This window comes from Euprymna scolopes, chromosome 25, assembly GCF_053919585.1.
Source record: "Euprymna scolopes isolate OS-2025 chromosome 25, ASM5391958v1, whole genome shotgun sequence".
NCBI classification, from domain to species: Eukaryota; Metazoa; Mollusca; class Cephalopoda; order Sepiida; family Sepiolidae; genus Euprymna; species Euprymna scolopes.
In genome coordinates, this window is record NC_136506.1 from 52,970,595 (window position 1) to 53,458,181 (window position 487,587).

The following is a 487,587-nucleotide window of genomic DNA, read 5'->3' on the forward strand; positions in this document are numbered from 1 at the left end:
ATAAAAATAAATATAAAATAAAATTAAGAATAAAAATAAAATGAAAAATGAAAAGGATATATATATTAATAAAATTTTTTACCCGACCCATTATATAAGCAAAGAACACTGCTCCAGGGAAATGCCTACTTTGGACCATTACCTTGTGATGTGGATTACTCAAAATACAGTTTGGATCATTTTACCACACTGCTATCAAAGACATTCACTTCGGATTTTACCATGCAATTTGGATGTGAAATTTTATATCCTTTTCATTAACTTCCCTCACTCTATGACATTTAAATACTTAAACAACTTTTGATTGTGATTTTCCATGTCTCACTGACTTTAGCAAATAAGGTGTAAACCATTATAACTATTTGCTAATATTTTCTCCTCTGAAGAGATGGTAGATATCATAATCCTATAGGATAAGGAGTTATATTACAAATATATTCTTGTCTTACATAGAATAATAAGAATCTTTTGATTTGAAATTAAAACATTTCACGTAATAAATTTTTAAATTCATTGAATGACTAAAATTTGATTTATTTGCTCTATCTTGTATATCGAGCAATTCTTAGGAGAGTACTTATAGAATGAGAGTTCATATAGAAACGTTGTTTTAATTTGAATATAATAAAATGCATCAAGTCCGCTTGAAAGCCAAATCACAACGTAATATTAGGAAAATAAACAAATAGTTTACTTGTTTTAAATTTATCACAAATATATTTCAGAGTTATCCTCCATCTTCAGTGTGTTGTTTCTTTTGAACTCTTATTCTTTGACGTTATTCTCACGTTGGCTACGCACAGTTCAAACATTTCAAAATACAACCACTAGAAACAACGCGCGGCTCTTGACAAACAGACTTCTTTCTCGAAATTTGCAACATGGCAAAGAAGAAGAAAATAAAAAAAACAACACGCTGAAGATGGAGGATACCTTTAAAATATATTTGTGATAAATTTCAAACAAGTAAAATATTTGTTTATTTTCTTATTATTACGTTGTATTTGGCTTTCAAGCGCACTTGATGCGTATTTCAATTTATCTATCTATCTATCTAACTATATATATATATATATATATATATATATATATATATATATATATATATATATATATACTCGCTGTACCCTGCCACGCGTTGCTGTGGCTTAATTTGATGTAATGGAAAATTCTAATAAAAAGAGAAAATGCATGTTTCTTATATTCTTAGTACAGCAATCCACTCCAAAAAGTAAAAAAAAAGGCGAAAATGAAAAAAAATAAAAATGGTACTATTGTCGAGTTACCGTCAATCATGGCTTGGGCTCGACCATCATTTAGTGGATTAAGCCGAAAGTTGCTAAAACGTTGAAACGCTAAACAGTTTTCTTTTTTATTGTATTAAAAAATGTGAGTTTTTAATTAATATTTGAGTAAGGGGGGTGTTGCTATACACAGATTCGAAAAAGTTGTCCAAAAACGAATAAATGAAAGCAAAGGTAGGTAAATTACGTTTCCATCTAACTGGATAATTTTTTAGTGTTTTTATTTAATGTAAAATGTTTAATCGGCTCAAAAAACTCAGTGTTTATCTATGTATTTGAAAAAGACGAATATTCGCGGACTCTGTTGAATACGTTAAGTTTGGGAAAATCAGTTAAAAACTATACAAAACAGTGTCAGACACCTACTGATTATATGTTATTGTGGCATAGGCTGACATATTCGGTGGGTTTCTGATAGTATTTTGTATAGTTTTTTAGTTTTAAATAATTTTCTCAAACTTAACATCATCAACAGTATCCGTCACCGTTTGTATTTTTCAAATACACTGATAAACACTGTTTTTCGAGCCGACTAAATGTTATAGTAAATAAAACGGATCTGTATTACTAAACACAGAAATGAAAAAGTTGTTGAAAAATAAATATAACAAATAAATGTTATCAACGGCAAGATAAGTTACTTTTCTACCTAACTGGACACGATGTTAGTGTTTTTATTTAGTGTAAAATGTTTAATCGGTTCGAAAACATGTAGTGTTTATCTGTATATTTGAAAAATACAAATGGCGGCAGACTGTGTTGAACACGTTAAGTTTGGGAAAATGAATTAAAACTAAAATTCTATACAAAATACTGTCAAGAACTCACTCAATATATGTTACCGTTACATAGACAGACATGTATTCGATGGTTTTTAGCATTATTTTGTATAGTTTTTTAGTTTTAACTCATTTTCCCAAACCTAATGTGTTTAATACAGTCTGCCGCCATTTGTAATTTTCAAATATAGCAGTAAACGCTGTGTTTTTCGAGACGGATAAACATTTTACATTAAAAAAACAAAAAAATTATGCATTTTGGTAATAAAGTAACATGTCTTGCCTTTGATAATATTTGTTATACATTTATTTTTTGACAACTTTTTCGAATCTATATGTACAGTAGTACAAACCCAATAAAAACACTAAAAATTATCCAATTAGGTAGAAAAGTAACTTATCTTGCCTTTGAAAATATCTACTTGTTATATATTTGTTTTTGTTGACAACTTTTTCAAGTCTTTGTGCAAGTACAAACCCAAAGGTGTATTTTTCTGTCTAATTTTATTTTTAGTACCGCGCTTAAATTTAAATTTCACGATATCTTTTTTGGGGGAGGGAATTTTTTTTACATTAGGTCCACCTCCACAATTTTCGACTACGCTGAATAAGAAAATCTCATTTAAAATTTGCAGAGGCAATTAGTTTTCGAGATATAAAGTCCTATACTATGCACTATAATTCACTGACGGCCATGAATAAACACTCCCAACCTCCCCATATTAAGAACGGCTTTCGAAATAAACAATACCCATGTTAAGAATGGCTTTCTAAATAATAACGTCATTATTTCAGCAGGGTAGCTTCTCTGCATAAGTACCATGTGTTGTTTTTAAATTGTTAGGTGAAAGGACAGAATAGTTACAAAATACCGTCCCCATGTTAAGAATGTCTTTCTAAATAACATTATTTCAGCACGGTATTTTCTACCCATACGTAATATCTATTTTTGTTTATTAAATTGTTAGGTAAAAGTATAGCAAAACTCCCTCCCCATATGCAAAACTCCCTCCCCATGTTAAGAATAGCTTTCTAAATGACGGTATTATTTCAGTACGGTACCTTCTCTGCATAAGTACTATCTTTTGTTTATTAAATTGTTAGGTGAAAGTATAAAATAGTTACAGAACACCCTCCCTTTCCCATGATAAGAATGGCTTTCTTAATAGCGTTATTTCAGCACGGTACATTCTCTGCTTATTGTTTATTAAATTGTTAGGTGAAAATATAGAATAGTTACAAAACGCCCTCCCCATGTTAAGAATGGCTTTCTAAATAACGTTATTATTTTAGCACGGTACTTTCTCTGAATAAGTACCATGTTTTGTTTATTAAATTGTTAGGTGAAAGTACGGTACTCATGCAGAGAGTGATCCGTGCTGAAATAATAACGTTATTATTTAAAAAGCCATTCTTAACACGGGGAGGGTGCTTTGTACCTAATCTGTATTTTAACCTTACAATTGAATAAAAAAAGACATATAATAAAACTTTAATTAAACGTGGAAATACGATTTAAAAAATAGCGCGGACCACTCTCTGCATTAGCACCAAATATTATTTAAGCACGTTACCAATCCGTAAAATTTCTTCGACAAAAACCTGTACTTTTACCAAACAATTTATAGTACTAATGATAAAAAAGTTCATATTTTCTTATATCGAAAAAAAAAAGAAAAAAACGACTTCCACTCAAAAAGCAAGCGACAAACTTTTTTTTTGCCTGATATAATAAAGAAAAAATGTTTAAATTAAAAAATTTGGAAGATAAACAAATGAATTATGTTTTTCTTTTTTTACTTATCGAGTAAACAGAAAATGAAATCTTCTAATTCGTTTCGTCAAATCGTGGTGTGTGAAATGAATCGAACCGGAAGTTCAGTTCTATCAACAAAACAGGTTCGCACTAACGGCTTACGAAAAATATATTTATTTTATTTAATATTTTAATAATTGGCGATGTCAATTTATTTTGATAACATAGAAACATCCCTCGACTCTAAAGATGGGTTGTCTGAAAATTTCAAATAAATTGGTAATGTTGTATCAACTTTGTATGGTTGTATCAACTTTGAACGAACCAAGAATTACATTTATATATATATATATATGTATATATATATATATATATACATATATATACGTAATCAATGTATAAATAATGTATTTCTTTAATGTATGCGTATATATATATATATGTCTATGTTGCCATGTGCATATGTTTTATAGATAGATAGATAGATAGATAGATAGATAGATAGATAGATAGATAGATAGATAGATATTGTTGTGCAGAATCCTAGAGGATGAACCGATCATTATGAATTTTGGAATACGTGTGCTAGATATTATGGTAGTATATATATTTAGTTTAATTCATTTATACAAAGCAGACCAAAGGAGGTGGAAGCTGTTCAGATAACTCTATCAATTATTAAATACTCGTCAAATTTAATTTCTTTGGAATATTTTATTGGGTATATAATCAATTTTTGTTCATGCTTTTATTAAATCTGCTCCATATTTATTAGAAACGAACCATGATTTCAGTTTCTTATTAAGACCCCTTAAGCTTAAGCCTTAAATGTTAGACATTTTCAAGAATCAAAATCGTAATGGATTTAGATCAAAGTTAAAATAAATCTTTATTTAATGCGACTATTTCGATAAACTTTAAAAAAAACATTAAAGTTCGTTACAAACATTGGCAAATCGAATGAATGAGAAGTAATACAGAGAAGGGGGGGATAGAGTGAAGAAATGGAGAGATATATCATTTCGAGCAGCTTTAAAAGATAAAACTTTGTCTCGCAAGCTATTGTTTATGAGTTTCTCTTTCACTTGGTATTTTATAAAACTGTTTTAATTTCTCGCCCAATAAACTGCTTTCTTATTGAAACTGATCTCATGTGATTTACAATAGAAATCATTGTGTGAGATCTGTGCGTGAAATGACTTGATGCAATAATCTTTCAAGTAGAGAATGAAATCTGACCTCTTTGGCCGATGAAGAATGTGTCAGGTTATACTTAGCTTAATTCGTCATTCGACATTTAACAATAGAAGAAAAAAGTTGACCATAGACGTCCCTAAAGCTAATATATACAGATTATTTAGGTCTTCATACCACGTGGTTATTTTTAGATGTTTAATACTTTGCCTTATATCGAGAGAAAAACATATCTTACAAATTAATATTTTACATTTTACTTGAGCTCGAATTCTGAATTCTGATTCCGAAATAAATTTTTACAAACTCTTTAAATGATCGTGTGAAAAAAAGGAGGTGGGCAACGACATAATAGATGTTTTATTGTAGAGTATTTTATCTTATACAGTTTCAGTTAACAGAATTGATCAGATTTGAAATAAATTTGTTTTATTTAGAGTTTTCGGACTACTGTTCTCATCTTGAGTGCCAATTTCAGAACGTTTCGCTCACTGTAACCGCCGACTTTTTTCAGGTGCATATTGTCGAACTCTGGAATCTGCACAGATACGCTCTTGTTCCATCAACCATACCTGAAAGGAGGTCCTAAGTAATTCGTAATTTTGGTCGCCTACACTGAGGATTGAACCTTCAACCTTCAGAAGAAGGTCACTTTAAGAACAAAATGTTTCTAAGTACTCTTAACAAGCCACAGGGCCTTGCAGACAATTATAGAATTTTAAACCTGTTTTATTTTTTAATATAAATATCACTATTTATTGCTACATGTTTTAAAGCTGAGTTTTTATCGGTCTGATGTTTATATAAATAAGTCTACTAAAAAGTAGACTTATTTATATAATTGAAAATAATTAAAACGAACTTTTTAATACTCAGTCATGGATATGCGAGCGAATTCATGAAGGTTAGCTGTTTTGCATATTACTTTGAAAAACAAGCGTTTATTAATTAATTATTTATTTTATGGTTGCTTATTAGATGATTGGTTTCATTGAACTATTACGCTTAATTCTTTTTATGCATAGTTTCTACATTGTGTATAATTGCATACAATGTGGGATTAAAAAAAAGCCCTAACACACGGATATATATATATACATATATATATATATACATATATATATATATATATATATATATATATAGAGAGAGAGAGAGAGAGAGAGAGAGAGAGAGAGAGAGAGATGCGTACCGCAGATTTAACCGACATAAGTCCAGTTCAAACAGACAGAAGTATATAGAAGCCAGAAATTACTGTAAGAAAAAAATAGCGACAGCTAATAAAAAATTTACTGAAACCAAAAAACGCATCGGAGCACAGAACTTAAAAACCCGTGACTTCTGGAAAATCTACAACAGTGTAGTAAATAATGGGCAATCAACAATCCTCCCACTATCCAACAATCATGAGGTTGTTTGCTCAGCAACCTAGAAGGCTAACATGCTTGCCAGTCAGTTTGCCTCCAACTCCAAACTGGACACTGCTAATCACCCCCTCCCTGACTTTCCTTTGCGGACAGACGCCACACTAGACGATCTGAAAATCGCCCCTTCTCAGGTGCATGCTATCATAAAACATCTTGACACGTCAAAAGCATGTAGACCTGATCTCATCTTGGTTGTGCTATTAATAAAAGTGCTCCGCCGAAGTAGCTCCGGTTCTCTCCAAACTTTATAACAAAAGCCTTAATGAATCTTGCTTTCCTGCCTGCTGAAAAACTGCTTCTGTGGTACCAGTTTTCAAGAATTCTGTCGAAAGGACTGACCAAGTAAATTACCGCCGCATTAGCTTCCTCCCGCTTTTCGCCAAAATATTTGAGTTCATAATTAACCAAGCTCTAGTCCATCACCTTACAGATGCTAAATTTCTGACAGACCACCAATATGGATTTAGGCAAGCCAGTTCCACGGCAGACATCCTAACTGTAACCTCTGAGCGTATATACCATTCACTTGACAAAGCAGGGGAGGGTAGAGCGGCAGTTCTACATATAGCTAAGGCTTTTGACAGGGTATGGCATGAAGGGCTTCTCAGTAAAATCAGACCATACGGTATCACGGGAAGAATACTTAACATAATTAAATCCTTCTTAGTTAAGAGAAAAATCCAGGTTGTTCTCGATGGTCGCACATCTAAACAATATGATATAAATGCGGGAGTGCCTCAGGGGTCTATCCTTGGACCTCTATTATTCCTAATATTCATAAATGACCTTCCCTGATAGGGTTGTCTTTGAGATGGGTATATATGCTGATAATACCACGCTCTATAACAGACACGACAGGAAAATAAATGAACACATATCTAAAGAAATTGCAGAAACACTAGAGGACGTGTGGTGGAATGGGGACAAAAATAGATGGTCACATTCAATGCTGCCAAGACTAAAGTTGTTTTCTTCGATAACTACAAGAAACCTTCTCTACCACCAATAGCAATGGCTAAAGACTCTTTATTTGAAAGTACATCTTTTAAACTCCTCGGCCTAACATTCACATGAAACATGAGTTGAAAAAATTACATTGAGGGTATTGCCAGGACCACTGCGGAAAATGTAGATTTTCTCTATCATGCTAGAAAGCTACTAATGCCCGAAAGTATCCTGTACCTCTTTAAGGCCACCATTCGCCCATATATGGAGTATTGTTGTCATGTTTGGGCTGGTGCATCTGCTACTGGTCTCTCACTCCTGGTCAAGGTTCAATAGAGAGTCGCCAACCTGATAGGTCCTGAACTGTCATCTAAGCTTCTGCCTCTGTCCCACCGACGAAATGTAGCATCCCTCTGTCTGTTCTACAAGTACTTTAACGGTGAATGCTCCGACGAACTGCAAGCACTTGTACCCTCTCGATGTAAATACCCCGACAAACTCGACAAGCAGCAAAATCCCACCCTTTCACAGTAGAGATCCCTAGATGTAAGAGAACCTTCTACTCCAGTATTTTCTTCCCTAGAACCGCTAGACTTTGGCATTTCCTTCCGGGTTCCTGTTTCCCCAAGTGTACTGACATGCAGAAGTTCAAGTGTAACGTGAACCGACATCTTGCTGCCCAACTCCCCACATAGTACCTCTGTAGATTATGTCCCCTACATCAAAATGGCAATGTGCCTTGTTTGGGGTGAAAATGTAATAATAATAATAATAATAATAATAATAATATATATATATATATACCTTGTTTCTCTCTATGTGTGTGAAACGTCTCTATCAAACTCATCGTTGAATATTTGGTCTACAGACTTGAAACTTGATATATAGTGTATTTGAACCTCGGGAACATTAAAAAGAGAAGGAATAGCAGACTTGCCACTATTAACCACACTATTATATAATCTTCAAATATTAGGACGCCAGTCATTCGAAATTAGATAGAGTCACGAATCCTTTAAGAGTAACTAGACAACCTCAGAAATTGGTCTCTTACATACATTGCTAGCTCTTCTATATGGTTGTCTAGAAGCCTAAGAACCGTGTCATTATATATACTCATTGGAATTCCTTATGCTGCAAATGACGATATTGTTGGCACAGTATATTAGATACTTGACTGATTTGAACGTGACTAGCCGTAAGTGTTTCAATTTCGATGTTAATATACTTGCTACGTCTAGACTGATGACAAAATAAATCTCGGTTAAGACATCTTGAATCAGCGCTCATTACAGACTCAAACACAATGAAACACCATGGTGGCTTCTATAATTTATCTCATTCAATCAATAAAATAGGTTAAAAGAACTTAGATACATTTTAATTTACACCACAGAAAATTATACTGATAATAAAAAAAGGGAAACATTCATTTCATTTCATAAACAAATCCAAGATTTTGAATTTTCATCCACCCAAAAAATAACTGAAATTGCATATCTTTTTGAATTTCTAACGGCTATGTTGTTTAAAAAAAACTCACTCCATGCTATAAACGCTATACACACTTTGAATACTAACAGCTTTTTTCGTTCAGAAATAGAACAAAGACATCCATTTCACATTACAGACACAAGTATATTTTCAAATATTGTAGTGGTATTTTCTTTTGATTCGAAAGCAATCATCCCAAGAAAATTCTGAAATAAAGACGAAACGTTGATGGGCATATAACTTTGGTTTATTCCTTTTTCAACTCTCCACACACACACACACACACACACACACACACACACACACACACACATATATATATATATATATATATATATATATATATATATATATATATATATATATATATATATATATATATATATGGTTTGCATAAACCAGACATTTATTTTCGTTAAGTTGACGACACTTTCTGCTTATTTGACAACGAGACGAATGCATATGCTTTTTTTGTGTGTCCCTTAATAACGTTCATCCAGCCCTTAAGTTTACGGTAGACAAGAAAACGAATTCTACTCTTCCGGTTTGGGATGTTTTGTGTCTAAGACATCCTCGTGTTTTCTTACTTTTGTTTATCGTAAACCAACTTTTACGGGTCTCTATACGCGTTGGGACTCTTTTTGCCCTATAAACCAAAAATATAATTTCATCAAAACTTTAGCACATAGGGCCTTGATGATTTGTTCTGAAGTTAATTTGGATGAACTCAAATTTATCACAAAGACCCTTTGTAATAATGGTTACCCCTTGGATATTGTTGAAACTACTATCAATAAGAGAGTTTCTAATTTTCATAAACCCAAAGAAATTATAGCTAATAGATGTCCTGTGTACCTACGTCTACCTTGGCTAGGTAACACCAGTGACCGATTTGCTAAGCAAATTTCTTTGTCTGTGCAACGGTGTTATTTTGCAGAGAACCCGCGTGTTGTTTTTTCAACTAGGCCTATGTTGCCGTCTATTCACAAAGATGTTCTTCCCCCACCACCACCATAATTATTCTATTATTTATTTATTTAAATGTAGTTGCAGTGCGCACTATGTTGGGCGAACATCGCAAAGATTAGATTTTCGTTTGAAACATCATGTGCCTTCAAAGATTCGTTATGCAAAATTTTCACCCTCGGATATTCTGAGTAATACGTATGGTTTTGCGATTTGCGACCATCATATAAATAACCATGCGTGTGCATTGAATTTCAGTGCTGACATGTTTACGATCCTTAGTAAGTCGCACTCTCCCTATCAGTTGAAAATTTTAGAGACTCTTTTTATTAAGTCATTGAGACCTTCTCTTTGCAAGAAAAAAGAAAATCTAGGACTTAATTTAGTCTCTATGTAATTTTTTCCCCGTTTATTTCTGTTTTTTTTTTGTTTGTTTTAAATCGTATTTTCCTCGATTTAGCTTTGATAAGTGAGGAACGAAACCTGGCTAACTAACCTTTATTTTCATTTTTATTTTTTAAAATTCATTATGCTTTTTAGTCTGTATTTAGCCGTTATAAAATTCCGTACCCCCCGGATATTTTTCATATATATATATATATATATATATATATATATATATATATATATATATGTGTGTGTGTGTGTGTGTGTGTGTGTGTGTGTGTGTGTGTAATCAGATATGTATAGTACGTGTGTGTAAATATGTATGATATATTATATATAGAGAGAGAGACAGACAAACAAGCAGATAGACATACTGCACACCACACACATTGTGTATAGTTCATATGTTATCTGAAACAGTCAACATAATGAAATATTAGAAGAAAATTGCGAGCACATCTCATTTCGAAGTAACGATTTAAACGTCATCTACTTCAATAAATAACGGTATTCTAACGATCCAGTCAGTATTAATGTAACGAATAATTTAACAGACAATTATCTTTTGCATTTGTTTACCATTAAAATATTATTTCGCATAATTGAAATGTTTAAACAATTTTTTCAGTTATTTTGCAAACAATTGCTGATGAAAAATTAAACTTGTATTTTGAATTGTTCGAGAATTTGGAAGTACGACGTCATTGTTGACGACATCGACATACTATTATATATACATACAGAGACAGAGAGATAGAGAGACGGAGAGAGAGGGGATGAAAGGGGATGAGAGAAAGGAGAAAGATGCGCAGAGGATGGGAGAGAGAGAGAGGGGAATAAGAGATTTCGCTTGAGCACTAATATCGTTAAAAGATAGGAATCTTTAACCTCGTTCAACTCAACCATATAGCATGCAGCTTTTTCATTAAAAATAGTCTTTCGACATTGGATGAATGAACTGGTTTATATGCCGCACTGTCAACACACCATAGACATAGCGAAGGATAGGATAATGGAAATAGAGGACCAGAAAACAGGACGATAGAAATAATACACTACAGAACGTCTGATGCAAAACTGTGCCCACATTCTGTTAAAGCCATTTTTTATTATTTAGTTGCTATGTATCTAAAATACATTTAGATACAAAATGTGTGTTTTAATGTATATCTCTTATGCAGTAATGTAGCGGTTTTGCTCATAAAATAGCCAAATATAATACTCACCTATTAAACGTATCGTATTCCTAAAAAATATTACAGACATGTAAAGCACCACTATTTAAATGGTGTTTTTTCGTTTTTCCTTTGACGAATTCTAATCATTTGAAAGTAATTATAACTTAGCATGTCTCTTATAAAGCAACATTTGAAAAATAAATATGACTAACAAGATTTTCTAACAAAACCTGATTAGTGTATTCGGGTGTGGGAACGAGTATTTCGACATAAGAGTAAGAATATTATAATATACAGAAAAATGACTAAAAACTAGGAATAAACAATCTCAATTATAGAACAGGTTAGAAACTAGAAGCTTAACTAATATGTTAACGATAGAAATAATGAGGATTTAATAAAGTTAAAATAAAGTGATTTTCCAATGTGCAACACAGTTTTCCAAAATCTTGCAATTGTTTTTTCTTACAGATTATATAACTGATTCGGTTTTGATAAAAGCGTTTAATCTTCTGTCGACTATGTTCTTTGGAAAAGCAAAATTCTGATTAATTATTTGATTTTTGGAAAGAAAGGCTGAGTATGTGCCATCGTTCAGTCGTATCAACTTCACAAAGGTTAAGACAAAACTCATACAATTTTAATATTCTCTATTTTGACTTAACATCATATATATATATATATATATATATATATATATATATATATTGAATATTTATTTACAAAAACATTATTTACTACATATGTGTATGCAAGCTTCTACTGCAACTCCTTTTGAGAAGCAGCTAATATTTTTCCTATTTTCCCTATGTTGATAAAAATGTGAAAAAGTTAAAACCTAATTAAATTGTATTTTCATGAAATTGTATTTTCATTATATTGTATTCTTCTATTAAAGTGTATTCTCATTAAATTGCGTAAGGGGATACAATTTAATATAATTTTATTAAATTGTATTCCCTTGGGTTTTGATTTTAATAAGTATTCCATAATTAATAACTGAAAATATAATGATTCTTTTTGTAATATTCCAAGTTCTGTCGATATGGTAGACACACTAGAAATAGTCATACGATATAATTATTATATAAATTTGTTAGTAGAACATAAAGAAATAAAATGCAGCTTACTTGATATGGAATTAATTGTGCGTCGGTGAATGTCTCAAGGTGCTCATCCATTACAGACTTTTGTAGCTTGACTGCCTGTCACACCTGTGTGTGTGTGTGTGTGTGTGTGTGTGTGTGTGTGTGTGTGTGTGTGTGTGTGTGTGTGTGTGTGTGTGTGTGTGTGTGTGTGTGTGTGTGTGCGCGCGCGTGTGTGTGTGTGTGCGTGTGTGTGTGTGTGTGTGTGTGTGTGTGTGTGTGTGTGTGTGTGCGCGTGTGTGTGTGTGTGTGTGCGCGTGTGTGTGTGTGTGTGTGTGTGTGTGTGTGTGTGTGTGTGTGTGCGTGTGTGTGTGTGTGTGTGTGCGTGTGTGTTCGGTGTGAACTGACAATCCACCCAGTTTCAAACAACAAGTCAAATCTTCCGTTGCCGATCAGCCTTTTTCTTATTTGTTAAAAAAATCAAGGGATCAAAGTTATACACTGTGCAATATAAACAACTGTTTTGTTTTGTTTTTAATTATATATTTACTACACATGCCCTCGAACATAAGCAAAAACAGCACAGTAGTATTTAAATGATGTTAGTATTTCAATGTCATTGTCCATATAAAGTGAACTGTGTCTCTATAGTTTGAAACGGTAATTTGAAAATATACAATTACTTTCTTGACCGAAAATGCAAGCCTATAAACATTTTAGTACGTATTATGTATATGTGTGTGTTCGCGCACTTGATTCTGTCTTGAGGGAGAAATTATAATATTTACACTTATTTTAGAAAAAAAATTAACACGCACCTGTCGTTATCTCTCACCTCGAAGTCACTCGAATAAATCCGACTGATCAGTAAATATGCTTGACAAAGTTTTACTAACAGAAAGTGACAATTCTTTGCTGAAGTAAATGTATATTTTCATCTGTACTTGTAATGAACAAAGAATACACTGAACCGGGGGGGGTAAGAGGAGATATCGGCTGAAAAATAAATTGTGAAAGAGAGAAACGAAGGGAAATAGGGGGAGTAGGAGTAACAAAAAAAAACTGTTGATAAACAAAACCCGATTAACTTTTTATCTAAAAGAACAAAAAATTGCCTGTGTGAGAGTCAATGAAGCGTAAAACGCTCTCGCATTCGATATCACTACAAGTGATTCACGTGTCTCGCACAATTCTCACTATCTGTTCAATTTACCGATAATAACCTTGTCACCTTACGCGCACTACCGTACATGCCATACAAGCGAACGTAAAAAGTTAATAGCTTTCTTCGTTTGTTTAGCTTACACTGACCTTTTCAATTCCGCTGTCCCCAAAATATCAAGAAATTGATTATTTCACATAAATATATGAACTGCACAGTTTTAAACTAATGAAAATAATTCACGTTTGTTCAAAACAATTCTCCTAACGAACCTCAATTTCTTATATTAGGTTGAGGAGAAAGTTATTGCGGAATTTTTAATTTTGATTTCAATGATGTATTTTCAAATAGGTTTTCATTATAATACCTTTACTTAATATAGCATTTTAAAAAGCATTTTTCGCGCTATCTGATCATTTAAACTACAATGGTTTTAAAACAATTATGCCTTCTTTTCAGAACGTTTAAAACAAGATGGAATATAGAAAATTTGCACAATTTTCTGATTTCAGTTCAAGCTAGGTCGAAAAGCTGCTGAAATGCGATATCAACGAAGCGTTTGGCCCAGAAACCACTACTGAACGCACAACACAGTGGTGGTTTAAGAAATTTTGTGGCGGCGACGAGAGTCTTGAAGATAAGCGTAGTGGTCGGCCATCGGATGTTGATCAATTAAGAGCCTTAGTCCAAATCAATCCACGCACAACTGTTCGAAAGTTCTCTTTTTTTTTACAAGGTAGTCACCACTTATCAAAGTCCGGAAGCCACTCGGGGATAAGGGTTATTGCGTGTGCAGTAATCAATGGAATAGTATCGTAGTAATCATTATTATTGGAGATTTGATAAAGTGTCTTACTTAAGGGGGCGGTTCATCAGGAATTTGTTTATGTTGGACTTGAAGACATCCAGGTTGTAGTTAGGTGGGAAACAGGCAAACGGAAGAGAGTTCCACAGGCGTACAGTTCTAAGAAAGAAGCTCCGTTTTAGTTTTGGCACAGATAAAGAGTGGGGGAAATTTTTGACCCTGGTTTCAGCTAGATGAGTGTTTATCGAGAAAGATTGGCGAGGGGGGCAGAGATTGGAGCTCAGGCGAGCACTTGCCATGGAAGTAACGATAAAACAAAGACTGGCTCGCAACGTCTCTCCTATGGGAGAGAAGTTGCAGGGAAGAGAAAAGGGCATCCCCCACTATGCCACGAAGCCTATTTTGTACTCTGTCAAGGCAGGATAGCCTACTTTTAGTAGCTCCTGTCCGGATGTGGCAGCAGTACTCCATCCTTGGACGTACTTGGCTTTTATATAGATAGAGAATTGCATGAGTAGTGAGATATCTTCTGGAGCGGTAGAAGGATCCAACCATTTTTCCAGCGACCTTGGCAACTGACTTGATGTACGTGTTCTATTTCAGATCAGGAGTAAAGGTCAATCCCAGAAGCTTGTCAAAACATGTAGCCTCCCCAAGACGAGAGCTATCCATTTCAATTGATGTAAGATGGGGATCAGAGCGTTGATGATGTAAAAATAGGAGCTTGGTTTTGGATGCATTAAAAGTGACCAGCCTCCTCTTCTCCCACTGTACCACACGCTCTAGATCAGTAGAGAGAATCAGAAAGAACTTTGTCATTTACAGCATTAGATGTGTTGCCATAGATGGCCGTGTCATTAGCATAGATGTCAACGAATGATTTAAGTATGTGTTTTAGGAGATCATTGATGTAGATTAGGAAAAGAGTTGGGCCCAGGATGGACCCCTGAGGAACTCCAGCATTAATACTGTGGGCCTCTGATTTCTGCCTATCAACCACTCTTATGAGTTTATCAGAGAGAAACGATTGAGAAAACATTTCTAGTCATACCGTAGCTGGAAATCTTGTGAAGTAGGCTCTTATGCCATACCTTATCGAGGGATTTGATATGTCAAGAGCAATTGCCCTAAAAAGGAAGCCTTTGTCAAGAGATTCACGAATCCTATGAGATATAACAGTTAGCACATCTGCTGTAGATCTAGCAGAACGGAAACCATATGACATGTCACTAAGAAGGTTATTTCTGCTGAGGTGGTTGACAACTTAATATGGATTCCAGCAACTTACTCATGACACACATGAGACTTATTGGTCTATACTGAGAGGGAGAGGACTTGTCACCTGAATTCTTAAATACATGGCATACTGATAAGGTTTTCCAGGGTGTTGGAAAGCACTTCTCCTTAATGCAACGCTTAATCAGTTTTGTAAGTATGAGGGCAAGTTCTGGTTGAAGCTTTTTCAGCACTATAACTGGAATGCCGTCAGAGCCAGTTGTTTTACTGGAATCAAGGTTCTTGATTAGCTTGGCGACCTCATGCACAGATATTTTCATAGTGTGTTTATTATAGGAGGAAATACGGGGAGTTGATGGCCTTCATCGTATTAGCTCCGAAGTTCTTGGCAAATAGTTTGGCCTTGTCTGATGCTGACGAGATGACCTCAGGTCCGTTAATGATGGTTAGAATAGAATGCACGCTTCTGTTCAGGATCCTGTTTGCTATTTGCCAAAACTGGTAGGAACCAAGCCGCTGCTCAGCTACTTTGGATTTAACGGGCTGAACATACAGCTCACTTGCATTTTTATTAACTTTTACAGTGGTTGCTGGCAGTACTGAAAGCAGCTTTAGTCTCAGTGCATCTATTACGTTGGTAGCTATGGAAACAGTGATTTCTGTGCGCGATGGCAGCAGCACATTCTGGGGAGAACCATGGCTGGCTGTTAGGTTTTTGTTGGAATGTTTTCGATGGTATGAATCTGTCCATGCCTACAATTAACCATTCGGTCAGATCTGATACTATGGAGAACACATCCTTTTTAAACATGGAATGCAGAGGTAGATCAGATATAAATGTACGGAAGCTATCCCAGTCAGCCATAGAGTATAGATAATACAGTACGGTGGGGAGGTACGTCTGAGGATTATTGCATTTCGTTTTTATCTTAACTGATACAACCGAATGGTCGGAAGATCCCAGAGGATACAGAACGGAACATGAACATGCCTCAGGGGAAGTTGTGAGAAAAAGGTCTAAAAGTTTAGCGTACTGACTGGAAGTATCAGTGGGTTCATGAACAATCTGGGTGAGGTCATAGGCAATGGTGAAATCATGACAGAACCTCCCTTCATCATCTGTCTTGTTCGAGTGAGTCAGCCATTCCACATTGTGGACATTGAAGTCACCACAAACGTGGATGTTAGTCAAAGGATGAGCAGACTGGATGTGGTCAATTTTCTCAGATATACTCTTAAAGATAGTAATCCCACTGTTGTGAGGGCGATAGAGGGCAAATATAAATGCAGTGGTGTAAGCTAGTGCAAACCGGAAGCACATATAAAGTAAATTAGGGTCTTCTCTGGAGATATCCCTACCACACGGAAAGCCATCTTTAATGTAGGCACATATACCATGCCGATGGCGATCGTGGGGGTCAGATTTAGATGTTGTTAGAGTATCCTTTAATTATGAACTCATCTAGGGAAGTGGTTGGCTCTATGCCAGTTTCGCTTAGGAGGAATACGTTCGGTTTCGTCTCCTGCAATTGGTTTCACTCTCTTGCTTTTTAATTAGATGTACGTATATGACGATTTCCAACGACTTGTAAGAAGTTGGAGAGGCAAAACCTTCATAAATGGGTGCTTCACGAATTGAACGACGATCAAAAGAAACGCTGTTATAAAGTGTCATTTTCCCCTTCTTTTACGCAACAAGAACGACCCGTTTCTCAACCGAGCTTTGACTTGCGATGAAAAGTGGATTCTTTATGACAACCGGTGAAGCTCATCTCACTGGTAAGATGCCGACAAAGCTCCACGACATTTCCCGAAGCCAGAGTTGCAATAAAAGACGGCCATGCTGACTATTTGATGGTCTGCGACCGGTCTCATTCATAACTGTTTTCTGAATGCAGGTGAAACCATTACGGCAGAGAAGTACTGTCAACAAATGGATGAAATGCATCAGAAACTTCGACAACAACACCCAGCATTAATCAACAGAAAAGGTCCAATTCTCCTCCATGACCATGCTTGACCGCATGTTGCTAAACCGACCCTGCAGAAATTAATCGAATTAGGCTACGAAACTCTGCCTCATCCGCCATACTCTCCAGACTTCTCCCATATCAGCTACAACTTTTTCAAGCATCTCGACAACTTTTTACGTGAAAAATGCTTCAAAAACCTAAGCGTTATCAAAAACGCCTTCGGCGACTTCATCGCCACCAGAACGCAAGATTTTTACGTCGCTGGCATAAATACATTTGTTTTGCGTTGGCTAAAGTGTGTTCATTCTGATGGTGTTGATTTCGAATAATAAAGTTTTGTTTGTGCTGAGATATGTTCATCTGAATTTAAAAGTTAAAATCTGCAAGAACTTTCTTGTCCACCAGATATAAACCATAATTTGACAACCAAAATAGGGAGAAAATCAAAGCAAAACACGTGACGGCATTATACCGCCACTGCCTTTCGAGATCAGAAGAGGCAAAATAATACTTAACTCATGCAACACGCGAAAGTTGACATATGTTTATACACTCTGAATATTTTGCCTGGTGACTTTTCATCTAACTTTCTTTACCAAACACGTGTTTTTACTATAAACAATTACTAACATGAAATAATTTGTATGAGAATTTCATCTTGTATGCGAATGCTTTATTATAACATTTCGTTTTTCTCAAAATATTTATCTATTAAACACTGTTAATGTTTTAGCTAGCACTTTCTATTATGTTTTATTTTTTCGATTTTTATAATATGCTACATATTCATCCTCCATTTTAATCGCTGAATAACTTTTATGTCCAGTTCATATTAAATGTCGGTGTGGCCACACTCAAAATCGTTATCATTATCCAAGATGGCTTCTACCAAGGTAGTCACGTGACAATTTCAGGTTAAACTATATTTTATATTTGATTGCAAAAATGGATCTCTATTTCCTTACTTAAGAGTTGTTTCTCTCTTATGAGCAAATTTCCCCCACTCTATATCTGTGCCTAAATCAAAACGCGGATTCCATGAACAAAGCTTCTTTCTTAGAACTGCACGCCTGTGGAACTCTGTTCCGTCTGCCTGCTTCCCTCCGGACTACAACTTGGATGTCTTCAAGTCCAATGTTAACAAATTCCTAATGAACCGCCCCCTTAATTAAACACTTCATCAAATCTCCACACTAACGTAATGTACTTGCAATAACCCTTATCCCTGAGTGGCTTCCGGGCCTTGATAAGTGGTGATCACTGTGTAACAAAATAAATCAGCTAATCAGTAAAGAAGATCAATTGCTAAAATCTTGTTGCACTGATTTTAATAAATAAAATTCACAATCTAAAAATTGTCTTCAACTTTCATATCTATTAATAATGGAGGTTTAGTATCTGAAGCCGAAAATATACAAACCTTATTTTAATGCTCAATTTAGATTACTGTACTATTTTTAATCTCAATTTAGGACGAGTGTAGTGAAGTATTTGTTCTGTTGTCTTGATACCATACTCTTGAGCATTAGTTCTTCTTTTGGCTGGATGATGTATGCTGACAACAATATGAATACAGCGAAGAACTAAAAGTTTCTAAATAAAATATTTGTTTTGTTATTTGATAAGACGAAAAGTGTTTTCTTCCTTTTTTTTCGTAATATCACAAGAAATGTTAAAAACTAATGTAATTTCTTTTAATAAATATATGGTTTCGTTTTTCGTGTCTTCCCTTCGGTTTTGTTACATAATCAACCGTATCCACTTCCGGTAGCTTGATTTTTTTCCGATCAGTGATCTTGGACATTACCTAAAAGTATACAAATTTATTTTCTTTTGGAGGGGGGAGGATCGTTTTAAAACTATATCTACCTCAGAATTTTCCTTAATGTTCTTTGAGCGTTTATCGCGACTCCTAAGATGTGATCCTCTCATGTCGAACGTTTTTTTGTTCAAAAGTAACATTCGACATTGCTTGTTTTTTTGTAACTAAACAAACTCTTTAAAATAAGTTAACCTACTAAAAACTTACAAAGCTATGTAGAAAACGAAGACTTAGAAAAATCAATTAAATTTTTTTTAACAACAGTAAACAAGAAAAAGTATGTTTTTTTTTAAATATTATGGGATGTGTATTCTCTTTTAAAAACAATATCTCCTTCAATAATGGCCCTTAAATGTGTTTTCCATCGATATTTATTCAATAATGGACCAGTTTTCCAACCTAGCAAAAATAGATGGGTTTTCCAAGTATAAGTTTTCTGAGTACGACTTTTCCGAGTACGAGTTTTCCTGAATTCCTTTGCTCATTAGTATGAGATTTATTTGATTTGAATAAGGAACAATTATCCAAATGTGTTTTCTTATGAGCCAAGGTTGAAAAGTTCAACGATTTAAAATCCAACGTTTTTTTTTTTATTACAAAAAAAGTGGGCCTGTATTTGCTCCTTGAATATTTTTATATTTGAAACGAGATTTCGCAGGAATTTACACGATGTGGACTTAAGCTAAAATTCTGAGAGCAGTTCGATTTAGCTTTTACTATCTACTTTTCATGTGAGGTTCTAGCAGACCCTATGTCCATCTCCCTTCAATTATTCCGAATAAACACTTGGATCTGTGACGTCCTTCTATATTTTACATCAACAGTATTAATATACCCTTAATGTGAATTACAAGAGATTGTTTTGATTATTAATCAAACGTTCAATGCTTAATGTGGCTTAAAAGGAAAGAACACAAAAACAAATTAAATGTTTCCATTTTCACATAATTTGAAATCTGTTTTAAATATGACGAATTGAATACAAAAGTAAGTGAATGGCCAAGAAATAGTTTTAATGGATTTCAGATAAGCAATCAGTTGTAAATACGTGTTTCTACAAAAGATAAAAATTGAAAAAGGGATAAACTCTTAGATAAGAAACAGGAAATATCAATTAATTGTAGGCATCACACCTCCTTAGTCACTTACCTACTCCTCCCTTTAAAGATCTTATCAAACACACTTCTAAGACTATCTATACAAACATCCTATAGTAATGCACCTTTTCACGAAAATATCCACAAAATGTAATATTTGATACATCTATAACTGCACCATCTTTATCAGTGTTGCTCCTGAACATCATGCCATATAACTATTATCCGATTACTACCAAATAATTTCTTTACATACTCCAAATATTTATCTGTTTCCCTCATTTGATCCACTTTAAATATTTATTTTTGCATATGTATATAATATCTCCTTTTGATTTTGCTTCAATTTTTTATTGATAATTATCCACTAATAAAGGCTATGTGTATGTGTGTTGTTGTTCATGCCTTTAACTCTTATACGATAGAAATTTTATCACATTAAGTGCCACACATAAACAAAAAAGGAACATAATTAAAAATTATTCTAAACTTTAACTTAAATTTTAAACTTTTGTTTTAATTGAAATCAATAGATTTTTCTGCTTATTGACTTCTACTTATTGAATCTACTCTAAGTAACTTAAGATTTAATAATAAAAACATATATGTATATAAATATGTACAGTGGCCTCTCTACATACGAGCTACTCTAGTTACGAGGAATTCAAGACACGAGATGTCTTCAGATAAAATTTCTTGCCCTACATACGACCGAAAATCCAAATTACGAGTTTCCGGATGCTACCGCTAGGCGGTCGAGTGTGTCGTGTTTCACTACGTCTCCTTAACAGTGCCATTTTTATTAGGAACATGTCTGCTCTTACCCCGTTTTCTTTTAACATCTCATCTTACTGTGACGCCTTTTAACTGTTATCTTTATTATCGTTCAATCTTTTTATTCTTCACGTCCGATTAGTTAACAAATCCCTTCTAACTTAATATAAGCTGTTTTTTGTGAGTTTTTAGTCCTAATTTCTTTCCATTTCTTGCTAACTTGATCTCGTGAACAACACGTGTTTTTTTTTAGCGTGAGATACCATCACGGATACTATCATCTCCGAGAAGGCGCTCTCCATCAACAAGAACCTACAACTTGAGGCAGCATCAACAGAGGGAGAGACATCGTCGGGTACACATGGAGTGGATTTCAAGGCCAGCCATGGCTGGTTTGATAAATTCAAGAAGAGGACTGGCATCCATGCTGTGATAAGGCATGGCGACGCAGCGAGTGCAGATACCAAAGCTGCGGACGAGTTTGTACAGTGCCTACTGCCTCGCTTCACTAATTTCGAAAGACGTTTATGTCTCGCAGCCAGTTTTTAACTGCAACAAGAGTGGCCTTTTTTCTTTTTCTTTTTTTTTGTTAATAATGCAACGCAAGACATTTATTACTGCTGAGGAGAAAAAGATGCCGGGCCGCAAGCCCATGAAAGATCGTCTAACCTTAGCACTGTGTGCTAATGCTAGCGGTGACGGCAAAGTAAAGCCACTGCTAATGTATCTTGCAGAGAACTCACGTGCATTTAAGAGTTATACAGTCTTAAAAGAGAGACTAGAGATGATGTGGAGGGCCAATGCAAAAGCGTGTGTGATCCGACAGTTCTTCACTGAATGAGTGAATTTAGTGTTTGACCCTTCAGTGACACATTATCTATAGGAGAATTACCTTCCTTTGAAATGTTTGCTCGTTGTGCACCCTCACGGCCTTGAAGGCGACATAATGGAAGATTTCAAGTTTATCCAGGTGTTCTTCCTTTTCCACAATACCACCCCAATCTTCGAGTCTATTGATCAGCAGGTGATCTCAAAATTTAAGAAAAACTTTACACTAAGCATTTGTTCCGGTGCTGCTTTGAAATCACGGACAACACTCAAATAACCATTCGTGAGTTTTGGAAGGAACATTTCAACATTGCCATAACTCTGAAAATCATTGATGCTGCATGGTAGTACGTTACGAAACGCACATTGAATTCTGTCTGGAAGAAATGGTGGCCTGATTGCAGCGCTGAAAGAAACTTTGAAGGGTTCTGTTGCTGTTTTTTATATCTAGGGGGTGGGTATGCTATCTCAAAGTTTGAAGATTCTCTTTATAAACGCGGTTGCTAGGAATTAACGAATCAAATTAATTCAACCAATCAGAAACCAGAATTGCTCCATAAAAATTATAACTTTTAGCATCCTAGCACATAATTTTTTCGTGTCAACACGAGAAGGATCTTTTGCTGTTTTGTTTTTGTGTCGAATATCCATTCTGAAATTAAACATGCCTTGTAATTCAAGAGGTTCGATTTCCAACCCGAGTCTGATGTAGTGTTGAACGAGATCGTTTTTCTCGTAAAATCCATGGGGCTGGAAGTAGATGAGGAGAATTTTAACGCGCGTGTGCAGAAGCACGAGGAGGAATTGACAACAGAGGAGTTGAAGGAATTACAGGCGATGCAATAGGTGTTGCAATAGATCAGTACCAAGGAGGAGGGTGGGTTGGAGAAGGTTTAATCTACAAAGGAGATTAGAGCAGTGTTCGCTAAGTGGAAGAAAATAGTCGCTTTATTATTTTATTATTATTATTGTTATTATTATTGTTATTATTATTGTTATTATTGTTATTATTGTTGTTGTTGTGGTTGTTATTATTTATATTGTTATTATTATTATTATTATTATTATTATGATTGTTATTGTTATTATTATTATTATTATTATTATTATTTATATTATTATTATTATTATTATTATTGTTTTTGTTGTTGTTGCTGCTGTTGTTATTATTATTATTGTAATTACTATTGTTATTCTGGTTATTGTTATTATTATTATTATTATTATTATTATTGCTATTACTATTACTATTATTATTATTATTGTTATTATTATTATTGCTATTGTTATTATTATTATTGTTATTATTATTATCATTGTTACTATTATTATTGTTAATATTATTATCGCTATTATTATGATTGTTATTATTATTATTATTATTATTATTATTATTATTATTAATATTGTTGTTGTTGTTGTTGTTTTTGCTGTTATTATGGGAATTATTATTGTTATTCTGGTTATTGTTATTCTTATTGCTATTATTATTATTATTATTATTATTATTATTATTGTTGATGTTGCTGTTGTTATTGTTATTATTATTATTGTTATTGTTATTATTATTATTGTTATTATTATTGTTGTCATTGTTACTATTATTATTGTTTATACAATTATTGCTATTATTATGATTGTTATTGTTATTTTTACTATTATTATTATTATTATTATTATTATTATTATTATTATTATTATTATTGCTATTGTTATTATTATTATTATTACTATTATTATTTTTGCTATTGTTATTATTATTATTGTTATTATTATTATTGTTATTATTATGATTGTTATTGTTATTGTTATTATTATTATTGCTATTATTATTTTTTATTGCTATTGTTATTGTTATTATTATTATTGTTGTTGTTATTGTTATTATCATTGTTATAGTTATTTTTATTAATATTATGATTGTTATTATTATTATTATTATTATTATTATTATTATTAATCTCAGCTGTATAAAGAATTAAATGGTAGTAAACAGGCGGGAAATAACAACACTCCAAATGCAAAAGATGCAAGGAAGTTCTGGAGTGGGATTTGGTTCATCGAAGCGCGATATAATGAGAAAGCTAGCTGGTTGAGAGAGGTCAGAGAAAGGCTATCATAAATGCAGCAGATGAAGAACGTTCAGATAACCATCGATGACGTTAAAGCTGGCATACGAAGGATGACAAACTGGAAGGCACCTGGTCCAGATGGAGTGATGGGCTTCTGGTTTAAACAGTTCCCATGCCTTTATCCACCTATAGCTGCTGCTCTGCAAAGGGTTGTAGAGTCAGGAGATGTCTCTGATTGGCTTGCGAAAGGAAAACACAACACTGATTAGGAAAGATCTTGCAAGAGGAACAGATGCCAATAATTATAGACCAATTACACGTCTGCCATTGATGTGGAAACTGTTGACTGGAATATTTGTGGAGAAAATTTACGAACATCTAGAGAGTAATGGTGCTTTTCCTGACGAAAAAAAGGGATGCCCGAAAGGCTCGAGAGGTACTAAAGAGCAACTACTAATTGATAAAGCAATAATGCAGGATGCGAAGAAGAAGAAGAAGAAGAAGAAGAAGAAGAAGAAGAAGAAGAAGAAGAAGAAGAAGAAGAGAAATCTGAGCGTAGCATGGATCGATTACAGAAAGACTTATGACATGGTTCCTCATTCATGGATGCGTAAAATACTATTGATGATGAAGGTTGCTGAGAATATGGTAGGGCTTTTGGAGACAAGTATGGCTCAATGGAAAACGGTGCTGACAGCAAACAGAGAGGAGATGGGGCAGGTTGACATTAAACGTGGGATATTTCAAGGAGATTCGTTATCGCCACTTCTTTTTGTAATGATAATGATGCCACTGAGCATCCTCTTGAAGAGAGAAAAACTGGGGTATAAATTTGGATCTGGTGACAGACGCCTCAATCATCTACTGTTTATGGATGATTTGAAAATATTCGGTAGAAATGAAAAGGAAATGGAGAGACTGGTAGAACTTGTGGGGACATACTCAGAAGACATTGGGATGGAGTTTGGGATTAGTAAATGTGCGGTGCTGGTGATGAAAAGAGGAGTAAAGGTTCATTCGAATGGAATAGTGTTGCCAAATGGAGAAATCATGAAAGAAATAGAAGATACAGGATATAAGTATCTAGGAGTGCTAGAGGGTGTAGGCATCATGAACAGAGAAATGAAAGAAAAGGTCAGGAAGGAGTATCTTAGAAGAGTGAAACTAATTGCAAAGTCGAAACTATATGGAGGAAATCTAATGAAAGCAGTAAATGCATGGGCAATCAGTGTTTTGAGATACAGTGCAGGAATTTTAGAATGGTCTGACAAGGATTTGCATGTCATGGATATCAAAACAAGAAAAGTTTTAGCAATGTTTGGTATATTTTACATTCGAAGTAGCGTAGCAAGGCTGTATCAAAAGAGGAAAGATGGTGGGAGAGGATTGAAAAGTGTAAAAGATTGTGTTAGAACCGAGATGTCATTGAAGGAGCATGTGGTTAGAAGTGGGGAGTGAATGCTTAAGGTTGTAGCCAATGAAGTGGAGGTATGTGAGATCAAGGCTGATTATGTGAAACGTATGGATAGAGAAAGGGCAGAGGAACTGGCTAGGAAGAAAATGCATGGAAGGTTCTTCCAGGATATAGCAGAAGTGGCTGATGAAAGATCATGGCAATGGTTTAGAGCTGGGTATCTGGCTAAGAGTACAGAAGCTTTTGTTTGTGCAGCACAAGAGCAGGCATTAGGAACACGATTGTTCAAAAAAGTGGTTCTAGGAGAGGAAATTGCTGCAGAATGCCGGATTTGTGGTAAGACCTCAGAGTCAATTGCACACTTTGCAGCAGGGTGTAGTGGACTGGCCCAGAGAGAGTACCGCAAAAGATACGATCGCATGGGACTTCGGATATATTGGGAGGTGTGTAAGAGGGTTGGGGTGAAGTGTGCTGGAAAATGGTTTGTGAAGTGAGAACAAGTGGGGATGGCAAGATAGAGGTGTTAGGGACAAAAGTGTCATAACGACCAAGCAATTGGAACATAATCGTCCGGATTTGGTCGTCATTGACAAGGTTTCAAAGAACTGGCAGATTGTAGACTTCTCAGTACCCTGGGATAGGAATGTGAGAGAGAAGGAGAATGAGAAGTGGAGCAATTATGCTCCATTGGCCTTGGAGATAAGGCGTATACACGGGGTTAAAACACAAATAATCCCGGTCGTAGTTGGTACATTAGGAGTAGTATCAAGTCGTCTGGAAGGACAATTGAAAAAACTACAAATCCCTGATGTTTTAGGTGGCCTTCAAACCTCTGCAATTGTAGGTACCACCAACATTCTTAGGAAAACCCTTGATCTTTGAAGCTTCTGGTTTGAAGCCGGGCTTAAAGGAAATCCTCTGGAAATGAATTCCATCCCTTTCCAGAGGGACGTTCATAAACGAAATCAGAATTATTATTATTATTATTATTATTATTATTATTAGACAACTGTTAAGGTTTAGTATAAGAATAATTAAAGAAAGATGTGGAGTAGAAGCGTGGTGGAGGCAGTGGGACAAGAAAAGGGTAGAGGACAAGAGAACTTTTTTAAATAACCACCAATATAATTATAGATGGGCTCCTTCCTACTTCCTAACCACCCCTGTTTTACTTCCTTTTTTCCTTTTTCTTTTTTTCCTTTCTTCTTTCCCTTTTCTTTCCTATCTTTTAATCTCTCTATAAATGTAAGTAGGGATGGTATTAGGGTAGCGAGGATGTGTTAGAAAGCAATGTAAGCTGTACGTTTTATGATTACCACAAATTAGAATTAATTCAAAAGTATTTTTATAACGAAATAATTTTAGATTTACTTTATACCCTTTTTACATAAATATTCCAAAAATTTGTCAACTTGACATACATCTGCTAATGAAAAGTATAAAGTTTAATGTTTGAAAGTGTTTGCAATATTGGCAGCTATCATACACGCATACATATATCTTTTTTTACTAGTTTTTCATTTTATTTAATTGAAATTGGAATTATTGAGATGAGTATTATTCATTTATTTATTTTCGAATTGTTATCCTCATCTTTTTTAGTTGTTGTTTCACAACGTTTCGGCCAACTTTTCCTCTGGCCTTCGTCAGGTCGTAACCTTTTATTATTTTATCTCTATCATTGGTTTCTTAACCACCCCCCATATTTTCCTCTTGATTCCTATATTTCAACACAGACTATAATCCCACTCCTATTTTGTCTTCTTTACATACAACTAAATTGTATTCCTTATTTCAATAACATTTCATTGAACCTCCTGATATTAATTCTTTATGACACTGAAGACGTGATATTTTCATTGCAAACTTTGCTATATCGCCTAAAGAGGTCTCTAGTTGCTAGTAATAAGCTAACCGAAACATGCCCATGAATGTGTGGCTTATATAAAACAAATAGAAAGTATTATATATATATATATATATATATATATATATATATATATATATATATATATATATATATATATATAAATTTAGGAAAACTCGTCTCCGGAAAACTTGTACCCAGAAAACTCGTACCCGGAAAACACATCTCCTTTTGCTAGGTAGGAAAACTGGTCCCTTATTGAATAAATATCGATCGGAAACACATTTTATGACCGTTATTGAAGAAGATATTGTCTTTAAAAGAGAATGCACATCCCATATTTTTTTTTAATATCTTTACTTGTTTACTGTTGTTTAAAAAAAAATAAATTGATTTTTCTAAGTTTTCGTTTTCTACCTAGCTTTGTAAGTTTTTGGTGTTTCAACTTATTTTAAAGAGTTTGTTTAGTTAAAAAAAGAAAAAAGTAATATCGCGTGTTACTTTTAAACAAAAAATGTCCGCCATAAGAGGATCACATCTTAGGAGTCTCGAGAATAGCTCAAAAATAGAAAATTAAAGAAAATACTGAGGTAGATATAGTTTTAAAACGATCCTCCCCCCTCCAAAAGAAAATAAATTTGTATACTTTTAGGTAATGTCCAAGATCACTGATCGGAAAAAAATCAAGCTACTGGAAGTGGATACGGTTGATTATGTAACGAAACCGAAGGGAAGACACGAAAAACGAAACCATATATTTATAAAAAAATAGTTTAGTTTTTAACATTTCTTGTGTTATTACGAAACAAACAAACAAAAAAGAAAACATTTTTTTTCTTATCAAATAATAAAACAAATATTTTATTAAGAAAAATTGGTACTTCACGGGGAACGTAGACCCTGCATAAACGGGGTTTTTATTTGATGATTGCTCCCTCAAGGCGCATGCGCAAAAGGTTTTCTTTGCTTTATTGAAGGTACTATTTGGGGTCAAAGGGGGGGGACAAAAGGATTATTTGAATATGCATGAAAAAATAATTTAACAAAATAATAATATTTAGTGGAGAAAATAATAAAAAATTCAAATTAAATTAAATTAAAATAAAATAAAAGCAAGCACGAAATAAACTCAATAAATCAAATTCACCCAAAGAAAAAAAAATTCAAAACAATTAAAAATAAAATCTATGAGATACATACGAAAATTCAAAACAATTAAAAATAGAATCTATGATATACATACGAAAAATTCAAAACGATTAAAAATAAAATCTATGAGATACATACGAAGATTCAAAACAATTAAAAATAAAATCTATGATATACATACGAAAAATTCAAAACGATTAAAAATAAAATCGATGAGATACATACGAAAATTCAAAACAATTAAAAATAGAATCTATGAGATATATACGAAAAATTCAAAACGATTAAAAATAAAATCGATGAGATACATACGAAAATTCAAAACAATTAAAAATAAAATCTATGATATACATACGAAAAATTCAAAACGATTAAAAATAAAATCGATGAGATACATACGAAAATTCAAAACGATTAAAAATAAAATCGATGATATACATACGAAAAATTCAAAACAATTAAAAATAAAATCGATGAGATACATACGAAAATTCAAAACAATTAAAAATAGAATCTATGAGATATATACGAAAAATTCAAAACGATTAAAAATAAAATCGATGAGATACATACGAAAATTCAAAACAATTAAAAATAAAATCGATGAGATACATACGAAAAATTCAAAACGATTAAAAATAAAATCGATGAGATACATACGAAGAATTCAAAACGATTAAAAATAAAATCGATGAGATACATACGAAGAATTCAAAACGATTAAAAATAAAATCTATGAGATACATACGAAGAAAGTGAAAGAAAATGCTTTGAGGGAGCAATCATTAAATAAAAACACCATTTATGCAGGGTCCACGTCCCCATGATATACCGAAAAATTAATTTAGTTTTAACACTTTTTTTGTTCACGAAACAACAAAAGGCACTTCTGCAGTATGCGCACGGCGGCCATCTTTTCTATGTACGTTTCACCATGTGGTGCGTCTCTGTCAAAAAACATTTAAATTATTAATTATTTGTTGACCCTTCAAAGTTGCTTTAACTCAAAAAGATGTTTCATTTAAATTTTTTATTTGTTCGAAAAAAAAGAAGCTATTTTACTTTATAAAAATCTAATGTTGTTTTTATTACAAAATTGTTTTATTAAAAGTATATTTTCTTACGCAGACTTTTAAATAAATAGTTTTACAATTATATATTGATACATTTTTATACAATAAATGTTTTGGTTTTCAAATAAATCGGCCATTACCTTGGATATATGTTTGATCCATTTGCATGCCAAGAATATAGTATTGTGCCATCAGAAAATATATTCATCTTCGAGGCAATCGCATCAGGGAGATAATTTATGGAAATTGGGAATAATATAGGTTAAAGTATTTACTGCTGAGTCATATTCATATTAATGTGGCATTGTTCTGCTATATAGCCATCGTGGACGACCTGGATTTTTCTTTTCAGCTAAGAAAGATCTGATTATAAAATGTACGGGTTAATTTCCTAAGAAAACTTTCACGCAAAACCATATCAAGCATTACTGCACTAGCTTCACGCATGTCATCAGTTGCATATGCATTTAGAGATGACCATTAGAGTATCCTAAGTCTATGTTACTGATTTTTTTAAGCAATTAATATTATTTGGATTATTTTCACCTTTATTTTTGTTCGGCTGAAAGGGTGACATCACGATGAACCAACTAGACCTACGTACACCAAAGGAGAAGGTAATGACTGAGACGATGACGAACAAACACACATCCCCTCCCCCTAGTTAAGTAGGAGCCTGAGAGCGTGATATGACAAAAGAACAGCTAGAACACTACCCTACTCCATGCACATAAAAGAAGATAATCCTGGAAGGATGGCACCATGGGAAACAGGCGTCACCACTCGAAAAGGGAACCTTCTGGCTGGGAGGACTTATCATGACGAATGAAAAAATAATACACAATTAAATAAGCATAAGCCGTTGATAAAGTTAGTATAAACGAAAAAAAATCGCATTTATTCATCTAGATAACATTAAAACAATATCACATTTCATTATCAACGTTAAACGTTCACATGATAATACTCGCCATCTTTATAAATAAAGAGAAATACACTAGCTAGAACTAGGAAGAACGACAAATTATTTTATAGTTTAAAAAAACACATTTATAAACATGAGTTATCGTTCTTCCTTTACTAATATTAAGATGAACAAACATACTCTGGTAGATAAGAAATTGATGTGCGAGACGAACGAGCATAGTAAACAAAAGCTGATTTAAACTACTACTTATATTTGTTCGTTTACACTTTTCTGTGCGTTCCTTTTCACTCCTTTCATCCTAGTTTGGCGTCGTATTTTTTACATGGAGATTCGGACGAATGTTAAAAATAACACTCTTTTTTCTCTGATTTTTTGTTATTCGCTCTCTTCAAAAGCAAGTTAGTTTTCACAGGAATGTGTTAACTCAAAATGTTTTCTAACCAATAAAAATCGTTTCAAACTCTAAAAGTAACAATCCTGTGTTATATTAACAAGCTATATAAAAAAAATGACGGTGAACTGAAATCAGAGGTTTTCCGGGCAATACTTGCAACGCGCCTCGACTCTACGCATCAAAGACATCCATCCTAGAAGACTGGAATGACCCATACTGAAATTCTGTTGATGTGTTTCCTGTGTATTAAACCACTCAGAAGGCAAGTGCACTAATATACATAGATACACACAATGGTTCTTTGAAACGAAGTCTCTGGCGCTCTTGTCTTAATTCAAAGACTTTAAAATTTCTCAATAAACTTTGGTTTTACATTTTTGTAAACTTGTTGATATAAATATACTTTGTTCGTTAATTCATGTTTTCTCGTTTTTTATTTTAAGATCCTATTCGTTGAGCACATTCATAACATTCATGTTTGTATTCATATATGATTTTAAAAGCGACTTTCATCAAATGAATCTCAGTTTTTGGAATGTTTTTAAAGCCCACTTTTAAAAGATAAATTTGAAAATCACAATTAAATATCTAGATGCATAACGCCACAGACTAGGGAATCGAAATGACATGATGAGTTCAAATCTTCCCGGTTCTGTCGGAGACATTTTAACTCTAAAACTGTTAAGAAAATTATGCAGCCGAAATCTCCTCACAGCTTTGCATATAATATCAACTTGTATTCAATTAATCGTACACAACGAAATATTTACAACTGATATTTCCAAAATTGCTCATCTGCCGTAAACAAAAATATCAAATATATATATCAAATATTAACTAAACCTGGGATGTATATTGCGAGGGGGGGGGGGGGCTTGGAGAAAAATAATTTCAAATACATTGATGCCGCATCCTATTTCAGGATACACATGATTTCCACTTTTTAGCCGTCTGATAAGATTTAATTTCGCAATTATTTCTTAAAATGGGATTTTTTAATTAATTTTATTTCATTTCACTTTACATTTCAGTAAATAAATAATCGTAAACAAATTAATAAATAAAATTAAATAAATTAATCGTAAACAAATTAATAAAATAATACTTTAGTGTGTAAGTCGCACAATTGCTAGAAACACGTGCGAAACTGCCTTCCTAAACATAAAGATTTATGAGTGACGTTCAAAGATATTCTTTTTCAGTGCGCGAGTTATTAGTGTGATGTATACTGTCATGGACTGCGAAACAGAACATGTCGAAATCAAATCCTATTGATTCTGTTATGGTCATTTACACATCAATAGCATTGGCAGAGGTGTGAACGCACAATTTCCCGGGTTATAGGAAAAAGAGCAACTCTTATTCAATAAATCGTATACAATAAATATTGGTTTCGGTAAACATAAACTAAAGAGTATTAATATGTCGTAAACCAGAAAAACGAAAACAATTTAAAATAGAAAAGAAATATCTCTTCCTTACCTTGCTATCTAGTTCTTCAAGTTGTTATTTCCGGAATTATAACTTGAAACGCAGTTCAGGGCTAAATTATTCCGTTTAGTTCACTTTGAACTTTGATCTGCAAGAATCAACAATTGGTCATCATCATTTGATCTGCAAGGATCAACAATTGGTCATCATCATTTGATCTGCAACGATCAACAATTGGTCATCATCATTTGATTTGCAACGATCAACAATTGGTCATCATCAGAATGCTGCATCAATCATTTTTGTTTTTATTGTTTTATATTTGTTTCTGATGAGTTGAATGGTTCATAGATAAGCCAAATGCAAGAATGAAGTTATTGTTTTATAGTTTGTTAAATATATTTGGAGAAAATGTTTATGATTCAGTTGCGAATTTTTATGAGAATAATCAAAAATGAAATAATGTTTTCATTGTTTTTAAAGACTGTTTTGTTTTTATTGATTTTTGTATTTTTGTGTTTTTACGTTTTTCATTTTGCAGTTTTTCTTCTTTTATAAACAATGTTTGTCATGTACTTTTCATCGTCACTAACTTTATTTTATTTTTTAATTATATTTTTTCTTTTTACCATCAACAGAAACATATCGATTTGCTACAGTTGTCAAAATAGTTTCTTTTTAAATATATTTACGGGGAAAACTATTTAAGCATCATGTGCAGGAGATTGAAAATATAATTAGATAGACTGAAATATTAATAAATGAAAGAAAGAGCGAGAAAGAGATAGAGAGATTTTAATAGTTTGAGATAGCTAGGTTTTTAAGAAGAGTCTAATATAGTCATGTGTGTAAAGAAATAATAATTCTAGTAGATAAATGATATATGAATGGGTAGATTGATAAAGATAGATAGATAGATAGATAGATAGATAGATAGATAGATAGATAGATAGATAGATAGATAGACTGACAGTGTATGAGTTAATGTTATGTGAAAATACTTTCAAACGAAGTTAACAAGGATTTTGAAATTGAAACTTGTGAATGAATCACTTGTAGAGTTTTCAATAGCTGAACTGACCAAAACGTAAACGAGGCAAGTATTCACTGTGCATATTGCAACTATCATTACTCTGAGGAAAACGGTTGTTGCTGCTGCTGCTGCTGCTGCTGCTGCTGCAATTGCTGCTGATAACGCCGCTGTAATATTTCCTGTGAACGCGCGGGAGGGGCCTGTATAAAAATGCAATGGGCGGTCCAACTTTAATCAGCTGAGTGGAGGCGGCCGTAGAAAAGTTATCAACTCAAGTTCAAATCCTCGCCATATCGTGTCCGACTGAATTTGGTTTTAATATTAGCGTAAATTTTCAGTTCATTTATTTCTCAGTTTTTCGTTTTTATTTCTATCTCACGCCTTAAAATGAAAAGATACGTGGCCTACATGCATAGATATGTACGGTCATGCCGCGTTTAAAGAGGGGAAAGAATGCAGAATTTTAGCTGATCCTTTCGTTGCCCCACCCTCCACATATATGTTAATATTCTTTATTGAAGGTGTCTACTAATCCCCTCAAAAGAATCAAGTTGTTTTTTTTATTTGTAGATATCTTTTGTGTGTTTTCTATTAAAGCTTGATTTGATGATAGTTTAAAATCGAATAACGTAAAAATTATATTCCTCTATTCTTGTTTATGCATTTTTTTTTATTGTCATTTCATTGTGGTGATTGAATTGCCAAGTGATTCTTAAAACAACGCAAATGGATTTAATTACTACACCCCCCTCTCTCTCTCCAAAGCAACACATCTACGTGAAAGTAATAAGCTAGTGTGGACTTAAAACTCCTTTAAAACTTGATCAACAAAAACAATTTTTTCAATTCGGTCGACGTACTGAAGGACCTCCATTATGTATGATCAACAATCTCCTTGTGTCTTTAGGCAAGTTAAAAAAATTTTCAATAGCGCACGTACAAGCTTTATCTGGCGCGTCCATTTTTATACACTAGCGATAGTCAGGCGATCAGAAACGTATTGTTACGCATAGTCATACACGCACTAACAAGAACAAGGTAAACTAACGCACATACACAATACCACGCTGCCAAATACTCACATACATGTATTACTTGCATATGCATATTATTCATACCATGAACATTTTTACTTGTGACTACTCACTCAATTTTCTTTACTGAAGCATGTTTGCATAAATGAACATTTTCATGATTGAAAGCAGCTTTTATATGCATATCTCTTGTGTGTGTGCGCTCGCGCGTGTGCGCACGCGCGCGTGTGTGTGTGTGTGTGTGTGCGTGTGTGTGTGTGTGTGTGTGTGTGTGTGTGTGTGTGTGTGTGTGTGTGTGTGTGTGTGTAATTTATAAGAATGTATTGTTCGAAAAAAAGAAACACGAATTTCTTAATCTGTGGAGTTTCAAAGAATGCGCTTTTTTGTTTGTTTTTAATTTTTTTTTTTTGGTTGTGATGACTATATAAATATTAATATTTATATTCTCTTTAAGTTTACATGAGCTTTTGATTTGTAAACTTAATTTTTACTTCATATCTCAGCTCAAACAAAAATTTATTAGTCGAAATAAGCACTACCAGCGTCAACACACTTTTACCAACGCAAAACAAGTGTATTTGTGCCAGTACTTAAAAAAATTTTCATTCTGGTGACGATGAAGTCGCTGAAGGTGTTTTTGATATCGCTTAGGTCTTTGAAGCATTTTTCACGTAAAAAGTTGTCGAGATGCTTGAAAAAGTGGTAGTTGATAGGTGAGAGGTCTGGAGAGTATGGCGGATGAGGTTGGGTTTCGAAGCCCAATTTGTTTAACTTCTGCAAGGTCGGTTTAGCAACATGCGGTTAGGCATTGTCGTGGAGGAGAATTGGGCCGTTTCTGTTGACTAATGTTGGGTGTTGTTGTCGAAGTTTCTGATGCATTTCATCCATTTGTTGACAGTACTTCTCTGCCGTAATGGTTTCACCTGCATTCACAAAAACACTTTAATGAATGATACCGGTCGCAGACCACCAAATAGTCAGCATGGCCTTCTTTTACTGCAACTCTGGCTTCGGGAAATGTCGTGCAGCTTCGTCGACGTCTAACTACCGAGCTAAGCGTCACCGGTTGTTGTAAAGAACTCACTTTTCATCGGAAGTCACAACCCGATCAAGAAACGGTCGTTCTTGTTGCGTAAAAGAAGGGAAAGTGACACCGCGTTTCTTTTGATCCTCGTTCAATTCGTGAGGCACCCATTTATGTTTGGGGTTTGTTTTTTGGGGTTTTTTTTTTTTGCTTTTTTTTTATTTTGTCTTTCGAGTATTCTCACGTGGTTGGAAATCGTTGTATGCGTTACGTCTAATTAAGAAGCAAGTTCTCGAACAGTTGTGCATAGATTGGCTTCGACTAAGGTTCTTATATGATCGTTGTAAACATCCGATAGCTACGTTCATCATCTTCAAGACTTTCGTCGCCACCGCAAAATTTCTTAAACTACCATTGTGCTATGCGTTCAGTCCTATGCCAAACGCTTCGTTGATATCACGGGCTGTTTCAGCAGCTTTTTAGCCTAGTTTAAATTGAAAATAAAAAAATTGTGCGAATTTGCTTTTTTCCATCTTGTATTCAATGTTCTTAAAAGAAGAAATAATTGTTTAAAAACGATTGTAATTAGATAGAGCGAAAAACGCTCTTTAAAATGATATATAGATGATATATATTATGATGAAAACTTATTTGAAAATAGATGATTTTAAATCAAAATTTAAAAATCCACAAGAACTTTTTTGTACGGCACAATCACGTGGACACGCCGATTCTCGCCAGATCACCGAAGTTAAGTAACGTTGAGTCTGGCCAGTACCAGATAGGTGACCATTTGAGAAGGCTAGGCGCTGTATGTACTTTCTGGGAAGTTTGGACGTGGGGCAGCATCTCACCCTGAACAAACAACTCTTCGCTACAAAAGCATCTACAAAGTTGTGAATGGCTTATACCCCTCCAGGGTATGGATGGAAAACTTTATTTTCTCTCTCTCTCTCTCTCTCTCTCTCTCTCTCTCTCTCTCTCTCTCTCTCATATATATATATATATATATATATATATATATATATATATATATATATATATATATATATATATATATATATAATGTAATTCTTGGTGCGTTCAAAGTTGATACAACCATATTTCTACATTACCAATTTATTTGAAATTTTCAGACAACCCATCTTTAGAGTCGAGGGATGTTTCTATGTTATCAAAATAAATTGACATCGCCAATTATTAAAATATTAAATAAAATAAATATATTTTTCGTAAGCCGTTAGTGCGAACCTGTTTTGTTGATAGAACTGAACTTCCGGTTCGATTCATTTCACACACCACGATTTGACGAAACGAATTAGAAAATTTCATTTTCTGTTTACTCGATAAGTAAAAAAAGAAAAACATAATTCATTTGTTTATCTTTTTATCTTTTTTGTCTATCTTTTATAGAATTTTTTAATTTAAGCATTTTTCTTTATTATATCAGGAAAAAAAAGTTTGTCGCTTGCTTTTTGAATCGAAGTCGTATTTTTTTGTCTTTTGTTTTTGTTTTTTTTTATTTTTCGATATAAGAAAATATGAACTTTTTTATTATTAACACTATAAATTGTTAGGTGAAAGTACAGGTTTTTTTCGAAGAAATTTTACGGATTGATGACATGCTTAAATAATATTTGGTGCTAATGCAGAGAGTGGTCCGCACTATTTTTTAAATCGTATTTCCACGTTTAATTAAAGTTTTATTATATGTTTTTTTTATTTAATCGTATTTTAACTAAATTAAATTACAAAATAAGGTACAAAACACCCTCCCCTCCCCATGTTAAGAATGGCTTTTTAACGTTATTATTTCAGCACGGATCACTCTCTGCTTGAGTACCGTACTTTCACCTAACAATTTAATAAAAAAAAACATGGTACTTATGCAGAGAAAGTACCGTGCTAAAATAATAACATTATTTAGAAAGCAATTCTTAACATAGGGGAGGGTGTTTTGTAACAATTCTATACTTTCACCTAACAATTTAATAAACAAAAGATAGTACTTATGCAAAGAAGGTACTGTACTGAAATAATACCGTCATTTAGAAAGCTATTCTTAACATAGGGAGGGAGTTTTGCATCTATTCTATACTCTCACCTAACAATTTAATAAACAAAAATAGATATTACGTATGCATAGAAAATACCGTGCTGAAATAATGTTATTTAGAAAGACATTCTTAACATGGGTATGGTATTTTGTAACTATTCTGTCCTTTCACCTAACAATTTAAAAACAACACATGGTACTTATGCAGAGAAGCTACCCTGCTGAAATAATGACGTTATTATTTAGAAAGCCATTCTTAACATGGGAATATGGGTATTTTGTAACTATTCTGGACTTTCATCTAACAATTTAATAAGCAAAAGTTAAACTTTAGCAGACAAGGAACAGTACTGAAGCATTAACATTATTTAGAAAGCCATTCTTAACATGGGGAGGGAGGATGTTTTCTAACTATTCTGTACTTTCGGTGCTAATGCAGAGAGTGATCCGCACTATTTTTTAAATCGTATTTCCACGTTTAATTAAAGTTTTATGATATGTATTTATTCAATTTAAAGGTTAAAGTACAGAATAGGTAAAAAACCCTCCCCTCCCCATGTTAAGAATGGCTTTTTAATAATAACGTTATTATTTCAGCACGGATCACTCTCTGCATGAGTACCGTACTTTCACCTAACAATTTAATAAACAAAACATGGTACTTATTCAGAGAAAGTACCGTGCTAAAATAATAACGTTATTTAGAAAGCCATTCTTAACATGGGGAGGGCGTTTTGTAACTATTCTATATTTTCACCTAACAATTTAATAAACAATAAGCAGAGAATGTACCGTGCTGAAATAACGCTATTAAGAAAGCCATTCTTATCATGGGAAAGGGAGGGTGTTCTGTAACTATTTTATACTTTCACCTAACAATTTAATAAACAAAAGATAGTACTTATGCAGAGAAGGTACTGTACTGAAATAATACCGTCATTTAGAAAGCTATTCTTAACATGGGGAGGGAGTTTTGCATCTATTCTATACTTTTACCTAACAATTTAATAAACAAAAATAGATATTACGTATGGGTAGAAAATACCGTGCTGAAATAATGTTATTTAGAAAGACATTCTTAACATGGGGACGGTATTTTGTAACTATTCTGTCCTTTCACCTAACAATTTAAAAACAACACATGGTACTTATGCAGAGAAGCTACCCTGCTGAAATAATGACGTTATTATTTAGAAAGCCATTCTTAACATGGGTATTGTTTATTCCGAAAGCCGTTCTTAATATGGGGAGGTTGGGAGTGTTTATTCATGGCCGTCAGTGAATTATAGTGCATAGTATAGGTCTTTATATCTCGAAAACTAATTGCCTCTGCAAATTTTAAATGAGATTTTCTTATTCAGCATAGTCGAAAATTGTGGAGGTGGACCTAATGTAAAAAAAATACCCTCCCCCAAAAAAGATATCGTGAAATTTAAATTTAAGCGCGGTACTAAAAATAAAATTAGACAGAAAAATACACCTTTGGGTTTGTACTTGCACAAAGACTTGAAAAAGTTGTCAACAAAAACAAATATATAACAAGTAAATATTTTCAAAGGCAAGATAAGTTACTTTTCTACCTAATTGGATAATTTTTAGTGTTTTTATTGGGTTTGTACTACTGTACATATAGATTCGAAAAAGTTGTCAAAAAATAAACGTATAACAAATATTATCAGAGGCAAGATATGTTACTTTATTACCAAAATGGATAATTTTTTTGTTTTTTTAATGTAAAATATTTATTCGTCTCGAAAAACACAGCGTTTACTGCTATATTTGAAAATTACAAATGGCGGCAGACTGTATTAAACACATTAGGTTTGGGAAAATGAGTTAAAACTAAAAAACTATACAAAATACTGTTAAAAATCACCGAATACGTGTCTGCTTATGTCACGGTAATATATATTGAGTTAGTTCCTGACAGTATTTTGTATAGTTTTTTAGTTTTAATTCATTTTCCCAAACTTAACGTGTTCAACACAGTCTGCCGCCATTTGTATTTTTCAAATATACAGATAAACACTATATGCTTTCGAACCGATTAAACATTTTACACTAAATAAAAACACTAAAATCTTATCCAGTTAGGTAGAAAAGTAACTTATCTTGCCTTTGATAACATTTATTTGTTATATTTATTTTTCAACAACTTTTTCGTTTCTGTGTTTAGTAATACAGATCCGTTTTATTTACTATAACATTTAGTCGGCTCGAAAAACAGTGTTTATCAGTGTATTTGAAAAATACAAACGGTGACGGATACTGTTGATGATGTTAAGTTTGAGAAAATTATTTAAAACTAAAAAACTATACAAAATACTATCAGAAACCCACCGAATATGTCAGCCTATGTCACAATAACATATAATCAGTAGGTGTCTGACACTGTTTTGTATAGTTTTTAACTGATTTTCCCAAACTTAATGTATTCAACAGAGTCCGCGACCATTCGTCTTTTTCAAATACATAGATAAACACTGAGTTTTTTGAGCCGATTAAACATTTTACATTAAATAAAAACACTAAAAAATTATCCAGTTAGATAGAAACGTAATTTACCTTAACTTTGCTTTCATTTATTCGTTTTTGGACAACTTTTTCGAATCTGTGTATAGTAACCCCCCCTTACCCAAATATTAATTAAAAACTCACATTTTTAATACAATAAAAAAGAAAACTATTTAGCGTTTTAACGTTTTAGCAACTTTCAGCTTAATCCACTGAATGTTGGTCGAGCCCAAGCCATGATTGACGGTAACTCCCGAGGATCCGGATCCAATTCTGCAACAGTACCATTTTTTTTTCATTTTCGCCTTTTTTTTTTACTTTTTGGAGTGGATTGCTGTACTAAGAATATAAGAAACATGCATTTTCTCTTTTTATTAGAATTTTCCATTACACCAAATTAAGCCACAGCAACGCGTGGCAGGGTACAGCTAATATATATATATATATATATATATATATATATATATATATATATATATATATATATATATATATATATTAGGGTTGGAACGATTAATCGGGAATCGGCGGAAAAATCGGAACTTTTTGGAGTATCGGAATCGGTATCGCAATCGCAAAAATTATAGTCTAATTTTCGATTCCAAACCGATTCTTTAAATGTTTTTAAATAAAAAAATAAAACAAGCACAAATTGTTTGTTTTTTAGAAGTTGTTCCTTTACAACATAAGACTGAGAAGGGCCAGAGAATGTGTTCTAAATCTCATTTACAGATTTAACATCGATTAGCAGAGTTTAATTTATTTTATTTATTGGCTATTTATAACTTGCCTATTGCCTTTGTAATCGTTTTGCATCTATTCGCTAAAATGTCTGTGTGCCCTCGTCCGAGAGAGTTCACAAGTTTTAAATCCTCTGACGGGGGGGGGGTGAATTTCGTTCGCGCCAGCTGTACATTGAAGTGTTTGTCATCGGCTTCTTCTGAAATAATTAAAGTTTTATAGCACCTTTTTGGACACAAGGAAATCCTCAGACTCTCCAAACCTAATTTAATTTGTTCTTATTAGTTTTAATTGTAAGCAAAGTAAATATTCTAGAGTTCACTTGCCTATTCAATATCACTATTTTAAAAAGCCTTTTGCACCTATTTGATAAATGGCCATATGGTGTCTATTAGAGAATTCGGACTTTAATATCAAAGATTTAATATGCTTGGAAATTTTTTTCTGGCGCTGGTTTTATCAGTCACCTCATCCTTTGAAATATTTCATGTTTCCTTATATTTATTTTTTTGAGGGTTCAGTTGTGCATATAAATATAATGTAAAGTGATCCCATCTCGGTACATCATAACTTTTTAAGCAATTAAGTAATTTTTTACCATTAATTCTAAGGCCGATCAGCAAAATCATAAAATCACATGAAATTGCTATATTTTTCGTATTGCCACTCGTACTTAGGGTTAGTAGTAAGAAAGGAGCGTGGTTTTTATGACTTTTAACAATACTATATATTAATGTAATAGCGTGTGTGTTATTTATTTTGTGTGTCACAATTACATCCAAGTGATTGTTGTTTAATTATGGATTCTCATTTTTTATAATAAATAATTTTACCAAGAATTCTTCATAAGTTTCGGTTTCGGTTTCGATTATAGCTGAAGGAACTTAAGCTGATGTACCAAACTCATCTGGATATATTTTTTTATTGTTGAAATCGCAACTTTATAATATATAAAATCGATAGAACATTAACTCTATAATAATATCTACGAAATCTGCAAGAATTAAAATATCATATTTAAACGTACTTAATGACTACGCCGGGTGTCCTTGCTAGCTTAGATAAATACTTTTGCAGTTTTAACAAGAGTTACAATAATATCACAGCATCTCTATTTACACCATGAATACCAACATCAATATATTACATATGAATGAGTCTCCTGTGGAATTTCCACAGGTTCCGCTAGTTGTTATTATTTGCATCATTTTTTGTTGTTGTTTTGTTTTTTTCAAAGCAGATCAATTTAATAACCCACCGTATTATAATTAAAATAAAATTTGAACATTCATACAAGGAAGGTACATAATGGTTAACAAAGCCCAACGCCTTCTCCATGTTAAAAATGGTTTTCTAAATAGTAACATTATTATTTAAAATTTCGTTAGTAACAATATGGGCGTTGTTAATAGTTTGTTCTTATATCGTTTTCTCATTTTTACCTACGAATCGTCGACTATTTTCAACTGTTTATGAAAACTTTCAAGTAGCATGTTGTATACTAACGACGAACTGATACAATTTGGCTTTGTTTAAAATCAAAGTAAACCTTTTGTTGTCTTTCAATTTGTAATATCTTACAAGGAAAACATTTGCGGAAAAAACATACGCGGAATTTACCCGGGGATTTTGATGTAATAATTTGAAAATTTACGAAAAAAAAAAAAAAAATTTCACCAAGGGTTGGAAGGCTGCGAGAATGAGCAGGAAGCCGCTGGAGTGAGCTGGAGGCGCTGGAGACTGGGAGTGAAGTTTGCTGCTGGTGGGTCTCAGGAGGCAAGCAGTAGTGAATCGCATTAGTGAAAAAACTTATTAGCCCTGATTGGAAATCTTCGGCGCTGGTGGATTCGGTCGACGTCAGCCGTCGCTTCGGGAGCTTCCTCCTACTCCCCGGGCCAAGGCCAGGGCTAGCGCCCGGACGAAACTCGCCCTAGTTGAGCCCGAGTCTGGCTGTATTCATTTGGCCAGCGTGATGTTAGTGATGTCGCTCCCAATAAGACAAACAAACGACTCTAATTAATTATAGAACGAAATTTATGCAATCAAAAGTAGATTGTTAGTTTGTTAATTCCATTTAAATTAATTTCGTCTAAAAGCAAAAATTTCAATTGCCTGTTTTATTGGCGTTTTGTTGATATATTTGAATCCCGACGTGCGTAGCGAAATTGATAATGAAAAGAGAAAGGGGAGGTGAATGTATTCACTGAACCCGGATATTGTTCATTCGTTTAGCCAATTGCATCCTTTGTTTAAGTGAAAAAAAAACAGCGGGTGCGAAGAGAGAAAGAAAAAAATGGAGGCGGTGATTTGAAACTGCGACATATCTGTGAAATGAGATATTGCGATTTTGAAAACCTCGGAGCAGAAAAACAAACAACTGAAGAAGATTAATCAATTTAACTTAAGATTTAATTTAAGATTAATACGTATTCTTTAAAACGATGGTTTCAGAAAACATGCTATTTTTTACAGAGGTTTGGAAAATTAACAAAAATTATTTCATGTCATGTCATGCAATTAAATTTCAAGTCGTAAAAATGATTTGTTACAAACATTTCTCGTTTTCATTAAAATAATTGAAATAGTGATTATCAATAATAATTATCTTCCTCTGTCGTTAAGTTAATAACTGATATAATAATTGAAATATTTTAACGCTATTGGATCGATCCATTATTATATTATAAAATTGACTTTACCTGAATGAATTTTTATTTCTTTGTAAACAAACCAGCTTTTGATTGAAGTAAAGAATAAATTACTTTGTGGCCTTCGAAATTGGAAACGTATAGAAGTTATATTTGGCTTTAAAATTATTTGTAAATAAGTATTTGTTGCAGGAGCCAATTATCTGAGGGGTTAATTATCTGACTGTTAAGCTTGGGAAGCGTCGGTGCAATGCCGGGTCTTACAACTAAGAATAAATAATGTAAAATAAACGTTTTCGTTACAAGAAAAGAAATCAGTTTTTAGTGTGCGCCAATAATGTAAAATAATGTAAAATAAACGTTTTCGTTACAAGAAAAGAAATCAGTTTTTAGTGTGCGCCAAGGTGGCAGTCGGTATGAAACAAGGAATGAAGGAAGACGGTGAAGACGTGAGAGAAAAAAGTCTGACTATGTGCTGTGGCGAAGTGAGAGAAAGAGATTGTCAAGCAATGTTCTTTGACGTGCGAGAAAAGCTTTCATTTCAGCTACTGAATTGCATTCGGCGAACGTTGCTGTTGGTGTCGGTTATCCCTCTCTCAAGAAAGATAAGTTCTCTTTATATTTCTTTAGCGGCTTCTACAGGCTTGCAAAAATAAGTTTTTTTAAGTCGAGCCGTGATTAGTCAAAAATTCGTATTTTTGACCAAAATAAGTGCTTTCAGCTACGTCAGCCATTTCTCAAGCGTCCTGCTTTTTGACCGAAGAGGTTTGGTGTGGATTAATGCTGTAATTCCTGCGCAAATGAATTTATAAATTTTCATGTGTGTGAGCCTTAGAAAAATAAAATAAGAAACAGCACAATATATACAAGCAAAAATACGACAATTGCAAAGAAGATTAGATAGATGTATTTAGTTGCACTATAAATACACGGATAAATGACGAACAAAACTGGAGGAAGAAATTGAGCAGTGGCGGCTCGTGCCTAAGATTTGTGGGGTGCTGTTTAAAAAAAAATGCGTATTGTTTTAATATTGTGTAAAAATAAAACAAACATAAAAAATATACATAATTTATACGTATGCACACGTATAAAAATACAATAACTTAAAGGAATTCTAAATAGATGTAAATATTTGGAATATCTTACTTATTATATTTATTTGTAAGTAAATTCCATTCTCCTTGTTTTAATTTGTGAGAAAAGATTGATAATTTTCTCCTTAACTTCTGAATGACTGCTGAAGAACTTTTTTTCAATTGAAAGCACTGCAAGTGCATTTATTCTTTCGCAACCCATGGTGCTCCTTAGAAAAGTTTTTATTCTTTTCAGAGTTGAAAAACAACGTTCTGCCTCTGATGTAGTCATGGGAATTGTCAAGATAAATTTTATGAGTTTTGTGATTTCACTAAGAACATCGTTTAAATTGTTTTCCAAAATAAATTTCAGGAGATCAATTACTTTGCAATACTCATGGATATCTGACCTACTATAAAATATTTCTAACTCAGTTTCAAGTTTTTGTTTGTCAATCATGGGATATGCATCAGTTGTCAAGGATATCTCTTCTGTAGGTATTTCTTTCTTAAAACTCGTAAAGCTTTTCTTGTTAAACAATTGAGCAAGTATTAAATGTTTAGTTGAAGAATATCTGTCCGTTATATCAACAGATATATAGTCACACAGTTCTTTAGCTTCGGCCTTGAGTGTTTGTGAAGGATTTTCACAGTATTTGGGGTTTCTTATCTCTAAAATAGCAGTTTTGAAATTTGCTATGTATTCATTGCCTTTATATATGCTAATTTCCCGAGATTGCATTTGATTATAAATAATTTCAACATGAGACATAATTTGATGAAATAGCTCTAACCAAAATATGAAATTTTCATCGTTCAAATATTTCAGAATTCCTGTCGCTTCTGCAACGTTCTCATCTACATATGATGTTGACTGAATTTCAGTGACAGTTTTTTAATGCTTGAACATTTTCATGAACTCTATTTATGGTCCGTATATTAAAGTTCCACCTTGTGGCGGATGGACGTGGAATGCTTACATCCAGATGCTTCTTAAGAATGGACAGACGCTGTGGTGATCTAGAAAAGAAAGTCGGAATAGCCAAAATGTTAGAGATAAATATTCTAGCATTTCGTGTAATGCTTGCTGCATTCCTCATTATCAAATTAAGTTGATGCGCATAACAGTGAGTGAAATGTGCATTACTATAAACTTCTTTTATTTTCGCCTGAACACCAGCTTTTTTGCCTTTCATGACATTTGCATCATCAAATGTCTGAGCTATCAGTTTTTGGCGATTCCCTTGAAGGATTATATCCAATTGTTGTAGAATACATTTTGATATTCCATCAGCGGTTTGGTTTTCTGGAATAAAGAATCCCCAAAAGCGTTCAAATATTTGTTCATCCAAGACGTACCGTAAAACAATGATCATGTGTGTATGTTCAGACACATCTGTTGTATCGTCAGCCATGACAGCTACAAAGGAAGCTTTGCTAATTTCTGCCCTTATTTCATCACGTGTGCGTCATGAGTAAGTTGCTAGAATCTGTATTAAATACAGAAGTAATCAAACATCTCAACAAAAATAACCTTCTTAGTGACACTCAATATGGTTTCCGTTCTGCTAGATCTACAGCAGATGTCCTTACAGTTATATCGCATAGGATTAGCAAATCTCTCGACGGTGGCAATCTTTCTAGGGCAATTGCTCTTGACATATCTAAAGCCTTTGATAGGGTATGGCATAAAGGTTTACTTCATAAGATCGCTAGCTATGGTATAGCTGGAAAAGTCTTCTCAATTATTAAATCATTTCTTTCTGATAGATTCATAAGAGTAGTAGTTGAGGGGCAAAAATCAGAAGCTCACAATATTAATGCCGGTGTCCCTCAGGGATCCATCCTGGGCCCAACTCTTTTCCTGATCTACATTAATGATCTTCCAAATCATATCCTTACATCATTTGTAGACATTTATGCTGACGACACTACCATTTATGGTACCACATCTAAGACAGTAAACGAGCAAGTTCTCTCCAATTCTCTCTCCTCTGATCTTGAGCACGTAGTACAATGGGGAAAGGAGTGGCTGGTTACTTTTAATGCATCTAAAACCAAGCTTCTCTCTTTACATCATCAACATTCTAATCCACATTTGTCATCAATTGAAATGAATGGCTCTCGTCTTCAGGAGGCCTCAAGTTTTGACAAGCTTCTGGGCTTGACCATTACTCCTGATCTTAAATGGAACACGTACATCAAATCTGTTGCCAAGGCCGCTGGAAAAATGGTGGGATCTTTCTATCGATCCAGTAGATATCTCACTGCTGATGCTATTCTCTATCTATATAAGAGCCAGGTACGTCCAAGGATGGAATACTGTTGCCACATCTGGGCAGGAGCTGCTAGAAAGAACTTGTCCTGCCTTGATAGAGTTCAAAATAGACTTCGTAGCCTCGTAGGAGATGTCCTTTTCTCCTCCTTGCAACCTCTATCTCACAGAAGAGATGTTGCGAGTTTGTCTCTGATGTATCGTTATTTTCATGGAAGGTGTTCAACTGAGCTTCAATCTATGGTCCCCCCTCGCCAAACTTTCACAAGAAACACTCGTCTAGCTGTAAACACTATCAATAATTTCCCCCACTCTTTATCTGTGCCTAAACCTAAACGTAGATTCCATGAACAAAGCTTCTTTCTTAGAACTGCACGCCTGTGGAATTGTCTTCCGTTTTCCTGCTTTCCGGCTGACTACAATATGGTTTTGTTCAAGTCTAAAGTAAATAAGTTCTTGATGAGCCGTTCCATATAAGTTATTAAATTTACCAAATTTTCATTACTAATGATTACTATATTGACCAACTTCTACTGTACACTCTTTAACCCTTATCCTTGAGTGGCCTCTGGGCCTTGATAATGTGGTGATGCCTTTGTAAAAAAAAAAAAAAAAAAAATGTCATTCTGAATGGTCTTGGAAACACCTTTGAAGACACTACTGGTTTCTAAGTGATTCTTTAAATCTGGATCTAATTTAGATGCAAAATTTACTAATCCTCTAAATACACCTGGATTTACTGAATCATCTTTTTCATCATGTCCTCGTAAGGGAGTTTCAAAGTTCCCACAAAAGAAAATACAATCTATTATTTTAGATAAAATTTCACGGTTCTTCTTAACATTCATGTTATGATGATTGATTGAAAGTTTGTAGGCCTCACTAAGTTTTTCTTTAATATTTACGGTCCCCAAAATTGATAGGGAAACTACATTGTCAACGTGCTTCTTTGACTTCTCATGCTTTTCAGTTCTATCTTTCATTTTGCTAATAGTTCTGAAACTATCTTTTGTCCATGTTACATCACCCACTAACAACAGACAAGGAAAGCAGAACAATGCCTTTTTTAGTTCACAGCCGCAAAGCTAACTTTTCCGTTGGTACCATTAAAGCTACGAATATACACTTTGTTGTTGCTAATGCCTGGCTGAGATATTTGAATATCAGGCGTTGAACGGCCTCTTTTCTTAATTTCAACTTTATCATGGAGAGGCAGCTGTAAAAACTCAATCTGTTGAAGTTCACTTACCGTCACAGAAGTTATTTCTTGGGGATGCAAGGAGGCCATGGTTAAATTCTTTTTATATCAATTGTGTTGGGAAAGGTAAGTACTATGTAGTCTATTAGTAGAATATTAATTAGGGTAGAAGGAATACAATGTTTACGTGATCCTCTTTTTGCGATTCAACTGAACCTGAAGTTCTAACTGAGTTGAATCGTACTTTTATAACGTTTAGATAACAGATTTTTATTAACGAAAAAAGTTTTACACTTTAAAAACGTTTTTATTTATAAAAAGCTTGTTGTTAATTAAAAATATGCGTATAACAAAATAACCTTGCCATTAAAATTGTCTTTTTTTAATACAAATATTTTTTTAACTTTGCCATTATAAGTCGTCGAAAAAGGGATAATAAGCAAAAACATTTTAATAAAAAAAATACTATTTTAAATTGTGTACACTTTACAGAGTAATAAAAAAATATACAAATATATTTCTTTTAAACTTTACAGATTAAATAAATTTTATGGGCTTTTTCCGCAGGCAAACAAACGAAAAACATTTTTTTAAATACATTTTATTTCCAATTTTTTAATAATTTATTTTTTCATAAAAACAAAAACTTTGAAATTTACTTGCTTGCAAACGATGGTAAAGTTAGGAGTTTACCATTTAAAAATGGTTTTATTGGATAACAGTTTTATTTAAAATTTAAAAATGTGTTTATAACTAAACTTACTTTGTAAATAAAATATAGAATAAAAAAGTTTACATGTTTGTACTATGAGCAACATTTAAAAACATTTTTAACTAAAATGTATTTAAAAAATAAAATTTTCTTCGCTTTTCTATAGAAAAAAATGTAAATATTTTTTATTCTGTAAAGTTTAACTACCACAAAATAAATAGATTTCAAACTACATAAAAACACAAACAAAATAAGCTGTACGTGAAAAAATAACATTAGTCACGTTGGTAGCTTTACGGGTAAAAAGCCCGAACACTTTTAATTAAAAAAAAAAAAAACTTTCGCATATTGTATATTTTTGTCTGCTTAAATCGCATTTAAAAGTGTGAATTTTTTTTAAGGTGGAGATTTATTTACAAGAACACGTTACACTTTTAAATAATAATAAAAACAAAACATTTGTAAACAAGCCTTTTAAAAAGATAATAATATAAGCGAAAACACGCAAACACCGGATTTCACGAGCGTTTGGAACTGCGAAAACGACAGTTCCAAATTAGCTTTCATCCGCCGTCTGAAGCGGGCATGCGTATAAGCGAACTTCACTAAGAATGTGTAACTGTGAATTTCGCAGCTCCAAGCAAAGTTTTACTTTTATACTTATATGAATATGGGGACAGTTATCGACATTAAGCTTCAGGATTATATATATATATATATATATATATATATATATATATATATATATGTGTGTGTGTGTGTGTGTGTGTGTGTGTGTGTGTGTGTGTGTGTGTGTGTGTGTGTGTAATTATTAATATGATATATTATGACATAGAAAGGAAAAAATAAACGTATTATTTTTACCGTGTATCGATAATATTGAGTAGAAATGATTGGGGGGTGCTGCAGTTCCACAGCTCCAGGCACGAGCCGCCACTGAGATTGAGTGACGTCATTGGAATCACGAAGGCTGGAAGAACAGGAATAATGTCTCTGGAATCTGATTTGACACGGAGGAAGATTCTGGAATATGGACAACAGAATGGGCTGATCAATCAATTTATTTACTGCATATGTATGTGTGTATCTGCATGTATATATGTGTGTATACATAATTATATCGTGAGATATATGTGTATGTGCGTGTACTTGTGCTTTTTTATTCGTGTATAATTACATGTGTCTGTTGTTTATTTTTATTTCTGTATGAATATATTTGTATGTGTGTGCGTGCGTGCATGCCTTTGTTATGCGTACAAATATATATGTGTATATATATATATATATATATATATATATATATATATAAGTGAACGTGTCTGTGTGTGTGTGTGTGTGTGTGTGTGTGTGTGTGTGTGTGTGTGTGTGTGTACGTTTTCCTACGCAATAACTCTGCCAATTTTCAGTCTACAGACTTGAAATTTGATATACAGGGTACTGAGATTTTGGAAAATCTTTGTAATCCATTTTCGGCCAGAAATTTGGCTGTTTAGCGGTCAAAGTTCAACGATTTGCCCTTTGAGAACTCTACCAAACTCCTCCGCCAATTTTGGCAATAAACACTTGAAATTTTAGATATAGGTTCCTTTAGCGTAGATTTAACTTAATAACTTGATTTGAGCCCAAAAAATAAATTTTAAGGGGTCATAATAGGGGTCAAAGTTTTAAAAAAATTGACCTCTGCGGTCTACCAAATTACTCAGACAATTTCTGGTCTAAACATTTGAAATTTTACATAAAGGATATTCAGACATAGAGCAAGCTTTTTAATCGGTTTGTGTCGAAAATTTTTAGTTACCAATATATAAATGTATGTATGTATGTATGTATGTTTGCATGTCTGCCTAAAACTTTCGACAGAGGCGACGGATTTTACCAGGATCAGTATCGTTTTGAAGTTCGACCTTTCAGACGACAAATATCGAAAAATTGGCTAAAACCATTAATATCTTCACCTTCAACTGGGCATTTTTCTACAGAAGGAGTCGCTTTTTTCGCCGATATTTTTGAAAGTCATCCTCTCCTTTCGATTGTCTAGCCTCAATTAAAACATGAGTCACTTCCTGTTTGGCGGTGGTCGTAACAGCAAAAACATCGGGGTTTTCCCAGTTCTTTTCCTCCTTTACGGTGCAGTTCGAGCCTGCCTTCCTACTACCACTTTTCTTTTTTTTTTTTTTTTTTGCACAACATACACCTTCAAAAACCTGGGCAACGCCGGCCTGAAATGCTAGTATATATATAAAAGTGAAAGTGTATGTGTGTCTGTCTGTTTATCTGTCTGTCTGTCTGTCTGTCTGTGTACATTTCTCTATGAAATAACTATGTCAATTTTCAGTCTACAAATTCGAAATTTGATATACAGTGTACTGAGATTTGGGATAATCTTTGTAATCCGTTTTCGGCCAGAAATTTGGCTGTTAAGGGGTCAAAATTCAACGATTTGACCTTTGAGAACTCTACCAAACTCCTCCGCTAATTTTGGGCCTAAACACGTCAAATTTTAAATATAAGTTCATTGGACATGGATCTAACTTAATAACTTGATTTGAGTCCAAAACAATAAATTTTAGGGGTCCTAATAGGGTCAAAGTTAAAAGAAAAAATGACCTCTGCAGTCTCTACCAAATTACTCAGACAATTTCTGGTTTAAACATTTGAAATTTTACATAAAGGGTATTCAGAGATAGGGCAAACTTTTTAATCGGTTTAGGTCGAAATTTTGAGTTACCAATATATAAATGTATGTATGTTTGCATGTCTGCCTCAAACTTTCGACAGAGGCGACGGATTTTCACAAGATCAGTATCGTTTTAAGACGACAAATATCGGAAAATTTGCTAAAAACATTAATTTCTTTACCCTCAACTGGGCACTTTCTACAGGGGGGGTTGCTTTTTTCGCCGATATTTTCGAAAGTCATCCTCTTCTTTCGATTGTCTAGCCTTAATTTAAATCTACGTAACCTCCGGTTTGACTGTGGTCGTAACAGCAAAGACGTCACGTTTTTTTTCACATTCTTTTCCTCCTTCGCAGTACGGGTTCGATCCTGCCTTCCTACTTACACTTTTTTTTTTTTGCTCAACACACACTTCCAAACACCCGGACAACGCTTAGCTGAAATGCTAGTATATCTATCTATATATCTATAAAAGTGAACGTGTCTGTGTGTCTGTGTACATTTCCCTACGAAATATCTCTGTCAATTTTCAGTCTACAGACTCGAAATTTGATATATAGGGTACTGAGATTTGGGAAAATCTTTGTGATCCATATTCGGCCAGAAATTTGGCTGTTAAAGGGTCAAAGTTCAACGATTTGACCTTTGAGAACTCTACCAAACTCCTCCGCCAATTTTGGCTATAAACACTTGAAATTTTAGATATAGGTTCCTTGAACATGGATCTAACTTAATAACTTGATTTGAGCCCAAAACAATAAATGTTAAGGGGTCATAATAGGGGTCAAAGTTTAAAAAATTGACCTCTGCGGTCTCTACCAAATTACTCAGACAATTTCTGATCTAAACATTTGAAATGTTACATAAAGCGTATTCAGAAATAGGGCAAGCTTTTTAATCGGTTTGGGTCGAAAATTTTCAGTTACCAATGTATGTATGTATGTATGTATGTATGTATGTCCAAAGGGCGAATGAACTCTTTTTCTGGGTCAACGGCCAACTAGCACCGTGTATATTTGTGTGTGTGTATATGTGTATTGGGGTGGAGAGGGCTCCCGTAAGCTGTGGTGAAGGCAACCTTTCTAGGAGAAGCAAATCTCTGATTTAAAAAACCATAAAGTGGGAGACCAGTACCCGCATTAAGCTGGTCTGTAGTTTAATTTGTTGCTGGCTATCTTGCTCTTGCTTGTTGCTGGATCTCAACATTTTGAACCGAGAGAGAGACTTAGCTGTCGTACAAAGCTAAGACTCTGTAACATCATCTTTGTATGGATACTCCCTCAGGCATTTGGGCTCTCGGGTGGGACAATTTTATTGCTTGTCACCTGAGGCACCCCGAACAGGAAAAGCCGACAAAGATGTTCAGGCAATTTTTGTCGAGGCAAAAGTACCCCTCACTTTAGGGGGGCTTGCCTGTATCCTACTTTCTGACCTTGTGTCACATATTACTGTGGTGGGCAGCAATTAAATATCTTCCCAGTCACCGTGTGTACCAGCAGTACCCAAACAGTTCATTCTAAAGCTACTCAACAAACTAATTGTGCAGCTCACAAACTATCTGTATGCGATACACATTCTACTCTCTACTGCTACTTGCCTCCTGGAACTCTGCCTACAGCCTGCCACATCAGTTTCTGCAACTTTCGGCGTACTCCTTCAGTGACTCCAGCGGCATCCAGCGATCCCAGCTTATTTATGCACCTTCTAGCATCTCCAGCTTACTCTGGCAGCAGCTCCCGCAGCTCCAGCGCCTTCAGCCACTGGCTACCTGCTTCAATGCCCACCGACGTCCAGCTATCCATCTCAGTGCCTACTGACATCTAGCCACACGTGACTACTTGCTACCAGTTCCAGTGCCCACTATCTATCTAGTACAGTGCCCACTGGCGTCCAGTTACCATACCAGTGCCCAATGACTTCCAGCTACCTGTACTAGTGCCCACTAATGTTCAACTACCTGTTGCAGTGTCCAGCTACCTATTCCAGTGCTCACCAACGTCCAACTACCCGTACCAATACCCACAGATGTCCATCTTTCCATACTAATTTCCACTGACGTCCAGCTACTTGTTCACTTACGTCTACCTATTCGTGCCAGTTTCCACTGACGTTCAGCTATTCGTACCAACGCATACCAATGTCCAGCTACTTGTACTAGCGTCTACCGACGTCCAGCTACCTATAGCAGTGCCAACTGACGTCCAGCTAGTTGTTCCAGAGCCGATTGATATCCAGCTACCTGTTTCAGTGCCCACTGAGGTCTAGCTATCCATACCAATGCCCACTAACGTCCAGGTGACCGTACCAGTGCCCACTAACGTCCAGGTGTCCGTAACAGTGCCCACTAATGTCTAGCTAACCGTACCAGTGCCCACTAATGAGAGAAAAATGCACAACATGACGAGGAGCAGAAAAAAGTGCGCACCGAATAAGATAGACGTTTAGCGAGAGACTTTTAAAGCTGGTGTCGAGTGGGATTTGTTAATCTCATGGAAGACGAAATTTTTAAAGCTGGTGTCGAGTGGGATTTGTTAATCTCATGGCAGACGAAATGAACAGGAAAAAAAGGCAAGAAGAAAGGTCTCAATAACAAATCAGGCCAAGAGTGGAGATATAGAGGGAAAAAGTGGGATATTCCACAAATCAGTCAATTGTTCACTCTTTTTTCTTGTTTTCTTTTTAATTTTTCTCCAGTTGTGTCAGTTATAATCTTGTTCTAAGCTTTTTGGACATTTATAGTTAATTATTTATTCCAGCATTGCGAAAAAAGATTATTAAATATACTAAATACAAATAAGACATGTTTTTAAATGTTATCCTTTTTTTATATAAAACTAGCAGTACCCGCTAACCAGCGTTGCCCGGTGGAAGCGTGCCCCCCTCGAAAAAAATTAAAGTATGGTTTTTGTTTTTGCTGTCCAACCCCCAACCTCCTCATATTATGAATGGCTTTCAGAATAGACACCCTCAACTCCTCATGGTAAAAACAGCTATCAGAATGGATATCCCTTTGTCAAGAATGGGTGGAGAGAGGTGGTGTAGGAAAAAACATTGGACGCAGTAGGCAGCCTGGGTGGAGAGAGGTGGGAAAAAGTAAGCAGGCAGGCTCGAACATGTAAAGTGAAGGAAAAGAAGGTGAAAATAAAGCCATCCATTTAGCCGTCGCGGCCACTGCAACTTTCAACATTGCAGGCGGTTGAAATAAGGATATTAATTGCAAGGCATATAAGGATTTTGGAGAGGGATCAAGCAAATGAGCGACAGAGAGAGAGAGAGAGAGAGAGAGAGAGAGTCTGTAAGTTTTGACGGACTAAATTCGTTTTGTTTTCATTAAAGGAAAACAGGAAATACTTTATCGGACAGATTTAAATATGGAAATATCCGTTCTCCCCCCCCCAAAAAAAAGAAAATGTGGCTCATTATTTTTGTGTTGTTATGTAGTTTTTAATGTTTTTTAGTTAAAAAAAATCATCACAAGTGATTCACCTAAACATTTGTTTGGTTGTTGGAGATGGGTGGTAGGGGTTAATCACCTATAGAACGTGTATAGTTTAATAGGTGTTTCTGCAGTTTAAGTAACCATTGTTCCGTAAGTAACACACTGACATTTACCATTTAACATTTTTTTAAAATTCTGTGTTTACATTGGGGGGGGGGGCAGCGAGCATAAAAAAGAAAAACAATTGGAGCTTTGGTAATATGGACTGGTTACTTACTTGCCTCCACAACTAAAAAGTGTTTGTCTCAAACTTGTATTAAGAAGCAAAAATTTATTTAAGAACGAAAACATGGAATCCTATCCTAAGCAAATGAAACGAAACTTCTTCCTTTTTTTAATAACTGCAATACTTGGTTTCAATTATTTCACTTTTCACCGCAACAAAAAATAAAGTAGGAAAATAAGAAATTAGGTGCATTCAAAATAATGAAAAATAATTCACCGTTTTGGTAAGTTCTGTTAAGAGAAGCCAACAAACAAAAAATAACAACGTCAATATAAGTTACTCTTCTACCTACCCGGATAAGTTTTGTGTTTTGATGTATTTTAATGGTTTTATTCAGTACATCAATGTCAACCACTTATAACATTCATAACCTTATAACATGTAACAGTTACATTACTTAATATCCGGAAAATTACTTATTTGTGGAAACTTGAAATGCGATATTCGTTTTCAGCATAGCTTAAAACCTTTAAAAGTCATTAAGTTGAAGACCAAGTAAGGTTTTATAAATATCAACAACTATTTTTGCCTGTTGGTTGGTTTTGTATTGGTCTACTACAATGACTAAATAACCCCCCCCCTAAAAATTACCGGTCCACGCAAGATGGCCATAAATTGGAAGTTCATTTCTCATTAAATTAATACAGAAAAGTGATCCCCACTTTTTATAACTATAACTTCTTCATATCTTAGAAACTAGTTGTATCCTTTAATTTTAATGTCGTTTTCAGGGCTTCTAAATAGTAATAATTTTAAAGACTGTGCCTAAAAAAAAATAAAATAAAAATAAACAAATAAAATAAACCCAAAAAACAAACAAAACGAAAACACTCAAAAAAACAAATGAAGCTTTTTCGTTTTATTTTGATAAAAAAAACAACAAATAAAACGGGGAAAAACTGTTTGAATTCGATAATAAAAAAATGAGAAAAATGAAAAAAAAAATGAAATGTTATCCGTATGATGACTTTGGACAGGAGGGGAGGAAGAATATGGAGTATGCAAGTTGTGATGTGCTAAATTCGTTGTGTTTTCAATAACGAAAATAAGGAAACACATGATTGAATATTTATAAATATGGAATCCCCCCCCAAAAAAAAACGAAAAATACAAGAAATGTGGATTATATTTTTGTGTTGTTACGTAGTTTTGAATGCTTTTTAGTTGATTAAAAAAGAATAAAGTTATCAAATTATTATGTTTTCCTTCTCTTTTTTTTGGGGGGGGGGATTATTCCATTATAGAACTTGTACATTTTAATAATTTCTAATAATTAATAAATTTAATAGGTGTTTCTTTAGTTCTGTAGGTAACGCGCTGACATTTACTGTTTAACATTTCACATAAATTGTGTGTTTGCATTTAGTTTGCCAGGAGGCAGGTACGGCAGGGAGACAAAAAGAAAAAAAAAACAATACAAGGTGGTGCGAATCATAACGATAGTATACCTGTGCAGATTTATAGACGCTGTTGTAGTGACATGCAAATTAAGTATAATTTACATATGAGCAGATAGCTCATATTTATAAACCGACACCAACTAGAACAGGTGGTTGTTGAACGCTTGCTAGCGTTATACACGACATATCAAGAACTAGAATTAATGACTTTCAAAGAAATAAGTCAGGTTATCAAGGAAAACATGAGGCCAAAGAAAAGACTGGTGATTGCAGAAAAGACCAAGTTTATGGCAATGAAGCAGAAGCAGGAGGTGGATGAACCGATAGTAAAATATTTACACTGGTTAAGAAGTGCGAGTAAATACTGTGACTTTGAAAAATTAGGAACAGAAGAACAGACAACAGAAGACTTAATTCAACTAAGATTAATTGAAGGTATGCATAATTCGGCACATATATATAAGCTAATGGAACAGTTACAACTTACAAACATGCCCTTGAATATGTGTCTAGAATTTATACAACAACAGGAATTAATACATACCTACAACCAAAATAAAAAAAACCTATGAAGAAATAATGGCTGACACATATACGGTAGAAATGAAAAGAAAAAAATGTACTTACTGTGGAAAAATTCATGAAAGAAAAAAAGAAAAATGTCCAGCGTTTGGAAAAACATGTTCAAAGTGTTTAAAAAATAATCATTTCAAAGAAGTATGTAAAACAGATAGATGTGGAAAGAATAGCGGAGGAAAATAGACAATTTTTTAATGTAAAGATGGATAATATACAAAATACTGGATCAAGGAATGGAGATACAAAAATAAAAATGAAAATCAACAATTGTGTTGTTAAGAGGCAGTGAAGTAACCATAATTCCCAGAAATTTGTGGAAAAAATGGGAAAACCGCATTTAAAAAAAAGCAACGTACAATTACGTCAGTTTGATGGCTCGGTTATAGCAATTATGGGTTACTTTGAAGGTTCAATAGAACTAAAAGAAAAATATGAAGTAGTACCCATTATAGTTATAAAAAACGATGGACTATTGAGGAATGATGTATTAAAAATAAATTCAACGAAGTTGATTAATGAGATAGAAATGAAAAAACAGGAAAATTACGAAATTATGAAGCCAGCCTGAAATTAAAAGAAAATGTTCCCCCCCCCTCCTACCACGAAGCAAGAAAAGTACCAGTGCATTTATTGCTGTTAGTAATAGCTAAATTGCGAAAGTTAATAAAGGAAGATTTATTAGAACCTGCCCCTTCAGGAGGAAGTAAATGGGCATCACCTACTGTGGTAATAAAAAAAAGATGGTGACTTGAGAATTTGTGGAGATTATAAAATAGGGGTGAACCATAAAGTTTGCGCCGATTCGTACCCTATTTCGGATGTGAAAGTAGCTTTACATAAATGAAAGTATTTTCGAAGATGAACATAAAATCAGGTTACCACCAAATTCCCATAGATGAAAATTTTAAAGAAGTGACGACGATAAACACACCTATAGACCTGTTAAGGTGGAAAAGGATGCCGTATGGCATAAAAATGGCAAGTGCAATTTTTCAAACAGTTATTGAAAAAGTAATAGGAAATGTTGAAAATACCATCTGTTATCAAGACGATATATGTGTTGGAGATTTAAATGAAGATGATTTAAAGAAAAAACTCAAAATATATTGAACCGGCTAAGAGACGCTGGCATGACAGTAAATACAAAAAAGTGTGTAACCAACAGTAATGAAATATCATTTTTGGGTTACTCAATATCAAAGGAAGGGATCTCTCCAGATAAAGCACTAATAGAGAAAAAAGCCAATGGAACAAATTTTTGACCCTAAGAAGAACATAACTCTAACTACTGACGCTAGTGAGCATTCCGTATCTGGTATTTTGTCACAAGATGGTCATTCCGTACTTATCGAGGAGATTAACAACGACTGAACACAATTATTCTAACATAAAACGGGAGGCACTAGCCATAGTGTGGACAACGGACAGAGCAAGACAGTTCTTGATGGGAAAAGAATTCTTGTTGAAAAGTGATCACAGACCACTGGAATTTATTTTCAACGCAAGAAAAGAACTACCGAAAGTTACATTGGACGATCAGACCGATCGTATTCGCCTTTGTCATTGAGTATGTTAAAGGGAATACGATACTGCACGTTGATGCCTTATCTATATTGGGGTTTTATAGAGAGGATAAGGACAAAAACGATGAGGAATTTGAAGACACATTCCTGCACCTTGTAGAAACCGATGTAATATCTGTAGATAAAATGGCTACTGAAACTACAAAAAACCCAGTGTTAAACAGAATAGTGTTGATTATAAAAGAGAATCGCTGGGGAAATTGTTCAATGGCTGAAAGACCATTCAAAGAAATAAGACATAAACTGACTATAGAAAACGGGGTAATATGTAATGGAGAATTGGTAGTTCCCCCAGAAACACAGAGGATACAGGTTATAAAAAGTGTACATGATGACGTACATTGTGGAGTAGCAGCTACGCAAAGAAGATTAAAATTGGAAGCATGGTGGCCGGGGTACTCAAGAGATGTAGAGGATTATGTAAAAAGATCCACAAAATGCACAGAACTCAGGAATTTCAAGCAAAAGAAAATACATGTGTGGCCCCAAGAAGCAGAGTACACATGGATCATGCCTATGTCAATGAGATAGAACTATTAATAATATTAGTATATGCATATTCAGGTTGGTCTGAAATGGTGAGAGTACCTGATAAAAAAAGTACGACCATAAAACAAATATTAAGAGTAATATTTTCCAGAAATGGGATACCGAGAACATTGGTGACAGATAACGCGTCAGAATTTGCGGATGCTGATTTGCATGAATGGTTAAGAAAAATAGGATGCAGACCTTACAAGACCCTTCCCTACCACCCTCAAAGTAACGAGATAGCGGAAAGGATGGTCCAGACGGTATCGAAGGGCATAAAACATGTGTGCAACAGAAGGAGAAACTCGATGCTTTCCTACCAAGATTATTACTAAGTTATAGAACAATTCCGCATGCAGGCAGGCCAGAAAGTCCATATGCCTTAATGGGCAGACAATTAAGGCCTCCTTTAACTATGTCATATACCACAAATCAAAAGATGTGGTACAAAAGAAATAGGAATACAGAATTTATTATGCAGAAAAGACATAATACTACAATATTAAATAAAGAAAATGGGAACAGTGTTCTAACTTATACTGACCAAATAAGATCCCAAGGAGAATAATCGGATGAGGAAATGCCTTCAGAGCTGCCCATTATTGACGTAATAGAAGAGTTACTGCAGAATGAGATTGCGGAGGAAAGAAGTAGAATGGGACAAGGCAGAAGAGGAAGAAGTAGAATGGGACAAGGCGGAAGAAGTAGAATGGGACAAGGTGGAAGAAGTAGAATGGGACAAGGCGGAAGAAGTAGAATGGGACAAGGTGGAAGAGGAAGATCAGAATATGCAGGAGGAACCCTGCGATTATAGGGAAAGACGTGATAAATCCAGATCCACATCAAGGAGAGAGATAAAGGAAGATGTTCAGGAGGGCACGAGAAGAAGTACAAGAAGTACTCGCAGCATAAAACCCCTCCATTATAGGGAGATGTAGTGATATGCAAATTAAGTGTAATTTGCATATGAGCAGATAGCTCATATTTATAAACAGACACCAACTAGAACAGATGGCTGTTGAACGCTTGCTTAGCGTTATACACGACATATCAGTAATATTTAATTTAAATGTAGATTTATAGACACTGAATATTTAATAGTATTTAATAGTATTTCTCAAGTGGTAAGTGAGGACAATAATTTTAAGTTTTCAAAGTGTTCATTAAATACTGGGATTAGTTTCATTCTGGAATAGGAGAATGTCACATATCATCCAATCAGAAAGGCGGAACATGTCTGGGAAGACCCCATTATTTTTTGTTTTGAGGAATGGAGTTGATGTAAGAGAAAAAAACTCACAAAAAATACATATGTATAAATATTTCTTGGGACATAACAGTATAACATGCGTTAGGCAGATTGTCAATAAGCAACAAACTGACTTTATAACAAAAATAAAAAATATCCCGTTTCAGTTTGGTGAATTTACAGACTCAAGACCAACAAATATCAAAGGCGATTCAAACTCTGATGTGGTTTTGCAATGATTTGAATGGCTTTGTAAAATATTTTTAACATTAGTGTTATGCAGAGATAGGTAACCAACCCGGAACATTCTACATAAGGAACCGAGTCACCGGATTCACCGGACCTTTTTTGAACAGAGACTTCCTCCCTGAATGTTAACACACTTTATTTGTCTCTATGTAAATATGTAAATAAACTTCTCTTTCAGTATTCAAACCACAGTGTATATTTATTTATTCCTTTTCACGGAATACTTTATCTTTGATTGTCCTCATAATCGCCCACCTTAGGACATATCAAATTGGCGACAGAGATGAGATACGAACTCAGTAAAATAAAATAAAAAAAATGAGCACGTGGTGAGCGCAAAAAAAAAAAAAAATTCTCAAAGAGTTTATAGTTGATTAAGGAAATACTTCTTAGAAAGCGAAAGACGAGAATTCACGTAAATACAAAGAATTTTTATACTCTTATTGCCGTTTTTCTTTGAATTTCTGAAAAGTTGACGGCATATTGTCTCATTTTGAAAAGTGATTTGAAGGTGTTTTGTTTTTGGTTAATACGATAAAATGAATTATACTGTGGAAATTGTTTTTCTGTCATAAAGAAATTCTTAAGAGAAGTTTATGTGTATTTGAATGACAAAAAGTATCTCTGAAAATTTGTAAATTGATATTTTGTATGGTGAATTTTTTTTCTCTTCGAACATTTCTCAAGTGTTTTTTTTTTTTTGTGACGAGATCTGAAGGGGAACATCTTATTTTCTAGAACCAAATTGTGTATACATTGACTTTGTATTTGTGCATTTAAAAAAAAATGTCTCATAAACAAATAACAGAGTTGACGAAAACGTTAACTGAAAGCTTGATCGCTCAGCAAAAAGCTCAAATTGAATTTCAAAAACGGATGTTGATTCAGCAAGAACGTTTTGAATCACTCGTCATTCAACAAACTACCGAGAAACGTCAGAAATTGATAAATATGAAAAGAGATACCACTAAGATAGAGGGAAAAACTACATCCCACGTCCTAATGGTAAAACAAAAAACATTTTCCAAGAACAAAGGAAAATATTTGAATGTTGGAGCTGTGCAGGTTCACCCTTAATAAAAAATAGCTGAAAAGAAAAATTCCAAACAAAATGAGGATTTTCTTATGGTCTTAAAAAGTGAATTCCCCAGGGGTTTTTTTCTGAGGGGTTAGGTATATGTACTAAGACTGAAGTGAATTTGAACTAGAGCAAAATGTGAAACCTGTTTTTAAGCCAAAAAGAAATATGCCTTTTTCTTCAAAAGAAGATATTGAAATTGCACTGCAGAGACAGCAGGAAATAGTGTAGCCAAAAAAGTTTACTATTCTTAGTGGGCAAGTCCCACTGTATATGTTAAAAAGAAAAATAAGAGGATTCGGGTATGTGCCGATTTTTCTACAGGCCTCAATGACTGTCTTATGGATCATAATTATCCACTCCCATCCCCTGAAGACATTTTTACAAAGCTGAACGGAGGGAAAATTTTCTCCAAAATTGATTTATCTGAGGCTTACCTTCAGGTAAAAGTCAGTGAAGAATGTTCAAAGTATTTGTGTATCAATACCCATTTAGGACTCTTCAGACTCAAAAGGCTCCCTTTTGGTTTGAAAGTAGCTCCAGCGTTATTTCAGCAAATAATGGACACAATGTTTGCCGATTTAGATTTTGCAATCGCATATTTGGATGGCATTCTTGTAAAGAGTAGAAATGTGCAGGAACATAAGGAGCATATCAGAACAGTTTTCCAAAAAACTGAGGAATTTGGTTTCAAATTGAGTGCGGAAAAATGTGAATTTTTTTTAAACAGATAAAATATCTGGGTCAAATCATTGACAGCCAAGGCAGAAGACCGAATCCCCAGAAAACAGAAGCCATTGAGAGGATGCCAGCACCTAGCAATGTTGCCCAGTTACAATCTTTTTTCAGTTTAGCACAATATTATGCTATCTATATCTCAAAAATGCAAAAGTTGAGAGCACCATTGAACGAATTATTAAAAAAAGGATTTGTTTAAAAAAGTGGATTTGGTTAAAGGAGTGCCAAAGTGCATTTGAAGAGATTAAGAAATGCTTGCTATATGATTTAGCACTGGCACACTTCGATCCACAGAAGGAATTGATTGTGACATCAGATGTAAGTGATTATAGGAGCAGTACTCCATAGACTGAAAGACGGATCAACAAAGCCAATAGTTCATGCTTCCAGATCACTTTTGCCTGCAGAGAGAAACTATTCTCAAATTGAAAAGAAGTTTAGCAATAATTTATGCAATTAAAACATTTCATAGATTTATTCATGGCAGGATTTTTACATTGCAGACTGACCACAAGCCCTTGTTGACTATTTTTGGATCTAAAAAAGGCATACCCACTCACACTGCAAACACTTCAACAAGGGAGCATAATTCTGTTGAATTATAATTTTAAAATGGAGTACATTTCATCCAAAAATATCGGACATGGACCGGGACATCAAAAAAATGACCGACGACGGATGCACCATGGATGTGGTTACACGTTGACTATGCAGGTCCATTGAATGGACATTACTTCTTAGTGGTTGTCGACAGCTTTACAAAATGGCTGGATGTGCTTAAGTGTAAACATCTGACATCGACTAGTACTATAGATGCATTAAGACATCTTTTCAGTCGTTTTGGAGTACCTAAAACTATTGTCAGTGACAACGGCACTCAATTTACCAGCAAAGAGTTGGAAGAATTCTGCAAGGCCCTATCCATTGAACATTTAACAACTGCAATATACCATCCAAGGTCAAACGGCCTCGCAGAGATATTTGTTGACACGTTCAAAAGAGCTTTAAGGAAACACCAAGGCATGGACACTGTTGAATGCCTACTAGACACTGTCCTCGAGTGTCTAAGGTCTCTCTGTACCTTGTTTGTCAGAACAATCTGGCATGAGGATACTTTTTACATAGAAGTAAACCCTGACCAAATATTCAAAATCACATAGTATTCACAGCCCAAATAAGATCTCCTCACTATGGCTAACCCATATTAGCTTTTACGAGGAATGGTGCACCTTCTCCAAGTGATGTTACCTCAAGTAACAGCACGAAACTGGATACTCCACCAGACTAGATAAATTCTTGTCCTGGAATTCAGTAAGACCAAGAGACCAAAATAAAAGATATAATACAATATATGAAAATGGTTAATTGGGGAGAGGAAAATTATGTTCTCAACTTCTTTATTAACTCAGTATTTGAGAAATAAAGAACTTAAATGGAACATTCGAATATCTATGTATCTCATATAGAGTTCAAGTGTTAGCCCCAGGATGTTGGTCCCTTGATTTCTGAGAACTTCGACTGAAGTAAAATAAAACAAAAAAAAAATTAAAAGAGTCTTGAAAACTTTTTGTCTGTATACCAAATCACTCCTAACCCAAAAACGAATGCCGGTTTGTCACCAGCTGAACTAATGCTCACACAGAAAATCAGATCCATATTTGACAGGATTTTACCAAATGCAACGAACAGCAATGAGAGAAAACAAGGTTCTACAAACCTGGTGACAAAATATCCTTCTTAATTTTTGCAAGCGAAATTTCTGATGAAAAAAGTATAAAAAAATTGTCAGAATATACACTAAGAAATTTTTTTTTTATTTAATTATTCACGTTTTTCTGTTTGAACGTTTTTGAGTTTTCTTGTTTTCTTTTATTACCTCAGCAGGTTCCAAAAAAATTCTTTACAAGAATTTTTTTGGAGGTAAGGTATGTAACAGATAGCATATGAGCATGTGTGAAGATATCAGCAGCTGAAGGATGGATGGCTAGCAAATGGATTAGCAGCAGCAGCAGCAACAGCCGTTTGAGCATGTATGCAAATTGGCAAGTGTGCACGAGCTTGCATCAGAAAAAAAAGAAAAAAGGAGAGAAAAATGCACCACGTGACAAGGAGTAGAAATAAAACGCACTGGGTGAGATGAACGTGTGGCCCTGTGATAATGGCAAGAGATTTTTAAGCTGGTGTTGAGACGATAGGGTTTTGTTAATCTTATGGAAGAAAAAATGAACAGTTACAAAACAGTTACAAAAATCAAAAGGCAGGCATTGTTTGAAAAATAATGGTAATAAATGCCTTTTGCTAAAACAGAAAACAAAAGCCGAATTGGATTTATTTATTTTGGATTATTTGTTCCTTTATGATGGTTTATACTGTAATGAACATGGTTCAAATGCAACGGCCATGTTACACTTATTCTAGTGCCCACTGATGTCGAGCTACCTTTTTCAGTGGCCTACTGACACCTGGCTACCAGTTCCTACCTAAAGTACCCAAGAATCTCAAGCTCTCAAAATTCCTGTACTTGCTCCAGCTTATCCTGAATCCATTGCCTTACATTTTACCATTTATTTCTCGGTAAAAATAAAATATGATACTATTGCAGTTGTCTTGTGCCTGCTTTATTAGTCTTTGTATATTTGATTTAACGTCTGCAGGAAATATTATTTCTTTAGGAGAAATTATTTTTAATATATATATATATATATATATATATATATATATATATATATAGGTAATTGTGCATAAAAGGAGACACTAACTTTTAAACACACTGGAAGTTTGCACACGCGTCTCTCGATTTAGGTATGGAAGCACAGAATCGATACAATTTTCAATTATATTTTATGTTTATTTTTTTTTATAAAAATATATAAAAATACGTAAACTGTTTTATCAATTATTTTTTATTCTTTAATCGCATATATATATATATATATATATATATATATATATATATATATATATATATATATATATATAAAATATACATGGTGATTAAGCTACACTGAATATTCGGCGTTTCATCCACTCTAGGATTCATCAGGCTTATGCGCGAATTCTGTGGTTGTTTATCGTTTTTATATGGTCCTCTTAAATTACTTATATAAATTCCTTATGGTCCTTATAAATTACTAACTAGCTCTACCTACGTATTGAGCACTTTTGAAGTAAATACTTTAAGTTTACGCATAAATCTATACTTTCATATATTAATTTTATGTGAGTAAATGAAGTAGTTATATATATATATATATATATATATATATATCATATATATCTATGTATATATATATATGTATATATATATATATATATATATATATATATATATATATATATATATATAAACATATTAACTTAATTAAAGATAGTTATTTAAAAAGATATGCGATTAAAAAAACAATTGATAAAAAAAGTTTATGTATTTTATAAATTTTTTGTTAATATATTTTTTCAAACATATTTAGGTTTTGTTTTTTGGGTTTTTGGGGGTGGGTTTTTTTTTTCAAATAAAGTTAGGTTTTTTTATTTAAACCTGCGTAATCTATTACGGTCTTTGTTATCAATTATTTTTTTATATTTTTTCTAATAACTATATTTAAGTTAATATGTTATATATTTTGTCAAACTATTTAAATATTTTAATATGTATATATATGCGATTAAAGAATAAAAAATATAATTGATAAAAAAAGTTTATGTATTTTTATATATTTTTAGTCAAAAAAAAAATAAACATAAAATATAATTGAAAATTGTATCTATTCTGTGCTTCCATACCATAATTGAGAGACGCGGGTGCCAACTTCCGGTGTGTTTAGAAGTTATTGTCTCCTTTTATGCACCATTATCATATAGGTATATATACATGTAATATTATTAGCTCAGAATAATATATTTTCTCCATTTTTTCTGACGACCAAGGTTTTTCTGATAGAGTGGCAATGGACAGGATAATAAGATTGTTTTCACCCAAGCTTCTTTTCCTAGTTATCCTGAACAGCTATACGACCAAATTCAGAAATTAATAGACAGCGTTCCACAACATGACTTTCTTTTTTTATGGATGATTTCAATGCCTGTGTCGGTGGCTTACATTTCAGTTATCAGAATTGTGTTGGTAAACACTCCATTTACTCCAGTAATATTAGGGGTGAAAGGCTGGCTAGTTTCTGTTCTGCTAATAACTTTTATCTAATTAATACCTTCTTTCGGAACCCTAAGTTTCATATTTGGAATCATCCACAGGGTAAGAGTAAAGGCAAAAGCGATTTCATTCTTTCTCATAACAAGTTTCATCAAAACATCACTAATGTGTCGGTCATAAATACTCCAAGCATATTAGACCACCTATTCCTTCGTGTTGACATTAGTGTAAAGTGAATTTGGAAAAAAAAAAAAAACTTTAAACTCAAGTGAAGAAATATAATTTCAAAGCTTTGAAAAACAATGAAACTAGAGATTGAAAAACATTGAAACTAGAGATTTTTTCCAACTAGTTTACTAATCGATTTGAACCTTTAATAGATGTTCCTCCAATTGACGTTGAAGAATTTTCAGATGTAGTGAACATTAAAAATCATTGAAATTGCTGAAAAAGGTTAAGCAACCAGTTTCACGGTGGTTCAACCTGATACCAAGAGAGCAATCGATAACAAAAAAGCGTTCATATAAATTATGGAGACAATTCAACTCAATACAAAGTAGCAAAAGCAGAAAGGAAAAACTCAAAAGGATAAAATAAATCAATAAATGATGACCTTCATGAAATTTCAAATTTACCCCTGGATAAACAATTTTTCTTCGCTATGAAAAAACTAAAACTCACAAACGTAATATTAGTTAGAGTATCAAAGATAAAAACAGAAAAATCTTAACTTCCAGTGAAGAAATTCTGGAGAGATGGGTTTCATTTTATGAAGATTTATATGAAAGTAATTCATTCTTATTAATTAGAAAATATGCAGAACGTGTGCATGTGTGCATAGGTGTGATTTTTGAGTGCTTGTGTGACATGTGTAACTATGGTTTTGACAGCTTTGACAGTGAGAGGCATGTTCTCGTGTGATATCGAAGTGAGAAGGGAAAAAGAAGGGAAGAAAGAATGTTTGATGCGTTTTTATACATTTTGAACCGGCTCCAAAACAGGATTGCTATTGCCGATATTTTGGTTTTTGGAAAAGCGTTAAAAAGACAATCTTCTAAATTTTCTCATTGGTCGCTTGTGTCACGTGATACTGTCGTCAACTACGTCCGCCAGAAATATGTTCATTTTACTTTTGTTGTTGTGAGCAAAAGTGTGTGGCCGTATTTGAAATTATGCCGTTGCTGGAAGAACTTATTTTTGTTCAAAATGCGGGGGGAAATTGAAACGAATAAAGGTTCGTTTATTTGCGCGCAAGCGCGTGTGTGTGACTACACACCCTTTCGCAAGACACTCATTTAGCTAAGCCTGTTTAATGAACAGTCGTTGCAAAAAACCTTAACGTTGGAATGATTTGAATTTCTTAAACACATAAATAAATGTTATTTCGGGTTTGGATTACTGTACACATAGATTCGAAAAAGTTGTCAAAAAACAAATATATAACAAATAAATGTTATTAAAGGCAAGATAAGTTACTTTTCTGCCAAACTGGATATATTTTTTGTGTTTTTATTCAATGTAACATATTTATTAAGCTCGAAAAACGTACAGTGTTTACCGATGTATTCGAAAATTCAAGATGGCGTCTCACACCCTCTTTAACACGGTAAGTTTGGGAAAAGGTGTTACAATTAAAAAACTATACAAAATACTATTAAAAACCCGCCGAATATATGTCAACCTATGTCACGGTAACATATATTAAGCGAGTTTTTAACAGTATTTTATCCGGTTTTTTATTTATAACACCTTTTCCCAAACTTACCGTGTTAAAGAGAGAATCAGACACCATCTTGAATGTTCCAATACATCGGTAAACACTGTATGGTTTTCGAGCTGAATAAACATGTTACATTGAATAAAAACACGAAAAATATATCCAGTTTGGTAGAAAAGTAACTTATCTTGCCTTTAATAACATTTATTTGTTATATATTTGTTTTTTGACATCTTTTTCGAATCTATGTGTACAGTAATACAAACCCGTTGTTTCATTTTAATACAGCAATCTCGAGTTCAGGTGTCTTTATTTTCCGGAGTTATTCACATTTTTTTTAAATTTTTATGTGGGTGAGGAGGAGGATGTGGTATGTGGTTTGATGGAAAAGCCTTCTGTAAATCAGAGATCTCGTTAGATTTATCTTTACCGGTCCCATGGATACTTTCGACTTGTAGAGATTCCTGCACCTGCAAACTCGGTCCCAGAAATTGATAGATTCTGATTATGAATTAGTGAATACCAACTCACACCCTTACAAGTTAGTGAATGAATACCCGTAACTACACTAGTAAACATTCAAAAGGCATTTACCAGAAGACTCAGCAGAAACCGGAAGTAAAAACACACACGAAACTTAGGGATAACCAAATTAATTATATTTTCCTTAAAAATTTAGTCATATCTTAATTTAATTTTTTTATTTATGATATAAAGTTTATGCATTGCTAAAATGTCCGCAGGACAAAAGGTCCCTATATTGAGCTTGAGTTATTAACTGCGTTATCTCCCCTTGTTAACCTATGTCTCGCCCCTCAAAATGTCCACGCTTATTTCTATCCGTAATATTGGAAGATTACAAAATGTTTGGAAACTTTCTTGTAGAAGTAAGTTAATATATTTCTCCATATGTTCCTAATTGAAAACTATTTCATAATCATAAAATTATGATTACTTTAAATGATCTTTTTTTAGAGTAAAACCATCGAAGACCTTGACAACATACCTAACTAGCGAGGTTACCAAGGTCTTTTTTAACGCAACGATGAAACTAACGAATTGGATACTTCAGGTCTAAATATTTATCGAAACCAAAAGAGTACTCGGTACAAAATCAGGAGCTATCTGTGTTCGGTTGGATTTAGTCGTCATCATCGAGACAAAGACTTCCTGTTTGAAGTCGTTTGGGTTTGCCAAGTTTTGTACTCATTTTTATTTATTAATTTGTTCGGTTAGAACGAAAAAAATAGCTACCATAAGCATTGCACAAAGAAAACTCTTGATAAGTGCTAAAAGAAAAAAAAAATGAAAATTAAACAAAATACTGGTAGAAAAAATAAATGTCACTGATGTAAAATGTAATTTTTTTTTTTTTTTTAAATTTTGTTCCAACTGAAGAATGGACGTTCGGTTTGTTTTGAACGGTTCAAATTGAACCAAAATAACGTTATAAAATATATTAAATCAGGTGCTGGTTTCATGTGCGGTGCTCAGATTTTTGCCGCATTTTCGCATCGCGAAATACTAGCTCTGCTAGAAACCTGCGACCGGTGTCACACAATAATATTCCCTTTTGCAAAAATATTCCTCTTTCTTTCTTCTTTCTGACGAAAACTAATTAATGTTTACTTTTTACAATTTCTTTTTACAATTTATACATCTGTTTTATTCATATTTTGTGAAAACTTGAAAATCACTTCGTTTTTTTTTGGGGGGGGGGGGCTGAAAAAGAAAAAATTAAAAAGACTAAAACTTCCTACAGAAAGGAGCACTCGCACTCGCACTGGCCACTGTTTACTTGTTAAATTAAAAACGTGCGTCTTTTTGGAGAAGTTTTTTTTTTTTTTTTAAATCACAACTTTTTTTAAAAATTAAATTATTTTTTCACCTCAAACAAGGCACATCGCAACTTTGATGTAGGGGCTACTATCAGGGACATAAGCTACAGGGGTACTATGTAGGAAGTTGGGCAGCAAGATGTCGGTTCATGTTACACTTGAACTTCTGCATGTCAGTACAGTTGGGGAAGCAGGAACCCTGAAGGGAATTCCAAAGTCTAGCAGTTCTGAGGAAGAAACTACTGGAGTAGAAGGCTCTCTTACATCTAGGGATCTCTACTGTGAAGGAGTGGGATTTAGCTGCTTGTCGGGTTTGTCGGGGTATTTACGTCGATGGGGTACAAGTGCTTCCAGTTCGTTGGAGCATTCTCTGTTAAAGTGCTTGTAGAACAGGCAGAGGGATGCTACATTTCGTCGATGGGACAGAGGCTGAAGCTTAGATGACAATTCAGGACCTATCAGGTTGGTGACTCTCTTTTTAACCTTGTCTAGGAGCAAGAGACTAGTGGTAGATGCACCAAATATGGCAACAATACTCCATACATGGGTGAATGATGGCCTTATAGAGGTACAGAATACTTTCGAGCGTTAGTAGCTTTCTAGCACGGCAGAGAGAACCTACCTTTGAAGCGGTCCTGGCAATGCTCTCAATGTAATTGTTCCAACTCATATGTACGTTAGGCCGAGGAGTTTAAAAGATGTAATTTCAGATAAAGAGTCTTTGGCCATAGCTATTCGTGGTAGAGAAGGTTTCTTGTAATTATTGAAGGAATCAAGTTTAGTCTTGGCAGCATTGAATATAACCATCCATTTTTGTCCCCATTTCACTACAGATTGGAGATCATCCTCTAGTGTTTCTGCCATTTCTTTAGATATGTGTTCATTTGTTTTCCTGTTGTGGTGTCATCAGCATATATACCCATCTCACAGACAATTTTGTCAGGGAGGTAATTTATGAATATTAGGAATAATAGAGGTCCAAGGATAGACCCTTGAGGCACTCCCGCATTTATATCATATTGTTTAGATGTATAACCATTGGGGACAATTTGGATTTTTCTCTTATCTCAGAAGGATTTAATTATGTGAAGTATTCGTCCAGTAATAACATATGAACTAATTTTTCTGAGAAGACCTTCATGCCATACTCTGTCAAAAGCCTTAGATATATCTAGAGCTATCGCTCTACCCTCCCCTGCTTTGTCCAGTGAATGATATATATGTTCAGAGATTACAGTTAGGATGTCTGCTGTGGAACAGGCTTGCCTACTACCATATTGTTGGTCAGTCAGAAGTTTAGCATCTAGAGTTTGGTTAATTAGAAGGGGTGATTTTTAGATTGTCTAATGTGGCGTCTATCCGCAAAGGAAAGTCAGGCAGGGGGTGGTTAGCAGGGCCCAGTGTGGAGTTGGAGGCAAACCGATTGGCAAGCATGTTTGTTAGCCTTCTCGGTTGCTGAGCAAACAACCTCATGATTGTTGGATAGTGGGGGAATTGTTGATTGCCCATTATTTACTACACTGCTGTAGATTTTCCAGAAATTACGGGTTCCTAAATTCCGTGCTCCGATGCGTTTTTTTGGTGGATTCAGTAAATTGTTTCTTAGCTGTCGCTATTTCTTTCTTACTTCTGGCTTCTATATACTTCTGTCTGTTTGAACTGGACTTATGTCGGTTAAATCTGTGGTACGCATGCTGCCTTTGCGCAATGGCAGCTGCACAAGTAGAAGTCAACCATTGGGGAGAGTGGGGCTTATCAAGGATAAAACACACTCGAGGATAAGTTTGTGTTTTTTTCCCTAAAACAAAATAAAAACAATTAAACTTTATCCAGAAAAGGCTCACGTTGTTTACTCATAAAAATAAAATGTGAGACTTTTCTCTATAAGTTTTTTTTTTTTACATAGGCATCACCACTTATCAAGGCCCAAGGGCCACTCGAGGATAAGGGTTAAAGAGTGTACAGTAGTCAATTGGACAATATAGTAATTGTCAGTAATGGAAATTCAGTAAATTTGTTAACTTAAGAGGAACAGCTTATCAAGAACTTGTTTGCATTGGACTTGAATACAACCATATTGTAGTCAGCTGGAAAGCAGGAAAACGGAAGACAATTCCACAGGCGTGTAGTTCTAAGAAAGAAGCTTTTTTTATGGAATCTATGTTTAGGTTTAGGCACAGATAAAGGGTGGGGGAAATTATTGATAGTGTTTTCAGCTAGACGAGTGTTTCTTGTGAAAGTTTGGAGAGGGGGGACTGGTGAGGGATTGAGGCTCAGTCTAGCACTTGCCATGAAAATAACAATAACGTAAAGACAAACTCACTACATCTCTTCTGTGAGATAGAAGTTGCAGGGAAGAAAAAAGAACATCTCCTATGAGGCTATGAAGTCTATTTTGAACTCTATCAAGGCAGCAAGTCCTTTTTAGCAGCTCCTGCCCAGATGTGGCAACAGTATTCCATCCTTGGACGTACTTGGCTCTTATATAGATAGAAAATTGCATCAGCAGTGAGATATCTACTGGATCGATAGAAGGATCCCACCATTTTTCCAACGGCTTTGGCAACAGATTTGATGTACTTGTTCCATTTCAGATCAGGAGTAAAGGTCAAGCCCAGAAGCTTGTCAAAACATGAGGCCTCCTACAGACGAGATCCATTCATTTCAATTGATACCAGATGGTGATCAGAGCGTTGATGATGTAATGATAGAAGCTTGGTTTTAGATACATTAAAAGTAACCAGCAACTCCTTTCCCCATTGTACCACCTGCTCAATATCATAGGAGAGAGTCTGAGAGAACTTGGTCATTTATGGTCTTAGATGTGCTACCATGCATGGAAGTGTCATCAGCATAAATGTCTACGAATGATGTAAGGATGTGATTTGGAAGATAATTAATGTAGATCAGGAAGAGAGTTGGGCCCAGGATTGACCCCTGAGGGACTCCAGCATTAATACCGAGAGCTTCTGATTTCTGCTCGTCAACAATTACTGTTATGAACCTATCAGAGAGAAATGATTTAATAACTGAGAAGACATTTCTAGCTATACTGTAGCTGGAGATCTTGTGAAGTAAACTTTTATGCCATACCCTATCAAAGACTTTTGATATCTCAAGAACAATTGCCCTAGAAAGGTTTCCTCCATTGAGAGATTCACTAATCCTATGAGATATAACTGTAAGCACATCTGCTGTAGATCTAGCAGAACGGAAACCATATTGAGTGTCACTAAGAAGGTTATTTTTGTTGAGATGGTTGATTACTTCTGTATTTAACACAGATTCCAGCAACTTACTCATGACGCACAGGTGACTTATTGGCCTGTACTGAGAGGGAGATGGCCAATCACCTGAATTCTTAAATACAGGGCAAACTGGTGAGATTTTCCAGAGTGATGGGAAGCAATTCTCCTTAAGACAACGTTTAAACAGTTTTGTAAGTATGGGTGCTAGTTCTGGTTGAAGTTTTTGGAATACTATAATTGGAATACTGTCAGGGCCGGTTGCTTTACTGGAATCAAGGTTTTTTGATTAGCTTAGCAACATCACATACAGATATGCGTGTTTTCTGATAAGGAAGGAAATATTGCAGGTTGATGGTTGCAAAGGGTAGAATTGGCTGCAAAGTTTTTGGTTGCAAAGGGTAGAATTAGCTGCAAAGTTTTTGGCAAAGAGTTTGGCTTTGTCTGATGCTGAGTTGTTTTTACTTTTTGTTTTAGGGAAAAAAACTTATCCTCGAGTGTGTTTTATCCTTGTATTTATCATCTTTGTAATTTTACGAGTGAACAAAGATAAGTTTAATTTTTTTACCTTTTTCTTTTTTTGAAAAAACCCCAGTGATTTTCAAGTTTTATGTGAATAAAAACTTGTATAAATTGCAAAAAGTAATTTAGTTTTTAATTATAATTCAACATGAACATAAATTTGTCAGCCTGTAAAAGGGGATTATTTTTGTACGACACCGACCGTAGGTTTCTACCAGAGCTAGTCTTTCGTGATGCGAAAATGCAGCTAAAATCTGAACACCCTACATGAAACCAGCACCAAAAAGTCACTATTTATAAGTAGGTATGATATTAATTTTCAACACTCATAACAAAAAATGGTTAAATAACTATGAATATGGAAATTAAAAAAAAAGTTTAAAATGGAACGAAATTTAAAGTTCCGTTCCATTTTTAAAACAACCGTAAAGCAGAGCGTTCTCTGCAAGTTTTACCAAAATTTTGTCCATCTTATCAGTATAAAGTAAATAATGCTTGTATGCGATTTAACCCTGATCCTTCCTCTTCAATGTAGAGTAAAAATTACGACAAATTCATTTCATTTTTACAGTGACATAACATATCACCAAATTTTATGACTTTCTTCAGGACATTAAAGCCTTGGAAAGGGTAGAAAATCTTGCTATATTTAAAGGAAAGGAGTTCTCTTCTAAATTAACTTTGTTAGAGAACATACAGGGTGCAGTTTTCCTGTTAGTATTATTGAGACAAGGTAACGGTGATACTGGCCATATTATTTCTTCATTGTATAACCAATCAGGTCCATGTATCCAGAATTGAAATAATTGATGAAACTTGGAGGCAGGAATCCTTCTAGTCAACAAGTCCGCCGGATTCTCCGAAGAAGACGCATACTTGAACTTTGGAGATGTACCATATTTAAGGTTTATCTCCCTTGAAAATATCAGATATTCTGTTTTCTGCAAAAATGTTTTTCTTTGATCCTTTGCTATCAAGACCCATGAAAGTACCACTTGCGAATCCGACACAAGATAGAAAGCAAGGACATTAATGAGAGCCAAGGCTTCCAAAATTTGAGGAACAACCTTGATGTGGCCATAAGTTTCAGAGTGGGGAGTGATTTCCCCTTGGAGCCACTTTGGCCGTAGCAAATAATAAGGAACATAGGATTGCCTGCTTCGCATACAAAGTAAATCCATATGCCTGTTTTGACGTGTCACAGAAACAGATATACTCTATAGGCGAGTTCTCTGATAATACACATCTAGGGAACTCAAAATCATGTAAACTGTTCAACTCCTTGGCATGTACTTGCCATAAGGTGAGGAAATTATCGGGAATTTGTTGATCCCACGACAACATGTTCTTCCACAGTTGACTGATAATAATTCTTCTCTGCATTATTACAGGGAGCAATAGCGATAAAGGATCTTGAAACTGGTGAAAGAATCCCACGCTTGGTGTTGGACCGATGATCCACTGCAACAGGATTAAGTTTGAAGGAATCATTAAGTGGAGAATATAAGTAACCCAGTACCTTTTCCAGGGTTGGAAAGGGAATAGAGATTGAGTTGTCTTTCACCATTTTGCTTGGCAACTGTGAACTGTTAGAATTGCAGGTCTGAAATTTGAAACCTGCTCCCTCCAGTCTAGATCGCACAGTGCTACAAACTTTAAGAAGTGCATTTTAATTGGAATTGGTATAGACCAGATTATCTATGTAAAAGTGATTATAATGTGAGAAGCCAAATCACCTACATAATGGTCAGCATGGAAATTAAGAATGAAGCTTAATATGACAAGGCATTAAACCCGAATATTATTGTGTTATATTTGAAGGCATGCAACTCACCATTTATTTTCAGAAAAAACAAAACCTATTCTTCAAGAAGATCTGCAAAAAGGCCTTGCGAATATCACCCAGTAGAACATGATCATTTTTTTCGGTAACCCAACAGCAAATCCAAGACCTGGGCCATCAAATTGGTCCCTGAATAAGCAGCATTTTTGATAGAGGTGCCTCCTCATTTTTTCAACAAGCAATTGAAGACTGGACAGATTTTAGTGGTTACCCCTAACCCTTCCTTAATTATCGGACGGTGGGATATCCAAATATAATTATAATAATCTTTCAGAGGGACCGAAAATGATTGAATAATTCTCCCGTCTCCATATTCCCTGAAGGTAATCATCATATAATCCTTTTTTTTTTTTTCAAAGGAATTGGCTACTCTCTCCATAACCTTTAGAGAGATAACAAAATTCGAATCGAGATAGTTTATCATAATCACAAGGCAGATCTATATAATACTTTTTGTCTTTCAGTACGAAAGACTTCTCAAAGTTTCTTATCATTTCTTCATCGTGAGAAGATAACTTAGTATTGTCATTGATCCCTATAGAATCAAGAGAGAAAAATTTCTCTATTCCTTGTTCAACCGAAGAAACATTATTGAAGCGCGTCCTCGTACATCACAACAAGATTCAAAATACTGTCAATTAAATAAGATTGATAAGAAGGTAGAGAATTCACAATCTTATCGAAGGGAGATAACTCCTCCTTCACAGAATTATTGGACAAAAATCTATGTCCTTCCCCAATATATTTAGAAATTTTCCAAGCACTACCACCAAAGCATTCAACCACACGAAAATTCTTAATCCGCTGGATCAGGTCTAACCTAATGATGCCATTAATATCATAGTGGTTTAATTGTTTATAAGCAGGAAAAAGATGGAAACCTTTACTGGTTAGATTAGTAGTAATCTCATCAAAATTATCTACCTTGAATTTCAACTTTAAAACTATTTTTATATAAAACACATAGGCTGAAATAAAACCTGAAAAAATTTCATTTTTGAATATTTTTTTCAACATTTTTTTTATTAGACTAAATGTACGATAATCAAGGCTGCCATATTGTTTTTAAAATTTGGCCTTTCTAAGGTTTGACTGATTGGCCTTTTTAAGGCCAAATTTGGCTTTTTTACGCTCTTTCATTACAAAAATGGAGGCCAAAACAGTTCCAAGAGCGTAAAAAAGGCCAATTTGTCAACTTTAGACTAAATTTTAAAAGCAATATGGCGGCCTCGATTGTTGTACATTTAAGTCTAATAAAAATTATGAAAAAAAATAATGAATTTTTTTTCTGTTTTTTTTTTTCAGCCTTTTGATCTAACAATGTATTATATGTAAAAATAAATAATTTTTTAAAACTTTTTGTCTGTCAAATAATTTACGCCGCTAAACTACACATTTGCCTAAATATGTATATAAAATAATCAGAAAAAGACATACTTCAATTAAAATTTAAAAAACGACCAAACTGCTTAAAAAAAGATAAATTCACGAAATTTGGCTTAAAAACGTCAAGTGGTTTTCTAATGATCAACTTACTAGAACGTTGCATTAGAAAATGAGCACACCTACAAAAAATTGAATATTAGTTTTTTTTAATTTTTTTTTTATAATCTGGTAGATTCCTGGTCCATTCAATAATAATCTGCTGAAAAAAGTTTAAAAAGATGAAACTAAAAAATATAGAGAGGAGTACCGCTCGTACATGTGAACCAATCTCTGTCTCCTCTCGACTATTAGCACCTATTTTTTAACTAGGAATTTTCAAGTTCAGTACCATTTTTATGGTACCTTTTGTTTACTAAATTGTTACAGAATAATTAACGATTATGGTATGTTTACCTGAACTAGCTGAACCTTTAACAGCCCTGACAATTTGGAAGCTTAACTCATTGTTCTAAGGGAGGTAACTCTATTTTACTAACGAATGTAAGAAAAAAATGATTTTTTTTCAACAACTTCATTTGATTATTAACAAAACAAAGTGTAAAATGCGATAATATTGTAATGTTTCTTAAACCATCTGAGAAATTGTAAGAAAAACTTTTCCAACTGCTTTCGTAAAATTCTATGTTACATCCTTTAGAACAATAAGTTAAGCTTCCAAATTTCCTGGGCTAAAAATATTTTTAATAAAAAATATGCTGATTCTTCTATCTGATAAATTTTTGAAGAATAACATAAGAAACTGCCCCTGATAATAGTAATAGGATAGGTATCCCAAACCAAAATTTTATTTTCATTATATCTAAATAAAATTAATGTGGTCATATAAATTTTTGAAGAATAACATAAGAAACTGCCCCTGATAATAGTAATAGGATAGGTATCCCAAACCAAAATTTTATTTTCATTATATCTAAATAAAATTAATGTGGTCATATAAATTTTTGAAGAATAACATAAGAAACTGCCCCTGATAATAGTAATAGGATAGGTATCCCAAACCAAAATTTTATTTTCATTATATCTAAATAAAATTAATATGGTCATATAGATTTTTGTAAACCATAAACAAAAATACCAAATTTATTTTCGCAGCTTAATTAGCCATCAAGTTATGATCGTTCAAATTTTGTTGGAAAGTTGAAAATTTGCTATCATGGTCCAGAAGCCAAATTTCACAGTATATAACTAAAAATGTAAGCTACTGACAAGTGAAAAATCCTTGTAAATGTAATGTCATCTTGTGATAAATGAAAATTAATACTAATGAAAGCAATAATTATTAGATGAAACCAACCTAAACACTAGGCAAAATCCCACCACCAATGGAAAAAAAGTGCAAATATGACACAGAAATGCAACTTTGTTCATATCAATTTCATTTCAATAGCAAATGTATTGATTCTTCTTAGTATGATTCATAACACATTAGAGATCAAGATAATTTTTTCTTTTAATTATAAATTGATAAAACCACTCAATTGTGGACATGTAAAAGCAATTGAACAGACAATTTGGTAAAAATGGCAAAAAAGGGTTTTAAAAAATGAGTCAAAAGTATGCGTTACTGAAATTGCTGTAAAAATGTAACCATTGGAGGTAGAAGCTTAAAACTTTGCAACTTTACTAATTTTGGGGTGAGGAATTCAAAAAATGTTTGCCTTGTTTCTAATAACAAAACTTTTTGCCACAGAAATATTTTTACTTTGGGGAATTTAAACTCAGCAAAAAAGGACCAACAACAATAAGATTTAGAAATTTATTATATAAAAAGTCACAAGTCATTTTTTTCAAGCATCGAAAAACTTTCAATTTAAAAGACAAGTAAAAAAGTAAGATATTTTATAGGCAGAGGTCTTACTACAATTCCTTTCCTTATTGATTTTCTCTCAGAATTCTTCTATTGTAAATATATCAGGAACACTCTAAATCCTACCATCACTTGAAACTGGCATTACCTCAAAACTCCATCTGTAAACAAATGCTGACTCTACCTGTGCAATGTCATCTGACAAAGGCCATCAAAAAAAGTCTTTTCTACCTTTGGTTTGCGATAAAAATTTTATTACAGCGCTGGATGCAAATATAACCTCAATGACTTGGCCAATCGTAAAAGTTGGTGTCATAGTAGACAGCAACCCATTGTCCTTGATGCTCATAACTGAAGATATCCTGAGATGGTTCTTCATCACAACTGCAGGAGTTATCTGAATGTTCAGCAGATTCACTAAGGGACTTTTTTTGTTGCTTTGGAGGTGGAAATGAATCAACTGGATTTCTTCTCGAGTAGTCAGAGCAATTTCCAGTTGAACTTTATTTCCACTGGTGTTGATTTTGACACTTAACAAAACCTTGAGAATATCTCTGTTCAAGTTTATCAAAACCACCTGATAGAACATATAGATCTGGGGGGGGGGGGTACTTCTACAGTTTATCGCCGAAAATGGACACGCCATTTTTTTTCGTGCACCTTTCGTTAAAATTTGAAGGAGAAATCAGTATTTTAAACTATGACCGAAGCATGAAATAAATAACAAAAAAGTTAAACTAATAATTTTTCAGTTTCATTTGAATTAATTTTTTGTTGACCCTTTAAAGTTGCTTTAATTAAAAAAAAATGTTTCATTAAAATTATTTATTTGTTCGGAAAGAAAAAAAACAAACTATTTTATAAAAATCCAATGTTGCTTTCATTACAAATTGTTTTATTAAAATTATATTTTCTTATGCAAACTTTTCAATAAATGTTTTTACAATTATATTTTGATAAATTTTTATACAGTAAATGTTTTGGTTTTTAAATGGCGTTCGCCCAGTTTAGACAATTATGAATATGTCATTTTCATTTTCTGTTTTTAATAATAAAAATATATATACGTTTCATGAAAAACATTCCCGTCTTCATTAATTAAAAATCGAAACGTTTTCAAGTAAATAATTATGGATATATGGTCTCTTTTACTTTATTTATTTACTTTTTTTCATAGTTCTTTCCGGAAGTAAGTAATATCTAGTTTAATTTTTTTGTTATTTATTTCTAACTTCGGTCATAGTTTAAAATACTGATTTCTCCCTCAGATTGTAATGACAGGTGCGCGAAAAAAAAAGGGCGTCTCCATTTTCGTGATAAACTGTAGAAGTACCATCTCGGGAATTATTAAATAAAAAAAAAAATGATTTTTACGGTGAAATTAATTTTTTCATGCACATAACTTAACTATATTTTCAGTTCTTATTTTTCAAGTAATGTACAGTGTAATTAAAAAATAATTTAACAAAATCTTCAAATTTATCAAAAACACTTGATAGAAGATAAACAAAAAAAAATGCACATTTTTACGTGAAATTAATTTTTTTTATTTACACATGACTTGTTGCACATAAGTTAAAACTTAGCTATATTTTGTTAATTTTTTCATTTACGTGCCCCGTAATTATATTTTCAGTTCTTATTTTTCAAGTAATGTACAGTGTAATTAAAAAATAATTTAACAAAATCTTCAAATTTATCAAAAACACTTGATAGAACATAAACAAAAAAAAATGCACATTTTTATGTGAAATTATTTTTTTTATTTACACATGACTTAAAACGTAGCTATATTTTGTTAATTTTTTTTTAAAAGTAATGTAACTGCACAGTCTAATAAAAAAAAAAAATAATTAAATGTTAGATATATCAAAAACGCCCGGCAGAACATAAGAGAAATAAGTAAACAAAAAAAAAATGAGGCACATTTTTTTTAATGAAAAAAAATTTTCCGTCAGTCACACGTAACTAAAAATGTTTGTTTGGTTTAAAATGTACCCAGTTTAATTTTTTAAAAGATAATTTATCAATGCGGAAGTTTATCCAACCGAAAGAAGATAAAGCAAAGAACATATGAAAGTTTGAAAGAAGATATAGAAAATAAACAACTGATATTATTTTTTAAATTGTAAATTTTCATTTCTTTTATTGACGTGCTTGTCACACTAAAAATATTATTTTAAACAATAACTTTCTATAACTTTTAAATAAACAAAAACAAATCTGTAGTGAAACAAGTTGTTTATTTACGTTTTCATTGGGTAGTGAGGCTCATTGTGCTGACAGGTCACTTGGCATTAAGTTGTAAATCTCGATGTGTAGGTACAGTCACCTTTATTAGTGGCACTCCTTGATTTATGAGCCTAGTAATATGACACCAACAGATTATTAAAGAGGAGATATTTCTCTACAAATCTGTGAGATTTTCGGAATTTTTTCAATTGAATTTCTTTCATATTTCTTTCACTGAAGTTTTCAAGTTGGATTTTTTTTTGTGAAAAACGACTTAAAACCCTTTTTTAAGCTCACCATATTGATAAGTGACCTTTTTTCTTTAAAATGGTACTATTTTTTTTATACCTAGAGACTCACAATATTGTGCGTACCAAATTTAAAAAACACCAACATTTTTTTTGTGTAAAAAATAAAGCCGCATTCACCAAAATTAGTGACATAACTTGAAGTAACCTGGAAAAAAAACTATAAAGACACAAGAAAAAAAATTATCTATATATATAAAAGCGAAAATGTACGTGTGTATGTATGAACGCTTTTCCTCGATGTCCACAAAAGGCTTCTTTCAGAGAAGAAGCGCTTGCTCGCTTCACAACTTCTTAAAACTTTTTATATCATCTATAAATTGTAATATCTCAGAGTTATCCACGGAGCTCGCCTGTCTATTTAATTTTATTGATTTTCAAACGTTAATTATTCCACATTTCCCCGCATCGGCACGCGTTACATTGGGTTTTCGGTATAAAAAAAAGCGAAACTCGACTCTAATCACAGGCCGCAAGCCAGTTGCCTCAAGAGAGCTAAGTAATGTTTGTTGACTTCGTCATATCAGACCTAATAAACTGGGAGCGGGTTTTTAAAAACAAACAAGCCGATTTATTCACCTCATTCAAAACTGTCCCGTAAAAAATAACTGCTGAATACCTATTGCCGTCACGTCAATCAAAAACACGCACCTGTTTGTATTTTTACCACTTTACTATTTTCCAACTGCACGTCGTGAAGGCTTCGTTTTTTTTTCACATTTTCGGGGTTTTTTCACATACCCCGAAAAACACCTGGGCAACGCCGGGTACCCCTCGCTAGTATATCTATAAATCAAAAAGATTAAATTTTATTTAAATCAAAACTTTATCAAAATAACCCAAAAATAAACGAGATATCGCAAGTTAAAGTTAAGGAAAATTTAACTTTATTTACCAGTTTTCACATCCTAAACTAGTTTGGGATACCTAGTAATAATTACATTTTGGGATCTGATTTACAAGCATTTTTTTTTTTTTTCAAAAAGGAAGTCAGTTTGTTACTAGAATATGTACTTCTATCAATAGTATGATAACTTAAATATGTACTTCTATCAATAGTATGATAACTTAAATATGTACTTCTATCAATAGTATGATAACTTAAATATGTACTTCTATCAATAGTATGATAACTTAAATATGTACTTCTATCAATAGTATGATAACTTAAATATGTACTTCTATCAATAGTATGATAACTTAAATATGTACTTCTATCAATAGTATGATAACTTAAATATGTACTTCTATCAATAGTATGATAACTTAAATATGTACTTCTATCAATAGTATGATAACTTAAATATGTACTTCTATCAATAGTATGATAACTTAAATATGTACTTCTATCAATAGTATGATAACTTAAACATGTACTTCTATCAATAGTATGATAACTTAAATATGTACTTCTATCAATAGTATGATAACTTAAACATGTACTTCTATCAATAGTATGATAACTTAAACATGTACTTCTATCAATAGTATGATAACTTAAACATGTACTTCTATCAATAGTATGATAACTTAAACATGTACTTCTATCAATAGTATGATAACTTAAACATGTACTTCTATCAATAGTATGATAACTTAAACATGTACTTCTGTCAATAGTATGATAACTTAAATATGTACTTCTGTCAATAGTATGATAACTTAAACATGTACTTCTATCAATAGTATGATAACTTAAACATGTACTTCTATCAATAGTATGATAACTTAAACATGTACTTCTATCAATAGTATGATAACTTAAACATGTACTTCTATCAATAGTATGATAACTTAAACATGTACTTCTATCAATAGTATGATAACTTAAACATGTACTTCTATCAATAGTATGATAACTTAAATATGTACTTCTATCAATAGTATGATAACTTAAATATGTACTTCTATCAATAGTATGATAACTTAAATATGTACTTCTATCAATAGTATGATAACTTAAATATGTACTTCTATCAATAGTATGATAACTTAAATATGTACTTCTATCAATAGTATGATAACTTAAATATGTACTTCTATCAATAGTATGATAACTTAAATATGTACTTCTATCAATAGTATGATAACTTAAACATGTACTTCTATCAATAGTATGATAACTTAAATACAATTCCAAAGAATGATTTTGATTAGTTTAAAATATAAATTTTTTTTTAATCTTGTTTCAAAATTTTTCAGGTTCACATTTGCACCCTAATCCTGAAAGAAATACAATCCCAAATGCTGACTTGGAGAAATATCGTAAATCCAAATTAACACAAAATGTGGCAGCCATAATCAATCCATTATCAGAAGAGGAAAGGAAACCGGTTGACATTCAGAAATACGGGTCAGAATGATATTTTCTTAATTGTTTAATTATCCATGGAAAACATTTTCTGTGTTCAACATTTCATGATAAAGCACAATGCCAGTAGACACACACCCCTTTTTCCAGTGGTTTCTCTTGATCGTCCCATTAATAACAGGCATCATGCTTTAATGAAATATTGGAAACATAAAATAAAATGAATGTTTTGTATTTTAAGTATAAATTGTTTCTTTAATGATATTTCAATACATTTGATTGTTATGTAATTTTTTTAGTTATAAATATTCTTAATCTATGTAAATAAAACAGTAGATTTTTGTCTGTGTGTAAATATTTAACTGACAAACTCTGGTCACATAACACTGAAATCATACACCAATGATGGTTTTTATAACAAATTGAACTGCAAAATATTCATTTCAACTTGCTGACATATTTCTATTACTTTTGTGCATGTTATAATATTAATAGCTTGAAATGGTTTAATTTTAAATCTTTCTTATCTGTCAATAGCTCAAACAGTAAGGAATGCGGCTGGTTTTGATTCTACCTGATGGTACCCAGGTCATTTAACTTTTGAAACCAGTACTATATATATGTATATATAAAATATATTTAAGCATATTTTATGACTGAGCAAGGCTAGGCGCCCCCTCTCTCCCAGTCAATAATAAATTTTCTTTCTAAAAAGATGTGTTTTGCTGTCATGAATACTGTTTCCACATTGGTTGTAATTGGACTTGAATTGTAATTCTTACTTAAATAGTAAGAGTGGCTGAATCATATGCAAGACTAAAAATGTGCTTGATGCCCACTTGCTAAACACTTAGGATTGTGAAGGATCAAGGGTAAGTGGAGCAATCATGCAAAAAATGATGATGCCCCTCCTACTCTACTTTGGTGTAGTAGCTAATGAAAAGTGAGCCTTAAAGTTGCCCTCTACTATCATCATGATCTTTTTATGATCCACCATACAAAAGAATGTTTAGTCTCATTTAGATGACAAAATACAGATATTCTAAATAAATAACATCTGTTTTATAAAGGAAAGTCTTCTCTCTCTCTCTCTATGTTTTTGTTTTTTTTGTTGTTTTTTTTTTACGTCTCTGATCCGGTTCTGAGCATTTAACTTTAGTTCTAGCACTCGGATTTGTAGTTAGTTTGTTCTGCTCTGACTTGTTCAAAGGGCGGGGAAGTCCACCATTAAAATAGTGCCATTTAAGTATCTCCTGCCAAATGTCAGACCCCTGGGGGCTTTCATATGATGTTGAGTTGGGTATATGCAAAAGAAAGAAAACACTTGTATCCTCATTGAGCTTTCATGTATACAGTTATCGATTGGTGCGAGAATGGTAAAGGTGGACGTCATGGGAAGAAGGAAAAAAGAAAGGCAGATAAAAGGACAGTGCATGGTTGTGCAGGGGAGAAGCAAAGTGAGTGCAGAGAAGATGAATGTATAAACACAAAAGCGAGAAAGTGCTGGCTAAGGCCAGCATAAGGTAGCAAGGAGAGAGACTTTTAAAAAGCACAAGTTGGTAGAGCGTTGTAAAACCCGTGTGAAAAAGTTGAAAGATAATGAAAGACGTCATTTTGGTAGAGCGTTGTAAAACCCGTGTGAAAAGGTTGAAAGATAATGAAAGACGTCATTTTGGTAGAGCGTTGTAAAACCCGTGTGAAAAGGTTGAAAGATAATGAAAGACGTCATTTTGGTAGAGCGTTGTAAAACCCGTGTGAAAAGGTTGAAAGATAATGAAAGACGTCATTTTGGAAAAACCACAAATAAATGCATTTCATTTGCACTTGAAAAATTAATCGGATTTTTATTTCTTTTTGGTTTGTTCCTTTCTGACCAAATGTGCAAGTTGGAGTAGTTGAAATGTAATGACATGGTTTGAATGTAATACTAACGTTATTATTTATTAACCCAGTCCTAACATGGGAGTTACCAAACAATTAACTAAACAATACCTACCATATACAATGTAAGTACAGTATGTAAAATATGGTATAGTTCGTATTCTGCAGACTTACAAAACACGTGATATAACATCTATGCCAACACAGAGAACTCTATATCTGTCATGGCAGCTATTCACCAACACTTGACAAATGTGATAAAGAATTAAGGTAGCTGATGCCCACAAGTAACCGCCTCAATATATGATAACTGGCAGTGCCCACCAGGGCAATCAACTATCAGTAACCAACTAAAAAGATCACTATTCCACAGTTAATACCACTAGATGACAGTGCACGATACTGACCGCCATGCACCGACAGTGACAGTTGGAAAGGCAAGTAACCAATCTAAAATAACAATACTCACCAACAATGACAATAATGGATTCCGCTAGCTACCACTGTCAGCTGTTATCCATAGTTTTTTATTTACGTCTCATACAATAATTCACAAGATAATCACGTTTTCGGAGAGAGGGGTGTTGCTGTTTTGTCATATTTTCACCAAGCAACACCGGTACACAAGTCCTGCTAGTTATAAATATTATAAATAACATATATATGCTAAATATTATAAATCTATATATATAAAAATCAAATGTCTGGTTTGTTCAAAGTCGATAAACTAGAAATTTACACACCCGTTTTCCGTGAAATTTTATAAGAGTGACTGTTTATCATCTAACTGTGTTTTTAAATATTAAAAAGTAAAAAATATTAACATATTAAAAATAAACTTTTATTCGTCAAGAATACTTTCCGATTTTAGCTGATTATATCGCTTATTCTTTACTTTACCCCTCCTTACACACACACCTTTTTTAAAGCAGTTTTACGTTTGTTCGCTGTTTTTCTTTTTTTTGGTTTTGCTGAATTCTTGAAGTTTAACATCGTTTTTTTTTATATTTACACATTTCGCTTATTCTTTACTTAACCCCCCCCCTTTATACACACACTTCAAAACAACCAGGCAACATTTTGCGTGACTATTCGGTTTTTATTTCCGGTAGCTTTGTCAGTCCATACACCACGATTTGACAACTCTAATCGATAAGTGAAAAAAATCCTCTATTTTGTAAAATTTAAATTCATTTCCCACTTTTTTTAATTTAAAACAAATTGCTCGCCAGAAAGTGTGTTCTGAGTTGAAACATAATAGTCAACGAACATTAACAAAACCATCTTCGCCATCAAAACATGGCAGCACACTGTTTTTTTTGTTTTTTTTATAGTTGTTTCTATATAAGAAAGTATGAACTTTTTTATTATTAAAACTATAAATTGTTAGGTGAAAGTACAGTTTGTTTTTTTTCGAAGAAAATTCACGGTACATATGTATTTTGTTAACATGCTGAAAAAATATCTTTACTTTTTATTTGCTTTTGCAGCTATTCTTACCATGCAGAGAGGAGGGTGTTTTGTAACTATTCTTTGTTAACAACTAATAATTTATTATTAAAAATAATCAATTTATTATTACAAAAAAAAACATGAAATTATAAGAAAAAAAAGATAGTGTGACAGTTGAATTTAACTTGAAAAAAAACAAAACAACAACGTGATTACGGTCCGATTACGATTACATTCGATTGTTTTGTGTCTGCTTCTTTTTTACCGTAAATTTTTAGGTTCAAGTTTTACTTTTTTAACAAAATTAAACGTAATAAAATTAAATATATGAACTTTTTTTATTATTGAAACTATACATTGTTAGGTGAAAGTACAGTTGTTGTTTTTTTTTGCAAAGAAACAAAATTGAAAGTACACTTTTTTTCCGGAAATTTTTATATGTGGTTATTTTAAAAGCCATTCTTAACATGGGGAAGATGTTTTGTAACTATTCTGTGATTACACCTTACAGTTTAAAAAAACAAAAATATCTTGAAACTTTAATTACACCTGAAAAAACTATTTAAAAATAGCATTGTCTCAAATTTTGCACCAACCTGGTTTACTTTTACAGTAGATATTTATTGGATTGTGTAGTGGACTTTCGGTCAGCGTTCAAGTTGTGGATAACTTGACAAAGACTAAAGTTACCTCTCATGAAAGAGGAGAACTATTTATGGCACAATGGGAGATTCCATTGTGCACACATGGGCCAGTCTATTCTTTGGATTGTGATTGGCTGAATCACCTGATTGGATATGCTTGTACATAAATACAAGCCCTCAGTCCAGCTCAATCTGGTGTCAGTCTTGTGCATAAGCTGGACCCTTGGTAAGTGTTGCTGCTATTATTATTATTATTATTATTGTTGTGTGTTATTGACTACTACAGTTCTTTTGATTATTCTACATCTCCCCTCTCCCCCCCCACGAGTAGGCCAGGTCGTATGAGAGGTGTATCTCTCTTTTAGGCCTAGTTTGTTGTGTGGTAGTAACCTAGAAAGAGCTCGGGGAATCCTTGATCGAAAGCGTGGGGATATATGTGTGTTTTGTTGTTGGGGTTTGGTTGCTGTGTATGTGCTATTACAGGGAGACAGTGGGAGATGCAAGAATGTAGTATCGCTTGAGGGAATTGTTGGTCCTAGTGCTGCACTTGGTATTGGGGTTGGTGCAGGCTTGACTTCGCATTTTCTGAGGAAACGGCGATTCCTAAGTGTGATCCTTCTGGATCCGTTAACCCTGATTCGGTATTGTCGATCTGGTAGGGAACTGATGATTTTGCCCGTTGTGTTCCATCTGCGATTGATTGGATTTTGGATGGCTACGGTGTCGCCAGCTTGTAACGGTGGAAGGTTGTGGGTATATTTATTGTATCTTTCTACTATTTTTGCATTGCGGTGGTGGAGCATTTCCTCGCGGTGTTGTGCCGCTGACACTGTAGTACTTACCAACACAACAAACGCCCTCGTGTTTGTGCCTTGTATAGGCATGCACGACAACAAAACTTGGGTTTTTATAAGCGGAAGTCTCGAAGTTGTCAGGAATCTACAGGCGCATGCGCAAGAGAAGGGATTGAGATAGTGGTATAAAGGCAGGTCGAGTGAGAAGGTTGTTGTTGTTGTTGTCATTGGACGTTACAGTGACGCGTGCGTTAGCAGGTGATTAAGAGGCGGTTTATTTTTGTGTATTAAGTCGCGCACCTTGGTGAAGGTCATATAAATCGTTCACCTCGGTGAAGGTAAAGGTCATAGACACCCATTCAGGATGAGGCTTGTAGAGGATTGGCTGTGAAGGGATGGAGTCACGTAGTCGACGGTGAAGTAATTGAGCCGGTGATAGGCCAATGCTTTGGATTGGGGTATTCCAATACTGCAAGATGGCCCGGGCAACACTTTCATTGTCCAAGGAACACTGGAGGGCCTGTGTTTCCTTTCACAATCCTCTTTGCAGTTTTTACTGCGAGCTCTGCCCTGCCATTGGATTGGGGATATGCAACAGAAGATAATCTGTGCCTAACACACCATGTTTTCAGAAATTCTTGGAACGTGCTGGAAGTGAAAGGTGGGCCGCCATCGGTGCTGAGTTCTTCTGGGGCACCATATGTTTGGAACAGTTGTCGGCATATGGACATCAATTTGGTTGTAGTAGTGTGACCTGATTCTAGGCGGTATAAAATTAGTCAACCAGTTAGCCTATCTGCGCAGACAAGGTATGTGTGATCTCCAATATAAAAAATATCCATGACGATTTGCTGGAATGGCCACTCTGGGGATCGTGTTAGAATGATAGGCTCCCTTGGTTGACTAGGTGCGATGGTTGAGCATACCATGCAATTCGCCCTAATACTGCGGATTGATGCATCCATCCCTGGCCAGTACACCGATTCGTTGGCACGTGCTTTCATGCCGACTACTCCTTGGTGTGCAGAATGCAGGCAGTGTAGGACCTTTTTTCGTTGTGTTTTGGGGATGACGATCCTTCGATCCAACAATACTAGACCATTGTCAGTGCTAAGGCGGTGCCTCACCTCCCAATACTCACGGACTTCGGGCGCAGTGAGATTACGTGTTTTTGGGAAGCCTTGCTGTATTGTGTCTATTAATTTGTTATATTGTTGATTGCCACGACCTGCTGAACGAATTAGGTCTGGTGATATCATGGCTATATTACTGCTGTCTGCAAATGTTGCTATTAAGGCTGTTGACTCTGTTATGTTGCTTATGTTGTTCGACTCCAGTATATCCATTTGAGAGGGTTTTGTTGGAAATACATTGAGGAGGGCTTGCACCATTGCCACTGGGTGGCGGGAGACTGCATCAGGGCCTCTGTGCCACTTCCCGGGGCAATGCTGTATGGTAAATCTATATCTCAGGGTCTTTTCCTTTAGTCTAAAGAGCCGGGGGTTTTGGATCTTGCTCAGATCACGATCGCCAAATATCCCCTTCAGAGGTTCATGGTCTGTGACCACTATGATGTTTGGAGATCCCATGACGAACATACGGCATTTCTCCAATGTCCATGCTATTGCTCCTGCCTCACCCTCTATTGGTGCATATCTGCGTTCAGCATCCGTGCAAAATCTCTTGCTGGCATATATCAGATGCCAACCTTCGGAACAGCAGATTGGGGCTTTTTCCATGGTACATTGACAATGTTTTTGTAGGAGTAGGAAGCCCATTCCTTCTTTGCTCCAATCTGGAGCAAGGCAAGTTGCTCTGTCTTTGTCAAATGTTGCTACCCACTTCTGGACTAGGTGAATTATAACTCGCTTGGAATTTTTGAATGCGTCTTCAAGGTTTTGATTCCAAGCAAATTTGGAGTTTTGTTTGACGAGGTCCCAAAAAGGCACTATAACTGGACCCAGTGAATATGCCCAGGCTACTTGGTTGACAAGCCCAAACCATGATCTGGTGTCAGTAATTGTCCTTGGGACTGGAAAATCCTGTATCGCTTGTATCGTGGACGCAGAAGGGGTCACTCCTGAAGAAGTTATCTGGAGGCCTCCAAATTGTACGACATCCTGACAGAATTGGAATTTGTCGGTGTTGAGCACAATTCCATTCTTAGCACATTGGAGCAGGAAATCGAAGGTATGATAAAAGGCTCCCTCAATGCTAGAGTCATATAGCAGGGTATCGTCTACTATCTTCACCTTGCGTGGGATATCTTTTATTATCTCATCGTATATGCGAGTGTAAGCATCCCCAGATGCGACATATCCTTGAGGCATCCTAAGATACATGTATCTTCCCCACTCAGTTATGAAGGTGGTTAATGGTTGAGATTCTTTGTCTAAGAGAATCGAGTGGTATCCATCAACAGCGTCTAGGACTGTTTTCTTTGTTCTAGGTGGCACTTGCAGTGCCAACTGGAATGGCGACCCAGTATGGTGGGTTTCTCGCTTGCATTGAGAGTTAAGGTGTTGGTAATCTATTGTTCTCCGTGGATTACCATTCTTTTTGGCAGTTATTACCATAGTACTGCACCAATCAGTAGGCATACCCACGGGTACTGGAGCTATGATACCTTTTTCTACATCCTTCCAAAGGGCTTGTCTTACTGGTTCCTTGAAGTGGAAGGGTACAGGAATTGGGTTATGCCTGGCTTTAGGGATTGCTCCCTCTTTGAGGTGAATGTGGGCAGCTGGGCCGGACATGGCTGGAAATATCCCATCTTTGTTGAATGTCGTTTTGGCAAACTTTTCTAGGAGCCAGCTCTTTGCCTATGTTATCTTCTGTTGTGGGAAAAGGGAGGTTTTTGGGGCGATTTGGCAATTGATCTACACACTTTTTAGACTCGGTGTCTACCTCTTCATGTTCGTCTGCTAAAGGGTTTGGAAAATTTTTGTGCAATATTCCCACATCGATGCAGGCTGCTCTGCTGAGATAAAGCCATTGTATGCCCTTGCATATGTAGAGGGCTTGTTTAGTTGTTTTCCCTCTGACCACAAACTCAACTGGTAGCCAACCCTGACACATGAGTGTGAAACCTCCAACTGTTCGTATGATCTTTCTTGATTGGACAAGACTAATCTCTGTGAGGCCCATTTTGATTAAATGCTTTGGTCCCCCAAGACAAATGGCGGCACCACTGTCGGGAAAAACCTTTAGCATTGTACTAAGACTCCTAGGGATATTGACAGCTTGTCTGGGATCTGGTTTTGGTGAGAATGGAATTACTGATGCATTTATTTCAGTTAACAGATCACCTTCTGTAGTCATAATGGTGCCCCTCATTTGATCGAATGTGATATGGGCCATGAGTGTATTCATGGGAGCTTCTTGGTCTTCAAAACTTTTCATCACTGCCGGGTGATATTTCTTTGTCCAGCACACTCCTGAGAAATGGTTAAGTTTCCCACAAGTGTTGCACATTTGATTCCATGCCGGACATGTTAAATGGCGGGCACTTGTCCTTGGAGTACCGTGTTGGTGACTACCGCAACCTATGCAGGTTTGACGGGGTTCTTTATCAGCAATGTTATCGTTGTGAGTAGCAGTAGAGCTAGTGCGAATATTGCCTCTGCTAGTCCGTACAGCACTGTTTTTTTTTCCTGCGATATATTGACATCCGGACTGTAGCTATGTCTGAGGTATCAGTCATTGCGGTTTGGTCCCGTAGTGCAGACTCAAATGCCTCAGCATGACAAATATTTTGGTTGAGAGTTCTTAGCAACCCGGCTTTTGCCAGTAGATCGGTCTGAAGCGTATCATTCGATATCCCTTTGATAAATTGGTCCTTGATGTAAATGTCGGACAGGTCATGATCGCAGTTGGGGCATCTCTGATAAGACTTTTTATAATATCTCATTTGAGTACTGGCTCTTCAGTTTTGGGTCTAGAATTTAGGGGGATTTCTACCCTTATCACTGCATGGTCAGCATTCCCGAGTGGGCTGTCAGCATAACACTAAAAAATTATCGAGTTTGGTAGGAAAGAAACTTATCCTGCCTTTGATTCTATGGCCGTGGACCTAAGACGAACAAGGTATTGTTGGATGGGTTCATCTTCATGCTGTGATATAGATGCAAATGTCATCCGATGGACCATTGGATTTGATTTTTGAGTTACCAATGCTTCTGTCATCTCTAGCAGCTTGTCTGGGTTGGTGGGGAAGAACTTAGGGTACGTATTTATGATTGCGTTTTGGACGGATTCATCAGCGCAACTGTATAACTGGGTATTGGCCTGAGAAGTTGGCATGTCCGTTATTCTGGTGAATACTTCCAGTCAATCCGAAATTTTCTAAATTGTTGAGGGGTCATTTCGAGATGAAGTTGGGGAGGCCTGGCAGCTGGTGCCTTAGCATAGGTGGTCTGGGTAGCGGGCTCCTTGGCTTGTCGAAGGATAGACAGAGCTTCTTCCATTGTTGTGATTCCCAATTCTCTTAGCATGGCTCGATCCATTACTTGAAGGTTTTCTTTCCTCAGTTTTTCCTTCACAAAAGTTGCAGCGTAGCTCTTGGCGGAATCGGCAGCAATGCCTGCTTTGAGGAAATAGTCTTCCCAATCTTCTGTCTCGAATCCTGTTCGTAGCGCCATATTGGATTGTGTAGTGGACTTTCGGTCAGCGTTCAAGTTGTGGATAACTTGACAAAGACTAAAGTTACCTCTCATGAAAGAGGAGAACTATTTATGGCACAATGGGAGATTCCATTGTGCACACATGGGCCAGTCTATTCCTTGGATTGTGATTGGCTGAATTACCTGATTGGATATGCTTGTACATAAATACAAACCCTCAGTCCAGCTCAATCTGATGTCTGTCTTGTGCATGAGCTGAACCCTTGGTAAGTGTTGCTGCTATTATTATTATTATTATTATTATTGTTGTTATTGCTATTGTTGTTGTTGTTGTTGTTGTTGTGTGTTATTGACTACTACAGTTCTTTTGATTATTCTACAATATTGTTGTCGGATGTATACGATGGCAGATACTACCGTGCTATTTTTATATTCCCCCCCCCCAGTGTAAATTCAAGTTTCATGATTTTTTTTATTTTAATTGTACAGTGGAAGCACAGAATCCTTGTAAAAACACCCTCTCTCATTAAGAATAGTTTTCAAAATAATAACGTTATTATTTCAGCACTGCAACATACATAAGTACACAAAATTTCAATTATTGAGGGAAATGTTTTTAATTTATAAGAAAATAAAACATTTAATCCTTTTAAAACTTCATCTTACGTTATATTTATTAAATATTTTAAACAACATGGTTAATTTAACTTAAATTTTAATCACATGATCACATTTTCAATAATTATGTGCTTATATTTTAGCCATTTAAACTTTGTAAAACATGTAACCAAACTTTTACTGATACCGGTGTCGACCTTTACGAGTCCCTTTTAGTGAGTACCTGGTTTGAGGATATTTGTGCAACTAAATTGCAAATCTGCCTTCTGTGCTTCCAACTAACAATTTATTACAAAAACAAAACGTAAATTTTCACATTAGGTCCACCTCCAACATTTTTAACATGGGTGGGTTGGGGGTGTTTATTTCAAAAGCCGTTCTTAACATGGGGATAATGGTGGTATTTATTCCAAAAGCCATTTTTAACATGGGGAGGCTAGGGGTGTTTATTCATGGCCGCCAGTGAATTATAGTGCATAGTACAGGTCTTTATATCTCAAAAACTACTTGCCTCTGCAAATTTTAAATGAGATTTTCTTATTCAGCATAGTCGAAAACCTTTAAAAGTAGTCATTTTTTAGAAAATTGTGGAGGTGGACCTAATGTAAAAAAAAATACCAAAAAAGAAAAAGATATTGTGAAATTTACATTTAACTTTAAAAAACTATTTTAAAATAGCACGATACCAAAAATAAAAATAGACAGAAAAATACTCCCTTCGGATTTGTACTTGGACAAAGATTTAAAAAAAAAAAAAATGTCAACAAAAACAAATATATAACAAGTAAATATTTTTAAAGGCAAGATAAGTTACTTTTCTACCTAACCAGATCATTTTTAGTGTTTTCATTGGGTTTGTATTATTGTACACATAGATTCCAAAAAGTTGTCAAAAAACAAATGTATAACAAATATTATCAAAGGCAGGATAAGTTTCTTTCCTACCAAACTCGATAATTTTTTAGTGTTTTTATTTAATGTAAAATGTTTATTCGGCTCGAAAAACAAAGCATTTACCGTTATATTTGAAAATTACAAATGGCGTCAGACGCTGTGTTAAACACGTTAAGTCTAGGAAAAAAACTGGCTTGGATTCTCTACTCACACAGATGCAGCGGGCAGCTCAACACATAGTTTCGCTATATCTCACTCCCTATCACAAATGTTTACGTTTCCAATCCGTTTCTCTGACCAGCAAGAACAACACGCATCACTTCTAGATCTGTTTCTGACTACAGTTCCCGAGGATTGTATAACAAATGCTGACAGCCCACTCGGGAACGCTGACCATGCAGTGATAAGGGTAGAAATCCCCCTAAATTCTAGACCTAAAACTGAAGAGCCAGTACTCAAATGAGATATTATAAAAAGTCTTATCAGAGATGCCCCATGGGGAAATATTTTTTCTCTTCCTGCTGAACAGTGCGCAAATGAGACCACTGAATGGTTCAAAACAGCAATTGAAGTACATGTTCCCATGCGGAAATTTTATAGCAAGCCCCACTCTCCCCAATGGTTTACTTCGACTTGCGCAACTGCCATTGCTCAAAGGCAGCATGCATACCGCAGATTTAACCAACATAAGTCCAGTTCAAACAAACAAAAGTATATAGAAGCTAGAAATAACATTAAGAAAGAAATAGTGACAGCTAAGAGAGAATTTAAATCTGCGGTATGCATGCTGCCTTTGAGCAATGGCAGTTGCGCAAGTCGAAGTAAACCACTAAAAAACGCATCGAAGCACAAAAATTAGGAAATCGTGACTTCCGGAAAATCTACAAAAGTGTAAATAATGGGCAATCAACAATTCCCCCACTAACCAACAATCACGAGGTTGTTTGCTCAGCAACCGACAAGGCTAATATGCTTGCCAGCCGGTTTGCCTCAAACTCCACACTGGACCCTTCCAACCACCCCCTGCCTGACTTTCCTTTGCAGACAGACACCACGCTAGACGATTTAAAAATCACCCCTGCTCAGGTACACGCTATCATAAAAAACCTTGATACTTCAAAGGCATGTGGACCTGATCTCATCCCAGCTGTGCTATTAAAAAAGTGCTCAGCCGAAGTAGCTCCAGTTCTCTCTAAACTCTACAACAAATGTCTTAATGAATCATGCTTTCTGGGCTGTTGGAAAACTGCTTCTGTGGTACCAGTATTCAAGAATTCTGGCGAAAGAACTGACCCATCAAATTATCACCCCATTAGTCTCCTCCCACTTTTCGCCAAAATATTTGAGTCCATAATTAACCATGCTCTAGTCTGGCACCTTACAGATGCTAAACTTCTGACTGATAAACAATATGGATTTAGACAAGCCCATTCCACAGCTGACATCTTCACAGAAATCTCTGAACGTATATACCATTCACTGGACAAAGCAGGGGAGGGCAGAGCGGTAGCTCTAGATATATTTAAGGCTTTTGACAGGGTATGGCATGAGGGTCTCCTCAGGAAAATTAAATCATATGGTATCACTGGTAGAATACTTAACATAATTAAATCCTTCTTAGATAAGAGAAAAATCCAGGTTGTCCTCGACAGTCGTACATCTAAACAGTGTGATATAAATGCGTGAGTGCCTCAGGGGTCTATCCTTGGACCTCTATTGTTCCTAATATTTATTAATGACCTCCCCGACAAAACTGCCTCTGAGATGGGTATATATGCTGATGACACCACGCTCTATAACAGGCATGACAGGAAAACAAATTAACACATAACTAAAGAAATGACAAAAACACTAGAGGATGACCCCCAATCTGTAGTGGAATGGGGACAGAAATGGATGGTTACATTCAATGCTGCCAAGTCTAAACTAGTTTCCTTCAATAATTACAACAAACCTTCTCTGCCACCAATAGCAATGGCCAGTGACTCCCTGTCTGAGAGTACATCTTTCAAACTGCTTGGCCTAACGTCCACAGGAAACATGAGTTGGAACAATTATATTGAAAACATTGTCAGGGCCGCTGCGAAAAAGGTAGGCTCTCTCTACCGTACTAGAAAACTACTGACACCTAAAAGTATCCTGTACCTCTATAAGGCCACCATTCGCCCATGTATGGAGTATTGTTGTCACATTTGGGCTGGTGCATCTGCTGCTAGTCTCTCGCTCCTAGACAAGGTTCAAAAGAGAGTCGCCAATCTGATAGGCCCTGAACTGGCTTCTAAGCTTCAGCCTCTGTCCCATCGACGAAACGTTGCATCCCTCTGCCTTTTCTACAAGTATTTTAATGGTGAATGCTCTGATGAACTGCAGACACTTGTGCCTCCACGACGTAGACATCCTTGACAAACCCGACAGGCAGCTAAATCCCACCCCCACACAGTAGAGATCCCTATGTAAAAGATCTTTCTACTCCAGTAGTTTCTTCCCCAGAACCGCTAGACTCTGGAATTCTATTCCAGGTCTCTGCTTCCCTAATTGTACTGACATGCAGAAGTTCAAGTGTAACGTGAACCGACATCTTGCTACCCAAATCCCAACATAGTGCCCCAGTAGTTGCTGCCCCTGATAGAGCCCCCTACACCAAAGTGGCAATGTGCCTTGTTTGGGGTGAAAATGTAATAAAAAACAAATTTTTTTAAATTAAAAAAACTGTACAAATTACTGTTAAATAACAACCGATTATATGTCAGCCTATGTCACGCTAACATGTATTGAGTGAGTTCCAAACAGTATTTTGTATAGTTTTTAAGTTTTATCTCATTTTCCCAAAGTCTGCCGCCATTTGTTTTTTTCAAATATACTGATAAACACTGCATGTTTTAGAACCGATTACACATTTTACATTACATAAAAACACTCAAATCTTATCCAGTTAGATAGAAAAGTAACTTATCTTGCCTTTGATAACATTTATTTGTTATATATTTATTTTCTGGCAACTTTTTCGTATCTGTGTTTAGTAATACAAACCTTTTTTATTTAATGTAATGTTTAGTCGGTTCGAAAAACAGTGTTTATCGGTATATTTGAAAAATACAATTGGTGGCGGACACTGTTGATTACGTTAAGTTTGGGAAAATGAGTTAAAACTAAAACACTATACAAAATACTGTCAGAAACCCACCGAATATGTCAGCCTATGTCATGGTAAGATATTCGGTAGGTTTCTGACACTTTATAGTATTTAACTAATTTTCCCAATCTTAACATATTCAACAGAGACTGCAACCATTTGTCTTTTTCAAATACATCGATAAACACTGTGTTTTTCGAGCTGATTAAAATTTTACATTAAATAAAGACACTACAAAATCATCCAATTAGGTAGAAACGTAACTTACCTTTGCTTTCATTTATTTATTTTTGAACAACTTTTTCGAATCTGTGTATTGTAACGCCCCCCCCCCAAATACTAATTAAAACCTCACATTTTTCGATACAAAAAACAAAACAAAAACAAATTCGATTTAGCGTTTCAACATTTTAGCAATGTTCGGCTTAATCCACTGATTGTTGGTCGCGTCCAAGCCATGATTGACAGAAACTCCCGAGGATCTGGATCCAATTCTGCAACAGTACCATTTTTTTTACATTTTCGCCTTTTTTTTTCACTTTTTGGAGTGGATTGCTGTACTAAGAATATAAGAAACATGCATTTTCTCTTTTTATTAGATTTTTTCATTACACCACATTGAGCTGCAGCAACGCGTGGCAGGGTACAGCTAGTACATATATATATTTTTAGGACAAGAACATGGTCAAAGGGAAATAACTCTTTTCTGTAAAAGCAAAGTTGCCGCCCTTGCTTTAACAAAGTTGACGTCCTTATGATAACAGTTATCATATTTTCACGTGAGAATAACACAAGACCACATACCACCAGCCATCTTGGGACACCGCATGCCACATGTAGACAATTGGACGGAAACTTAAATTATACGAATCGGCTTAAGAACCTTTTCCGACTTACAAATAAAAGACTTAATTCATACAGTGAATCATAATAACTGGTGGACTTTTTAACATGAAATTCTCAACAAAGATAATAATTCGAGAAAACGTTTACTCATCCGTAAACTAGGTACAAAAGAAAATGAATGGTTTGTAAATTTTATTTTGCCTAAATGACCTTCTGATTTGACCCTAACCAAGACTATTACGATTTTAATGGATATTTTTGGTGCACCATAATCTCTGTTCAATATACGTTACAAAGTCATTGACACCAGCAGAAAGGAACTATAGTCAAATCTAGAAAGAAGCTTTGGCAATAATATTAGCAATACTAGACACCATAACATTCAGCGCTGGACAAAGCGCACACTGCTACTTAATTTGACACTCATAGTCTTTAAGTCAGTAATAAGTACATTTCTCCTACATCCATCAAAATAAAGGTTATATAATTGGATTCACAATAAAATTTACTTTAAAATGGTATTTTAATATTTTTGTTGTATATTTGAAGAAATCGCTATTTAAATCCGGCTATTAACGACAAAACCTGTCAGTTTCGCATACTCGCTGACGATAGATCACTTTTGCAATTTCGGAATGTGTTCACATAAACACTTGAAGCGGAAGTTGTACCCGTCAACAACGTTTCTAGTTGTTTTAGCTAATAAGGGAAAAGAATTGTCTTTGTTACGTAATTTGAACACATCTTTCCAGTCAAAAGTTAGACTATCTCAAAGTTAACGCTTTGTAATAAAAAGATAAGTAAAGATAGAAACTGTGTTTAAACGCTATTTAATAGCGAATATATTAATTTCTTTTGTCCTAAAATTTGAAAAGAATTGGATAAAAACCTTTTATGCTAGAGTTATTAGAAATAGTGACAACCGTATATAAACATGAGATTTTTGTGCGTTGTGACGCACACAAAATGTCCGTAAACACGTTGGTTAACTAACTCATTAACATAAAGTATTCATTTTATTTTTGTTATTAAGAAAACAAGTTTTTAATTATGGACAGGAAAAGAATATTTTTTAAAGAAATAAATTATTTGAAAAAAAATAACCAACCATGAACATTGTTGATTTTGTTGTTGTTAGTTTTCGAGTCGCAAACAAAGTTAGTACTTACATACAAAGATAAGTAAAGATAGAAACTGTGTTCAAACGCTATTTAATAGTGAATAAATTAATATCGTTTGTCCTAAAATTTGAAAAGAATTGGATAAAAACTTTCTATGCACAAATCGATAGAAGTAGTGACAACCGCATGTGCTGAGCCGCACACAAAAAAAATCTGTAAATAAAACGTTCGTCAACTAACTTATGAACATAAAGTATTCATTTTATTTTTGTTCTGTATAAAACATAAGTAATTAATTATGGAAAGAAAACAAAATTAAAAAAAAAAATTCTTTGAAAAAGAATGTCTGACAATGACCACACTTTTAAATGAGTTAAAACACACAAACTACTTATCCAGTTAAGTAAAGAAATAACTTTTATTGGGTTTGTTTTACAATCCACAGGGGTATGAAAAAGTGCAAAATCAAAATAAATGTTATCAAAGGCAAGTTACTCTGATACAAAATAGTATAAACTCACCCGATAATTGTTATGGTAACTTAAAAATGAAATTTAATTATCCTAATTAGTTTAATGAACTTGAAAATATTATCATTGTAATCTGTACAAAATTTCCTTTCGTTTGATATGCTACAAGTCATATTTTGTTAATAATTTCTTCGAATTGTGTCGTGGTTACCATCTTGGATTTCCTGGTTGCCATCTTGAATTTTTCACAGTGTAATGATGACAAATGATAATGTCCGTCAGAATAACATTTTGCATGATGATAAAGTCTTACCTCCCATTTTTTTAAACTGTTTTTTGTGACTTGAAGCAATTAAAATGAAACTTAATTATGCTAATTAGTTAATGTACTTGAAAACATAATTCTAATCCGTACAAAATTTTCTTTAATTTGATTTGCTACAAACCATATTTTATTAATATTTTCTTTGAATTGTGTCATGGTGGCTATCTTGGATTTCCCAGTCGCCATGTTCAATTTTTCATGATGATATAATGGCAAATGATAATGTCCATCAGAATAATACTCCCTATGATGATAAAGCCTTACTTACCATTTTTCTTAGCTGCTTTTATGATGTTTCTACTTAAAGCCGTTAAAATGAAACTGAAATGTGCTAATCGTAAGTTACCAAGTGAGATGGTCGTCAATAATGCCAACTGAACCTTCGTGGTATTATGATAATATGTTCAAAATTTCATCATAATGTCTAAAAAAAAGATCTGAAGATACAACTTTTTAAAGATGAGTTAGTCTGTAAATTGTGTAAATTTCCTACCATTTTCAGTCGCAAGTTTTTATGCATTTGAATCGGACTTAAGGCAAAATATGCATTTGAATCACACATTTTTTGATACTTTGAATAGTCATAACTCCAGTTCTAATCGGCCGATTTTAAAAATCTAAAGATATTATTTCTTTGTTTTTTATACTCTTTTCAATAATGGTTGATTTGAGTTTATTCGATCTAAAGAAAAAAATGGTGTGGTATTGCTAATAAATATGCTATTAAAAAAATTCTATAAAATGATGTCATTTCACAAACATTAAGCATTTTTGGATTCAAGGCATTCCTGTGTATACCACCAATCGATTACAACAATAATGGATTCTGATTTTTTGATAAACTACCTTTCAACCAATTCGGTTAGACATGCAAATGCTTTGTCAAAACTCATTAACACATACATACATACATACATACATACATACATACATACATACATACCAAAAGTTACTTGAAGATTTGGTTGTTGCAGCAATATCTTTGGAGCCAGAAATCTCTTCAACACTTACAGCAACTGTAAAGGAGGTGCCAGTTACTTCCTACATAATTAAAAAGGCCACAGCTTCCGACTCTCTATTGCAGAAAGTCATCACCTACCACTGTACCAAGTGACCCTGAATAAACAGTTACTATCATTCTTCCAACAACACCACATTTAGTTCAGCTAAATTTTCCACTTTCTGTCAAAAATGGCATAAACGATATTCATACACCACCCACACCCACAATCAAATAGGCAGGTCAAACCTCTTGTGGATACTTTTAAAAGAGCCCTTTTAAAACTCAGAGGAGAGTAGATAATGTTAGAAATATCGGAAACCCTTTTGACAAGCTATAGTGCAACACCAAACCCTTACACACCAAACAGTGGCTCACCTGTCGAATCCTTGAAGAATCAGAAAATCCAATTACACATTGATCCAAAACAACATCACTCCATCAGTCCAATGAGGGATAAGCAAGCTTGCCTGCAACAGCTGCAGGTTAGGGTCTGGTCTGGGTTTGGGGCCGGGGCTAGTTGGCGCTCCTTTCTATTGTGTCTTCTGTTCTCCAGACAAGTCCACAAAGTGTTCTCGAAGGAAAAGACTCCTTGATGGACAGTTCGCTGCAAAGGTTGACCACTAGCGACAGGCACCAAGAGATTTCTTCAGTCTTTGTACCATTTTTTAGTGGAAAGTTTGTCATACAAGTTTGGGAAGGTGGTGATTTTCCATCCTGAAGACATGGCTAAACCAGTATAGTTGTGATTTTCAGCAAATTTTGTCCTGTTTGAGCACGTCAAGGTCGGTGATGAAGTCACTTCCATGAATGTTGGAGATGGTACAAACACAGCACTGGTGGAAACGCTCAAGGAGGCACAGGTGACAATGATAAGTGACCTACGACTCTGAGCCATACAAAAAAGTAGTACGATGGCTCTGTACACACTGACCGTGGTAGACTTCTTCAGGTCATCGTTGCTCCACACTCGTTGATACAGTTTACCAAAAGCACCATTGGCTTTGGCCAACCTGTTGTCCATCTCCTTGTCTATCCTGGCATCTGATGCTATAGTGCACCCAAGGTAGGTTCCTTCAACTTGGTTTCACCAATGTTGATGTGAGGTGGGATGTACTCTTCTCTTGGTGCAGGCTGGTGGAGAACCTCTGTTTTCCTCAGACTGATTTCCAGCCCAAAGAGCTGAACGGCTTCCATGAAGTAGGACATTAGATGCTGCAAGGCTTTTTCTGTATGGGCAACAAGTGCAGCAGTATCGGCAAAGAAGAGATTGCAGATTAGTTGCTCTAGGGTCATTGAGTGGACCTGTAGCTGCGTGAACAGGTCGAAAAGGTAACGAATGTAGACGCACCTCAGCGTCAAGATCCTTTGTAGTGTTAGCCTTATACTGAAGAAGTGAGTGACAAGAGAGCAAGGAAGCAACTCTGTTTTACATCGTTGACGATGAAGAAGGGTTCTGATAGCTGTTTAGTGTGACTTGGCCATGCTGGTCTTACAACCATGTTTAGTGTGACTTGGCCATGCTGGTCTTACAACCATGTTTAGTGTGACTTGGCCATGCTGGTCTTACAACCATGTTGAGGAACTTTGGAGGTCAGCTGATGTCACATTTTTTTCTCGCAGTCAAAAACTTTTGTGAAGTCCACAAAAGTTACATACAGTCCTTTGTTCTGCTCCCGACATTTTTCTTGGAGCTGTCTAAGAACAAACACCATGTCTATGGTGCTCCTGTTGGCCCTCTTGATGGTCTTCAGCAATGGAGGGCACCAGTCTGTTAATCAGAATCCTTGCAAGGATTTTTCCTGCAGCAAAAAGCAGGGCTATTCCCTTGTAGCTGGAACAGTCTGACTTTTCCTCTTTGTTCTTGTACAAGGTGATGATGACTGCATCGCAGAGGTCTTGAGACAATTTGCCCTGCTCCCAACAACAGACGAAAAGCTAATATATTTGGAGTGCAATACAGGGCCACTACGTTTCTCACTTCAGCTGACGTTGATTCTATTCTTTGAGACTCTTTCTTTCATTTTGGTTTGAAGTGGAGTCTTAGTTTGCAGCGAACTAGGTGATGATCAGTGTCACATTCGGCACTGGGCATCATTCTGGTGTGTAGAATGTCGGTGCACTATGATGAAATCAATAAAGTGCCAATCTTTTGACCCAGGATGAATCCGGGTTGTTTTCAGACTGTCCTTTTGTTGGAATATGCTGTTGGTAATTGTAAATTGCTGCTTTGTGCAGAACTCGAGTAGCAAATGCCCATTGTCAGTTTCCAGTGCCGTATTTCCCAAGTGGTTCCATTGTGGTTGTTATATTTTGTAAATAGTTTGTAAATGATAGATTCCAAATAGCAAATTGTGATCTCACTGAATACACTTTAAGGATCGAGGGTAGATTTTACAAGCACCATGATTTTATGTAGATGACAAAATTTGCTGCTTAACAAAGGTCAAAGGTCAAATGAACATTTTTTCGTACAAAATAATCAATAATATTAAGAATTAAAAGGATGTTGTGCGCATTTCTAAATCCTAACATTTTTTCACATATCATACACATCTCACAATACTTGTAATAACGGTCACAATTGTACATATTGTTTCTATTATTTCAGGCATTTATATTCTGAATTTCTTCCTCATCCCAATTGGCTAAAGAGAGATTTTTTGAAAGAAATGTTAGAACGAAAAGACATGTACCTACGTAGATCAAATCTCTCAATACCAGAATTTTATGTCGGTAAGTCTCTTTCAATCCTTTAATTTTTTCAATGTTTTCATCTATTATTATAATGTTATTTAATATATAAAAGAAAACAAGAATGTGAATTGTCTGCTTTTTAGCAGAATTTCACCTTTTTTTTATAATTCCATAAAAAGCAGATTTCCACTAAAATCGCTGAGGTCTTCCATGGATGAGAGTTCTCTTCCTTGCTGCCAAAATCTGCTTTTTTATATAAAAATCTAATTTCTATGAAATTGTTAGAGCCTTATTTCTGTATATTTGTCACTGTTGAGCTGAATTTTAGATTGAAGCTCAGTTGAGCACCTACCATGAAAATAACAAATAAATATATATAAAAAAATATAAATAAATATATATAAAAAAATATAAATATATATAAAATAAGCAAATATATATAAAAAATATACTAGCAATGTTTTTATTTAACGTGATAGAAAAGGCATATTGTTTTGCTAATGATGCAACCAGAACTAAAAGTTTAAAAATCCCGTGTTACTGCAAAATATGGCCTTTAACAACACTGCTAATGTTGGGCGCTTGAAATCTATATGGTCCTATTATTGTTATTGGTTTTATGTTCCAACATATGTATATGTAGGCAGAAGTATATAGAAGCCAGAAGTAACTGTAAGAAAGAAATAGCGACAGCTAAGAGAGAATTTACTGAAACCACCAAAAAACGCATTGAAGCACAGAAATTAGGAACCCACGACTTCTGGAAAATCTACAACAGTGTAGTAAATAATGGGCAATCAACAATCCCCCCCACTATCCAACAATCATGAGGTTGTTTGCTCTGCAACTGAGAAGGCTAACATGCTTGCCAGTCGGTTTGCCTCCAACTCCACACTGGACCCTGCCAACCACCCCCTCCCTGACTTTCCTTTGCGGACAGACACCACACTAGATGATCTGAAAATCACCCCTTCTCAGGTGCATGCTATCATAAGAAATCTTGACACTGCAAAAGCATGTGGACCTGATCTCATCCTGGCTGTGCTATTAAAAAAGTGCTCTGGCGAAGTAGCTCCAGTTCTCTCCAAACTTTACAACAAATGCCTTAATGTAGCAATACACATGAAAAAATTGAAATAGCTTAAAATATTTCAATATTGGTATACATAGACAGAGCTTGATGAGCTAAGAAAGAATCTTTTTAAATTTTTTAAATCTGATTAAAATTAAGGAAGTTATGACTATTTTTGTGCCTCACACGTTTGGATATTTTCCCCTCTTTAAGACCATATGCGTTTCGTCATATTTTTTACACTACTTTTTCAGTAAAAATGTCATATCTTTGTTAAAACACAAGATTAAAAAAATGAAATTTACCATATGAGTGTATTTTTGTACAAGGAATCAGAATCTGCAACTAAAAATCTTCAAAAGTTCATGGTTTCCAAATAATCTGCAGTAAATGTGCATAAATATGCTGCAATTCCTTAAAAATGCCATGTATCCATAAACCGAAAAGAAGTTGGAGAACTCAAAGTTGAATTGTAATGTGCTTTATGTACAAAAAACTTAAATCTAAACATAGGACCATTTAAAAATGAATACATTGCAATATTTCTTTGGTATTATTGTAGATTAACACCTTCTGTTTAACCCCACCCAACCCCTTGTGACAATCTCCCTCCAAAATGTGATTCTACCTTTTTAGGCAATTATGTATGAAATGCCATGAAAAACTTTAATGAAAGATAAACAAATTATTTTAGAATTTAATGTAAAATAATTCCCCATTACAAGTCATTCTAGCGTTTTAGGGCAGTTTACTGTTTTTTTTTTCTATGGGAGATAAGTCCTGTAAGCTTTTTTGTTTTGTTAAGACAATTATGTGTGGTTTTAAGAGGATTTCTATGCAATGAGAATATGGGGAGGGTTGCCATTTGGACTTAGAATTAATTGTAGGGCTAAGGAAAATTATGTGCGAACATGCTGAAGACTTGACAGAAAGAAAACCAACAAAAACAATATTAGGTGGGGGGGGGGCGGTTGGTTTCACAAAAATTTAATGTAAAATAATTCATCATTTCCAGGCCATTTTAGCATTTTAGGACAGTTAATTTTTATGGGAGATAAATCATGTGCATTTTTCTTTAAGGAAGGATCTATTTATTGTTTGTTTGTTTTAGACCCTTGTATGTGGCTTACAGAGGTATTTTTTTTTTGGGGGGGGGGCTTACCACTCGAACTTAGTGTTATTGTTAGGGTTAAAGAGTGTTTTAGGAGGAGACTTGCCACTCATAACTGGGGTTAGAGGTGAGGTTAAGAGAGCTTTTTTTTTAAAGAAAGCATTCATCACTCATATTTACTGTTAGTGGTTCATAATTATTGGCTTTTGAAAATGTTATGGATTAAATTTGGAATATCACATGACTATTAAATATGTAAACTTATGTCAAAAAAAAAAAAAAAAAGTGTGTATATATATATATATATATATATATATATATATATATATATATATTATATAGATATTTATAGATTATTCATTGAACTTTTGAATAGTCAAGTCGCTGCCTGATGATATCTGTTGTTTGATTGAAACAAGTGGCTATTTGTAGCAGCGGGATGTGAGCATGTTTATATAACAATAAACAAATATATATATATATATATATATATATATAACAAATAAATGTTATGCAAAGCAATAAGCATTAAGCAAGCTAAGTTACTTTTCTGAATAAGTTTTTACTGTTTTTATTTAATGTAAAATATTTATTCGACTCGAAAAGTAGGTAATATTCAGCGCTACCCAAAAAGAAAATATGGTCGCAATTTCTACTTACATTTTTCAAGTCTTGATAATCACTTCAAGATAAAGCAAAATGGTGAATGAAATCCACCCAATAAATGTCACGGTAACATTTATTGGGTGGGTTTCATTCACCATTCTGTTTCATTTCTTATTTTGAAATCTTTGAGACTTCAAAAATGTAAAGAGACATTGCGGTCACTTTTCTTGTTCTTCGGTAACGCTCGCTCAACACTACTTGTTTTTTTTTTTTTTTAATTACATTTTCACCCCAAACAAGACACATTGCCACTTTGTTGTAGGAGGCTACTATCAGGGACATAGGCATGAGGGGTACTGTGTAGGGAGTTGGCCAGCAAGATGTCGGTTCACGTTGCATTTGAACTTCCGCATGACAGTACAGTTGGGGAAGCAGGGACCTGGAAGGGAATTCCAAAGTCTAGCTATCCTGGGGAAAAAACTACTGGAGTAGAAGGCTTTCTTACATCTAGGGATCTCTGTGAAGGGGTGGGATTTAGCTGCTTGTTGGGTGTGTCGGGGGTATTTATGTCGAGGCGGCACAAGTGCTTGCAGTTTGTCAGAGCATTCACCGTTAAAGTACTTGTAGAACCGAATAAACATTTTACATTAAAAAAAAAATAAATAAAAAATAAAAAGTATCCGGTTAGGTAGAAAAGTAACTTGCGTTTGTTAAATTTGTTTTTGACAACTTTTTCGTACCTCTGTGGATTGGAATACGAACCGTTACTTCATTTTTGTTTTGTTGTCTTAACTGCAAAATGCCGGTTCAATTTTAAATAAATATCTTACAGAAAGTGTGTGTATGTATGTATATATATATATATATATATATATATATATATATATATATATAGTGTGTGTGTGTATTCAACAGGTAAATAAGTCAGCAAAGGTTATATTTAGTTTTAATTTAATTATGAAATTTCAAATAAAATTTCATAAATTTGTTGATTTCTATTTTCGAGGTTGAAGGTGTTTATTCCATAGGCCGCCGTTTATGCTACGCTGGAGCAGGTTGTAAAAATACCTTTCGCTTAATAAGTAGAAAAAAACAAAAACAAAAAAAAAGCTTCTTAATTGTAGTTTGATGTGTTTTCTAACTGCTTTTCAAGAATATTGATTTGAGGGTTTGTATTACTATACACATAGATTCGAAAAAATTGTCAAAAAAACAAATGTTATCAAAAGCAAGTTACTACATTTATATTCATATTTTCATGTTTTTCTTAATTCGTTCTTGAATAAAAATTAAAGAACACATGTTGTTTACACTGTGCTAATGCTGCTGCTGCTACTAATATTAACTTCATTTGTTCAAATTCGAGAATTAGAAACGTTTTTTGGGGGGGTAGGTCCTTTTAAATTATTATCAATTACCGCGGTCCTGCTCAACATACAATATAATAATTTTAATTGATAAAGATAGTAAAAAGATTGATTTACTCACTAGTGGGTGTCCGATGAAATTTCTTTTCAAAATGTTCAATACTCGTTATATTAAAGTCTTATTTTTAACAGAAAGAAATGGTCAAAAATATTTCGGACACTTGACAGTTTTAAGATTAACACCTCTTCTGATTGTTTCCCAAATTTCATGACGAAATTCTTCATACAATCATCGTACGGGCCTTTAGAAATCACAGGGGGTCATTACAAAACCTTACCGAAAATGCCATTTTATGACGTTCACATTTTTATCACTTTATTTGCTTAAAACTCTTAAAATATATAATGTACATTCATAGTTATTAATTCATTTGAAAGTATATTCATTTCCGAACAAAACAGCAGTAATTTGAAGACTTGAAGTGCTTTGGTTTAAAAAATATGGCTATTTTAGTAGAACTACCTTGAAATCTGTGATTATCCAAAGCGTTTGTTCTGTCCGTGTGTATTACTACTTAATGAATCTTGCTTTCCTGCCTGCTGGAAAACTGCTTCTGTAGTACCAGTTTTCAAGAATTCTGGCGAGAGAACTGACCCATCAAATTATTAGCCTCCTCCCACTTTTTGCCAAAATATTTGAGACAATAATTAACCAAGCTCTAGTCCATCACCTTACAGATGCTAAACTTCTGACTGACCAACAATATGGATTTAGACAAGCCCATTCAACAGCAGACATCCTAACTGTAATCTCAGAACGTATATACCAGTCACTGGACAAAGCGGGGGAGGGTAGAGTGGTAGCTCTAGATATATATAAGGCTTTTGACAGAGTATGGCATGAAGGTCTTCTCAAGAAAATCAGATCATATGGTATCACTGGAAGAATACATGACATAATTAAATTCTTTTTAGATAAGAGAAAAATCCAGGTTGTCCTCGACAGTCGTACATCTAAACAATACGATATAAATGCGGGAGTGCCTCAGGGGCCTATCCTTGGACCTCTGTTATTCCTAATATTCATAAATGACCTCCCTGACAAAATTGCCTGTGAGATGGGTATATATGCTGATGACACCACACTCTATAACAGACACGACAGGAAAACAAATTAACACATATCTAAAGAAATGGCAGAAGCACTAGAGGATGACCTCCGATCTATAGTGGAATGAGGACATAAAGGGATGGTCACATTCAATGCTGCCAAGACTAAACTCGTTTCCTTCAATAATTACAAGAAACCTTCTCTACCACCAATAACAATGGCCAATGACTCTTTATCTGAAAGTACATCCTTTAAACTCCTCGCCCTAATGCTCTAAGGAAACATGAGTTGGAACAATTACATCGAGAGTATCGCCAGAACCACTGCAAAGAAGGTAGGCTCTCTCTACCGTGCTAGAAAGATACTAACGCCTGAACGTATCCTATACCTCTATAAGGCCACCATTCGCCCATGTATGGAGTATTGTTGTCATATTTGGGCTGGTGCATCTACCCCTAGTCTCTTGCTCCTAGACAAGGTTCAAAAGAGAGTCGCCAATCTTATAGGTCCTGAACTGTCATCTAAACTTCAGCCCCTGTCCCATCAAAGAAATGTTGCATCCCTCTGCCTTTTCTACAAGTATTTTAATGGTGAATGCTCTGACAAACTGCAAGCACTTGTGCCCCCTCGATGTAAATACCCCCGACAAACCCAACAAGCAGCTAAATCCAACCCCTTCACAGTAGAGATCCCTAGATGTAAGAGAGCCTTCTACTCCAGTAGTTTCTTCCCTGGACAGCGAGACTTTGGAATTCCCTGCCGGGTGCCTGCTTCCCCAACTGTACAATGAAATTTTGTCTTTGCTGTTTATTTTAACACACAATATCATGTTGTATTACGTTCTTATGTGAAACTAATGTCAACATTGGCTTGCTCGCTCAGACAATTGTTTTGTCAGATTTTGTTTTCAATTGCATTACACATTTATGATTTAATATTTTCAACCTTTTTAATCATTTTTTTTTTTATAAAATCAATCTGGAAGAGGAAGATTTTTTTTATACAAGTTTGACCTTTTTATTTTATAAATCATTGATGTTAGTGTATTGCAATGTATCAGTTTTTTCTTCTTGCCATAGCTTTCATACCTCTCCCTTTTTGTCTTTAATTTTTCCACGCATATGTAACAACATTTAATTTTTCCACGCATATGTAACATTTAATTTTTCCACGCATATGTAACTTCTGGAACAACATTTTATACGAGAATCTTTACTTGTAGTTATTGCAGCATGTTTTCCATTCGATGGCAGTGTGATCCGATGAACTGCTCCAACTCCCGCAACCTGAAAATGATAGAAAATAGATTACAAAATGATGAGCAAGTATCTACTTCTTCATCATTTTGTAATCTATTTGGAAGGGACAAATCTGTTGTACAGACTATTTCATCCTCAATCCCATTTCCTAGCACTCAGACTTGGGGTTAGTGTATGCACCGGCTTTCGTTGAAGGGTAAGGAACTTTACCACTGAAGATGTGCCACCCAACTGATAACCTTTAGATATTCGACCCTCAGGTATTCAGGCTCTTAGCTGACTTCAGTCGGGTCTAGGCAACTAGGGTGCTAGGGTTGTATTCTTTGTAATCCTCCATACAAATGGTCACAAGAACATAGCAAAAATAAAAGAGCATAGAGTCAGCAGTCCAAGAGGAAAGCAGATCAACACAAGGAGAAAAACGAACAGAATGATAATAACTCAGAATCAAAATAATTAGATTTTCATATTTTTTTCCTTTTCTTTTTTGGTTCGGCTTTTATCATTTTTTTATAAAAACAATCGATACTTGAACGGCGTTGAATTAAAAGCATACAATAAACAGACAGAATAAGGATCAAATAAAATGCCACAGATATCAAACATAAGGAGTTTTTCAGTTTTCCCAGATAATTAGAAAGTCTGACGAGGTTTAAGCGGGCCTTGGCTGTATCCATGATTCTGTAAAGAATATATGAAAGTATAGGGGGGGGGGAGAACTTGCTATGAATCTGTAAACCAATGCTAGTAAGAGAAAATATTACTGATCTGTTTCCTTTTGGCATAATCCATAATCATTTTGGGAGAATGTATCTGGTTCATTGCATAAAAGTTTCAATTTACCGAGATGGTCACGCATTTCTGATTCCATTCTCGCCTTAATGTTCAATGAGAAATCTTGTAACCCTCAGTATCGAAATTGCCCTCTATCATTGCTCCATGTGCAATCCTTTTTTTTTGTTTAATCTTCAATCCATTTTTTTTCCAAGCACAAAGAAAACACGTCCTTTCATGCCGATGTCAACTGAGCGAGAAAGAAAAACTTTCATTTTTTCCCTTTTTTGTTTTTCCTGCCACAGATCATCATTCACCCCTTGGCTTCAATCATGCATCATATCTAAAAATAGAATGTGCTGCCATCTGAGATTTCCTGTCATCTACGTGATCCCTCAGTCTGCTTTAATGGTGACACTTACGGCTGCCCCATTGAGTCAGGGCACCGCTTTATCGTTCTTCTTTCTTTCTATGGTGTTGCTCAGGCTCCGTTCATGGAACCCTTCCCCTTCAAGGAAAGAGAACGACAGCAATTCCTACCTGTTTTCTTCACCAATTTCACATCTTGTTTCTCTGCCAAGCTTGGTTTCCGGGGTACATCAAAAAGTGATCCAGGGTATTATTTGATAAGGTCACTCAGCTCCTTGTGGCTCTCTTTCAACAAATCATCCAACTTTTCCTCTAAGTTATTAAAGATCAGGGAGTTCTTCAGCTCGGCAGGGACATCTTCCTCTGCCGCTGTCATTTTCATTTCAGCATGCTCCTTATTTCTCTTCGTGTAGTACTTGAACTTGTTTATGTGGCATAGTTGAGTTTGGCGGCTTATTTTACAGTTTATATTGTCACCTCTCTCAACTACTGTGTAGGGTTCATGGAACCTCAGGCTAAGGAGTGCTCAGTCCTGGTGCACACATCATAACTTTCTCACCTAATCAAGTTCTCGAGTCCACACCTGCTTGTCATATCGTCGCACTTGGCTCATGTGTTGGTGGGCTAATTCCCTCGCGGTCTGCAATTTCTGTCTCCTCCTCTCAACATATTTCGATACTTCCTCGGTTGCTGGTTGGGTTGTACCCACTGCTCCTTTGTCACCTGCAGCAGTCTCCGCACTCGGTGCTCAGAAATCAGCTCAGAAGAGCTGTATTCCAGTGGCTCCTGTGTCGCGTTTCTGACTGAAAATAGCACAAATGGTAACCCTTGATCCCAATCAGTTTGTTGTTGACCACAATGCACTATCAACATACTCTTCAGCGTTGCATAAAATCATTCTAAGGCGTCCTGTGATTGAGGGTGACGGGCACTTTATGTGACATGTCGGATTCTCAACTGAAGAGTAAAAGAGACATAAAATCTGACCCTTGATCTGTTTGGATTGTTTTGGGTATTCCTACTCTCAAGAAGTTGATCATGGAGTCAGCTATTTTCTCGATATAGTCTTTAGTGGGATGGCCTCCGGGAACCTGGTACTCATGCACATCATCACTATAGATATTGGTTTGAGGAATGCTGATGGTATACTCAAGTTGGGTTTCCCAGCTTCTTGGCAGACTTTGCATGACTGACAGAACTTTTTGACACTGGTTTTTATCCCCGGCCAATAAAAATGCTGGATCAATCTCTGATATGTCTTGGTAAACCCCCAAATGACTGGCCATTGGCACTTCATGCACTAAGCTCAATAACTCCTCTCTGTACATGCTGGGCATCACTATTTGGTTGAATTCCCTCCGACTGACACTTATTTATCAGCAACCACATAGAACTGGTGCACAGTGTTCTTACTCCTCGGTTCCTCCGCCCTGCTGTACAGCTCCTTCAGGCTACTATCGTCTCTCTCTGGGCTTGTGCCAACTCCCTCCTCGTCTTTCTCAGGATCTTCTCTCTCTTTTGCTCCTTAGCTTGACTTTGCAATTTGTACCATTGCTCCATGGCTAGGTTGGCTTTTGGTTTAGTCCCTTTTTCAACCCCTTCTGCACATTCTCTCAGAGGTATCGTGTCCCAGCAGTAAGAATAATCCTTTAATTGGCAGCTGTTTCACAACCCCATCTTGGATCTCCTTGATCGTGCCATTCGATATCAGCATAATCCATCATAGTGGTACTTTCATCATCTTCCCACAGACTCCTTTTAATGTCACATATTCGTGTGACCTTCTCACTCCACTCTGTGGCAATTTTTTCTTTAACAATAGGGACTGCAGTAATCCTGTATCCCTCAACACTGTCAAATTTTGGTACCAGTCTGACCTGCTTTGTTAAGCCAAATTCCTTGTGGTTCACTTCTTGTTCCATGCTAATTAGCCTCAAATCTTGCAGCATTCTTTCATGGCGACATCAACTGAGCAAGAGAAAATCTTTCTTTTTTCTCCCTTTTTTGTTTTTCCCACTACAATACATACAAGAACAGATCTAAATATTTTTCTTGTAATTGATTGATACGTGTGAGACAAAATTTGATTTTTCTTTTAAAACGAATCTCAGTTGCATTTGGTCGTCGTTAATGCTATTTGAAATTTTCATAGACAATTTAAAAAATCGACAGTTGGTATGCTAAATAAGAAAACAGTTTAGGAACAGAATAGTTAACAAAGTTTGTCCCATATCGAGAATGAGTTTCTACATAATAATGTTACTATTTAATAAATCATTCTTAACATTGTATTCTATGCCTTCCTTCTATGAAGAAATGTTTATTTTTTTTTGCAATTATAAAGATTTGGTCGCTTATTAGATTCATTTGTGTTACTGTAAAAAGAAAAACGAGATACAAATAATAATCTGGTGCTACCTGATTAGGCTGTCTGAAGATACTGACTTCCTGACTTAAATGCACCGTACATTGAAGTTTTTGTTTTTTTATATATATATATATAAAACCTGATCGTATCCTGCAAAGCCAAAGAACAAAAACAGTAGTTCTCTTTCTCTCCCTCAACCCCTTTTTTCTCCTTCCTCCACTCCCCTTGCAAAACTCAATCATGGGTTGGAAGCGAAAATGATGGAATAAACCAATTAATACGAATTAATAGAAAAAAGTAAAGAGTTTGAGGCATAAAAAAATTTATCATGGTAAGGCATCAGAATAAGTCGACTGCCCCACCCCCGTAAAAGTCTCTCAATGGGGCTACTTGTTGGCTGTAGGTAGCGACCCATAATGTCTTGGGACGGGATCCTAGTGGTTGAGCACCCAGGTGCAAAAAAGTTGTGACCTTGCAACACACCACTTTGGCCCTTACCTCGACTAGACGGGAGGTTGGAGAGACCTGATCCGATCAATCAAACAACTCTTCAGAATACATAGAAAGGAAAAATTCTCTAAGATTCTTAGTCGTAGAAACCTTAGAAGGAAAAAGATCAATGAACTATCATCATTCCTAATCAAAAAAGTTCTTACAACAGAAATGGCACCTTTTGGTAAGTTCCATCTCAATACTACCTTTGTTAAGAAAAACAGTTAACCTTATTTCTTTGGTGGTCAAGTTATTTGTGGGTCACTCAAAATATAGGCCAGATATTATGAGTTTCTTTGAATAAGAAAAATAAGATGGTGAATACGAATTTGTCCATTAATTGTTGTTCTGAAATTCGATTATCTGTAGGGGTATTGCAACATGATCGACTTGAGGGAGTGATTTGCTCCCCATTGGGGAGGTTGAGAACCCCACTGGGACCTAAGGAAGACCAGGTAAATATGCTAAGATTGTCTAATTAAGTCCCGGACAATGGTGGGTATCCAAAAGTGATATGCTTGCACTTGAAAAAACAGATATATATTTTATTGTCAAACGAGAATTGTCCTGGCTAACCTGGAAAAACACTCATTCAGATTGGCTTTCTGAATGATAGGTTTTGACCTCCCAGGTCGTGAGAGGATGATTTCGTTTTTGGTCTCAGATTTACAAAACTCTAGACTATTGCTGAAGTGCACACACTTAATGTATCTGGGGACTCCCCAGGAAACATATAGCTGATTGGTTGGGTTTGGGTGGATCGTCCGACCCACCTTGTCCCTGAATATAAAAACAAGCGCCCAGTTTTTTTTTTTTTTGAGCAGATTGGAGATTTTGTACCGAAATCTCAGAAGAAACAGCCTCTGACGCCTGACCCCCCCCCTCCGCCATCCTGACTAGTAATCCAGTGACGAAAGAAAGAGTTTTGTGAACTTAAAATATGTTAGTAACTGAACATTGTATATATGTAAAAAGATCTGTCATTCTGGGAAATTAATTTTAGTAGATAGTCTGTCTTTCTTCCGATGCATGCTTGGCTTTTTGCTTTCAGCAGAATTCTACACAGAGGCATTGAGAATTAATGTGGAAGTCTCCCAGATGACTAGACATCACGAGCCACAGTTTCCGAAGGAGGTCAGAGGTCTATTACTTGACCTGAGCACGGAAGTCCGGCCACAGTATAAAATGTGTGTTCACAACTCCGACCTCAAAATGAGACAACAAATACAGAGTTACAATATATACAAAGAATATGCATCATATACAAAGAATATGCATCATATACAAAGAATATGCATCATATACAAAGAATATGAATCATATACAAAGAATATGCATCATATACAAAGAATATGCATATCTAAACCAAAATGATAATTCCAATCACCAAGCATAACACTGTAAACCAAAATGATAATTCCAATCACCAAACATAACACTCTAAACCAAAATGATAATTCCAATCACCAAACATAACACTCTAAACCAAAATGATAATTCCAATCACCAAACATAACACTCTAAACCAAAATGATAATTCCAATCACCAAACATAACACTCTAAACCAAAATGATAATTCCAATCACCAAACATAACACTGTAAACCAAAATGATAATTCCAATCACCAAGCATAACACTCTAAACCAAAATGATAATTCCAATCACCAAACATAACACTCTAAACCAAAATGATAATTCCAATCACCAAACATAACACTGTAAACCAAAATGATAATTTCAATCACCAAGCATAACACTCTAAACCAAAATGATAATTCCAATCACCAAGCATAACACTGTAAACTTAAATGATAATTCCAATCACCAAGCATAACACTCTAAACTAAAATGATAATTCCAATCACCAAGCATACCACTCTAAACTAAAATGATAATTCCAATCACCAAACATAACACTGTAAACCAAAATGATAATTCCAATCACCAAACATAACACTGTAAACCAAAATGATAATTCCAATCACCAAACATAACACTGTAAACTAAAATGATAATTCCAATTACCAAATATAACATTGTAAACCAAAATGATAATTCCAATCACCAAGCATAACACTGTAAACCAAAATGATAATTCCAATCACCAAGCATAACACTCTAAACTAAAATGATAATTCCAATCACCAAGCATAACACTGTAAACCAAAATGATAATTCCAATCACCAAACATAACACTGTAAACAAAAATGATAATTCCAATCACCAAACAACACTGTAAACCAAAATGATAATTCCAATCACCAAACATAACAGTGTAAACCAAAATGATAATTCCAATCACCAAACATAACACTGTAAACCAAAATGATAATTCCAATTACCAAACATAACACTGTAAACCAAAATGATAATTCCAATCACCAAACATAACACTGTAAACCAAAATGATAATTCCAATCACCAAGCATAACACTCTAAACTAAAATGATAATTCCAATCACCAAGCATAACACTCTAAGCTAAAATGATAATTCCAATCACCAAGCATAACACTCCAAACTAAAATGATAATTCCAATCACCAAGCATAACACTCTAAACTAAAATGATAATTCCAATCACCAAGCATAACACTCTAAACTAAAATGATAATTCCAATCACCAAACATAACACTCTAAACTAAAATGATAATTCCAATCACCAAACATAACACTCTAAACTAAAATGATAATTCCAATCACCAAGCATAACACTCTAAACTAAAATGATAATTCCAATCACCAAACATAACACTCTAAACCAAAATGATAATTCCAATCACCAAACATAACGCTGTAAACCAAAATGATAATTCCAATCACCAAGCATAACACTCTAAACTAAAATGATAATTCCAATCACCAAGCATAACACTGTAAACCAAAATGATAATTCCAATCACCAAACATAACACTGTAAACCAAAATGATAATTCCAATCACCAAACATAACACTGTAAACCAAAATGATAATTCCAATCACCAAACATAACACTGTAAACCAAAATGATAATTCCAATCACCAAACATAACACTGTAAACCAAAATGATAATTCCAATCACCAAACATAACACTGTAAACCAAAATGATAATTCCAATCACCAAACATAACACTCTAAACCAAAATGATAATTCCAATCACCAAACATAACACTGTAAACCAAAATGATAATTCCAATCACCAAGCATAACACTCTAAACTAAAATGATAATTCCAATCACCAAGCATAACACTCTAAACTAAAATGATAATTCCAATCACCAAGCATAACACTCTAAACTAAAATGATAATTCCAATCACCAAACATAACACTGTAAACCAAAATGATAATTCCAATCACCAAACATAACACTCTAAACTAAAATGATAATTCCAATCACCAAACATAACACTGTAAACCAAAATGATAATTCCAATCACCAAGCATAACACTCTAAACTAAAATAATAATTCCAATCACCAAGCATAACACTGTAAACCAAAATGATAATTCCAATCACCAAGCATAACACTCAAAACTAAAATGATAATTCCAATCACCAAGCATAACACTCTAAACTAAAATGATAATTCCAATCACCAAACATAACACTGTAAACCAAAATGATAATTCCAATCACCAAAAATAACACTGTAAACAAAAATGATAATTCCAATCACCAAACATAACACTGTAAACCAAAATGATAATTCCAATCACCAAACAACACTGTAAACCAAAATGATAATTCCAATCACCAAACATAACAGTGTAAACCAAAATGATAATTCCAATCACCAAACATAACACTGTAAACCAAAATGATAATTCCAATTACCAAACATAACACTGTAAACCAAAATGATAATTCCAATCACCAAACATAACACTGTAAACCAAAATGATAATTCCAATCACCAAGCATAACACTCTAAACTAAAATGATAATTCCAATCACCAAGCATAACACTCTAAGCTAAAATGATAATTCCAATCACCAAGCATAACACTCCAAACTAAAATGATAATTCCAATCACCAAGCATAACACTCTAAACTAAAATGATAATTCCAATCACCAAGCATAACACTCTAAACTAAAATGATAATTCCAATCACCAAACATAACACTCTAAACTAAAATGATAATTCCAATCACCAAACATAACACTCTAAACTAAAATGATAATTCCAATCACCAAGCATAACACTCTAAACTAAAATGATAATTCCAATCACCAAACATAACACTGTAAACCAAAATGATAATTCCAATCAACAAACATAACACTCTAAACCAAAATGATAATTCCAATCACCAAGCATAACACTCTAAACTAAAATGATAATTCCAATCACCAAGCATAGCACTGTAAACCAAAATGATAATTCCAATCACCAAACATAACACTGTAAACCAAAATGATAATTCCAATCACCAAAAATAACACTGTAAACCAAAATGATAATTCCAATCACCAAACATAACACTGTAAACCAAAATGATAATTCCAATCACCAAACATAACACTGTAAACCAAAATGATAATTCCAATCACCAAACATAACACTGTAAACCAAAATGATAATTCCAATCAACAAACATAACACTCTAAACCAAAATGATAATTCCAATCACCAAACATAACACTGTAAACCAAAATGATAATTCCAATCACCAAGCATAACACTCTAAACTAAAATGATAATTCCAATCACCAAGCATAACACTCTAAACTAAAATGATAATTCCAATCACCAAGCATAACACTCTAAACTAAAATGATAATTCCAATCACCAAACATAACACTCTAAACTAAAATGATAATTCCAATCACCAAACATAACACTCTAAACTAAAATGATAATTCCAATCACCAAGCATAACACTCTAAACTAAAATGATAATTCCAATCACCAAACATAACACTGTAAACCAAAATGATAATTCCAATCACCAAACATAACACTGTAAACCAAAATGATAATTCCAATCACCAAGCATAACACTCTAAACTAAAATGATAATTCCAATCACCAAGCATAACACTGTAAACCAAAATGATAATTCCAATCACCAAACATAACACTGTAAACCAAAATGATAATTCCAATCACCAAACATAACACTGTAAACCAAAATGATAATTCCAATCACCAAACATAACACTGTAAACCAAAATGATAATTCCAATCACCAAACATAACACTGTAAACCAAAATGATAATTCCAATCACCAAACATAACACTGTAAACCAAAATGATAATTCCAATCACCAAACATAACACTCTAAACCAAAATGATAATTCCAATCACCAAACATAACACTGTAAACCAAAATGATAATTCCAATCACCAAGCATAACACTCTAAACTAAAATGATAATTCCAATCACCAAGCATAACACTCTAAACTAAAATGATAATTCCAATCACCAAGCATAACACTCTAAACTAAAATGATAATTCCAATCACCAAACATAACACTGTAAACCAAAATGATAATTCCAATCACCAAACATAACACTCTAAACTAAAATGATAATTCCAATCACCAAACATAACACTGTAAACCAAAATGATAATTCCAATCACCAAGCATAACACTCTAAACTAAAATGATAATTCCAATCACCAAGCATAACACTGTAAACCAAAATGATAATTCCAATCACCAAGCATAACACTCAAAACTAAAATGATAATTCCAATCACCAAGCATAACACTCTAAACTAAAATGATAATTCCAATCACCAAACATAACACTGTAAACCAAAATGATAATTCCAATCACCAAAAATAACACTGTTAACCAAAATGATAATTCCAATCACCAAACATAACACTGTAAACCAAAATGATAATTCCAATCACCAAGCGTAACACTCTAAACTAAAATGATAATTCCAATCACCAAACATAACACTCTAAACTAAAATGATAATTCCAATCACCAAGCATAACACTCTAAACTAAAATGATAATTCCAATCACCAAGCATAACACTGTAAACCAAAATGATAATTCCAATCACCAAGCATAACACTCTAAACTAAAATGATAATTCCAATCACCAAGCATAACACTCTAAACTAAAATGATAATTCCAATCACCAAACATAACACTGTAAACCAAAATGATAATTCCAATCACCAAACATAACACTGTAAACCAAAATGATAATTCCAATCACCAAGCATAGCACTGTAAACCAAAATGATAATTCCAATCACCAAACATAACACTCTAAACCAAAATGATAATTCCAATCACCAAACATAACACTCTAAACTAAAATGATAATTCCAATCACCAAGCATAACACTCTAAACTAAAATGATAATTCCAATCACCAAACATAACACTCTAAACTAAAATGATAATTCCAATCACCAAGCATAACACTCTAAACTAAAATGATAATTCCAATCACCAAACATAACACTCTAAACCAAAATGATAATTCCAATCACCAAACATAACACTCTAAACTAAAATGATAATTCCAATCACCAAGCATAACACTCTAAACTAAAATGATAATTCCAATCACCAAACATTACACTCTAAACTAAAATGATAATTCCAATCACCAAGCATAACACTCTAAACTAAAATGATAATTCCAATCACCAAACATAACACTCTAAACCAAAATGATAATTCCAATCACCAAGCATAACACTCTAAACTAAAATGATAATTCCAATCACCAAGCATAACACTCTAAACTAAAATGATAATTCCAATCACCAAGCATAACACACTAAACTAAAATGATAATTCCAATCACCAAGCATAACACTCTAAACTAAAATGATAATTCCAATCACCAAGCATAACACTCTAAACTAAAATGATAATTCCAATCACCAAACATAACACTCTAAACTAAAATGATAATTCCAATCACCAAACATAACACTGTAAACCAAAATGATAATTCCAATCACCAAACATAACACTGTAAACCAAAATGATAATTCCAATCACCAAGCATAACACTCTAAACTAAAATGATAATTCCAATCACCAAACATAAAACTCTAAACTAAAATGATAATTCCAATCACCAAACATAACACTGTAAACCAAAATGATAATTCCAATCACCAAACATAACACTGTAAACCAAAATGATAATTCCAATCACCAAGCATAACACTGTAAACCAAAATGATAATTCCAATCACCAAACATAACACTGTAAACCAAAATGATAATTCCAATCACCAAGCATAACACTCTAAACTAAAATGATAATTCCAATCACCAAACATAACACTGTAAACCAAAATGATAATTCCAATCACCAAGCATAACACTCTAAACTAAAATGATAATTCCAATCACCAAACATAACACTGTAAACCAAAATGATAATTCCAATCACCAAGCATAACACTCTAAACTAAAATGATAATTCCAATCACCAAACATAACACTGTAAACCAAAATGATAATTCCAATCACCAAGCATAACACTCTAAACTAAAATATTAATTCCAATCACCAAACATAACACTGTAAACCAAAATGATAATTCCAATCACCAAGCATAACACTGTAAACCAAAATGATAATTGCAATCACCAGACATAACACTCTAAACTAAAATGATAATTCCAATCACCAAGCATAACACTCTAAACTAAAATGATAATTCCAATCACCAAACATAACACTGTAAACCAAAATGATAATTCCAATCACCAAACATAACACTGTAAACCAAAATGATAATTCCAATCACCAAGCATAACACTCTAAACTAAAATGATAATTCCAATCACCAAGCATAACACTGTAAACCAAAATGATAATTCCAATCACCAAGCATAACACTGTAAACCAAAATGATAATTCCAATCACCAAAAATAACACTCTAAACTAAAATGATAATTCCAATCACCAAGCATAACACTCTAAACTAAAATGATAATTCCAATCACCAAACATAACACTGTAAACCAAAATGATAATTCCAATCACCAAAAATAACACTGTAAACAAAAATGATAATTCCAATCACCAAACATAACACTGTAAACCAAAATGATAATTCCAATCACCAAACAACACTGTAAACCAAAATGATAATTCCAATCACCAAACATAACAGTGTAAACCAAAATGATAATTCCAATCACCAAACATAACACTGTAAACCAAAATGATAATTCCAATTACCAAACATAACACTGTAAACCAAAATGATAATTCCAATCACCAAACATAACACTGTAAACCAAAATGATAATTCCAATCACCAAGCATAACACTCTAAACTAAAATGATAATTCCAATCACCAAGCATAACACTCTAAGCTAAAATGATAATTCCAATCACCAAGCATAACACTCCAAACTAAAATGATAATTCCAATCACCAAGCATAACACTCTAAACTAAAATGATAATTCCAATCACCAAGCATAACACTCTAAACTAAAATGATAATTCCAATCACCAAACATAACACTCTAAACTAAAATGATAATTCCAATCACCAAACATAACACTCTAAACTAAAATGATAATTCCAATCACCAAGCATAACACTCTAAACTAAAATGATAATTCCAATCACCAAACATAACACTGTAAACCAAAATGATAATTCCAATCACCAAACATAACACTGTAAACCAAAATGATAATTCCAATCACCAAGCATAACACTCTAAACTAAAATGATAATTCCAATCACCAAGCATAACACTGTAAACCAAAATGATAATTCCAATCACCAAACATAACACTGTAAACCAAAATGATAATTCCAATCACCAAACATAACACTGTAAACCAAAATGATAATTCCAATCACCAAACATAACACTGTAAACCAAAATGATAATTCCAATCACCAAACATAACACTGTAAACCAAAATGATAATTCCAATCACCAAACATAACACTGTAAACCAAAATGATAATTCCAATCACCAAACATAACACTCTAAACCAAAATGATAATTCCAATCACCAAACATAACACTGTAAACCAAAATGATAATTCCAATCACCAAGCATAACACTCTAAACTAAAATGATAATTCCAATCACCAAGCATAACACTCTAAACTAAAATGATAATTCCAATCACCAAGCATAACACTCTAAACAAAAATGATAATTCCAATCACCAAACATAACACTGTAAACCAAAATGATAATTCCAATCACCAAACATAACACTCTAAACTAAAATGATAATTCCAATCACCAAACATAACACTGTAAACCAAAATGATAATTCCAATCACCAAGCATAACACTCTAAACTAAAATGATAATTCCAATCACCAAGCATAACACTGTAAACCAAAATGATAATTCCAATCACCAAGCATAACACTCAAAACTAAAATGATAATTCCAATCACCAAGCATAACACTCTAAACTAAAATGATAATTCCAATCACCAAACATAACACTGTAAACCAAAATGATAATTCCAATCACCAAAAATAACACTGTAAACCAAAATGATAATTCCAATCACCAAACATAACACTGTAAACCAAAATGATAATTCCAATCACCAAGCATAACACTCTAAACTAAAATGATAATTCCAATCACCAAACATAACACTCTAAACTAAAATGATAATTCCAATCACCAAGCATAACACTCTAAACTAAAATGATAATTCCAATCACCAAACATAACACTCTAAACTAAAATGATAATTCCAATCACCAAACATAACACTGTAAACCAAAATGATAATTCCAATCACCAAGCATAACACTCTAAACTAAAATGATAATTCCAATCACCAAGCATAACACTGTAAACCAAAATGATAATTCCAATCACCAAACATTACACTGTAAACCAAAATGATAATTCCAATCACCAAACATAACACTGTAAACCAAAATGATAATTCCAATCACCAAACATAACACTGTAAACCAAAATGATAATTCCAATCACCAAACATAACACTGTAAACCAAAATGATAATTCCAATCACCAAACATAACACTCTAAACCAAAATGATAATTCCAATCACCAAACATAACACTGTAAACCAAAATGATAATTCCAATCACCAAGCATAACACTCTAAACTAAAATGATAATTCCAATCACCAAGCATAACACTCTAAACTAAAATGATAATTCCAATCACCAAGCATAACACTCTAAACTAAAATGATAATTCCAATCACCAAACATAACACTGTAAACCAAAATGATAATTCCAATCACCAAACATAACACTCTAAACTAAAATGATAATTCCAATTACCAAACATAACACTGTAAACCAAAATGATAATTCCAATCACCAAGCATAACACTCTAAACTAAAATGATAATTCCAATCACCAAGCATAACACTCTAAACCAAAATGATAATTCCAATCACCAAGCATAACACTCAAAACTAAAATGATAATTCCAATCACCAAGCATAACACTCTAAACTAAAATGATAATTCCAATCACCAAACATAACACTGTAAACCAAAATGATAATTCCAATCACCAAAAATAACACTGTAAACCAAAATGATAATTCCAATCACCAAACATAACACTGTAAACCAAAATGATAATTCCAATCACCAAGCATAACACTCTAAACTAAAATGATAATTCCAATCACCAAACATAACACTCTAAACTAAAATGATAATTCCAATCCCCAAGCATAACACTCTAAACTAAAATGATAATTCCAATCACCAAACATAACACTCTAAACCAAAATGATAATTCCAATCACCAAACATAACACTCTAAACTAAAATGATAATTCCAATCACCAAACATAACACTGTAAACCAAAATGATAATTCCAATCACCAAGCATAACACTCTAAACTAAAATGATAATTCCAATCACCAAGCATAACACTCTAAACTAAAATGATAATTCCAATCACCAAGCATAACACTCTAAACTAAAATGATAATTCCAATCACCAAACATAACACTGTAAACCAAAATGATAATTCCAATCACCAAACATAACACTCTAAACTAAAATGATAATTCCAATCACCAAACATAACACTGTAAACCAAAATGATAATTCCAATCACCAAGCATAACACTCTAAACTAAAATGATAATTCCAATCACCAAGCATAACACTGTAAACCAAAATGATAATTCCAATCACCAAGCATAACACTCAAAACTAAAATGATAATTCCAATCACCAAGCATAACACTCTAAACTAAAATGATAATTCCAATCACCAAACATAACACTGTAAACCAAAATGATAATTCCAATCACCAAAAATAACACTGTAAACCAAAATGATAATTCCAATCACCAAACATAACACTGTAAACCAAAATGATAATTCCAATCACCAAGCATAACACTCTAAACTAAAATGATAATTCCAATCACCAAACATAACACTCTAAACTAAAATGATAATTCCAATCACCAAGCATAACACTCTAAACTAAAATGATAATTCCAATCACCAAACATAACACTCTAAACCAAAATGATAATTCCAATCACCAAGCATAACACTCTAAACTAAAATGATAATTCCAATCACCAAGCATAACACTCTAAACTAAAATGATAATTCCAATCACCAAGCATAACACACTAAACTAAAATGATAATTCCAATCACCAAGCATAACACTCTAAACTAAAATGATAATTCCAATCACCAAGCATAACACTCTAAACTAAAATTATAATTCCAATCACCAAACATAACACTCTAAACTAAAATGATAATTCCAATCACCAAACATAACACTGTAAACCAAAATGATAATTCCAATCACCAAACATAACACTGTAAACCAAAATGATAATTCCAATCACCAAGCATAACACTCTAAACTAAAATGATAATTCCAATCACCAAACATAAAACTCTAAACTAAAATGATAATTCCAATCACCAAACATAACACTGTAAACCAAAATGATAATTCCAATCACCAAACATAACACTGTAAACCAAAATGATAATTCCAATCACCAAGCATAACACTGTAAACCAAAATGATAATTCCAATCACCAAGCATAACACTCAAAACTAAAATGATAATTCCAATCACCAAGCATAACACTCTAAACTAAAATGATAATTCCAATCACCAAACATAACACTGTAAACCAAAATGATAATTCCAATCACCAAAAATAACACTGTAAACCAAAATGATAATTCCAATCACCAAACATAACACTGTAAACCAAAATGATAATTCCAATCACCAAGCATAACACTTTAAACTAAAATGATAATTCCAATCACCAAACATAACACTCTAAACTAAAATGATAATTCCAATCCCCAAGCATAACACTCTAAACTAAAATGATAATTCCAATCACCAAACATAACACTCTAAACCAAAATGATAATTCCAATCACCAAACATAACACTCTAAACTAAAATGATAATTCCAATCACCAAACATAACACTGTAAACCAAAATGATAATTCCAATCACCAAGCATAACACTCTAAACTAAAATGATAATTCCAATCACCAAGCATAACACTCTAAACTAAAATGATAATTCCAATCACCAAGCATAACACTCTAAACTAAAATGATAATTCCAATCACCAAACATAACACTGTAAACCAAAATGATAATTCCAATCACCAAACATAACACTCTAAACTAAAATGATAATTCCAATCACCAAACATAACACTGTAAACCAAAATGATAATTCCAATCACCAAGCATAACACTCTAAACTAAAATGATAATTCCAATCACCAAGCATAACACTGTAAACCAAAATGATAATTCCAATCACCAAGCATAACACTCAAAACTAAAATGATAATTCCAATCACCAAGCATAACACTCTAAACTAAAATGATAATTCCAATCACCAAACATAACACTGTAAACCAAAATGATAATTCCAATCACCAAAAATAACACTGTAAACCAAAATGATAATTCCAATCACCAAACATAACACTGTAAACCAAAATGATAATTCCAATCACCAAGCATAACACTCTAAACTAAAATGATAATTCCAATCACCAAACATAACACTCTAAACTAAAATGATAATTCCAATCACCAAGCATAACACTCTAAACTAAAATGATAATTCCAATCACCAAACATAACACTCTAAACCAAAATGATAATTCCAATCACCAAACATAACACTCTAAACTAAAATGATAATTCCAATCACCAAGCATAACACTCTAAACTAAAATGATAATTCCAATCACCAAGCATAACACTCTAAACTAAAATGATAATTCCAATCACCAAGCATAACACTCTAAACTAAAATGATAATTCCAATCACCAAACATAACACTCTAAACCAAAATGATAATTCCAATCACCAAGCATAACACTCTAAACTAAAATGATAATTCCAATCACCAAGCATAACACTCTAAACTAAAATGATAATTCCAATCACCAAGCATAACACTCTAAACTAAAATTATAATTCCAATCACCAAACATAACACTCTAAACTAAAATGATAATTCCAATCACCAAACATAACACTGTAAACCAAAATGATAATTCCAATCACCAAACATAACACTGTAAACCAAAATGATAATTCCAATCACCAAGCATAACACTCTAAACTAAAATGATAATTCCAATCACCAAACATAAAACTCTAAACTAAAATGATAATTCCAATCACCAAACATAACACTGTAAACCAAAATGATAATTCCAATCACCAAACATAACACTGTAAACCAAAATGATAATTCCAATCACCAAGCATAACACTGTAAACCAAAATGATAATTCCAATCACCAAACATAACACTGTAAACCAAAATGATAATTCCAATCACCAAACATAACACTGTAAACCAAAATGATAATTCCAATCACCAAACATAACACTGTAAACCAAAATGACAATTCCAATCACCAAGCATAACACTCTAAACCAAAATGATAATTCCAATCACCAAGCATAACACTCTAAACTAAAATGATAATTCCAATCACCAAGCATAACACTCTAAACTAAAATGATAATTCCAATCACCAAACATAACACTGTAAACCAAAATGATAATTCCAATCACCAAACATAACACTCTAAACTAAAATGATAATTCCAATCACCAAACATAACACTCTAAACTAAAATGATAATTCCAATCACCAAGCATAACACTCTAAACTAAAATGATAATTCCAATAACCAAACATAACACTCTAAACTAAAATGATAATTCCAATCACCAAGAATAACACTCTAAACTAAAATGATAATTCCAATCACCAAACATAACACTGTAAACCAAAATGATAATTCCAATCACCAAACATAACACTCTAAACTAAAATGATAATTCCAATCACCAAACATAACACTGTAAACCAAAATGATAATTCCAATCACCAAGCATAACACTCTAAACTAAAATGATAATTCCAATCACCAAGCATAACACTGTAAACCAAAATGATAATTCCAATCACCAAACATAACACTGTAAACCAAAATGATAATTCCAATCACCAAACATAACACTGTAAACCAAAATGATAATTCCAATCACCAAACATAACACTGTAAACCAAAATGATAATTCCAATCACCAAACATAACACTGTAAACCAAAATGATAATTCCAATCACCAAGCATAACACTGTAAACCAAAATGATAATTCCAATCACCAAACATAACACTGTAAACCAAAATGATAATTCCAATCACCAAACATAACACTGTAAACCAAAATGATAATTCCAATCACCAAACATAACACTCTAAACTAAAATGATAATTCCAATCACCAAACATAACACTGTAAACCAAAATGATAATTCCAATCACCAAGCATAACACTCTAAACTAAAATGATAATTCCAATCACCAAGCATAACACTGTAAACCAAAATGATAATTCCAATCACCAAGCATAACACTCTAAACTAAAATGATAATTCCAATCACCAAGCATAACACTCTAAACTAAAATGATAATTCCAATCACCAAACATAACACTGTAAACCAAAATGATAATTCCAATCACCAAACATAACACTGTAAACCAAAATGATAATTCCAATCACCAAGCATAACACTCTAAACTAAAATGATAATTCCAATCACCAAACATAACACTCTAAACTAAAATGATAATTCAAATCACCTAGCATAACAATCTAAACTAAAATGATAATTCTAATCACCAAGCATAACACTGTAAAACAAAATGATAATTCCAATCACCAAGCATAACACTCTAAACTAAAATGATAATTCCAATCACCAAGCATAACACTCTAAACTAAAATGATAATTCCAATCACCAAACATAACACTGTAAACCAAAATGATAATTCCAATCACCAAACATAACACTGTAAACCAAAATGATAATTCCAATCACCAAGCATAGCACTGTAAACCAAAATGATAATTCCAATCACCAAACATAACACTCTAAACCAAAATGATAATTCCAATCACCAAACATAACACTCTAAACTAAAATGATAATTCCAATCACCAAGCATAACACTCTAAACTAAAATGATAATTCCAATCACCAAACATAACACTCTAAACTAAAATGATAATTCCAATCACCAAGCATAACACTCTAAACTAAAATGATAATTCCAATCACCAAACATAACACTCTAAACTAAAATGATAATTCCAATCACCAAGCATAACACTCTAAACTAAAATGATAATTCCAATCACCAAGCATAACACACTAAACTAAAATGATAATTCCAATCACTAAGCATAACACTCTAAACTAAAATGATAATTCCAATCACCAAACATAACACTGTAAACCAAAATGATAATTCCAATCACCAAACATAACACTCTAAACTAAAATGATAATTCCAATCACCAAACATAACACTCTAAACTAAAATGATAATTCCAATCACCAAGCATAACACTCTAAACTAAAATGATAATTCCAATAACCAAACATAACACTCTAAACTAAAATGATAATTCCAATCACCAAGAATAACACTCTAAACTAAAATGATAATTCCAATCACCAAACATAACACTGTAAACCAAAATGATAATTCCAATCACCAAACATAACACTCTAAACTAAAATGATAATTCCAATCACCAAACATAACACTGTAAACCAAAATGATAATTCCAATCACCAAGCATAACACTCTAAACTAAAATGATAATTCCAATCACCAAGCATAACACTGTAAACCAAAATGATAATTCCAATCACCAAACATAACACTGTAAACCAAAATGATAATTCCAATCACCAAACATAACACTGTAAACCAAAATGATAATTCCAATCACCAAACATAACACTGTAAACCAAAATGATAATTCCAATCACCAAACATAACACTGTAAACCAAAATGATAATTCCAATCACCAAACATAACACTGTAAACCAAAATGATAATTCCAATCACCAAACATAACACTGTAAACCAAAATGATAATTCCAATCACCAAACATAACACTGTAAACCAAAATGATAATTCCAATCACCAAGCATAACACTCTAAACTAAAATGATAATTCCAATCACCAAGCATAACACTCTAAACTAAAATGATAATTCCAATCACCAAGCATAACACTGTAAACTAAAATGATAATTCCAATCACCAAACATAACACTGTAAACCAAAATGATAATTCCAATCACCAAACATAACACTCTAAACTAAAATGATAATTCCAATCACCAAACATAACACTGTAAACCAAAATGATAATTCCAATCACCAAGCATAACACTCTAAACTAAAATGATAATTCCAATCACCAAGCATAACACTGTAAACCAAAATGATAATTCCAATCACCAAGCATAACACTCTAAACTAAAATGATAATTCCAATCACCAAGCATAACACTCTAAACTAAAATGATAATTCCAATCACCAAACATAACACTGTAAACCAAAATGATAATTCCAATCACCAAAAATAACACTGTAAACCAAAATGATAATTCCAATCACCAAACATAACACTGTAAACCAAAATGATAATTCCAATCACCAAGCATAACACTCTAAACTAAAATGATAATTCCAATCACCAAACATAACACTCTAAACTAAAATGATAATTCAAATCACCAAGCATAACACTCTAAACTAAAATGATAATTCTAATCACCAAGCATAACACTGTAAAACAAAATGATAATTCCAATCACCAAGCATAACACTCTAAACTAAAATGATAATTCCAATCACCAAGCATAACACTCTAAACTAAAATGATAATTTCAATCACCAAACATAACACTGTAAACCAAAATGATAATTCCAATCACCAAACATAACACTGTAAACCAAAATGATAATTCCAATCACCAAGCATAGCACTGTAAACCAAAATGATAATTCCAATCACCAAACATAACACTCTAAACCAAAATGATAATTCCAATCACCAAACATAACACTCTAAACTAAAATGATAATTCCAATCACCAAGCATAACACTCTAAACTAAAATGATAATTCCAATCACCAAACATAACACTCTAAACTAAAATGATAATTCCAATCACCAAGCATAACACTCTAAACTAAAATGATAATTCCAATCACCAAACATAACACTCTAAACTAAAATGATAATTCCAATCACCAAGCATAACACTCTAAACTAAAATGATAATTCCAATCACCAAGCATAACACACTAAACTAAAATGATAATTCCAATCACTAAGCATAACACTCTAAACTAAAATGATAATTCCAATCACCAAGCATAACACTCTAAACTAAAATGATAATTCCAATCACCAAACATAACACTGTAAACCAAAATGATAATTCCAATCACCAAACATAACACTGTAAACCAAAATGATAATTCCAATCACCAAGCATAACACTCTAAACTAAAATGATAATTCCAATCACCAAGCATAACACTCTAAACTAAAATGATAATTCCAATCACCAAGCATAACACTGTAAACTAAAATGATAATTCCAATCACCAAACATAACACTGTAAACCAAAATGATAATTCCAATCACCAAACATAACACTCTAAACTAAAATGATAATTCCAATCACCAAACATAACACTGTAAACCAAAATGATAATTCCAATCACCAAGCATAACACTCTAAACTAAAATGATAATTCCAATCACCAAGCATAACACTGTAAACCAAAATGATAATTCCAATCACCAAGCATAACACTCTAAACTAAAATGATAATTCCAATCACCAAGCATAACACTCTAAACTAAAATGATAATTCCAATCACCAAACATAACACTGTAAACCAAAATGATAATTCCAATCACCAAAAATAACACTGTAAACCAAAATGATAATTCCAATCACCAAACATAACACTGTAAACCAAAATGATAATTCCAATCACCAAGCATAACACTCTAAACTAAAATGATAATTCCAATCACCAAACATAACACTCTAAACTAAAATGATAATTCAAATCACCAAGCATAACACTCTAAACTAAAATGATAATTCTAATCACCAAGCATAACACTGTAAAACAAAATGATAATTCCAATCACCAAGCATAACACTCTAAACTAAAATGATAATTCCAATCACCAAGCATAACACTCTAAACTAAAATGATAATTTCAATCACCAAACATAACACTGTAAACCAAAATGATAATTCCAATCACCAAACATAACACTGTAAACCAAAATGATAATTCCAATCACCAAGCATAGCACTGTAAACCAAAATGATAATTCCAATCACCAAACATAACACTCTAAACCAAAATGATAATTCCAATCACCAAACATAACACTCTAAACTAAAATGATAATTCCAATCACCAAGCATAACACTCTAAACTAAAATGATAATTCCAATCACCAAACATAACACTCTAAACTAAAATGATAATTCCAATCACCAAGCATAACACTCTAAACTAAAATGATAATTCCAATCACCAAACATAACACTCTAAACTAAAATGATAATTCCAATCACCAAGCATAACACTCTAAACTAAAATGATAATTCCAATCACCAAGCATAACACACTAAACTAAAATGATAATTCCAATCACTAAGCATAACACTCTAAACTAAAATGATAATTCCAATCACCAAGCATAACACTCTAAACTAAAATGATAATTCCAATCACCAAACATAACACTGTAAACCAAAATGATAATTCCAATCACCAAACATAACACTGTAAACCAAAATGATAATTCCAATCACCAAGCATAACACTCTAAACTAAAATGATAATTCCAATCACCAAACATAACACTGTAAACCAAAATGATAATTCCAATCACCAAGCATAACACTCTAAACTAAAATGATAATTCCAATCACCAAACATAACACTGTAAACCAAAATGATAATTCCAATCACCAAGCATAACACTGTAAACTAAAATGATAATTCCAATCACCAAACATAACACTGTAAACCAAAATGATAATTCCAATCACCAAGCATAACACTCTAAACTAAAATGATAATTCCAATCACCAAACATAACACTGTAAACCAAAATGATAATTCCAATCACCAAGCATAACACTCTAAACTAAAATGATAATTCCAATCACCAAACATAACACTCTAAACCAAAATGATAATTCCAATCACCAAGCATAACACTCTAAACTAAAATGATAATTCCAATCACCAAACATAACACTGTAAACCAAAATGATAATTCCAATCACCAAGCATAACACTCTAAACTAAAATATTAATTCCAATCACCAAACATAACACTGTAAACCAAAATGATAATTCCAATCACCAAGCATAACACTCTAAACTAAAATGATAATTCCAATCACCAAACATAACACTGTAAACCAAAATGATAATTCCAATCACCAAGCATAACACTCTAAACCAAAATGATAATTCCAATCACCAAACATAACACTGTAAACCAAAATGATAATTCCAATCACCAAACATAACACTGTAAACCAAAATGATAATTCCAATCACCAAGCATAACACTCTAAACTAAAATGATAATTCCAATCACCAAACATAACACTCTAAACCAAAATGATAATTCCAATCACCAAGCATAACACTCTAAACTAAAATGATAATTCCAATCACCAAACATAACACTGTAAACCAAAATGATAATTCCAATCACCAAGCATAACACTCTAAACTAAAATATTAATTCCAATCACCAAACATAACACTGTAAACCAAAATGATAATTCCAATCACCAAGCATAACACTCTAAACTAAAATGATAATTCCAATCACCAAACATAACACTGTAAACCAAAATGATAATTCCAATCACCAAACATAACACTGTAAACCAAAATGATAATTCCAATCACCAAACATAACACTGTAAACCAAAATGATAATTCCAATCACCAAGCATAACACTGTAAACCAAAATGATAATTCCAATCACCAAACATAACACTGTAAACCAAAATGATAATTCCAATCACCAAACATAACACTGTAAACCAAAATGATAATTCCAATCACCAAACATAACACTGTAAACCAAAATGATAATTCCAATCACCAAACATAACACTGTAAACCAAAATGATAATTCCAATCACCAAGCATAACACTGTAAACCAAAATGATAATTCCAATCACCAAACATAACACTCTAAACCAAAATGATAATTCCAATCACCAAACATAACACTGTAAACCAAAATGATAATTCCAATCACCAAGCATAACACTGTAAACCAAAATGATAATTCCAATCACCAAACATAACACTGTAAACCAAAATGATACCAGATCATCAATCTTTAGATCAATAGCATTAACAAGCTTCATTAGGAAAACATTGGAAAGAATGATAAACACCAGATTAATTTGATTTCTAAAATTCAAGAACCTAATAACGAATACCAATCTGGGTTTTGCAAACAGAAAAACACAACTGACCACTTGATTCGACTTGAGACACCTATAAGAGAGGTTTTCATAAAAAAGAACATCTAGTATCCATATTTTTCACCATTGAAAAGGCATACGACACCTTGTAGAATCACAGAGTTATGAAAAGCCTAAAAGAATGTGCACTGAAAGGACGAATGCCAATATTCATCCAACACTTCCTACAAAACATAATTTTAATATAAGAACTGGAACAACATTTTCTGACATTCAAGAACAAGAAACTATCAATTTCAAACTCTGTTTAACATAAAAATAAATAATACTGTAAAAAATCTAACTACAGCAATACATGTCACATGCAGACGATTTTCTAATATATTGTATATCCAAATACATTCATCTAATAGTGTAAATTCCAATTTTGTAACTTACGAAAAATACACAGTGACTTAATCCTAACATTGAATCGAAATTAAATACAAGCAGTTGACGAATATAAATTTCAAGGGATTATATTTGACTGAAAACTTTAATTTCCTTTCATACTTAAAGGAAAAATGTGACAAAGCCATGAACATATTAAAAGTAGTAAGTCATACTGATTGAGGAACAAATAAGCAAACGCTATTAAAACTGTACCAATCCATAGTGCGATCCGAACTGGACTATGGATCCTTTATATATGGAGCAGCAAAATCTTCATACTTGAAAAAGCTTGAAACAGTCCACCACCAAGGATTGAGAATAATACTTGGTGCTTTTAGCACATCTCAGCAAAAGGCCTCTACTTAGAGGCTAATGAAGCCCCACTAGCAAGAAGAAAGGAAAAACTAGCTCTCCAATATCTTACCAAAATATCTTCAAATCCATTAAGCCCAGCCTATGACTGCATCTTCAGTTCAGAATGGGAACCTCACTTGAAAGAAAAAAAACAAAGCAATGAAACATTCAATCTACGAAATAAAGAACTGACCTAAAAACTAAGCACAAATACTATTCACAAATCAATCATCTCTAAAATCCTGCCGCGGACACAAAACTCTACTTAGCATGACTAAATATGCAAACCCAACAAAACAAACGCAATTAAATTCCATGAAGAATTCCAAAGCATAAAAATGAATTACCCTAATCATTTACACTGATGGTTCCAAGATTGAAAAAAAAGGTAGGGAGGGCTGCTATATCCTGTGAAGGAAACTAAGCAAAAGACTAATAAACTCAACATCAATATATGTGCCCAAATTACTGCTATTGATTTGTCTCTCAACCTAATCACTAAAAGTAAACAAAAAAAAAATGATAGAACCCTTTAACCATCCAAGTACTGAACAAATACATCAATTCACAAATAATAAAGAAATAATCTTATGTTGAATATGGAGTCATGTTGGGCTTAATAGAAATGACAGAGCTGACAAAGAAGCAAAAAGGGAAAGGGAAAAATCTCTATGAACAAAATATTATACACAGACTACAAAATCCAAATAAAAAAAATAATCACCAACAAATGGTAAGACGAATCAAAAAACTAAAAAAAATTAAACCAATCATTGGAGAATGGCAGACAAAAAACAACTCTAACAGAAAAAAGAAGTTGTGTTAAACCAATAGGCCACACTCGTTTAACACGCGTGTACCTACTGAAAGGTACGGAACCCCCATTAGGTATAGCATGCCAGGAAAAATTCATTGTCAAACATATATTATTGGAGTGTGTTGACTTTATTCCATACCGAAATATGTTTGTGAGACCAACCTTAAAGATCTCTTCAATAAAATAAAACCAGGATAACAGACTTTCTGAAAGAAAGTCACTAAAATTCACTAAAATATAAACACAGCAAAATTTCTAAAAAAATCTGTATACCAGTCAAGATTATGAATTTCATTGAACTGCTATGAGAACATGTAGACTTGAACTGAGAGCTGGTGAACATAACAGAGATTAAAATACAAAGAAGTATCTTTCAAAGTTACTCCCTATCACGATCACCTGTTCATCATAGACATGATGCCTTTTAGCAATATACTGAGAAAGTGCCAAGCAGGATACAAGTTCACTAATACAGATGAAAGAATGAACCAATGACGATCTGAAACATTTGCAAAAAGCAAAAGGGAACTAGATGCTAATGAATCAGAATCTTCAGCCAGGATATCCGAATGGAATTTGGTATGGAAAAGTGCACAATGCTAGTTATAAGAAAGGAGAAAACTGGAAACAATAAAAGGCATGAAACTACCCAATCAAACGGAGATGAGGGTACCAGGTGAACATAACAGCTACAAATATTTGGGTGTTCTGGAAGAAGACACCATCAAAGTAATAAATGAACAAGGAAATTGAAAAGGCGTAGAAGAAGAAAAAACTCCCCAAAACTTAACTATATGGTTGAAACCTAACAAAAAGTATAAACACATGGCAGTATCACTAGTAAGATATTTCGGACCATTTATAGGTTGGACCAAAGAAGAACTAAAGCATCTAGACCAGAAGACCTAGAAAATTATGACCAAGCACTACGCCCAAAGGATGATGCTGACCAACTCTACGTGAAAAAGAAAGATGGAGGAAGAAAGCTGGTTTATATGGAGGACTGTATGAATGAAAGAAAAAAGAATTAGAAAAATATGTAATGCAGAACACCAAAAGGATAATTACTGCAGCAAGAGACACTGAAAAAATGAGCAAAACAGAAAATAGACAAGGAATAGGATGAGAAAAGAAAAATGGGAAGAGAAACAGCTACATAGGTGATTTCTAACAATGACAAAACGTGGAACTAATGAAAACATTTGGACATGACTACAAAAAGGAAATCTAAACAAAGAAAATGAATCAATAATAATAGCTGCACAAGATGACATAAGAACCAACCACATCAAAGCAAAGGTTGACAAAACACAAGGAAACAGCAAATACAGACTGTGTGGACAAAAAGACGAAACAATAAATGACTTTGTAGTGTTATCATAGAACTACTTTCATACGCGTAACAAGGAAATCATGGCATATGAATATTGATGTAAACCGCCTAATACATATCGTATTCGACAACATGGCGTAGACCTATACACACGTACCTTCAATCTCTCTTCCTATGTAAATATGTAATAAAGTTCTATATCAAATAAAACCACAACTTGGTTATCAATTACTTATAATAACAAACATAAATAAACGACATGGTGGCAGTGAAATGGATACCGAACATTTATAACAGTTAAAAAAAAAAACAAAACAAAAAAACTTCGGCAACAGATACGAGAGGAAAAATACGTTTACAGAAGACAAAACAAGGCATGTAAACCAATTTTCATTAATTTACCATTAATGTGCATTTTATAAAACTTTGCTGTCATTCTCGTATATGCTATAAACACGTGTGAATTTTTGCACAATAGCAGACATTTTGAATTTTTGCCAACTGTTGTTGTCGTATGTGTTCCCGTAAGCACGTGTGGATTTTCGCACAATAGCAGACATTTTGAATTTTTGTCAACTGCTGTTATCGTATGTGTTCCCGTAAACACGTGTGGATTTTTGCACATTGGCAGACATATTGAATTTTCTGTTTATTGAAAAAATACATAGCCGTTAATAATAATGTCTACCAATAATGACATTATTCTGTTTATGGACTGGGAAATGCCAAATCCAGCGGAAACATTTAAACTTTTTAAACAGAGGTTAGAACTATATTTTGCTATAAACAAAATAAAAACCGACCAACAAGTGAATTACATACTGCTAAAGACCGGCAACGAAGGTCTCAAAAAATTTAACACTTGGAAATTAACAGATGAGGAAAAACGTTCTCCCGACACAATTTTTAATAAATTCTTGGAGCATTTAGAACCTAAAAAAAACTTTAGGATTAATAGACTAAAACTAATGTCTTATAAACAAAAACAAAATGAGACAATAGACGACTTCGTCAATAGATGTCGTCAACTTACGTTAAAATGCTCACTAACCGACACTGAACAAGAACAGCGAATTATAGAACTAATTATTGCGAGTACCCCAATTGTCGAATTCCAGAAAGAACTATTACAAAAAGATAATACGCTAACACTGGATGAAACCATCCGAATTGGTAAAACATATGAGGCAACAAACGCACATATTAAACAGCTTAGAGAGATGTTAAACACCAATAATGGGGTGGACAATAGCGCCAATACTGACATACAAGCAATTAAAAAATATAAACAAAATAGAAAGACAAACAACTGCCTTAATTGCGGAAAAAGTCACGAACGTCGACGTGAAGCATGCCCAGCATTTGGTTCCAAATGCAAAACGTGTGGAAAATATAACCACTGGGCAACAGTATGTTTATATAACAGAAGATCAAGGTCAAGATCGCAAAACAGAGACCGTGGAAAACAAAAACCATTAAACATGAACCAGACCAAGAAAAAACACTTCATCCAAACTGATATATTATCCAGGAACAACAGCCAGGAACTAAATGAACAATTCGAGAATTTAACTTTTTCCACCATTAACACACCCTCTCAAACACAGAGAGATGAAGCCTTCGCTTATATAAATATAAAATTACCTAATCGAAACGGGACTCAGACTACGAATTAAAGTCGATACTGGAGCCCAAGGTAGTACATTACCAATTTCTACATTCCGTAGAATGTTTCCTGAGAAATTAACTACTGATGGCTGCCCAAAACTAAAAAAACAAAGTAAGGACAAAAAAATTAATAGCCTACAATGGAACACCGATAAAGTGCTATGGCAATATCAGTATACCATGCAACTACCAAACCCCTGATTGGCACGAAAGCACCTTCTATATAGTAGATGTAAATGGACCAGCAATTCTAGGATTACCATCACTGGAAATACTGAAAATGGTCACTCTTCACTGCACGGTGAAAGAACAAAATATAGTCAAACCAATCAACAAAATCGAAGACTTGGTACAGATCTATCCAGATCAATTCGACAAAATAGGCTCTATGCCTGGACATGTCAGGTTAACAACGAGCAAAAACGTACAACCTCACATTGACCCACCAAGAAAAACCCCAATTGCCCTAAAGGACAACATAAAACAGGAACTAGACAAAATGGTCAGCAACAAGATCATTAGAAAAGTCACAGAGCCAACAGACTGGGTTTCCAGCCTAGCTTATTCACACAAGAAAGATGGAAGCCTTAGAATCTGTCTAGACCCAAGACGCCTTAACATTGCGCTAAAGAGACCACACCATGCAACCCCTACAGTGGAGGAGCTAACACACCACTTTGCAGGTGCCAAGCTGTTCTCTAAACTTGATGCCAAAGCTGGTTATTGGTCCATACATTTGGATCAGGAATCTCAGCTGCTAACGACATTCCAATCCCCTTTTGGCAGATACTGTTTCCAGAGATTACCATTTGGGTTAAGTGTATCCCAGGACATTTTCCAAATGAAAATGGACCAGATACTCGAACAAGTTGACGGAGCAATTGGAATTACAGACGACATTGTTGTCTATAGTAAAACAGACAAAGAGCATGATAAGATCTTATACAAGCTCATGCAAGTAGCTGCAAAAAATGGTCTTGTGTTTAATTCAGCAAAATGCAAAATAAAATCAAAAAATATATCTTTCTTTGGAATGATATATAGTGAAAATGGTGTTAGCCCAGACCCAGAAAAACTTAAAGACTTACAAGACATGCCATATCCAACATGCAAAAAAGAACTACAAGAATTCTTAGGCCTTGTCACATATTTATCACCATTCATACCAAATTTAGCTGACAAGACACATACATTAAGAGGCTTGTTGAAAAAAGACGTACCTTTTCTCTGGGAAGAACATCACAAGGTATGCTTTGAGATGCTTAAAACAATAATCACCAAAGACTCCACACTAACATACTTCGACACGAATGAAGTACCAATACTGCAAACTGATGCGAGTTTAAAAGGACTTGGAGCAGCATTAATGCAAAACAAAAAACCTATTGCATACGCGTCAAAATCTTTAACAGACGCCGAGCAACAGTATTCGTGCATAGAAAGGGAACTTCTAGCAATTGTATTTGGTGTGCACAGGTATCATGTCTACCTATATGGACGGAAGTTCAAGGTACACACCGACCATAAACCCTTGGTCATGATACTACAGAAACCACTGACCAGTGCACCTCCTAGGCTACAACGAATGATGACCAAATTACAGGGATACCAGATACAAATAGAATACATACCAGGCAAAGAAATGACTATAGCTGATACACTAAGTCGTCTCCCCAGTACTCAAAACACTGACATGATCGACTTAGATATTCGAGTTGACTTGGTGAGATTCAGGAGCGAACTCCTGAATGAAATAAAAAAGGAAACAAAGTCTGATCCAATACTCAACCAATTACATGAAACCATAACAACAGGATGGCCAGACTCAATTAAGGAAGTACCACCGACAATTCGGTCATACTGGTCATACAGAGATGAGTTATCTGTCAGTGATGGCATAATCATGAAAGGCTCAAGGATTATTATCCCTGAAAATCAGCAGAAAACTATCCTGGACCAACTACATTACAGCCATCAAGGTATCGAAAAGACACGTCTGCAAGCTAGAGATACTGTCTACTGGGAGCGAATTAACACTGATATTGAGAACATGATCAAAAAGTGTTCAATATGCCAGGAAAACCTCCCAGCACAATCAAAAGAAACGTTACAACCACACGACATCCCTAGCAGAGCATGGGAAGTTGTTGGCACTGACTTGTTCCACTGTAACGACCAGGAATACCTCATAATTGCTGATTATTACAGTAAATTCCCAATCATACGGAAAATGAATGGCATGGCCACAAGCAACATGGTCATATCAACAATGAAGCAGATATTTTCAGAACATGATATTCCCACCAGAGTTATTAGTGACAACGGACCACAGTACTCCAGTGAAGCATTTAAAGAATTTGCTCAACAATGGCAATTCGATCATATCACATCATCTCCAAGGTTTCCTAAATCAAATGGTTTCATTGAACGACAGATTCAAACCATTAAAAGAACAATAGTCAAAGCAAAGCAAGCAGGAAGAGATATTAACCTTGCAATGCTGTGTTTAAGAACAACGCCTATCAGCCACAAACTTCCAAGCCCAGCTGAACTTCTAAACAGTCGCATCATGAAATTGAACCTGATTGCAAAAATCACGAATCACAGATTTCCCAACCGTGACCATATCCACGAAGAACTAAAGCACAGACAGGATATACAAAAAACCTATCACGATAAAACAGCCCATGACTTACCAGCACTTGTCCCTGGACAACACGTACGTATGTGGGATAACCAAACTGGAAAATGGAAACCAGCAACAATTCTCAGCAAATGTACAGAACCTAGATCGTACATCCTCAAATTGCCAGATGGATCGTCAAAAAGACGTAACAGAGTCCATATCAGAGCAGATGGAAAAGCAACCCATAAACATGTTCACTTCAGTGACCAAACCCAATCTCAATCTGGACTCCCTAACACAAGCATCTCAAACCGAATAAACACTAAGAAACACGCACCAAATATAACAAGACATGGTCGTGAAATCCATAGGTCAAACAGATTCAAACAATAAACATCTGAACAATGTGTACTACTTTTCTTCCTTCTGGTAAGGGGGATGTAGTGTTATCATAGAACTACTTTCATACGCGTAACAAGGAAATCATGGATATTGATGTAAACTGCCTAATACATATCGTATTCGACAACATGGCGTAGACCTATACACACGTACCTTCAATCTCTTCCTATGTAAATATGTAATAAAGTTCTATATCAAATAAAACCACAACTTGGTTATCAATTACTTATAATAACAAACATAAATAAACAACAGACTTAACATAAGCGAATGCAGCAAATTAGCCCCAAAAGAATATAAGGATAGACACAGTAGGGAAGAAAGTGCAGTGGGAATTATGCAAACAACTGTCTTCTTGAACACCCAGAAAAATGGTACAAGCATAAACCGGCAGCAGTAATGAAAGCAAAAATCATAAAATCCCATAGTGCATGGACATACAAACAGAAAAACCCATTCAAACAAGAAGACCAGATGTCGTAATAATAAACAAGAAGGAAAAGTCCTGCCAAATCATAGATTTCACCATTACAGCAGACCACAGGGTGAATATTTAGGAAACTGAGAAGCAGGACAAGTACACAGAGCTAGATATAGATATAGATACAGATATAGATATAGATATAGAGCTGAGAGCGACATGGAAGATGAAGGTCAAATAACATCAATAATAGTAGAAACATTGGGACAAATTCCGAAAAAAATCTTTGAAAAAGGAATGGGGGAAATTGGAATCGGAAGAATGGCTGAGAAGATACAACGGATAACAATAATGAAAACAATTGAAATGCAAGACTAACTGGACATATAGAAACTGCTATAGAAGTAAAACACAATGAAATGCTACATGGAATCAAGAAAATTGAAATTGTTTAATTGTGAGTTAAACTGTCTTTCATAAAGTAATGGCATCAACTGATACCACACCAAATACACCAAAGGAAGGTTAAGGAGGATGGAAAGATTGGGGCGAGAAAGCACTAACCAGACCACTACTGAACTAGGACCTTAAAGAGGCTTATTGCCACCCAAATTTCAGTAAAGAACAATGGTTTCTACCAACAAGAAATCTATGGTAAACTGCTGTTATGATAACACAAATTAATTTGAAGATATTATCAAAAAAGTACTGGAAATCTGAGGAGACTTGTCATGCAGACTCCAGGGGAGAAGTCTTTGATGATGGCCTATGTGAAAACTCCTTGTGAGTGGTGGTGGAGGAGGAGGATGATAATGATGTCAAATACATTAACACTTTTGGATAAATCACTCCCTCAAACTGAGATTCTACTTAACTGAGATTACGAGGCAAAAAAAAAATCCAATTATTTTAAAAATTCAAGTAATTCGATAATGATTTCTAGCCCATTCTAACTTTTTAACCTTGTCTAAACGCTCAAAAATCAAAACAAAATATTCGTAGAGCATAACATTTTTGTTTGATTGTTAATATTTATTTGATGTGTTTCTACCAGCATTTGTTTAATTTTTAATTTTGAACACTTATCAAGCGTCGATGTGAAAGGCTTATGAACAGCCACTTTTTTATTTTAACTCAACACAAAGTTTGTTTTGAACTAAAAATATGCTTTAAAATAAGTTTAAACCCGAACTTATTCAGGTAGAAGAATGTTGCTTTTGCTAACATTTATTTGTTGCCTATTCGTTTTTCATTTCTTTTTTGTTAGTTACAAATGCCTGAATCTCATTCTTCTCTGGGGGAAATGTTTTAAGTTTAAATGTAAATATAATTTCCTTTTTAATTCAGAAAACTTCTAAAGGTTTTGTCTTTATGTATTTTATCCAAGATTTTGATTAATTCATCATGAGATTTTTATTTATATTTTTCACTTGTGTCTAAAGCAAAGAAGTGCCATAAACATTAATTATTTCAAAAGAAGCCGATGACAGACAATGATAATGTTCAGATGGCACTAAAAAAATGGGAAAAATCTTTCCAGAGCAGTTTAAATGTTTTAATAATATAGTGTGAACTCCCTGTTTAGTGAAATAATGTATTATGAATAAAAAAAAATTGACTCTGAGAATCTGTTAATGCAATTTATAATCCATTGCTTGGCTTTTCATTGTAAATGCACAACTTGTAATAAATAAAACTATTTCATTTTTTTTTTTTTTTTTTTTTGTCAACAGTAAAAAGTATTGTTTTGGAATCAGAAATTAGGCTTAAATTTTTCAGATTCCAATACCTCAAAAGTTCTGCTTTTTCCTATTCCTGATTCCAATTAACATCCCAACACACACACATATCTATATATATATATAAAAATGTAAATTTGGTTCGTTAAAAGTGAATAAAACCATATTTCTACGTTACCAATTTATTTGAAATTTTCAGACAACCCATCTTTAGAGTCGAGGGATGTTTTTATGTTATTAAAATAAATTTACCTCGCGAATTATAAAAATATATTAAATAAAATAAAAATATTTTTCGTAAATGCAGAACTATGTTCCATTTTATTTCCGGTTTGCAAGCAATTCACGACGATTTGACAATTTCGAATTTCGAATTAGAAATGTAATTCTGGGTTCGTTCGTTATCAATAAAACCATATTTGTACATTACCAATTTATTTGAAAGCTTCAGACAGTCTATAAATTAACATCCCAAATTATAAAAATATATAAAATAAAATAAAAATATTTTTCTTAAATGCGAACCTGTGGTCAAATTTTATTTCCGATAGAATGCACGTGGGAATGATTTCACTACGATTTGACAATTTGGCATGACAACATTTTCAGTGTTACATCGCTAAGTATAATAAGCATCTCTTATTTTTACATTTTTTATTTCATTTGTTTATCCAAAATCTATATATATAAAAATGTAATGTTTGGTTCGTTAAAAGCGAATGAAACCATATTTCTACATTACCAATTTAGTCAAGGAATGTTTGCATGTTATTAAAATAATTTAACATTGCGAATTATAAAAATATTAAATTAAATAAAAAATATTTTTCATAACTGCGAGATTATCGCCATTTTATTTCCGGTAGAAATTAGCCTTTCACTTATTGAGATAAGTATTATTTGTATTAATTTTTATGATACTCATGCAGAGAGTGATCCGTGCTGAAATAACATTATTATTTAAAAAGTCATTCTTAACATGGGGAGGGGAGGATGTTTTGTACCTATTCTGTCAATTACAATTGAATAAAAAAAAAAAAAACATATTGTAAAACTTTAATTAAACGTGGAAATATGATTTAAAAAATAGTGCTGATCGCTCTCTGCATTAGCACCATTTTTATTTATTGCGGACTATTATTCTCATCTTTATTAGTTGTTGTTTCACGACTTTTCGGCCAACTATTCCTCTGGCCTTCATGAAAAGAAGTCCTTTTATAAATGTTCAGTAACTTTTTCCTTTTATTATTCTTAAAGAGTAAAACTTTTCTTATTCATGAAAAGAGTTAAGCCTACGTAAATAAATAAATGTTTGTACACGTGACAAATTATCAATAAATGGTTTAGTTACTTTTTTTTTTAAAATTATTTATGAAAAGAGTTAACGTAAATAATGTTTGTAAAAGTGCGAAAGGCGACGTTGTACAACCACCAATCCCATGCTTAATTTCTATACTTATAGGTTTTTGGAATTTTTTTTCACTGGATTATTATTGATTGGACACTAATTAAACAGATTATTAAAAAAAAAAATTAAAACGAAATCATTATTTCGACATTTGAAAGTGGTGCTCACTTTTTAGTGACAACGTTCTGATAAATCAGTCACCCATTTTGGAACCAATAAAAACGCGGTATATCAAAACCATATAAAGTAAAAATAATATGAGCCTCTACCGCATTTGTAAGTCAGAAATATATTTGTTTCTCAAAGAAAAAAAAATAGATTGAACATGACTTTTTTTATTGTTTTTATGAAAATAAAGTTACGAGTTTAAAAAAATTTTTTTTTTTTACTTATTCAGTTAAAAGTCAGTTTGTGGGTGTTTTTTTTTTTTTTTAAATTGTTTTTATGAAAGGTGAGTTTTTTTTTGTTTTTTTTTAGTTTTTTTTTAAAGTATTATAAATTTCACTAACATGCTGGAGAAATGTTTAATAATTTGGTATTTTTTTAGATTAGGTCCACCTCCACAATTTTCCTTTCAATGACAACATTTATAGGTTTCCGAGTATGCTGAACACACAAATCGCATTAAAATTTTGCGGAAATAAATAGTTGTATTATGCATTGTATTCTTCGGCGGCCATCTTTTTACATGCACACGCGCCATAAACAAATACACGCACGTAAAAAAGATGGCCGCCAAAGATTACAATGCATAATACAACTTTTTATATCTTGATAACTACTTATTTCTGCAAAATTTCAATGCGATTTTCGTATTCAGCATAGTCGAAAACCATTTCAAGTTGTCATTTAAAAGAAATTGAGGAGGTGGACCTAATCTAAAAATTTACCAATAATTTTTCATCCTTCGTCAACATGCGACCATTTTATATCTCCCGAAGACACTTCCGTATTTAAAAAAAAAAAAAAAAAAATGAGTGACCGATTTACCAGAACGTGGTAACTAAAAAGTGAGTACCCCTTTCAAATGTTGAAATGATTTTTTTTTTTTTTTTCAATTTTTTTTCATAATCTGGTTAGTGTTCAATCAATAATAATCCAGTGAAAAAATTTCAAAAAACCTATCAGTATAGAAACTCCACCACGTAAGTAAATAGATAAAAAATGTTACGTGCGCATGCGTTAGCCTTGACTAGGGGGGTACTAAGGGAACGACCATTAAATAATTCTGCAGGTCGCCATGGAACTCAACGCCCAAGGAGTACCAAAATAGTTTTCATGATCTGAAGAAATTTTTTTTTCGAAAAGTGGGTGATCACTTTTCCATGTAAATTTAAGTTAAAATGAGCACCCACTTTCTGGCCACCTTTTCGTGTTTATTGGCTTAAAGGTTTTTTGACAAGGCAGTTTGGTACGCGAATGCATATTTAACAGTTTTCGTTTATGCTCACGCATAGCATAAACAAAGGCTACGTCTGTGAAATGGAAAATAGTCCCAGAGTTCAGGGGTTAATACCATGCAAAAGAAATCAAACAAAAAAACTTTTTAGCCAAGAAACACACAGAAAAAAAGAAAAAAAAATAGCATCCATTTTTTTTCTATCGAATTCATTTGCTGTTTTTATTGAAAACTATTTTCCCCAGGATTTTTGATATAATTTTCCATTAAAGGCCGTGCGTCTCACGTTCGTAAATAACAAAAATTTTTTTGTAGATTTTGGTGTGCTAAAAACGAATCTGCAAACCGTTTCCGTCGCAAAAAAATAGTTTTTATGATATGAAGAAATTACTTTTTCGAAAAAGTGGCGATCACTTTTCCATGTAAATTTAACTTAAAATGAGCACCCACTTTCTAGCCACCTGAGAGAGGGGGGATTTTTTCCCATGTTTATTGGCTAAACAGCTTTCGTTTATGCTCACGCATAGCGTAAACGAAGGCTACAGCTGTGAAATGGAAAATAGACCCAGAGTTCAGGGGTTATTACCATGCAAAAGAAATCAAACAAAAAACTTTTTAGCCAAGAAACACAGAAAAATGCCCCTCTCTCAGGTGGCCAGAAAGTGGGTGCTCATTCTAAGTTAAATTTAGATTGAAAAGTGATCACCTACTTTTTGAAAAAGTAATTCGTTTTTAGTATACTGAAATCTACAATAAAATATTTCGTTATATACGAACATGAGACGGGCTTTAAAGTAAAATAATACCGGATTTTTTGGAGCAGATTTGCCGTTTAGTTGTACAAATATCCTCAAACCAGGTAATCACTAAAAGGAACTTTTAAAAGTCGTCACCTGTATCGTGCAAAAGTTTAAAACCACCGATTATATGCCAGCCTACGTCATGGTAACATATATTGAGTGAGTTCCTAACAGTATTTTGTATAGTTTTTTAGTTTAAACTCATTTTCCCAAAATTTCCCCAAACTTAACGTGTTCGATACAGTTTGCCGCCATTTGTATTTTTCAGATATACCGATAAACATTGAATTACATAAAAACACTAAAATCTTATCCAGTGAGGGAGAACACTTACTTTTCTTGCCTTTGATAACATTTATTTGTTATATATTTATTTTTTGACAACTTCTTTGTATCTGTGTTTAGTAATACGAACCCTTTTCATTTAATGTAACGTTTAGTCGGCTCGAAAAACAGTGTTTATTGGGGTATTTGAAAGCCACAAATGGTGGTGGACACTGTTGATTACTTTAAGTTAGAGAAAGTGAGTTAAAACTAAAAAAACTATACTACCGTCAGAAACCCACCGATTATGCCAGCCTATGTCATGGTAACATATAGTCGGTGAGTTTCAGACACTGTTTTGTATAGTTTTTAGTTTTCAACTTACTTTCCCAAACTTAACGTATTCAACAGAGTCCACGACCATTTCTGTTTTTTGAGCCGATTAAACATTTTACATTACATAAAAACACTGAACAATTATCCAATAGAAACGTAACTTACCTTACCTTTGCTTTCATTTATTTGTTTTTGGACAACTTTTTCGAATAGTAACCCCCCTCCTCCCACCATCAACCAAATATTAATTACTAACTCACATTTTTGTAAAACAACAACAAAAAATAAACATTTAGCGTTTCAACATTTTTGCTATGTTCGGCTTCATCCACTGATTGTTGGTCAAGTCCAAACCATGAATGATTGACAGAAACTCCCGAGGATCCAGATCAAATTCTGCAAGAGTACCATTTTTTTTCATTTTCGCCTTCTTTTTCACTTTTTGCAGTGGATTGCTGTACTAATATAAGAAACATGCATTTTCTCTTTTTATTAAATTTTTCCATTACACCAAATTGAGCCACTGCAACGCATGGCAGGGTACAGCTAGTATATATGTGTGTGTGTGTGTGTGTGTGTACTGTTACTTGCTTTGAATACAAATGTTGAATAGAAAGAGTACATATTGGGGACACATTAACGGGGACTCAGAAGAGATGACGATGATAATGAGGGATACATTTATATCAAACTGGGATGCTTCTTGGGGACTTCATATTATTAATACAGACTGCATGATATGATACAACAGTTCTTATTAAACATGTTGAGGGGAGGAGGAGGAGATACTTCACTTATGATGATGATGGAGAGACATATAATTCTGGGAAGAGTTTACACAAAGTTCGTTACAAGATGATAAAACACATTTACCTTTTCTGGTTGTGTTGAATGACGACACGAGACAAACAGTTACAAATTATTAATGGTGATTGCTTTATTCATTTGATCAGCCGGTCGATGTGGTCAGGAATTCAGCTTGTATCTACATGGTCTAATTTTCTACCCTTCGCTTCTAACGGGCTCTCCTCTCCAACTGCTCTATCACCGTATGGCAAAGAAGCCTCACTTCTACTTCTAACCTATTTTTAAACAATATATTTTAACTTGCATTGTGCATTCATTTAACTGACATATTTAATATCCAGATTTCTAAAAGAATGGACAATTGACTCTTTTTTCCAACATAATATTTAACTATTTCTAATAGAATTTACAATATTTAACTATTTCTAATAGAATTTACAATATTTAACTATTTCTAATAGAATTTACAATATTTAACTATTTCTAATAGAATTTACAATATTTAACTATTTCTAATAGAATTTACAATATTTAACTATCTCTAATAGAATTTACAATATTTAACTATCTCTAATAGAATTTACAATATTTAACTATCTCTAATAGAATTTACAATATTTAACTATTTCTAATAGAATTAACAATATTTAACTATTTCTAATAGAATTTACAATATTTAACTATTTCTAATAGAATTTACAATATTTAACTATTTCTAATAGAATTTACAATATTTAACTATTTCTAATAGAATTTACAATATTTAACTATTTCTAATAGAATTTACAATATTTAACTATTTCTAATAGAATTTACAATATTTAACTATTTCTAATAGAATTTACAATATTTAACTATTTCTAATAGAATTTACAATATTTAACTATTTCTAATAGAATTTACAATATTTAACTATTTCTAATAGAATTTACAATATTTAACTATTTCTAATAGAATTAACAATGGACTTAATTTTTAACATTCCATTCTCTATTATCTTTAAAACTTGCCTACAGGGTTCGATTCTAACCATATCCTAATATCATTTTCACTTATCTAGTATGTCTTCTTACTGACATGATAAGGGGGGGAGCCCTTTTCATGTAACACAAATTGTAAACGAGTGCTTACACCGTTTGCTGTCGTCAAGAATATAATCAACATTGCCAGAAAACTAAGATGAAGAAAAAGAGAAAACCACAGCATACATGAGATGTGAGGGGGGGGGATGTCATTGATTGCTGAGGGTCCATCATTCTACTGAAATAAACTTCTTTTTGTATGATGTTGTAACAAACTAAAAACAATTGTCTTTTTAAGTCATGTTATTGTTTATTTATTCATTGAACAATCAGTAAAATTTTTTTGTAAATTTTACCTTTTTTCCCAAAGTTTTTCTATTTTCATTGGAAATATTAAAACAACGACAAGTTTTATATCATTCATTCAAAAATCTTTTCAATTTTTCTAGGGAGCATCATGGCAGTGACAGTTGCGGATGAATTTTCTCCAAGCAAAGAAAACCGATTTCTCGGAATTTGTATTGCACGAGAAGGAGTTGGACTGAATGCAAGTTTTACACTGAGAAATGTTATCGATAATCAAGGTGAGAGGGAAAATCTAAATTTTTTGTTAAATTTTAGAATTTTCACTTATACATTAATTTATTCTATTTTCATAAATTTGTGTAATAATATTCCAATATAATTTTATTATTACTTTTATAATAGTATTCCAATTTTATTATTATTATATTATAATATTCCAATAAATTTTATTATTATTATATTATTATTATTATTATTATATTATAATAATTTTGTCCTAAACCTTACCGTTAGGATTTTAGAGGGGTGTAAAATTTACATATTTTGCTTCCAAATTTATGCCGTGAAACCGTACGGAATTTCAGTGTTTTATAAAATGAGAAAAAAATTACTTCCTCTTATTCAATATTTCTGAAATTTGGTAGGAAGGGTATTTAGGGAATGTAGAATCCGAATATCATATTATTTTAACCCCCATATCTTCCAAAAGCATGTCCCCCAAATCATCAATTTTTTACCTATGTAGCTTATGGTCAGTCTAGAGAAAATATGTCCTCTTCAAATTTCATAATATTTTGTTTATAGCATCTATTATGACTGCTTAAGTTCTCAAAATAATTTTGTGAGGGTTTCTAGTCTACTTTAGGAGATATGGCCGTGCCAATTTTATAGTTTTTTTTCCTATGTACGTTCAGTAATTCAGTGAAAGATTGATAAAGACAATCATCCTAATGCTCCCAAACTCCTCAAATGTTCATATTGTGTTAAGTAATTTCTTAAACTATTCAATAAGATAATCTTTGTTAATTTAAAAAGAAAATAATTTAAATATAACTACCAGGTATGAGGTTAAAATAATTAAATATTCGGATTCTACAGTCCCTAAATGCCCTTCCAACCAAATTTCAGAAATATTGAATAAATGGAAGTATTTTGTTTCTTATTTTATAAAAAACTGAAATTCCGTACGGTTTCACAGCATAAATTTGGAAGCAAAATATTAAAATTTTACACCCCCACCCCCACCCCCAAAAAAAATCCTAATGGTAAGGTTTAGGACCAAATAATTTGGCAAATTTTCCTAACTCATGGAGGGGGATATTTGTGCAAAATTTCAATTAATTCTGAGTCGGTGGGTGTAATGGCCTGGTGAATTGACATGGAATGACCCTAATGTCAAAGTATTATAATATATTGTTATGTCAAAGTATTATAATACTTTGACATCACAATATATTATGATACTTTTACATAACATTATATTATAGTATTTTGACATAAGTAACAATATATAATACTTTGACATAAGTAACAATACATAATACTTTGACATAAGTAACAATATATTATAACACTATGACAGAAGGAACAATATATTATAATACATTGACATAATTAACAATATCTTACAATACTTTAACATAAGTACCAATATACTTGTACATAAGTAACAATATATTATAATACTTTGACATATGTAAAAGTATTATAATATATTGTTATGTCAAACTATTATAATATATTGTTATGTAAAAGTATTATAATATATTGTTACTATGTCAAAGTATTATAATATATTGTTACTTAACAATATATTATAAGTTTGACATAAGTAACAAGATATAATACTTCGACATAACAATATATTGTAATAGTTTTACATAAGTAAGAATATATAATACATTGACAAGTAAATAGTAAAGTAAGTAACAATATCTTACAATACTTTACCATAAGTACCAATATATTATAATACAAATATATTATAGTACTTTGACATAATATATATGATATATTATAGTTACTTGTCAAAATATCATAATATATTATGTCAAAGTATTATAATATATTGTTATGTAAAAGTATTATAATATATTGTTATGTCAAGCATTATAATATATTGTTACTTATGTAAAAGTATTATAATATACTGTTACTTATGTCACAGTATTATAATATATTGTTATGTGAAAGTATTATAATATATTGTTACATATGTCAAAATATTATAATATATTGTTACGTATGTCAAAGTATTATAATATATTGTTACTTATGTCAAAGTATTATAATATATTGTTACTTATGTCAAACTATTATAATATATTGTTACTTATGTCAAACTATTATAATATATTATGTCAAAGTATTATAATATATTGTTATGCCAAAGCATTATAATATATTGTTACTTATGTATAAGTATTATGAAATATTGTTACTTATGCCAAAGTAACTATAATATATTGTTATGTCAAATTATATTATAATATATTGTTACTTATGTCAAAGTATTATAATATATTTTTATGTCAAAGTATTATAATATTACTTATGGCATAACAATATATTATATAATATATTGTTACTTATGTAACAATATATTATATAATATATTGTTATCTCAACTTATTATAATATATTGTTACTTATGTCAAAGTGTTATGATATATTGTTACTTATGTTAAAGTATTATAGTATATTGTTACTTATGTCAAGGTATTTAATATATTGTGTCAAAGTATTATAATATATTGTTATGTCAAAGCATTAAAATATATTGTTACCTGTGTTAACATATTATAATATATTGTTACTTATGTCAAAGTATTATAATATATGTCAAAGTATTATAATATATTGTTACTTATGTCAATGTATTATAATATATGTCAAAGTATTGTAATATATTGTTACTTATGTCAAAGTATTATAATATATTGTTATGTCAAAGACACTTGTAACAATATATTATAATATTTGACATAAGTAATAATACCTCATAATACTTTGAAATAAGTAAGATATAATCAAAGTATTATAATATAATGTTATATAAAAGCATTATAATATATTCTTACTTATGTAAATGTATTATAAGGTATTGTTACTTATGTCAAAGTATTATAATACATGACTATGTCAAAGTATAATAATTTATTGGTACTTATGTCAAAGTATTATAATTTATTGGTACTTATGTCAAAGTATTATAATTTATTTATACTTATGTCAAAATAATCTAATATATTGTTATATCAAACTATTATAATATATTTCTACTTATGTCAAGGTATTATTTCTTCGTACTTAGGTCAAACTATTGTAACTTATTGTTATGTCAAAGTATTATAATATATTGTTACTTATGTCAAAGTATTATGATATATTGTAATTTTTGTCAAAGTAAAATAATATATTGTTACTTTTGTAAAAGTATTCTAATATATTGTGTCAAAGTATTATAATGTATTGTTATGTCAAAACCTTAAAATATATTGTTACCTGTGTCAAGGTATTATCATATATTGTTACTTATGTCAAATTATTATTATATATTGTGAGGTAAAAGTATTATAAAACATTGTTACTTATGTCAAAGTATTATAATATATTTTATATCAAAGTATATATTGTTACTCATGTCAAAGTATTATATTTTTACTTATGTCAAAGTATTATAATATATTATGTCAAAGTATAATAATACTTTGACATCACAATATATTATAGTACTTTGACATCAGTACTAATATCTTACAATACTTTCACATAAGTAACAATATATTGTAATACTTTTACATAATATATTATAATAGTCTGACATAAGTAATAGTATATTATAATACTTTGACATAACAATATATTATAATAGTTTTACATAAGTAAGAATATATAATACATTGACATAAGTAAAAATATATGAGAATACTTTGCCATGAGTAACAATATAATACAATATTTTTACATATGTAACAATATATTATAATACTTTGATATAACAGTATATTATAGTACTTTGACGTAAGTAACAATATATAATACTGTGACATAAGTACCAATATGTCAAAGTATTATAACATATTGTTACTTATATCAAAGTATCATAAGATATTGTTACTTATGGCAAAGTATTATAATATATTGTTACTTATATTAAAGTATTATAATATATTTTTACTTATGTCAAAGTATTATAATATAGCTTTATGTTGTGAGTTAAACGGTTGCATTTTCGAGTGATTTTTCCAAATAGTGACTAAAAATAGCGCTTAATTTTTTTGGCGAATGCGTTTCTTTCACCACAATTTTCTGAAGCTCATTACTTAGTTCAATCTTTTTGTGTAACAAGCAAAGTGAAATTATTTAAACAATAATAGAATCTTTTTTATGAAGACCATTTAAAAAACATTTGAAAAAATTCAAATTTTTATACCTCAGTGTAAAATTTAGTGCATATTTAAAATGAAAATAAAGAAGTTTTTTATGTACGTACTCGTCACAGAACGAAGATGTCATATTCTGAAAATCACATGTCCTGCTCTTTCATTCTGTTGCTACAGTAGCTACTGTGGCAACAGATTGAAATAGCTGGACTGGCTCTTTCAATGATAAAAGAAGCGATGAAAGCGATTGATAGAAGGGTCACAAAATCTAAGGAGCCCCGCAAGTGGAGATAAAAGTATGTGGAGTACGAATAAAAGTGGAGGCGATTATAATGGATCACATCATTAACAGGATTGACGGCACAATTGGAATGTATACGATCGACGAGATGTGAAGTTTGGAAATGTGCTGTTGCTGCCCATCAGTTTCTAAATGTTTATGAAATGGATGAGCAAACACTTTGAAGCAAATTTTGATGGACATGGAAGGGGGGGGGTTCCAATATTAAGAATAAAATAAAGTATTGCAAGAATTCCCTGGAAAGTGAGAAAACTTAGGAGGTGGAAAGATGGATAGCAAAATATATTTTCTTACCATAGAAGGATTAAGGGAAAATTGTTACCATTGATGACAGTGTTCCAAACCACAAAAGCTAAAAATCAGATCAGAGTTAAACTTTACGGAATTGAACCATTTTGTGGCATAAAAGGAAGTGACATAAAAGATGTGTGTGGTGAAAAGATGAGAAAGTGGCAACTACAATTGTGGACCTCGTTTGCCTACTTGCAGCTGCATGTAGTAAAGAACTATGATAGTACAAGCTGATCTGCTATAAAGGAAGAACTTACTGCCTGACACAGGATTTAATGTTGCATTATGGAAGTCATGCTAAAACTATGTTAATATAGGGAAATAAGACAAAAAATCACTGATTCGTACATTGACAGCAAAATGGCAGATGTGACGAAAATATCAGCAGAATCACTTGATAGAACAGAACTGGGTTTTAAGCTGATCAAAAAAAATGCGTGTTCAGAAGGGGGTGACAAGATTCCAAAGATAATGCGATTATTCTCTATCTGCAGCAAATTGTTAGCGCATGATGCAGTTGCTGCCTAGATGTGACAGGTATGTGAAGAGCAGATGCAGTAGAGTAAGAAGACAGAGTTGATTGTAAAACTGTTAATGGAACTTGGCATAATCCTGAAACGAAAATAAGAGTGATGTGATGCAAGCATGTTTGTGGAGATTGGCTGTTAGTGAGGTTAATGCTAACGAACAATCATAAGACTATAATCATATTAACATGACTGAATTAGATGCTGTTTTGAAAGGCCTTAATTTAGCTATAAAATGGAAATTGATAGAGATTAAAATAAGGACTGATTCAGCTATGATATCAAGTTGGGTAAACTCTTCAGTGGAGGAGAGTTGAAGAATCTGATCAAAAAATGTTGGAAAAATAATTGTGAAGCGGAAGATTAAGAATACTTGGAGAATTTAGACTGAATAAAGATAGTGTTTGTGCAAATCTGATGCAAATAACATAGATAAACAAACGATTGGTCGTTAAGAACGAGACAGCCATCGGGTATGTTGTCTAGGAACCAGTGAACTAGAAAGAGTTTCATGGGATGCACAGGATTGGCTAGTATTAAGCTGAAATTATTGAGTTGTCTCCTCTTGAGTATAGAGTGATCCCCTTTTTTGCTTGTTGTAGTTACCTTTGACAAGATGTCAGTTTAGTTCAGACTGGATGTCTGTGAAATGAATAAATTAATATTGGTAGCAGAAGTTGTCTGTAATATAAGAAAAACTGCTTTGTTCAGCAAACACTGAAATACATTTAAAAAAGAAACACTTGCTTTGCTAAACAAAGAGGCATATGCTGAATGGAAGCAATATATAGAAATATGGTCTATATTCACAGATTTATTTAAATAGAAACCAGATCCTGCTCTTATATTTCATTACCATGAAATATAAGAGAATGCGTTCAACACTTGACAATAATGGATATCAGTGGACTAATTGGACAAAATTCACTTACTGGATATGATGGCATACATGTTTTATTGCTACAAAATGGTGGCTGGAGTTAATATAAATGAATGTTTGATGTGATATGAATTTTTGTATCATAAATTACAGAAATTTAGAATTAATTTACCAGGAGTTGAGCCCTTTTTTGTTCTGAATGCAGCAAATGTATCAGAGGAAAATGAAAAAGTAACCCTAACCCAACATGTTCAAACTTGGGATATGCAAAAATGAAAGATACACCAAAGAAAGTATTTTCTCTGCCTATCAAAGAAGTTGAAACCGTAAATTTCAATCTATACAGAAGTATTAAGGAACAAAGACATGACTGGATATATAAAGTAAATCCTAACAACAGACAAGGTAAAATAATGTCTTGCTTTAAATGTAATTCGACTAAGTAGCAATACACATGAAAAAATTGAAATAGCTTAAAATATTTCAATATTGGTATCTATAGAAAGAGCTTGATGAGCTAAGAATCTTTTTAAATTTTTTAAATCCAATTAAAATTAAGGAAGTTATGACTTTTTGTACCTCACTTTAAGACCATATGCGTTTTGTCACATTTTTTGGATCAAGTAAAGAATAGATACCCTGTAGCAGACGCCGCCACCTGGCAGCGACTGGCACACATTTCAACTAATACCGGTGATTCGACCTTGACATTGGCACAAACACATGGCGTCGGTTGTTTGTAAACATGTCAAATAGCAAACATGCTCGAATATTCGTCAGCAATTTTTTTTTTTTTAACTACAAAGTATTCTTTACTTCATTACTTTTTCAGTAAAAATGTTATATCTTTGTTAAAACAGAAGATCAAGCAATGAAATTTATCATAGAAGTGTATTTTTGTGCTAGGAATTAAAATATGCTACTGAAAATCTCCAGAAATTAATGGTTTTCAAATAATCTGCAGTAAATGCACATAAATATGCAATTCTTTAAAAATACCATGTATCCATTAAAAGAAAAGAAGTTAAAGAACTCAAAGTTGAATTGTAATGCATTTTATGTGCCAAAAACTGAAATCGAAATCCAGGACTGTTTAAAAATGAATATATTGCAATATTTCGTTGGTATTATTGTAGATTAATACCTTCTGTTGCCCCCCTCCCCATCTGACCACCTCTCCAAAATATGTGATTCTACCTTTATAGATATATGAACAACTTGAAAAACTTTAATAAAAAATAAACAAAAATTAATTTTAGAATGTAAAATGATTTCCCATTTTGAATCATTTGAGCGTTTTAGGCAGTTACCCCCCCCCCCTTTTTCCTATGATAGATAAATCTTGGGTGTTTTTTTGTTTGTTTGTTTTCTAAAAGGTGATTATGTGTGGTTTATGAGAAGGTGGCGAGGTTGCCACTCTGACTTTGGGTTAATGAAAATTATGTGTGAACATCCTGAAGACTTGATAGAAACAAAACAAAAACAATTTAAGAATTTAGAGTGGGGGTTGGTTTCACATAAATATAAAATAATTCACCATTTCAAGACCATCCTAGCATTACAGGACATTTTTGTGCCTTATACGTTTGTATTTATTTTTTTTTTATGGGTGATTAATCATGTGCACTTTTCTTTAAATGTTTTTTATGCTTTTTTTTTTTTTTACGCTTATATGAGCTTGCAGAGGAAGTTTGTTTAGTGGGGAGCTCTGCCACTTGTACTTAGTGTTATTGTTAAGGCTAAAGGTTTTGGGAGGAGGCTTGCCACTCATACCTAGGATTAGACATATGATTAAGCAAGTTTTTTTGTTTTTTTAAGAGGGTGTTTGATACCCATTGTGAAACTTTACAAGAATTACGACAAACAGACAAAAATAAATGTTATTTGAAAAAGTAACATCACTCTAACGGAAAACATGACGCTTGGAAAAATATCAAGTATTTTTTGTCCCGCCTATTTAAATATAAAAAAAGAAACAAGTTTTTGCTAAAGCTGAAAAATTGTTAAAAAAATTTTAATGTTATTTTGATTTTTAATTACATTTCATGTCTTTTTCTACAGTTTTTATTTTTTAACTGAGCACCTCCTACAAATATTCAAATATTAATTTTTTTTAATCATCAGGTAGTATAATTCACTGAAAACATTTTTTAAAAGACAAAAATTAGAAGTGTGTACCGCTCATACACGTGAGCCAAAACAATCGTATTTCACATCTTCGGTTGTTAAAATATTTTAATTTGACTACTACCCAATTTTTTTAAATATTTATATGGTTGATAAAATAGCTCTAACTAAACATGTAAGAATTTTTTTATAACCAGATTTTCGATTAAAAAAAAAATCGATCTGGAATAAAAATGAACAAAAAAAACAAAACGTTTGTTTACGCCATGCTATCGCTGCTGTAGGTGTATCAGAATTTTTGTAGGAATTTTTGACACCCCTACACGAAACTACGAATAAAATATAAAAATCTCATAATTTTTCTGTTAAAAGTGGGTTGTTTATTTTCTTTATGGGTTATACTTCCAAAATAAACTATTAAAGTTGTTTTAAAAGTAATAGAAATATTTTTTTTTATTTTTTAAACAGTAATGAATTTTCCGAACTCAATATTTTTCAATTTTTAAACTTTAAAAATCTATCAAAATTTTTCTATTGATTCTATTTTTACGATATTTTCAGGGTCAATGTGAAATTTTATGTTCTTTCCAATAAACCGAATATAATATTTTAGACAAACGTTTTTTTTTTAATTCACGCCTCCCCCATTTTTAAGTGTCTATTAAAAAGTAAATAATTAATTTACTCACCGAAAAGTAAATAATTAATTTACTCACAAATTGAAGAGAAAAGGTCAATAAATAATATATTCAAATTTTAAACAAAAAAAAAACGTAGTGTTTTTTAGAATTTTACCTGTAAAGTTTGAAGTTTAAAACCCTTTTTTTTTTTAAACCACGTCATTTGTTTTTTCTTTATTTTTTTAATGGAACCTTGGTCCTTGCTCCTTTAATTGAAAAAAAAATGGGGCTTGAATTACATTTTTCGAGGAGTTATAAGCTTGGAAAGACAGGGAGTTAAATAATTCACGCCTCCCATTTTGAAATGTCTATTAAAAAGTAACTAATTAATTTATGTACCAAAGTCTTATATATCACAAATTGAAGAGAAAAGGTCAATAAATAATATATTCAAATTTAAAACAAAAAAAAGTACTGTTTTTTAGAAATTTACCTGTAAAGTCCGAAGTTTAAAACCTTTTTAAAAAAAAAAACACGTTTTTTTTTGTTGTTTTTTTTTAAATGAAACCTTGGTCCTTGCTCCTTTAATTGAAAAAAAAAATTAGGGCTTGAATTACATTTTTCGAGGAGTTATAAGCTTGGGAAGATGGGGTGGAATTATTCACTATTTTCACGAAATTTCTGACACACCTATCGCTGCTGCTGCTATTACTAATACTACATCAGTCTAGATTCAAATTCATAACGATTTTTTGTCTGCATTCAATTCTATAAATATTATCAACACTGTTGTGGATTCAGACCAGGTGAATTTTACTTTGTTTAATGTTGATTCATGTTATTAAATATTGATAAATAATTCTTATTTTAATGTAAAAATGTCCAATCTTGTGAAAGAGACAGCATTGAACTCTGCTTGCTCTCAAACTGCTGGAGAAATTTGGTTTAATGTATTAAATGGTTTGATAAATTAAATGACCGAGATAAGTGGTGGTTGAAACTTGAGTCTAAGAGAATATTTTGTTTTGGAGATGGACTGAAGTTAAAAGCTAATAAAGCAGTAAATTTCTTGTATAGGGAGTATAAGAGGTATCAGATGTTGAGGCTGACATTGTTAAAAATGATATAGCCTTGTTATTAAGTCATAAATCAATGAAAACTGCAGGAATTGATCCATCTACTAGATGCTTTGCTGCGAGATCAAGTAAGACCAAGAAAGATGAAGAAATTATTTGCAACATATTTTTAATGTGGATATCTTATTTTCAAGCTCTGAAACGGCTTTCAAATGATAATGGATGAGAGTTTAATAATGAGGGCTACCAACTGATGAATGAAAAATTGAATATTGAAATATGCACAACTACTGCAGAAAGTTCATTTAGTACTGGGCAACATCACAATAATTGCCGAAGCAACAGAAATAATATGATAAAAAATGTGAGCCAGAAATAGATTTTACTTGGACTGCTAGTGCTAAAAATGCACTTGAAATTCATCGTCCAAATGAGCTTGTATTTGGGTCAAATATTAACATTCCATCAGTTTTGAATGATTGGTTCCCTGCATTGGAAACTGCAACAACCAGTGATATGGTTAAAATAAATTTGAATACCCTGCAAGAAAAAGCTTCATAGAAACTGAATCCAGTGAAAGAATTCAAAGAGTCTTGAGATGTAACGTAAGGACTGATACGGAGGATTTGTTACGGGTGACATGTGTTACAGGTGACGTGTGTTACAGGTGACGTGTCTACTAAAGATGACAAAACTGGAATGAATGGTTCTGCTAAAGTTTTGGGGAGAAAAAATCAATGTGTGCTGCATCCATGAAATCTTGATGAAGGCAAGGAATTGCAAATTTCAATAAATGAAAAAAATACAAATTCTTCAAATGAGAAGAATGAAATGTTGGAGGAGGAAGATGAAGAACAATATTATAATTCTAATAGCAATAGAAGTGAAAGATAATATAAAACCAAGTTGAAACAAAGTTGTAGAATATAAATTGAGAAAGATTGATGAATAGAAGAAAGGAATGGTTATGAGCACACAACCAAAGTGAAGAGGAAAATAAAACCTTTGAATAAATATAAAACCAGAAACAGAATTAAGATTCTCTTTGTGTTAATTAGGACCATGTTGATCAATGGAGAAAACTTTCTCAAGTAACAGTAGAGGGAGTAAGTAGTCAGAAACATGCAGTTTTGTTTACTTTTGAACAAAAACAAGGATGTGTTTGATGCAAATAAAAAAAGGAATTGGAAAATATGAATGTTCATGAAATGAGGCAAAAATGTATACGAACAAGACAAGTGATACCAGAAGGCTCATCATCATCACATGGTTAGGATAAAGATTCTCATAACTTAAAAACAGATTCTCCAACGTGCAGCCATGGGGCCATGCATCTCATATCGTTAATGACCTTGTTTATTATGTGACAGATGGAGACTTGATTTTACCTCAGCATTTCTGCAAGGTAATAAGTTGAAGAGAGAAGTATTCCTTAGACCAGCATCTGATGTGTGTCTAGAATCACAGGTGTGGAAGTTGAAAAGATGTATTTATGGTTTGAATGATGCACCTTGTCGATGGTTAAAATTATGAGTTAACTCGTTTGAAAGAAATGGTGAGTGCATAGGACAATCCCACTGGTGACTTGATAGGGATTCTCGTAATACATATGGATGATTTCAGATTCTATGGAAATGATCTGTTTCAGAAAAATGTGATTTTAGAATTGAAAAATATTTAAAATTGAAAAGCATGAAAGTGGAACATTTAAATTTTGGAGATTGTAAAGATAACAAAAAATAGGATTATGAAAATCTATATGCATCAGCTATATTCTCAATCGACATAAACAGAGTTAAGACTGTTCAGTTGTCTATGGATAAAAAGAAATTCTGTTTAACGTGATCTCCCCTTTTTGCTTGGCGTTGTAATTGTTTCCTTTGATAAGATGGTGGTTTAGTTCAAACCAGATGTCTGTGCTAGGAGTAAATAAAACATCATATTTGGTACAGAAAACTAATCATCTTATAAAGTGGAAGTCAAGAATTGTGTTTAATGTGAATCAATCCTATCACACATAATTCTGATGAAATATAAAACTAACGGAGCAGCACATCATCATCAGGACAGGCTCCTTGCCTGCACCAATGCAACTCTTCTTCTCCAGAGTTTCCTATCTTCCATCAACTGCCTCAGATCTTCAGTTTCACAGTTGGCATCGTGTACGTGGATCTAGGTCGTCCTTTGCTTGTGCATCCGTGTCGTGGAGTCCAAAGCAACACATCACTCACCAATTCATGCTTGCTCTTCAAACAGTGACTGACAAATTGTAGGCGTCTTTCCCTGATGGTATTAGATATGGCAGGTAGGTTGCCATAAAGTTGCTGCTTCATGGGATCATTTTGCCAAGATATATTTAAATCTGTTTGTAGCATATGGGTGTATGTGCCATCTAGTTTTCTTCTCAATCTTTTGGTGAGTGTTCAACCTGTAGCACCGTAAACAAGGACAGACTCTACCACTGCCCTGAAGAACTGCCTTTTCAGTTTGTCAGCCAGTTTTGAAGTTCATACTGAATGCAGCCCATCCAATGCGGCCCATGCTTTTGAGATGCAAATTTCAATCTCTCTCTCTGTGGAAACTATGCTGCTGCCCAGATACGTAAACTCAGCTACTTCTTTCAGTGTTGATCCAACCAGAGCCCTGATCTCTCCCTCCACATCGAAAGTCATAAACTTTGTCTTATCCGCATAAATGTGGAGACCAATGTCATTTGCGGACTTTTCTTGTATTCGAACAGTGTTTGCGCATCAGCAGTGTTGTTCGCAAACAAAACAATATCATCTGCGTAATCTGCATCAGTTATGTGTGCTGATTGATGACGTCTGTTTCTGGATTCATTTAGGGTGCAGCCTAGCATGTTATGTATATCAACAGAGGTGCAAAGTACAAAGTCAAGACAAACAATGAAAAGAAAAGGGGCAAGAGTATCTCCTTGTAGAACCCCGGTGCGAATTTCGAAAAATTCAGTGTCCCCATCTGGGAACCTGACCATTGCTCCAGTGTGCTCATATAGCATCATGATAGCATTAATGACTTCATTTGGAAAGCCATATGCTTTTAATATGCTGGCCATTTTTTCTCTATGTACAGAGTCAAATGCTTTGGAGAAATCTACAAAGATCATGACTGCCTCAATGTTTTTGGCTTTGACTCCTTCAATTAGTCTCCTGACAGTAAATATTTGACTAGTTGCTACTGTTCGAGCGATTCTTTCTAAATCCATTCTGTTTTTTCCTGAGTACTTCTTTGCTCTTTGGTTAGATACGTTTGAGAAGCATGACATTGTAGATTTTTGCTGCAATTGGAGTGTTATTCCTCTGTAGTTTGGTCCTGGATATGACCTTAAACTATATCCAGTGGTGAAGCCCCAACTTGCGGGTTTTGGGGAGTGTGGAGCCACCCTTTAATTGCCATTGCTCCTAGGTCCACTCAGACCCGGAGTGGTAGTACCTATTAGGGTTCCAACTATGGATTAAATAGAAACCGATTTGAAAACAACAAATATATTCTATTAAAAAATTTTTTCTTAAATCTTTGGATTCAGCATTAAATAACCTGAAAAGGGTTGATATGCCGTTAAACAAAAACAACCAAACCATCCTCTGTAGTTGCTTGGTATGCTTAGGTCACCCTTCTTGGGGAAGGGAAGTATGCATCCTTCCCTCCATATATGAATAACTTTTTGATTATGTACAGCATTGTATGAATCAAGAAATATGTCATTGAAACCACCTGTCTTCCACACTTTAGGAGGTATGTTATCTAAGCCTGCAGCTTTACGATTCTTGGTCTTCTTTAGTACATTTAGAAGTTCCTCCGTTGTAAAATCACCCTTCTCAATATCGAGTTCCTGTACAACAATCAGCTGAATTGGTTGGTCTGTCACTTCTGGTTTGTTTCCAAGTAGCTTTTTCAAAATGTGCTTTCCATTTCAAACATTCATTTTCCGGGGTGTTTGCCTTTAACTTAGCTTTGGCAGGTCGTTTGCACCCAGATATCTCATTTATTACTTGCCAAGCCAGCATTCTGGATTTGATCTTTTTGTTCTTGAACATACTTCTGTTGTTCTGATAAGTACATCATACTAAGTTCTTGAAGGTCCTGCTTCCTTAGTTTTGTATTCTGTCGAGTTTATGTCTATGTTGCTTTTTGTTTGTTTTTTCTAACTCTTCTTGTTTTGATATCATGTTGTCATTTCCCCAGGGTACTTTTCGCTTTACCTTGGCCTTCACAGGTGTACACTTCTTTGCTGTTTGTGATCAGACAAAGTTTTCATAGGTGGTATTTGCAGTTCATTCCTGCTCTTGTGCTTGTAAAGCATCAAATCTGTTTCGCAGCAGATGATAATGGACAATGGCATCATTTTTTTCTTAGAATCTCTTCAAGCGATGAAAAATAAAAACTATTACAGGGCAGCATGTAATAGTTTGCCTGGAGGAAATGGAGTAGTAGGGGTGACGTCATCAGTGGAAGTAATAGCTAAGAGCGAAGGGATATATTCCGGTACGACGATATGGCATCCAAGATCAAACAGAGAAGACACAGCACCACATAGATCAATTTTTATTTATGAATCAGGGCATCCAGGTGGTACTTCCCCATAAATCGATGAGCAAGTGCCAGCCAATTGTGAAAGAATAAAGATAATTGAATTTTTTTTTTTTTTTCAGGAATTGAAATTCGCTATGAAATGTATCATCCACACATTCAACTGATTGAAGTGTTAAAATTAGAAAAACGGTTGGATGAGGAGTTGTACTATTTAAGAGATGCCAGTCCTGAATATAGTACAATTCCTTTTGATTTTGAATCGGTTCCATTTCCTAAAGGAAGTAAAGTGCCTGTCAACCCAATAAAAGTAAGTTCTTTGATTTATTTTGTCAAATTATTCAAATGGAAATATTGAGACGAGAAAGTTTGTTTTACTTTTAAAAATGAAACTTTTTTGTAGCATTTGCCTAAAAAAAGTATTTCAAATCTCTTGATTTAGTTGTTTCGAAAATCAAATCTCATTTGTTATTAGATGCAGCATTTGAAATTAGTTTCAACAAAATTCTTTCATGATTGCAACATTTGAGGTTTCATTTGGGAATATTTTCATAGATTTTCTTTTAAAAAAATTGAAGATTAACCACTCATTTTTCGATGCGCTTTTCGTTTCCTTGAAGAAACGTTAAAAATTGCAGCTCTAATAATAAAGCTAAAAAAAACTTTCATATTGTGGAAATTTTCTTGTTTGAAAACTACTTTAACATAATCATTATAGGAGTTTTTCAAAGAAAAAATTTCTCTGCGTGTACAGAAATGTCTAAACATTCTCTCCATAGCCGTCCGTATTACGATAACAGCAAATGAGGGTTCTCCTCCACTAATAATCTTTTTCTCAAATAAAATGATTAATTAAATGTTCCAAGAAAACAAGGAATTCATGCAAAAGTGAATTTTCGTCATTTTGCACAAAAATAACAAAATTCTGTCTTTTAAGCGAAATGTTCCGAGTTCAATCCTTGAAAACAATACATGGTGCAATCCTCACATGAGATGCTCCTCTCTTTCCTTATCGTTTGATCATGCAGAGTGGTGGTGGTGGTGACCGTGATTCATGCATTTCTTCAACCAAAAACATGCATTCCACTCACGTCTGATAAAGCTTTTCTTCTTCCATATCATCTGACGTTTTTTTGCAGCATTTTTCTTGGTGGCTGAATGATCTGCCTCCAAAACAGGATAGAGGTCATCTATGTGACCCGGGATTCTATCAACTAGGACAGATTCTATCAACGAGGACAGATTCTATCAACTAGGACAGATTGCTGATTCACCACACGAGTCACTCGCCTCTCGTGATACATTCACAGCTTGCCAGTTTAACATAGATTTGATCTCTTACATGATCTTGTCATTAAGTGAGACCGATTCCTTTTACTTGAGCCTAATACATGTAGATGGCATTCACAGGTGCGATCGCTCATAACATTGTACCAATATGTTGCTTCCCCAATGGAACACTTCTTCCTGGCAGCAATCCTTTTTATGCTATGATGGCTTCTTTCCATGATGCCGTTGCCTGATGTATGCACATCATAGCCGCAGTTAAACTCCCACAGAATAACTGGTTGATGGTGTCCCCCTTTCATAAAAGATGGACAATAGTTGCAGAATTTTATCATATAATTGCTCATCAAACAACAAAATGGGTTGAGTCCACAGTCAATAAGAATTATGGATGATTAACATTCAGTAGAAAATCACCTCCAGACTAATGGCGCCGTAAATGGATGGTAACATTTAATGCTAGTAAAACTAAGCTGCTCTCCTTTAACAATTACAAGACGTCTCTCCAACCCCCTATATCCATGACAAATAGCACTCTACGTGAGAATTCTACCTTCAAACTTCTCGGCCTAACATTTGCGAGCAATATGAACTGGAACAAATACATAGAGGACATTGCAAAGACTACTGCAAAGAAAGTGGGTTCCCTCTATCACACTAGAAGACTACTCACGCCTGAGAGCATCCTGTATCTTTACAAGGCCACCATATGCCCATGCATGGAGTATTGTTGCCACATCTGGGCTGGTGCATCTACCACTAGACTCTCCCTCTTAGATAAAGTAAAAAAAAAAAGAGTTGTCAATCTAATTGATCCCACTTTAGCAACTAAGCTCCAGCCCCTGTCCCATCACCCAATATTGCATCACTGTGCCTGTTTTACAAATATTTTAATGGAATGTGTTTTGATGAACTCGTTTCACTTGTACTCGCTTGACGTACATATCCCCGACAAACCTGTTTAGCAATAAGATCTCACCCATTCACTGTTGTTGTCCCTAAATGCCAGAAAGCTTTCTATTCTAATAGTTTTTCCCCTCGAAAAGCTAGACTTTGGAATTCCCTTCCTGCTGCCTGCTTCCGTGGCTGTACTGATATGCAGAAGTTTAAATATAACATAAACAAATATCTTGTTAATCTTTCTTAGATATGGCTCCAAATAGTAGCCATTTATGTTCAAGTGGCGATAAGCTTCGTAAGGGGTGAACGTGAGTAAAAAAACAAAAGCAGCACTACCCAGAATGGATAAGGAAACAGAAAAGGGTTTTAAAAAGTGTCTTTGTTTTTCCCCCTTTCTTTATATATCTTAATGGGTTCCATATATATTAGAAAGCACAAAACAAAACTGTTTAACTTCGTTTCAGTGTTGGTTTTTTTTTTTGATTTTTTTTTTTTGCTGGCAGTAAGAATGAAAAAAAAAAAAAGTTATTCCTTCCATGCATTAATTTAGCTCTTAAAAATATTACGGTATTTCTTTTTACCCTAACACGGGCAGAGTTCACAATGAATCCGATGTTGTAAGTTTTCTAAGTGTATCTTGTGTAGTTTTTAATTTTTTCACAACTAACTTTTAATCGGACACACATGCAATACAAAATTGTGATTTTTCTTTATATATTAGATAAGTATTGTATATAACTCTTAACATTATTATAAAAAAACAGATCAACTTAAGTTCAATTAAGATGCATTTCATCTTTGGTCATCAGATTACTTCTGTCAATTGGAGTTTTTGAACTCTTTTAAAAAAACAAATTACATTTAAATGGTAATTGTGCTTTCTTTTTTCTTTTTTTTTTTTTTGAATATTTCATTTTGTCATTCCTTTTATAAAAAAATTACATCTAAAATCGAACAGAGAAACCGATTCATTTTGCTTGAGAAACATTATGTATTGTGAATTTGTATTTTTAAGTAAGAACTCATAAACTATAATTAGGTTACATTTAGGCCAGGAATATTATGACTTTTTTCTGTAGTTATTTTCTTGACTTGTTTTAGCAATGGATACAAAAAATGGAGTAAATAAGCACTGACTCAAAGCAAGTTAATAACATATTTTTTTTTATTTCTATTAAATATTTTTTTTAATTTAATCTCTTTTTATATAATAAAAAAAAAGTATATTTTTATCATGAGAAAATGTAAAAAGTTTCTTATGGAGTGGTAGTAGATCCAATGCTGAAACTATCGAGAGCTGAAGGCTATGATGGAGATAACAAAAACAAACACGGTTCCAATTTGTTGAAATGTGAATGAAAAATCTTTCTCAACCTCAGTATGAAATCTTCATAGGACGCATGCATAGAAACAACAAAATCTTCATAGGACGCGTGACCTTCACCTTCACCGAGGTGCACGACTTATATGACCTTCACCTTCACCGAGGTGCACGACTTGACACAAAAAAAAAAAACAACTTCTTAATCAACTGCTAACGCACGCGTCACTGTAACGTATAATGACAACAACAACCTTCTCACTCGACCTGCCTTTTATACCACTCTCTCAATCCCTCCTCTTGCGCATGCGTCCGGAGGTTCCTAACAACCGCGAGACTTCCGCTTATAAAAACCCAAGTTCTGTTGTCGCGCATGCCTACACAAGGCACAAATACGTGGGCGTTTGTTTTGTTGGTAAGTATTACACTCCCCCCTGATCTGATGATCACATAGAGTGCACTCCGGGGGTGGCCTCTTATTTCGCTGGCTTCTGCGAAGGGTGGTATTTACAATCTCGGATTCAGGTTCTGGTTCTGGGTGTGGTTCTGGTTCTGATCCTGCCTGATCAGACGAACTACAACTACCACTCTCTTGCTCGGTGACCTCACTCATCAGCAGCTCATCATCTGATGATTCATCACTCTCTGTAGTTGTGGGATGTACTTCACTAGCTGGGCGAAGATCGCGCACATGGCGTGGGGTTCCATCAACAAGGACCGACTGCTGGCTGACCACTCCAGATATTTGTCCTCGCTTGAACTTGGTGGTGCACCGGTTTCCAGGGGGTCTTACCCAAACTGGATCCCCTACCTTGTATTTGTCATGACTCTCCTCGTCGATTGGCTGGACAGTGTCAATGCCCTTTATCTTAACACGGTATGTGTGTATGGCATTGGCTGGTGCTGTTGTTAGTGTCTTCCCATCCTTTGGTGTGATGTTATACCAATACGTGGCCTCCATAATGGTGCATTGCTTTCTAGCAGCAATTCTCTTGATGCTGCGATGGCTCCTCTCAGCAATGCCATTCCCTGATGGCACATGAGTTGTAGTCGGACACCCTACTCATTCAACAACTGTCGAACTTGGTGGTTACAAAAAGCAGCATCGTTGTCCGTCAATATCTCTTCCGGCGCACCTCGCTCAGAAAAGATAGATGACAGTTGGCGGACAACATTCGCTGAGTCCTGCCTGGTCATTTGCCGCCACACCGCAAAACGAGTGGGTCCACAGTCGATAAGGGTTAGAAAGGGCTTACCACTGTAATGGGTAACATCCATCGCTACTCGTTGCCACACATGCTCAACCTCCAATCGCTCCTTCTGCCATTGCTCAGGTGCAGGATCGATAGACTGGCATGCCTCACAGTGCTTGATGATCTGCCTGACATCTGCCCTTGTCACTGCCAGGTCCACACGCCTCGCAAAATACAGAGTTCTTTTGATACCTGGATGTCCACTCTGCACATAAATTCTTTGTATTTGGCATGAGCTAATCGCGCCAACTGCGCAAGATCGAGCAGCGAACTCCACGCCTGTCTTCACAGCTTCATACCATTTGTGAGGCACATGGGTTAGTTGGTCTGCATGATTACAGTGTGATGCCACGAGCGTTACACTCACCGACAGGTCATACTCCGATACCAGACTCTTCAGGGTGTTTAGCCTCCGCCGGATTAACATCTCACTGGCTACCTTAGGGCGGACTCTCGTTCGTCCCGAAAGAGTGTCGGACACCTAGTGGTAGATGCAGAGAGAATCCGTGTACAAGTGCAACTTCTTTGACTGCCATTGCAGTGCCAGATTTAAACCCTTCATAACAGCATCCAGTTCCGCCAGGTTGATATGTTGAGTATCGTACATGAGTTGCAGCCAGCACGCGTCTTCAATTACGTTTCCACGTTGCTCCAATAACACTCCCAATGCCAAAGAACTAGCATCAGCCCACACATTTACAGTGTCCCCATCGACACACCATTCTCCACGGGCAGGATCCTCCTTGTCAACTCTCTCTAGAGTTTCTGTCGTCATCAGAGTTAGAAGAGCATCATCAGATACATCATCCCAACCTGTAGTTACTGAACTTGCCCTGCGTTTGATGACGCCCACAGCTGCTCGGAGCCAGCTACATGCTGGTAAGTGACCAATAAGTTTCCCACACAAGGAAAAAATAGTCCGCCGTGTAATAACATCAGGGATGTTAGGAATCTCACTGCCACGCCTCCATCGTAAGGTACCGTCTACTATAGACACATTGGAGCCCTTCTGGCGCCATTCTCTCAGCTTGCTGGTGCACACGTCAGCATCGGCAGTGTACGTCTCAATGTATCTATTGAGTTCACGATAGTCCAGCACCGGACGAACTTTTGATTTGTTATGCTGGACTACCACCATTAAGGGAATCAGACCCTTGGGTGGTCCCAGCTTGTTGGGGTAGGGGATCAGCCATCCATCCTGGATCCATGCCTCAAGCTCCTTCTCGTATTCATTACGGGCCTTGTCGGGTATCGAGTACTCTGCAATGCTATTCTTGAGTTCGGTTGGCGCCCTTCCTTCTGTCCACTTCCACGATGCAGTCCATGCTTTTTGGTGATGATCGTAGTCCACCTTAAAACCAGGCCGATCAATGTGAACTGCAGCACACACTGGGGTTTCCAAAAACCGCACAGTCCCATCTCTTCCGATAACAACTCCCCCCAGTGCCTTAATAGCATCATATCCCAACAGTACATCGAATCCCAGCAAATCCCCTCGCATCACCAGCACATTAATGTCTGCGGCCACACCAGAGTCTGTGTGGACTTTGACAGTTCCGGCTCCACAGCAAGCTTGCGTATTGCCACCTATTGTGGTTACTTTGATGTTCTGTTTTGTCCAGTTTCGACACTTGGCACTCATGATGGTGTGTGAGCACCCGGAGTCAAGAAGAGCTGAACAAGGCACTTGGTCCACGTACACATTTATTGTCGGTTGCGCCTCAATTAAATCTTGTCCGGGGAACAGGGTGGCGCTGACGTCCTGCCCCCTGATGCATTTCCCGCACAATTTTGGGATAAATGTCCATAACTACCACATTGGAAACAGCTCGGGCACCCCCGCCCTTTGTTAGTACAACTTCTTGCGAAATGGTCTCACTGGCCGCAGCAGAAACATTTCCCATTGGTCGTGGGTCTCAAACTGGGACTCTTTTCAGCATTAGTCTTGGCTGCCTGTGCCATCATTACAACCGGTTCCCTCAGGTCCTCCTCATCTCTGATAATGGCTCGAGCGCGTTCTAACAAATGTTCCATGGGCGTTACAGATACGCTGGTGGAAGATCTCAACAGTTGCTTAACATGGGTGGGAAGGCCAGCCAAAAACGCATACGCCAGTGTCTGCTCTGACACTCCATTGCCAAATAGATCTGCAAGTTTCTTCAGCTCCGCGAAGAAGACGTTCACGGTTTCTCCTGGCATGAGCTTCCTAGAGGCAAATGTTTCGTAGGCCGTGCAGGGATCCATGGCAAATGCCTTGTATAAAGCATTTTTTATAGAGGTAACATCAGCCTTCTCCACGGCACTAAGTTGCTGATACACACTCAGGGCGCCTCCAGCCAATCTCAGGGGAATCACGGTATGCACCCCCTTTACTTTACAGAGGTTGCAGGTCAGCTCAACCCTTTCGACCCAGTCGACAACAGAAGTGGATCCGTCGAATTCGGGTATCAGTTTTTCCCCCAGCCATAGTTGTCCAGGAAAAGAGACAAAACGAAATCGCCAAAATAGCTTATGACCTTCACCTTTACCGAGGTGCACAACTTGACACAAAAACAACAACTTCTTAATCAACTGCTAACACACGCGTCACTGTAACGTCCAATGACAACAACAACCTTCTCACTCGACCTGCCTTTTATACCACTCTCTCAATCCCTCCTCTTGTGCATGCGCCCGGAGGTTCCTAACAACTTCGAGACTTCCGCTTATAAAAACCCAAATTCTGTTGTTGCGCATGCCTACACAAGGCACAAACACGTGGGCGTTTGTTTTGTTGGTAAGTACTACATGCATAGAAACAACGATTGCAATAAGTGCATTTTGCTCTTCTAATTTTTTCAAAAATTCTTTCAAATTTAGTAAATTCTCTTAATGTATTATTTTTTTACAATTTATCACAATTACTTCCAAGATTTATGCAATTTATTTTCAATTGGAGTTTTTTTGAACTTTTATTTTCTTTGGGCTTTGAAATATTTTAATTGGTGATTATCATATAACTGAATCACACATAAAGACTTGCATGTTGGAGTGATTTTCTCATATGAATAATTTCACTTGGAAGTTATCTAAAATGCATCATTGTTGAAATATCAATTCTGTAAGTTGCATGATCAATTGCAAAACGCATAGTTACCAAGTAGGAAAAATATGTTTGGGGTGAACATCTTTTTAGGTATTCTGTTAGTGTAAAAAGTCTGTAGCAAATGTAGTGGGTAGCCATGAAGAATGGGTGCTTTGCAGTTGGAAACGTGGTTTCTAGAGTTCTGCTTCCATCTTGTCAAATTGAAGACAGTGACTGAGAAATGAAAAGTGTCTAAATTTCATATATGCTGATTGTCTGGACAGTTTTCAAGAGCAATTCTTGATGAGAAACTTAATAAAACACTCTAAAATATCTTCTAAATAAAACACCATTCTGATCACTATAGTTTTCAAATTCTATAACTTAAAAACTATAGTTTTCAGATCAGTTGGTTTTCTTCAGCTTTATAACTTTGACCTTAAAAAAAAGAAAAATTGAAATAAAAAGATTTTTATAGTAAAAATGATTTTAATTTCACTTTATTATTGAAGATATTTTTTTACTTATTTTTTATTAAATATGTTGAGTCATTCTATAATAATTTTTTTTTTAAACAAGGTGAAGTTGAATCCTCGACCATGGCTTCAACGTTATGAACGTATGAACTTAAAAGGTGTGGAAGACCTTCAACTGCCTCAAAAGTTTTATGACAGAGCAACTGAAGTTGCCCGGCCATGGGAGGAAAAAGATCTTATGAAGATGTACAGAGAAACAATTCCCGAAGATGAAGCAGCAAATATTTTCCAAGAAATTTCATCTCACACATCAAAATTTAAAGAAAATAAAAGAAAGAAATTTTAATGAAAAAATGTTATTCTCTTTCAAATGAAACTGAAAGTTTCGATTTTAGATTTTTTTTTTTTGCAATAAATATTAAACAATATTATGCAATATTTTTTTTGCAATAAATATTAAACAATATTATGCAATATTTTTTTTTGCAATAAATATTAAACAATATTATGCAATATTTTTTTTTGCAATAAATATTAAACAATATTATGCAATATTTTTTTTTGCAATAAATATTAAACAATATTATGCAATATTTTTTTTTTTTGATTGCATTCAATATTTGTACTAATTCTCCTTCTGCTAGTTGCATAAACCACCATCTTTCAAGTTGCCATTAAGTTTTTTATCATTTATTTTCTGTAAAAATAAACAATTAGACACAAGGCCAACTCAAAAAATAGGGGGGGGGGGTAGTCATCCTTGTCACTGTACCTTTTTACTTGTCTGGGGAGTATCCCTTGCTAAAGTTCTCACTCGCAACAATCACTCCAGTGGGGGTGTCCTACTTTCTTTCTTTTTTTTAAATTATAAAACAAAAAAGTTTGATGGTTTTTTTATTTACAAGTAAACAAATTCCACAAGAGTAGAAAAAGATTTCATTTGAGTCAAAAAAGAAAGAAGTTATTAGTAGGGTCCTCCCAACCCTCACTAGATGGCAGACTGCCCACTGTTTTCCGGCTTGATGAAGGCTGAAAACAAGTAGGTTGATTGGTAAGGGGCTTGCAGAACTAAATTTAGGACAAAATAAAAAATGGGGGATGGCCAGTTTAGTGAAACAGCCGGGGATGAAAAAGAAGTAATTGGAGTTCTCTATCAATAGAGGAGAGGGGACCATTAATCAAGAAAGGAAAACTATGAATGCTTGGAAGAAATCTTAACTTTTTGTTTAAAAACAAAACTCTTAACCCTACCACTAACCCTAAGTCCGGTTGGCAACAAAACAGAATCCTCATGCAAAAAAGAATGAAAACATGAGTAAATCTAAAAAGTTTTTAAAATTAATATTTTTAATTTAATACTGGGTTGGGGTGGAGGGGAGCTTATCTCTAATTTAATACTGGGTTGGGGTGGAGGGGAGCTTATCTCTAATTTAATACTGGGTTGGGGTGGAGGGGAGCTTATCTCTAATTTAAAACTGGGTTGGGGTGGAGGGGAGCTTATCTCTAATTTAATACTGGGTTGGGGTGGAGGGGAGCTTATCTCTAATTTAAAACTGGGTTGGGGTGGAGGGGAGCTTATCTCTAATTTAAAACTGGGTTGGGGTGGAGGGGAGCTTATCTCTAATTTAATACTGGGTTGGGGTGGAGGGGAGCTTATCTCTAATTTAAAACTGGGTTGGGGTGGAGGGGAGCTTATCTCTAATTTAAAACTGGGTTGGGGTGGAGGGGAGCTTATCTCTAATTTAAAACTGTAGAGGAGTGAACATGTGATAAAATTTCCAGCATCTTTTTTTAAATTTATTGAAAAAATGCTATGGAAATTTACACCCTAATTATTAATAAATGCGGAAGTGTAAATGGTTTTCAATTATGAACGTTATATTTATCATTAATTCAGTAAATGTAATGTTAGGGTCATCTTCACACATCAAAGCAATAAACATTATAATCTTTGAAAAGAAAAGAAAAAAATGGGACAGTTGTGTGTCCTTTTTTTGTTTGCAGTATTTTCATGGCTTTTCATAAGTCACTTAACAATCGCTTTAAAAAGTACTCAAAACTGGTCCTAATTGACTGTCAAATTGTGAAGAAAATTCAAATAACATTTTGTCAACTGCTGCAAGTCGGCTTTGTTTAAAAAAAATAAATGATTAATTGCTTCATTATTCTGAATAAATTACAGGGAAAAATATTTGAGAAAAAATAAAAGATCTACTTGTGTAATATAATGCACCCTCAACAATTATATTTTTACTTTTGCAAAAATATGCATACATTACAAGAAAGAAATCTGAAAATAAACACAAGTATTTAGAAATTTTACACGAATCAGAATCTAGAATTTAAAGCAGAATCTAGAATTTAAAGCAGAATCGATTATTGTTCCGGAATCTGAAAAATATTGGAATCATTCCATCTCTAGTAATTTGTGAACTAATCCTTCATACTTGGTGACCACCTGTACTAAAATCTCGATACAGTCAGTAAAAGAATGGAGAAAAGGAAAAAAAACTGGCAACCATGTTTTGAGGTATGTCAGTCAGTGCAGAGATGTAAACATAATCATAAAAATATTTGCAGTATAAAAAAATTAAAAAAAAAAAAAAAAAAAAAAGGTATTATAGATTAACATTCAATGCTAAATCCAATGCCTTTTCTGAAAAAAAAAAAAAAAAAGAAATTAGATTCTACTGTTTTGTAGGAATACTCTGAAAAACTTGGTCAAAAGAAGAAAAGAAAAATATTTTAAAATTTAGAATGGGGGGGATCAGTTTCACAAATTTAACATTAAATGATTCCCCTATTTCCCGGCCATTATAGCATTTTAGAGCAGTTATCCTTTATTTTTTTTCTACAAAAGATAAATTTGATGCATGTTTTTTTGGAGGGGAGAGGGAGGTGCTTTTTAGGTTATTACTTGTGACCATTCATTTTTTTTTTTTCATTTACTGATTTATTTCTTGAATTCTGTAAAATAAAATATTTTTTAAATTCTATCATGAGAAAATGATTACTTATGAAATAATCTATCATAAACCACTCAACCGTTTTAATCTCTATAAATTGAAAAAAAGTTAAACCCTTCAAAATTTCAAAGAAATTCGGAAATATTTAAAACTGCTGCAGAGACAATTAAACAAATGCTCAAGACTTTAAAGATTAAAACGCTATTGTTGTAATAGAATGAGTTAAAAATAAAAATAATTTTTAAATGGCATAAAATGACAGATTTTTAATTTCCAAAAAACTATGAATCAAATTGTAAAACTAATATCTTTAATTTTTCAAGTTAAGAATTTATGTTAATTTCTGATGTTTGAATATCATAAGATTTATTTCATGTAAATTTTCTCATTAGATACAAAAGTTGTTGAAAAAAAGGCATAATCAAGAAAAATAAATTTATTTTGTTTTGTAAAATAAGGTGCCATATTATATATGTAAGCAAGTTTTCATCATTCATTGTAATAATGATGAATAAAAAACGAAAAAAAAAAAAAAAAAGGAAAAAGTGACAAAAAAATGAAAATTTAAGTGAAAATCAACAAAACTGAAAGTGGAAGAGTTTTAAAAAATTTAGAGAAAATTGTCCAAAAATTTTAAATGTAATATTTTTTTATGATCTTTTGGTTTGACAACATTTCAAATCAGTATAAACAAAAGCAGGAAAAAAATAAATTTAAAAGTTGAAATGAAAAAATCTTAATCTGTTTAGGTTTTTTTTTTTTTTTTTATTGAAGTAGAAAAACAAACTTTGAAATTCAGGCAGCTTAATTGAAAAGCAACTTTTGCACTCAATATTGAAATAGAGATTTTATGAAACGCCTTGCACTACAAAAATTAACAAATGTTCAAATTAGTCCAAATTTTGAGCAGCTTTGCATTTCTGCTATTGATTTACAAGATTATTTATTGTCAATAAACTTATTGGCCGTCGTGTAGCAAAATCTTTGAAAGTTGATTTCACTTTTTTTAGACCAGAAAGTTTTAGCATTTAAAAACTGTTTTATCATTTAAAAAAAATGTGCTAAAAGAACTGATAATCAGTAGACGAAAGATCTGAAGAATATGGAGGATGTAATAATATCTAAAATCTGCAACATGTAGCCACATTATAATCATTTCTTTCCGGCAAGCGATTTATGTAAATCAATCAGTTGATAGCAATAAATCTCAGCAAAAAAAAAGGGGGGGGGTGATGAAAGGTCTCATCACTATTAAGCCATTGACCTTTACACATAAAGGAGCCACTTTTAATCACAAGTGACTATTCGATCATTAGTGTTATGCTGACAAAGCATCAAGCACACAAACTTTTTATGCTTATTGATCTCATGAGGAAACCATTTATCAAGATATAAGATGATGTGCTGACAAAAAGTGTCTTAAGAAATTTCTGACACAGATTTTGATCAACAAGTGTTTGCAATTATTCATTCTCAAGATTACACAACCATCCTCTACCTTTTTTCATTTTCAAGTCTCATCTCCACCATGGAATTTCTGGAATCACCTTTGTACTGTCAAATCGCTTGTGAATCAATCTCTCCCAAGCTCTGTTTATATTGACAGAAGTTTCACATTGTGTCCAATTTTTTTTTTTATAAAGGAGTCGTCACAACTTATCAAGGCATGTAGGCCACTCAAGGATAAGGGTTAATCAATGGGGCAATATCGTAATTGTTAGTAGTGGAAATTTGGTAAATTGAATTACTTAAGGGGACGGCTCATCAAGAACTTGTTTACATTGTATATGAAGACAAACATATTGTAGTCAGCTGGAAAGCAGGCAAACGGAAGAGAGTTCCACAGGCGTGCAGTTCTAAGAAAGAAGCTTTGTTCATGAAATCTACGTTTAGATTTAGGCACAGATAAAGAGTGGGGGAAATTATTGATATTAGTTTCAGATAGACGAGTGTTTTCATGAAAGGCAAGGGGGGGGGCATAGATTGGAGTTCAGACGAGCACTTACCATGAAAATAACAATAAAGCAGAGACAGGCTTGTAACGTTTCTTCTGTGGGAAAGCGGTTGCAGGGGAGAGAAAAGCGCATCTCCTAAGCTATGAAGTCTATTTTGAACTCGGTCATGGTAGGATAAGATGCTTCTAGCAGCTCCTGCCCAGCTGTTTGAACTCGTGCAACATAGCAAAATGTTTTCATGTTCATCATTACTTCAAAAATTCTGTGTGAAAATAAGTTACAAGATATAGAGAACATAATTATGTTCAAATTTATCAGAAATAAACTATAAATTTATCAGAAATAAACTATAAATTCTGTGTTTTTTTTTTTTTTTTTTTTTTTTTTTTTTTTTTACAAAGGCATCACCACATTATCAAGGCCCAGAGGCCACTCAAGGATAAGGGTTAAAGAGTGTACAGTAGAAGTTGGTCAATATAGTAATCATTAGTAATGAAAATTTTTTAAATTTAATAACTTATATGGAACGGCTCATCAAGAACTTATTTACTTTAGACTTGAACAAAACCATATTGTAGTCAGCCGGAAAGCAGGAAAACGGAAGACAATTCCACAGGCGTGCAGTTCTAAAAAAGAAGCTTTGTTCATGGAATCTACGTTTAGGTTTAGGCACAGATAAAGAGTAGGGGAAATTATTGATAGTGTTTACAGCTAGACGAGTGTTTCTTGTGAAAGTTTGGCGAGGGGGGACCATAGATTGAAGCTCAGTTGAACACTTTCCATGAAAATAACGATACATCAGAGACAAACTCGCAACATCTCTTCTGTGAGATAGAGGTTGCAAGGAGGAGAAAAGGACATCTCCTACGAGGCTACGAAGTCTATTTTGAACTCTATCAAGGCAGGACAAGTTCTTTCTAGCAGCTCCTGCCCAGATGTGGCAACAGTATTCCATCCTTGGACGTACCTGGCTCTTATATAGATAGAGAATAGCATCAGCAGTGAGATATCTACTGGATCGATAGAAAGATCCCACTATTTTTCCAGCGGCCTTGGCAACAGATTTGATATACGTGTTCCATTTAAGATCAGGAGTAATGGTCAAGCCCAGAAGCTTGTCAAAACTTGAGGCCTCCTGAAGACGAGAGCCATTCATTTCAATTGATGACAAATGTGGATTAGAATGTTGATGATGTAAAGAGAGAAGCTTGGTTTTAGATGCATTAAAAGTAACCAGCCACTCCTTTCCCCATTGTACTACGTGTTCAAGATCAGAGGAGAGAGAATTGGAGAGAACTTGCTCGTTTACTGTCTTAAATGTGGTACCATAAATGGTAGTGTCGTCAGCATAAATGTCTACAAATGATGTAAGGATATGATTTGGAAGATCATTAATGTAGATCAGGAAAAGAGTTGGGCCCAGGATGGATCCCTGAGGGACACCGGCATTAATATTGTGAGCTTCTGATTTTTGCCCCTCAACTACTACTCTTATGAATCTATCAGAAAGAAATGATTTAATAATTGAGAAGACTTTTCCAGCTATACCATAGCTGTTAAAATGACTTTTCAAAATCCAGCAACCATTATTTTTGTAACAACCTAATCTTATTAAATTTTTGTTTATGATAAAGTTAGTATGAAAATCAAAAGGGAAAAAATTGTTACAAGCAAAAGCTGACAGTTATTAGCAAATAAGTTACAGGAATTCTAATTTTTACTCTCGTGCGCAAATGAAAAGGAGTTGGATTATTTTGACATTTGCAAATGCAATCATTTTTACAGTGAGCAATCCTTCAAAGTTTGTAAGAAACAAAAAGTCATCTTAGAAGAATCAAACAACTGGGTGACATCAAAAGGAGTTTCCAATGATCTGGAACAGCAACACCATTTTTGGAGAAGTTTGGAGAGAGAATGCAAATAGACGTTTACTAGCTTTTTATATACTCGTGTGCGTTGAAGACTGTTGAGTAAATGCACAGTTACAATGTTCAAAATAACTCAAAGAACCAACAATCATAGACTTAAAATCAGAAAACACTTCTTTTGCAACATCAGTTTAAGTCGCATTCTGAAGAGACTATTCCGCTTTGGCCAAATAAAGTTAGAGACTTTTTATAGTCAATCAAAAAATAATTTTATCAAAAAATGAAAAGAAAAACACTTGAGTAAATTTGCTTTCTGTACAAAAATTCTATTCACAAATTTCTCCCAAAATATTTCATCAATTTCAGAAACTTTAAGCCAATTTGTATAAAATCACATTTCAAGATTGATCTTTTGCGTTGAATCGTGATTGCAATGAGATATGAAGTTCATTTCTTTAGTCAATGAAAATGGATTCTTTTACCAGATATGAAGCAAAATATGAACTTGAAAGTTAAATTGAAAAGATTTTATTAATTTCATAGAAAATCTGCAGCATGTTTTCGACATCGCAAATTTTATTAATATGATGTCAAGGAAAAAAATATGGAAAATCTTGTCTTTTTCAGAAATCGAAAACTGAATGTAGCCGTCAATAATGTGTAAATATTCGTCACAAAAGATTTCAGCATTTCAATTTGTATAACTTTTGTTTTTAGAAATTTTGTTTAACTTTGAAAATTCTTAACTGTAAATATATGCAAGCTATGTTCAGCAATATTACAAATAAAACCTGTGATGAAAAAATATCTGGCTTGACCACCCAGAATTTGGTGTATACATTTAGAAAAAAATAATTGCTTATTAAAAGTAAAACTTATGAGCCACTCGAAATTCTGTAGAAGTTATGAATATTTCAACTGATAGACTCTCTGGCCAGACAGTTTTTATGTCCAATAATTAAACAGACAAAAGTTTGAGTGGTTCAAAACTGCCATTTGATGTGTCTCATTATATATATATATATATATATATATATATGTAACCTTATCTGTCTGTGTGAAGAATGGTCTATCAAGCTATACTGTCAATTTTACAGACGTGAAACTTAATATGTGGAACAAATTCGATTTGTTTTTTAGCTGGTAAAAATAGCTGCTAAATGAATCAAAATTGATAAAATTGAAACTTGACAGAAATAAGTCGATTTAAAGAGCTTCTCTACATGTGCACAAATATGCATTAATGTCAGTTACTTTTTAAGAGTTTTGAGATCCATCTGTCTGTGGTAACAAATAACGCTGGTGCACTCGATGTTTCAATTTCAATTCTAACTGATGGCACCAAAGCCATTTTTTTTTTAACTTGAAATCACTAATATATATTGGGTAAAATATAATAACAGAGTATTGGTTCTATAATAATAAATTAAAATATCATATTTAAGTGTATTTTACAACTGAGTCACACTGGGTGTCCTGCTAGTATATGAATATTTCTGAACAAAACAAAAACGGGGAGGGGGGGGGCATTGCATGTTTCACTAAATATACGTCACAACAAAATGAAAATTATATCATCAAACAACTGCTTTAAGGTTAGTTATTTTCAAAAATTTTATTCAAATTCATGCGATATTCACGAAGTTATGAAATTTTATTCTTTATCACGGAATTTCCACTGTCCATCGCTTTATTGTTAAAATTCTTTAAATGTTGTTTTAGGGCAAAAGTAAAATGTCTTGCTTTTTATATTTTTCTGTCAAAGAATAATGAGAAAAAGTACATCCTAGGTGCTGAGCCTCAAATAAATTAATTATTGACATATCCACCATTTTTTAAATAACTTAAAAACAACCTTTTGTCCCCCGAGGAAGTCTTTTGTTTGATCTCAGAAAGGAGTTATGGCTCTAGCAATTTAAACTATGTTCTCCACAAGGCATCCTTTGAAGTAAATTGCTCTCCTCCCTCATAAATTCCTCTTTTTAATATTGACCAGAGATATTCAATGGGGTGAAGGTCTGGAGAAGACGGTGGTCAGATCATGAGAGTTTCTCCAAAGAAGCCCATAGATTCAAGGAAGGCTGCAGTCGCCCTAGCAGAATGGGATGGTGCATTGTCATGCATAAAAATCATCTGAAAGCGACATAACAATAGTAGGTCATCTAGCCATGGTGACAAATGCTTATCCAAAAAGGTTGTACATGCATTGCGGTAAGTTTTAAACACTCTGGAACTCGAAATGGTCCAACCAACTTATCCCTAATGATTCCCGCCTAAAACATGATGACTCCACCTCGTCGTTGGCGATGAACTCTGTAAGAGGCTGGAGTTCCGTTCGACTTCCAAACTTTGGTCCGTCAAGAGTAGCACAGGTCTCATTTGTAAATATGACACGGAAATCCATTTTCATGTAATTCTGTGCCCAAGCCTTTTGTTTTTTGCTCAATGAAGGCCTTGGAATAGTTTTGATGTTCCTTGCCATCTCATTCAACACATTATATCGGGCCTGTCTGGATCTTGGAGCAATTCCAGCTCTTGCAAAAATGGAAGCACTGGTGCTGTTTGGGGTTCGGCTGACTTCCCTATGAACATTCCGAATATCAAAGTTCTTGGATCCCTTTTCCAGCTCCATAGCTAAATCGTTGATGAACAATCCTTCTGCGAGTCCAGCAACAATCCTTTCCTGTTCGATAACCCTTAATCAACCCTTTTCTGACATTTTAAAAAGACTTGCAATAAAGCGATGGCCAGCATAAATTACTTGATAATGAATAAAATGTTATAACTTCATGAATATCGCATAGATTTGAATAAAATTTTGGGAAATAACCTTGAAACAGTAATTTGATGATACAACTTTCATTTTTGTGCACCATATATTCAGTGAAATATTGATATTTTACTGATCTGCAATAAAGCGATGGACACACTTTATATTTGGAACACCTTTTAATTCCATTGAAATTTTATTAATCCTTTCTCCAAATTTACAAAACGCATAGTTTTGTTCACAATTTAACAGATAGTAAAATTTATTTCTTAGGAAAATAAGTGAAAAACTGATGTTGCAATGTTTCTTATTCTCGAAGTACAAGCTGGAGAGCTCATAGTCTGGAAATTGGAAAGCTCCAAAATATTAAAAGAGAGCAACTTCTATCAGGATTCGAAAATTTAAAAAATCTGGAAATTTTATCTCCAGTTCAGTGTTTTTTGAATACTTTTACTATTGTGAGAGAAATAGAGATGTAAAAGTGGAAGGATTATAAGGATTTACTAAAAATTAAAAATAAAAATTAAAAATAAAAATGCATAAAGTGAAAAATTTGAAAAAAAAATAAATGAAAAATAAAAATGCATAAAATGAAAATAAAAAATAAAATGCATAAAGTGAAAAATTTAAAAAAAAATGTATCAATTTATACTCATCTGTTCTGACATATTGTATTTTTGTTGCAACCATTTGCTAGCTTAATAAAATAAAATGGTCATTCATTAAATTTTCAATTGTAATTGCATTGTTTTCTTTAAAATTGGACCCAACAACTACAAAAATCCAAAGCAATTAAAATCATACAGAAGGAAATTAACTAATAGAAACTTGAGCAGTGGACAGAAAAATGTTGCTCGTGTCATTATTTCCACTGAGCAATTCCTCTACATTAATTCATTGGAAATTGGTTTTTACTAGTCATCAAAATGTGTACTAAAAATATATGTGAAAAAAGAAATGGTGAAATGCGATTGCTTTTATTGTGTGAATCTCATCACATTTTGCAGCTGATGATATATCATTCCAATGTTCTTCGAATTGTTCCTCAGATTTTTTTTTAATACTTGAATGCTAACAAATTCTCTAGATATTAATTTTGCGTTCAAAACAAAAAAAAAATCTAATCAACCATAAAACAGATAATTAAAGAAAACTTAAAAACTATTTCATTCAATTACAGCAGTTGGCACGATTTTTTTCTTTGCCATAAACAAATATTTAGAAAAATTGAATTAAAGTTAAAAATTCATGCAAATAAAAGATTTAGCAATTGATTAAACAGAGAAAACAAAAAAAGAAAAACAAAACAAAATAAAACGGTATTTTATCTTAAAATACTTTTTGAATAAATTTTTTATTTGATTTTTTATTGTAAATATAAACAAATATTTACATAATTGAATTTAAAAGTTTACAGAATTTTTCAAAAAATCAATTCATATACAAAAGTTAGCTTTCTTTGAATTTGGCTTGCTATTTTTTTGGGGGAGGCGGGGGACAACTTTTTCAGCATAATTATATTCGGTTAAGTCAGTTTTCAATATTATGATTGCCTTCCATAAATTTATATATATATATATATATATATATATATATATATATATATATATATATATATATATGCATTATAAAAATAAAGTTTCTTTCTTGGAGTAGCAAGCTAATCTCACAACCCCACAAAACACGCATATAACATTACACAAGCTAAAGATATACAAATATAGCAGATTGTAGAAAATAATTTATTTTCATGCAATATTTTTAGGGAGGCTGATGCCATTGATAAGAAAATTGGTTTGGATATTAGTTTTTAAGGATCATTAGGAGAGAATGTATATCATTTTACAGTGAAGAAGACATCTTTAATGCTTTATAGATTTCCATTTATATTTATAGTTTATTATAAAAAAAATTTAAAAAATTATATTTATAGTCCATTACAAAAACAAGTAAAATATCACTGTACATGATAATACTATTTAACCTATAATTGGATAGCAGGTATAAAAGAAACATTTTCAAGTTTGTCTTTAATTTAACTTTGTAAACTCACTTTTACTGATTTAACCAATCAATGGCTGATCCAAACAGATCACTTTTTTCCAGTGTAAGTATAAATCTATCAAAAGAGAAAGAGAACCATGTTATTCCATGCTGTTTATGAAAATAAAATGTTGATATTAAGGCATCCAAATTGCAGGATTATTTTTAAAATGAATCATTTTTGCACTCACTTAAGTGGGAAATGTATTTTTTTTTTAATAATTATAAAATTGTGTGCATTTCTGGTGTTATCCAAAGACATTAAATTTATTTGACTCGTCATAAAAAACAAATTGTTAGCCAAGAAGGAGAGCATCTTCAGTGCCTATCAAATGCAAATAAGATATTATTTTCACAATTTTAACTTATTCTAACAAACTACAAATATTTTGCAATTAAACTTATTAAAAACAAACATCTTAGTTTGATTATAAAGGAGAAAGTTAAAAAAAAATGTTTTAATAGTGAACCTGTTGTTTATTAGTTGACTAATGTTGGAGATTTAGCTTCCATTTGAAAGTCTTTAGAAGTATTCAAGGATAGCTGGAGTAGAGGATTGTCTGGCGAGGTCAGTTGTGATAAAATATGAGAATAGAAAAACAGGAAGTTAGAAAAGTCTGAATGTTAGGTGTAGGGTCATCAAAATGTTAGAAAAGGTTTTCTAAATAAAAAAAAAAATAATACAGAAGTCAAAGTAGTTAACTGAGCCTCTCTTCTTCAGACATGAAAACTCAAAGAAGCAAAGTTCTGCTTATCTGAATTCACAACAGTTGGAATTGTCCAATTCAGTAAACAGTTTTCATTTTGAGTATTTCAGTGCTAACAAATTCTGTGTGAGGAAATCATCCTTAGCTTCATGAGCTTTCAACCTTGCACCTGCTACATAATCAAGCAATGAGAATATGCAACATGAGAACAAAGTGACAACCTTTTGATCAGTAATTTTGATTAGTCTATTAACAGTAGAGTTAATTTAAATGGCAGATATAAAGCACCCCTATCCCCCCAGGACGGATTTTAGTTATCCATAGAATTGTTAATATTTGAAGGTTTTATTTATAAAATTGGCAGATAAAAAAAAGAAAACTTGAAATATACATTTGTGACATTTTTTCTCCAAAATGTTTATAATAAAAAAAAAACAATGTTTAAACTATAGCTGTTGCTAAGACACAAACTGATATAAAAAAAAAAAAAATTTTAAGTTGATTTGCATAAGTTCAGTTGGCAGAGCTTTTGGTTTCCTCACAAAGTTTTAAAAAGCACAAACATAAAATTTATGAGTGACTCAATTTTAGGTTTCATGTTTGTTTCTGTTAAATTGTAAGGGAGAAACGACCGTGTTTGAGGCAAATTTCTAAGTTCTGTATCATTTAAGCAACACTTTATATTAAAAAAATATTTTATATAGACAAACATTACAAAAGAATTTTATCTTTTTATTTTTGCATAACATTCTACAGAAGACAAAATAATTACAAACGAGCAACAATTTTTTTTATTAAGCCTTTTCTTATGAAAGATACAGGCTGATCGAAACACAATACCTTAATTAAGTGATCATAATTATTACTGAAATAAAATTCTTATAGCAAATTAGTATAAGAAAGTCTGTGGGTAAATTTTATTATAGCTAATCATTTGCCATCAGTTTATTAAGTTGCCCCAAAACCTCAAATGATTTCATAATTTCTCTTTTAAATCATCATATTCCTTGCTTTTAAATTGTATTTTAATAATAAATTATGCAAATAGAAGTTATTTTCATATCAACCTGTATATTTGAACTTTATATTTTTTCTGAGTTATAGCATTTAGTAGAATATTATAAAACGAAATTTGATTCTGATGTTTGTATAGAATTACATTTTTTTTAGAGGAAAATTTGTTTATTTTTTTTACCTTTAATGATCTTCATGGTTGACAATCTGAAAGCAAGCTATAGTTGACTTTGATTCTTAGGATTAGGAGATTTTCTTTCATATATTTTATGATCATAACTTAAAAATGTCCATTGGCAACAAATTTTATGAGATCAAACAGGTAGGAAAAGAAAAATAGAACTAAAAATACACTTTGCAAAAGTATTGCTATCATTTTATTTAGTCCTTATTTTTTTTTTTATTTAATATACAATCATATATGAAAACAAAACCAAAAAAACATTCATTTTCATAAATGATCTTTTAATTTATTTTATTAATTGAATATTTTTCCTCAAAACTTTTGTATAAAGACATTTTTTTTTGCCAATTATTTTTCCTAATTACCTTTAAACTATTATTTTAAAATAACATCAATCATTTTGTAATAGATAAGATATTCAAATTTTAAAGGTTTTCCTGCTAAATTTTCATGGGGAGGATAGATTTTGTTGATAACATTTGTTTGGTGACAAACTATATCAAACGTAATGCTACATTTGAAAATCGAATGGCTTCAAAGAAAAGGCAGTGCAACATCTTCAAAGGAAACTAAAAGCTTTTAAGAAAGATTTACAAATTAACAATCCAAATTCTATTTTTAAAATCTAAAATAGCTCTCATTATATATATATATATATATATATATATATATATAAAGTACACATGTTTATAGATGTGTAGGACATGAACAATAATTTAGTTTTCTATAGAAGAGCAAAAAAAATGTATATATCTCTGAATCTAATGAAATTATAAGAACAGACATTAATAATTTCAAAATGTCAATTTCTTTACAATATTTTGAAGGATCATTAATGGGAATCTGTAAGAAAAGATTTCCATTTCATGCTTACTAAACACCAAGAAAGCAAGATTCTCTTAATTTCAAGTTCTTAATTCTCCTTAAATAAACCCCAAATTTTATACATTTTTATAGAATCAAAATCATTTAATGGATTTGGATTAAAATTGGGATAAGGATTCTAAAACTAAAATTTTATAGCACATATAATTTACTCTTCCTAAGGGGACGTAAAAGTAGTGTAAAACTTAAGCAAATGTTATTTCCTGGCTATTCTGATGATTTCAAAATAGTTTTAGAGTAGAATAGTTTTAAATAAGGTTGAAAAGAAAACTGGTAAAATTATATTTCACATACTAAAATAAACAAATCTGGTTAACTAAAATGATTAAATCATGTTTGAATAAAGATTGATATTTACACAAAAACAATATTTGAATTTACGAAACTAAACTTAATAGAGAAAAGTAAATAGAAATTTTATATCATTATTATACTCATCACAGTGAACATTTACAAATTGATTTTCTTTTACAAGTTTAGGAAGACAAAAAGGGATTATTATTTGAATGACAAACTTTTAAAGTAGAAATACTATTTAATCACATTTTTTTTTAATGCATTCCAAGAGTAACTTTTAAACTTTTAAAGAAAAATGGCAACATCCATAAATGAACCATAGCAGACAATGATAAAAAAGAAAAAAAAAATTAAGGCAAATATTAAAAATAAGACAAATTTCAAATATAATCATTTAAGACATTTATATAAATAGTATTTGAATTTTTTTAAATGTGTATGATAAAGAATTTTATCGCAATGTATTTTACAAGAAAACTTATCTCAAAAGTTTTTAAATAGATAACTGGTTGATAGTTATTTAAAGGTAGAAAGTAGAAAAATTACAAATAAATGTTATGCTCAACGAAATTGTGAAAAAAGAATTCAAATAAAACTATGCAGAAGTCGATGCAATATATGCAGTAGCAAAACACTTTAAATAGAAAACATAGAAAATAATATACAGCATTTAAAACATTTACTTTCAGATTGAAATTTTTTTTTGTTTTTAAGAAAAAAAGGTAAGCCAAGGCTACATAAAAATTGTTTTATTTTAATTCTTAAAAAAGAAATTTATAAAATTTAAGATATAGAAGAGCATGTGTATAATACAGTATTTTTAAAGGCTGGGCCATTCAGTTTGAGGGCTGGAATTAGAAAAATTCATCTTAATTTATAAGAAAAAAAATGTAGGCATCTTGTGAAATAAAATGTGCCACAATGTGTTTTCAGTGGCAAAAGAGTGACAATAAAAATATAGTTTGTTTTGTTTAATAAAAGAGCAAAATAGATTTTCACAAATGAAAGAAAAGTATTGGTTTACTATTTCTGTTAACTAAGAAAAATATGAGGGAAAGATGATAAAAACAAAGACATACTGATTGGGTATTGTGGACAATTATGAATCACATGACTAACCGTGTGTGTGTGTGTGTGTGTGTGTGTGTGTGTGTGATAGTAAAGTGAATAACCAGGCGATACTTATAGTTTAAAACACAAGATGCAATTCTGCCAGAATTTGGATATTGTGATCCCTCCACTCAACATGTTAATGACTGCTATAATGGACACTGCACATAAGAAAATGATACAAAATGGATAGAGTTGGTGTTTGCCTCATCAGCAATACATGATCATGAATTCCTGCGTGCATGCCAATTCCTCACCTGAAATACGCATTTTTTTCCGTCATTACTCCACGCAACTTGCATGCTCTTTTACCAATATTTTTTTTGTTTTTAATTTTATATTTTGCTTTCATCTATGCTCCGTCAGTTAACTGTGAAGAGCACAACAAATTTTTACTCCCATGTAAAACTGTACATCATCAATCATGCCTCACACATAGATATTCACTTTAATATTTTTTTAGAGTGTCAGCTCAAAAATAAGTGCTCTTAATTGCATGATTGAGCTCTCTGTGTTTACTTCTCCTAAACTATGAAATTATATATAAACTTGCCCAAGATTTAAATAACCAGATGACAGCAGTTTGAGCCAAATTACAAATTTAAATGAAAATATCTGATTAGTAAAGTGAAGATCTCATAAATGATGTGGATTATGTGATAATATATGTGAATTACATGAAAGGTGATAAGCAAAGAAAATCATTTTGTCAAAAAAGAACAAAAATTATTTAAAACAAAATGTTATGAGATTTACGTTTTTTTAGTTTCTACATTAACAAATTTAATAAATTATTTTTTTGGATTTTAATTTTGATAGCAATTAATCTAATAAATCATTATTTGATTCTCACTAACTAATATTTTTTCCCCTGAACCATGTTTTTCTTTATATATAAAAATGTATTTTAGTTCAGTTTCTTTCAAAAAAACACATTTTTAACATGCAACCATTTTGCAATAAATGCTTTCACATATTCTGCAGATTATATTCTAAATAAAATGTGGATTTCTTCAAGACAAATTGGCCATAAACATATTGGTACTTATACAATTTAATCAAGACACTAAAAAAATGAAAATATCGAGAAAAAAAAAAAAAAAAAAAAAAAAAAAGTTTAAATTGTACGTATCCGTTATGGAATGAAGTTCTCCGAAAAAAAATTTCACTTAATTTCATCAAATAGTTTTTTTTTTTTTTTTTTGTTTTTTTTTTTTACAGTGGAAAAACAATTTGTTATTATACCGAGCAAAAGGTTCGATTTTTAGGAAGAAAAGCTAGAATTAAAGATGGGGAGGGAACTACTCGATCAAAGTAAATGAAATTTTTTCGGAGATCTTCAGTCCAAAACGGATACGTACGATATAACCTTTTTTCGATATTTTCATTTTTGAATGTCTTGATTAAACTGTACAAGTACCAGCATATTAAATATATATTCATGTGTTTACCGTCATTGAATAGCAACATATTAGACAAAATAAATTATATTTATTGTATTATTTTATACAATAGTCTACTTACAATTGCATAAGCAACTTTTGGATTTCTTGTGGCCTTATTCCTGATCATATGTCTATTGCTTTCTCCATAATTAACAATTTCTATAAATAAAGGTCTTTAAATTCTTAAACGTATTAGTACTGCATGTACAGTATTAATAATTTAAAACTAAGTTCACCTTCTCTTAAAAAATAAATAAAAATTTACTGAGAGATATCTACAATCTTGTTCTTCTTTGGAAATGGTTGCTGTGCACGTCTGCTATCTTGCTTTACAATATAGTAACATTTTTAACAATCTTATTATCATGGCAACAGCATAGATTTTGCATAGGCAATATTTTACATAGAACAATTTCAACACAATGCTGCATTTTCTTACATATGTGAAGCAGAAACTGAAACATTTCTTACACATTTGTTGCATTGACTTATACAAACATTTTTTTTACACGTGATTGCTTATGTTTTTATAAAGAGTTTTATCACAAAGAAGCTACCAATATGTCTTCTTTTAAAATAATCATTCCATCTTAAAAAAAATCTTTCTATCCGACATTTTCAATGCTTCCAAATTCTTTTAAAATGACAAGGACTACAAACTACTCTTATTCGTTTGAAGACTTTTTCAAAACAACAAACTAAGCATTTGTTATTGTTCCTGCTTATGAACAAATTCATGATTCAAATAAATAAAAAATATAAGTACTTTGAAGTCAACTTTTTCTTAACTTATGCCAATTCTAAATATCTCTATAATAATTTAAATAAACATTTCATTTTTTATGCTGACAACAAATGTTAGAAAAGTAAAATATGAGAAGAGATTGAAGGAAGAATGAAAAATAAAATTATTCAAGTTTTATTTTTTGTTTACGGATGGGAATGAATTTAATAAATCTATTTCCTTTCTCAAATTAAGCAGGAATTAGACTGTATGAATGTTGCTTTCCTTTAAACAATAAAAACTACAAAGAAAAGAAAACACTTGGGAGTGGGTATGCATTAAGGGAAACTAAATTAAATGAAAAAAAGACTCCTCGGCAATGTCGGATACTAACTAGTTTTCAATAAATTAAGGTGAAAAGTTTCAAATGCTTCAAACAGTTTTCTTTCTGAAAACTAGTATAGATTAGAAAAAATTTGATAGACTTGATTAGTATTCTGTAGCCATTTTTTATAACACAAACATAGAAATGCAGAGAAATTTCAAGTGAAAGGCATCTTCACTGCCAAACATTGCTTTGAGAATTAGCAATTTTATGTCTAAGCACATTCTACAAAAAAATTTTTTAAAAAAATCTTAAAAACGCCGTTTTCAACAAAAGGGAAACACAATGGAAAAGAGGCTTTCTTGTAATCCTATGGTAGAAATAAGCTGTCCAGACTTTTTTTTTTTTTTTTTTTAATTTTGTTGACCTTAAGCAAAAGAAAAAAAACTTGTTAAATTTCTCCAATTTCTACCCTTAAATTACATGAATTAATTCATACTAACAGTTACAATTATTAAGAGAAATTCATTATTACAAAATAAGTCAGTCATAATATTTTGAGATTTCTGATATTTAATGGAATATGCAAAATCAATTTTTCTGAAAATATGAGCATGTTTTCAGAAAATTCCTAATACATGTCATCTGCTACCTTTTGATTTTGAAGAAAATACATGCGTTGTCTGCTTTGTTTTGTTTGGTCAAAAGTAGTTAGGAAACTTATTGACTTGTTTTCTCTTAAATAATAAGTTACAAACTTCATGTTTTGCTAAATTGACATCTTTATGAAATTGAATATGTGAGAGAAAAGAAAGAAAATGTTGGCAGGGATCTAAACTGATGAATGTTAAAAATGAGAGATTTAAAAAATTATTTAAAATTTAACAGTCCATTTTTTTTTAGTTGTTTCAATTTATTATTCGAATTATGATTTAAGGTGAAGGAATTATGCATCTTGCTTCCTTTTACAAAAAAGTTTAAGCAACAAAACAGCATGAAGAGAAAAAGCAAATGGTTAACTGGATTGAGAAAAGAGATGAAAGGATTCTTTTTTTGGGGGGGTGGGGGGGGGCTTAGTTGTTTGCAATATCTAAAACTTGAAACTCCTAAGCAGGGTCTTTATTGAGAAAAAATAGTCTGGGTTTTTAAAGATTAATTCCACTCTCATTTTTGATTAAATTTCTTTTTAACTTTTTACTGTAATTTCTTTCTCTCTTTAAAATAGTCAAGAATCTACATTGCAGATCTTTTTTTTTATCCCCCAAATTACAAGTGACTTTCTCATAATCATTGTAACTGGTTAAGTATGGACAGCAAGAACAAATCAAATGATTTGGATATTACAGTTTTTCATTTTTATATTTTCAAATCTCCATTCCATGATCAGATTTTGTTGGTTAATTGCATCCAAACTGATATCGAAGAAGAATCTTTGTTTTCAAACCATTAGATTGCATTTTCCTGAGCATTTTGTTTCTCTGAATGACTTGGAGGGTCCTTTTGATTTTTATTTCTTTTAAAATCAGTAACTTTGTTATTTTAATTGGAGAACTGAATGTTGTTATTTTAATTGAAGAACTGAATGTTGGTCGATTGATTAACTGCAAGCCGTTCTATCCACATCTTTATCTTGAAAGTTGGGTCTTATGAGACGCAGAATGAGGAGATGGCATTGCATAGAGTTATCTGCTGCTGTTGTTGTTGTGTAGTCATGAGAGAAGATCAGTTATACAAAACTGTGTCAAAAGGAAAGATTCCTCTTCGGTTTTTGATGAAGATTGAAAATGTGATGGTGTGACCTTTGAAAAGAGAAAGTACTCCAAGGTTTTATACAGCTGTTGAAGTCTTCGGTCGATTCTTCCCTCTCCTCTGTGCTAAAGAAGATGCTCCAACAGGTTCAAGGGTTGTCTTGGGCTGTGTATTTAGAGCTTTGTATGTAGCTACCATAGCTCCCTGAAAATAAATGCAATAAAGAAAATCAATAAAAATGAATTTAAAAAAATTAGTGCCTGTTGTTTTTTTTTTTAAAGATCATTAAATTCTTAAATGCTACTAAACAATCATTATAAGAATTAGAAAATTGCATTTTTATTGAGACATTTTGTCATTTACCAAACATATGAATAACAAATGCTAAAGTTTTAATATCTACATAAAAAATCAAAACAATATAGAAACCTACCAACAAGAAGTTATTAGTAGTTAATATGCATTTTCAGAAAACCATGGAGAAGAATTTATTTTAAGCAAAAAAAGTGAATAAACTGAAGTTATTCATTTTATATTCAAGGATTGAAGCAAATAACAGATTCTGAAAAGTAGATGCATGTGTGCGTTCACGTAAAAGTAGATATGAATTGTCAATCGCTTAAAAAAATATAAACAGACTGTAAATAAAAGTTTCTGTTTACAAAGTTACATCTTTAAGCTGTCATAACTTTAAATAAACATGTATTTAGATACAAAATGACTGTGCTTCATTAAAATGAATAAGTAAAAATGGTACGCATTTAAGTTTGCACTTTAAAATATTAATTTAAGAATTTTAATTATACACAAAATTTTTATGAATAAAAATTAAACCGATAAAACTTTTAGAATAAAAACATTAAAATAGAATTTTTAAAAATTTACAACTATTCTCTTTAAAAAATAGTAAAAACAACATCTCAAAACAAGCTTATATGCTGAAATAAAACTGAAAGAATCAGAAAACCTTCACTAAAGTCAAACACTGTGGAACACACTTCTATTGGCTTTTTAATTATATTTAAAACAAAAAAGTCTTACTGATCTTTGCATTGTTAATAAAATATTTTCAGTTTTTGTTTCAATTTTCAAGACAAAATGATAATCTCAAAAATATTACACAATTTCAAAATCATAAAACAATGATGCAAATAAACCGCAGGATGCAAACAGTTCACGTTTTAATGTTTTTTCTTACAAAAGCACACGATTGCTGATTTAAAACACAAAAATAGAATTACAAATCAAAAACGCAAAGCAGTTCTTTGTGAAAACTTGTTTTTAAATAAGTCTGCAAATGAATTTGCTGTGTAATTACAAGTTAAAATGTATACGCCACTCAAAATATAGAAAAGGATAACAAGAATCTTCAACCTTTAAAAGAGGGAAATATGCTTCAATATCCTTCAGAATCGTTCAGTTACATATATCAAATCTTCATTATAAAAAAATCTTTGATTATTTCAAACATTATTTTTCCTATAATTCATGTACGAACGAAATAGAGTGAAAGTAAAGGTTTACAATTTCCATAAGATGAGTATTTGAAATAGAAATTAACTTAATTAATGTTAAAGAGAGGGTGCTAACAATAACATTTACATTCATATATTTTGCAAGATTCAATTTCAGTGTTGGAAATTGGAGAAATAGAATCTAATGAATTGATAAAAGATGGCTATCAATTTTAACTAAAAAGCATCAGGATTAAAAAAAACAAAACAAAAAAATCAATTCTACTAAAAGCTTAATTGTTCAGTTTTAATAAAACTTTTGACAAAAGATAAATCATTTTATAAGCATTTCCATTTTAAAATTTTGTATTTTAATTTGGATCTTTTTATTTTCAGAGATGTGATTTACACACAAAAAAAAGAAAGATGTAATACCATGCAAAAAAAGAAAAAAAAACAACAAACTGGTAGTTGGGAACGCTGATGCTAATTTTCCTTCAACAGTTTGCATTTTAGAGACGGCGCTCTTTTCGAGATAAGTCACTGCTATATTAATTTTAATTTTTATCTTTTTAGATTCAAATGTTAATAACTACATTTTATTTCAGTATTTAATTTATATTTTTATTTTCTGATTGTTTTATTTAATACTAGCTTTCCTCGTCTAAAAATGTTGTTTATTATATCTACCAAGTTGTTCTTAAAGGTAGCATAGACTCAACCATTATATTCTCTTTACAGACCCTCGACCACTTTCCTTTTATCCCGCAATTCCTTAAAACGTCACTAGCTGAAGTTCAGAATATGATCACGCTTTTTTTTAATGGTTAAAAAAAAAAAAAAAAAAAAAAAAAAAAGTCTTTGGAACGCTGATGTTTTTAAAGCTAATTTTCCTTCAACAGTTTGCAGACAGAACTCTTTTCGAGATAAGTCACTGCTATATTAATTTTAATTTTTATCTTTTTAGATGCAAATGTTAAGAACTACATTTTATTTCAGTATTTAATTTATTTTTTTATTTTCTGATTGTTTTATTTAATAATAGCTTTTCTCGTTCATAAATGTTTATTATAACTATCTAGTTGATTGCATAAATAAATTAGGCAATTGCATTCATTTTCAGTTCGTGAGAGGGGAATCTATCACCATACTTTCCTTTAAACACGCCAATTGGACTTTTAAGTATAATACTTAATATTTTTTTTTTTTAATGGAGAGTAGAGAATGCATTGTGGATGCATTATCAGCAGTTCCTGTTACTCTCTCTTCTCTTTATTTGTTCCTCAGTCCTCATCTTTTAATAAGTGATTTTTCTGACAAAAGGAGAAGAAAAAGCTGTATTCTAGGTTGGCAGTATTTTGCACGAACAGTCACCAGAGATATCGGAAATTTCCTGTTTCTATGTCTATCCTTGTAGCTATGTCACTAGTAAGGGTGCTGGAGGTAAACGTTTTATCTGGGCTGATGTTATCCGCCTGATAGTCAGGGACCTGAACCTCGGATAAACCACTAAAGAGTCTGTCCTATAAGCAAGTGCAAAGTACTGGGGCTGGTGTATTGCCATTTGGTGAATGGATTCTGGATCATGCAGTAGCTTCTGGTGCGGCCTCTCGATACCATATTAGTGGGTAATTATTACGGCTTTACCTTATGTGCTACAAAAAAAAAAAAAAAAAATTTCTTTGTTTCTTTTTCTCTTAGTTTCCCTCTCTGTCCTGCTCTAAGCAAGTCTGTCGACCTAGTCCACAAATCCCAAAACTCCATGACAAGTTTCAAGAAATAATACACGATTAAACCCGGATCTCCAACTTCCAATGTAGACCCCCACTACCAGGTCTCCTCCTCCAACATAAGGGGGTCTATGTTCTAACCTTCCAGAGGTTGAAACCCAATTACAGGAGACTAAACCAGACCTATTATTTATAAGTGGAACTGGCACTGGACAGACTATTTCCCTAACTGAGTTTGTAATTAAAAGATACTCTAATTAAACTTCCAAATCTGACCGCCAAGATCGCCATGGGCATGGAATATCTGCCTATATTAAAGATGGCTTTCCATGTGGTAGGGACATCTCCAGAGAAGATCCTAACTTACCCTATATCAGCTTCCGGGTTGCTTTAGCTCACACTACTGCATTTATATTTGCTCTCTATCGCCCCCACAACAGCGGAGTTACTATCTTTAAAAGCACATCTGATAAAATTGATCACGCCCTATCTGCTTATCCTTCAGCTAACATTCACGTATGTGGAAACTTTAATGTTCACAATGTGGAATGGTTAACCCGCTCACACAAGACCGATGACACAAGACGAAAGGGGAGGTTCTGTCATGATTTCTCCATTGTTTATGACCTCACTCAGATTGTTCACGAACCCACCCATGTGCCCAATACTGACGGCAAGAATGCAAGTCTCCTAGACCTTTTCCTCACAACTTGCCCTGAACTACGTTCAGTTTCCGTTCTGTCTCCTCTTGGATCTTCCAACCACTCTGTTGTATCAATTAAGATAAAAATGAAATGTATTAAGTCCTCAGATGTAACTCTGCATCATACAGTATATTGATACACTATGGCTGACTGGATAGCTTCCGTACATTTATATCGGATCTACCTCTGCGTTCCATGTTTAAAAAGGATGTGTCCTCTATAGTATCAGACCTGACGGAATGGTTAATTGTAGGTACAGACCGTTTCATACCCTCGAAATAGTTCCAGCAAAAACCTAACAGCCAGCCGTGGTTCTCTCCAGAATGTGCTGCTGCCATTGCGCATAGAAATCACTTTTTCCACTGCTTCCAACGTAATAGATGTATGGAAACTAAAGCCGCTTTCAGGACTGCCAGCAACCATTGTAAGAAAGACCGCGAGAGAGTTGTATGCTCAGTCTGTCAAGTCCAAAGTAGCTGAGCAGCGGCTTGGATTCCTACCAGTTTTGGCAAATAGCAAACAGAATCCTGAACAGAAGCATGTGATCTCTCCCAACTCTCATAAATGGACCTGAGGTAATCTCGTCAGCATCAGACAAAGCCAAACTCTTTGCGAAGAACTTTGCAGCTAATTCTACCCTTTGCGACCAAGGCCGCCAACCTCCAATATTTCCTCCTGTATCAGAAAACACGCTATGTGATATACAAATATCTGTACGTGATGTTGCCAAGCTAATCAAAAACCTTGATTCCAGTAAAGCAATCGGCCCTGACGATATTCCAATTATAGTACTCAAAAAACTTACACCAGAACTAGCTCCCATACTTACAAAACTGTTTAAATGTTGTCTTAAGGAGAACTGCTTCCCATCACCCTGGAAAATTTCATTTCTTTGATAGGGTATGGCATAAAGGTTTACTTCACAAGATCTCCAGCTACAGTATAGTTGGAAATGTCTTCTCAATTATTAAATCATTTCTCTTTCATAGGTTCATAAGAGTAGTTGATGGGCAGAAATCAGAAGCTCACAGTATTAATGCTGGAGTCCCTTAGGGGTCCATCCTGGGCCCAACTCTTTTCCTGATCTATATTAATGATCTTCCAAATCACATCCTTACATCATTCGTAGACATTCATGCTGATGACACTACTATTTATGGTAGCACATCTAAAACTGTAAACGACCAAGTTCTCTCTGATTCTTTCTCCTCTGATCTTGAGCAAGTGGTTCAATTAAGATAAAAATGAAATGTATTAAGTCCTCAGATGTAACTCTGCATCATACAGTATATTGATACACTATGGCTGACTGGATAGCTTCCGTACATTTATATCGGATCTACCTCTGCGTTCCATGTTTAAAAAGGATGTGTCCTCTATAGTATCAGACCTGACGGAATGTTACTTTTAATGCATCTAAAACCAAGCTTTTATCTTTACATCATCAACGCTCTGATCCCCATCTGGCATCAATTGAAATGAATGGCTCTCGTCTTGAGGAGAGCCTCATGTTTTGGCAAGCTTCTGGGCTTGACCTTTACTCCTGATCTTAAAGGGAACATACATAAAATCCGTTGCCAAGGCCGCTGGAAAAATGGTGGGATCCTTCTATTGATCCAGTAGATATCTCACTGCTGATGCAATTCTCTATCTATATAAGAGCCAGGTACGTCCAAGGATGGAGTACTGTTGCCACATCTGGGCAGGAGCTGCTAGAAAGGACTTATCCTGCCTTGATAGAGTTCAAAATAGACTTTGTAGCCTCGTAGAAGATGTCCTTTTCTCTTCCCTGCAACCTTTATCTCACAGAAGAGATGTTGCGAGCCTGTCTCTGCTTTATCCTTATTTTCATGGCAAGTGTTATACCTATGTAAAAAAAAAAAAAAAAAAACCCGTCGAATTTTTCCATCTTACATTGAACCATAAAAATTTAAATTATATTATTTATATCAAAAATATTGTATGTTTTAAATAAATAATCCATATTGAATTTTGAAAGATTTTTTTAAAATTAGATTTATTTAATCATTACAATTCTAATTTTATTGATAATAGGTCGCTTTGATTTATTTTAAAACTAAACTAGCATGTTCAGTTTTACAGGAGCGATAAGGCTCCTTTATTCAACAAATGCTTCCTTTAACAGAGCAAATTAAAATGTAGACCAAAAAGACATTTTCCAGTAATGCATACACATGCATTTCTGGAAAATGTCTTTTTGGTCACTTGCACTCAAATCTTAATTGAAAATTTAAGAGAAATCTCATGTTATGCTGGAGCAACATCGAGTGGCCTTGCTTATAGTTAATTTAGAACATCGACTATTATTATTAAAAAAGTCAAATGTTATGAAATGAACATTATTCTTGTTTTGTAACTGTTATGTAGAAAAATGTATAGAGAGAATATTTGAAATACAGGAATGTTTAGGAAAATATTTTGATTAACTTAGAACAATCAAGGAAAGAATGCGATGATAAAGAAAATGTTTTCTAACAAATAGTAAAACGTGATTCAAAAAGTTACATCTTAAAAGATGTGAATTGAATTACGGCATAGCAAGGAATAGTTACATACATACAAGATAGTTAGGAGTTAAGAGACAGAGATAGAGAGAGGTCTAGACAGATGAAGACAGTGTTAGAGACAAGGCTGTAATGACCCTGTACGGGGTGAAGCAAAGTCTAAGACAAGCATGCAATCTTCTAACAAGGAAACATAGTGAAATAAAAGCTGTCTAAAATATAATTGAAGACTCCTGGTCGTTTCTTTGGAAGAAATGCTCATTTCAGCTTTTAGCAGATTCATCAACCAAGATCCAGATGAACAACGATATTTGTTTATTGGTAAAATTCATAACCACCCAGAACTGTGTTCTGTGCCCTTTGTGTTATCTGTATTAGAAATGTCCTATAAACAATGCCACACACATTCACAAAGGTTTATGAACACTAGTTGACACAAAGAAACTTCACTCATCATATACCCAACGCACTTTATATACAGCACCTTACATATATATAGACCTTATACCTCCCCACACACACAATGTAACACTAAGATGCATGTATTTATTTTAATGCCCACCACAGAAATCAATCAAGTTAGTAACAACATTCATATTGCACATTTCTTTTGTAAACAGTTTTCCTCAACCTGCCTTCCAGATTGTGAGGATAAAGCAAGCCTTACTTTTTGACCTATTCTTAAAAACATTGCCCAATGTTTGTGTGACACAAATGCCATAGCAATTCAAAGACAACGATCATTTTGTGATGACAATTGATATCTTTTTTCTGGTTTTTCTTTGATCTCTGCTAACATGGAATTTTTTGTTTTCACGATCTCCAAATTCCTTTATCCAACAATTAGAATCTAATTAAAATATATGTGATTGAGAGTAACAGTTCCATATTGCAAAGGAACAGAAAGTGTTCAGTTAAGGAATGCATGAATTACTTTGCTCCAGGTGTTGCTAACACATTGTTTAGCCATCCATTGGACAATTGAAATTTTTTGTATATTAAATTTCAGTTTGTTGTAGAAATCAAAAAAAATTAATAGCCACAACCTTCAATACATACAAACAAGGACATCAATTGATAAATTTACATTTCAAACTACTAAATGTTAACAGGAAAAAAAGTGATTTATGTTTCAAGAATAAAGCTTCCAGGTTTTAAAATTAATGTGCATAAGAGAATCTCTTTATAGAGGAGAGAGAGGATGAGATGATAAGTACATGTAGCCTATATTACCTCCTTATAGGCATAGTTTCAAAGTATTATGAGCACTTGAGAAAATGATATTGAAAACCAATTTTTATTTGTTTGAAAACATTGGTAATTTATTTCAATAGAATTGTAAAAAACTTTAACAGTAGAAATTGGAGTAGCTCATGTAAAAGAAATGTATTTAAAAGCATATTAAAATTGTTCTATATTCAAGAGAATAGTTTCATTTTGTAATAATTCTGATATTATGCTTTGCAGACTTAAAAAAAATAGTTATTGACTATGTACTTATAAAATAACAATTTTTTCCCCTCTACAAAATAGATTTTGCTTTGCAAATGCAGACGGCACATAAAAATTCACTATGGTCCCATTACTATTCATTATCTGATGTAAGTTTTGTGATTATTACCAGTCGCTTTCAGTTGTGATCACAAATTATTATATTAATTCCTAGGAGAGTCACTTTCATCTGCACTTTATCTTCACACGATAATTACTCCCTCATTATTTACTCCTCTTCAACGTAATCATGAACATCATACATTTGCCACATCTTTTTCTAACAGCACTGTCCATATTTGCTTCTGTAAATATATCAATTTGATAAGTGGTGATTCCTTTGTAAAAAAAATAAAAAATGAAAAAATAGTTTATTAGGATTTCTCCTCCATTGCATAAAACACCAGAACCAATGGTTACAGGTTTGATTGAAATATGTCTTCATAAACATTCCTTATTCATTAATCTCCTTTACTAGGGAAATGACAGTCATGTACATGTTACCTTTTTTAAAAAGTTAATGTGCATTTTTACATTTGTTTTATGATTGTTTAAAATATTTCTTCATAAACATTTTTTTTTCCATTATAGAGGTGGAAGCACATTCTATTATACATTAATTAGCATGCTTTTTAACATTGCTTTCAATTGCCACTTCAGAAAACAAAACAATATTAGCTCAGTTTACAATAACATGCTACATAATAATTATAGTTGCATTTGTTTATTTGGGGGTGAGGGGGGGTCTTTCAACAAATATTTTTTGGCTTTGTCCCATCTTTGCACCTAGTAACCCAATGGTACATAGGTCCTGCTAGTTTATAATAAATTTTTAAACATGAAGCTAAAACTATTTTTTATTTTCAGACATTCTTAGAGTAAAAAGTTTAAATTGAGGCAAAGATAAGTCCTAATAAAAAATATAAATGGATTCATAATTTTTATTTTGGAAATGATTTGAAATCTTTATTTTGGTGCACCTCCAAAGACATTGCCACTAAAAAGCAAGGGGTTAATGTGAATTAGGGACCAGATTTCGGGAGAGGCTGTTCATCCATAGTGGAGCAATATATTTGTTCACATTACATCTACATTTTTGCATGTCAGTACAGTTGGGGAAACAGAAAGCAGGGAGGAAATTCCAAAGGCAAGTGATTCAAGGAAAAATGTTATTAGAGTAGAAAGTTTTTTAGCATCTGCACATCTCTATAGTGTCAAGGAATTGGATTTGCCAGGGGTATTTTTGCTGAGGCTGTGCAAATGCAGTAAGTTTGTTGGAGCATATTTTGTTGAAGTAGTTGTACAATAAACACAGGGATGCAACATTGCAACAATGGAACAGCTTGGTAGACAGTCAGATTAGAGATTTGTTTTTAGAACCAAGAAAAGATTAGTGGATGGTGCATCAGATTAGATGTAGCAACAATACTCTGTGCAGGGGTGAATTTAGATTAGAAGTTTTCTAGCTTGGTAGAGCAAACCCACCACCTTTACAGCAGATTTGATAATATCTTCTATGCACTAATTCCAATTCAAGTTACTTATAAATGTTAAGTTGAAAAGTTTGAACCTTGAACTTGCTAGAAAGGTGCTATCATCCATAGCAATTGGTGATTGCAAACATTTCTTATTGTCTTAGTAGCATTAAATGTAAGTATCCATTTTTGGTCTAATTTCACTACAGACTAGAGGTCATTTTCTAAGGATCCGATAACTGCTTTAGCTATATGTGTGCTCAATTTGTTTACATGTTGAGAATAGAGTGTGGTGTCATCAGCAAATATACTCATCTTGGACTTTTCTTTTGGCTAAAAAGGATGTGATTACATTGAATATTTGTCCAGTAATAAAGTATAAATTAATTTTCCTGAAAAGAGCTTCATGCCAAATCCTGCAAAAATCTTTGGACATATCAAGCACTACTGCATTAACTTAAGATGCCTTATTTATTGTAGGGTGTATATATGTTTAGAGATGATCATTGGAATATTCACAGAAAAATAGGATTTTCTAAATCCATACTGTTGGTAGAAATTTCAGCATATTTAATGATTCAAAAATTTTAGTCAAAAGCAAGAGGAGACTTATGGGGTGATAATTTTACGAGTAATGCTTTGGAGTTATTATGGGTTTTATCATATGCAACATATGGTACAGGATGATGGTTTGTCTGTTGGGGAAATTGGAGAAATTTGAAAGAGTGGATTGTAGAGTCCAAAGTGGAATTTCAGGCAAACTGCTGAGCAATCCAGCCATAAGCATTGCTGTACAAACATCATTGCTGAGTGCCTATTGTTAGCCACACTTCAGGGTTTGTACAGATTTTCAATCTGTTTTCAAGGCTTTCAAAGCCCAAAGCTCCAGACAAAAATCAAGTTTTCAAAAACAAAATTTTAGGCTTATTTTAGAATCTACAGCAATTTGAAAAAGTGATAAAAAATCAAATATGTTTTTTTTTTTTGGGGGGGGGGGTCCCTACCTACTAGGAGGAAGGAGGGGGTATATTTATTTATGGCAGCCGTCACTACTCCTCCCTCCCTTGTATTCCTCCCCCCAAAAAAATTATAAATGAAAGCAAAAATAAATGGAGATTTGAATCCCCCCCACTCACCATCACCACCAAAAAAAAGTGAGAAAAAAATTTGTGATAATTGAAAACTCTGAAGTCTAGGCCGAAAAAAATAGAGTTACGTCCACAAAACTTCGTCTGGTAGTTTTGTGATTTGTAGCAGTTGAAATGGTAGAATGCTTCCTGCTTATGTGCAATAGCAGCAGGTCAAAGTGAATAACTGAGAAGAGTGGAGTTTAGTAATTTTGTGTCAGAACAAATGCTTCTATTCCTTTGACCCACTGTTACCTTATCAGTTCACCCTGTTCAGCAGGGAGAGAAGTTTTATTCTAAAGGGGTGTCTCTGATGAGATCTGCGAAAGGATTCCTAATCAGTCAGTTGGTAGGATCTCATTTTGAATAATGGTGCTTGTATAGTGAAATCGATAATTATAACAAGGTAATCACAATTCCCGAGTGTAATATGGGCATTAATTACACAAGTGCTACATAAGGGCTCTTGTACTACCAGTTAGAAACAACAGCTAGACATGTCACACTGATACCCTCAACCACTCTGCACAAGAGCACTTTAAGATCAATTATGTGAAACTAAGTGACAAGCAATTGTGCTCAACTTGCCAAGATAGAAAGACTAAATAGGACGATGTTCATTGACCTCGTCAAAAACAATGCCAAACACTTCGATTTATGCAAAAGATACATCAAGTGTCTTTGTAATGGTACTTTTGCACCTAACTAATAGACAAAGAAGAACTACAAAGCTGAGCGATAGGATAAATCTATCTACTCAAACAATTCTAGGTTTGCAAACTAGATATTTTGAGTCTAGAGCTCTAACCCTCCCACACTGGTTTGGTGCCAAGATGCCTGTGCAGAGATTTCCCTTCTAGATGGATGATGTGATTAGATCTACAGGTTCATCTCATCAAGAGTAATCCTGTACTTGTGTACTATGCCAGATATTTCTATACCCACTTGATAGAAAAAAACAAAAAACATATCTACTTAGTCTTAATGTATATTCTGGATAAATTTAAGATTAGTTTCTCTGAATAATAAAATTCAATGGAAAGTGGAAGGCAGAAACATTTTAAAATGTTAATTACAAGATTTGGACACAAAAAACGATTTTACTTGATAGAGCAGGTCAATTGAGAGCAAAGGAGAGGAAACAAGGTTACAATTCAATTTTTGTAAATTTTGTTTGCATTTTTTCTTAGAAACAATTAGCACTGAGCTGACTGTTTTTTGTTAAAAAAGTTCAAGCTAAGTAGAAGAAAAATGAAGAAAAAATGCACAAATAACATTTTAATATGAAACAATAAAGACAGAGGGAAATTGTGAATCACCAAAATAAAATATTTAGTACATAAAATGACTATCAAATTGGAAGAAATAGCATATCAAAAATGCAATATATCTAATCTCTGATAATTATTACTATATTAATTAAAAATCTGAAGTAAATTAACAAAAAGAGATGAGAAAGGAAAAGGAGGAGCATCAGCAGAAGAAATTCTTTAAATGTTAAAATAAAAATGGTTGGATGAAACTGTAGATATAAATTTGTAGAGTTTAAAAGAGAAAAGGCAATTGATGACCGATATTTTATGGCAGCAAATTCCAGGTTTTTATTTTAGTTAAATCATAACCATTGCAGATTTGTATATAAATTAAAGAAAAACATGAAAGAGATAATCTCCTAATCCAGAATTTATTATTTTAAAGAGCGACATCAAGAAATGCTGACGTTACTTATTCCTAGCTAAAAAAAAAAAAAGACTAATCTTAGTAATCAAATTTATTATGAGTATAAATACAAAAAAAAAAAAAAAAAAAAAAAAGAACATGGACCCAATTAAGTTAATAGGAAGCTTCCCTCACCTCATTTGATAGTCTCACATTTCCATTGTATAATTATAATTGCATAATTGTATAATTATAATTGCATAAGCAAATATGTAGAGCAAAGGCAATCATAGTGTAAATTACTACACTGGCATCAATTTTTGGTTTTTACTTTTATTCATGAAAAGAATTAACATGTCTTATGGTCTTAGCAATACAAATAAAAATTATTGATCAACACTGAGGAATATCTTATAAAGTAGTTAACCATTAGATGCAGAGGGAGTTGTTCATCCTTTGGGATTTAGTGCAGTTGAAAACAGATCAATTCTTAATACTAAAATACAATATCCATTGAGCATCACTTAAAATAAACTGCTATTATAAAGTATATACTGGATGGAATTAAGAGATTTATAGCTTTCAAAAAAGTAATGCATAAGTGTGCATTATCTATCCCTGGCTCATCTCTCAAATTAATTCAACAATACACCATTTAACTCTGTCCACTTTAGGTCGAAATTCAAATAAAGGTCGCAGTATTAAACAGGAAATGTTCTCTACTTTAAAATTATAGCACAAAATAGTTACTGAACTAGTGTCCTGTTAAACGTAACTTTTTTGCGGACGAAACAAACATCTGTTTTGGAGATATATATATATCTATATATATAGTATGCAAATCCGTAATGAATTTAGATCTCCACAATTCATAGCGTAATGTTTTGAATTTTGTCTCTAGACTTTTGAGAACAATCATAAAATGCTTATTGTTTATTCTTTTATTTTTATAATTATAATGATATCATTATAATTATCATCATAATTATAATTATCATTATATCATGATAATTATAATTATATTTATAATTATCATATCATTATCACTATCACTATATCATTATATTTTTATAATTATTTATAATTATAATTACCATTATAACTATAATATCATAATTATAATTATTATATCATTCAAATTATAATTATCATTATAATAATTATCGTTATATAATTATAATAACCATTATGTCATTATATTTTTATAATTATCATAACAATAATGATCGTTATAATTATAATTATCATTATATCATAATTATATTTTTATAATTATTATAACATCACAATAATGATCGCTATAATTATCATTATATCATATCTATAATTATCATTAAAACATTATATTTATATTTATAATCATATCATATTTATAATTATACTAGCGAGGGGTACCCGGCGTTGCCCGGGTGTTTGGAGGTGTGTGTGGTTTTGGGTAAATCCAAACTCGATGGGGGGGGGGATTTGGTAGGTAAGTATGAGGATCGAACCCGAACCTTTGAGACAAAGTTGGAAATTAAAGTGTGAAAAACAAAAACGTGCGACGTTAACCATTGCGCCACCGCGAGATGCTGACAGAAACATGTTTGAATTTATTGACTGCGGGGTAGCATTTCATTTAGTGCGGGAATGCTTTTTTTTTTCTTTTTTTTCCCCCCCCAAGACATTGGGGGTAGGGGGAAACATTATAGGAAAAGGCCTAACCTACATGCGGCGAGCGAAAACTGTTGAATATTTATGTTCCTGAAGTCGAGCAAATTAAATAGACAGGCGAGCTCCATTGTTATATATTACGATTTACATGTGATATAAAAAGTTTTAAAAAGTTGTTAGGCAACCGACCGCTTCTCTGAAAAAAGCCTTTTGTAGACATACAGAAAAGGCGAACACACATACATTTTCGCTTTTATATATATATAGATTATAATTATCATTATAATTATCATTATATCATAATAACATTATCATTATAATTATCATTATATCATCATTATAATTATCACAACTTTTATCTGTTTACAGTTTACTCAAACAATGTTTTTGTGCTTCTAGAAACTGAATAATTACATTTATGGAACAAGAAAAATACGTACTCAACAAAAATCTAATAAACAAAAACGTTTTGGGTTGATTATTAACAATGTAAAAGTCGCGAGATATTAGGAGACAATATCGATTTTATTTTAGGTTAAAAGAAAAAAATAACGGAATTGAATTTACATCGTTTCCCAAGTTATGAATTAGTTAAACTGTTCTGGCTTTAATTTTAACAGCACAGCAACTCCAAAGCCTAAAACATTTTTTGTAAAAGATTGAAAATTTGATTTTTTTTTTTTTTTAATATTGTAGATAAATAAATTTTGATTAATCCTGTCCGGCATGTTCTACATGAAGGAAGATTTATCTGTTATTGAAGTTTAAATTTTCCATCCATTATCAGTGTCATTTGTAGTCGCAATAAAATAAAAATGGAAAATTAGTCGAATTAAAACAACTTCAAGTTATTTTAAAATTATCTGATTTTCATGTAATTCTCAACACTTATTCTTTAATGAATGTAGATTTTATTAGTTTTATCGAAATATTTATCGAAGACAGTCATGACAAACAACTAACATCATAAGTTTTACAGAAGTGTTATAAGGAAAAATATTGAGTGATATAATTTTCTCAATAACATTGAAAAATGGCAAAATTACAAAAAAAAATTTAATAAAACTAAAAAAATCATTTTTTGGTTGAAAATGTTTGCTACTTGCATTGACTTGAACAGAAAATTATCTGATGGAAAATGTGATGAAACAATTTTTTAACTGAAAATTTAAATATTAGATGTCTTCTTTTTTTTTTTACATAGTCATCACCACTTATCAAGGCGACAAGGCCATTCGAGGATAAGGGTTAAAGAGTGTACAGTAGAAATTGGACAATATAGTAACTGTCAGTAATGGAGATTCGGTAAATTTGTAAACTTATACGGCACGGCTCATCAAAAACTTGTTTACATTAGACTTGAAGACAATCATATTGTAGTCAGCTGGAAAGCAGAAAAACGGAAGACAATTCCATAGTTGTGCAGTTCTAAGAAAGAAGCTTTGCTCATGGAATCTACGTTTAGGTTTAGGCACAGATAAAGAGTGGGAGAAACTAGTGATAGTGTTTTCTGCTAGACAGGTGTTTCTTGTGAAAGTTTGGCATGGGGGGACCATAGAATGGAGCTCAGTCGAGCACTTTCCATGAAAATAAGGATAAAGCAGAGACAAACTCGCAACATCTCTTCTGTGAGAAAGAGGTTGCAGGGAAGAGAAAAGGACATCCCCCACAATGTTACGAAGTCTATTTTGAACTCTATCAAGGCAGGATAAGTCCTTTCTAGCAGCTCCTGCCCAGATGTGGCAACAGTACTCCATCCTTGGACGTACCTGGCTCTTATATAGATAGAGAATTGCATCAGCAGTGAGATATCTACTGGATCGATAGAAGGATCCCACCATTTTTCCAGCGGCCTTGGCAACAGATTTTATGTATATGTTCCCTTTAAGATCAGGAGTAAAGGTCAAGCCCAGAAGCTTGCCAAAACATGAGGCTCTCCTCAAGACGAGAGCCATTCATTTCAATTGATGCCAGATGGGGATAAGAGCGTTGATGATGTAAAGATAAAAGCATGGTTTTAGATGCATTAAAAGTAACAAGCCACCTCTTTCCCCATTGTACCACTTGCTCAAGATCAGAGGAGAAAGAATCAGAGAGAACTTGGTCGTTTACGGTCTTAGATGTGCTACCATAGATAGTAGTGTCATTAGCATAGATGTCTACGAATGATGTAAGGATGTGATTTGGAAGATCATTAATATAGATCAGGAAGAGTGTAGAGCCCAGGATAGACCCCTGAGAGATGCCAGCATTAATACTAAGAGCTTCTGATTTCTGCCCATCAACTACTACTCTTATGAACCTATCAGAGAGAAATGATTTAATAATTGAGAAGACATTTCCAGCTATACCATAGCTGGAGATCTTGTGAAGTAAACCTTTATGCCATACCCTATCAAAGGCCTTTGATATGTCAAGAGCAATTGCCCTAGAAAGGTAGCCTCCGTCGAGAGATTTGCTAATCCTATGAGATATAACTGTAAGCACATCTGCTGTAGATCTAGCAGAACGGAAACCATATTGTGTGTCACTAAGGTTATTTTTGCTAAGATGGTTGATTACTTCTGTATTTAACACAGATTCCAGCAACTTATTCATGACGCACAAGAGACTTATTGGCCTGTACTGTGATGACAGATCATCTGAATTCTTAAATACAGGGCATACTGATGAGATTTTCCAGGGTGATGGGAAGCAATTCTCCTTAAGACAACGTTTAAACAGTTTTGTAAGGATGGACGCAAGTTCTGGTTGAAGTCTTTTGAGTACTATAATTGGATTACCGTCAGGGCTGGTTGCTTTACTGGTATCAAAGTTTTTGATTAGCTTGGCAACATCACATACAGATATTTGTATATCACATAGCATGTTTTCTGATACAGGAGGAAATATTGGAGGTTGGCAGCCCTGATCGCAGTGGTTAGAATTAGCTGCAAAGTTCTTGGCAAAGAGTATGGCTTTGTCTGATGCTGACGAGATTACCTCAGGCCCATTTATAAGAGTTGGGAGAGATCACATGCTTCTGTTCAGGATTCTGTTCGCTATTTGCCAAAACGTGTTTTTGTTGAGATAAGTGATTTCAATTTTAATCATACTTTTTATTTTTAGATTCAAATATTAATAACTCCATTTTATTTCAGTATTTATGTATTTCTGTTTTATTAAATGCTAGCTTTTTTTCTCGTCCATAAATGTTTATCTACCAAGTTGATCTTAAATATTGTATACTCAATCCATTATATTATCCTTTTCAGTCTACACCCCCTTAATTACGCTGGCTTCCATCTTATCTCGCAATTACTTATAACGTCACCAACTAACTTTCGGAAGAACCCCCACCCCATCCGCTTTTCTTTTATATCGTAAGTTTCTTAAAACGTGACTAGCTAAAGTTCAGAATAAAATCACGCTTTTCTTTTAACGGTTAATTTTTTTAAAAAAATCCGAACGCTGTTAACTTAAATTCCTCATTTCAGTTTACATTTTGGAGACGGACATGTTTTTGTTGAGATAAGTGATTTCAATTTTAATCATACTTTTTATTTTTAGATTCAAATATTAATAACTCCATTTTATTTCAGTATTTAATTTATGTATTTCTGTTTTATTAAATGCTAGCTTTTTTTTCTCGTCCATAAATGTTTATTTATCTACCAAGTTGATTGCAAAAATAGATTACGAATTTGTACTCATTCTTAGTTTGTGAGAGGGGAATCTATCACCATACTTTCCCTTAAACACGTCTGTTGGACTTTTGTTAAGTACAATACTTAATAATTTTTTTTTTTTTTTTTTTAATGGAGAGTAGAAAACGTATTGTGAATGCGTTATCGGCAGCTCCTGTTACTCTCGCTTCTTATTTGTCCCTCAGTCCTCATTTTTAAATGAGTAATTTTTCTGACAAAGGGAGAAGAAAAAGCTGTTTTCTAGGTTGGCAGTATTTTGCGTGAACAGTTGGCAGAGATGGCGGAAATTTTCTGTTTCCATGTCTATCCTTGTAGCCATGTCACTAGTAAGGGTGCTGGAGGTAAACGTTTTGTCTGGGCTGACGTTATCCGCCTGATAGTCAGGGACCTGAACCTTGGATTAACCACTAAGGAGGCTGTCCTATCAGCAGGTGCAAAGTACTGGGGCTGCTGTATTGCCATTTGGTGAATGGATTCTGGACCATGCAGTAGCTTCTGGTGGGGCCTCTCGATGCCATACTAGTGGGTAATTGTTACGGCTTTACCTTATCATTAGCTACAAATAAAAAAAAAAAAAAAATTCTTCATTTCTTTTTCTCTCTTAGTTTCCCCTCTCTGTCCTGCTCTAAGTAAATCTGACGACCTAGTCCACAAATTCCAAAATTTCATCATGACAAGTTTCAAGAAAAAATACACGATTAAACCCGGTTCTCCAACTTACAATGTAGACCCCTACTACCATGTCTCCTTCTCCAACATCAGGGGTCTACGTTCTAACCTTCCAGAGGTTGAAACCCAATTACAGGAGACTAAACCAGACCTTTTATTTTTAAGTGAAACTGGCATTGGACAGGCTATTTCCCTAGAAGAGTTCGCAATTAAAGGATACTCTAACTTAACTTCTAAATCTGACCCCCAAGATCGCCATGGGCATGGAATATGTGCCTATATTAGGGATAACTTTCCATGTGGTAGGGACATCTCTAGAAAGAGACCTGGCCTGCCTTGATAGAGTTCAAAATAGACTTCGTAGCCTCGTAGGAGATGTCCTTTTCTCTTCCTTGCAACCTCTATCTCACAGAAGAAATGTTGCGAGTTTGTCTCTGATGTATCGTTATTTTCATGGAAAGTGTTCGACTGAGCTTCAATCTATGGTCCCCCCTCGCCAAACTTTCACAAGAAACACCTGTCTAGCAGAAAACACTATCACTAGTTTCTCCCACTCTTTACCTGTGCCTAAACCTAAACGTAGATTCCATGAGAAAAGCTTCTTTTTTAGAACTGCACGCCTGTGGAATTGTCTTCCGTTTTCCTGCTTTCCGGCTGACTACAATATGGTTGTCTTTAAGTCTAACGTAAATAAGTTCTTGATGAGCTGTTCCATATAAGTTATCAAATTTACCAAATTTTCATTACTAATGATTACTATATTGTCCAATTTCTACTGTACACTCTTTAACCCTTATCCTTGAGTGGCCTCTTGGCCTTGATAATGTGGTGATGCCTATGTAAAAAAAAAAAAAAAAAAAAAAACAAGCCGCTGCTCAGCTACTTTGGACTTGACAGACTGAGCATACAACTCTCTTGCGTTCTTTATTACTTTTTTACAGTGGTTGCTGGCAGTTCTGAAAGCGGCTTTAGTCTCAGTACATCTATTACGTTGGAAGCAATGGAAAAAGTGATTTCTATGCGCAATGGCAGCAGATTCCGGAGAGAACCACAGCTGGCTGTTAGGTTTTTGCTGGAATTTTTTCAAGGGTATGAAACGGTCTATACCTACAATTAACCATTCCGTCAGGTCTGACACATCCTTTTTAAACATGGAACGCAGAGATAGATCTGATAGAAATGTGCAGAAGCTATCTCAGTCAGCCATAGAGTATCGATATACTGTACGATGGATAGGTACATCTGGGAACTTATTACATTTCATTTTTATCTTAACTGATACAACTGAGTTGTCGGAAGATCCAAGTGGAGACAGAACAGAAGCTGAACACAGTTCAGCGCAAGTTGTGAGAAAAAGGTCTAGGAGACTTGCATACTGGCCGTCAGAATCGGGAACATGGGTGGGTTCGTGAACAATCTGAGTGAGGTCATAAGCAATGGAGAAATGTCTAAGATTAGTTTTGATTGCGTAATAGTAATAAATTTTATTAGATTGTACATTTATAAATTTTATTAGATTGTACATTTATAAATTTATCTTCTTTTAATTTTTTTTACTCATTGTAGCTGGGGTTTTTTTTCAGTTTCTTTTAATATAAAATATTATCAACTTAATTCTAATTTTCTGAAAACCTATTGTAAAAAAAAAATGATAAAACTAATTTAGTTATGTTTATTTATTTTTTATAATTGAAAGAAAAACGTCATAGTTATGGTCTTCGATACTTGATTTCAAGTGTATTTTTCATTATATTCCTAAGTAACAGTTTCAAGAATCCATTTTATTAAAACATTTCGTTTTTATGTTGATTTGAGAGATTTTTAATAAGATGTTTTAGAAAATCAATTTAAAAGAATTAAGTTTGAAATTTTAAGAATTATTTTCTGTTTAGATTTCATAATTTTTAAAAGCTAATTTGTATTATTTGGATTACTATTCTCAGCTTTGTAATATTCCCAACACTTCAGTGAATGTAACCTCTGACTTTCAAATGAATCTTTTTCAAACTGCATTTCTGAACCAAACACATTGTTTTCATTCTGCCAGCCATGACTGGGTAGAAATATTAATCTATATTACTTTTACTTATCACCTGCAACTTCCAAAATACTCCTTTAAAACTGTTACACGATCAGTTCATGTGGACAATTCTAATATGAATTTTGGGAGTCTTGAACTGAATGCCGCCATGCATACTACTTTAGACTTTAGACATACTTTAGACTTAAAAAAAAAAAAAAAAAAAAAAAAAGAGTTTGTAATTACTATGCACAGATTCAAAAAAAGTTATCAAAAAACAAATATATAACAAATAAATGTTATCAAAAGCAAGATAAGTTACTTTTCTACCTAACTGGATAATTTTTTGGTGTTTTTATTTAATGTAACGTGTTTATTCAGATCAAAAAACATACAGTGATTATCAATGTATTTGAAAAATGCAAATGGTGCTGGACTAAGTTTAGGAAAATGAGTTAAAACTAGAAAACTATACAAAATACTGTTAGAAACCAACTCAATATATGTTACTGTAACACGGGCTAATAGACATTCAGTGGGTTTCTAACAGTATTTTGCACAGTTTTTTTAGTTTTAACTCATTTTCCTAAACTTACATATTCAACATAGTCCGCCGCCATTTGCATTTTCAAATACATTGGTAAACACTATGTTTTTCGAGCTGAATAAACACATTACATTAAATAAAAACACTAAAAAAATTATTCAGTTACGTTTAAAAATAACTTATCTTGCCTTTGATAACATCTGTTATATTTGTTTTTTGACAACTTTTTCAAATCTATGTTTACAGTAAAACAACCCCCAAAAAACATTACTCATATTTGCAATTTCCTTAGTGGTGTTTATAAGGCTGAACGTTACATCAGCCAAAGCATGAACATTTTAATCCTTATTCTCAAGTGGCCTTCACGCCTTGATAAGTGGTGACTCCCTTATAAAAAGAAATAATTAACAGTTTGAAAAATAGAAATTTTTCTTTTTCAGATTGATTTAAAATATTTGCAGATTAATTTCAAATAAAACAAATATAAAAAAAAGTTCTGTAAATTGTACTTTAAATGTCACTCTACTCATTTGGGAAGATCAAATAGATTATCCCTTAGATAATTAAATTCAGTAACATAGATTTTTGTTTATTACGTTTATTGGAATCTTTTATTGTGAATTGGATAAAAAATTGCTCTGAAGTCAAAAAGTGAATCCAAATAAGAGTTCAAATCTACAAATGGTTGTGACTTGGATAAAAACACACACGCAGATATATGAACGTCACTTGGAATATGGCAACCACAATAAATACCATACATCATCTGCCTGTCGATTTTTGGCTTGTTGGATAAAGAATTGTGGGTATCAGATTTATGGTAATAAATTTACCTTCATGATGCAATCCAGGTGATATCTCACGGAATTCTCTTTGTTTGTACTATCTGTATTCTGAAAGTTTAAAGAGCTTAGCTATTAACAAAAATAAATCTGTGCAAGAGGAAAAATAAATTAACCTTTTCTTGCACATTGTCAATCAGCCAGGTTAGCTGAGAAGGAGACATGCTGCGGGAGGATAAAATTAGACTATTTAGAAGAAAAAGTAGATGAGAACGTAAGAAATTGTTTTATACATAGTTACTTCTAAAATTATGAAGAAATCATTTAATAGTTTAGAAATTTATTATAAAGTAGTCTTTCCTTTCAATAAATCACTCCATTTTATTGTTCTTGTAAAAGAGTTGTTTTCATTAATTTTTTTTCAAAGTTTTCATTAATTTTTTTTCAAAGTGCCAAGAAAATGATTTTAGATTTCCTGTTCATTTCAAGCAATATTCACTGAACGAGGCAGTCTTTCAAAGGTGATCATCTCATAGATTTAATGCTTTCTCTTTATTTGCAACAAAAAGTAAAATAAAAATAGCATAACCACTCCATCCAAAAAGAATGTAAGTATACAACATATACAAGTTTGAAGAACGTAGACATTAAATCAATAGCACAAGTGCTGTTGATTTAATGTCTACGTTCTACATGACTGACAATTTCTGCTTCATGTTCAAAGAATAAAATGCACACAATGCTTAAAATTAATTCTTTTCTTATAATCTGTGGAGTGAGATATGATTTTCTTATAATCTGTGGAGTGAGATATGATTAAACGAAATTTGAGAGTATTTCTATTAATTGTAGAAATGTGCAATATATGGTAAAAGACTGCTTCAAATCTGTTACAAATTTGTAGGATTTCTAATTATAGTTGGGCAATGTCTACATTCCATTATAACCATAGAACTTCATTCACCAAATGTACAAGATTTCATAAAGTGATTTTGTTAAGTCGACATGTATTTTAGTTATATGATTTAGTAAGCATTTTTTTTCATGCCAACAAATCGATTTATCTGCAACAACATTTCTATAAGTTGATAATAGAAATAAGCATCATATTCGGTTCCTAAAATTCGTACTATAATTGTCCACAAGGACCAGTAGTGCCGTGGTTAGAGTACTTGGAAAAATTCATTTTACATGCCAACATACATTTGATGACTTTTATAAATTTTCTTATTAACATGTCTTTGGCCAGATATTCAAAAGTGTGAAAGGGGAAATGAAAAAGAGCTACAAAAGTTAAATGCTAAAGTTATAACACAACAAATGTAATTTTACTGAAAACTTCATGCTGTTATTTGCAATACAAGGAAATGTAGCATTCAGCACTCAACATGGTGCACACTGCTACTTAATCTAAGTCATAATCAGTAATTAATAGATTTCTTCTACATCCATCAAAATAAAACCTATATGACTGGATTTACAAATTTTTCATTAAAATTGTATTGATTTGTATATTCCAAGAAATCACTAATTAAATTTGACTATTAATAAAACATGCCAATATTGCATGCCAGCTAGTAGTATGACTTTTTACAACTATGCAGTCAGGGTCTGTTCACACAAACACTCAATACAGAAATTCTATCCATTGATGTTTCATTTTTTTTAGTCAAAAGTTAGAATATCTTAAAGTTAAGGTTTTGCAGTACAAAGTATATAGAAAATATTTTCAAATGGTATTTATAGTATGAAAGTATAATTTCTCCTGTCCTAAAATTTGAAAAGAATTGGTTGAATACTTCTAATGCATCAATAAAAATGGTGAGTGCCGATAACATGAGATTTTTTTTGTGTGCTATGACACACTTAAAAAATTCATAACAAAACGTCCATATATGTTTAAACTGACTTACAATGAAGTATTCATTCTTTTATTAATTTTTTTATTATCTACTGGCATGCTCTAGAAATATTAAAACAATATTTACCTGTTCTTAACATGGGGAGAGGAGTGTGTTTTGTAACTATTCTGTACTTTCATCTAACAATTTGATAAACAAACTTTCTGTACTTTCATCTATACTTTCTGTAATTCCATCTAACAATTTAACTGTAAAACTTGAATTTAACTTGCAAATACTATGTAAAAAATTGCATAGTATCTTCCTTACATAAGGACCTTTTTCTTTTTATACCATTTATTTTTATATATAATATTGTGTAGTTTTATGTAGTAATAAATAGTGATATTTACACTAAGAAATAAAAGTGAGATTAAGGATTGTAAAATTCATACTATAATTGTCCGCAAAGATCAGTGGTGCAGTGGTCAGAATACTTAGAAATATTCAATTGTGAATTGATATTCTTCTGAAGGTTCAATCCTCAATAAGGGCAACATTAAAAATACAACTGCAATTTTAGGAATCTGAAAATCTATCCATCTCTCATGGCTGACGGAATGAGAGTATGTTACACCTGTGAAGTAAATAAATGGTTTGTTTGAAATTCTATGCAGATTCTTCGAGTTTGATAGAAACATTCCCGATTTTTAACACGATAGACCTGAAGGTCAGAAGTTACATCAACAAAAATGGTTGTGAAAAAACCACTCAAAATGAGGACAGTAGTCAATGGCTTTTTTTGCGGGGGCGCTCAGGGGTGGGAGTGAATTTGGGGTCACTGTTTCTTAAAACTTTTTATATGCTACCTAGATTATAATATCTACGATTCATGAAACGAGTTTGGGCAACTTTTACACGCTATTTTCGCGATATTTCTTGGTCTATGCGTGTTTGTTTAGCTTTTCCGTATATAAAAGAAAAACTGAATATGTAGCAAAGCAGCTCCCTGGGAGGGACATCCAGAAAAGTAATCAGCTTGGATCAATGCGGGAGAAACCCCTATCAGACAAGTGCTATTCATTTGGACACTCCCCTTTTTATGGGGAGCTGTTTTTCCCCAACATCTTGGCAAAGTTAAGTGCAAGATTTCATTCCCCTATGGCGTGATTTTTTACATCATTGAATTCACGCACCTGTCACTTAACTTTTTAATCGTTAAATTAAAACGCTTTTCAGTTCCTGTCCCATCGTGGCTGAGCAGTAAGATGTTAGGTTATTTTCCCTTCTTTTCCACCTTTACATCAAGGCTTTGGGTTCGAGCCTAACTCCATACCAAAACTTTTTTTTTCTTTTACACCCGGGCAACGCCAGGCACCCTGCTAGTCTATAATATAAAGGGCAAAATTTGTATATGTATGTTTGTATGTCCACCAAAAACTTCCGACAGACGCATCAGACTGTGACAAAATTGGTATCATTTTGAAGCTCGCTCTCTCAGATGACAAATATCGAAAACTTGGCCAAAAACAATCCTTTCACCTCAACTGTAGATTTGTCATTTCTCTGTTGTATATGCGTTGATACGTCTTTAGATCTATGTATGGAATTTTAAAATTTGCATAGATTGGGAGACTTACGGCGTTTTTTGCTGCAGAATCTGCTAATTCATTACCTTTAATACCGGAATGGCTCGGTATCCAGCAGAAAATGATTTCTTTTTTTACTGTTTAGTTCAGTTAATTTTTGGAGTAGTTTTGCGATTAGGGGGTTGTCCATCTTTTATTTTTAATAGTTTTTAGAATAGATTGGGAGTCTGAAAGGATTATAAACTTGTTTTTTCTGTTATTGGGTGCCTCCATTAGCACAAAGGCCTGTGTTATGGAAATAGTTGTATTGTTCATAGTTTGGTGTTTTGAAATGGTTATTGTTTTGTAGGAAGGTTTCTTGTAAGCAAACAATGGCTGGGTTGAAGAGTGAGATAAGTATAAGAAGGTCATTATAGTTAGATCTTATTCCACAACAATTCCATTGGATAATTTGTTGTGTTTTATTTCTATCCATGAGGCTGTTTATTTTTCATTGATTTCCATCTCTTTAGAAGTAGAGGGTTTATCTTTTGTTGGAGTTTGTGTCTTTGGTGAAGTGTTTTTCTGGGTTTTTTCTTTTTTTTGTTTGGATCTGGACGTTGATCTGGATCTTGCTTGAGATATTGCTGTTTTGGCTTCTTGTTCATTTTTTCCCTCTTGATTACTTGTGTTTGGTTTCTTTTTTTATCTAGGGTGTTTTCGGTTTCCATTTTTACTAGAATTTGGAATCTATTTTGAGTGTCTATTGTTTGGTTTTCTTCTTTTCTGGAATGTTCTTTATTTGCTGTTTTATCATTGCTTATGTTTTTATTAATTTCTGGTGGTTGTTTTGTTGGATTTCTGTGATAATTTTTTTAATGGTTCTGTTGTGGATGGAATATTATTTTCTTTGTTTGGATTTGTTATTTCTATTTTGTTTCCCCAGATTTGAGTATTTTTCTTTTAGGCTATTTTGAAATTCTGGCCATTCTTTAATATTTAATGTAATCAGTTTGTTTATCAGTTCCCCATATTGATCATGTATTTCATTATGTTGGTATGGTTTAGTTGTCTTTTTTGTTGTCTCAGCATATGTGTTGTCTTTCATGTACGTCTCAACTATTTTTCTGGCTTCTGGAAAGGTTGTGATTTTCTTGTACTTTACTTCTATAATTTCTCTTTCTTTTTTATATGTTTTGCATATTTTAGAGAAGACCGGGTGATCTTCTTTGCAGTTTGCGCATTTCACCTCATTTATACATTCTTCTTCGGTGTGGTCAGGCCCTTTGTTGCCGCATTTTCCACATTTTTATTCCTTTACAGGCTTCTCTATGATGTCCATATTTTTGGCAATGGTTTCTTTTAAGGGTTTTGAGGGAGATGCATTTGTTTTTATCAGCCATGGATTTTGGGATTTATTTTTCATCAACCACACTCCTTACCCACCTCAGAGTCCAAAATTGGGGCATAGTAAGGGGGAAACCCATTCATCTTGACCATGTCGGGGCTACGTGGAGGATATATTCTTTTGGTAAGGAGTTCTTAAGCACTATATTTTCTGTTCAATATGTCCTCAAAAATACATTTGCTCAGATGGAGTGTTGAGTTCTGGTCTTTCCAATTGATTGACCCTTGCCACGGCCTTCTAGCACTTACTTGGTTTGCCTATTTTTTGTAGTGGGGGAAAAAATAAAAAAATTTTAAAAAAAGATGGGAGTACCTTTAAGTTTCGTTCTTTGTTGTGGTAGTTGGTACTTTAGGTGTAAGTGCTAGGGCTTGCCGTGACTGGTCGATTGGTCGGATCGGGCCTCTCCGACCGCCCGTCTAGCCGAAGTAATGTGTTGCAGTGCCTAGACTTTTATGCACCCAGGTCAAGGTTAGCTCAATCACCAGGATCACGTCCTAAGGCATTACAGGTAACAACCTACGGCTAACTGGTTGCCCCATTGAGGGATTTTTACCCTCTGCAGGGGGGCAGTCGGCTTATTCTAGTGCTCTACCAACAGGGCAAAAAAGGGGAGGGGCGACGGGGTTGGTAAGTAGAGAAGGAAAAGGAAAGGAGAGGGGAAGGGGGTTGTTGTTTTCGTTAATTAAGTTTTACAAAAGAGAATAGAAAACAAAAACAGAAAATCGATGTAGGTGCATTTCGTCTCAGGAAGGCAATAGACAGCCTGATCTGGTAGCACCAGATGTCAGTTGGAGTTCAAGGTAAATTGTCCATATATGATGACTTCTTTCTTAGAACAACACCCATTGACACCTCTCATTACTTTCTGCCTACTGCTGCATATGTGCGTGCAGACTGGACCAATTTCTGTCCAGCTTTATTAGAAACTGTTCACATCTTCATTTTATCTTTCCAGTTTCAAGAACAATTTTTACTATGAAAAAAGATTTAACGTATCTAACAAATATTTACAAGACTCAGACAAGATGTTTTGTAACAAAAATCTTTTAAAGAAACTAAACGACAAACAATTTCAAAACTTACATATTTTCTGACAATTTTAGATTATAACAAAAAGACATAATTTTTATAGTCATCATTTTTCACCATGTGTGTACCATTAAAAGTCCATTGGATAGCAGACATTTTGACTTTCACAGATATATATTTCATGGATAAATTCAGTAATCATGGGAAAGGAGTAGCCGGCCATCTGTATACTTCACTAATGAAAAGGGAGCCTTCAAATTGCCCTCAACTATTTTACTATTTATTAATCTACGAAGGCTGTCGCTCATAAAGTTTACAGATATAATGATTTAGACAAAACCTAATGACAAAGATTACAAAACCTAATGACAAAGATTACAAAACCTAATGACAAAGATTACAAAACCTAATGACAAAGATTACAAAACCTAATGGCAAAGATTACAAAACCTAATGACAAAGATTACAAAACCTAATGACAAAGATTACAAAACGTTTTCTTGGTCAAAATAATCTAGTTTTGGAGATTCACTCAAATACAGACAGAAATACGTCAGAAATGGCATTACTAATTTTTTATGAAAAGAATGAACTTATTACAAATGACCTTGTTGCATTCTTTCATTTTTTTTTACTTCCTGCAATTTAAAATTTGAATGAAGATATTTTTAAGGAATTTTTGGAAGGGATTGGCAAAATTAAATCCTTTCAAACAGGATTCGCATTCATACTTTCTCCATTTGACAAGTGAATTTCTTTAGCCAAACATATTTATTTAAGCATGTCATTATACAAATGATAATATTTTGAATGTCAATAGGTTGCTGTGAATAATAACTAGCAGATAGACTAAAATGAAAGTTGAACAGATTTAGCAGGCCAACTAGCATTGCCTAGTCATAAAATATACTTAAATATAATATTTTAATTTATGCAGATTTCATATTTATTATTATAGAGCAAATTCTCTATTAACTATTATATTGTACCCAATAGTAAGGATTTCAAAAGTTAAAAAAAAAAAATAGAAAAGACTTTGGTGCCATCAGCTGGAATCAAAATCAAAAGATTCAGCACTTCAGTCTTAGCACTTTAGCCTTTGTTGTTACTGCTTGAGCTATTGCCAAATGAATATAAAAAAGCTAAAAACTATGCTAAAAATGTATATGTACACTTGTGAGTAAAAAAAAAAAAATAGGCCAAACAAATTTTATACATTTTATTGCACTAAAAGCTATATTGAACAAGGAAACTTAAACGAGACTAATAACACAGAACAAGACATTTACTTTAATAAATGCTTAGTATGGAATCACATTCCCTTTTGATTTCTTTAAAAGATCAATCCTTTTAGACATGCTCTCAACCAAAGTGGAACACTGCGAAGAGAAGATGCTATTCCATTCACTTTGCACAGCTTCCTACAGTTTGTTATTGTTTAAAAAAGTTCTTCCAGCTAATGCACAAGATATTATGGACCAAATATTATCAGTTGGGTTTAAATCGGGGCTTTGATCAGGCCAAAATATCACATCAATTGAATTATCAGGAAACCTTCTTTTTGTGACTTTAGCAGTGTGTCCTGGGGCATTATCATGTTGAAAAATAATGTTCTTTGCATTGATTGACGTCTCACATCTAATAAGTTCCCCAACTCCTACTGCAGTAAAAGTTCCCCATACCATTATCCCTTCATTCCTGTGTTTAACTGTCGTTTTTATGCAACTTGGCGAAAATCTTTCTCGAGTTCTTCGAATGCACCGTCCGAGAGCATCACTAATAAGACAAAATCTTGATTCATCTGACTAGAAAACATTCCTGAACCAGTCTGTATTTTCCTTGCTATAACATGGAAAAATCTGTTTCTATCATTGATGTTCTTCTTAGATAAAAATGGCTCCTTTGCACACCTTTTAGAAGAAAATCTCATTTCTTTCATTCGTCTAGATATTGTATATCTAGAAAGAGAATTTCCAGTCCGTTTTGAATTTTTTGCTTTGGTCAACATCAGTTTTCTTTTGATCCTTCAAAACAGTTAATTTAAGTTGTCCTTCAAAGTGGATGTTTTACGACGACTAGATTCAAATTTCCTTTTTACTGAGCGTTTGATTTCGAACTTTTGACCAATTTGCTGCACTTCAGAAAGAGATGTTTTCATATTTTCTTTTCTTAAAATATCAAAAATCTGCTTGTAAGTCATTTTGGAATGCCTTAATCTTACAATTCGGTTTTTATATCCTCGCTAAGATACGGTCCATGAACTTTTATATCCTCGCCAAGATACGGTCCATGAACTTTTATATCCTCGCCAAGATGTGGTTCATCATATTTTATATCCTCGCCAAGATGTGGTTCATCACATTTTATATCCTTGCCAAGATGTGGTTCATCACATTTTATATCCTCACCAAGATGTGGTTCATCACATTTTATATCCTTGACAAGATGTGGTTCATCACATTTTATATCCTTGCCAAGATGTGGTTCATCACATTTTATTTCCTTGACAAGATGTGGTTCATCACATTTTATATCCTTGCCAAGATGTGGTTCATCACATTTTATTTCCTTGCCAAGATGTGGTTCATCACATTTTATTTCCTTGCCAAGATGTGGTTCATCACATTTTATTTCCTTGCCAAGATGTGGTTCATCACATTTTATATCCTTGCCAAGATGTGGTTCATCACATTTTATATCCTCGCCAAGATGTGGTTCATCACATTTTATATCCTTGCCAAGATGTGGTTCATCACATTTTATATCCTTGCCAAGATGTGGTTCATCACATTTTATATCCTCGCCAAGATGTGGTTCATCACATTTTATATCCTTGCCAAGATGTGGTTCATCACATTTTATATCCTTGCCAAGATGTGGTTCATCACATTTTATATCCTTGCCAAGATGTGGTTCATCACATTTTATTTCCTTGCCAAGATGTGGTTCATCACATTTTATATCCTTGCCAAGATGTGGTTCATCACATTTTATTTCCTTGCCAAGATGTGGTTCATCACATTTTATTTCCTTGCCAAGATGTGGTTCATCACATTTTATTTCCTTGCCAAGATGTGGTTCATCACATTTTATATCCTTGCCAAGATGTGGTTCATCACATTTTATATCCTTGCCAAGATGTGGTTCATCACATTTTATATCCTTGCCAAGATGTGGTTCATCACATTTTATATCCTTGCCAAGATGTGGTTCATCACATTTTATTTCCTTGCCAAGATGTGGTTCATCACATTTTATTTCCTTGCCAAGATGTGGTTCATCACATTTTATATCCTTGCCAAGATGTGGTTCATCACATTTTATTTCCTTGCCAAGATGTGGTTCATCACATTTTATATCCTTGCCAAGATGTGGTTCATCACATTTTATTTCCTTGCCAAGATGCGGTTCATCACATTTTATTTCCTTGCAAAGATGTGGTTCATCACATTTTATTTCCTTGCCAAAATGTGGTTCATCACATTTTATTTCCTTGCCAAGATGTGGTTCATCACATTTTATATCATCGCCAAGATGTGGTTCATCACATTTTATATCCTCGCCAAGATGTGGTTCATCACATTTTATATCCTTGCCAAGATGTGGTTCATCACATTTTATATCCTCGCCAAGATGTGGTTCATCACATTTTATATCCTCGCCAAGATGTGGTTCATCACATTTTATATCCTTGCCAAGATGTGGTTCATCACATTTTATATCCTTGCCAAGATGTGGTCTTAACATTTTATATCCTCGCCAAGATGTGGTCCATGACATTTTATATCCTCGCCAAGATGTGGTTCATCACATTTTATATCCTCGCCAAGATGTGGTTCATCACATTTTATATCCTTGCCAAGAAGTGGTTCATCACATTTTATATCCTTGCCAAGATGTGGTTCATCACATTTTATATCCTTGCCAAGATGTGGTTCATCACATTTTATATCCTTGCGAAGATGTGGTTCATCACATTTTATATCCTTGCCAAGATGTGGTTCATCACATTTTATTTCCTTGCCAAGGTGTGGTTCATCACATTTTATTTCCTTGCCAAGATGTGGTTCATCACATTTTATTTCCTTGCCAAGATGTGGTTCATCACATTTTATATCATCGCCAAGATGTGGTTCATCACATTTTATATCCTCGCCAAGATGTGGTTCATCACATTTTATATCCTTGCCAAGATGTGGTTCATCACATTTTATATCCTCGCCAAGATGTGGTTCATCACATTTTATATCCTCGCCAAGATGTGGTTCATCACATTTTATATCCTCGCCAAGATGTGGTTCATCACATTTTATATCCATGCCAAGATGTGGTTCATCACATTTTATATCCTTGCCAAGATGTGGTCTTAACATTTTATATCCTCGCCAAGATGTGGTCCATGACATTTTATATCCTCGCCAAGATGTGGTTCATCACATTTTATATCCTCGCCAAGATGTGGTTCATCACATTTTATATCCTTGCCAAGATGTGGTTCATCACATTTTATATCCTTGCCAAGATGTGGTTCATCACATTTTATATCCTTGCCAAGATGTGGTTCATCACATTTTATATCCTTGCCAAGATGTGGTTCATCACATTTTATATCCTTGCCAAGATTTGGTTCATGACATTTTATATCCTCGCCAAGATGTGGTTCATCACATTTTATATCCTTGCCAAGATGTGGTTCATCACATTTTATATCCTTGCCAAGATGTGGTCTTAACATTTTATATCCTCGCCAAGATGTGGTCCATGACATTTTATATCCTCGCCAAGATGTGGTCCATGACATTTTATATCCTCGCCTAGATGTGGTCTTAACATTTTATATCCTCGCCAAGATGTGGTCCACGACATTTTTAAGATTAATTTTTCCACTTATATGCTATATTAATGATCTGCAAAATAGAAATTTTCAGTTAAAATTAACAAAAATTAATGGAAAAAGATTGAAAAATAGATATCTTCCTTCTTTCACTCTTGGCCCATTTTTTTTTTTTTTTGCTCATGAATGTACGTATGCTTAGAAGTTAGTTGATTTAAAACTGTTTTTTGGGGTTTTTTTCTTCAATTTTCACTCCTTAGAAGCTATTTTTACAGGCTAAAAGGCAAATCAATAGTGTTCCCGAGGTGCAAATACCTTATATATCAAGTTTCAAGTCTATAGACCAAATATTCAGAGTGGAGTTTGGTAGAAATGTTCCACACACAAAATCATATGTATGAAACATGTTCATGTGCTAGAACATTTTCATCCTAAATTCTACGCAATTCCACACAATGTAAAAACTATGTATAAAAAAATTAAGCGTGATATTAGATGATGGAGTTCATTTAAGAAAAAAAAAATTAAAATTAATGAACATAAATTTTTCAAAGGAACATGCAAATAAGTTAACCTTCATGTAGTCACTCGCATATCCATGACTGAGTATATTAAAAAGTTCATTTTAATAATTTTTAAATAGATAAGTATGCTTTTAATATCAATTTTAGAAAGAGAAAAAAAAGCTCAACTTTATAGATATATATATAATAAATCAAACGACGTTTTCTTACTGTCAATTCTAATACAAGAAGAAGGATAAATACCTTAACAAGATTTGCATCTTGAAGTGTGAGTTTCACATTTAGAGGCAATAATCCCCTCTCTCGAATCCATTTACTGTTTAGAACTTCAACTGCAGTAAGTCGCCTGTGTGGATCTACATGCAACATTTTCTGGACTAAATCCTAGGAAAAATAAAAACAAGTGAACAGATTAAAACATCAATGCAAAATTAATATTGACACATAGATTTGTTAAGTTTGCTCACTCATCAATCAGATTTCACATGATACCAGTTTTCACCAGCCAATAGTTGGGCATTTATCAAAGATTAGCTGATTTCTATTTCACGTTTGTTAATTTTTAAAGAAAGCGCGTCATCCTTCTTTGTGAATTAAAAAGTGACCGGAGTGTGCTTAGCAGAGTTTTATTTGTTCTGTTTAGAAATATTAAAGTTGATTTAATTTATTTTTAATCATTATTAGCCAATATTAAAGTTGATTTAATTTATTTTTAATCATTATTAGCCAATATTAAAGTTGATTTAATTTATTTTTAATCATTATTAGCCAATATCAGTTACATGTAAAGATGGACATAACTTTATTCATTTAAACTATGGGAGTTATTTCCCTTTTAAGCTTTGAACGTAATTTCCCCCCCCCCCCCCTCCCCGTTTGACTTTTATAGATAAAGATGGGTTTCATCTATATATATAAAAGCGAAAATGTATGTATGTATGTTTGTGTGTCTGCTAAAAACTTTTGGTTGGTTGGTTGTTTTGTTTTACGGCATATCAACCCTTTTCAGGTTATTTAATGCCGAATCTAGTGATTTTGAAGAACGATTTTTTAATATAGTATATTTGTTTTTTAAGTCGTATTCTATTTAACTCATAGTTGGGACCCTAACAGGTGCTACCACTCCGGGTCAGAGTGGACCTGTGAGCAATGGCAATTAAAGGGTGGCTCCACACTCCCTAAGGCCTGCAAGCTGGGGCCCTCACCATCGGATATAGTTTTAGGTCATATCCAGGACCGTTGTGTAAGAGGGTTCTTTTTAAATCTTTTTATATAGGCCAATTTTTTTAAGATATAAGAGTATGGTGTGGGGATTGTTTTTTTTTCAAATAACTCTTTAATATTGTTTTCTTTGTAGAATCGCTGTCTTACTGTTACAAAATCAGTACATTCAATTAATATGTGGTTGATTGTGAGTGGCGTTTGACAAGGTATACAGATTGGTTGTTTTTCTTTTTTTAGGAGATATGAGTGGGTTAAGTGGGTGTGGCCTATTTTTATTCTTGTTAGTTTAACTTCTTTTCTGTTTAATTTCGTGTTTTGTTCTTGTTTTTTTTATTTTTGGCACGATTTCGTGCAGTTTATTGTTAGGGTATTTGTTCCAGTAGGTTTGCCATTTCTCTGTTGCATATGCGTTGATACGTCTTTTTAGATCTATGTATGGAATTTTGAAATTTGTATCGATTTGGGAGATTTAAGGCATTTTTTGCTGCTGAGTCTGCTAATTCATTACCTTTAATACCAGAATGGCTCGGTATCCAGCAGAAAATGATTTCTTTTTTACTGTTTAATTCCGTTAATTTTTGGAGTAGTTTTGCGATTAGGGGGTTGTCCATCTTTTTATTTTTAATAGTTTTTAGAATAGATTGGGAGTCTGAAAGGATTATAAACTTGTTTTTTTTGTTATTGGAGACTAGATTGAGAGCTAGGATTAGAGCATGTATTTCAGCACTGAAGATTGAGGTTTCTTTTGGGAGGTTTGATTGTTTTTTGATTGATTTATTGAGTATTGCTGCACTGGCTGTTGCGTTGTTTTGTTTAGATCCATCTGTATAGATGTGTGTGTGGTCTGGATACTTTTCTTTGATTTTATCGAGATCATCATAAGTTATTGGATGAGTATGTTTCTTTTCATATTTACTTAAACTTAGGTCGATGTTAGGGGATATGATTTTCCAGGGAGGTGTTTTTGGTAAGACAGTTTCGTGAATTTTGGTTATGGGGAGATTTACTTCTTGGGAGATCGATTTTATCCTAAGTCCAAAGGTTTTGATTGCGTTTTTTTTTTGGTCGAAGAGGTGTTTACAGTTTGGGTTTAAGGTGCTATTGTGTGCTGGGTTAGTGGGATTGGCTGTCAGTTTTGTGTAGTATTTTAGACCGAGGTTTTGGTTTCTGAGCATTGGAGGAGTTTCATGTGCTTCTGCATACAGGCTTTCTACAGAGGAGGTTGGAAATGCTCCTAGTGCTAATCTTAGTCCTGAATGGCATATTGTATTGAGGGTTTTTAGGTATGACTTTCTGGTGGATTGATATATGAAGCTACCATAGTCTATTTTTGATCTGATTAATGCTTTATATAGTTTCAGTAGTGTGTTCTTGTCAGCTCCCCAATCTGTATGGGCAATGACTCGTAGGAGTTGTAATGCTTTATTACATTTGGTTTTGATATGATTGATGTGTGGAATGAAATTAAGTTTTTTGTCAAAAATGATTCCTAGTTTCTTGTGTTCGTTTACAAATGGAATTTTTTCACCTTCAATCTGTAAGGTTGGGTCAGGGTGGAGTTTGCGATGGTTACAGAAATGGATGCATTTTGTTTTAGTTTTGGAGAATTTGAAACCATTTTTAGTTGCCCATTTATTAATTTTATTTATGTTGTGTTGTAATTTCCTTTCAATAGTATGAATGTATTTAGATCTGTAGCTGATTGAGCAATCATCTACATATAAAGAGCTATGTGTATCAGGAGAGAGCTCTTTTATAATGTCATTGATTTTAATGTTGAAGAGAGTTGTTGACAATATGCTGCCTTGGGGCACTCCTTGTTTTTGTGGGTCTGATAAAGTCGAGTTTATGCGAACTTGGAAAGATCTGTCTGTTAGGAAGTTTTTTATAAATTCAGGTAGTCATTCAGGTAGTCATAAAAGATCTCCACAACAACATTGGACTAAGAGTAGTCCAATGTTGTGGAGATCTTTTATGATACCGTATTTCCAAGTAGTATCATACACCTTCTCTAAGTCAAAAAATATGGTGGTTTCATGTTGTTTCTTAATGAAAGCTTCCCTGATATATGTTTCTAGATTGATGATATGATCAATGCATCCACGATTTTTTTGGTAGCCACATTGATTTTTTGAAATGATATTGTTTGTTTCTAGGTACCACATTAAACGGAAGTTGATCAATCTTTCCATGGTTTTGCATAAGCAACTTGTTAAAGCAATAGGTCGGTAATTTTCTGGATTTGATGAATCTTTTCCCAGTTTTGCTATGGGAATTATTGTGGCTTGTTTCCATATTTTGGGGAATTCTTTCTTTATCCATATTTTGTTGAACATTTGCAGGAGAGTTTTAAGTGATTCGGGAGGCATATTTTTTAGGAAACTGTAGTGGATCTCATCCGGTCCCACGGCGGAGTTGTGGGATTTTTCTATGGCATCTTTAAGTTCGTCTAGTGAGAAGGTCTCGTAGGGTTCTTGGTTATTGGAATCGAAGTTTATTTTATATTTTTCCTGATTTTCCTTTAGTGTTTGAAATTGTTTTTTGCATTGTTTCGATGATGAATTGTTAGTGAAAGTTTTGGCCAGTGTATCAGCTATATTGTTGTTTTTAGTGAGGAGGTGATTGTTTAGGTTGGGGTTATCTTTCCCGGAGATTTTTCTAATCATTTTCTAGATAGTTTTAGGTTTGGTAGAAGTGTTGATTCGATTGACGAATTGTTGCCAACAATTTTGTTTTGATTCCTTTATTGTTTTATGTGCTTTTGTTCTGAGTCGTTTATATTCTATGAGGTTACTGGTTATGGGTTGCTTTTTGAATTTCCTTAAGGCTGCCTTTCGTTTTCTTATGGCTTTTTTGCATTCTTGGTTGAACCATGGTTTGTTCTTTTTATTTGGAGGGCAATTTTTGGGGATGCATTCTTTAGCTATTAGAATTAGAGTTCGGGAGAAGTCTTCCATTGATTGAACGTTTTGTTCTATTAATTGTTGCGAGCATAATTGTTTGAATTTTATCCAGTTTGCTTTGTTCCTATTCCATCTTGGTATGTTGTTTTGGATAGTACTATTGTAGTCTATTATGATGGGAAAATGATCGCTTCCACAGGGATCATCATAAGTTTTCCATGTATAATCCAGAAAGCTTGATGGGTTACACATGGTTAGATCAATGGCACTGGTTGAACCATTTGTTGGATTTAAGTAGGTGGGTTCTTTTTTGTTGAGAAGGCATATGTTGTTATTGTTTATAAATTGTTCGATTTTGTTTCCTTTGGAGTTGGTTGTTTTGCATTCCATTGAATAATAGTTTGAGTTTTTTTATTGTGTTCTGCCATTTTATTTGTCTGGGAGTGTTTTGTCTTCTACCTCCATCTCCTCCAGCTGTTTAGTTTTTGTCGGAGTTTGTATCTTTGGTGGAGTGTTTGGTTGGGTTTTTTCTTTTTTTTGTTTGGATCTGGACGTTGATCTGGATCTTGCTTGGGATGTTGCTGTTTTGGGTTCTTGCTAATTTTTTCCCTCTTGATTACTTGTGTTTGGTTTCTTTTTTTTTTCCAGGGTGTTTTCGGTTTCCATTTTTCCAAGAATTTGGAATCTATTTTGAATGTCTACTGTTTGGTTTTGTTCTTTTCTGGTTCCTTTGCGGAGGGTACTAGGCGAATGTTCTTTTGATTTTGGGATGTTTTCAGTTGTGTGGGTTTTTTGTTAGAGGATTGTGTTTGATTTTTGAGATCTGGTGGGATTTTACTCTCAACTGTTTGGTAGTTATTTCCAAGTACAGCTGGAGTTGACGGCAGTTGCCGTAAGGTGGCCCTCAATGTCTCAACTAGTTCACGAAGTGATTTTATGAGGGTAGAGATTTCCTTTAGTTCAGTGTTTTCTATTGTTTTTAATTGATTTTTGGTTGCATCTGCGTATGATCTAGTTGGTTCTGTTGTGGTGGCTGTTTCAATAATTTTCCTGGCTTCAGTAAAACTTATGTTTTTGGTATATTTGAGTTCATTTTTTTTTTTTCTTTGATCCAGTTTTGGCAGAGCGATGAGCATGCTGGATGGTTCTCTCCACAGTTTGGGCATTTTATATTTCCTTGGCATTCTGTTTCCTGGTGTTCGTTACTGCTACACTTTGGGCATACTGTTTTCCTGGTGCAGTATTCTTTGAAGTGGCCAAATTTTTGGCAGTTTAGGCAGCGAAGTGGTCTGGGAATATATGTTTCTACTTTAATGTTAATATATCCAATCTTGAGTTCAGTTGGTGGAGTGGGAGTATTGAAAGTTAATATGTATGTGTTGGTGTTAAATATTTGTTCGTTTCTTTTTATTGTAATTCTTTTAGTATCTATAACTTTTTGATTTTTTAGGTTTGTTTTTATTTCATCTAGAGAGCAGGTGTTTAGTTCTGGACATCTGATGACTCCCTTTGAGGTGTTGAGGGTTTTGTGAGGGTAGGCATTGATGTTTATATCATGGAACTCTGTCCATGTTAAAATTTCTTCAGCACTATTTTTAGTAGATACTTGTATAAGTAAGGTTCCATTTTTTAATTTTTTAATTTGTTTTGTATTCAGATTTTTGTTGATAATTCTTTCGATTTTGAATGGGGACATTTTTGTTATTTGTGTGTTATCTTGCGATTCCAAGATTATATACTCCGGAAAGTTTGTGTCTTCATCTTCATCGCTTTCTGGATGGGGCCTTTTAATTTTTTTGGAAGCCATAGAATATTTTTTGTTTTTTTTCATCATCCTTGCTCCCCACCCTCCTCGGAGCCCTAAATTGGGAGATGGTTGGGGGGAAACCCATTCGCCCAAGCATCTCAGGGATACAATGATGATATACTCAAACAGTGAGTATAGCTGCTTATGACGATTTTTTTCATTTCCTTGGACCCAGCAAGGTGTAGAAAGGGTTAGTTGTCAATAGCATCAGTTTTCACCATCTGATTGGCCCTTGCCATCGCCTTCTAATGATAGGTGTGTGTGTTTTTTTATAATTTTTTTTATGAGTATAATGTGTTTGTGTTTCTCTTTATGGGGGTTACTATTATTAGGGACTGTCATGACTAGCCGGTTGGTCGGGTCGAGCCTGCCTGACCGCCCGTCTAGCCGAAGTAAGGGCCAAAGATGAGTGTTGCTAACTCACGGCCATTTGGTTCCAAGGTCATGAGTTGCTCAGCCACCAGGATCCCGTTCTAAGGCATTATGGGTCGCCACCTACGGCCAACAGGTGGCTCCATTGAGGGACTTTTATTCTCTGCAGGGGGGCAGTCAGTGTATTCTGATACTCCACCGACAGGGTCTGGGAGTGGGGTGGGGAGATAAAAAAGGGGAGGGAGAGGGGCTGTTGTTTTTGTTTTTGGTTTTGCAGAACAAAAATAAGTTTTACAAAAAAGATCAGAAAACAAAAAACATCAATGTAGGTGCATTTCGTCTCAGGAAGCCAAAAGACAGCCTGGTAGCACCAGTAAAAACTTTTGACCGACAGAACAAAAATTCACAAACTTGGTATCATATTAAAGCCCCACCCTCCGGACGAAAAATATAAAAAATTAGTCTGAAAGGACCATCAGAAGTGCGTCAACTGATCGATTTTCTGCAAGGGGGGAGGTCCCAAAAAAAGTGACATTTTAATGTTAAACATTACATATCTTTAAATCGATTTATAACTGCCCGAAAAAATATGGCCACCAACTCTTCTACATAAAGTATACACGGGGCCATTTATTTTGGGTCAACTTGTATTTAAAACCCACTGAGTCATGTCACGTGATCTTGACGTCAGCCAGCTCTAATGGCAGCCTGAATTTAAAAAAACATGTTATCGGTAAAAAAAAAATTAACCCTTACACAAGCTAAACTATGAACTTCTACGCTATGGCAACGTTACCAAAGTTATTAGCACATTCAAAATAGTTAGATACGATAGTTAAACGAAAAATAACAAGCCAAAAACGTGAAGTAAAAAAAAAAATACGGTTACAAAAAATATTAACGATCGAAGTTTTTACAAAAGTCAGACGCCATTTTCCAGTCTAGAGTAAGGAAGACGAAGTGAGAGAGAGAGAGAGACATACACAAACGCAAACAGAGAGAGAGAGAGACAGATAGAGAGAGATGTCTAAACAGAAAACGAAATACTGCTACATCATCTCGTAATGCTCCCGCAATGACCTCATTTAGTGGCTATCTGTCAAACCTCTTTCACTCGCTTTATAAGCCTTATTTTAACACTAAAATCAATTCCTCTGACTCTTGGCCTACACAGTTGAGTTAGTTTCACCTCCGCGTTCCGGGTTTAATCCAGCCTCACGACCAAAACTATTTTTTTTCTTTTACATCTTTAGACACGCGGGCAACGTTTTTTTTTTATTTTTCTTTAGTTTACCCCCCCCCCCTGGCATCGCTCTACTATGCCGTTCCCGGCCAGGGCATATGCACAGTGAAATTTCAAGTTCACGCCTTATTCATCTGTGAACGTCTTGAATTCTTTGCTGTGGAAAGCTGTGTCATCTGTCAGTTCGCAAGGTGGGCCACATTCAAAAAAGACCACTTCCAGTTAGTAAATTAGAGTTGCCAAGTACTACCATGCTAATTGCATGGTAAACTCTCTGGGCAAAATAAGCGGTGCGTCACACTCTTTTTTTCCCTTTTTGGCATCACTCACAAATCTTAGCAGCACAAACATCTGCATGAATGCATCTGCATGTGATTGTTGAGTTCAAGGTAGTCCATCAATGGTTGCACCATTGCTCTATTCCACTTCATCACGGCTATCAATGGAATTAATCCCTTCGGAGGTCTGAGTCTTTCTTCCAGGTAGGGCACAAGCCAACCGTTGTCCATACATGCCTGGGATTCTTGATCATATTCTGGTCAAAGCTCCGCAGCCACTCAATATTCTGGCACTCCATTACACAGTCCTTCAGGTGGCCAGTTATCTGCCCATTTCTATGCCGCTATCCATGCTCGCTTGATGTTGAGATGGTTTTAAGCACTGTTTCTAAGTTATCCTTTTCTATATTTATTTTATCATGTGTTGAAAAAAATTCTATTGAGAGTGCTGAACTATTATTATTTCATGTTTCCATATAAAATTTTATGAGGAGATATATTTTATGTATCAACTTTTAGTATGTACTTCAGTGCTATATAAAAGTGCATACAAAAGAGAATAATCTAGAATAGGGTCACAAATTATTATTAGGTAGATAACTGTAAACTTGTAAATTCTTAGCATGTAGCAAAATGCATATTATTAACCACAGTTTAACACCTGAATCACTAGTTAATATGCATTTTAGTCATAATAATGCTTCTTTCAGACTGTATAACTCATAGAAAGAAATGTAAATCCAATCAATGTTTGCTAGATGCGTACATCCCTCCACTTCAAAATAAAATCAAAAGTAATGACAATACAAAGAGGTGTACACATAAACTTTGATGCAAATTCATCTTGTATTTTCATTATTTAGCTTTAAGATTACATGAATAGATTTAAATACATTCTGGTTTGCAAAATATGAAAATTTGGATAAACAATTGCAATTTTCTCAATTACAATTCTGAAATTTTTGTTATTAATGGAATATGCAAATTGTATGGTTTACACTTAATGCATGCCTTATTTTAAAACACTGTTGCATGATTCTCTCATTTTAAGATTTTAAGGAACTTTTTTCAAAATGTTCCTTATCTCATGGGAAATCTGAATATTAATGATGAATCATCAGCATTTTCAGATAATTATATTTGAAGAATTCAAAATGATCTAACATTTTGGAATTTTTAAATTATGATCAGACAGAATAAAACCTTTCAAAACTCAGTTACATCTTGATACTAAAAACTAATTACATAATTGTCTGACAAAAACAAAACTTACTGAAGTCTTTGTATTAGAAAAACACAAAAAATCTTGAAGCTACACCACTTTACTGACAGCTGATTGCCTAATTGCATCAGCATCTTCCAGCTACTTACTGTAACCTATTACAAGATGCTAATGCAAAATTGCTGAAAACTGGGTTGCATTCTGAATAAGTATCCAAATTATTGCATAAGCCGTCATTAAGAGAAAATAGAGGCTAACTACAATTATTAAAATACTAAAAGTATCTTTGATTTACTTTATTTACAGCATAATCTATATATATAAAAGCGAAAATGTATGTATGTATGTATGTATTTTTGTGTGTCTGCTAAAAACTTTCGACAGACAACAAAAATTCACAAACTCTGTATCATATTGAAGCTCCATCCTTCGCACAAATATCTATCGAAAAATTGGCCAAAAATGTTCATTTTTTCACCCTGAAATCGACAAATTTTCGACGGTTGGGTCAACAAAAACGGCTCTCTCGACCGATTCTACGCATGTGCCAGACGACGTCATGACCTGATTTACTTTAAAACTGAACAAATTTCGTGTACGTCGTGTTAGGTCAGTTGATTAGCGCATTGGTTCATTATCTAAACGTTTTGGGTTCGAATCGTAGTGTGAGATGTCTTTTATTTTTTCTTCGATTTTTTTAAATTTAAATACTGAACCAGTGTTATTTAAGCCATTTTTCACGTAACGTTCGTTTTTCTGGGGTTTTTTTTTTTTTTTTACTTCGCTTATCCACCCCCGACCACACACCCAAAAACAACCAGGTACCCACCGATTTTTTAAATTTTAATATCAAAACAGGCTTATTTAAGCCATTTTTCACGTGTTCGTTTTTTCTGTTTTCATCGTTCGTTTGCCTTACGTTAGTTTTTTTTTCCCCCCGCTTAAGTGTTAACGTTTTCTTTTTTACTTCGCTTATAACAAACAAACCTGGTCATTGACCTCGTTGTCGTAACGCTCGACGACTTCCGGGCGCGCACCTGTCAATTTGGTTCTTAAATAAATTCAAACATCTTTCACTAACTCATTCTGGCTGGCCAATTTTATTTTCAAACTTCGCCTCAGGGCTTCCGGTTCAATCCCCCCCCCCCTCCGGGGTTCTTGTTTATTTAACACCACACACACCTACAAACACCCGGTACCTCTGCTAGTATATAAGAAAAACAAAAATTTGAGCATTAAAAAAATTTAATTAAAAAAAGGTGGCAGATTTATTTTTTCAAAAGTTTGTTAAACAATAGAAATCTTAAAACAGAACTTACTTTTGCTGCATCTGATACGCAGTCCCAATTGCCCTCTGTAAGTTTGATTTTTCCTTCTCCAATCCTGGCTAAAATATCACTGGGAGTATCATTTGGTCCATTGGCATAAGGAGTTTGACTGAAAGAATGAAAAGATAGAAGACTTAATTTCATATTTTTCATGTACATTGTTCATGTTATTTACTTGCCTCCCCACGATAACAGTGAGACACAAGGTAGGTTTTTTTTATTTGGGGAACAAAAACACATTGCATTTACATTTGTGATTTTCTGGTAATGTTGCCATTTTCTATCCTCATAAAATCCTTAAAAACATTACAAATGTAGGTTTTCAGGGGCACTGAAAATCGAAAATAACGTTTGATATTCGATGTAAAAAATACTTTCTATGATATGAAGAAATTACAGTTTCATAAAGTGAGGGATTACTTTTCTAAATTAATTTCAAGTTCAATGAGCACCCACTTTATGACCACCTTTTTGGATGTTGGGGGGGGGGCTCTTTTTTTTTTTTACGGGGTGGTAAAAATTACAATCATTAGCTCCCAATTATTTGCATTTTCTTATAATTATTATGCTGAAAATAAAAAATACTTAAAACATTTCCACAACATATTTCTTTTCTTAAAATTCTGTTTGTTTTTTTTTTGTTGTTTTTTTCAGAACAAATTATATTAAAAAAGATGCTATTATTTGGAAGATGTACACTTCAATATATAAATATAGGTAAATGTCACTACTGGAATAACCTGGGCAAATCACCGCTACAAAAAATCATCCGCATCCGTCAAACTTAAGTACCAGAAACTTGAAAATGAAATGATACAAAAATTTATTTTGGTATTAATACTAATTTTTTGCTGCACTTATTTTTTGTATTTATTTCAGTTCAGGTACGCATTTACCAGAAAAAAACGAATTCGTATTTTGTTGTTTCTTATTAAAATAAAATAGTTAATTCCTTTATTTTTTTCCATGCATAAATGCTAATTATGTTATTTTTCCATGCGATCCTATTTTACCCTGTTATTTTAATAAGAAAGATTTACTAGTCGTCTTACTAAAATGAAATAAAATTGTTAATTGCTTTATTTCTGCCATGCGTACTTGAATAAAATTCACTGAAAATAAAACAAAAAAATTTACGCAACACTAAAACAGTAAATAAATCAACATTAGACATTAATTTACATGTGAAATATTTGTATGTAGGAGAGACCATGCTGTACTTAGTTTTATTTTAGTTCAGGTACGCATTTACCAGAAAATGAATGTTTATCTAAAAAGATAAAAATACTGCACATGTCTGATCTGCTGTTATGTTTTTGAATATATATATTACACACACAATTTCTCTTTCAGCAAAACACCAGAAAAGATAGTTTCACAAAAGTGAATAAAATATTTATTCTGTTAAAATTATTATTATGGGCAAAGAAAGATATTAGATTGATAATAGAGTTAATAATGAAGAGAATTGTCAAATAGTCAAAAGCATAGGAAAAAAAATTGCAAAGTTACAAAAACTTACCCAGCTAACATAGTATATAATAATACTCCCATACTCCAAATATCACAGGCAGCATCATATCCTTGACGTTTTAAAACCTGCAAAGATAGGTATGTGAAAAATATTTCTTTTTCTAAGTATTGTTCAAAATATAATCATACATAATTTTGTATTGCAAAACAGAGTGAGGGATATGGTGAATTTAAAACTTGAGAAATATGATTGCTACCACTATGTCATATGCAACAGAATAATAGCATTAGCTATACATCTAGACATAGACAAAAGGAAATTGTTAATGTAAAGCTACATTTATTGGCCAGAGATGAATTGAGAGTGTTGCCAAGACTAAACTATCTGCAGATTTGCTAGTAATAGGTTAGAGTCAGCTAACATACTTCCGCCATGGCTGCTACCGGAGGAAGTAACAAAGCAAATCAGTTTCTTTGCTTTTTTTCTCACGTCTATATCTCGCGCATGCATGTACTCGTTTTATTATATTGTTCAGATTGAAAAGTTTTTTTCAGTCTTATTTTAATTAAGAATTATTGGAATTACTTTTTTAATTATTATTATTGAAAACATTTTTTGCACTTGTTTTTTTAGAAAAAAAAATTGAAAGCAATTTTTTAAACATTTTTAAACAATTTGAGAATATTATGTATTAGATATGTTTTTTATGATGTTTACAATTTTGTTTTTTGGATTTGAATAATTTTATTTTTATACTTTTATAAACAAATTCAAATAAAGAAAAAACTTACTTTTAAAATTATACAAAAAAAAAGAAGCATTTTTATAATTTCAAATATATTTTTTATAAAATTTCAAACAAAATAAAAACATTTTATTTTGTTATTAAAAGCGCAAATAAAAATTGTTATTTTTATCAATATAATTTTGTTAATTTTATTGTATATTTTTCAGTATTGCTCTTTTCTTATGTTATTTCAACACAATAGAAATACCGAAGAACAATAAAAGTGAAGGAATTGATTTGCCTTGTCATCACTTCCGGTAGCAGCCACGCTGAAAGTTAGGAAGTATGTTAGCTGACTATAACTTGGTAGTAACAATACAAATATGGATAAAGGTTATTAGGCCATCCTCTTAATTACATATTAAGCTATGCAGTTCCAGAAAAGAGGTGATACTATCTAATAGTAGTAGATGGATTTTCTAAGTAACCAAAGGTTGAGGGTAAAGTGTATAGTTGAGCTATAGCAAGTGATAGCATTAGAACACCGGAGGACCATTTTCTAGGTTCAGAATCCTGAAACAATTATATCAAATGCAAGTCGGCAGAATTTTGTCTGGAACAAAGAGCAGATTATGTAGCACCCCCCCCCCAATACACACACAAATCAAATGAGCATTTGCAAAAGCATTTGAAAAAGTTTTGAAAAATTGGGAGAAGTGATAGAAGCAACATTCCAAATGCTTCTATCACTTCTCCCAATTTTTTCATATCACAGATATCTGAAGTGATCGCAGGCACAATGTTCAATTACAAAATATTTTTATAGCTTGTTGCCAATGGAACACGAAATAAATGAAATAACTACATGTGTATTTTGAAAGGATGAAGCAATATTATTTACAATTTCTTAAGCATGTAAACAAAAATTGAAATCTGAAAATCTTATCAAACATTTCGACAAGAATGTTTGATTTGTGCAAGTATATAAGAGGCATAGAAATCAAATAGAAAAAGGGGAATCAATCACCAGTTTATTTGAGAGATCATCTTACAGATGTTACAGTGAACAAGTCCACTTTCAATAAAAAGTGAAAATACGACAAATAGGTTGAAAGATGATTTAACTCAACAGATTAGGTTTAATATGTCAATTACTCAACTAGTGTTATTTCTCCAATACACAAAGTAGATGTAACAATAAATGAAAGATTTGAATGTAAAAACGGTTTTACATTTTATACATTCTTAAATAATAAATATAAGTTGTATTTGTCTATAAGACTTTACAAGTAGAAAAGGATAAACCACCATTTTGTATAAAGTTGATTTTTTAAATAACCAGTTTATACTGATTACAAATAAAAAATACAACAAGATGGTTGATGTAATCAGTATAAACTGGTTACCACATCATGAATGTCATAAATATACATAAACGTTGCACTAAAGTAATATAACCTGCTGACGTCACAGAATAAAGTTTCAAGTATCATTGTATTGAATTGCAGAAGGAAATTATGGAAATTGTTCAATCTGAACATATACAATTAAAAGGGAAAGTTTATTTCCAGGGAAATACAGTAAAGTAAGGTAAGGTATTTTTTAGCAGTTTATTTATTACTAGCGAGGGGGGGGTAAAATATTCGTAAATATATTTTAATTCATGCAGATTTTGCATTATTACAGAGCCAATTCTCTATTGAATATTATATTGTACCTAATATATAGTATTGATTTCAAAAATTAAAAGAAAAACAAAAATGACTTGGGTGCCATCAGCTAGAACCAAAACTAAAACATTTAGCGCTCCAGCTACATTCCTACTGATGTAACAATTAAAAGATTTAATATTAATAACTGGAGAAAAAATAAATTGAATTTGGACATGCACAGAAAGTAAAATATCAGCAAATTGAAATGAACAGTTTGTATTTCAACTTGCCGATATGTCTGTATTAAGTATCCATCAAAACAGATTTTATTCCTTATAAACCGTTCTTGATGTAGGATTACTATTTTCTGTTAATTTCAGTGTCATGTGACCAGTAGTTTAAGAATTTAACAGTTAAATATTTACACACAGACACACTTGCACATTTGTTTTATTTATATATATTAAAATTTGAAATTTAACAAAGCTTAAATGATTTTTTTTTTTTCTTTAAAAGATAAATATTTATTTTTCAAATAAATATTTAAATGAGATGTTTTAATATTATAGAGAATTATTTTTTCTTTTAACTATATTAATTTTTTACGCTTCAGGGCAATATGCCGTTTGATGTGAACAAATATAAAAAATGTTTTAGTTTTCTCTCGTGTCCCTCATGTGTCATTTTGATCTGTTTATAATGTATTAACAACTGATCTTCTACACAAACTATATCAGTTTATTCATTATCATGCAATTATATTCAAACCATGTTTCATTCATTAACATGAAAGCTATGCCAGATAAATAAAGTCACCATCTTTATAAACAAATGGCTTATAAAGATGACTTTTCAACAGTTTTCATTTAGTCATTTCACATATACAATAACTTGCTACGACTTTTTTTTATTATTTCAGTACTTATACAGAGAAAATACAACACTGAAACAAGCCGCGCATGCATGGTCCCCCTCTTATGCTGCATGTGAGATGATGCCACAAAAAATAGTGAAGAAATGATGAATGTGAGAAGTGTGAAGGTCCAACGTTGCCTTCACATTTTCGCCAAGTTTCACAAAAATCTAATGGATGGAACAAAAGTTATGTGGTAAAAAGTGTCAATTTTGCAATTTTGGGGCATTTGTGACCCCTTTTGAGCTCTTGGGAATGCCGAATCTCAGTAAAAATGGACAAATGATGCAGTTTCACGCCTTAACACATGTATATTTGAACTCAGCACCATGGAAAACTACTATATAGATATACATATCAAGTTCTGGAGTAATATGAAAAAAGAGCTCCAAAAAGGCATGTTTTTTAGCCCTAAAAGTCTCAGAGGGATGTGAACCAGAATTTTGTCAGGGTCATCCATACGGAATTTATATTAAGAACAATGGGCTCCACATTTTGGCCAAGTTTCAGGAAAATCTAATGGATGGATCAAACGCTATGGGGCAAAAAGTGTCATTTTTTACCTCTTTTGGGCCACTGGAGGCGCAACGGGAATTTTTGTAAAAAGAATTTTTTTACTGTGCACATCTATTTAATGAAATACAATTTGTGGCAAAATTTCAGGAAAAAATAATGGACGGCAATAGTCTAATGGACACACGGATGCCACCGAAAACATAGGTCCCTCTTCGATAAATCGGGGGACCAATAACATTATTTAGAAACCTATTCTTAATATGGGGAGAGGAGAGTGTATTGTGACTGTTCTGTACTTTCACCTAACAATTTAATAAATAAAATATATTGTAAAACTTGAATTTAACTTAAAAATACTATTAAAAAATAGCATGGTATTTTCTCTGCATCTTTAAAAAACATGATTTTAGTCAAAATGTTTAGAAGCAATGTAAAAATTCATTTCACAAAATTGTGTTATAACTGCTCTTTGCTCTAGAGCTATGCAATAGTACAAAGTATACACTCATCAAAAGAATTCAGACTAACACCTAGCCTGGCAAATTTATGTTAAAAACAAACGTTTGTGTAGCTCACTTGCTATAAGTATGTATTTTTACACTATTACATATATACACACATAAATGCTTATATATTTGCAGAATGTTATGGTTTGTTCTTAAAATGAAAGCCATATTTTTATGTGACAAAACAAAATTTCATATCTATTTTATTAGTAAAATGGATAAACATGCTTTATTAGATTGAGCACAAAAGCCACGGTTTTAAGATTGAGGGAAATCAAACAAAAATGAAATGTATTTTATATTAGTAAAAATAATTTATAAAATTCGAGGAAAGACTTATATTTAAAAAAAAAACAAAACAAATGTAATCATGTAACTAAAAATCTTATCGAGAGTGACTCTTTGACAGATGTTGCTTGCTAGTACTTCAGACTATTAACGACGGCCATGACCATATTCACTATTAAGAAAATATCAACTAAAGAACCTTTTTTTTTTATCTCGTACTAATTTTATATATTGTGCTTGAATAATCATTATCAACTAATTAACTAACAAGTTACAATAATGAAATTAATAAAATAATTAGAAATAACAAAACCAAACCTCAGGTGCAACAAAATTAGCAGTGTAGCATGGAGTCATCAACAGACCATTATTTGCACGTAACTGCTTTGCAAAACCAAAATCACAAATACGTAAGGCCTGTGGAGAACCAGAATCATCTGCATATAATATATTAGAAGGTTTCAAATCACGATGAACAACCTGGAAAAGAAAAGTTATCAAGATTAACCATATATAAATGATGCAATTTCTTTTCATGAACTATGACAGTTAAGAGATAGCTGTCATTCAAATGTATTTGCTCTAAAAAGATTAATAAAAATAGTTATACATAAAACTTACCCCATTTGAATGTAGATATTGCACAGTCTCTGAAATAATCTGTAATACAGCACTAGCTTCCCGTTCAGAAAAAAATCTCTGTCTAAGGATTTTATCCAGCAGTTCTCCACCTTGCATCAATTCAGTTACCATATACACTTTATTGCCATTTACAAACACCTTTTCAAAAATAAAAAAAATCCAAAGTAATGTCTCACAAATAGTATATTATGTGTTATAAATGCCCATTTTCCTAATCTCAATATCAAAGTAAAAACAAATTTCTTGATTAAAAGTTTTTCTGCTTAGCATCAGCAGATTGTTTCTACTTTCTATTTTAGATAGAAAGTAGAAAAAAATAACTGAAGACATTAAATACTCTTGATTTCTGTATATGATAGTATCTAAAAAAAAAAAAAAAAAGTCTTCTCTCGCTACATTTTCTTTTTAAAGTTTCAAAGCCAAAATACTTGGGATATCAAATATAACTTTTTAAACATTTCTAAAATGAAGTTACTTTACATGAGATTTTGTATTGAAACACATGCTAATATAACTCTTAATTAAAAAATTGGTATTAAATTAGACATAAATTTAAAAATTGGTATTAAATTATACTAGCAATACCAGACACCATAATGTTCAGCGCTGGACATGGCGCACATTGCTACTTAATTTGACAGTCAGAGTTTTTAAATCAGTAATTAGTAAATTTTGCCTACGTTCATCAAAATAAAACTTATGGCTGTATTCACAATAAATTTTTCTTTAAAATGGTATTTTAATACTATATATCTAGAAAAGTGAACGTGTCTGGCTGTGTGTGTCAGTCTGTGTACATTTCCCTACGCAATAACTGTCAATTTTTAGTCTACAGACTCGAAATTTGATATACAGGGTATGGAGATTTGGGAAAATCGATGTGATCGGTTTTTGGCCAGAAATTTGGCTGTTAAGGGGTCAAAGTTCAATGATTTGATCTTTGAGAATTCTATCAAACTCCTCCAACAATTTTGGGTCTAAACACTTGAAATTTTAGATATAGGTTCCTTGGATATGAATCTAACTTAATAACTTGATTTGAGCCCAAAACAATAAATTTTAAGAGGTCATAATAGGAGTCAAAGTTAAAAAAAATTGACCTTTTTTTTTTTTTTTTTTTGCTCAACATACACCTCCAAACACCTGGGCAGCACCCATGCTAGTATATCTATAAAAGTGAAAATGTCCGTGTGTGTACATTTCCCTACCAAATAACTGTCAATTTTTGGTCCAGAGACTCGAGATTTGACATAAGAATTATAGAGAGTTGGGAAAATCTTTTTAATTGGTTTTCGGACGATTTGACCTTTGAAAACTCTACTAAACTCCTCCACCAATTTTGAGTCTAAACACCTGAAATTTTAAATGTAGGTTACTTAGACATGGATCAAACTTTTTAATTTGATTTGAGCCCCAAAAAATAAATGTTATGGGGTCAAAATTGGGGTCAAAGTTAAAAAAAAACAAATTTGACCTCTGCATTCTCTACCAAATTACTAGTCTAAACATTTGAAATTTTACCTAAAGGATATTCAGAGATAGGGCAAGCTTTTTAGTCGGTTTTTGGTTGAAAATTTGAGCTGCCAAGGGGTCAAAGATCAAAAGATTTGACCTTTGCGGTGCTTAGCAAACTACTCATCCAATTTTGGGTCTAAACATTTGAAGTTTATACATAATGGGTATTCAGACATGCGGCAAGCACTTTAATCAGTTTTGGGGCAAAAATTTGGCTTCCGAAAGGTCAGTTAAAAGAGTTGACCTTTGCAGACTCTACCAAATTCCTCCGCCAATTTTGGGTCTAAAGACTTTAAATTTTAGATGTAGGTAACTTGGACATGGGTAAAACTTTGTATTCTGATTTGAGACCAAAATAATAAATGTTAAAGGGTTAAAATTTGAGTTAAAGTTTAAAAAAATTGACCTTTTTAAATTTGAGTTAAAGTTAAAAAAATTGACCTTTTGGTCAATCACGGAAAAAAAAAATGGTCTATCCCTCAAAGTTGAGGCTTTGTAGTACAAAGCTAAGTCAAGATAGAAATTTCGTTCAAATGGTATTTAATGGCCACTATATTAATTTCTTAGTCCTAAAATCTGAAGAGAATTGATCAAATACTTTTTACGTATTGACAAAAATGGTGAGAAGCGCTGATAACGAGATTTTTTATGTGCCGTGACGCACAGAACAAATTCATAACAAAACATTTGTATATGTTCAAACTGACTTATAAGAATGAAGTATTCATTTCTTTTATTTACTGGCAAAAGAAATATTAAAACAATATTTTCAAATAGTTTTTTTTTTTTCAATAATTATACAGAGAAGGTACAGTGTTGAAATAACATCATCTAGTAAACCATTCTTAACATGGAACTATTCTGTACTTTCACCTAAAAATTTAACAAACAAAAGATATTGTAAAATTTGAAGTTAACTTGCAAATAATACGAAAAAATTGCATGGTATCTTCTTTGCATGAGAACCTTTTTCTTTCTTTTATATCAGCATTCGGATTTTGAATATAATTTTGTGTATTTTTATTATATCAGCATTCGGATTTTGAATATAATTTTGTGTATTTTTATTATATCAGCATTCGGATTTTGAATATAATTTTGTGTATTTTTATTATATCAGCATTCGGATTTTGAATATAATTTTGTGTATTTTTATTATATCAGCATTCGGATTTTGAATATAATTTTGTGTATTTTTATTATATCAGCATTCGGATTTTGAATATAATTTTGTGTATTTTTATTATATCAGCATTCGGATTTTGAATATAATTTTGTGTATTTTTATTATATCAGCATTCGGATTTTGAATATAATTTTGTGTATTTTTATTATATCAGCATTCGGATTTTGAATATAATTTTGTGTATTTTTATTATATCAGCATTCGGATTTTGAATATAATTGTGTATATTTTTATTATATCAGCATTCGGATTTTGAATATAATTGTGTATTTTTATTATATCAGCATTCGGATTTTGAATATAATTTTGTGTATTTTTATTATATCAGCATTCAGATTTTGAATATAATTGTGTATTTTTATTATATCAGCATTCGGATTTTCAATATAATTTTGTGTATTTTTATTATATCAGCATTCGGATTTTTAATATAATTTTGTGTATTTTTATTATATCAGCATTCGGATTTTGAATATAATTTTGTGTATTTTTATTATATCAGCATTCGGATTTTGAATATAATTTTGTGTATTTTTATTATATCAGCATTCGGATTTTGAATATAATTTTGTGTATTTTTATTATATCAGCATTCGGATTTTGAATATAATTTTGTGTATTTTTATTATATCAGCATTCGGATTTTGAATATAATTTTGTGTATTTTTATTATATCAGCATTCGGATTTTGAATATAATTTTGTGTATTTTTATTATATCAGCATTCGGATTTTGAATATAATTTTGTGTATTTTTATTATATCAGCATTCGGATTTTGAATATAATTTTGTGTATTTTTATTATATCAGCATTCGGATTTTGAATATAATTTTGTGTATTTTTATTATATCAGCATTCGGATTTTGAATATAATTTTGTGTATTTTTATTATATCAGCATTCGAATTTTGAATATAATTTTGTGTATTTTTATTATATCAGCATTCGGATTTTGAATATAATTGTGTATATTTTTATTATATCAGCATTCGGATTTTGAATATAATTGTGTATTTTTATTATATCAGCATTCGTATTTTGAATATAATTTTGTGTATTTTTATTATATCAGCATTCAGATTTTGAATATAATTGTGTATTTTTATTATATCAGCATTCAGATTTTGAATATAATTGTGTATTTTTATTATATCAGCATTCGGATTTTGAATATAATTTTGTGTATTTTTATATGAAACCTTTAGATGTTTTATGACATGAAAACATACTTTCCAGTACATTTTTTTCAGATAAAATCTTTGTTGTTTTTTTTTTTTTTTTTAAATTTTTAATCATCATTCTTTTTTCACTAGGTATTAAAATGTACCAAACTTTTTTTTTTGTATTTATATTATTAGACTGCTGGAGGGATCAACCCACCCACTTTAAGATAAATGATAGTATTAAGAATAAAAATTAAATGTTATTTTGTTGCAGGTGAAATCTTGCACTGCTAATTCTCAAATATTAAATATTAGCATTAGCTGGTGAAACTTTTGCACAGTGAACTGATTTAAACATGGATCTGCAAACCAAAAAGTTGTCAAATGGATACATTCTTCAATTAATGGAAAAATTTGCCAGAAATCATTCAGTTTCAAAAATTTTCAATGTGTTAGAAATTTCACAATATTCTGCTCAACAACTGGATACATTGGGAGTCAAAGTTCAATGACTGATTAAAAAAAAAGAACAAAACTAAGAAATGTTGCTACAATTGAGGAACTAGAAAAGCAGCAATTCATTGTACAATGAACTGCAAAACCTGATTCCTACAAATCCCTGTATTTTTAGATTATTCTTGCTGCTACAAACCCCCAAGGTAGTTGATAATAGGTCACAACTTATATTCTTTCATCATATATAAAAGTGAAAATGCTTACAATACTGCAATATTTAATGATGGGACATAGTTCTTTGTGCTTGAAAACATAATTGCAATATGTACAAAATTTCTTTTAATTTGATATTTTCTATACTTATACTTTCTATGAATCGTCTTATAGTGGCCATATTGAATTTTCCGCTTCCATCTTGGATTTTTCAGTATGATAATAAATGGTAATGTCCATCAGAATAATACTTCACTCATCTACCATTTTTTTTTAGCTGCTTTTATGATGTTTCAACTTAGTCGTTACAATGAGACGAATATGCTAATTAGTATGCAAGTTACCAAGTGAGATGTTGTAAATACAGTTATCTGAACTTTGTGAAGGTGTTGTAATAATATGTTCAAAATTTCATATCTTAAAAAAAATCTTAACATACAATTTTTTAAAGATGAGTAGTTTTGTAAATTGTGTAAATTTCCTAACATTTTTTATCACAAGCTTATATGCATTTGAATAGGACTAATCTAAGCAAAATGCCAAGTGAACCATGCTTCTAACACTTTGAAGGGTCATAACTCCTGTTCTAACAGACCTATTTTAAAATACTAAAAGACTATATTTCTTTAGTTTTTATGCTCTTTTTAATAATGCTTAATTTGAGTTTCTTGGATGTAAAGAAAAAAAATAGTCTGATATTGCTAATTATACAAAACACCAATTCTGATCGAAATAAGTGAGTTTAGTAGAAAAACAATGGAGAAGTTGTTCACCAAGAAACACAAAAGCAGCTGAAATAGGATTATTAGTCAAGGTGTGGTATACAGATTGGACACACAGCTCATATATTTAGAGTTAGTTTACTGTCAATTTTAGGAGCGGCAGTAAACTTTGCAACAATGTCCAGCAGTTAGCCACAGTTTACAGGCGTTTTTGTGGTTGTGACAGTTGAGCAGTTTCCAGTTATAGACTATCGAAGGCAGGTTACAGCTTGAACAAAATTGGAAAAGCTCTAGGAAGTCGAGATGAAGAGATGAATGGATCAACCAACTGATGAACATGGCTTAGACAGAAGACATGTGGACATTAGCGTTTAAAGGGCTGTTTCCTGTGATAGTTTCACACATGCACTCAGAGCTCAACCAATGTATACAAAATGTGTTGGAGTTTTTTGACTGTGTTTGGAGTCGTTTTATATTTTTATACTTATGAACTAGTGTGCCTATTCGGCAGTCACCAATGTGAAAGATGATGGAACAGTCAGAAGAGAAGATGAAAGAAGAAATCCACAGTTGAGGTTGACAATTGTTGTCGAGCAGGGGAGCAGATGTGGTCCACATAATTTCTTTCATCATTACAGAATGAAAACATTAATAATGAGAGATTATGTCAAGAATTTTTGGATGCCGGAAGCTCAATACGTCTTGCGCTAAACTTTTTTTTTAGTTCAATTCACCTGAAACAAGACACACTACGATGTAATGTACTATGAATTAAAATGCTCCCTATTAATCCGGCCCCTAAGTGTGGAGTTGTGCAGCAAGATGCTTGTTTACATTGCATTTAAATTTCTGCATGTTAGTGGAAACAGGGAAAAAATTCCAACGGCTAGCAGTTCAAGGAAAGAAACTACTGAAGTAGCAAACCTTCCAATATCTGGGGATCTTCACAGCGAAAGTTTTGCTGTTTGTCAGTATTTACATTGCATCGATTGTATCAGTACATTCTGTTGAAGTAATTGTAGAACAAGTACACAGATACAACAGCGCAGAAATAGAGCTGGATCTTAGCAGATAGTGTTGGCCTATTTAGGTTAGATACTTTTATTGGAAACAAATAAAAAAAGGAACATTTGGTTTGGTGAAAATAGAAAAAGATATCAGCCACAACTACTGCTATTTCAATGAAAATTAAAACAATTTATAAGTTTTAAAAATTTTCTCAATATTAAATTCTAATGTTTTTCAAATTTATATTCTCCCAGAAACATGTAGAAATTTTCTAAGTTGTATTTCATCTAAAATCTAGGGGTAACCCTAGATTTTAGATGAAATTTGATAGCAAAGATTATATGGTAACAGCCCATATATTTTTTTATTTACAAAAAATAATGTATAAAATGCTTCCAATTTTGTTAGCAAAGAGAAAAGGGCTGAAGGATCATAAATTTAATGTGACATTATCTTTGAAACTAATAAATATATTATGCAGAAAAGAGATCTATGGTAGCAGAGAAAAATAATTCTTACATCTCTGAGAGTAATTATATTTGAGTGATGACCAAACCGAAGGAGAATTTCAATTTCCTCTTGAGGATCTCGTTGCTCCCGATCCATAATCTGAAAATTAAATATGAAATTAAAATTTTAAAAATAAATTTACAAAACATTTTGTTTTAATAAAGTTCATATTTTACAGTCAATAGATTTGACTGTAAAATATGAACTATTTAACACTTAAACATTTTCTGCAAAAACTTGTTTGGGAGATAAGACTAACAAAGTTCAAAATTCAGAAAAGGTAAAAATCTGTGTAACTATAAAATACAAATAATTTGTATAACTACACAAGATATTTGGGATAGATTGACACTTTTTGGAAAACAAAGAAAAAACATCTTGAACAATAATTCTTGGATTTAAAATTAAGATCTGCATTTCTTGAATCTTTTGTTAAATACAACTTACTTGTAGAAGCCATCTGAAGCCTCCAGCATGGACTTCACCATGTTCTTTGAGAGATGTCTGAACATCAGTTTGATCCTGACAACTCATCCTTGATGCTGCATGCAGTATGGTTTCTCAATTGCATCGCACACAAAATAGTTCATGTGTTACGACAAGACAAATATTGGAATTGCTGAAGTCATGAGAGAGTCACTTCTGGATTTTCCTGGAGGTGTGACATGGAACAGAGTTGTAACCCCCACCCTTCATCAAGCACAATACACAGCAACTCAACATAGCCATTTGAACTGAATCTAAATCCCTTTCTGAAGATTTAGACCAGCATAACATGGCCTTTGCTGGAAACATATCTAAAGTATGAGAAAACTTGATCTTCATAATGTGCAGGACTTGCAGTGAACTGATCCGGACAGAAGTTTTTCTTGACAGAAGAACAACAGCATCTCCAGCTCTACTGGATGTTGAATCTTGTTGAGTAGTTGCTTGGTTTTCCTAACGCAGTTCTCTTGGTGAGGAGTAGTTGATCCTTGCAATTTTTACATCAATATCTCTCACAGATAGCTGCATTATTGTTGCCGCACGTTTTGTGTGGCTTTGAAGAATTTTGCTGTGCAGCCAGTCAGACTGATCATTTTTGCTACTGTTACCTCATTCCCATCACAAATCTTATGCCATCTTATGCTTTTTAAGGTATTCAAGAAATCTTATGCCATCTTATGCTTTTTAAGGTATTCAAGAGATCTTATGATATCTTATGCTTTTTAAGGTATTCAAGAAATCTTATGCCATCTTATGCTTTTTAAGGTATTCAAGAAATCTTATGCCATCTTATGCTTTTTAAAGTATTCAAGAAATCTTATGCCATCTTATGCTTTTTAAGGTATTCAAGAAATCTTATGCCATCTTATGCTTTTTAAGGTATTCAAGAAATCTTATGCCATCTTATGTTTTTTAAGGTATTCAAGAAATCTTATGCCATCTTAATTCAAGAAACACAGATTTCCAAACTTAATCTATACTCCTTTAATTTTTTTTTTTTGTGTGTGTTGATATTCATATTAAAATATTGATATTCATATTAAAATATTGATATTCATATTAAAAAACCCTTTTTTCTATTTATCTAAAAAGAAAATACAACTTTGTTATATATGGGTTGTGGAATTGCATTCATCTGCTAAATATCTACGTAATTGGCATATTCTTTTAAACATTCATCTTAATTGATTCCCTATTAGTTTTTTTTTTCAGTTTTCGTATAGGATGATCATCTTTAGTTAACTATTACGTGGAATTATATTCATGCAGATATTCTACATGGTTCATACTTGCATAAACACAAACCTCTTTATATACGTACATACTTCTTTTAAAAATTTTACCTACCAAACTCCTGTCAGTTTTTAGTCTACAGACATGAAACTTAATATATAGGGTATTCAAACCCATGCAAAACTTTATATTTGGGTTTTAACTGGGGAAAATCAGTGCAAAAGTGTGGATATTACAAAAATGGAATTTGTCAAGTTATGGTCGAATGATGTCATTAGGAATATGCATGCATAACGTAATAGCTATCTGTTCATGTTTTAATTTTTAGCCTTGCAACAAACATATCTTCATAGCTCAGGCATCCAAAAGAAAAAGTAAATCATAAGCTAAACGTTTTGTTTTCAATTCTTTGTGGTGGCACATGAGTTATTTTTTTTAAATCACAACTATATGATTGAGATAGAGATAAACAACATCTGCAAAAGCATCCGGAGCATGTTCAGGATAAATTCTATTCAATCTAGAGATAAGACCTTGATACTACCACTGCAGGTAAGAGTGGCCATGGGGTAATTCTGCAGTCGCCAAAGATACAAAATTAGATCTACATCACTGGATGTGACGCAGAATCTTGAAATATTTTTGCATTATCAAACATACTTAGTTGTCTTGTAAAATGTAATATTAGCCAGGCTAAAGTGAACGAGTTTCACAAGTAATGTGAAAGCAGTCATAAAAAAGGAATGTTTCAAAGTAACCAACCTTCACAGCATAATCTTGACCAGTTGTTTTGTGAACACACCATTTGCACACTGAATAGGATCCTATTCCTATATCCTAGGAGGGAAAAATATTAAATATTAGTTGTTTTATCCCTGTCAAAATCATTTCAATCTTTTCTAACAAATCTTTTTAAAAATATGTATTATATATATATATATATATTATATATATATATATATATATATATATGCATGCAATTTATGTATGTTATTTAGATTATAATATTTCATATAAATAATTACAAATTTAAATATTTAGCCTTGCTGTAAAATTTCTGTAAAAAGAAAATTTTAAAGTGATCACCTGATGATTAAAGTAAAAAGAAAACGTTCTAAAATCAGTATTTACATAGGCATCACCACTTTATAAGAGAGACCACTTAGGGATGAGGGGTAAAAAGTTTACAGTACTCAATTGGACAATATAGTAATCATTAGTAATGGAAATTTGGCAAATTTGTTAAGTGGAACAGCTCATCAAGAACTTGTTTACATTGAACTTGAAGACAACCATATTGTCGTGCAGTTCTAAGAAAGAAACATTGTTCATGGAATTTGCATTTAGGTTTAGGCATAGATAAAGAGGGAGGGAAATAATTGATAGTGTTTTAAGCTAGACGAGTGTTTCTTGTGGAAGTTTGGTGAGGGGAGGATCATAGATTGGAGCTCAGGCGACCACTTGACATGAAAATAATGATAAAGCAGAGAGACTCGCAACAAGAGGTTGCAGGGAAGAGCTACTAGGCTACAAAGTCTATTTTGAACTCTATCAAGGCAGGATAAGTCCTTTCTAACAACTCCTACCCAGATGTGGCAACAGAACTCCATCCTTGGACGCACCCAGCTCTTATATAGGTAGAGAATTGCATCAGCAGTGAGATATCTACTGGATCGATAGGATCCCACAATTTCTCGAGTGACCCTGGCAACGGATTTGGTACGTGTTAGATTTCAGATCAGGAGTAAAGGTCAAGACCAGAAGCCTGCCAAAACATGAAGCCTCCTCAAGACGAGCCATTCATTTCAATTGATGCCAGATGGAGATCAGAGCATTGATGATGTAAGGATAGAAGCTTGGTTTTAGATGCATTAAAAGTAACCAGCCACCTCTTTCCCCATTGTACCACGAGCTCAAGATCAGAGAAGAGAGAATCAGAGAGAACTTGGTCATTTACAGTCCCTGATGTGCTACCATAGATGGTAGGGTCATCAGCATAAATGTCTATGAATGATGTAAGGATGTGATTTGGAAGATCATTAATGTAGATCAGGAAGAGAGTTGAGCCCAGGATGGACTCCAGCATTAATATTGTGAGCTTCTGATTTCTGCCCATCAACCACTACTCTTATGAACCTATCAAAGAGAAATGATTTAATGCTTAATAAGACATTTCCAGCTATACCATAGCCGGAGATCTTGTGAAGTAAATCTTTATGCCACATTCTATCAAAGGCCTTTGATACGTCAAGAGCAATTGCCCTAGAAAGGAAGCCGACATTGAGAGATTAGCTAATCCTATGAGATATCATAACTGTAAGCATATCTGCTGTAGATCTAGCAGAATCAAAACCATATTGCATGTCACTAAGAGGGTTATTTTTGCTGAAATGGTTGACTACTTCTCTACATAACAGATTCCAGCAACTTACTCATGACACACAGGAGACATTGGCCTGTACTGAGAGGGAAACGACCTATCACCAGATTAAAAAAGGTTGTATTCTATATTGATAGTATATGATTAATCAAGTTTCTGTATAGAAAATGTATGTAACTAGCTTTACCTATGTTTGGAGATTTTTGTGATGAGGGTTAATTTTATTCCAATTGCTGTTCTCATCTTGAATGTTATCACAGCTCTCAAATTCTGCGTACAGTGTGGAATGATATAATTGCCGATCTAGAAAAGACGACATGATTCCATTTCCTTCTAATGAAAACCAGTTTTCTTTATTTGTTACAGACCATCTACTAGTTGGCCAGTTGTGTACAAATCCCAAGAGCGATAGGAGCCTTCTATTATGTCAAAGCGACACAATGTCCAACGAGCGAGAGCAGAGGTGCGCCGCTGTACAACTCATGCTCTCTACCAATCTAACCAACAACAGGACCATTGCTAGCAACCTCAAAATGCAAATCCAGATGATTCAATAGCTCAACTAAGTTTCCAGTCACGATTATGGTTTTTGGTGTGGTTTTCAGTGAGGACCACATCATGCCACTTCACATCTTCAAAGTCAACTTGAAAGTCAACACCAATGTGCTGAAGAGTGTGGTGATCCCCTGGTGCAATCAGGTGAACGCCGACAGATCCTGAATGTGGTAGCAGGACTATGCCGGCCCATAAGTTTAAAGAGATCCAGGCTTGGCTTCAGAAGGAGAGCTACGACTTTGTGCACTTCTGTCACTGCCCCCTCTCCTTCCCTGACTTGAACCCACTCGACTTTGTTGTGAACATCAACACCAGCCAGATCACTGCCATTCACCAAATTCCCACTGGACCTTGTGAAAAAGGCATGCTCCAAGTTCTGGACCCGTATCGAGGCGGTATTTAAGCTGAAGGCAGCTACATTGAATAGATGCCAGCTCTACTACATAATCAAGTTACCTGAATTGATTTTTTCAATAAAAGTTTAAAAATAAAGTTGTAATGTTGTTTTCTTTAGGTCAAAAAATTTATCGTTCCACCCTGTAGATTTCCAAGTTCAACAAAACTCATCTGAAAAAGGTCAAAGGTTAGAAACCATTGTGAGAAGAACATGCAAAATGAGAATAGTAGTTCAAATAAACTATACTTACTTGACATTGCACAGGAGTCTTTACTTTCAATTTTGTTTCACTTTTCACTCATGCTATTTTATAAGCCAAATTATTTTTTTTCTAAATACAATTTTACACATTAAATTATAGTATCATTTTGTCATTAAATTATTAATTGAATAAAATTGTTATAAAACTACGAGTGATGTTTTTAAGAAATATTGTTTTTAATCTCTTATAAAATTTGTGTGAACAAAAAAGTGACTCCATAATTTGATTAATATAAAGATTAATGAATTGACAAACTCAGCACTTACTTGTTTCAGTTCATATTCGTCTGTGAAAGGTATATGCTTTACACCTGGCAACTGAAAAAGATGGCAAGAAAAATGAGAAAATGCAACAAAGATGTTACAAATATTTAAAAGACAATGTAGCAATAAAAATAAATTTAAAACTTTAATAAAGTTGATTAAATATCGAACAATGAACCTCTACAAATCATTTTCACATGAACCAAAATGTCAAAAGAAACAAATCTTCTTTGAGGTAAAAATAAAGTTCATGATATTTAAATTACCGTTGAATCTCATCCAATTTAGCTAAATAGAAAACATACCTTTAGTAAACTATCATTTGTCTCCATATGTGTTGGAAGGCTGCCCCCATCAGCGTCTAACAATCCAGGTGCAACAAAACTAAATCCTCGGAACAACTGATGATCTTGTGCACTAACTGGAATGCCTGGTGAATCTAGACAGTTTAAAAATAAAATGACCAAAGTTAGAAACAAAAATTAAGAGAAAAACAAATCGAATAAAATATTAAAGAATTTAAAGGACAAATTCTATTTTCGGTTAATAATAAATCTAATAAAAGAAAGTATTACACAGTGAATTAAAGATTAAAAGAAACCAGAGGAGTTAACCCTAAAAATAATGGAAGACTTAAATATGGAACATACTTATTTTTTTTTCTTGTATATGTAAATTATTTGCAAGATTGCAAAACTCAATTTACAGATTTTTTTTTAAATTAAATTTTACAATAAATTACTTAACTTGCATAAAAAATAGTTCTCATGTAAATCAATAAACTGAATGAATAATTAAAACTACAAAAACATCTTGGGGTAGTATTGACGAGATATTTAGAATTCAATATGTATATTGATATTATATATTTTGAAAGTTTTTTTTATTTATTATCTTTTTTAAGTTAACATTATAGATAAAAACAAGAGATGCAAAAAGCAAGTATGATAAATGAAATTCAAACAAAACTTATAAAAATTGACTTATAAAATATATTCAACAAATTTCATCATTTAATTCAATGTCCATTTTACATGACATGTGTTGTACGTCTTTTAAAAATCATATTCTAAACCTATCACTGGCCAGGTTTTTATCTTTCATGTTCATCCTTCTCACTTTCTCTCATACTTTCCTTGATCTTCTCCTATCACCTCAACTGTTCCGTATCAAACCTTTATCCATTCTTTCAAATATGACCAAACCAATAAAGTCTCCTATACTGTCCAGATTTAAACTTCCCGAGTCATCAGAGATTAAATACGGACAGGATAGGGAGGTATATCTAAAACAGATTTTGATGGTATGGTTATGTTAAAAGAATGGATAAGAGTTCTTGGATTAATAGATGGAGAACAACTGATGTAGCAGAGTCAGTTAGCATGGATCGGTAAAAGAAAAGGGAGGGTGTGATAAAGGAAAGAGAGATAACTAAAAACTGTCAGGTTGGTTGTTAATTTTTAAAAGTTGTCCAACACATGTTATCACGTAAAAACAGACATTAAACCTAATCTGATGAGGTCATCAGATCTAAGTGTGTATTCACAACTTGCATTACACCATTCTATCATTTCTATCCATGCAATGTCACATTTCATACATGATCATGTTTTGTACGCCTTGATAGGCATTCATAATGTTTGCCTAATAAGTAATGCACACTCCATCCACTTAACTTTTGCAATTACACTAGCACCTGCTTCACCCTCCGCTCCAATGGTATCACCAAGGTAACAAAACTTCTGGACAACTTCAATAAACTCACCATCAAAATATATTTTCTCCACATCAATCTCATCTTCATCGCTGTTGGTTGGTGCAACAAAAATGTCATTTTTTTTATGTTAAAAAACAACATTTTTGCACCAACCTAATATTTCTTGTATACCAACCTACCTGTAATTCCACTGTACTTTTTCTGAAGCCAATACTTAGAAAATTAATAAAAGATAACTAGTTTGATAGTTTCCAGTTCAAAATATTATGTAACACAGAAAATTTTGTCAATTAGAATTTAAATATATAAGCTTTAATTCATACACAGAAATGGTAAAATAATTTTTTATCTTTAATTAAAAAAAAAAAAAAAAATTAATCTTTTAGTGAGGATAACAAAGTCATCTATGAACTAAATCATCAAAAATATACGACAAAGGGAAAATCATCATTAAACAGTTTTTAACTTATTACCCTCCCTCCAAATCCACATTTTTATCAATGACTAGCAGAAGTACCCAGCATTGCCAGGTTGTATATGATATATTTTAATATTTTGTCCTCGTACATTATAATAAAATAGATTACATAAAACAAATTCATAATGTTGAGTACATTTTTTGGGGGGGGTTGTTATGAAAATTATATTGATGCGAAATTAATTATTCTACTGTAAGCGAAGTGTCATTTTAAATATAATGGGCAACAGAACTGAGAATTTGAACCGTCGTTCAAGATTCCCTTGAAAGTATTAACTGTATTCCTTTTCGGTCGTGATGGATTTCATTCATTCATGCATAACAATGAATTTTGAACATTGTTACGAAAACTGCAAAATGTGAAAAAAGGAATTTCACTCCAAATCTAATGATTATAATTTATTAGTTACAAAAATGTTTATTCTGTATGAAAATTAATGTCTATTTGGTGTTAGAATTTTCTTTAAATTATTAGAATACAGTAAACCTTTCAGGAAAATTTTCTAAAAAACAACAAAAATGAACACACATGAAATTTGTAAGGAAATTTTTATCAGAGAAATAAACATGTATTTTGTGTTGTCATATTGTTCTGTGTAAGAAAAATTAAAAGTAATAAAAACGCACGCATTCAGAAAAGTTTGCAGTTTTTGTTTGTTATTAATATTTGTTTATCTAATTGATAAATTAATATATAATAAGAAAATAGTTACACACTATTTGAAGACACTTATTTTGAATAGAAATTTGAAAATTTTGAAAACTTTAAGTGTTATTTCATATTTCTGCTCGAAACTGGGGTGAACGCACACATCAAAAATGTACAGCTCATACTTTTAAATTTCTTTTCCAGGTCTTAAAAGAAAAAAAACTATGAACTGACTAACTACCCTGATGAGGCTATTTTTAGCGAAACATTCGACTTACAACATCAAAAGAAGGACATAAAAATGATTTTATCATTTTCCTGACACTTATAGTTTTCAAAATTTTCAAATATATTTTTTTCATAAATCTATATATATAAAAGCGAAAATGTATGTATGTATGTATTTCTGCTAAAAACTTTCAACAGACACGACAAAAATTCACAAACTTGGTATCATATCGAAGCCCCATCCTTCGCTAAAAAAAAACGGTCTTCTTGCGACGACGAGTGGTTCTACGCATGTGCTAGGTGACGTCATGACCTGATTTACTTTCGCGTTAGCTCAGTTGATTAGCACGTTGGTTCATTATCTAAACGTTTTGGGTTCAAATTGTGGTGTGAGATGTCTTTTTTTTTCCGATTTTTTAAATTTAAATATTGAACCAGTGTTATTTTGTTATTTAAGCCATTTTTCACGTAACGTTCGTTTTTCTGTTTTTTTTTTTTTACTTTGCTTATCCACCCCCAACCACACACCCAAAAACACCCGGGTACCCACTGATTTTTTAAATTTTAATATCGAAACAGGCTTATTTAAGCCATTTTTCACGTGTTCGTTTTTCTGTTTTCATCGTTTGTTTGCCTTACGTTAGTTTTTTTTGTGTTTTTTTTTTTTCCGATGTTTTGATTACCCCCTCCCGCTTAATTAAAACGTTTTTTTTTTACTTCGCTTATAACAAACAAACCTACGTCGTCGTCGTAACGCTTGATGACTTCCGGCCGTGCACCTATCAATTTGGTTCTTATTTAAATAAATTCAAACATCTTTCAGTAACTCATTCTGGCTGGCCGATTTTATTTTCAAACTTCGCCTCAGGGCTTCGGGTTCGATCCTACCCCCCACCCCGGTTTCTTTTTTATTTAACACCACACATACCTACAAACACCCGGGCAACGCTAGTGTAATATAAAGTCTGAAAAAAAAATGCACTCGGAATATTAGAATTTTTGGTACTTGTGCAGTGTACAAATTATGCTGAAAGAATGACATTTAGAAAGACATTCTTAACATGGGGAAGGAGGTTTTTTTTAACTACTTTCACCTAACAATTTAATAAAAAAGAAAGATACCACATAAATTTAATTTAACTTTGAAATCCCATCTGAAATGCAACACAGTGCGTACACTGCAAAAACACTGAATATTTATTTGAAATTAATTTTTAATCTAATCGGTCAAAGAATAAGAAAGATATATAGGTATGTCTTCGTATATTTGAATTTAAGTCTGGAATGCTTATTCTTATAAATATAAAGAAAAACACATGCATTCGAAAACGTAGGAATTTGTGATTTGAAAGTAATATTTGTTTGTCTAATCAATAAACAAATAATAAAAAAGATATATAGGTTTTTCTTTGTATTTACAAATTCAAAACTGCAAGTAAATTTACATATTTCATTTTTTATTTATTAATACAAAAACATAAAAAAAAAAATGAGTTGGTGTCATCAGCTAGAACTGAAATCAAAACATCTAGCATTCCAGCCTGATGTTTTCTAAACAACTTGAAAAAATAAAGCGAATATGCGTATGCGCATAAAAAACAAAAATGTCGGCTATAGGACTGGACATTTTTCATGTAAATTTGCCAATGTCTTTACGCGTTATTCATGCATGTAAACAAAGCTATTACTCGCTATAAACCATCTTTGGTGTTTCCTGAGAATTTCAGTGTTATGTGACAAATAGTTTAAGAGTTTATCTGTTAGATATGTACACATATATACATACATGTAGTTTTATTTATATAAATTATCTCCATCTTTTATATATTTTAATTAACCAATTATAAATTATGGAACATAATTGCTAGGACCAAAATGTGAGCTTATTTATTTTAATTTAATTTTATGCAAAAGAAAAAGGGATGGAAGTCCTTTGTGAAAATTCAGATACCTCAGATTTTTGTGAAATTTTAAAAAATACATAAATACATAATAAATAATCCTAAATCTAATTTTTTTTCTCAGTATTTTAATGAGTTTTTAAAGGATATTATATAGGCACAACATCGTATTTGAAATTATCTTTTTCCCTTGTTACTTGCAATTTCTGTTCTCAGTCTTATCTACTATAAGTTTGATTGCTTTGATCACAAACATTTTAAATAAAATAAATTACTGTTTCAAAACCACTTGATACAAATCCTTTTGTGATTGTTGTTAATAGGTTTCTCTAATATTGAGATATTGAATGCATTACCAATCGATAGAGAGCTAACGCCTCTTCAAAATATTGAGATATTGAATGCATTACCAATCGATAGAGAGCTAACGCCTCTTCAAAATATTGAGATATTGAATGCATTACCAATCGATAGAGAGCTAACGCCTCTTCAAAATATTGAGATATTGAATGCATTACCAATCGATAGAGAGCTAACGCCTCTTCAAAATATTGAGATATTGAATGCATTACCAATCGATAGAGAGCTAACGCCTCTTCAAAATATTGAGATATTGAATGCATTACCAATCGATAGAGAGCTAACGCCTCTTCAAAATATTGAGATATTGAATGCATTACCAATCGATAGAGAGCTAACGCCTCTTCAAAATATTGAGATATTGAATGCATTACCAATCGATAGAGAGCTAACGCCTCTTCAAAATATTGAGATATTGAATGCATTACCAATCGATAGAGAGCTAACGCCTCTTCAAAATATTGAGATATTGAATGCATTACCAATCGATAGAGAGCTAACGCCTCTTCAAAATATTGAGATATTGAATGCATTACCAATCGATAGAGAGCTAACGCCTCTTCAAAATATTGAGATATTGAATGCATTACCAATCGATAGAGAGCTAACGCCTCTTCAAAATATTGAGATATTGAATGCATTACCAATCGATAGAGAGCTAACGCCTCTTCAAAATATTGAGATATTGAATGCATTACCAATCGATAGAGAGCTAACGCCTCTTCAAAATATTGAGATATTGAATGCATTACCAATCGATAGAGAGCTAACGCCTCTTCAAAATATTGAGATATTGAATGCATTACCAATCGATAGAGAGCTAACGCCTCTTCAAAATATTGAGATATTGAATGCATTACCAATCGATAGAGAGCTAACGCCTCTTCAAAATATTGAGATATTGAATGCATTACCAATCGATAGAGAGCTAACGCCTCTTCAAAATATTGAGATATTGAATGCATTACCAATCGATAGAGAGCTAACGCCTCTTCAAAATATTGAGATATTGAATGCATTACCAATCGATAGAGAGCTAACGCCTCTTCAAAATATTGAGATATTGAATGCATTACCAATCGATAGAGAGCTAACGCCTCTTCAAAATATTGAGATATTGAATGCATTACCAATCGATAGAGAGCTAACGCCTCTTCAAAATATTGAGATATTGAATGCATTACCAATCGATAGAGAGCTAACGCCTCTTCAAAATATTGAGATATTGAATGCATTACCAATCGATAGAGAGCTAACGCCTCTTCAAAATATTGAGATATTGAATGCATTACCAATCGATAGAGAGCTAACGCCTCTTCAAAATATTGAGATATTGAATGCATTACCAATCGATAGAGAGCTAACGCCTCTTCAAAATAACTCCATGTTACTATTTTCTTCATTTTGCCAGATTGTCATATTGGATTATTTTCCACAATTATAAAATGGTCTCCTTAGTGGAAATGCAAATTTCCAAATGCTGCAACCAGAAATACATTACAAATTTCTTTCACCTCTGTTTATGATGCTATCAACTAAGGAAACAACATTTTCAACTATTCTCATGAGAAATAGTGAACTACGTAGTTTGAATAGTCATTTTCTGACATGATCTTTTCCAATCTCAATCTTTACCTTATCACAATCATGTTTATATTCACTGCCAGACACATGCCACACCACACCATTACCAAAAGTGTTCATTCTGATGTGCCAGAGAACTAATGGTGAAAGTTTAAATGGAAAATAACAAATTTTAACTTTGGATTTTAATGTTATTAATAAAAAGATTTAATTTTTCAATATTCATTGCCAGTTTAAGAAGTAAATAATATAAAAATTGTTTTTATTAACTGTAATATTTCTGATAAAATTTAAAGTTCATGGAGAAAATAAATATTTTAGTTTCACTGAGAATAAAATAATCAGACTGGAAATGAAGAAATTGAGACGTATAAATAGATACGTGTTTGTATCTTTTTTTTTTTTTTTTACAAAGGCATCACCACATTATCAAGGCCAAGAGGCCACTCAAGGATAAGGGTTAAAGAGTGTACAGTAGAAATTGGTCAATATAGTAATCATTAGTAATGAAAATTTGGTAAATTTGATAACTTATATGGAACGGCTCATCAAGAACTTATTTACTTTAGACTTGAACACAACCATATTGTAGTCAGCCGGAAAGCAGGAAAACGGAAGACAATTCCACAGGCATGCAGTTCTAAGAAAGAAGCTTTGTTCATGGAATCTACGTTTAGGTTTAGGCACAGATAAAGAGTGGGGGAAATTATTGATAGTGTTTACAGCTAGACGAGTGTTTCTTGTGAAAGTTTGGCGAGGGGGGACCATAGATTGAAGCTCAGTTGAACACTTTCCATGAAAATAACGATACATCAGAGACAAACTCGCAACATCTCTTCTGTGAGATAGAGGTTGCAAGGAGGAGAAAAGGACATCTCCTACGAGGCTACGAAGTCTATTTTGAACTCTATCAAGGCAGGCCAAGTCCTTTCTAGCAGCTCCTGCCCAGATGTATTCCATCCTTGGACGTACCTGGCTCTTATATAGATAGAGAATAGCATCAGCAGTGAGATATCTACCGGATCGATAGAAAGATCCCACCATTTTTCCAGCGGCCTTGGCAACAGATTTGATGTACGTGTTCCATTTAAGATCAGGAGTAATGGTCAAGCCAAGAAGTTTGTCAAAACTTGAGGCCTCCTGAAGACGAGAGCCATTCATTTTAATTGATGTCAGATGTGGATCAGAATCTATCTGCAGAGATCTCGAACTAGTGAACATAGTGAATATAAACTAGAAGAAAAAAACTGATTAATGACTAATGTGATAATGTCTGCTTTTTTATCATGCCTCACTTTTTAACAAATTGTTAAATATTTACAAATAATATTCTCTTACATAAATTTGTACAGTATAAAAATTTATTAAAATGAATAAGGAAAATAAAAGATTTCATGTCTACATATCTGTAACCAAAACTGTAACAGTTCTTAATATTTAATATTCTCGCATTTTGATTTTCTGACTATAGAAATGAATACTAACAAATAACACCCTGTATGCTTTATTTTTTTCTAGAGTCTATAACCAGTTTATATATTTACAATTTTATGTTTATATTCTACAATTGTTTTTATATTACAAGACTGATTGCCAATTTTTTTGTTGAAAAAGTAAGATTTTAAAATAACAAATTCTGTCTTACAAGATCAACATGTTAACTGTTGCATTGAATAGGATCAGAGATTTTTTTCAATGAGAGTTTTATTTCTAGGGAAATACTGTCAATGTATTGGATATAATGATGGTTGGTAAGATAAGTTTTTGTTTAGTGGCACATCAACCCTATAGGTCATTCCATGCCATGAAATGTGAAGAGAATATTCTTCATTTGAGACTTTAGGTAATAGATTGTTTTTAATTAAGATTTAGTATTTCTAAGTCAGTCTCTTTTCTTGGGTTTTTTTTTTCAAATGCATTCCAAAAGTTTAATTTTTCTTAGAAAATCTAATATTTTATCAGGTTTTCCAAATATTGCTTTAAGGTTTTCTTCCTTAAAATATTTCACACAAATATTTTCATATTTTTTGCATTCCATTAATATGTGTTTGTTAGTGGATGTTGACAGGTTCTACAATGAGGGATACCTTCTGCTTTCAGAAAGTATTCATGTGTTAGTCTTGAATAACCAATTCGAATTCTGGTGAATATAGTGTTTAATTTTCGTATTGGTATTATGGCTCTGTCTTGTCCAACATTCGGTTGTATTTCTCTAAGTTTGTTGTTTAGTTGTTCATCTCATAGTTTTTGCCATTTGGTTTTTATATAGGAGTTTATTTTGTTTTTCCTATCTGTGTATGGTATTTTTATGTTTGATGGAGTCAGATTTGTTGCGTCCTTAGCCAGTTTGTCAGCTTCTGAATTTCCTTTCATGCCGACATGACTCGGTATCTATGCTAATATTATCGTTTTATTTTCCTTTACTTGGTGTTGGTATATTTCCATAATTTCCAGGATGTACGGATGGTTCATGTCCCTTTCTTTCAATGCCATTAAGCTGGACATGGAGTCACTGAAGATAAGGAATTTATTCTCGCTAGACTCTTGGACTAGTTCTAGAGCCATCTTAATAGCCTGTAACTCTGCGGTGTATATAGAGGCATCGTCCGATAATCGGACTTGCTTGTGTGTATTATGCATTTTTGCTGCTGCTCCTACTCTTTCAGTTATTTTTGAGCCAGCTGTATAGATGGTTTTGTATGTGGAGTATTTATCCCTAAGTTCTAGGAATTTGTTTTGATAGGTTTGGTAGTTAGTCTGTTTTTTAGCTGTTTTAATAGTCATGTCAATATATGGTTCTGTGATTGTCCATGGTGGAGTATTATTGTGTAAGTTTGTTTTTTTTGGTCTTCGTATCCTTCTGTAATAGCCTTCTTAAGGTGATATCAAAGGTTTAACAGGTCTGCTGGTATAGAAATGTTCATACATTGATGCATATACTTTTTCATGAGCAGAATTTTCTGGTAGACTTTAAGTTTCAGTGTATATTGGGGAGGGAGTTTTTCCCATCTCAAGTGAAGGGGGAGTTCATTAGTTTTTGCGTGCAGCCTTTGAATAGGTGATGTTCAGAAGGCTCCTAAACAGAGTCTGAGTGCTTGGTTCCGTATGGGTTTGAGTTTCTCTAGATATGATTTCCTTGCAATATAATGCAACCATAGTCCAACTTAGGTCTAATGAGTGGTCTATACAGTAGGAGCATGGTTTCCCTGTCTGCTCCCCAGTTTGTGCGTGATATTATCTTTAGTATGCTTAATGCTTTTTGGCATATTTTTTTTGAGTGCTTCTATATGTGGTTTGAAGTTAAATTTATTGTCCAGGATCATCCCCAGGTATTTGGTTTGCTGTGCCATTGGTATTGCATTGTTATTAATTTTTAGTTGTGGGTTATGATGATATCCTCTTTCTTTGCAAAAGTGAATGCAAACTGTTTTGGTTTTTGAGAAGATAAACCCATTTTCATCAACCCATTCCTCTATTTTGTTAAGGCATTCTTGTAATTTTTTTTCTATTGTTAACATTTCTTTTTTAATTCAATTTTCACTCCAAACAAGGCACAGTGCCACTTTGAAGTAGGGGGCTACTAAGGGACATAATTTGCAGGGGCATTATGAAGGGAGATGAGTAGAAAGATGTTTGTTCACATTACACTTGAACTTCTGCATATCAGTACAGTTGGGAAAGCAGAATCCCGGAAGACAGTTCCAAAGACTTGCAGTTCTGGGAAAGAAACTATTGGAGTAAAAGGCTTTTTTGCACCTAGGGATCTTTACTGTAAAGGGGTGGGACTTAGTTGCTTGTCGGCTTGGTCGGGAGTAGTCACGTCAAGGAGGTACAAGTGTTTGCAGTTAGTCAGAGCAGCCACCATTAAAGTATTTGTAGAACAGGCAGATGATGGATGCAACATTTAGTCGATGGGACAGAGGCCGAACCCTAGATGACAGTTCAGACCCTATCAGGTTGGCGACTCTCTTTTGAACCCTGTCCAGGAGTGAGAGACAAGCAACAAATGCACCAGCCCAGATGTGACAACAGTACTCCATACATGGGCGAATGGTGGTCTTATTACAGTAGAGGATACTTTCAGGCGTAAGTAATTTTCTAGCACGGTAGAGAGAGCCAACCTTCTTTGCAGCAGCCTTGGCAATGCTCTCAACATATCTATTCCAGTTCGTATTCCCTGTAAACGTTAGGCCGAGGAGTTTAAAAAAAGTACTTTCAGGCAATGAGTTCTTGGCCATTGCTATTGGTGGTAGAGAAGGTTTCTTGTAGTTATTGAAGGAAAAAAGCTTAGTCTTGGAAGCATTGAATGTGACCATCCATTTTTGTCCCCATTCCACTACAGATTGGAGGTCATTCTCTAGTGTTTCTGCCATTTCCTTAGATATGTGTTCATTTGTTTTTCCCCTCATGCCTGTTATAGAGAGTGGTGTCATCGGCAAATATACCCATCTCCGAAACAATTTTATCAGAGAGGTCATTTATGAATATCAGGAATAATAAAGGTCCAAGGATAGACCCCTGAGGTACTCCCGCATTTATGTCATATTGTTTAGATGTATGAGCGTCGAGGAAAACTTGGATTTTTCTCTTACTTAAGAAGGATTTAATTACATTATATATTCTTCCAGTGATACCATATGATCTAACTTTCCTTAGAAGACCATCATGCCATACCCTGTCAAAAGCCTTAGATATATCAAGGGCTACAGCTCTACCCTCCCCTGTTTTGTTCAGTGAACAGTATATACGTTCAGAGACTACAGTTAAGATATCTGCTGTTGAACGGGCTTGCCTAAATCCATAGTTTGTCAGTCAGGAGTTTAGCAGCTGTTAGGTACTGGACTAGGGCTTGATTAACTAAGGACTCAAATATTTTGCCAAAAAGCGGGAGGAGGCTAATGGGATGATAATTTAGTGGGTCATTTCTTTCACCAGAATTCTTGAAGAAGCGGTTTTCCTGCAGTCGGGAAAGCAAGATTCGTTAAGGCATTTATTTTAAAGTTTGGAGAGAACTGGAGCAACCTGGGCAGAGCATTTTTTTAATAGCACAGCCGGGATGAGATCTGGTTCACATGCTTTTGAGGAGTCTAGTTTTTTTTATTATACCATGTACCTGAGAAGGGGTGATTTTCAAATCGTCTAGTGTGGCATCTGTCCGCAAAAGAAAGTCAGGGAGGGAGTGGTGTGCCGGGTCCATTGTGGAGTTTGAGGCAAACTGACTGGCAAGCAGATTAGCCTTGTTAGTTGCCATGCAAGCAACCTCATGATTGTTTGTTAGTGGGGGAATCGTTGACTGCTCATTATTTACTACGCTGTTGTAGATTTTCCAAAAATCACAGATTGCTAATTTCTGTGCTTCGGTGCGTTTTTTGGAGGTTTCAGAGTAATCTGTCTTAGCTGTTGCTATTACTCTCTTACAATTATTTCTAGCTTCTATATACTTCTGTTTGTTTGAATTAGACTTATGTCAGTTGAATCTGCGGAACGTATGCTGCCTTTGAGCCATGGCAGCTGCACAAGCAGAAGTAAACCATTGGGGAAAGTGGGGCTTTCTATAGAATTTCCGTGCGGGAACATGTGCTCCAATTGCAGTTTTGAACCATTCAGTGGTCTCATTTGCACATTAATCCGCCAGAAGAGAAAAGATATTTCGCCATGAGGCATCTCTGATGAGTTCCCTGATGGCTTCCCAGTCAGCCTTTTTGTAATACCTCATTGTTTTGAGTAGTGGGTCTTCAGTTTTAGGGCGAGAACTTAAGGTTATTTCTACCATTATCACAGCGTCATCAGCATTCCCGAGTGGGCTGTGGGTATTTGTTGTACAATCATTGGGAACTGTTGTCAGAAATAGATCTAGAAGTGAGGCATGTTGATCTTGCTGGTCTGGGAAACATGTAGGAAATTTAACCATCTGAGATAGGGAATGGGATATAGAGAAGCTATGTCTGTGTAATTAGAGAACCTAGCCAGTTACTGTGGTGGACATTGAAGTCACCAAATACATGCACTTGCACGCTAGTATCGAGGGAGAATGCTATATCTATGCTGTCAGAGACTTTGTTTATTAGGGTACAGTCCTGGGTTGAAGGAGAGCGGTAGAGAAAATACAAGTAGCTAATATGTTGCATATTTAGTCTGAAGCACATAAAGGCCTGGTCGCCTAATTCTAGTTTTATTTCTCTAGTCAGGGGGACGGTGTTATGAATATAGACTCCAAGCCCATGCATATGCCTGTCCAAGTCCTTACGGCAGAGTGGGAGATAACCAGGCATGTTAAAGTGGTTAGAAGGAATGGAGGAGTGAAAGTTAATTTCACTTTATGCTAAGATATCCGGAGTCTTTACATATTAGGGGATGAATAGGTGATTGAAAAGTCATCTACAAAGAGGGATTTATCAATGTTTGTGGTCACTACTTTACCAATACTATTGATTTTCAGCAGAAAGAGTGTAATAGATATTATACTGCCCTGAGGCACTCCCATCTCCTCTCCATACACTGCAGATTTTTCTCCTCAGAAGCACACCCTAAAAGAATGATTCTTAAGGATGGTGGATTCATACATTTTTCTGGCTTCTGGGAAAGAGATATTTTTAGTATATTTTAGTGATTTGTTTTTCATTTTGCCAGATCTTGCACTCTCTTGAATTGGCTGAGTGTCCTCCCTCGCAATTGATGCAGGTTTTTCTTCATGATCTTTGTGGTGACCGAACTTTTGACAATTGAAGTACCTGACTGGACCTGGTACGTATGTTTCCACCTTGACCATCGTGTACCCAATTTTTATTTCTGGTGAGAGTTTGGTTGAGTTAAAGGTTAATACATATGTGTTGGTGTGTATCATTTGGCCATTTCTTTTAATGATCATTCTCCTCACATCTGACACATTTTGCTTTGTTAAGTTGGTTTTAATTTCTTCTATAGTGCACTGTGCGAGTTCTTCACACCTCACTATTCCTCTAGATGTGTTCAGGAATTTGTGTGGGTAAACTTATTTTTATCCCATCGAAAGTTGTCTAGCTTAGGAATCTTTCGGATTGGGCTTCTTTATCCACTTGGACCAATAATGTGCCATTGGTCATTTTTTTTAACAGGTTTGAGGCTTTTCAGAGTATTTTCAATTTTGAATGGTGAAATTTTCGTAAAGGATTCTTGATTTGTAGGTTCTATCACTATATATTTAGGGTAGGTAAGACTAGGGTAATTTCCTTGTTTTTGTATCTGTTTCGCTTGTGGTTCTGATCTGTCGTCCGAGTCAGAAATGTCTGAGACATCAGAGGGAGTTCTTTTTTTTATTTTTTCCATATTATTTTAATTCGCTGACCCTGGGCTCCACCACCCTCCATGGAGTCCAATTTTTATTGGGAATTTACTAAGGGGGAGTTCCCATTCGCCTTAGTTGAGACAGGGATACCTTAGTATATTCATATTCTGGGAAAGTTTTCTCGCACCTACTCATCTTTTTTGTTCTGGAACATTTGTTTTTATTTTAATCCAAGACAAATCCGATGTGTATGGAGTAAGCTTTTGGTTCTCAAATATGATTGACCCTCAGCCACCGCTTTCCACCATATTTTTGGGTATAGTTGTTAGTGGGATTGGTATGGGTTTGGGATAGGAATATTAGTGGTTACTTGCTGGCTTGGTATGGGTTATATATGGTGGGGCTTGACATGACCAGCCAATTGATCGGATTGGGCCCGTCCGACCGCCAGTCTAGCCCAGTACAAGACCTAAGTGGAGTGTTGCGCCCAATACGTTTATTTTCCCTAGGTATCAGGTACTCAGCCACCAGGATCCTTTTCCCAGGCATCACGGGTCGCCACCCACGGCCAACAGGTGGCCCCATTGAGGGACTTTTACTCTCTGCAGGGGGGCAGTCGGTGTATTCTAATGCCCCACCAACAGGGTTAGGAAATAGGAAAGGAAAAAGGAAAGTGGAGGGGGAGAGGGCTGTTTTTGCTTTTGCAGAACATAAGTTTTACAAAAGAGAAAACAAAAACAGAAAATGTAGGTGCATTTTGTCTCAGGAAGCCAATGATTCGTTCAGTACTTTGTTTCTTATGTACCTAAACTCTCAAAAACCAAGCCTCTGCTCAGCAACTGTGAATTTAACAAACACTTTTGCATTTTCTATAAGCTATTTATAGTGGCTGCAGGCCTGGAACAAAATTTGTCATCCCCACAAACTATCAATCCATGCAATCTCTACAACTGTTGCATTCTGAGCCTCCATTACTAAACCTTCTTTGATATGCAATGATATTAATATGGATATACCTCAGGGATCAATACTTAGATCTTTTTTTATTCCTGATCTTTACAAATGACTTCCCTTGATACAATAGATCAGAGATAGGCATATTTGCCAATGATACTATGCTCTATTCTCAACATATGTATAAAATGAACGTATTAAATGCAATGACTGAATCCTTAAAACATATGACCTCTAGTCTGTGGGGACACTGAAAGCCTTTATAAATATAGGAAACCTTTTCAATCATAAACTGCCATGAACTCTACTCTAGGGTCCAACATGCAAACTTTAAAAATAGTTTAGCTTCAATTTGTTCACTAGTATTTGCATTGCATATCAACTTCAAGGCACATTTTTATTTAGCTGTTCAACCTATGAAGTTGAACACCGACATGTATTCAGTTTTCTTAAAATGTTCAAATTTTGTATATGCTTTATACGTTTCGTGCATCTGTTCCTTTTCACATAATCTCTCTAACTCTTAACACTATTAGTAGGAGTGAAAATTAATCCAAAGTAATGGCAATTACACTTTTTATAACAACTGTATTAAGAACTAGCAAGCTACCCAGCATTGCTCAATCATAAAATACGCTTAAATATGATATTTTAATTAAGGCAGATTTCATATTTATCATGGTTATATTATATTGGATCCAATATATAGTAATGATTTAAAAAGTTTTTAAAAAATAATATGTGTGCCACCACCGAGAATTGAAACCAAAATGTTTAGCTTATGATTTACTTTTTCCTTTGACGTTAATGCCTGAAGACAGGTTTGCTGCAAGGCTAAAAATTAAAACATGAACCAATGGCTATTATGTTACGCATGGATATTCGTAATGCCATCATATGACCTACACCTGGTAATTGCATTTCTTTAATTTTCGCACTTTTGCACCGATTGTTCCCGGCTAAATCCAAATATAAAGTTTTGCATGTGTTCGAATACCCTATTGGTAGGCAAATTTTTTAAATATATACGCATGTATAAACATATATAGAAAGAGGTTTGTGTTTATTTTAACCTTTTAACACAAATATTACGCAAGTATAAATTATGTAAAATATCTGTATGAATATAATTACATGTAATAATTAACTAAAGATGATCATTCCATAAGGAAACCGAAAAAAACTAATAGGTATTAATTAAAATGAATGTTTAAAAGAATATGCAAATTAGCTAGATCTTTTGTTCTATTAAAATTAAACAATTTAACTGAAAACAACATCTTCATGGATGCTAAAAGTTTAGCAAAAAGAAATGTAAAAATACATAAAAATCATTTCGTTAAAATTGTTTTATTTTTACTTTTACTTATTTCAGGATCTTCTCTAAACTATTTTGGAGGAAATTATTGTAGCAATGATGATTCGAAAACATTGCATTTTCTCAATGATATAATTACACACAAATTTGTTATGGATATTGTCAAGGCAAACCTTGAATATTTGATGAAATTCCTAATGAGCATTACTCTTTTTATCACAAAATTTTCTCATGTTCAGATAGCATAGAAAAATCACAAATTAAAAAAAGCTAATTTGATGAGAAATCTGTCTCAGATAAAGGTTTTCAAACAGATATGTAAGTTAGTGATTTTTTTGCTTATATCAAAATCCACTTTGATATTCTGACACAACTTTTGCTTTTCTAAAAGCCATTACCAGTTTTCATTATCATACACAGAACTTGATAATGAGACGAGACATGATAGTTGATAGGATTTGTAGGATATTTCAGAAATTGTGATAGTTTTTAGGTATGAGGTTGAAGAAGTTGTCTGCATCCTCCATGTCATTTAAGATGTCAAGTAATGATGCCACATACATTGCTGTATTCTTTGCCATCAAACTTTTCTTTTTTGACATCGTTTTTGAAGCTTGTAAACATTGGAGTCATTATTCATTGAAAAATTTTGTTTTAACTTTGGCTTCTTTTATATGTATTTCTGTTTGATGCAAATTCTGATTTCCCTATATTTTCAAACTTTAGTGATGTTTTCCAGGGTTTTGTATAACATTTTAAATAATGATTTTTTTAAACTAGTTTTTGTTCAGTAGGTTTTACCATATTATTGGCAATGTCCCTAAATTCTGGAATGCACCAAAATGTGTTTATTTTTGGCAAATTTTCAAATGTTATGTTGATAACTTTGTCAAGAAAGATATAAAGTTTTAAATCCTCAAGAATTGGTCATTTGAATTTTTTTGTTCAGTTATATTTTATAGGTGATTATTATATAGGTGAACTAAATTGGAAAAAAAAAACACATGGACACATACGGAGAATTATCTTTTGTCTATTTTTGGAAGGTATTCAGTGCTGATCAAATCTAGAATAAAATCACTAAAATGTTCACATTTAACCCCATTAAACATTAGAGCCTCCCTTGTAGGTTGCTTTTTAAATATCAAGACTCTTGTTTCTGTCCACAACTCATTATCAAGTTCTGTGTATGATAATGAAAACTGGTAATAGTTCATCTTTTAGAAAAGCAAAAGTTGTGTCAGACTCTTGTTTCTGTCCACTTCAGTTATAGAACCACATCATACCAAAATGTTTCTATTTCACAATGTAAGTGTTAGAGCTAACTAATCTAACAATTGTGCAATAAACAAACTTGGATAAAAGCTCAACTCAAATGGAGAATTGCTGTATCTGAAGCTGAACTAATCGTACATTCTAGTTATTCTACTATTGTAGCATTATCTTTTAATGCTCAATTTAGTTTACTATTTCAGACTAATATACTATCTTTCAAGGAGGAAGTGGGTAGTGTTTCTGTACTATTGCCATGAGACCATCAGCTCCTTCTTAGGGGCAATGTAGTATATACTTGTTATATACAAACTAGCAAAAATATGCTGCCATATCTTTTGCTAGTTTGTATAATACAGACATAAAACTTGTTTTACTAACATTTGATCCGACTTGCATTTCATAATCTAAATTTGTTGTAAACATTGGTTTCTTTCGTCATTAAAATGGCTTCTGCCTAAAAGATTTCTTGAAACAATAGAATTTAAATAAAGAGAAAAAATTGATAAGTTTGTGATAAATTGATGAGAGAAAGCGAGAAAAAATAAAATTCAACTAACAGACCAAACCTTTAGGAGTCTTAGATGTGAACTCTGAGTCAAAATAAAATGCTTCATCAGCACGTACAACGGCTGGTTTGAAAGGTGGGTTAACTTCTCGTCGCAGCAGTTTATCCCAGTCTATGGATGCAAAAAATGGGTGTTTCTTGACGCCATCAATTCCTTTTGTTCCATAACCTGGTAAGAGACCAGAAAAAAAAAAACGGGGAGGGCTCACCACATTGAACATGCAGATTAGTAAATGAAAGAACAGAAAGCAGGATAATTTGGTATCAGTAAAGTTGTAACTCCCACCCCAAAAAACACTTTGTTTCCATAAATTGCAAACTGTATAAGAAATAATATCTTGTTAATTTCATAGTTCTTTGGTTGTTTGTTTTTTTTCAGGAATTTTTATATACAGATAATGAATATTGAAATAAAACATATTTTAATTAGAGAACCTGATTGAATTTAAAGTGGAAAAAAATAACCCTTTAAAGCAAAACAATTATACAGTATGAACTGTTCTGGAAAATTTGGTCATATTTTAATAATAGAATTTAGTGAAAGCAACTCTTTAAAAGCTGAGAACATGCAAAAAGATTGTTTAGTTTTATATCTATTATTCCAATAATAAACTAGCAGCAGCTATTGAAATTAAAAGTCAACTACATAGCCACTAAAAGCTGGTTGCAAATTCAATCTTGATATATTGGACTGGTTTCAGCAGAGAAAGGGTGTTCAGTTTTACAGCATATAAACCTTTTAGTTATTTAATACTTAATACAATCATTCTGATGAAAGGGTTATGATACTTGAAGTATTTTACAATACTAAGTAACAAATTGAATGGAGAGAATGATTAACATTAAAAGTTTAAAAGATTGACTTAAACAAAAAACGAAGTCATGAAATCACAATTTCAGAGAAGAGAATTTTTTTCACTTTCTAGCCAAACACTGAACCAAGTAAGCCACAAAAAGCCCCCCACCCAAAAAAAAGTGGAGGTAAGGGTGGATGCACAACATTAGTTTGGGCTACAAATATTTAATAATCTCTGATGTAGTAGTCCATATTTTAAATATCTTTCTAGTTTCCGGTTCTTGCTGAACTAATAATTTTCTAGTCAAACAATACTCTGCGTTCATGTGTAATTGGTGACAGTGAAAACAACCCGACGGTTATCAAATGGTGTGCATAATTCATACATGTCACAAAGAACATCATCATAACAGAACCATGTGAAATTGATTTGTTTATAGGTGTATAGTTTGTCTAATTCGTAAATTTTATTTCACCAATAGATGGCTTTCATAATTTACCAATTAAGGGCCAAAGCGGTAACTCTCCACAAACTCTCAAATTGCGATGACTTCATCACCAGATACAGGTTGTGTCATACCTTGCATGATTAAAAGCAAAAAGAGCTTAAGTAGCTAATAGGGTTGGAATATGGAGCAGGCAGAAAGAAAAAGTTAAAAGGAATAAATAAGCATGGATTTGAAGCTGAACACCTTGCCAATGGATATTCTAAATAGTTTAGTGTTATGTTGGGACAAATTCTATTTCACCCATAGATGGGACCCTAGCAGATGTAATTTATAATAGAAATGTCACCTGTGTGTTTAAATGTATGTATGTAGGTATATACATATGTATGTCTGCCTGCCTAAAACTTGACAAAGGCAATGGATTTTCACGAGATTGGTATCATTTTGAAGCTCAACCCTTCAGACGACAAATATAAAAAAATTGGTGAAAAACATTAATTCCTTCACCCTCAACTGGGCACTTTTCTACAGGGAGGGGTCGCTTTTTTGCAGATATTTTCAGAAGTCATCTCCCTTTTTTCAATTGACTAGCCTTAATTTAAACCTTCACCACTTTCGGTTTGGCGATGGACAACAGCAAAGATGTCAAATTTTTTTTTTTTTTTTTTTTTCAGATTCTTTTCCTCCTTCACGGTACAGGTTTGAGCCGACCATCCTGCTACTACTTTTTTTTTTTTTTTTTTGCTCAATGCACACCTTCAAACACCCGGGCAATGCCCAGGAACCCAGACTAGTGGTAACTAACTAAAGGGCAACTCCACCTTCACTTAAGCTTTCAAACTTTAAGGCATATCCAGAACCTTTTTCAGTTGGAATTTTACTAATTAGTTGCATTCTAAAAAAACAGGTGATAACATCAGCTTTAGCACACAATTATGTTTCATGCATTTGTGAAAAGAAATGCTAGCTATGCTAGATTCTTGGTTATGGCATCATATAATTATAACTTCAAGAAGCTGAAATTTATAAACTTAGGATATAAATAGAAATTTGAATAAAAACACAAATTAGGTTACAAACAACAATGCATGCAAAAAGGAAAAAATCCCCAAAATAATAAAAAAATAAAAATTTATATAAACAAATATGGATGATAGTCATAATGCAAAAAGAAAATTAAATGCTGAAAATTCTCAAAAACACGTTTATAAGGTGATAAAATTATAATTACATAAATGTGTAGAAGTCAGACTTGAATGTTTTGATATATTTTTGATATATTTTGGAAATTTTAATGTTGTAGAATGTTAAATAACATTTTATGTACAGTGACAATTTACAAGGTAGATTGATGCAGACTTTAAAAAATCTTTAAAATAACTTCAAAATGAAAAGTACTGTAAATAGTCAACATACAATTATTTCAATAATGTAATGTGAACAATTACATCCATAATAGATTTATAGTTTTCAGGGAGAAAGATTCTAAATAGAGATCAAGAGAAATGTGGTTCAATGACAAGAGATACGCTCCAATATTAAAATTTGATGAAATTTTGGACAGCATGAAGAGAAAGACAGACACATACTTGACACAAATATTAAAGTAAGGAGAGAAAGTAAAGGGAAACGCAAGAGTCGAGAAAGTCGAGAGAAAGGAGAAAGTCGAGAGAAAGGAGAAAGTCTAGAGAAAGGAGAAAGTCGAGAGAAAGGAGAAAGTCGAGAGAAAGGAGAAAGTCGAGAGAAAGGAGAAAGTCGAGAGAAAGGAGAAAGTCGAGAGAAAGGAGAAAGTCGAGAGAAAGGAGAAAGTCGAGAGAAAGGAGAAAGTCGAGAGAAAGGAGAAAGTCGAGAGAAAGTCGAGAAAGTCGAGAGAAAGTCGAGAAAGTAGAGAGAAAGTCGAGAAAGTAGAGAGAAAGTAGAGAGAAAGTCGAGAAAGTAGAGAGAAAGTCGAGAAAGTAGAGAGAAAGTTGAGAGAGTAGAGAGAAAGTCGAGAGAAAGTCGAGAAAGTAGAGAAAGTAGATAGTCGAGAGAAAGGACAGAGAGTCGAGAGAAAGGACAGAGAGTCGAGAGAAAGGACAGAGAGTCGAGAGAAAGGACAGAGAGTCGAGAGAAAGGACAGAGAGTCGAGAGAAAGGACAGAGAGTCGAGAGAAAGGACAGAGAGTCGAGAGAAAGGACAGAGAGTCGAGAGAAAGGACAGAGAATCGAGAGAAAGGACAGAGAATCGAGAAAAAGGACAGAGAATCGAGAAAAAGGACAAATCGAGAAAAAGGACAGAGAATCGAGAAAAAGGACAGAGAATCGAGAAAAAGGACAGAGAATCGAGAAAAAGGACAGAGAATCGAGAAAAAGGACAGAGAATCGAGAAAGGAGGTGATACAAGAGGAGAGACAGTCGAGAGGCAATACAATATGTGAGGAGGGACAGTCAAGAGGTGATAGGAGGAGAGAAAGCAAAGACAGCCGAGAATGCAGAGACAGCCGAGAGGCGAGAAAGCAGAGAAAGCCGAGAGGCGAGAAAGCCGAGAAAGCAGAGAAAGCCGAGAGGCGAGAAAGCAGAGACAGCCGAGAAATGAGAAATAGAGACAAGAGGGACAACAATATTGCAGCTTTCAGTAAAACCAGTTCTCTCCTGTTAGAAACAGACATTTTTAAATTTTTAGATGATTGGTTATTCATATTATTTTGATTCCTCTGACTGCTGTTCTCATCTTGTATTATTTTCACAATGTTTTTGTCAATGTAATCTCTGACCTTATCCAAGTGTATCTTGTCAAACTGTGCAAGGAACTACGGCACAGTGGTTAAAGTACTTGGAAAAATTCAATAGTAGAGTGATATTCTCCAGAAAGTTAATGGTTTGATCTTAAGTGTGGGTGATCAAAAAATACAACTGCAAATTACTTAGGACCTCTATTCAGTCATGGCTGATGGAATAAGAGCATGCTACCCTGTGATGTAAATAAAAAGTTCCGCTCGAAATTTTGTGGATATTTTTGAGTTTTACAGAAAATTACAGAGTTCAACTAGACGCACCTGAAGAATGTTGGAGGTTACATCGACCAAAATGTGAAAATAACACTCAAAATAAAAATCATTGTCTGAAGAATCCAAAAGATATAAACAGGTACAAGACTTATTTTACATTAAACAAATGAAATTTGATCATCTCTAAAGTCCAACAATTTTTTTAGCTTACAATTTCTCAAGTTGTTGTCACATGACTAAATAGTACAAAAGAGTAGTATTAAACAAAAAACAACACTATATCACATTTGGCATCCATGTTTTTGTTGTGTACATCTTCGAAAGAAAAACTTAGATTAAGTATCTAAATATAAATTTGAATTCGAAGAAACAATTTTAAATAAAATAGGGAAAAGATAGTTTTAAAAAATAAAATTATTGATTAAAAAATTATTTCATACCCAAGCGGTTCTGAGGAATCCTCTTGAAGAGTGCACGTAACAAACTTTGAGCTTCTGCAGAGAGAAACTGGGGCATACCTAATTTAGCTCTGAAAATAAAACAAACAAAACTACCACAATAAGGGTCAAGAGAAAAATTTTAATTTTTACCAAAAATGTTGCATGGAATTTAGACAAATTAGAAAATAAATACAACTTACAAAACTCCAGAAATTTGGCTCAAAGACAAAACTTCTGGAACCAGTAAAAAAAAAATCTGCTAAGTTACTAAAATATATTCTTAAAACTTTCCGCAAGGTTCAAGTTTAATGTCCTTCATTACGCATGCGTATCCAATTATATCCAATAGATACTTTGCCTCCAAGATGATTGCCTGTGTCTGTTTTGCATGATAAACATTATCTCAAATTCTTATACTCCTAAACTCTACTCAAATTCTTATACTCCTAAACTCTACTCAAATTCTTATACTCCTAAACTCTACTCAAATTCTTATACTCCTAAACTCTACTCAAATTCTTATACTCCTAAACTCTACTCAAATTCTTATACTCCTAAACTCTACTCAAATTCTTATACTCCTAAACTCTACTCAAATTCTTATACTCCTAAACTCTACTCAAATTCTTATACTCCTAAACTCTACTCAAATTCTTATACTCCTAAACTCTAAAATCTGTATATCCTAATGTATTTATACTGTATTCTGTAAGTGATAATCATTTCTCCTGAAAACTAACCAATTGCTCTTCTTCCCAACCTGCTATAAAATCACATACATTGCACGTAGCTTTGGAGAGGAGTTTAGTTTCCGGTCCTTAACTTTAGCAGACTGGCCTTTTAAAAAAAAAAAATCAATACACAAACATCTATAGATTTCTATTGCTAAGCCATGCATATATATTCTTATCCTATAGCTTAGCTATGAAATAGATACTTATTAGCTATAATATTGTACATAGATTTAAAGTGATCTATATTAAATAGCAATCTCTATATCTCTCTTTCCCTTAAATGGGTGAAAGTAATACAAAAAGTAACACAAAATAATAACTTTGTTATGCAAAATAAATTTCAAATTTTAAACAAAAGGCAAAGTTATCTTTCTTCGTTAGAAGTCAGAACTGTATTAAGAAATATACTACAATTTCTATATGTTCGTAGCTACTGTAAATGACCATATTTCTATTTATACTAAATCATACATACTGAACACACCATAGCTTATACTTGACTTCCAGATATACTGGTATGGAATTGTACTTCAAATCATAGATGTTACTACTTTACTTTATATTGAATACATTTTATTATCCCTCCTATCGTCTTAAACATCCAGAGTTCAAGCATCAAATTTTACTTTAATTCCTAATATACATTTAATGATACTTTAGCATGTTATCCTCTTCCCACAGAAACACATGAACAATATTTTAAGCAAATATTAACTCCTCCATCTCAAACCAACCGGTTGGAAATTTAGTTGCTTCGACAGCATAAATACTTACTTAGCAACAATGAAATGGAAAGCATAGTAATGTCCTTTTTGATTATTCTGAGGAGTGTGAACTCATCGAAGCACAGAAATTAGGAACCCGTGATTTTTGGAAAATCTACAACAGTGTAGTAAATAATAGGCAATCGACAATTCCCCCACAATCCAACAATCATGAGGTTGTTTGCACGGCAACCTAGAAGGCTAACATGCTTGCCAGTTGGTTTGCTTCAAACTCCACATTGGACACAGCAAACCACTCCCTCTTGACTTTCCTTTGCACACAGATGCCACACCAGATGATCTGAAAATTACCCCTTCTCAGGTGCATGATATCATAAACCTAGACACCTCAAAAGCATGTGAACTCGATCCCATCCTGGCTGTGCTATTAAAAAAAAAAAAAAAAAAAAAAAAAAAAAATGCTCTGCTGAGGTTGCTCCAGTCCTCTCTAAACTATACAACAAATGCTTTAATGAATCTTGCTTTCCTGACTGCTGGAAAACCGCTTCTGTAGTACCAGTTTTCAAGAATTCTGGCGAAAGAACCGACCCATTAAATTATCGCCCTATTAGCCTTCTCCGGCTTCTCGCCAAAATATTTGAGTTCTTAATTAATCAAGCTCTAGTCCATCACCTTGCAGCTGCTAAACTCCTGACCGACAATCAATATGGATTTAAGTAAGCCCATTCTACAGCAGATAACTAACTGTAATCTCTGAACGTATATACCGTTTACTGGACAAAACAGGGGAGGCTAGAGCAGTAGCCCTCGATATATCTAAGGCTTTTTTGACAGGGTATGGCACGATGGTCTTCTAAAGAAAATTAGATCATATGGTATCACTGGAAGAATACATAATGTAATTAAATCCTTCTTAAGTAAGAGAAAAATCCAGGTTGTCCTCGACGGTCGTACATCTAAACAATATGATATAAACGCGGGAGTACCTCAAACCTTTATTATTCCTGATATTCATAAATGACCTCCCTGATAAAATTGTTTTTAAGATGGGTATATTTTCTGACGACACTACTCTCTACAACATGCACAAGGGGAAAATAAATGAACACATATCTAAGGAAATGGCAGAAACACTAGAGGAAGACCTCCAATCTGTAGTGGAATGGGGACAAAAATGGATGGCCACATTCAATGCTACCAAGACTGCTTATTTCCTTCAATAATTACAAGAAACCTTATCAACGAACAATATCTATGGCTAAAGATTACCTGAAAGTGCTTCTTTCAAACTCCTCAGCTTAACGTTCTCAGGGAACAGATACATTGAGAGCATTGCCAGGGCTGGTGTGAGGAAGATGGGCTCTAGAAGGAAAGAAGGAAGGTGGGTGCTAGAAAGTTACTTATGCCTGAAAGTATCCTGTACTTATACAAGGCCACCATTCAGTCATTTATCACCTTTAGGCTGGTGCATCTGCTACTAGTCTCTCGCTCCTGGACAGGGTTCAAAAGAGAGTTGCCAACCTGATGAACTGTCATCTAAGCTTCAGCCTCTGTTCCATCGATGAAATGTTACATCTTTCTGCCTGTCCAAAAGTATTTTAATGGTGGATGCTCTGACGAACTACAAACTCCTTTGATGTAAATACCCCCGACAAATCCGACAAGCAGCAAAACCCCACCCCTTCACAGTAGAGATCACGAGATGTAAGAAAGCCTTCTACTCTAATTAGCAATACACATGGATGATAAAACGCTTTGGATAATTACAGATTTCAAGGGGGTTCTGCTAAAATCGTCATATTTTAAAAACCAAAGCATCTTAAGTCCTCAAAATACCACAGTTTTGTTTGAAAATGTATATACTTTCAAATAAATTAGTAAATAATAATGTACATTATATATTTTAAGAGTTTTAAGCAAATAAAGTGCTAAAAATGTTATCATAAAATGGCATTTTCTGTAAGATTTTGTAATGACCCCTGATTTGTAAATGGTCGTACCACGATTCTCTTTAAAATTTTGACATGAAATTAGAAGAGATATTACTTTTAATACATTCAGTTGTCTGAAATTCTTTTGACAGCTCATTTTTTTTGTTGTGTTAAAAAAAGACTTCAACATGACGAGTTTGGAAAATTTTGAAAAAAAATTTCTTCGGACGCTCACTGTTAAATAAATCAATCTTTTTTATTACATTTATCTGTTCAAAATAAAAATGTAACCAGTTTTATCTTGTGGTACCGAGCAATTTAAAATCATACCTGGAAAAAATTGTTCTATTCTTAAAAAGTATCGAAAAACGATCTGTAGAAGCAGCAGCAGCTACTATCACTGGTATTAATTACTTTACTGTAAACAAACTTTTGTTTTGTTTTTATTCCAGAACGAATTAAAAATTAAAAAAAATGAAAGTATAGATATAAAAAAAAAAATGTTCTTACATATTTAGCTTAACTAGAGCTATTCGGTTAGCAGAATATATAATTTTAAAGCAATCCGGCGTTATTTTTGGTCAAATTTTAATATAGTTGAAAAACAAATATGTAACGTGTGCACTTTTATCCATTACATTAGTTTTTGATGAATTAAACAGTTTTGTTTAAAAAAAAAAAAAAAAAAAAAAAAAATGTGAAATATGATTTTTTTGCTTCACGTGTGCGAGCAGTACCCCCCAATACATTTTTTTCGTCTTTTTTTACAATTTTTTTCAGCGGATTATAATCGAATGGGCACTAATCTACCCAATTATATCAAAAAAAAATTTTTTTTTAAAATACAAAATCAATATTTAAATATTTGTAGGAGGTGTTCAGTTTCTAGTTAAGTTCCTATTTAAGTGCCTCCCCACGAGGACAGAGTTAGACACAAGGTCAGTTAATGCGAGGAAAATCCAGCTTCCCAAAAAGGGTTAATCTGGACAGAAACAAAGATAAAAATTATTTCAGCCATAAAGAATTTCTCCTTCACTGAGAGAGGACAGAAAAGGCAAAGTGTAGCATCAGAATACTACACTGTGATCTTGGCCCGAAGTCCTGGTAAAGAAATTAAAAAATGTCTTAAACTGGAAAGTTTAACGAAATAATGTGTCACTCAGACAAGAAATGTAAAATAAAAACCAAATTTATCAAAAATTTGTGAACGACTTGTTAGCTTTAGCAAAAAATATTTGGTATTTAAATAAGTGGGCAAAATACTTAATAAGTTTTCCAAACTTCACGTTTTCTGTTAGTGACGTCACTTTTTTGTCTATTTGTCATAGTTCTTGTCAAGTTTCATACCCCTAAAGAATTACGACAAACAAAAATAAATTTCATATTTAAAAGTAACTCGATGTCCAAAATCTAAGGCATAACATTTTCAAAGGCCAATAATTATGACCCATTAACCGTAAATATGGGGGTCAAATGCCTTAAAAAAAAAAAATTTTAAAAACTCCCTTAATCCTACCTCTAATCCTAGGTAGGAGTGGCAAGCTTCCTCCTCTTAAAACCTTTAGCCCTTACAATAACGCTAAGTCTAAGTGGCAAGCTCTTCACCAAAGTTCCTTGGTAAGCTACATATAAGTGTTTATATAAAAAAAAGAAAAAAACCTTCCTTAAAGAAAAGTGCACCATTTATCACCCATAAAAAAAAATAAATTAATCAACTGTCCTGAAACGCTAGAATGGTCTCGAAATGGTGAATTATTTTACATTAAATTTACGTGAAACTAACCCCCACTCTAAATTCTAAAATTGTTTTTGTTTTGTTTCTATCAAGTTTTCAGGGTGTTCACACAATTTTCCTTAGCTCTATCATTAGCCCAAAGTCAGAGTGGCAACTTCCCCACCCTCTCATAATTGCACAAAGGCCCTCTTAAAACCACACATAATCGTCTTTAGAAGAAAAAAAAGACACAGAGGATTTTATCTCCGATAGAAAAAAAAATGGTTAACTGCCCTAAAACACTAGAATGGCTCAAAATGGGGAATCATTTTACATTAAATTCTAAAATAATACTTGTTTATCTTTCATTAACGTTTTAAACAAAGGTAAAATCGTATATTTTGGAGGGGTGATCAGATGCGGTGGGGGTGGGTTAACGGAGAGTATTAATCTACAATAATACCAAAGAAATATTGCAATATATTCATTTTTAAACATTCCTAGATTTCGATTTCAGTTATTTGTACATAAAATGCATTACAATTCAGCTTTGAGTTCTTTAACTTCTTTTCTTTTAATACAAATTGAATACAAAATACTTTATGTAGATAACGAAAGTTAAGCAACAGTGAGCTGGGTCATTATTAGATGGGTAACTACTAGGGATTACCGAATGTTTTATATAGATTACTAAAGTTAAGCAACAATGAGTCTGGCCATTATCAGATGGCTACTTGTGAATACAAAATGCTTTATGTAGATCACTAAAGTTAAGCAAAAATGAGCTTGGTCATTATCAGATTGGTGACTACTAGGGAATATAAAATGCTTTATGTAGATCACTAAAGTTAAGATACAAGGAGCTTGGTCATTATTCGATAGGTGACTTTGATTTATGTAGATAAGCAAAGTTAAGCAACAATGAGTGTGGTCATTCTCAGATGAGTGACTACTTGGAAATACACAATGCTTTATGTAGATAACCCAAGTTCAGCAATAATGAGCTTGGTCATTATCAGATGTGTAACTACTTGGGAACACCAAATGCTTTATGTAGATCACTAAAGTTAAGCAACATAGAGTCTGGTCATTATCAGATGGGTGACTACTTGGGAACACCAAATGCTTTATGTAGATCACTAAAGTTAAGCAACATTATCTTTGTCATTCTCAAATGGGTGACTACTTGGGAATACAAAATGCTTTTATGTAGATTACCAAAGTTAAGCAACAATGAGCATGGTCATTATTAGATGGGTGACTACTTGGGAATACATAATCCTTTATGTAGAAAACAAAACTACTAGGGAATGCAAAATGCTTTATGTAGATCACCAAAGGTAGCAACAATGAGCTTAGGGATTATCAGATGTGTATCTACTTTGGAATACAAAATACCTTTTGTAGATCACCAAAGTTAAGCAACAATGAGCTGGGTCATTATCAGATGGGTGACTAATTAGGAATACATAATCCTTTATGTAGAAAACAAAACTTAAGAAACAATGGGCTTGGTGATTATTAGATGGGTAATTACTTGGGATTACCAAATGCTTCATATAGATCTCCAAAGTTAAGCAACAATTAGCTTAGTTATTATAGGATGGGTTACTATTTGGGAATACAAAATGCTTTATATAGATAACCAAAGTTAAGCAACATTATCTTGGTTATTCTTAAATGGGTGACTACTTGGGAATACAAAATGCTTTATGTAGCTTACCAAAGTTAAGCAACAATAAACTTGGTCAATATTTGATGCGTGACTAATTGAGTATACAAATTGCTTTATGTAGATCAGCAAAGTTAAGCAACAATGAGCTTGGTCAGTATCAGATGGGTGACTACTTGAGAATACAAAATGCTGTATGTCGATCACCAAAGTTAAGAAACAATGAGCTGAGTCTTTATTAGACAGGTAACTACTTAGGAATACAGAATGTTTTATGTAGATCAGCAAAAGTAAGCAACGATGAGCTTGGTTATTATTAAATTGGTGACTACTTGGGAATACAGAATGCTTTATGTTGATTTCCAAAGTTAAGCGACAATCAGCTTGGTTATTATTAGATGGGTGACTACTTGGGAATACAGAATGCTTTATGTTGATTTCCAAAGTTAAGCGACAATCAGCTTGGTTATTATTAGATGGGTGACTACTTGGGAATACAGAATGCTTTATGTTGATTTCCAAAGTTAAGCGACAATCAGCTTGGTTATTATTAGATGGGTGACTACTTGGGAACACCAAATGCTTTATGTAAATCACCAAAGTTAAGCAACAATGAGCTTGGTCATTATTAGATGGGTAACTACTTGGGAATATTTCATGTATATTTTTAACAGTGGGGTGAGGTATATGAAGACCGTCCCAGAAATGGCAGAAACCGTTTACAAGTAAAGATGACTATTGATTGGTATGTTTGTAATGAAATAAGCAGCCTAGACAATGTTTCAAAGTTATTATTTTAGTAATAGGGAGGGAGCGATAATGTGGGTTAAATCATGAGAAATGGTTGTCAAAATTAGTTACATATCCAAGTATTATGAAAAAAACGATGAAATGCGACTTTTTAAGTAGTGTGTTTGCAATGAAATAAACAACCAAAACAATGTGTCAAAGTTATTATTTTAGTAAGAGGGGGACGATAATGTGGGTTAAATCATGAAAAATGAATGTTGAAATTGGTAATATATTCAAGAATTATGAAAAATTATGAAATGTGAGTTATTTTATTGGTGTGTTTGTAATGAAATAAACGGACCAGATAATGTCTAAAAGTTATTATTTTAGTAATAGGCGATAATGTGGGTTAAATCATAAAAATGATGGTAGAAATTAGTAACATATCCAAGAATTATGCAAAATAAAGAAATGTGAGTTATTTTATTGGTGTGTGTGTGTGTAATGAAATAAACAGCCCAGACAATGTATGAAAGTTTTTATTTTAGTAAGAGCAGGGTGATAATGTGGGTTAAATCATGAAAAATGATTGTAAAAATTAGTAACATATCCAAGAATTATAGGATTCAACGAGATAGGCCCAAATATATACTAGCAGAATACCCGGAGTCACCCACGGTTGAATGAGATACATGCAAATGTATGCTAGCCAAATACATGGGTGCCTTGGATTGAATGAGATAGATGCAAATATATACTAGCAGAATATCTGGTGCTGTGGTCTGGGGTTAAAGGAGATTGATTGAAATATATACTAGAAGAATTCCTTGCATCGCCCAGGATTTAAGGAGATTGATGGCGATATATACTAGCAGAATACCCAGCGCTGCCCTGGATTGAATAAAGTAGGTCAGAATATATACTAGCAAAATACCCGGCATCACTTGGGATTGAATGAGATAGGTGGAAATATATAGAAGCAGAATACCAGGCATCGCCCAAGATTTTATAAGGCAGGTGCAAATAAATACTAACAGAATACCTGGCACCTCCTGGGATTGAATAAGAAAGGTACAATTACAGAATAGACCAATACTTGGCGTCGCTCGGGATTGCATAAGATGGCTGCAAATATGCACTAGTAAAAAACCCAGCATTGGTCAAGATTGAATGAGATAGGGGAGAAAATATACTAGCAATATCCCCGGCGTTGCCTGGGATTGAAGGATATTGATGGAAATATCTATTAGCAGAATTCCTGGCATTGTCCCAGATTGAATGAGATAGGGACAAATATATACTAGCAGAATAACCCGCGTCACTCTGGATTAAATGAGAGTGATAGAATATAAAGTTAGTACCAGAAATGGTTTAAACAATTTTCTATCTCAAAATTAATTTATTTGTAAAGTTGATTCCGGATATCGCTTAAACAGCTTACGATCTCAACATTAGATTAATACATATATATTGTTTGTTTACTATGAAAGTTTACTAGGCCAGTTTCTGTAGGGGGTGATCTATATTTATTTTTATTTTTTATGTTATCATCCGGGCATGATGTGAGGGTTGGAGAGGTGGGTAAAAAGAAGCATGATTATGTTAATTTTGAAGTTCTCTTTTGAGGGTTGTGCTAATTTTAAGTTCTCTTTTGGGGGTTGGATTGGAGAGAGTAATGTCCGTTTTGGGGTCAAAAAGTATGTGAAATTGTTTCATATATACATTTAAATTACCTGTCTTAGCGTAGGTAAAATTATTTTAAATATGTTTTGTATATTCACCGTCCTTGCAAAAGTAAAATTATTTCATATACATGCTGTAAATTACCTACCCTAGGTAAGATACAGTTATTTCATACGTCTAATACTCGTCCAAGCTATTCTTTTGCTCGAAATAGCAAATGATAAATGGACACTAAAATTTCTCTCTAAGAATAACAAATCTATTCAAAATCATATTCAATTTTCTCATTGTTTATGCGGTCCCGATCAATGTCGGGTAGCCCCGCTAGTCTAATATATAAAAGGGAAAATCTGTTTTGTTTGTGTGTCCACCAAAAACTTTCGACAGACACAACCAAAATTGACAAATTTGGTATCATATTAAAGGTCCAACCTTCGGATGACAAATATCAAAATTTTTGCCCCAACGATCAAGTTGTTAATGTGGCCGGTTTTCTGCATGGGGGTGCCCCCCCAAAAAAACGCAACATTTTTTTTTGTTTTCCTTTTCGTATTTTAGTAATAATTTAATGATATTTATACATTTTTGAAAAAATGTGATGTGACGTCAGCACACTTTAATAGCGATATTTGTATACAATACAATGTATACAATACCAGACTCTTTATGGGTCAAATCGTACAATTTAAAATATTCACTTACACGTAATGAAAATGGTACCAACGTTATTATCGGGTTAAAAATAGTAACATATGAGAGTATAATGAAAAATGACAAGCAAAAATGATCAGGAAAAAAAGATTACGCTTAAAAATATTTAGAAATGAGAGGAATGCCTCACTATGTTTACAAAACAAAAACAAACGGCCATTTTCTTTTAGTATTAGTAACAATATGATCTAATTCTGTTTAGGGGAAACGGGAGTGGGGGAAAGATGAGACTGCTTGAATTCTAAGACCAGATACTACACTTTGATCTTAGCCAAAAGACCAAGTAACCATATTATATAGTATAATTCCCTACCAAACATTATCTTCTATTAAAAAAAGAAGCATATTATATATTTATTGTGTACTAAATTGAGACAAGATGTTATATTCCAAAAATCACTTCACTAAACTGCTGATTCCAAAAAGCAGGTAACGAATCAGTGCACGCTGGGAGCTGATTTGTAACATTTAAGAAATCACGTAAATATATCAAGTAATCCTGAGTTAAGGAGGAGGGGGAGTAAAGTCACTCAAATGCTAAGACTGATACTACACTAAGGAATTCATGTGGAGTAATATGTACTAGCAGAATACCTGGCGTTGCCCGGAATTGGATGAAATAGGTGAAATGTTTCCTAGCAGAATACCCAGCGTCGCCTGTGATCGGATGAGATAGGTGGATATTTGTACTAGCAGAATACCCGGCGTCGCCCGGATATGTACTAGCAAAATACCCAACGTTGCCAGGGATTGGATGAGATAGGTGGATATATGTACTCGCAGAATACTCAGCGTTGGCCGGGATTGAATGAAATAGGTGGAATGTTTCCTAGCAGAATACCTGGGATCAGATAAGATAGGTGGATATTTGTACTAGCAGAATACTCGGCATCGCGCAGGATTGTATGAGATGGATGGATATATATACTAGCAGAATACCCGGCATCGTACTATGGATGGATATATGTACTAGAAGAATACCTGGCGTTTCCCGGGATTGGATGAGATAGGTGGAAATATGTACAAGTAGAATATCAGCCATCGTCTGCATTTGGATTAGATAGGTGGAAATATATATTAACAGAATACCTGGCATCGCACAGTATTGAATTACATAAGCGGAAATATATACAAACAGAATACCAATGTCGCCCGGGATTGAATGATGTAGGTGGAATTATATACTAGCAGAATACCTAGCGCCGCCCAGGATTGAATTAGATAGATGTTAATACATACTAGCAGAATACCCAGAATCGCCCTTGAATGGATTAAATAGGTGGAAATATATATAAAGAAGAGTACATGGCATGGCCTGGGATTGAATAACCTTGCTGGAAATATATACTAGCAGAATGTATCAAAGTTATTATTTTAATAAAGTGGGTCGATAATGTGGGTTAAATCATTTAAAATGATTGTCGAAATTAGTAACTTATCCAAGTATTTTGAAAAATGATTAAATGCGAGTTATTTTATTGGTGTGTTTGTAATGAAATAACCAGCCTAGACAATGTATCAAAGTTATTAGTTTAGTAAGGGGGGGGGGGCAATAATGCGAGTTGAATCGTGAAAAATTATTGTCGAAATTAGTAACATATCCAAGAATTATGAAAAATGATGAAATGTAAGTTATTTGACTGGTGTGTTTTTAATTAAAAAAACAGCCCAGACAATATTTCAAATTACTATTTTAGTAAGGGGAGACGGGTGATCATGCGCGTTAAATCATGAAAAATGATTGTCTAAACTAGTAACATGGCCAAGAATTATGAAAAATTATTAAATGCGAGTTATTTGATTAGTGTGAATACATAGAAGCAGAATATCAGGCATCGCCCGGGATTCAATAATGCAGGTACAAATAAATACTAACAGAATACCTGGCATCGCCTGGGGATGAATGATACAGAAGACGAATACTTGACGTCGCCCTGGATTTTATTAAATAGTTGCACATATATTAGATAGCAGAATACCCAGAGTTGTTCAAGATTGAATGAGATAGGTGAGAAAATTTACTAGCAATATCCTCGGCGTCGCCCGGAACTGAAGAAAATTGATGGAAATATATATTAGCAAAATTCCTGGCATTGCTCAGGATTGAATGAGATAGGGGCAAATATATACTAGCAGAATAATCAGCATCGTTCTGGATTTAATGAGGGTGGAAGAATATAAAGTCTTCATTTGTGAAGTCGATTCCCAATATGGCTTAAACAGTTTACGATCTCGAAATTAGATTAATACATATATATTGTTAGTTTTTTGTTTTTTTAGTTTACTAGGCCAGTTTCTTTAGGGGGTAATCTATATTTTTATTGAATTTTTTTATGTTATCCGGGAATGATGTGATCATTGTAGTGGTGGGTAGAAAGAAGCAAGATATGTTAATTTTAAATGTGCTCTTGCTTTTTCTTTTGGGGGTTAGGTTGGAGAGAGTAATGTCCGTATTGAGGTACAAAAAATGTATGTGAAATTGTTTCTTATATATGTTTAAATTACCCGTCTTAGTGTAGGTAAAAATATTTTAAGTATGAGTTGTATATTACCCGTCCTTACAAAGGTAAAATTGTTTCATATACATGCTGTAAATTACCTACCCTAGGTAATATACAATTATTTCATACGTGTAATACTAGGTAGGTAAAATATTCTTTTGCTCAAAATAGCAAATGATATATAGACATTAAAAATTCCTCTCTTGTAAGAATAACAAACATATTCAAAATCAAATTCAATTTTCTCATTGTTTATACGGTCCCGAGAATCACCGGGTAGCCCCGCTAATCTATAATATAAAAGTGAAAATGTGTGTGTACATTTTTTATTTTTCTGTATGTCCGGCAAAGGCTTGGGGAGGGAGGGGGGTTACTAATTCTTACAACTTTTTACATGCTTTCTAAATTATAATATCTCCGATTTACGAAACGAGGTATGTATATCTTTTATTTGAGCAACTTTTATGTGATTTAATTTCTCTATGGCATGATGTTTGACCTAGAAAACCAGACATTGACGTTCATTTAACTGCTTTTTGAAACATTTAATTTTACCCATTCTCACTTCTCTGCTCCCTTAGCGTCATGGTAACGTGTCACTTTTTCCCCCGTCTTAGCCATAAGGCTTCGGGTTTGAGCTACCTCTCTACTAAATTTTTTTTTCTTTCTTACCTACAAACACCCGGGCAACGCCGGGCACCTCCACTAGTCTATAATATAAATCTCACCCGTCTGTTTAAATGTATGTATGTATGTCTGCCTAAAACTTTCGACAGAGGCGACAGATTTTCACAAGATTGGTATTGTTTTGAAGCTTGACTCTTCGGACAACAAATATCGAAAAGTTAGCCAAAAACATTAATTCCTTCACTCTTAACTGGGCACTTTTCTACAGGGAAGGGTCGCTTTTTTTCGCCAATATTTTCAAAAGTCAGCCCTTCTTTTCGATCATCTAGCCTTAGTTTAAATATGTGTCACTTACGGTTTTTGCGATGGACACAAAAGCAAACACGTCACTTTTTCTTTTTTCATTCTTTTCTTCCTTTGTGGTACGGGTTCGAGCCTGCCTTCCTAATACCACTTTTTGTTTTTTGCTTAACACACACCTCCAAACACCTTTATATTAAAACAAAAACAATTTCCTTATTTTGATACTTTTATCAGAAGTTTAAGTAAACTGCAGGTTAAAATTTTAATCCAATGAAAAAAAAAAAAACATTTGCACAGGATTAAAAGATTTTTATTTAGCATTTTTTTTAAATTAAAACGAAACATTTTTCTTATTTTGTAATGTGATTTTTTCACATGACTAGTAATTTTTTTTCTTTTAACACATCAAGTCATAACTAATCATTTTTATAACAGTTATTTCAGTTAAAACAAATTCTTCTTTGCTATTTTTGAAACTAAATTATTTTCACGTTTTCGTTGCAACAGACCGTAATAAAAAAAATCTTTCCAGACTGAGGCAGCATTAAAGAAAACCACTTAACTGCTCAATATCCGGAGAATAGCTTATCTTCATATCCTTTTTCTGGTGGGGAGGTGTTCACATACTTTTTCTTTTTCTGGCCGATTACATTTTTGTGTTTTTATCTGTTCTTCCCTTGCAATCTTAATATCTGCTTTAAATGCGTTATTTCGAAGGCCCATAACTCGTAAGTGTGCTGTGGGCAAAATGACTGAAGTGTTTGCTTTTTTCACCTTTCTTTTCCTTTTTTGCATTACAGGTTTTAGCCTGGCTACTGTGGCTAATTTTATTTGTTTTGTTGTGCTCGCACAGGTACTCATAGGCACTTATTTTTTTAGGGGATTGGTTGCTTAATACCCTTACTATACCACCTCTCCATACTCAAGCAACGCCGGATATCCATGCTAGTATAATATAAAGGTGAAAAGTCACGGGTATCAAATCAGCAGGTAGGCCGACAGAGGGAGAGGATACTAATTGTGTAAACAAAAAAAACAAACAAATGAAAAGTGGCCACATATTTTCTAGAGTGTGAGAAGGAAAGAGAGTAAATACTAATTAGGCATTCACTCTCCTTTTATAATGTAGTTGTGAGTTTTTTTTTACCTTGCCTCATTTTCCCATCTTATTTTTTTTTTGTAAATGCTTTGTTTTAGTACTTTACATGGTTGCATGTTTGATTTCAGTAAATCATTGATTAATCTATATAAATAAAATAGTAGATGTGTGTGTGGAAATATCTAACAGGGAAACTCTTAAACTACTGGTTACATAGCACTGAAATTATCAGGAAATAATATTCATGCACCAAGGGTGGTTTATAGTGAATAATATCTTTGCTTACATGCATGTATATCGTATACAGCCATCGGCAAATTTACATGTAAAATGTTCATTAAGCATTAGCTGACATTTTGTATTTTTGTGCGCATGCGCATACATTTGTTTTTTTTTTCTCAGGCCGGAACACTCAGTTCTTTTTAATTTCAGTTATAACTGATGACACCAACTTTTGAAGTTTGTAAATATAAAAACAAACCTATATATCTTTTTTACTTAATTTCATACATTATTTTAAGACAGAAGAAGAGGGGATGATACATGGAATACGGACAGTGTTAAAATAACATTTAGAAAGCCATTCTTAATATGGAGAGGGGAAAGTATTATTTAAACTATTCTGTACTTTCACCTAAGAATTTATTAAATAAGAAACTGGTATGTATTATCTCTATTTTTGTTTAGTATTAGTTAACATTAAGTATCTGCTTCTTAATCCAATTTCTTGATTAGTTTATTGTAAAGCAACTAGGTGCTTCTACAATGTAGTACCCATAATGAAAAAATACAAACAATTTATAATCTATATATATAAAAATGTAAATTTGGTTCGTTAAAAGTGAATAAAACCATATTTCTACATTACCAATTTATTTGAAATTTTCAGACAACCTATCTTTAGAGTAGAGGGATGTGTTTATGTTATTAAAATAAATTTACCTCGCGAATTATAAAAATATATTAAATAAAATAAAAATATTTTTTGTAAATGCAGAACTATGTTCCATTTTATTTCCGGTTTGCAGGCAATTCACAACGATTTGACGATTTCGAATTAGAAATGTAATTCTGGGTTCGTTCGTTATTAATAAAACCATATTTGTACATTACCAATTTATTTGAACGCTTCAGACAGTCTATAAATTAACATCCCAAATTATAAAAATATATAAAATAAAATAAATATATTTTTCTTAAATGCGAACCTGTGGTCAAATTTTATTTCCGGTAGAATGCACGTGGGAATGATTGCACTACGATTTGACGATTTGGCATGACAACATTTTCAGTGTTACAAATTCTTAAAAATTGTTTCAATCGAATTCATTTGCTTTCTTCCTCACGTGTTTCTTTCCGTTTATTTTTTATTTATTTATTTTTTTAATTTTTATTCTGATATTCAACAAATTCCTTGGTAAGTTTCTTTTTTTTCCATAAAAATTCATTTGCTGTTTTTTTTTTCTAAATAACTTCATATTTGAACTTATCTCGAATTACAGGATTTACAAATTATTTTGTTTTTCTTACTAATTCATTTGCTGTTTCTTTTTTTTTTTTTTGCAGTCAATCTTATTTCTACATTTGTTTTTTAACGGCATCTCGCATTCCAAAATTCCATTTTTTTTTCATTTAAATTACAACAAGCCTACCTAAAATAAATTTGTTGTTTCGATCGAATTCATTTGCTGTAAAAATTTACCACATTTTTTTTCCTCACGTTTTTCTTTCCGTTTATTTTTTATTTATTTTTTTTATTTTTATTCTGATATTCAACAAATTCCTTGGTAAGTTTCTTTTTTTTTTCCATAAAAATTCATTTGCTGTTTTTTTTTTCATTCAATCTTATTTCTACATTTTTTTTTTACAGCATCTCGCATTCCAAAATTCCATTTTTTTTATATAAATAGCGTACGAGCCATCTGTTTACTAAAAAACACTTGGCCTAATATTTACGATACAGCTGTTGACTGGCCAAACAATTGATTATATTGCGATATCTATCAAGCATATGTTTTTCTTCAGTCTCCTCTTTTTTTCAGATTGCTTAATTAAAAACTTGCAGAAACAAAGAATCAAACCTACTTGGACGCAAACAAAATTACAGAATTACCATTAAAAAATTGGCATTACTTGGCCATACAGGCAAATAAATTGAGAAATCACTCAAGCAGATTCCTCAATTAAAAACAGACATTAAAACATAAAACTATTTGAAAACTAAATTCATTTCTCCAAATCTATTTGGACAAAAAGAAAACTACACAACCACATAGAAAGCTAAATTGGCCTTAATTGACCATACAGCTCAATTACCAATAAGCAAAAAAAAAAAAAAGAAAAATATAACAAATAAAAAAAATTGCTCCAAATCTATTTTGAAACAAAGAAAAGATTTTCAGATTCCTCAATTGAAAATAAGCAAAAAAAAAAAAAAAAACGAAAATATTTCTACAAATCTATTTGTAAGCAAGGAAAAGTGCTGAACCATATGCAAAAAAAAAGGTCTTAATTGACCATACATATCTCGACAGATAAATAAATTGAGAAATCAATCAAGCCAATATTTTTTTTTCAGACTTCTCTTTTTTTCAGATTCTTCAATTAAAAATAAACAACAAAACACTTTTTTTTTAAAATATATTTCTCCAAACCTATTTGGCCGCAAATGAAAAAAATTGGTCTTATTTGACCATACATTTGTTGACAGGCCAATACATTGCGAAATAAATCAAACAAATATCTTTTTCAGATTTCTCTTTTTTCAGATTCCTAAATTAACAATAAGCAAGAAGAAAATTTAGGAAAAAATTATTTCCAAATCTATTTGGATACAAGAAGTACAGAAGTACATATAAAATAATTGGCCTTATTTGATGCTACAGCTCAATTAAAAATAAGCAGAAAAAGGAAAATTTATAAAAAATATTTCTACACATTGTGCTTATTTGAACATAAGTTCTCAATAGGCTAATTATTTGAGAAAACAATCGAGCAAATATTTTTACATACTTCTCTTTTTTCAGATTCCTCTAATCAAACTAAGCAAAAAATTACAAAAAATCATTTCTACAAATCTATTTTAACGCAAAGATAACTACAGGACTACAAAGAAAAAGAAATTGCTCTTAATTGACCGCACAGCTCAATTAACAATAAGCAAAAGAAAAAAAAAAAATTTTTTTAAATATTGCTTCAAATCTATTTTGAAGCTATATAAGGAATTTCAGATTCCTCAATTGAAAGTAAGCAAAAAAAAAAAAAATTACAAAAAATCATTATTTCTACAAATCTACTTTGACACAAGGAAAACTACATGACTACAAAGAAAAAGAAATTGCTCTTAATTGACCATACAGCTCAATTACCAATAAGTAAAAAAAAAGAAAGAAATATAAATTTTAAAAAAATTGCTCCAAATCTATTTTGAAGCAAAGAAAGGATTTTCAGATTCCTCAATTGAAAATAAGCAAAAAAAAAAAATATTTCTACAAATCTATTTGTAAGCAAGGAAATTTACTGCACCATATGCAAAAAAAGGCCTTAATTGACCATACATATCTCGACAGATAAATAAATTGAGAAATCAATCAAGCCAATACTTTTTTCAAACTTCTCTTTTTTTAGATTCTTCAATTAAAAATAAACAACAAAAAACTTTTTTTTTTTAAATATATTTCTCCTAATCTATTTGGCTGCAAATAAAAAATTGGCCTTATTTGACCATACATTTGTCGACAGGGCAATACATTGAGAAATACATCAAACAAATATCTTTTTCAGATTTCTCTTTTTTCAGATTCCTCAATTAAAAATAAGCAAAAAGAAAATTTCGGAAAAAAATTATTTCCAAATCTATTTGGACACAAGATAAAAAAAATTGGCCTTAATTGACGATATAGCTAAATTAAAAATAAGCGCAAGAAGAATTTTCAAAAAAATTATTTCTCCAAATCTATTTTGACAAAAGGAAAATTACAGGAATACATACAAAAAAAAAGGAATTGCTCTAAGTTTAACATACAGCTCAATTATAAATAATTAAAAAAAAAAATAAACACATTAAATATTTTGCTCCAAGCAAAAAAAAAAAAAAGAAATTATTTCTTCAAATCTATTTGGACGGAAGGAAAAGTACTGAACTGTATAAAAAATAAAAATTGGCCTTAATTGAGCCTATAGCTGTCGAGAGAGCAACGATCAAATCTTTTTTACAGATTCCTCTTTTCCAAAATCATTTATCCTGTTCCCTATTTTAAAAAAGTCCACTTTTACTAAACGTTATTGTTAATTTCGCTGCAGTTCTTTTCCTTAAAATGCCACTCAGAAGAAGATCAAACATAGGTCGTCGTACTTGCAATGCAGAAACACTGCGGCAATTACTTGCCACTCAAAGTCCTGAACAACGGGCATCTGCAAACCAAAATAGTAGACTAAGGATGATTCAAGTACGTGCCAATGAAACAGCAGATCTACGTGCAGCCAGACTTGAGGAGGCAAGGTTGCGGGTACAGCAATCCCATAATGCGGCTACAGATTTGCTTCGTTCACAACGTAATGAACGCGAGAGGCTGAGACATGCCGAAAGACGTCAACGAGGAAATGCAGATCAGCGTCAAACACGACTCCATGCTCAATAATCCTGGAATTGGGATCGCCTAGCATTTCACTACAACCCTAATGAGGATTATAGTTTGAGCCACCATGTTCACATAGACACTATGACTGAAGTGTGTCCCTATTGCAAGGCTCTTTAATTTAAGGGAGAAACTAAAGGAATGTGTTGTGCAGCCGGTAAAATTAAACTACCTCAACTGGAAGATCCACCAGAACCATTAAAAACTTTGCTTGCTGGATATACTGCTGAATCAAAGCATTTTTTATCAAACATCAGGAAATACAACTCATGCTTCCAAATGACGTCGTTCGCAGCAGAAACCATTACAGCTCAATTCATGCCAACTTTTAAAGTAAAAGGACAAATTTACCATAAAGTTGGATCTCTGCTTCCATACCCAGAGGGTCAACATAAATTCCTACAAATGTATTTCATCGGTGATAACAATGATGAACTGAATGCACGCTGTGGAATTTCAACCAGTATAAGACGGTCCATTGTCTCCGAACTGCATGACATGCTCCATAATAAAAACAATTTAGTGCTTTTATTCAAAACTGCAATTGAAATGATGCCATCGGATACACACAAGATTGTTATTCATGTTGACAAAACGCCTACTGGAGAACACGTGCGAAGATTCAATGCTCCAACTATAGATGAAGTGGCAATTGTTATAGTTGGAGATCAATTTCAACCAAGGGATATTGTTCTTCATAGGAGGAATGATCAATTGACAAACATTGCTGAAACTCATCGATGCTACAATGCCCTGCAATATCCAATCATGTTTTGGGATGGTGCTGATGGATATCATTTCCATATTAACATAATAAATCCAGTTAGTGACGAAGAAACAAATAAGAAATGCAGCGCAATGAACTATTACTCATACCGATTAATGATTTGAGAGAACGAAAACAATCACATTCTGAAATGCCGCCAATTATTCCACAAATACATTGTAGACATGTATGCAAAAATTGAAACTGAACGTTTGCTATTCATCCGTTTGAATCAGTCAAAACTTCGTTCTGAAGAATATATCCATTTGCGTGATGCAGTTGTTAATGATGGTAATACAACCAACGTTGGAAGACTAACCATTTTGCCATCTTCGTATTTGGGCAGTCCACGTCATATGCATGAGTAAACTCAAGACACATTTGCATATGTTCGTCAGTATGGCCGTCCTGACCTATTCATTACATTTACATGCAACCCAGCTTGGAATGAAATACAGCAACTCTTACTTCCTGGGCAATCATCGGTAGATAGGCATGATATTACAGCGCGTGTTTTCAGACAAAAGCTTAAATCACTAATAAATTTCATTGTAAAACAAAGTATTTGGATCTGTGTGCTGCTGGATGTATTCAGTGGAATGGCAAAAGAGAGGATTACCACACTCACACATACTAATCTGGCTCTACAACAAACTCAATCCAAACGAAATCGACAATCTAATATCTGCTGAAATACCTGATGCTGACATTGATAAAGATTTGCATGAAGTTGTCATAAAAAATATGATACATGGACCTTGCGGGATATTTAATCCAAATTCACCATGCATGATAGAGGGTAAATGCTCTAAGCGATATCCCCGAGCATTATTAACCAACACAGTTACAGGAAATGATGGATATCCTTTATACAAAAGAAGGTCAGTAGAAGATGGCGGTAAATTAGCAACCATACAAATGCGAAATGGCAATATACAAGTTGATAACCAATGGGTTGTTCCATATTCACCTTTGCTATCAAAAACCTATAAATCGCACATCAATGTGGAATACTGTAACTCTGTAAAGTCCATCAAATACATTTGTAAGTATGTGAATAAAGGCAGCGATATGGCAGTTTTTGCCTTGAAAATACAGAGCAATAATCTGAATGCAAGCCTACATATTGATGAAATCGCACAGTATCAAGCTGGAAGATACATAAGCAGCAATGAAGCTGTATGGCGAATTCTTTCGTTTCCAATGCATGAACAAAGTCCGGCTATTGTTCACTTATCAGTACATTTAGAAAATGGACAGCGCGTTTACTTTACAGCTTCAAATGTGCAACAGATAGCTTTGAATCCACCTGCTACAACATTAACGGCTTTCTTCATGTTATGTCAAACTGACACGTTTGCAAAAACACTTCCCTATTCGGAAGTGCCTCAGTATTACACATGGAATAAGAGTAGAAAATCATTTGAACGACGCAAACGAGGAGAGCAAGTCGAAGGACAACCTGGAATATTCAAAGAAAAAACAATAGGCAGACTGTATACTATCCATCCCAAACAAGATGAATGCTTCTTTCTTCGCATGTTGTTGATAAATGTGCCTGGTTCAACATCATTCCAGCAACTAAAAATTGTCAATGGCATTACACATGCTACTTTTCGCAGTGCATGTCAAGCTCTGAATTTATTGGAAAATGACGGACATTGGGATGAATGCATTAATGATGCGTGTAACACATCACATCCTAATCAAATTCGTGCATTGTTTGCAACTATCTTGACCAATTGCTCCCCTTCATCTCCTGTTGAGTTATGGGAGAAATATAAATCACACATGGCCAAAGACATTTTTCATCAAATAAACAATGAAAGTACAAATACCGGTCTGGATTTTACATCAGAAATCTATAATGAGGCATTGATAAGAATTGAAAATTTGTGTTTAGAAATTGCAAACAAATTCCTCAAACGATTGGGAATGACCTCACGACTCGATCTGCTGCTGCTTTCTTTGATGTAGAATTGCGTAGGGAACAAAATTACAACACAGATGATCTTTTGTTGTATGTGCAAGCAAATATTAACAAGCTAACACCTGAGCAAACAGACGTTTACAACAAAATAATGCAGACTGTAAATAATGGAGTGGGAGATATATTTTTCTTAGATGCGCCAGGAGGAACTGGTAAAACGTTCTTAATTTATTTTGGCAGCCATTCGATCACAAAATGGCATAGCCTTAATTCTTGCATCTTCTGGAATAGCTGCAACTTTGCTACCAGGTGGACGAACTGCTCATTCTGCATTGAAACTTCCTTTAAACATGCAATTTATTGAAACTCCCATGTGCAATATTTCAAAAACATCAGGTATGGGAAAAGTATTGCAAAAATGCAAACTTATTGTTTGGGATGAATGCACAATGGCACACAAAAAATCACTGGAGGCTCTTGATCGGTCATTGCAAGATTTGCGGGGAAATGATAGATTATTTGGGAATGCAGTAATATTGCTTGCTGGAGACTTCAGGCAAACATTTCCTGTAATTCCTCGATCAACACCAGCAGATGAAATGAATGCTTGTCTCAAATACTCCACTTTTTGGCAAAATGTGAAGACATTAAATTTGACTAGAAATATGCATGTCCAGCAGCAAAATAATCAATCAACAGAGATTTTTTCAAAACAATTGTTTGAAATTGGGAATGGGACAGTGCTGGCTACTCTGACTTCAGGCCGAATTCAATTGCCACAAAACTTCTGTCATTTAGTTACATCAAAAGACGAATTAATTAAAAACGTAACTTTATGAATCACAGTTGGCTGAGTGAACGAGCTATTCTTGCACCCACGAACAAAGACGTCCATGCACTCAACAATAGTATTCAATTGAACATTCATGGTGAGTTAGTCACAGACAAGTCCGTTGACACTGTTGTTGAAGCAGACGAAGCAATCAATTATCCATCAGAGTTTTTGAATTCACTAGATTTGCCAGGGATTCCACCACATGTACTGCAATTGAAAATTGGTGTACCAATTATCATGTTGCGAAATATTAACCAGCCTAAGCTTTGTAATGGCACACGTCTTTCAGTAAAAAAATTAATGACCAACATCATTGAAGCAACAATTTTGTCAAGGCCTTTCAAAGGTGAAGATGTCTTAATTCCGCGCATTCCCATGATTCCAACAGATCTGCCATTTCAATTTAGGAGATTGCAATTCCCTATTCGCTTGGCATTTGCAATCACAATCAACAAGGCACAGGGACAATCTTTAGAATTGTGTGGCTTATATTTACACACTGACTGTTTCTCACATGGGCAATTATATGTTGCATGTTCTAGAGTCGGCAAACCTGAGAATCTCTTCATCTGCACTGAAACTGGAACTACTAAGAATATTGTGTATCCACAAGTTTTGGAAAATTAAATGCTTCATATTAAATGGCAACTTATGGAACTGGATCAAAATGAAGTCCAAAAGACAATCTCCAAAATTATTATTCAATCAAGAATTTGAGAGGCAAAAACATCCTTCACTGAAGCATATCTGTGCATGAGTTCGTCGTAGGACTTCAACTCCAGAAAGATTAATAACACTGCCCTTTGTAAATCTTGGTCCTTCATACAAAACATTAAGAAGCAACAACATGAAAATCACCTTTGCTGTAGCATATCTATGCATGGGTTCATTATTTAATTCGGATGAGTTGCACTGATGATTTCTAATAAGAATGAAATAGATCTATGTGCCAATAAGATAGATCTATATGCAAATTTCCAAATTATTTATTGATGTTTATCTACATATTTAAAAACGTAACTTAGTTCATGACGTGATGCGAAAACTAATAGTCTACCTTACAGATTTTTTTTAATTTTGCTATATTCATTCAATTTAATCATTTCACCAAACGGAACCACAGCAACGCGTGGCCGGGTACAGCTAGTGAAATCATATATTTCAAAAAACTGCTCAGTCATATTCCAGAAGTCACATCATGTGTTGATGATTGGCACGATTATGTTGCTTTAAAAAGTATTCTGGAGGCCGTGGTGAGGTTGCGGTGTGGTGCCTGTTCATTCTCCCAAGTATTGCCACCACCTTTTTTGTTTATGGAGAGGGGGCCAGTAGATGATTTCGCTGAAATGCTGTCAGAACTGATACTACACTTTGAACTTAGCCAAAAGCCCAAGTAAGCATAATATATATTTTTTTATATCATAAAAAGATTTTTGTTTGTTAACTATGCTCTACATCTATAATATGCACAATATGGAGAAAACACCAAGCACTACATATTGTTATCTATAGTAAAATAGAAAGCAGCAAATTGTAACATTAAAAAAAAAAAAAAAAAAAAAAAAAGCAACTTTAAAATTAGAAGACTCAAACTTTTTTTTTTTGACTCTCAGTAGAATTGATTCTTATTTAGATGAGGGAGGGGTGTCATATGAAGGTGTACAGTTAATAAATAGGATTAAAAGTTTTTATAAAAATCTGAATTTGGGTTGGTTATGAACAACCAAGTGATTGAATTGATCCAATAGTACTCGATCCTTAGGCACATGATTTCTTTTAGAGATGAGAAGGATTACTTTGTTTTAATCGGATAAGGGTAAAATAGTATAAGTATAAATTATGAACTTCTGAACCATGAATTACCACATATCCAAATATGTTATCTTAGCAAACAAATAATTCTATTATAATATCCATTGCAAATCATTTCTCTTTATTTTTATTTAGTCATTCAATAAAATTTTGCTTTTTTTATTTTAATGTCCAGAATGAATCACTTCAAATGTTTAAATATAAATTTTTATAACAGCAACATTACTTACTTGAGAATCTGTGTCATGGTTTCTTTTCTGTTTTGGCCCTGAAATGGCAGAGCCCCAGTCAACATTTCAAACTGAAATTTAAGAAACAATTTATTTTTTTAATAAGTTCAGTAATTAAAAAAATGTTTTGAAACCCAATATTTAATTAAGTTTTGTTATTTGAATCAATTTATTATTTGACTATGAAGATATGAAAGAAATAAGTTTCAGATAACATACCCAAGTTGCACAATAAGAAATCATTTTATTAATCCTGAAATTTTCTTTATATTGTTCTGACCTTATCTTTTCCAACTAAGTAATAGTAATTGTACATGTTTTTATCACTCGTTTGATAGAAATAATTTGGTTAAAAAAAAACTAATCCGCTATAATTTTATTCAAACAAAAATTTTAACATTTCGATAAAAAATAAATTTTTACTACAAAATATATATTGTTCGAAAAATAGACCTTTTCTATATTTTCTCTCATTTTATGTCAAAAATAGCTAAAGTCATATTCAGTATTTCATTCAAAACCAATCATTTTCTTAAAATTCTTCATTATGAAATTAGCTGTATGTGAAATAACCAAGGGTGTAGCCAGCTGTGCTTTTTGGACCCCCCCCCCCCACCTTGGAAAAGTTGATTAAAATATTTTTCTCTAATTTCTCTACCAGTAGGGTAGACATTTGCCTTGTTTTAAATAATTTTAAAAAATTTAAAAAATTTTACTGCTTGCAAATCGATGTTGACTGCCATTTCACCTCAAACTTTGACTACCTATGGAGGAATTTTGCAAATTTTGGATTCATTTCGTTCGAAATATTTAACTTATTTTCATTTATTTTGTAGGAAAATGAAACAAAACCTTTGTATTGTTTCGTTTATTTTTTTTGTTTTGCTTCATACATCTATAAGTATATACTTACAACCAGAATGTGGGAAAGGTACCAAAGTTTATGAAACATGAAAAGTCTCAATTAGATCAACCCCAAAATTGCATTTATTAATCCGGTTGAGTGATTTGACAAATTCATATAAAAAATTCATAAATCAATCAGAATATTTAAATTTCACAGTATAAGGACATTAATTGCAATTTTTAGTTTGCCCTAATTATAGTAAAAAAACATTTTGTCAAATTTTTGCTTCAAAAATTTGTCCTTCCCACACCCTGGTCCTTCTTGGAAATAACATTTTTAGTCCTAATCTATGTTGTTTTTTTTACTACTTTTGCATTTATGTACACTGTGCAATTACATGAATATGTCTAATTCAGATTAATAATCATACATTTAATTCAAATATGCAACTTATTAAAAATCGTCAAAATTTTTTCTAATCAACAACAAAAATACATTTTGCCATTGCAAAATTTTATAAGAAAAAAATAGTTATAAAATAAATTTTTTATAGGTTGTATAATGGATTTTTTTAAAAATCTATATGCATTAGTTGCGAATGGTTTATTTCCAAACAAAACTAATGATATATTTGAAATTAGCAAATTTCTGCAGATATTGTAACTTGGCTTTAAATGATTAAAAGTTTATAGTTCTATAAGGTGAAAAAATTCAAATTCTTAATGGCATACAGATAGTTGCTCAAACAAATTCTTTGTTTAAAAGTATGGATCAGAGTTGTCTGCTAATTAATAGAATTCCAACCATTTTATTTCTTGATCGATATGAAAATTGTCACCAAGTTCCTTTTTCTTTTTTCTCCTATAAAAACAATCTCCAGCTTTGTTGAGTGATAATAAAAGTACATTTTAGGTACAATATTTTGTACCCTATGCTGCTTTTTAGTTTTGTTTTTTTTTTCCTTGTTTCATGTAAATACCTAGAAATAAAAGCACCAGCTAAACATATTTGAACATGATTAGAAAATCGTGTTAAAAACAGGTTCTGGCAAAAATATAAAAGCCTAGTATTAGGGCTATTTTTAAGTGAGCCACCCTGTAGTACATCTTTATAACTGAAGGATTAAAATTACTTATGCAAAACTTGGATGTTTACTGGAAATTTATTGTTCAGTCAATGGTTTGTACTTTTGCTAAGGGAAAAGTGCTATATTTTAATTTATAAACTTTCAAGAGGATTCATGTAAACTGGGAGTCTGAATAAATCTGACACAGGTTTAAGAAAATCAATTGAAGTAAATTGATTTTCTTTAATCCCATCTTTAAACAAATTTGAAGTTATGAACTATAACTATGTAACCTGTATTTATTTGAATTAGGTTTAATTTTCTGATCAAGTTCAAATATGAATAAGATATACTAGGATATCAAAGCAATTGTTTATTACTTAAAAATTCTTTATTACCCTGAAAATAATTATCCAACTTTTCAAAGTAATAAGTTCATAGGTTTTAATTCTTTGTCAATAATCTTTTTAATATTAAAGATGTTTTTCTGTAACGAAGCCACCGACATGCATGTAGCAACAGTGACATCTCATTTATGCAAATAACCAAACAGTAGCATAGGGTAATGTCACAGCAGAGAAAAAGGACGAAAAAGTGAAGAGGAAAGAACCATGAGAGACACTTTTAAGCACATGTTGACATGGCAGTGTCTTTTTTTAACCATGTAGCAGACAACAGGAACTTTTTAACAAGATGCAAGATGCGCTAATCGTCCAGACTTTTACAAGATAATCAGGTGGCTGTGAACTATTAAACGAATTACACACAACAGCTGGTTATAGCTGTTAATGTTAATTGACTGTGGCACTTTTAAAATTTATTCTTACAAAGTTGATGATTAAAATTTTGAATACTTTCTTGGTTCAAAAGATTGCTTTAAAATAAAATAGTTGAGGTGTTATCCATTCCTTAGTAATTTTGCTGGGTTTGAAACTGTATAGGCTTCGACCAGTTGTAGGAACAAAGATCACAATTGAAATTGGAGACAACAATTTCATCTGAACCATATATTTATTTTGCTATGGATATATTTTCATTTGGTTCAGAATTGTTTCTGCTTTGTTTTTAAGGAATTGCAGGGCAATGTGCTCTTGAGATCTAACAAATCTTACCAACATGTTCCGAGTGAAACTACTTTAAAAAAAAAATGAAATCAGAGATTATCACAACACTATTAAGAAAAAAAACTTTGCGAGAATCTCTCAATAAACATAAAATAATGTCTACTTTGGAAATTAATAGACATTTTTATGTTATTTTGTTAAAAAATAAGCTTTAACATGTCATTAAAGTGTGAAAGATGGATGAGAAGTCTTCACTTTTTCTAAGTCATCTAAAGATAATGTGGAATTTGTAAAAAGCAGCTTAGTCTTACCATGAGAACGCCATAGGACCACCAATCTGCACCAGTTCCATGTCCTTTTCTATTTACAACTTCAGGTGCCATATATTCTATTGTACCACAAAATGAAAATGTCTTCTTCTCGTCAAACAAGGATTCTTTACTTAAGCCAAAATCTGTCAGTTTGATATGACCATCAGCATCAAGTAAAATACTAAAACAAAACATAAAAGTAGAAATTTACATATAAGAAAACAGAAGTAATAACTGTAACAGACAACAGAAGTGGGAGATAAAAAAAAGGAAAAAACAGCTTGTTTATCAAGAAATATCAAAAAATAAAATGCAGCTCATTATACTGACAATCTGATTTTTCTTTTCATTGACTTCATGAATATCTGTTTTGAATGCACAATAGTCATCAATGGAGCTGTAATTACAAAATTAAAATATGCCAGAATAACCCTCCAAGTGTAACAAAGGGTACTTTAAAGCATCAGAATTTTTAAGATGCAGACTACTATTCTCATTTTGGATGCCTTTCTCATATTTCACCCAATGTTAGTTCAACAAGACGAAGATTCTCTTCAGGTGTATCTTGTCAAACTCTGGAATCTGTATAGTATTTCAAACAAAACCAATTTACTCACAGGGCTAACTTGCTTTGTTCCATCAGCCTTGACCAGATAAAAATAATTTGTAAATTTATTTGTAAGTTTTTTAATGTTTTGGTGCTTTTATTTTTCAGTATTTAGTCATTTGGATTCTTATAAATCTAATATCTAACACAGAAATATTAGTCTATAAAGTCATCTCTAATTTTAATATTAATGGCAAGCAAAATTGCTTGGCAGTCAAGTAGACGCTTGAAGTTAACTGAACATTATTCTTTAATCCTAAAACTGAAGCACGTTGTGAGATGAGCAGAAAACATAGTGGTTGCACTGCCACGGTGGTAGAAAGATAAGTGTTCATTAAGCCTTTAAGGAACTAAAAATCCACAAATACAGAAATAGCGGATGTGGATAACTAAGAATTTGTTCAAACATTGTTGAGAGAATTCAAACAATGAATCAGATTTCCTGGTGATGGGACATTACTTAGCTATGAGAAATGAGAATACATGGAAGTTTGTGATGGGTTCTGAGGGTTTGGTTTACGAACAAAGTAGCTTAGAGATAGTGGAAATTAGAGAAGTAAACAATCAGATGGATGGGAAAACTGGCAAAAATAAATGATAGGTCAAACCACAATACTGCTAGCAGTACTGGAACATGACGTGACAAAGCAGGACAATGCAACATTTGTTGCATAATATATTGATATCCAATTAAGGGACACGGATAATACCTCTGGTCTTTTGAGTCCGCCAATTTTTAAAAAATGAAAGCTAACAAAAAATCTGAAATTTTATGCCGAAAAGGTTGTAAAAACATCGGGACTTTTAGAGATATCGGAATCAGAAAAATGTGTCCCTATTTTATGAGCGGCACACGTAAGGGGTGGCATTTTGAGAAAATAGAAAAAAATGAATAAAAGCTAATAAAAAAAAAAATCAAATTTTTTATCGAAAAATTTGTAAAAAAATCAGAACTTTTGGAGGTACTGGAATCAGAAAAATGTGTCCCTATTTTACAAGCGGCACATGCCAAGGGGCGGCATTTTAAGAGGTTAAAAATAGAAAAATAAAAATAAATAAAAGCTAACAAAATATTTGAAATTTTATACTGAAAAGATTGTAAAAAAAATCTGAACTTTTAGAAGTATCGGAATCGGAAAAATGTGTCCCTATTTTATGAGCAGCACATGCCAGGGGCGGTATTTTGAGATAGTAAAAACAGAAAATAGAAAACATAAAAATAAAAATAAAAGCTAACAAAAAATTTGAAATTTAATACCAAAAATGTTGTTAAAAACTCAGAACTTTTGGAGGTATCGGAATCAGAAAAATGTGTCCTATTTTATGAGTGGCCCATGTCAGGGGGAAGAATTTTGAGAGGGTAAAAAAGAAGATAGAAAAAAAATAAAAACAAATAAAAACTAACAAAATCTTAAATTTTATATCAAAAAGTTTGTAAAATATCTTTTTTGGAGGTATTGGAATCAGAAAAATGTGTCCGTATCTTAAGAGAGCACATACCAGGGGGCGGCATTTTGAGGATAAAAATAGAAAAAAAAAAAAAAATAAAAGTTAAAAATTTGAAATTTAATGCCGAAAAGGTTGTAAAAAAAAAAAAAAAAAAAAAAAACCCTGAAACTTTTGGAGGTGTTGGAATCAGAAAAATGTGTCCCTAATTTACGATTCCAAAACTGGTCATTTTAAATTTTTAATTTAATCTTTCATTATTCGTACTAATGATAAATATTAGTTTTTAAATTATCACTAAATCTAAAATTATAGTAACATCAATATACAATGTAAATTTATTTTATTTGTAAAACAAAGTTTTAAAAAAAGTTGCATAAATTCTGTAGGTAACCTTTAAAAGAAAGCAGTTGATTAACATGTTCCAAAAATTGTTGAAAAACCAAACAAAACATTTTTGTCAAGTAAAAAAAACTTTTTAAAAAAATCACTGATAATTAAATGATACGACGGAAAATTAGCAACAGAAAATTACATAATTTTGGAATTGTAGAAACATTAAGCAAGTACGGAATAAAAATCGACTGTAAAAAGATTTTATGATCATCATATCAGGGGATATAATTTTAAATGGGAACTAAGTGCTACACACCAAATACTATTTAAGTGGCTTTCTATTTGATAGTTTAAATACTGCCGAATTTCTGTCAAGTTTCGAACAATCATGTAGTAATTGATTTTTTCAAACATTTAACAAAATTTTATAAATCACTGACATATTTATGATTAAACCGAAATTAATTATGATGAATTAATTCTGGTAATAAGATTTTTAACTTTATATTTATTAATATATCAATTGTAAAAGATAATACAAGAAAAATCTCCTTAGAACGCGTACTTAGAAAAATCAACTTGCTTTTTTAATTGTTTCCGGTAGTCTTTTGCGCACGTGTGGATTTCCTTTGAAACGGGAAGTAACGTTGTCCTTGTGTGCGTACATGTGCACGTACATGTGTGTATGTTAGCGTGTGTGTGTATACACGTGAATGTGAGTGCATATACGCGAACGTGAATATATCTACTTGTGTGTACATGTGCGCGTATATTTGTGTGCGCGTATGTATATGACAAGTAATATAGCTTGAGATGTGAACGCGTGTTTTTGTGAGACTAGAAAAGACTCCCACAAATTAAATCTGATAATAGGATTTAATTTATTACTATTTTATTAATATAATAATTGTAAAAGATAATACAAGAAGTGTTTTTAGAACGCGCACTCAACTTAAAAAATCAACTTATTTGATTTCAAACAAGAGTAAATATTTTAAAATATGTAAAAATTACTGTGAGAGGTACTTGTATCCTATTTTTTTAAATTTTTTTATTATTACATTTTCACCCCAAACAAGGCACATTGCCACTTTGATGTAGGGGGTTACTATCAGGGACAAAAGCTACAGGGGTACTATGTAGGGAGTTGGGCAGCAAGATGTCGGTTCACGTAACACTTGAACTTCTGCATGTCAGTACAGTTGGGGAAGCAGGGACCCTGAAGGGAATTCCAAAGTCTAGCGGTTCTGGGGAAGAAACTACTGGAGTAGAAGGCTCTCTTACATATAGGGATCACTACTGTGAAGGGGTGGGATTTAGTTGCTTGTGGGGTTTGTAAGGGGATATTTACGTCGAGGGGGTACAAGTGCTTACAGTTTGTTGGAGCATTCACCATTAAAATACTTGTAGAATAGGCAGAGGGATGCAACATTTTATTGATGGGACAGAGGCTGAAGCTTAGATGACAGTTCAGGACCTAAAACTATATTGTCTTTAAGAATGATCTTAAACTATCTTAAATTGACATTTGTTCCGTAGATGCTTACTTTTCATACCTTGCCAAAATTAGTTTTCCGGTGTTTAATTGATTGAAAATAATGATGCATTTCTCTTTTAAAACAAAGCCAATTTGCATTTTTCATTACTTGGAAAATGCTACTTGAATATTTGATAAACAATTGAAAATAATTAACAATTGTTATGCAAAATAAAACGGTATAGGAACAGAATAGTTAACAAAGTCCCTTTCCATTATAAACAGGAGTTTCTAAATAATATAGTTACTATATAGAAAACAATTCTTAACTTAACGGATTTGAATGTATTCTTAACTATTCTATACGTTCTCTCTTCCAAACAATGTTCATGTGTTTACCCTCATCATAAATATTTGCTCAATTATTACTACTGACAATGTCATAGATATGTAGTAGATTGATTTGTTTTAATGAAAAAAACGAAACAAAAAACAAGATGCAGATAATTATAATAGAAATACTTTTTACTAATATTGTGAGAATTTTAGACTAACACGCTTGGCTAAAAATGATATTTTCCTTTTGTTTTATTCGACTTTCATTTTGTTTTATGCGATTGCATATGGACACCTTGAAAATCTTGCCGGAAAAAAGCACAAACAATTATTTTTAAATTTAAACTTTTGTACATTAATTTACCCTAAAATGATGAATAATCATCATTTCCAGGCTACTCTAACATTGTAGAAATGTTCACTAACCCAAAGTCTGATTGGCATGGTTAAGCCCCCCCCCAAAAAAAAAAAGCTTACAGAATTTATTTCCATGAGGAAAATAAAAATTTTTGGTTAGTGTTCTAAAATGCTACAATGTCTCTGAAATGAAAAATCATTTTACGTCCAATTAATATTGAAGCAGATCTCCAGCCTAAATTCTTAAATAATTGTTTTGTTTATCTTTCCACCAAGTTTTTTTAAGGTGTTAAGGCGTAATCACCTAAAAAATAGGATCTTGTTTTATTTTAGAAGAGTAACCCAACCGAGAGACTCATTATACTACTACTATCACTACTTGTAAGTTCTTATATATTATAAGTTTAAATATGAAAAAATAATAAAAAGTTGTAAAAACAGTAATTCTTTTTTTTTTAATCTATAAAACAGTTTTAATGTATTTAGAATAGATTTTTAGAAATACCCTTACATTTTAATGTTGGCAAAATGTCCATGTCTTTCAGTAGAAATGAGCCACCCAAAGGTTTCAAGAATTTACTAGTAGTCTCGATGTTATTGCTTCTATACCTAACTAAGCTTAATTTTACAATTAGGCCACCGATCGGGTGTGCAGAAAAGAATCTCCGAAATCAACCCAAAAGCTCTATTTGTGCCATGCACTAACCATTCATTAAATCTGGCTTATGTACATGCCGTTTCTGTAGCGGTTCACGGTTACATTTTTTGGCATCACTGGGACGACTGGATTCAGTTGACCCGTCTAAGTATCAAGCAGACTGTGAAAACTAGATGGAGTAGTCGAGCAGATGCTGTAAATGTTGTGGTAAAAAAATTATTAGAAGTTATCATTGTTCTGGAACAGCTCGCAGAAAAAGGAGGAAATGCAACTGCAACATCAGATGCATCTTTATTTCTCAACTCGATATTGTCGTTTTCATTTCTTTTATTTCTGAGCCTTCTCCAAGAAATCAATGATGCCCAGAAGTATTTTCAAGAAAAGTGGGCTGGATCTGCAACAAAGTTCTGTTAGGCTGACGGCGTTGAGAGATAGCCTTCTTCAGAATAAAGAAAAGGTGGTAGATACTGCAATAGAGTCAAAAAACTGTTCTTAAATGGGGATAAGCATGGAGCATCATATCCGCAAGAAGAAACGAATGGATGGTGAACGATTGATGCAGCACTGAGGTTTCATACTGAGTTGAGACGGGAAATAATGTCCATCATAGACAGGTTGACTGAAGAAATATCTTGCAGATTTCCACAAGTTCACAATCTTGCAAGTAATACGCTTTTCTTACACCGTCAAATCTGCTTGATGATAATTATGATTGTCAGCTTGGTGAAGTTGACAAAGATATAGGTAAATTCTTTGCCAAAAGGAAGAGATTACAGTATTTTGTGAAAGCTTCAGGAAAAGATAAAAACCAATGGACCTCTTGAAGTTTTGAACTTTATACAGAGATACCACCTTGCGGATTCTATCCCTAATCTTGTGATCTTGCTCCACATTTTCCTTACCCAAGCTATTAGCGATGCCAGCTGTGAACGCTATTTCTCGAAACTGAAGCTCATAAAAAACTACCTTCGATCAAAAATGAGTCAGACAAGGCTTACAGAACTTGGCAATCCTCTCCAATAGAGAGGGAACTTGTTGATTGAGTGAATTTTGACAGTTATTAATAACTTTGTCGAAAAAAAGTGTGAAAATTATGTTTGTAAATTTTCAACTGACTTGATGCCTTGTGATAGTTCTCTCACAAAAAATAAATTTATAGCCTTATTTTCGATTCATAAATACATTTATTTAAAATAAATTTTTTAAACTATTTTTAAAAGGATTGAAACATTATTAATAATAAATTTCTTAAATCTTGCGCTTAAACCGAGCGATTACACACACGGATTTCAAAAAGCATGGATACGCCACTTACTCAATAAAATCATTTCAGGAGAAGTTTTTCTAAAAATCTTTACATTCATTAACATTTGTGTTTATACCAACACGCCTATAACCATTTTTCAGTATAAAGCAAGCTCCATCAAAATTCTCCCCAGAATGTGCTGCTGCCATCACGCACAAAAATCACTTTTTCCATAGCTACCAATGTAATAGATGTACTGAGACTAGAGCTGCTTTCAGGACTACCAGCAACCACTGTAAAAGAGTAATAAAAAATGCAAGTGAGCTGTATGCTCAGTTCGTTAAAACACAAGTAGCTGAGCAGCAGCTTGGTTCCCACCAGTTTGCCAAATTGCAAACAGGATCCTGAACAGAAGCATGCGTTCTATCCCAACCATCATCAATGGACCAGAGGTCATCTCATCAGCATCAGACAAAGCCAAACTATTTGCCAAGAACTTTGCAGCTAATTCTACCCTATGCAACCAAGGCCATCAATTTCCTCCTATAACAGAAAACATGCTATACAACATACACATATCTGTGCGTGATGTCGCCAAGCTAATCAAGAACCTTGATTTCAGTAAAGCAACTGGCCCTGATGGCATTCTAGTTATAGTGTTCAAAAAGCTTCAACCAGAACTTGTCTTCATACTTACAAAACTGTTTAAGCGTTGTCTTAAGGAGAATTGCTTCCCCAACACCCAGGAAAACCTCATCATTATGCCTTGTATTTAAGAATTCAGGTGATAAGTCGTCTCCCTCTCAGTATAGACCAATAAGTCTCCTGTGTGTCCTGAGTAAGCTGCTGGAATCCATATTAAATAAAGTAGTCAACCACCTCAGCAGAAATAACCTTCTTAGCGACATGCAATATGGTTTCTGTTCTGCTAGAACAACAGCAGATGTGCTAACGGTTATATCTCATAGGATTAGTGAATCTCTTGACAAAGGCTTCCTTTCTAGGGCAATTGCTCTTGACATGTAAAAGGCCTTTGATAAGGTATGGCATAAGAGCCTACTTCACAAGATTTCCAGCTACGGTATAACTGGAAATGTTTTTTGAATTATTAAATCATTTCTCTCTGATAGGTTCATAAGAGTAGTGGTTGATGGGCAGAAATCAGAAGCCTACAGTAATAATACATCCTAGGCCCAACTCTCTTCCTGATCTACATCAATGATCTCCTAAAACACATACTTAAATCATTCATTGACATCTATGCTGATGACATGACCATCTATGACAACGCATCAAAGGCAGTAAATGACAAAGTTCTCTCTGATTCTCTCTCCTTTGATCTTGAGCACATGGTACAGTGGAGGAAGAGGTGGCTGGTTACTTTTAATGCATCTAAAACCAAGCTTCTATCTTTACATCATCAATGCTCTGAACCCCATCTGGCATCAATTGAAATGGATGGCTCTTGTCTTCGGGAGGCTCCATGTTTTGATAAGCTTCTGGGTTTGACCTTTACTCCCGAGCTGAAATGGAACACGTACATCAAATCTGTTGCCAAGGTCGCTGGAAAAATGGTGGAATCCTACCGCTCCAGTAGATATCTCACTGCTGATGCAATTCTCTATCTACATAAAAGCCAAGTATGTCCAAGGATGGAGTACCGCTGCCATATTTGGGCAGGAGCTGCTAAAAACAGCCTATCTTGCCTTGATAGTGTTCGAAATAGACTTCGTAGCCTAGTGGGGGATGCTTTTTTCTCTTCCCTGCAACCTCCCACAGAAGGGATGGTGCGAGCCTGTCATTGTTTTATCGTTATTTCCATGGGAAGTGCTCGTCTGAGCTCTAATCTCTGGTCCCTCCTCACCAATCTTTCATGAAAAACACCTGTCTAGCTGAAACCACTATCAGTAATTTTCCCCACTCTTTATTGGTGTCTAAATCAAAACGTAGATTCCATGAACAAAGCTTCTTTCTAAGAAGTGCACACCTGTGAAACTGTTCTGTTTGCCCGTTTCCCACCTGACTACAACTTGGATGTCTTCAAATCCAACATAAACAAGTTCCTGTTGAACTGCCCCCTTAAGACACTATCAGATCTTCATTACTAGCGATTACTACAATATTATCCCACTGATTACTGTACACGCAATAACCCTTATCCCCAAGTGGCCTCCAGGCCTTGATAGGTGCTTACTTCCTTGTAAAAAAAAGCCATTTTATTGTGCTTAGATTTATGGCTATTTCTGGATTTTGGTGGTTCCATAATGTGACGTAATCCCCCATTGAGGAGCTTCAGAACTACGCTGAGATAGCTTATCATTCCCGGATGACGCCAGATAACCCGAGGATTTAAGATAGAGGAGATAAATATAAATATTTTATTCATGTCAAAATAGATATTGTTTGAGGCCAGAGAAATATGTTTTCGCAGCTGGAAGTTGATGACAGAAAATTTAACGTATCACCTTGTATGGACTTGGTGAACTCAAAGTCGGATATCAGAATTGACATCCGGCCTTGGATATTGTGAGAATTAGTAATTCAAATCTCAGGTTTGAGAAATGTACCCACGTAAAACCTGGGGCTTTTTGATGTTGTGACAAAATCTTATTGATTGGGGGGAAGTTTCCACCCCATCCACATACCTTACTATATATATATATATACAACTGTCATGCAAAAATTAGTTAGTTGGCATTATAGAAGAAGAGATCGCTTGTTGACTTTGAGAAGAACAGACCATATAGAGACGTGACCCCTCCACCTTCCTCATCCGACCATCTGTTACTGTCGGTGAAGAGAGTTGAAACTCTGAAAGTGCTTACTAAGACCGAATGATATTTGTAAAAACATTTGTACATAATTCTGCGAAATAAAGCTTCAGTAGAATAGTCTACATGAGTTGTCTTTCTTCCTGCCTGCTGCTTCAATATTTGCTTTCAGCATACCAGATTTCATGTTAACAACCTCAGAGAAGACTAGACGACACGAGCCGAGAATTCAGATAAACAGAAGTCCTAACCACCTTCTCACCGAGAGGAGTTACAGACTTTTCAGATAAATATTTCAAGGTAACTTGACAATTATCTTTTAACAATTTATTAAATAATCCTTGTGAAAAGGCAAAAACTTTTTAGTGTTTGGCTCCTCCTTGCATGACCTTCACCTTCACTGAGGTGCACGACTTGACACACAAAAAAAAACAGCCTCTTAATCACCTGCTAACGCACGCGTCACTGTAACGTCCAATGACAACAACAACAACCTTCTCACTCTACCTGCCTTTTATACCACTATCTCAATCCCTCCTCTTGCGCATGCGTACGTAGATTCCTGACAACCTCGAGACTTCCGCTTATAAAAACCCAAGTTTTGTTGTCGCGCATGCCTATACAAGGCACAAACACGTGGGCGTTTGTTTTGTTGGTAAGTACTACACTCCCCCCTGATCTGATGATCACAGAGTGCACTCCGGGGGGTGGCCTCTTAGTTCGTTGGCTTCTGCGATTCAGGTTCTGGTTCTGATCCTGCCTGATCAGACGAACTACAACTACCACTCTCTTGCTCGGTGACCTCACTCATCAACAGCTCATCATCTGATGATTCATCGCTCTCTGTAGTTGTGGGATGTACTTCACTAGCTGGGCGAAGATCGCGCACATGGCGTGGGGTTCCATCAACAAGGACCGACTGCCGGCTGACCACTCCAGATATTCGTCCTCGCTTGAACTTGATGGTGCACCAGTTTCCAGGGCTCTAATCCAAACTGGATCCCCTACCTTGTATTTGTCATGACTCTCCTCGTCGATTGGCTGGACAGTGTCAATGCCCTTTATCCTAACACGGTATTTGTGTATGGCATTGGCCGGTGCTGTTGTTAGTGTCTTCCACTCCTTTGGATGTTATACCAATACGTGGCCTCCGTGATGGTGCATTGCTTTCTGGCAGCAATTCTCTTGATGCTGCGATGGCTCCTCTCAGCAATGCCATTCCCTAATGGCACATGAGCACATCGCAGTCGTAGTCGGACACCCCACTCATTCAACAACTGCCGAACTTGGTGGCTACAAAAAAGCAGCATCGTTGTCCATCAATATCTCTTCCGGCGCACCTTGCTCAGAAAAGATAGATGACAGTTGGCGGACAACATTCGCTGAGTCCTGCCTGGTCATTTGCCGCCATACTGCAAAACGAGTGGGTCCACAGTCGATAAGGGTTAGAAAGGGCTTACCACTGTAATGGGTAATATCCATCGCTAACCGTTGCCACACATGCTCAACCTCCAATCGCTCCTTCTGCCATTGCTCAGGTGCAGGATCGATAGACTGGCATGCCTCACAGTGCTTGATGATCTGCCTGACATCCGCCCTTGTCACTGCCGGGTTCACACGCCTCGCAAAAACAGAGTTCTTTTGATACCTGGATGTCCCTTCTGCACTTTGTATGCAATTCTTTGTATTTGGCATGAGCTAATCGTGCCAACTGCGCAAGATCGAGCAGCGAACTCCACGCCTGTCTTCACAGCTTCATACCATTTGTGAGGCACACGGGTTAGTTGGTCTGCACGATTACAGTGTGATGCCACGAGCGTTACACTCACCGACAGGTCATACTCTGATACCAGACTCTTCAGGGTGTTTAACCTCCGCCGGATTAACATCTCACTGGCTGCCTTAGTGCGGACTCTCGTTCGTCCCAAAAGAGTGTCGGACACCCAGTGGTAGACGCAGAGAGAATCCGTGTACAAGTGCAACTTCTTTGACTGCCATTGCAGTGCCAGATTTAAACCCTTCACAACAGCATCCAGTTCCGCCAGGTTGATGTGTTGAGCATCATTCACGAGTTGCAGCCAGCACGCGTCTTCAATTACGTTTCCACGTTGCTCCAATAACACTCCCAATGCCAAAGAACTAGCGTCAACCCACACATTCACAGTGTCCCCATCGACATACCATTCTCCAGGGTCCTCCTTGTTAACTCTCTCTAGGGTTTCTGTCGTCATCAGAGTTAGAAGAGCATCATCAGATACATCATCCCAACCTGTAGTTACTAAACTTGCCCTGCGTTTGATGATGCCCACAGCTGCTCGGAGCCAGCCACACGCTGATAAGTGACCAATAAGTTTCCCACACAAGGAAAAAATAGTCCGCCGCGTAATAACGTCAGGGATGTTTGGAATCTCACTGCCACGCCTCCATCGTAAGGTACCATCTTTCTCGCAAATGTCCAATCCTAATACCCGTGCTCCATCCCTCAGACGTTCGGGATCCTTGCACTCCAACCCGAATTGAGCTAACTTTTCTCTGACGTGCGACGCAGATTGTATATCTTCATTGACGTACACATCATCAATATAGGCCGATGTTCGTCCTCAGTGGTCTTTTCCTGGCAGTATCTCTGACCCCGGAATCACACTGTCTGGAACGGCCACAATGTCTCATCCACTCGCACCTGCAAATAAGCCTTCCGCAAGTCTACTATAGACACATTGGAGCCCTTCTGGCGCCATTCTCTCAGCTTGCTGGTGCACACATCAGCATCGGCAGTGTACGTCTCAATGTATCTATTGAGTTCACGATAGTCCAGCACCGGACGAACTTTGGATTTGTTATGCTAGACTACCGCCATTAAGGGAGTCAGACCCTTGGGTGGTCCCAGCTTGTTGGGGTAGGGGATCAGCCATCCATCCTGGATCCATGCCTCAAGTTCCTTCTCGTATTCATTACGGGACTTGTCGGGTATCGAGCACTCTGCAACGCTATTCTTGAGTTCGGTTGGCGCCCTTCCTTCTGTCCACTTCCACAATGCAGTCCATGCTTTTTGGTGAGGGTCGTAGTCCACCTTAAAATCAGGTCGATCAATGTGAACTGCAGCACACTCTGGGGTTTCCAAAAATCACACAGACCCATCTCTTCCGATAACAACTCCCCCCAGTGCCTTAATAGCATCATATCTCAACAGTACATCGAATCCCAGCAAATCCCCTCGCATCACCAGCACATTAATGTCTGCGGCCACACCAGAGTTTGTGTGGACTTTGACAGTTCCGGCTCCACAGCAAGCTTGTGTATTGCCACCTATTGTGGTTACTTTGATGTTCTGCTTTGTCCAGTTTCAACACAACTTGGCACTCATGTTCGTGTGTGAGCAACCGAAGTCGAGAAGAGCTGAACAAGGCACTTGGTCCACGTACACATTTATTGTCGGTTGCGCCTCAATTAAATCTTGTCTGGGGAACAGGGTGGCGCTGACGTCCTGCCTCCTGATGCATTTCCCGCACAATTTTGGGATAAATGTCCATAACTACCACATTGGAAACAGCGCGAGCGCCCCCGCCCCTTGTTAGTACAACTTCTTGCAAAATGGCCTCGCTGACCGCAGCAGAAACATCTCCCATTGGTCGTGGGTCTCAAACTGGGACTTTTTTCAGCATTAGTCTTGGCTGCCTGTGCCATCATTACAACCGGTTCCCTCAGGTCCTCCTCATCTCTGATAATGGCTCGAGCGCGTTCTAACAAATGTTAAATGGGCGTTACAGATACGCTGGTGGAAGCCCTCAACAGTTGCTTAACATGGGTAGGAAGGCCAGCCACAAACGCATACGCCAGTGTTTGCTCTGACACTCCATTGCCAAATAGAACTGCAAGTTTCTTCAGCTCCGCGAAGAAGACGTCCACGGTTTCTCCTGGCATGAGCTTCCTAGAAGCAAATGTTCCGTAGGCCGTGCAGGGATCCATGGCAAATGCCTTGTATAAAGCATTTTTTATACAGGTAATATCAGCCTTCTCCACGGCACTAAGTTGCTGATATACACTTAGGGCGCCTCCAGCCAATCTCAGGGGAAGCACGGTATGCACCCCCTTTACTTCAGAGGTTGCAGGTCAGCTCAACCCTTTCGACCCAGTCGACAACAGAAGTGGATCCGTCGAATTCGAGTATCAGTTTTAAATAAAACTTTGCCCCAGCCATAGTTGTCCAGGAAAAGAGACAAAACGAAATAGCTTATGATCTTCACCGAGGTGTGCGACTTGACACACAAAAAAAAACAAAAATAAAAAAACAGCCTCTTAATCACCTGTTAACGCATGCGTCACTGTAACGTCCAATAACAACAACAACCACCTTCTCACTCGACCTGCCTTTTATACCACTATCTCAATCCCTCCTCTTGCGCCTGTAGATTCCTGACAACCTCGAGATTTCCGCTTATAAAAACCCAAGTTTTGTTGCCGCGCATGCCTATACAAGGCACAAACACGTGGGCATTTGTTTTGTTGGTAAGTACTACACCTTGTGACTTCATTTCAATGCTTTTTTCACCCTTGTCAACTCATTTTCTTGCTGTACTTTCATTACAGACATTTGCTTTGACTACAACACGTCAATCTTGATTTTGAGCTCTAATAATATAGTGTTTCGCACCAATTCCCCGTTTCATCACAGTTGTTTGTAAAAAAATTTATTTATAAAATTGAAAACTTAATTTTAAAATCGATTAAAATTTTTTTTTAAATTTGAATGCCCTAGTTTTCAATTTGATCAACAAAAGGTGTACAACTGTCCATAAGGACCCTTGTCAGAGTACTTTGAAAAATTCAGTTATAAAAGTGATATTCTTCTGAACATTGAAGGTACAATCCTCAGTGTGGACAACCAAAATGCAACTGCGAATTACTTAGGACCTCTATCCAGTCATTGCTGATGGAACAAGAGCATGCTACCCCCGTGAAGTAAATAAAGTTTTCCATTCAAAATTCTGTGCAGATTCCCAAGTTCAACTGAAAGGTTCTCGAGTTTGACACCTATTTACACCTGACTGAAACATTGTGAAAATATCATTCAGATGAGAACAGTAGTCGGAAAAATCTAAATAATATGAATACGTTTACTTTGTTGATTGTCACCCAGCATATGCGCTGCCTCTTTAAGACACTTTCAGATTATCTTGCATTAATGTTTACTTGGTCCCGTAACAGTAAATGATTATGCTTTTCCCATCATATATGGTAATTATATATACACAACTTTTTAGTCTCCCACATATTACAGCTTTCCTTTCTAATTCTATGCAAATTCACGAGTACGGAAGATACACCTGAAGAAAGTCTGAGCTTACATTGACCAAAACGCTGTGAGAATAATACTTAAGATGAGGACAGTAGTCAGTTGAATCCAAATAATATTAATAATTAATCCTCATCTCAAAAATTCAGAACTGTGATATCTTGACATTTGTTAGAAAAATAAATTCAAGTCCTGGAGAAAAAAAAAAGGGGGGGGGGGGTCCTTGTTAATGGATCAGTTATTAAGATTTATAAGGATTTCGAGCCTTCCACTCCTCACAATAACAGATTTATTTAAAAAATCTATTTAGGAAAGGAGAAATCTTGGGAAGCATGTCACGTTTTCATTATTCTAGAAGCAGCTATTTTTGTGCAACTGTTAGCGGGTGAGAGGATAACTTGGATGAAACAAAGAAACAATCTATACTCCTATAAATTCGGGTTTCTTTTTTGTATTGATATTCATAATAAAAACCCTTTTTTGTATTTATTTAAAAAGAAAATACAATTTTCTTATATATGGGTCGTGGAATTGCCTTCACTTGCAAAAGAACTAGGTAATTTGCATATTCTTTTAAACATTCATTTTAATAAATTCCATATTAGTTTTTCCGGTTTTCTTATTGGATGATCATCTTTAGTTAACTATTACGTGTAATTATATTCATGCAGATATTCTACATGATTGCATAATATTTTTCGTAAAAAGTTTATAGTAAACACAAAACTCTTTCCATATATATTTATGTATCCATATATATTTTTGTTTAAAAACTTTTGTCTACCAAACTCCTCCTAGAGTTTTTAGTCTACAGACATGAAACATTATATATAAGGTATGTGAATCCATGCAAAACTTTATATTTGGGTTTTAGTCTGGAAAAATTGGTGAAAAAGTGTTAAAATTACAAAAAAAAAAAATTTTTTAAATGAAATTTGCCAGGTGGAGGTTGAATGCCGACATTACAAATATGCATGTATAACGTAGTAGCTATTGATTCATTTTTTAATTTTTAGCCTTGCAGCAAACATGTCTTCATAGCTCAGTCATTAATGACAGAGGCAAAAATAAATCGGAAGCTAAACGTTTTGGTTCTCGGTGGTAGCGCAGGAGACTTTTTTTTTTTTTCATTTTAACTTTTTAAATCATTACCATATATTGGGTCCAATATAATAATAAATACAAAATTTGCATTAATCAAAATATATTTAAGCGTATTTTATAACCGGGCAATGGTGGGCAGTCTGCTAGTTTATATGATAAACTATCTTAGAGTTTTAAGTATTTTCTTTAATATAAATTAAAAACTAAAAGAATACTTACTTTTCTGGTTTTAAATCTCTGTATACTATTCCCAGCCCATGCAAGTGATCAAGAGCTAAGGCTAATTCTGCTAAATAAAATTTTACATCTTCTTCAGTAAACATTACCTGAAACAATAAACATAATAATTCCTTGGATTAAAAAATTTAACAAATATTAGACTTGAAAAGAAAAATGTGTGAATATTCACTACAGTAGAAAAGTTAATAATGGGTTGGGGGGAGGGGAGGTGGCTTATAATTGACAGTGATAGAAAAAAGACTATATTTTGAAATTTACTTTCTTTTCACAAATAAATTGTTAATGCTTCAACTAATCTGAAAATTATACTTCAGAGTACACATAAAATGTTTTCAATCTGATTAATATCAAACATTTTGAAATATTCATATTTTTTCTAAGTTAATCAAAAAAAAGGTAAATTTAAAGTTAAGAGAAATCAGGAGCAGTCATTTAAGATTTTAAATGGTGAAATTGTATTTCTGAAAAAGAATTGCCTGAATAATAATGAAAAAATGAACTGACTGAGTTATGAAGTTACAAAAACTGCAATCTATGTAGATTATGTTATGTTGATAGCAGAGTACCTATTGAGTATAAAATGCAAAAAAAAAAAAAAAAAAAAAAAATGCTATATTTTTTCAAAATAAATTGAACATTCCAAAGAAAAAAATGGTTAACACCCAGTAACGTGTACCCTCCAACCACCCAATACATAATTTATATCAAACACATTAAATTCACTATCTAGCTTTCAAAACCTCTTTGGAATTTTCTACAACCACAAAAAAATTAATCCAATGGATATTTTGTTCCATATTAAAATGAACAAAAAATATACTTGGTTCATGTTGTAAACTCATAGTTTACAGTAATTTTAAAGCCTTTAAATTGGGATATATAAATCTCTGATTAGAATTAAAGTTTATTGGCAAATGAAGAGTATTATGCTCATTTGCGCTGTGAAAAATTAAAAAAAATTCAATGAGCAGTACTATTGTTGAAAAAAATTAATTTCATTTTTTAAATAACCTTTATCTTTAATAGTATTTTCAGTGTATGAATAGTGAGAAAGTCCTGCTTTCTATTGTCTGTGCCTATTGGGGGGGGAAAAAAAATCAGGAAAAAAATTTTTTACCCATTTTTGCAGGATAAACAGGCCAGTTTGGCATTGTTACTAATAAAGAAATATGCTATTCATAGTCGTACTACATATGAAAGTAAAAACAGTGGAAGGTAGTGATTAGTATCCAAGTTCAGGTAATGAATATCATTTCATATACATAAGATAATGCAATGCCCAAAGTTCTCAAAGAAATTCAAAACCGAGGGTACAATGGCATATCCCACATTGGATGGTTATCTTAAATTTATGTTTACATCTTGCCATTTCATATATATATTTGAATGGGCTTTTCCGTAACCACAACCAAGGTAAATGTTTCTCGCATGCTTTTCCCGTTCTGTTCGTTAAAAAATTTTGAATAAATTTAGGAAGTCTACCTTTAAGTCCAAAGTCAAATAGATCTTTCATAATTTTGAATTTTCAGGTAGTATCTTAAGCTTTTTCTAGATCAGAAGACAGTTGTGGCGTGTTCCCCTCTTATGAAGGCTTCTCTGACATAGCATTCTAAGTTGACCAAATGGTCAAGGCATCAACGATTTTTACAATAACCACACTGTGCATTGGTTATTAGTTTCTTTGTTTCTAAATACCAAATTAGGTAATGATTTACCATTCACTCTAATGTTTTGCACATACAACTTGTTAGTGAAATTGGTCAATAATTTCCAGGATCTGAAGAATCTTTTCCTGGTTTTGGATTTGGAATAATCGTTGTGTTTCCAAGATTCTGCGAACTTCTTTTTAATCCAGATGTCATTGTAGATTTTTAGTAAAAGTTCCAATGAAGTTTTTGGAAGTATTTTCAAAAAACTATAGTGGACCTCATCTGGTCCTACGACTGTGTTGTGTGATTTGTTTATGGAATTTTCCAATTCTCTTATTGAAAAAGGTTTATTATATTCTTCAAGGTTTTTGGAATTGAAGTTTGACTTGTACTTTTTAATATTTTCCTTGATGGTTTGGAATTCTTTGTTAGTTTTTTGAAGAAGAGTTCTCTGAAAATGTTTTGGCTGATTTGTTCGCTATAAAGGCTATAGCGAACAAATTAGCCAAAACATTTTCAGAGAACTCTTCTTCAAAAAACTATAATAAAGAATTCTAAACCATCATTTCTGTTATTTTGGTATTTTCAATAAAAAGATGTTTAATTGGTATCGGGTTATGCATTCCCGAAATTTTTTTAACCATTTCCCAAACTGTCTTTGGTTTAGTGGAAACATTGATTTTGCTGACATATTCTTGCCAGCATTCTTTTTTGGCTTTCTTTATTATTCTGCATGATTTTGCTCGATGCAATTTGTATTCAATTGCTTGTTGGTTCTTTATAAAATTTTCTTTGTGGTACTTTTTGCAGATTTATTGATTCTTTACATTCTTTGTTAAAGCATGGTCTATTCTTTTTTCCTGAAATAGTGTTTTTTGGGAATGCACTCTTCTCCTATTAATATTAATGTTTGTGTAAATGTTTTTATTGTATCGATGTTGTTTTCTGTCAATTGTTCTGAGCAGAGATTCTTGAATTTTTCCCAGTTGGCTTTAAGCTTCCATCTTTGTGGATGTTATGGGGATGCAAGGAAACGGATAGAAATGGAAAGAAAATTGAAAGAGAATTTGTTTTATTGGTAACATTAGTTGATGATTTAATGGGATGATTAATTTTTGATGATGTGATTGGTCTGATTTCATTTATAAATTTGGGCCAGTCGTTTGGTCCCAATTGTAGCAATTTGCTTATTAGTATTTCGTATTTGGAGTTTTGGTTAGTGATGTTGCATGATATACAACTTGAGGTGACTTGAGAGTACGTCTTTTCCTTCATGTATCCATCTACTATTTTCCTGGCTTCGAGGAAGGAAATGTTTTTGGTATGTTTTATTAGCACTACTTCCTTTTCTTTCTTCCAGATTCTGCATGCTCTAGCATAAGCAGGATGGTTTTCTCCACAATTTGCACATTTGCAATCAAGATTGCAGTCATTGACAGTGTGGTCTGGATCTCTCTGGCCACATCTGCCGCACACTGCTCATCAACTACATGTATCCTCATGGTGCCCAAACTTTTGGCATTTAAAGTACCGAAGTGGGTTTGGTATAAAGGGTTCAACTTTTTCAACGTTGAATCCAATTTTGATTTCTTTTGGGATAGTGGGTCTATCGAACTGCATAATTTAAGTGTTTGTATGTATAGTCTGATTCTCTTTTTTTATTGTAATTCTTTTAACGTTTATTACTCTTTGGTTTTTAAAGTCTTTTGTTATATCTTCAGTAGTGCACATTGAGAGGTCTTTTGATTTTACTACGCCTTTGGATGTATTCAGATTCTTGTGTGGATAAGTTTTGATATTTATATTGTGGAAAGTTTTCATTCCCAGGAGAAAAGTGGCATGTTTTTCTCTTTCCACTTCCACCAGTAGGGTTTTATTTTTTAAATTTTTACATTTTTGGGGGTAATATATGCTGATATAATTTTATGTATAATAAATGGTGATAAGTCCGTTATTTTGGTTTCTTCGGTGGACTCCAATACAATAAATTTTGAGAATGTTTAATGTAATTCATTATATAAACTATCCGAGTCGACGTGTTGGCGCTTGGAATTTTTATAATTGGCTATGTATATATTTATTTTAAATTCATTGTTTATGCTCCCCACCCACCTCGGAGTCCAATATTGGGGCATGTTAAGGGGGAAAACCATTCGCCTTGTCATGCCAGAGCTACATAAACAGTATACATGTCCCAAATGGGAGCCATGAGCACCCATAATCCTTTAGTTACAGAATCCAAGTCATTTGTGGTAACTTCCGGCACTATACAGCCATGTCATGACTTTAATCATTTGGCACATTTGACCCTAGCTACTGCCTTCTAACACATGGAAAAGAGGGGAAAATATGTATATAGTTTATAGTGGTACAGGTTAGAACTGTATTTGTTACGGTTTAGAGGAAATTGATAGAAAAGTAGATGTGTTAGGGCTTGACGTAACTAACGATTGGATCGAACCCCTCCGACCGCCCGTCTAGCCTTTTATGAGGCTAAAGTGGAATGTTGCAACTGACATCTTTAATTTCACTAGATATCAGTTGCTCAGCCACCAGGATCCTTTTCCGAGTCCTTACGGGTCGCCACCCACGGCCAACAGATGGCCCCTTTGAGAGGCTTTTACTCTCTGCAGGGGGACAGTCGGTATATTCTAATGCCCCACCGAAGGGGTTGGGAAGTAGGGAAGGAAAGAAAAAAAAAGGAGGGGAAGGGGAAAGGGGTAGGGGGCTGTTGTTTTTGTTTTTGCAGAACATAATTAAGTTTTACAAAAGAGAATAGAAAACAAAAACACAAGTTTAATGTAAGTGCATTTTGTCTCAGGAAGCTACTAGACAGCCTGATCTGGTAGCACCAGTTAGTTACTAATAATAAATGCTAATACATTATTGCATTTATTATTAATAATTATTAAATATTTTATTATTTAATATAGAAGTAGGTGCTAGAAATTAAGAAATCTAAGGTAACATTTAAAATTTACAGAAAAATTATGTGACATATTTCATACGTAACCAGTATCAAACAAACATTACTTCATATAACTTGTCGTATTTAACATGTAAGGAGAATACTAGTTTTAAAAGAAACAGGTTATGAATACAAAGAAATCATTTTCAGAAAATTAAGGAAACAAGAATAAATACTTACTTCCTTTGATAATCGTGTAAAAAGATCACCTCCTCTCAAGAACTCTAATATCAGGTATAGTTTGCCTTCAGTTTGAAAGGCTACAGTAGAAAAGTAAATGAAAAGGGAAATATTTTTAAATACTCAAAGTACAAAACAACTTTGTAAATCGAAGTATAGTCACTTGTATTTGAAACATGAAATTATGAATTCACAAACCAAGCAACGTTATTTTTTAATTAAAATATTTAATTGGGTATTAATTTTTGGCATACCTACTTTACAAAATCTCCATTTTTCTTTTTTTGTCGAAAGAAGAAAATAAGGAAAAGGAAAAAGTCTTGCATGAAGATGTATTTTTATATCAAAAGTCTCTGCATATAAAAAAGTAAAAGATTTTATTCATTTTAAAATTGCATCATTCTTTAATTTTAATTTCTATCATAAATATTCATATATGATGCTTCATAAGATGTGAAAATAGTTTTACTTGGTTTCAAAATTCTTTGTCAGTTTAACATGGATATGCAATTACATCATTAATCAAAAAATCTCTAATAGCATAAAATCAAACTAAGTTCATGCAATAATAAGACTAAAACAACCCTTATCAAAACATATTCAATAGTGGGGTGGTGGTGCAAAGTCGAGGGAGTCAGAGGCTTTAGCTGGAGTCGGATTTCTAAGAGTACTAGGAGTTGGAATCAGAATTTTTATTTTTTCAGACTCCAACTCCTTAAATCCAATAAGTTTATTTTTTTACATGGTTTTCTTGTCTGATTTTACCAGTTGCACAATTTAGCAGTTTTTGTATGGTTTTGCTTTTATTTTTGGAGATATCTCATTTTGTACGTTATGCTTCCACTTCATCAAAATATTTCAGTCCATCAGATCACTGCAAATCCTGTCTGAACAGCTGTTTTCGATTTGGTTGTGACGTCACACAGGATCAATGAAAATTCTGTCAGTCTGGATTACATCAGATAACAATCGAATTGTAATCTGAAAGTTATCCAGTTCCTGAATTAAATAGAATTTGGCAATTGGATTATTGGATTAGTTTAGGATCAATCCGGAATTACAATCTTATTCCCCCACCCCACCCCCCAAAAAACGGGCCTAAATCAATAAGAAGCAACCTATGCTACTATAGCCTTTTATAGCTTTCTCCTGTTTATCCTTTGATCCTCTTTTCATGAAGGCAATATTATCTTTTAAAAAATTTCTTCTCTGTATAATAATCCCTTCTTCTGATAAGTATTTGGCTTCAAAATACCATGGCCTAAAGAGGTTTCCATATCCCCAAATATTATATTCTCTTTTGAACTGATAGCATAATAAAATTTAATTGTAAATTTTTTATCCCTTTGTTATCTTCACTTATTCTATAAAGCTGGTTAAGTGTATATGTGAGTATATTTATCATACAAGTAAAAAATAATATACATGAAAAGTATTTATAAAATGATTGCTCAATAGGTGGGGGTATGGGGGCTGATATATGAATCTGCAGAATAGATTTCCACATAGGAGTCAGAGATGAAATTGGAGTTTTACCATCTGACTCTGCAACCAGGACGGGGGGGGGGGGGGGGTCATACATTAAATTAATTTTTTTTAGGAAGTTTAAACTTACATTTTTGGGGGGGCTGTATAAAAATGATAACTTGAAACCGGTTTTGTGCAAAAAGGAAAAACAATGAATTGAAAAAGTAAAACTATATTTTATCAAAACATTTACATGAAACAGAGAGAAATGCAGAAAAGCAGCTCACCATAATGTAGTTTCACAATAAACGGATGGTTTACATCAGCCAGGATATCTCTTTCCATTTTCGTCCTTTGCCGATCGCGGACTGAAAATAAAAAAAATGAATAGAAAAGTGGATAAAAATAAAATCCTCTCATCTTCATATTTTGTTGCATTTTTATATACAATTATTTTTTGTCAACTAAATTTTTAACTGCTTACTTCAGATACCATTCAAAAAGTTCCAGCAAAAATGATTTTGGAAGTTATATTCTAATTTTTTTTTTATTTAAGGTATCTCACTACTGCTCTCAAATATACAATATAACCTAATGAATAAAATTATTTGCCAGGTAAGGTTTTTTTAGATATCATTTGTATCAGTGGTGGGACAATTAATCGGAATCGTTAATCGTGTATTTGGGGGAGGGAATCCGAATTGCATCGTTAAAAAATACCTTAGATTTAAGATTCTTTCATTACAATTCTCTTATATTTTTAAGTTGAACTGTTTGTTTGAAGTGAGATTAATGCTGTCAAAAATTTATGATAAAAACATCATAGAACTTTTCATAACATATTTAATATGATGTACAAGAATTTTATTAACTACTTTAAAGGTAATCTTTATCATAATGAGTTTTCATATTTTGTCACATACATAGGCACTGTTTGTCTGTTTCAAAACTTCAAAGCCCATGATTAGTTATATTTGCACTGTTGTAAAACTTTAGGAGCCGCGAGGTAACATTGTTTTCATTTGTGAGTGAAGTTTATGTATAAAACAGCCTAACTACATCAAGTCTATGAAAAAGTTGATGAATACTTAACCTTTACAGAAAAAAAGATTTTACAGTGCTCTCATTGTGAGTAAATCATGTTAAAATCAGTGGTTTTTCCAACTGACTTAAAAAAAAAGGGGGGGGCTTATCTTTTGGCCAGTTTTGTTTTTACCAACACTCTTCCATTAGTAAATCAATGAAAAATCTCATTAGTAAATGAAAAATGTCTTTTCAACTTTTATATTTTTTCAAAAATAAAACAAGCAAAGTCAAATTATTTAAACAATAAAAGTTTTAATAGAACAATATATGTACTTTCTATTTTCTGAACGAAGGCTGTTTCAGGAAATATTTCTAAAACTAAAGTGAAACTGATCACGTATCAGTTCACAAAACTTTGAGTCGGTCGGCTTTTTTAAGTATCCAAACGTTAGAACTACATATTATGCTGACTGACAGTTCCGCTTAAGGTTTTTCGAAAACTACAAAAGAAAACAACCATTTTGCTATCTGTTAAATAAATGCGGTAAGTGAATTTAATTTTTTTTCTTTTAGAAATTTACATTTCATTAAAATATTCTGCGAATGAAGCAATTAAACATTTCTTTCAGAACTTCTTTGCACAACAAAAAAAATGTGAAAAATTTATTAAAAAAGGAAAAAAGTTTAACTTTAAAAAAAAATCCTTTGAACCCTAACTTTGCAAACTAACTAGTCACTCAGAGCCATTCAACTAAAGGACTGTAGGACATTTACCGATGCCTGGTATAACAGTCATGATGTGAGCCTAGGTAAATGTTTCCCAACCTCTAACAAAAAATAAAAAAGGTTGTCAGAAACAGCATTAAGGTGGAGTCGATTTGAAAAGTCCAATAAATAACTTTTATTTAACAATAGAAATAAACAATTACCAAAAATTTACTTTTTTATATAGAAATAAAGAAGTAAATTAAGAAATTAAATAAGAATAAACATTAAAGGACGATAAGTAAATAATTATATAAAATAAATATAGAAATAAACCAATTTATTTAGATTTAAAAAATAACATTATTATTGTTAAAAATATATTTTTTAAAGTCAAATAATTGAATATAAAAGGCTAAAAACTTAATAAAAAATTTAGTTATTTTTAAATTTCATTTAGGAATAAGAATATTCTTGAAAGTGGAATAAAAATCAGTTAGCGATTGAAGCTGCAATTAAAAAAAATGTTAAATTTTAAAGAGTTTTTGAAGAGAAAATAAAACAAACAATGAATATCAAAAGATAAACAAAACATGTTATTCTCCTTGAAATTTGATGTTACTGTATTTTTGTGAATTAATCAGAACTTACTTTTTCTTTATATTTTTTAATATATAAAATAACTCCTGAAATTAATGGTTATTAATTTCATGGTGCATGTTTAATTCATGGTTAAAATATTTGTTCTTTAATGAAAGAAATTTTCTGAAAAAAAAATAAAATCATTTTCGAAATTCCCATAATTGTATTTCCACTTTTTCGCTGTACCAAATTTTTTCACTACAAAAAAAAAAAAAAAAAAACTTTCGATTATATAATGGTATATTTCAAAACAACAATTCCACGGGAATAGGAATCGAAATTGTACTTAGTATTGGAATCATTAATCAACATTTTTCTGGAATCGGAAAAAATTTAGGAATTGTCCAAACACTGATTTGTATTAATCTGGGAATTTACACCTCAAAAGTTTATTTATATAGCCTGTGACAATGTTGACAGGTTAAAAAGAGTCGATGTGCCAGAGACTAATGTCAACATTCAGATGGTAGAAAAGAGCAGACAGAAACGTCAGAAAAGGAAAGAAAAAAAGGTTAAGGAGGAAAATGGGAAGTAGGAGAGAGTTATAACTGTTAATTGATCATAGAAATTGTAAAAGGGGATTGATAAGAAATGTCCCGTTTCTTCAAGAGAACCTTCGAGTTATTTTGGGCGATAAAAAGAAATTGATTTAATAAAGAGAAAGCCTTGTTAGTTTCACTTGTCCCAGGGACCTGAAGAAATAAAATTCTTGATAAAAAAAGTAACAGGCATGTGAAAACATTTCACCGAATGTTGTTATATTGGGCAATCCAACGTGATCTGATCTTGAAGATTTGGCTGAGTTTTATTTTTTGTTATCATAAACCAAAATTTGACCGATATCAAGTGGAAAAAACACCATTGACCAGGAGTGTGTCAAGTAGGTGAAGTACTTGTCAAAACGACCATACACACCTTGTTGTAGATAAAAGAGAATTAAATTACCAACAAACCCTTTTTTAGCATTGCAAACTTTGATAGAGAATTGAAGAAGGGAGAATTGTGTTCAAAACCAAATTAAAGAAACATTTGTAATTTGGGGTCTGCCCCAAAAGGAGAGGAAAAATTCCCATCAGAGTCACAGTGATAGATTAAATTCCATGAGGAAGAAAGGGGGTAGATCTAAAGACCCGTTGATAACTCATGGTACTGCAGAGTTGGGATTTGTGCTGGTAATCAGAGATGAGAGGGTGTTGTCGAGAATTTAGTTGAATTCTGCTGATCATTTCCTCAGGCAAATTCTCAATATAGCTTTGTGCATCCCAGACAGTAAGCCAGAGAGACACAACTGGACTGGTATGATGTGACCATCTTGAGGAGCGATACTACTCCCCATTGGGAAGGTTAAAATTTCCTAAAACCCTGAGTAAGGCTGGGTAAATGTGCGGAGATTGTCCGTTAAACGTTGACTGAATTCCGGACAGTGGCAGGTGACCTATAAAAAGGGATGAGTTTATTGTGTTTTGTAAAAAAACAGACAGATATTTTTATTGTTTAAAACAATGACAGGAAATGTCACAATAATGAAGAATGAAATTGTGCGGTCTGAGGAACACCAGCTCAGACATTCTGGGTTTCTGAGTAGAGAAATTGACAAGTTTTGACCCTTTGATGTCGTGTGAAAGAGATTTCATTTTTGGCCCCAGATTCACAAAATTAGGGACGAATTGCTGAAATGCACACACGCAAAATAGATCTGGGGATTCCCCAGGCAGCGTGTCGGACCCTGATTGGTTTAGCAGATCGCCAGACCCACCCCGTCACCTTTGTATAAGAACGAATACCCGGGCCGAAATAGACAGATTGAAGCCAAATCTCAAGAGAAATACATGCTCCAGGAGGACACCCCCCCCTCCATCTATCCTGACTGCCATTGTGAGAACGAAGACTAAGATTTTGGGAAAATCTTGAGGTTTTCTGGTGTAATCGAACTGAACATTGTATATATGTAAAAACATTTGTAACTGCCATGAAATTAACTTTTTTCGTAGTTAGAAATCCTGATTTACAGCAGAATCGACACAGAACTGAGATGCTGGGAATCCATGTGAAGGCCTCCCGGAGGATAGACGATCATGACCAACAGTTTTGATGAGGTCAGAGGTCAATTGCTGGCCTGAGCGGGAGATTCTTTACACTGGGTTGAGAGACCGCTTTTCTTCCCACTACACATTGTTGAAAGTCTGACCTTCAATATTAGGCTAGATGACCACACTGTATGCCACGTCGCTGAGAAACTGACCTTAGGATTAATAACTAAATTTGAAAATTTCCCAGACTGACAAACGGGTGATGTCCACACACAAATATCAAGGGCTTAAGTTGAGACTTGTGAAAAATCAGACGGTATGCTTTATGACTTTTCTACAAAGAATTATTGTTATGTCATCTAAAAAGTCAAAGTGTTATTCTTTCTTGGCTTAAATGACCTTTACTCCCCAAGTGATACAGCCATTAGCGACCAATGCTGTACAATTTGACTTTCGATCTTTTACAACTTGAAGGAAGTAGTTTACTGAACAGGACCTTTCAACAACTAAAGCCTTCATCAGAGTGACTCTCACAAGGGATCAATCGGAACCTAGTACAGCCGAATTTTGTGATGTTCATCACTAGACGTCATTGGAATGAAAGGGGTATATACTATTTTAAAGTACTTGAATCTAAAATGTACCATACATATTTTTTATTTAAGGGGTCAAAGAAGGCAAGTTGGCCTCGACCATAAACTGATCATTTTTCAAATTATTTTTTAATGTCTTATGTCATGATATTTACAAAAGATTCATGATGGGAAACTGTCAAACTTTTGGTACTGAAATGTTCTACTGAAATGACTGATTCAAAAACGTCAAAATTGGGTACCTTAAACTATACGTCCAAATTTTGACATTTCACAATATAGTTAAATTGTACATCTTCAGAAAGCTCTTAATGCTAAATATTTATATTTTATATAAATATTTAGCATTAAGTAATAAAGGAGAAAGGTAAAAGATGATCGAATAGTTTTAGGATTTTTATTTTTGCAAGAAAAAAAAGGCTATTTTGATTTTTGCTTATTTCTTTTTTAATATAACAGATAGTATTATTTTTTAATATAACAGTATTATTTTTTAATATAACAGTATTATTTTTTAATATAACAGTATTATTTTTTAATATAACAGTATTATTTTTTAATATAACAGTATTATTTTTTAATATAACAGTATTATTTTTTAATATAACAGTATTATTTTTTAATATAACAGTATTATTTTTTAATATAACAGTATTATTTTTTAATATAACAGTATTATTTTTTAATATAACAGTATTATTTTTTAATATAACAGTATTATTTTTTAATATAACAGTATTATTTTTTAATATAACAGTATTATTTTTTAATATAACAGTATTATTTTTTAATATAACAGTATTATTTTTTAATATAACAGTATTATTTTTTAATATAACAGTATTATTTTTTAATATAACAGTATTATTTTTTAATATAACAGTATTATTTTTTAATATAACAGTATTATTTTTTAATATAACAGTATTATTTTTTAATATAACAGTATTATTTTTTAATATAACAGTATTATTTTTTAATATAACAGTATTATTTTTTAATATAACAGTATTATTTTTTAATATAACAGTATTATTTTTTAATATAACAGTATTATTTTTTAATATAACAGTATTATTTTTTAATATAACAGTATTATTTTTTAATATAACAGTATTATTTTTTAATATAACAGTATTATTTTTTAATATAACAGTATTATTTTTTAATATAACAGTATTATTTTTTAATATAACAGTATTATTTTTTAATATAACAGTATTATTTTTTAATATAACAGTATTATTTTTTAATATAACAGTATTATTTTTTAATATAACAGTATTATTTTTTAATATAACAGTATTATTTTTTAATATAACAGTATTATTTTTTAATATAACAGTATTATTTTTTAATATAACAGTATTATTTTTTAATATAACAGTATTATTTTTTAATATAACAGTATTATTTTTTAATATAACAGTATTATTTTTTAATATAACAGTATTATTTTTTAATATAACAGTATTATTTTTTAATATAACAGTATTATTTTTTAATATAACAGTATTATTTTTTAATATAACAGTATTATTTTTTAATATAACAGTATTATTTTTTAATATAACAGTATTATTTTTTAATATAACAGTATTATTTTTTAATATAACAGTATTATTTTTTAATATAACAGTATTATTTTTTAATATAACAGTATTATTTTTTAATATAACAGTATTATTTTTTAATATAACAGTATTATTTTTTAATATAACAGTATTATTTTTTAATATAACAGTATTATTTTTTAATATAACAGTATTATTTTTTAATATAACAGTATTATTTTTTAATATAACAGTATTATTTTTTAATATAACAGTATTATTTTTTAATATAACAGTATTATTTTTTAATATAACAGTATTATTTTTTAATATAACAGATAGTATTATTTTTTAATATAACAGATAGTATTATTTTTTAATATAACAGATAGTATTATTTTTTAATATAACAGATAGTATTATTTTTTAATATAACAGATAGTATTATTTTTTCATATAACAGATAGTATTATTTTTTCATATAACAGATAGTATTATTTTTTAATATAACAGATAGTATTATTTTTTAATATAACAGATAGTATTATTTTTTAATATAACAGATAGTATTATTTTTTAATATAACAGATAGTATTATTTTTTAATATAACAGATAGTATTATTTTTTAATATAACAGATAGTATTATTTTTTAATATAACAGATAGTATTATTTTTTAATATAACAGATAGTATTATTTTTTAATATAACAGATAGTATTATTTTTTAATATAACAGATAGTATTATTTTTTAATATAACAGATAGTATTATTTTTTAATATAACAGATAGTATTATTTTTTAATATAACAGATAGTATTATTTTTTAATATAACAGATAGTATTATTTTTTAATATAACAGATAGTATTATTTTTTAATATAACAGATAGTATTATTTTTAATATAACAGATAGTATTATTTTTTAATATAACAGATAGTATTATTTTTTAATATAACAGATAGTATTATTTTTTAATATAACAGATAGTATTATTTTTTAATATAACAGTATTATTTTTTAATATAACCGATAGTATTATGGATAAAAGTGATATAATGAAAATATTTAAAAAGTGACTTGAAGTTATGTTAAAATTTTATGAGAAAAAATGTGCCAGATTTATGTCAGGTCAACAAATTCACTATTTTTAGTTCATTAATTCCTCAAAATGATCATTTCTATTTTATTAAACTGTTATAATTATTATTATTGTTTAATTATTTCCACAGCCAGATAATGTTGCAGCTCACAACAGCCATGACAGCCAACAAACCGGAAGCTCAAGACTTGAGTTCCACTCTTATTTGAGCTCATAAGTTGGACACATCAAACTCCGGATTCTAAACCCAAGCCTCTTGCATGCGATCAGGGCTGGGGAGCCAGGACTTTGAACATCAGACTCCTATAATTTTTTTAGAAGAGACTCCGACTACTATTTTTAAAAAAATAAGAATTAAATATTTTTATATAATTTTCTTATTTTATGCCACAGCATAAAGTAGCGTCAATTTGGATTGATCCTTCATTTCCTATTTCTTGAAATAGGACATTATTTTCAAAGAATTACTTTACACAGATTTGAAAAATAATCTCTGTACATAACACATTAGAAAAATGTAATTTCCTCAAAAGTAACGCCACAATTGCTTGAGTAAGAATTGAGGGATTGATCCATATAGCCACTACTTTTATGCCATGTTTTATTTGATTCTAAACTTTCATGTTGTTATATTAAAAGAAAAACCCTTAAAATTAAAATGTTAATTGTCTCGGATGTAAAGAAGACATAAAATAGCTTTTCAAAAGATAAACAGGCTGTTCGTCAACTCGCCCAATCGAATAATTAGGAAAAAATAAATTGTAAATTGTGTATACTATTTTTAAAAATAAATTGTGCATAATTTTTTAAAATAAATTGTGCATAAACACAGAAATAGCAGTAAAAAAATTTTTTTTCAGAATAAATTTCATAATAATAATAAGAAATATGGAAAAAAAAAAAAAAAAAAAAAAAAACAGTAAATTTTTCAAAAATAATTTTAAAAAAAAAATCTTAGTAAGGAACTTAACAGAAAACGAAAACAAATTTAGAATACATTCAAGATTAACAAGTTTAAATGTAGAAAAAAAATTCTACAAATGAAATTTGTAAAGCCAAAGCATATATTTTATTAATCTAAAATATATCATTTTAGATTTTTTATAAAACCTTTTTTTGAAACAAATATTTTATAGTTTGTTTAAATAAATAACATATTTAGATTTGTTAAGATTTAAAAAAAAAAAAAACAGCCTGTTGTCTGGTCATCAAATATTTATGCGATTAAAGGTTATATTACAAACTAGGAAAACAATATCACCTCTTTCGATTAAGGGGTGATATTGTTTTCCTACCTTCCTTTATTTGACCTTTTTGCTACCTTATTTGACTTAATATTTCATCGATTTTAGTTAATTTATTTTACAACATATGCTTTTCTTTTATATCGTAAGTTTCTTAAAACGTGACTAGCTAAAGTTCAGAATAAAATCATGCTTTTCTTTTAACGGTTAATTTAAAAAAAAAAATCTTTTGAACGCTGTTAACTTAAATTCTTCACTACAGTTTGCATTTTGGAGACGGTCGTGTTTTTGTTGAGATAAGTGATTTCAATTTTAATCATACTTTTTATTTTTAGATTCAAATATTAATAACTCCATTTTATTTCAGTATTTAATTTATGTATTTCTGTTTTATTAAATGCTAGCTTTTTTTTCTCGTCCATAAATGTTTATTTATCTACCGAGTTGATTGCAAAAATAGATTACGAAATTGTACACATTCGTAGTTCGTGAGAGGGGAATCTATCACCATACTTTTCCTTAAACACGTCTGTTGGACTTTTATAAGTAGAATACTTAATAATTTTTTTTTGTAGACATTTATGCTGACGACACTACCATTTATGGTAGCACATCTAAGACAGTAAACGACCAAGTTCTCTCCAATTCTCTCTCCTCTGATCTTGAGCACGTAGTACAATGGGGAAAGGAGTGGCTGGTTACTTTTAATGCATCTAAAACCAAGCTTCTCTCTTTACATCATCAACATTCTGATCCACATCTGGCATCAATTGAAATGAATGGTTCTCATCTTCAGGAGGCCTCAAGTTTTGACAAGCTTCTGGGCTTGACCATTACTCCTGATCTTAAATGGAACACGTACATCAAATCTGTTGCCAAGGCCGCTGGAAAAATGGTGGGATCTTCCATTCCATCCGGTAAATATCTCACTGCTGATGCTATTCTCTATCTATATAAGAGCCAGGTACGTCCAAGGATGGAATACTGTTGCCACATCTGGGCAGGAGCTGCTAGAAAGGACTTGTCCTGCCTTGATAGAGTTCAAAATAGACTTCGTAGCCTCGTAGGAGATGTCCTTTTCTCTTCCTTGCAACCTCTATCTCACAGAAGAGATGTTGCGAGTTTGTCTATGATGTATCCTTATTTTCATGGAAAGTGTTCGACTGAGCTTCAATCTATGGTCCCCCCCCTCGCCAAACTTTCACAAGAAACACTCGTCTAGCTGTACACACTATCAATAATTCCCCCCACTCTTTATCTGTGCCTAAACCTAAACGTAGATTCCATGAACAAAGCTTCTTTCTTAGAACTGCACGCCTGTGGAATTGCCTTCTGTTTTCCTGCTTTCCGGCTGACTACAATATGGTTGTGTTCAAGTCTAACGTAAATAAGTTCTTGATGAGCCGTTCTATATAAGTTATCAAATTTACCAAATTTTCAGTACTAATTGATATAATGGACTGATCCAACACCCCTCAAATGTATGGACTGTTACGTCTATAAAAAGACAAGCAAACTCTCCTCACGTGGGAGACAGAATTTAGTACTAAGCTGTCAATGGACGCTTAGAAATGTGTGTACCTTTTTACCTAAATAAACCCTTTCTGTACAACCCCAGTAATGACTTGTTATTCATATATAATACGATATAACAACTGGCGACGAAGAATTCGAACGAAACTCACTAAAAAACAAAGCGATCCTTAAGCACACAAGAAGATTAACGGGCAGAAAACAAAAGAAATCCAAAGAAGGAAGAGGAAGAAAAAAAAAACTTCGACAGAGCCAACATTTAAAAAGTAAGTGTTTCAGTCGGTTACGGTCCTTAAAAAAAAAAAAAAAAAAAAAAAAAATTGACATTTTGAAGCGAACATTTTTTTGAAAAGAATATTTAAAAAAAAAAAAAAAAAGTGTCCATTTCAAGTTTTATTCGGCTGGAAGTATTTTTTTTTTTTTTTCTCTTCGGAAGGACATTGTGCTTTTAATTCATTGAATTTATAGGACATATGAGTTAATCTTTTGTTTAATTGTGTGGTTTCATTAAAAAAAAAAAAAAAAAAAAAAAAAAAAAAAAAATTTTTTTTAACATGGAGCAGTTAGCGGAATTCACTAGAACTATGCAATCGGCATTGTTTGCGCAATAAAAGCAAATGGAATTACTTCAGCAACAACAGTTGAAGCAAAGCGAAATACTACAGAGTATTTTAACGCAGCAGAAAGACTGTCGTTTCACTCCTGAAGGAATAGCAAATTCTTTTTCCGAATTTGTATACGAGCCGACAAATGGGTTAACTTTTCCGGCATATTTTCGGAGATACGAAAATATTTTTGCTAAGAGATGTCAGTCTTGGACAGACGAAGAGAAGATTATCCTTCTTCTTCAAAAACTTGGATCTCAGGAAAATACAAAGTATACGAATTTTATCCTGCCAAAGAAACCTGAAGAGATTTCTTTTAGTGAAACAATAAAAATATTGTCAAACATTTTCAGTGAACAAGATAGTCTATTCTATACACGTTATAAATGTTTAAATATCACGAAGCAGGAGGACGAAGATTTTATTACTTATGTAGGGAAAGTGAATGCTCATTGTGAATCCTTTAAATTAAAAGACCTCAAAGAGGATACGTTTAAAAGTCTAATCTTTGTGCAACCTACAAAGATAAGGATATTTGTTCAAGGATATTATCCATTATGAACCAAGACACAGAAATAACATTACAAAAAGTTACGGAAGAGTGTCAGAAACTGTTAAATTTAAAGCAGGACAATACAAGCATCGAAGGAAAAAATTTTGAAGAAAAAAATATGGAAAAAAAAATGGAAAGGGTGATGAAATGTGCACACGAAAAATCCTGTAAGACATGTGGGGGAAAAAACCACTTCACTAAAGATTGTTACTTTAAATACAAAATTTGTAACAAATGTAATAAAAAAGGCCATAAATCAACGGTATGCAGGAAAGGAAAATACCGAAAAGCAGAAATAAAGACCATTGGTTCTAAAAATGAGTCTAGGTGTGATAAAAGAAAATATATTAAAATTAAAATTAATGGCTGTAATGTGAACTGTCTTCTAGATACGGGAAGCGACATGAGTATAATTGACGAAGTAACTTGGAAGAAAATTGGGTTTCCAAAGTTACAAAATACAAAAAAAATTGCCAGAAGTGTGTCTGGAAATAAACTAAAATTTAAGGGTGAATTTTTCACCAATGTGTCTCTAAAGGAGAATGCTGTGAAAACCAAGTTATATGTCGTACCGGGGAAAAATTCTAATTTGTTCGGTATAGACTTAATGATTCTTTTTAATTTATGGGGAAAACCCATAAGCTCATTTTGCAATAAAGTAAGTCTGGCGGGTTTAGAAAAGTCTAAACTACCAGGAAAGTTTATTGACGAATTAAAAAAAGATTTTAAAGAGGTATTCTCTGAAGGTTTGGGTTGCTGCACGAAAACGGAGGTGAAATTTGAACTAAAGGACGAGGCTAAACCAGTTTTCACACCCAAAAGAAAGGTTCCATATTCAGCATGAGAAACTATAGAGAAAGAATTAAAGAGACTTCAAGATATTGGAGTAATAGAAAAAGTGGACTACTCTGAATGGGCTTCACCCACGGTTTACGTTAAGAAGAAAAATAATAAAATCAGCGTATGCGCGGACTTTTCGACAGGTCTAAATGATTGTCTCAAGGAGCATAACTACCCGCTTCCTACCCCAGAGGAAATTTTTTCGAAGTTAAGCGGAGGAAAAATCTTTACAAAAATTGATTTGTCTGAAGCATATTGGCAAGTAAAAGTCCAGGAAGATTGTGCTAAGTACCTGACATTAAATACCCATAAAGGACTATTTTCACTAAACCGTTTGCCTTTTGGTTTAAAAGTAGCCCCAAATTTGTTCCAGCAAATTATGGATACAATGCTAGCAGGTTTGGATTTTGCTATGGCTTATCTAGATGACATCCTTATAAGAAGTAAAAATGTGGAAGAGCATGAGATCCACATTGGCAAAGTATTCGAGAGAATATCAAACTATGGATTGAAAGTGGCTCTCGAAAAATGTAATTTTGGGATGGACAAAATTGAATATTTGGGACAAGTGATTGGTCGAAATGGTAGAAAACCTAATCCTAATAGGACTGAAGCAATCAAAAACATGCCTAGACCAGAAAATATAGTGCAGCTACAGTCATTTTTGGGACTAGCAAATTATTATAATTCTTATATCCCAAATATGCATGAACTAAGAGCACCTTTAAATGAATTATTGAAAAAGAATAAAAAATGGCTCTGGACAAAAGAATGTGATGAAGCATTCCTAAAGATTAAAAAATGTCTGTTATCGGATTTAGCACTAGCTCACTACGATCCGAAAAAAGAATTGTAGCAGCAGATGCGAGCGAATACGGTTTAGGTGCTGTGCTACTACACAGACTCAAAGATGGATCGACTAAACCAATTATTCATGCCTCAAGGGTTTTGCTACCCGCAGAAAAAAATTATAGTCAGATAGAAAAAGAAGGTCTGGCAATTGTATACGCCATGAGGAAATTTCATAGGTTCATCCATGGAAGATTTTTTATATTGGAAACGGACCACAAACCTTTGTTATCGATTTTTGGTTCCAAAAAAGGAGTTCCTACTTATACAGCTAATAGGTTACAAAGATGGAGCATGATTCTGTTAAACTACAATTTTAAAATGAAACACCTAGCATCCAGCAAAATTGCACATGCAGATGGTTTGTCCAGGTTGATCCCAAATAAAACTGAATTACTTGAAGAAACTGTTATAGCTGCACTAAAAGAAGAAAATGAACTAACAGATATATTAATAAATACTGTTAGGGAACTTCCGGTAACACTTGAGGAAATAAAGAAAGCAGCAAGAACAGATGAATACATTAACAAGATAAAAAAACAAGTGGGACAAAAAGAAAAGAGGAAAGGATTAACAGTTTTTCCTTTTTCAAAGTGCGATGAAACTCTAATGTACGCAGATAGAGTGGTAATACCTCAAGTATTACAGAAGAGAATTTTAAAAGAATTCCACATGGGACATCCTGGAATCTCGAGAATGAAAGCACTAATGAGAGCATATACGTACTGGCCTGGAATGGATCAGGACATAGAAAAAATGATAAAATTATGTAAGGGTTGCCAACTAGCAGCAAAAGCGCTGCCCACTAAGACGCAACCTTGGCCTAAAACAGATATACCACGGACGCGGATCCATATAGATTACGCAGGACCTCTAAAAGGATATTATTACCTGGTAATAGTAGATAACATGTCGAAATGGCCAGAAATTTTTAAATTCAAACATCCTACAGCGGCAAACACAATAAAGGCGTTGGACGAGGTATTTGGGCGTTTTGGCGTACCAAAAACAATTGTTAGTGATAATGGCACCATGTTCAAAGGTCAAGAATTTAAGATCTACTGTGAGTCACTGGCCATAGAGCATATCACAACACCAACTTTTAGCCCTCGATCTAACGGACAAGCTGAAAGATTTGTCGATACTTTTAAACGAGCGTTAAAAAAAGAACGATAACATCGACACTGAAGAAAAAAGTCTTCAGAAATTTTTAGCAGTGTACAGGATAACACCTAATCCGAATACAAATGCAAATTTATCCCCAGCGGAAATAATGTTTGCCAGAAAAGTGCGCTCTGTGTTCGACCGGTTAATTCCGAGTAAAAAAGTAAAAAAAAAGTGTAAAAGATAAGGAACGATACAAGATATACAAGGACGGGGATAAAGTTTTTTTTCAACAATTATCGGGCAGGGAAGAGTTTTTGGGAAGAAGGCATAATCTCAAAAAGAATTGGAAGAATGGTCTACATTATAAAAGGTCAGACATTTTCCCACAAAAAACATAAACCAACTCAGACCCCGATATATTGAAATAGTTCAAAACAATGAAGTACCGATGGAAGTACTGTATGACAGTTTTCACATAGAGCCTCCAAAAAAGGAAGCACCAGTAACTGAAAATACAAGTCACTCTCCAAAATCCAAAAATTCGCAAACGCAAATTTTAAGGAGAAGTGAAAGAAAAAGAAAAAGAACTGAATTTTTTGGACAAAGTCAAAAAAGAAAAAAATGGTGAAGCGAAATTCAAGGGAAGAATTTAGCTTGGGAGGAAGGTGATATAATGGACTGATCCAACACCCCTCAAATGAATGGACTGTTACGTCTATAAAAAGACAAGCAAACTCTCCTCACGTGTGAGACAGAATTTAGTACTAAGCTGTTAATGGACGCTTAGAAATGTGTGTACCTTTTTACCTAAATAAACCCTTTCTGTACAACCCCAGTAATGACTTGTTATTCATATAATCTACGATATAACACTAATGATTACTATGTTGTCCAATTTCTACTGTACACTCTTTAACCCTTATCCTTGAGTGGCCTCTTGGCCTTGATAAGTGGTGATGCCTATGTAAAAAAAAAAAAAACTGTTTTACATGCATTTTTGTAACGTTTAAAAATTAGCTTGGTTGCTAATTGAAAGAAAAGAGAAAAAAAAAAAGAGAAAGATGTTGACCCAATTTTCACTGCGATAACAATTCTATCGTAAACTGTCAACTGTTTAGGCATATACAAATTTGAACATTTTTCTGTTTATTTTTGTTTTTGCTGCTAATTTATGCAATATTTTAACAAGAGAGAAATTTTCTTTTTTCCCTTTTCGTTTTACTTGGACTAAAAGAAAGACTTTTTTTCATTGAGTGGAATTTTCTGAAATATTCTATTTTTAACTGATGATTCACCCCCATACACACACAAAAAAGCAGCCATTTTGGTTAACTTCCAGATAATTCCACAATTATTTTTTATTCTTTTGCAACTAGTGTACCACAGTACATTTTTTTTTCTTGTTTTGTTTAGCAAGTAAGAAAAAAAAAAAAAAAAAGTTAAAATTTTTTTGTCCACCCTCATATTGGGTTATCTCTACCGTTTTTACCAAGAAGCAAGGGATACATTGCTACCTCTTCATACACACACTCAAGGAAAGGACATTTTATTTATTTTTGTTTTTTGTTATTATTTTTCTCTCTTCTCCAGTCAAAAACGGAAATAATTTTTTTTTCTTGTGCGTTTGGAAAAAAAAGCCATTAAAAGATGGAGGATGTTAAAGCAGTATTAATACAGCTAATAAAGGCTCAGATGGACCAGCAACAGAAAGCTGAGGAAAATTTAAAAGAATGTGATAAACAGCTCCAGTTACCATTTCGAAAAAGGCAACAAGCGTTGGAGAGAATGCTACTTCAACAAAAGAGACAAGAAGAGCTATTGTTTAAAATATTTGATAGAACGGAACACAGGAACAACAGTTTTGCTTTTTCCCAAAGTAAAATACGGAACGCTATAGAAACGTTCAACTACCAACCGGAGTTGAATGGGACGTTTGACGCTTTCTATCGGAGATAGGAGGACCTATTCACCGTGGATTGTCAAGAGTGGAGCAACGCTAAGAAAGTTCGCCTACTTTTGAGGAATTTAGGGAGCACAGAACATAGCAAATTTCCCAGGAAGACGAGTGAATTGGAATTTTCGGAAGCAGTCAAACTTTATCCAAACTGTACAGCCCGAATTCTATGCTCTTTCATAGAAGATGGAAGTGCTTTAACCTGCTAAAAAGTGACAATGACGATTACCTAACCTTTGCGTTCGTGGTAAATAAACACTGCGATGATTTCCGTCTATCGCCAGATGACTTCAAGTGTTAACTTTTGCGCAGAGTCTAGTCTCATCCAAAAACGCTGAGATTAGACGTGTTCTCTCTAGTCTTGAGAGCGAACAGGGCCTCACTCTCCAGAACTTGGCCGAGAATTGTCAACAGTTAGTCTGCATAAGGAACAACTCGAGACATGTCGAGGAGTCAGGCACAACAGTCATTAGAAGAACGACCTTCAGACGGAAAAATACTCACCCCGAAAAAGCAAAGCTGGAAGTAAGAAAACTCAGGCTACACCTAATAAGTACCACCCAGTCACAAGACCCAGATCCTCTTCACGTCAATGTTTTTACAAATATAAGTACTGCAACAAATGTGGCAGGAAGGGCCACAAAGCAACCCAATGCAGGAAGAACAAGGCCAAGAACAGAATCTGACAGACTAGATTCGACTTGGATTCGGATAAGTACCGGCGCAAATATGTCACAGTAAACATCGTAAATGAAACTGTGCATCTACAACTGGATTCCGGATCAGACCTGTCCATCATTAACTAGTAATACACACAGACGAAAAAACGCTTTGGATAATCACAGATTTCAAGGTAGTTCTACTAAAATAGCCATATTTTTTAAACCAAAGCACTTCAAGTCTTCAAATTACTACTGTTTTGTTCGGAAATGAATATACTTTCAAATGAATTAATAAATATGAATGTACATTATATATTTTAAGAGTTTTAAGCAAATAAAGTGATAAAAATGTGAACGTCATAAAATGGCATTTTCGGTAAGGTTTTGTAATGACCCCCCCTGTTTTCTAAAGGTCCGTACCGTGATTGTATGAAGAATTTCATCATGAAATTTGGGAACCAATTAGAAGAGGTGTTAATCTTAATACTGTCAGGTGTCCGAAATATTTTTGACCATTTCTTTTTTTGTCATGTTAAAAATAAGACTTTAATATGACGAATATCGAACATTTTGAAAAAAAAAAATTCTTCGGACACCCAGTACTAAGTAAATCAATCTTTTTACTATCTTTATCAATTAAAAGTATTATTTTATGTTGAGTAGGACCGCGGTAATTGATAATTTAAAAGGACCTACCCGAAAAAAAAATTATTTCTATTTCTCGAATTTGGTCAAATGAAGTTAGTATTACTAGAAGCAGCAGCAGCAGCAGCTCCAGCCTGTAGAATCAGCAATAGCACAGTGTAAACAACATGCGTTCTTTAATTTTTATTCAAGAACGAATTAAGAAAAACATGAAAATATGAATATAAATGTTCTTATATGTTTTAATTAGAGCTATTTTGTTATCAGAATAACATTAGTTTAGAACTATTCGGTTTTCAGAATGTATAATAACAATCCCAACCAATTCGGCATTATGAATCTGTTGCAATTTCTCACATTTCTCGTCAAATTTAAAAACATGGTTAAAAAAACAAAACAAACTTTTGTAGATATATAGCTTGCATGTACTTTTATTCTTTAAATTAGTTTTGAACAACGAATTAAAACAATGTTTTACTGCGAACAGCCACAAATGTTTTTTCTTCAAAATCAAAATAAGTATCAAAATCTTGTTTATACATAGATTCGAAAAAGTTGTCAAAAAACAAATATATAACAAATAAACGTTATCAAAGGCAAGATAAGTCACTTTTCTACCTAACTGGATAATTTTCTAGTGTTTTTATTTAATGTAACATGTTTATTCAGCTCGAAAAACGTACAGTGTTTACCGATGTATTGGAAAATTAAAAATGGCGCCCAGCCCGACTCTCTTTGACACGGTAACTTTGAGAAAAGGAGTTAAAAATAAAAAACTATACAAAATACTGTTAAAAACTCACCGAATATATGTCAGCCTATGTCACAGTAACATATATTGAGCGAGTTTCTAGCAGTATTTTGTCTACTTTTTTATTTTTAACTCTTTTCCCCAAACTTACCGTTTCAAGAGAGTCGGGCGCCATTTTAAATTTTCCAAAACATCGGTAAACACCATTTTCAAGCTGAATAAACATGTTACATTAAATAAAAACACTAAAAAATTATCCAGTTAGGTAGAAAAGTAACTTGCTTTTGATAACATTTATTTGTTATATATTTGTTTTTTTGACAACTTTTTCGAATCTATGTGTATAGTAATACAAACCCTCAAAATCTATATCAATATTCTTGAAATTTTAAAAGCAGTTAGAAATTATTTTTGTCTGTTTGTCCTAATTCTTGTAAAGTTTCACATCCTTATTTACATAAGTTTACATATTTAATAGTAATGTGATATTCCAAATTTAATCCATAACATTTTCAAAATCCAATAATTATGAACCGCTAACAGTAAATATGAGTGATGAACGCTCTCTTTGAAAAAAAGCTCTCTTAACTTCACCTCTAATACAAATTATGTGTGGCAAGTCTCCTCCTAAAACACTCTTTAACCCTAACAATAACACTAAGTTCGAGTGGCAAGCCCCCCCACAAAATACCTCTGTAAGCCACATACAAGCATCTAAAAAAAACAAACAAAAAATAGATCCTTCCTTAAAGAAAAATACACATAAAAATAAATTGGTTAACTGTCCTAAAATGCTAGAATGGTCAAGAAATGGTGAATTATTTTACATTAAATTTTTGTGAAACTAACCGCTCCCCCTCTAATATTGTTTTTGTTAGCTTTGTCTCTGTCAAGTTTTCAGTATGTTCACACATAATTTTCCTTAGCCCTACAATTAATTCAAAGTCCGAATGGCAACTCTCCCCATATTCTCATTGCATAGAAACCCTCTTAAAACTACACATAATCATCTTAAAAAAAAAAAAAAAAAAAAAAGCATGCATATTTTCCCCATAGAAAAAAAAAACAGTTAACTGTCCTAAAATGCTAGAATGACCTGTAATAGGAAATTATTTTACGTTCAATTCTAAAATAATTTGTTTATCTTTCATTAAAGTTTTTCATGGCATTTTATACATAATTTCCTAAAAAGGTAGAATCACATTTTGGAGGGGTGGTCAGAAGGAGTTGAGTGGGGTTAAACAGAAGGTGTTAATCTACAATAATACCAAAGAAATATTGCAATATATTCATTTTTAAATGGTCTTATGTTTAGATTTAAGTTTTTTGTACATAAAGCACATTACAATTCAACTTTGAGTTCTCCAACTTCTTTTCTGTTTATGGATGCATGGCATTTTTAAGGAATTGCTGCATATTTATGCACATTTACTGCAGATTATTTGGAAACCATAAACTTTGGGAGATTTTCAGTTGCATATTCTGATTCCTTGTACAAAAATACACTTATATGGTAAATTTCATTTCTTAGTCTTGTGTTTTAACAAAGATATGACATTTTTACTGAAAAAGTAGTGTAAAAAATGTGACGAAACGCATATGGTCTTAAAGAGGGAAACGAGGCACAAAAATAGCCATAACTTCCTTAATTTTAATCAGATTAAATTTAAAAATTTAAAAAGATTCTTTCTTAGCTCATCAAGCTCTTTCTATGCATACCAATATTGAAATATTTCAAGCTATTTCAATTTTTTCATGTGTATTGCTACATTAACCTTAAAACATGGAAAAGGTTAAGGAAACCAACCATGCGGAAAACAAACAAATCAGCTCGAGCTGTAACAGGCGATAAAGTGGAATTTGAGGGAGAGCTCACACTCCCGGTGACCTTAAATGGTGTTACTAAAAAATTCAAAGCATATGTACATAGGACATTGGTACTGATTGCATGGAGTACAATTATATTCGAAATATTTGCCCAATGTGCATGCTCGAAAATCTAGTGAAAATGGGTGGACCTAGTCAAGCAGTAGAAATAAATGAAAGTAAATTTATGCACAGAAAATACTGAGGAAGATATTGTTAAGGGCAATGGGTTCTTGGTATGGTCGAGCGAGAAACAAATGCAGCAATGATGGTGCCAGTTCAAATGAGGGATGCAAGAACCCTACTGCCAATAATTTAACAGTATGTTCGACCAGGCACACAAATTGTGAGATGGTTGGTGTGCCTATAATACATTACCGGACCATGCTGTGGTAAACCGCAGATAAACATTACTTATTGAAATAACCCTACTATTCACACAAGTCGTGTGGAAAGTACTGGAGTCTATGTAAAATTAAATCCAGGGCCATGAGAAAGATTAATACAAACTTCAGTAGTCATCTGCAAGTATTCCTGTGGTGATGGAGAATCAAAACCAACTATTGTGGAAATATGTATTGGATCCCTTTTTTTTATGTTGGAAATTTTGTTATTTTAATTGTAATTTTTGATTACAATAATTTTAGTTTTATAATTTTATAAACATATTTCTTATAAAATTTCAAATAAAATAACTTATTTTTTAAGTTATTAAAAGTGCAAATAAAGACTAATTGTGTTATTTTTTTATCTGTATAATTTATTTTTCAATAATAATGTCTTTTTCTTATATTTTATTTCAATAATCGCTTCACAATAGAAATACTAAAGAACAATAAAAGTGAGAGAACTAATTTGCCTTGTCACCACTTATGGTAGCAAACACACTGGAAGCTAGGAAGGATCTTAGTTGACTATATTCTTTACTGTAAATTACTTGGAAACCCTTCATTCCTGAAGATTTTCAGTGGCATATTCTGATTCCTTGCACAAAAAAAATACATTTATATGGTAATTTTCATAGTTTTAAAAACGATATAACATTTTCACTGAAAAAATAGTGTAGAAAACGTGACAAAATGCATATGGCTTTCAAACTAGAAAATACCCAAACATGCAAAGCACAAAAATAACTTCCTTAGTCAGATTTTAAAAATTTAAAGATTGTGTCTTTAGATTTCATTTGTTTTTTAGTTGTATTATTACAAGTGATCAGATAATTTTAATGAGATCATAAAGCTTTTTATTACCATTGGTTGACCGATTTGCTCAATACAAGCAAAATTTTACAAGGTTTAAAAAAAGGAAAAATTATAAAAACATTCTAGAATTAGGTAACTAAAAACTTCACTAGAAGTGAAAAACTAAAAAATCTGCATGTTTAATTAAAAATATTTCAGATATTTAAAATAATTACCTTTTAATGTTGCTTTCTTCAATACTTTCATAGCATACAATGTTCCTTCATCAGCTCCTGTGATTTTTCTAACTAAAAATACCTGTGAATTAAACAGGAGAAAAAATATATTGTAAAGAAATCAACAAGGGATATGGATATTTGATAAAAACAAGATTAGATGCATACATTTTTTAAACTACACGTACATATAATTTACAATTCACTTGAATGTTACAAGTTGTAAATAGTACATAAAATATACATAAAATAATACATAATAAAACAGTACATAAAATATAACTGAAAAACAAATCACTTAACCATATAATAAAAACTTTAACATCTATTAAAAAAAAAAAAAAATTAGTTGAACTTTCTTTTTAAGAAACCAATTAACTGCCAAATAATGAAAGAGAAACTGCTGTATCATATTTCATCAGAATTTATTCTCTCAATGAAATTATCTAGAGCATCACCTCCATAAAATTATGTTGGATTTTACAAAATTATTAAATTCATTAAATTTTATGCTATTATTTTTTATTTCAATAAATATTCAATATTAAATAAAAATGCGACCAAAGAATTAGTGACAATGAAACAGATTTCATTAATTTTTTTTCCTAAATGAGGACAATATTTTTGGCATTACCTAGTTTTTAGTTTTTTAAATGTAGGCAGGAAGAAAAATTCACCTTAAAAGTAGTTTTTTTTTTTTTTTTTTTTTTTAAATATAATTTTAGTATAATTTATTTAATCTGTAAAATACTAATCACAGCCACTTATTGTACAGTTGAGCAAGGATGTTGAGATTGGGGACACACCATCTTTTAAATAGATTGAAACTATCAGAATTCATTGTAAAGTCGAGCCAGTCTTGGCACAAGGGCATCTCATTACTTTGCACAAAAATTAAACGTTAGAATTCTACCATCATTTTAAATGTTTTGCACCTACTTTACATTCTTTGTTTGAACTTCCTTTATTGCACTCTACTGACCTGAAAAAATCAGTAGACTCACGTCTTTTACGCTATTAGAATACCCGAGTGTACATCTAACAAAGGAGATATGCTTTAAAAATGACAATAGAATGTTAGAAATTAATCCCCCACTCCATCCTGGATATAATCTATTATATAAATCTCATCTGTCTGTTTAAATGTATGTATGTTTGTATGTATGTTTGTATGTCGCATAAAATTTAGCAGCAGCATCAGACCGTCTGAAAGGGCAATTTCTTTGTCGAATAATATGAGAAAATTAGAAGAAAAAAAGGTCAATTATTTCCTAAAGAAATAGATATTCGCAATGAGGGAGGGCAGCAAAAAACCGTTCCTCCATGACAGTTTAGCGCAACATGTATGCGCAAAAAATGTTCTTTCTTGAATTAGTTTTAATAGAAAAAAAAAAAAAAAACATTTCGCTGACGCAGTCATAGAGTAGTGGTTATAATGATGTTGTCATTGTTTGAAGGTTGCACACTCGCACCAACAGACATTTGATTTTTCCTTTGTAAGTTTTAATATTTAAACAGGGTAATTTATGCCAATTTTTCATTCGTTTATTCTTTATTTCCCCTTTTTTTATTTTTCCATCACATTTGCTGTTTTTTGTTTTTCTGATTTTAAGTTTTAACATTTAAAAATGGTTATTTATGCCATTTTTTCATTCGTTTATTCTTTATTTCCCCTTTTTTAGTTTTCCATCACATTTGCTGTTTTTTTTTCTGATTTTAAGTTATAACATTTAAAAAGGGTTATTTATGCCATTTTTTCATTCGTTTATTCTTTATTTCCCCCTTTTTTTAGTTTTCCATCACATTTGCTGTTTTTTTGTTTTTCTGATTTTAAGTTTTAACATTTAAAAATGGTTATTTATGCCATTTTTTCATTCGTTTATTCTTTATTTCCCCTTTTTTTTATTTTTCCTTCACATTGGCTATTTTTTTTTCTGATTTTAAGTTTTAACATTTAAAAATGGTTATTTATGCCATTTTTTCATTCGTTTATTCTTTATTTCCCCTTTTTTTTATTTTTCCTTCACATTTGCTATTTTTTTTTTTCTGATTTTAAGTTTTAACATTTAAAAAGGGTTATTTATGCCATTTTTTCATTCGTTTATTCTTTATTTCCCCTTTTTTTATTTTTCCTTCACATTTGCTATTTTTTTTTTTCTGATTTTAAGTTTTAACATTTAAAAAGGGTTATTTATGCCATTTTTTCATTCGTTTATTCTATATTTCCCCTTTTTTTATTTTTCCTTCACATTTGCTATTTGTTTTTTCTGATTTTAAGTTTTAACATTTAAAAATGGTTATTTATGCCATTTTTTCATTCGTTTATTCTTTATTTCCCCTTTTTTTTATTTTTCCTTCACATTTGCTATTTTTTTTTTCTGATTTTAAGTTTTAACATTTAAAAATGGTTATTTATGCCATTTTTTCATTCGTTTATTCTTTATCTTTCCTTTTTTTTATTTTTCCTTCACATTTGCTATTTGTTTTTTCTGATTTTAAGTTTTAACATTTAAAAAGGGTTATTTATGCCATTTTTTCATTCGTTTATTCTTTATTTCCCCTTTTTTTTTATTTTTCCTTCACATTTGCTATTTTTTTTTCTGATTTTAAGTTTTAACATTTAAAAATGGTTATTTATGCCATTTTTTCATTCGTTTATTCTTTATTTCCCCTTTTTTTTATTTTTCCATCACATTTGCTGTTTTTTGTTTTTCTGATTTTAAGTTTTAACATTTAAAAATGGTTATTTATGCCATTTTTTCATTCGTTTATTCTTTATTTCCCCTTTTTTATTTTTCCATCACATTTGCTGTTTTTTTTCTGATTTTAAGTTATAACATTTAAAAAGGGTTATTTATGCCATTTTTTCATTCGTTTATTCTTTATTTCCCCTTTTTTTTAGTTTTCCATCACATTTGCTGTTTTTTTTTTCTGATTTTAAGTTTTAACATTTAAAAATGGTTATTTATGCCATTTTTTCATTCGTTTATTCTTTATTTCCCCTTTTTTTTATTTTTCCATCACATTTGCTGTTTTTTTTTTCTGATTTTAAGTTTTAACATTTAAAAATGGTTATTTATGCCATTTTATCATTCGTTTATTCTTTATCTTTCCTTTTTTTTATTTTTCCATCACATTTGCTGTTTTTTGTTTTTCTGATTTTAAGTTATAACATTTAAAAAGGGTTATTTATGCCATTTTTTCATTCGTTTATTCTTTATTTCCCCTTTTTTTTAGTTTTCCATCACATTTGCTGTTTTTTTTTCTGATTTTAAGTTTTAACATTTAAAAAGGGTTATTTATGCCATTTTTTCATTCGTTTATTCTTTATTTCCCCTTTTTAAATTTTTCCATCGCGTTTGCTGTTTTTTGTTTTTCTGATTTTAAGTTTTAACATTTAAAAAGGGTTATTTATGCCATTTTTTCATTCGTTTATTCTTTATTTCCCCTTTTTTTTATTTTTCCATCACATTTGCTGTTTTTTTTTTCTGATTTTAAGTTTTAACATTTAAAAATGGTTATTTATGCCATTTTTTCATTCGTTTATTCTTTATTTCCCCTTTTTTATTTTTCCATCACATTTGCTGTTTTTTGTTTTTCTGATTTTAAGTTTTAACATTTAAAAATGGTTATTTATGCCATTTTTTCATTCGTTTATTCTTTATTTCCCCTTTTTAAATTTTTCCATCGCGTTTGCTGTTTTTCTGATTTTAAGTTTTAACATTTAAAAATGGTTATTTATGCCATTTTTTCATTCGTTTATTCTTTATTTCCCCTTTTTTTATTTTTCCATCACATTTGCTGTTTTTTGTTTTTCTTATTTTTAGTTTTAACATTTAAAAATGGTTATTTATGCCATTTTTTCATTCGTTTATTCTTTATTTCCCCTTTTTTTATTTTTCCATCACATTTGCTGTTTTTTGTTTTTCTGATTTTAAGTTTTAACATTTAAAAATGGTTATTTATGCCATTTTTTCATTCGTTTATTCTTTATTTCCCCTTTTTTATTTTTCCATCACATTTGCTGTTTTTTTTTTCTGATTTTAAGTTATAACATTTAAAAAGGGTTATTTATGCCATTTTTTCATTCGTTTATTCTTTATTTCCCCTTTTTTTTAGTTTTCCATCACATTTGCTGTTTTTTTGTTTTTCTGATTTTAAGTTTTAACATTTAAAAATGGTTATTTATGCCATTTTTTCATTCGTTTATTCTTTATTTCCCCTTTTTTATTTTTCCTTCACATTTGCTGTTTTTTTTGTTTTTCTGATTTTAAGTTTTAACATTTAAAAATGGTTATTTATGCCATTGTTTCATTCGTTTATTCTTTATTTCCCCTTTTTTTTAGTTTTCCATCACATTTGCTGTTTTTTGTTTTTCTGATTTTTAGTTTTAACATTTAAAAATGGTTATTTATACCATTTTTTCATTCGTTTATTCTTTATTTCCCCTTTTAAAATTTTTCCATCGCGTTTGCTGTTTTTTGTTTTTCTGATTTTAAGTTTTAACATTTAAAAATGGTTATTTATGCCATTTTTTCATTCGTTTATTCTTTATTTCCCCTTTTTAAATTTTTCAATCACATTTGCTGTTTTTTGTTTTTCTGATTTTAAGTTATAACATTTAAAAAGGGTTATTTATGACATTTTTTCATTCGTTTATTCTTTATTTCCCCTTTTTTTTATTTTTCCATCACATTTGCTGTTTTTTTTTTCTGATTTTAAGTTTTAACATTTAAAAAGGGTTATTTATGCCATTTTTTCATTCGTTTATTCTTTATTTCCCCTTTTTAAATTTTTCCATCGCGTTTGCTGTTTTTTGTTTTTCTGATTTTAAGTTTTAACATTTAAAAAGGGTTATTTATGCCATTTTTTCATTCGTTTATTCTTTATTTCCCCTTTTTTTTAGTTTTCCATCACATTTGCTGTTTTTTTTTTCTGATTTTAAGTTTTAACATTTAAAAAGGGTTATTTATGCCATTTTTTCATTCGTTTATTCTTTATTTCCCCTTTTTTTTTATTTTTCCTTCACATTTGCTATTTTTTTTTCTGATTTTAAGTTTTAACATTTAAAAATGGTTATTTATGCCATTTTTTCATTCGTTTATTCTTTATTTCCCCTTTTTTTTATTTTTCCATCACATTTGCTGTTTTTTGTTTTTCTGATTTTAAGTTTTAACATTTAAAAATGGTTATTTATGCCATTTTTTCATTCGTTTATTCTTTATTTCCCCTTTTTTATTTTTCCATCACATTTGCTGTTTTTTTTCTGATTTTAAGTTATAACATTTAAAAAGGGTTATTTATGCCATTTTTTCATTCGTTTATTCTTTATTTCCCCTTTTTTTTAGTTTTCCATCACATTTGCTGTTTTTTTTTCTGATTTTAAGTTTTAACATTTAAAAATGGTTATTTATGCCATTTTTTCATTCGTTTATTCTTTATTTCCCCTTTTTTTTATTTTTCCATCACATTTGCTGTTTTTTTTTTCTGATTTTAAGTTTTAACATTTAAAAATGGTTATTTATGCCATTTTTTCATTCGTTTATTCTTTATCTTTCCTTTTTTTTATTTTTCCATCACATTTGCTGTTTTTTGTTTTTCTGATTTTAAGTTATAACATTTAAAAAGGGTTATTTATGCCATTTTTTCATTCGTTTATTCTTTATTTCCCCTTTTTTTTAGTTTTCCATCACATTTGCTGTTTTTTTTTCTGATTTTAAGTTTTAACATTTAAAAAGGGTTATTTATGCCATTTTTTCATTCGTTTATTCTTTATTTCCCCTTTTTAAATTTTTCCATCGCGTTTGCTGTTTTTTGTTTTTCTGATTTTAAGTTTTAACATTTAAAAAGGGTTATTTATGCCATTTTTTCATTCGTTTATTCTTTATTTCCCCTTTTTTTTATTTTTCCATCACATTTGCTGTTTTTTTTTTCTGATTTTAAGTTTTAACATTTAAAAAGGGTTATTTATGCCATTTTTTCATTCGTTTATTCTTTATTTCCCCTTTTTTTTATTTTTCCATCACATTTGCTGTTTTTTGTTTTTCTGATTTTAAGTTTTAACATTTAAAAATGGTTATTTATGCCATTTTTTCATTCGTTTATTCTTTATTTCCCCTTTTTAAATTTTTCCATCGCGTTTGCTGTTTTTCTGATTTTAAGTTTTAACATTTAAAAATGGTTATTTATGCCATTTTTTCATTTGTTTATTCTTTATTTCCCCTTTTTTTATTTTTCCATCACATTTGCTGTTTTTTGTTTTTCTTATTTTTAGTTTTAACATTTAAAAATGGTTATTTATGCCATTTTTTCATTCGTTTATTCTTTATTTCCCCTTTTTTTATTTTTCCATCACATTTGCTTTTTTTTGTTTTTCTGATTTTAAGTTTTAACATTTAAAAATGGTTATTTATGCCATTTTTTCATTCGTTTATTCTTTATTTCCCCTTTTTTATTTTTCCATCACATTTGCTGTTTTTTTTTCTGATTTTAAGTTATAACATTTAAAAAGGGTTATTTATGCCATTTTTTCATTCGTTTATTCTTTATTTCCCCTTTTTTTTAGTTTTCCATCACATTTGCTGTTTTTTTGTTTTTCTGATTTTAAGTTTTAACATTTAAAAATGGTTATTTATGCCATTTTTTCATTCGTTTATTCTTTATTTCCCCTTTTTTATTTTTCCTTCACATTTGCTGTTTTTTTTGTTTTTCTGATTTTAAGTTTTAACATTTAAAAATGGTTATTTATGCCATTGTTTCATTCGTTTATTCTTTATTTCCCCTTTTTTTTAGTTTTCCATCACATTTGCTGTTTTTTGTTTTTCTGATTTTTAGTTTTAACATTTAAAAATGGTTATTTATACCATTTTTTCATTCGTTTATTCTTTATTTCCCCTTTTAAAATTTTTCCATCGCGTTTGCTGTTTTTTGTTTTTCTGATTTTAAGTTTTAACATTTAAAAATGGTTATTTATGCCATTTTTTCATTCGTTTATTCTTTATTTCCCCTTTTTAAATTTTTCAATCACATTTGCTGTTTTTTGTTTTTCTGATTTTAAGTTATAACATTTAAAAAGGGTTATTTATGACATTTTTTCATTCGTTTATTCTTTATTTCCCCTTTTTTTTATTTTTCCATCACATTTGCTGTTTTTTTTTTCTGATTTTAAGTTTTAACATTTAAAAAGGGTTATTTATGCCATTTTTTCATTCGTTTATTCTTTATTTCCCCTTTTTAAATTTTTCCATCGCGTTTGCTGTTTTTTGTTTTTCTGATTTTAAGTTTTAACATTTAAAAATGGTTATTTATGCCATTTTTTCATTCGTTTATTCTTTATTTCCCCTTTTTAAATTTTTCCATCGCGTTTGCTGTTTTTCTGATTTTAAGTTTTAACATTTAAAAAGGGTTATTTATGCCATTTTTTCATTCGTTTATTCTTTATTTCCCCTTTTTTTATTTTTCCATCACATTTGCTGTTTTTTGTTTTTCTTATTTTTAGTTTTAACATTTAAAAATGGTTATTTATGCCATTTTTTCATTCGTTTATTCTTTATTTCCCCTTTTTTTATTTTTCCATCACATTTGCTGTTTTTTGTTTTTCTGATTTTAAGTTTTAACATTTAAAAATGGTTATTTATGCCATTTTTTCATTCGTTTATTCTTTATTTCCCCTTTTTTATTTTTCCATCACATTTGCTGTTTTTTTTTCTGATTTTAAGTTATAACATTTAAAAAGGGTTATTTATGCCATTTTTTCATTCGTTTATTCTTTATTTCCCCTTTTTTTTAGTTTTCCATCACATTTGCTGTTTTTTTGTTTTTCTGATTTTAAGTTTTAACATTTAAAAATGGTTATTTATGCCATTTTTTCATTCGTTTATTCTTTATTTCCCCTTTTTTTTAGTTTTCCATCACATTTGCTGTTTTTTGTTTTTCTGATTTTTAGTTTTAACATTTAAAAATGGTTATTTATGCCATTGTTTCATTCGTTTATTCTTTATTTCCCCTTTTTTTTAGTTTTCCATCACATTTGCTGTTTTTTGTTTTTCTGATTTTTAGTTTTAACATTTAAAAATGGTTATTTATACCATTTTTTCATTCGTTTATTCTTTATTTCCCCTTTTAAAATTTTTCCATCGCGTTTGCTGTTTTTTGTTTTTCTGATTTTAAGTTTTAACATTTAAAAATGGTTATTTATGCCATTTTTTCATTCGTTTATTCTTTATTTCCCCTTTTTAAATTTTTCAATCACATTTGCTGTTTTTTGTTTTTCTGATTTTAAGTTATAACATTTAAAAAGGGTTATTTATGACATTTTTTCATTCGTTTATTCTTTATTTCCCCTTTTTTTTATTTTTCCATCACATTTGCTGTTTTTTTTTTCTGATTTTAAGTTTTAACATTTAAAAAGGGTTATTTATGCCATTTTTTCATTCGTTTATTCTTTATTCCCCCTTTTTAAATTTTTCCATCGCATTTGCTGTTTTTTGTTTTTCTGATTTTAAGTTTTAACATTTAAAAAGGGTTATTTATGCCATTTTTTCATTCGTTTATTCTTTATTTCCCCTTTTTTTTAGTTTTCCATCACATTTGCTGTTTTTTTTTTCTTATTTTAAGTTTTAACATTTAAAAAGGGTTATTTATGCCATTTTTTCATTCGTTTATTCTTTATTTCCCCTTTTTAAATTTTTCCATCGCGTTTGCTGTTTTTTGTTTTTCTGATTTTAAGTTTTAACATTTAAAAATGGTTATTTATGCCATTTTTTCATTCGTTTATTCTTTATTTCCCCTTTTTAAATTTTTCCATCGCGTTTGCTGTTTTTCTGATTTTAAGTTTTAACATTTAAAAATGGTTATTTATGCCATTTTTTCATTCGTTTATTCTTTATTTCCCCTTTTTTTATTTTTCCATCACATTTGCTGTTTTTTGTTTTTCTTATTTTTAGTTTTAACATTTAAAAATGGTTATTTATGCCATTTTTTCATTCGTTTATTCTTATTTCCCCTTTTTTTATTTTTCCATCACATTTGCTGTTTTTTGTTTTTCTGATTTTAAGTTTTAACATTTAAAAAGGGTTATTTATGCCATTTTTTCATTCGTTTATTCTTTATTTCCCCTTTTTTAGTTTTCCTTCACATTTGCTGTTTTTTGTTTTTCTGATTTTAAGTTATAACATTTAAAAATGGTTATTTATGCCATTGTTTCATTCGTTTATTCTTTATTTCCCCTTTTTTTTATTTTTCCATCACATTTGCTGTTTTTTGTTTTTCTGATTTTAAGTTTTAACATTTAAAAAGGGTTATTTATGCCATTTTTTCATTCTTTTATTCTTTATTTTCCCTTTTTAAATTTTTCCATCACATTTGCTGTTTTTTGTTTTTCTGATTTTAAGTTACCACATTTAAAAATGGTTATTTATGCCATTGTTTCATTCGTTTATTCTTTATTTCTCCTTTTTTTTAGTTTTCCATCACATTTGCTGTTTTTTGTTTTTCTGATTTTTAGTTTTAATATTTAAAAATGGTTATTTATACCATTTTTTCATTCGTTTATTCTTTATTTCCCCTTTTAAAATTTTTCCATCGCGTTTGCTGTTTTTTTTTTTTTCTGATTTTAAGTTTTAACATTTAAAAATGGTTATTCATGCCATTTTTTCATTCGTTTATTCTTTATTTCCCCTTTTTAAATTTTTCAATCACATTTGCTGTTTTTTGTTTTTCTGATTTTAAGTTATAACATTTAAAAAGGGTTATTTATGACATTTTTTCATTCGTTTATTCTTTATTTCCCCTTTTTTTTATTTTTCCATCACATTTGCTGTTTTTTTTTCTGATTTTAAGTTTTAACATTTAAAAAGGGTTATTTATGACATTTTTTCATTCGTTTATTCTTTATTTCCCCTTTTTTTTATTTTTCCTTCACATTTGCTGTTTTTTTTTCTGATTTTAAGTTTTAACATTTAAAAAGGGTTATTTATGCCATTTTTTCATTCGTTTATTCTTTATTTCCCCTTTTTAAATTTTTCCATCACGTTTGCTGTTTTTTGTTTTTCTGATTTTAAGTTTTAACATTTAAAAAGGGTTATTTATGCCATTTTTTCATTCGTTTATTCTTTATTTCCCCTTTTTTTTATTTTTCCATCACATTTGCTGTTTTTTTTTCTGATTTTAAGTTTTAACATTTAAGAATGGTTATTTATGCTATTTTTTCATTCGTTTATTCTTTATTTTTCCTTTTTTTTATTTTTCCATCACATTTGCTGTTTTTTTTTTCTGATTTTAAGTTTTAACATTTAAAAATGGTTATTTATGCCATTTTTTCATTCGTTTATTCTTTATTTTTCCTTTTTTTTATTTTTCCATCACATTTGCTGTTTTGTTTTTCTGATTTTAAGTTTTAACATTTAAAAATGGTTATTTATGCCATTTTTTCATTCGTTTATTCTTTATTTTTCCTTTTTTTTATTTTTCCATCACATTTGCTGTTTTTTTTCTGATTTTAAGTTTTAACATTTAAAAAGGGTTATTTATGCCATTTTTTCATTCGTTTATTCTTTATTTTTCCTTTTTTTTATTTTTCCATCACATTTGCTGTTTTTTTTCTGATTTTAAGTTATAACATTTAAAAATGGTTATTTATGCCATTTTTTCATTCGTTTATTCTTTATTTTTCCTTTTTTTTATTTTTCCATCACATTTGCTGTTTTTTTTTTTCTGATTTTAAGTTTTAACATTTAAAAATGGTTATTTATGCCATTTTTTCATTCGTTTATTCTTTATTTCCCCTTTTTTTTATTTTTCCTTCACATTTGCTATTTTTTTTTTTCTGATTTTAAGTTTTAACATTTAAAAATGGTTATTTATGCCATTTTTTCATTCGTGTATTCTTTATTTCCCCTTTTTTTTATTTTTCCTTCACATTTGCAATTTTTTTTTTCTGATTTTAAGTTTTAACATTTAAAAAGGGTTATTTATGCCATTTTTTCATTCGTTTATTCTATATTTCCCCTTTTTTCATTTTTCCTTCACATTTGCTATTTTTTTTTTCTGATTTTAAGTTTTAACATTTAAAAATGGTTATTTATGCCATTTTTTCATTCGTTTATTCTTTATTTTTCCTTTTTTTTATTTTTCCATCACATTTGCTGTTTTTTTTTCTGATTTTAAGTTTTAACATTTAAAAAGGGTTATTTATGCCATTTTTTCATTCGTTTATTCTTTATTTCCCCTTTTTTTTATTTTTCCTTCACATTTGATATTTTTTTTTTTTCTGATTTTAAGTTTTAACATTTAAAAATGGTTATTTATGCCATTTTTTCATTCGTTTATTCTTTATTTCCCCTTTTTAAATTTTTCAATCACATTTGCTGTTTTTTGTTTTTCTGATTTTAAGTTATAACATTTAAAAAAGGTTATTTATGACATTTTTTCATTCGTTTATTCTTTATTTCCCCTTTTTTTTATTTTTCCATCACATTTGCTGTTTTTTTTTTCTGATTTTAAGTTTTAACATTTAAAAAGGGTTATTTATGCCATTTTTTCATTCGTTTATTCTTTATTTCCCCTTTTTAAATTTTTCCATCGCATTTGCTGTTTTTTGTTTTTCTGATTTTAAGTTTTAACATTTAAAAAGGGTTATTTATGCCATTTTTTCATTCGTTTATTCTTTATTTCCCCTTTTTTTTTATTTTTCCTTCACATTTGCTATTTTTTTTTTCTGATTTTAAGTTTTAACATTTAAAAAGGGTTATTTATGCCATTTTTTCATTCGTTTATTCTTTATTTCCCCTTTTTTTTATTTTTCCTTCACATTTGCTATTTTCTTTTTCTGATTTTAAGTTTTAACATTTAAAAATGGTTATTTATGTCATTTTTTCATTCGTTTATTCTTTATTTCCCCTTTTTTTTATTTTTCCTTCACATTTGCTATTTTTTTTTCTGATTTTAAGTTTTAACATTTAAAAATGGTTATTTATGCCATTTTTTCATTCGTTTATTCTTTATCTTTCCTTTTTTTTATTTTTCCTTCACATTTGCTATTTGTTTTTTCTGATTTTAAGTTTTAACATTTAAAAAGGGTTATTTATGCCATTTTTTCATTCGTTTATTCTTTATTTCCCCTTTTTTTTTATTTTTCCTTCACATTTGCTATTTTTTTTTTTCTGATTTTAAGTTTTAACATTTAAAAATGGTTATTTATGACATTTTTTCATTCGTTTATTCTTTATTTCCCCTTTTTTTTATTTTTCCTTCACATTTGCTATTTGTTTTTCTGATTTTAAGTTTTAACATTTAAAAAGGGTTATTTATGCCATTTTTTCATTCGTTTATTCTTTATTTCCCCTTTTTTTTATTTTTCCTTCACATTTGCTATTTTTTTTTTCTTATTTTAAGTTTTAACATTTAAAAAGGGTTATTTATGCCATTTTTTCATTCGTTTATTCTTTATTTCCCCTTTTTTTTTATTTTTCCTTCACATTTGCTATTTTTTTTTTCTGATTTTAAGTTTTAACATTTAAAAAGGGTTATTTATGCCATTTTTTCATTCGTTTATTCTTTATTTCCCCTTTTTTTTATTTTTCCTTCACATTTGCTATTTTTTTTTTCTGATTTTAAGTTTTAACATTTAAAAATGGTTATTTATGTCATTTTTTCATTCGTTTATTCTTTATTTCCCCTTTTTTTTATTTTTCCTTCACATTTGCTATTTTTTTTTCTGATTTTAAGTTTTAACATTTAAAAATGGTTATTTATGCCATTTTTTCATTCGTTTATTCTTTATCTTTCCTTTTTTTTATTTTTCCTTCACATTTGCTATTTGTTTTTTCTGATTTTAAGTTTTAACATTTAAAAAGGGTTATTTATGCCATTTTTTCATTCGTTTATTCTTTATTTCCCCTTTTTTTTTATTTTTCCTTCACATTTGCTATTTTTTTTTTTTCTGATTTTAAGTTTTAACATTTAAAAATGGTTATTTATGACATTTTTTCATTCGTTTATTCTTTATTTCCCCTTTTTTTTATTTTTCCTTCACATTTGCTATTTGTTTTTCTGATTTTAAGTTTTAACATTTAAAAAGGGTTATTTATGCCATTTTTTCATTCGTTTATTCTTTATTTCCCCTTTTTTTTATTTTTCCTTCACATTTGCTATTTTTTTTTTCTTATTTTAAGTTTTAACATTTAAAAAGGGTTATTTATGCCATTTTTTCATTCGTTTATTCTTTATTTCCCCTTTTTTTTATTTTTCCTTCACATTTGCTATTTTTTTTTTCTGATTTTAAGTTTTAACATTTAAAAAGGGTTATTTATGCCATTTTTTCATTCGTTTATTCTTTATTTCCCCTTTTTTTTATTTTTCCTTCACATTTGCTATTTTTTTTTTCTGATTTTAAGTTTTAACATTTAAAAATGGTTATTTATGTCATTTTTTCATTCGTTTATTCTTTATTTCCCCTTTTTTTATTTTTCCTTCACATTTGCTATTTTTTTTTCTGATTTTAAGTTTTAACATTTAAAAATGGTTATTTATGTCATTTTTTCATTCGTTTATTCTATATTTCCCCTTTTTTTATTTTTCCTTCACATTTGCTATTTTTTTTTCTGATTTTAAGTTTTAACATTTAAAAATGGTTATTTATGTCATTTTTTCATTCGTTTATTCTTTATTTCCCCTTTTTTTTATTTTTCCTTTACATTTGCTATTTTTTTTTCTGATTTTAAGTTTTAACATTTAAAAATGGTTATTTATGACATTTTTCTATTACGTTTGCTTATTTTTTACTTTCCATCATGTTTACTGTCTTTTTTCGTTTTTCCAATTTTTGTAAAAAGTTAACATTTAAAACCGGGTTATTTTGTTCGCTTATTCTTTATTTTATTATTGTTTTGATTCATCCCCTCCCTCCACACCCGGGCAATGCCAGATACCCCCACTAGTCTATATATATATATATATATATATATATATCTCAGGAAAATGCAGCGCGTACATTTCTGTATGTCCAAGAAAGGCTTTTTTCACTATATACCCCCTAATCCAAATATGATTTGTGAACACGGGTCACCTCTAGATTTACTTACATCGACTTTCACAACATTCTGTTTTGGCTGGCCTCGTGTGTGTTGGGCTTTTCGTATAAAAGCGAAACGAAATCTAAAACAAAGGCAGTTGTTCCCGGCCCTAGTGCCGGGAATGTCCAGAAAGCAATCAGCTTTTGATCAATGCGGGGGAACTCCTTACAATTGCCATTCAATTGGAGACTCCCCCTTTTTATAGAGAGCTGGTTTCCTCTCTCCAACATCTGGGGGAAACAAATAACCAAAGTTGGGGAACGAAAACCAAGAACACTGAGTTAACTGCGGGGATTTCTATTTGACCTTATTAAATTTGCACACCTGTCAATTTGTGTAAACAAACCCAAAATAACTGCCTCGCAGTAAAAGTTAACTGCACGATCTCTATGGCGTGATATTAAATCATTTTTTAATCCTTAAATAAATTCAAACATTTTTCTGTTACTCTCCCTTGCTGGCCGAGCGGGTGAACATGTCAGGTTTTTTTCACACTTTCTTTTTTTCCACCTTCGCCTTAAGTCTCCTGGTTTGATCCTACCTATCTACCAAAACTTTTTTTTTGTTACTCCCCTCCCCCACACACACATATCTACAAACACCCGGTACCCCCGCTAGTCTAATATATAAAAGGCAAAATATGTGGGTGTGTGTGTGTTTTTATGTTTTGCAAAAACTTTCGACACATACGACAGATCCTCACAAAATCAGTATTGTTTTCAAGCTCTATCCTTCGGATGACAAATATGGAAAAATTGGCGAAAAACATTCATGCTTTCACCTTCAACTGGGCAATTTTGTACAAGGAGGGGTCGTTTTTTTCCCTCAATATTTTTGCACGTCATTGTCTATGCTTAATTTCAACACTACTTCGGTTTGCGCCATGAATGCATCAGCCAAAACGTTACATGTTATTTTTCTCTCTCTCACATTACAGGTTCGAGCCTGCCTGCCTACTACCACTTCTTTTTTCTTTTTTAAATAACACCTCTTTCCACCCAAAATGCCTACTGTTGTTTTGACCCCCCCCCAGGGTTCCTTACTACACCTTCACACACCAAGCCAATGCCAGGGACCCTTGCTAGTCTTCTATATATATATATAAAAGGCAAAACGGTCATGAGCGTTTTTGTATGTCCACGAAAGGCTTTTTTTCATCAGGCTTCTCGACAAGGTTACTATTTTGGAGATGTTTCCTAATACTTCCAAGATTATAATATCTCAGATTTGCAAACGGATGTCATCTGTATATTTATTTTGATCAATTTTTTAAAAATTCCCGCCGTCCGTTTTTTTTACAATGTTTGTCTTTTTCATATAAATAAAGCAAAACTGATCGAAGTGAATGTATTTGCATTTCCAGCCGGAACGTCCAAAAAGGCAATTAGCTTTGATCAATGTGGGGGAACCCTTCCTATGAGACAATTGCTATCAATTTGGACACTGCCAAGGAGCTGGTTTTCTCCAACATAGTGGGGAAACAAATATGCCAGAAATATTTTTTATTCTTAATATTTTTCATGGAAATAAGAGCGTAATATTTATATTTTTATTTTTAGAAGTTTTGATACGATAAGCCATCTGTCAGTAGATTAGATAGAGTGGCTTCGGAGAGCTTGATATTTGGAAATAAAACAGTTCCCTATTATCAGGTTTTAAATCGACGGTACCAATGGCCTATCTTATCTAAACCGTTGATCATCATTCAATTCCGAATAATGCTTAGTAAGGCTGAGTGTTTGTCACATTCTAAAAATCATGTACATTGATATAGTAAAGCTGAGTGTTTATTTTTCACATTACACAAATTAGGTACATTGATCAGGTAATTTTGAGTGTTTGTCAGTCTAAAAATCACATACATTGATCAAGTAATGCTGAATGTTTTAGTTAACTAGTGTGTACTTTCATTTTACAATTTAATAAAAATTGACTTTTTTCTTTTTTTTTTACATGGGGGTCGCCACTTCTCAAGGCCCAAACGCCACTCAGGGATAAGGGTTATTGCGTGTACAGTAATCAATGAGATAGTATTGTAGTATTGGGGGTTTTGATAGAGTGTCTTACTTAAGGGGGCAGTTTGTCAGGAGTTTGTTTATGTTGGACTTGAAGACGTCCAAGTTGTAGTCAGGTGGGAAACAGACAAGCGGCAGAGAGTTCCACTGGAGTGCAGTTCTAAGAGAGATGCTTTGCTCATGGAATTTACATTTGGATTTAGGCACAGATAAAGAGTGCGGAAAATTATTGACAGTAGTTTAAGCCAGACGGGTGTTTCTCATGAAAGACCGGCGAGGGGGGACGAAGGATTGGAGCTCAGACGAGCACCTACCATGGAAATAACGATAAAACAAAGACAGGCTCGCAACATCTCTTCTCTGGGAGAGAGGGTGCAGGGAAGAGAAAAGGGCATCCTCCACTAAACCACGAAGTCTATTTTGTACTCTGTCAAGGCAGGATAGGCTGTTTTTAGCAGCTCCTGCCCAGATGTGACAGCAGTACTCCATCCTTGGACGTACTTGGCTTTTATACAGATAGAGAATTGCATTAGTAGTGAGATATCTTCTGGAGCGGTAGAAGGATCCCACCATTTTCCCAGCGTTCCCGGCAACAGATTTGATGTACGTGTTCCATTTCAGATCAGGAGTAAAGGTCAAACCCAGAAGCTTGTCAAAACATGGAACCTCCCCAAGACGAGAGCCATCCATTTCAATTGATGCCAGATGGGGATCAGAGCGTTGATGATGTAAAGATAGAAGCTTGGTTTTGGATGCATTAAAAGTGACCAGCCACCTCTTCCCCCATTGTACCACGAGCTCAAGATCAGAGGAGAGAGAATTAGAGAGAACTTTGTCATTTACGGCCTTTGATGTGTTGCCATAGATGGTCGTGTCATCAACATAGATGTCAACGAATGATTTAAGTATGTGTTTTGGGAGATCATTGATGTAGATCAGGAAGAGAGTTGGCCCAGGATGGACCCCTGGGGAACTCCAGCATTAATACTGTGGGCCTCTGATTTCTGCCCATCAACCACTACTCTTATGAACCTATTAGAGAGAAATGATTTAATGATTGAGAAAACATTTCCAGTAATACCGTAGCTGGAAATCTTGTGAAGTAGGCCCTTATGCCATACCTTATCGAAGGCCCTTGATATGCCAAGAGCAATTGCCCTGGAAAGGAAGCCTTTGTCAAGAGATTCACTAATCCTATTTGATATAACCGTTAGCACATCTGCTGTAGATCTTGCAGAGCGGAAACCATATTGCATGTCACTAAGAAGGTTGTTTCTGTTGAGGTGGTTGACTATTTAATATGGAATCCAACAACTTACTCATGACACACAGGAGACTTATTGGTCTGTACTGAGAGGGAGATGACTTTTCACCTGAATTCTTAAATACAGGGCATACTGATGAGGAACCAAGCCTCTGCTCAGCTACTTTGGATTTAACACACTGAGCATATAGCTCTCTTGCATGTTTTATTACTGTTTTACAGTGGTTGCTGGCAGTCCTGAAAGCAGCTTTAGTCTCAGTACATCTATTACATTGGTAGCTATGGAAAAAGTGATTTCTGTGCGCGATGGCAGCAGCACATTCAGGGGAGAACCATGGCTGGCCGTTAGGTTTTTGTTGGAATTTTTTGGATGGTATGAATCAGTCTACGCCTACAATTAACCATTCGGTCAGGTCTGATACATGGAATGCAGAGATAGATCAGATAGGAATATATGGAAGCTATTCCAGTCAGCCATAGAGTATCGATATACAGTACAGTGGAGAGGTACATCTGAAGATTTATTACATTTCATTTTTATCTTAACTGCTACAACAGAGTGGTCAGAGGATCCCAGAGGAGATAGAACGGAACATGAACACAGCTCAGGGGAAGTTGTGAGGAAAAGGTCGAGAAGGCTTGCATATTGACCAGGTGTATCAGGCACACGGGTGGGTACGTGAACAATCTGAGGGAGGTCATAGGCAATGGCAAAATCCTGACAAAACCTCCCCTCGTCATCGGTTTTATTTGAGTGGGTCAGCCATTCCACATTATGGACATTGAAGTCACCGCAAATGTGAATGTTAACCGAAGGATGAACAGATAGGGTGTGGTCAATTTTCTCGGATATGCTCTTAAAGATAGTAACCCCACTGTTGTGGGGGCGATAGAGGACAAATATAAATGCAGTGTAAGCAAGTGCAACCCGGAAGCACATATAAAGTAAATTAGGGTCTTCTCTGGAGATATCCTTACCACATGGAAAGCCATCTTTGATGTAGGCACATATTCCATGCCCATGGCGATCTTGGGGGTCAGATTTAGATGTTAAGTTGGAGTATCCTTTAATTATGAATTCATCTAGAGAAGTGGTTGGCCCTATGCCAGTTTCACTTAGAAAGAATATGTCCGGTTTTGTTTCCTGTAATTGTGTTTCAATCTCTGGAAGGTTGGAACGTAGACCCCTGATGTTGGAGAAGGAGACCTGGTAGTAAGGGTCTACATTGATGGATGGGGTTCTAGGTTTATTCGTGTTTCTTCTACGAAATACAGATCATGCTGAAATAACATTTAGAAAACCATTCTTTATATGGGGAGGGAAGTGTACTTTTTAAAATTTAATTTGTGCTTTCATCTAACAATTAACACACAAAAAAATCTTACTTATTCTTTTGCTTGAGGCAGCAAATAATACATAGACATCAAAAATTCCTCTATCCAAAGAATAGCAGATATGCTCAAAACCAACTTAATTTTTCTTATTGTTTTTTGAGTACCGAGTAACGCTGGGGAGCCCTGCTAGTCTATTATATAAAAGGCAAAATGTGTGTGTGTATATTTTTGTTAGAGAATGGATCAAGAGGGAAAGAGAGGGAGGTGCGTAAATTAGATTGAGACACATTGACCAGAAGTCAGGATCAGCTGATCGGATTGTGTGTGAGTCACGTGATCAGGTTAGCTGAATCGTGGAGAAGAGGACGAATGACTTCACCATTGTCTCCTCCCCTTCACTGGCCAGAGATTCACTTTCCATCCTCTGCGAGACATCTGGAAAGTGAAATAAACTATAAAACCAATTTCTTGTCTTGGAGTGATTGAATCTTCGTCCAAAACAGGTACCAGGTCTCCCCTCCAAGACGAGATGATTCCAGATGGACCAACATCCAAGACGCAGAAGGTATGTTGAAAAATACATGACATGTACCACACACACAACGGCATATGAACAAATAGACAGAACCACTAGACGATTACATGAGGATAATTCTGACTAGACAATCACACACGATCCCCTTTATGATACAACAAATATTCGTCATCTTTTCTAATCCCTTATTAGAGATAACAACGCAACATGTCTGCCAAAAACGTTTCCCAGCAGCATCGGACCAGGTCAAAACCGATTCCGTCTGAAAGAAGGATGTCTGTTGAATAATATGTGAGAATTAGAAAAAAACAGTCAATTATTTCCTATGAAAATAGACGTTTGCAACAAGGGAGGGCAGCAAAAAAAAATTGTTCCTTCATAACAATTTAGACAACCATGCATGTGGGAATGACATTCTTCCTTGAATTGGTCTGAATAAAAATTTTTTAAAAATTGTGTTACTTTGCTGATTTCAATTCATTGTGCGGCAGTTGTTATTGAGGCTGCATTGTAATCTCCAGGTTTCACGTTCGCGCCTACGTAACAGATTTTTTTTTTATTTAAGTTTTAAAATTTAAACAAATGTGATTTTTTTTCTGTTCGTTCTATCCCTTCTTTAAATTTTCCATTGGGTAGCATGCTCTTTTTTGCCGCCTGGCCCTTGCTCAATATCCTTATTACACCACCTCTCCACACCCGGGCAATGCCGGGTACCTCCACTAGTCTATAAATATAAAAGCGAAAATGTGTGTGTGTATGTGTATGCATTTTCGTGTATGTCCAAGAAAGACTTTTTTCTGAGAACCGATCAGTCGCCTCACAACTTCTTAAAACTTTTTATATCACGCCTAAATGATAATATCTACAAGTTAACAACCGGGGTCGCCTGTCTATTTAATTTGCCTGACTTTCAAAAAATAAATATTCAACAATTTTCGATCGCCGCATGTGCATTAAGCTTTTTCATATATAAAAAAAAGAAGCGAACAGACTCGCAGTAAATAAAATGCACTCAAAGTTGGCGTTATTAACGCATCAAAAACCGGTACCTGCCAAGTTGCACTTTTTTTTTTTCACACTTTATTATTTTCCAACTGCACGTCAAGGCTTCGTTTTTTTTAAAAACAACCAACAATTTTTGTTTTGATTTACCCAAAAGCACACACACACCTACAAACACCCGGGCAACGCCGAGTACCCCCTGTTAGTCTATTATATAAAAGGGAAAGTGTGTGTGTGTGTGTGTGTCTGCCAAAAAATTTTGACAGATGCATTGGATCGTAACAAAATTGGTATTGTTAGAAAGATCGATTTCTCGGATGAAAACTATCTAAAAATTGGCCAAAAGGATTAATTCTGTCCTGGTCAAGTGGGCCGTTTTTTTGCAACATTTAAAAAACGTTAATATACACATGTGTGGAGCATTTTAAAATGCCATGTTGCATAATTGTTTATGGAAATAATTATGTTAATGACAAGAATATTCAGGTCTGATAGTTTGGGGTGATTATGTCGAAAAGGGTTAAGTTTGAAGTCATAAAACCCCCGAAATCTCCCCAAAATTGGTGCTCTGCATACACAAAGAAGGACTGGTCTGTGTGTGAGGAACTAATGCCTTGTAAAGAAAGGAATGTCATCAAAAACCTATGAAGGATAGAAATGGAATTCTCTTCCCACCGCTGCGCATCAAAAGCTCAGTTTAATCAAGCAGTTCACCAAGGCTCTGGACAAGGATGGTAACTGCTTCACTTAATTGTGCCAGGCTTTTCCAGGATTGAACATGGAGTAGTTGAAAGCTGGCATCATTGATGATTCTCAGATCCGACAGGTCATCAGAAATTCAAAGTTTAAAAACTCAATGAAAAAAGTGGAACTGGAAACATGAAAGTTCTGGTATTGAAGAACTTTCTTGGCAACAATAAAAGCCAGAAACTATGCAGAACTTGTCAACAACATGCTTACTGCTCCCAGAAACCTAGGCTGCAACATGAGATGTAACAATGCACATAGACATATGCATAGACCAAGTCTACATTCATAACACCCTCTCATTGACTAGAGAATTCAAACTAAAATCAGACAATCAAGCTGGCAGCATAGCTTTAACTGCTTATATTTTCTCTACAGTTTTACTTCAGCCCAGGATTATACCCTAATCAACCACGTCTCAGCATAGATGCAGCATTCTCCCTACATAGTAGTGCCCAAGTACATGTATTTGGTAACTAATGTCCACCACAATAACTGGCTTGGTTTCTTTAGTTACATAGATGCTGCAAGTAGCAACACACAAAACTTTTCTATATCTCATTCTCTGACAGATATTTTCACATTCCCGACCCGTTGTGCCAGGATCAGCAAGCTTCATTTCTGACCAGTTTCAGAGGATAGAGTGATGCATGCCTATAGCACACTCAAAAACACTGACCACGTGATATTGGTAGGCATCACTCAACTCTTGACCTCAAATTGAAGAGCAATTGCTTAAAATGACAAGATATTTTAAGGTTGACTGAGAAGCCATCAGAGATCACATCAGAGTGCCCGATGGAGTAGTATCTTTCCTCTTCCTGCAGAACAGTGTGCAAATGAGGCTATTGAATGATTCCAAGCAGCAATTAAAGTGCATATTCCCTACATGTAAGTTTTATAGCAAACCCCACTCTCCCCAATAGTTTATTTCTATTTGAGTAGCTGCCATTTCTCAAAGGCAGCATGCATACCATAGATTTATCCACCATAAGTCCAGTACAAATGGACAAAAGTTTATAGGAGCTAGAAATAATTATAAGAGTAATGAAATAGCCACAGTTGTGAAGCCTGCAGTATTAATTCTGGAGTCCCTCAGGGGTCAATCCTGGGCCCAACTCTCTTCCTGATCTACATCAATGACCTCCCTAAACACATACTTAAATCATTTGTTGACATCTATGCTGATGACACGACCATCTATGGCAACACATCAAAGGCTGTAAATGACAAAGTTCTCTCTGATTGTCTCTCCTCTGATCTTGAGCGCGTGGTTCAGTGGGGGAAGTCGTGGCTGGTTACCTTTAATGCATCTAAAACCAAACTACTATCCTTACATCATCAACGCTCTGATTCCCATCTGGCATCAATTGAAATGGATGGCTCTTGTCTAGGAGAAGCCCTGTGCTTTGACAAGCTTCTGGGTTTGTCCTTTACTCCTGATCTGAAATGGAACACATACATCAAGTCTGTTGCCAAGGTCACTGGAAAGATGGTGCGATCCTTCTACCGTTCCAGAAGATATCTCACTACTGATGTAATTCTCTATCTATATAAAAGTCAAATACGTCCAAGGATGGAGTACTGCTGCCATATCTGGGCAGGAGCTGCTAAAAACAGCCTATCCGTCCTTGACAGAGTACAAAATAGACTTCGTGGCTTAGTGGAGGATGCCCTTTTCTCTACCCTGCAACCTCTCTCCCACAGAAGAGACGTTGCGAGCCTATCCTTGTTTTATCGTTATTCCCATGGCAGGTGCTCGTCTGAACTCCAATCTCTGGTCCCCCCTCGCCAATCTTTCACGAAAAACACCCGTCTAGCTGGATCCACTGTGAAAAATTTCCCCCACTCTTTATCTGTGCCTAAATCAAAATGTGGATTCCATGAACAAAGCTCCTTTCTTAGAACTGCGCTTTAGACTTAACGAACCACTCCTTCCTAAATTTACCTTTGCGTCAGAAGCCATACTTGATCTGGAAATTACCTCCTTCTCATGTACGTGGTATTAAAAACCTAGAAACCTTGAAGGCATGTGGGCCTGAGCTCATCCCTGCTATACTATTTAAAAAAATAAAATAATGCTCCGCTAAAGTTGCTCTCGTCTCTTCAAATGCCTTACCAAATATTGCTTCCCGAGTGCTGAAAAATTGCTTCTGCGATACCAGTTTACAAGAATTCTGGTGAACAAACCGATCCACTCACTTATTGGTCCAGTAACCTCCTCCCCTTCTCCGCCAAAATCTTTAAGTCCTTAATCAATTAAGCATTAGTCCACCACCTCATAGATACTAAAGTTCTTTCCGACTGACAGTATTTAGGCAAGTTCATTTTACTGCAGATATCTTAACTAATCTCTGAATGTATATATGACACATTGAATAAGGCAGGGGAGGCTAGGACAGTAGCTCCAGATATATCTAAAGCCTTTGACAGGATTTGGCTTCTCATGAAAATAAAATCAGAATACTCATAGTCAAATCTTTCTTAAAGGGAAAAATTCAGGTTGTCCTCGATCATACATAAAAAACATGGTCTAAATGCCAGAGTGCCACAGAGGTTGATCCTTTATTATTATTCCTATTAAAAAACTATTTTAAACATCAGATAAACATTAAAAAATAATCAAATTGTTTACCTTGGTTTATATCTTAATTTTTAAATGAGGTTATTTTATCATTAAAAAAATTAAAACAAGTAAGGTTAATTTATTTATTGAAGACTATTATCCTCATCTTTCTTAGTTGTTATTTCATGGTGTTTTGACCAGAGGAATAGTTGGCTGAAAACATTGTAAAACAACAATTAAAAAAGATGAGGATAATAGTCCGCAATAAATTAATAAATAATACTCATCTCAATAATTCCAATTAAAATAAAGTTAATTTTTAAAGTTTTTTCCTTCAAAAGAGCAAAAGCAACTAAAAAATGTTGAAAAAATGTTCAATAAATTTCAAAGCTACACATTGGTCAACCATTCTCAAAGTGAAATTTGTGAATCTGCTTTCACAGAAGGATTTTCCTAATTTTCTTGCACATTTTCAAGCAGTTGAAAGAGTAGTTAAATTAACCACAGAGGCTTCTCAGTTGGTCTATGGATTTGAAAGAAGCTACTGCTTGAATACTTTTAAGAATCAGAGACTAGGTAATATTATATTTCTGATCTCACAACATGAGATTGCAGTTCATTTGTAACCCATAGCTACTGTGGACAATAGCCCGTGGGGCTTATGGTTACATTCAAGGAGCTGCAATAGATTTTATGGTGACGTGACCAAGTATAGAGTTTCAACTCTATACTTAGTCACGTCACCATAAAATCTAACATAGTCCTATCCTGCAACAAAATGATTACTTGAAAAGTGAGAGAATAAAGAATTTAAGCATAAACAAGCAAGTGCTTGTGATTGGTTATGTCTATCAATTTATCTACAAGCACAATAATGAGTATTGAATGACCCCTTTTTTTTTTAAGTGCTGCCTGTATGTTGTCTTTGTTATTTTTATGGAAAACATTCCAGACAAAGCATGAAGTCATTTGATGTAAGGAGCTAAGAACAAAAGATGATTATTGAAAAGACAGGAGATGCCTATCGACATTAGTCATGAAAAGAACAAAATTATAGGTAAGAGGAAAACAGTCAGCAGGAAGAGAGTTCCACAAGCCTGCAGTTCTTGGAAAGAAGCAACTAGAGTAGGAAGCTATATGACAATGAGGTATCAGAAACAAAACAATGAGTAGAACAAGTTGGAACAAAAGGGAATACATCAAACAATTCTGAAGGAATCATGCCATAATATTTATAGAAAAGCAATATTTTGTCTGCAATAGAGGTTGCTGTGAAGGACAAAAAGGTGCAGCCAACAAAATTACAGATTCATTTCTGCATCTTAAGAAAGAGATTCGCCATTCCAAATATGATAATGCTCCATTCATGGTCTGACAGTTGATTTGTAGAGATAGAATAGTATAACGTGATCGACTTGAGGGTGCGATTTGCTTCCCATTGGGGAGGTTGAGACCCCCCTGGGACCTGAGAAAGACCGGGTAAATATGCTAAGATTGCCTAATTGAATCCTGGACGACAGCAGATATTAAGAATACTTGAATTAAAATATATAGACATATATTTTGTGTTATTGTCAAAGTCAGATATACTTTTTATTGTTAAAAAAAACAAACGTTTTTTGTTAATTGAGAATGAAGAGGCCAGAAATGTCAGACAATGTGAAAATGGAACCAGACCTATCTGGCCTCGAGGACACCTGTTTTCAGACAGGGACATTCTGAATGATGGGTAGTGTAAGAAAAAAATGTAAGGAAAAATTCAAGATGGCGCCCGACTCTCTCTTTAACACGGTAAGATATCCTCAACACGGCACAAGAAGCAACAGCCACACGATTCCCCAGCCAACTCAATCGTCACTCCCCCACGTCTTTCCCCTCACCCGCTTTTATCGTCGTTCTAGGCCGGCTAAATTTGCATATTCCGAGAATTCGTGTGACTTTGCGAGACATCATACTTTACAAAAGATGGCGGTCGCCATCTTGGCCCTTCTTTTCTATTTTTGGTCGGTAACGCTGAGCTGGTCTCGAGGTAAGTCTTTTTCCCCTCATCCGTCTCTCCCACGTACCCACACAACACGCAAACACGCGGGCGCTTATCTCCTGGATGCACGTTACACTCCCCCCTGATCTGATGATCACATAGAGAGCACTGGGGGGGTGGCCTTTTAGTGCGTGTGCTTCTGCGAAGAGGTACATTGACATTCACTGTTTCAGATTCGGGCTCTGGATCTGGTTCCGCCTCATCAGATGAAGTATCGCTATCAGTCTCTGGAAGGGGCTCACTGAATCCGTGCATCGGCAGCTCATCGCTAGACGCTTCACTGCTTTCTTCTGTAGTTGTATGACGCACCTCGGTAGCTGGGCGAAGATCTCGCACATGTCGTGGGGTTCCATCGACCAAAACAGACTGCTGGCTAATCACTCCAGATATGTGTCCTCGCTTAAACTTGTCGGTGCACCGATTTCCTGGAGGCCGCACCCACACTGGATCTCCCACTTCATATCTGTTATATGTTCCCTTGTCGGTTGGCTGCGTAGTGTTGATTCCCTTCACTCCGACTCGGTACGTGTAAATAGCATTCGCAGGTGCGGTTGAATGGGACGTCCCGTCCTTTGGCGTAATGTTGTACCAATATGTTGCTTCCGCAATAGTACATCGCTTCCTGGCAGCAATTCTCTTGATGCTGCGATGGCTTCTTTCAGCAATGCCATTTCCTGATGGCACATGCGCACATCGCAACCGTAGACGGACGCCCCACTCATCTAACAACTGCCGGACTTGCTGGCTACAAAACGCTGCATCATTGTCAGTCAGGAGCTCTTCCGGCGCACCTCGCTCAAAAAAAATGGATGATAGGTGGCGAACAACATTTGCTGAATCCTGTCTGGTCATCTGCCGCCACACCGCAAATCTCGTAGGCCCGCAATCAATGAGAGTTAGAAAGGGCTTGCCACTGTAATGGGTAATATCCATGGCCAGCCGCTGCCACACACTCTCAACTTCCAAGCGACCCTTCTGCCATCGCTCTGGTGCAGGATCAATAGACTGGCAAGCCTCACAATTTCTGACGATCTGTCTGACATCCATCTTGGTCACTGCTGGGTATGCACGCCTCACAAAATAAAGGGTCCTCTTGATACCCGGATGTCCGCTCTGTGCATGAATTTTTTGTATTTGACATGGGTCGATTGCAACTGCACAAGATCGAGCAGTAATCTCCATTCCCATCTTCGCGGCTTCATACCATTTGTGAGGTACACGGGTCAGTTGGTCAGCACGATTACAATGTGATGGCACCAGAGTGACGCTCAGTGATAGCCCATACTCAGATACCAGGTTTTTTAGCGTGTCTAGCCTTCTCCGTATTAACATTTCGCTTGCTGCCTTGGTACGGATTCGTGTCCGTCCTGAAAGTGTGTCAGACACCCAGTGGTAGACACAGAGAGAATCTGTGTACAAGGTCAACTTCTTAGACTGCCACTGCAGGGCCAGATTTACCCCCTTTACAACAGCGTCCAGCTCTGCCAGGTTGATATGCTGAGAATCTGTTACGGGCCGCAGCCAACACGCATCCTCGAACACGTTTCCTCCTTGCTCCAACGATACTCCCAACGCCAAAGAACTGGCATCAACCCACACACCTACGTTGTCTCCGTTAACACACCACCGCCCACAGGCAGGGTCCTTCTTGTTCACTCTCTCCAGTGTCTCTTTAATCATCAGAGTTAGTAGGACATCATCGGATATGTCATCCCAACCCGTGGTTGTTAAATTTGCTCTGCGTTTAATCACACCAACAGCTGCGCGGAGCCAGCCACAGACCGGTAAGTGACCAACAAATTTTCCACACCAAGAAAAAACGGTCCGCCTTGTAACGAGGTTGGGGATGCTTGGAATTTCACTGCCACACCTCCATTGTAGGGTGCCATCCTCTTCATAAACATCCAATCCCAATACACGTGCTCCTTCCCTTAAACGTTCGGGATTCTTGCATTCCAGACCAAACTGAGCCAACTTTTCTTTGACACACGACGCAGACTGTACATCTTCATTGACGTATACGTCATCAATGTAAGCTGACGTTGAGTCCCTCATGGGCTTTTCTTGGGACAATACTGTGTTGACAATAGTCTTCATGATCTGTGGTGCCACATTTAGGCCGAAGCCAAGGCGTGTAAGGCAGTACCTCTGCCCCTGGAACCAAACTGTCTGGAACGGCCAAAACGTCTCATCAACTCGCACCTGTAAATAGGCTTTTCGTAAATCCAATATTGAGACATTAGTGCCTTTCTGACGCCATTCCCTCAACTTACTGGCGCATACGTCAGCATCGGCAGTGTAGGCTTCAATATGCTTGTTAAGCTCCCTATAGTCCAGCACGGGCCGTACTTTCGACTTGTTATGCTGGACTACTGCCATCAAGGGTATTAGACCCTTCGGAGGCCCAAGCTTGTCCTCAGGGTAGGGGATTAACCAGCCATCTTGGATCCACGCCTTTAGTTCCCTTTCGTATTCTGCTCGGGCCTCACTGGGTATAGGGTACTCTGCAACCCCATTCTTGAGTTTAGTCGGTGCCATTCCCTCGGTCCACTTCCAAGATGCAATCCAGGCCCTCTTGCGCGAGTCGTAGTCCACTGTAAAATCCGGCCGATCGATATGGAGCGCTGCACACACTGGGGCCTCTAAGAATCGCACCTTTCCATCCCGATGAATTGCGACTCCCCCCAGCGCCTTGATGGCATCGTATCCGAGCAACAGGTCAAACCCCAGGAGATTTCCTTGGGTCACGAGCACATTGATCTTAGTGGCTGCACCAGTGTCCGTGTAGATCTTGACAGTTCCAGCTCCACAGCATGTCTGGGTCTCGCCTCCTATCGTGGTGACTTTGATCTTCCTCTTAGTCCAACTTGGACACAGCCTGGTGCTCACTATAGTATGCGAACAGCCTGAGTCGAGAAGTGCTGAGCAGGGTATCCTGTTTACGTAGACGGTTATTACTGGTTGCGCCTTGTTCAAATTTTGCTCGGGGAGCAGGGCGGCGCTGACGTCCTCTCCCCTGATACGTTTCCCGCACAGTTTTGGGCTAGATGCCCCAAACCGCCACACTTAAAACAGCGCACACGCCCCCTGTTGGTGCAATTCCTTGCAAAATGTCCGCGTCGGCCGCAGCGAAAACATTTCCCATTGCTTGCAGGGTTCTGATTCGGAATCTCCCGAGCGCCAATCTGGCCTGTCTGTGTCGCCATCACAACTGGTTCCCCCAGGTCCTCCTCATCTTTGATGATGGCTCGAGCACGTTCCATCAAGTGTTCCATGGTCGTTGTTGAAACGCTGGTTGAGGCTCTCAGTAGCTGCTTCACCCGAGTGGGAAGGCCCGCCACAAACGCGTACGCGAGCGTCCGCTCCGACACCCCTCCACCGAACAGAACTGCGAGTTTCTTTAACTCAGCGAAGAAAACGTCCACGCTTTCCTCCGGTAGAAGTTTTCGGGAAGCAAATTTTTCATAGGCCGTACAAGGATCCATGGCAAATGCCTTGTACAGCGCAGCTTTAATTGCGGTGACATCTCCCTTTTCGGCAGCACTGAGTTGCTGATATACACTCAAGGCACCCCCAGCCACATCTCAGGGGAATTACAGTGTGTACCCTTTTCACCTCACAAAGGTCACACGTCAGCTCGACCCTTTCAACCCACCTATCATCCATTTTTTTTGTTTTTTTACAAGTTCTTCGAATCTATTTGTACAATAATAATTGGTGTGATAAATTCTAATATATTTTTTTTTACCCTGCATTAATAAATATTGACTTTTACGGTTAACTCAACTTGATATTATCTTTTTACACAAACAATGTAAGGAAAAATTCAAGATGGCGCCCGACTCTCTCTGTAACACGGTAAGATATCCTCAACACGGCACAAGAAGCAACAGCCACACGATTCCCCAGCCAACTCAATCGTCACTCCCCCACGTCTTTCCCCTCACCCGCTTTTATCGTCGTTCTAGGCCGGCTAAATTTGCATATTCCGAGAATTCGTGTGACTTTGCGAGACATCATACTTTACAAAAGATGGCGGTCGCCATCTTGGCCCTTCTTTTCTATTTTGGTCGGTAACGCTGAGCTGGTCTCGAGGTAAGTCTTTTTCCCCTCATCCGTCTCTCCCACGTACCCACACAACACGCAAACACGCGGGCGCTTATCTCCTGGATGCACGTTACAGGTAGTGACCCCCAAGCTCGTGTGAAATTGATTTCAATTTGGTCTCAGATTTTAAAACTCTAGACTATGGATGAATTACACACACGCAATTTAGATCTGGAAATCCCCAGACATACTGTGCTCTGATTGGTTGGGTGGATCGTCTATCCCACACCGTAACCTTATTATATAAGCCAATACTGGCTAGATTGGAGGGCGATTGCGTTGAAATCTCTAGAAAATAATACTGTTCCCTTGACGACTGACGGCCACACCTCTCCATTCACCTGAGTACCATCCACAAAGAGAGATTTGTGAATTTAAAATGTTTAAGAACTGACGTCTATATATATGTAAAAAGACTGTAATTTTTGTGAAATTAATTTTTGGTAGATAGAATCCAAATTGTCTGTCTTTTCTTTCTGGTGTATGCAGCTTTCGCTTTTTGCTTTCAGTAGAATTCTACACCGAGGCGTTCAGAATTTAATGTAGAGGTCTCTCGGAAATTAGACATCACGAGCCACAGTTTCCGAAGACGATCAGAGGTCAGTTGCTTGACCTCAGCACAAGAGACAGGTCGCATAGCCTCAGGTATGAGAAAGTGTTCAAAAAGATAAAAAGAACTGACTTTATGAGAAACAGAAAAGCAATGTGCCTAATACATCAACTCCAAGTCTTTCTTCCTCATTAAATCTAAGTTTAAGAATCGGTTTCTCATCAAAAGCAGAGCCATTCATTCAAATCTCAAGAAGAAAATATTGAAAAACACTAGTCGAGTTTTTAACAGGATTATATGAAACAAGCCATTTTATAACATTGTGGTACAATCCAAGTCAACTTCTAGATTAGCTGTATATTCTGGTCTGAGGAAAATGAGAATCAACACCAGAATAGAAAGTGGTATCACCAGCGTAGATGTTAATTTTCTCAGTAATATTCTCTTGAAGTTCATTGATGTAAAGAAACAAAGTTGGTCCTAGAATAGAACCATGAGGAACACGAGCATTGATAGGAAAAGAGAATGAAAAGACCCAGAGGTTACTCAATCTTCGATCAGAAAGAAATGAACTGATATCAAAAATCTCACCACCAATACCTAACTCTGAAGTTTTCTGTAGACATGGTTTGTACAGATTTTCCAGAACTTTTCAAAGTTTTTAAGGCCTTCTACAGACAAACTTCAAGTTTTCAAATCAAAAATTTGATATACAAACAATGATACAAATAAAAACTTTGTCATTTTCATTTATCTCTATTTCATGAAGTAGTTTAAAGGTTAGTTATTTACACAAACAAAACTATTATTTACAGCTTAAGTTCAATTAATTTGTAATCTAGTAATGACTTTCAGTTCTTGTTTAGTTTGAAGGATTTCTTTGAGCTTAGTTCAGTTTTTTGGGGGTTTTTTCCAGAGGTTGATTTTCTAAAATCTGTCAACAGATTCAAATTTCCAGAATTTTCTTGCTTTAGAACAAGGACATTTGCTGATGAAGTTAATGACATGATGTTCATTTTTCTATTCTCATTTTCTTATTATTCAGTTTTTCTATCCGCTCAAAGTTTGCCTTTCTCTTCAGTTTTTGTCTGCTTGATTCTCTTCTTTGTTTTCCTAGGCACACATCATACATTTATCTAGTCATGGGACATGAAACAATGAGGGGAGTTGTTATTAAGACTAGACACTCCTGCAACCTTGAGCTGGTCACAGATGATCCTCTGTGCCAATAGACCTGATTCTTCATATTCTCCACCTATATTTCTTTGTTCACGGAAAATCCACTTTCGATACTGGCCTTACTATGAGAGAGCACCAAAACAGTCTTCACAACTTGAAGTAGTTTACTGTAACAAAGATCAACCATGCAAGTTGTAAAAAGTTCATTAAGCCGTCCATTTTCACACAAATATTGCTGTTTTATTTTCACCATATGCAAACTTACTAGCAATTGCATCGCCAGGGATCATCAACTGAAATATATTTCCAACATGTTTATTTGACTGATACAATGCATGGTCACTTACAGTTTTAAATGTCCACAAAATCTCTGCTCAAAGCATGTCATTCTTTGAAGCAATCACACACATACACATAGGTTATATAGCTTATATCTGAAGTTCCAGTTTGTGGCATAGCTGAAATTTCACACATTGATTTGGAGGTTGTCAGTTGAAGTTGATGGTTTTGAAACAAATTGTAATTTGTCAATTTGAGAGCAGATTCCCAACATGTGCATTCGTTTCTTTTGAATTTAATGTCAGCCTTGTGCAATTTCAAGGCACTTTCACCCATTTTGTTCAAAACAAATGTCTTTTTGCATAAACAACAATATGCCTGTCGGCAATCATATTTACATTACCTGACCCACGTTATATTTGGTCAACCAATATAGTTATTTTCCCCATTGTGGATTAGTCTATGCTAAATTCATTTTACTTTTAAATTTTGAATTTTCGGTATTGTGGATACAAGAATTATGTCCCTTTTTTTTTTTTTTTACATGGGGGTCACCACTTATCAAGGCCCGAAGGCCACTCAGAGATAAGGGTTATTGCGTGTACAGTAATCAATGAGATAGTATTGTAGTAATCATTAGTATTGGGGGTTTTGATAAAGTGCCTTACTTAAGGGGGCGGTTTGTCAGGAGTTTGTTTATGTTGGACTTGAAGACGTCCAAGTTGTAGTCAGGTGGGAAACAGGCAAGCGGCAGAGAGTTCCACTGTGGGAGAGGTTGCAGGGAAGAGAAAAGGGCATCCTCCACTAAACCATGAAGTCTATTTTGTACTCTGTCAAGGCAGGATAGGCTGTTTTTAGCAGCTCCTGCCCAGATGTGGCAGCAGTACTCCATCCTTGGACGTACTTGGCTTTTATACAGATAGAGAATTGCATCAGTAGTGAGATATCTTCTGGAGCGGTAGAAGGATCCCACTATTTTCCCAGCGTACCTGGCAACAGATTTGATGTACGTGTTCCATTTCAGATCAGGAGTAAAGGTCAAACCCAGAAGCTTGTCAAAACATGGAACCTCCCCAAGACGAGAGCCATCCATTTCAATTGATGCCAGATGGGGATCAGAGCGTTGATGATGTAAAGATAGAAGCTTGGTTTTGGATGCATTAAAAGTGACCAGCCACCTCTTCCCCCATTGTACCACGAGCTCAAGATCAGAGGAGAGAGAATTAGAGAGAACTTTGTCATTTACGGCCTTTGATGTGTTGCCATAGATGGTCGTGTCATCAACATAGATGTCAACGAATGATTTAAGTATGTGTTTTGGGAGATCATTGATGTAGATCAGGAAGAGAGTTGGCCCAGGATGGACCCCTGGGGAACTCCAGCATTAATACTGTGGGCCTCTGGTTTCTGCCTATCAACCACTACTCTTATGAACCTATTGGAGAGAAATGATTTAATGATTGAGAAAACATTTCCAGTAATACCGTAGCTGGAAATCTTGTGAAGTAGGCCCTTATGCCATACCTTATCGAAGGCCCTTGATATGTCAAGAGCAATTGCCCTGGAAAGGAAGCCTTTGTCAAGAGATTCACTAATCCTATTTGATATAACCGTTAGCACATCTGCTGTAGATCTTGCAGAGCGGAAACCATATTGCATGTCACTAAGAAGGTTGTTTCTGTTGAGGTGGTTGACTATTTAATATGGATTCCAACAACTTACTCATGACACACAGGAGACTTATTGGTCTGTACTGAGAGGGAGATGACTTTTCACCTGAATTCTTAAATACAGGGCATACTGATGAGGTTTTCCAGGGTGTTGGAAAGCACTTCTCCTTAAGGCAACGCTTAAACAGTTTTGTAAGTATGAGGGCAAGTTCTGGTTGGAGCTTTTTCAGCACTATAACTGGAATGCCATCAGGGCCAGTTGCTTTACCGAAATCAAGGTTCTTGATTAGCTTGGCGACCCCACGCACAGATATTTGTATGTTACCTAGCATGTTGTCTGTTATAGAAGGAAATACAGGGAGTTGATGGTCATTGTCGCATAGGGTAGAATTAGCTGCAAAGTTCTTGGCAAATAGTCTGGCCTTGTCTGATGCTGACGAGATGACCTCAGGTCCATTGATGATAGTTGGGATAGAACGCACGCTTCTGTTCAAGATCCTGTTTGCTATTTGCCAGAACTGGTGGGAACCAAGCCGCTGCTCAGCTACTTTGGATTTAACACACTGAGCATATAGCTCTCTTGCATGTTTTATTACTGTTTTACAGTGGTTGCTGGCAGTCCTGAAAGCAGCTTTAGTCTCAGTACATCTATTACATTGGTAGCTATGGAAAAAGTGATTTCTGTGCGCGATGGCAGCAGCGCATTCAGGGGAGAACAATGGCTGGCTGTTAGGTCTTTGTTGGAATTTTTTGGATGGTATGAATCAGTCTATGCCTACAATTAACCATTCGGTCAGGTCTGATACTATAGACGACACATCCTTTTTAAACATGGAATGCAGAGGTAGGTCAGATATGAATGTACGGAAGCTATCCCAGTCAGCCATAGAGTATCGATATACAGTACAGAGAGTTTCATGATAAAGGGGCATAACTCTTGTATACACAAGACTGAAAATTAAAAATTTTAAAGTAAAGCAAGTTTCATGATGAAGGGACATAACTCGACACTATGATGCAATGTCAGAATAATGTATGTCAATTTTATTTTCAATAATTAAAAAATAAAAATAAAAATTCCAATGGTATTTTTTTTATTAATACTTAAAAATAATTTAATAGTATTCATTTTGATTTTATTTTTAATATTTAGACAAATTTTTACTGGATACGAATATGATTTTCAAGACAATGAAAGCATTTTCCATATTTTCAAGAGTTGTTCAAGGAAATAAGGCCTTTTCAAGGCAAAAATCAAAATTCAAGGACTTTTCAAGTTTGTGCGAACCAGAATGCCACACTGTCAAATGCCTTTGAAAAGTCGAGCACAATGGCCCTACCCTCTCCTCAATTATCTATAAACTGACAGATTCGCTCAGTTACAACAATTAAAAGATCAGCAACTACAAAAGCCAAACTAGACATCACTAAAGAAACCCAAATTTCACTATTGACTAACCCTTCAAAACCTTAGGAGACTAACACGATACTCAAGTCGGTACTTGTGCATTTAACGAACCAGACGTAACTCAGAATTTGCTCAGCTTTGTCCGGCGCATGACATCAACAACTGGATAAAACCGAGCGTTGCCGAGAAAATAAAAACGCTACAAAATAACTGTAAAATGAAATTGTAAATGTAGAAACATCCAAAAATAAATAAATAAAAAGCAAAAACCTACCATATTATTGTTTGAAATTGTTTTCTGTTTGCAAAATAAATACATATTGTAAACAAATAGTATTTTTTTTTTTTAATGAAATGTGTTATTTTCAAGTATTTGCGTAAAATAACCAATAAAAATGATATTTGCAGGATAATTTTATTTTTTTTGTTTAAACAAATAATAGTAAAAAGGAAAGAAACAAAACTTTTTTAAAACCAGGATCCCCCCCCCCCATTCTCCCCCAGGAATATATAATCTTGGGAGGATGTATTTTCCTCAGACTTTTGGAGGGCATCACACGACAAAGTGGCTGGAGATGAGGTAGCGAATGTGATAGGAAGCTCCTTACCAACCAGGTAGCTTTCGGCGATGTGGGTTAATATGGAGTCAAACAGCTGCCTACCAAACTTTTGTCTCCACATTAACTCTAAAAAGATATGTGTCCAAAAGCTCCCGGTTGGTTCCGCATTCTCGTTTATTGTGCTGCTTTGCTTCCATCCACGCTCCACATGATATGTTGTTGCCTGTGTTATGGGATCTACAAAATTAAGGCTGTGGTGGTACCTCTCCTCTCCTCCCACTTTGCTGTAAGCTCTCCAACAGTCTGATACGACCGTGGTCCCTGGCAGAATGTGTTTTCTTATTAGTGGAAAAAGGGTTTCAACATTCCTATTTCGTACATTAACAAAAAAACCCTTTTCGGTGGGGTCGGCGTATCCACCAAAGACCCAGACCTGTGTTAGATGTCTGCCGACGTTGTGTTTCCAGCAGTTGAAGACAGACTCGTCGATTTCGACTGTATGGCCTGGGCCTCCTATCTGCCGGGGATTCTTTAGAAAGTAATCCCAGCATATATATCTTGCAGGAAATTCTTCCAGTCCACAACTGTGTGGCGTGACCGCAATCCACATTCGCGCTGGAGATTCCTAGTAGTCACCATCTCGAACGCCCATATCGAAATTCTTGTCTGCTGCGCGCACACGCGTCGAGTTGAAACTAAGCACACAGCGTTTTGATTGGCTGATGACCATGTTTCGTCAGACAGCAGCAAAATTTGAGCTGTTGACATCTGGTTCGTTAAATGCACAAGTACCCTCAAGTCAAATCAATCACCAGCATCTTTAAAAAAAAATTTTTTAAAAATAGGGACAACAGAGGGAAACATGATTTTGATAAGCAGAGATTGAATAATATTAAGAGGATAGAAGCACGTTTGAGAACAGGAATTGAATCAAGACCAGAAGTCTTAGACTGATCAAAGAGAACCCCATTTTTTCAAGTGATGATTACAAAATCAAGAGACTTATCAGTTTTCAAAGGAAAATCAGGAAGATTAATCATCAACAGAAGAATTGGCAAAAAGACGAGCCTTATCCTGAGAAGATGAAATAACTTGAATAACATTACATAAGGGAAGAGTAGTAAATTTGCCACTAGTCACAACACTATTAAAGATTCTCCAAAAATTGTCAACCTTTTGAGAGAAGATAGTCACAAATCTTTTGAGAGTAGCTATAGTTAACTTCAAACTATGCTCTGCAGCAGATCCTGACCTGACTATCATGATCTGACACTCAACTTCAGGGCCATCTAAGGGGCAGTTTTTAATAATACCAGTACTGCTTTGTCCTACTGACTATTCAACTTTAATTTTAAGTCCTTTTGTAAATTATTATTCAGATAGAATTTATACTCTTTGAATAAAATATGGCAAGGTGCAATGTCCCAAATCGGTTCATTTGTTTGAATTGTGACAATGTATTTTTTGTTTTTGATTATGTATAGTATACATTTCATAGATTTTCTTTGAAAAGTGAGACAATTAGTATTCTGTGAGCCACTGATTACAAAAAAAAAAAAAAAAAATTGTTATATTGGAGGTTATTTAGAATTGTGGCACTTCTGCAAATGATTAGTCAATATCTACAGGTGTGCAGTAAAAAGAGCAGGAACAAGCTGGGAGATGCTCTTGGAGGACTGAGCAGTTAGTCAAAGTCTTTGATTGGTGGTGTTTTTGGTGCATTTTTGGGATTCATATCCTCAACCATGTCCAAAACGCCACAATCCACACATAAGTTTCCTAGACTTAAGGAAGTACTTTATAAATATTTTTCATGCTGAATATTACAACTAGCTATTTTGCTGCCTCAAGATGTGACACAAGGTTGATGTAAAACATTTTTAGAAGGTAAAATGATCTGCATTTGATAGTCATGTATTTAAAGTTAGTAGAACAGTGTACATATACTGTTACCTGATCTCTTTTGACAGTTCACATTTGCAGGGAGAATACTGAGCAAAGATTGCTTATAGTGATCATCACATCAGATAAGAGGATACCAATTTATCAATAAACATGACATGATGCATGGATATGCTAGAGAATAGGTGAACATGTTCAGATTAACAGCCTATATTCATGTTTCAGCAAGATAATACTTCTATCTATGCTAAGATGCTCAACAATTTCTTTATGAGAAAGAAATGTTTTATTCTGGCATGTTAGTATGTTAGTTCATCCACCATCAAAACAGATGGAGGAGGTTGGCAAGATGAAAGGCAACTTAATACAATATAGGAATTCCTATCACTTTGCTTTATGAATTCTATTATTTACTTCAAGAGTACATCAGACTTCTTTATGATAGTGTTATTTGACAGCATGAATACATTTCCAGCATTTATGGAATTGGTTAATTTTAACATTTTCACATCAATTTTTATAAAAATTTAACCTTCCCTAAAAAATTTTTCCCATATACTTTAAGGATACAAAATGTATGCTAAAATATTCTGGGATAGAGTTCTAATTTGTTGTAATTTGTAAGTAACTAATAAATCACCCATCTCTCACCCGGTGTATTGCTTCTACCATTGTCATTTTTAATGTTTGAACATTTGGAGAAACAGTTAACGCAGTGTGCTTGTACACACCACAAACATTTAAATTAACAACATATTGAGATTCTTTACTTTTATAGTATCCATAAAAATGTAAAGAGATTTAGTCATGAAAGAATTTTTAGGGACAGCCAATGAATGTGACCGCTGTAAAAAAGAAAAAGCTGATTAAAACAAATTATTTTTTAATTAAAAAAAAAAAAAAAAAAAAAAAAAAAAAAATTATCTGATCTTAGTGCAATTTTCAGTATTTATTGATAAATACTTTGGAGTAATATTCATTTATTTAAAATTAAAAAATAAAATAAATTGAAGATATGAATGAAATGAAAAACAAAATTAAGACAACTATTGGTAGAAAAAGGTACTAAAAGTTCAGAAGTTTTAAAAAAAAAAAAAAATGTAAATTCATTCTTTATTTATTTTTTGTTTAAATCACGGGTATTTAGTCTTAAAAATTAACTACACTTTCATTGCCCATCTTGAAATATATCACTGATTTCATTTGAAAATCCATAAAGTGGAACAAATAGTAAGAGTAAAAATATAATATGAAAAAAAAATTTTAATTCATGAAAAAGCTTTTGTAATTCAGTTCATACAAATTAAGTGGTAAAAATTACTTTTGATATCATTGTTGGTTATATATACATATTATAACATTAAAACCCTGTAAAAACACAATTATAATTAGCTTATTCGTTTCTATTACTGAAAAGCAGGAAAAAAAAAGTTGAATGATAAATAGAGAACTTACCTTTCCAAAAGATCCTTGTCCTAGGACTTTTAGTAAGTCAAAATATGATTGATCAACTTTTTCTCCTTCTTTCTGTATATTTGTAATATTAACTTCGGTGAGAGAATCATCATTCTGAAACAGAACAATCAGCATTTGTATGTCGATATTGCGGATATTTAAAAAAATTGTAGTGTAAGTGGTAAACATTTGAATATAAGATACTTAAACTATGGTTATACAATAACAGAAGAATCCTAAAATGACATGAAATAAAATTAAAATAATTTGAATATAATTGCGAATTACTTAGGACTTCTACCAGCATACTATCCTCATTAAAGGTTTCATTCAAAATTCAATACAGATTGCCGAGTTAGGCAGGATACACCTGAAAAAGGTCAGAGGTTAAATTGGTTGAAACATTGTGAAAAGAACACTCAAGATGAGAACAGTAGTTAGAATAATTCAAATAATAAATCCTCATCTCAAAAATTCTGAAATATTCAACATTAAAGAGAATATTTTTATATTTTGAAAAAGAAAAGCTTGTTGAGAAGAGCCAGACATTATGTTACTACATATGAAGGCTGAAAACCCCACAAACATGCAAAACCTAAGAGATAACGACAAATGATCAATTTAAAATAATATAGAAAATGTATATTAAAAAATAAAGATAAAACTTAAATTCCAAAATAATATGTAAAAATAGCAACCATTTTTTACCTAGATTTAACAGGTTTGGGGGTTTGCATACAGGTAACCACAACTCACAGGTTAAAAGAAGAATACAGAACAATGTGAACATGATTTTTGCATCTTTGTTTAATAGAATATGGCACCATGAAATTTTCATTAAGGTGGAGGGGTATTAAGTATGAACAAAAATCCTACCCCCTAAATAACTATTCCAGTTACTATAAATTAATTGCAACTTTCCTGGCAAAATAGTGATTTTATTTTCAGCTATAAAAATGTCATTTCTAAGAACATGTAAATAAAGCATAATTATTTAAACTATTTAAGTTTAAGCAATGGTCCATGAACAATCACTTAAGTAAAGCAACGTTGAGTCTGATTAGTACTTCAATTACCAGCTTCTTCATATAAAGCTGGGCAACTACAATGAGCAGTTAATCACGTGTGTGGCTCAGACAATGGCAGATTTTCATTTTATCTTCATAAATACAATTTACATGAACAATATAAAGTGGAAAAGTTAAATTCTTGTAAGATTCATTTCATTTTGTTTAAAAATGCTCCAGATAATAAAACAAAAAACCCCAAAATATTTTCAAAATGGATCAATTAGAGGAACACATCGGTTTCTCAGATGAAAAATATGAAGAAAGGATAAAAAATTATGAAGATGTAAGGGAAAAGAACAGAGAAAATATGATCGGAAATTTATTTCTGGTTCGAGTCTCATGTTATAATTTAAGAGCAAAAAAAAAATGTCATTTCTAAGAACATGTAAATAAAACATACAATATAATTATTTAAACTATTTAAGTTTCACTTATTTTTGTTCTTTAGTCTTCATATTCCATGAGCAAAGTTGTTGACAAAGAGGGAAGAATTGCTGTTTTCTGGGTCAGAATCTATTTCATCTAAAACTTACCATTGGCAAGTTTTTAACCTTGAAGTAGGTTTTGTTTTTTGTTTTACTTTTTTTTTTTTTAAACTCTTTAAAGTGGAGTTACACCTTGTCCTCCATAAAGAAAAAAGTAGAGGAATATAATATTCTTTTAAGTATACAGAACAAACTCTTGTAAAGCCAACATATAAATAACTAAAGTACAATTACTTTCATAGAATGCCCTTAGAAAAAAAAACCCTGTTTACTACATTCTATATTGCTGTCACAATATTGTCTGTGGTGACAAACTATGTAATTTTTTTATATTCTTTTTTACTAAGGAGTCACCACATACAGGGCCAGAAGTCATTCAAAGGTAATGGTTAAGAAAATAGATGAACTGTCAATTGAATAATGATATTATGAAAGGATTGAAAATCCTGAGCGAGATGAACAAAATATAACTGTTTATAAGGATGATTTATGATGAGTATTTGTTGACATATTTGAAAATGTCCCTGTTATAATGTGAAACAAAGGGGGTTGATGATGATGTATTCCATAGTTGGCAAGTTCTTACAAAGAAATTGTTCATGGAAATTTTGTTTGATGCTAGGCTCACAGAGGAAGAAAGGTAAGTTTCTACTCGTTGTGGTAATAAGAGGAGTTCTTGCTTTGAATTTCATACAAGATGGGATCAAAGATTGAAGCACAGCTGAGCATGGAAATAAGGATAAAAATGAGTAATGTCTTTTCTGCGAGGGGCTGTAGCGAACAAAAAAGATAACCTGCCACAAGATTGTGGAGTTGATTTTAGTACTTGTGCAAAATTTTAATCAGATGTTACTAACCATCTACTTGGCTTTGCTGGGGACATGTCATGCGCTCGTGTCTGATCAATGCACAACAAAGGAGCAGATGATCTTTGGGGAAAATGTTGGAAGCAAAAATAAAAGTAAAACAACAGACCCTCAAACAGCTGCTCCTAACAATTTTATACAAGATTAATATCTCTACCTTGGATCAACAGTTACAGACGCTGGAAGATGTAAGTTTCATATTGCCAAACAAAACGATTAAACACTGCAAAGAAAAAGTGTGCATTGGTGAGAGGTGCATCATCACCAAAAGACAATCTGTTAAAGACAGATGTGGCTGAATGTGTAGCAGGACAAAATGATGGCCATGGATGTAATACAGGACCAGCTGGGAGCTTCCACTTATCTTTTCAGCATTTATATGGAAACAGAAATTTGGTAATGATCCTTTTGTCTCCATCTTAAACTATATATGGGAAAGCTACCCCGTTGGGTTGGCAAAGTTTCTTCCACATCCGGTGTCTCTTCTCACTCCAATTTGACATCTTTTTAAATGTTTTATTTCTTGGGTCCACTTTTTTTCAACAACAATTTATACTCCTATTATTAATGTCTGTGCCGTTCAAACTTAATCCACTTTGAAAAATAGCTCCATCTTATATAAAAAAAAGTGGGTTATTTTATTTTTGTAGAATAGAATTTGTAGTTAATTTTCATAAAAAAAACACACAGACTGGAAATTGCAATGTATAAGAAAAGATGCTTACACGCTTGGATACTGAAAAGCATCTGCTGAACTGATCAAGATGAAATAGTAATTAATATCTCTAGTGACATCCATACAACATTTATTAACATCTCTAGTGACATCCATACAAAATTTATTAACATCTCTAGTGACATCCATACAAAATTTATTAACATCTCTAGTGACATCCATACAAAATTTATTAACATCTCTAGTGACATCCACACAACATTTATTAACATCTCTAGTGACATCCATACAACATTTATTAACATCTCTAGTGACATCCATACAAAAAAAGATCTACAGGGTGTTCCAAAATGTTTGGCCAATTTCATAGGCCAATAATTGCCAATTTTCGTTGGAATGACCTCAAATTTTCACAACTTGTGTAGACCTTCAATATAAAGTGTATTTAGTTTCATTAAGATCCATCAAATAGTTTCTCAGATATGGGCATTTAGAATGGGGTCAACCATTTGGGAACACCCTGCATATTTTTCTAGATTTCGCTTTACAAGTAAAAAGTGAAAATAATGTGCATATAAATACATGCCCCCCCCCCTTTCTCATTTTATTTTGCCTTCTTCCTTTCTCTTTCTGAATAAATATATACAATATTTACGATTACTAGTTTATTACTAAGTTTATTTTGAAAAATATTTTGTTAAATATATTTGATGAACATGATATTTATGGAAAGTATATTTTAAAGGTAAAGTATCCACAAAAAGATTGATGGAGGGTTGGTAATCTCATCAGAATTATTTTTTATGTGATAGCTTGTTGCTTATAACTGCAATATTTTATTATGCTGCTAAAAGTTAGTGTTAGGCATGTACATATTATGAAATAACTTGTTCTTTCAATAGAAATCTTTGATAAATTTCCTACACAGCATTCAAGTTTTTTGTATTCTAAGATGTTTACGTTGCTTTTACATAATCTATTATTTAGAGAAGAAGTTGAACTTGCATAAAATTATTCAGTTAACTAGCTGTACGCCCGGCATTACCTAGTCGAACAATATGCTTAAACATGCTAGATGAACTTATGCAGCCTGTGTATGTTTTATTATAGAATCAATCATCTATTGAATATTATGTATTACGAGGAATAATTTGCCCGGTGGACTAATTCACAAAAAAAAAAAATACTGATGATAATGTTGTTCATCAAATTCCGTGTTTGTTTACAATATCATGTCAGCTGCTATTTGGGTTTGACAGTGGAAGCCCTGGAAAACTCACTTCTGATTAAGTTTTACTTTTAAAATATGCAAACGAAGAAATGATTTACGGCTATTTTAAATGGTACCTCTTTTTTTATCCGAAATTGAACTCATAAGAAAAAATTAAAATAAAATGGTGACATACACCTGGGCTTGAACAGGGGATAATTCTGTAGTCGAATGCTCTGCCACTGAATAATTTCTCGAGATGACAATTCTTTTTTTAAGAAATCACTTGCTGAGAATTATCTCCCTTGGCCGGTGCAATGTAAAATATTACCCTGTAAAAATTATTTTTATCTATAAATATAAAAGCGAAAATGTATGTATGTTTGTATTTGTGTTCACTTTTTCCGTATGTCTACAAAAGGCTTTTTTCAGAGAAGCGGTCGGTCAGTTCACAACTTTTTAAAACTTTTTATATCACATATAAATCGTAATATCTCAGAGTTAACTACGAAGCTCGCTGTCTATTTAATTTGCTCTATTTCGGGAAGATAAATATTCAACATTTGTCGCTCGCCGCATGTGGGTTAGTCTTTTTCCTGTAACATCTTGGGAAGCGTTCCCGCAGTAAATGAAATACTATCCTGCAGTCAAACTTGACCTCATTAACTCATTAAAACGGGCACCTGCCAAATCCAAGTAATTAAATAAATTCAAACGTGTTTCCGTTAGCATCTTGCGGTGGGGCAATGGTTAACGTCGCACGTTTTTTTTTTTTTCACACTTTAATTTACAACTTTACCTCAACGGTTCGGGTTCGATCCTTACCTACCAAAACATTTTTTTATCGTTCTGTGACATTTTCAAAGACAAAAGATACCTCTGAATTCAACCTGCTTTCAGTGAGGTTAGAGCTGCACCAATCAGATTTTTTCACTTTAGCAATTTCAAAAACAGTGCTAGTCCTATCAACAGATGACTATCGAGTTTCAGATTCCACTAGAACATTCAAATGTTAGAGTTTTTAGGAGATAATGAGCCATAGTGGATTTCCAGATTTCTGCTGAAGGCTGATTATTCACACATCCAATCACAAAGGAATCAGAATTCTTCAATTTACAAACTGGTGTCAGCAAAGGTTGTGTGCCTTCTCCCCATCTATATTATTAACAGGACCCTTAATCATGATGGATTTTGTAGGTATGCAAGTCGGACACTATTGTTTCATTACAGACTTAGACTAAGCACATGTTGCCATCCTTGATGAAATATACCTGAATATCTGACAGGCATTAAATAATGTTAACACCACCGTCAAACACATGGGCATAAACAAAAAACAAAATTTTGCCAGCTAACTAGGCCCTTTCTGACCAAGTCCAGATCATTCTCAATGGTACCATTAGTGAAAAAGTTGAGCATTTCAAGTATCTCAACTTTTAACTTTTACAGGCAAATGAAATCCATATTGATTACGCTCGCACACTCTCTGTAAATCACAATGACCTCTTACAGAAATAGATAATCTGAGATGATGCACCTCCCAGGATCAAACCAAATTATAACTTATTCCAACCAACAGGCAGTCTCAGATGCTGCTACAACAAAAATTGGCTTGTATGACAACAGCTAACAAGCCCCCTCCAAAAATTCCTCAAACTAACACAATAAACTAGATAGAATAGTCCATTGAAAATGGTGTGTTAGTCACTCTCTACAAAAAACATCCCTACAAACTGTCATAAGTATTTGAAATAAGCTTATTTTGTTGTTTATTAATGCACTTGGCTTTGAAGAGTTTAGGTCAAAACCTTGACATTTTTAATGCAAGCAATAATTGTGCATGTACTGATATCAATATGATATGCTGATTAAATTAGTCTTACTTTATGCTCATTGCCCAAAACGGTAGAGTTGTTCAATAAATACTCTATCAAATATAAAAAAAATAGGTACTTGTGCAACTAATAACTGGACATATCTCAGTGGCCGCTTGGCTTTTTCCATAACATGACGTCACCATTCAGCTTTTTCCAGTTATAATCACAACACACGGGAGGGAAAGTAGCAGATGTAAAAGTTAGAAGTGAAAAAAAAAAAAAAAAAAAAAAACTAGTTAGTTGGAAATCAGTGTAGTAGCAATATGAATTTCTTAACGTTAGAAAAACAGTTTGAAACTTCCGGTGACAATGACCGCCTTTTGTCGGGAAAAAAATTTGATATCACGGAAAATCAATTGCACATGTGGTGCTAAGTTGCGTCTTGGTAAGGAGAGGCCCTTTGTGTGATGGATGTGAGTGAAGATGCACAAATACAAGTTACAGAAAGTGGACATCTATAAGTGGCACTTCTTTTTATCAAGTCTGAATCACCATTGCAACCATCCTAAAAATAATATACCTATGGGCCCAAAATATAGCTACCCAGAAAAATTTAGTGCGAGAATGTGGAGTAAGCTCTGGGCATTTGCTGGAACGATTTTCTTAGAGATCCTCAGCAGAGAAGAGGCCCAGGGCATTGTGTTGAGATCGATGAGTCCGTATTTAACCGACAAAAACATAGCATTGCCAGATGTCTCGCACTGCTCTGTGTCTTCAGTGGATATGACCCTGCCAAGAAAGAGGGTCTCTTGGTCACTGTACCAAATTGAAATGTTAAAACCCTCCTTCCTATAATAATAAAAAAAAAAAATCGATATTCTGCTGGGGCCAACAGTCATGTCAGACTGTTGGAATACTTACAACAGAGTGGAAGCAGAGGAGTTTTACCATCTAACAGTGAACTACCGGCTGCATTTCATAAACCCCGACACAAAGGTTACCACAAATTACATGGAGCAGATGTGGAAGCAAAACAGTGGAACAAAAAAAGTATGGGGAACAAGCCTGTTAGGGTTCGAACAGCTACGTTTTGTTTGTTTGGAGACAAAAATTTTGAAATAATCCATTTGTCTCCATTTGTCGCTGAAAGCTACAGAGTTGGGGAACTTCCACTTCTCAGCCCACTTTGCCATCATCTGCTGCCCAACAGTCAACAGAATATATTTCTAAGAGAATAGCTCAGCCTCCATTTATAGTTTCCTAATCAACAACTGAATCTATATATCTATAAAAATGAAAGTGTCTGTCTGTGTACATTTCCCTACACAATATCTCTGTCAATTTTCAGTCTACAGACTTGAAATTTGATATACAGAGTAGTGAGATTTGGGAAAGTCTTTGTAATCAGTTTTCGACCAGAAATTTGGCTGTTAAGGAGTGAAAGTTCAATGATTTGACCATTGAGAACTCTATCAAACTCCTCTGCCAATTTTGGGTCTGAACACTTGAAATTTTAGATATAAGTTCCTTGGACATGGATCTAACTTAACTTGATTTGAGCCCAAAACAAATTTTAAGAAGTCATAATAGGGGTCAAAGTTTAAAAAACATTTGACCTCTGCAGTCTCTACCAAATTACTCAGACAATTTCTGGTCTAAACATTTGAAATTTTACATAAAGGGTATTCAGAGATAGGGTAAGCTTCTTTAATTAGTTTGGGTCAAAAATTTGAGCTACCAATATATAAATGTATGTATGTATGCATGTTTGCATGTCTACTTAAAACTTTTGACAGAGGCAACAAATTTTCACTAGATCAGTACCGTTTTGAAGCTCGACCTTTCAGACAAAAATACCGAAAAATTGGCTAAAAACATGAATTTCTTCACCCTCAACTGAGCACTTTTCTACAAGGAGGGGTTGCTTTTTTCACCGATATTTTCAAAAGTCATTCCCTCTTTTCGCTTGTCTAGCCTTAATTTAAACCTACATCACTTCCAGTTTGGTGGTGTTCGTAACAGCAAAGGCATCAGGTTTTTTCCCGTTTTTTTCCTCCTTCACGGTACGGGTTCGAGCCCGTCTTTCACTTTTTTTTTTTTTGTTCAACATACACCTCCAAACACCCGGGCAACGCCGGGCTGAAATGCTAGTAATGAAGAAAAATAATATGGTTGTTCATCTCACCCCAAAAGAAACAAATTCAAACTGTTAAAAAAAAAAAAAATTTACTAAAAGTTGGTTTCCTAGAAACTTTTTTTTTTAACGTTTTGTTTGGAAAAAAAATATTACATTGTTGAAACTTTACTGAAAAAAGAACATATTTGAATTTTTTTTCTTTGAAAAAGAAATTTTTACAACAACTGAACCTTTTTAAAACCCTTTCTGTCAATTCTCTTTGAAAAAAACATTTTGCAAAAAAAGATTTGTTATTGGTGTTTTTTATCGTTACTAACAACTTTTAAGTGCTTGTTACTTTTTTTTTTTGTCCGCTACCTTAAGCATTTTTTCTAAGAGCCATAAGCTCATTATTCTTCTTGTTATATATAAAGGAATGAATCAGCCTTATTTTTTATGGGGCATATTTATTTTTATTAATTATTATTGCATGCATAAAAGTATACCTATGGATATGCATGTTTCTAGCTTTAAGCCATCAGCAGCATAGGTTAGGATCGTACTTATGACACCAGTATCCGCAGTCTAATACTGTACAAATGTGTCATGATCGATCACCATTTGAATGCACAATTTTTTTTTTTTTTTTTTTAATTGCTTTTAAATTAAAGATTTGTTGTTGGCATATTTTTTAGAGATATTAGCAACTTCAAAATGCTGTTAATTTTTATTTTTTCTGCTACCTTAGTTATCTTGTTAATCATATATACATACACAGTATTTGTACACTATCAGACTGTGGATACTGGTGTCATGAGTTCAATCGTAACCTATGCTGATGATGGCTTAAAGCTAGAAACATGCATGCCCATATGTAATCTTTTTATACATGCAATAATCTCTACAATTATATAAATGCAACTGTATGTGCGTTAGTTCATTCCTTATAGACTCCAAAACGGCTGAACAGATTTTCTTTAAAATTTACAGAACTTTAGTCTATAAATCTGGGAGTGATCTTAGTTAAGTTTTGCCTCAGAATACTCCGGATAATTACCAATAATCGAAACCGTTATTTTAATTTATCTATCATCGGTAAAGCACTTTTTTTCCATGTCTTCACTTAGCAACAATGATAGAACAACAGGCTGTAAAAATTCTACTGTGGGTAAGTTAATAGCATGTTTTTTTTGTTTTTGTTTTTTTTTTTGGGGGGGGGGTTGCATGACATGGTCCACAAGTAAATTTCTTGAATTTCTTTTCATTAACTACAAAGAATTTTTAAGACTTGAAAATTTACGGGGGTTTTTTGCTTGTTTTTTGTTCGCATGACGTGGTCTGTAGGTTCAAACCCTGCATGTAAATTTTTTAACGGTTTTTGTTCGTTACCTGAAAAGAAGTTTATATTAAATAATTTTGTAAAAAACAGTAGGTTCTCCAGAGTGCAATATAGAATAAAATATATTTTGGACAAAGTTACTGCATGAGGTATGTGAAGGTTCCTCCCGGGCAATTTCATGGATTTTGATGACAATAAAAATATAGGAGTGTGAAATATTCATTGATCATTATTCAATTCCGGGCAACGTCGGGTCTCTCTGCTAGTAATTAATAAAAATAAATACGTCCCATAAAAAATAACATATATATACTAGCAGTTCAGCCTGGCTTTGCTCGGGGCCTATGTACTGTTCATAACTTGCCCTACATGTGAATACACTTCATGTAAGACTAGCAGGGGTACCCGGCGTCGCCCGGGTGTTTGGAGGTGTAAAAAAGAAAAAAAAAAAAAAAAGCTTTGGTAGGTAATTAGGCTTGAACCCGAACCCTTGAGGTTAATAGGCTGATGATTTCCTGCCACACTACGATGGCAAAGAAGTGAGAATGTGTGACATAAAATCCTTAAAAAGTGCATGTTTAATGAGGTCAAACATCACGCCACAGTGAATGAAAAATGGCAGGTGCGTGCAGAATTTAATTCTGCACTTAATTTTAACTGCGGGATAGTTCTTTTGGGTTTGTTTTTTTTTACCCAACTTTGTCTGGTTTTGTTTCCCCAACGTATTGGGGAAAACCAGCTCCCCCTTTATTAGGGAAGTGTCCAAATGAAAGCAATTGTCTGATATGACGGTGAAAACTGACACTGGCCAAACGTCCATCGCTTTCTGGACGTTCCCGACCCATGGACCTAGAACCGCTCATTAGTTTCACATCAGTGTCACTTTTATACGAAAAAGCCGAATCAACACGTGAGAAGCCAAAATAGCAAGAATAATATAAAACTCAATGTAAATAAATCTAGCCACGACGAGTGTTTGCAATTCGTACATATTATGATCTACATGGTATATAAGAAGTTCTAAGCGATAGTAAACCCCCCCCCCCAGAAACCCCGGCAGAAAAAGCCTTTCTTGGACATACAAAAAATCGTGCATTTTGCCATATAGATAGATTTCAAATGTTTAGACCAAAAATTGTCTGAGTATTTTCATAGAGACCGTAGAGATAAAAAAATTTTATAACTTGGACCCCAATTTTCACCTCTAACATTTATTATTTTTGTCTCAAATCAAAATAAAATGTTTTACCCCATGTCCAAGTTACCTACATCTAAAATTTCAAGTGTTTAAACCCAAAATTGGCAGAGAAATTTGGTAGAATCTGCAAAGGTGAACTCTTAACTTTCACCTTTTGGAAGTCAAATTTTCACCCCAAAACTGATAAAATTCTTGCCGCATGTCTGAATACTCGTTATGTATAAATTTAAAATTTTTAGACCCAAAATTGGCTGAGAAGTTTGCTAGAGACCACAAAGGTCAAATCTTTTGAACTTTCACCCTTTGGCAGCTCAAATTTTCGACCCAAACTGTTAAAAAGCTTGCCTTATCTCTGAATACCCTTTATGTAAAATTTCAAATGTTTAGACCAGAAATTGGCTGACTAATTTGGTAGAGATTGCAGAGATCAATTTTTTAACTTTGACCCCAATTTTAACCCCATAAAATTTATTTTTTGGGGCTCAAATCAAATTAAAAAGCTTGATCAATCTCCAAGTAACCTACATTTAAAATTTCAAGTATTTAAACCCAAAATTGGCAGAGGAGTTTGATAGTTTTCAAAGGTCAAATCGTTGAACTTTGACCCCCTTGACAGCCAAATTTCTGATCGAAAACTGATTAAAAAGATTTTTCCAAATCTGAATGCCCCTCATGTCAAATCTCAAGTCTGTAGGCTGAAAATCGACAGAGTTATTTGGAAGGGAAATGTACACAGACACACATTTTCACTTTATATAAATATATATATATATATATATATATATATATATATTCGTTTGTTTTCACTTTTTTATATATAATTTGTTTTAGAAAAAAAAAAAAATGCTGACCCTGACAAATATGTTTGTCTTTATTTCTACAATTTCCATTTATTTATTTTACTATTTTTCTGTTCCGTACCATTGTTAAGGTTTGTTCGGTGACACTCAGTATAATCCAGATGTTCACATGTTCTGAGCAAAGCTGAACAAATGCAGAGATATGTCCAGTTCTTAATATGCATACACACCAAGAAAAAGGTTCTTCTAAGCAGTGAATAATTATATTACTCAACTTTAGAGAATATTGAGCAGGTTTACCTGAAGTCATGTCTAATTTCAGACAATTAGTATCTTCAGTAAGTATTTTGGTATTTTAACTATCTGTCATTTCAGTGATACTTGGTAACACTTAGTCTTCAATGGTAGTAACAGTGGGAGTTCAAATACTAAATTATATACACACGGGATACTGACAAATAAATTATATACACAGTCTATGAAGCTGCCTGGACTTGCACCAAAAAAATGTATCAGCAGAACAAAGGAAGATTAAAGTTTTCACATGAAAAAAGGAAAATGATCTTTTAAGAGATGATACAGCAACAAGCAAGAGGAATGATAATTTTTTTAAATTATCTTATTTGATCAATCCAAAGCTTCACTTAGCATTTACACCAATATGTCTTTTGCAGAACTTTGCAAATGTTCCATTATTTTTAGATTCAAGAGATGTCTTCTTTAATGTACATTTAAAGTTTATTCAATCATGCAACTTTCAACTACAAGACACATTGCATTTCTTTTATTCATAAATACTGATCATAATCTTCTATTTTATAAATCTCACCTGTCTGTCTGTTTAAATGTGTATATGTATGTATGTCTGCCTAAAACTTTCGACAGGGGTGACAGATTTTCACGAGATTGGTATCTTTTTGAAGCTCGACCCTTCGGACAACAAATATCGAAAAATTGACTAAAAGCATTAATTTCTTTACCCTCAACTGGGCATTTTTCTACAAAGAGGGGTAACTTTTTTCGCCGATATTTTTGAAAGTCATCCCCTCAATTGACTAGCCTTAATTTAAACCTTTGTCACTTCCAGTTTGGCGATGGACACAACAGCAAAGATGTCACATTTTTTTTCATGTTCTTTTTCACGGTACGGGTTTGAGCCTGCCACTTTTTTTTTTTTTTGCTAAACACACCTCCAAAACACCTGGGCAACGCCAGGCACCCAGACTAGTATACTAATAAATATTAATGACCCTGTAACGAGTGATGTAACCCACTTTCTGGGTTGCGCATGTGCGCATAAACATTAACCCATAACAACGTAAACAAATAAACACAAATCGCCTCTTTTGCAGATTTTGACCTGCGCACTGAAATATTAACGTTATTATTTCGAAATTATTATTTAACATGGGAAGAGTGGGGGTGTTTTGCAACTATTCTTTATTACAAATATACTGTCACTATTTTCTTACAACTAAACAACTTTAACCCATTGACAAACATAAGAACAATCGTAGTAAAGCCAAGATTACTACTACTACTACTACTACTACTCTATCCGTCCCGTTCCTTCCTTCCTTTTTTTATTTTTTGTTTATATTTCTAGATACAAAATTATTGTGTGAGAACGGTGAATTTGTTGACACATTTACTAATCTGTTTCAATATTAGATTTATTTTATTTAATTTATTTAGGTTTTATTTTTTGCTTCAGGTTTTATTAATTTTTTTTTAGATTTTAAGTTTCTATAACTTGGTTGAAGGATTCCAATATGGGTTTTTCTCATCGGTAGGTTCATGTGCGTTTTTGCTGCTAAATGACTTTCGTTGGTATTAGATTCATAGGAAAATCATGTTTAATTTTCGATTTTTGAGCGATTATTCAGAAAAATAGGTAACTTTACATGAATAGGGAGGATTTTTTTTTTCATGTTTGAGTGATCTATCCATGATTTTTCATTTTAATATACTTTCATAGAAATGTTTGCTATGTCAAAAAAAAAACCCTATTTTCTTTACGTCACAAGTGTCACACTCGTACACGAATTCCATAGCTAATATAACATACTGACCCAACGGGTCACGGGTAGTCTAATAAACTATAAAGTTCTTTATATTTGTCAGGGATTATTTGATTTGGTCTTTTCAGCAGTTTTTTGGCATACGATTCAGCTTTTTTTGCTTTTTTTTGCATCTGCAAAGGAGATAATTCTCTTTAATTTATTGTTAGTATTTTTTTTTTCTTTTTTCCATCTTTCATAAGATTTGGAGAAGGCTGAATGGTTTCCAAGGGGTATTTTATTTCTTCATAACAAGTTTATGTATTCTGGTGTTTGTCTTTCGAACCACATCTTGCACATGTGGGACTTCCTCTTCATGTGTCTTTGTGGTGTCCGATTTCTGGCATTTAAAACATCTTAATGGGTTAAGGATATATATCTCTACCGGTTCTATATTGTAGCCTGTTTTAATCTTTGTTGGGATTTTTAATGTATTGAATGTAAGGATATATGTATTGGTTGATATATTTTCAGTATTAATTTTTAATGTATTGAATGTAAGGATATATGTATTGGTTGATATATTTTCAGTATTAATTTTTAATGTATTGAATGTAAGGATATATGTATTGGTTGATATATTTTCAGTATTAATTTTGATAGAGATTCTTTAAGATTCTATGACCCCTTGGTTAATCAATTCATTTAGCATTTCTTCTCTGCTAATTATTCCTTTAGATGGATTTAATCTCTTATGAGGGGAAGGCACTTTAACACTTATGTCACAGAATTTATTTTTTTTAATTTTATTACTTTGGTTTATCTGGCCTATTTCGATTAATAGATTGCCATCTTTAGTTTTAACATTTTTCGGTTTAATGGAGTTGGATAGTACCATTTCTATCAGTAAGGCGGATAGTTTAGACATTGGTTTGTCTCCCATTGATTCTATGACATAGAATCTTGGAAACTGGTATCCAAGTTTGCGTTTTCTTCTTCATCACTGTCTGTATTAGATTCAGAGTGGGGTCTTTTAGTATTTATGTTGATTAATCATTCCTCACCCTCAGAGCACTACTGGGAGATGGTTGGGATGAAACCCATTCACCCAAGTATCTCCGGAATACAAGGATGATGTACTCAAACAGTGAGTGTAGATGCATATATCAATTTCCTTGACCCTAGCAAGGTATAATAAAGAGGCTTGTTGTCATTAGCATCTGGTTTCACTATCTGATTGATCTTTGCTGCCTTTTAATATTATTATGTGTTTTTTTTTTTTTGTTGTTTTAGAGGGAGGAGGCAATGTATTTATATTCCTTTTTTGTGAGGGTTTACTGTTATTAGGACTTGTCATGACTAGTTAATTATCGGGTTGGGTATGTCTAACCACCCGTCTAGCCGAAGTAAGACCCAAAGTAGAGGATTGCAGAGCCACGATCACTTGGATCCAGGTAGTGAGGTGCTCAGCCACCAGGATCCTGTTCTAGAACATTATGGGTCGCCATCTATAGCCAACAGGTGACCTCATTGAGACTTACCTTATGCAGAGAAAGCAGTTAGTGCATTCTAAAGCTCAACCAACAGGGTGCTTGTGTAAAGTTTTTTTTTTTTGGGGGGGGGGGGGTTCTTTACACTTATCAAGGCCCGAAAGCCACTCGGGGATAAGGGTTATTGCGTGTACAGTACGTTAGTATTGGAGATTTGATAAGGTGTCTTACTTAAGGGGGCAGTTCATCAGGAATTTGTTTCTGTTAGACTTGAAGACATCCAGGTTGTTGTCAGGTAGGAAACAAGCAAATGGAACAGAGATCCACAGGCGTGCACTTCTAAGAAAGAAGCTTTTTTCATGGAATCTACGTTTTGGTTTTGCCACAGATAAAGAGTGGGGAAAATTTTGGACACTGTGTTTATCGTGAAAGATTGGCGAGGGGGGGGCAGAAATTGGAGCTCAGACGAGCACTTGCCATGAAAGTAATGATAAAACAAAGACAGGCTCGCAATGTCTCTCCTGTGGGATAGAGGTGGCAGGGAAGAGAAAAGGGCATCCCCCTCTAAGCCACGAAGTCTATTTTGTACTCTGCCAAGGCAGGATAGGCTGTTTTTAGCAGCTCCTGCCCCCCCAAAAAAATTCTGTTCAAACAGATGTGCGCAACCCCACACTCACTTTCCATCTTTCTTTTTACGATCACCTCCCCTCCCATCGAACTAAGGTTTTCCACCTATTTCGCCACTTTTCATTGTAGTCGCCAACTTTCTGACACCCCTCTCTCTTAGCTGACCACCCAACCCCATCACTCCCTTTTTTTCATTGTCCCATCGCTTCTACCTGATTTCCTCACTGTCTTCTTCAAACTGCCATGACGCCCCTCCTCTCTCTCCCGATGAATCACACATGGAAAAACCTGTATTCACACGTTTCTATGAGGCAAGAAAATATACATCTACACATGCTAACAAAACTAAACAAAAAAAAAAGCTAGAAAAATATTTCATCAAAATGAAAAAATAAATTGACCTAAAATTGCTGATTTTTTTCTGTGCAGAGCCACAAAACAAGAGAAAGTCACTCACCGCGTATCTTTTTTTCATCTCGCATTTCATCCTTTTTTCTTCTTCCTCCTTGGTTGCTTTGCATGCTTTTGTTTTACTTCACTTTTTGTGTCCAGTTTTTTTTTTGTTTTTTTTTTTAATTCAGCCGTCTTAATTTTTTCTGCATCTCTCTGAAGTTTGTAACAAGAGCGCTCTCATGTTTTTTTCACTTCTTTCTTTTTGTGTCTGTGATTTTTTCTATTGTTTGTTTAGTTGTTTTTTTTTCTTTTTCAAAATGTTTCAATTTTTTTCTGCATGTCCCTTTTCGTCATGAAATCACCCGAAAGTCGAATCTCAGGTCTAACAGCACCATTTGTGACCAGACGTGCGTGGCCCTGACAGATCGCCAACTTCCAACGTCGTGTATTGTGGATTTTTCGTTCGACTATTCCTCTTATGGCCGTATCGTCATTTTCTCGCTGGCGACTGTCGATGGGAACACGCATGGTTTCACAAAAGTAGAAATATAATAAATCGTGGAACAAAGAAAGGAAGAACACAAACGCCAATGTTCACATATAATTGACTGTTGGACTTGTGTCTATCTATTTTTGTTTCACAGTCAACTCTAAAACTGTCCAACTCCCATCCGCTGCGACGGGCATCTAGTTGTCAACTAACTGTCTCCTCTACATTGGTATCTGAGGTCGCCCCCCCCCTCCCAACCCCGGCTATATAGGTTGCTATTGTCCTGTCAATTCTAAAAAACTCGATCTAAAAATACCAAGAGATCCATTGTTTGTTACTTCATATCTATTGTTTCTTTGTCTATTGCCCCCCCTCTCAGAACTTAGTCCACCTATGGCCCACTTTATAGTATCACACTTGATAACACAGCAAAAAATGCTGAATTATCTTTCAACTGTAAAGGATTTAAAATTTAAAAAATAAATAAGTTCATATTTGGTCAGAAAGTTAAAATTTTAAGCTTTTAAACCGGCTATATAAATAATTTTTACAGGAGATTTTTGTCTAGTCCGTTATTTTAATCATAAAAAAAACTTTTCACAGTATTCTTCATATATTTTGGAGAGATCTTTAGTTTTCAATATCAGGAGATTATACATGTAGCAAACATTTAGTTTTAGTCTTGTTTTAACTTGCTCGTTCATTAAAAAAGTTCATTAAAATTTTTTTGCATAAAAAGAATGTTTTAAGTTTATTTGTGAAATTTTTTTGTATAATCTATATATATAAAAATGTAAATGTTGGTTCGTTCTAAACGTATAAAACCATATTTCTACGTTATCAATTTATTTGAAATTTTCAGACAACCCATTTTTAGAGTCGAGGTATGTTTTTATGTTATTAAAATAAATTTACCTCGCGAATTATTAAAATTAAAATATTAAATAAAATAAATATATTTTTTTAACCGTTACTGCAAATCTGTTCTGTTGATAAAACTGAACTTCCGGTTCGATTCATTTCACAGCCACGAATTGACGAAAGATTTCATTTTCTGTTAACTCGATAAGAAAAAAAACAAAAAAAAACATAATTCATTTGTTTATCTTCCAAATTTTTTAATTTACACATTTTTTCTTTATTATATAAGGCCAAAAAAAAGGTTGGTCGCTTGCTTTTTGAGTTTTTTTTTTTTTGTTTTTCGATATAAGATTGATTGGTAAAGTACAGTTTTTTTTTTTTTTGTCCGCGCTATTTTTTAAATCGTATTTCCAGGCAATTACAGTTTTATTATGTTTTTTTATTCAATTGCAAGGTTAAAATACACCCTCCCCTCCCCATGTTAAGAATGGCTTTTTAAATATTAACGTTATTATTACAACACGGATCACTCTCTGCATGAGTACTGGACTTTCACCTAACAATTTAATAAACAAAAATTAAACTTAAGCAGACAAGGAACAGTACTGAAGCATTAACATTATTTAGAATACAATTGAATAAAAAAAAAAAAAACTTTAATTAAACTTGGAAATACGATTTAAAAAATAGTATGGATTGGTAAGTGCATTAGCACCATAAATTTGTCTAAATCTTAATTTCTTATGTTATTGGGGAAAAAAAAAAAAAAAAAAAAAAAAACTCCACCCTCGAAAATTCCTTTAAAATTACCACTCCTATAGGTTTTCGGGGTCGCTGAAAATGAAAATAACCTTTATAATTAAGGCAAACGAGTTGTTTCCAAGATATGAAGAAATGTTAGTTTAAAAAAGTGAAGGATCACTTTTCCATAATAATTTAACATAAAATGATCACCCACTTTGTGGCCACGATTTTTGGGGTGGGGGCTTTCTTTCTACCCTTGGAAAATCCTTTAAAATTACCTGCTTAAATTGGTTAGAAGGGCGGGGGGGGGTCGGCCGCTCCCCCCCCCTCCCCGCACACAGAAAAATGCCCCTCTCTCAGCTGGCCAGAAAGTGGGTGCTCATTCTAAGTTAAATTTAAATTGAAAGGTGATCACCCACTTTTCGAAAAAATAATTTCTTCATATCATGAAAACTTTCTTTTTGCGACGGAAACGGTTTGCAGATTCGTTTTTAGTACACTGAAATCTACAATAAAATATTTCGTTATATACGAACATGAGACGGGCCTTAAAGTAAAATAATACCGGATTTTTGGGGCAGATTTGCCATTTATCCTCAAACCAGGTAATCACTAAAAGGGATTCTTAAAAGTCGTTACCTGTATCGATAAAAATTTAAAACCACTGATTATATGTCAGCCGACATCACAGTAACATATATTGAGTGAGTTCCTAACAGTATTTTGTATAGTTTTTTAGTTTAAACTCATTTTCCCAAAATTTCCGTGTTCGATACAGTCTGCCGTCATTTGTATTTTTCAAATATACCGATAAACACTGCATGTTTTTGAACTGATTAAACATTATACATTACATAAAAGCACTACAACCTTATCCAGTTAGGGAGAACATTTACTTTTCTTGCCTTTGATAACATTAATTTGTTATATATTCATTTTTTGACAACTTCTTTGTATCTGTTAATACAAACCCTTTTCATTTAATGTAACGTTTAGTCAGCTCGAAAAACAGTGTTTATCGGTGTATTTGAAAGATACAAATGATGGCGGACACTGTTGATTATGTTAGGTTTGAGAAAGTGAGTTAAAACTAAAAAACTATACAAAATACTGTCACAAACCCACCGATTATGTCAGCCTATGTCATAGTAACATATTCGGTGAGTTTTTGACACTGTATTGTATAGTTTTTAGTTTTCAACTTAATTTCCCAAACTTAACGTATTCAACAGTCTGCAACCATTTCTGTTTTTCCAGCCGATTAAACATTTTACCATACATAAAAACACTAAACAATTATCCAGTTAGGTAGAAATGTAACTTACCTTACCTTTGCTTTCATTTGTTTTTGGACAACTTTTTCTAATCTGTGTATAGTAACCCCCCCCCCATCACTCAAATATTAATTACTAACTCACATTTTTGTATACAGAAAAGAAAGAAAGAAAAAAAAATTTAGCGTTTCAACGTTAGTTTTATCCACTGATTGTTGGTCGAGCCCAAGCCATGATTGACGGTAATCCTGAGGATCAGGATCCAATTCTGCAAGAGTATCATTTTTTTCATATTTTTTTTTTTTTTTTTTTTTTTTTAGAGTGGATTGCTGCACTAAGAATATAAGAAACATGCATTTTCTCTTTTTTATTAGAATTTTCCATTACACCAAATTAAGCCACAGCAACGCGTGGCAGGGTACAGCTAGTATTTTTAATATTTTTGAATGAGAATAAACATTACAAATCAAACATTTCCATTAAAAAAAAAAGAGAGAACTGTAAACTAAAACTATTCCCAAATAGTTTTGAATTTTTTGCATTAACAACTTTATAACATTTACAAAATTCGGTTCTTATTTAGAATTCGACTGAAAAGAAAATTTGAAAATACACAAAAAATTTGTTGTCATACAACGAAGATTTTATATTACAAGAATTATGTAAATTAAAGTTTTTCTTTAAACTAAACAGAAAAAATCACGATTTTTAGTGAAACAAAAACTTTTATTTTGAATGCAAACAAAATATTGGTAGTCAAATTGAGTTGTCCTTTGCAATTCGTAATAGCCATATTTATTCATATTCATGAAAGCCATGGTTGTGTACACACTTTAATATTAACATAGTCTATAAAAAAAAAATTTTAAATGGCGGTTCCCCTCTCTGCCTTTATAAAATTTAATTTTCTTATTAAAAAAAAACTGATTTTTGGAAGGAATGATGAGATGTGTGGGAAGGACAGTTATCTTTCTATAGAAACAATAAGTGCACAGTTTGATGTCAGTGTGAAGCTGTATACACAATTATTTGCGAGAAAGATACAGAAGATTTGCACAAAGTTTGTCCCAAGGGTACTCAGAAAAGATCAGGAAGAAAGACTGTCATGACAGCAGGGAGATGGTCGACCTGATAAATCCAGATTTCACAGTTCTCGATGCTCTGGTGACCTGCAATGAAAGCTGGATATAATGTTATGACCCAGAGACCAAGAGTTAAAGTTCCCAGTGGAAGCATGCTGGCTTTCCCAGACCTAAAAAGGTCAGACAGTAAATCCACCAAGAAACTTATGATCCCTTTCTCTTTTTTTTTTTCTTTTTTGACAGCACAGTAGCAGTACAACACCATTTTTTTCGTTAGATCGAATAAACTCGAATCAAGCATTATTGAAAAGAGCATAAAAAACAAAGAAATAATCTTTTTTTTTTTAATCGGCCCATTAGAACTAGAGATACTGAAAATAGGAAATTTGCACAAATTTACAAATATTTAAAAAGCTGTATTCAGATCTTTTTAAGATATGAAATTTTGATCATATAACATGAAGGTTCAATTGGCATTATTTACGACCATCTCACTTGGTAACTTGCATACTAATTAGCATATTTCAATTTCATTTTAACAGCTTTAAGTAGAAACATCATAAAAACAGCGAAGAAAAATGGTAAGTAAGGCTTTTTCATCATAGAAAGTATTATTCTGATGGACATTATCATTTGCCATTATAACATGAAAAATCGAAAATGGCGACCGGGAAATCCAAGATAGCCACAATGACATGATTCAAAGTAAGCATCAACAAAATATGGCTTGTAGCATATCAAATTAAAGAAACTTTTGTACAGATCAGAATTATGTTTTCAAGTACATTAAACTAATTAGCATAATCAAGTTTCATTTTAACGGCTTAAAGTAGAAGCATCATAAAAAACAGTTTTAAAAAATGGGAGGTATGGTTTTATCGTCATGCAAAATATTCTGATGGACATTATCCTTTTTACATTATTACACCGTGAAAAATCCAAGACGGCAACCACAACACAATTCAAAGAAATTATTAACAAAATATGGCTTGTAGCATATCAAATGAAAGGAAATTTTGTACAGATTACAATTATAATGTTTTCAAGTTATTAAACTAATTAAGATAATCAAATTTCATTTTAACGGCTTCAAGTTACCATGACAATTATCGGTGAGTTTCTACCACTATTTTGTATAATTTTTTTTTATTTTTAAGTCATTGTTGAGACTTCAACAGACATTGCGGCCATTTTTTGCTTGTTCTGATGTAAAATTCAACACTACTTGTTTTTTGAACAGAATAAACATTTACAACACCAAAAGTTTATCAAGGTAGGTAGAAGAGTAACTTGCCTTTGGTAACATTTATTTGTTATACATTTGTTTTTTTTACTACTTTTTCATACCTCTGTGGATTGTAAAACAAACCCAATAAAAGTTATTCTTTTTACTTAAATGGATAAGTGGTTTGTGTGTTTTAACTTGATTAAAAGCGTGGTCATTGTTGGTCATTATCAAAGAACCTATTTTTTTTTTAAATATTCTTTTCCTTTCTATAATTAAAAACTTACGTTTTCTAAACAAAATAAAATGAATACTTTATGTTCGTAAGTTAGTTGATGAACGTTTTGTTCACAGATTCTTTTTTGTGCATGGCTTGGCACACAAAAATTCTCATGTTTACATGCGGTTGTCACTACTTCTATCGATTTGTGCATAATAAGTTTTTATCCAATTCTTTTCAAATTTTAGGACAAAATAAATTAATATATTCGCTATTAAATAGCATTTGAACACAGTTTCTATCTTTACTTATCTTTGTATTACAAAGCGTTAACTTTGAAATGTTTTATTTGCAACTCGAAAACCAAGAACAGCAACAACTATTTATGCATAGTTTCTACATTGTGCCTAATTGCATAGAATTTACTATAACACTTGCATGCACCAGACAATATCAACTCACCTTCCTTATAGACTAATAGTTAGGTGTTAGGGTATTTGACACAAGGTTGGAGATAGATCAAATGGTGAAGAAAAGGTTTTTATGGCTTATATGGTAGATAAAAAAATAATTCCTCAGCAAAGTAAAATCGAGAAGATATTGGCAGTAGACCATGTGTTTTATATTAATTGACAGACTCCTCCACGTAGTTGATAAGAATTGTCTTGAAAGATAGAAAGACCACCGACATAGTGATAAAGTTTCTTTGGAGCAAAGAAGGAGTTTGAGAAAGAGAAAGAGATTCAGAAGAAGAAAAAAGACCATGGAGAGAAAAGGGTAATCTCCAAACAATAAAGGAGGAAATGTTAATTTCAAAGAGATAGTGGTTGGAATTGGGGTTCCATTAAAAAAAAAAAAAAAAAAAAAAAAAAACCATTGTGTTTGGCAAATGAAGAAAGATTTGCTTGTTGGGTATTAAAGAGTACACACCCCAGCTTTGGGTTTTTGCTAAGGCTAGATAACCTCCCCAAAAGAGCTAAGTTGAAAAACTCTTCCTCCTCTGAGAAGCTGCCTGAACAAACCAAAGTTGAAAAGATTCTACATCTTAAAACCGTTAAACCTGAAGAATTTAATTCTCCTTTGCACAAAGTGTACCCTGAAACATGGAAAATTATTCTTGTTTATAAAAAATGATCCAAGTTATTGAATTGCCTGATCTGAAAACCTAGTTATTTAAAGTGCAGACACCAACACCAGCCATTTACCAAAGCACGGATGAGAAGAACTCAAACCACAGCATTGGACAACAAACGGCCAGCCATCATGCTAAAAGGTATTGCCACATGAACTTATGCGTGTTTTGTGTGCTCTGAGCACCAGAGTAGTAGCTCAAATGACAAGTGTCTGGTTTCATTTTGAAGAGTCCATCACTAAATGAAGATAAAAGGTATAGCCATGGAGACTTAGGGTTAGCCACAGTATTTAGGGACTGGAGACAACCTTCTTACACTAATTGGTCCCGTGCGGCAGGATTGAGCAAACAGACCATTTTGCGGGGGTATACGTCCATGTATTTATGGGCCAACTTAGGTCGACTCGTAGTATATTAGGATGAAAATGTTCTAGCACAGAGCAGTTTTTATATATTGTGTGCGTGCAAAACTCTACTAAACCCCTCCCCGAATATTTGGTCTATAGACAATATATAGGGTATTTTGGTTTCGGGAACATTTTAGATTTGTTTTTGTTTTTTTAACCTGTAGAAATAGCTGCTAAAAAAGGTCAAAATTGAAAATAAAAAGTTAACTTTGGCAGGAGTAAATAGACTTGAACTCAATTTTTAGCCTTTTTATTATTCATCTGGCAATAGCTCCAATGGTAATGAAGAAAGCTGAAGCATTAAATAAACACTAAGGCTGGAGAGCTGAATGTTTTGGTTTGGATTCAAGTTGATGCCACAAAAGTTTTGTATTTTGTTTTTTTTTTACTTTTGAAATTATAATATATATGGAGTACAATATAATAATAAATGGAGAATTCCCTCTATAATAATGAAAAGAAATCTGCATGAATTAAAATATCATATTTAAGCGTATTTTACAACTGGGCAATGTCGGGGTGATGTGCTAGTTGGTGAATAAAGAGTCTAGAATGATATGTAACAAGAATGATTCATGAAAATATATTGTTTTTCTTCCTTCGAGATAAGGTTAAAAAAAAAAAAAAACTATACTTAATCCACATAACTTTTTCAAAAGTCCATGAACAATATAGATATTTATTACTTAAAACGGTGATTAAAATTATAAAAATTATTTTTAATTTTAAAAGCCAAAATAGCAAAGTCGGTACTTGTGCATAATTTGAACCAGCGTTCTATTGCCTTTGCTCGGAACATGTCATGTGCTCAGGTTTGATTGTAATCTGACGTAAGACGTCGATCAGCCAATCAATGCGCTGGAAACTAGCAGGCAAATTTTTCAATACAAATTGGAAGAACGAAAAAAAAATTAAATTCAATAAGAAGCACACTTCTGAAACATCTTTTTCTGTAAACTGTCTAAACCCCTCTCCCCCCTCAAAAGAAAGTTTGGAGAAAGTTTTGATGATACTTGAACTAACGGTATCATACTGTCAGGAAAAAAGCTAATTACAAAAACTGCGTTTCCTGTGGTGAAATGTTTGCAAAGTGAGGATCTGTGAAGGGTGGTGTTGCACATGCAATGCTAACAATGGACGTCCATATGGACAGGAACATTTTTCCAAAACTCAAAGCTACAGATCGCCACCATCATCCATTTTATTTAGTTAATTTTGTCAGCCTACACCATGGCAACCAGAAAAATATTATGCGAGGATGTGCGGGGGGGGGGGGGGTCATCGCATAATGTTACTGACTGGAAGAACTTTATTATATACTGGGAGGCGAAGGGTTTCACCATTTAACGGCGAACCACACTCTTCACTTCATCAACCCTGACATCAAAGCGACCACAAATCATGTGGAGCGGATATGGAAAGCAGGTAAGCAGCATAATAAAAAAGAATGCAGGACCAGCCAGGAACTTCTCAACAGCTACCTTTTGGAGTTTACACGGAGACAAAGATTTGTACATGACCCTTTTGTCTCCATCCTAAACCACATTTCAGAAAGTTACCCGGTTGGTGAATTTTCTTGCATATCCGCTGTCTCTTCTCATCCCAGTTTGCCATCGTCTGATGCGATCATAGAAAAGTCTATGTAAACATAATGGCGACACCCCACCCCCCCACCCCGTAAAAAAAAACAAAAAAAAAAAACGTCCAGTCCCACCTTACCGGGAAAAAAGTGTTTCTTTAATTGTTACATAAAAACTTAAAAGGAAACTTTACTAATCTGTTTTGTTTTGAACTTATTTGTTGAACAAAAAAAAAAATAAATTACAGTAAAAAATTATTTATTATAAAAAATTAAAACTAAACTATTTATGGTAGATTGTAGTTTCCTGGTTTATTTTTGTTTTATTTATTTCTGTTAAAATTATGGTCACATGTTTCCTTCATTTTTTTTTTTTGGTAGTGTTTGTTATGCTTATATATATGCAATGTTCGACGAAGCTCAGCAGTTGCGTCATGTTCCGAGCAAAGTCAATCAGATGTCAAGTTACATCTGGTTCAAATCATGCACAAGTACCGCAAAGTTTTATGAAGGGAAAAAAGTTTTTATCATTTAACTTTAAAATCAGATGGTATCAAATAAAATGTCTTAACGAATAGAAAAGTCGATCATCATCGTATTCAGTTTAGCATCTATTTTATATATTGGCTCACAGGACAACTTTTAGACTAGAATTTAAAAAATAACTTATCTCTGGATGTGTCTATTTATCCTCTTTCTTTTAAGTCTATCCTTATCATTTACTTCCATGTTTCACTTGACCTTTATTTCAACTGACCCTGTTACCTCAATTATTCTAAAAGCTCGCATCCATTCTTCAATGTGGCAATATCATTGAAGTCTCCTCTTCTACAAAAACTTTATACTTAATCTTCTTTTATCAGATCTAAGCTTGTCTCCAAGTCTCACATTACACATCCACCATAGTATTCTCATTATTTCTCCTCCATGCAACACATCTCAACCCTCACTAATATAGAAATACGTCATCAAACCGCATACATATGGCTGAATGGCAATGCACTGCTGGTTATTAGTGACACAAGTTTCCTGGATTACTTCATCCACTTCTAATTTGTGGATACACCAGCCAGAAAAGGCTGTTAACAAAATTTTCAATATTTATCAGACCTACGAACAGTAGAGTTGTGGATGCCTTTGCCTGTTGAAAGAGACTCCCTCTAGCACATTATGCAGATGGTGTGCCTTTAAAGTGTATGGTGATAAGTCAGAGACTTTTACGGTACAGACCAGTGTTCAAAAATAAATGCACTATATCTAACTATAAAATCAACTACAGGCTTAATCACACTTTACAAGCCTATAAGAGGTGGTAGTGGGACAGGAGAGAGTATGTTGAACCTGGCTCATATCAACAGCATCGTATTGCCAGGTTCAACTACAGACAAGGTGTGAGTTGAACTGCATTTCACTTGAGTATACACAAAGTATGCGGTTGTTCTTTTTTTGATCTTTCTCAAAGCTTAGAGACTGCCATCTAAATGTAGGACACAGCAAAGGCTAATAGTAAAATTGGAATCGCTATCTCCATCTTTGTGTGCCTCCAACAGTCTTGAGGTGGGGGATCTCATTATCAATCACGATGTGCACATATTAATATGTAATCTTGTTTATCCTCCTCGATGGCAGAGAGATATGGCCCATGAGGATGGTCAATAAGCAGTTACTGAAAGTCTTTGATGATAACTAGGTTTTGCTGTTCTCTGCTCAAAGGGAGAATTAATTTGTGATGTAAGCCTCCCTACCTATCTAACTGGGTGGTGAAAGCATTGATTAGCAATCTTGCACTACCTTACTCAGGTCCACCATGCTATAGGCTAGGGAAGATGCAGCAAACAACAGAAAACTTTTTACATGATTATTTAAAAAACATTTAAGTTTTAGTGAACATGAAATGTTCTAGATGGTAACATGATTAAATTCAACTGTTAGTTATTTTCTTAAGAAATAACTCTTTAAAATAGATTGCGTAAAATAAATTAATAAAAAAAAATAATTGAATACACAAGAATTTAGAGTTAGTTGGACAAGAAAAATCGAAACAAAATTGCAGTTAAAGATACTAGAAAAGGAGGATTTACAGATTTTGTCTCAGACTCTTGAAAAATATACCAGTCTGGTTTATGTGCATATATTAATATGTAATATGGTACAACTTTCACATGTAGGAAAGCAGAAAAGAAAAACAAAACTATTGGGCTGTATCTATTTCAGCATGGTTTCAAAAGTAAATCTTATAGATTGTGAATATCTATATGCATATATATGTATACAGATAAATGATCTTGTCTGTCTGTGCAAGGAATGGTCTATCAAACTACTATCAATTTTTGGTGTACAGACTTGGCACTTCATATATAGAGAACCAGCGAGGAGGTTTGACGTTGCCCAGGATCGAATGGGAATTAACAAATGTTTGAAAACTTCAAATACTTATGTTATCTAAAGTGATGAAATCAAAACTGTCAATCAAATCAATTTTCTGCTGTAGTCACTGGCACACCACGAGGAAGTCACACCTCCCTGCCAAAAATTGTAGCTTACATTGCCTTATAGAGAACCTACTGTTGATTTTAGAAAATTATTTTTTATTTGCTTGAAGTTTAAAATGCCAAAGTCAAGTATCATGGTTTGTTCTCTAAACAGAAACATTTCTAAGCACCAAAGAATCTACTTCATTTTATACACCAAGCCGTTCTGCTTATGCAATAAAATTTCTAAAATTCACTTGTGATGTTAGACTGTATAAAAGTGATAACTTTGGTCAAAATAAGACAGTTCCTTCTTTAATAGGATTTTTTTCAATTATCGATAGTTAACCAATACAAAAACTACATTTGTGTGAAATATAAAACATTGGCCAAGCCGTTTTGGAGTCCATTAGGAAACTGACTCACACAGACAAACTGTTTTTATATCTAAATATAGGGATTTTGATCTGTGGAACAAATTCGATTTGGTTTTTAGCCAGTAAAAATAGCTGCTAAGAGGTCAAAATAAAAAAATAAAAAACTTCAACTTGGCAGGTGTAAGTCAACTAAACATTATTTCTATGCATGCGCAAATATATATTTATACCTTTAACAACATTTTTTTTATATTTTTTATATGCATATCGACTTAGACATAACAAATAAGGCTGGAGAGCTGCAGTTTTGGTTCTAGCTGAAGCACCCCCAAGTCATTTTGTTGTATATTGGTATTCCGGAAAATGCTGGCTTATCTAATTGAAGCGATTGTTAGTGTTATTAGCAATACACATGAAAAAATTTAAATAGCTTAAAATATTTCAATATTGGTATATATAGAAAGAGCTTGATAAGCTAAGAAAGAATAGTTTTAAATTTTTTAAATCCAATTAAAATCAAGGAAGTTATGAATATTTTTATGCCCTGCGTGTTTGGATATTTTCACCTCTTTAAGACCATATGCGTTTTATCACATTTTTTGCACTACTTTTTCAGTAAAAATGCTATATCTTTGTTAAAACACAAGACTAAGCAATGAAATTTGCCATATAAGTGTATTTTTGTACAAGGAATCTGAATATGCTATTGAAAATCTCCAGAAATAAATGGTTTCCAAATAATCTGCAGTAAATGCACATAAATATGCTGCGATTGCTTAAAAATGCCATGTATTCATTAAAAGAAAATAAGTTAGAACTCAAAGTTTAGTTGTAATGCATTTTATGTGCCAAAAACTGAAATCGAAATCTAGGATTGGTTAAAAATGAATATATTGAAATATTTCTTTGGTATTATTGTAGATTAATACCTTCTGTTACCCCTCCCCATCTGACCACCTCTCCAAAATATGTGATTCTACCTTTATAGACAATTGCATGTGAACAACTTGAAAAACTTTAATAAAAGATAAATAAAAATTATTTTAGAATTTAATGTAAAATGAGTTCCCATTTTGAATCATTCGAGCGTTTTAGGGCAGTTACCCCCCCCTTTTCCTATGATAGATAAATCCTGGGTGTTTTTGTTTGTTTATTTTCTAAAAGGTGATTATGCATGGTTTTAAGAGGGTCTTTGTGCAATTATGAGAAGGTGGGGAGGTTGCTACTCTGACTTTGGGCTAAGGAAAATTATGTGTGAACATCCTGAAGACTTGATAGAAACAAAACAAAAACAATTTTAGAATTTAGAGTGGGGGTTGGTTCAACATAAATGTAAAATAATTCACCATTTCAAGACGATCCTAGCGTTTTAGGACAGTTGACCAATTTATTTGGGGGGGAGGGATTAATCATGTGCACTTTTCTTTAAACGTTTTTATGCTTTTTTTTTTTAACGTTTATATGAGCTCACAGAGGAAGTTTGTTTAGTGGGGAGCTCTGCCACTTGTACTTAGCGTTATTGTTAAGGCTAAAGGTTTTAGGAGGAGGCTTGCCACTCATACCTAGGATTAGACATAGAATTAAGCGAGTTTTTTTTAAGAGGGTGTTTGATACCCATTGTGAAACTTTACAATAATTATGACAAACAGACAAAAATAAATGTTATTTAAAAAAGTGACGTCCCTCTAACAGAAAACATGATGCTTGGAAAAATATCAAGTATTTCAATTCTATTTAAATATAAAAAAAGAAACAAGTTTTTGCTAAAGCTGACAAATTGTTAAAAATTTTGAATTAAATGTTATTTTGATTTTTAATTACATTTCATGTCTTTTCCTACCGTTGTTATTTTTTAACTGAGCACCTCCTACAAATATTTAAATATTGATTATTTTTATTTTATTTTTTTAATAATCGGGTAGATTAGTTTCCATTCGATAATAATTCAGTGAAAACATTTTTAAGGGACGAAAATTAGAAGTGTGTGTACCGTTCGTACATGTGAACCAAAACATCATATTTCACATTTTCACTTCTTAAAATATTTTAAAATTTACTACCACCCAATTTTTAAAAATATTTGTATGGTTGATAACAAAATAGCTAAGAATTTTTTTTATAAACAGATTTTCAATTAAAAAAAAATTAATTTGGAATAAAAATAACAAAACACGTCTGTTTACGCCATGTTATCGCTGCTGCTGCTACTATCACTACAGAAGTCTTGATTCAAATTCATAAGGATTTTTTCGGATATTACGTTTTTAAATTGCTACGTACTACTAGAGAAAACCCCGCCCAATCATCTTTTAACGAATAAACATAGTAAAAAGATTGTTTTATTTAATAGTGAGTGTTTGAAGAAAATTATTTAAAAAATTTTCAATACTCATCATTTTGAAATTTTTTCTTTAACACAACAAAAAAAAAGAGTGGTCAAATGAATTTCGGACACTCGAAATTAAAAATGACATCTCTTTTGGCTAATTTCCAAATTTCATTAAAAAATTCTTAACAGAATCACGGTACGAATGTCTAGAAATCAGGGGGGGTACAAAATCTTACCGAAAATGCAGTTTTATGATGTTCACATTTTTATCAATTTATTTGCTTAAAACTCTAAAAATATATAATGTATGTTATTATTTACTAATTCATTTGAAAGTATATTCATTTCTGAACAAAACGGTGGTATTTTGAAAACTTAAAGTGCTTTGGTTTTTAAAATATGACTATTTTAGCAGAAACCCCTTGAAATCTGTGATTATCCAAAGCGTTTTAACGGCCATGTGTATTGCTAGTGTTATGAAATATAAAATATTAGGAGAGAATGTTTAAATAACAAAAATTTACTATTGAAATGGATTAAGTATTTTAGAATAATAAAATATCTATATAAATAAAACAGTAGACGTATGTGTGTGTGTGTGTGTGTAATTATCTAACAGGTAAACTATTAAACTACTGGTCACATAGCACTGAAATTCTCAGGAAATAATATTCATGCACCAAGGATGGTTTATAGTGAATAATGTCTTTGCTTACATGCATGTATATCGCATACAGTTATCGGCAAATTTACATGTAAAAATGTTCATTAAACATTAGCTGACATTTGGTTTTTTGTACGCATGCGCGTACATTTATTTTTTTTCTCAGGCTGTAACGCTCGGTTCTTTTTAATTTCAATTCTAACTGATGACACGAACTGATTTTTTTTTTTTGTATTAAAAAAAAAAAAAAAAAAAAAAATGAAATCATGCGTACATTTTACTCACAGTTTGAAATGTGTAAATATGAAAATAAACCTATATAACTTTTTTATGATCTCATATTTACATTATTTTAAGATGGAGGAGGGGGATGACACACGGAATACGGACAACGCCGAAATAACATTATTTAGAAAGCCTTTCTTAATATGGAGAGGGGAAAGTATTATTTAAACTATTCTGTACTTTCACCTAACAATTTATTAAATAAGAAACTGACATGTATTATCTCTATTTTGAAACTATTTAGTATTAGTTAACATTAAATATCTGTCTCTCAATCCAATTTCTTGATTAGTTTATTGTAAAGCAAGTGTTGCCTAATCACTAACTGCACTTTGAAATATTTATTTTTGAGTAGCATGAATTTTAAATAAGGTGCTTCTACAGTGTGGTACCCATATTTAAAAAATACAAACAATTTATAATGAAATCATGTATTTCGAAAAACTGCTGAGTCATTTTCCGGAAGTGACGTCATGTGTTGATGATGGGGGAGGACAAGCATGATTATGTTGCTTTAAAAAATACTCTGAAGGTCGCCAGGGATTACCAAACCTTATTTTTTTTTTAGGTGAGGTTGGGGTGTGATGAATTAGTGCCTGTTCATCTCCCAAGCATTACCACCACATTTTCTGTTTATAGAGAGGGGACCAATAGATAATCTCACTGAAATGCTGCATCAGAACTATTACTACACTTTGATCTTAGCCAAAAGGCCAAGTAAGCGTAATATAGTTTTCTACCAGGCATTACCTCCTACTAAAAAAAAATAAAATACGAAATAACCGACACAGCATATATTTTAAGCGGGGAGAGGAATATGGAGCAAGTCCTGGAAACGGCTGAAGCAGTTTACAATCTTAAAATTACTTTATCTAATATACAAAAGCTAAAACAGTCTACGATTTAGACATTACATTATTTCATGTATGTTTTTAACAGTGGGGTGGAGGATATGAACTCAGTCCAGGAAATTGCCAAAACCATTTATGAGTTAAACATTACTATATTTCATTCATATTTTTAACTGGGGTGGGGAATATACAGTAAGTCCCGGAAATGGCTCTAACATTTTATGTTTTAGACATTAACAGTGGAGTGGGGAATAAGAAGTCAGTGCCGGAAATGGTTGAAACAGTTTACGATTTAAACATTACTTTATTTCATGTATATTTTTAACAGACATTATAACATAGTTAATATTTTCGTAGGAGGGGGGAGCGATAATGTGGGTTAAAATTATGAAAAATGATTGTCTAAATTAGTAACATATCCAAGAATTATGAAAAATGATAAAATGCAAGTTAATTGATTGGTGTTTTCTTTAATGAAATAATCAACCCAGACACTATATCAAAGTTATTATTTTCATAAGAGGGGATGATAATAAGGGTTAAAATTATGTAAACTTATTGTCGAAATTAGTAACATATATCCAAGAATGATGAAATATGAGTTAATTGATTAGTGCATTGTAATGAAATAAACCCAGATATATTGAAGTTATTATGTTCGTACGGGAGGAGGGGGCGATAATGTGGGTTAGAATTATGAAATGATTGTCGAAATTAGTAACATATACAGGAATTATGGAAAATGATAAAATGTCAATGTGTGCGTTTGTAATTAAATAATCGGCCCAGACAATATATCAAAGTTATTATTTTCGTAAGTGGGGGGGGGGGGGATAATGTGGGTTAAAAGTATAAAAATGATTCTCGAAATTAATAATATATCTAAGAATTATGAAAAATGATGAAATATGAATTAATCAATTGGTGTGTTTGTAATGAAATAATCAGCCCAGACAATATATCAAAGTTATTATTTTCGAAAGGTGGGGTGCGATAATGTGGATTAAAATTATGAAAAATGATTGTCGAAATTAGTAACATATCCAGGAATTATGAAAAATGATGAAATGTGAGTTAATTGATTGGTGTTTTTTTAATGAAATAATTGGCCCAGACAATATATCAAGTTATTATTTTCGTTAGGGGGTTGGGAGGGCTATAATGTGGGTTAAAATTATGAAAAATAATTGTCGAAATAAGTAACATATCTAAGAATTATGAAAAATGATGAAATGTGCATTAATCGATTAGTGTGTTTGTAATGAAAAAATAAACCCAGACAATGTATCAGAGTTATTATTTTCGCAGGGATTGGGGGCATAATGTAGGTTACAATTATAAAAAAAATGATTGTCAAATATATAAAGTTATTATTTTCGTAAGGGGGATGGCGATAATGTGGGTTACAATTATGAAAAATGGTTGTCGAAATAAACAACATATCCAAGAATTATGAAAAATAATGAAATGTGAATAAATCGATTGATGTGTTTGTAATGAAATAAACAACCCAGGTAATATATCAAAGTTATTATTTTCGTAGGGGGGGGGGGGCGATAATATGGCTCGAAATTATGAAAAATGATGAAATGTGAGTTAATTGATTGGTGTTTTTTTAATGAAATAATCAGCCTAGACAATATATCAACATTATTTTTTTCATAAGGAAAGGGCCATAATTTGGGTTAAAATTATGAAAAATGATTGTCAAAATTAGTAAACTATCCAAGAATCATGAAAAATGATAAACTGCGAGTTGATCGATTGGTGCGTTTGTAATGAAATAATCGGCCCAGACAATATATTAAAGTTATTATTTTCGTAAGGTGGTAAGGACATCTCCAGAGAAGATCCTAACTTACCCTATATGTGCTTCTGGGTTGCACTAGCTCACACTACTGCATTTATATTACTCTCTATCGCCCCCACAACAGCGGAGTTTCTATCTTTAAAAGCATCTGAGAAAATTGACCTCGTCCTATTTGCTTATCCAAAAATAAATGTTGGATGTTGCTTATCCAAAAATAAATGTTGGATGTAAAATATGAATTGGTTTACATGAGTTTTCAGATGAGAAATGATTTTTCAGGAGCATGTTGAAAAGTTGCAACTTAGAAGAAGGTATGTGTCTTTTTGTTCGATGTGTTGTGACTAAGATAGTATGTTCCTCCTTTGTTTGGTGCAAAGTAGACAAAGATGTTTATTCATCACATTAAAGAACTGTCTCTCAAATGTTAATTTGTCCGGTTGTGAACTGTTGGATTTCATGTGTAAGCTCTCACACAACTTGATGAACATTGGCATGTTATACACACATCCCTTAGATGATATGAGTAGCAATGAACATATGTAAGCATACGTTTATATAGACACACACATATACATACATAGATACACTATATAGATGATACACACAATTACATGAACACGTAGATGATCATTATTTACACGAATATGTAAGAATTTTCTTTTTAAAATTTTTGCAATCATACATGGATACAATATAATAATCAATAGAGAATTGGAGATTAATCAATACAAAATCTGCATAAATTAAAATATATTTAAGTGTATTTTATAACCTATCAATACCAGTGGGGCTGCTTGTAATATATATTTCCCCAAACCTTTGGCCTTGATGAAGGGGGAGATTAAAACTTGCTATGGTTTCAAATGATTCAAAATAACAGCAAGGGGAAACTTGATTCCAAATATTTCTCATAGGTTATATCTCCCCTCTTTTGGAAATTGAGTACGATTATGAATATCTCCAGTATCAAATAATCCTTATACACTGAAATTTACATAATTTGAAACCATAGCAGCAATTTTTAGTCTTCCCTCCATCAAAGCCAGAGGTTTTGGAGAAATATCAGATATTTTGTAGTCATATGCAAAACTAGGAAAACAAATGACTGATTGAAACATTTTATGGCTGTGAAAAAAGTGCCAAAAAAAAAAAAAAAAAAAAAAAAAAAAGGCTCTGGATGATCCTTTCAATGCGCGACCTTAAGGGCAAATGTCACATAGCCCAGTACATAATTCAGGTCATTACCTTTCCAACAAGCCATCATTTGTTAAATTCTGATCAGTAATCACTGAGATTTGGAACTTATAAAATTGTCCAAAAAGGTGATTTATACACATACACTGATAGCCAAATTGAATATTGAAATGCTTATATCTTTGGTTCTATGAAACAAAACTACATGAAAATTTGCAAGCTTTTTGACAACTATAATACTATTCTAGGGTTAAAATTTTATGACAATTGGTAAAAAAGAACCTATATTTTCAAACCAATGAAATATGCCCAAATTTTCTTACATTTGTATATATAGTGTCCTGCTTCAATTTTAACTGCTTCGGCTGTCTTCCCTGTAGCCTTGCTAGGCCACTAATATATATGACATTGTGTGTGTGCAGAACAGTTGCGACTAAACTGTCAATTTTTAGTCTACAGACTTGAAACTTGATATATAGAGAATTTGGATCTGTAGAACAAATTCGATTTGACTTTTAGATGGTAAAAATAGATATTAAGGGATCAAAATAGCAAGATTGGAACTTAGCAAGCACAAGTTGACTTGAAGTGCTGCTCTATGCATACAAATATACATTTATATGTTAAAGTCAGTTAATTTTTAAAGATTTAATATTCATCTGTCATTAGCGTAGATGGTAACAAATAATGCTGAAGCGCTAAAGGTTTGGATTCATTTTTTTTTTTTTTTTTAACATTTTTAACTTTTGAAACCACTACTATATATTAGGTCCAATATAATAATAGTGAATTGGCTCTATAATAATAAATATGAAATTACATCCTTAAGCGGCTTGCTAATCTATATATATAAAAGCGAAAATGTGTGTGTGTGTGCATTTTTGTTTATATTCGCAAAAGGCTTTTTTCACTGGGGGGGGGGGGGTACTATAACAACGTTGTAAAAGTCTTTTATTTCAGCGACTTTTATCTTACAATATTTGCGCTGTAAATTCGTTTTCTCTCTGCTGCTCCTCCTGCTGCTGCTATTGCATGAGATTTGACCTAGAAAACCACCTGAATTTATAAACACTTATTTTCGACTCGTCTAAAGTTACTGCCTTTGCGGTGTCGTGTTATGTCATCAGACTCAAGGCTTTGGGTTCGAGCCTACCTTCGTCCTAAAGCTTTTTTTGTTTTTGTTCATTTTTTAATCTTTAAACAGGGTTATTACTTTTAGTTTCCATATACCCCCGCCAACACACACACACATATTTTTCGCATTTGCTGTTTTTTTTTTTTGTTTTTATTTTTCAGATTTTTTAAAGTTTTAACATCGTTCATTTTTTGGGATTTTTTTCCATCATGTTCGCGTTTTCTTTTTTTAATTTTTGTTTTAACATCATTTGTTTGCATCACGTTAAACAGGGTTATTACTTCGCTTATTCTTTTGTTTTGATTTACCCACTCACCAACACACACCTCTAAACACCCGGGTACCCCCGCTAGTCTTCTATAATATAAATCTCACCTGTCTGTTTAAATGTATGTATGTATAAAACTTTTGACAGAGGTAGCAGATTTTCATGAGATCTGTATTGTTTTGAAGCTCAACCCTTTGGACAACAAATATTGAAAAATTGGCTAAAAACGTTAATTACTTCACCCTCAAGTGTACACTTTTCTACAAGGAGGAGTCGCTTTTTTCGACAAGATTTCCGGAAGTCATCCCCTTTTTTCGATTGACTAGCCTTACTTTAAGCCTTTGCCACTTCCAGTTTGGTGATGGATGCAATAGCAAAGACATCACTTTTTCTTTTCCTCCTTCACGGTACAGATTCTTCGAGCTTGTCTGCCTACTACCACTTTTTTTTTTTTTTTTTGCTCAACACACACACACACACACACACACATATACACACACACACAAACATCCAGGCAATGGCAGGCACCCAACAGGCTAGTAGTAAACAAAAATTTTTAAAATGGATACTTTACAACACATTACTTTACAATCAAACAAAATGAAGCATTACTAATCTTGCCGAAAGGCGTTTTTATATTTTGAAAGAGAAATAAAATCAAACTAGTTTCAAGAAATAAATGTGAGGTTTGGATATTTTTTTTTTTTTTTTTTTTTTTTTTTTTTTTTACATAGGCGTCACCACTTATCAAGGCCCAGAGGCCACTCAAGGATAAGGGTTAAAGAGTGTAGAGTAGTCAAAAGGACAATATAGTAATCAATAGTAATGGAAGTTCGGTAAATTTGTTAACTCAAGTGGAACGGCTCATCAGAAACTTGTTCACGTTGGACTTGAAGACAACCATATTATAGACAGCTGGAAAGCAGGAAAACGGAAGACAATTCCACAGGTGTGCAGTTCTAAGAAAGAAGCTTTGATCATGGAATCTATGTAAAGGTTTAGGCACAGATAAAGAGTGGGGAAAATTATTGATAGTGTTTTCAGCTAGTCTAATGTTTCTTGTGAAAGTTTGGCGAGGGGGGACCATAGATTGAAGCTCAGTCGAACTCTTTCCATGAAAATAACGATAAAGCAGAGACAAACTCGCAACATCTCTTCTGTGAGATAGAGGTTGCAGCGAAGAGAAAAGGACATCTCCTACCAGGCCACGAAGTCTATTTTGAACCCTATCAATGCAGGACAAGTCTTTTCTAGCAGCTCCTGCCCATATGTGGCGACAGTATTCCATCCTTGGACGTATCTGGCTCTTATATAGATAGAGAATTGCATCAGCAGTGAGATATCTACTGGATCTATAGAAGGATCCGACCATTTTTCCAGCGGCCTTGGCAACAGATTTGATGTACGTATTCCATTTAAGATCAGGAGTAAAGGTCAAGCACAGAAGCCTGTCAAAACTTGAGGCCTCCCCAAGACGAGAGCCATTCATATACAAGATATAAGAAAATGGTTTCTGTAGAGCTGGAAGATAATCTTTTAATTGACTTGCAAAGTTTTGTTTCAATCACCTTCATATTACTGGTTATTCTATACTTAATTCTTTTTTTATATATATTAGAGAAAAAAAATCCTGTAAACTGCCAAAAGATACTGTAGTGAAAATTGAGTGTGACTGCAGTCACGGAGGTGGGCTGCATGTGCAAACTCAAAACCCAAGCAATGGGAGACGAGAAGGCAACGAATCAGCAGGTTCGATTGCACATTATTTTGCATAAATGAGATAATATAAGGCCGGGAGTTAAGATGTTTGGGAGAGTCGAGCCGTTGAGTTCTTGAGAACCGGATGGATCAAGTCCAGGTTTTTTTTCGATTAGAAGCTATTTTAGCTTTAAACATGGAACCAATGCGGCCGAGATCAAATGGGAAATTTCAGATGATTCACGTCGAACCTCGAAAATTAAAAGTCGCGTTGAAAATTAAAAGCGTTGTGAAAGAGAGAATTGAATGAGTCGTGTCAAACTGCGAAGGTTGAAGATATGAAGTGAGTTGGACTTTTTTTGTCTTTTTGTTTGTTAATCCCAGTGGGATTCGTTGGATTTCTTTAACTATCGTCTTCAAATGAACATGTTAGAATGCAGTTCGGTCTACTTGTTTGTATTAAAGTCGTCGTTTTTAAACGTGGAATTTTGAATGAAATTTGCTTATATTTGTTTAAAAAAAAAGTTCTCGCTATTAACAGAACTTAAAGATTCGATTCGGACGACCTGTGTGTATTAGAATTGTCGTTTTCAAATGAGGAATTTAGAGGGAAATCCTGTTGTGTTGAAAAGAAAAAAGTTATCGTTTTTAAACAAAAAATATTTTACTCGAGTACAATTTGAGTCGGATTTTATTGTGTTTAAAAAAAGTCATCGTCGTTAAAAGAACTTGAAATACGATTCGAATGACTTGTATGCATTGGATTCGTTTTTTAACAAGGAATTTAAAATGAAATCCTGCTGTGTTGAAAAGAAAAAGTCGTTTTTAAATGAAAATTATTATATAAAAGTACAATTTGAATCGGATTTTATTGTTTGGAAAAAGTTGTCACTGTTAAAAGAACTTAAATTGTGATTTGGACGACTTGTATGTATTTAAAAATTATTTTTAAATACGGAATTACAATGAAATCGTGTTGTGCTGAAAAGGAGAAATAAGGTGTCGTTTTTGAACGAGAGTTATTTTGGTGAGAATACAATTCAAGTAGATTTTACTTTTGAAGAAAATGTATTCACTGTTAAAAAGAATTACAATGCGATTTAGTCAACTTGTATGTAAAGTCGTTTTTAAATGGGAAATTTAAAAATTAATTTGTGTCTAGCTTTGTGGTCCCACTTTTGCTAAGTAGTATCTCTTTGTCAGAGAGTGTTGAGCGCTGGCCGTGTCTAGCAGAGTGTTGAGCGCTGGCCGTGTCTAGCAGAGTGTTGAGCGCTGGCCGTGTCTAGCAGAGTGTTGAGCGCTGGCCGTGTCTAGCAGAGTGTTGAGCGCTGGCCGTGTCTAGCAGAGTGTTGAGCGCTGGCCGTGTCTAGCAGAGTGTTGAGCGCTGGCCGTGTCTAGCAGAGTGTTGAGCGCTAGCTGTGTCTTGCAGAGTGTTGAGCGCTAGCTGTGTCTTGCGGAGTGTTGAGCACTAGCTGTGTCTAGCAAAGACGGATACTACTTTCCTACCCAGTTTATGATCATGAGATCAGGGGGGGGGGCGTGTAGTGAAAATTGAGTGTGACTGCAGTCACGGAGGTGGGCTGCATGTGCAAACTCGAAACCTAAGCGATGGGAGACGAGAAGATGACGAATCAGCAGGTTCGATTGCGCATTAATTTGCATAAATAAGATAATATAAGGCCGGGAGTTTAAATTTTTGGGAGAGTTAAGCCTTTGAGTTCTCGAGAACCAGATGGAACCTGGTTAGAGCGGAGAGTGTCGCTGAGAATCGAGTTGAGGTTTTTTTTTTGATTAGAGATACAGAAGTTCTTGAATAAATTATAAACAGATAAAAATATACAGACTAAATGGAATTTAAAATATAAATAGACTAACTTTTTTTTCTTTTTTTTTTTGTAATTTTAAATTAAAACCATTAACTCCCAAAATAGTTGTCTAATTTTATAAACTAGTTTTGTTCAATTTTATAAGCAGTGACAGGGCAAATTAATCCACCATATTCATTTTGCTTCCTGGGTTTTGCATATTTCTTTTTATTTTGAAAATATTAATTAACAAATAATATCAAACAGTTTAAACATTTCCACCACCCCAGACTTAGTGGTAGAGAATACATTTTAATATTTGCAAAATATTTTTTTATTTTATTTTAGAAATCAATTTAATATAGCAGAATTACATTTAATTTATAATCATTATTTTCGAAAGTCTTATACGTAAGTAATTTTATGGCACTCAATTACTTAACTAGATAAACGTGTTTATAAAATTAAACCTTCAATAACTTAATTATAAATAGAAATTAGTTTAATAATTCTATAAACTTGGTTCAAAAAAGTAAAACTTGAAATAGTTTGATGAAAGGATTTAGTTTTTATAAAAAATAATTCCATCTTATTAACTAAACACTTCCTAAACAATCTTCCAACTACACAATAGAACTCATAACTTTCACTGGTGTTATAAATAACCAGAGAGAAACACACAGAACCGAAGGTGGGTGTGAGGGCTGCTTTATAGCAGTTGCTACTATTTGGTATTTGTTGGTTATTTTGTGTCTGAAGTATAGTCACATTACGAAGAAGAGGAACACAATCTGAGGAGGCTGCTTATATCAAAGCAGTTTAGCACACTAGGGTGAAAATCATACAGGATTGATAAAGATGAATAAAAATATATACAAATAAACAAACCAAATATATACAAACAAACCAAATGCAGAAAAATATTGAGAAAATGCTATTTACATAAAATAAAATTTATATCAACTTATAAAAATAAGTTATTTTTACAAATTTTATTTCAATCATGGTATAAAAATAGGGTTTGGCAGAATTTCATTAAAATTTGTGCATTGAATATATAAATTTAAAAAAAAATTAACTTTCAACGACCAGAAAATATTTAGAACATTATTGATAATCTGTTTTATCACATATAAAACTTCAGAGATATTTACATACATCTATGAAGTTGGGTAAAAAAAAAAAAAAAATGTTGCATTTAAATTCATGTAAAAAATAATTTTTCTAATTTATCTCTATTTTGCAAAATATTGTTTCATTACAACTTAATAATTAATTTAATTTTGCTAAGCTTCACAAAAAACTTGCATGGAAAACTATAAAATTTTGATTGTAATTAAGTTTTAACGAATATGAATAACAAATCCTTATCTCAAAACTTGAAAACTTTAATACGTCAACACATTTATATGGAAAAGCATTTTTCCTAAACGCTAGGTGAGAATAATTTTTCCCTTCAATAATGTGATGCTCCCTTCTGGGAGTGGATATATATCTAAAATATAATTATCCACAGGAATGGGTTTTATCATCTCAACTCCTATGTCAGTGGATAATATATATATATATATATATATATATATATATATATATATATGAAAGTGAGAATGTGTGAGTGAGTTTTTAGCTGGAAAAAAGGCTGCTAAGGAGTCAAAATTTAAAAATTTGTACTTGGGGATAGTCAGATTTTTATCTTTTTCTCGACCGTTTCACAGCTGCGAATTGTTCACATCATGTGAAGAATAAGTAGGTTTGAAAACACTTTAAAGATCGTATCAAGCTGGCCTAATGGTTATTGTACTTGACTAACTGTCTTTAGGTTTTGGTTTTAGTCAGTCTCAGCTCAAGTATTTATTTTGCTTACAAGAAGTAAACTATTTAGAAAAAAAAATAATACTTGCATGCACATGTCTCAGTTTTTTCACTTTTTTTTTTTTAAAAAGGAATTTAATGTTATGTTAAATACTTCGGTATTTTCGTTTATAATAAGAAATCTGCATTAAAATATAGTATTAATGCATATTTTATGATCGGGCAATGCCAGGCGCCCTGCTAGTCTATATATTCAATAAGTTCCAGGCCTAATTAATGAAGGAATAATTTTTTTAAGCAAAGTTCAACAATCAACGATCCCATAAGGTGATATACTGATGCTAACACTTTTCTGCATTTTTTTTTCTTTTTTTGTAGAAAAAAAAAAAAAGAAAAAAAGGCATCTTTGGCTTTAAAATATGCTCCAGTTTTCTATATCAATTCTTGATTAGAATCAAATCTCTTTTCATTGACCATTCTTTTTAGGTCTGCAATCAACCAGTAATTGCTGGGGGTTAAATCTCTAGAATAAACTGGGTGTGGGCACAAATTCGAAGCGCAATTCATGTATTTAAAGATTCCTTTAAATACAACAGTAATACTATATAATATTTGCTATTAATGCTTTTTCATTTTGATAAAAAAAAAATTTTTTTAAAAACATTCCATATCCAAAACCAAAATCTTGTCTATTAATGTTTTCGTTTTTTATTGCTTTGTTGTTGTTGTCCACTCACTGCCGATTTGGGAAGTGGTGGATCCACGTTTCATCCTTTGTGTCACATAAATTATACAAAAATTCCTTCTTGTTTTAAGAATTGTAAATACCTTATTGCTTTTGATTAAAAAAACACAACTTTGAATAAAGCTTTCGGCTATCTTCACCTATCTCTCATTTACAATCAGCCAAAATGAGTTTAGATTTTTTTCCAGGACGACTGTCAAATATATACAGCCTGAGAGTTCAGCATCATTAGTGTCAGTACAAGAGTGTTTTAAGTTAGCATACCACTTCTTAACCGCTGCTTGCAACAAAGCAGAGTTCAAATAACATTTATCAAACTCTTGCTTTGCTTGAACAGTATCTTCCCATCCGAAAGCAATGCTTTATTAACACACTCAATTTAGAGGTCTCCATAGTTTTAAAAATTGCTAACAGTAGATTCATGTAAATAATTTTTAAACTTATATTCCAATTCTGAATTATCAAAGTTTGACACTTATTTGAAGGTCAGTACTTTATAAAAATCATATGAATTGTTTTTTTGTTTTTTTTAATAGTAGCATCTTCTATATGCTAGACCCAGGTCTTACTGAGTGATGCGTTATATTTATAGGTATTGAGGAGTCTAGATGATATTATTTTAGATGAGACATAATTTTGCTATCCTCTGGCAGTAGACCGGTATGGTGACAATATCTCAGCTTTTCCTCATCTTGTTCGACTTACTAATTCAACTGGCTGAGTCCAGCTTGTATCAAAATCCTTTTTTATGGAGATGGAAGATAGCAAGATACCTCTCACTTAAGCAAGTTCTCCTGTCTCACTGAACACAGCAATCAATAGTCTGTATATATTTCATATTTCTTCCCGCAACTACTTTTATAACAATTATAAGAATCTTCCCCATCCCAAATAGGACATTAAAAAGTGCCACATATTTGGTCAATACCTCGAGTTAGTCCAGATCTTCTGCATAACTACTGTTGACTTACGCCAAGCCTAGGGTGTCCAGTTTATGTCAAAATATATTCACATTAGATTTTATAAACAATGTTTCCTACTGAACTTATTAATGATTCATAATTCAATATTTTTTTATACGTTTTGAGGCAACTGAATGTCCAAATGGAAAATTAATTCCTAATTATATTGTATTTTTGAATTCACCTTGTTTGCTTGTTCACAAACAAGCACCTAGGGATTTAGAGATAGAAAATCTGAAAGTACATTGCCAGGATACTTGAATAAGCATATATATATATATATATATATATATATATATATATATATATATATATATATAAAATATATATCTTGATTAAAGAGGGAATAATAATATTGTGGAGACTATGTTTATAGTGTACTTTATTTATAACTTAAAAATGGAGATAACTTAAAACTATATTCTTCATTGTGCCTCATATTTATGACCTGAAAATATTTAAACTAAGGTCACTTCAATTGAATATCCTCTCACTGAATCAATGCTATGTATTATCCCCATCCCCTGTAAAATAAGAATGAAAATGATAAGACACAAGACCGGATGATTCTTCATTCAACCATTAGAAATGTGGAATAGCTCTGCTAGTATTAAAGCAGGGATGGGAGGGGGGTACAAAGTATGTGAACACTTATTTTTAGTATAAAATCGTGTGCTCCTACTTCTAGCTGATACTAAGTTTCTTATCAAAAAGCTGAGTTTCCACAAAGCAACAACCAGAAGAAATTCTACTTCCAGCTAAAAATAAATGTTTAAATATACTGCAGTCAAACACGGCAACTTTCCAAATGTCGGAGAATATTAAATCAATCTTCTTTAACCTCCTAAATTTAGTCACAAGTATCACCTCAAAATGCATCTGGTGGGGAGGATTTAATTTGGGAGCCTTGGGGAATATAGAGTTACCTCTTAATAACCATTACTCTGTGGTCCACTGATAAGGAGTTATGGGTCAAATAGAATTTGCCTAAACATGATATTAATGTGGATGTGCCTCAGGGCTTGATCCTTAGATCTTTATTATTCCTGATATTGTAACAATTTCTGATGAAATTGTGCCAGAGACGAATGTATTCACCGATGACACCACACTATTCTAACAGACATGAGGGAAAACCCAGTTTTGTCCCTCAATCCTCATCCTTAATGAGTCATGTTTCTGACAAAGAGAGGGGGAGGGTAAAAAAAAACCACTATATACTTGGTCAATAGTGCTGTGCGAACAATAACTAGAGCTGACCGGATTCTTTTTCCATTCTATTCTTACCATGTCACTAATACTGGAGGTAAACATTTCCTTGGGTGATATTATCTGTCTGATAGTCAGGACTCAAACCTTGGATTAACCCATAAGGAGGCCATCCTATCAGCAGATGCATAATACCAGAACTGCTGCATTGCCATTTGGGGAATGGAGTCTGGACCATGCAATAGCTTCTGGTGGGGCCTCTTGATGCCATATTAGTGAGAACTGATACAGCTTTCCCTTTTTATTAGTTTACAATAGTCTTCCTTTACTCATTCTTTCATCCCTATTCTTTCTCTCAGCTTTACTCTTAACAACTCTGCTGGCCTCCTTCACAAACTCCTTCTTTAACATCAGGGGGTCTACGTTTCAACCATCCAGTCTCCCATCTAATTATGGGAGACTAAACCCAACCAGTTGTTTTTATGTGAAACTTGCATAAACTCAACTGCTTCCTTAGTCGACTTCAAAGGCTATTCTAACTTCATATCCAAACTCGACTCTCAAAATCATGGATTAAGTGCTTACTAGGGATGTATCGATTATGATCTTTTAAGTTGGTTATGTACAGTAAATTGTGACAATGTGCGAACTGAGAATAAAGCATTCTTCATTAGTCATACTCTTGTTCCTCATTTTCAGACTCTTGCTACCATTACATATATATTTTTTATTTTTTTCTGATTTAGCTAAATTACTAATCAGATATCAGATACAATTCAAATATGTACAAAATTAACTTAATATTGACAACAACCTTCAACCATTATGGCAACTAGTTTCTGCTGGAAGTATTTTTATGGCAACTAGTTTCTGCTGGAAGTATTTTTATGGCAACTAGTTTCTGCTTGCAAGTTATGTCAAACCATCACATGAAAGGGTGTCAAATCAGCAAAACCTTTTACAATAATTAATATGTCAAACCATTTTAGAAAGGTTCATTCAAAAGAAGCAAAAATTGCAAATAAGAAAAGGAATATTCAAATGTTGCAAATAAGAAAAGGAATATTCAAATGTTGCAAATAAGAAAAGGAATATTCAAATGTTGCAAATAAGAAAAGGAATATTCAAATGTTGCAAATAAGAAAAGGAATATTCAAATGTTGCAAATAAGAAAAGGAATATTCAAATGTTGCAAATAAGAAAAGGAATATTCAAATGTTGCAAATAAGAAAAGGAATATTCAAATGTTGCAAATAAGAAAAGGAATATTCAAATGTTGCAAATAAGAAAAGGAATATTCAAATGTTGCAAATAAGAAAAGGAATATTCAAATGTTGCAAATAAGAAAAGGAATATTCAAATGTTGCAAATAAGAAAAGGAATATTCAAATGTTGCAAATAAGAAAAGGAATATTCAAATGTTGCAAATAAGAAAAGGAATATTCAAATGTTGCAAATAAGAAAAGGAATATTCAAATGTTGCAAATAAGAAAAGGAATATTCAAATGTTGCAAATAAGAAAAGGAATATTCAAATGTTGCAAATAAGAAAAGGAATATTCAAATGTTGCAAATAAGAAAAGGAATATTCAAATGTTGCAAATAAGAAAAGGAATATTCAAATGTTGCAAATAAGAAAAGGAATATTCAAATGTTGCAAATAAGAAAAGGAATATTCAAATGTTGCAAATAAGAAAAGGAATATTCAAATGTTGCAAATAAGAAAAGGAATATTCAAATGTTGCAAATAAGAAAAGGAATATTCAAATGTTGCAAATAAGAAAAGGAATATTCAAATGTTGCAAATAAGAAAAGGAATATTCAAATGTTGCAAATAAGAAAAGGAATATTCAAATGTTGCAAATAAGAAAAGGAATATTCAAATGTTGCAAATAAGAAAAGGAATATTCAAATGTTGCAAATAAGAAAAGGAATATTCAAATGTTGCAAATAAGAAAAGGAATATTCAAATGTTGCAAATAAGAAAAGGAATATTCAAATGTTGCAAATAAGAAAAGGAATATTCAAATGTTGCAAATAAGAAAAGGAATATTCAAATGTTGCAAATAAGAAAAGGAATATTCAAATGTTGCAAATAAGAAAAGGAATATTCAAATGTTGCAAATAAGAAAAGGAATATTCAAATGTTGCAAATAAGAAAAGGAATATTCAAATGTTGCAAATAAGAAAAGGAATATTCAAATGTTGCAAATAAGAAAAGGAATATTCAAATGTTGCAAATAAGAAAAGGAATATTCAAATGTTGCAAATAAGAAAAGGAATATTCAAATGTTGCAAATAAGAAAAGGAATATTCAAAAATTGCAAATAAGAAAAGGAATATTCAAATGTTGCAAATAAGAAAAGGAATATTCAAATGTTGCAAATAAGAAAAGGAATATTCAAATGTTGCAAATAAGAAAAGGAATATTCAAATGTTGCAAATAAGAAAAGGAATATTCAAATGTTGCAAATAAGAAAAGGAATATTCAAATGTTGCAAATAAGAAAAGGAATATTCAAATGTTGCAAATAAGAAAAGGAATATTCAAATGTTGCAAATAAGAAAAGGAATATTCAAATGTTGCAAATAAGAAAAGGAATATTCAAATGTTGCAAATAAGAAAAGGAATATTCAAATGTTGCAAATAAGAAAAGGAATATTCAAATGTTGCAAATAAGAAAAGGAATATTCAAATGTTGCAAATAAGAAAAGGAATATTCAAATGTTGCAAATAAGAAAAGGAATATTCAAATGTTGCAAATAAGAAAAGGAATATTCAAATGTTGCAAATAAGAAATATTCAAGGACAGACATTACAGGAATAAGTGGTAGCAACTACGAGAATTAATATTGGCCAAAAAGAAAGTTTGGGATATTAATGATCACAGGTCACAAGAGATCCATTATCTGATAGGAGAAATGATTGCACATTCTGTAACAGCTGACATTAGGTTTAAAAGGCTTATTCAAAACTGTTCAAATTACAATATTCCATCCAAAAAGTACTTCACTGCAAAATAATTTCCGATATATTGACAAAAGTAAAAGAAAAATTCAATTGTCTCTTAATGAAATTAGCAGCATTTCATAAACTACATACATTTGAATATCTACAACACATAATGCTCCCTTTCTGAGTTTGACAGATCATTAGTTTTTAAATGACTTCGAACAATGCAGAGCTGTGCTTAAAGTTGTTCCATTCCCTGGTGCACACACAGGTGTAAGAATAAGTGAAGAATTGCACAATGTTCTGGATGAGTATAAAATCTTCAATAAAGTTTTCTTAATCTTGTGGGATTCAAGAACAAATATGGTAGGTGGTGTCAGAGAATGTGATTTAGAATAACTATCATTCACTGTCACTCAGGCTGCAAGGACGCCCATTACATCTAACAGAAATACAGTTTCTCACTTCCTATTAGCAATTAGCAAATTAACTGAAACACAGGATCAGTTTAATTTGGAAAAAACAACTCATTCAAGATGTGCTCACGTGGTGGAATTCAACATTATATGTTGAAAATAAATTAAGAACAACGAAAAGTTCTTGTAATATGTGCTGTTGATAAGATTCTTACCATAATAACTTACCAATGGAAAAAATTGAATTGAAAAAAAAAAAAAAAAAAAAAAATATCCAGTTCCCAAGTTCATTTTAAGAAATCATGAAAGAAGCAAGTCATAGAACATCAATCAATAATACGTACACATTTAGCTCTGAAAGTTAAAAGCTGTCCAATCTAATTCTAGTATTTCTGACTTTAGTGGAATCCTTACCATTGTTGAACAATTAAAGTTATCAATGGAAACAAGATTTTCATCCTATCTAAATGATAAAAACTTGTGTATGTCTACTTTGCTAGATCCATGATTCAAATATTAATTTTAAAAGAATGGCATAGAAAACCTATTTAGAATTGGATTCTATATCTACTTTCCACTGATGATCAGCAGTATACACTACCCTGCTGAGGGTGAAGAAGCACGAACATGTGTAAATTACAACATAGCAATTTGAAATCAACTAACACAAAACAACCAGTAAAAATGTCACAAAAGATGCTTTCATCACTCCTAGAATAAGAAGCTGCTTTCAGGACTGCCAGCAACCACTGTAAAAGAGTAATAAAAAATGCAAGAGAGCTATATGCCCAGTCTGTTAAATCCAAAGTAGCTGATCAGCGGCTTGGTTCCCACCAATTTTGGCAAATAGCAAATAGGATCCTGAACAGAAGTGCGCATTCTATCCCAACCATTATCAATGGACCAGAGGTCATCTCGTCAGCGTCAGACAAGGCCAAACTATTTGCAAAGAACTTTGCAGCTAATTCTACCCTGTGCGACGAAGGCCATCAACTCCCCATATTTCCTCCTATAACACAGAACAAGCTAGGTAACATACGAATATCCGTGCATGAGGTCGCCACGCTAATCAAGAACCTAAATTCCAGTAAAGCAACTGGCCCTGATGGCATCCCAATTATAGTGTTAAAAAAGCTTCAACCAGAACTTGCTCCCATACTTACGAAACTATTTAAGCGCTGCCTTAAGGAGAAGTGCTTTCCGACTCCCTGGAAGACCTCATCAGTTTGCCCTGTATTTAAGAATTCAGGTCATAAGTCATCTCCCTCTCAGTACAGACCAATAAGTCTCCTGTGTGTTATGAGTAAATTGCTGGAATCCATATTAAATAGAGAAATAGTCAACCACCTCAGCAGGAATAACCTTCTTAGTGACACACAATATGGTTTCCGCTCTGCAAGATCTACCGCAGGTGTGCTGACGGTTATATCCCACAGGATTAGTGAATCTCTTGACAAAGGCTTCCTTTCTAGGGCAATTGCTCTTGACATATCAAAGGCCTTCGACAAGGTATGGCATAAGGGTCTACTTCACAAGATTTCCAGCTACGGTATAACTAGAAATGTTTTCTCAATCATTAAATCATTTCTCTCCGATAGGCTCATAAGAGTAGTGGTAGATGGACAAAAATCGGAGGCCTGCAATATAAATGCTGGAGTCCCTCGGGTCAATCCTGGGCCCAACTCTCTTCCTGATCTACATCAATGACCTCCCTAAACACATACTTAAATCATTCGTTGACATCTATGCTGATGACACGACCATCTACGGCAGCACATCAAAAGCTGTAAATGACAAAGTTCTCTCTGATTCTCTCTCCTCTGATCTCGAGCGCGTGGTTCAGTGGGGGATGATGTGGCTAGTTACCTTTAATGCATCCAAAACCAAACTCCTATCCTTACATCATCAACGCTCTGATCCCCATCTGGCATCAATTGTGATGGATGGCTCTCGTCTGGGTGAGACCCCGTGTTTTGACCTTTACTCCTGATCTGAAATAGAACACGTACATCAAGTCTGTTGCCAAGGTCGCTGGAAAGATGGTGGGATCCTTCTAACGCTCCAGAAGATATCTCACTACTGATGCAATTCTCTATCTATATAAAAGCCAAGTACGTCCAAGGATGGAATACTGCTGCCATATCTGGGCAGGAGCTGCTGAAAACAGCCTATCATGCCTTGACAGAGTACAAAATAGACTTTGTGGCTTAATGGGGGGATGCCCTTTTCTCTACCCTGCAACCTCTCTCCCACAGAAGAAACGTTACGAGCCTATCCTTGTTTTAGCGTTATTTCCATGGCAGGTGCTCGTCTGAACTCCAATCTCTGGTCCCCCCTCGCCAATCTTTCACGAAAAACACCTGTCTAGCTGAATCCACTGTGAAAAATTTCTCCCACTCTATATCTGTGCCTAAATCAAAACGCGGATTCCATGAACAAGGCTTTTTTCTTAGAACTGCACGCCTGTGGAACTCTGTTCCGTCTGCCTGCTTCCCATCGGGCTACAACTTGGATGTGTTCAAGTCCAACGTTAACAAATTCCTAATGAACCGCCCCCTTAAGTAAACACTTCATCAAATCTCCACACTAACGTAATGTACTTGCAATAACCCTTATCCCTGAGTGGCTTCCGGGCCTTGATAAGTGGTGATCACTGTGTAAAAAAAAAGACAATAGGAAGTAAAAGTATGATTTTTCTAATTCAATTTCGGTCTCCATTTTTTGAGGTGTGGAAAGTGAACATTACATCGTTTATAACAGCAAAATTGCATTGGACAATTTTTAAAGTATCATCAAATAAAATTGAAATAAATGACAGTAAATATGAACATTCAATCTAATTCTGTACATGATGGTTATTATGCCTATTTCTTTAAAACAATTACAGCTGCAACTTGATTATAAGTCAATAAAAATGCTGATATGCTTTGGTGGCAGAAATAAAGTAAAGTACCAAATGTCAAACATATACCAATTTCAAAATCACTCAAAATTAAAAGATACAGATCTGGAATTAATAATTTTATGTAGTGTCTTTCACTTTGTTTATGGCGATGTAATTAAGTAAACGTACATGTTCAACATCAATTTAATTTTAATAAAGATAGAGCTGCATGTTATTAAATTGGTATATCATAGTGATTTTGTTGAATTCTTCACTTGGTACTGATCACATTTGTCTATTTGTGTAGCAAAATGTAGTAGGCAAAAATCAGGAACAAACATAGGAAATAGTCAGTTTTGCCCTGCACTGCTCACCTCTAGAAGAGAGGGATCTCTTGACTGTAATGACCGTAGAAAAAGAAGGAGACAGAAGAAAAAAAAAATGGCAGAAGAAAACTCGCTTCCCGCAGATACGTGGTTCGTCACAAAGAACAATCCAACCACCAGAACCACCTACACACAATCTGTAGAACACTGCCTGACAGCTTCCCAGCGATCTGCCTTTATAGCGACCGGGAATTATATATTTGCATGATTCTGCGAGAATTGCATGGGATCAACACCAATAAAAACCCATGGACGCCATCTTGGAACTCTCTCTTCCGCTCAGCCCACAACATAACAGACGTATCCGAGGTAACCTCTTTATTTCTCCCCATTTCGGTTATTGCTAATTCTGCTACAATTTGAGGTGGTTACTAAACCTCTTTCCCCAGTCAAACACATACAGAGAAAAAACTTCAGTTATCCTCATTCAATGCTTGTGGCACAAATCACTTGTTTTGTATTGTTTATTAAATTGTTAGGTGAAAGTACAGACTAGTTAAAAAAAAAAAACACACTCTCCTCCACCTTTTAAGAAATGGGATTCCAAAAGGTTCTCTGCATAAATACTATTGCTTTTTATTGTTTTATCATCTTTATTTTATTTTTGTATTGGCATTGTTCAAGTCAACACTGTGATTCTTTACAACTGATTTATTTCTGGTTTGTGTGGACCGTTCTGCTTTATGTTGAATGCCCAGAAAAAGTCGCTTCTGATTAATGTTTACCAGTTTTAAAATAAGCAAACAAACTTGGCTGTTTTTCAGAATAACAGTATATTTTTATCTGGACAACATTAATCAGAAAGGACTTTTTCATAGGATAAATGTGAAGCAGAATGATTAGCACAAATCAGAATATTTTAATAACAGATTTGTTCACTTTTTCATATGAGAATTTGCGATGCTATAAAATTACTACTTTAACAACTTACCACTGGGAACTTATTCAAAAAATTGTCCAGTTACTGAATCCATTTGAAGAAATCACCAAAGAATCAAGTCACAGAACTTCAACCATATCGATGATAATATCTACAATTTTAGCTTTGAGGTTATTTCTTTCAAAAGTTGTCCAATTTAAATCTGATATTTCTGACTGTTAAGTTTTGAGACATTATGTTGAAAAAAGATGGCGGTGTAGTTCAGATCAGTAACCAAGATGGCGGCCAAGAATTAAATGCGGTCCGTGATGTAGTTAACCTCTTAAGTTCTGAGATATTGTGCTGAACAAAGATGGCGGCGTAGTTCAAATCAGTAACCAAGATGGCGGCGTAGTTCAGATCAGTAACCAAGATGGCGGCCAAGAATTAAATGCGGTTCGTGACGTAGTAAACGGCGAACTGATTGAATCCAAAATTCAACAATTTTTATAATAATTTTGGGACGTTTTCATTGGTTGTTTAGCACAGCCGTTGGTTATAAAAATGATTGGCGAATCCATTCGTCTCATACCTCCATTAGAAGTCAAAAACATTTTACACTGACTTTAGTGAAATCCTGTTGAACAATTCAATGAACAAAATTTTCATCCTCACTAAATGATAACTTGTGTTTACTTTCCTAGATCCAAGATTCAAATTTAAATTTCAAAAGGATGACATGGAAAGCACTAAGAATTGGATTCTACATCTCCTTTCTACTGATGATAATGAAACAGAATCAGAGGATACACTTCTTCAAGCTGTTGAGAGTCAAGAAGATCAAAATAAAAGTATCTCTTTCAAGCCTGTTTGATTAATTAGCTTAAGAAAAGGCTACAATAACAAATCAAAACAGAGCAGGTAGAAGCTGAGTTAAACCCGAAGACTGCAACTACAACAGAAATACGAAATCACAATCTAAACTCAAAAGGAGTAAATCCCTTATGGCTAAGTGCACAAAATAACTTGATGATTACCTAGGAGGTAGAGCAGTAGCAGAACGTCAGCTTATTCACTTAAAGAATTACAATTTGTACTTTCTAGTTGGTTTGTAATTTCTTTTTCTTATCTAATTGTTTAATTATATTCATTTCAGAAGTAGAAAATTGTACTTTACATTTTGTAATTTTAGTTAACAAAGAGAAAGCCATAATAGTGGCCAGACAATTAAATGTCAAGTTAAATTAGCAGCTATTATGTTAATGTGTCAAAGCTAACTGATGAGTCATTTGGCAGTGATGAAATGATTTAAATTTAATAGGGAAGAGAAAAGTAATTAAATCAGCCAATTAATCGGCAAATTGCCCAATTACCGATTAATCAGCGATTTAGCCAATTAGGCTGATTATCTGCCGATTAATCGGTCCATCCCTAGTGCTTACATTAGAGATAGCTTTCCCTGTGACAGGGACATCTCCAAAAAAGACCCCAATCATTGGTACATGCGATTTAGAGTAGCACTTGCTCATAATACAGCATCTCTACCATCCCACACTGATGGAGTAGCTACCTTTGAAAGTATCACTAAGCAAATTGATCATACCTTATCTGCTTACTCCTCAGCCAACATTCACAGCTGGAGATTTCACAATGTTGATGATGAAGGGAGGTTTTGCCATTACTTCTTTGCTTATGACCAAAAAACAGATTGTTAATGAATCCACTCGAGTACCCAATACTGATGGAGAACTTGAGTCTTCTAGATATTATTTTAACAACAGCTTCAGTCTCGTTTCATCTAGGATTTTCTAGCCACACGGTTGTCTCAATAAAAATAAAAAAGTATAACAAAATCCCAAATATTCCTCACCATCACACAGTTTATAGATATTCTATAGCAACTGAAAGTTTCCGACTGCTCATATAAGAACAACCTCTATGCTCTATCCGACTTAACTGATTGGTTAAGCATTGACATAGAAAACTATATACCTTCCAAGAAATTCCAACAGAAATTGAACTGCCAGCCTTGGTACACCTCTGAATGTGCTACCACTATGGATCACAGAAACCACTACTTCAATTACTTTAAATGTAATAAGTGTTTTGAAACTGAAATTGCCTTTAGGACTGCCAGAAATCGCTGCAAAAAGGATTATAAAAACATGAAAGTCATATGCTCAATCCATCAAGTTCAAAGTAGAACAGAGGCTTTTTTTTCCTCTAAATTTTGTCAAATAACAAACAAGGTCCTTAACAGATGCACATCCTCTATTGCAATACCATAAAAATTCCACATATCCATTAAAAGAAGTGGAATTGTAATGCATTTTATGTACAAGAAAACTGAAATCTAATATTAGGACTGTTAGAAATGTATGAATTGGTATTATCAAATCGTCCCACCTGCCTCCAAAATATGTAATTCCCCTGTTTTTAGGCAGTTACATATGAACACATTGAAAAAAAAACTTGGTAGAAATAAACAAAATTAAAATAAAAATTTAATTTAAAATAATCTTCGATTCCAAAGCCATTCTAAGGTTTTAAGCAAGCTAACCTATGAGAAATAAATTCTATAAGGTTTGTTTTCTAGAAAACAATAGCAGCACAATGGGGATCATTATACATTGAATTTATGTGCAAAATGATTCCCCACTACTCTAAATTCCAAATTATTTTTGTTGGCATTTTTTTCTCTTTTTTCCACTTAGTTTTTTTAGGGTATTCACACAAAAGCGCTTAGTTTTTTTTTTTTGTTTTTTTTTAATTGACAGCTATAAAGTCATCTAAGATTACAATTAAAGTTGGAAAGTTAATGATATCTGAAAACCAATATTTATTGAACAAGTTTTTTAAAAGAATCAAAAACTACATTAAATTTAAACAGAACCCCTCCACCCCCACAAAACAAAAAACGTAATTCACAAAACCTGTTGATTTCAAGTTAACAGCTGAGAACAGCCGCTGCAGCTGATACGCTTTTGATTCTCAGTGTTACTAGTAAAATTGTTTACTTTCGCTGAAAAGTGTTTGAAATTATGAGGGAGACGTTGTGTAAAAACTGATGGCACCAAAAAAGAAATTAACATAGAATTATCATTTTAATACATAAAAATTAATAAACACATTAATTTACTTAGTACTTGGAGTACAGAAAATATTTAGAAAAAAAAAACTGTTTGAAACATGCTACATTGAAATTGTATTTTTAAAACAAGAAAAAAAAAAAAAAAAAATTAATGGACAAATTTATTTTGTACCCCAATAATAAGATTGTGGTTTTTTCTAATTATTTTCCAAATTTCATAAAATTTCTCATAGGGTATTAGGGCAGAGTTTCTAAGCACCACAGAGGGTAAAACCGTGGCCTTCGTTATAAAGATGGCCGGCCAGCTGAAAAAATGACGTCATCGCCGAGGTCCCAACAAGCAAGATATGTGGAACTCTTAGACTGTCAATAATGAACAGTAATTTTTACAGACAGCGTTACAAAACTTCAAAATTGGATTGAAATAAAGAAAGAACACGATGATTTATACTGAAACTCATCTAATATTAATAATAAAAAAATAATAAAACACAAGTTGTTTGTTTAAGTATTATAAGCAATTGAATATTTTGTTGTATTATAGATTTTAAAGATTAGAATGCGTTCTTTAATTACTTATAAATTACATTTTTAAAAAGTGAAGGAACACGATTTGATTTGTAGTAAACTTGAAGTTTATTTAATATAATTAAATGAAAATGTTATCAAAGGCAAGATAAGTTACTTTTCTACCAAACTGGACATATTTTTCGTGTTTTTATTCAATGTAACATGTTTATTCAGTTCGAAAACCATACAGTGTTTACCGATAGCAGTGTCAGAAATTTCGTGAAAATAGTGAATAATTCAACCCCATCTTTCCAAGCTTATAACTCCTCGAAAAATGTAATTCAAGCCCTAATTTATTTTTTCAATTAAAGGAGCAAGGACCAAGGTTTTATTAAAAAAAAAAAAAAAAAAAAAAACACATTGTTTTTTTTTTTAAAAAAGGTTTTAAACTTCGGACTTTACAGGTAAATTTCTAAAAAAGGCATTTTTTTTTTTGTTTTAATTTTGAATATATTATTTATTGACCTTTTCTCTTCAATTTGTGATATATAAAACTCCGACATAAATTAATTATTTACTTTTTAAGAGAAAGTTAAAAATGGGTGACACTTGGGGGGGGGGGCGTGAATTTAAAAAAAAAAAACGTTTGTCTAAAATATTATATTCGGTTTATTGGAAAGAACATAAAATTTCACATTGACCCTGAAAATATCGTAAAAATAGAATCAATAAAAAAATTTTGATAGATTTTTGAAGTTTAAAAATTGAAAAATATTGAGTTCGGAAAATTCATTACTGTTTTTAAAAATACTATTAAAAAACCACCGAATATATCAAGTTATGTCACGGTAACTTATATTGAGCAAATTTTTAAGAGTATTTTGTCTAGTTTATTATTTATTACACCTTTTTCCGAACTTACCGTGTTAAAGAGAGAGTCGGCCACCATTTTAAATTTTCCAATACATCGGTAAACACTGTATGTTTTTCGAGCTGAATAAATATGTTACATTGAATAAAAACACAAAAAATATATCCAGTTAGGTAGAAAAGTAACTTATCTTGCCTTTGATAACATTTATTTGTTTGACATTTATTTTTTGACTTTTTCGAATCTATGTGTACAGTAATACAAACCCGGAAATTTCAAGATGGCGTCTGACTCCCTCTTTAACACGGTAAGTTTGGGAAAAGGTGTTATAAATAAAAAACTGGTTAAAATACTGTAAAAAAACTCGCTCAATATATGTTACCGTGACATAGCTTGACATATATTTTTTCTAGTTTTTTTATTTATAACACCTTGTTTTTGGAGCTGAATAAACATGTTACATTGAATAAAAACACGAAAAATAAATCTAGTTTGGTAGAAAAAGTAACTTATCTTGCCTTTGATAACATTTGTCATATATTTGTTTTTTGACAACTTTTTCGAATCTGTGTACAGTAATACAAACCCGAAATGAACGCGCGTTTTTTTTTTTTTTTTTTACTTTTAAGTTTCATATATATATATATATATATATAAGTATTTTTAAATTTTATCTTTCTAGCTTTAAAAAAAAGTTTAAAAATGTTATCAGCCGGCATAATTTATTTTTAAATATTGAAAATTTCAGGAAAATTAATTTTTGCTAAATTTTTAAAACGTGTCAACAGCTTAAAAAAATCGTCTCTTCAAAAGAGTCGATGTTGTCTTGCATTTTCATTAGTTTTGTATGCTGTAAAAAATTTTTTTTTAATATTAGCAATTTATTTGACGCTTCTTTTGAATGGTAAAAAACTTAGGATGATAATATTGAATTAAATTATAGTTACATCGTGTTAAATACAGGGGGGGAGCACGTTAAAACTTACTTTGTTTAATGGAGATATCCACGAGTTACTACCGGTGTTTACCGGTGTAAAGAAACAACTAATGGACTACCCGTGATGACGTCAGCAGATTAAATTATTTTTGCCCACCGGCCATCTTGTCTTTTAAGACGGTCTTGGTAAAACAGAAGCCTAACTACAACATTCTATGTTCTTATTCTATGTAACCAAATTCTTGGTGTCCCCTTAAATAGTCAATTTCTACTCAATTTTCACTACCATGCATGTATTAACCCTTATGTCCGAGGTCTTGATAAGTGGTGACATTCTTGTAAAAGAAATGCATACATATCTAAGGCAATGGCTAAATGAAAGAATAACCTTCAGTTTGTAATGGAAGGGGCACAAAAATGGATGGTAACATTTTATACAACGAAGACTAAGCTTCTTACAAAAAACTTTTTCAACCAAATTACTTTGACTAACAAGACTATCTGAGAGCTCTTCGGTTTAATATTCACAGGCAACATGAATTGGAAACAATACATGGACTAAGGCTTCTGTAAAAAAAAAAAGAAAAAAAAAAAGAAAAAAAAAAAAAGGTAGGCTCACTCTACCACAATAGAAAAATATTGACACAACAGTATCCTCTACCTCCACACAAAGCCATCATTCGCCTATGCATAGAATATTGTTGCCACATATCGGCTGGTATATTAGCTACTAGTCTCTATTGAAAAGGCTTTAAAAAATGAGCGATTTGTATGTTTGACTGACGCCAGTAGTATTTTTCTTTAAGGTGATAAACATTGTTGCAGAATATCTGATTGACATGTTTACTACTACAGTTCAATTTTTCCAAGATGAATCTAATCAGAATGAGACTTCAAAAAGAGGCCAAACCAGTGAAGTCTTTTGGTTGGACTGTGACTGCACTGATGAAATCTTCATCCCAAAAACAAATGCTGGGAAATCGTTCATGCTTTTTCCAGCAAAGGATAGTCACACTTATTTCATTGCTGCCTTCGACTACGGCAACCTCTAGAAAGTTATGAAAGCAGATGGTATTCTACCTAAAGTTTTGTCTTCTTTAAGATCTCACATACATTTGTATGGTGAGGCTTCTAACACATTTGAAATATGGTTCGACAGTTGGCATGGATCTATTCAACAATCTTTTACTGTCACAACTTTGCCATCAAAAAACTTAGACAATGGTGAAACAATCTGTTATTAATGAACATTATACATCACATATTGGAATGGCTTGAAGGTCAATATAATAGAAAATAAAAGTAGTACCTGTGGCATAATTGCTAATAACCAAGTTCTTAGTGGCAGTCCTCTAAAGGTTCAATCCTCAATGTGATCGACACTAAGAAATTACATAAAACATCTACCCAAACATAGCTGGTAGAACAATAGCCTACCCCTGTGGAGTAAATAAAGAGTTTAGTTCGAAATTCTCTGCATATTGCCAAGTTTGACAAGATATACATGAAAAAGGACAGCGGTCGACCTAATAATAATATCCAGGATGAGAACAATAATGCGAATGATCCAAATACTTAAAAATTATTTTCTAGATTACCGATAACCAAATCAAATAGAATCATTTACAGTATAAAATGTTTTTAATATAAAGTTCTATCACAAAACAGGTTCTATTTTCAAACTAGATGTCAAGCATTTCTACTTTATAAAATTTAGTTTTAAGACATGAAAGCCAGGCAATTCTCGTTAAGTTCCCATTTGTACTAAATAAGATTATCTTTTGGTTTTTTTATCTTATATTTATCAGAAGCCTCAAATGTACTTCTGAGTATGTAGTAAGTGCATCCAATCACATTTACCGTAAATCATCTTGTCTGTGGTACAAGAAAAATCTGTCAAACAGTCAAATTACCAATAATGAGCTTTTTAGAAAAATAATGAGAAAGCTTAAAAAAAAAAAAAAAAAAAAAAAAAAGAAGAATGCATTGGAAAAAAAAAAGAAAAAGAAAACATGATTATACTGAAATTGAACTTATTCAAATAGTCAAAAGAAAAAATAATCAAAAGAAAGAGGTGTGTTTCTGCGTTAAAAATAAACAGGTTTCATGGATTGTAAACTAAAATTTTTTATTATTTACTTGAAGTGCATTTACAAAGAACACCATTCGATTTATACTGAAACGAAATTTTATTCAATAGAAATAAGCAAATCAGAATCATAAAATGATGCAGGTTTGAAGCAAGAGAAAAAAGTGAATTACGAATTTAGGCAATAAACAAACAAGTTAAAACTGAACAATGAATAACTTAAAATGAAATAAAAACAAGGATTTTCTTTTTTTAATGATAAATAATTATACAATATCTGGTCTGAGAAACAACAGGGTGGAGAGAGGTGTTAAAGATACCCCCAACAACTTTGATAAAATAGTGTTCTTCCGACTCTGCAAAAGTTACAGATTTAGTGGGACTATTCCTATCAAAAGAGATTAACATAGAATTCAAAAACCTACAAGGACGCATTATTTGTAACACCAACCAGGTCAAGACAGTACAACAATGCCATCAAGAAACTACACAAATTTTTTAAAAATTACGGTTTATCCATAGCAGTTGACCCAAATAAGAAAACCTCTAATTTCTTGAATATATGCCTTAGTTTAACTCCCCTTACCATAAAACTAATTTGAATCTATTTTATGTGCATAAATAATCGAATCATCCAAAATCTATAATTAATTCAATAATACCAGTTATCTCCAAAAGGATTTTAAATCTGTCAGCTGACAAAAAAAAACTTTGACCAATTTTCACCGTTTTACAACAATGCTTTAAGGAATTTGAGATATACAAATAATCTATAAAAGTGAAAGTGTATGTCTGTGTACATTTCCCTACACAATAACTGTCAATTTTCAGTGGAAATTTGATAAACAGGGTATGGAGATTTGGGAAAATCTTTGTAATCCGTTTTTGGCCAGAAATTTGGCTGTTAAGGGGTAAAAATTCAATGATTTGACCTTTGAGAACTCTACCAAACTCCTCAAACAATTTTGGGTCTAAACACTTGAAATTTTAGATATAGGTTCCTTGGACATGGATCTAACTTAATAACTTGATTTGAGTCCAAAATAATAAATGTTAAGGGGTCATAATAGGGTCAAAGTTAATAAAAAATTTGACCTCTGCGGTTTCTACCAAATTACTCAGATAATTTCTGGTCTAAACATTTGAAATTTTACATAAACGGTATTCATAGATAGGGCAAACTTTTTAATCGGTTTGGGTAAAAAATTTGAGGTACCAATATATAAATGTATGTATGTTTGCATGTCTACCTAAAACTTTCGACAGAGGTGACGGATTTTCACATCATTTTGAAGCTCAACCCTTCAGACGACAAATACAGAAAAATTGGCTAAAAACATTAATTTCTTCACCTGGGCACTTTTCTACAGGAAGGGGTCGCCTTTTTCACCGATATTTTCGAATTGTCTTTTCAATTGTCTAGCCTTAATTTAAGCCTACGTCACTTTCAGTTCCAGCGAAGACGTCACATTTTTTTCCTTCGCGGTACGGGTTCAAGCCTGCCTTTCCACTCAACTTTTGTTTTTTTTTGCTCAACACACACCTCCAAACACCCGGGAAACGCCGAGCACCTATGCTAGTATAGAATACAACAAAAAAACGTGCTATGGTGAAAAAGTTAAAATCAGTAATTACCCATAATATGACTCTAAAGACAACCAATAACAATACAATCTATCCCTAGCAAAAATAAGCCCATCCCAAAAGATGGTAATACTAACAGAAATTCTAACCACAAGCTAAATAAGAAAAATAACTGACTAAGACGAAAAAAATCCATAAGGTTCAATCCACCTTTTAGCCTGAATGTAAAAATCATACCTAAAGAATTTTTCAAAATAGTAGAAAACTCTTAAATACCCTAAGTACAGTACATTATTAAACAAAAACTATAAAAAATATCATAGTCAACGATGCTGAATTTAGCACAGACAATGATATCATCCAATAACATGAAAATAAAAAAGCTCAGACAGCCTGTATAAATAAATGTAACTGCCAAAGTAAAGATTGATTGATTTTACGGCATATCAACCTGTGGTCATTTAATGCCAGAGTCTTTTTTTCCATATACATTAATAGTTTTATGTATGTTCAGTGTCTATGTTTATATAGTTAAATAAGGTATTGTTTTTTTTTTGTTTGTTTTTTAATTTTGTTGAGTAACCCTTCAAACTCTTCAAATATCTGAGAAGGAAATTTGGGTCTACATGAGTGAATATGTCCTTTACAGTTTTTTCATTATATAGATTCAGTCGATTTGTTTTCAAGTCTTCGCATCTTGTTAATATATGATTGACAGTGTATGGTTCCTGGCAGGGTATGCAGAGTGGGGCTTCTTTTTTGAGTAGGTAGGAGTGTGTTATAGAGGTATGACCTATTCAGAGTCTTGTCATTATAACTTCCTCCTTTCTGGTCATTCTTTTGTTTGTGGTTATGGTCAAATTTAATGCTGCTTTCACTGCTTTGTCAGCTCTGTCATTACCCTTTATGTTGATATGACTGCGTATCCAACAAAAAAGAATGTTTTTACCATTAGGAATATCATCAAATCTATTTAGGGTTTTGGTGATTATTGGGTTCGTTGGTTTCCTGTTTTCCAGTGTTTCGAGTACTGATTTGGCATCTGAACAGATAATGAATTGTTTATCTTTAGAAGATTCTATAAGATCGAGTGCCATACCAATGGCTGATACTTCAGCATTGTAGATCGATGCTTTGTCTGGTAATCTTTTGATTAGGATTGTTTTATTGTGTATGGCTGCACATCCAACGTTATCTCCATTTTTTGAACCGTCTGTATAAATTGTTGAGTGTTTGGAATACTTAACTTTAATTATTTGGAATTTTTCTTGATATATTATTGGATCGGTTTTTGTTTTACAATACTTAATTAGGTCTGATATTATATTTGGTTGTTTTGTCAGCCAGGGGAGATATTTAAGTTTTACAGATTCGTGTGTTGTTGCAATGTCTAACTGGGCTTTATTTATGGATTCTTCCATACATAGGCTAAATGGTTTTATAGCATTTTCTTTTCTATCAAAGGTTTTTGTATTGGGGGTGGAAGACACATTTATAGGCAGGATTAGTTGGACATGAAGCCAATTTTGTATAATATTGTAGTCCTAGACTTTCTCTTCTAAGTGACAATGAGGGTTTCCACTGGGGAGGTGGGGAAGGCCCCTGCAGCCAATCTTAGCCCTTGGTGATGTATTGTGTCTAATTCCTTTATGTAGGACTTTCTTGCGGATCCATAGATATAGCATCCATAATCCAACTTGGATCTGACAAGGGATCTATAATTTAATTATTGAGTCTTTGCCTGCACCCCAGTCTGTGTGAGCTACTACTTTTAAGAGTTGGATGGCTTTGTTGCATTTTTGTTTGAGGTATTCCATATGAGGAATAAACGTTAGCTTTTTATCAAAGATGATGCCCAATACTGATCAACTATAGGTGTTATGTCATTGTCCAGTTTCAATATTGGGTCATGGTGCATTTTCCAGATTTGGAAGAAATGGATGGCTTTTGTTTTTTCTTTTGAAAATCTAAACCCATTTTTTGTTATCCATTTATTTGTTTTGTTTAGACACAGTTGTAAATGGCGTTCTATTCTTGAAATATGTTTTGATCTATAACAAATCAGGAAATCATCCACATAGAGGGCACATTCTGTTCCTACATTTATATTTTTTACAATGTTATTTATTTTAATGCTAAAAAGCGTGACAGACAGGATGCTTCCTTGTGGTACACCCGTTTCTTATTTTTTTTTTTTACTGATGGATAGAGTATCTCCTAATCGTACATTAAATTGTCTATCATTTATAAAATTTGTGATAAAAATGGCCATTCTGCCTTTTAATCCTAGTTCTTTTATACTGCCATACCTCCATGCTGAGCCGTATGCTTTTTCAATATCGAAAAAGACTGCTGTAAGATGTTCTTTCTTGATAAAGGCTTCTCTGTTTCTAGCTGAATCAGGTGGCCCATGGGGGTTTCTTTCATTCCTAAATCCTGATTGATAATCTGTAATCAGATTGTCTCAAGGTACCATACTAATCTGCTGTTAATCATTCTTTCCATTATTTTGGAAATACAGCTAGTGAGTGCTATAGGTCAGTAATTCATGAGATTTGTAGAGTCCTTTGATGATTTAGGTATAGGAATTACTATGGCCTGCCTCCATATTTCAGGGATGTTGCCACTTTCCCAAATATCATTAAATATTTGTAGTAGATAATCTGTAGACATATCAGGAAATCGTTTTATGAATTGATTGTGGATTTGATCAGAGCCAACAACTGAGTCATGAGCTTTGCTTAGGGATACTTTCAATTAATTTTTAGAGAATGGCTGGTTGTATTTTTCTGTATTATTTGTCTGAAACTGGAGTTTTTCCTTTTCTGCTTTTTCCTTAATAATTTGGAATTTTTGGTTAGAGTTTTTGGAGGAGGAGTTTTTTTGCAAAAGTTTCAGCAAGACAATTTACCATTTCTTTCTTGCTAGTAACTTTTTGGTTATTATAGGTTCAGTAGGGTTGCTGTTCCTTTTCCCTGAGATTTTTCGGATCGTGTCCCAGACCTTTTTACTTTTTACATTTATTTTTGATACACAGTTTTTCCATGATGTTCGCTTCGATTCTTTAATGGTTTTGCTCTACTGTTTTTATATTTATTGAGATTTTCTTTAGTTGGTTCTTTTTTGAATTTCCTTAGTATAGCTTGACGAGTTCTGATGGCTACTTTGCATTTTTCATCAAACCAGAGTTCATTATACTTTGGGGAGGTAGAGCTTTTTGGAATGCATTCCTCAGCAATATTATACAGTGTATTCGTAAAATAAATGGTATTATTTTGGTTTGGATTATTATCTGATGTTAGTTTTCCGGCATAAATTTTGGAATTTTTTCAATCAGCCTTCTGTAAGTTCCATTGGGATATTTTGTTTTCTGGCATTGGATCATTGTTTTCAAGTGTAATGAGAAAGTGGTCACTTCCATATGAATCTTCTAGTACATTCCATTTGTAATCCAAGGCAAGTGTTGGATCACACAATGTTAAATCAATTGATGTGAATGTTACAGTTCCTGGGTGTAAATAAGTGTGTGTTTTATCATTAAACAGATATAGGTTTTCGTCATTTATATTTTTCATAGTTTTCCCCCTTTTGCTTGTTTTTTCACTTCTCCATATCTCATTACGGCTGTTTAAATCTCCCATAAGGATGTATGGCTTTGGAAGTTTTGGAAATTGCTGTATTAGTTTGCTCAGATCTGTTTCTGTGATGCTTTCGTTGGGGGGGGGGGGTATGTATAGTGAGCAAATGTTGACGGTTTTGTGGAGTGTTGCTTTTATTGCAGTAGCCTGACAGTTTAGTATTAAGTTGTTAGGTGGTTGTTTTTGATTTACGACATATCAACCCTTTTCAGGTTATTTAATGCCGAATCCAAAGATTTTGAAGAAAAAGTTTTTAATATAATATATTTGTTGTTTTCAAGTCGGTTTCTATTTATCCCATAGTTCGGACCCTAACAGGTACTACCACTCCGGATTAGAGTGGACCTGGGAGCAATGGCAATTAAAGGGTGGCTCCACACTCCCCAAAGGCCGCAAGCTGGGGCCTCACCACTGGATATAGTTTAAGGTCATATCCAGGACCAGTATAAAGTTGTATTTGACTTTTCATTTGTCATTTCTAATAAGGATTGATGTACCTCCAGAGGCTCTGAGTCCAGTATTATGCATCTAGTTATACTGATTGTAGTTTTTAATTTTTATATTGTCATCTGATTTCATAAAGGTTTCTTGAAGACAGACTACTACTACTGGGAGTAATTTATCAAGTAGAATAGTGAGCTCATTTAGGTTTGCCTTTAAACCATGACAATTCCACTGTATTATATTATTTATCTTATTTTTATCCGGTATGATTTTGTGTGTCATGTTTTTTATTTTAGTTTGTTATTTGGGTGTTTTGGGTTTAGTTATCTTTTTTTAGTTCTCGTCTATCTCCATCTCTTTGGATGTAGGGGGTGTGTCTCTTGTTAGTATCTGTGTCTCAGCTGAGAAATCTTGCTGAGGTTTTTTTTGTTTTGGTTTGGGGCTTTTTGATTTGCTCTGTCTTATGTGTCCTTTCCAGCTCTCGATCTCCATTAATTCAAATTTATTTTCATTTAATACTGTTTCTATTTTTTGTTTATTTTGGTTTTTGGAAGGGGGTTTTGTGTTTCCCTGTTCTGCCTCCATCTTTCTTGATACTGCGTGTTTAATGTCTGCTTTTGTCCTTGTTTGTGACTTAGATCTTTCACATCGGTTTATTTGTAGTTTTTGTTGATCGGATTCTATTTTGCTCTTTGGAGCTTGTTTTTGGTTTTGGTCACTTCATTGAGTTTTCAACGATACTAGTAATTGTTTCTTGTTAGTTTCATTTTGGTATGTTTTCAAAGTTTCAATTAGAATTTTGAGTTCAGAAACTAGTTTATTGAGTAACTCTTGGTAGTTTATTTGGTTAGTTTGACTTGAATTTTTTGTGATGTTTGCATAGGCGTTTACTTTTTGGTAGGAATCTTACCATTTTCCTTGCTTCTTTCTTTGTATTTTACTTCCACAAATTCTTTTTCCTTTTGGAAGGTTTTGCATGTTTTGGGGTATGCTGGATGGTTTTCTAGGCAATTTGGGCATTTAGTTTCATTGGGGCATTCATTTTCCATGTGGTTGGGTTCTTTTAGACCACATTTTCCACTTCTCTATGGTGCCCATATTTTTGGCACTTAAAACATCTTAGAGAAGCTGGTATATATAATTCCACTTTTTCAATTGTATATACAACTTTGACTTTGGGAATTTTAGGAATATTAAATGTTAGTATATACGTCATAGGTATGGATTGGCCATTCCTTTTTATATTGATTCGGACATGATCAATCACTCCCTGTTTTCTTACAATTTTTATTTCTTCTGTTGCAGCTAAGATTAGTTCACGGCTTCTTCTGACGCTTTTTGAGGTGTTTAACCTTTCATGAGCAAAAGTCTTGCATTTATAAATATAGAATTTTTCTATTCCTAGGAGATTCTTTGCATCTTTGTCGTTGTCTACTGTAACAAGTAGGTTGCCATTTTTCATTTTTTTAACTGTTTTAGGATTGCTGTTTTGAGTTAATACTTTTTGGATTAGAAATGGAGACAGATCGCTGGCCTTTTTTCCTTCCAAGTTTTCAATAACTATGAATCTTGGGAAGTTTTCTTTATCAATATGTTCAAGATTAAATTCTTGTTCACTGTCTGAGCTGGTGACATCTGAAACATCAGAGTGAGTTCTTTTGGTTTTTCTGGGTTTTTTTAATTAAAATGTGTTAGTTTTTTATCTTTCTTGCTCCCCACCCTCCTTGGAGCCCAAATGTGGGAGATGTTAAGGGGGGAAACCCATTCGTCCTTTCATCCCAAGGATACAAAAAAGATATACTCAATCGGTTGTCTGTGCCATTGCTTCCAGATTCCTAATTTAGTTTCATTTTCCCAGTTTAAGAGAAACATCGGGTAGGGAACAGTCGTGTGATTTTATCTCAGCAACTGATTGATCCTTGCCACCACCTTATAACACATATTTGGTTTGCCTGTGTTTGTAGTAAGAGTAAGATATTGTATTATCTTTAGACTTCATTTTTTTTTTTTTTTATGTTGTAATTAACATTTGCCAGTGTAAGTGTTAGGGCTTGGCATGACTAGCCGATTAATCGGGCCTCTCCGATCTCCCGTCTAGTCGAGGTAAAGGCCGAAGTGGTGTGTTGCAGAGCCACAACTTTTTTTTTTCCCCTAGTCATGGACTGCTCAATCACCAAGATCCCGTCCCAAGACATTACAGGTTGCTACGTACAGCCAACAAGTAGTCCCATTGAGGGACTTCTACTCTCTACAGCGGGGGGCAGTCAGCATATTCTGATGCCCCGCCGACGGGGTCTAATGAAATCTGGTTTATTTCTTCAAATAAACATTCTTGGATTTTAGTTCAGTGGTTTTTATTATTTCCTTTCTTAATCATAAGCTTGGTTTGGTGTTCTTGGTGGATTGTTGTTTTCATTCTCTGCCTTGCAGAAAATAATTGAGTTTTGCAAAGGAAATAGGTTGTAGTATTGGCTGGACTGTTTTGATTTAGGAAGTGGGAGGGGAAAAGGGGGAGGGAGGGGAAGGAGGCTGTTTTTGTTTTTGCAGAACATAATTAAGTTTTACAAAAGAGAATAGAAAACAAAAACAGAAATTCAATGTAGGTGCATTTCGTCTCAGGAAGCCAATACACAGCCTGATCTGGTAGCACCAGGAAGGAGGGAAAGAAGATAAACAAAATGTAACACGTTAGCCGATGTCGCCATTGCACAAGCAGAAGTTGAGTGCGTCGAATTTAAGCATAGTCAACCAAACATACGGTGATTTAAATGCTTGGTATTTATTTGCTTCCCCATAAAATCAAATTAGACACAAGGTCATTTTAATGTGGGGAAAAACCAGCTCCCCCCTCCCCCCCCCAAAAAAGGGGCACTCTGGCAGTATCCAAATAAATAGTAATTGTCTCCGTATGAAGGGATTCCCCTACATTGACAAGGACCAATTAACATCAATCTCGGCTCAAAGGCCAAGAATGCTTTGCAGCTTTTTTGAACAGTTTCACTTTATATGAAAAGACCAAACACCAGAGACGACACCACAGTGGGAAGTTTGTTTAATTTAACTCAATCAAAAAAAAAAAAAAGGAAAGAATGTCCATTTGCGTATGTGAGATATTATGATCTGGAAAGTATGCGAAAACTTCTTGCAGAATCTAACCGACGTGAGAACCCCACAGGCAATTTATTGTGTCTAAAAAAAAAAAAAAGAAAAGTAATGCGTTACCATGCCAGCCACACCCCTTTTTTTTTTTATTTGATTTTGGGGCACATGTGAAAAAATCCAAAAACCCTTAATATCTCTATAAGGCTTCATTTTTGAGAAAATCTGATGCTATTTTTGGATTCCTTGGGTCAAAAATTTACCTTAGTTTCAATCAGAAAATATAAAAAAAAAATTACATCACAAAATTGTCGCCCGGGCATCACATTATATGACAAACGCCAAAACAAAAAATGCTCTAAATCAGAAACCACCTGGAGTTATGTGCTCAAATTTTCAGGATTTCTTAGTTCCTATATTGTCTATCTGCAGTGCAAACTACAGCCAAATCTATGGATATGGGTGTCAAGCCCTGGAGAATTTGACACGGAATAACCCGCTAGGGATCAGAAATGAATTAGTGAATTTAAAGATTTTCACATACTTTATTCTTTAATTTTAGTTTCCATGCCTGAATTGAGTGTAAAAAAAAATTTCTAAAAAATATAAAAAAGTGGAATGAGAGTAAAAAGAAATATATTACAGAAGCCATTTGGCAGTTCAGTTATATTTTCCTTCCAATAACAAAACACTTCTTTACAGACTACGGGAAAGAGTGAAAATTTGCCAACATAAAAATACACATATCTTTTCTTTTAACTATTTATAAAGAAATTTTAAATGTATTTTACGAATAAAAAAATTACTAACATGTTTTTTTAAATTTTGTTTCATATTCTTGAACTTAAGGTTTTAAATGTAGATATCTTTCCCTCACCAAAAACAAAAAGAAAAAATCAGATTCTAACTTTTTAAGCGATTATGTGTGTACACCTCGAAAAATTGATAGAGAAAAAAAAAAAGAAAAAGATTTTTAGTAGCAATACACATTAAGTGAAATGACTTAAAATATTTCAATATTGGGGATTTATAATATATATAGAAAGAGCTTGATGAGCTTAGAAAGAATCTTTATAAATTTTTAAATTCCAATTAAAATTAAGGAAGTGATGACTATTTGATGCATCTCCCATAAAACAAATTGGTCAACTGTCCTAAAACGCTAGAGTGGTCTCGAAATGGTGAATTATTTTACATTAAATTTATGTAAAACCAATCCCCACTCTAAATTCTAAAATTGTTTTTGTTTTCTTTCTACCAAGTCTTCAGAATGTTCACATATAATTTCCCTTAACATTTTCCCCTCTTTGCGTTTTGTCACATTTTTACACTACTTTTTCAGTAAAAATGTTATATCTCTGTTAAAACACAAGATTACGCAATGAAATTTACCAACACATAAGTGTATTTTTGTGCAAGGAATTAGAATATGCTACTGAAAATCTCCAAAAATTAATGGTTTCCAAATCTACAGTAAATGCACATTAATATGCTGCAATTCCTTAAAAATGCAATTAAAAGAAAAGAAGTTAAAGAACTCCAAGCTGAATTGTAATGCATTATATGTACAAATAATTGAAATTGAGGACTGTTTAAAAATGAATATATTGCAATATTTCTTTGGCATTATTATAGATTAATACCTTCCGCTAACCCTCACCCCATCTGACCACAAATATGTGATTTCTTTTTTTGTGTGGTTTTTAAGAGGATCTTTGTGCAATTATGAGAGGGTGGGGAGGTTCCACCTTGAGTTAACGATAGAGTTAAGAGAAATTATGCGTGAATATTCTGAAGACTTATTTTACATTAAATTTATGTGAAACCAACCCCCACTCTACATAAATTTAACGTAAAATAACTCACCATTTCGAGACCATTCTAGTGTTTTAGGTAGGATTAAGAAAGTTTTTTCAAGAGGGCGTTTGAAAGCCAATAATTATAACTCACAACCGTAAATATGGGTATATTCAAAACATGGAGAAAAAAAAAAAAAGAAAACAGAAAAACAAACGTTAAAACTAAAAACCAAAAAAGAAAAAAAAAATGTGAAAAATGGCTTAAATAAGCCTGTTTCGATATTAAAATTTTAAAAATCGATGGGTACCCGGGTGTTTTTGGGTGTGTGTGGTTGGTCGGGGGTGGCGGTGTTAATGAAAACCTAAGAATAAGCGAAGTAAAAAAAAAAAACAGAAAAATGAACGTTATGTGAAAAATGGCTTAAATAACCCTGCTTCAATATTTAAATTTAAAAAAAAAAAAAAAAAAAAAAAAAGACATCTCACACCACGATTCGAACCCAAAACGTTTAGATAATGACCCAACGCTCTAACCAACTGAGCTAACACAACGTACATGAAATTTAGTCAGTTCTTCAACTATTTAAAATAAATCAGGTCATGACGTCATCTGACGCATGCGTAGAACTGATCTCTTCATGAGAGGACGGTTTTTGTTGACCCTCCCCCCTGTAGAAAATTGGTGATTTCAGGGTGAAAAAATTAACGTTTTTGGCCAATTTTTCGATATTTTTCGAGCGAAGGATGGAGCTTCAATTATAACGATTTTGTGAATTTTCGTTGTGTCTGTCGAAAGTTTTTAGCGGACACACATACATACATACATACACATACATACACAGATTTTCGCTTTTATAATATGTAGACTAGCGGGGGGGGGGTTACCCGGCATTGCCCGGGTGTTTAGAGGTGTGTGCGCTCGGGCGGGGTATTAATCAAAACATAAGAATAAGCGAAGTAAATATTTTAAAACTTAAAAAAAAAAAAAACTAACGTAAGGCAAACGAACGATGTTAAATGCAAAAATCAGAAAAACAAAAAAAGAAAACACCAGAAAGAAAACAGAAAAACGAACGTAAACATCTTTAAAAATCTGAAAAAAGAAAACGTGAAAAATGGCTTAAATAACCAGGGGGGGGGTATCCGGCGTTGCCCGGGTGTTTCGAGGTGTGTGTGTGCTAGGGCAGGGGTGGGGGTGGGATGTTAACATAAGAGTAAGCGAAGTAAAAAAAAACTAACGTAAGGCAAACGAACAAAGTTAAATGTAAAAATGGGAAAAACAAAAAAGAAGAAAACGCGAAACAGAAAAACGAATGTTAAAAAATCTGAAAAATAACCCCCCCACCAAAAAAACAGCATGTGAAAAATAGCTTAAATAACCCTACTTCAATATTAAAATTTAAAAAAAAGACATCACACACCACGATTCGAACCCAAAACCTTTAGATAATGAGGCAGCGCTCGAAGCAACTGAGCTAAGACGACGTCCACAAAATTAGGTCGTTTTTAAAACTTTAAACTAAATCAGGTTCCGACGTCATTTGCGCATGCATAGAACGGAACTCGTCATGAGTGGACGGTTTTTGCTGAACCCCCCCCCCCCCGTAGAAAACTAATTTCAGGGTGACGAAATTAAGGTTTTTGGCCAATTTTTTGATATTTGTCGGGCGAAGGTTGGAACTTTAAAATGATACCGATCTGGTAAAAATCCGTGACCCGTGTCAAAAGTTTTTGCGAGACATACAAACAAACATACATACACACATTTTCGCTTTTATATATATACTAGCGGGGGGTACCCGGCGATGCCCGGGTGTCTTGAGGTAAATCAAAACGGGGGGGGGGGGGGTAAATAAAAAAAATGTTTTGGTAGATAAGTATGAGAATCGAACCCGTACCCTTGAGTTGGAAATTAACGTGTGAAAAAAAAAAACGAACGACGTTACAACCATTAGGCCACTGAGATATACAACATACTCAGGTTTGAATTTATTTATTAAACTATAAAAACAGGCGTGTGCAATAAAAGTTAACTCTGCTGCTTCCATTTGACCTAATTAAGAAGGTCAAATAGAAGTCACGCAGTTGTTTACCCAAGTTTGACTGTTTTTGCTTTTTTCCCCCCAACAGATGTTGGGGGGAGGGGAACCAGCTCCCAATTGTCCAGATTGAATAACAATTGTTTGATGTACAACATTGATCAAAGCTGATTGCTTCTGGACATTTCCTGGCACAATGCCGAGAACGTTGTTCGTTGTTAACTTTGAATTAGTTTCGCTTTTTATACGAAAAAGCCTCATCAACATGCGAGAAGCCAAAATAGCAATAATTTTGTAAAAGTCGACGTAAATAAATCTAGATGCGACGCACTTTCCCAAATCGTACATATCATTATTTAGGACCCATATAAACAGTTGTAAGCGATCGTAACGACATCGGAACCGTGTGCGAGAAAAGCCTTTTGAAGACATACACGAAATGGTCACACACATTTTGCCTTTTATATATATAGACTAGCGAGGGGTACCCGGCGATGCCCGGGTGTCTTAAGGTAAATCAAAACTCTGGGGGTTAAATAATAATAAAAAATGTTTTGGTAGGTGAGTATGAGAATCGAACCCGTAGCCTTGAGTTGGAAATTAATGTGTGAAAAAAAAAAAAAAAAAGTGTGATGTTACCATTGGGCCACCGCGACATACAGCGTAGACGTGTTTGAATTTATTTATCTAACTATAAAAACAGGCGTGCGTAATAAAAGTTAACTTTGCTGTTTCCATTTGACCTAATTAAGAAGGTCAAATAGAAGTCACGCAGCGTCAGCGTCTGAGTTTGTTTATCGAAATTTGACCGTCTGATATACAAGATTGATCAAAGCTGATTGCTTCTGGACGTTTTTCCCGGCGCAATGCCGCGAACACATCCGTTTGAGTTTAGTTTCACTTTATTTATACTAAAAAGCCCAATCAACACGCGAGAAGCCAAAATAGCAATAATTTTGTAAAAATCGCCGTAAATAAATCTATATACTACGAGCTTTCCTAATTCCTAGATATTATTATATAGGACCTATATACACAGTTTTAAGCGATAGTAACGACCCCGGGAGCGTGTGCAAGAAAAGCCTTTTGAAGACATACACGAAATGGTCACACACATTTTGCCTTTTATATATATAGATTAGCGAGGGGTACCCGGCATTGCCCGAGTGTTTGTAGGTGTGTGTGAAAAAAAACAGGTGCCCGTGAAAAAAAAAAGCCTTGACGACGCGCAGTTGAAAAATAGTAAAGTGTGAAACAAAAAACAGGTGCGCGTTTTTGATTGGCCATAGGTATTCAGCAGTTAGCATTTTGTGCAGGACAGTTTTTAATGAGGTCAATAAATGGGTTTGCTTGTTTTTAAAAACCCGCTCCCTCGTCTCGAAATGAAAGCTACCATCTGATATAACGAAGTCGACATTGACCAAACGTTACTTAGCTCTCTAGAGACCACTGGCTCTGGGCCTGTGATTAGAGTCGAGTTTCGCTTTTTGTTTATACTGAAAACCGAATGTAACGCGTGCCGATGCGGGAAATGTGGAATAATTAACGCTTGAAAGTCATTAAAATTAAATAGACAGGCGAGCTCTGTGGTTAACTGCGAGATATTAAAATTTATAGATGATATAAAAAGGTTTAAGAAGTTGCGAAGCGAGCGAGCGCTTCTCTGAAAAGAAGCCTTTTGTGGACATTGAGGAAAAGCATACATACATACATTTCTGCTTTTATATATATAGACTAGCGAGGGGTACCCGGCATTGCCCGGGTGTTTGTAGGTGTGTGTGAAAAAAAACAGGTGCCCGTGAAAAAAAAAAGCCTTGACGACGCGCAGTTGGTAAATAGTAAAGTGTGAAAAAAAAAACAGGTGCGCGTTTTTGATTGATGTGACGGCCATAGGTATTCAGCAGTTAGCATTTTGTGCAGGACAGTTTTTAATGAGGTCAATAAAAACCCGCTCCCTCGTCTCAAAATGAAAGCTACCGTCTGATATGACAAAGTCGACATTGACCAAACGTTACTTAGCTCTCTAGAGACCACTGGCTCTGGGCCTGTGATTAGAGTCGAGTTTCGCTTTTTGTTTATACTGAAAACCGAATGTAACGCGTGCCGATGCGGGAAATGTGGAATAATTAACGATTGAAAGTCATTAAAATTAAATAGACAGGCGAGCTCCGTGGTTAAGTGTGAGATATTACAATTTATAGATGATATAAAAGGTTTTAAGTTGTGAAGCGAGCGAGTGCTTCTCTGAAAGAAGCTTTTTGTGGACATCGAGGAAAAGCGTACATACATGCATACATACATACATACATTTTCGCTTTTATATTTATAGACTAGCGAGGGGTACCCGGCGTTGCCCGAGTGTTTGTAGGTGTGTGTGTGGTGTTAAATAAAAAAGAAACCCTTGGATCGAAGCCGAAGCCCTGAGGCGAAGTTTGAAAATAAAATCGGCCAGCCAGAATGAAGCATTGTTATAAGCTAATAAGTGAAAGATGTTTGAAAGTCGTCAAGCATTACGACGACGACAACGATGACGATCGTTTTAATTAAGCGGGGGGGGGGGGGTCAAAACATAAAAAAAAAACACAAAAAAAACTAACGTAAGGCAAACGAATGAGGAAAACAGAAAAACGAACACATGAAAAATGGCTTAAATAAGCCTGTTTCGGTATTAAAATTTAAAAAATCGGTGGGTACCCGGGTGTTTTGGGGTGTCGCTAAGAATAAGCGAAGTAAAACAAAAACAGGAAAACGAACGTTACGTGAAAAATGGCTTAAATAATACAGGGTTCAATATTTAAATTTTAAAAAAAAATCGAAAAAAAAAAAAAAAAAAAAAAACATCTCACACCACGATTCGAGCCCAAAACATTTAGATAATGAACCAAGGCCTTAACTACCCGAGCTAAAGCGACGTATATGAAATTTGTTCGGTTTTTCAACTATTTAAAGTAAATCAGGTCACAACGTCATGTCGTCATCTGATGCATGCGTTGTTGACCCCCACTGTCGAAAATTGTCGATTTCGGGGTGAAAAAGTTAACGTTTTTCTCTCTCTCTCTCTCTGTTTGCGTCTCTCTTTCTCTCTCACACTTCGTCTTCCTCACTCTAAAGAGTGTTACTAAAAAAGAAAATGGCGTCTGGGTTTGTTTTTTTGTAAAAACTTTGATCGTTAATATTTTTTGTAAGCGTATTTTTTTTTTACTTCACATTTTTGGCTTGTTATTTTTCGTTTAACTATCGTATCTAACTATTTTTAACGTGCTAATAACTTTGGTAACGTTGTCATAGCGAGAAGTTCATAGTTTAGCTTGTGTGAAGGTTAAATTTTTTTTTTACTGATAACAACAATGTTTTTTAATTCAGACTGCCATTACAGCTTGCTGACGTCAAGATCACGTGACATGACTCAGCGGATTTAAAATACAAGTTGACCCAAAATAAACGGCCCCGTGTATACTTTATGTAGAAGAGTTTGCGCCCGTATTTTTTGGGACAGTTATAAATCGATTTAAAAATATGTAATGTTTAACATTAAAATGTCACTTTTTGGGACCCCCTCCCCCTGCAGAAAATCGATCAGTTGACGCACTTCTGATGGTCCTTTTGGGCCAATTTTTCGATATTTGTCGTCCGGAGGGTGGGGCTTTCATATGAGACCAAGTTTATGAATTTTTGTTCCGGCGGTCAAAAGTTTTTAGCAGACACACAAACATACATACATTTTCGCTTTTATATATATATAGCAGGGTTGATCAAATACTGACTTTTAACAATTGAAATACAAATACTTTCGTTAAGGTTACCAGAAATACAAATACAAATACTTTTATTCCTAACTCTAAAAATACAAATACAAATACTAACGCTAAAAATACAAATACTTTTATTCCTCAATCTCAAAATACAAATAAAAATACAATAACTGATTTAAACAATCTGAAAATATGCGAAGAAAAGAAGAAAAAAGAAGAAATATTTCCTTCCAAATTTGACATCTACATTACACTCTATATCATGTCCTCATTGCATTTTATCATCATTAGAGCTCTGAAAGTTTCCGGGCCAAGTTTGGCTCGCTCTGGGGTATAAAAATTACCAGCCTTGCTGAAAACTCTTTCAGATGGTGCCGATGTTGCACAGCACCCTAGAATATTTCTGGCGAAAGGCTTCAAAATCTTGAAGCTCTTGTTTTCCCGCCAGTACCTCAGTGGGTTGACGTCAAAAGCCAGAACACATTCTTCTAAGTAGGAATCGAGTTCTGCCTTTACCGCTGTAGTGTCGCTTATTGATGGACTTACATTTAGCTTCCCAGCTGGTGGCATGTAGGCAAAAAGACGAGGGCGTTTTGCATTCATGTCAGCCTCGTCTTGATTTGTGTTCACGGTCATGAAAAACTTCCTCTCTTGAACTGTGTTCTTCAAAGACAACTGAGTTGACTGCGAAATAATTAGGTCCACAATCTTCGAAATATTTTTATTTTTCATTTTTTCACATGACAGCCATGACAGCTTAAACCTGGGTCCATGACAGCTGCAGCAATGACATCAGTCCTATCAAGAAACGGATGCAATCTCTTTTTGATAGAAGACTGTAGTGCATTAGCCAAGTTTAAGCAGTAGGTTGGTTTACTTTCCATGAATAGTTTGAGGCTGTGTTCAAGGCCAAATACAACTGGTGCACCGCAAGAAAGTGTCACCATGTTTTCTCCTTCCACTTGCGACATTGCCTCTTGGAATGCGTCCAAAATTTGCACCACTTCTTTTAGCATTGCTATTTCCACTACGTTCAATTCTCGTATGTTCTTGCACGATCCTAGGAGACAAATAGCTGAGTTGACGCCATTGACATCTTGATATATTTTAAAGTAGATGAGAACCCTCAGCTATCCCTCCTAAAAATGTAATTCTACTTTTTTTCAAAAGATTACTTGTGAACATCTAGAAAAGGAATATTTTATAATTTAAATTAAGTAATTAGTTTCGCATATAAATTATATATAAAATGATCTTTCATTTTCGGGCCATCATAACTTTTTAGGGTAGTTAACTTTTTTCTATCTCTAAGTCTGACTGGCAAAATTGTAAAACCAAATGAAATTGCCTTAAAAAGTAAAAGGCACAGAATTTATCTCCCATAGCCAAAAATATATACCCCAATTTAGAAGAATTTTTCTTTCATCGACCAAGGACAGACTAGATAAAGTTAGGTCATCAGAGCAGGTACTACACTTTAATGTAAGCATTGATTGACAACGGGGACAGATTACATAAAAGAGATGTTTATAAATGTTTTTTTTACGATTATGATATTAGTAACCATTTGGAGTTACAATCTATTTAGTATTACACATGAAATCTGAAGAAAACACTTACAATGAGTAAACATGCGAGTATATTCGACAGATTTCTAAGATGACAGCATAATTGACAAGTAGTTGGTTATTATCTTAGACTCCACATCTACTTACCTTTTTTACTAGTGCCATTTTTTCCATACCATATTTATTGGTACAATTTGTAAATAAGTTTCTATTTGTCAATCATATTCTTAAAAGAATTATGTCAGTCGTCAGAAGACCAAATTTACTCAGGGGATTGGAGGTATCAACTTAAAATATCTCTAAAATATTGATAAATTTAATTTTAGTCATAACTCTAAAACTAGACTTTGTTTCCAAGAACAATCTATGCGTCATTATTAAGGCAAATGTGTCTATTAATCCAAGATAGTTAGAAAATCTATAATTATTGACTTTTAATTAAACTTTTGGGACTACTCAGGAAAAAGTATATGAATACTTAAAAATATTCATTTTAAATACAACTTTAAATAGCTATAGTTATAAGTTTTCAAATTTCTATAAATTGAAAATAAATTAATTCAATTAATTTCAAAACACTACTTTTAAAGAATTTCAAATGAAAAATACAAGAATTATTTCAGAGGAAATATACTCAGTGACCTAATTGGCAGGGACAAGGCACCAGCACTAAAAAAATGTCCCCAAAATGGTTTCATACTCAACTGTGAACTCTTTGAAAGGGTCCATATAGACATTTAGTAAGTAACTGTGAAACCGGATTAAACATTTAGGTGTGAGATTCGCTTAGTGAATGAATGGGAGTGGGAGGTCAAAAGTTTTTTTTTAAATCTACAAGTTTAGACATCCAAACAACTGTTTAAATTACTTTATTATAACTTTTTCTTTAATAATCCATATTTAATAAATATTTATATAAAATTATCCGAAAAAGGCCAAATTTGAAGCATAAATTTGAAAAAAAAAACAAACAAAAATTTTGAAAGCCAAACTGCTTCAAAAAAAGCCAAATTCGCGAAATTTGGCCTTAAAAAAGCCAAGCTGGCAACCCTGAATTGAAGCTACTTGACTCACAGACTTATCGTCACTCAACTAGCAGCAGCGTGTGTGACTGGAAGTGGACAGGGCTGGTAGACTGGTACACGTACGCAACATGTATGTGAACGGGGTTGGATCAAATACTGACTTTTAACAATTGAAATGCAAATACTTTCGTTTAGGTTACCAGAAATACAAATACAAATACAAATACTTTTACTCCTAAGTCTAAAAATACAAATACAAATACAAATACATTTATTCCTAAATCTAAAAATACAAATACAAATACAATTACATTAAAATTGTATTTAAATACAATTGAAATACAAATACAATTGTATTTGATCCAACCCTAATATATAGAAGATAGATATAGACTAGCGGGGGATACCTGGCGTTGCCCAGGTGTTTGGAGGTAGGATTCTTTACTTTTTTGTTTCCCCAAGTTGTTGTGGGGAAAACAACATAAAAAAAAAAAAATAAAATAAAAAAGGGATTGTCCAAATTGAATAGAAATTGTCTGATATAAGGAGAAACTCCACATTGATCAAAAGCTGATTTCTTTCTGGATGTTCCGAGGTGAAAGCCGAGAACATGCGATGTTTCAATTAGTTTCACTTTATTTATACTTAAAAGTCGAACAAACAAGTGACACGGCGAAATAGCGCGATTTTTATAAAAGTCAATGTAAATAAATCTAGACGTGATGTGCGTTCGCAAATCCTCAATATTATGATTTAGACGATATATAAAAAGTTTTAAGACATAGTAACCCCCTAGAGAATCGCAGCAAAAAAAGCCTTTGCAAGACATACATAAAATGATCACATTTTGCCTTTTATAGATATAGATACTCGGGGATGGGGGGGGGGGTTACCCGGCGGTGCCATGTGTTTGAAGGTGTGCGTGCTAAAAAAAAAAAAAAAAAAAAAAAAGTTGGCCGGGTGTTTGGAGGTGTAAAACAAAAATAAAAAAATTTTAGTAGGTAGGTAGGATTGAACCTCGAAGCCTTGATGCAAAGGTGGAAACGAAAGAGAAAAAAGCCAGGCACCTAACCATCTCGGCCACGAGGGGAGAGGAATTGATAAGCATGTTAAGTTAAGGCATATAAAGTGAAATATACAGGTGCGAGGAAATGGTGTGATGTTTGACCTAGTTTTGCGCTGCAAGCCAGATACTGTTTCCCCCGCCCCATCATTCGTTTTTCGAAGATGCGGCAAGCTAGTAAAAGTCAGGTGAATTAAATACACATGCAAGCCCCATTCTGAAGTCGTAGATATTACGATTTAGACATGATATAAAAAGTTTTAAGAGGAGCGAGCCGACCGAGAAGGTCAACGAAAAAAGCCTTTCGCAGACATACACAAAAAGCGAACATACATACATCATACATACATACACATTTTCGCTTTTATATTTATAGACTACTGAGGGTGCCCAGCATTGCTGGGTGTTTGTAGGTGTAAAAGAAAAAAAAAGGAAAGGTTTTGGTAGGGAGGTAGATTCGAACCCGAAGCCTTGAGGTTAAGGCGGAAAAACAGTGACATGTTACTGCGCCGCTAAGTGAGAACTGGTGAAATTAAACATTTAAAAAACAGGTGGTTAAACGAATGTCAACGTTTTCTAGGTCAAACATCAATCACGCCATAGTAGTAGAGAAAATGAAATCACAGCGCGAATTTTGTAACATTAAAGTCGCTGAAATAAAAGATATTTATGATCTGTAAATCGGGCATATTATAATCTAGACAGTATATAAAAAGTTCGAAGAAACAGTGATCCCTCCGAGCGACCCCTCCCCAAAATAGCCTTTGGCAGACATAGGTAAAAAAAAAAAAATGCACACACACACATTTTTGCTTTCATATTATAGATTACATTTCTTGTCCGAGTGACACATTATTTCGTTAAACTTTCCAGTTTAAGACTTTTTTTTTTTTTCCTTTTTTATTTCTCTACCTGGACTTCGAGCCAAGATCAGTGTAGCATTCTGATGCTACATTTCAGCTTTTCTGTCATCTGTCAGTGAAGGAGAAATCCTTCATAGCTGAGACAATTTTTATGTTTGTTCCTATCCAGATTGTCCCTTTTTGGAGAGCTGGATTTTCTCCACATAAGAAACCAACCTTGTGTCTTACTGTCCTTGTGGGGAGGCAAATAAATAGGAACTTAACTAGAAACTGAGAGCACCCCCTACAAATATTAAAATATTGATTTTGCATTTTTTATTTCTAATATATCTCTATATAAATAAAATGAACTCATTTTTTCCCGTCTGATTTTGACATTAATAGGATGAAAAATCAAGATATTTCATGCAAATATAATATGCACAAACGGCAGAACAATATCTGAGGTGTGTTATAGGCTTATTATTTCTCAAATTCCTCGATAATCTTAGATTTCTATACTTTTTCTGCTGAGAAGTCACGGCCAAAATCGGTTAAGATCAATGGAAGTGGTAAAATATTTTCTCTCTAATAAATTCCTCCTCCCCCTGCCACCACTTAACACCGTTTGGGGATCGTTCACAAGGAACAGTTGAGAAGAGAACACCGGTTTGGTTCGTAGTTCTTTCATGTGAAGTTATTTAAAATCACTAAACTAAGCTGCAGTGCTCTGTGCCGTAGTGGTTAGCGTGCTGGACAATTCACATTATATTTTCACGTTCACGCCGACCTACCGTAGTCGTTTTTTTTTTGTTTTTTTTTCCTAAACAACTGGAATGGACTTTTCTTGGTGGCCGAACTGTTAACGTTGCAGATGTTTGGTTTTTTTTTTCACACTTTATTTTCCTAATTTACTCATGACTCCGGTTTTGATCCTTCCTACTTACCTACCATAACATTTTTTAAAACTCCCCCCCGTCCCGGAAACAAACACTCGGGCAACGCCGGGTACCCCCGCTAGTATATATATATATTTTTGGATAGATTAGTGTCTATGCGATTATAATCTGCTGAAAAAAATTGTAAAAAGAAGACGGAAAAAATATTGGGGGTTGGTTGGGGATGTACTGCTCACACGTGAAGCAAAAAAAAATATTTCACATTTTCGTTTTTTTTTGTTTTTTTTAAACAAAACACTGTTTAATTCACTGTTAAAAACTAATGCAATGGATAAAAGTGCACGCAAGTAACATATTTACAAAGCTTATTTTCGTATTTTTTCAACCATATAAATATTTTTAAAATTTAACCAGAACTAACGCCGGACTGGTTGGAATTGCTTTAATTATATATTCTGATAACTGAATAGTTCTAATTAAGCTACACTCGACGAGATGTTGCATCCCTCTGCCTGTTCTACAAATACTTCAATGGTGAATGCTCTGACGAACTGCAAACACTTGTACCTCCCCGACGTAACTACCCCCGACAAACCCGACAAGCTACTAAGTCTCATCCCTTTACAGTAGAGATCCCTAGGTGCAAGAAGGCCTTTTACTCCAATAGTTTCTTCCCCAGAACTGCGGGTCTTTGGAACTCCCTTCCGGGATTCTACTTTCCCAACTGCAACGATATGCAGAAATTCAAGTGTAATGTCAACAAACATCTTTCTACTCATCTCCCTTCATAATGACCCCGCTAATTAAGTCCCTAATAGTAGCCCCCTGCTTCAAAGTGGCACTGTGCCTTGTTTGGGGTGAAAATTGAATAAAAAAAAAAAAAATTTTTTTTAAATAAAAAAATGTAAGAACATTTTTTTATATTCATATTTTAAATTTTTTTAATTCGTTCTAGAACAAAAAATTAAGAAACCATTTGTTTACAGCCATGCTATTACTGATAGTATTGCTGCTGCTATAGATAGTTTTTAGATATGTATTAAAATAGAACTTTTTTTTCAGGTATCATGATTTTAAAATTACTCAAGAGAAAGCAAGAACGGATGAAAATAGTAAAAAGATTGACTTATTTAATAGTGGGTGCCCGAAGAAAATTTTTTTTAGAAAATTTTCAATACTCGTTATATTGAAGTCTTCTTTTAACACAAAAAAAAGAGTGCTCAAAACTATTTTGGACACTCCAATCTATTAAAAGTGACATCTCTTCTAGTTAATTTCCAAATTTCATGAAAAAATTCTTAAACGCAGTACAACCATTTACAAAAATCTTACTGAAAATTTTACTATTTTTATCACTTTATTTGCTTAAAACTCTTGAAATATATTATGTATGTTATTTATTAATTCATTTGAAAATATATCCATTTCCAAACAAAAAGGTGGTATTTTGAGGACTTAAAGCTTTTTAAAATATGATGATTTTAGCAGAACTCCCTTGAAATCTGTGATTATCCAAAGTGTTTTACTTTCATCGTCCGTGTGTATTGCTATTTTTAGAATTCAAAGTGGAGAATCAGTTTCAAGTGTAAATTTAACATAAAATGAGCAACCTTTTCTTGGTTATCATAGTGTTTTAGGTGCTCTAAATTGGGACAACATAAAAAAATTGATTAGTTAAGAACATGAAAGATGAAATGTAGTATCAGAACAGGTACTACACTTCGAATTATTTGCTAAAAGCAAAAATATATTTTAACAAATTAGGCACAAGGATGTTTTCGTTAAAAAATTTTCTGTACAGCAGTAATTCTTGCCAATAACGCAAATGAAAAGTTACATTTTTTAATTATAATTAAACTTACAATGTGTCCAATAAGCAAATTTTGTATTTTGATGACTATTTTGTGTTTTTTAGATTTCTTAATTTTTTTTTCTATAATCAAAATATCCTTTGTTAAATATGAGGCGTCTTCAATAAGTTTCCAGACATTTTTGTACAGGCATTTAAAACTGTTGTAGACTCTTGAAAACTCAGTATGTTATTGCTTTACATCTTATGAAATGACTGACAAATTTTCATAATTTCAGGTTAAAATGAACAACTACAAAAGGAATTGAAATACACCCTACTAAAGTCAGATTGTCACAACTGGTGAATTTCAAAAATACAATCTAGACGCGAGGACAATTTAGAAAAACGATATGCAATAAAATTGTTTTAAACTTGGAAAACTAGCACCAAAATGTAGGAAGTGCTTCAAACTGCTTTTGTACTATCTTGCATGAATCTAACATCAGTTTTTGAGCGACATAAGAGATTCAAGCAAGGCAGGGAGTCTGTGAGATGATGAGGTGTGGGAGGAGTAAGGAAGTAAGAAACCAGAGTTGATTGGTCAAATAACGAATTTAATGGATAAGCACCATCATGTGTCTATAGAAACAATAAGTGCACAGTTTGATGTCAGTGTGGGAACTATATACACAATTATTCACACCCAAGTCATATTTTTAGCTTTGATCTCATGACTATTAGGTTTAATATATAATAATAATAATAATAATTGATAGAGAATTGTCTCTATAATAATAAACATGTAATCTGCAGGAATTAAAATATAAAAGCATATCTTACAACCGGGCAATGCCGGGCAGCCTGTTCTTATATTAGTTCCCTTAATCATTTTTTTTTAGTCTTACATTATAATATCATTCCATATCAACATTCAACAGCTTTATGTTCAAGAAAAAACATCTTCAGTTTAATCCAACTTTGGTTGGATATTCATGAATACCAGTAATTTTGTAATCGATCATTTCAACCAAAATCAACATAAGAATTCTTCTAAAGACAGCAATATATGGATATTTATTATATATTTCATAATATCCAATTTTTTAAAGCAACATTTCAGTCTACATTTTTGTATAAAACTTTATATACAAGACTTTTTTCCACACTTTATAATTAACAGCTCGCCTCCCTTTTCTAGTGCATCTATCAAAATCTCCCAGATCAAAATCAAAACAAATCGATTCGCTCTTTCTTGTTTGAATTGCATCTGAAATCAAAAAGTGACTTTCAAATCTTCATGACAAGCTACAGACTTCTTTTCTACCCTACCAATCATGTGAAAAGTTAAACACCTCAATGTGATAATGCTTCAAAGAAAAGCATCATCATTTGAACTTTCTAAATGAAGCCATCTCATCAAAGCCAGATCAACTATTCCATATCATCACCTCAAATGTGTCCAACATCCAGACCTAAAATTTAAGTCAACTTAAAAAAAAAAAAAAAAACTTTCTGAACTATCAGAAAAAAAAAAAAAAAAAACACTTTTTGGTTGACCATATTCAATTGTTTATAAAAAAATACAATTGTCAACTTACAACTTATTGCAAATTGGCTTTGTTTTAAACATCTTTAGTTACTTCACTATTTTCAATAAATTAAACAAAAATAGTTTGAGAGACCTATTCACATATTTTTACTTCTGTAAAAATATATGCATACATTACATGGGTTTACAAACATACTCCATACCTGGGCGAATGCTGACCATGTAGAGGTACAGGATACTTTTAGGTGTAAGTAACTCTAGCATGGTAGAGAGAACTCACCTTCCTCGCAGCCGCCCTGACAATGCGATCTATGTATCTGTCCCAACTTGTGTTTCCTGTGAACGTTAAGCCGAAGAGTTTGAAAGAAATACTTTCAGGTAATCTTTAGCCATATCTATTCGTGGTAGAGAAGGTTTCTTGTAATTATTGAAGGGAACGAGCTTAGTCTTGGCAACATTGAATGTGACCATTTTTGTCCCCATTCTACTGTAGATTGGAGATCTTCCTCTAGTGTTTCTGCCATTTCCTTAGATATGTGTTCATTTGTTTTCCCCTTGTGCCAGTTATAGAGTGTGGTGTCATCAGCAAATATACCGATCTCAGAGATAATTTTATCAGGAAGGTCATTTATGAATATTAGGAATAATAAAGGTCCAAGGATCGACCTCTGAGGTACACCCACATTTATACCATATTGTTTAGATGTACGACCATTGATGACAACCTGGATTTTTCTCTTATTTAGGAAGGATTTAATTATGTTAAGTATTTGTCCAGTGATACCATATGATCGGATTTTTCTGAGAAGACCATCGTGCCATACCCTGTCAAAAGCCTTAGATATATCTAGGGCTACTGCCCTACTCTCCCCTGCTTTATCCAGTGTATAGCATATACGTTCAGAGATTACAGTTAAGATATCTGCCGTAGAACGAGCCTGCCTAAATCCATATTGTTGATCAATCAGAAGTTTAGCAGCTGTAAGGTGATGGACTAGAGCTTGGTCAATTATGAACTCAAATATTTTGGCGAAAAAGCGGGAGGAGCCTAATGGAGTTTTTTTTTTTTTTTTTTTTTTTTTTTTTTTTTCGCTAGAATTCTTGTAAACTGGTACCATAGAAGCAATTTTCCAGCAGTCAGGAAAGCAAAATTCATTAAAGTATTTGTTATAAAGTTTGGACAGGACAGGACAGGACTGAAGCAACCTAAGCAGAGAATTTTTTTAATAGCAAGCCAGGATGAGATCGGGTCCACATGCTTTTGAGGTGTCCAGGTTTTTTATATCATGCCCCTGAGAAGGGGTAATTTTCAGATCATCCAGTGTGGCATCAGTCAGCAAAGGAAAGTTAGGGAGGGAATGCCATATGATCATGGCATTATTATTGCCATATGATCATGGCAATATTATTGCCATATGATCATGGTATTATTATTGCCATATGATCATGGCAATATTATTGCCATATGATCATGGCATTATTATTGCCATATGATCATGGCAATATTATTGCCATATGATCATGGCAATTATTATTGCCATATGATCATGGCATTATTATTACCATATGATCATGGCATTATTATTGCCATATGATCATGGCAATATTATTGCCATATGATCATGGCATTATTATTGCCATATGATCATGGCAATATTATTGCCATATGATCATGGCAATATTATTACCATATGATCATGGCAATATTATTGCCATATGATCATGGCAATATTATTGCCATATGATCATGGCAATATTATTGCCATATGATCATGGCATTATTATTGCCATATGATCATGGCAATATTATTGCCATATGATCATGGCATTATTATTGCCATATGATCATGGCAATATTATTGCCATATGATCATGGCAATATTATTACCATATGATCATGGCAATATTATTGCCATATGATCATGGCAATATTATTGCCATATGATCATGGCAATATTATTGCCATATGATCATGGCATTATTATTGCCATATGATCATGGCAATATTATTGCCATATGATCATGGCATTATTATTGCCATATGATCATGGCAATATTATTGCCATATGATCATGGCAATATTATTGCCATATGATCATGGCAATATTATTGCCATATGATCATGGCATTATTATTGCCATATGATCATGGCAATATTATTGCCATATGATCATGGCATTATTATTGCCATATGATCATGGCAATATTATTGCCATATGATCATGGCAATATTATTGCCATATGATCATGGCAATATTATTGCCATATGATCATGGCAATATTATTGCCATATGATCATGGCAATATTATTGCCATATGATCATGGCAATATTATTGCCATATGATCATGGCATTATTATTGCCATATGATCATGGCAATATTATTGCCATATGATCATGGCAATATTATTGCCATATGATCATGGCAATATTATTACCATATGATCATGGCATTATTATTGCCATATGATCATGGCAATATTATTGCCATATGATCATGGCAATTATTATTGCCATATGATCATGGCAATTATTATTGCCATATGATCATGGCAATATTATTACCATATGATCATGGCATTATTATTGCCATATGATCATGGCAATATTATTGCCATATGATCATGGCATTATTATTGCCATATGATCATGGCAATATTATTGCCATATGATCATGGCAATATTATTGCCATATGATCATGGCAATATTATTGCCATATGATCATGGCAATATTATTGCCATATGATCATGGCAATATTATTGCCATATGATCATGGCAATATTATTGCCATATGATCATGGCAATATTATTACCATATGATCATGGCAATATTATTGCCATATGATCATGGCAATATTATTGCCATATGATCATGGCAATATTATTGCCATATGATCATGGCATTATTATTGCCATATGATCATGGCAATATTATTGCCATATGATCATGGCATTATTATTGCCATATGATCATGGCAATATTATTGCCATATGATCATGGCAATATTATTGCCATATGATCATGGCAATATTATTGCCATATGATCATGGCAATATTATTACCATATGATCATGGCATTATTATTGCCATATGATCATGGCAATATTATTGCCATATGATCATGGCATTATTATTGCCATATGATCATGGCAATATTATTGCCATATGATCATGGCAATATTATTGCCATATGATCATGGCAATATTATTGCCATATGATCATGGCAATATTATTGCCATATGATCATGGCAATATTATTGCCATATGATCATGGCATTATTATTGCCATATGATCATGGCAATATTATTGCCATATGATCATGGCATTATTATTGCCATATGATCATGGCAATATTATTGCCATATGATCATGGCAATATTATTGCCATATGATCATGGCAATATTATTACCATATGATCATGGCATTATTATTGCCATATGATCATGGCAATATTATTGCCATATGATCATGGCAATTATTATTGCCATATGATCATGGCAATTATTATTGCCATATGATCATGGCAATATTATTACCATATGATCATGGCAATATTATTACCATATGATCATGGCAATTATTATTGCCATATGATCATGGCAATTATTATTGCCATATGATCATGGCAATTATTATTGCCATATGATCATGGCAATTATTATTGCCATATGATCATGGCAATTATTATTGCCATATGATCATGGCAATTATTATTGCCATATGATCATGGCAATTATTATTGCCATATGATCATGGCAATTATTATTGCCATATGATCATGGCAATTATTATTGCCATATGATCATGGCAATTATTATTGCCATATGATCATGGCAATTATTATTGCCATATGATCATGGCAATTATTATTGCCATATGATCATGGCAATTATTATTGCCATATGATCATGGCAATTATTATTGCCATATGATCATGGCAATTATTATTGCCATATGATCATGGCAATTATTATTGCCATATGATCATGGCAATTATTATTGCCATATGATCATGGCAATTATTATTGCCATATGATCATGGCATTATTATTGCCATATGATCATGGCAATATTATTGCCATATGATCATGGCAATATTATTGCCATATGATCATGGCAATATTATTGCCATATGATCATGGCAATATTATTGCCATATGATCATGGCAATATTATTGCCATATGATCATGGCAATATTATTACCATATGATCATGGCAATATTATTGCCATATGATCATGGCATTATTATTGCCATATGATCATGGCAATTATTATTGCCATATGATCATGGCAATATTATTACCATATGATCATGGCAATATTATTGCCATATGATCATGGCAATTATTATTGCCATATGATCATGGCAATATTATTACCATATGATCATGGCATTATTATTGCCATATGATCATGGCAATTATTATTGCCATATGATCATGGCAATTATTATTGCCATATGATCATGGAAATTATTATTACCATATGATCATGGAAATTATTATTACCATATAATCATGGCAATTATTATTGCCATATAATCATGGGAATTATTATTGCCATATAATCATGGGAATTATTAATATGTTAATAAAAATAAAGTTTGCTAGAATGTAAATTAATATTAACTCATCAAGTTTGGATAAATGGTAAAAACAAAAAATCCAAATTAGCAGAAAATTTTGCAGTTATTTGTTTTTATGGCTTGTTATTTCGATCTAAAACAAGTTGATCATTTTTTTTTTTTTTTACCACTGGCGAATTAAAAAGAAACTTTTATGATTACATTTGGAACAACATATGATTGCTTAAATATGGATTTAACGTTTCGTTGAACCTAATTTATTTACCTATCGATTTATAGAAACGAATTTAAGATTTCACACGTCAATAGAAATACTTACTATTATTCTGTGTGTAGTGAAAGGAGGACTTGAAATTTTACACAGAAATAACATTCATCACGTTTAGTTTTTAAAAACTGTTCTCCGGTCTATATTATAACAAACATACGAGACAGCTGTTCCGTCGTCTAACGAATATGGGCGGGTGCTACAGTGCTCTACACAGCGACATTAATACAAGGAAAATCTGAATAGATTTTAAACTTGATCAAGTTCATTAGGAAACAAAGTTATGAAAAACCGATTTACAGTTTAGTTTGCGTAGATTAAATCAAAATGCTAAAGATAAAGACTTTAAATACAGAAAAAAACCTTTAAATTACGAGGAAAATACGTTTAGTTTTTACGAAGTGAGGGTCCATATTACATATAAGCGAAAAAAAAATGTTGAGAGACTTTTTTTAAAGAGTTACAAAACTAAACACGAAAATGGTTAGGGAATACGTTTAATTATAAAAATGAGACAAAACTTTATTCATGAAATTCCGAATTCTAAGAAATTACAAACACACACTTTGGGTTAGGAATGCTGAATAAAAAAAAAAAATTAAAAAGAGAAAAAGAAAATTACATGTAAAAGAAAATTGGATCTTCTGATGAGGAACATAACTGTAATCAATAAAGCAGCTTTGAAATATATTAAACCTCCTCCCCGAAAAGAACACATTTTATTCACTAAAAGGGGACGAATCCAACTGAAAGTGTTTACTGTTTCTCTAGCGAAAAATAAGTTATATGAAAAAGTTGAGAAATCATCCAACACGGAAGTCAATTCTTTCATGAAACCATTTTTATACACACACACACACATATATATTAGTGAGATACTTTCTATTAAAATAAAATTTTTAAACCTGAAGGACAGAAGAATTAATTTCTAAATTGTTAATTCCGTTAATGAACAAGTTGTAAAAGAGTGAAAATGTGCTTTCAATCTACACATTTCAATGCGGAAAAGCGAAATAGAATTCCTACACCTAACAAAATAGGAGTATTGTTAGGTTTCGCATTTTTTTTTTTTTTTTTTTTTTTTTTTTTTTAGATGAGGATCGATAATTTAGATCACTTTAGGCTACTGTTCTCATCTCAGCATGAAAACAGTATTCCGAATAATTCAAATACAAAATAAAAATATTTGAAACCCTTGGTTACAAATAAGAAACCAAATGCTTAAAATGCGAAAGCAAATATTTTTATTATTAAAACGGATTCTTGTCGGCTCTTTTGTTGTTATCAATTAAGAAACAATTTGATGGTTTTAAGGATACAGTTTCAATTTGATGGGAAATCAGGGTTTATTATTATTATCATTATTATTATTATTAATCTTAATAAATTAGATCATGTTTGCTTAATTTAAACTTTCGGATTTAGAAGTTTAGGTCGGATTTGTATGGAGTTTTTCCGTCATTTGTGATTAAATAAATCACACTTGCCGATTTTTAGTTTTCCAGATATACAGCAGTGAAACAGTCAATAGATGGACGTAAATTATTACAGTATTTTATTAAAATCTCGCTTATACACAAGTTCCTATTCCCTACCAGGAAGGCAAAGTTAAACACGAAAGACATAAAAAAATAAATAAAATAAGGAACAATTTGGATTGGAACAAATTTAAATTACCTCAGTCTCGAAGGATTGCTTGGCTGAGGAATAAAAAATTAAGCGTAGTATCGGAACAAAGGTTGTTTTTTGTTTTCATTTTTTTAATGAATATTTATTGAAAACAATTTTTAAAAGTCTAATATATGCAAGGGAAGTTCCAAAACTAATGCCTCCCATTTTTTTCTGCCCGAATGGATCAGACGTAAATTGTAATGTGAATTGCATTGTTATGCTGACTGAACCTATGCATCCATGACCTGAAAGGTATCTCTTTTGCAGATATTGACGGTGTGTGACAAAAAAAAAAACTTCTGTCATAGACATGGGTCAGAAGCAGAGATGCGTCATTGAATTTCTGGCAAAAATGCATGGTGATGACTATTCAGAAAAATAAATTCTGAGGCAGAAAAATTTGCTCCTGTTTTGGTACCTATTCAACTACGAGTTACAAAAAAGTTTTACTTTTAGAACAACCCTAGTGTATATGTTTTAAATTATTTTCTTTACGCCCTCCACTTGACTACGTCTCCAAAGATAGAAACACAAAATTAAATCTTTTAAAAAAAAGGTCGTCTGAAGCTTTTTGAAGATGAAATTCATTGTTGAAAAACTTGGTGTTAAATTTTTTATAGTAGATTTTGTTATTTGCTAAAGAATTGGAGAATAAGAAAATAAAGTCCCCTTCCCCCCATCATCGATCAAATTGGAACATTTTTTTTCAATCGATAATATTCCGAATATTCGAATAAAAACGAGTCTAAAAAGACTCGTTATGTTAATGTGTGTTAATAGATCGAGTAAAGTATTGTCATGTGAAAGCGTGATAATGTTAATATGAATCTCTTCCTTGCGTGACAATTACAACGACCTTTTTTAAGGTATGTCGAAGAGGAGGAGTGGACATATTTGAGCCACATTTTTGTGCCGGTGCCTCTCATATGGGAAAGCGGGGGGGGGTGTAAAAAAGGTAATCCGGTTTGTTTACTGAATCATCTGAAAAAATGATGGAAAAGGACAAAAGAAAAAAAAACTAATTCAATACAAGTTTTGTTTATTTTGTATTTTCATACACTTGATTTAAAACGAGGCGAGGGAATGACGTGCGTGGGTGAGCAGCTACACATGCATAGCTTATACACACACACACACACACACACACTTAAGAGGAAGAAGACGCATAGTTTGAAACAGTTGTTCATAAAAAGGAACACATTCTTATAAAAGAATTAAATTCATTCATGGCCGTGTAAGCAAGAAAAGAGAGAGAGGAAATGTAAATCGCCCGAGGTGGACAAGAGATTTTACTTGTATCAACAAGAGGAAAAGGTTACATTTCTTGGAAGGGGAACACTTTCGAAAGATTATTACTTGATGCCGAGGTAGATGAGCCGTTCAAATTAAAGCGATACAAATCTAAAGAGGTAAAAATAGGTTATTTCGCATAATGTCGAAGATGACAAATCGAAACATTAAGGGTCAAATGGAGGGATCGATGCACCTTTTAACACGAGTAAACACACCAACAACGATGAAAAGACAAAAGCAAAATCATTTTTTATATTTAGTTTAACACGAGTAAAAATAACTTCATAAATTTACAAATTTGAATAAATTAAAAGAATTCTTTCCTTTTCAACCACGAACACCTAACGTGCACGCTGCAATCTGCATTGCTACATGACCCTCGGGATTCTTACAAAACACACATGACAAATAGAATATATTAAACATGCCAAACTCGCATGTTTTTTTTTTTTTTTTTTTTTAATAGAGCAGGCTTGGTGCAGAATCTCAAAAATAACACAACTCGGTAAATGCAGGAAGTTGTTGAAAGAAACCGGTTTTTGATTTTTCGAATTGGAAACCTTCAAATTAGATAAATTGGCGAAAGTGGGGAAAAACGTTGAAGTTCAATTCTATTACGAATTCATTAGACATTTTAAAACTAATTACATTGTTGACATTAATTTATTAAAGGTTTAACAATTTTTTAAAGTAATAATTTTCCATATTTCTAATAATCAAGATAATTACCTAGAAATAATTATGATAGCATGAAATGGGGTTTCTCTCATGCATTGACATTCTGACAATGTACGGTAAATTTTTACGACGTACCCCAGTGCATTATAAACACCTCAACATCTCCATGTTAAGAACGGCATTTGGAATAACCCCCACTAACCTCGAAAGCCGTTCTTAACATGGGGTGGTTGGGGGTGTTTATACTACTCTGGGGCAGGTCGTAAAAAATTACTGAATCTAATATTTGGGATACGAGTAAAGCTTGAAGTTTTAAATTAAAATGTTTGAAATATAAAAATAATATAAAAGTGTGTTCATAATAAAAGATAAATTAATCAAATGGGGGGGGGTATATTGACAACAATCTGCTTACCTGATCATCTACCAAAATGTCCTCGGTACTAGCAGCTCCCTAAGGAAACAAAAGGAAATCATCAAATAAACTGTTCCTTTTTTTAAATTTTAGACAAAAATAGGAACACATTTTGTGTCGTTTATTCAATAAAAAATTTGGAAACTTCTCCCGGAATTCACAAATGGGAGAGGCCGGTTCAAATGAAATGGAGTTCAATTTAAAATTAGCAAATTATACATACATGTTATATACATATATAGAATAAAATAAAAAATTTAATTTAGTTGAAGTCAATTGTCGTTATGAATTATATTATTTACGAATATTTTCTTTTTATCAAATATTTTGTCAGTTTTCTCTTGTTTGTTATTTACACAAGTAAACAAAAGATAATCCTCGTAAAGTAATAAGAGGCATAAGTATAGGCGCTTTTCATAAAAAAAAAAAAATGAACTAATGGAACCAAAGAAGTTTGAAAGATTCTTTTTTAGAGAAACAATTTTATTTTTACAAATTAGCCTTTTTTTATTTTTTTCCTTAGAGAAAAAAAGAGTTTGAAAAAATACCTCGGTCTCTTGGGCTACCTCCATGCGTTTCCATGGGTCTGCTAGCGAAGCCAGCGGCATTTTTGGACTGAAAAGCGGAATTTTGATGGAATTTTCCGATTTTTCTTGACGTAAAAATGTGAGAAAATTCCAAATTTTGATTATTTCACCACCTCAAGTCGTCACACACACTCGTTCGCTCTCCCTCGATGTGTATGTGTGTGTGTGTGTCTATAAGACGAGAAATTTAAGATGGCGTCGATTTCCAGTGAAAACGAGGCTTTGACCTGCTTATCTCTCACGAGCAGCTGCAGTCTATTTAAACCGAGGAGAGGTTCTCTTTCCAGTTCTTGCCTTTTCGATTTCGCTTTTGTATATTCTCAGGGCCTCGTTTACTCATGAACCCTTGAGTCGGAATAAGGTATGATTCAATTCAGTCATAGGAGGTCATCTATCTCCTTCCCCTCCTCCTGGAGGGGTGGTTTATTGCTGGTCGCCTGTGGCGCACCAACTGAGAATGCCGACAAGTCCGATCACAGCTAGTTTGTAGCTTCTAGTTCTCTTTATTTAGGGAAGCTAGATTCTATTTCAACGTTAAACTTAAACTGATTTTATTCTTAATTTTACAAAAAATAGGAACGGGTAGATACTTGCTTCAAATTAAAGATTGTTTCCAAAACTCTGGAACTTCAGAAGTTAGAATTTATTTCAAGCAACTGTTGAAATAACACTGTGGTATGCATACAGTATAGAACTTTTAGCATCTCCTGAATGACAGAATCCGACAAAATCTGACATTCAAATTTTTTTTTTTAAGTTTCAGAACTTTAAAATTATACAGGTCAATAACAATTAAATTTTTTAGTGTAAAAGTTATTTGTTCTTTATTTTGTTTTCAATTTCTCAGCTTCAATGAATGCCAACTTCTTTTTAAGTGAAGCAGTTTTTATAGAAATTTTCCAGTCATGATTGTGAAGTTCAAAAATGTTTTTGTAAAAGTAAAGAAAATAAGAAACATTCATTTCATTTTCAAACATTAAACAAGGAAAATTTTGTTTTTCAACTTTTGATAAAACTACAAAGATTTTCAGTTTTATTCATTTTATTCGGTTCTGGGGTTCGGGAAGGAGTGAGTCACTCTCTCGACAACAGCACGTTTCTGCTCTCTTCTTTTCCAATCAACCACACCTGGCCTCTCGCCACTAATGTCATACCGCACAATCCGAACGTCAGCAATACAAAATTCTTTTCTCTCTGCTGCCCCAGGGAATTTGTCCCTGCTTTTATATCCTCCTATCTAGAAAAAAAAGGAAGAGACAGGAAAAAAAACAGCTTCTCCCATCATGCTCTACCTTCCCAAGATGCCCTTTGCGTATACAAATGCGCTGACCATCCTTTCCTTCTTCTTTCCCAAAGAGCGATGCAGATACGCCCGGTACGTTTCTTTTTTTTTTTTTTCTTCTTTTCTAACCATATACCCCACACGCCTCCCCCCCCTGATCTTTGAGATCAATAAGACACTTCATAATCCTTTATCCAAGCAGGCCGCCTCCTCTCACGTTGAGAGGCCTCTGGGGGACAACTTCTTGGGGGTTGACATTTTCAGGTTCACTACAGACATTCTCATCCAGTTGTAAAGAACCACAATGTGGGGCTAAGTCGAATTGGGGTGCATCGTTAGCTTCTTGGTGGATATCGACTTCCTCCTCTTCACTGCCATCACTGCGCACCGGCAGGGTTACATGACGCAGGTCTAGGATATGCTGGGGAACGCCATTCACCATTACATTGATCTTTGACTGCGTTCCCGTTACGACCCCCCTCCCCCAGCAAGTGGTACATTTTGCATTGGGGGGCTTTACTCACACTTCCTCACCCACTTTAATGGTAGCTTCTTCACCCTCAATTCCTACTGTTTTGTTGCACAGATGCCACCACTTATATGCAAAGATGGCTCTATGAGGCACAGTTGTCTCATCTTGTCTGGTTTTCGGTGAGATGTTGTACCAAAACACCGCCTCCATGGGTGAAATGTTGCTTTTTTTCGCAGCAGCCTTGATGGTGCGATGATTCCTCTCAACTATCCCATTGCTACTTGGCCGATACGCTGCCCTAAAAAATTGCCTTACTCCCCACCTATCACACACCTCTTTAAAGGTTTGTGATTGGAAAGCGGGGCCATTGTCCATTAACAGTTCCTCAACCGGCCCTCTTTCCAAAAATATTTCTTCGATGACCCCCTCTGATCGCCCATGCAGCTTCTGCCCTGATCTCTCTCCATATGGCAAACTTCCCCAGTCCACAGTCGACCATCGACAGATACAGCTTATGGCGATAATGGGTCACATCAATGGCCAATCGCTTCCAGTCCTCTGCAATGTGTAACTCTCCTGCTTCATGTCAGGATGGTCCGAGGTCTATCGATTGGCACTCCTGACAGTGCTCCACTACCCCCCTGACCTCCTTCTCGGTGGTTTTTGGGTAAACCTATCTTGCCAGGAATAAAATCCGTTCTCAACCAAAGTGGTGCATTTCATGTAACTTTTTAACTTCCTCTCCTGCACA

The 487,587-nt window shown here is 33.3% G+C and overlaps 3 protein-coding genes across 8 annotated transcripts in view; 1 reads left to right on the plus strand and 2 right to left on the minus strand.

Annotated features, from left to right (window-relative positions):
- LOC145247351 (cephalotocin receptor 2-like) overlaps positions 1-13,469 on the minus strand; it is a 115,016-nt gene extending 101,547 nt beyond the window's left edge. The window contains exon 1 of one of the 2 annotated variants that reach the window (XM_080109026.1): positions 13,334-13,469. Coding sequence is in view for 1 of the 2 variants with exons in the window: in XM_080109025.1 (XP_079965151.1) it covers positions 12,561-12,611 (51 nt within the window). In the remaining variant the exon portion in view is untranslated. Of the gene's footprint in view, positions 1-12,560; positions 12,712-13,333 lie in introns of those variants that run through there. The other variant, XM_080109025.1, reaches the window with a different exon arrangement.
- A 55,790-nt stretch (positions 13,470-69,259) lies between these two features.
- LOC145247354 (large ribosomal subunit protein bL19m-like) lies at positions 69,260-175,754 on the plus strand. The gene is made up of 6 exons (XM_080109032.1): positions 69,260-69,411; positions 83,968-84,118; positions 104,488-104,612; positions 152,253-152,387; positions 166,990-167,177; positions 175,272-175,754. Exons 1-6 carry the CDS (start codon positions 69,345-69,347, stop codon positions 175,512-175,514), a joined length of 909 nt encoding a protein of 302 aa, XP_079965158.1. The 5' UTR covers positions 69,260-69,344; the 3' UTR covers positions 175,515-175,754.
- An 18,262-nt stretch (positions 175,755-194,016) lies between these two features.
- LOC145247353 (ribosomal protein S6 kinase 2 beta-like) lies at positions 194,017-485,629 on the minus strand. Of its 5 annotated transcripts, none has more exons than XM_080109028.1 (22): positions 485,044-485,475; positions 484,496-484,534; positions 390,775-390,888; positions 352,088-352,169; positions 330,697-330,777; positions 328,943-329,022; positions 324,125-324,231; positions 308,275-308,455; positions 304,987-305,057; positions 280,345-280,433; positions 275,675-275,842; positions 257,686-257,819; positions 257,384-257,434; positions 254,286-254,360; positions 251,814-251,903; positions 245,011-245,169; positions 244,708-244,869; positions 239,836-239,912; positions 238,305-238,422; positions 228,180-228,320; positions 216,784-216,843; positions 194,017-195,414 (listed from the first exon to the last, which is right to left on the minus strand). In XM_080109028.1, exons 1-22 carry the CDS (start codon positions 485,101-485,103, stop codon positions 195,289-195,291), a joined length of 2,265 nt encoding a protein of 754 aa, XP_079965154.1. In that variant the 5' UTR covers positions 485,104-485,475; the 3' UTR covers positions 194,017-195,288. The 5 variants fall into 5 exon arrangements, with proteins under 5 accessions (XP_079965154.1, XP_079965153.1, XP_079965156.1 ...); XM_080109027.1 differs by having other exon boundaries at positions 275,666-275,842; positions 485,044-485,276; XM_080109031.1 differs by lacking the exon at positions 194,017-195,414 and adding an exon at positions 200,944-200,964 and having other exon boundaries at positions 275,666-275,842; positions 485,044-485,276.
- Positions 485,630-487,587: the final 1,958 nt, after the last annotated feature.

What these genes read in the sequence shown, in the direction of transcription:
- LOC145247353 (XM_080109027.1), bottom strand. Translation starts at nt 485,103, where the DNA reads ATGCCGCTGGCTTCGCTAGCAGACCCATGGAAACGCATGGAGGTAGCC. An exon ending in GGTCCTATGGCGTTCTCATG is followed by an intron (nt 305,058 to 308,274) that starts GTAAGACTAAGC and finishes CTTAAATTTCAG; the next exon opens with TTTGAAATGTTGACTGGGGC. An exon ending in GACTCCTAAAGGTTTGGTCT is followed by an intron (nt 257,820 to 275,665) that starts GTTAGTTGAATT and finishes TAAACTGTCTAG; the next exon opens with ATTCACCAGGCATTCCAGTT.
- LOC145247354 (XM_080109032.1), top strand. Translation starts at nt 69,345, where the DNA reads ATGTCCACGCTTATTTCTATCCGTAATATTGGAAGATTACAAAATGTT. An exon ending in AAATGTTATCGATAATCAAG is followed by an intron (nt 152,388 to 166,989) that starts GTGAGAGGGAAA and finishes TTTTTTTTTCAG; the next exon opens with GAATTGAAATTCGCTATGAA. An exon ending in TGCCTGTCAACCCAATAAAA is followed by an intron (nt 167,178 to 175,271) that starts GTAAGTTCTTTG and finishes TTTTTAAACAAG; the next exon opens with GTGAAGTTGAATCCTCGACC.